Source organism: Microcaecilia unicolor, chromosome 2, assembly GCF_901765095.1.
Source record: "Microcaecilia unicolor chromosome 2, aMicUni1.1, whole genome shotgun sequence".
Classification (NCBI taxonomy): Eukaryota; Metazoa; Chordata; class Amphibia; order Gymnophiona; family Siphonopidae; genus Microcaecilia; species Microcaecilia unicolor.
The window spans coordinates 344,129,101-344,636,846 of NC_044032.1; the positions used below are offsets into that span (position 1 = coordinate 344,129,101).

At 45.2% G+C, this 507,746-nt stretch overlaps 2 protein-coding genes across 2 annotated transcripts; one reads left to right on the forward strand and one right to left on the reverse strand.

Annotated features, from left to right (window-relative positions):
• Nucleotides 1-126,399: 126,399 nt before the first annotated feature.
• Nucleotides 126,400-486,896, forward strand: FRMPD1 (FERM and PDZ domain containing 1). Its single transcript, XM_030194418.1, is given in 21 exon segments — nt 126,400-126,500; nt 219,024-219,181; nt 226,746-226,848; nt 239,494-239,539; nt 245,615-245,617; nt 260,735-260,839; nt 307,673-307,768; nt 313,761-313,886; nt 354,519-354,638; nt 359,313-359,449; nt 388,180-388,306; nt 395,980-396,075; nt 396,171-396,353; nt 416,785-416,929; nt 440,760-441,608; nt 484,397-484,765; nt 484,768-485,347; nt 485,349-485,410; nt 485,413-485,608; nt 485,610-486,352; nt 486,355-486,896. Coding segments are annotated over 21 exon segments (4,782 nt in total). The 3' UTR covers nt 486,792-486,896.
• Nucleotides 276,401-278,578, reverse strand: LOC115463700 (dynactin subunit 6-like). Its single transcript, XM_030194419.1, is given in 4 exon segments — nt 276,401-276,579; nt 276,581-276,836; nt 276,838-276,907; nt 278,437-278,578. Coding segments are annotated over 4 exon segments (579 nt in total). The 5' UTR covers nt 278,528-278,578; the 3' UTR covers nt 276,401-276,417.
• Nucleotides 486,897-507,746: the final 20,850 nt, after the last annotated feature.

Genomic DNA, 507,746 nt, shown 5'->3' on the forward strand with positions numbered 1-507,746 from the left:
ACACTGCCGCTAGGTAATCCCTACAGAAATATTTTTCAAATTTGTTGAAATGAGGGAACCACCAATAGATTTTGTTGGTTAGATTTAAGAATTCTAGAAGATGTATATGGAATCAGAAGACAAACATAATAGTGGAAGACTTGAATAATATATCTTGCGCAGAAAGATTCAAGGGGCAGAGAAGTAGCCCAATGGCTAGAGCAGCAGGTTGGGAACCAGAAGGCCCAGGTTCAGGTTCAAATCCCACAGCAGCAACCTTTCTTTTGCTGGTTATACCCCTCTCTATGCGGCCTAGCATCTTTCTGGCCATGGCCGTCGCCTTGTCACATTGTTTCTTTACCTTCAGATCATAGAAAATATTTTCTACCACATCTTTATGTTGTGCGCCAAATTTGGAATTACTGCCTGTGGCATGGAAACAGGATGCTGGGCTTGATGGACCTTTGGTCTGTCCCAGTATGGCAATACTTATGTACTTACGTACCCTGCAAATATTTTCAATTCTGTTCAAAGCAGTCGGAACATCATCTAATGTAATAGTTGATCCAGATTTACACAATATACTTTGTCTTTAATTTCTGGAACTAACAGATTGTTGTACCAGCACAGGCAGTGGAACCAATAAGGAATTAGGAGGAAAAACTGCCGAGCACTCACCATCCCAGGAAACAAAACTCCTTCCTGATTGGTAGGGGTTAGTTTCTCCATCAAAACAACATGATAGACGATAGCTAATCAGATTTGAAGGCTCACATCGTCTATCATTAAGGTCTTTTTCAAGATCGTCTTATTGATTCATTTTGCTTCACTTCTGAAGATTTTGAGATCCTTTTATTTAAAAGACTCCTGAAGCAGGCCTTTTGGGCCGAAACACAGTGATGTGTCGAGTCTTTGATCAATAAATCTTCTTAATCATTAGATTGTCCTTCTCGTCTCTGGAGCCCATGGTCCTCCTTTTCCCACTATCTCCCTCTCCTTTTTGTGCATTCCCGTGGGACCATAGAGTTCTCCGTACATGCGGATTTCTGTTGGGCTTTACTCAAGTAAGCAGACTTTCTTTTCTAGCAGCAGTTCCACCCACAGAAGATGTACTTTACATAAAAATTGAGTTTCAAAGTACTTATTTCCATGCACAATTTGTTCCACAGTAACGAGATCCTCTTGAAAGGGCCAGCTAAATTTCTTTAACATGACTACTTGTACAGGGAACTCCAGTTCACCATTTAAGCATTTTTTCAATGGTGACCATAGAGTTCTATTATCAGAGCTAGTCTAACTTCCCCATAAAAGTACTACATTATTTATTTCCTCTTGCTGTAGAATCTGCCCCTGAATTGCCATAGGAGGCTGGATGCTGTTCATATACAGTGCATTTTCGCTATCTGTACGTTCGGTATTCACGGATTCGCTTATTCATGGAAAATAAAATGTAACCCATTTTTGCTGTTCATGGGGATTTTCACTTATTTGTGGCCACGCACAGTGTAGTGCAAGACAGTGCAAGTGAAAAGTGTGTTCCCATGAGGATGAAGATATTCATAGAGCTATGCGTGAGTATTGTTACACCAAAAACCTATATATGCTATACTTTTATATTAACAACCAGTGTATAAAATACATTTATAAAATATACAATATAAATAAGTAAGCTGTTCTTTACAAGAAGGGTACAGGAAATGATGAGTTTATGGTGTTCACTGTACACTTTTTCCTACCTAACAGGGTCACTTAGAGGGGCATAATCGAACGCAAACGCCCATCTCCATGGGTGTCTATGTCCGCGAATGGGTACGTGAAGGGGCGGGACAGACCGTATTTTCGAAAAAAATGGGCGCCCATCTTTTTTTTGATAATATGGTTTGTGCCCGGCAAATGCATCTGATTTGTGCGGATTTGAGCTGGGCGGTTTCGTTTTTCAGCGATAATGGAAACCGAAGGCGCCCAGCTCAAAAACAAACAAATCCAAGGCATTGGGTCATGGGAGGGGCCAGGATTCGTAGTGCACTGGTCCCCCTCACATGCCAGGACACCAACCGGGCACCCTAGGGGGCACCTGTAACAATTAGAAAAAAAATTAAATACCTCCCAAGTCCATAGCTCCCATCCCTTGGGTGCTGAGCCCCTCAAATCCCCCCCAAAACCCACTGCCCACAACTCTACACCATTACCATAGCACTTATGGCTGAAGGGGGGCACTTAAATGTGGGTACAGTGGGTTTTGGGGGCGGTTTGGAGGGCTCCCATTTACCTCCACAAGTGTAACAGGTAGGGGGGGATGGGCCTGGGTCCAACTGGGTGAAGTCCACTCCAGGGACCTGCATACTGCTGTGATGGAGCTGGGTATGGCATTTGAGGCTGGCATACAGGCTGGAAAAAAAAGTTGTTAAAGTTGTTTTTTTTAATGCTGGGAGGGGGTTAGTGACCACTGGGGGAGTCAGGGGTGATCATCCCTGATTCCCTTCGGTGGTCATGTGATCATTTAGGGCACTTTTTTGGGACTTGTTCGTGAAAAAAAGGGTCCAATAAAAATGACCCAAATTCGCGCTAAAAATGCCTTTCTTTTTTCCATCTCTCCTCGGCTGATAAACATGCACCAGTCCTGCCTTCACCACGCCTCCGACACGCCCCCATCAACTTTGCCCATTTCCATGACAGATTGCAGTTGAAGAAGCCCAGAATCGGCTTTCGATTATACCGATTTGGGCGCCTTTGCGAGATGGGCGCCTATCTCCCGATTTGGGTCAAAATCTGGGCGCCCATCACTTTTGAAAATAAGGCTGATAGGAGCATAACCCCCTTTTCCCCATAGGATTAATGGTTCTGTATTTGTGTTTTCAGTATTCACGGGGTTTTCCTTTTTTTAATTTTTTATAAATAGTTTTTATTGAGAAATGCAACCGATCACAACAATAAATAGTCCACTTGGACAAAACATCATCTACAAACATAACTTATCCTATCTCAATGGTAAGCTATACATGTTTTGTTTAATCCCTTCCCCTAACCAACTTCCCCTCCCCCCCCCCCAAAAAAAAATCCCCTCCCATATTCTCTACAGTCTTTATGTGAGAAGGAGGGAGGAGTCTGGACAAGAAGACCATTTCACATAAGTGTCCCAAACTTTATGATATGATAATAAATGTCCAGTTCGCATGGCTGTCAACTTAGGCATCAGGTGGATATGATCCAATTTCCGCACTACCACAGAAAGACCTGGTAATGTACTCTGCTTCCAGGTCGCGGCCAACACCAACTTGCTAGCCACAAAGACAAAAGTAATCAAATGATGAATGTGTGGTTTTACTCCTATTGGTTTAACATGTAGGAGACAGTGTTCCATCTTCATAGGGTATGAAAGCTTGGTGAGGCTATGAACCAACTGCAAGATGTTAGACCAATACTTCTGGGCACTGGGACAAGCCCACCAGATGTGGTACATATCACCCTCTAGACTGCACTGACGCCAGCACAAAGCTGACATAGAGGGAAACATTTTATGCAATTGTTGAAGGGTATAATACAAATTATATAAGATCTTGTACCCATTTTCCATTAAAACACTAGAAATGGAGACCTTAAGCAGTAATTTAAAGATCTTCTCCCATTGTGAGAATTCATAGGACACTCCCATAGCCCGCTCACACTTCATCAGATAGTATATGACCGGTCTACTATGTGAGAGAAGAGCTCTAAACAGTCATAAGTACATAAGTAATGCCACACTGGGAAAAGACCAAGGGTCCATCGAGCCCAGCATCCTGTCCACGACAGCGGCCAATCCAGGCCAAGGGCACCTGGTGAGCTTCCCAAGTGTACAAACATTCTATACATGTTATTCCTGGAATTGTGGATTTTTCCCAAGTCCATTTAGTAGTGGTTTATGGACTTGTCCTTTAGGAAACCGTCTAACCCCTTTTTAAACTCTGCCAAGCTAACCGCCTTCACCACATTCTCCAGCAACGAATTCCAGAGTTTAATTACGTGTTGGGTGAAGAAAACTTTTTTCTGATTTGTTTTAAATTTACTACACTGTAGTTTCATCGCATGCCCCCTAGTCCTAGTATTTTTGGAAAGCGTGAACAGATGCTTCACATCCACCTGTTCCACTCCACTCATTATTTTATATACCTCTATCATGTCTCCCCTCAGCCGTCTCTTCTCCAAGCTGAAAAGCCCTAGCCTCCTTAGTCTTTCTTCATAGGGAAGTTGTCCCATCCCCGCTATCATTTTAGTCGCCCTTCGCTGCACCTTTTCCAATTCTACTATATCTTTCTTGAGATGCGGCGACCAGAATTGAACACAATACTCAAGGTGCGGTCGCACCATGGAGCGATACAACGGCATTATAACATCCTCACACCTGTTTTCCATACCTTTCCTAATAATACCCAACATTCTATTCGCTTTCCTAGCTGCAGCAGCACACTGAGCAGAAGGTTTCAGTGTATTATCGATGACGACACCCAGATCCCTTTCTTGGTCCGTAACTCCTAACGTGGAATCTTGCATGATGTAGCTATAATTCGGGTTCTTTTTTCCCACATGCATCACCTTGCACTTGCTTACATTAAACGTCATCTGCCATTTAGCCGCCCAGTCTCCCAGTCTCGTAAGGTCCTTTTGTAATTTTTCACAATCCTGTCGCGAGTTAACGGCTTTGAATAACTTTGTGTCATCAGCAAATTTTATTACCTCGCTAGTTACTCCCATCTCTAAATCATTTATAAATATATTAAAAAGCAGTGGTACTAGCACAGACCCCTGAGGAACCCCACTAACTACCCTTCTCCATTGTGAATACTGCCCATTTAACCCCACTCTCTGTTTCCTATCCTTCAACTCCCCCCCTTTTTAACCTTATCTTCTTTTCTTTGCATTGTGCTATCGTGACTTTTTTCCCCATGAGCCATGGTGGTGCATCACGTTGTGTCATTGCGCTGTGTGAGGCGCTGCTTTTATTTTGGACAGTGACAGGAAGAATCATCCATCTGGAAGGCACTGTGTTGCGTTGAGAAAGAAGGAAGGTCCTGGGGTTGTGGCGCTGCGAGGATCATTTGTGCAGCAGTAGCATACGGATGAACACAGAGGAAGTATGTTAACGGGGTGTCATTTTGAGGAGCTGATTATTATAGGGACGCCTAGCACATGTTGCGGGCAATATTCAGAGTTTCTATCCATTTGTTTAATAATTTAGGAGCATTTAAAATCCTTTTTTTTTGGCTTACTTGTAGGCAAGGTGCAGTTTGTGGGAGAGTGGGGAAAGGGATGTGTAAAAGATGATGTGTGGTGGGAATTGGCTCGGTGGTAAATGGTGGATGGGAACTGACCTAGAAACCTTTTCCATATATGCAATTACAGCATTATATCTCTGGCTTAGGTTTCTCCCACTTAACTGAAGAGAAGCATGAACTGCTGAGTTTTGCATTGTCTGTCATCTCACTGTAAAGTTCTAATGTTCTACCATCTCAAGTATTTACAAAGCTTGATACCAGTATTTGATTATGATATGCTGGCATGTGTATGGAGTGAGGATCTCCAATGCGAGGTTCAGGGGAGCAGCCTCAAATCTTGTTTAATGGGCATACAAGCTGTTAGGATAAATATACTACATTGGGAAATGTGGAGGGGCATTTTTGATATGACGTCTAAGTCCGATTTTAGACGTTTTGCAAAAAACGTCCATTTACCTCCCCCCCCCCCCAAAAAAAAGTCTATCTTTTGGACGTTTTATTTTTTGGTCCATTATCAAAATAAAAACGTCCAAGTGAAAAACACAGAAAATCAAGCCATTGGGATGTTAGAGGGGCCAGCATTTTTTAGTACACTGGTCTCCCAGACATCCCAGGAGATAAATGGGGCACCCTAGTGGACTTCAAGACCATGCTCCCAGGTACACATTGTTTATCGTTTATTTATTTACTATACTATTACTTATTGCATCGGCAAAACAGAACAGTTTACATTGTAAAAATATACATTTAAAACACAACATACAAACTAAGAAATCCAGTATTTGATAGGAAAGCACAGCAAAACAGAAACATCCATACTGAAAAAGTAACTAAACAAATATGATACCATTCATACTAAAAACCAAGATTATAATCCTGCAATATGAAGTAGCACATCCTTTATATCTATTTTCTTTCCCTTTGTCATGTGATGTTTTCAAATGTACTCTGGAAAAAAAGACGTTTTTAAAGCTTTACAGAAGCAGGTATATGATTCTTCTAATCTACAAATACTTTTGGGAGGCAGTTCCATAGTGTGGGGGATAAGAAAAAAAGCTGAAACTCGCGTGGATTCCCATCTAGCTCTCAGGGGTGACGGAATTACTAATCTATTATCTGTAAGTGACTGAAGTGTACGTGTCGATGAGTACGGTATAGTGAGATTTGCTAGATATGATGGAGTTGATAGGTGTAGTGCTTTATATGTCAAAATAAGGACCTTAAATTTTATTCTGACTTCAATTGGAAGCCAGTGAAGATAGTATAAGAGGGGTGTGATCCTGTCATACTTTGAGGCCCAACAGATAACACGGGCAGCCATGTTTTGAATCATTTGTAAATGTTTTAAATTGACCTTGGTGAGACCTGCATAAATGATATTGCAGTAATCAAGACTTTATGATAAAGGCATATGTTAGGGTACGCAAGGAGTCTTTATCTATTGAGATTCTGATTGAACGCAATTTCCATAGATGATAGAAAGATTTTTTTTACTACATCAGATATTTGTTCGTTAAAGGATAGGGTAGAGTCAATAATTACACCTAAATATTTAAAGGATTGTACCATAACTATCTGCTTATCAGAGTAGGTATTACAGATGGTATTGGCCCCATGACCTGTTAACCAAGATGCTATTGTCTTATCTGAATGTAATACTAAATGATGCTTTGTAAGCCAGCTAGCCACCTCATCAAGGCATTTTTGAATTGATATTAAATCTATGTTCAATGGCTGCACATAATGGATAAGAAGAAAGTCATCCGCATATGAATACGAGCTAATACCCAGAGACTGGATAAGTAGCGACAGCGGGCTGACAAATAAATTAAACAATATTGGTGATAGTACTGATGATCCCTGTGGTACCCCACAGGAGATGGGATGGGATTTTGAGATAGACTGATTCTGAACAACTTTAAATGAGCGGTTATTAAGAAAAGATGAAAACCAATTATAAATTGTACCAGAGATACCAACTTCTTTCAAACGATTGAGTAATAAACCATGATCTATCAGATCAAACACCGTGGACAGATCGCGTGAGATAATCAATGCGATGTAGCCTTGTTCCAGTCTTGAATGTACTTTGCTTAGAAGAACAGTCAGAACTGTCTCTGTACTATGGCCTCTCCTAAAACCTGATTGTCTTGGATGTAATACATTTTTCGATTCTACATAAGATTGTAACTGTGCAAGCACAACCATTTCCAATATTTTGGATAAAAATGAGAGATTTGAAACTGGATGATAGTTACTTGGGGAGTAAAGATCAAGTGAGGATTTCTTAAAATTTGGTTTTACCAAGGAGCTTTTGGAACAACTCCATCTGTAAGACTTTTTGTTATAACTGAATATAGATGGGTTAGCAGTTCTAAAGAGGGAAACTTTAACCAATTAGATGATATCGGATCTAGCGAGCAATAGGTGGTTGAAAGGGTTGATATCATTTTTTGAAATGATGTTAAGGATGGAATCTCAAATAGGTGCCATGATCCTGACAAAGTTGGAATGGGCACCTCTTCTACATCTATCGTATTAGAAAAATGAGCTTCCAACTTATCGATTTTGGAAATAAAAAAATTTGCTAAAGTTTCAGACTCTAATCTGCACTAGAAAGTACCATTGACACTGCTTACATTTATTTTTTAATTCTATTGTTTTCCCCTTTCGCCATTGTTGTTCGGCTCTATGTACCTGCTGTTTACATAATTTCAAACCCGGATGGTACCACGGCTGAGATTGTTTCATCTTTGGTTTAAGTGTTTTTATAGGAGCAATGTTGTCAAGAGCTGTTAAAAGGACCTGCTTCCAAATAGTAGTCTGATCCTCCAGTGATGAATCAGAAAATGTAATGGAAAATTTCCTGACAAAGGGGGCAGAGTAGAAGGATCTATCTTTCACAGACCCCTTGTCTGAATATAAGATGGAATAGTCCTCTGAGCTGGTCTTGAAAGTAGTAATTTAAAATTAAGAAAGTAATGATATGACCAGGAAACCGGTACAGTTTGTATCTTTGTACATTGAAACTCATCTGACGTGTTTGTCATGATTAAATCCAAGGTATGACCTGCTATATGGGTTGGTCCTTTCACATATTGTGTTATATCGATGTCTTGTAAGAACGTAGAAAATCTTATAGACCATGAATTTGACTGATCATCTAAATGGACATTGAAATCTCCCCATATTAAGAGATTTGGAAATTTCACAGCAGCATCTCACCATTGCTCCCTTATCTTATCTGCTAAGCCCCCCAAAACCCATTGGCCATACAATAGCCCTTATGGGTGAAGGGGGCACCTATATGTGGGCACAGTAGGTTTCTGGTGAGTTTTGGAGGGCTCACAGTTTCTACCACAAATGTGAGAGGTAGAGGGAGATAGGGACCAGAGTCCCCTACGCTGTGGTGCACTGCACTGACCACTATACTACTCCAGGGACCTGCATGCTGCTCTAATAGACCTAGCTCTAACATCTGAGGCTATCATAGAGGTTGCTAAATCATATTTTTGTTCACATTTGTGGGGGGTGGGAGGGGGTCAGTGACCACTGGGGGGTATTGGGGTCATCTGGTCATTTAGGGCACTCTTTTGTGCCTTATTCATTATAAAAACAGGTCTAGCTCAAAATATCTTAGTTTTAGTCATGGACGGTTTTGTTTTGTTCCATTATGGCTGAAAAATGCCCAAGTGTTAGGAACACCCAGATCCTGCCTTTAACACGCCCCTGTGATTTGAATGCACTTCTGACGGACTTCATAGAAAAAGTCTAAAAATTGGTTTTGAAAATATGAATTTGGATGTTTTTGTGAGAAAAACGTCCAAATGCAGATTTATGCCACTTTTTGGACATTTTTCTCTTTTGAAAATGAACTGCTTAGTATTTTTAGTTCAGAGGAATCTCTCTGTATTAACTCCTTTAGAATCTGAGCCCTCTTTTGGCCTTTTCAGCTTTTGAAAAATCCCTCTAGCAGCTCCTTCAGGATCTGAACTCTCTTTTGGCCAAAACCTGCAACTACACCTATTTTAACAACAAGGCTTAAATACATGCCTTTTTAGACTTTTAAAATCAGGCCCAGAATGGCCCATAGACTGACCTTTGTCAGCCATAGTTAAAGTTAGAAGCCGGTCAAATTTTATTTTTGGTTACAGTGCCAGTTCAAGGAAAAAGGTATCATCTTATTTTCTTTTCCATGTTTTATTTTGTTTGATTTCTATTGGTTACAGTGCCGAAACTGGCTCAAAATCCTTTTTCTTCCTAGTTTCAGCCAACAGGCTACAGCCATGGTTTTGATTTCAGCCCAACTGACTGTGTGTTTTTGGTAGAAGCTGAAAGTTGTGCTTTGGCCTATTTGTCTCCCTCCTGCCCCCTCCCCTCCAAGTAGGAGTTGCCCTTTTCCCATGCCCACCTGTAGGTGCTCCCCTTGGGCTTTTCTTTCAATCCCTGGCAGTCTAGGGGTGTTGTCTGGGCAAGAGCGAACCCCAGTCATTCCTGCCCATGTTGGCTCTACTCTCAAAATGGCTACCATGACCTATAGTGGCAATTGCGTGTGACTACCACAAGAGGTCACAGCAGCCAATTTGAGAGTAGCACTGACATAGACAAGAGCGACTTGGAATCACTCCTATCCCGACTACACCACTAGACTACCAGGGATTATAAGCTAGTCTTGGGGGTAGGGGAACTATTATTTGCATTCTTTTTGTTTTTGTGTGTAATGTAATTGCAAGTAATGCACTTGTGATCCAATTATGATCTTGAATAGTGATTTATATGGTAAACAGAGTGCTCCAAATAAATGCTTTTGATACAAAAGTGCTTCTTAGGAATTAGCCTCTCTGTGGAGATATGACATCAGCTATCACTCTAAATGTGGAGCAGAGAGTCAGCTATTGTAAAAGCACTGTGGCTTTTAGTTTTAGTTTTCATTAGCTGAGGTCCATATGTGTAGAGGCTATTTTGCTTGGAGGTAAAATATAGGCTTCCATTATTTAATTTATTATATATATTCTGGCTTGGATACTATTTGGGTGATTCTAAAGAATTTCCAGGTTTTGTTGGGTATGATGAAGATGCAGCGTTTTAATCAAACTTGTGGCATGTAGAAGCTAGATTCTATGAGAAAGAAACCTGCAGCATAGGCGCCAACTCCGTGGGTGCTGTGGGTGCTCGAGCACCCCCAATATTGCTGTTGGAACGAAGTTCCAGTTTCAACCCCAGCCCGACCTGCCCACCCTCTTCTCCCTTAACAGTCTTCCGTCCTCGCCTTCCTGCTGCCCAAAATGTAAAACTAATTTTACCTCAGGTCGCAGCAATAGTGAAAGGTGAGCAATGCAGGATCGCCTTCAGCCTTCCCTCCCTTCTTCTCTCTCACCTCTGGTCCCGCCCTCACGGAAACAGGAATTGAGGGCGGGACCAGAGCTGAGAGAGAAGAAGGGAGGGAAGGCTGAAGGCGATTCTGCAGTGCTTGCCTTTCACTGTCGCCGCGACCTGAGGTAAAATTAGTTTTAAATTCTGGGCGGCAGGAAGGTGAGGACAGAGGACTGTTGTGGGAGAAGAGGTCAGGCTGGGGTTGGAACTCGGGGGGGGGGGGGGGTGAAAAGGGGCAGGTGGTGTTTGGGGGGAGTTACTGGACATGGAGAGAAGAGAAATTGCTGGATGGGGAGGGGAGGTGAGGGAGGAGAGATTGCTGGACATGGAAGAAAGGGCAGGGGAGAGATGAGACTTGTTGGACATGAGGGAGAGAGGGAGGGAGGGGCAGTGGAGAGAGGAGAACTGCTGGATATGGATGGAGGGAGGGAGGAAGGGGCAGGGGAGACAGGAGACTTGCTGGACATGGATGGAGGAGAGGGCAGGGGAGAGAGGAGACTTGCTGGACATGGATTGATGGATGGGAGGGGAGGGGAGAGAGAAGAAATCGCTGGACATGGAGGGGAGGGCAGGGGAGAGAGGAGAATTGCTGGATATGGATGGAGGGGAGGGCTTGGGAAAGTGGAGAGTTGCTGCACATGGATGGAGGGGAGGGCAGAACAATGCTGGACATGTATGGAGGAGAGGGAAGACAGGAAGGAGATGCACATGGATGGAGGGAAGCAGATGCACATGGATGGAGGGCAGGGGAGAAAGGAGAAATGCTGGACTGGACATGGAGTGGAGGAAAGACAGAGGAAGTAGATGCACATGGAGGGGAGAGGAGAAATGCTGGACATGGATGGAGGGGGTAGAGGAAAAATGCTGGACATGGATGGAGGAGAGGGAAGAGAGAGGAAGGAGATGCATATTGACTGAGATGAGGGAAAGGGAAAAGAGGAGAAAACTACACATGGATGGAGAAAATAGATGCTGGATGGAAAGGGAGAAGAGAGGGGGCAAATGCTGGATGGAAAGGGGAGAGAGTTAAGATCGAGGAAAGAAGAAACAAGAGACTGAGACAACACAATTAGAAACAGTAATCGACCAGACAACAAAGGTAGGAAAATTTTAATTTTATTTTAGTATAAAGTAGTGTGGTAGCTGTGTTAATAAATAGAGAAAATGGAAATAAGGTAATATCTTTATTGGACTAATTTTAATACATTTTTGACTAATGTTTGGAGACCAAACCCTCCTTTCCCATGTCAGAACAGAATACCGTAACAGCAGTATACTGTCCTGACCTGAGGAAAGAGGTTTTTGCCTCTGAAAGCTAACTGAAAAATGCATTTAGTCCAATAAAATGATGTTATCATATTTTCCATTTTTTGTTTTATTTGTATTTGTTAACCTATAGTATAGTGATTGAAATATGTCAGTTTTTGAAATTTGCATCTCTTTATATTTGCACAGTACAGGGGGACTGAGGGGTGGGACTGTTCAGGGAAGAAGTCCTGGTGCAGGTTGCAGGCAGCCTTTGAGTGGCGCTGCCACTGCCCAGGTGAAGACTGCAGCAGACAGGATGTTAAGGTACCGAGGAGGGGGAGGGGAAGGAATGCACCACCTGTAAAAAAAAAAAGAACAAAAATTCAGCACCCCCAATCATTTTGAAAAGTTGGTTCCTATGACCTGCAGTGATTGTTTTAAAGCAGAAGTATTGGTCAGCTTATAGTGTTAGAAGCAGTGGTGTGCTGGAGCCGGCTCGCACTGGCTCATAAGAGCCGGTTGTTAAATTTTGCAAGATCTTGCGAGCCGGTTGTTCTCCAGGACGAGCCGGCTCCAGTGAACGAGGTAAGCATGGCAGGAGGGCGCCACCACAGGCCATGCTTACCTCCCCTCCCACTCCCATCTGTGTCCAGTGAGTCTCCGTCGCCACCATCCTCCCCTCCCGCTCCCATCCATCTTTTTTTATTACCTCCGTTGAAGCGCCGCATTATTTAAAGCCCTGCTGCCCGTCTCTAGCCTTCCCTGTTTGCTTCGTGATGAGTTTGTTCCCTTAGTTTCGCCTTCTGATGTCATTCTGATGTCATTTCCTTTTTCCGCGAAGGCGGGACTGAGGGAATGAACTCATCTCGAAGCAAACAGGGAAGGCTAGAGATGGGCAGCAGGGCTTTAAATAATGTGGCGCTTCAACGGGGGTAATAAAAAAAGATGGATGGGAGCAGGAGGGGAGGAGGGGGCGATGGAGACTCACTGGACACGGATGGGAGTGGGAGGGGAGGGAGGAGAATCGCTGGGTATGGATGGGTAGAGGGGGGCAGGGGAGAGAAGAGAATTGCTGGGCATGGATGGGTAGAGGGGGGCAGGGGAGAGAAGAGAATTGCTGGGCATGGAGGGCAGGGGAGAGAAGAGAATTGCTGGGCATGAATGGATAGAGGGGGGCAGGGGAGAGAAGAGAATTGCTGGGCATGGATGGGTAGAGGGGGGCAGGGGAGAGAAGAGAATTGCTGGGCATGGAGGGCAGGGGAGAGAAGAGAATTGCTGGGCATGAATGGATAGAGGGGGGCAGGGGAGAGAAGAGAATTGCTGGGCATGATTGGATAGAGGGGGCAGGGGAGAGAAGAGAATTGCTGGGCATGGATGGGTAGAGGGGGGCAGGGGAGAGAAGAGAATTGCTGGGCATGAATGGATAGAGGGGGCAGGGGAGAGAAGAGAATTGCTGGGCATGGATGGAGGGGAGGGCAAGAGAAATTCTGGACATGGATGGAGAGGAGAGAAGGGAGAGAGAAGAAATGCTGGACATGGAGGGAAGATAGAGGAAGGAGATTAGATGAGGGAAAAGGAAGTGAGGAGAGAAACTTCACATGGATGGAGAAAATAGGCAGACGCTGGATCCACTGTACAGTCAAGGCTGCGGAGGACCAGAAATTAAGAAGAAAGGAGGAAAGAAAAGAAATAAATGGAAAGGAAGCCCTGGAAACGGAGTCAAGGGAACAGATAGAGAGTAGCAGAATCAGATACTGGGCCAGCATGATCAGAGAAACAAAGTCACCAACAAAGGTAGAAAAAATAATTTTATTTTCATTCGGCACCTAACCACTATTCAAGAAATCTAGACTACCCCAGCTTGTCATTTCATCCTTTAGATTGTAAGCTCCTTTGAGCAGGGACTGCCCCCCCTTTTTTGTTAAATTGTACAGCGCTGCGTAACCCTAGTAGCTCTATAGAAATGTCAAGTAGTAGTAGTATTATAGTGTTTGGAATATTTCCACTTTGAGAATCAGGTGCTGAATGTTAAAAGTTTATATTTATTTATAAAATCAAATAGAATCAAATAGATTGAAAATTCTGCAGGAAACAAAACACTCCTTGGAATCACTGTGGATTGAAATTCCATGTGCAAAGGGGAAAAGGATAGTGATAGGAGTGTACTACCGTCCGCCTGGCCAGGACGAACAGACGGATGCGGAAATGTTAAAGGAAATCAGGGACGCAAACAAACTGGGCAACACAATAATAATGGGGGATTTCAATTACCCGCATATAGACTGGGTTAATGTAACATCTGTACACGCAAGGGACATAAGATTTCTTGATGAAATCAAGGACAGCTTCATGGAACAGCTAGTTCAGGAGCCGACAAGAGAAGGAAAAATACTAGACTTAGTCCTTAGTGGTGCTCATGATCTAGTGCAGGGGGTAACGATACGAGGGCCGCTTGATAACAGTGATCATAATATGATCGGTTTTGATATTGGCATTGAAGGAAGTGAAACTAGGAAATCAAGTACGCTAGCGTTTAACTATAGAAAAGGTGATTACGACAAAATGAGAAAAATGGTGAAAAAAAGACTGAAAGGAGCAGCTCGCAGAGTAAAAAACTTGCATCAGGCGTGGATGCTGTTTAAAAACACCATCCTGGAGGTTCAGGACAAATATATTCCACGTATTAGAAAAAAGGGAAAAAAGACTAAACGTCAGCCGGCGTGGCTAAACAGTAAGATAAAGGAAATCATTAGAGCCAAAAAACAATCCTTCAGAAAGTGGAGAAGAGAACCAACTGAAAGTAACAGGATAGATCATAAGGAATGCCAAGCCAAATGCAAAGCGGAGATAAGGAGGGCAAAAAAGGACTTTGAGAAGAAATTAGCGTTGGAAGCAAAAATACATAGTAAAAATTTTTTTAGATACATTAAAAGCAGGAAACCGGCCAAAGAGTCGGTTGGGCCGCTGGACGAAAATGGTGTTAAAGGGGCGATCAAGGAGGACAAAGCCGTAGCGGAGAAATTAAATGAATTCTTTGCTTCGGTCTTCACCGAGGAGGATTTGGGGGGGACACCGGTGCCGGAAAGAATATTTGAAGCGGGGGAGTCGGAGAAACTAAACAAATTCTCTGTAACCTTGGAGGATGTAATGGGTCAGTTCAGCAAGCTGAAGAGTAGTAAATCACCGGGACCTGATGGTATTCATCCCAGAGTATTAATAGAACTAAAAAATGAACTTGCGGAGCTACTGTTAGAAATATGCAATCTGTCCCTAAAATCGAGTGTAGTACCGGAAGACTGGAGGGTAGCCAATGTTACTCCGATTTTTAAGAAGGGTTCCAGAGGAGATCCGGGAAATTATAGACCGGTGAGTCTGACGTCGGTGCCGGGCAAGATGGTGGAGGCTATTATTAAGAATAAAATTGCAGAGCATATACAAAAACATGGACTGATGAGACAAAGTCAGCACGGATTTAGTGAAGGGAAGTCTTGCCTCACCAATCTAATGCATTTTTTTGAGGGGGTAAGCAAACATGTGGACAATGGGGAGCCGGTTGATATTGTATAACTGGATTTTCAGAAGGCGTTTGACAAAGTGCCGCACGAAAGACTCCTGAAGAAATTGCAGAGTCATGGAATCGGAGGTAGGGTATTATTATGGATTAAGAACTGGTTGAAAGATAGGAAGCAGAGAGTAGGATTGCGTGGCCAGTATTCTCAGTGGAGGAGGGTAGTTAGTGGGGTCCCGCAGGGGTCTGTGCTGGGTCCGTTGCTTTTTAATGTATTTATAAATGACCTAGAGATGGGAATAACTAGTGAGGTAATTAAATTCGCCGATGACACAAAATTATTCAGGGTCGTCAAGTCGCAGGAGGAATGTGAACGATTACAGGAGGACCTTGCGAGACTGGGAGAATGGGCGTGCAAGTGGCAGATGAAGTTCAATGTTGACAAGTGCAAAGTGATGCATGTGGGTAAGAGGAACCCGAATTATAGCTACGTCTTGCAAGGTTCCGCGTTAGGAGTTACGGATCAAGAAAGGGATCTGGGTGTCGTCGTCGATGATACGCTGAAACCTTCTGCTCAGTGTGCTGCTGCGGCTAGGAAAGCGAATAGAATGTTGGGTGTTATTAGGAAGGGTATGGAGTCCAGGTGTGCGGATGTTATAATGCCGTTGTATCGCTCCATGGTGCGACCGCACCTGGAGTATTGTGTTCAGTACTGGTCTCCGTATCTCAAAAAAGATATAGTAGAATTGGAAAAGGTACAGCGAAGGGCGACGAAAATGATAGTGGGGATGGGACGACTTTCCTACGAAGAGAGGCTGAGAAGGCTAGGGCTTTTCAGCTTGGAGAAGAGACGGCTGAGGGGAGATATGATAGAAGTGTATAAAATAATGAGTGGAATGGATCGGGTGGATGTGAAGCGACTGTTCACGCTATCCAAAAATACTAGGACTAGAGGGCATGAGTTGAAGCTACAGTGTGGTAAATTTAAAACGAATCGGAGAAAATCTTTCTTCACCCAACGTGTAATTAGACTCTGGAATTCGTTGCCGGAGAACGTGGTACGGGCGGTTAGCTTGACGGAGTTTAAAAAGGGGTTAGATAGATTCCTAAAGGACAAGTCCATAGACCGCTATTAAATGGACTTGGAAAAATTCCGCATTTTTAGGTATAACTTGTCTGGAATGTTTTTACGTTTGGGGAGTGTGCCAGGTGCCCTTGACCTGGATTGGCCACTGTCGGTGACAGGATGCTGGGCTAGATGGACCTTTGGTCTTTCCCAGTATGGCACTACTTACAGTATGTACTTATGTACTTATTTACTTACTTATGGCATTTTATCCCATATTAAACATGAATTAGATTGGAACCTGGGATCATTTAATTTTTTTTTCCTGGAGAGAGTAATGCATTGCTCCCCCCGGCTATAGCCAGCTCTGCAATTTTTTTGGGGGGGGCGCAGTGGTGGACGGGGGGGGGGGGGGGGGGAATAATGCACCTCTGCACACCCTTAGTAAATAGAAGCAACATTGGCTGGAGCCCAACTGAACTGAAAAATAAATTGTTTCAAGAGTGTGACAGCATCTAAATATCTACTGCATATGTGCATGGGTTTTTAAAAATCTGACACTAATGCATGACAGCTCAATAACATTTATTTTTTTATTTATTAGAAATGTATAAACCACATTTTAATCCGTACTGGGGGGAAAAAGCAGGGAAAGGCTCATAGAAGTGATATACTAATTAAATCAATGTATAAAAATATGTTAAACACTGCAAAAATGACAAAAGAGCCTTAAGAACCTCTTAAAAGTGTGTTTTATTTGAAACATTGTCGTGTTCCACAAGTCTGGTGGTCACTCAGTACTTTTTAAATAATTCTCAACTTTTTATGATGTAGACTGCATTTGTTACGATTTTGAGCAGAAATTAGTCCCCCACTGATGCTACTCCAAGTATTGCAGTCCCTTATGGGTTGAATTGGTTATCCAAAGGTATAAAGTACTTGGGTATTCAGTTAAACTCATCATTTGAAGAAACCATTGAGAGTAATGCCGTCAACATCCTTGGTATAGTGCAATCTCTTCTCAAATCTTGGTCTCCACTTCATCTCTCCTGGTGGGGTCGTTTAGATACTATTAAGATGATGATTGCTCCTAAAATTAACTTTATTCTTAGCATGATCCCTGTTCTATTTACCAAACATATTTATAAACAGGTGGACGAACGTCTTAGTCAATTTTTGTGGTCAAATAAGACTCGGAAAATTGCGCTTACCACACTCAAACATTTGAAGGGCGAAGCAGGGGTCTCTTTTCCAGATTTTTTTTAACATATCATAAATCTTTTATTTTACAACAAGCAACACGTTGGTTACTGAGTGACACTTCTGGTTACAAATTGAGCGGGATCTTTGGAAACCATTTTGTCTCAATCAACATGTACCTTCCAGTATATTAGATACCTTACAAAATAATATTATAATTTCTTCTTCCTTTATCTGTCTTTTACAATTAGACAAACTAATGGACATTCCATATGCTCACAATATTTATTCAATGGTTTGGAATAATCCGACAATTTTAATAAATAAAAAACCTATTCTTTGGAAGGAATGGATGAATAAAGGAATTTGGTCCCTTGATCAGATCTTGCTTGATAATAAATTGAAATCTTTCTCAATGCTACAAACACAATTTGGTTTGTCTTCAAATCAACAATATCGGTGGTTACAGTACAATACTTTATGGTGTTTAACCGTTATCCCAGTTCATTATGTACTATCCAACCTTCCATATATCAATTTATCATCACAGTTCACCAAAAAGGGCATGTGGCATCTCAACTTTATTCATTTCTAATTCCATTAACTTTAAAGGAAAAGATCGGTCTGTGTTCAGTATGGGAATCTGATTTACAATGTTCATTTACTGACCACCAATGGCATACTTTTGGGGCTAAAACAAGCAAACCCATTGCTTCATCAACCTTCCTTCAATCTCTCTTTTTTCTGCATCACAGAGTCTTATGGACTCCTCAAAAAATGAAGGTTGCAGGTTTGTTGAAAGATAATTTGCGTTGGTCATGTAAGGAACCTCAAGGGACTCGTCTCCATTTACTCGTTGAATGCTATAATACTAACCAATTTTGGTCCAAAGTATGGCAAATTCTCTCCTCTCTATTTAATTTCACTGAAATTCTAACTCCTTCAAAGATAATATTTGGGTCAATAACATTGGATCACTCTTTGGATGGGTATGACTCTAAACTTTTTGACACGTTGATAGGAATAACTCTCAAATATATATTATCCAACTGGAAGAATAATTCACAACTTAATATGCATTTTTGGTGGAATAATGTTTTACACATTCATAAATATTGTACGGCCAAGGTTGGTCATTTCCAGATGTCTCATCATAAAGTTTGGTTAACATTGCATCAATATTTGGAATCAAATTCTACTAGTTAGCCATCTGAGCACAATATTATGATTCCCCTTTTTACCCTTTCTTCCCTTTCTTTATTTTACCCTCTGTCCCTAGTCTTTCCTTTTAAGTTATCATTTCTTTTTATATAACTTCCATTTTTGTATACCTGTTGTATACTTACTTCCATTCCTTAGAAGAACCATATGAGAGCAAACATATAAGTAGATTACTGTCAAAGTTCAAAAATTCGAAGTTTATTATATTCTGTATTGTATTTGGATGAATGTTATATTTAAAATTAATAAAAAATAATGGAACACAGAAATTAATCCCCCACTATCTTTCTCTCATATAACCTACAGTAATTCCTCATAGTGATGTGAATCCCTGACACCATAAGGGTGTGTAACACATTCCATTCTGGTTTCCACATACACTTTATATGTAAATGCAAGGAATCTCTGCACATCTCGTGTGTCTTATGATTTCATATTTATGATTTATTTCATCATGTATACAGAACTATTATTTATCTATTTATTTATTTATCTCTCTTATGGTTTTACATCATTTTGAATAAAATTTTAGTGTTATGATCTATTTTGAATATCAAATGTCAATGTTTTTATGATTTGCCAGTGTTTATGATCTGTGTATTATATTGTGTTTTATAGTTAATTTTATGCCCCAAAACAGTCCATGCAGGGTGAAACACGGCCATGTCGGGCATTATTTTAATTCTTGTACTATTAAAGATTTTTAAGATTTCATCTCATATCACGTCTGCCTCCACAATTTCCTTCCTTTGGGACTTAGCAGACCGCTTACCTACCTATAAATTTTTGAGACCAAAATTTATAAACTAAACACCAGGTTGGTGATAAACACCCATTAAACTTAATAAATAGTAAGGAAACTTAGAAGCCCTTACTGAAATGTCAATAAAAATATGTTTTACAAATGTAAAACTTCCCTGCTTATGTACAGGGTAGGACCAATAATTAAAAAAAAAAAAAAGCCCCTTCAAGTGTTAGAAAATGTCCTTATCTGCAGTCATCTACTATAATAAGAACATAAAAACATCCATACTGGGTCAGACCAATGGTCCATTTAGCCCAGTATCCTGTTTCCAACAGTGGTCAATCCAGGTCACAAGTACCTGGCAGAAACCCAAAGAGTAGCAACATTCCTCGCTACCAATCCCAGGGCAAAGAGCGGCTTCCCTTTTCTTCCCAATGATTGCATGCATCAACTAAAAGGGGTGTGCATCCCACTTCCAACAGATAAAGGCATTCTGAGGGTGATCAGGCCCACACAGGAAAAAGGGCGGGAACTGGCATTTTCTGCTTTCAGCTACCAGGTTGACCCATGTAGGACAACTAGAATATTGCAGTATGAGTGCCTACTTAGATTTCCAGAGCCTCTTTTTTAAGCAGTATGATTTTCTTGTCTGATATCAGTAATTGCTGACACAGACACTAGATTTTCCTAAAAGGAAGGGGGATCAAAGGGTCCTTTTACTAAGCCGCATAAGCATCTACGTGCACCCAACATGCACCCAACGCGTGCCAAAATGGAGTTACTGCCCGACTACCACATGGCTCTTGTGGTAATTTCATTTTTGGTGCACATCCGATATGTGTGTCTGAAAAAGATTTTTATTTTTGGGCACGCATAACGGATTGGCGCACGTAGGTCATTACCACCCGGTTACTGCGTGAGTCTTTACCTCTAGGTCAATGGCTGGCGGTAAGGTCTCAGACCCAAAATGGACGCGCGGCAATTTTCATTTTGCCGCACATCCATTTTCGGCAAAATAAAAAAAAAAGCCTTTTTTACAGGCGCGCTAAAAAATGGATTGGCGCACACCCAAAACCCATGCCTACAGTACCGCAAGCCATTTTTCAGTGTGCCTTTGTAAAAGGACCCCCATTAGTGATTTAATGTTACAAACAGGGGGCCGGAACAGTTGAGCATAGAACTCATTTGCATAACTGACTGCATTTTGAGCCTCCCCAGCCTCTGACCATACATATTAGGGAAGAGTCCTTCACGCCTACGGTTCTAGCCACATAGACCTAGATGTCTACACACTTTCTACTGTTATCCTCCTAGCTGGTATAATAGGTCAATGAGTATACAGCAGACAGAAACGGCTTAGGCATCTGCCTATTTGGGTACATGAGGGAACAGGGAACATCCCTTCTGAGAAAAATAAGGAGAAAGAAGATATTAAGCTACATGTGTATTTTCCAGCAGGGTGACCTGAGCTTCTTCCATCTACTGGTTGTCCAGGAACATCTACTGGGCTGAAGGAGAACCACTGCCATTCATATCTGCAAGGTTCTTGAGGAATAAACAACATCCCAGCTGAACCTGAAGGAAAAGAGACTGCATCAGAGCCTCAGAGTTCCTGAGCCTCTCCACAGCCGGAACTGGAACTGTAAGTAGAGACTATAGTGAATTGTATTGCCCTGCTATCCACTGTAGTATGACTTATGAGAGAAAGAGTTGGACTTTCTCTGGAATCTGGAGTTAGGGGTATCAAGTGCCAGAGACACTAAACAATTTAGTTGCTCTTTGTTGCCTCTTGCCTTGTGTCTGCCTCTGCCACATTGTATTTGCCTGCCCAAGATCTGACTTCAGTAATCAGTTGGTTCAGAACAACTAGGGTTACCATACGTCCGGATTTACCTGGACATGTCCTCTTTTTGAGGACATGTCTGGGCGTCCGGGCGGGTTTTGCCAGTCCACCCGTTTGTCTGGATTTCTGGACAGATAGGTGGTCGGGCGGCGGACCTATCCTACCCTCCCCTTACTTACTACCTCTTCGGGCGGCCATTTTGAATCCCGAGACCATCACAGCAACAGGATGCAGGGCAAGGGCAGCGCTCCGGGCAGGAAAGAGGGAGCTCTTTCCTGCCCCGAAGAGGTCACTAGACCACCAGGGCAGTAGATAGTAAGTAAGGGGAGAGGAGGGGAATATGTGACCCGGTGGAGGGGAGGGGAATTTGTGACCTGGGGGGAGGGGAATATGTGACAGGGGGTGGGGTGAGAGAGAGAGAAAGGGTGAGACGAGGATGCGAAAGGGGGCGGGACAGGGGCGGGGACGGGGCAGGGGCGTGACATGTGTCCTCTTTTTCAGAGGACAAAATATGGTAACCCTAAGAAGAACAGCCTTGATTTGTCTGATTTATTCTGAGAGTGGAGAAAAGAGGAAAGAATTTAAGAAGCTGCTTACGGCCTTCCAGAGGAATGCAGTCCCAAACAAATTAATAATGTTTATGAAGGGTTTGCGCAACTATCTGGACATGAATTAAGGGGCTCCCCTTCAGGGCCGCCGAAAAACACAGCCAGGCCCGAGGCAGGACCACCAACTGACTGCTCCCCCCCCCCCCACCTGGGCCGCCGCACCACCCCCTCCCACTCGGGCACCCCCATTGCCCGTCCCCTCCTCCCTCAGTCTGTTGTCTCCTTCTCCTGTGTGCGGGGACCCGGATGATTATATTAATGCGATAACCTGGCTCACCCGGGCTATCACGTTAATACAATCATCCAGGTCCTGGCACACAGGAGCAGGAGAGAGTCAGACCAGGAAGCAGGAAGAAGCTTGCTGGTGCTGGGCTGCCCCTTGGAGGCTGGGCCCCGGGGAATTTTGCCCCCTGCCCCCCCTCGGTGGTTCTGCTCCTCTTTACACACTGTTACCAGATATCTTTATGCCATCTCAAGGGTACAGCCCAAGACAATAGGAAGCATAACAATTCTGCCAGTCTGCTTATCAGAAAGATTTTAGTAGTGATGAGCCAAGGAGGAGAATAGAAGTATGAGTAGCAGCCTCATTCTTCCTGCTCTTTTCCCCAAACCCATACCCTACCTCTATGGTGAGTTTATTAAACGCAAAAGCACAGAAAACACACTTTTGATTTTTGCAACTGCTGTTCCACATCTCTATGTGCTTCCTGTCTAAGAAGGAAGCACATGGGCTGGGGGGGGGGGGGGGGGGGGAGGAGGAGAGGGGGTGTATAAGCAGCCACAGATAATGGGAGTGCACACTCAATGAGTCCTCATGTTATTGACCTGCTGCTAGTGTTGTCATGGTTCTAAACTACGAGTTATTTATTGCTTCCAATATTCCAAACTGGACTCCTGCTACCATAGTTGAAATAAAGACACACTAAATGCAGCTGGTAATAATAATAGTAATAAAACTTATTTATAACCCGCTATATCTATAAAAGTCTAAGCGGGGAACGAATCACATACAAAATATAAAAGGACAGAACAATAAAAATTACACAACAAACTATACAAAAATGACTGTGTTACTCTAAAATTAAAACATACAGCAGATTTGAATTTACATGGTATTAAAATAATATCATACATCAGAGGAACCAAAAGCCTGAAGAAATAAATGAGTTTTCAATGCTTTTTTAAACTGGTCCATATTTTGTATTTGATTGAAGTTCAATGGGCAAAGCATTCCACAATATTGGAACTTTGATGTAGAAAATAGATGATCTGCATTCTTCCAAATAAACCTGATGAAATGAAGGCACATCAAGTAGCTGTTTTTGAGATGATCTCAGAGAACGAGTAGGCTGATAACATCTTAGAGTGGCACTAAGAGTTGGTGAAATATTACCATTCAATATCTGAAAAACTAGCAATAAAATGTTTAATTGAATGGAAACTTTTACAGGGAGCCAATGCAGTGATTTCAAAATTGGAGTAACATGATCATAGCGAGAACCTCCTTTAATCACTCCGGCTATAGCATTTTGAACTACTTGTACACAGGAACCATGCTGTATCACTTGTTTACTCTTTCCAAAAATACTAGGACTAGGGGGCACACACAATGAAGCTACTAAGTAGTAAATTTAAAACAAACTGGAGAAAATATTTCTTCACTCAATGTGTAATTAAACTCTGGAATTCATTGCCAGAGAATGTGGTAAAAGCAGTTAGCTTAGCAGGATTTGAAAAAAGGTTTGGATAATTTCCTAAAAGAAAAGTCCATAAACCATTATTAAGGTGGACATGGGAAAATCCGCTGCTTCCTTGGAGGCAGGCCACAGTAGAGAAGGGGCTGGGACTGGCGGCAGGGCAGCCTATGGGAACCGCTGCAGCCGCCTTTTGAAAAACAAGAAAATAAAAGGTAAATTCAGGGAAAGGGGTTGAGGAAGGAAGGGGGGGAGATGTCACACCATGGCGTAGTGCGGTGGTGGAAGAGCCAGGGCAGCAGCTCATTGCTTGCCTCGGGCAGCAGATTGTCTTGGGCTGCCCCTGCCACCATCCCACAAATTTCCCTACCCCCAAAACTACCCTTACATGCCATGTGTAGGGCCAGATGCATTGGAACACTTTGTACATACTTTGTGCCCATATATGTAGGGTGGGGTGCAGTGCCGTAGCGAGGGTGCCTGACACCCAGGGCGGGTCGCCGCTGTGCACCCCCCCGGGTGCAGGGCATGGCGCACCCCCCCCCCTGGAGCGCACCCCCTGAAACGCACCCTCCTCCCCGAAACGCACCCTTACCTTGCAGCGGAGGGCAGGCGGGAGGGCCGATCCGCCCCCAGTGCACATCACTGGGAGCTGCATCGGCTCTGCTGCTTCCCTGCTTTCTCTGCCCTGGAACAGGAAGTAACCTGCTCCTGGGCAGAAAGAGCAGGGAACCAGCGAGCCGACACCCCCCCAGCAGCATGCACCCGGGGCGGACCGCCCCACCGCCCCCCCTTCCTACGCCACTGGTGGGGTGGAGGGCTGTGAAATGTACTCAGGAAGTTAGGATTGGCAATTGTCTGGCTTTTTCAGATATCAGCAAAATTTTACATTAATGTCCAGAAAGTAGGACGGGTAATATTTCTGGACATTTTTCTGAGTTTAAAACCTCTACCTACAGTTCTGTAGTTCCCTCTGCCCCTCCCCCATTTGACTGAGCCTGTCCTGCCCATTTCCATTCCAACTAGCAGCAGTGGTGTACCAAGGGGGGGGGCAGTGGGGGCGGTCCGCCCCGGGTGCACGCTGCTGGGGATGCCGCGGCGCGTGCCTGTCGGCTCCGAGTTTGCTAACTTCGCTCGTTTGCTGCAGCTCCCTTTGCCCCGGAACAGGTTACTTCCTGTTCTAGGGCAGAGGGAGCTGCAGCGAACGAGTGAAGTTAGCGAACTTGGAGCCGACAGGCGCGCGCCGCAGCACCCCCCCCCCCAGCGGCGTGCACCCGGGGGGGTGTCATTTCACTGGGGGGGAGGTGTCATTTTGCAGGGGGGGGCACGCTGTACCCGGGGGGGGGGGGTGCATTGGTGATCCGCCCCGGGTGTCATCCAGGCTAGGAACGCCACTGACTAGCAGTAGAGACTGTAGGTAAGATCCAGCCAATAGGAAAGCAGTGGAGGCAGAGGCTTGGAAGGCAGCTGTAGTCAGAGGAAGGAAGGAGATGATCTGGAGGAAGTTTCAGCATGTGATAGGGTGGGGAAGAAAAATAAACCCCCTCAAAAAAATGTTTCAATAAATTTCTATGGGTGCATCAGTTCCAACTGCTGCAGTATAAGTATATATACACTGATTCACTGTAACATGATGATTAAGGAATTGCACCTTTTATACTACCCTCCATTAGGGTTAATGTATGTCCGGGTTTACCCGGACATGTCCTCTTTTTGAGGGCACTGCAGAGCATCCAGGCAGGTTTTTCCGGCCTGCCTTTTGTCCATGTAGGCTGGTTTGTGGGCGGGCGGAGCCTCAGGGGTGCCCTCCCCTCAAGAAACCGAGATTTCTGCAGAAGTCTTGCGAGGTCATCACTTGAAGTAGCGAGCACCACCAGTAGCGAGCAGGTCAGCGGCAGTGCCGAGCATGAAAGTGTGGGGTTCTTTCCTGCCCCAAAAAGATCACTATACCACCAGGGCATGATAAGGTACAGTGGGGGAAATAAGTATTTGATCCCTTGCTGATTTTGTAAGTTTGCCCACTGACAAAGACATGAGCAGCCCATAATTGAAGGGTAGGTTATTGGTAACAGTGAGAGATAGCACATCACAAATTAAATCCGGAAAATCACATTGTGGAAAGTATATGAATTTATTTGCATTCTGCAGAGGGAAATAAGTATTTGATCCCTCTGGCAAACAAGACCTAATACTTGGTGGCAAAACCCTTGTTGGCAAGCACAGCGGTCAGACGTCTTCTGTAGTTGATGATGAGGTTTGCACACATGTCAGGAGGAATTTTGGTCCACTCCTCTTTGCAGATCATCTCTAAATCATTAAGAGTTCTGGGCTGTCGCTTGGCAACTCGCAGCTTCAGCTCCCTCCATAAGTTTTCAATGGGATTAAGGTCTGGTGACTGGCTAGGCCACTCCATGACCCTAATGTGCTTCTTCCTGAGCCACTCCTTTGTTGCCTTGGCTGTATGTTTTGGGTCATTGTCGTGCTGGAAGACCCAGCCACGACTCATTTTTAAGGCCCTGGCGGAGGGAAGGAGGTTGTCACTCAGAATTGTACGGTACATGGCCCCATCCATTCTCCCATTGATGCGGTGAAGTAGTCCTGTGCCCTTAGCAGAGAAACACCCCCAAAACATAACATTTCCGCCTCCATGCTTGACAGTGGGGACGGTGTTCTTTGGGTCATAGGCAGCATTTCTCTTCCTCCAAACACGGCGAGTTGAGTTCATGCCAAAGAGCTCAATTTTTGTCTCATCTGACCACAGCACCTTCTCCCAATCACTCTCGGCATCATCCAGGTGTTCACTGGCAAACTTCAGACGGGCCGTCACATGTGCCTTCCGGAGCAGGGGGACCTTGCGGGCACTGCAGGATTGCAATCCGTTATGTCGTAATGTGTTACCAATGGTTTTCGTGGTGACAGTGGTCCCAGCTGCCTTGAGATCATTGACAAGTTCCCCCCTTGTAGTTGTAGGCTGATTTCTAACCTTCCTCATGATCAAGGATACCCCACGAGGTGAGATTTTGCGTGGAGCCCCAGATCTTTGTCGATTGACAGTCATTTTGTACTTCTTCCATTTTCTTACTATGGCACCAACAGTTGTCTCCTTCTCGCCCAGCGTCTTACTGATGGTTTTGTAGCCCATTCCAGCCTTGTGCAGGTGTATGATCTTGTCCCTGACATCCTTAGACAGCTCCTTGCTCTTGGCCATTTTGTAGAGGTTAGAGTCTGACTGATTCACTGAGTCTGTGGACAGGTGTCTTTCATACAGGTGACCATTGCCGACAGCTGTCTGTCATGCAGGTAACGAGTTGATTTGGAGCATCTACCTGGTCTGTAGGGGCCAGATCTCTTACTGGTTGGTGGGGGATCAAATACTTATTTCCCTCTGCAGAATGCAAATAAATTCATATACTTTCCACAATGTGATTTTCCGGATTTAATTTGTGATGTGCTATCTCTCACTGTTACCAATAACCTACCCTTCAATTATGGGCTGCTCATGTCTTTGTCAGTGGGCAAACTTACAAAATCAGCAAGGGATCAAATACTTATTTCCCCCACTGTACGTGAGGGGAGAGTAGAGAAGAGGATGTAGATGGAGTCGTGGGTGGGTGGAGGGAGGGAGGGAGGAAGCTGTAAAAAAGGGTTGGTGGAGGGAGGCTGGAAAAAAGATTGGGGAGAGGGACGTACATGGGGGGAGGGAGGCAAAAGAGAGAAATACATAGAAAGAGATGGCTTTCTTGGTGGTCGGGGGGTCAAGGTTGACTGTGCGGTGCAGGGGTATGTTGAGGTGGGGTAGGGGCATGGTGGGGGCAGAGCTAAATTTTATTTTGTGTCCTCTTTTTTGTCGCGGCAAATATGGTAACCCTTTCCTCCCCACTCCTCTCCTGATCACAGACACATAGAAAGCACACATACACATGCAAGCATGTATACACCCCTCCCCCCATCACACACACATACATGCATTTACATACAGAGAGGTTAGAGAGAATTTCATGAGCCATGCTCTGCATGCTTTCCCATGTGTTGCTTTCTTGCATATGTTCTTCAGTATCTTCACAGCAATTTCAGCTTTTCCATTACCTTGAATTAGGTAATGCAGAAACTTGTTCAAATCCCGCCTCAGTTGAAAACTGTGGTTTTTTAAAATTAAAGGTAAGTAAATTGAGGGCCATTATCTGAGTTCATCTGATCAAGCTGGCCATAATGTGCAAACTGTACCTTGCAACACTTGATTGTGACTTCAATGTCTGGGAGCAGTTCAGTTTCACAGAAGTCTGAATAGTCACTCACTATTTCCCAGCAAAATTTAATAAGTCCATGCTGATAATCTGCCAAGGCCGCATTGGTATGTCATGTGAAATTATAGTTTCTTTCTGCTGCTCACGTGCATATTCATGACAGCTAGAATAAGTACTCACAAACTCTTTCATCTCATCTTGCATGTTAAGCCAGTAAAAGGTATCGTGGGCCAGCTGGTAACTGGCAAATGTGAATATTACAAAGTTTGTATCTCTGATGCTGTGATTTTAGTATAATAACCCTAGACCCTTTGTATAAAAATTCCAGTTTATATACTTTCATCCCTGAAAAATCAGTATTCACTAATTTCATCTGGTGTTTCCTCCTTTGAGTCTGGCCATCCATTCAGTTCTACAGACTTCACTACTTGCAAAGTCTCATCTCCTGTGATGTGTTGTATGAGCTGATTGAGCTTCTGGCCTGTGACATTTAGATAATCTGCCTGGTTGGTTTGTGCAATGTCAGTTTCTTCTTGTTGTACCCAACAAACCCTGAAGAGTTTAGTACCAGCTCTGGACCACTGATGGATATCTGCAGTGACCATTTTATTTATTTATTTGTAGCATTTGTATCCCACATTTTCCCACCTATTTGCAGACTCAATGTGGCTTACATTTGCCGTACTGGCGGATGCCATTTCCGGGTAACAGAATTATAAATGGTATTGCATTAAGGAGCATACATACATGGTAACATACATGGTGCATACATACATGGTAACATATATGGAACATAGTGTATATGGAACAGATCGTGGTATATATATATGTCATGTGAATACATACATGGTAAATAATATGTTATGGTAGTGCAAGAAGGTTCCTGAGTAATAAATTAGATTGTGACATACATTAGGTCATCGATTGTAGAGAAGTCCTAATCAACATAAGGTTTAAAGTGGTAGTGCTTGATCATTAGTATCAAAGAGGTTAATCAGTCATGTGATAAAAGTTCGGATTTGTATAGATCGTGTTTAATGTTAATATTTAGTATTTAAGATGGATGTTTATGGTAGGCCTTCTTGAAAAGATCTGTTTTCAGTAGTCTTCGGAAGATGGTTAGGTCTTGCGTTGTTTTTATGGCCTTCGGTAATGCGTTCCATAGCTGCGTGCAGATGTATGAGAAGTTGGTCGCGTATATGGGTAGTGGAGATTGAGGAATGTGCGTGATGATCTTTTTACATTCCTAATAGGCAGGTCTATAAGGTCTAACATGTAGATCGGGGCTTCTCCGTAGATGATTTTGTGAACCAGGGTGCAAACTTTGAACGCAATTCGTTCTTTTAGTGGGAGCCAGTGTAGGTTTTCTCTTAGGGGTTTGGTGCTTTCGTATTTCGTTTTCCCAAATATGAGTCTGGCTGCTGTGTTTTGGGTGGTTTGCAGCTTCTTGATGATTTGTTCTTTGCATCCGGCATAAATGGCATTGCAGTAGTCTAGATGACTTAGCACCATTGATTGTACTAGGCTGCGGAATGCTTCCCTAGGGAAGAAAGGTTTGATTATTTTAAGTTTCCACATTGAGTAGAACATTTTCTTTGCTGTGGTTTTTGCATGGTCTTCGAGTGTGAGATTTCGGTCAATAGTGACTATGCTGAATGTGTCACCAATAACATCTCAGGTTGTAATATTGCAACATGCTTGTAAGTCTCTTGAGTGCAAACATTAGGGGCTTTTTGAAGCTTGCGATCAGAGGCCTGTGGTCTGTTTCTGCTGTTTATTATGTTTCAGCCATAGAAGAAATGATGAAAGTGCTGGCAGACAAACACAATACTGAGACATTCTCTTTCAGTTTTGAGCATAATCTTGCTTGGCGTGGTAAAAACCCTGGATTCAAATGCCACAGATTGACCCTTTTGCATTAAGCAGCACCCAGTTTTTACTAGAGACAATCTGTATCAAAATGGGCTTGGTGACATCATAGTACCTCAACACTGGACCAGCAGTGTTCAGGCACTTTCCCCCTGATTCTATAGTGGTCGCAGAAAATTGCATGCACAAATTTAGACGTGATCCCAATTTGTTTGCGCGCAATTGAAATTGAATAATGAGCCAATTAGTGTCAATAATCGGATTTTTTAAAAAGCAATTATTGGCACTAATTATATTTAATTGAATGTTACGTGCCTAAAATTTATGTGCAACCCAAAAAAGGGGGCACAGAATGGGGACGGTTGTGGGCTTTTCAGGGCGAGACGGGGCGGAGTTTTCAGTTATGTGCATAATTATTGAATAAAGGCTCTCTGTGCATAAATGTATGCGCAGACATTTGCACCATGTTTTCGTTGGTGCAAATGGTGGCATCTAAATTTACATTGAACGATAATGCTTGTAGAATAACTCTTAAGCGGGTTTATTCGGTGCTGATTTTTTAGGCGCCATATATAGAATTTACCTCTTTATTTCCTGCACTACTGGTCATGCTTTGGAAACCAGTGGCAAACTATATCTTTATCCAGAAGAGAGCTGTCATATCTTAGACAGATGTGGCATGAATTTCCTAGGTAAGTTACAAACCCAGTGGAGTGCTGCATTGGTTTTACAGCTGAAGGTACTGGAATATCCTGTCTGGCTTTAAATTTCTCTGGATCTGCTTTCGGGAGCTATGAAGACCAGGTATGTCCATAGAAGCAGACTTCCTCTGAATTGAATTGTAATTTCTTCACACTGAGTCAGCTTCACTTGCCTGCAGTGATTCATTAGGGCTATGAACTTATCATAGTAATACTAGGCTTTTCTCATCACATGTGTCAACAAGTGTAAACAAGTGGGCCTTGGGCAGCTTGTGCAAGACATTTTGAAGTGTTGGAATCAGGGGCGTATCTGCGTGGGGCCTCAGGGGCCTGGGCCCCCGCAGATTTTGCCCTGGACCCCCCTACCGCCATCAACCCTCCCCCGCTGCCGTTCTTACTTTTGCTGGCGGGGGACCCCAACCCCCACCAGCCGAAGTCTGCTTCCACCTGCCGCTGCCGTAAAAACTTCTTCTTCAGCCGGTTGGGGACCCCAAACCCCCGCCAGCCGCCCCGCGGTGTTTAAAATTCATCTTCGGCCTCCGTGGCCGTGCTGCTGTGATAGGCGCTGTTGAAATCCACTTCGGAGTCTGACGTCGCAGCACGTTGCGACGTCAGACTCCGAAGTGGATTTCAACAGCGCCTATCACAGCAGCACGGCCACGGAGGCCGAAGATGAATTTTAAACACCGCGGGGCGGCTGGCGGGGGTTTGGGGTCCCCCGCCGGCTGAAGAAGAAGTTTTTACGGCAGCGGCAGGTGGAAGCAGACCTCGGCTGGCGGGGGTTGGGGTCCCCCGCCAGCAAAAGTAAGAACGGCAGCGGGGGAGGGTTGGCGGCGGGAGGGGGGTGGAGAGAGTCATTGGTGGCGGTGGGGGCGGCGGCGGGGGGGGGGGGGGCTAAAATGTGCCCCCTCCCTCTGGCCCCCCCTACCGCCGGAGTCCAGATACGCCCCTGGTTGGAATGACAGGAAAGGGACTGGGACTTGATATACCGCCTTTCTGTGGTTTTTGCAACTACATTCAAAGCAATTTACATAGTTTGTACAGGGTGAAGTGATTTGCCCAGAGTCACAAGGAGCTGCAGTGGGAATTGAACCCAGTTCACCAGGATCAAGGTCCACTGCACTAACCACTAGGCTACTCCTCATCAGTGCAAGGTTTAGAAACTTTTAGGGGTCCTTTTACTAAAGCTTAGTGCATGCATACACTAACTGCCAGATTCTATATAGCGCCTATCATTCTGCGCTGAAATCTAAGCATATTCCATAACAACAAGCATAACTTAATTGGCTTAACAAGCTAATCAGCATTCATAACAGCACTTAACAAGCGATAATAAGCACTAATTGGCAATAATTAGAATTTACGTGCTCAACTCACTAAGTGCATTCTGCAATGAACTGCGCCTAAATTCTAAGGTGTGCAGTTCAAAAGGGGCGTGGTCATGGGCAGGAAATGGACATTTCATGGGCATTCCTAAATTTATATGCATAGTTACAGAATATAACCCAGTGCGCATAAATCTACGTGCTGGGATTTACACTACATTTTTGTTGGTGTAAATGGAGATACTTAGTTGTAGGTGCTGGGATATCAACTAAGCGTATTCTATATACCATGCCTAAATCTAAGTGCTGCTTATAGAATATGCTTAGCCAGAAATGTTTACTGTGCAGATTTTTTAGGCACCTTATATAGAATCTGGCCCTAAATGCTAAGAAGCCTATAGGTATGAAGGACCAAATTCTATAAATGGCACCGAAAGATTGATATAAATGGCACTCTGACGTCGATTGTTATCACATGATCTTAACGTTTTTTATCATCCATTTCTCATCGACAGACTCCTGAGGCAGGCCATAGGCCGAAACACAGTGCCGAGTCAAGTCTTTTTATCAATAAATTGTCCTTAAAGTATCAAGGTTGCCCCTTTTGTTTCTGGAGTCCACGGTCATTTTCCCTTTTGTCGCTGTTGCATTCGGTGGGATCTCAGAGTTCTCCACTTTGGTGGATTTCTACTGGAACGATATTGTCCCAGAGTTCAGCTGTCAAGACTGTACTTTATTATTCAATCTGAAATTCAAAAAACATTTTTGTCCTTTTGTTTGCACAGTGCCAGGGCACTCTTTTGAGAAAGCTGCATCGGTACTGAGCAAGTCTGCATCATCTAACTCTGATATCTCTTCTAATTCATGCATCTTACTTGCTGTGTTTTGCTTTTTGCTTGATAGGCAACCCCTTGCAAAAATGATTTGGATCACTGCAGAGCTGCCATGTTTTGGACAGTGTTCTTTCACCCACTTGTGTACATTGCCACAGTACTTAAATGCTGCAAATTTGGTTGCAGGTTGGTTGCTCTGCTGTTGCTTGTTTGCTGTAGCCATCCACAGTTCTCCGCTGCTTGTCTTGTGCACTGATGCTGTCAGCCTGTCTGTCCTGTTCTTTAATTCATAGCTGCAAGTCAGTAAGTTCTGCAATATGAGATGTTTCCATGACTGTATTCTGAGTCAAGTCATATTCTCTTAACATTGATTGGCACTGTCAAGAACATTTTTTATTCTTAATATTACAAGCAGATATTTCTGCTCTCTCTCTCTCTCTTTCTCAAACATGTGACTAAATTGTCAATGAATTCGACCCCCCCCCCCCTGCCCTGGCTTGTTTGCAGCTGCTAAACATGTATCTTTCATGTATTGCATTTTTGCAGTGTGGTTTTTCTAACAAAAAAGGTGCCAGGACTCAAATGCTAAGCCATCATTTAGGGGTGGGTTGAGCACTGAGGGACCCACCCCTTGCAACCAGTCACAGAATCTATGGCAAGGCAGAATTAGTGTGTAGAGCCTGAGCCTTTTCATTAAAACTTGGGTCCATGGGTCAATTTTAGCAGACAATGGAAAAGGTGTAGGTATTCAGTACCGCCAAGTACCCCCTCAAAAAAAGCCCTGCATTTTTGGTTGATTTGAAATAGGCTTCTAAGGCATCCAGGATGTTTGGTGTTCTTTTTCTGCTCTTTTATGAGGCTCAAATTGTGCTTGGAAACATTGCAGCATTCAGCCCCCTTCTTAGCATAGCTGCCTGAATTTCAGCTGGCTTCTCACATAAGCCTGATGCTAAGAGTAGTCTTCAAACTCTGCACTGAAATTTACCTAATTGTTACTTAATTCACTGCTAATCTTCATGCTGTTCAGAGGTGGTATGCTGTTAGCAGCTACCATGATACTGCAAAGGTTTTGTGCTTCTGTGTGAAAGGAAACCTTACGCCAATCAATATCACTGCATTTATTACTCCAGGGGGAATTCTGTGCAAAAAAAGTTTAAAATTCTGTGCAAAAAAGTGAAAATTCTGCAAAATTCTGCATACTTTAGTTGTAATTTTTTGTACAGAATTTCCCTATTATAAGGGCTGGCATCTCCCTCAGGCATGAAATACCCTCCCCCAACACAGTTTTTCGTGCACTTTCATGTAGACTTCCATCCCATTCCCATGACATGCACACATACCTCATCCACCTTTTTGCAGCCCCCCACACTCCATGCACCTTTTTTCAGCTCCACTCCCTGCATCCACACTCAATACATCTTTTCCAGCCCTTACACTTCATCCATCTTTTTTCCAGTTCCCCCATGCACACACCATCCACCTTTTTTCCAGCCCCCTCCCACACTCACACTCCATCCGCTCTTTTCCCAGGCCCCTCCAGCAAACACACCCCATCCATATATTTTCCAGCACCCATTTTCCATCTACCTTTTTTTCCAGCCCCCTCCCTGCATCCACCTTTTTCTACCCTCCTCCCTGCATCCACCTTTTTTCTAGCCCCCTTCCCTGCACCCACACTCCACATTTTTCCAAAGCCCCCCTCTCCCTCCGTCTTGCACACTCACTGGTCCAGCACTGTAGGAAGAGAAGGAGGAGCTTCAGGTCGGGCTGTTTTCTTCTTCTCTGCCATCCTTTGAGCCGTGCGGGCCTCCGTATAGCTGCACGGCTTAAAGGAACAGTGGCAGCAGATGAGGAAGTAGCCTGACCTTTGGTTGTGCAGCTCCTTGTACGTGCAGGACGTTAGACACAGAAACAGGAGCTTCTGTTTCTGAGTCTGACGTCCTGCACGTACAACGTGCAGCGACGTCAGACTCAGAAGAAACTTTCGGTGCCAGCTTTACTGGAAGAAGAAATGAAAGGACCTCGGCTTGGCTGGCGGGGGTTGGGGGTCCCCCGCCAGCTGACGGAATTCTTTTAACGGCAGCCGGCAGCGGCAGGAGGACGCGGACCTCGGCTGGCGGGGGTTGGGGTCCCCCGCCAGCGAAGGTAGGCGACAACAACGGAGGGGGAGGGTTGGCAGCAGTAGGGGGGTCCAGGGCGAAATCTGCGGGGGCCCAGGCCCCTGAGGCCCCACGCAGATACGCCCCTGTCACACACACATACATTCTGTCTCTCACACACTCTCTCTCTCACACAAACACACACACACTCTGTCTCTCTCTCATTCTCTCTCTCTCACACACACACACTCTCTGTCAAACATACACACTCTGAGGAAAACCTTGCTAGTGCCCGTTTCATTTGTGTCAGAAACGGGCCTTTTTTACTAGTAAGCAATAATTAGAATTTACACGCATAACTCACTAAGCGTATTCTGTAACGAACTGTGCCTAAATTCTAAAGCCCGCAGTTCAAAAGGGGCGTGGCCATGGAGGGGGAAATAGCTATTTCATGGGCATTCCGAAATTCACGCGCGTTGTTATAGAAAATGGCCCAGTCCTTGTAAATCTATGCACAGGGATTTACGCCATGTTTTCATTGGTGTAAATGGAGGCGCATAGGTTTAGGTGCTGGGGTATCAACTGAGCATATTCTATATACCATGCCTAAATCTTGTAGTTATTCCCACTGATAAATCTTGTAGAACATGCCAAGGCGGAAATGTTTTCCACGCAGATTTTTTAAGCGTCATATATAGAATCTGGACCTAAATGGCAAGGGCCTCAAAGGCCAGCCTGCCCCCCCCCCCCCCACACACATGCATATTTACCAGTTTTTCTATTTTGTCTTAATACCATATTCCATATTCCACCTAAGCCTGTTAACAGTCATTGCATTACTCTTCCTCTCTACGATCCCCCAGTGTGTCTATAACACATGAACCTTATTCAACCACAATATCTCTTTGTATTTGTTCCTCTGCCGGAGATGGCGAATGCCTCTGCGGCACTATGTAAGCCACATTGAACCTGCAAATAGGTGTGAAAATGTGGGATACAAATGCAACAAATCTCTCTATATAAAATGCACCTTCAACATTCTACTGAAGCCTCCACAAGTCCCAACGTTCTAACTGCATGGTGGTGAAACCACAATTTGCCCATGAGCGGTTGCCCCACCCTCGCGTCAAATGTGATGACATCGAGGGCGGAGCAAATACACTCAACAAATCGCATCGGCCACAAAAACGTCACGTCAAACACAACGCGAACGCGAAAGACCTGCAGAACAGGGAGGACTAACATCGGCCCGCCCCCCATCACAACGGAGCACTGACACTAGGGAGAAAGCGAAGAAGCAAGCCAGCCTGAACGTGAGAATGAGGGAGACTGCAAGCAAGCCTGAACATGAGAGGTAAGGATGGAGGCAGGCAGCGTGCACGATGGAGGGAGGGAGGCAGGTAGCTTGAACGTGGCAGAGGGAGGCAGGGAGCCGGCTTGAATGTGGCAGAGGGAGGGAGGGAGGGAGGGAGCCAGCTTGAACGTGACAAAAGACGAAGGGAGGGCGGGCCACGAGCCAGAAAGGCTGAGGGAGGGGGGCCCACGACCCTGAAGCTGGGAGAGGAGGGAGGAGGGGAGGAAAGAGGAGAGGGGGACGGGAAAAAAGGAGGGGAGGGAAGACAGGGGGGAGGTTGAAGAAGGGCGGGAGATGGAGGGGGGCCCCTGCCACACACTCTCACACAGACAGCCTCACTCTATGTCACACACACACACACACACACACACACACACACACACACACTTGCACATTCATTCTGTCTCTCTCTCTCACACACACAGTCACTGTCACACACACTCTCTCAAACATACACAGTACAATGACAACCTTGCTAGCGCCCGTTTCATTGGTCTCAGAAACGGGCCTTCTTTACTGGTAAATAAATAAAATAAATAAATATTACCAGGGCCGGTCTTAGCAAGTGCGGGGCCCTATGCAGACCAATTTGATGGGGCCCCACCCTAGTCCTGCCCCATCCTAACTCCGCCCCCACCCTAGCTCCACCCCCACCCTAGCTCCAGGGCCGGCCACCCCTCCCTCTGAGCTCCAAGGCCCCCAGCTCCAGGGCTTCTCCCTTAGGGCCCCCAGCTCCAAGGCCTCCCTCCCTCCCAGCTCCAAGGTCCCCCTCCCTCCCGGTCATTTTTTAACACCCCCTTCCAAAATCCAGTACTAGGTATGCCGAGAATACAAAACACTTAGGACCTATAGAGCAATTCTACCATACCATAAGCAGTCATTTCTACGAATCACACAAAGAAAAGGAAAACATCTTAAAACACTACAGTGAGCACTAGAACATCAATTCACCTATTGTAAAATGAAATGTAATTTGAGACCACTGGAACACGATGCACAAAGCTTGTAACCCTTTTCAATCAAGTAGCTATCTTTTGGAAAGCATTTCAAAATCAAACTTTGCACTGCAAATCCATCATCTTTCTCCTAAAACTTAATACATTTAATATCAATGAATATTTTACTAGTTGAAAACATACAGGAAAAGCATAATCAAGGAATCTCAGGGTCGTCAGGCTGACAATTATGTAAGGGTGGGTGCCACACTATAAACCAAGTCACTACGTTTTAGTAGAAGACTGTGCTTGTTAAAGGGGATAGGATACTTGCATCACATGCTCAACATGGCAAGTATCTTAGGTGCCAACATTTCAAAACGACTGGAGGTACCAAACAGAATACAAATTACTTCTCCCGTCCCTACACACAATGAAGGCACTCGCTCAATACCCACTGCACCAACAGAACTGGCTTCTATACCAGATACATGTTTGGGTTTAGATTTCTGTAGAAAGACTTTCAGCTATTTTTAATCCAGTATACTGCGAGATTTCGAGCCCAACTTCTTAATAAAAACGAAGTAGGGGTGGTACAGAGAGCAGACAACAGCCTAGCTATAACTTCTAATACCCACTGATGAGAACCACACTGTTGTGTACGCTGTTCTCTATACACTATCCAGAAATAACTGCCGTTTAAGGACAGTACTACCCGACCCCGCCCTGCTCCCCTACGGCAAGCCGCCAACATGTACCAAAGTGCGGAAGAAGAGACCCAACTCTAATCCCAAGCTCTCTCGAGAGGCCAGCAGCATACCGCAAACACAAACTCAGCCCGCCCCTGCCTCCGATGTTCACCCGATACCACAACTCATTGGCTACGAGTTTGTGATTGACGACATCTGCGCCAATTAAACTTAGCAAGGAAACGTCTGAAAAGGGAATGACTAGGTGGTAGTTGCTTGCTTACAGTAGTAACGTTAGACATTGAGTGTTTGACTCTGGTTTTAAATAATTTGGTTCTAAGAGTCCACGGTACGGAAGAGAAACTTGTTTGAACAGTACAGTGATGCGCAGGACAGGGTGGGAGCAGCGGGAGTGCAGTATCCCCCTCCCGCTGACATCCGCCCCCACCACGCCGCCGTCGCGCACCGTTCGGAGGGAGGGAGGGAGGACTGGAGCTTGGGCGGTTAGGGCGTGGCGACCTCAGGCACGCCGCGCGGGGCCCCCCTGAGCGCGAGGCCTTATGCGGCCGCCTTGGTCGCCTCGCCTTAAGACCGGCCCTGAATATTACATTCCTCACAGCAGAATCAGTTGACGGTCCCTTCATTTCATACTTTAATTTTGCACACCATTTGTGAATCTATTTTTAGTGTTACAGGACCAACTCTTTGGAACTCATTACCTCTGTACCTACAGTTAGAATCTCCATATTTGTTATTCAAAAGATAACTTAAATCATATCTATTCATGGATGTCTTTGGTGGTTAGAAGCATTTGTCTGACAGATACAGTCGAGGTGGCTTGGACCTGGGCTGGAGGGCTAGAGCTTTGCTTTACCTTTTTTTATTATGATGTAACTTCCTTTTCCAATGATTTAATTGCAATTTTATGACTGTAAATCACCACAAAGACATTGCCATTGGTGGTGTATCAAAAATTAATAAATTTAGAAACTAGGTATGCATGCCAACAAGAGCATGTGTATTTACATAGGGAGGAATTCTATATGGTGCCTAAAAAATCCACATGGAAAACATTTTCACCTAAGCGTATTCTATAAGTGGCACCTAGATTTAGGCGAGGTATATAGAACACGCTTAGTTGATATCTCAGCGCCTAAAACTACACATGTCCATTTACACCAACAAAAACATGGTGTAAATCCTGGTGCCTAGATTTAGACAAAGAGGGTCATATTCTATAACTACACGTATAAATTTCAGAACGCTCACGAAATGCCAATTTCCCTGCCCATCATCACACCCCTTTTATCTGCATGTGTTAGAAGTTAGGTGCAGTGCGTTACAGAATATGCTTAGTGAGTTGTGCGCATAATTTCTAACTATTGCCAATTAGTGCTTATTAAATGCTGTTATCAATGCTAATTAGCTTGTTAAGCCGATTAAGCTACGTGTGTTGTTATAGAATCCACTTGGATTTCGACACGGATCTCTAGACATGCTATATTGAGTCCAGGGGACAGTCTGTGCATAGGCATCAGCAGGAGCAATGTTTGGGTGGAGCTGAGGCAGAACTGCAAGGCACAAAATAGGTAGGGTTTTTAATCTTTTATAGTTATCAATAGAAATCAAACAAAATAAAACATGGAAAAGAAAATAAGATGATACCTTTTTTATTGGACATAACTTAATACATTTCTTGATTAGCTTTCGAAGGTTGCCCTTCTTCGTCAGATCGGAAATAAGCAAATGTGGCTGACAGTGTACATAAGTGAAAACATTCAAGCATTACTATGACAGTCTGACAGGGTATGAGGGTGGGGGTGGGTAGGAGGTATGCATGGGGACATCAAAGCATAACATTGATATTCTAACAGGATGGGTGTGGATAGGTGAGGGGAGGGGTGATCAACAGAGAATTACAGCTTTATGGTTTATAATGGGCTAGGAAACCCAGATCCTTGTTAAGTCCTTTCTGTTGGGTGTTAAAATATTCAATCATTCAGAAAAATCCATAAGCCAATATTAAAATGGACTTGGGGAAAATCCACTGCTTATTTCTACGATAAGCAGCATAAAATGTATTGTACTGTTTTGGGATTTTGCCAGGTACTTGTGACCTGGATTGGCCACTGTTGGAAATAGAATGCTGGGCTTGATGGATCTTTGGTCTGTCCCAGTATGGCAATACTTATGTTCTTATGTTCTTATACCACATCCACTAGGTATAAAAGCAAGGTCCTCATACAGTATCAGATTCACACTGTGTACAGGAAAAATGCTGTCAGAGAATCAACAGACTGTGCCACATACAGACCAATGTCAGCAGTTCATGGAAAAGGGATGGGACTACAATATTGCAAGAAAAAAATTGTTTATACTGAATTATTGGGTATTACTGAAATGCACAAAGCAAGCAATAACATTTACCTTGTTTGCTCTAAAAATGCTACTGTTGTCATTATTTTTAAATTATTTAAGCTGTTCCACTGTAATTCCTCTGAGCCTCTGGGAGGAGCCATTTTTGGAAGTTTCAAATTAAAATACCATTAGAGGATGTGATTGACCCCTATTGACAAGCATGTGCAAATGACATCACAAAACATAGTAACCAGATCTCATTCTGTGTGAGGTGATTGTGACTTTTTTCAAGCAGGTCTGCTCCCATCAGTTCAGGGCAATACTGCTTAAAGAACTGCATTCATAGGGCTCCTTTTACTAAGCTGCGGTAAGCGCTGGCACGTGCTTACCGCAGCTTAAAAGAGCTTACCACAGGATGCACTAAAGCACCTGACGGTAAAAGCCCAATGTGCGCGTGCGCAAACCAGATGCTACAATATTTTTTTCTGAGAGAGGGCATGTCTGGGGGTGGAGAGTGGACGTGACGGTGTGAACCAGTTAGTGCAGCCACATTACCATGTGCTAACTGATTAGCGTGGGATTAAGAATGTTAAGTGAAGCATGCTGCTTTTCAGCCATGTGCTGTTTTCTTTTTTTTAATTTTATTTTATTTATCATTTTACTTAATTACATTCATATTTATCACATAAATGTAAGGAAATACAGAAATTAATATAAAAAGGAAAACATTTTCTCTCAACAATATTTATTTACATAATTGTCCACAATTGGAAGATCCAAGATCAGGAAAACAATCTTAAAGAAAATAAGAAAAACTCAAAATGGTTAATCTTACACTTCACATTTTCTGAGGGAGGAAGGTTAATTGGTTATTGCAGCCGGTACAGTAGTAACTGAAGGAAGTTGCTGCAGAGCATTCTTCATCTGTTTCCACAAACTCTTATAATTTCTTAGGTTCAAACAAATAAGTAATAAGGAAATAAAACACTTACAAGGGAATCGCGCTAGGAAGGTCCCACCTAGGGCAATGATTCCTGGCTTAAAAGCCAAGACTTCACACCTCCCAGTCTGCGATTCCCTTGATGTGTCAGGAAATATATACATCTTTGAACCCAAAAAACTATCAACCGTGTATCGGAAATACAATTTCAAAACATTGTTCCTATCTAAATCAAAGACGAAAGTCACTAATAATATAACTCTATTTATAACTTCTGAATTTTCCAAAATGTCAGTTAAACTTACATCTCTTTTCTCTGATAAAGAAGATTTTAAAGGAAATATAATTTTAGTCACCAAAAGGTGGCTATCAGAAGGTATTAGCAAAGTATCAGAGAAATATTTCTTCAAGAATTCAGTAGCTGATATATAGGATATTATAGGTAAATTTATCATTCTCAAGTTTTTTTCCCCTTAATTGGTTCTCCAGAAATTCCAATTTTTACAAGAAAGATAACTACTCTTCATTACCAAATTGTCAGATTTTCATAGAGAAGCCATTTCCGTAATCAAAGTCTCTATTTTTATATCTTGGACTTCCACTTTGTTAGATAAGTATTAATATAAATTCTTTAACTCACATAGTGAAAAATTTTAAACATCTGAAGAAGAGAGTTATTCACATTCTGCTGCAGTTCCTATAGTACGTCCATTATGACATTATTGGCTTCACCAAGTCCAATTTCTCCACAGAAACCACTCCAGATATCTTCGGGGGGAAGAGCTCACTCTCCAATCCCCCAGTTGGTTTATTATCCGAGTCGATGCTGGGCCAGGACCTCCTTGGGTCACGTGAAAATCCTAACCCACTTCGGGTGTTTCCATTATTGACCTCCATAGCGAAGCATTACTATTTCCGGGTCTTGGAGGGGTCGTGCCAACAGGGGGACTCAAAGTCACTCCCTCCACTGAGATTCGGCAATAAAGCCTTGCTGTTCCCCGAAGCAAGAACCGATATCCCCGACATTATGACCCTGAATCTCTCCAAAATAGACTGAGAAGTGGTGGGAACCTCAGCCGTATTCGAGGAGGACAGCACCACGGCTTTGCCTTTTCTCTTCCCCATTCTCTGGGGAGCGCGCCCTCTTCTTCAGGCATTCTGGTGTAAAACGAGAACTCAACTAGCATATGTCCTCCCTCAACACCATCTTGGATCCTCCCAGCCATGTGCTGTTTTCAAGCAAATGCTGGTATATATACAGTGGGGGAAATAAGTATTTGATCCCTTGCTGATTTTGTAAGTTTGCCCACTGACAAAGACATGAGCAGCCCATAATTGAAGGGTAGGTTATTGGTAACAGTGAGAGATAGCACATCACAAATTAAATCCGGAAAATCACATTGTGGAAAGTATATGAATTTATTTGCATTCTGCAGAGGGAAATAAGTATTTGATCCCTCTGGCAAACAAGACCTAATACTTGGTGGCAAAACCCTTGTTGGCAAGCACAGCGGTCATACGTCTTCTGTAGTTGATGATGAGGTTTGCACACATGTCAGGAGGAATTTTGGTCCACTCCTCTTTGCAGATCATCTCTAAATCATTAAGAGTTCTGGGCTGTCGCTTGGCAAATCGCAGCTTCAGCTCCCTCCATAAGTTTTCAATGGGATTAAGGTCTGGTGACTGGCTAGGCCACTCCATGACCCTAATGTGCTTCTTCCTGAGCCACTCCTTTGTTGCCTTGGCTGTATGTTTTGGGTCATTGTCGTGCTGGAAGACCCAGCCACGACCCATTTTTAAGGCCCTGGCGGAGGGAAGGAGGTTGTCACTCAGAATTGTACGGTACATGGCCCCATCCATTCTCCCATTGATGCGGTGAAGTAGTCCTGTGCCCTTAGCAGAGAAACACCCCCAAAACATAACATTTCCACCTCCATGCTTGACAGTGGGGACGGTGTTCTTTGGGTCATAGGCAGCATTTCTCTTCCTCCAAACACGGCGAGTTGAGTTCATGCCAAAGAGCTCAATTTTTGTCTCATCTGACCACAGCACCTTCTCCCAATCACTCTCGGCATCATCCAGGTGTTCACTGGCAAACTTCAGACGGGCCGTCACATGTGCCTTCCGGAGCAGGGGGACCTTGCGGGCACTGCAGGATTGCAATCCGTTATGTCGTAATGTGTTACCAATGGTTTTCGTGGTGACAGTGGTCCCAGCTGCCTTGAGATCATTGACAAGTTCCCCCCTTGTAGTTGTAGGCTGATTTCTAACCTTCCTCATGATCAAGGATACCCCACGAGGTGAGATTTTGCGTGGAGCCCCAGATCTTTGTCGATTGACAGTCATTTTGTACTTCTTCCATTTTCTTACTATGGCACCAACAGTTGTCTCCTTCTTGCCCAGCGTCTTACTGATGGTTTTGTAGCCCATTTCAGCCTTGTGCAGGTGTATGATCTTGTCCCTGACATCCTTAGACAGCTCCTTGCTCTTGGCCATTTTGTAGAGGTTAGAGTCTGACTGATTCACTGAGTCTGTGGACAGGTGTCTTTCATACAGGTGACCATTGCCGACAGCTGTCTGTCATGCAGGTAACGAGTTGATTTGGAGCATCTACCTGGTCTGTAGGGGCCAGATCTCTTACTGGTTGGTGGGGGATCAAATACTTATTTCCCTCTGCAGAATGCAAATAAATTCATATACTTTCCACAATGTGATTTTCCGGATTTAATTTGTGATGTGCTATCTCTCACTGTTACCAATAACCTACCCTTCAATTATGGGCTGCTCATGTCTTTGTCAGTGGGCAAACTTACAAAATCAGCAAGGGATCAAATACTTATTTCCCCCACTGTACCAACAATGGACTTGCTCTTGTACCCTGACTCATTGCATTGGTCATTCCCACCCTTCCTTTTTTACTTTGATATTTGTGGGATTGTTTGTTTTTTGTTTGTTTTTTTGTTAGCACAGGATTAGCACATGGGCCCATACTGCCTACAAAATATATGGTGGCAAGGGCTCACACGCTAATTTTGGGTAAAGGCCGCACACTAACGGCAACATTAGCACATGACCATTTTGGGGGAAAAAACAGCGTAAGGGCCTAGTTTATAGGTAATATATAAAATTTTAAAATAAATAACTCAATTTTTACCACAGCTTAGTAAAAGGACCCCATAATGACTAAGCAGAAAAACTTTAAAGTAATAGATGCCAGAAATCTGTACTTGTTGTGTTTACTTTTGAAAGTACAGAGGGTAAGGCTATGACAAATGCTTTAATGTGCTTCCCTTTGAATAGTATTCTGGCTTTTAATGTGCTTAGATTTGTTGCCAGATCAGGTGGCTGTTGTTTATGACTGTGCTCCCCCCCGCCCCCCCCCCCCCCCCCCATAAACCTATATTCCTCTTTCCTCCTCCATTATGGTTTTATTTCCTTTTACAACAATGCTTCAAGATTCTACATCATCAGCTATTCTGCATACTAAATTGTATTTCTTTTTTCTATTCTGCTGCATAGCACAATTTAGAATCACTGATGAGAAAATAGCATCAGTCATGCCCACTTTGGAAAATTCCAAGTAGGAAGATTTCCTTTTCAGCTCTAATTCCATCATCCTTCATATCTGTCACATCTATAATATTGAAATTACCTCACTGAATATCTGTTTCTTGACTTGACTAGTCTTCTGTTTCATCCACCCTTTCTCAATTTGTCAGTTCTCCGTTTTCCTCTTTTTTTCTATTTATTGTTAACATGTACAGCTCTGCCTAAGGTTAAAATATCAACCCATGTCTCTTTCTGTCTCTTCCTCCTTAATTCCTTATGGGTCGACATTCAAAGCACTAACCGCTAAAGCCATAGCTGGCAATTTTGTGGGTGGTCCAGGGCAAAGTTGGCACTTATGCAGTGAAGTTCTGATATTAAGCACTTAACCACCTAAGGTAACCAGACCGCATAAAACACAGTCCTTTCTTTGTCCAGTTTCACTTAGGTGGTAAAGTGCAGAATATCACACTTAACCGGGTAAGGGATAACCAGCTGCACAAACCTGGTTATTCAATGCCAGTGTTTTGACATGGCCCAGCATTGAATATCTGAGTTCACACTGGCAGTGGCCAAAAAACGCTGACCTCCACTGGCTGATTTTTATCCCTTAATTTTTATCCTTGTGTTGTACTGTGCCACGCATCATCCCATGTGCAGATACCAATTAGAACATAACATAAGAATAGCCACACTGGGTCAGACTAATGGTCCATCTAGTCCAGTATCCTGCTTCCAACAGTGGCCAATTCAGGTTACAAGTACCTGACAGAATCCCAAATAGTAGCAAGATTCATGCAACCAAACCCAGGGACAAGCAGTGGCTTCCCCATGTCTATCTCAATAGCAGACTAAAGACTTTTCCTCCAGGAAGTTGTCCAAACCTTTTTTAAACCCAGGTACGCTGACTGCTGTTACCACATCCTCTGGCAACAAGTTCCAGAGCTTAACTGTTCGTTGAGTGAAAAAAATATTTTCTCCTATTTGTTATAAAAGTATTTCCATGTGACTCCATTGAGTGTCCCCGATTCTTTCTACTTTTTTGAAAGAGTAAAAAATCGATTCACTTCTACTTGTTCTACACGACGCAGGAATTTGTAGACCTCAATCATATCCCTTCTCAGTCACCTCTTTTCCAAGCTGAAGAGCCTTTCCTCATATGAGAGGAGTTCCACCCCCTTTATCATTTTGGTTGCTCTTTTTTGAACCTTTTCTAATTCTGCTATATCTTTTTTGAGATATGGAGACCAGAACTGAACATAGTACTCAAGGTGAGGTTGAACCATGGAGCGATACAGAGACATTATAGTATTCTTTGTCTTATTTAGGGATGCCCATTCTTTAGAATGCAATCAGTTTGTTAGCGTGCCTTAAAAGCCAAGTGCTATAAAATTAATTTAACATATGTTAATGTATGACTTGTTTCAGGAAGCTTTCAAGGTGTGAAGAGGTTTTCTTTTTATTTTTATGGTTCAGTGAGGTAGGCGGAAGATGTGAAGGGTGGTGATTTTATTTTATTTTTTATTTATAAACTTTACATAACATATTGCATCAAGAAAAACTTGAAGTACAACAAACATTAATTATAGAAAACAGTCCAAATGATCATTAAAAAAAAAATCTTTCAAACAGAAAACAAAATTACAAATAATTAAGTTGATTACACCACATTAGAGGAGAGATCCAATTCAAAACCAAGGGAGTTTAACCAAGAAAATCTAACATGAAATAGCACGTTATCAACCATTAACTAAATTAAGTAACTTAAGAGGTCAAAAAAGTTGACACAGAAATCCCTCTACCTTCCAATAAGAATTGCAAATGAGCAGGTTCATAAAATACATAAGGAAAAATATACATTTACAAGGAAATTTCAATTGAAACCTAGCTCCTATAGAGACAAGATGAGGTTTAAGTGCTAGGAACTTTTTCTTACATAATTGAGTCCATTTGGAAATATCTGGGAAAATAGATACTTTCCGGCCAACAAAAGTAGAATCTGAGAGCCTAAAAAAGATGCAAAGCAAGGCCTTTTTATCGTGTTGAAATACAAATGTCACCAATATGGTTGACCTTCCAACCACTTCTTCAGTAGAATTCAGTAGAAGTCTCCGAAATTTGGGTTATATTTAAAATGTCAGAAAAAACATCCTCAACCGAGGCAGCATCAGGAGAACTTGAACATTGTCTAGGTACTGGAAGATAATAAATCTTATGCAAAGGCAGAAAACCAGTATCAGAATAATTAAGATTTCCTTCAAAAATCTGCAAAACAGATCATTTGGCAGCATTGTCAAAAGTTTAGGAAAATGTAATATACGTAAGTTTAAGGGTGGTGATTTTATAATATGTATATATGTCTTGTCTATTATTGTCCTGTATGTGCTTTTGTATTACTATTATTTTATATTTTGAGTATTGTAATTCACCACAGAGAGATTCTCCTGGATTGATATGGTATAAATTTCTACAAATAAATAAATACATACAGTACATGGTTTAATAAACATATGGTTAACACATAACGTACATAAGGTTAAAAAGTTCTAACATGTATTACAAATGTTTATTAATAGACTGATTTGAAATACATTAAATAGTGCCTGAAAACAGGAAGAAAGTCCAAAACTGAGTGGAAAATACTCTTACTGTTAACGTTCAATCCCACCCTCTCTCAGACATGGAGGCACTTACTCAAACACTCAGATGTTCTTTTAACCGTGTCTGCTTTCATTTGAGCATCTGGACTCACATTTAGACACCCATTCAGTCCAGCATTTGTTTCCAGTACCACTCAATATCACTTTTTCCTTACACTTACTCCCTTCATCACCTACCTAGGCAGCAGTAGCAGCTCTTTACTCAAACTAGGCTGGGGAAGAGCCCATGTACAGAAGCAGCAGGTAGAATATTGTAAGCTAGGTTCAGAATTGTCCTTGCACTGGGGACCTTTTCTAAAACTATTGACAGGTCCTTCAATGTTTGAGAAGGTCGATTGTTCTTTTTCGCCCTAATCTGTGTAAGTGTGATCCCTGTATATGACTGAAGACTACGAGATGTGACCTCTCATATAAAGAAATTATTTAGTTGGGATCAGGGCTGGGACCAGCAGATGCCAGGAAGCAGTAAGCAGATAAGTCTACGCACACTGCACTCTTCATACAGTCAGTAAGTCAAGTTTACTTCAATGTATTTTTGGATGAATAATTGGAATAATAGCAATAGCAGAGGCAGGGCCGGTGTTAGGGGGGGTGGCAAACAGGGCAATTGCCCTGGGCCCCCATACCAAAAGGGACCAAACCTACCTCAAGCTAAAGGAGGCATAGGCTGAAGGCCAGCCTTTGGGCCCCTCCCCGGTTCTTGCCCCGGGCCCATGAATGCCCTGAGCAGAGAAAGCCACTTTGGCAGAGGCAGTAATCAAAACTGTATTTACAAAGGTGTCAATATTCAAAGTGATTAAACTGGCCAGAAACAGCTTCTGGCCAGTTAATTTGCTGCTTTGAGGCTAACCACTCATTTTCAGTAGCACTTAACTGGTTAGTATCACTGAAAATGTCTGGTTAGTATCTTACGCAAAACTGGCTATTTTGGGGGTGTTCCAGGGGTGGAGTCGGCACTTGACTAGTTAAGTGCCGATAGGTAACCATATAAATAGAACCATATAAATAGCCGGTAAACTGCTGAATATCACACTTAACCAGCTATGGTTTAGCCCGCTCTGTGAACCCAGAAATTCAATGGTGGAGCCCAGACAGGGCCCGGCATTGAATTTACGAGCATAGCACCACCGTCTGAATATTGACCCCCTACCCCCCAAAAAATCTTTTTCTCTCCCTTGTAATCTTTTCTCCTTGTTAAGAGTACGTGAATATCCTCTCTGTACCCTTCTTATGACAGTGCAGCAACTATTGTCACTTACGGTTTTTGTTGTTGAGATGCAGGAATTCCAAGGATCCTAAACTGTCGTTTTATGTAGATTAATTCTGGTTAGAGGTGTGATGCAAGGTTCCACATTAGGAGTCACTAACCAGGAAAGGAATCTAGGCGTCATCATTGATGATACGTTGAAACCCTCTTCTCAGTGTGTGGCGGCAGCTAAGAAAGCAAATAGAATGTTAGGTATTGTCAAGATTCTTGAGGCTTGATAACTTGAGGCCCCAATATCTTGGAGTATAACCTTGGCACACCAATCACCTGAAGTCTCTATTATTTTTATGAAGTCTCTTTTATTGAATAAATCACAGATAATTTACTCACAGATAGATGTTCTGAGGTGCTGCTCCAGGACACAGAGACTCCTTAATCTGAGAGCTGTTGGGGGTGGAGATCTAAAGAGAGGTAGATATCTTGCAGGGTGGGGGGAAGGACAGTTGAACAGGTAGAAATGGTCCAAAGCTGGGTGACTGGAATATGCAATATCTCATTAGAGAGGAGATATTTTCAAGGTAAAAAAAACAGGTTCGTTACAGGGAGTTTCAGCAGGACAGAGCTGTCTGGAATGAGATGATCCATGTTCCATGTCTCTGGCTAGATGGTGTTGGAATGCTTCATGGCTGAAAAGACAAAGAGGTGTTGAGGCTTCACACAGGCTCAGGGAGGAGCAGATAGAGACCAATGGGGACAGAGCCTGCCATCGGGTAGCAAGGAGTGGCCCTAGAGGACGGCTCTCGATTGGGGGGAAAGGTCATACCTGGCTGACCTCCCAGGACAAAGATAGTGAGAATGACCAGGAAATGATAGCAGGAAGACAAAGGAGCCAAGCTTGACAGAGAGAGGGAGGAGGTCTGGGCAGCCTCACAACCAGTGGTAACAGTTCTTACACAGCCAAGCAAGTGTGGTTGCACTGCCTGTGAACTACATTACCCACAGTGCATTGCTCATGTATCTTTGCAGTGAGAAACTGCAGCAATGGTAGTCCTTAGAACTGAGAATAACAGTAAAAGCATTACACACATTTTAGGATCACGTTATAAACTAGTGCGAGGCTGTCGGAGGACAGAACAGGTAATATTAGGAAAAGAATGGAAAACAAAAATGAGGACCTTATAATGCCTTTGCATCGCTCCATGGTGCAGCCTCACCTTGAGTATTGTGTTCAATTCTGGTTGCTGCATCTTAAAAACAATGTAGTGGAATTAGAAAAGGTACAGAGAAGGGTGACGAAAACGATAAAGGGGATGGGACGACATCTCTGTGAGGAAACGGCTAGGGCTCCTGAGCTTGGAGAAAAGGCAGCTGAGGAGAGATATGATAGAGGTCTATAAAATAATGAGTGGAGTGGAAAGGATAGACATGAATCGCTTGTTTACTCTTTCCAAAAAATACTAGGATTAGGGGCATGCATTGATGCTATAAAGTAGTATATTTAAAACGAATTAGAGAAAAATTTTCTTCACTCTGGAATTTAAACTCTGGAATTTGTTGCCGGAGAATGTAGTAAAAGCAGTTAGCTTAGCAGGGTTTAAAAAAGGGTTGGCTGGCTTCCTAAAGGAAAAGTCCATAGACCATTATTAAAATGGACTTGGGGAAAATCCACTGCTTATTTCTAGGATATGCAGCATAAAATGTATTGTACTTTTTTGGGATCTTTCCAGGTATTTGTGACCTGGATTGGCCACTGTTGGAAACATGATGCTGGGCTTGATGGGCTTTTGGTCTGTCCCAGTATGGCAATATTTATGTACTGATGAACCCAGGAGATTTGGCGCTACAAGCAGTTTATATATGCTGCTACTCTTAAAGCAGGACCCCATAGTTTCTACATCTGTTTTCCAAGTGCCCTCCCTAACACACTTGCCTTGTAACTGATCAAGGCACTGACTTGTGGGGCACAGCTGAGGACTTAACACTACTGAGGAATTCCATACCAGAGCAGTGAGATCCAGAATGGGAGGACAGAGAATGGAGATGGGAGGTTCTACCACTTTGACAAAAGTCTCAGTGAAAATGGGAGGCCTGAAAGGTCTGTAGCAGTGTGAAAGGAATACGCAGCTACCAATGATAATATGAGAGAAAGTGAGTCAGATAATTGTGGAAACAGGGTGACTAGAAAAGACAACTCATTTCAGAAAGTAACTAGAAAGCATTTACAAATTTAAATATTGATTTGCATCAGTATTTTCATGTAAACCAAAGCATAGGGCCTGATATCCAGACAGTAGCAATCAGTGTTTTGCTCAGGCTATGTCTAAGGCAGGCACTGGCATTACTGGGTTTGCGGAGCTGGCTAATTCATAGGCAGTTAAGAGCAATATTCAGCACTTAACCAGCTATGGGTTATTGCATAAAGATAGAGCTGACTTTATACAGTCCTATTTATGCGGTTAACCTGGCCAGTTAAGTTCAGAATATCAACACTTTTCCAGCCAAATGCTGACTGTACCCCTGGAACACCCCCAAAATAGCTGGTTTTGAGTTTGGCACTAACCAGTTAAGAGCTGCTGAATTATTATTATTACTTTTTAATTTAGAGTTTACTCACACCTTATTTGGTGGTTGCTCCAGGAGAGTTACATTCAGGTACACTGGGTATTTCCCTGTTCCTGGAGGGCTCACAATCTAATTTTGTACCTGAGGCAATGGAGAGTTAAGTGACTTGCCCAAGATCACAAGGAGCAGTGGTGGGATTTGAATTGGGTACTTCTGGATGTCAAGACTGGTGCTCTAACCACTAGGCCACTCTGGTTAGCCCCAAATAGGCAATTTAACTGGCCAGGAGCCATTTCCTGATGGTTAAATTGCATTAAATATGACCCCATAGTATGTAAGATACCAATGTGCCACATGGAGTAGCCTAATTGTTAGTGCAGCAGGCTTTGAGCCTAGCAACCTGGGTTCAATTCCCACTGTAGCTTCTTGTGACCTTGGGAAAGTCACTTAACCCTCCATTGCTCCAGGTACAAAAAAAAAAAACCAGACTGTGAGCCCTCTAGGGACAGAGAAAGTACCTGCATATAAAGTGTACAGCACTGTCTACATCAAGTAGCACTATAGAAATGATTATTATAAAAGCCTATTTTCTATGGCTTTCAAGCAGTTTGAGAACAGGTTATCTAACTCAGCATTCTTCAGCTCTTCTACTCCTCTATCTGCCATACTTAGCCCTTTGCCTCTCTGAATTTAGCAGCTGATCGAGTCAAGTGACAGAGAGCTAAGACTGCCAACTACAATCTCTTCAGCCTCTTCTACTGATTCTTGGTGTCATGCTGACGTCCTGCAGAGTGAGTGAGGAAAGACAGAAAGTATAATTGTACAGCTTACCGTGGAGCTCATGGAGTCATAAGAATATAGGCATGGCCATACTGGGACAGACTGAAGGTCCATCAAGCCCAGTATCCTGTTTCCAACAGTGACAAATCCAGGTACAAGTACCTGGCAAATTCCCAAAAAAGTAAAACAGCTTTTATGCTGCATATCCCAAAAGTAAGCAGTTGATTTTCAGCTACACAGACAGAGCAGAAGAGAGAGAGAGAGAGAGAGAGAGAGAGAGAGATTGAGATTACAAAAAGACAAACCGTGCTCTCTTCTGGACTGAGATTGGCTGCTACCTAGTAAGTGGAGTGTTTGCTGGAGGATAGGATGGCCCCACAATATTGGATATCTCATTGATAGTTCTTGCTACAGTATGACATTTTATCACATTTAAGGCCGACCTTCCTCTGCCTCTCTTTCTTCTTGGCAGTCAGGTCAGGAACAGCAGGCTGTCAATATGGGATCACAGTAAACACTCCCTTCCAGTCACTGCAGCTGCTCTTCCCCCTTATGCAATTGCTCCTGATTACAAAAACAGTGTGTAGCATGGAGGAAAAATAGCAGAGGGGACAAGGAGCTCATATTTACTGTATCCACACTCTGCTGGTCTGTCCTTACTCTGCCCTAGATATCAAGAACAATCTTACAAAGCGGAGAGGGGAACCTGAAGAAGAGACAGATCAATAGGCACATAGAAAGATAAGAGATGGGAGAGATACCTAAGGGTAATGAGGGGAAAAACAGGAATCTTAGTCCAGGGCAAATGAGAAGGAACCTGTGAATTGCACAAAGAGGACATATAAAGATCCTTGGAGGAGAGAAGATAGAAAGGAATGTAAGAGGGGAGATGGACATAAATTTGATGGGGTTGGAGGATGAAGAGGAGGGACAAACAGAGAAAAACTGGGAGGGGGGGGGGGAGAGTCAGAGAGAAATGGAAACAGTTAGGTGGAAAGGAAGAAAGCAACCTATAGTTAACAGGAGAAGGACCTTGGGCTGATGGTGTCTGAGGATCTGAAGGTAGTAAAACAATGTCAGAAGGTGGTGGCCATGGCCAGAAGGATGCTGGGCTGCATAGACAAGGGTATAACCAGCAGAAAAAACAGAGGTGCTAATGCCCCTATACAAGTCATTGGTGAGGCTCATTTGGAGTATTGTGCTCAGTTTTGGAGGCAATATCTAGCAAAGGACATAAAAAGACTTGAAGCAGTCTAGAGAAATGTGACAAAAATGATTTGGGGTTTGCACCAAAAGCCATATGAAAAGAGACTTGAGGACCAGAATATATATATACCCTAGAGGAGAGGAAGGACAGGGGAAATACGATACCTTTCAAGTATTTAAATGTCTGTATCAATATACATGCAACTCTTTTCCAGAGACAGGGAAGTGGTAGAACTAGAGGGCATGGATTGAGATTACAGGGTGGTAGAATTAGGAGTAATGTCAGGAAGTACTTTTTCACGGAGAGGTTGATGGACGATGCTTGGAATGCTCTCTTGGTGAAGGTGGTGGAGATGAAAACAGTGACGGAATTAAAAAATAGGTGAGATAAACACAAAGGATCCTTATACGGAAAAAGGATGGAATCAAAACAAAAACTTGTGACTGTCATTTATCATTTATTACTATTTATATACTGCCGTTATCCAGTGCGGTGTACATAGCAAACATACATAATAAAATATTACAAAAAAACATCTAATACAACACGACTCAATGAAAACGTAAAAAAAAACCAGTTCTCCACATTGTGTCCGTCAGCTGCCTAGGTCACTGTCTAACCTGTACCAAGTGCTGCTTCAACAGTTTCTTAAACAACCCTGAATTCTTCTGTATCCTGAGAGCTCCAGATAGCTTATTCCAATCCGTCGATCCATTGACACAAAAAATGTGCCTCTTTGTCTCTTATAAATGAAACAATTGGAAGTCCGGAACTGTTAACAAACATGTATTGTCCAAATGAAGCACCTGCTGTGGTGCCAGTATTTGATCATGACGTTGTGTAACCTACATGGAGCGGCAGGTGTAGCTCTGGCTGCCTTATTGGGCAAATTAAATGGACCATGTGGGCCCTTATCCGCCATCATATACTATGTAACTAGCAGAAAGGAAGCTGAGAAGGTATAGAAGGGAGGATGAGAGTCAAAAAGAGGAAGGAAGAGGGGAAGAGTGCAGCATACCCTCCTTTTAAAAATCTTTGATCTGCCCAAATGTGTAATATATGAAATGTAGTTACATTCCTTTTTTAAAATTCATATGTAGTGGAACTCTCAGATTAGAGGGGTTTAGGGATACCCCATAGGCTAGGAAAACACTGAAGCAACTTATTTAGAAGAACAAAGTATAATATTTATAAAAAGAATCAAAATTTTCAATTTTCTTACTACTCTGGGCTTCCTCTGAGTGGTGCTCTCCACTTCCTACTCATTCATCTTTCACACCCCCTTTTTACAGACCTAGATTATGCTTTCCCATTTTATACGGGATATCGCTTTAAGAGAATTTTTTCCCTTAGTCTCTTATCAAGCTGTCGAGATCTGGAATACTTTGCCAATATCTGTGCTCAGCATTATCTGTTATGCTCGGTTTCATAAGGGTATAAAAACTATTTTATTTAAGAAATATGCACTGTCCTGATAAGCTGTTATCTTTATTATGCTCTTAATTTTAAGAACTGACTATGTACTATTTGATCAGATTTCTAAGGTATGTTAGGAAATTAACTATGTATTATAAGATCAAATTACTATGGGGTCCTTTTACTAAGGTGCGCTGAAAAGTGGCCTGTGCTGGTGTAGATGTGCCTATTGGACACGCACAGGTTCATTTTGTCAGCACACCTGCAAAAAAGGCCTTTTTTTTTTTGGCCGAAAATGGACATGTGGCAAAATAAAATTTGGCGCATGTCCATTTTGGGCCTGAGACCTTAGTTCCACCCATTGACTTAGCGGTAAGGTCTCACATGTTAATCGGACAGTAATCGTCAGCATGTGTACAATGCCGATTATCGCCTGGTTAGTGCCGCATGCCGGAAATTTTCCGGCGCATGTAAAAAATGAAATTATCGCTTGGGCCACATGATAGTTCTGATTTGGCATGTGTTGGGCACGGGTAGGCACCTACGTGGCTTAGTAAAAGGTCCCTTTTGTTGGTTTTGTTTTACTGTGTATTTTGTCCCAGTTTACTTTTGCTGGCTTCTTAGATTGTAATCCGCTTTGCAGGGCTGCCGAGAGACACATCTGGGCCCAAGGCAGGACCACTGACCGCTGCTGCTCCCCCACCTGGACTGCCACACCCCCCCACTCAGGCTGCCCCCCCACATTCGGGCTGCTGCCTCCGCCCGCCCACCCCCTTACCTTCCTGTATCTGGCTGCTCCTCCCTCAGTCTGTTATCTCCTGCTTCTGTATGCCAGGACCCAGATGATTGCTTTAAAGCGATAACCCACCTGGCTTATCACGTTAATATAATCATCCGGGTCCTGGCACACAGGAGCAGACCCGAAAGCAAGCAGGCAGGAAGACGCTTGCTAGCGCCGGGCCCCCATGTGGAAGCCAGGACTGGGGAATTCCCCTCCCCCCCTTGGCGGCCCTGCCACTTTGAACCTTTTTAGGTTTGAATGGAATATAAGCCCTAGGTAAAGTAAAGTAAAGACTGGTAGAAATCACAATCTTTACTCGCCAATATGGCCTTTATTCTCTTATATTGGTCAGTAACCTCTCTCCTATGAAGTAGTTCTTCAATGATAGAATTTAACTTTTGGGAATGAATTATGCAACGCACACTTTTTTAACCCCTCTCTTAGGGCCTGATGTACAGCCATATTTTATGGCTGCCTCAGTAAAATTGAGTGACTCACAAACAGCGAACAATGCATAAAAGGGATCACAATCAAATGAGCCGCACGGATCCCCCTTTGTGCTTTGCTCGCTGTTTACGAGTCTGAGTTGTCAAATGCATTTGCACTGCTGTAAAATATATTTGATAGTTTTGATGCACTGGACCCCTCTCCTCAACCTCACACTTTAAAAAAGTTTTCCCTGGTTTCTGTCTCCCCTTCCAACCTTTTTTTTTGTAATTGCAAGCACTCCAGGAACAGAAAACATATCTACTGCACCTAAATATATAAGACACCTGCAAACCTGAAGACTATTGAAGTGATGTACATTCAGATACAGCAGGTATTTTTCTGTTCCTGGAGTGCTCACAATTACAAAAAAAGAAGGCAGTGGGATGGCTGAAGTGGGATTTGAACCTGGGTCATTTTATTCATAGTCAACTGTATTATCCATGAGGCTACTCCTTATACTTACCTGTTGCTTTGTTAGGAATGCCTATAATACCTGGAGTGCCTCTGGGGCCAGTACTAGGGTCAATTCTGTTTAATATATTTGTGAGAGACATTGGTGAAGGGTTAGAAGGAAAAGTTTGCCTTTTTGTGGATGACACGAAGATAATCAATAGAGTGAATACCCTGGAGAAAGTAGAAACCATGAGAAGAGATCTCCAAAAATTAGAATGGTCAGACATGCCAAGAAGTACAGAGAGATACACTTCGGGTGCAGAAATCCAAAGGAGATGTACCGGATAGGAGGAGAGAGATTGATAAGTACAGTTCAGGAGATGGATCTTGGAGTGATGGTGTCTGAGGATCTGAAGGTGATGAAACAAGGTGGTGGCCACAGCCAGAAGGAAGCTAGGCTGCAAAGAGAGGGGTATAACCAGCAAAAGAAAGAAGGCGTTGATGCACATGTACAAGTCATGGGTGAGGCCCACTTGGAGTATTGTGTTCAGTTTTGGAGGCTGTATCTTGCTAAGGACTTAAAAAGACTTGAAGCGGGGGATGGGTTAGAGTTGAGATTGTTATCTACTTTGGGTTTTATTTGTGTTGGGGGGATTTCTAACAACATAAAATGAAAAAAAAATTAGAAGTGTTACATTTATTTATTTGTTGCATTTGTATCCCACCTTATCCCACCTCTTTGCAGGCTCAAAGTGGCTTACAATACATCATGAACAGTGGAAGAATGTTAGTAATAAACATTTAGTATTGCATGATCTTGGTCAGCATGATGAGAAAAGCAAAGTAGTAGTATACAAGCAGATTTTAGGAGACAGTTCTAAAACTAAATAGGCGAGTTGTGCATATTCACATGAGACTATGTCCCACATTTTTGAATTCCGTTACCGTTTTCATCTCTACCATACCCTGCTAGAGGGCATTCCAGGTATCTACTATCCTCTCCATGAAAAAGTACTTCCTGATGTAATTCCTGAGTTGGCCCCCTTGCAACCTAAATTCATGTCCTCTAGTTCTACCGCCTTCTTGTCTCTGCAAAAGGTTTGTTTGTATAGTAATATTTTTCAAATATTTTAATGTCTGTATCATATCACCCCCATCTCTCCTTTCCTCCAGGGTATACATCTTCAGATCATCAAGTCTGTCCTCATACGTCTTTTGGCACAAACCCTATACCATTTTAGTCACTTTTCTCTGAACTGCTTCAAGTCTTTCTACATCCTTATTGAGATACGGCCTCCAAAACTGAACACAATACTCCAAGTGGGGCCTCACCAATGACTTGTACAGGGGCATCAACATCTCCTTTCTTCTGCTGGTTATATCCCTCTCTATGTGGCCTAGCATCCTTCTGGCCAAGGTCACTGCCTTGTCACATTGTTTTGCCACCTTGAGATCCTCAGACATCATCACCTCATGGTCCCTCTCCTGAGCTGTGCTCATCAGTCTCTCTCCTCCTATCTGGCATGTCTCCTTTGGATTTCTCCTCCCTAAGTGCATCACTCTGCACTTCTTAAGAACACAAGCATTGCCATACTGGGACAAACCAAAGGTTCATCAAGCCCAGTATCCTGTTTCCAACAGTGGCCAATCCACGTCACAAGTATCTGGCAAGATCCCAGAACAACAAAACAGATTTTATGCTGCTTATCCTACAATACGCAATGGATTTTCCCAAGTCTATCTTAATAATGGCTTATGGACTTTTTAAAGAAATTATCCAAACCTTTTTAAAACTCTGCTAACTGCTTTTATCACATTTTCTGGCAACAAATTCCAGAGTTTAATTACTCATTGAGTGAAGAAATATTTTCTCTGATTCATTTTAAATTTACTACTTAGTAGCTTGTGTGCCCCCTAGTCCTAGTATTTTTGGAAAGAGTAAACAAACGATTCACGTCTACCTGTTCTTCTCCGCTCAGTATTTTATAAAACTCTATCATATCTCCCCTCAGCCATCTCGTCTCCAAGCTAAAGCAATGACAATGTCAGACCTTTAACCATTCTTCTAAGTTTTGGAGACCTCTTCTCATGAATTCTACTTCCTCCGGGGGATCCACTCTATTGGGTATCTCCATACTTCTAGTGGTAGGGCCCGGGATTGCCACTGGCTCGCTTGGGTGGTCTTTTCACCACCTTACAGCTCCTCCTCTGGTTTAATCTGTGTGAATATTTTTGCGGACGCACAAGTAGACATTCATATGGACAGGCAGACAGACAGGTAGAGAGATGGATGAATTAACCTTTGACAGCAGGCACTTTTTGCTTGTTGTGAAAAATGCCTGAAAAGAGAGACAATGCACAAATATGATAGCTTGCCCCAGATGTTACACTGCCTAATTACGGAAAACTGACATTGTGGCTCGCATTCGTATAAAACAAGGAGAGAGTATTACTCTTCTGGGTGATACCGTAATAATTGAAAATGAAGCCATCTGCGGTGATCCAGATAAGTGGCTGATGTAATAACAGAGCGCTTAAAACTTGCTTAACTGCATTCTAATGCTATTAGGGAAATTAGGAAATGTGCCACATGTTCCTTGGGATTGTTTTTCTCAGTGGCTAGAAAGCATTGCACTGTCAAGTGTTTTGAAGCTGTTATAAAACAAGGATTTATGTTTTCTTGTTGTTGAGTTTAAATAGGCATTCAGAGAAAAGTATTGGGGCAGTGATAATTCTTTTTTCATTAAGTAGACTACATCACAAGGCAGCATTAGTCTCAAACAGCCACTTTTGTCTGTTATCTTCTAGTTAGCCCTTAGCCTGCACTGTAGATAGTGTTGGATTCTGTAATGTTCTAAAAATACCAAGGATGGGGCACGCTGAGGGCAATGATGACATTTTTATTCCACTGGCATAGCTTGAGCATTACTGGTTTTAGGAATAACTACCATAATACAATATTTTTCCACGACTGGGGTTGTGGGTACCACGTTATTTAAGCTTTTCTCATGCCAGAGGTCACAAAATACTATTGCGCTTTGGTGGTAGCATAAGAATGAGGAAAGGAGGGTAAACCTTAGTTTTAAAAGGAGTAGATGAAACAAACCAAACACAGGTGTCCTCTATGTAAGCTGTGGAAAGAAATGGCCTTAGCACACCCTTATGCGGGTCTTTGGCCACGAAAAGGACTATTTTACATTTTTCAATATATGGCTGTGCACTATTATTAATATCAAAACAATATGTTCCACTTCAAAAATAGAGATTATATTATCCTAAACAGGAAGGAAAAGCCTCAAAAAGCTCCAAATCCAACGATTTATACAGCTAAATGTCATCAATAAGATCTCCTCATCATCATCATCGGCAAAAACCCTCCATCCATATATAACCATTTCATTAAACATTTCAGTGAAATCAGTGTTCAATTCTACTGGTGCAGATATTCAAAGGTTTTAATAACAATCATTGCACTTATCTTAAGCAACTGGTAATGAGCCAGCTTCTTGAAATTCCATCACATCACCTAGGACTTACTATTAAAGATTTTGAATATTTGCACCTCTAGACTTGAACATGGATTTCACTGAAATGTTTAATGAAATGGCTGTCCGGGAAGCTGAGGATAAGCAGCTGGGGACTGGGTCGGTGGGGGGGGGGGGGGGGGGGGGGGGGGGGGGGTCTTAGATGGGAAAAGGCGGATGGGTGGGCAGGAGGGAGGGAGAATCGCTGGATATGGATAGCAGAGGAGTAGGGGGAGAGGAGAATCACTGGACATGGATTGAGGGAAGGACAGGAGAAGGAGAATTGTTGGACATAGATGAGAGGGGAGGACAGGGGGCAGAGGAGAATCGCTGGACATGAATGGGAGGGGAGGGGAGGGCAGGGAAGACATGCTGGACATGGATGGGAGGGGAGGGTAGGGAAGGGAAGAGAGAACTGCTGAACATGGAGGGGAGGGCAGCGGAGAGAGGAGAAATGCTGGAAATGGATGGAGAGGAGAGCAGACGAGAGAGAATTACTGGACATGGATGGATAGAGGGGAGGGCAGGGGAGAGAGGAGAAATGCTGGACATGGATGGAGGGGAGGAAAGAGAAAAGAAGTAGTTGCACATGGATGGAGATGAGGGAAAGGGAAGAGAGGAGAAAAACTGCATATGGATGGAGAAAATAGGCAAAAGCTGGAACCATGTTATACCTCCTCCAGTCAATTCCATGGAGGACCTAGCTTTTACTTATGGATGTAGGGCACGAAATGAAGAAGAAAGGAGGAAAGTAAAGAAATAAATGGAAAGGAAGCCCTGGAAACAAAGTTAAGAGAACAGATAGCAGCAGAATCACAGACTGGGGCCAACATGATCAGAAAAACAAAGTCACCAGACAACAAAGGTAGAAAAAAAAAATCATTTTATTTTCATTTTAGTGTTTGGAATATGTCCAATTTGAGAATTTACATCTGCTGTCTTATTTTGCACTGGGTATACTGGAGCTGTAACAGCTTACAGACATTATTTATAATGAAAAAAAATCACGTTATTTTTTTCTCCTATACTGGTATAAAATTTAAATGATGCCTATTTATATGTGCCATTGCTGGTATAAGGGGTGTGGCTACCATAGTGGGCAGAGCCATAGACAGTGACCCCACCCACAATGAGCACTGGTACCTCTTTTCCTAAAAAAAAAAGCACTGCCTAGAGCTATCATTTCCCCAGCCTTGCAATTGCATTGCAGCCTCCTGAATGTTTCTCTTGATCCTGCTGCTGCTGCTCTCCAGCTTTCAGAGTTTCCTTGTGGAAGTCCAATATCAGCAGGTCCAGCAGCATTCAAGGAATGACAGTGGGTGCTGCTGGTTCCCAATATACACTTGCTGATCCTCAAAAGACTGTTGCTCTTGTAAGCAGTAACTGACTGTTGCTGCTAGACATTTCCTTCTGATTCTGAAATGGCCAGCCAGCAACATGGTCCACAGCTCAGAAAGAAATTTGAAAACAAACAATGAACCAAAATTAAGCCTAATAAACCAAAGCCAAAAATATGAAAACTAAAATGATCTTAAGGAGCTACTTGAAAATTGCCCCATGTAGTATCATGGTCTCAGGCTCTCGGACACTAGAACAACGAGAGCCCTTGGGCTACTGTTGAGAAGTGGCAGCAGCAGACAAAATCCCCTAACCAGGACTAGACAAACGAGCTAGAATCTGGAACGGCTTGGCTGGACCCAAATACTGGAATGGACTAGACTGGAATAACAGGACTGGAGCAACCGGACTTCACCTGCGTTGACAACCATTCCCCAGAGGTTGAGCCCTTAGGTGCGGGCAGCCTGCAGGATGGAGCTGGTAGACAAGAAACGCTGGACCAGACTGACTGGAACAGCAGGATTCTCACACCAGACACTGGATACAAAACAAACTTAACTAAAACAGGATTCAGGACTCAGGATTCTCACACAGGGTATGGGATACTGAAACAAGCTTGACTGAACAGGGACTGAAGGTCAGAGGGGAAAAGAACAAACGAGGCAGGCTAGGCAGGATACAAAGCTGACAAACACAGGCAAACAACAGAGCAATGACTGAAGCTCAGGTAGAAGGGACTAGAACTAGCAAGGCAGACTAGGCAGGATACAAAGCTGACAAACACAGACAAACAACAGAGCAATGGCTGAAGCTCAGGTAGAAGGGACTAGAACTAGCAAGGCAGACTAGGCAGGAAACAAAGCAGACAAACAACAGAGCAATGGCTGAAGGCTGACAAGGAGCCACAAAGAAGGATAAAACCCTATCCGCTTCCGTATACAGTTCAAGCTTCTCCTAGTGACCTTCAAGTGCACTCAATTTGCAGCCCCCCATTACCTCTCTACCCTCCTCTCCCCGTATGTTCCCACCCGTAACCTCCGCTCTCAGGACAAATCACTCCTTTCTGTACCCTTCTCCACCACCGCTAACTCCAGACTCCGCCCCTTCTGCCTCACATCACCTTATGCCTGGAACAGACTTCCTGAGCCCATACGCCATGTGCCCTCCCTGCCCATTTTCAAGTCCTTACTCAAGGCCCACCTCTTCTCCCTTGCTTTTGGCACCTAACCACCTTCCCATTCCTGATACCTACACTGACTACATAGTTTTTACCTTTAGATTGTAAGCTGTCTTGAGCAGGGACTGTCCTTCCCCATGTTTAAACTTGTACAGCGCTGCGTAACCCTGGCAGCGCTATAGAAATGCTAAGTAGTAGTAATAAAAGCAGGAGTGCTTAAGAGCTTAACTGCACACAGACTAAACAAGAACAAGGAAAGGCATACAGGCAAGAAACAAAGCAAGGCAGAAGTGCTACACAGCAAACCAACTAACCTAGAGACCTTTGGCGTTGCAAAGGCCCTGAATGCAAGTGAACCACTTCCTTATAACAGGACTGAGACATGAAATACACAGAACCCAAAGTGAGGCTTGAAACACAGAGGAAGTGGAAACCCTACAGGACAGAGACAGGAAATACACACTCAACACCGAACTGAGGCTTGAAACACAGTGGAAGTGGAAACCCTACAGGGCATCAACACCAAAGTGAGGCTTGGAACACAAACACAACCTTGCAGATAAGAAGCCAGCTCATGAGCTGACCGGCAGAAAAGGTGAGTCAAAAGAGGGGTCACGGCCACAGTCGTGACATGTAGTTGCAAACAGGGCCGGTGTTAGACATGCTGACACCCAGGTCAGAAATTAAGGAGGGGGCCTCCTAATCCCCTCTCCTCCCTGCCTCTTCCCCCAATCTCCCCACGCACATTACTAAAACATGTAAAACATAAATGACTTCTTTACACACAAAACACAGACAGGCCTTCACCAAATACAGTACAAGAGATTACAAATTAGAAATAGAAATATGAAGACCAAAGTAAACTTGGAACCCCAAGAAGATAAACTTGGAAGACATAGGAGCCAACTTTTCAAAATGATTGGGGGTGCTGAAATTTTTTTTTTTTTTTTTACAGGTGGTGCATTCCCCCCCTCCCTTCCCCCCATACATATCCAGCAATTCTCCTCTCTCCCCTACCCTCTCCTCCATTCATATCCAGCAATTCTCCTCCCTCTCCTACCCTCCCCTCTCATCCATGTCCAGCGAATTCTCCTCTCTCCCCTGCCCTCCCCTCCCTCCATCCATATCCAACAAGTCTCATCTCTCCCCTCCCTTCCCTGTCCAGTGATATCTCCTCTCTCCCCTCCCCTCCATGTCCAGTAACTCACCCCAAACACCACCTGCCCCTTTTCAGTCCCCCCTCTTGTCCGAGTTCCAGGCCCCCCTCCTCCGAGTTCCAGTTCCAACCCCAGCCCGACCTCTTCTCCCTCAACAGTCCTCCGTCGTAGCCTTCCTGCCGCCCAGAATTTAAAACTCATCTTACCTCAGTCCCGGCAGCAGTGAAAGGCGAGCAGGCTCGGCTTTAGCCTTTCCTTTTCTCTCAGCTCTGGTCCCGCCCTCGCGGAAACAGGAAACAAATTAAGATGAGTTTTAAATTCTGGGCGGTAGGAAGGCGAGGACGGAGTGGAGAACATTTGAGGGAGAAGAGGGCAGGCAGGTCGGGCGGGTTAAAACATTGGGGGTGTTCGGGCACCGACGGAGTCGGCGCCTATGTCGGAAGATACTGCAACACTAGAAAAATAAAAACAGAAATGTACTTCATTTTGTACTGAACACAGTCAGTGGCATAAACATGAGGGGCGGAGGCTGGTCCCCCCTTTTGGGCTTAGGCCCCCCAAAATTAACATTTCCCTTGCAATGGCTGGTCTATTTCTAATCTGTGATCTCTTGTTCTGTATTTGGTGAAGGTCTGTCTGTGTTTTGTTTCTGTCCTTGGCCTCATCATGTCTAGCATCAGCCCTGTTTGGATAATTTGGGTTTATTTTTTCAAAATTTTGTTTGATGATGTGTGTGTTATTATTTTGAGTAAATTTTATTCCCATAGGTTTCAAAATTTAATTTTCATTATTCCCCATGCGGGGTGTTTTTGGATATTTTTCCTCTTATTTTTTTTTTTTTATTGCTTAGATATTTATATTTTGCATTCAGGCGGGGAGAAAATTTGTTGCCCACCCATTCTGGGCTGAATCCCCTCCCCCCATCAGCTGTCTGGTTATTCCACTGAATGCAATACATAAACATCTGTGACGCATATAGCCCAAAGCTAACGTGTTCCAGTTAACACATTCAAAATAAAACACTTTTTTTCTACCTGTGTTGTCTGGGCATCTTGTTTTTCCATCCTCTGGTCCCAGTTTCTGTTTTCTTGTCTGTCTTCTGCTAATTCTCTTTCCAGTGTCTGCTGTCCATTTTTCTTTTCTCCTCTCTTCTTTCTTGTTCCGTTCTCTCACTATGCCTTTCTCTGATATATTGATTTTTTCCTTTCAGCTCTTTCCTCACTTTTATTTATTTTCTCTTCTGTTCATTCAAATTTCACCCTCTTTCTTACCCTCACCTTCTTTTTAATGTTCAGTTACCTATTAGATTCTCATCTCACTCCTTTCCCAGCCTCCTATTTTCTTTCATCTATTCCCCATTGCCACATTTTTTTCAATACGTTTTTATTGAATTTTGAAATATGAAAAACAGCACACTATGCATAGTCATAATTGTACATCATAAAGCCCACAGAGAGGACTTCCGGTGACATCATGAGCTCGAGTGCAGCTCGATACTGAAGCTCCGAAGCCTTAATCCCCTTAAAGTATTGCTATCCACAGCAAGAAGCAAGGAAGCGCAATTACATTATATGGAAAAATTCCTCACAACTTCGCCCACAATTATGGCGCAAAAAACATTTAAAAAAGATAGAAGCAAAGCAAGTAGCGGCGACGCTAAGGCGCTGGAAGAGCTCACGCCATCAGGGCCTACGTTTATGGAGGCCCAACTCCAACAACTGACACAAGCGACTGAGAGGGCCTGGGAACCCAAATGGATAAGTTTGAACAATAAATTAGAGGCTTACCAAACAACTTTGGATGGCTTTGGTATCCGGCTTGGAGACCTGGAAATGAGGGTCTCGGCAACGGAAGATGACTCAAGAGGGTTTGGCCCCAATATTGCAGATTTGAGACAGCAATTAGCAGAACAGCGCAACCTCCTAGATGACTATGAAAACAGAGCACGAAGGAATAATATCCGCATTATTGGACTGGATGAATCCGTTCCTGAGCGCAATCTTGAAACATGGTTGGAATCCTGGCTGTCTAAGGAACTAGCGCTCACGGACACGATGGGCCCAGTGGTTATTGAAAGAGCGCACTGCATGGGCAGAAAGGCGGAAGATAGAACCAGACCACGTGCAGTCATAGCGAAGTTATTGAACTATCGCCATAAGTTAGAAATTCTACAAGGCTTCAAAATTAAAAGGGACTCGTTAAAATATAATAACAAGAATATTTTGATATTTCAAGACTACTCTACTGCTGTACAAGAGAAAAGAAAGCAATTCCATCCGCTCTGCTCAATGCTGGCACAGAAAAATGTCCGATTTCGGTTACAATATCCAGCTCAACTAAAAGTATACACGCAGGAGAAATGGCAGTCATTTTCCACAGTAGCAGAAGCCAGAAAATATCTAACGGACAACAAAGTCCTGGAGGCAGCCTGATTAAGACTTCTTTAAAGACTGAAACAATATGCGAGTAACTGCAAGTATTAACTGTTTCTGTGGATAGATGGAATAATGTTTAAAGTTTTGGGGAGTTAGGAATTTCAGGTGATCACCGGAGTCACAAGTCATCCGCCTGGAATACCCAGGCGGCTGATAAAAGGGTATATGTGTGGTTGGGAAGGAGGGGGGAGGGGGGGGGGAGAAAGGGAAAGAAGGGCCTACTCCAGATATTGTAAGTTGGGAGCCAAAGTTAGATTCCTCCAAAGATATTATTGCAACGGTAAATTATAGGGGTTTGATCATTAGGATCTATGCAAGGTTCCTCATAAACACAATCTCTATGGCTTATGGGCATAAGGATTTATATGTGAACATACAATTATGCCACTTAGAGTTATAACATGGAACGTAGGGGGCATAACGTCCCCCGTAAAACGGAGTAAAATACTTACAGCCCTCAAAAGACACCGGGCAGATATTGCTTGTATACAGGAAACACGACTAAATGACAAAGAACATTCTAAATTACAAAGATTTTGGGTCGGTGATTGTCATGTGGTAACTGCCCAAGGGCGAAAGGGAGGAATTGCAGTCCTTTTTCGCAAAGGGTTGGCCTGTAAGGTAACAGTGGTGGAAAAAGGGAAACAAGGACGTTTTATAATGCTGCGAATATGGCTACAAGGGTTTGAATTTTACCTGATAGGGGTATATGGGCCTAACGAATATGACAAAGAATTTTATCGGACCCTAGGGAGCAGATGTCTCCAACACCAGCAGGGTAAGATTTTGGTTCTTGGGGACTTTAACTTAGTTCTAAACCCAAAAGAGGATGTTACTAATCCACAATCGGCACACTATTCAGGGCAACGGGTAGGAGAGTTACAAATGTTTATAAAAACTTTAAACCTAGTGGATGTGGGGAGGACATTGCACCCTGGGGAACATGATTATACACATAGATCAAGGGCGCATGGCACACTATCGAGATTGGATTATATCTTTCTAGACCGCACTATATTTCACCAGGTGAGAGGGGCAACCATAGGGCCGGAGGAGATCTCCGATCATGCACCGGTGTGGCTTGATTTAGAAATGCCGGGTGATAAGATAAGAGGGGCAGGGTGGAGGTACCCGGTATACCTGGACGAGGGACCCCCAATTTCAGGAATATCCAGGGCCGTGCCTAGGGTCTCTGGCGCCTCCCTGCAGCCTATCAGTTGGTGCCCCCCCTGCAGACTATCAGTTGGCGGCGGCGGCGCCCCCTCCCCCCCCGTGAAAATGATCGCTCACCACTTGCCACACTGACAGGAATTGTCAGCAATATTCTTAGAAACAAATTGCTATACATTGCAAAATAAGATAGCAGATGTAAATTCTCAAAGTGGACTTATTCCAAACACTAAAATGAAAATAAAATGATTTTTTTTCTACCTTTGTTGTCTGGTGACTTTCTTTTTCTGATCATGCTGGCCCAGTATCTGATTCTGCTGCTATCTGTCCTCTTAACTCCGTTTCCAGGGCTTCCTTTCCATTTATTTCTTTCCTTTCCTCCTTTCTTCTTCATTTCTGGTCCTCAGCTTCTGCCTATTTTCTTCATCCATGTGCAGTTTTTCTCCTCTCTTCCTTTCCCCTCATTTCATCTCCTTCATCTCTCTTCCCTCCCCTCTATGTACAGCAATTTCTCCTCTCTCCCTGAGCCCTGCCCTCCCAATCCATGCCCATCCATGCTCCTCTGTCCCCTGCCCCCTCCATTCATCCTTTTCCAGCAATTCCCCTCTCTCCCTGAGCCCTGCACTGCAATCAATATCCATCCATGCCCATCTGTCCCCTCCATTCATCCCTATCCAGCAATTCCCCTCTCCCTGCCCTCCCAATCCATGCTCATCCATGCTCCTCTGTCCCCTGCCCCCTCCATTGATCCCTTTCCAGCAATTTCCCTCTCTCTCTGAGCCCTGCCCTCCCAATCCATGCCCATCCATGCTCCTCTGTCCCCTGCCCCCTCCATTGATACCTTTCCAGCAATTCCCCTCTCTCCCTGAGCCCTGCCCTCCCAATCCATGCCCATCCATGCTCCTCTGTCCCCTGCCTGCCCCCTCCATTCATCCTTTTCCAGCAATTCCCCTCTCTCCCTTCCATGACCCCCCCTCGCATCCATGCGCCTCTCTCTCCAATGTCCCAGCCTGGCCCGCCCTCTTCTCCCCCCCCCCCTTCGCATCCATGCCCCCCCTTCGCATCCTTGCTGTCGTTTCTCCCCTGCCCTCCTGCTCCCATTGTTCAACTGCCCACCCTCTTCTCTTCCCCCAACATCCCTTTTCTTTTTTTTTTCTTTTTAAATTTACCTCCGTGGCGGCGGTTCCGGCAGCGCAGCGTCAGGGAAAGAGGCGGCGCTCCCGACGTCTAGCCTTCCCTTCGCTGTGTTCCGCTTTTTCTGACGTCATCCTTGACGTCAGAAGAAGGCGGAACACAGCGAAGGGAAGGCTAGAGACGTCGGGAGCGCCGCCTCCTTCCCTGACGCTGCGCTGCCGGAACCGCCGCCACGGAGGTAAATTTAAAAATAAAAAAAAAAAGAAAAGGGATGTTGGGGGAGGGCGAGCGAGGTGAGCATGGTGCGGCGGCGCCCCCCAGAGGGAAGCGCCCCCCTGCCATGCTTACCTCGCTTACTGGGTTAGCACGGCCCTGGGAATATCTATTGGCTAAATGGGGAGATTACGCATTTTATAATAAAGAACATGCACGAACAGATCCAATCTTATTTTGGTCCGCTTCAAAGGCGGTTCTTAGAGGGGACATTATCGCTTATTGTAATGTCCAGAAGAAACGCCGAGCGGCGACAATATTGCAACTAGAAAAACAGCTCTCCAAAGCTAAACGTATACATATTTCCAGACCCACCCAGGCTACACTGGAGCACTTAAAGGCCATACAGATCACCCTCAATACCCTGCTCCATGAAAAAGAACAAAGATCCACAATATACTATAAATATAAATTACACCGATTTGGGAATAAAACGGGACATTTATTGAGTAAAGTAATAAAGCATTGGGGGGGTTCCCGGACGGTGGCGGCACTGAGGGACGAACACGGTAAACTTAAAGTTACACAAAGTGAAATTGGGAAAATTTTCACTAAACACTTTATGCGATTATACTCAGCGGAGAACCCAGCAAACGAACAATCGATACAAGAATACTTAATTCAGGCGGGTCTGCCATCCATAGCACCGGAAGATTTAATCATGCTTAACGCCCCCCCTAACATTAACAGAACTCCAACAGGCCATTAAAAAATTAAAGAACCGATCGGCACCAGGCCCAGATGGATACACCGGGGAATTTTACAAGACTTTACCCCTAGAAGCCCAAAAGGCACTGTTGGAATATTACGAAGAGGTGATAACCACAGGAGCATTTCCCAAATACGCTAACACAGCTTTAATTACATTAATCCCTAAACCGCGAAAATCGCTGAATAAAGCAGAAGACTTTCATCCAATCTCCCTAATAAATGTTGATACCAAATTATTGGCAGGAATGTTGGCAGAACGTATAGCAAAATGCCTCCCCAAATTAATAAGCCCCGAACAAGTTGGATTTGTTAGAAATAGACAGGCAACACACAACATCCGTCGGCTATTATTGGCTATGGCGTCATGCCAGGGGCAAGAAACCCCATCAGCAATAATGAGTGCAGACGCAGAAAAGGCCTTCGACAGGGTGGGATGGGAATACCTCTTTCAGACCATGAGGATGATGGGGATTGAGGGCTGGTTCATGCAGGCAGTTGAAACACTATATTGTGGTCCTGGAACGAGTGTCCTTGTCAATGGTATAAAAGAGACTGAATTTAATATAATGAGGGGGACCAGACAGGGTTGCCCTCTCTCACCTGCCCTTTTCGTGATATCACTAGAGCCCCTCCTGCATACATTGAGAAATCAGGAAACTATCTCGGGAGTGCGAATAACAGGCCAAACTATAAAAGTATTGGCCTTTGCAGATGATCTATTGATGACCATAACAGACCCTCCTAGATCCATGGCCTTGCTAATACAGGAGATAGAGTGCTTTGGGCGAATCTCAGGGTTTAAATTAAATTTGACCAAGATGGTAGCTCTTGAAATAGTAAAGTGCCCACACAAGGGATGGACTGATAGGTTTCCTCTCACCTGGGAAGCGAACTCTATTAAGTACTTAGGAGTGCATATACCGGCAGACCTTTCCCAGTTATACGATCTTAATTTACATAAATTACTCACAGAGACTACACAGACCCTGCGGGCTTGGGGCAGACTCCCTGTGTCTTTATTAGGTAGGATCGCACTCTTTAACATGGTTATTGCCCCAAGATGGACATACAGTATATATTTCAAACCTTACCTTTATACCTGAAAAAAAAGGATGAACGAGCATTACACCGCCACATACAACAATTCCTCTGGCAGGGGAAGAAAGCACGACTACCGATTTCCATATTGAATATTCCAGTGGAATATGGGGGGTTGGGATTACTGAGCATACGCTTTTTAAACATAGCTAGTGGTATGAGACATATAAATGATTGGTTCAGGCATACCAGTGATTATACCAATACGTCTCTAGAATTGGGCCTGTCCCCAGGGATACATTTTAGTAATTACCTACATAATACTGGTGCTATACTTCCATACCCCTTGAAGCACTCTGGGATAATGACAGCTGCTAGGGCTGTCTGGGAATGGGTGTGTCGCCTCCACCACTTCTCATCTAAGGTGACACCATACTTACCTATTTGTGACAATTATTCTTTTGCACCTGGACAAATGCACTCTGTATTTAGAAGATGGGAAAGGAAGGGTATAGTGTATCTTCTTCAGGTGGTGACTGCAGAGGGCAGACTCAAACCATTTAATGAGTTACAAAACAAATATGGCTTGCCTACCAGTGATGACTTCTACTACAGACAATTGCGACACTATGTATTATCCTTATCATGGACATCATTAACAGAGGACGTACAGTAAGAAATTTCCTCAGCTTATTCTTTGGAGTCCCAACAAAAAGTACCCATGACATATCATCATAGACACATACGAGACATGGCTTTGGAACTGGATTATGCTAAATTAGCATGTATTTGGATGCTGGACTTACACATTACAATAACTGCACAAATGTTACAAACCCATATATTGCAGATTAGGAAGGTTACAAATGCAGCTGCACACTGGGAGTTACAATATAAGGTGGCTCTTCGACTGCACATCCCACCGAGAAGGGCATTCCACATGGGATTGTCGCCTTGGGGTGAGTGCCCAAAGTGTGGAACCTCTGGAGCTACAACGGGACACATGTTTTGGCACTGTACGCATATCCAAAACTTTTGGCAGCAGATTGTGGCTCAGGTGACCAATATGTGGGGACAAACATGGTGCTATGACGTTTTCTTACTATTTGGTCACCCAAAATTGGGAACGGTACCCAAGCGAGGATATACAGCATTTGCGCTGAGAGCTACACTCGCTGGTAAACAGACAATACTGTTGGAGTGGGTGTCCCACCAACCTCTCATGGTGCAGCAGTGGAGGACACATATGATACATTTGTTGCGTATGGAACGCATGGCCATAAAGGACCTTGACTCTAAGGAGGGCATAAAATTCCAACAATGTTGGAACCCGTTTTGGACCACAATGACACTGACAGCAAGAAGTCACATATTAAATCCCTGAATGTACTGTTTTGGATAAAATAGGAGGATACTGAAAAGTTGAAGGAGTAGGGTGGGATAGGGGAGGGTAGGGGTGGGGGGAAGGAGGATAAGAGACTTCAGATCTGATGTTTACTACCAAGTTAATATTTTAGACATAAAAGGAAATGTTAGAATTAGGTAAGGGGGGGGGGGGGGGGGGGAGAAAATTAAAATCTCTGTTTAATAAAACATGGACCAATGTGAATAACAGTTGACTCAGAAGAAGTTGTACAATGTATATTTCTCATATGCTGTTTACCAATAAAAATGACTTAAACATAAAAAAGCCCACAGAGAACCTCTAACTTCCTCCCCCCCAACCATACTTCTACCCCAGTTACACTAAATCCTGAACCCCAAACTCCATTAACCCCTCCCTTATCTAACTTCCCCCCCTAATCCCCTGCCCCACCCCCCACCCGCAGTATCTTTACCCAGCAATCGGTCCAAATGTACTCATACTTCAACTTTAGGGTCGTACCGACCCAGCCATTTTTCAGTCAATTTTTCCAATTCCCCCAACAATTCAAGTTTAGAATGCCAGTTAACTACTGTCAGTCCAATATTCCGCTTCCAACGGGCTGCTAGTACAGTCTTTGCCGCTGCCAAAATCCATAACGCTCAAAACCTCCCATAAATAGGACCACTCGACCCTGTCAAATGCTTTTTCAGCATCTGTTGTTAAAAGGGCGAATGGTATCCCTTGTTCCCCTGCCTCCTAGAGAAGACTTAGTATACGCCTGATATTATCAGCTACCTGCCGCTTTGGAACAAATCCTGTTTGGTCGGTATGGACAAGCTGAGGGAGCACCCTACACATTCTGTCAGCCATAACCTTAGCCAAAATCTTGATGTCAGTATTAAGTAGAGAAATTAGCCGGTAGGAACCACACACCGTGGGATCTTTCCCCGGTTCATTGCCGCATTTCTAACTCTGTACTCACCTCTCACTCATCTTCTTGCCATCCTCTTTTGACCTCACATGGTTCCACATTTTTTAGAATCCCCTCTCCCTCTCTCCACTCTTGTCAGGAAATGAGTGGAGTGGGCTACATCTCCCTGTCCCTTTCCCTCTAGCATCTTTCTGTCCCACCTCCCTTCTCTCCTTCACCCTGCCATGGGTCTATCCTCCTCTGTCTCCCCACCCCCCATAGTCCAACATTACTCCCTCTCATTTTTGGTTTTCTTCTTCCCTCCCCCCTTGATGCAGCATCCCTCCATCCCACTGTTCAGCATCTCTCCCTTCCACCCTCAGACCCATTTCTCTCTCTCTATTCTCTCCCTCTCTTCCATTCCCAGGTCTAACGTCTCTCTCTTTCTTCCAGACTGCCCTCCTATCCAGCATCTCACCCTCCCCCCCCCAGGTACACCATCTCTCCTTTTTTCTTCCCAATTGCCCTTCCATCCAGCATCTCTCCCTCCCTCCATACCACCTCTTGGGTCCACCATCTTTCCTTTTCTATTCTCAACTACTATTCCATCCCATATCTCTGTCTCCCTCCCTCCCCACCACCCCGGGGTCCACCATCTCTCCCTTTCTCTTCCCAACTACCCTCCCATCTAGTACCTATCTCTCCCTCCCTTGGGTCTACTTTTTTCCCTCTCTCTTCCCTCCCTCCGTCCCATTGTTTACCATTTCCTTCTCCTCTGTTCTGGGCCCATCATTTGTTCCCCTTCACCTCCCCCAACCCCGGTTTGGCATTTTCCCCTCTTTGAACCCCTTCCCAGATCTATTTTAAGAACAGTTGCTCCGGGGGGGGGGGGGGGGGGCGCTCTGTGGGATGGCATGTCTTCCCCCGTCTCTCCACCCCCATCCAACATCTCCACCTTCCTGGTCTACTTTTAAAATGCATTGCTCTTCGCAGGGGGTTGTCAGCGTGTCAGCAATTCTGATATGCTGCCCACAGCCTCCTTGGCACTTTCCCTCTGCCGCAGTCCACCCAGGACGAAATATAAAGTTGCATGAGACCGTGGCAGAGGGAAAGTGTCAAGGGGGCTGCAGGCAGCACATCAGAATCACTGCCAGGCAGGTGACCACCTGCAAAGAAAAAGTCATTTTAAAAGTAGACGGGGAAGGTGAGGGAGACCCCAGATGGGGGTGGAGAGAAAGGAGAAGATATGCTGTCCCACAGGGTCTCCCCTGGAGCTGTGGGGCCCAGGGTAGCTGCCCTGTTTGCCAGCCCTGGTTGCAAAGTATGTGGGCACCTTTTTGAAAATTATCGTTTAGGATGCTTTAAGACAGGGCAATTCAAGTACATTAATTGATTTTTTTTTAACAGAACTAGGCTGCTTAAAAGGCATCCCTCCCAATGAAACTGAAACTAAAGCAAACGGGCCAGCTGAACTGTACAGAGATTACATCAGAAAAGAACAATTAATACTTTTCTAAGGCCAACAAAACAACAACACAAGAACAAACCAGAAATCTGTAGTTCCAACTTAACATTTGTATGCCTGTTATGCAGTTATGTTCTGCTCAGGATTCACTTGTAATGCCTATAGACAAAGTGATTAGGGTGCTCATTTTCAAAGCACATGGACTTGCAAAGTTCCATAGTAACATATGTAAGTTTGTAAGTCTATTTGCTTTGAAAATGAGCCTCTAAATGTAGTAATAAAAAGAAAAAGGTGTATTCTCAGGGAGTTAGGTCACTTGGAGGTCCTTTTACTAAGGTGCGGTAATGGATTTGGCGTGAACTAACTGCCATGCAGCCCACACACGATTATAATGCGTGCTAAATCCATTAGTATCCTTTACTAAAAGGACTCCTTGGATTTGTGATTTAGTTTTCCAAAATTATTTAAGATCTGGCTCTTTTCTAGAGTTTCAACTAAGAGCCCAATATTTAAAACTATATATCTGATAACCAGTGCAGACTGAGGCTGATCAGTAATTTTCAACAGCATTATGATGCTGAAAGTTACCACTAGTTGTCTTAACGCTATCTGATAGTACTGGGGCAGTCCAGGGGTGGAGCTAAGATAAAGCCAGACGTTATCCAGGCACAGCCGAGATTCAGAATTGGTACCCGTACAAAAAGCTATCTTGTTCAGACATCTACTCGGGCACTAGTGCTGAATATCAGTGGTACTCAGATAACGTCTGGTACCCAGTGTCACCCCCTTCACCCAGGGGCAGACTGAGAGTACTCTGGGCCCCCGAGCAATGAGAATACACTGGGCCCCCTCACACCACCTGTGCTACCGCCACCCCCTGTGCCACCACTGCCCCCCACACACACACTACTGCCCTTTACCTTGAAGGGCCCTGTTGGTCTAGTGGCTTCTTCGGGGGCAGGAAAGAACCCCACTCATTTTTGCCTACCTGCTGCTACAACTTTGCCCAGCTCTGTCTTTTCAAAATGACTGCCAAGACTTCCCACGGTAGTCTTGCAGGTCTCGAAAGTCTCACGAGACTGCCGCAGGGAGTCTCAGCAGCCATTTTTAAAATACAATGGTGCCAGGGAGAATAGCGGCAGTGGCCACTAGACCACCAGGGCCCCGGGGAGGCTGTAGTGTACAGCGGTGGGCAACCAAGCAGAGCGTCTGGGCCCTCTAGAGCCTGTGAGTCCTCGGGCACTTCCTGGTTGACTGATTGGTCAGTCCGCCCCTGTCTTCACCTGTTTTCCTTAGTCTTCAGCAGTATTCCTTGCCAGAAGGATCTGTTTCACTTCCAGTAAACCTTGCACTTCCTTTATAGCTCCACAAGTGGGTGCTGGCTGATGTGTCTTTACATGTGTCTTTAGAAAATAGATTCTCAGATCCATCCTTAATCATGCACAAATGCACACCTACTCCAAAGGTATTAATTTGTGTATGTACTCTGCAGGGTTGGATAGGCTGTATTTTATAAATACACGCGTACATGTGTAAAGTATGCCACCTGGAAAACCTATGCACAGATCAGGTAAATGTAGGTGCATGTTTTTCTTGCGCTTACTTTTTATGTTCACATGTGGGCATGCACTTTTATAATAGTCATTTTCTGCCCTTTACAACTCGAAAGAACCTTTATAAAACTACTTCCAAGCTGGTGTCACTGCTGGGTATCGGCCTCCTCATTCCTCACATCCCCTGTAACTTGCACTGTTTAACAGTATAACTGTCACTTTCTTTAAATAAGTATAAATATAATTGATATACATATAATTGATGGGTTAGAGAGGCCTATCATACTCCACACATTGGAAAAAAGGTTTTAGGTCAATTTACAAACAAACAAACAAACAAACAAACACAACATATCGAATACATTAAAAGGAATAGACATTCATATTGCACACTATTGCTAAGACTACATTTTATATAAGTACATAAGTAGTGCCATACTGGGAAAGACCAAAGGTCCATCTAGCCCAGCATCCTGTCACCGACAGTGGCCAATCCAGGTCAAGGGCACCTGGCACGCTCCCCAAACGTAAAAACATTCCAGACAAGTTATACCTAAAAATGAGGAATTTTTCCAGTCCATTTAATAGCGGTCTATGGACTTGTCCTTTAGGAATCTATCTAACCCCTTTTTAAACTCCGTCAAGCTAACCGCCCGTACCACGTTCTCCGGCAATGAATTCCAGAGTCTAATTACACGTTGGGTGAAGAAAAATTTTCTCCGATTCGTTTTAAATTTACCACACTGTAGCTTCAACTCATGCCCTCTAGTCCTAGTATTTTTGGATAGCGTGAACAGTCGCTTCACATCCACCCGATCCATTCCACTCATTATTTTATACACTTCTATCATATCTCCCCTCAGCCGTCTCTTCTCCAAGCTGAAAAGCCCTAGCCTTCTCAGCCTCTCTTCATAGGAAAGTCGTCCCATCCCCACTATCATTTTCGTCGCCCTTCGCTGTACCTTTTCCAATTCTACTATATCTTTTTTGAGATACGGAGACCAGTACTGAACACAATACTCCAGGTGCGGTCGCACCATGGAGCGATACAACGGCATTATAACATCCGCACACCTGGACTCCATACCCTTCTTAATAACACCCTTGATAACACGCTTGATATCACTCTTACAGTTGAATGATATTGAACAGCAGTGACTTGGTCACAATACCAGCCCTTGCTCATTCACTGGTAGATACTTCTAGGGACAGATTCCAGATAATGAAAGAGCTCTACGAGGTTCTTTTGGGCCCTCCTGAAAGATTTTTATAATAGATTCCATGGTATTGGAGATTGTAGATGTGGTCCCTCTCTGCAGAAATGATGACAGAGAAGAAGTGGGAAACTACAGGCTGGCAAGCTCCACTTTGGTGGTTGGAAAAATAATGGAGGTATTGTTGAAGTAAAAAATAGTAAAACCCCTGGAATCCCTTGAGGCATCATGGTTTTAGCAAAGAAAATCATGTCAAACAAATCTGATTGATTTCTTTGACTGGGTGACCAGAGAAATGGGTCTAGGCATGTGCTAGATGTGGTCTATTTAGATTTGACACAGGTTCTCATAGAAGGCTCATGAACAAATTGAACAGGCTGAAGTTAGGACCCAAAGTGATGAACTGGATTAAAAAATGGTTGACTGACAAACCACAGAGGGTGGTGGTGAATACAATTCACTCAGGCAAGAATGGTGAGTAGTTGAGTGCCTCAAGGATTGGTATCAGGGCCAATTCTATTGAACATATTTGTGAGAAACATTGATAAAAGGTTAGAAGGAAAAATTTGCCTTTTTTGCAGATAATGTAAAGATTTGCAGTAGAGTGGACACCCCAGAGGGCATGGACAACATGAGAAGTGATCTTCAAAAATTAGAAGAATGGTCTCATGTTTGGTGGTTAAAATTGAATGTGAAGAGGTGCAGAGTGATGTATATGGGGTGTAGAAACCTAAAAGAGCTGTGTTTGCTAGGAGGTGAGAAGTTGATAAGCACGGACTGGGAGAAGGACCTTAGGTAATATTGTTGGGAGATCTTAAGGCAGCAAAACAGTGTGACAAGGTGGTGGCCATAGCCAGAAGGATGCTAGGCTGCATAGAAAGAGGCATATCCAGTAGAAGAATGGAGGTGTTAATGCCCCTATACAAGTTGTTGGTGAGGCTCCATTGTGTTCCATTTTGGAAGCTGGATCATGGCAATTCAGAGGAAGGCAACAAAATTAATATGGTGTTTATGCCAGAAGATATATGAGAAGAGACTTGAAGACCTGAATATGTATAGTCTAGAGAAGAGGTATGGGAGGATATGATATAGATGTTTAAATATTTAAAAGGTGTTAATATGCAAACTAATCTTTTTCTGAGATTGGAAAGCAGTAGAACCAGAGGTCAGCAAACGCAGGTGTCCCTCAGGGGTCTCCACTCTCTCCTATTTTATTCAATGTCCTTATGTCTTCTCTGGGTATTGAACTGGAAAATGCAGGATTTCGAGTGTTCATATATGCTGATGATAATACTGTTTTAATCCCAGCTCCTTCCGATATATCAGAGATTTGGTCAAATATTGAGAGCTGTATTTCTTTAATTGCATCTTGGATGGCTAATACTTGTCTAAAATTGAATAGTGACAAAACAAATTTTCTTATTTTGGGGGCCACAGAAGATATAACTCAAGAGAGTATACTTTTGTAGTAAATAATATGCCTTACAAGTTGGAATCTTCATTGAAGATTTTGGGTATTATTTTAGATCAGAAGTTAACAATGGAGGCACAGGTAAATTATCTTGTAAAAAAGTTGTTTTTGACTAATGCATCACTAATGCTTCACTTGCTGCATGGCTATTTTTTGAAAAAAAGAAAGACCTACCTTTTACCCGCTATGGTAAAAGGGGGCCTCGGCGCGCATCGAAAACACTCACCAACGCCAGCGCAGGCCACCATTTGCTACAACTTGAGGGGCCCTCATACAATATTGGATTACTGTAATATCAGCTATTTGGGCTACTTGAAGCATTTATTACGGAATTTACACATTGTGCAAAACACTGCTCTCCGACTGATCTGTTCACTAAATAAGTTTACTATACCACAAATGCACTCCAATTATAAATATACAAACTTTTTAATATGCCAACACATAAACATCCACATACATTAATACACCACATGGATTTTGCAGGGTTCACCTGTACCCATACTTCAACCCTTGTTATATCAACTCAGTGAAGATGGCTCACAGTCATTCCACACAGTGTATTCAGTTGTTAGCTATACCAAGCAGGTCTCATAGTTGTCCAAAAGTTCAATCAAAGGCGGGACCCTAACCTGCTACAACCAGCGAGAAATCCTCTCCTGCAATGATGTCAAAACCAGCAAAGGTACTTGTGCTCAGTTTTTTTGTTGACTCAGATATTGTTTGTCAATTGTACCATTTGACTCATACCAGTCACGGGTCACTTTAACAGGTACTGGAATGCCACAAAACCGACAACCCGTGTTAAAGAGCAAGGATTTATTCACTGCCGTTCCTCACTAAATAAGTTGACAGAGTTACACCCTGGTATATTCAATTACATTGGTTGCCACTTGAGGCCAGGATTGAGTTTAAATTATACTGTTTTGTATTTAAGATCATCCATGGACTAACTCCATCCTATTTGTGTCATTTAATCAACTTTTTCACTCTAAATACAGGACTCGCAACCAATTAAAATGAATGTTTTCATCTTGTAAGGGTGTTAAGTCTAAGAGAGTTTCCTTACACTATTTTCTTTTTGTGCAGCCAAGGTATGGAATTTACTGTCTACGTCTGTGGTTCTAATGTAGAGCTATTGTTCATTTTCACAAACGTATTAAGACAATTTTGTTTCGGAAATATATAATTTCTAAATAAGTACTATTATGGTTGTAATTGGTAGATTAGCTGTGTGGATGTAAATTGACTGTATTTTGTACTTCCCAGAATAACGTCTCTGGTTTATCTTTTTGTAATCCGCTTCGAACCAGAATGGATGTATTCGGAATGTAAGCAGTGGATAATTTAATGTCATAAGTTAAGGATCCATGGTGGTAGACTTAGGAGAAACAACAGGAAATACTTTTTCACAGAAAGGGTGGTGGATGCCTGCAGGAAGTTGTGAAGAGAAAAACAGTAATGGAATTCAAGAATGCATGTAATAAACACAGGAGATCCCTATATAGAAAAAGGATGGAATCAAAACACAACTTAAATAACCTCATAGCTGGTGTGAGCTTTGACGACAGCTCCAGAGGATGGGAAGTAAGACCAATGCTGGGCAGACTTCTGTGGACCAGATCCCGTAAATGGCAAACACTGAACAGGTTCAAGGTTGGAGTGGGCTTCAATGGCAACTCCAGTAGCTGGGAAGTACGACTGGTGCTGGGAAGACTACAGTCCGTGCCCCAAAACTGACAGGGAGAGAACAAAATTAAGGATGCGTGATTGCAAGTGCCGAGTATCTGTATGGGAGGGAGTGGGGTGGGGTAGAATCATAAAGTTGATATTAGCAAATAAATGATAGTAGTGGTGAGAGAAGGGAAGACAATCAGGGTTGAAAGCAATGGTATCATGATATTATGTTGGTAAGGTGGCATGTTGCTACTGCCCTGTTTATGATGTCAGTGTTTAATCATGAAGAAGCATCTGGTGCTCTGTGCAGGCTACACAACTCTAGCCACCTTGTTGGGTAAACCGGATGGACCATACAGGTCTCTATCTGCCAACGTTTGTTATATTACTGTTTTACTAAAGCATCATTCCCCAGATTCTATATATGGCGTGTCGAATAGCACGTGTAAATCTGTGCATGTGGCCAATTTTCGCTTGATTCTAAATTAAGTAACGAGCCAGTTAGTGGCATAATTGAAATTTACGTGCACTTCTTTTTAATCATATTCTAAAAAGCGGTGCAGGTAAATTCCCACATGCGCAGCCAAAAGGGGGCATGGTCATGGGAGGAGTGTGGGCATTTGAGGACCATCAATCACATGTACGCGCGTGGTTATAGAATTCGGGAGATCGTGCTTAGATGTAGGCACCAGCTTTTACACCAGCTTCTTGCTGGTGTAAATGGCTGCACCTAAATCTAGGCGTGTCCACCTAGCTTATGCATCTGAATATAGACGTGGCTTATAGAATATATCTAGGCGCGTGAATCGGATGCGCCTAGATTTTAGTCACCATATATAGAATCCGGCCCCATATGCTGTTTGCTTATCATTACAAATAGTCTGGCAAATTATATTTTAATGGCATTACACAAATAAATCAAACTGGAGTGAAACAATATCAAACACAGGATATCAGAAAATACAAATTGTTTCTAATTCAACAGCTGATGAGGTAATAACTTCCCTTTAATTGTCCGTATACTTAAAAAAATATATAGCAGAGAAAAAAAACTCAGTTTTTGTATAATTCAAACAGCTCTTATATAACTATGTCAGCTTAAACAAGAAAGCAAAGCAACACATCTCAGGAGAGGAAAACTCCACTGTTTTACAAGTATTTGACAAGTAACTATAATCTAAACAGTGCAGTTCAAACCAACAGTCACTCTCTGCAAAGCTGCTACATTAGAGCATTCAATCCACATTATAAACAAGTAAAGCACCCATAATTGTCTTTCTCAAAGTTGCTTATCAGCAAAGAGTACTTTATCATCATTATTGTCATTATCATCTGCAATAGATGTGGTGCTGTCTAATTCATCACTTGCATCTTCACCTTCATCTTCGTTATCACCATCATGCTGTCCAATTCAAAAACAAAGCTTTCATAAAGTTGGAGTCATTGCTATTGTTCTAACAATTTTTCATCTGATGGTAAATTCTGAATATCTTCGAGAATGGATACAAGAACATCAAATGTGTGGGAACCTTTCTGTCTTAAGGCCAGACAAGCAGACTTCCTCTCTAAAGACTACAGTCACCCCAGTGTAAAAAATTCCATGGGATGACCAGCAGTCTGTTGTGATATAGACGTATGTCATAGTAACGTGAGTAACATAGTAGATGGCAGAAAAAGACCTGCACGGTCCATCCAGTCTGCCCAACAAGATAATCTCATATGTGCTACTTTTTGTGTATACCTTACCTTGATTTGTATCTGCCATTTTCAGGGCACAGAGCGTAGAAGTCTGCCCAGCACTAGCCCCGCCTCCCAACCACCAGCCCCGCCTCTCACCACCGGCTCTGCCACCCAATCCCGGTTAAGCTTCTGAGGATCCATTCCTTCTCAACAGGATGTCTGTTCATCTGTTTCAGCTTCATCTCTGTGTTAAAGTGACCCAAGTCATCACTGTTCTGTTTGGCTGGAGACCAATAACCAGTTCAACAAATACAGGCAACTCCTCTGTTCTCATAGGCTATATTCACTGAACAGCAAATTTTAAGATGAGATGTTTCACTGTTTGCGTGACAAGGTTTGCAATAGCCAAATCCAGGCTTTGCTGTTTCATTTGGTTTACAGAGGGATTGTCATTTACATCTCGCTTCTGCTGTTACTTTTAACTGCATCAGATGTAACTGAGTAAAAATTGCTGAAATTGTTACTTCAGTAAAAATAAAAATAACAAATGTTTCCTGTACTTCTTTACAAGTAAAAGTAACCAAACTTTTACTTAAGTACAGTAAATAGTTGCATTAACAACATGGATGCTGAGCATGTAACACTAAACCCCCTGTTTATTAAGATGCACAAGTGGCTGCCGGGCGCTAATGCCGAAACAACCGTTCACTTTGAATGGGCTGTGTCGGCATTGTTGCATGGCTTAGTAAACAGGAGGGCAAGTGTGTGCTCTTTTTAAAAAAGGAATGTCCAATCATCTGGATTTTCCATCATCCGGACTACTCTCTGCCAAAGTTAGTTCAGATAATTGGCGTCCTACTGTATTTATTTATTTATTAGGATTTATTTACCGCCTTTTTGAAGGAATTCACTTAAGGCGGTGTACAGCAAGAATAAGTCAAACATAAGCAATAGACAGTTCTCAAACAACAATACATAGTATGGTATAGTATGCTACATTACAATGTCAACACAATACGCAATAAAACATTGTCAAAGTCTTGTAAAATAGTGTGTGTGTGTTGGGGGGGGGGGGGGGGGGTTCTCTCCTGCGATGTGTTGTTTTGTTTTAAGCTCATTTAAGCTGATATAGCTATATAAGAGCTGTTTGAATTAAGCAAACGCTGAGATTTTTTCTCCACTATAATTCAAGTGTATGAGCAATTAAAGGGCAGTTCGTACATTATTGGCTATTGAATTAGAAAGTATTTGTAATTATTGATTTTCTGCATTCAGAAAGCTTCCAGAAGGTTTTCTGGCAATTTTTATTCCCTTGAGATAGAGCATCGGTAATCTAATTTTATTTGGGCTATACCCTCTTACAGACGTTCAAAAGGCCTCTGAGGGCATAGCATTAAAATTGCCTGATTCTTACAGAAATGTTTTTTTTTTAAACTATTATATGGAGCAAATGGTTCTCACACTTCCTAATACAAAACACTGTTGTTTCATTTTCATGTAAAAAGTGGTAGGAATTGTTTGTTTTTTCCAGACAGAAGGCCTCATCAGCCACCATCTAGTCCAATGACTTTAGCAATATGTCCTATAGTTGTTAGCTGAGTCATAGTGGAGGCATGGACAGGAGCAGCAGAATAGCCAGGTGCCTAGTTACTTAGGGAAGTTGACTTTCTCTACAGTTACCTCTTCACTTGATTGTAAACATGCTACTTCCCTTGGCTTCTCCCCTCCCCCTCCCTCTCTTCCGCTGTAACATACTTCTAGTTCATCTGGGTAATAAAAGCTGAAGTTTGGGTATGAAGTTGAGCCAGGTACCTATTAAATCAGATTTCCTGGGTCTGCATTGGGTTGTTTATGCTAATTTCCTTTTATATTCAGCTCCCAGGGAATAAATATATGTATGCTTGGGCGTGCCTGGACTTGTAGCTTAATTTGTAGCTTAGAGACATTCCTGAGAGTGAGATTCCTAAATAATTAAGAGACCTCGTCAATAATCAGAAGGACACTGGGATTAGGAGAATATGAGAAATTAGCTCTCAAAGCAGTTTATTAATTACTCACCAAAAGCAGGATTAACACAAGATCATCAGAGTGCATATATCAGTCATTTCATTTCTCATATTGGGAGAGCAGCGCTCCGTGACACACAACAGGTGCCTTCACAGTTTACTGTATTCTCCAACTGACTTAAATTACCAGTATTTATGCTTTCCTTCTACCATTATTTTCTATTAGCCTATACATTTGGCCACCTGCAATTTCATCATAATTGGCACATACATCCAATTATGACCAAGTTTCAACTTTAGTGAGTTTGCTTATCTCCAAGCTTCGCTCAGCCCCCCTCTAAATTCAACTTTTCTACACCTGGCCTTATCTTTGCCCAATTATCTCTTATCAAAGTTTCTCAAAACGCCTATGTCCAGCTGTATGTTACACAATCCTTGCCAACTTTGTAACTCTGCGAAGCTTCATCATACTGTCACATTTCTTCTAGTAAAATATCAGGTGTGAGAGATCCTATGATTTTACAGGCCTAGTGTGCTAGAAAGCCTGAACGTGTTTTTCACTGCAGCCAGTTTATGACAGTTATTTACACTAGTGATTGTTCCTCAGTCTCACATCCAGTTGGAAGAGCTTCAACTGAGATATTTTCAGTTTCTTGATGCTGCTGTTATGTGTTTTGAAAATATTTTGTTTAGTTTTAGCAGAGAAGTGAGACTGCTGGTGACAATTAGTTAGAAAACCTCTCGCAATGAGCCAACATTTTCTTTGATTCCTCCATTTTGGGGCCAACACTAGCTCCCTTCCAGACAGTTCTCTCTCCCCTCCTTCCCACCTCCCTGAATTAGACCAAGAATACTTTAATGCCTCTGTAGCACTCCATGGTGTGACCTCACCTTGAGTATTGAGTTCAATTCTGGTCTCAAAAAAGATGTGGAGGGGCATAATCGAATGGAAACGCCTATCTCCATGGGCGTTTATCTCCGAGAACGGGTCCTTGAAGGGGTGGGCCGAACCGTATTTTTGAAAAAATGGACGTTTTTGAGCTGGGTGTTTGTTTTTTTTAGCGATAATGGAAACTAAAAACGCCCAGCTCAAAAACATCCTAATCCGAGCCATTTGATCGTGGGAGGGGCCAGGATTCGTAGTACACTGGCCCCCGATATGCCAGGACACCAACTGGGCACCCTAGAGGTCAGTGCGGTGGACTTCAGACAATGCTCCCACATGCATAGCTCCCTTACCATGGGTGCTGAGCACCCAACCCCCCTCCCCCAAAACCCACTACCCACAAATGTACAACACTACCATAGCTCTTAGGGGTGAAGGGGGCACCTACATGTGGGTACAGTGGGATTTGGAGGCCTCCCATTTACCAGCACAAGTGTTACAGGTGGGGGGGGGGGGATGGGCCTGGGTCCACCTGGCTGAAGTGCACTGCGGTACCCACTAAAAGAGCTCCAGGGACCTGCATACACGCAGGCCTTTATGACTGGTTGCTGCTATATAACATTGGCACACCAGTTGACACCTGAAGACTAATCTCTCCGAAAACGTCCTTTATTGGAATAACCGTGTTTACTCACAGTTAACTGCAGATCAGAGGTTGTGCCCCACTGGCAACGAGTCTCCCTGGTACTGAGATGAGCAGTAGGTCAGAGCTGGCAGAATGCTGTACAATGCCCTCTTTCAGCCACATTCAAGAGAAGAACTAAGTTCTGTAATGTGGCTAACATGTGAAAGGGATCTAAAACTGGCTTACAAAAAATGGCCACTACAGCATGGACTACAACAGGAAACACAACAGGGCACACTCTGACCCAGTAGGCAGGGGGAAAAGCACCATGGGAGAAGAGCCTACCAACTACCAACATCAAGAGACTGTAACACAAGCTAATGAAATCACGGAGCCCAATACCCTACACCCACTACAATGCAATGCTGATGTGACCCTGTACTGCACCCAAGAGCCACATCTGATCCAGGGAAAGGCTGTGACAGGATCGAACACATTCTGCTGTCATGGAGGTGGGTACGGCATTTGAGGCTGGCATACAGGCTGGGAAAAAAGTTTGTAAAGTTAGGTTTTTTTGGTGGGAGGGGATTAGTGACCACTGGGGGAGTTTGGGGAGGTCATCCCCGATTCCCTCCAGTGGTCATCTGGGCAGTTGGGGCACTTTTTTTGGGACTTGTTCGTGAAAAAAAAGGGTCCAAAAAAGTGCGTCAAAATCGCGGTAAAAAAAACTTTTTTTTTTTCTGATTATCAGCTAAAGACGCCCATCTCTCCTTGGCCAATAATCACACCCCAGTTCCGCCTCTACCACGCCTCTGACATGCCCCCGTCAACTTTATTCGTTTCTGCGCCGGAGTGCAGTTGGAAACGCCCAAAATTGCCTTTCGATTATACCGATTTGGGTGCCTTTGCGAGATAAACGTCTATCTCCCGATTTAAGTCGCACTATAGGCGTTTTTGTCTTTCGAAAATAAGCTGGATAGCGGAATTAGAAAAGGTTCAAAGAAGAGCTACCGAAATGATAAAGGAGATGCAACTCCTCCCATATGAGGAAAGGTTAAAGACATTAGGGCTCTTCAGCTTGGAAAAGAGGTGACTGAGAAGGGATATGATTGAGGTCTACAAAATCCTGAGTGGTGTAGAACAAGTAGAAGTGAATCCATTTTTTACTCTTTCAAAATGTGCAAAGACTAGGGGACACTCAATGAAGGTACATGGAAATACTTTTAAAACAAATAGTAGGAAATATTATTTCACTCAACAAATAGTTAATCTCTGGAACTCATTGCTGGAGGATGTGATAAGAGTGAATAGCGCATCTGGGTTTAAAAAAGGTTTGGACAAGTTCCTGAAGGAAAAGTCCATAGTCTGTTATTGAGATAGACATGGGGTAACTCACTGCTTGCCCTGGAATTGGTAGCATGGAATGTTGCTACTATTTGTGTTTGTGCCAGGTACTTGTGATTTGGATTGGCCACTGTTGGAAACAGGATACTGGGTAAGATGGACTATGGGTCTGACCCTGTATGGCTGTTTTTCTGTTCTTATCCAGCTCCTGCGGCGATGACAGCATCTTGTTTTGCTTTTCCTGCTGTGTTCTCTTCCCTGAACTGCTGCCAATATCGCTGCAGATTTAAATGCAAGAACAGGAAATACCTGCTATCTCATTTAAATTTGTAACTATGTCAGCGCAGCACAGGAAGGTGAGCAAGGCAATGAGAACAAACCAACATGCTCTCGCCCCTGTGAAGGATAAGCCAGTGAGGCAGGCTTTTGATTCTCTTGAGCTTTGGCACTCTGAACCAGTGTCTCATCGGGCTCATGCCTTAAGCTGGCCCTGCTTTCTCCCCCTCCCTCTCATACTACTACTACTACTACTATTTAGCATTTCTATAGCACTACAAGGCATACGCAGCGCTGCACAAACATAGAAGAAAGACAGTCCCTGCTCAAAGAGCTTACAATGTATCCATCCCATTGACTTTTTTTCTTATATATGCTACTGTAGGCAGTGGCGTTCCGACCCTAGCTGACACCCGGGGCGGATCGCCGATGCACCCCCCCCCCCCCGGGTGCAGCGCACCCCCCCCCCCCCCCGGTGAAATGACACCTCTTCCCCCCCCGGTGAAATGACACCCCCCCCCCGGGTGCACGCCGCTGGGGGGGGGGGGTGCCGCGGCACGCGCCTGTTGCCCCGTCTCTGAGTTCGCAATTCGCATGTGTTCACTGCTCCCTCTGAGTCTGCCCCAGAACAAGAAGTAACCTGTTCCGGGGCAGACTCAGAGGGAGCAGTGAACACATGCGAATTGAGAACTCGGACTGAGACAGGGCAACAGGCGCATGCTGCGGCACCCCCCCCCAAGTGGCATGCACCCGGGGTGGACCGCCCCCACCGCCCCGCCCCTTGGTACACCACTGACTGTTGGACACAGTTCTCTTTTCATTGACTGACTGAGTTATAGGATGCTTCCTGTAGTGGAGTCTGTATTCAGCCAGAGCGGTGAGTAAAACGTTAATCACCAGCACCGAGTTAGTAGTCATTGTCTTCCATAACTGCAGCGGCTTTGCCCTGTTCCCACTCTAATAAAGCTTCCTATTGCAGACTACATTGCAATCTAGCCATTTAATACTGAGTGTTGTATAAGAGAGAGGAAATGCTGACCTAATATTCAGATTACATTTTGGGATCAATGTTTCTTCCTTTCTGTTTATCCCCAGCTGACCTTAGTGTCTTTGACTAGCTTGCGAGCTTCATTGAGTGATACTGTATGTGTCTTTCAAGTGCTATATAAATGTAGGTGTTGAAGCAGCAGAGCACTAACAGCAGAAAGTATAGGCCAGTGGTTCTCAACCAAGGCTTTGTGACACACTCCCTGGAGGGAGGAAGAAGCGAAGGTAATAAGTCAGTGCAGGACCTTGGAGCTTGTGCCCATACTCAGCGTCTGTCGGTCTCAACCCTGATGCAGATTTCCTGTGCCGGAGGGGCGGGACTGGCAGATGCTGACTGCCTGAAAGTGTACATGAGCTTATGGTCCTGCACTACCCTGAATATGCTCTCAGCATCTGCCAGTCCTGCCCCCCTTCTACACAGGAAATCTGTGTCAGGGACATGGCACATGCTCCAACTCCATGCTGCCTTTACTTTATTCATGATGATGGCAGCAAAGGGACCCCTCCAAATCCCCCCCCCCCCAAACCCACTGTACCCACATGTAGGTGCCCCCCTTCACCCATAAGGGCTATGGTAATGGTGTAGAGTTGTGGGGAGTGGGTTTTGGGGGGGGATTTGGGGGGCTCAGCACCCAAGGTAAGGGAGCTATGCACCTGGGAGCTATTTTTTCTTTAAACAATTTTTATTAATATTTCAGCATATCATTCAACACGTTCCAGCGAACAAATTCTCAAACAGATTATGCTGTTCAATCCAATACCATTCTTAACAATCTCAAACTTTTTAATTTCTCCCCCCTTCCCCTCTCTCCCCATCTCACCCCACCCCCCACCCCCCACCTTATATTATATTATTGATACAACTGGGTAGTCACCATACTCAATAGTTAGGTTACACGCAAACCTATCTGCTTCAAGTGAGAGTAATAGTCACATATTTAAGTCTTCCCCCCTTCTTGCATGCATGTTTCGATAATACTGTTGACAGCCTCTCAATAAGGCATACCCCAGGTTGTACGCTGCAACAGAGCTATAACCCTATATGACAACTCATCACTTTTACCAGAGCTTATAAGATGGGATCTGGGAGAACCTTCATTCACACCTCCATCCATACAAGTCCTTCTCATTTCAGAGTGTAATTCCCCTGATCCCTCTGTATCTACGCCCCCCTCCTGCTTAACCCCAACAACAGAAAACCTGCGTGTTTTTAACAGTGCTCCCTTGCTTGGAGATTCTGCACGTGGTTTTCTACCCCAGGACCTCTCTTGTTTGCTAGAGTCTGCAGTGCTTGAGTACGGCGACTTGGGGTACCTTAGAGTTCATTTTACTTCCCCAAAGCAGTATGTGCGTGCACAGTCCGTCTTCTGCTTAGATAGGCGTAGCCGCGCTGGGTCCCGCCACTTCTCCTGCCTCCAACCGCTGCAAAAGTCCCTTCACCTCCTCGGCCGACTCATAGAAATGTGTTGTCCCGTCATGGGTGACTCTCAGCCGCACAGGATAAAGTAGCGCAAAGCGGATTTTCGGGTTGTATAGTTGGGAACAGATTGATGAGAAAGTGTGCCTTTTCTCTGCTATGCCCTCTGAATAATCTTGAAAGCAAAGGATCCTTTTCTGTTCATATTGCAAGGTGTTCTCTTTTCTCGAGGCCTGCAGGATCAGCTGCTTGTGGGCAAAATTTAACACTCTCAAGATTACAACCCGTGGCCTGGTAGCTTGATCCTGACACAGGCCTAGTCGGTGGGCTCGTTCCACTCTTAAGGGTCCGATGCTGTCAGGAAACTTTATTCTCACAGTGAGCCAGTGCTCCAAGACCCCCGCCAGATCTCTTTCTCCATTTGCTTCGGGAAATCCCACCAGCCGTAAATTGTTCCTTCTGGAGTGGTTTTCAAGGTCTTTTACCTTTTGCTCCATCATTTTCAGCTGCTCCCGTAGTTGCTTCTGTCCATCTTCCACCTCTGCAACTCGATCCTCCACTTCATTCGTGTGGGTCTGAAACGCCACACACTCCCGCGTTAAGTCTTCCATGCGGGTATGCAGCTTCTTTAGTTTTGAGTCTATGGGGGTTAGTCTTCTTTCTAGGAGCTCTTCCAGCACCGTGGTCATCTCAGCTGTTATTTCCGCGACCCACGTGGATGAGACCGAGGAGCCGACTATGCAAGGTGAGACCGCCATCTTGGGATCCGCCGACTTCTGTCGCAAGCGGTCTTTGGCGGCTGTTTTTGTAGTCATTTTCACTCCCTGCTTCCTCGGACGGTTGTCAGAGCTTCAGCCCTTTTTCCGACGCTGGATGTGTTTTTTTTTTTTTTAGGGTTTTGGACAGCCCGAATCTTAGCAGGGAGAGGATCGAGGTCGGAGAGCGATTTACTTGCGTCCGTTCACCGGCATGGCATCACGTGATCCTTCCCTGGGAGCTATTTTAATGCAGCCACTCAAAACTCAAAGTCCTGGATGTCAAACATACTGACTTTAACAAAATGGTAAATAAACAATATCCTTGTCTCTGGTAACATAAAGTGAAACTACTACATAAACCAGGACTGCAGCCACCAAAAATTGTACCGATTATCTCTCAGTGTCACGATTTGCAACATTCAACATATAATATATAATATATTTTTTGAGTACCCTCAGATATAACCCACTTTTTCAAATGCAGACAATAAAGCTGCTGATCAGTGGTATAGCACTTCTTTCATTGGGTTACTCTCAAAGATTGTGGGAGGGTATTTTTTTACACAATTCATACCTCATCACCCGAGTGCTATAAGTGTCATTTAGCCACTCTAAAATAATACATATCGTGAACACTGTGTACTTAACTTAAAGTTGCCTCGCTGGTAATAGAAGCAAACTGAAAAAGTCCAACCGACGCCTTCCCCTGAAGCCGCCCGACTCCGCGGGTTTCACACACTTTCATCAGGGACAAAGGTTAAGGTCACGATCTCTCTTCCTTTAGATCCTCTTGAGCACCACCACGAGACCATATGTGTCGATTAAAAGTAGCTTATATAGGCGCCATGAATATCTTCGTGGTGACGTCACTGCTCTCTGTGCATGACCCCCTCCCCCCCATTGTTGCCATGTTACATTTACCATATGTTAATTATTTGTGTTATGGTGCAGTAATTGCAAATCCTAATGTAGCTTAGTAAAAGGACCCGTAAACATTTTATTGATAATGACTTTTAAAGTATAGTATTTCACAGTAAAATGAAAATTTTGATGTTATGCACTTACCAGGAATGGATACTTTTTAGTTTGGCTTCATTTCTGCTTTTTTAAAAGCTCCCACTAGAATTTAGTAAAGGCATGGGAACCTCCACAACATGTGTCAAAATGACTGATGCAGTTGCAAAATGCATTAGCGAGAACTCACTTTGTACATTCTTCCAGAACACTAACATTTCCTCTGTTCTTTATGCTTTTCTGCAAGGCCCAGCCTTATTTCAAAAACTGGTTAAAGTACTAACTGAAAACAAGATGTGGATTGCTATGGGTGATCTGTGGGTCCAGCATAGCAGAAAAAGGTATAGCAGATTCAAGAGTTTTTAAATAGTTATTTACCAATCTGCCACAGCTACTTGTGACAGACCTTTATATTTCTGTTGAGCTTGTTAGTGGGCAGACCAGTAAGTCTCACTGATCAAAGTACTGAGGGATTGTCTTGGTCTCTTATGTACTGAGTGATGGTTTTGGAATGTGCAAGGGATTAAGCTTTGCTGCTGTATATTGAAACCATTAGATGTCAGAACACTTTTGACCCTTGATGTAGGCGCTGTGCGCCAAAACACGGCCCGTGTCAGGTCACTAATGGAAGATTGATTTTCAAGCTATACTATTAAGGGAACTGTGTCCCGATTTTGAAGGCTGACAGTTCTTCTTTTCCAGTCCAGTAAGAGGGGCATAATCGAAAGGGGCGCCCAAGTTTTCCTGAGGACGTCCTAGCAGGACGTCCCGGCAAAGGGGCGGGAAAACCCGTATTATCGAAACAAGACGGGTGTCCATCTTTTGTTTCAATAATACGGTCGGGGACGCCCGAATCTTGACATTTATGTCGTCCCTTTAGATTGGCGGTCTTAGACTTGGTCATTTCTGATTTTCGGCGATAAATGGAAACTAGGGATGCCCATCTCAGAAACGACCAAATGCAAGCCCTTTGGTCATGGGAGGAGCCAGCATTTGTAGTACACTGGTCCCCCTGACATGCCAGGACACCAACTGGGCACCCTAGGGGGCACTGCAGTGAACTTCAGAAATTGCTCCCAGGTACATATCTCCCTTACCTTGTGTGCTGAGCCCCCCAAAACTCCCCCAAAACCCACTACCCACCACTGTACACCAATACCATAACCCTTACAGGTGAAGGGGGGCACCTAGATGTGGGTACAGTGGGTTTGTGGTGGGTTTTGGAGGGCTCACATTTACCACCACAAGTGTAGCAGGTGGGGGGGGGGGGGGAGATGGGCCTGGGTCTGTCTGCCTGAAGTGCACTGCACCCACTAAAACTGCTCCAGGGACCTGCATACTGCTGTCATGGAGATGGGTATATTTAAGGCTGGCAAAAAGTATTTAAAAAAATTTATTTTGAGGGTGGGAGGGGGTTAGTAACCACTGGTGAGAGTAAGGGGAGGTCATCCCCGATTCCCTCCGGTGGTCATCTGGTCAGTTTGGGCACCTTTTTGTGGCTTGGTCGCAAGAAAAACAGGATCAAGTAAAGTCGTCCAAGTGCTCGTCAGGGATGCCCTTTTTTTTCCATTATGGTGCCACCTCAGTAAGTCCAACACACAACCTCTTCACTGCAAAAGACTATACACAAACTTGTGCAAAAACACACTCATAACCTTACCAAACCATAACAGCACTATTTTCACCACTGCTTTTGGCTCCTAGCTACTACTCATTTGCCTCCCCTTCTTCCTTCTCACCCAGTACTTCCCTCACCCTTAATTGTCTTGTCTTAATTGACTTAATTCTCTTAATTGACTTAATTGTCTTAATTATCTTAATTGACATTGCCCTTAATTGTCTTGTCTGTCTGTATTACTTTTAGATTGTAAGCTCTATTGAGCAGGAACTGTCTCTCTATGTCAGGTGTTCAGCGCTGCGTGCGTCTGGTAGCGCTATACAAATGTTAATAATAATAATAATTTCCAAGGACAGGACAAGCTACAACCTTATGCGTGGAAAGGCAGCACTGTAATTAAACCGGGCTCTAAAACACCAGTACACTACCTAATGAAAAAAACAAAACAAAAGGGCTGCAAATACTACACACTAGCAGAATACTGCACCTTGATCACACATGAAAAACACATGACAACAGATATGACACAAGGAACTAGAAATAAAAAAATATACTGAACTGGAAAGTTACCTCAAGAAGTTAGACTCGGCATGCAGCAATACTAGAAAAATTGAAACTTACATGCAAAATATCACAGATGCACATTTCCAAAACTACTACTACTATTTAACATTTCTAGAGCGCTACAAAGTGTATGCAGCGCTATACAAACACAGAAGAAAGACAGTCCCTGCTCAAACAGCTTACAATCTAATAGACAAAAAGTAAAGCTTTTAAATTTAAAGTATTTAAGCAGTCAAGCACAAGAGAACAGTCACAGAAGGACCGAAGATGTTGAAGGGTGGTCAGTGTGATCAGGTGTAACTCTGGTTGGAGTAGTGGGAGAAGGTGATAAAAGAATAGAAATAGGTTTACTTGGTAAAAGTAATGATTGGGTTAATAGGGAGGTTATATAAGACATGTCATTCTAGGGGTGGGTGGGTAGAGGGGTAGGGTGGGCGGGACTAAGTCTAAAGCAGGAGAAGGTATTCTCTGCAGCCTATCTGTGAGATGGAAAATGCTCTCTGAAGCTGCTGCTATAAGCTGTTAGTTTTCTCTCCCTGAAAGAGATCCAAGCCACACCCACGAAGTTCAAACTGTCTGTGGGGAGGGGGAAGGGAGGAAATGGCAGTGCTTGATGAAAGAGAGAGCTCAGTTTGATAGGAGATATGCTATAGGATGTCATTCTGAGGCCAGGCTAAGTCTAAAGCAGGAGAAGGTATTCTCTGCAGCCTGTCTGTGAGATGGAAAATGCTCTCTGAAGCTTTTCTGACATATTCCAATTAATAAATTCTGAATAAAATACTTTTTTCTACCTTTGTTGTCTGATCATTTAGATTTTCTATTCGCTTTGGTCCCAGTGTCTTCTGTTTTATGAAGTGTCTTCTTTCCATTTGATATTTTTTCACTCACCATGTCCACCATCCTCCTTTGTCCTTATGCGTCCTGTCTACCATCTGTAGCCCTGTCCCTATCCTTCCTCGAGTTTCAGTATCTGCCCTCAAAGTGTTCCGATCCAGCCCTGAAATTCAGCAGTTTCCCCTCCATCCATATCCAGCATTTCTCCTCACTCCCCTCCCCTCCATCCATCCAGCATTTCTCCTCTCTCCCTTCCCCTCCATCCATGTGCATCTCCTTCGTCTTTCCTTCCCTCTATCCTTGTCCAACATTTCTCCTCTCTTCCCTGCCCTCCACTCCAGCCATGTCCAGCATTTCTCCTCTTTTCCCTCCCCTCCATCCATCTGCATCGCCTTCCTGACTTCCCTCCCCTCCATCCATCCATGTGCAGCAACTCTCCATTCTCCCCTGCCCTCTCCTCCATCCATCCATATCCAGCAAATTTCCTCTCTCCTCTGCCCCCTCCGTCCATGTCCAGCAATTATCCTCTCTCCCCTCGCCCTCCCATCCATGTTCAGCGATTCTCCTCTTCCCTCCCCCTATCTATGTCAAGCAATTCTCCTTTGACCCCCCCACCCTCCCCTCCCATCTATGTCCAGTGACTTCCCCAGCTCCCCCTTTTTAGTTCCCAAGTTCTAGTTCCCTCCTCTCCATCCATGTCTAGCAACTCTCCATTCTCCCCTGCCCTCTCCTCCATCCATATCCAGCATATGTCCTCTCTCCTCTGCCCCCCATCCATCCATCCATCCATCCATCCAGCAATTCTCCTCACTCCTCTCCCCTCCCCTCTATGTCCAGTGATTTCTCTTCTCTCCCCTGCCATCCATGTCCAGCGATTCTCCTCTGCCCCTTCCCTCCATGTCCAGCGATTCTTCTCTGCCCCTGCCCTCCCCTCCATATCCAGTGATTTTGCCTCTCTCCCCGACAGCCCTCCTCTCCGTTCCTTCCTGCCTCCTCCCCCGCGCGTTTAAACCTTTTATTTTCAGCAGCGATGACAGTGAAGAACAGAACAGCAAGTGGGCTCGCCCTCGCGGAAACAGAAAATACATTATCATAGGAAGTCGGGACACTGTCTGTGATGGAAGGAAAAGTCTGGAGGCGAGCCCGCTTGCTGTTCTGTTCTTCACTGTCGTCGCTGCTGAAAATAAAAGGTTTAAACGTGCGGGGGGGGGGGGGGGGAGGCAGGAAGGAACAGAGAGGAGGGCTGTCGGGGAGCTGAGGGCAGGAAGGAGGGATCAAGAGCGCGTTGTGCCAGTCTTGCGTTTGGGGGGCAACATCCCCCCTCGCCCCCAAACTACACCCATGGTCATATTCTACAACAACGCGTCTAAATTTGGAAACACCCACGAAGTGCCCATTTCCCCGTCCATAGCCATGCCACTTTTGAACTGCATGCTTTATTACAGCATGTGCTTAGCGAGTTATGCGCGTAAATTCTAATTATTGCCAATTAGTGCTCATTATTGCTTAAGTGTTAACATTGATTGGCTTGTTAAGCCAATTAACTTACACACATTGTTATGGAACATGCTTAGATGTAGGCACAGAACGCTAGGTGTGATATGTGTATCCAGAAGATAGTGGATTTTCTTATTATGTAAAACTTTGCAAATTGAGGGATCTTTTTATCTGTCTGATCTGGTGACATTCTCCAGACTATTCCACTGATTAAGAGGTTGTGGTGTCAGATGTTCAGAAGAGGCTGTTGCATCACCAGTCATCATCATTTGAATCTGACTGAGCATAAACTTTCTGACCATTTTAATTATCTGGTGGAAACCACAAAATTATACAGTGGCTCTTGCAGAAAAATGAGGAAACTAAAGCCTCCAGCTTTAAATCATTCAGCCCTGATAAATTATATAGTACAACCCTTTTTGAAGATAACTGTAGACTTTTAGCTTAACATGATTGTGTACCCTAGTACAGTATATGGATATGAGAAATACTAGACCTTTGTTAGGGGCCCTTTTACTAAGACGCTTAGAGGGGCATAATCGAACAGAAACGCCTATCTCCATGGGCGTTTATCTCCGAGAACGGGTCCGTGAAGGGGCGGAGTGAACCGTATTTTCCAAAAAAAATAGACGCCCATGTTTTATTCGCCAAGGTGTGAGCTGGGCGTTTTTGCTTTTCAGCGATAATGGAAAATGAAATCGCCCAGCTCAAAAACGAATAAATCCAAGGCATTTGTTCGTGGGAGGGGCCAGGATTCATAGTGCACTGGTCCCCCTCACATGCCAGGACACCAACCGGGCACCCTAGGGGGCACTTTTACAAAAACAAAAAAAAAGGTAAAAGAGCTCCCAGGTGCATAGCACCCTTCCCTTGGGTGTTGAGCCCCCCAAATCCCCCTCAAAACCCACTGCCCACAAGTCTACACCATTACTATAGCCCTAAGAGGTGAAGGGGGGCACCTACATGTGGGTACAGTGGGTTTGGGGGGGTTGGACGACTAAGCATTAAGCAGCACAATTGTAACAGGTAGGGGGGGGATGGGCCTGGGTCCACCTGCCTGACGTCCACTGCACCCCCTAACAACTGCTCCAGGGACCTGCATACTGCTGCTTGGGAGGAGGGTATGACATTTGAGGGTGAAAGTAAAAAGTTGTGAAACATCATTTTTTTGTGGTGGGAGGGGGTTAGTGACCACTGGGGGAGTCAGGGGAGGTCATCCCCGACTCCCTCTGGGGGTCATCTGGTCATTTAGGGCACTTTTTGGGGCCTTATTCGTGAAAAAACAGGGTCCAGGAAAAGTGCCCTAAATTCTAGCTACAAACGCATCCATTATCGGCGAAAGGCGCCCATCTCTGTTCGGGTGATAACCACGCCCCAGTTCCGCCTTTACCACGCCTCCGACACGCCCCCGTCAACTTTGTCCGCATCCGCGACGGAGTGCAGTTGAAAGCGTCCAAAGTTCGGCTTTCGATTATACCGCTTTATTTGTTTTTGTGAGAAAAACGCCCATCTCCCGATTTAGGTCGGAACTTGGGCGTTTTTCTCATTCGATTATAAGCTGGTTAGGCACCTATGCGTGCCCAATGAGCGTCAAATTGGAACTACTGCCCAGCTACCATGTGCCCTGGGCAGTAATTCCATTTTTGATGTGCATTCAAAATACATGGTAGAAATTTTCTACCACGTAGTGTTTACTCGGTGGTAGTCGGCAGTGTACACGCACTGACGATTACCACCCAGTTAACGCGTGAGACCTTACCGCCAAGTCAATGGGTGGCAGTAAGGTCTTAGGCCGAAAATGGATGTGCGCTAGTTTTAATTTAGCTGCATGTCCATTTTCAGCCCCCTCCCCCCCCCCCACCAAAAGGCCTTTTTTGCAGGCATGCTGAAAAATGGACCTGCGCGCGTCCAAAACAGGTGCCTACACCTGCGCAGGCCATTTTTTGGAACACCTTAGTAAAAGGGCCGCTTAGTTCTTATAGTGGTACTTAAATGATCCCCCACCCCATCTTAGTACTTCTGGTTTGTAGGTTGCATTTGCTAATCCCAGGTACAATAGCTTTCCTTGAGGTTTAATGCCAGTTTTAATGTGCAGAAGAAAGACATTACACCCAAGTGCTGGTGGAAGGAACTAATATCCATTTAGCTAGCTTAAAAAGCTTTTAAAGCATATCATATGAGAATCAGTGGGAAATAAGCATAACTGCAGATGCTTGCCATTCTCTATTAGTGTGCTGTCTTGGTTTTAATGATTAATTGGTGTTGATGGAAAAGTATGTGCAGTAGAAAGAGAGAGAAAGTCCTATTTCTAATGTGCACTCATTTCTCAACAAACACATGTCTATTGTAGCTAGGAAAGTGCTTGTCACTCAGTTTAGTTTCTGACATTTTGCTTTCTTTTTTCACTTTTGTACCCACTTTTATTGTTTCCAATCTGACGACGTACTGGACAAAAATAATACATAAATAGTTGAGAATGGATGTCTGTCTGTGGTAAGATAACTCTAAAAACTTAAGGGTCAACATTCAAAGCGATTTAAGCGGCCTGAAATGGCTCCTGGTTAAATCGCTTGTGCAGGGCTATCCACTGATATTTAGTGGCTCTTCTGCCGAATATCACCACAGACTGCTTAAGTGAAAGCTGCCTATTATGTGGGTGGTCTGGGGATGGAGTTGGCACTTCTGCGGCTGTGCCAATATTCAGCACTTAGGGAACCTTTTACAAAGCAGTGGTAAGGCTAGCACGCGGGTAGTGAGCACCAAATCAGCACTACTGCTGGGGTAGCGTGGGCGCCTGGTGGTAATTTTGAAGTTGGCGCATGCTGGTTCCCATGGTAGAAAATAGTTTTCTACCACTGGGGGGAGGGGGGATCATTCCCAGCGGTAATCGGCAGCACGCCTATATTGGCGCGCACTGCATGATTACTGCTCAAGTACCGCGTGAGCCCTTACCACTAGGTCAGTGGGTGGCGGTAAGGGCTCAGGCAGTAAATAGCCACACGCTACATTTAGTTTCAGCACACGGCCATTTACTGCCCCATTAAAAAGAGCCTTTTTTTTACAACCGCGGTGAAAAATGACCCAGCACGCACCCAAAACATGCGCCCACACTACCACAGACCACTTTTTACCGCAGCTTAGTAAAATGACCCCTTAAGCATTTTAAGTTAAGTAACCAGATTAGACTGCATAAAAATCAGTCCTAAAGCCAGAAACGTCTCAATTTTCCTTTTTGCTCGTTACCTTTCACCTGAGATACTGGCAAGGACATATTTTAAGGATGTTTTAGGACAGCCAAACTCAGATCAAGTAGGGGTCCTTTTACAAAGCTGCGGTAAAAAGTGGCCTGCGGTAGTGTAGCCAAGTGAAATTGCCACTCGCCGAGGCCACTTGTTACCACAGCCGGAATGTCCATTATTTTAAACGGAAGTCGTAAATGGCTGTGCGCTAATAAAAATATTGGCGTGCGGCAGTTTACTGCCTGAGCCCCTTACCGCCATCTATTTAGAAGGTGGTAAGGGCTCATGTGCTAACCTGGCGGTAATCAGATGGCTGATTACCACTGAGCATGCCTACACTACACCTCCACCACACCCTCACGCTAGAAAATAGGAAAATATTTTCTGGTGTGGGGAACGGTACACGTCTGAGAACGCCCCACGGTAATGCTGTTTTGCCACACACTACCCCTGCAGTAGCCCTACCACTGCTTTGTAAAAGGGCCCCTTTGTTAAATGTTACTATGTTTCAATTAAAAAGGTTACTTCTGAGGGGTGAGAAGGTGACCAGGTTCAGTTGGGCCCTACAGTAAGTTCTGATTTGACTGCCTTTTTCTAGGATTCCACAGACTTTTTTTTCCAGATAAGGCTACTCTCCTGATCACATTCCTACATGATGGAGATAAATCTGCAGTATTGTGTGCTTACTTTAAAAAGAAATCTGTACTTTTTTGTGGGAAGACTATACAGAACTTCCCATATGTTTCTAGGAATACTCAATTAGCAAGGAAAGCTTTTCTAGCTGTGAAGAATCAAGTTTTGGCATTAGGGACATCTTTTTTTCCTACGATTCTCTTGCAAGTGTTATGTTACACTGCAGTGAACTCAATATATTTTCTTTGATCCTTCACACTTGGAAAACGTTTGTACAGAAACATAGTAAATGAATGCGTAATTTTGGTTGTTTTGGACATGATGACTTCTATAGATTAGTTCAGTCTCAATGCTTAAGACTTTGTCCTTAGATTGCTTGATTTTTGTTGTTCTTTGAAGTTTACCCCTTGTTCTCTCCCTAGATGTGGGCTAGATATTTAATTGTTTCTTGAAGATGTTTAATTTGTTTGTCTTTGTTATTCAGAGCATGGGAATTATTATATATTGTTTCCTATTCTAATGAGAAATATGTTATTTATTTTAAACTTCAATTTGTAAAAAAATCAGTCCTATCTTTACGCAGTGTTGTTTAGCCTGCTAAGTGCTGAATTTTACACTTAAGATAGTTTGACTGCACAATACACTGAGGGGCCCTTTTACTAAGAGATGTAGGTGTCTATGCGTGTACAAAGTGCATCAAATTAGAACTACCGCCCAGCTACCACGTGACCCGGGCGGTAATTCTAATTTTGACGCGCATCCAAAATGCGCAGCAAAAAATAATTTCTATTTTCTACCATGTGGCGCTAACCGGGCGGTAATCAGCAGTGTATGAGCGCTGACGATTACTGCCCGGTTAACGTGTGAGACCTTACCGCTAAGTCAGTGGGTGGCGGTGAGGTCTCAGGCCCAAAATGGACGCGCACTGACTTTTATTTTGCCGCATGCCTATTTTCAGCCAAAAAAGGCCTTTCAGTGCAGATGCGCTGAAAAATGGACCTGCGCACGTCCAATACACATGCTTACACCAGCGCATGCCATTTTTCGGTGTGCCTTAGTAAACAGGCCCCCTGGATATTCAATACTGGTGCCTGGACATGGCCTGGCACTGAATATCGAGGAATAATGCTGGTTTCTGCCGGAGCTGCTTCGCCCTGTTGTGACAATCCAAAAAAAACTATGAGAGGATAAATAATAAAGGCTCTGAAAGGAAAAAGGCCGCCACTTGCAGCACAAAACATCCACAGAGCAATACGCTTATTCCTGAAAACCATATAATTGTGAAACTCAATATATCAAAGAACTGTCTTATATTTGTTTAATGTGCTCATATATTATTGCAGGACTGTCACAGACCCACAGGTTTTCTGAAATGTCCGTTGGTTTCAATCATTGCACATTGTTTTTGGATTTTTTTTTGTCCAAAACGTGCAGCATTCCACCATAGATAAAAACGTATACTTCAAAAGTTCACGTATCTTTCAACAATGTTTTGGGTCTGTGACATGGACCATGTTTTGCATGCTGCTGTTTCAAGAAGCCCAATTACAAATAGTCTCATGTACATAAGTACATAAGTATTGCCATACTGGGAAAGACCAAAGGTCCATCAAGCCCAGCATCCTGTTTCCAACAGTGGCCAAATCAGGTCACAAATACCTGGCAAGATCCCAAAAAAGTACAAAACATTTTATACTGCTTATCCCAGAAATAGTGGATTTTCCCCAAGTCCATTTAATAATTGTCTATGGACTTTTCCTTTAGGAAGCTGTCCAAACCTTTTTTAAACTCCGCTAAGCTAACTGCCTTTACCACATTCTCTGGCAACGAATTCCAGAGTTTAAATACACGTTGAGTGAAGTAACATTTTCTTCGATTTGTTTTAAATTTACTACATTGTAGCTTTATCGCATGCCCCCTAGTCCTAGTATTTTTGGAAAGCGTATACAGACGCTTCACATCTACCCGTTCAACTCCACTCATTTTATAGACCTCTATCATATCTCCCCTCAGCCGCCTTTTCTTCAAGCTGTGAGCCCTAGCTGCTTTAGCCTTTCCTCATAGGGAAGTTGTCCCATCCCCTTTATCATTTTCATCGCCCTTCTCTGCACCTTTTCTAATTCCACTGTATAGTTTTTGAAATGCGGTGACCAGAATTGAACACAATATTCGAGGTGTGGTCACACCATGGAGCAATAGAAAGGCATTATAACGTCCTCATTTTTGTTTTCCATTCCTTTCCTAATAATACCTAACATTCTATTTGCTTTCTTAGCCACAGCAGCAGGGCCGGTCTTAGGCCGAGGCGACCGAGGCAGCCGCATAGGGCCTCGCGCTTAAGGGGGCCCTGCGTGGCGCACCTCAGTCAGCCTCCTTCGCTTCCGATTCCCGGCGCTCCGGCGGCATTTAAATTTACCTCCGTTGCAGGCAGCCTGGCAGCGTCAGTAAAATGCTGTCTGATGTCCCACCAGCCTTCCCTTCGCTCGTTTGTTCCCTCTCAGTGTCCCGCCCCCAAGGAAATGACGTCAGAAGAAGGAAGACGGAAGACCAAACGACAACCAGCGTGGTTAAAAAGTGAGGTGAAGGAAGAGCTAAAGGAAAATCCTTCAGAAAATGGAAGAAGGAACCGACTGAAAATAGTAACAAACGGCATAAGGAATGTCAAGCCAATGCAAAGCGCTGATAAGGAAGGCAAGAAGAGGGACTTCAAAAAAAAGATTGCGTTGGAGGCAAAAACACATAGTAAAATATTTTTTAGGTATATTAAAAGCAGGACGCCGGCAAAAGAATCGTTTGGACCGCTAGATGACCAAGGAGTAAAAGGGGTGATCAGGGAAGACAAAGCCGTAGCGGATAGATTAAATGAGTTCTTTGCTTCGGTCTTCGCCAAGGAAGATTTGGGCGGGATACCAGTGCCAGAAATTGTATTCGAAGCTGACGAGTCGGAGAAACTTAATGAATTCTCTGTAAACCTGGAGGATGTAATGGGGCAGTTCTACAAACTGAAGAGTAGCAAATCTGGACCGGATGGTATTCATCCTAGAGTACTGATAGAACTGAAAAATGAGCTTGCGGAGCTATTGTTAGAAATATGTAATTTATCCTTATCATCGAGCGTGGTACCGGAAGATTGGAGAGTGGCCAATGTAATGCCGATTTTTAAAAAAGGTTCCAGAGGAGATCCGAGAAATTATAGACCGGTGAGTCTGACGTCGGTGCTGGGCAAAATGGTAGAGACTATTATTAAGAACAAAATTACAGAGCATATTCAAAAGCATGGATTAATGAGACAAAGTCAACATGGATTTAGTGAACGGAAATCTTGCCTCACCAATCTACTACATTTCTTTGAAGGGGTGAACAAACATGTGGATAAAGGGGAGCCAGTTGATATTGTGTATCTGGATTTTCAGAAGGCGTTTGACAAAGTACCTCATGAAAGACTCCAGAGGAAATTGGAGAGTCATGGGATAGGAGGTAGTGTTCTATTCTGGATTAAAAACTGGTTAAAAGATAGAAAACAGAGAGTAGGGTTAAATGGTCAGTATTCTCAATGGAGAAGGGTAGTTAGTGGGGTTCCCCAGGGCTCTGTGCTGGGACCGCTGCTTTATAACATATTTATAAATGACCTAGAGATGGGAGTAACTAGTGAGGTAATTAAATTTGCTGATGACACAAAGTTATTCAAAGTCGTTAAATCGCGGGAGGATTTTGAAAAATTACAAGCGGACCTTACGAGACTGGGAGACTAGGCGTCTAAATGGTAGATGACGTTTAATGTGAGCAAGTGCAAAGTGATGCATGTGGGAAAGAGGAACCCGAATTATAGCTACATCATGCAAGGTTCCACGTTAGGAGTCACAGACCAAGAAAGGGATCTAGGTGTCGTTATTGATGATACGTTGAAACCTTCTGCTCAGTGTGCTGCTGTGGCTAAGAAAGCAAATAGAATGTTAGGTATTATTAGGAAAGGAATGGAAAACAAAAATGAGGATGTTATAATGCCTTTGTATCGCTCCATGGTGCGACTGCACCTCGAATATTGTGTTCAATTCTGGTTCCTGCATCTCAAAAATGATATAGTGGAATTAGAAAAGATGCAGAGAAGGGTGACGAAAATTATAAAGGAGATGGGACGACTTCCCTATGAGGAAAGGCTAAAGTGGCTAGGGCTCTTCAGCTTGGAGAAAAGGCGGCTGAGGGGAGATAGGATAAAGGTCTATAAAATAATGAGTGGAGTTGAACGGGTAGATGTGAAACGCCTGTTTACCCTTTCCAAAAATACTAGGACTAGAGGCATGCGATGAAGCTACAATGTAGTAAATTTAAAACGAATCGGAGAAAAGTTTTCTTCACTCAACGTGTAATTAAACTCTGGAATTTGTTGCCAGAGAATGTGGTAAAGGCGATTTGCTTAGCGGAGTTTTAAAAAGGTTTGGACGGCTTCCTAAAGGAAAAGTCCATAGACCGTTATTAAATGGACTTGGGGAAAATCCACTTTTTCTGGGATAAGCAGTATAAAATGTTTTGTACTTTTTTTGGGATCTTGCCAGGTATTTGTGACCTGGATTGGCCACTGTTGGAAACAGGATGCTGGGCTTGATGGACCTTTGGTCTTTCTCAGTATGGCAATACTTATGTACTTATGTATCAGCATGACTGCAAATATGTTATAGGAAAATGGTTTCCTCTTGCAGAGACTTTGGCATAAAGCATGCACAGTGTGAAAAACCCCTTCTTTGCTCCTTTTCTAGTACAGAGCACATGCAAAATCTGAAGTGTGTTTAAAAATCATTCTGTGTGTGTGATCCCTATTAATCAAGGCAATGAAATCTGACAGGCTGTAGTCTGTTCACCCAGACACAGACTGCAACAGTCTGAGGGTGACATTCTATAGGAGCCCATCTTTTCACCCTCTCTCTCCCAGTTTCCACAGCTTTAATAGCTTCTTACATCAGAGATGTAGAATTTGAGCTTTCATCTCCTAGGGATGGGCTGTGAATTGTGACAAAACGATTGCTGAAAATAATGCAGTCTTCTTAAAGAGTGTGCATGCTTTTCCAATAGTGTGTACATGAGTGAGCCGTCACACATGAGCGTGCATGCACGTACTATCCAAAGAGTGTGCCCTCTTTGCACATAGGGGAAATTCAAGAAAGGCTGTCTTTTTGTGTGCTAAGCATAAATTCTACAATGGCAATTAAGTGGGTAATTGCTGTTATAGAATGCTACCAATTAACAACGGCTTGTACCTCATGCTACCAATCTTTCACAGTTTCCTTGAGAAATATTAAACAATAGAAACCTCAAAGCTTCCCAGTGAGGAAGTCCAATAATGAATAGCAGTACCACCACCTGGTACACCTCAACTGCAAATGGAGCAGGCTAAGGATGATATCATTGGTTTCTTAATAAATTAGTGGGGTGGGGGTGGGGGGGGGGGGAGGAAGAACACTCTCACAAAGCTTGTTGAAGATTTCTTGAGTTTTTTTCGGCATACATTTCGACAGTGCATTGAAGATGGGATGGTGACACTTTTGAATGTTATTATTAGAGAAAATTGGAAGAGAGACGGCAGAAGCCAATATATGAAATATAAGTTGAAATCAGTTCTCTAGTTGCATAAGCTCAAATCGGTGCTCCATTCTCTGATGTGTCTTTTTTTGCATGCTACGGAGATTTGTCTTGATACTACATTGGACGATAGTGACATTTGATACCACTACTATCATAAAATTGATGATCAAATATATACCATCTACTATATCATCCACTGTATCTCATAAGACTCCTGATGAAGGCGTGTTTTTTCGCCGAAACACAGCTGTGTTGAGTCCGAATTGAGTGTGTTACAGTGTTTGTGATTGAATAAAGAATTGATTCTCCACACACGCCGTCTCCGTTTTTTTTGGTAGAGCCAAACTTTCCTACTCCTTTCTTTGCGTGTCTTTTTTTTGATACAGGCCTGTTGAATGTATATTTAACAATTTTTTTTTGGGGGGGGGGGGGGGGTCCCTTTATAGTTTGATTGCTATTATTAATTATTTAAGCACACTCTTTCACAGTTCCATATTTTTAAGAGAGCTAGGGAGGATTTTTTGGAACCAATTGTTTTTCTCCATTAGAAGGAGTTTTTTTTTTAAATTTGGTTCTTTTTTCCCCCCCTTAATTTATTAAGAACCCAGTGATGCAGATGCTGGTGGATTCACATGAGTGGTGGTTATTATTATTTTTTTTTGGTAATTTTCACCTTTTTTGTCAGTGTGAGAGCCAATCACCACATATTCACTGACAGGAAGGGTGACATTTTGTAATGAGCTGCCGATTATTGCCATGATTTAACATGGCAGTAGTTTGCATTCTCATTGCGTATAGCACTAATTTCACAGTAGAGCTGCATAGTGAACTGGCTGTACCACAAGGCTTTCTGCATCGGCCCCTGGTTTAGGATGCAGAGCAATGGACTGTAATCACTGGGATATGGGAGGGGAATGAAAGGGGAAAGGGACCCATTTAGTAAAAGCTAGGTAGGGTATGGTAAAAAAATAAAAATAAAAAAAATAAAATAAATGACATAAATAGGGCCAGGGAATGGGATCAGTAATCAAAAAAAGGGGCAGCAGGAAGGAAACATCTAAAATAAAATTTGAGAGAGGGCAGAAGAAGAAAATTCAGAAATCAGAAGGGAGAGGAAATATAGCAAAATGGACAGCGAATGAAGGACAGAATAAATGCAAATATAAATTACAAATAAAAATAAAGAAAACACATGAAAGAAATCAAAATGGTGAAAGAAGAAAGGAACAAGAAATCAACAATGCAAAATAAAATATCAAGAAGTAACATAGGGGTCCTTTTACAAAGCCATGGTGAAAAGTGACCGGCGGTAGTGTGGGCACATCTTTTGGGCACACACTGGGCCACTTTTACCGTGTGTAAAAATTAAAACTAACGCGCGCCTATTTACGGCCTGAGCCCTTACCACCAACCATTGACTTAGCGGTAATGGCTCATGCTCTACCCACACGGTAACCATGCAGTGTGCGCCAACATAGCCACGATGCCAATTACTGCCGGAAATGCCTCCCCCCCACAGTAGAAAATAGAAAAATATTTTCTACCGTGGGATTTGGCGCATGCCAAACTCAGGATTAACGCCAGGTGCATTCGCTACCTTGGCAGTAGTGCCGATCTGGCACGTGCTATCCACACGTTAGCCCTCCTGCGGCTTTGTAAAAAGGCCCCATAATGTTACTCAATAAAACACTGTGTTTGCATTTCTTTACGAATCTGAATTTGTCAGTTTTGGGAATATGAATGTGTAGCATCTTTGGTATCTTCATATTTTGTGCAGTATTTCTGCTCTAGTTTTTACTGCATGCAGAGTTTTTGGCTTTCTGGAGTTTCCAGTTCAGTTTTTGTGCATTTCTATTTCTAATATATGGTCCTTTATTCAGTATTTGATGACGGTCCCTTTGTTTTTGACTTAGAAGAGGTATTGATCCACAGCAGTCCTGTTTGTTTTGCTTTCGGAATAAGAGATGTGTGTTGGTTCTTTAGGAGCTGGTTTTCATGTGGATAGTGCCCTCCCCTCCTCCCCAATAAGGCTTACCTTGCATCCTGCATGTGAGTACTGCCACTTTTTTTCCAAGAAAAAAAAAAGCGCTGACAAAAATGGAAAATGAATTTACATTGTAAGAATGGTAGTTGAAGGAACATGTGAGTCAAAACCTATTAGACATTCTGATGGATAGTAAACTAGGAATTACTTCATAGAATCAATCCACTGCTGTAAAGGCACTAGAGATACTTATGATGGAAAATCTACGGGAAGCTAAGCGGCTCCCCAACCTCCACCCCCAGCTTGCATTGCTAAGGCCTTATCTGGAATACGAGGTACAGCTTTTGCCACTTAATTATTGCTAAGATATTAGATAGAAGAAATTGAGAAAAGAGTAGTAAAGCTTATAGGCGGCACAGAGCAGAAAGACTTGAATGATTCTTTACAGGAATAAGGAGATAAAGGATGGTTATGATAACACTGTATAAATATTAAAGAGGGCCTTAAAAAGATTTAGTCGAGAGATTTCTCAGAGTACATAGTAGAACTAGATCAATTTATGGAAAAATAGCCATTATCTTTGATAGAAAATCATTCTTGTCTTCTGACTTGTCTTCTGCAAGACTCAAAGGGATCATACACAGACTTTCTTGTTCTAAAACATAAATGATATTTATGGAAGACAAAAATAAGACATTTGCAGTAGTGTAAAAAACATATAGCAGGCTGTCAAAATGTTATATCATTGCAGTAGCAGGCAGAACATTTTGGCCCCTGCTCCAAAATGATATGCCTGTCAACGGAGAACAGTAGGTTGTACACTCGGATTTTGAGCCCATAGGATTCATACCAGAGTTGAGAAAGGAAGCATAAAACCCAGTTACTAGGGAAGTGCCATGTCTCTTTCCTCCCAGGAGAGAATCCAGCTAACAAGGATGTAGATAGCAGTGAGAGGAGAACCCCACCTAGGGGCCCCACAAGGAGCTTATTAGTTCCTTGAACAAGGGACTAATAGATGGGAATTCTAGTATTAACTATGCTGGGGCTACCTGTCTGTTAATTTGCTGCCCCCTGGACCCTAATAAGAGACTCTATTGTTTCCACTTTGCAGAGACTGTTCAGAAAGGTCGGTCTGATCCACAACTGTTCTCTGAGGCCCCGATGATCAAAGGTAAATGCAAGCAGTAGAGGCCACCAGCGCCAGACTAGCACCCGCATTTACCAGCACAGAATGATCAGAGGGATCTGGTGCAGCAAATAACAAGCATGCCAGGGAATAAAGCAGAACTCATTTAAATGATATTTAAATGAGCTCTGCGGTATTCCGCCTGTACGTTCAGAGCACTGTGCTGTTATCGTACGGGCGGAATACCATCTTAACCCTATGCCAGCTCCATCCCAGCCAGTCAGCCCAGGCTGTCACTGTCAGCTTGGGCTGCCACCATCAGTCCTGGGGGTCCAGTGGACCCCCAGCCCTCATCCCCACAATGGCTAAGGCCCCCCAGCCAACCCCAGGCGCCAGACAGCCTCCTCTGGACACCAACACAGGGAGCTGGAGGTCTGGTGGACCTCCATCCCCCACCCCCATACAAACCAAATACCTGGTGGTCCCGCGGGACCCTAGCAGTATCTAACTCAAATTCCAACCACAACCTCCTGTACCTTAAGGCAGGAAGAGGGATTAGTACTCCTTCCTCCTTTGAGGGGGAGTTGGCTGGAGGGGCTACAGCTAGGGTACTGCTGGACAACCAGTTATTTGTTTTTGTACTGGGGGTGCTGGAGGTGCACTGGACCTCCAGCCCTCCTGTGTCAGTGTCTGGGAGGTGTGGGGGCCTGGGGTTGGTTGGGTGGCTACAGCTAGGGTCCCGCTGGACCACCACGGGGTTTTTTTTGTTATTGGGGGAGGTGCGGCGGTCCACCGGATCTCCAGCCCCTGTGTTGGGTTAAGTTTGACAGGCTTGGAGTTTTTTTTTTTGTTGACAGCCCGGACCTGTCAAACAACTTCTGCAGGAGGATTGTGTCTTGGGTGTATGCCCAGGCACAGTCCTCTCGCAAAAGTACCCTGATGATAAAAACTAATAGTGCAAAAACAAGCTCAAATAAATTGATGTTGTAATCAAAACATTATCATGATTGTATAAATTTGGATCTTCAGAGGAAAACTTCCACTTAAGCCTTCGGCTTTGGAATGTATCAATGGAAGTAGGTGGAACACCTCATCTCTTCATCAATCCAAACAATATTTTTAACTTTTTTTTCTTTTTCAAATGTTTTATCCAAACACTGTTCATGTGCTTCCACTTACATACTTAATATCATTTTCTTTTCACTCAATGATTTATCAATATTTTCAAACATACAAGTCCATCAATAAGTATGTTGAAAGATACAAGTTATCTGAGTTTAAACTGGGGGGGGGGGGGGGGGGTTACTAATACTGTGCATAAATTTGCATAAAACTAATAATGTGAATATAAATTTGCGTGCTATTAGTATTGATAATTGGGATGTTTCCCTGTGCTGTTCTGGTGCTAATTTTACAGCGCTGTTTGGGAACAGTGTGGGGAAACTGATCACCATGTCCTGCTGAGGCATAGAATGCCTGGATCCTAAACCTTGGTCAGCTAAGAATGAAGATTGAAGCTGATTTCCATTGGTAAGTGCCATCTTCCTATCTGTATGAGGGGAAATTGAACCCATCCAGTGTTTTATCCTACACATGGTCTCAAGGGCAAGCATTCAGCACTTAGGGAACCTATTTCACCAGAAAAGGAACATATTTATTTATTTATTTTATTTATTGCATTTGTATCCCACATATTCCCACCTCTTTGCAGGCTCAATGTGGCTTACAATACATCATGGATAGAGGAAATGAGAAGAGAGTAGACAACATCACTAGGATAACAGCAGAGTAACTCTGTCACTACCCAATATTCAACCACTTGAAGGGCTTAGTAAATAAAATCTTGTAAAATAACATCTAAATGAAAGGAGACCGAAGACCAATGATCTGGGAGAGACAAAAAATAAATAAATATTGCCTTATGGAAATAGGAAGTTACATCACAGGAGGGCGGGACACAGTGAGGGAAGGCCCGAGGCAACCTGCTTCTTTCACACACGCTGCACACTGGCGCGGCGCTGCCAATTCAAAAATTAGATTTAAAAAATGCAGGGCACTGGGCAGCAGAAACGAGAAGGGTGCTGTCGAGGGAGCTGAGAGTGGGCAGGTGGGGACTGGGGGCTGCGACTGGGGCTTGAACTAACAGCTAAAAATAGGGGCTAGGACTGGGGGTTCAGATGGGAGAATGGGGCTGGAGCTGGAGGATGAGAAGGGGCAGGTGGGAGAATGGGGCTGGGGCTGAAAAAGGGGCTGTAATGTAGGGCAGGTGGATGAAAGGGACTGGGACTGGGGGCTGAAAAGGAGTGTAGGTGGGATAAAGGGACTAGGACTGGGGGCTAAAATGGGGACAGGAGCTGGGACTGGGGGCTGAAACTGGGCTGTAAAGGAGATGGGGAGAAAGGGACTGGAGCTGAAATTCAGGACTGGTGGGAAAAAAGGGCTGGGACTGAAACTAGGCGCTGAAACTGGGAACTGGTGGGATAATGGGGCTGAAAAGGGGGGGGGGGCTGGTGGGAGAAGTAGGCTGGGGCTGGAAGTAGGAGTTGGAGGGATAATGGGGCTGGAACTGAGGGCTGAAAAGAGGGGGCACAGAGAGAGAGAGAGAGAGAGAGAGAGAGATCCAGGATGGAAGGGACAGAGAGGGAAGGCAGACTCTGGATAGATGGAAGAGGGAGGGCAGATGGTGGATGGAAGGGGCAGAGAGAGAGAGAGAGAGAGAGAGAGAGAGAGAGAGAGAGAGAGAGAGAGAGAGAGAGAGAGAGTAAACCCTGGATGGAAGGGAAAAAAGGACAGATGGTGGATAGGAGCAGAGAGAGAGAGAGAGAGAGAGAGAGAGAGAGAGAGGGCAGACAGTGGATGAAAGGGAGAGAAAGGGCAGATCCTGGATGGAAGGGAGAGGGCAGACAGTGGCTGGAAAGGGGAGGGAGAGAGGGAAGACAGGGGTAGATGGTGGATAAAAGGGGCAGAGATAGAGGGCAGACACTGGATGGAAGGGAGAGAGAGGGCAAATAGTGGTTGGAAGGGGTACAGGGAGAGAGGGAAGATGGTGGATGGAAGGAGCAGAGAGAGAGAGGGCAGACACTGGATGGCAGGGAGAGAGAAGGCAGATGCTGGATGGAAGAGAAAGAGTGAAGAGAAGATGGGGAAAGGAGAAACCAGAGAGAACAAACTGTAAATAAATATATTTTTTCTTTTTTTGCTTTAGTATAAATTAGTATTGTAGCTGTGTTAATAACTTAATATAATGTTTATAAATAGAAAATGGAAATAAGGTAATCTTTTTATTGGACTAATTTTAATGCATTTTGACTAACATTCAGAGACCAAAACCCTCTTCCTCAGGATAGGATATTGTAACAGCAGTATACTCTATTGACTTGAGGAAGGAGGTTTTGGCCTCTGAAAGCTAAATGTATTAGTCCAATAAAATGGTATTATCTTATTTTCTATATTTGTTTTATTTCTATTTGTTAATTTGTAAAATGGTGATTGGTATTTGTTAGTTTTTTCAAACTTATATCTGCTATCTTTATATTTTGCACAGTACTAGGGGACATACATCACTATCACTTTTCTATGGTGTTGCATTGTATGCAGAATCTGGCTTCTTGGGGGTTCAGTTTAATTTTTGTCTAAATATTTCTATTTTTAGTTTGTTGTTACTTATTCTATAGTGGATCATCTGTGTCTGAGAAAAAGATATGGCTTTCTGTTGGCATTGACTGTGCAGGATCGATGATCTGTACTATTCTGTCTGGTTTAGTTTTACAATAGGTGAATTGATGTTCTAGTGCTCACTGTAGTGTTTAAGATGCTTTCCTTTTCCTTGTGTGCCTCATAGAAATTACTGCTTATGGTATGCTAGAATTGCTCTATAGGTCCTGAGTGTTTTGTATTCTCAGTATGCCTAGCACTGGATTTTGGAGATGGGGGGATGTTAAAAATGATCCGCCCCGGGTGTCAAATACCCTAGATATGCCACTTGGTTCTTATGACCTGGATTGGCCACTGCTCGAAGCAGGATACTGGGCTGGATGGACCATTGGTCTGACCCAGTATGGCTGTTCTTATGTTCTTATATTCATATGCCTGGATAGTGCCACAGCAGTGAGAAGGGATATTCAGCAGCAGTATCCAGGCAGTGACTAAAATTTGATTATCTGTGATAAAAAAATTTTAATTGGGCAATTTAATCAAGATTGAAATTTTTGATTAAAAACAACAGTAATAATTACAAGTTTCTCTTAATACAAGTAATAAAAGCTAGTGGATTTTGCATTATTAATGGATGTGAAACAGGGTCATCTACAATATCACAGGTAGAGATATTGGAATAGGAGTAAAATAGAAGATGATTTTTGGGCTAGAGGCCCTAACAATTTAAAGATCTGAGGAAAGAGGACCTCGGGGAATTGGTGATGGACTGGAATGCACCTTAAAGGAAAACAACAAATGATATTATTCTGAGAAAATCTACTGCCCCTTGGTATATATCCCAATTGAGTCAAGAAAAAAAAACATTGGGACCCTTTTTACTAAAGTTTAGTATAAGTTAACGGACAGTGCATGCTAAGTGCCACATGGCTCCTAGGTATAAAATAGGATGTGCAGCATTTAGGGATCCTTTTACTAAGGCACAGTAGGCTTACCACGGGCCTACTGCATGGTAAAGGACACTACCGCGGATGCAGTGATGCGTCCAATGGTAGTTTTCCACCTCAGCATGTGCTAATCCCATACTGGAAAATATTTTTTGTTTTCTAGCATGGAAGGCGTGCCCACGGGCAGAGAGTAGGTGAAGGAGTGGCCTGGTGGTTAGAGCACCAGTTTTGACATCTAGAAGTGCCCAGTTCAATTTCCATTGCTGCTCCTTGTGATCTTGCACAAGCCACTTAACCCTCCATTGCCTCAGGTACAAACTTAGATTATGAGCCCTCCTGGGACAGGGAGATACCTAGTGTACCTGAATGTAACTCACCTTGAGCTACTACTGAAAAAGGTGTAAGCAAATCCAAATAATTGGGTAGCATGGACAGGTTACTGCACACTATCCAATTGGCAAGGGAGTAGCACAGGAGCCCTTACCACCTCCTAAATAGGAGACAGTAATGGCTCCTGTGGTAATGGCCATGTGCTAATGGGGAAATTAGCATATGGCCATTACAAAGAAACATGGCAAGGTGGCCATTTTACTGCCACACTAAAGTTGCCACAGAGCACAGAAAACCCACGTGCTGACACCTGCATCATCCACTTTTTAGCGTGGCTTGATAAAAGGACTCCTTAGTATGCACTAATGTCTGTTAGTATGTACTAAGCTTTACTATGATTTGGGTTTCTGCCAGGTACTTGTGACCTGGCTTGGCCACTGTTTGGAAAACAGGATACTGGGCTAGATGGACCATTGGTCTGACCCAGTATGGCTACTTTTATGTTCTTAGTAAAAGGGCTTATTGTGTGGTGATGGAAAATCTCAGGAGGTGTAATAGATAAACATCTCTGGCAGGTGGTGATTAAAAAATACAAGTAGGCAACGAAAGAAGCAAAAGGCACCTACTAAATGAAAATGATAGGGAAGGACAGGCTAAAACAATAATTTAATCTAATGACTCCTCTGACTATCGCATAGTCTATAAATGATGGCTATGATAAAGGTGTAGTTCCTATGACATCCTTATCTCCTTTGGCTGTATCCATATTTTCTTCTCCTACATAATAAAGGTGTTAAAGACCTGCATATATTTTAGAAATAAGATTATTAATCGAAGAGCATCTATTCCTCAAGGAGAAGGGGTTAGGGCAGGCTTTGACTGGAAACCTTCATCTATTATTGATTACCCTGTCTTAAATAAAGTAGAGACCGGATACGTAATTAGGGCAGATTGCAACTGGGAGATTTTAGCCCCAGTGGGTATAAAGGAAATGCAAAAACTGACAAAGAATTTTTCTAAAATCGCATTTTAAATCCTAGGCCTAAAGCCTTATTTTTAAATCTTCCATCTGATAAAGATACTTTTTAGTAAACTTTATTCTTTTTTTTTTTTTTTTACTGCACCCCATTTAATAAAGGTCCCTATAATCTCTATCTTTAACTCTTCCCACACTATTCCCTCCTTCATCTCCCCTGTGTCATTTAGGTCTAGATAGTCAGAAACAGCCTTTTCTATATCCCCCAGTATTTGCTCATCCCTCACTACACTCTTATTTAATCTCTAGGTCCCTCGCCTACTGGCCACTTGCCCCAACAAAAATGTAACCTACACTGGAGAGTGATCAGACCAGGTCTGTGTGTCAATTTGAGCATCTACCACTTGAGAATTCCAGAAAGGATCCCCTCGGTATAAGGTCAATACGGGAGACACAGTTGTGTCAGGGCAAAAAGAAGAGGAAAGGGAAAGGGCTATACCATCTTTCTGAGATTTTTGCAACTACATTCAAAGTGGTTTACATATATTCAGGTACTTATTTTTGTACCAGGGGCAATGGAGGGTTAAGTGACTTGCCCAGAGTCACAAGGAACTGCAGTGGGAATTCAACTCAGTTCCCCAGGATCAAAGTCCACTCCACTAACCACTAGGCTACTCCTCCCTTCGCAATGAGCAGGTGGCTTCTCCATAGATGTGGTAGCAAGATCTTTCAGTTTTGAGATGTTTTGTGTGTGTATTGGAAATGTGATTTCCTTTAAATTACTGTCTTGGACTCTGGCTTCCCTTCAGTTCTGGTTTCTTGAGTATAACATTCTTGTGCTGCAAATGAATTTTGTAGAGTAATCTCCTGGTAGGGTGGATGCTTCTGTGTCACAGGTTGCAATCTACCAGAGCCTACTGTAGCCCATTTAGGTATAGATTGTTTTGTTCTCTGTGGCAGAGGGGGTAAATTGGTCAGAAGGTAATAGGAATAAAATAAGACAAAGACAAGAAAATAATATACCTTATTGTATTGGACTAACTTAATAAATTTTGTTGATGAGCTTTCGAAGGTAACCTCCCTTCTTCAGATCCTGCAGAAGCCTGGCAGTAGTGCCTGCCCCCAGCGTGTGCCATTTCTGGTGTGTCAGATAATTTTTTGCACCGGGGGCTTATCTGGTGGTAATCGAGCAGCGCCATGTACTGCTTGGCTACTGCTGGGGGGGGGGGGGGGGGTAGCGTGGGAGCCCTTACCACTTCTTAAATAGGTAGCAATAAGGGTTCCCCAGGAAATGGCCGCGTGGCAAGTGCTTCACTTAACACATGACCATTTCTGGTCCTCCACTTGGAATTTCTTTTTTCCGGGTGATGGTAAAAGAGGAGCCTCGGCATGCGGCAAACTCACATGCTGATGCCACCGCAGGGTCCCTTTCACCGCCACTTGGTAAAAATAAGATTTTGATGATGATGTTGTTATCCTGATGACTGCTGACACTAGATCAGTCCCTAGATTAATGGCTTTATTGGACAAGTATGGGATGCTCTCTGGGTATAAACTTAACTACTCTAATTCCCTTCTTATGCAACTGGGGCCTGCGGTGAGGCTCCCACCCTAGCTTTCTGATTATGAGGAGGGTGAATAGTGGAGGAGAGTGAATAGTGGAGTGCCACAGGGATCTGTACTGGGATCAGTGCTATTTAACATATTTATAAATGATCCGGAAAATGGAACAACGAGTGAGGTGATTAAATTTTCAGATGACACAAAACTATTCAAAGTTGTCAAAACATATGTGGATTGTGAAAAATTGCAGGAAGACTATATGAAACTGGAAGACTGGGCTTCCAAATGGCATTATACCTCCATTCAGGAAATCTAGACTGCCCCAATTTGATTGACTGCACTTTTTATCCTTTAGATTGTAAGCTCCTTTGAGCAGGGACTGTCCTTCTTTGCTAAATTGTACAGCGCTGCGTAACCCGGGTAGCGCTTTAGAAATGTTAAGTAGTAGTAGTAGTAGATGAAATTTAATGTGGACAAATGCAAAGTGATGCACATTGGGAAGAATGATCCAAATCATAGTTACCTGATGCTGGGGTCCACTCTAGGAGTCAGAACTCAAGAAAAAAAGGGGGCGTGTTAAGATGGCGCCGAGAGCGGACGCTTGGTGAGATCGCTCCAGCCAGCTCTGCTAATCTTTGTTCTTACGGGAAATATGCCTCATTCTAAAAGAAAGGGAGCAGTCCGGACAGTTCCCCCACCTACCGGGACGTCCACGCCGGTGAGAACGGGACTGGAGCGTTTCTTCCCTGCTCTTTCCCAGGTAGTAAGCGGGGTGGATTCCTTGGCGGGAGTATCTGGTGAAGCAGAACCCTCGCTGGAATGCGAAATATCTCTCTCCCCCCCGCCGCGCTCTAAGATTCCTCCAAGCCCAGCAGTTGTGGTGAACTGGGAGGAGAAGCTGACGTACACCGGAAGAGTGGAAGTTGGCGGACCCAGTGGGGTGACCGACTCACCGATAACATCCAAATCTGCTGGGAAGAAAATTGAGGTTAATCTGGGGACAATATGGCTGAAACTACTAGAAATGGAAAAAACCCTTCGTCTGGAGAGGTAAAAACCTTAGGTGTTAAGATGCAAGAATTGAAAGACTGTTGACACGATTAAACAAGATTTTTCACAGAAAATTGAGAACTTACAAAATGAGGTGGTTCAAACAAATGAATTTAAAGCTGCTGTGATAAAAGACAATGTGGATATCAGGAGAAAACTTGAACATATTGAAAATCACAATAGGAGATTGAATTTACGCCTGCTTAATTTTCCTAAATTGTATGGGATTTCTCCCCAAGATTTATTTACTAGATTTCTTAAAGAAAATTTAAAATATCCCCAAGAAGCAATTCCTCCATTAGAAAAAATGTACTATATATCAAATACGATTAAAAAAAACAGACGAGGCAACAAATGTTCAACCTGGAAGTGAAATGGACGTGGAGAATCTAACAGCGATTTTGGAACAGTCAATAGAAACTGCCACTGAAAGGGCGACGTTGTTGGTGACCTTTCTATTTCAACAGGACTTGAATGCTGTAATGAGACTTTACTTTAAAACAACAAATCACAATTTTGGTGGGGAAAAAATATGGTTGTACCCAGATGTGACAAAAGTGACTCAACAAAAGCGAAAACAGTTTTTTTCAATGAGATTAAAAACAATAGAATTGGGAGGTTCCTTTCTGTTAGCATACCCATGTAAATGTATTGTGAGGTTTAATAATACTAAATATGTTTTTTATGTTCCTGACCAGCTTAAGTTGCTCCTAGATTCAAGACAACGATAGAGATAACGAAATAGTAGACTGAGAAATGCGGTGTCATCATTTTCTTACAGAAATTGTTAATACAAATGTAGCTTCACCTATTCTAAACCCCCCTAACTTTTGAGGTCTAAGAAAGCCATTTAAAAGCGTAATGTTAAAAGATTATGTAAGAAAAGTTTATTTTGTGGCTGTTTTTCACTTAACAGTAATATTTCTGTTTAAGTTTAAAGTAAATCAATAAAATTATGAAATATAAAAAAAAAAAGAACTCAAGAAAAAGATCTAGGTGTCATGGAGGGGCATAATCGAACGGAAACGCCTATCTCCATGGGCGTTTATCTTGAAGGGGTGGGCCAAACCGTATTTTCAAAAAAATGGACGTTTTTGAGCTGGGCGTTTGTTTTTTTTTAGCGATAATGGAAACTAAAAATGCCCAGCTCAAAAACATCCTAATCCGAACCATTTGGTCATGGGAGGAGCCACGATTCGTAGTACACTCGCCCCCCTGACATGCCAGGACACCAACTAGGCACCCTAGAGGTCAGTGTGGTGGACTTCAGACAACGCTCCCACATGCATAGCTCCATTACCACGGGTGCTGAGCACCCAACCCCCCTCCCCCAAAACCCACTACCCACAAATGTACAACACTACCATAGCTCTTAGGGGTGAAGGGGGCACCTACATGTGGGTACAGTGGGTTTTGGAGACCTCCCATTTACCAGCACAAGTGTTACAGGTGGGGGGGGATGGGCCTGGGGCCACCTGACTGAAGTGCACTGCGGTACCCACTCAAACTGCTCCAGGGACCTGCATACACGCAGGCCTCTAGGACTGGTTGCTGCTATATAACATTGGCACACCAGTTGACACCTGAAGACTAATCTTTTCGAAAACGTTCTTTATTGGAATAACTGCCTTTACTCATAGTTAACTGCAGATCAGAGGTCATGCCCCACTGGCAACAAGTCTCCCTGGTACTGAGATGAGCAGTAGGTCAGAGCTGGCAGAATGCTGTACAATGCCCTCTTTCAGCCACATTCAAGGGAAGAACTAAGTTCTGTAACGTGGCTACCACAGGAAAGGGAACTAAAACTGGCTTACAAAAATGGCCACTACCGCATGGACTACAACAGGAAACACAACAGGGCACACTGTGACCCAGTAGGCAGGGGGAAAAACACCATGGGAGAAGAGCCTACCAACTACCCACATCGTGAGACTGTAACACAAGCTAATGAAATCACGGAGACCAATACCCTACACCTACCACAATGCAATGCTGATGTGACCCTGTACTGCACCCGAGAGCCACATCTGACCCAGGGAAAGGCTGTGACAGGTTCGAACACATTCTGCTGTCATGGAGGTGGGTACGGCATTTGAGGCTGGCATACAGGCTGGAAAAAAAGTTTTTAAAGTGGGTTTTTTTTGGTGGGAAGGGGTTAGTGACCACTGGGGGAGTCCGGGGAGGTCATCCCCGATTCCCTCCAGTGGTCATCTGGGCAGTTGGAGCACTTTTTTGGGACTTGTTCGTGAAAAAAAAGGGTCCAAAAAAAGTGACCCAAAATCGTGGTAAAAATGCCTTTTTTTTCGATTATCAGCTACAGACGCCCATCTCTCCTCGGCTGATAACCACGCCCCAGTTCCGCCTCCATCACGCCTTCAACACGTCCCCATCAACTTTATTCATTTCCGCGACGGAGTGCAGTTGGAAATGCCCAAAATCGGCTTTCGATTATACCGATTTGGGCGCCTTTGCGAGACAAACGTCTATCTCCCGATTTAGGTCGCACTATAGGCATTTTTCTCTTTCAAAAATAAGCAGGATTGTAGACAATATGCTGAAATCTTCTGCCCAGTGTGCAGCGGTGGCCAAAAAAGAAAACAAGATGCTAGGAATTATTAGGAAAAGGATGGAAAATATGACCAAGAATATTATAATGTCTCTTTATTGCTCCATGGTGCGACCTCACCTTGAGTATTGTGTTCAATTCTTGTCATCATATTTCAAAAAAAGATGTGAAGGGGCATTTTCAAAAGAAATGTCCAAGTTGCGATTTGGATGTCCTTACAAAACAGTGAAATCCAGGGGCGGGGAACCCGTATTTTCGAAAAAAGATGGACGTCCATCTTTCTTTTCGAAAATACCATCAGAGATGTCCAAAGCCTTAAATTTGGCCATCCCTAGATTTGGATGTCCCTAGACATGGACGTTTCTGACTTTCAGTGATTTTCAAAACCAAAGACATCCATGTCAAAAACGGCCAAATGCAAGTTATTTGGTCGTGGGAGGAGCTGGCATTTGTAGTGCACTTGTTCCCTGACATACCAGGACACCAACCGGGCACCCTAGGGGGCACTGCAGTGGACTTCATAAAATGCTCCCAGGTACTTAGCTCCCTTACCTTGTGTGCTGAGCCCCCCAACCCCCCCCCCCCAAAACCCACTACCCCCAGCTGGGTGAAGGGGGGCACCTAGATGTGGGTACAGTGGGTTTTGGAGGGCTCACTGTTTCCTCCACAAATGTAACAGGTAGGGGGGGGGGGCTGGGTCCACCTGTCTGAAGTGCACTGCACCCACTAAAACTGCTCCAGGGACCTGCATGCGTTGTCATGGACCTGAGTATGACATCTGAGGCTGTCATAGAGGCTGGCACGATATATTTTTAAAGATGTTTTTTGAGGGTGGGAGGAGGTTAGTGACCACTGGTGGAGTAACGGGAGGTCATCCTCGAATCCCTCCGGTGGTCATCTGGTCATTTCAGGCACCTTTTTGTGCCTTAGTCATAATAAAAACACGTCCGGGTGAAAATGTCCAAGTGTTCATCAGGGACGTCCTTGTTTTTTTCGATTATGGGTCAAGGACGTCCAAGTGGTAGGCACGGCCAAGTCTTGCCTTCGCTACACCTTCGACACGCCCCCTTTCACTTTGGCTGTCCTTGCGACAGACTGCAGTTGGAGATATCCAAAATCGGGTTTCGATTATACCGATTTGGACGTCCCTGGGAGAAGGACGTCCATCTTCCGATTTATGTTGAAAGGCGGACGTCCTTCTCTTTCAAAAATGAGCACAATAGTGGAATTGGAAAAGGTTCAAAGAAGAGCAACCAAAACGAAATGCTCCCATATGAGGAAAGGGTAAAGAGGTTGGGCTCTTCAGCTTGGAAAAGAGACAGCTGAGGGGGAATATGATTGCAGTCTACAAAATCCTGAGTTGATTTTTCACTCATTTGAAAAGTACAAAGACCAGGGGGAAACTCAATGAAATTACATAGAAATACTTTTAAAACAAATAAGAGGAAATATTTTTTCACACAAAGAATAGTTAAGCTCTGGAACTTGTTGCTGGAGGATATGGTAACAGCGGTTAATGTATCTGAGTTTAAAAAAGGTTTGGACAAGTTCCTGGAGGAAAAGTCCATAGTCTGTTATTGTGATGGATATGGTGGAAGCCACTGCTTGCTCCGGGATTGGTAACGTGGAATTTTGCTACTAATTGGGTTTCTTCCAGGTACTTGTGACCTGGATTGGCCACTGTTGGAAACAGGATACTGGGCTAGATGGACCATTGGTCTGACCCAGTATTTCTATTCTTATGTTATTGTGCTGGGAAGAGGCTCCGTTTTCTTGGACAGATTTGGAAGGGTATTCAGGTCCTTTGCAGATCTACAGGCTATATATGACAATCCACACATACGCAATACATTTACTTTCAATTACAGAGAGCGATTATGGGGGATATGAAGAGTGTAGGATTTTGCAAACCATAAATAGTGTTGAGAGAGTTCTAACAATACCAGGACTTAGGGCTAAATTTATTAGTAAATTGTATTTTGTTTTGACTTTTGGGGGGACGGTCTATGACACAGATGCTAGATTAATAGCTTGATAGAAGGGGGGCTTGGGGCTGGCTTTCAATGAAGAGGACTGGCAAGAAATTTGGAATCAAACTGCAAAGATTATTATTTGTAAAAGGAGTCAGGAATTCTTGTACAAATTGCTTCAGGGAGTCTATCGTTACCCAACATTTTTTTTGTAAATTTAGTGCTGCTGATCTTCATTGTTAGAGAGGCTTTGGACAGCCTAGTGATTATTAGGTTTCAATTTACTGTTTTCAAGTTTATTTCATTTATTATATTTATGCTTATTCTTGGTAATTTTACTAATGTTATGCTGTTAACAAAATTGTAAGTTTACACTGCCTTGGGTGAATCTCTTCATAAAGGCAGTTAATAAATCCCAATAAATAAATAAATAAATATTCATATATGATGGGAATGTGATAGGTTACAAATATTTTGGGAAATTATTCACTTGGAGATTCATAATATTTTATATGTTTCATTTGAATTTATATCTCGCCTATGCTTGGGGAACTTAGGATATAAGAATGTGACTAATAATCATAAGAAGTGGTTAGTGCATTGTTTTCATGCTGCTGTATTGACTATTGCATATTTTTGGAAAGGCGACCCAAAGGTGACATTCTGGAAGACCAAGCTACAGGATATTGCAATTTTGGAATCAATTAGCAGTAAGATACGAGGGAAGAAAGCTGTGTATGACAAGATTTGGGATCCTTACTGGACTTGGTAATGAATGATGGCCTGAACTCTGCTAGGTGTAAGGGAAGGAGGCACCTTGATTACTTCAGGAATGACTGGGAGATGGTCTGGTGGGAGGGCTTCGGAACCATGGACGTTGTATAGATGTTATTGTAGTCCTTTTTGTGTGTATGCACTCTTATAGGTTAAGTTGTTCTATATTGTTACTATTGTCTGCCAAGTTTAAATAAAGAGTTATAAAAAATGATATTCACGGGACGTGTTCAGACATCCTGCGATAACTACCAAATGTGCTTGTGTTAAACTTGTGCTAAATTTTGTTCTTTTTAGGAATTATGCTAGGGGTGGAAAGTGGGAATTCCTTTGCTAATAATCCCTCCACTTTTACATCCAGATATCTGGATCACAATGGTCCAAATATAATACCTCCTGCTGAGCAACATTATAAAAAAGGCTCAAAAGTCTCTTACAATAAACGCATACTCACTAAAGTCCCTATATCAAATCACAACAAGTACTCCTATCTATCTCTTCCTATAGGGTATGTCAATGCTCGTTTGGTTGTTAATAAAACTGAAATCATTAAATATTGGATAAATAAAGCTCAATTTGGCCTTACTATATAATCTCTGAAACTTGGTTACATGCAAAAGACGATCCTATAATTCTTGATATATGTCCACCTGGGTATTCAATTCTTCATTTTTTCCAGAACCAAGAAAAGAGGTGGTGGCTTAGCCATCATTTATAAATAATTTTTCGAGGTAAAAACAATTTCTGAATCACAGTCCTCAAATTTGGAAATTGTTGCTTGTTCTGTAAATGACCATTTCTTATCTAAATCTATTTGCCTACTGTTACTATATCGACCTCCTAAAACCTGGAACCATACAGAGGTAGAGCTTACTGAATTCATCTGTAATGCTTGTATCAATAATGACAATATTATTATGGTTGGTGACATTAATTTACACCTTGAAAACAGTACCAATCAATACACTAAGCATTTTCATGATTTCCTCAATATATGGCAATTCTCACTTTTCAACGGAATGTCCTCCCATATCAAAGGTCATCGATTAGACATGTTAGCTACAAAATTTATTGACCCAACCAACTTTTTCATATCTGAATCACAGTGGACTCCAGTACCCTGGTCAAACCTCTATAGCCTCTCTTTTAAGCTAAACTAGAAAGAAATTAACCATTGTTCAAAATCTACGAATACGTTACATTTCTTCAAAACTAGAGGCAAAATTGACCCTCTCAAATTCTGCTCTAATGAAGAATTCATCAAATCATTCACCTCAAACCCATCTACTAATTTCATCCAACAGTGGAACAATATTAGTAAAACAGTCCTTTACAAACTTGCACCTATAATAAACAATCTCATCCTAAAAAATTATCCCCATGGCTTCATGAAAATCTTCTACAAATGAAAAACAATTGCAGGAAACAAGAAAGAATTTGGGCCAAACATAAATCCACTGAACAATGGATTCATTGGAAAAAGCTCCTAAAAACATACAAAAACATGATTACCAAAGCAAAAACTTGCTACTACTCCAAGCTCATAGGTTATACAAAAGTCAATCCAAGGAAACTCTACTCCTTAGTAAATTGTCTATTGAACACTTAGCCTTTATCAACTGCAAAAGAATCCACTCCAACTGCAGACCAATTGGTGACATATTTCAAACAGAAAATAATTAAAATCAGACTAGAGCTAAACAACTCTTTTACATCAATTGACTACTTCCTCAGTCTTCAGGATCAATTACCATCTTATTCTTATGCAGACAGATTTTGGTCCACTTTTCACCCAAATATTATTGATCAGGTCAGTCACACTCTACTCAAATATGCAAAATCACAATGCCTACTTGGCAGATGCCCCAGTTACCTACTCAGATCAGCTCCTAATCTAGTCATCTGTTATTTACACTCAAATCTTACTCTGATGCTATCTCAGGGTCTGTTCTCTCAAAATGGCAATGAGGCATATTTTCAAAGCACTTAGCCTTCCAAAGTTCCATAGGAATATTATCTTGACTCCTATACCAAAGAATACCTAAGCAAGCTTAAGTACATTCTCCAATTATAGACCAATGGCCTCAATTCCTCTATTGGTTAAAGTTATAGAAGGACTTGTCATGCAATAACTAATGTAGTATCTCCAACTCCATTCCATCTTGCACAGCTCACAATCCAGTTTTAGACCCTCTTATATTACTGAAACAGATCTTACTACCCTCTTAGCCAACGTCAGAAGAGAACTGAGTATTGGCAACAAAATATTAATACTTCAGTTTGATATGTCTAGTGCCTTTGACACCGTTGACCATAATACTCTTCTAAATATCCTCTACCATTATGGAATCTATGGAGCTGTCCTGAAATGGTTCTCTGGTTTTCTAAAGTCCAAGTCATATCAAGTCTAACAACCAGGTACAATTACTTCAACTGATGGTCAACTGATTGTGGAGTACCTCAAGGTTCTCCTCTATCCCCCATCCTGTTCAATATCATGATGATCCCCCTAAGGTAATCTACCAGAAATAAATGGTCTTTCGTCCTTCATTTACGCCAATGATGTCACCATTTATATCCCATTCTCTAGAGAATTATATGAAATAACGAACTTGATCAAATTAGGCATCTTGGGCACCTAATTTTAAATTAAAACTCAATACTGAAAAAACTAAGTTTCTAATAGTAACTAATCCTCACCACCCTATAAATCTTAAACATTTTACATTATAGAACATCACTTATCCTCTTGACTCATCAATGAAAATATTAGGAATCACAATTGATCAATTCCTTACCCTTGAAAGTTAAGTTTCTAAGGTGGTCTCAAGTGTCTTTAATTTACTTTGGAAACTAAAGAGATTAAGACCTTTTTCACTAAATCAGTTTTTCATACTTGCTTCTAAGAAAACTTGACTACTGCAACTCCATTTATGCAGAAATTAAAGGTGGCCTTATCAAAAAATTACAAACTGCTCAAAATACCAGTGCATGCCTCATATGTAGATCACCTCGCTTCACCAAAGCAACTCCTCTTCTATATAACCTACACTGGTTACCTATAAAAGATAGAATATCTTTCAAATTCTATGTTTTTATTCACCAAATTCTATATGGTTCTGCTCCTTCATATATAAACTATATCATTGAATCACCCCCATGTAATGCCAATGCCAGTTTCTCATATCAAGGTACTAAAATTTGGAATTCTCTACAAAAAAAACAATTAAATGCACAGATGATTACCTGTCCTTCAGAAACCTAATTTTTTCAATTTAGCCTTTCAGAAAACAAGGAATTCTATTTGAACATTATCCATTCATATAATTAATTTCATTTCTTCATTCCTCCCTAATCCTATCTAGTCCTAATTATACCCATATACTTCTTTGTTTACAAACTTAATTATGATTTAATCTTCTTCTCTATCCACCTACCCTAAAGAACAGTTGCAACCAGGTTAATTCACCACATATGCTATATTTGTTTTACAAAGCCAATGTTATAGCATTATTTATTATACTTTATAATCTGTTTTTGTAATTTTTAATATGTATCATTCATTTAATTGTTTGTTATGTAAGCCACATTGAATCTGAGTAAAAAATGTCATAAATAAATAAATAACATGTTAGCTTAGCTATATTACCATGTGCTAACTGGTTAGTGCATGGATAGTGCAAGCTCTTATTTTCCTACAAAATGTATAGCAGTATGTGATGCAGTAATTTGACAAAGTGGTCACACGTCATTGGTATACATTAGTTCCCCCCCCCCCCCCCAAAGGAAAAAGTCATTTTTATGGCTGCAGTAAAAATGGCCTTTAAGGCCACTTTTTACCAGAGCTTCGTAAAAGGACCCCAAAGAATAGACAACAAGTGCAACATACCACTTTTAAATAGTTTAATATTCCCATTTGCTGCTCAAGTGTCACCAATCTGCCATGCTGTTGGTCTAACATCTACATTGGCCACAATTTCGCCAAATTTCACATTCAAATTAGAAATTACAGAGTTAGAGATGTTTCTGAACTCTTGAAGGCATCCTGTAGGGCCTCCATATTAATTAATACTGGCTTCTTTAAAGCCCTAAAGACAGAGTTTACCTACTTGTAGGAGGGGGAGATCACCATCTGTTGAGAAACTTCAATCACCAAAGTTTGTTGAGTTCTAGGCAGCAGCCCTCCTCATCCTGTTGGCAGTGCAATATTCTCCACCACTGCCAAACTGGATATCTCTAGGCACATGAACTACTTCCAGGTCTCAGGGGTATCAGGCTTTGCTCACGCTATAAGAAACCCAATCCTCACTGAGGTTCATAGGATCTCCCATGGACCCCACTGAAACAGCTGTAGCATTTCTGCAGGCAAACGAGCCACCTCCAGCCAAAGTTATCTGAACCAAACAAGGCACTGAACCAACACTCAGAAGGGTGAGCATGCATTATGTCTCTGTACTTCCCTGTAATCAATAAGCATACACCAACCAGAAACGAGGTAAGGAGAGCTCAAGAATGAATGTCCTCTCCTATGCCACCTTGGTTCCTCTCCAAATTTTGCTGCCTTTAATGAAACATTGCATTTGTCATCCAAACCCGTGCAGAGGGCAAGTTATAATTCAGATCCTTCTTGTGCAATGTAGAACTTATATATGCTTAGGTTAATGATTGCCTTAATACAACATATTTTCATCTTCCCTTTCAGGTAAATGGAAGAACGGGAGGCTAATTTATTGCAAACACGCAGAACGCATAAAGTAGAACAAATGGTAGCAAGATGGCTCCGTCGATCAAGAGACAGTTCACACCGGTAAGGCTGGTAATTTTATTTTTACATAAAAATGCTTTCCTTTTACATTTGTTATCTCTAATTGCTTCCTTTAAATGTCATCTGGCTTTTTAAAGTTTTGTCTGAAGCTAATGTATTCTACATTTTTTCAGAGCATATAAATACGCAACGGATATGATGATATGGTATTTTGAAATAATACAAAGCTACAAAAGGGGTTACTTATAAGACTTATTTGTAATTTCCACTTGTAGATATTGGTATTTACCCTTTTTGGTGGTATTCGCTACCGAACACAGACTTGGTGCTCCAAGATGTGTTTTTAAGCGCTGCTTGACTGGACCTTTGCTTTCTTATCTGAAGATTTTTTATTTGTGATTTATTTGAGCATGTTTACTCCAATCGACCCCTGACGTAGGCGTTTGTACACCAAAACATGGCCCATGTTGGGTATTTGTATTAAAGGTCTCTTGATTGTTCCAATCCTGAAGGCCTTTTTGTGTTGGTTTGTGTACTTTCTGACCCTCTCTTCTGTTCCCCATTTACATGTTTATATCACATGTGTAACAACTGATGTCAGAAAGCTGTTATTTACATGAGGAGATCCATACTATATAGAGAGATCTCAAAGAGGCATGGCTTGAGCGGACTAAACTCTACACCAGAGCTTCCAAACTGTGCCACAAAACTCACATTTGGGGTCATGACTTAGGGGGGCTCTCCATAGGGGCATCCATCATTCTGTACCTCCGGGAGGCTCACATAATTTTATTTCATTGCAATCATGGGGTCATAGCCACAAAAAGATTGGGGTCTACACATATAGTCCACATTTCACAAAGACAATACACATGTATGGTTTTTACATGTGCTCAACAACACATGTAGATTTAAAAAGGTCTCATTTCGATCAGGGCATTAAGATTCTTGCTCCTTAATCCCATGTAGTTTCTCTTCCTCCAAAATGAAAGAACTTGGCTTATACCTTTTCAGTGGTAGTTCAAGATGAGTTATAAGGTACAGTGGCTATTACTATGTTCTTCAACAGCTCACAAACTAACCTTGTTTACTAAGCTGTGCGGCAATGCCGACACAGCCCATTCAAAGTGAATGGGCTGTGTCAGCAATAGCGCATGCAAGCCACTAGCATGGTTTAGTAAACGGGGGTAAGTCTGTACCTGAGGTAAGGGAGGATTAAATTACCGCCTTTACCACAGGTGTGGGAGCAAACGTTTTTACTGCCCTGTGGAAGCAGTAAAAAGCCTTGCTCCCGTGGTAAAAAAAAAATGATTACTGTGAGTCCTGCATCTTCTCCTCCTTCCTTCCATCCTTCCTTCTTCTCTTTCTCCCCTCCCCATCCTGCCTCGTCGCATCTTTCTACCTTATTGAACCGCAAAAAAGATCCCCCATAATCCTGCTCTGGGGCCTTCCCTCTACTACTGGCTCTTGCCTTCAGATATAACTTCCTGTTTCATGAACCAGGAAGTTATATCAGAAGGTGGGAGCCAGCACAGAAGGGATGGCCCCAGAGCAAGCCTATGGGGGATGATCTTCGCAGTGAAAACAAAATGCCAGACCTGTGTAGGGGAAGGGGTTGGTGCAGGTAGGAGGGTGGGCTGGAGCTGAATGGGACAAAGGCAGCGCTGGAGGGAGGGAGTGCTATAGCTAAAAGGGAGACAATGGTGCTGGACCTGTGGGGCGGGGCAGTGCTGGACCTGCAGGAGGGGGCAGTGCTGGAGGGAGGGTTTTCTGGAACTAAATGGGGGGCAATGCTGAAGGGAGGGCTGGAGCTAGAGAGGACAGAAGTAGTGCTGGAGGGAGGGAGGGCTGGAGCTGAAGGGGACAGAAGCAGCGCTGGAGGGAGGGTTGGAGCTGAAGGGGACAAAGACAGCATGGGAGGGAGGGAGGGAGCTGAAGGGGACAGAGGCAGTACTGGAGGGAGAGGGAGGGCTGGAGCTGAAGGTGACAGGGCAGTGCTGGAGGGAGGGAGGGCTGGAGCTGAAGCGAACAGGCAGTGGAGCGAGGGAGGGATTCCAGGACTCTGTCCTTTCCTGGTTCTCTTCCTACCTCTCCCTCCGCACCTTTAGTGTTCACTCTGGTGGATCCTCTTCTACCTCTATCCCTCTGCCTGTCGGCGTACCTCAGGGTTCTGTTCTTGGTCCCCTCCTCTTTTCTATCTACACTTCTTCCCTTGGTTCATTAATCTCATCCCATGGCTTTTCCTACCACCTCTATGCTGATGACTCCCAAATCTACCTTTCTACCCCTGATATCTCACCTTGCATCCAAACCAAAGTTTCAGCGTGCTTGTCTGACATTGCTGCCTGGATGTCTCAACGCCACTTGAAATTAAATATGACCAAAACCGAGCTTCTCATTTTCCCCCCCAAACCCACCTCCCCGCTCCCCCCGTTTTCTATTTCTGTTGATGGCTCTCTCATTCTCCCTGTCTCCTCAGCTCGAAACCTTGGGGTCATCTTTGACTCTTCTCTCTCCTTCTCTTCTCATATCCAGCAGACCGCCAAGACCTGTCGTTTCTTTCTTTACAACATCCGTAAAATCCGCCCCTTTCTTTCCGAGCACTCTACCAAAACCCTCATCCACACCCTTGTCACCTCTCGTTTAGACTACTGCAATCTGCTTCTTGCTGGCCTCCCACTTAGTCACCTCTCCCCTCTCCAGTCGGTTCAAAACTCTGCTGCCCGTCTCATCTTCCGCCAGGGTCGCTTTACTCATACTACCCCTCTCCTCAAGACCCTTCACTGGCTCCCTATCCGTTTTCGCATCCTGTTCAAACTTCTTCTACTAACCTATAAATGTATTCACTCTGCTGCTCCCCAGTATCTCTCCACACTCGTCCTTCCCTACACCCCTTCCCGTGCACTCCGCTCCATGGATAAATCCTTCTTATCTGTTCCCTTCTCCACTACTGCCAACTCCAGACTTCGCGCCTTCTGTCTCGCTGCACCCTACGCCTGGAATAAACTTCCTGAGCCCCTACGTCTTGCCCCATCCTTGGCCACCTTTAAATCTAGACTGAAAGCCCACCTCTTTAACATTGCTTTTGACTCGTAACCACTCGCCTCCACCTACCCTCCTCTCTTCCTTCCCGATCACATTAATTGATTTGATGTGCTTACTTTATTTATTTTTTGTCTATTAGATTGTAAGCTCTTTGAGCAGGGACTGTCTTTCTTCTATGTTTGTGCAGCGCTGCGTATGCCTTGTAGTGCTATAGAAATGCTAAATAGTAGTAGTAGGAGGGCTGGAGTTGAAGGGGACAGAGGTAGTACTGGAGAGGAGGGAAGGCAAGGAGGGAAGGTGAGATGCTGCATGTGAGTGGTATAAGGACACAGAGGGGGCAATGCCAGATATGGGAGGGGGTAAATGGGCACAAAGAGATGATGCTAGGCATGAGGGAGACTAGGAATATAGAAGGGAGATGCTGGACTTGAGGGGCATAATGAGGAGTGATGCTGGACATGGGGGGAGGGGATAGGGACATAGAGTGGTGATGATGAATGTGGGCAGATGGACAAAGGGGAGATGCTGAACAGGGAAGTAGTGGGGAGATGGACACAGGGGAGATGCTAGACAGGGAAATATAGGGAACACAGAGAAGGGTGATGCTGAACATGGGGAAAGATAGGTACACAGAGATGGAAGATGGATGGTGAGCATGGAGAGAGAAGAAATGTCAAATGAGTAGTGACTCTGGTGAGCGAGTTAAAAGAAGACAGAAAGAAACAGGAATCAGAGGCTGTGATCAACATAATTTGTAAAGTAAAATGACCAGACAACAAAAGGAAGAAAAATAATTTTATTTTCTATTTTGTAATTAGAATATGTGAGATTTGAAATGTGTATCCTGTCAGAGCTGGTGTTAGACATTGCTGGGGTCCAGGGCAGAAATTTGTGAGGGGACCCCAAAGCCTAGGCTGTGCCTTCTTCAACTTCCAGCAGGCTTAGGGCTCTCTCTGGCCAGGGGGCATTTGTCCTAGTTGTATTTCCCCAACACCATTCCTGGCATGTGTGATCTTTGTATTTTGCACAGTATAGAAGGAAATGCATCCCTTTCTATTTCTTTGGTGTGGCTTCTTGGGGTTTTGGTTTAATATATGTTTATCATTTTTGGTCAGCTATTAAGTATTTGGCATTTGTGTTCTGTGTATGTGGCCAAGGTTTTCTGTTAGCATGAATTTTCTATGTAGCATTCTGTAGTAATTTGGCTTGTTCGGTTTTCCCAGTAGTGGAGGGGATATTTGTGAAGGGGGAAGGGAGACAGGGTTTTTTTTTTTTAATCCTTGTTCTGAATTGTTTGTGATTTATAAAATGACAGTTGTACAGAATATTGTTTCTTTTTAAACTTTAATAAACTGATTTAAATATAAAATCATAAGTGTTCAAGGCTTGTATGGATGGGATCAGACAGAGCTCACGAGGATGGGGCAGAGACAGGGACAGAGCTCACGAGGACAAATTTTGTCCCCACATCATTCTGAACATTGGTGTTCCTGGGTTTCAGTCCATTGCACTAACCATTGCTCCTCTACTGAAATATGTGGCATTAGGTTTTGAGTCTTCAGTACTGTAAGCCTCAAGACTGTCAAGCTCAGGCTTGGCTTTATTCAAATTGGTAACATTGCAATATTATTCTAGCATATAGATAACAAGTTTCAACAACAAGGGTTTCAGATCCAGACAGCTGAAAGTTCAGTTTACAGTACTCAAATGATCAGACTCAGTTCGGGGTCTAATCTTCAAGGAATAGGTTCAACATAGAGGATCCCTATACGGCAAGAGGATGAGGTAAAGTATGGAGGCCTATATTTGGTCCATGTTGATCAGTGGTTTTTAAACTGTTGACAGCAGCAGGCAGAACTAAGCCCCAGATATTCAACGCTGGACCATGTCTTGCACTGGCATTCAATATCTGGGTTATCTGCTGACTGCCACATAAGTAAGCAGGCAAAGATAGGACTGCCTTTTGTACATTCTATCTACCTTGCTAGCTATGTGGCTCCCACACTGAATATGGCCAGTGCCCTCATTAGTGATGGCTCGTCCCCCTGACTCCACCCATGGACTGCCTCAGCACTAATCCAGCACTATGTTTGTTTATTAAAATTTGTTATGCCGCACTATCCAGGTACAGAGGTCAGGGGTGGTTTACAAAAACTAAAACACAAGAATAAAATCAAGGAAAGGAAACAGAATTCCATTATTAATAGGAAAGATAGACATGCAACAAGAAACAAAATTCAATTTACCAATCTTATATCAGGAGCCCAAGTCGAGAAATAAAGCTTCACTGAGAGTGCATGCCAAACGCACAAGAGAAGAAGTGGGTTTTAAGTGAGATCTTGAACTTCTTTAAAGAGGGTTCTGAGTGGATATAAGGAGGTAGATCATTCCACAGTTTGGGTCCTAGGAAATAGAAGGCAGAGTGTCAGGTGGAATCTAGATGTGTAAATTTAGGAGTCGGGGAGAACTAAGCGGTGAGAATCTAATGAATGAAAAGATCTTATAGGAGTATAGGGAATAATTGATGTTGAAAGAAAAGAAGGAAGACAAGTATGGCATGACTTATGGACCAAGCAGTGAATTTTGAAAAAGGAATGAAAGGAAAAAGGCAGCCAGTGGAGCTGGTGGAACAAAGGGGTGACATGATCACAACGTTTGGCCCTACAAAGGAAACGAGCAGCTGAGCTGTGGAAAGTTCTTAGTCTTTTTAACTGAGAGTGTGGAAGTCCTGCATATATAGAGCTACAGAAATCGAGTTTAGAAATGACAAAGGCACGAACCAAAATATGTAAATTTGAAAAGTCAAAATAAGAGCGAATGGAACGGTGCCGGCGAAGAGAACAGAAACCTGATTTAAGAATGGTGGAAATGTGCTGGGAAAAAGAAAGTTGTGAATCTAATAACCTCCCCCCCACCCCAGATAATGGAAGGCAGTAACTAGTTGAACTGATTGGTTAAAAAGGATCAAAGGAATTTTAGGAGTTGGAATGGGACCCGTAATCAAACAAGCAACAGTCTTTTCTAGGTTAAGAACAAACCTGTGTTCAGTAAGCCATGATAAAATGGTGTCAAGACAGAATTGTACTTTAGAGAGATCAATATGGTCAATGTGGTTAAGTGCTGCTGAATATCCAGGGACTGCCTGCTGAGCTGGGTTTAAGTGGGCAGGAGTCTCTCCTGCTCACTTAAACCCCACTGAACATCGGCCCCATAGAGTATTTCTGCTCAAAGTGAAATTTAAATGACTTTCATATCTGTCAGATTCTCAGGTTCAGAGCCCGCGGGGACGGGCTCTGGAGCAAATGTGAGCCCTTGGGCTGCTGACGAGGAGCGACAGCAGCAGGCAAAACCCGCCAACCAACGCTGGGCAAGCACACCGGCATTGGCAGGGACTGCAGGCACTGCCCAGCGAGCCGGAACACACGGACTGGAATCCCCCGGACTGGAGGACACAGGACTGGAACACACACCGGACCAGAACACACTGGACTGGAGCGCACCAGACTGGAACACACACCGGACTGGAACACACTGGACTAGAGCACACTGGACTGGTCCGTACAGCTTCAGCTGCTCTTGGCCACTACCCCCCCCAAGGGTTGAGCCCTTGGGTTCGAGTGGCCGGCAGGACTTACCGGATACCGGATGACACAAGGACCAGGACTGGAAACAGAAGAGACAGCAGTGCTCCAAGGAACTGGACTAACCAGGGCACTCCTAGGCCTACACTAACAAAAGGACTTCCTAAGCCCTATACTAACAAGCTAAACACAAAACTAGCAAGCTTCCTAAGCACTACTCTAGCAAGCTAGATACAAAACTAGCAAGGTGCTTCCTAAGCACTACCCTAGCAAGCTAGACACCAAAACTAACAAGGTGCTTCCAAAACCAAGAGGGAAAAGCAGGGGAACCACAAGGGAAAAGCAGGAAAGCTAAACACAACTCAAAGTGCACACTGCACAACCACTAACCAGGACCTTTAGCAAAAGCAAGCAGGGAAACTAGACACAAAGTCAGAAGTGCACACTGTACCACCCTACCTAAAGCAAACACAACCGATGCCAAGGCACTGAAGGAAAGAACACCACTTCCTTATCAAGGCCCTCCCAGATGATGTCACACTCCCTAGACCCAGGCAACAGCACACTGACCCAGAGAGCACACTGAAACCCATAGAGGCCCAACCCACACCAATGCAGCACCATGAAGCACTTGAAGCCAGTACACCCAAAGAGAGTTAGAGCTAACTCAGTCCACACACACAGCTGTAGTAAAGTGAAACAATTAGCCCCATGCTGCTGGAAGCTACCAGCACAGAGAGAGAGAGCCAGCTGCTCAGAAAGGACAGACAAAAGAAACAGAAGCCAGCTAAGCTGACCACCAGGAAAAAGGTAAGTTTCAGAGGGGTTATAACCACAATCATAACACTTTCACATTTTAAAAAAGGCATGGGAAGATGGCGGCGTATTAAGACGCACTAAGAGACGTCTCTGAAAGCCCACTTTGGAGAAAAGAATTACCTTCTTCAAAATGCCCCACACTAAACGTAAGGGGTCGACGAGACTAGTGCCCCCACCTACCTCGACTTCTTCCCCGATCCAAACGGGCCTTGAGTGTTTCCTAGTGCCAGTCTCCCAGATTGTAAGTGATACGGATCCCATAGCGGGGACCTCAGGGGAAGCGGAGGCCCTGCTGGGAGAGGAAATATCTCTTTCTCCACCTTTGATACTGAAACCTCTGTGCCCGGCGTCGGCGTCGATTCCAATAGGTGAACTGCGCCCTACCGGAAGTGTTTCAGGTACGGTTCCCAGTGAGGGTTTGGAGTCGCCACGGAAGACGCTGAGATCTGAGGCAGGAGCCTCAGAGAAAATGCAGGAGGAGATAAGCCTAGAAATGATCTGGATGAAGCTGAATAAAATCAATTCGACTCTACAGCAAAAATCAGGTGAAGTCTCTACCTTTAATAATAAATTTAAAGAGTTAAATTCAAAAGTGGATCTTATAAAAGATGAACCAGCTGAAAAAGTTCAAAATATTCAAAAGAATGTAGACTCTTTGCAAGAGTTTCAACAAACTGTGGTGAAGGAGAGCACAGATATTCGAAGGAAAATTGAGCAGATTGAAAACTTTAATAGAAGATTAAATCTACGCTTGCTGAATTTTCCTCAAAATTCTAGGGATAAACCCGCATGATATATTTAAATGAAGTGTTAAAAATTACTCTTGAAGCAATTCCGCCTATAGATAAGATATATTATGTTTCAAAATTAAAAGGAGATGCGGGGGAAAAACAAGAAGCTGGGAATGATTTAAATGATATTTCAGCCATACTAGACCAATCTTTGGATGAAACAACGGAACGATCCACTTTGCTTGTATCCTTAATATTTGAACAAGACTTAAATAACATAATGAAACTCTACTTTAAAAATTTAAAAACCTGTTTTGGTGGTATTAAGGTACAGATTTTCCCTGCTGTAACGAAATCAACCCAACAAAGAAGGAAGGCTTTTTTGGCATTGAAATCAAGGACAGCAGATATAGGAGGGACATTTTTTTTAGTTTACCCCTGTAAATGCAATGTTAAATTGGGTGAGGTAAAATATACCTTTTATTCGCTTGATCATTTAAAGTCATTTCTGGACTTGAAACAACTGAAGTAATATCAAGATAAAGATGGGAACAATACGCCACTTTGTTACTTTAGATTTGATATGTTAAGAATTTTCCCTAACTCTAATCGCTCTCCCCAAAATTAATGTGGTCTAAGGAAGCAAACAAGATTATGTTATGTTGAATTTATGAAAATGGTGTTTATATGAGATTTTTCTTTTTGTTTTTGTTTAAAATGGTAATAACTATTTTCTTGCTGTGAGTGAGATATGACTATGGCTGTATTTCAATAACAAGTGTATTCTTGTTAAAATTTTAAAACTAATAAACAAATTATAATATAAAAAAGGCATGGGGCGGGGGGGGGGGGGGGGAACATGTACAGAGCAGTAGTTAACAACTGTAATGAGAGAGGGGGGAGGGAGGATAACCTACACAGAGCAGCAGGTATGGTACTTGCCACCTTTCTGAGAAGACTGAATGTGCCATACTGGTCTTTACCTGTTGTCATTTACTATGTTGCTATGTAGGTAGTAACAGCCCTTGATTTGCTGGTATCAAGATAGTGTTCTGAGAGATCTTTTTTTGTGAGCCTCAAGGATCATTCCAGTAACATAGGGGAGGGGAGATACTGGCCTTTAGCTCATACTGTGCAAACCCTTTTTAATTATCTCATCTTAAGATTTTCAGAGGCTCCCAGGAGCTTAAGGGCAGAGCTAAGGTAAACTGTTGGTTCAAAGGTAGGCAGATAATTTTTGCTTTTATACAAGGAGGTTCTAAGGAAACATTCTTATATCTTTTTCTTTGTATTTTCAAAGTAAAAAGAGAAAATAATGAAGTTCAGAATCTTTACTGTTACATATCAGGATACATCTTTGCTTTCTTACTGATACCTGGATTGACAGGAATATGATAAATATTTTTGAAGGATAGGAGAATATAAATAAGACAGGGCAGAGGAACAGAAGTCCCTTCAGTTCATTTCATCTGCTTTTCTTCTTAAGTAAACCTGAACAGTATCAGGTCAGTCAGTGCAAACATCTAGTCCTTGGTTTGGATTATTAACTAATATTTGATAAAGGGTTTATCAATACTTGCACCATCCAGAACAATGTAGTAATACCAGGGATGCACCATACAGACTCATTGATACTTCTTTGCACTGAAGGATATTTTAGGTTTCCTCTCATTGAGGTACCATATTTACTACGTGGTTCTTCCATACACTTTGAACAATTTCCCAGATAAAACAGGACTTGTCAATACACCTTTGAAAGGAGGGATCAGTCAATTCAAAGTCATGATAGGTGAGATACTGAAACACAGAAGTCATAAAGGGGCATAATCGAACGGAAACGTCTATCTCCATGGGCGTTTATCTCTGAGAACGGGTCCGTGAAGGGGCGGACCGAACCGTAGTTTCGAAAAACATGGACGTTTATCTTTTTTTGAGCTGGGCGTTTTTGATTTTCAGCGATAATGGAAACTGAAAGCGCCCAGCTCAAAAACGAATAACTCCAAGACATTTATTCATGGGAGAGGCCAAGATTCGTAGTGCACTGGTCCCCCTCACATGCCAGGACACCAACCGGGCACCCTAGGGGGCACTTTTACAAAAAAAAACAAAAGGTAAAACAGCTCCCAGGTGCATAGCACCCTTCCCTTGGGTGTTGAGCCCCCCAAATCCCCCTCAAAACTCACTGCCCACAGGTCTACACCATTACTATAGCCCTAAGGGGTGAAGGGGGGCACCTACATGTGGGTACAGTGGGTTTGGGGGGCGGTTTGGAGGGCTCCCATTTACCAGCACAAGTGTAACAGGTGGGGGGGGGATGGGCCTGGGTCCACCTGCCTGAAGTCCACTGCACCCCCTAATCACTGCTCCAGTGACCTGCATACTGCTGCCAGGGAGGTGGGTATGACATTTGAGGGTGAAAAAAAAAGTTGTGAAACGGCATATTTTGTGGTGGGAGGGGGTTTGTGACCACTGGGGGAGTCAGGGGAGGTCATCCCCGATTCCCTCCAGTGGTCATCTGGTCATTTAGAGCACTTTTTGGGGCTATATTTCTGGAAAAACAGGGTCCAGGAAAAGTGCCCTAAATTCTCGCTAAAAACGCATATTGTTTTTCCATTATCGGCGAAAGGCGCCCATCTCTGATTGCCCGATAACCACGCCCCAGTTCCGCCTTCACCACGCCTTCGACACGCCCCCATCAACTTTGTCCGCATCCGCGACGGAGTGCAGTTGAAAACGTCCAAATTCGGCTTTCGATTCCTCACTCTTCTCTCGCCTCCATCCATGTCCAGCATTTCTTCTCTCTCCTCCATCCACAGATGTCCAGCGACCCTCCTGTTCCCCTGCCATCCATGTCCAGCAACCCCCCTGTCCCCTCTGCCCTCCCATCCACATATGTCCAGAAACCCCCCTCCCATGCCATCTACCCATGTCCAGAAACCCCCCTCCCCTGCCATCCACCGATGTCCAGAAACCCCCCTACCCTGCCATCCACCTATGTCCATATGCCCCCTCCCCTGCCATCCACCCATGTCCAGCGACCCTCCTGTGCCCCTGCCCTCAACCTATGTCCAGAAACCCCCTCCCCTGCCATCCACCCATGTCCAGTGACCCTCCTGTGCCCCCTGCCCTCCCCTGCCATCCACCTATGTCCAGAAGCCCCCCTCCGCTGCCATCCACCCATGTCCAGAGACCCTCCTGTGCCCCCTGCCCTCAACCTATGTCCAGAAACCCCCTCCCCTGCCATCCACCCATGTCCAGTGACCCTCCTGTGCCCCCTGCCCTCCCCTGCCATCCACCTATGTCCAGAAGCCCCCTCCCCTGCCATCCACCCATGTCCAGCAACCCTCACGGTCCCCAAACCCCTACACCTCCCATTATACCTCCCTACCTGCTTGTCCTGTGTCTCTCATTGTTCCTCTATTTGTCCACTCCTAGTTTGTTATTATGTTCTGTGCTGCAGCTGTGTGTGCCAGGACTCTTTGTTGGTGGTGGGAGAGTGAGTGTTTACTTTTGGTCTGCTGGTGTGTATCTCAGGACTGTGCCGTGCTTGTGCTGGGTCTTATAGGTGCAGTAGGTGAAGGTGTGCACAGTGGTGTTTCTGGGGTCAGTGGGTTGCACCTTTGATGCTAGGACACCTATATATCAATCATGGATGCACTAAATGCGTTGGTGGCTCACGCCTTGTTAGCATAGGCATTACTATAGGGATGCAAGTGTACCCCTAAAAATCTTCACTGCACTCCCTTTGCCACCCCAGTGAAAGCCTCATTCCAAAGCCTATTCTTCTCATACATTGAGGAAAGCCTTGAATCCCCTAACCTACCCGAAAGGTTTAAATAGGTATGGGGACTCAGCGCTTCCCCAATTTGTAAGGAGGGGGCTTTGGTGTGTGGCAAGCAGTAGAATTCCCCCATTGCTGCTTCCTGTACCAGCTCCACAGTTCTAAATGGTGCCCGCAAACTTTTGCAAGACTACTGGGAGAGGTCATAGCCACCATTTTGATTCTCAGAGCTAGCACGGGCAGCAGCGACTGGGGATCACTGCTGCCCTCCTGAGAGAGTTGCTGCATCGAACGGGGGCAAGGAGGGAGAGGTGCTGCATGATGGGAAGGGAGGGGGGAGGCTGCATTTGAATAGGAGGGAAGGGAGAGGGGGAAAGGATGCATTTGGATAGGAGGTGCAGGGAAGGGAGAGAGGGAAAGGCTGCAAATGAATAGAAGGGAAATGCACAGGGATGGGATGGAATGGAAGGCGGAGGAAATGTTGGATAGGAGGGCAGGGAAGGGAAGCCCCCCTCCCCTGCCATCCACCCATGTCCAGTGACCCTCCTGTGCCCCCTGCCCTCAACCTATGTCCAGAAACCCCCTCCCCTGCCATCCACCCATGTCCAGCGACCCTCCTGTGCCCCCTGCCCTCAACCTATGTCCAGAAACCCCCTCCCCTGCCATCCACCCATGTCCAGTGACCCTCCTGTGCCCCCTGCCCTCCCCTGCCATCCACCTATGTCCAGAAGCCCCCCTCCGCTGCCATCCACCCATGTCCAGCGACCCTCCTGTGCCCCCTGCCCTCCCCTGCCATCCACCTATGTCCAGAAGCCCCCCTCCCCTGCCATCCACCTATGTCCAGCAACCCTCCTGTGCCCCTGCCCTCAACCTATGTCCAGAAACCCCCTCCCCTGCCATCCACCCATGTCCAGCGACCCTCCTGTGCCCCCTGCCCTCAACCTATGTCCAGAAACCCCCTCCCCTGCCATCCACCCATGTCCAGTGACCCTCCTGTGCCCCCTGCCCTCCCCTGCCATCCACCTATGTCCAGAAGCCCCCCTCCGCTGCCATCCACCCATGTCCAGCGACCCTCCTGTGCCCCCTGCCCTCAACCTATGTCCAGAAACCCCCTCCCCTGCCATCCACCCATGTCCAGTGACCCTCCTGTGCCCCCTGCCCTCCCCTGCCATCCACCTATGTCCAGAAGCCCCCTCCCCTGCCATCCACCTATGTCCAGCAACCCTCCTGTGCCCCTGCCCTAAACCTATGTCCAGAAACCCCCTCCCCTGCCATCCACCCATGTCCAGCGACCCTCCTGTGCCCCCTGCCCTCCCCTGCCATCCACCTATTTCCAGAAACCCCACTCCCCTGCTATCCCCCCATGTCCAGCGACCCTTCTGTGCCCCCTGCCCTCCACCTATTTCCAGACCCCCCTCCCCTGCTATCCCCCCATGTCCAGCGACCCTCCTGTGCCCCCTGCCCTCCACCCATATCCAGCGACGCGACTCTCCTCGTTCCCCTGCTCCCCCTCCCTCCAGCCACCTGAGCCCCCCTCCCCGACCCGCCAAACGACCCTCGTCTACCACCCGACCCGCCGGCACCTCACCTGACCCAGCATTTTTAAAAAAGCTACAAGCGGCAGTGCCTCCTCGCGTCTGTGAAAGAAGAAAAGTCGCTTCGTCCATTGGCCGGCCTTCCCTCATGTCCCGTCCTCTGATGTAACTTCTGCAAGGGCGGGACATGAGGGAAGGCCGTCCAATGGACGAAGCGACTTTTCTTCTTTCACAGACGCGAGGAGGCACTGCCGCTTGTAGCTTTTTTAAAAATGCTGGGTCAGATGAGGTGCCGGCGGGTCGGGTGGTAGATGAGGGTCGTTTGGCGGGTCGGGGAGGGGGGGCTCAGACGGGGGAGGGGCTCAGACGGCTGGAGGGAGGTGGAGCAGGGGAACGAGGACTGGAGAGTCGCGTCGCTGGACATGGAGGGCAGGCGAGCATTGGCGGTGGTAGGAGAGGCGAGGCAGACTTGAGGTGGGCCGCGCGGGGCCCCCTTAGGCGCGGGGCCCTATGCGACTGCCTCGGTCGCCTCTGCCTAAGACCGGCCCTGGTTTCAGTGCTATGGAGGGGGCCAAATCCTGATTGTGATTCATGTAATATAGAGAATTTATTTATATAATCAGTGAGTTGTTTGGTTACCATGCTATCCATCAGTTTGATTATTAGTGGGATAGATGCTACTGGGCAGTAGTTAGTGATTTCGTTTGTATTTTTCTTGGTATCTTTTGATATTGGGGTGAGTAGGATGTTGTCATTTTCCTTAGGGAAAAGACATTGTTGGAGAATGTAGTTTAGATAGGATGTGAGGTCTGCTATGAAGCGGCCAGGGGCGGATTTTATTAGGTAGCTGGGGTAGGTGTCCAATTTACAGTGGGTGTTGGAGAACCTTTTGATCACCTGGGTGACTGTTTCGGCAGTAAGGAGAGCAAAGTTTGACCAAGTTCAGTTAGCTGGGTATTCTCCAGGGGTTGGGTCCAGATCATTGATGAAGTTTTCGATATCGGTATTGTCCTGGGGTAACGTGTTGTGTAGGTTTGCAATTTTTTTGTTGACGTATTTAGCAAGTTTGTTTACAGATGGGATGTCTGTGTTGATTGTAGTGACCGCTGTGATGTTTAGTAGTTTGTTCACGAGTTGGTATAATTTCTTCGTGTCTTTGTAATCTGGTCCTATTTTAGTTTTATAGTATAACCATTTGCTCTGTCTTATTGCGTATTTGTATTTTCTTTGTATTTGTTTACATGCATTGAGTGTGATCATCTTTTATTTTTTTCCAGGCTCGTTTGAGTTTCCTGGATTGTGTTTTTAGTGTTTTCAGTTCATCATTGAACCATGGTATAGGGATATGCCTACGTGAGGTTCTTGTTCGTAAGGCTGCTATATCGTCAAGTATGCTTCTGCATCTTTTATCCCTTTCTGTGAGGTAGTCTGTGGAGTCTGTTTGCGCTGTCCATTCGTTATTGTATATCTGTTGCCAGAATGTTTTCGAGTCTATTTGGCCTCTTGTGCTGTAGGTTGTGCGTTCTTGTGTGCGGTATGAACCCTTCTTCCGCCATTTTAGGGATAGGTTTAGTTTGTAGTGATCAGTCCATGGTGTTTGACCATTTAGTATCTGTTATTATTAGGTTCTGGTCTGTTGACAGTTTGTGTGAGATGAGGTCGAGTGTGTGCCCTTTGACATGGGTTGCTTGCATTTGTGGCCATTTGAGATTGAGTGGAGGAATTCCTTGCATTCTCGTGCGTTGGTAGAGTTTGGGTCTTCTAGGTGAAGGTTAATGTCTCCTAATACTAGTATATTGGAGTTGGTTGCACAGGTGTTAGAGATGAAGTCCATGAAGTTTGTCTGGCCTTCGTTCCAGTTACCCAGTTGTCTATAAAACAAGACACAGTTTAGGTGATCATGCAGGGTTTTGTTGCGGATTCTGATTGAGGCAATTTCAAGTTGGGTTGTTATGGCCTCGGCAGTGGTTTCAGTGGTAAAGTGGGATCGATAAATTAGTTCTATGCCTCCACCTCTCTTTTCCTTTCTGGTCCAGTGAGCGATTTTGTATCCTGGAGGGCATAAGTCTAGGATTATTGGGTCCTTTTGATCATGGATCCAAGTTTCAGTGATGAAAAGTAGATCAAGGTTTTCTGATGTGATCCAGTCTGTGACTGTTGATGTTCTGTTTACTACGGATCTGGCGTTGATGTAGCCCACTTGAATTTTTTTGGTAAGGGTCTTCTATGTTTGGTGTTGTGTGGAGATTTTTGTTAGTTGGTCATTTCTTTGTTAATGTGAGTTTGTTATGAGCTTTCTTTCCCTTCTTTCCCTACAAAGGTAGAAAACATTTTTTTTAATTTATTAACTTTAATGTGTTAGCTTTTGGAAATGTGCATCTCTAATATTTTGTATTTAAGTTTCTTTTTCTCTGCTCTTTCTGTAATCAGAGTCTGTTACCATAACACACGTAAAACACAGACAGACCCTAAACAAATATGAAATAAGGGACCACAGATCAGTAAGAGATACAAAGGCCACCAAAAAAAAAAAAACCTGGAAACATCAAGGCCTGACTGCATACAGAAATAGCAGAGAAAAAGAAACTTAAATACAAAATACCAGAGATGCACATTTCCAAAAGCTAACCCATTAAAGTTAATAAATTTAAAAAAATGCTTTCTACCTTTGTTGTCTAAGCATTTTATTTTTCTATTCACTGATCTATGGTCCCTTATTTCATATTTGTTGAGGGTCTGTCTGTGTTTTACGTGTGTGACCAAGGTGTGGTATTCTGCTAGCATGTAGAGTCTGTGTAGCGATCTTGTTGCAGTCCTGTTTGTTTTTTGTTTTCACTAGGTGGTGCATTGGTGTTTTAGGGCCCAGTATAATATTTACAGTACTATTGTTGCTTGTTGAGTTCTGGGAGCTAGTTTTGTTATGGTAAGATTCTGAGTATGTTTTTGCACAAGCTTGTGCCAGTGAGGCCTTACCGAGGTGGCATCAACATCTTAATATAATTTTAGTTTGTCATAACATCAGACATGATCTGATGGCTAAGGGCAAGTGGGATGTGTAAAAGTTAACAGAAGCAGACTTTTTTCAATCTTTAATTCAATTGCATTAGAGACATATATTTCTACTGAAATTTGCACTAATTTTCATGCCACTTCAGTCTTTGGTGTTTATACATATTTAATATCTAATTTAATAAAAGGTATTATGTGCAGCTACTTTGATGACCCTTCTTTCTGCATGTTGTCAGACAACTATGGACTCAGGCCCTGCCCTAGCCCCATCCACTTTAGCCTCCCCAAACAGCTGAGCCACCAACCACCTATGCCCACCATCATATAACATTCTTGCATTTGCTGCTGGGTCTTTTCCTCAGCTAACAGCAGACACTTCACACTTTCCCCCATTCAGTCCTACTCCTTTTCAACATCCCCCCCCCCCCCACACACACACCCAGGAGCACTCACTGGTTCCACTGATTCTCTCCAAAGACCCTGCAAAGAGCTCATCTTCTCCCTGGACGGAAAGATCATATAGCCACACAAATGAAATGATGCCATGGTGATGTTGCTGATCTGTGCCTTTTCAAAGCACAGAAAACTCTAGAAGAATCTTCTGAAAATGTGTCTATATTCCTGCCACACTGTCACTACTGAACACCCCCCTCCTGCCTCAGTTTCTTTTATCCGCGATTCAGACAAGACCGCAGAGCCTTCACATGTCTTTATAACTTGTAGTTCATTATTTCATTTAATTTTTATTTCTCTTGATTACTTTTCTTTCAGAAGTCATTATTTATTAATTTAATTTTGCCGATTTAATTTTTCCCATGTCTACCCAAAACCTGGGGTTTAAAGACTGTAGTTCCTGTGTTTGCAATATGACCATAACGGACCCTCATAATCATGGAAAGATTCTAGACCTAGTCCTCAGTGGAGCGCATGATCTGGTGCGGGAGGTAATGGTGCTGGGGCCGCTTGATAACAGTGATCATAATATGGTCGGATTTGATATTAGCTTTGAAGTAAGTATATGTGAGGAAATCAAATACGTTAGCGTTTAACTTTAAAAAAGGAGACTATGATAAAATGAGAAGAACGGTGAAAAGAAAACTTAGAGGAGCGACTGCGAGGGTAAAAAATTTACATCAGGTGTGGATGCTGTTCAAAAACACCATCCTGGAAGCCCAGGCCAAATATATTCCTCATATTAAAAAAGAAGGACAGCAGACCAAACGACAGCCGGCGTGGTTAAAAAGTGAGGTGAAGAAAGCTATTAGAGCTAAAAGAAAATCCTTCAGAAAATGGAAGAAGGAACCGACTGAAAATAATAAGAAACGGCATAAGGAATGTCAAGTCAAATGCAAAGCGCTGATAAAGAAGGCAAAGAGGGACTTCGAAAAAAAGATTGCGCTGGAGCAACATGTGGAGGGGCATAATCGAACGTCGCTGGCGAAATAGATCGCTGGCGATCTATTTTTTTTTGTTACATTTGTACCCCGTGCTTTCCCACTCATGGCAGGCTCAATGCAGCTTACATATTGTATACAGGTACTTATTTGTACCTGGGGCAATGGAGGGTTAAGTGACTTGCCCAGAGTCACAAGGAGCTGCCTGTGCCTGAAGTGGGAATTGAACTCAGTTCCTCAGGACCAAAGTCCACCACCCTAACCACTAGGCCACTCTTCAGTTTGGCTGGCCATCTTTTTTTTCGATAATACAGTTTAGCCCGGCCAAATGCCAGAGTTCGCCGGGTTTGAGATGGCCGGTTTTGTTTTTCAGCGATAATGGAAAAAGTGCCGGTGATCTCCAACCCGGCAACATCCAAGGCATTTGGTCGTGGGAGGAGCCAGCATTTGTAGTGCACTGGTCCCCCTGACATGCCAAGACACCAACCGGGCACCCTAGGGGGCACTTCAAAAAATTTTTTAAAAATATACAAATACCTCCCAGGTGCATAGCTCTCTTACCTTGGGTGCTGAGCCCCCCAAATCCCCCCCCCCAAAACCCACTCCCCACAACTCTACACCACTACCATAGTCCTTATGTGTGGGAGGGGGTTGGTGACCACTAGGGGAGTATGCGGAGGTCATCCCCCATTCCCTCCGGTGGCCATCTGGTCAGTTCGTGCACCGTATTGAGGCTTGGCCGTGAAAATAAAAGGACCAAGTAAAAACAACAAAATACTGATTAACGCCACTTTTTTTTCCATTATCTGCAAAAGCCGGCCATCTGGTACCCACGCCCATGCCCTCCCATGTCCCGCCTTCGCGTTGCCACCGACACGCCCCATTGAACTTTCGCCGGCTTGGCAACGGGAAAGCAGCGATGGTGTCAAAAAAAGCAGCTTTCGATTTTACCGATTTCGCCACTTTTGCGAGATCGCCGGCCATCTCCCGATTTATGTCGGAAGATCGCCGGCAATCACTTTCGAAATTAAGCCTGATAGTAAATTTTTTTTTAGGTATATTAAAAGCAGGAAGCCGGCAAAAGAATCGGTTGGACCGCTAGATGACCGAGTTGTAAAAGGGGCGATCAGGGAAGACAAAGCCATAGTGGAGAGATTAAATGAATTCTTTGCTTCAGTCTTCACCGAGGAAGATTTGGGAGTGATACTGGTGCCGGAAATGGTATTTGAAGCTGACGAGTCGGAGAAATTTAATGAATTCTCTGTAAACCTGGAGGATATAATGGGGCAGTTCTACAAACTGAAGAGTAGCAAATCTCCTGGACCGGATGGTATTCATCCCAGAGTACTGATAGAACTGAAAAATGAGCTTGCGGAGCTATTGTTAGAAATATGTAATTTATCCTTAAAATCGAGCGTGGTACCGGAAGACTGGAGGGTGGCCAATGTAATGCTGATTTTTAAAAAAGGTTCCAGAGGAGATCCGGGAAATTATAGACCGGTGAGTCTGATGTCGGTGCCGGGCAAAATGGTAGAGACTATTATTAAGAACAAAATTACAGAGCATATTCAAAAGCATGGATTAATGAGACAAAGTCAACATGGATTTAGTGAAGGGAAATCTTGCCTCACCAATCTACTACATTTCTTTGAAGGGGTGAAAAAACATGTGGATAAAGGGGAGCCGGTTGATATTGTGTATCTGGATTTTCAGGTGTTTGACAAAGTACCTCATGAAAGACTCCAGAGGAAATTGGAGAGTCATGGGATAAGAGGTAGTGTTCTATTGTGGATTAAAAACTGGTTAAAAGATAGAAAACAGAGAGTAGGGTTAACTGGTCAGTATTCTCAATGGAGAAGGGTAGTTAGTGGGGTTCCCCAGGGGTCTGTGCTGGGACCGCTGCTTTTTAACATATTTATAAATGACCTAGAAATGGGAGTAACCAGTGAGGTAATTAAATTTGCTGATGACACAAAGTTATTCAAAGTGGTTAAATCGCGGGAGGATTGTGAAAAATTACAAGAGGACCTTACGAGATTGGGAGACTGGGCGTCTAAATGGCAGATGACGATTAATGTGAGCAAGTGCAAAGTGATGCATGTGGGAAAGAGGAACCTGAATTATAGCCATGTCATGCAAGATTCCACGTTAGGAGTCACGGACAAAGAAAGTGATCTAGGTGTCGTCATTGATGATATGTTGAAACCTTCTGCTCAGTGTGCTGCTGCAGCTAAGTAAGCAAATAGAATGTTAGGTATTATTAGGAAAGGAACGGAAAACAAAAATGAGGATGTTATAATGCCTTTGTATCGCTCCATGGTGCGACCGCACCTTGAATATTGTGTTCAATTCTGGTCGCCGTATCTCAAAAAAGATATAGTGGAATTAGAAAAGGTGTAGAGAAGGGCGATGAAAATGATAAAGGGGATGGGACAACTTCCCTATGGGGAAAGGCTAAAGCAGCTAGGGCTCTTCAGCTTGGAGAAAAGGCGACTGAGGGGAGATATGATAGAGGTCTATAAAATAATGAGTGGAGTTGAACGGGTAGATGTGAAGCGTCTGTTTATGCTTTCCAAAAATACTAGGACTAGGGGGCATGCGATGAAGCTACAATGTAGTAAATTTAAAATGAATTGGAGAAAATTTTTCTTCACTCAACATGTAATTAAACTCTGGAATTCGTTGCCAGAGAATGTGGTAAAGGCAGTTAGCTTAGTGGAGTTTAAAAAAAGGTTTGGACGGCTTCCTAAAGGAAAAGCCCATAGACCGTTATTAAATGGACTTGGGGAAAACCCACTATTTCTGGGATAAGCAGTATAGAATGTTTTGTACCTTTTTGGGATCTTGCCAGGTATTTGTGATCTGGATTGGCCACTGTTGGAAACAGGATGCTGGGCTTGATGGACCTTTGGTCTTTCCCAGTATGGCAATTCTTATGTACTTATGTACTGCCTTGGACAGCAGCACATTATAGAAAAACTAGTAAAAAAGGCCCGTTTCTGACACAAATGAAACGGGTGCTAGCAAGGTTTTCTTTGGCTCCCCTGCAGCCACCCATGTCCAGGGACCCTCCTTTCCCCCTGCGCCCACTGCAGCCACCTATGTCCAGCGACCCTCCTCTCTCCCCTGCCCCCCCTCAGCCACCCATGTCCAGCGACCCTCCTCTGGACATGGTTCAGCTGTGAGGCATGTTTTTTTTCCCCACGGGCTCTGAAGTTGACATCATAATGGCTATGGTGATGTCAGCCTGATCTACGGAGCCTAGCAGACCAACTTGGAATGAGCCACAGTCCCAGGCAAGTCAGAACGTTGGAGGTGAGATTTATTAAATAGGATGACTGGAATATAAGTGCATGTCTCCCAAAACAATCTAAATTAGGACACTGAAAATATGACCAGTCTAAAATATTTCAACTTCCGCTAGGAAGCATTCCCATAGTAACACTTACCTTTCCAAACAGGTTGATTCCTCTATGGTGCTGGAACCAGTAATTGATGTATATGAGCAAACCTATTTTCCCTCCAATGATACTGCCTGGCGGCACGGGGGGCCGGGGGGAGAAGAGCGGGACGAGGACGCGCGCTTACTGTGTTGCTGAATTTGACGGTGGACCAATAGAAGTCTGCAGCCCACTTCCGCAGGGCTTCTATTGATCAGCCCACTTCCGCGTGGCTTTTATTGGCCGCAGTCGTGGGAAAAAACAGCCAACCCACAGGCGCGTCAGCAAAAAGCTGCCCAAATTTCCGCGACCCGCTGCGTGTTTTCTTGATGGCCGTGGGCAACTTTGCAGCGGTCAGGATCAGGTCCAGCATGCATTGCAAAGCACATCTAGCACGTACCAAGACAACTGCCGATGTCGAGGTTCACAGGGCCGCACAGGATGCTAAGAGGCCTCGAATAGAAACCCCTGACAAGAGGCTCAGCGCTCCTCAGCATCGAGAAGCAGCAGGGTGAGTGACTCATCTTTTACACCTAGCTCCCGTATCAAATCTTGGAGCTGATCCAGAGTAGTGGCCAGGTTCAGAACTTTCTTTAAATTAGTTACTTTACTTTCTAACTCCTCTTACTCTCTTACCTATCTATATGTTCCATCTTTGCTTATACCCTACAGTGTAGGGCCTACACTGTAAATTAAAATGTTGTATTATGTATTGTGTTGGCATTATAAGTAGTATACTATGCCATACTTTGTATTGTTATTTGAATGTTTTTATTGCTGTGATTGTCTATTGCTCATGTTTGATTCATTCTTATTGTACACCGCTTAGAGTGAATTCCTTCAAAAAGGCGGTAAATCCAAATAAATAAATACTGAGGCAGGAGGGGAAATATATACCGTCTTTTTCGGACTATAAGACGCACCGGACCATAAGACGCACCTAGGTTTTAGAGGAGGGAAATAGGAAAATTTTTTTTTTCCTTTTTCCCTCCTCTAAAACCTAGGTGCTCCGGTGCGTCTTGTCTGAATCCCTCCCTCCGAGTTCGGGATCGCCCTCCCCCCGGCCCTATCACCACTTCTCCCTACTCACGCAATCTTCCCTGGTGGTCTAGTGACGTCGGGGTAGGAAAGAGCCCCCTCTTTCCTGCCCAGCGCGCTGCTCTCCATCCTCCTGTATGCATTGCTGCATGACGGTCTCGGCGAGATTCAAAATGGCTGCCGAGAATTGAAGTCTCAGCGGCCATTTTGAATCTCGCCGAGACCGTCAGGCTGCATACAGGAGGATGGAGAGCAGCGCGCTGGGCAGGAAAGAGGGGGCTCTTTCCTGCCACGACGTCACTAGACCACCAGGGAAGATCGCATGAGTAGGGAGAAGTGGTGACAGGGCCGGGGGGGGGGGGGGATGAGGTAACCCTGACGGCGATCCGGAACTCGGAGGGTGGGCGGCCAGCCAGCCAGCCAAATCTACCTTCGGACTATAAGATGCACCCCCCATTTTCCTCCCAAATTTGGGGGGGGAAAAAGTGCGTCTTATAGTCCGAAAAATACAGTAGTAGTTTCAGTAGTGATAGTATGGCGGGAATATAGGGATATGCACAGAAGACTCCTTCTAGAGTTTTCTGTGCTTTGAAAATGCCCAGGTCAGCAATGTCACCTTAATGTCTCTTTCCTGGAGGACTGCCGTTACAGGTAAGCAACTCTTTTTTTTTTCTCCCTACATCCCTTGCAACTCAGCCCATCTTCCTGTGACTGGAAGCCTTCCCATTTGCTGGATCTTACTACAACCTCTGCACCGGAAGGAGGGGGGGACATTGGTGAGCTATAGAGGACTAAACTCTGAGAAATATCAGCATTCTTGGCCATCCTTCTGGCATGGAGACAAGCAGGTTTACAAATTTTTAGAATCCTGGAAAAAATTTGGGCAGTTGGCAATCCTAGCCTCTTGATTCCTAAGCACAACTGACAGGGCCCCCCTAAGCTATTGAGTCTTAGGCACATGACTAGTTTGCCTGCCTAGATCTGGCTCTGAGAGTTGTTATATATTATTTAATAGGATCTTGGTGTACTACTCTTCAAAAACTCACCAGAGCAGTTTATAAGAAATGGATAAGAAGCAGAGTAGAAGAACAACCCCCCCCCCCCCAAACATTTGTAGTTAAAGTGGGAAAGACTAAGGGGTCCTTTTAATAAGCGGCAGTAAAAAATGGCCTTAGGGGCCCTTTTACCAAGCTGTGGGAAAAGCCAGGGACCTTTTTACCGCAGCGCATAAAAAAGCCCCAAGGACAAAGGCCATGCGATAAGACAACTCTTACTGCATGTCCATGCGACGGGGAGCCCTTACCACCACCCACTGATGTGGCAATAAGGGCTCCCGCATAACCTGGCAGTAAACGGGTTACCGCCGTGCAAGCTGTTTCTGGGGGTTTTCTTTTTCCCCCAGAAATAGCACGCGGGACTGCTGCCAGTGGCCGCATTGGGCCGACGGCAGTCCCAAAAGAGCGAGTAGTAAGCCCTCATTAAGCCACTATGTAAAAGGGCCCCCTTAGTGCGCTCTTGTTCAGGGTTTTCTTGTGCACTAAAGCCATATTTACCACAGCCACAAAAATTGCCTTTTTCTATTTTTTATTTTATATTAATGGCCATGCGCTAATATCATTAGCATGCAGCCATTAAAAAAAAATTCAAGGCATCTCCATTTACTGCCACCTATTTTGTAACCGATAAAGGCTCATGTGCTATTCCTGCACTAACCAGTTAGTGCCCAGTAATGTAGCTGTGCTCATTAGGTCCATGGGGGAACAGGAAGATGCCCTCTACGGGATTCAATGGAGATCAAAACAAAGTAGAGGGAGACACGACTCTCAGGCATGGAGAATTCAAGTTGAAACTCTTTATTAGGCACCAAAGCTGAAGACCCAACATGGGCCAGTATTTCGATGGACAAACCGCCTGCATCAGGGGTCACAGGACTGTGCTGATTAGCGCAGGAACGCCCACTCTCTGCCCCAGACTTAGCCCTTAAAAATAATTTAAAATATTTTTTAGCACACAGTTTGTAATTGCTGATTTGGCACTTACTGCAGGACACCTGAGAGTGTCCTGCAGTATGCCATTTGAAGCTGTGTTAAGCATGCACCCTAATGCAGCTTACTAAAAGGGCCCTTAACTGAAGAGGAGAGAAATATAGCTCAGCAATTTAGGGCCCCTTTTACTAAGCTGCGTAGGCGCTTACGCGTGCCCAACGAACACCAAAATGGACTTGCTGCCTGACTACCGTGTGGTTCTTGCGGTAATCTCATTTTTGGGGTGCGCCCGCTACGCAAGTCTGAAAATGTTTTTTAATTTTCTGGCATGCGTAGGTCATTACCACCCAAATTCTTTACCGCTAGGTCTATGGCTGGCGGTACAGTCAGAGACCCAAAATGGACGCTCGGCAATTTTGATTTTGCCGCACGTCCGTTTTTGGGGGAAAAGAGGCTTTTTTTACAGGCGCGCTGAAAAATCTGCATGCACCCAAAACCCACGTCTACACTATCGCAGGCCACTTTTTACCGTGGCTTTGTAAAAGGACCCCTTAATTTGGTAGACATACATGTAACTGAGGATATAAATGAAGAGAGAAAAGGAAAGCTGAGGAAAGGTAGTCCTGTGGCCTCAGTGTCTGACCCTGAAAACAATTATATTTGATGGCAAATAAAAACTATTTTATAACAAGTCATAAGTTGTATATCATGATCATGTTTTGAGATCCACTTTACATTTTTTGCATGATCTTTTATAATTTATTTTGCAATTTATAGACTGCTCTGTCTAAAATAACGTAGGTCCGTGTTGAGTAATCGTATGGTAAGAAGAAATCAAATCACCCAGAATTCAAAGCTGTTTAGCTGGTTAGCAGCATCTGCTGCTCAGTTAATTAGTGCTTACTGGGCTTAGTGAATTTTTAAATGGCTTTATCTGGATAATGCCATTGAAAATCATGCCTGACTACGTCAGCTCTAACCAGGTAGTGCCAGTGCAGTCCAGGGTCAGAGCTAAGGCAGAGCTGGAAGTTATCTGGGTAGCAGCACTTCCAGCACTGAGGGGCCATTTTAATGCCGGGCTATTGCAGCAATGGCGAGTGGTAAATCGGCCCTACCGCAGGAGCCCAACAGTAGTTCCAGTGTGTGCTGCGTGCCATTTCTGGTGCTCTGAAAACGTATATATTTTTTAGCATCAGGAGCTTACCCAGCAGTTACTGCCAGGTTAGCATGGGAGGCAGTAAGGGCTCTCCAGGGAAATGGCCACACTGCAAGTGCTTAACTTACTGCATGGCCATTTCCTTTTATTAAAACAAAAACTCCTTTTACCTGCTGCAACAAACCCCTGCACCGATGCCACTGCAGGGGTCCTTATACCGCAGCTCGGTAAAAGGAGCTTCTGGGTAGGCAGCCACCATAAATGTCCATAACTATCTGGACGTCAAAATAGCTGTCCCAGCATTTTTTAATAGTTATTCAGGTTCTGGCGCTGAAGAGCCACAGTATTCAGATAACTCTCAGCACTACTTTTTACCCAGATGTTCAATGCTGGCATCTGAGTAGAGCTTAGCATTGAACTTCCAGGTATAGATTTAAATGCCACAGGATTCAATGCTGACTGTGGTATTTAAATATCAAAGAGGATGTTTCTAGGGACCAAGAGAGAAGAGGAGAGGAAAAAAAAGCAGTTCAAATGTTGTTTTCTGCCTAAGATGGAGACCTTTGCCTTGCCCACAAGGAATAGAAGCCCCTAGAGAGGACTAATGGATTCAGAGATGACAACATGAGTTAGGGCATGAAAGCAAGGATTTCATGACACAGAAGGAAATGGGTCATATGCAACGTGCAATCTATATCAATAAAGAATAGATGCCCTGTGCAGAACACTAACTTATTCCTTATCATAGGCTGTCAGCACAATATAAAGCATAATGTACACACAAGCTGTGGGGGCAGAACTGTGTTTGCCCATGTAAAATGTTCTGACTCCCTAAAGAAGTTAGAAGAAATTATAAATAAAAATATATGTGTAATATTGAATGCAGTAAAATAAAATTACAGAGTTCACTAAGGACAATAACAAAGACAATTCAGGATTCTGGTGTTGATCACTATTATCTTTGGTCAGATTACATTTCGGGCCAGGTGGCGGGATATAATATTCTGTGCAACTAGGGGTACAGGTCAGCCAAGAGCCTCATGCCTGACAAATGATGCTTTGCATACCACAGTACTCTCTGCTCAGATGCAGTAATGGACTATGAAACAGAAGGGGCCTATTAAGATGTCGGAATGCCCCCTTCCCTACCACAGCCACTAATGGAAGCAAATAGGAAATGACCCTATTACTATGCTCCTCATTTCCTCTCTTTGGATATTATCACAGATTAAAGGATATTAATACAAATAATCACCAATGTTTTTAGGATGTTACTAAGTGCAGCAGGGCTAAAATGTTATCTGCTTACTGGCATATGTTTTCCAAAGCAATTAAGGACATTTACTTTTAAAAGGACACGTGAGTACAAGCACAAATGATAGCTAATTGCCATTGTAGAAGTACAACACTATTTATTTATTAATATTTCATGGTTTGCTTTCTCCGTTGGACACCAAAATGAAAAAAAACTTTAAAAAAAAATCTACAGCAGAAGCCATGCTTATATCAATTGTTGGTTCTCTTGTCACAACGGAGCTGTCAAGTGACAGTTTCTGGAGGGAGATTTTTGGCTGGTCCTGTGTTATGTTTAGTCTCACTCCTCACATTTGAAATCAACACTACAATTATCAGTGCATCATAAAGACAGGTTCAGCCAAGCCTTTTCCTCCAGGAACTTGGGCCACTTGAAAGCTGACTGTACAAAAGCAAACAAAACAAACCAGTGCTCAAGCAGTGTGTCATGTACTTTTGATAAATGCAGTTTCTAAGCTGAGGCAGAAATCATACACAAATCTGTGCTCATTTTTCTTTGGAGCCAAGTGCAATTATGGCGTATTAGGAAATATTTTGAAGTGGAACAATTTAGATTGTTGCTCTAGTCTTTCTTCTTGTTGTCCGAACTAGACTATTGTAATCTTAGTTATATACATGTTCTGCTTTAATCCTAAGGCAAACTATCTGGAACCTTAGAGCTTGTCCTATCTGTCTCCAAATGTCAGCCTTGAAAGAAGAGATCAACACACTCAAGAAGGAATTAGCTACAATTAAAGAAGCATCCAGGATTATTCATTTTCCAGCTAATTTACCACCACCACTGCCTCAGAGAATGAATCATCAGAGGAACAGATGGATCACAGTAGGCTCTGGTAGACTAAGATCTGTGACACACAAACACTCGCCCTCCCAAGCTTTGCCCCTGTCAAATTCTTTTGCAGCATTGCATCATTATGATGGTGAAAAAAGAAGTACTGTGGAGGAACCACAGGCAATGAAAGTAGCACAACCCAAGAAACATCTCCCAAATAATGACAGAATGGTGAAAAGCAGAAAACTCTTTCTGCTCGGAGACTCCATTGTCAGGGGCATTAACTTAGGAACACAGTTCAAGGGTTCCAACCTAGTGAAATGTCTTCCAGGATCTTCAGCTACAAGATGTACAGACCAAATACTGAAAGTGATCCGAGAAGAGAACGAGGCTTCAAATGCTGATGTTATAATTCACCTGGGGACAAATGACCTGGCCAACAATAGCAAGTTTACAGCACAGAGAGCGTTCCAAAAGCTTGGGGAGGGACTGAAATCTTTGGTTTGGACTGTGGCTTTTTCTGAAGTAATTCCTACGTGGGGGATGGGAGAGGAAAGACTACGCAAAACAGAGGAATTAAATAAGTGGCTTGAGTCGGTGTAAAGAAGAAGGTTTTAGATCCTAGGAGCATGGGGTAATACGTGGAAAAATAACAGGCTGTACTGTAATGATGAGCTACATCTTTCTGTGATGGGAAAAAGGATCCTTGGGGAGAAATTCAGACATTATGTTTATAGACATTTAAACTAGAGGGTGGGGGTGACAAAAGGAAACAAGAGATTTCGGAAAGTCATCCCTAGAATAAACATGTTGGCAGAGGGGAAGGTCACGTAAATATAGTGAACCACCTAGACTCACTAAGCACATGGAAAGCTATGTGCACAAATGCTCGTAGTCTAAGTAAAAAGATTTAAGACTTGCAATCCCTGATATTTGAAGAAAACTTGGGTATTGTTGCTATTACGGAGACGTGATTCAACGATTCCCATGAATGGGATGTGACCGTACCGGGCTATAATCTTTTTAGGAAGGATAGAGAGGGCCGGAGGTGGAGGAGTGGCTCTGTATGTGAGAGACAATATCAGAGCAGTTGAAATGTGGGGAACCTGGGGAAAGCAAGAAGCATAATGGATCATCCTGGAAAGAGAAGATGGAACCTGTATCCACACGGGGGTTATCTACAGACTTCCTGCGCAAACGGAGAAGTTAGACAAGGATCTGATAGAAGATATTCAAATGATTGGTATGAAAGGGGAGGTGCTACTGTTGGGAGATTTCAATTTGTCTGACTTGGATTGGAACGTCCCATCTGCGGAATCGGAAAGAAGTAGGAAGATTGTGATGTCTGTCAAAGTGCCTTGCTCAGACAAATGGTGACGGAACCCACAAGGGAAGGGTCAATGCTGGATCTAGTGCTTACAAATGTGGGTAGTGTTTCCAATATCTGGGTGGGTGCCCACCTATGTAGTAGTGAACAACACACCGTAGGGTTTGATATAAAGGCGAAGGCGGAGTGCGGATGCACAAAACTCAAAGTACTGGATTTCAGATGTACTGATTTTGATAAAATAAGGGAATACCTGAAGAAAGAGCTGTTGGTGTGGGAAGGCGCAGGAGATGTGGAAAAACAGTGGTCCAAGCTAAAGGCTGCTTTAAATATGGCGACTGACCTTTTTGTGAGGAAAGTAAACAAAAACAAGAGAAGCAGGAAGCCTATATGGTTCTCCAAACAAGTAGCTGAAAAAATAAGAGCAAAAGATGCTTTGTTCAAGAAATACAAAAGAACGCAACGAGAGGATCATGGAAAAGATTATCGGATTAAACTCAAAGAAGTGAAGAGGGAAATATGGCTAACGAAAGTGCGAGCAGAAGAAAAAATGGCTAAAGATGTAAAGAGAAGTGACAAGACCTTTTTCAGATATATTGGAGAAAGGAGAAGAGATAGGAATGGAATTGCGAGACTGAAAGATAATGAGAATGGCTATATGGAGAGTGATGAAGATAAAACGAACTTGCTAAACAATTATTTCTCTTCGGTGTTCATGGAGGAAAATCCTGGAGAAGGACTGCGGTTGGTTGCCGAGGGAACGTCTGGGAACGGAGTGGATACTGCGCCATTTATGGAACAAAGAGTTTATAAACAGCTTGAGAATCTGAAGGTGGACAAAGCTATGGGGCCGGATGGGATACATCCCAGGATACTGAAGGAGCTCAGAGAGGTCCTGGCGGGACCTCTTAAAGATTTATTTAATAGATCTTTACAGACGGGAGAGGTTCTGCGGGATTGGAGACGAGCGGATGTGGTCCCTCTTCACAAAAGTGGAGACAGGGAAGAAGTGGGAAACTACAGACCGGTAAGTCTCACGTCGGTGGTAGGAAAAATAATGGAGTCGCTGCTGAAAGAAAGGATAGTTAACTTTCTAGAAACTGAAGGGTTACAGGACCCGAGGCAACATGGCGCTACCAAAGGAAAATCCTGCCAAACGAATCTTATTGACTTTTTTGACTGGGCGACCAAAGAACTGGATGAGGGACTTGCGCTAGATGTAATCTACTTGGACTTCAGCAAAGCCTTTGATACAGTCCCCCCACAGAAGACACGTGAATAAGCTGAAAGGGTTGAACTTAGGACCGAAAGTGGTGAACTGGATAAGAAACTGGTTGACCGACAGGTGGCAGAGGGTGGTGGTAAATGGAATCTGCTCAGAAGAAAGGAAGGTGAGCAGTGGAGTTCCTCAGGGGTCGGTGCTGGGGCCTATTCTGTTTAATATATTTGTAGGAGATATTGCTGAAGGGTTGGAAGAAATGGTGTGCCTTTTTGCAGATGACATGAAAATAGCCAATAGAGTAGATACCCTGGAGGGAATAGAAACGATGAGAAGGGATCTCCGAACCTTAGAAGAATGGCCGAGGGTCTGGCAGTTAAAATTTAATATATCTATATATAAATGGAAGAACTTATGTAAACCTCCTAAGTCAAACAATTTCTTGCTACTATAACTTGGATCAATACTGTATATTAGTCAACAGAAAACGGTAAGAAATAGTAACCGCTATCTCTCACAACAAAAATATGTTATAAATGTGCTCAGTCCGTACCCATTCTAACCATTATATCCCCAAGAGGAATATGTGGTAGAGTCACAGATGGAACCAACCTAGCACATTAGGTGTTCCACCTCCTTGTAGTGTATGTACATACATCTAAACCAACCATAGTTTTTAACGTGTGAATCTATTACATTATGCTGTATAAATATCTATATACTGCAGTTGTAAATTCTTAATCATGTGTATATACGTGTATTACTGCACACTACTGAACAGAAATACAAAATATCACATATGCAGATTTGTGCAAATACAGCTGATATTGAATTTCATGTGTTAAACCATAGGGAGGTACAATATGGCTTGTGTCACAGGTTCTATAAATTCCCATATATACATGAACTATATAAAGTAATAAAAGGCTATAACTTAGTCACTTCCCTTGAGGATACTGCGTGCTCGTGCTTGTGTTTCAAAAAATCCACTCATAATCTATTCATCCTGATCATTCTCACCAACTCAATGAAGATTCCCTTTAACTTTGGCCGAGTTTTGCATAGCGTCGTCAGAAAGGGAAATTGCAAACAGAAATTCTAATTAACAAGCATCACTTCCACACATGCTGGAATATACCTTAACCCTAAGCCTAAACATGTAAATGCTCAAAAGTCAAATTACATACAAAACAAAAGTGAAAACCAATATTGGACACCAAACCCCGAGCGGGTTCGCGCCTGGAATTCTCCTTCTCACAATTCAGAGCGTGTGACGTCATACGCCCGCGCTCTTCTTAAATACCCATATGAGCCTCTTTACAGGCTCATTCATAAGTCAACCATAAACAGCTGATAACTACCTTCTCTTAAAGCAATAGATCTCGTTTGTTATTTCCAAAACTCAATTACAGATACTTCACTTTAATACTCCCAAATTGGAAATATTTAAAGTCACCCCTCATCAAACCTTGTGGGTAACAGACTAATCTTGGTGTATTTAATGCTCTTCGATCATAACCACTCAACCTCTCTATTCAGCCTTCGGGGGGTGGACTGTGTCCCAGGAAAAGATAATGCGTTGTTCCTTCTGAATGAGTATTTCGCTCAAGTTACCCCCTCTCTGCAATTCTATATGGAGGAGAACAGTATAACTTAAGTCCTCAAAGTCATGATGGAACTCCTGCCAATGTCCCGACAAGGAAGCCTCCACTTTACATGTGTGGATGTTGCTCACATGCTCTCCAATGCGGGTTTTGATTTTTCGGGTCATCTGGCCAATGTAAAACAGTTTGCACGGGCACCAAATGCAGTAAACAACCCCCCGAGAGTTACAGTTTGTTCTTTTGCGCATATGGAACTCACGCATATTGTGAGGGGGCTGAATCGTATCACCCTCTTGAGCATATCGGCAATACATACAAACCCCACATTTATAATGACCAGGATGATCGTGCTGGTCTTCTGTATGACCTGAAAAAAATCTCACCTACATTTCGAAACCTCTTATATGCAAAACAGGGTGGATCTTGGAAAGGTGCATGAACCTGCAGGATATGCCAATGTTTGAGGATCAGCTGACTGATAGAGCTGGATATTTTGGAGAAAGGGAGTACACAGACCAAAGATTTCAACTCCTCTTGAGCTTTGGGTTGAAGGAGCCATTGACGATCCACATTAGATGCTCTCTTATACGCCTTTCGGACAACTCTGTCTGGGTAGCCCCGCTGGCTAAACCGCTGATACATAACAGCAGCTTGTTTTCTAAAGTCTTCCTTGGCGGAGCAAAGACGTTTCAACCGCAAGAATTGCCCCGATGGAATGTTATTGCGTAAATGCCTGGGGTGAAAGCTCGAGTAATGAAGAACCATGTTACTATCTGTTTCTTTGCTCCAGCTGTTTGTTTTATTTCTTCAGTCTGCCGGTTCGCGAAAAAATAAGTTTTACGAGGCAGGGATCGGTGCAAACAGCAGGGAGCGAGCAGGGGAGCCCCAGAAAAAAGGTGCCGGTACGCCGTACCGTCGCGTACCGGCACAAAAAAAGCACTGCTTTGCTCCCAGTAGAAGCTAGGATCTTATTCAAGTTTTCATGTGCCTTATTTAAGGTTCTAAGTGGTGATTGTTCAGAATGTATTTTCTCATTTTCAATTTGCTGCTACTTCTAGAATTAGGTGAACTATTAATAATTCACCCTTTACCTTCCCTCCTGTCAAAGGTAGGAAATGATATAAGTTACATGAGATGTTGTTAATTTATCAAGCTCCTAAGATTTGGAGAGAAATCTCTGTGGCCCTTTTACAAAGTATCGGTAAGCCCAGCGTGGGCTTACCGCACATTATCCTGGAACTACCACTGGTCCAACGCAGCCACTGGCAATAGTTCTGCTTCGAGCGTGCACCATTTTCAGTGCACCTTAAAATTTTTTTTATCTTATAGCGCAATGCTAACCCAGCAGTAATCGGGCATCACCGTACGCTGCTTGGTTACTGTGGGAGCCATTACCGCCACTTCAATGGGTGGCAGTAAGTACTGTCCACCGCATGGCCACATGGTAAGAGTAATCTTACCGCATGACCATTTTTTAGGTGCTTTTTACCTGCTCCGGTAAAAAGGGCCCTGGCACACGGGAAGAATGACCTCCGCTGCTACCACAGGGCCCTTTTTCCCACAGCTAAGTAAAAGGACCCCTGAATGTTTTGTTCAGTCCTATTCTTATCAGGTTTGTAGAAGAGATATTAAGACTTTATAGTTTAGGAAATTTGTCCTGATTTAAATATCTTGATCTTTATGTACTGTTGCTGTGTCTTACTTTTTGTAGTTCCCAGGAGAATATCCTGGATTCTTGGGTCTGTGAGACAGGGGAAAAGTACAAGAATCATGCCAGCTACGTAGCATCTCAATGGCCCCTAATGTCAATTTCATTCTATCCAAATGACGTTAAATGAAAACTAATATGATAATCTAAATCAGTGTATTTATTTTAATATTGCATGTCTGTCTGGAGATACATTTTTAAAAAGATGATAATTACCACTTTGTAAAGATTCTAATTCAGGCATGAGCAGATTAGGATAAATCAAACCCCTGACATCATTCTGTTGCTGTTTCTCTAAGCACAGTGGCAAAATCAGACATTCATGCTGATTCTGTGATCTCATTTGCCAAGATATTAAATTCTGTTGGGTTCCTTCCTTACAATTTTAAAGGCCCAGTATTCAGCAGGACGTATCCAAGTAGGATAGGTTCCGTTTACTGGGCCCACACATGGATTTTCAGCAGTATTATCCATATAAAGCCACTGGACACTATTGGGGTGGCCTTGTGGCAGTCCATGGATGGAGGCTTTGTGGAGCCAGGAGTTAATCCAAACAGTGTCAATATTCAGTTTGCTAACTAGGTAACTTTCAGGATAAAATTAGGACAGTAAAAAGGTTGTTATAATTTTAGCCAGGTAGTTATCTAGGTATCAGTCTGAATATCGCTGGTATCTGCGTTATACCTCAATATTCAGATGGTCAAGATTTGAAGTTGGCGCTGGCTGTGGTGTTTAAATATCAAGGGTTAATGTTTTGGTCAAGTTACTTAACTTTCCTAAAAGAGACAATTTCTTGTGTTGACCATGTTTCACATTTTCTTTCTGGGATTGCAGTAAGATTGCTGTCTCTGTCTTTCCACTGGACAGTCAGGTTTTCTTGTAGCTTTATCTACTGCTTGGGGGAATTCTGTGTGTACCACAGCAGTTTCCTTCCGCAGGCTGGTAAAAGTGTCAGCTGATATTTTTGATGGTTTGCAAATTTTACAAACGTCAGTGGAGGTGGATGTTGATGTTGTGCTTTCCACATTGATTGTGGTATTTGCTTTAGCCAAGGACCAGGACTGCATATTAAAGACTTTTTTTTTGCAAGTGCGATGTCTTATTTTTAGTTTTGAAACCTTCTATTTTCCCTGATAGCTTTGCGACCTATAGCTAGCTCTCCGGTTTGGTGCTCAGCTTTTTAGGTGTTTCCCCTGTAAGTTTGGGGAGAATAGATATATATTTTTCGATATGTGAAGCAGTTTTATTTCCAAAAAAGTTACCTAAATCTGAAGCGGTACTTGAGGCGATTTCGGGCTCATTTTCGAAAGAGAAGGACGCCCATCTTTCGACACAAATCGGAAGATGGACGTCCTTCTCACAGGGTCATCCAAATCGGTATAATTGAAAGCCGATTTTGGATGTCCCCAACTACTTGCCATCGCAGGGACAGCCAAAGTTCAAGGGGGCGTATCGGAGGCGTAGCAAAGGCGGGACTTGGGCATGCCTAACACTAGGACGTCCTGGACCCATAATGGAAAAAAAAGGACGCCCTTGATGAGCACTTGGACGACTTTACCTGGTCATGTTTTTCTCACAACCAAAGCACAAAAAGGTGCCCGAAATGGCCAGATGACCTCCCGTTACTCCCCCAGTGGTCACTAACCCCCTCCCACCCAAAATATCTTTCAAAAGTTTTTTTTGCCAGCCTCAGATGTCATACTCAGGTCCGTGACAGCAGTATGCAGGTCCCTGGAGCAGTTTTAGTGAGTGCAGTGCACTTCGGGTAGGCGGACCCAGGCCCCCCCCCCCTACCTGTTACATTTGTGGAGGAAACAGCAAGCCCTCCAAAACCCACCAGAAACCCACTGTACCCACATTTAGGTGCCCCCCTTCACTTGTAAGGGCTATGGTAGTGGTGTACAGTTGTGGGCTTTGGGGGGCTCAGCACACAAGGTAAGGGAGCTATGTTCCTGGGAGCAATTTCTGAAGTCCACTGCAGTGCCCCCTAGGGTGCTCGGTTGGTGTCCTGGCATGTCAGGGGGACCAGTGCACTACAAATGCTGGCTCCTCCCATGACTAAAGAACTTGCATTTGGTCTTTTCTGAGATGGATGTCCTTGGTTTCCATTATCGCCGAAAATCAGAAACGACCAAGTCTAGGGTTGACCATCTCTAAGGACGACCAAAATGTCAAGATTTGGATGTCCCTGACCGTATTATCGAAATGAAAGATGGACGTCCATCTTGTTTCGATAATACAGATTTCCCCGCCCCTGCATCGGGACGTTTTGCGAGGACATCCTCATCAAAACTTGGATGTCCCTTTCGATTTTGCCCCTCCACGTATCTCAGCATAATGCTGCAATAATTATGTTGACTTCTCTCATCTGTCAATTTTTATTATTTTTATTTCCTCTCATTTAAACATTTTTTTTAAAAATCTTGTCAGTGGGGGCAGGACTAGAGTGGGGCCCCACTAAACCAGTCTGCACAGGGCCCTGCACTTGCTAAGACTGGCCCTGTATGTGGCTTACAGACCAGATAAGTGGATCATACTTCCTCTGCAACGTTGGTATAATCCTAATCCTAAATTCTCCAATTTCCAAATTCTTTTGAGAATTTATAATTATGAACCAACCTTCTATGCATCTGGCCTTGACATACAGAGTTAACATGGGGAAAATGGGGCATCTGGAAGCACCACATGGCCAATGTGGATTTTCCATAGTCTGTCAGGATGCAAGGTACACCCAGTTTGTCTGCAAGAATCAATTTCAATTGTGGCTCCTCTTCTTGGGCCTGAATAATTGTATGGACGGAAGGCAATGGAGACTGTAGAAAGTACTTAGGTGGGCAGAAAATTACTAAATAACAATTATTCTGGACTCGTTTCTAAGAATATCACAATACCTCTTATTTGGCCCTTAGGTTCCTGCCGGTTTACTCCCAATGAAAGGAATAATGCCCAAAATGTAAATATATTATTTATTATAGATATAAAAATAACAATGTGGCAAAATGCAAAACTAGTTGTGCACTACAAAATATTGATTATTACACCAATAGATATATGAATAAAGATATATGAGTGATTATACAACTATAATATATCCTGAGTAAAGATTACCAACACTTAGCAGCAGAATTAGGCTACTGACCACAAATCGATATGATGTCTTAATCCGACTTTGGACATTTTGCTGAAAATGTACAAAATTCATATAGTGAAAATGACCATTTTCAAACCATAAAAATGTCTATCTTTTTTCTTTGAAAATGACCATTTCCTAGATGTTGTGCTTAGTACATCTATCTTTTTGGACCATTTTCCAAAAGAAAAAAAAAGTCCATGTGAAAAACACACAAAATAAGCCATTGGGATGTAGGAGGAGCCAGCTTTCCTAATAGACTAGCCACACACGTATGCCAGCAGAGCAGTGGGGCACTGCACTAGACTTCAAATAAAAGGTCCTAGGTACACATCTCACCATTACCCCTTATGGTAAGCCCTTCAAAACTCATGATATTCATACTGAACCCAGCTATACACCACTACAATAGCCCTTATGCCTGCAGGTGTCACCTATATGTGGGTACAGTAAGTTTTGGGAAGGTTTAGTGGGGGCTGACACTTTCCACCACAAGTGTAATATTTAGAGTGAATTATGGGCCTGGGTCACCTTCACTACAGTGCACTGTACTGACCAGTAGGCTATTCCAGAAACCTGCTTGCTGTTCTAATAGGACTGGCCATGACATTTGTAGCGATCATAGAGGCTAATATGTACTGTTTCATTTACATCTGTGCGAGATGGGAGGGAGTCAGTGACTACTGAAAGAGTAAGGGGGTGTCATTCCTTTATTCCTCCAGTGGTCATCTGGTCATTTAGACACTTTTTTGTAGCTTATCCTATATAATAAAAAGCACTTCCAACGTTCGGAAGCTGACTCCGTAAAAGTGAAGCCTTGAAGCATTCGTGCTCTCTGTATCCATCTCCTGAATTGACGTCACGTACTTCCTGGTTCGTCACAAACAGCAGTGACCAATCCCTGGAAGGGAACGCTGCAGAGTTGCCAGGCAACAGAATGTGGCGTCACACGCATGAGGGTGTCGTCGTCCCTCCCTTCCTCCCTCCCTCCCTTCCAGTTCCAGGGTCGTCCCCTCCCTCCGAATTTTAAAAGTCATCTTCACTTACCAAGTCCGATTTACGGCAGCTGGCAGCAGCGGTAAAAGGCATGCAGGCTCGGCCCTTCGCTCTCTCTCAGCTCTGGTCCTGCCCTTGCGGAAACAGGAAATGAGGGCGGGACCAGAGCTGAGAGAGAGAGAAGGGCCGAGCCTGCATGCCTTTTAACACTGCTGACGGCCACCGTAACCCCGACTTGGTAAGTGAAGATGACTTCTAAAATTCGGAGGGAGGGGTGCTGGAAGTGGAAGGGAGGGAGGGAGGGAGGAAGGGAGGGACGACGACCCTGGAACTGGGAGGGAGGGAGGAAGGAGGGAGGGGGACCCTGAAACTCAGAGAGAGGGCGGGAGGGGGGGACCCTGAAACTCGGTCCCCTGGAACTCGGAGGGAGGGGACGACCCTGGAACTTGGAGGGAGGGAGGGAATGACCCTGGAACTCTGTGTGAGGGAGGGAGGGGGAGACGATCCTGGAACTCAGAGGGAGGGAGGGAGGGAGGATGACCCTGGAACTCAGAGGGAGGGAGGGGGGACCCTTGAACTGGGAGGGAGGGAGGGGGGCCCATGGCACACACTCTCATTCTCACACACACACTCTCTCACAGACACACTCGCACCCAGTCTCACTCTCTCTCTGTCACACACATACACTTGCACATTTACTCTCTCTCTCTCGCACACAGTCACTCTCACACATACTCTCGCAAACATACACAGACTGAGGAAAACCTTGCTAGCGCCCATTTCATTTGTGTCAGAAACAGGCCTTTTTTACTAGTTCTTTAATAAAACAGTTCTAGACCAAAATGTCCAACTTATAGCCTTGGATGTTTTACTTTTGTTCCATTATGGCAGAAAAACGTCCAAGTGTTAGGAACATCCAGATCCCACCCTTAACACACCCCTGACATGCCCCCTTGTGATTTGAACACACTTCTGATAGACTTAATAGAAAAATAACAAAACATTGGTTTCGAAAATACCAGTTTGGATGTTTTTGTGAGAAAACGTCCAAATGCAGATTTATGCCACTTTTTGGACATTTTTCTCTTGAAAATGAGCCCATTCGTCAGCAAAAGAATTTCTTCACTGTCACATCTAACAGTGGGTTCATAAGTTTAATAGTCTCTAATTGCTCATAAATACATTCATCCTGTGCCAAGATATTAGAAATTAGTTGTTCCATTAAAATCCACAATATTCTCCTGCTTTCCAAATAACTCAAATGCTTATACTAGTGCATCTCTTTACAATGTAGTGATATTTAGTTATCAGCTCATGAGTTGTTCCCTCTTTTCTTTTGTATTTACCTTTATATGCACTCTACATCAAAAATTCCACGACAACTTACCCCATCTGGCGGAGACAAGAGCCATCTTGTATAAAAACTTAAAATCAATGGGCCCAATATTCACCCAGCAGCAAACGGCATTTTGCTGACCGCCAGCAGCCTTATCCCTGGAAATTTCATGCCAGGCCATGTCCGGGCTCTGGCAATGAATGTCTGGGTATATGGAACCAGCAAAAACATGAAGGGGCATTTTCTATATGGTGTCTAAGTACGGTGTCCAGAATCCAAATAGCAAATATAGCGATATTCGAGACAGCAAAATTTCTATCTTTTCTAAAATGGCCACTTGCTAGATGTTTTTGTGTTCTGTGCGTTTATCTTTTTGGTCCATTTTAGAAAAAAAAAAAGTCCAAGTGAAAAATGTACAAAATCAAGTCATTTGGGATGTAGGAGGAGTCAGCATTCTTAGTAGACTGGCCACACACACACATCCCAGCAGAGCAGTGTGGCACCCTAGGGGGCACTGCACTGGACTTTACATAAAATTTCCCAGGTACACATCTCACCATTACCCCCTTACATTGTATGGGCGCCCTCCAAAACCCACCAAAAACCTACTGTACCCAACTGTACTCCACTGCAATAGCCCTTATGGCTGCAGGTGTCACCTATCTGTGGGTATAGTAGGTTTTTTGGTGAGTTTTGGAGGGCTCACACTTTCTACCACAAGTGTAACAGTGAGATTGGATTATTGACCTGGGTCCCCTTCTCCACAATGCACTGCAGTGACCAGGGATCTGCTTCCTGCTCTAATAAGACTGGCAATAACATGTGAGGTTGCCATAGAGGCTTGTATACACTGTTTCTTTCACATCTTTGAGGGGAGGGGTCAGTGACCACTGGGGGAGGGGGGAAGTAAGGGGGTCATTCCTTTATTCCTCCAGTGGTCATCTGGTAATTTAAGGCACATTTTTGTAGCTTAGTAGTTAAGAACATAAGAACAGCCATACTGGCTCAGACCAATGGTCCATCGCCCAATATCCTACTTCCAGCAGTGGCCAATCCAGGTTACAAGTACATGGCAGAAGCCAAATTAGTAGCACCATTCTATGCTACCAATCTAGGGCAAGCACCGACTTCCCCCATGTCCATCTCAATAATACGCTATGGACGTTTCCTCCAGGAACTTGTCCAAACCTTTTTTAAACTCAGATACGCTAACCGCCATTACTACATCCTCTGGCAATGAGTTCTAGAATTTAACTATTCTTTCAGTGAAAAAATATTTCCTCCTATTTATTTTAAAAGTATTTCCATGTAATTTCATTGATTGTCCCCTGGTCTTTGTATTGAGATTCACCTCCACTCCACACCACTCAGGATTTTGTAGACCTCAATCATATCTCCCCTCAGCCATCTCTTTTCCAATCTGAAGAGCCCTAACTTCTTTAGCCTTTCCTCATATGCTAGTTGTTCAATGCCCTCTTATCATTTTGGCCGATCTTCTTTGAACCTTTTCTAATTCTCCTGTATCTTTTTGAGATACGGCAACCAGAATTGAATGCAATACTCAAGGTAAGGTCGCACCATGGAGCGATACAGAGGTATTATAATATTTTTGGTGTTATGTACGATCCCTTTTCTAATAATTCCTAGCATCCTGTTTGCTTTTTAGGCCACCGCCACACACTGGGCAGAAGATTTCAGCGTATTGTCTACAAGGACACCTAGATCTTTTTCTTGAGTGCTGACTCCTAAAGTGGACCCTAGAATCAGACAATTATGATTCAATGTGCATCACTTTGCTTTTGTCTACATTAAATTTCATCTGCCATTTGGATGCCCAGTCTTCCAATTTCTTAAGGTCTTCCTGCAATTTTTCACAATCCACAAGGATTTTGACAACTTCGAATAGTTTTGTGTCATTTGCAAATTTAATCACCTCACTCATCATTCCAATTTCCAGATCATTTATAAATATGTTAAATAGCACCAGTCCCAGTACAGATCCTGTGGCACTTCACTATTCACCCTCCTCCATTGAGAAAAAAATGTTTTAGTTTTAGTCCTGGATGTTTTCATTTTGTTCTATTAAATGTCCAAGTCTTAGGAATGCACAAATCCCACCCTTAACACACCCCTTGAAATTTGGACACACTGCAGACAAACAGCATAGAAAAACATCTAGAAAATGGGCTGAGAAAATACCGATTTGGACGTTTCCAAATGCTGCTTTATGCCACTTTTTAAACATTTTTCTCTTTCGAAAATGAACCCCATAGCCAGTTAAGTGTGATATCAGTGTTTTAGTTAGACAATACATTCTACAGTTGCTTATCAGCATAAGGGAGCTACATTTGTACAGCTGAGCTGTAGTGTAGGGTGTATTATTCTATTTTCTTACCTATATAATAAATTAATATATTTCACAGCAGTGACTTTACTTTTATTCCAGTTCTCTCTAACAGAAGAAAAGTTCTGGTGTAGGCCCAGAACAGCCAGGTTCCTTTATAATATATAACCCCTGGACAGAGCTAGGAAGTTGGTTTAGCCAGACTCCTGTAAACGGAACCTGGGAATTACTCATTGGGTAGCTTTGCCCAGAAGAGTTATTCATCTATAAATGCTTACATATGCTTACATATTCAGCACCTAACCGGCTATGGCAAACTGCATAGATAGGACTGACTTTTATGCTGTCCTATTTATGTGATTATCTTGACTGGTTAATTGCTGATAGTTATGTTATATGGGATTTATAACTCCCCAAATCTTCAATTACAGAATTCAAGGCGAGATAACATAAAGAGATACTGATGCATTTCACCAGGATGTAACAATAAGCTTTAGAAAATAAAACTAGTACAGGCACAGCTGTTAGGAAACAGGTGCTTTTTTAAAATCTTTCAAAAAACAAATAAATATGATAGATATTGCAAATCTGTGTCACGTTCCCTGTCTCTGCAGAGTATGGGCACCGGAGGTTCGGACGGCCATCTTGGTTTTGGGCTTGTTCCAGGTTTGGGCGGCCATCTTAGTAGGGGACAGCTTAGGTTATGGCAGCCATCTTGGAGTAGGGCAGCTTCAGGAAGGAAGCCCATATTTGGGAGTAAGGTGTCACCGATGGGGGCAGCCACCTTGATTTCAGCTGTGATAGTTTAGGCCTAATTTCTTCACTATTTAAGACTCTGCCCTCAGTCCTTCCGTGCTTCGGCTTCTACTCGGTTCGCTGATTAGCTGCAGTGCTTTTGGATCTGCTATTGTCTGCTGCCTGGTACTGACCTCTGCCTGTCCCTGGACCTGCTATTGACTGCTGTCTGGTATCGAACTCTGCCTGTCTCTGGATCTGCTATTGTCTGCTGCCTGGTACTGACCTCTGCCTGTCCCTGGATCTGCTATTGACTGCTGCCTGGTATCGACCTCTGCCTGTCCCTGGATCTGCTATTGTCTGCCGCCTAGTACTGACCACTGCCTGTCCCTGGATCTTCTGTTCTCTGCTGCCTGGTCTAACCCTGTGGACTTTGTGCTGGACTTTGTTCTCTCTGCTGTTGGCTACTCGCACTCAGGGGCTCAACCCCTGGGGAACGGTGGGAGACACAGGGGGAACTTGGGGTTTTGACCGACAGCCCGGTGAGGGGTTCCCTCATCGAGTACAAGGGCTCACCTCTCCTTGCAGAAGCATTACAATCTGAAGGTAATCATTCCACAGACGAACTGCGGAAAATATAAATGATCTAGAGACTAAAGACTTAAAACAAATTCCTTTAATAGATAGAAAAGCCAACATTAAACGGTTGCATGACCTTGATAATAATGTGGTTTTTTTAACAGCTTAAAGCTGTTCACAAGATCAACAGAACAGAAGCCATGAAGACATTTGAATACAAGACATAACACCTTAAATTTAACTCTAGTCAGAACTGGCAACCAGTGTAACCTAGCCAACAATGGGGAAATGCTATCATACTTTGACCATTTAAATATCAACCTGGCCGTCAAGTTCTGTATCATCTATAAACTAGGAGGGAACAAAAGAGAGGGAACAAAGTACAAACTAAAGTCCAAACAAAAAAACAGCACCACGGGCCTTTAAAAATGGAACACAGTTCTTTAATGAGTGAGCCTTGACAAAAAGACCCGACACGGGCCGTGTTTCAGTGACTAGCACCTGCGTCAGGGGTCTACATAGAATACAAAACACAGAAATAGTATATTTTAAAAATTTTTTTAACATATAATGAATAAAACCAAAGATTAATATTTAGACTCATCGAGCATACATATATAAGCCTATATAAACACCTAAAGCATTTAATATTTTAACATTCTCATATATTATTATATAAAATAAATGGATAATTAATCAAAACAAAAATGGTAACTCACCACAGTGATGACGTGGAAAACTTGGGGAATAATTCGAATATATTCCTCTACAATATATTATTCCTTACTTTTGGACAAAAAAGTTTTCATATATTAATATTATATGTTTAAAACACTTATTTTAATTATTTATATTTTATAAAAAGGTCATATTATATAATACTGGTTGTAACTAAATTTCATATTCATAAAAGCTTAAACTAACAGAAAGGTCAAAAATAATTATTTTTTTAAAACATTTTAAAATGTACAATAAATTTCAAACATTACACTGATAATATTATAAACCTTCAAAAACCTTCAAATCAGCACAGAAATGAATAAATATATAAATCCTCAAATATAAAAAACAAAACTATTTTATCTAGTGGCATTACTTGATCTTAATTTTTTTTTAAAAATCATTTTGTCACTATTCAAAATGCCATTTGCGTAATTGATTGCAATTGGCAGATAACAAGATAAATAACAAATTCAAAAGTGTTTTTTCATTGACTAAAGTAGCATTAGCAGTTACAGATAAAATTGGCATAGCAAAACAAGTGTACCCAGAGCTCTAAACAATAAGTAAGTAATTAAAAGCGCTAACCTTTTGTCACTATTCAAAACGCTATTTGCATAATTAATTGCGATTGGCAGATAACAAGATAAATGCAAATTTTAAAAGTGTTTTATCACTAGCTAAAATACCATTAGCAGTTACAAATAAAATTTACATAATCAATTATAATTGGCAGATAACGAAACAAATGTACCCAGAGCTCCATGGATGGGAGCACTGCGTGTTGGTGCTACAAAATAAAAAAACATGGAGGAAGTGGAGGAGCAGTTTAATGATTGGATCAGTGGAGTGAGAACCAGGGGAACCTGGTTGAAATCTCACAACTGCTCCTTGAGGTCTTTGGCAGATACTAACAGACTGTGTTTCCTCCGAAGACAGAAAACCGCCTAATCTACCCGAATATCAACCCCCCTCCCCCCCAAAAAACATATTTTTTTGCTTGTTTGTGCTGTGCTCCGGTTTTAAAAAAAAGCGGGTGTGTAGCGTGGTGCACCACATGTTTTCCCACGCAGCGGCAGTGTCTGGCCATGGCAACCCCCTCTTAGTGTGCGACCTGCTGCCCGTCTTGCAGTGAGCGGTTCCCAAGTGGAGGAGCTGATTCGGGGCTCGCATATACAGTGCGTGCTCAGTCACAGCGGCACGTTTCTTTCGGCTCTGGTCCCTGGTGCAGGTCCTTGGTGCTTCGCCTCAGAAGGAGGCGGGAATGGAGGCCATTTTGTTTTAGTTTTTTTTCCGGCAGAAGCGAAGTCCCTGTGCAGGCAGCTGTGTAGATGGGGGTCCCTTTGGAGGGCTCTGTGTCAGGGCCAGTCCTTCATCTGCTCTACCGGGCCTTGGGCTGGTGCTAGGAGCCTCTTCTCCAGCAGGCCTGGCAGCTCCGGGGAGAGAGAGGAGATGAGGATCTCTCTGCCTGTTCCCAGGGGATCACGACTCCTGCCCCGTGGAGACTTAGTCTCAGATTTCGCTGCAGTTGGGCTGCTAGGAGGCTGCACCCTGATTTCAGAGGCACTTGCAGCGCTCCCTTGGGGAGTTTCCGGAAGGTAGTCAGGCGGCTAACTTTATGAAGAGCCTCAGGGGCCCATCCAGGGTATTTTCCCATTCACCTGGCCATTCAGGTCCTGCTTGCCACAATGTGGAGTGCGTCTGACACAGGCCTACTGGTTGAGAGGACCGTGGCCCGTCCTTTTTCTCTGGTGCTAGAAGGAGGAGATGTTCCCTTATCTACTACTACTACTATTTAGCATTTCTATAGCGCTACAAGGCGTACGCAGCGCTGCACAAACATAGAAGAAAGACAGTCCCTGCTCAAAGAGCTTACAATCTAATAGTTGGACGGTGTCTGCAGTCACATAGAGTACTACCCGCCCGGTGGTTGGCGGCCTTGCTTTGAGGGATCTGCTAGATAGGAAGCCAAAACGAGCTTTGCAGCACACCTTGAGGTGACTGCTTTGGAGCTGCAGACTTCTATTTGTAGCCCCTTGGTTGTATAGGCCTGTTTGCAGTGGCATCAGCTTTTCCCGGGGCAGTCCCGGGCTGCCTGGCTGGAGGTGGGCTTAGCCTGTCTGATGGCCACTGTGTATGTCATTCTTAGTTTTTCAGCCACAGGCATGTCATTGACGCTCTCCACGAGACGTCAGTTCTGGCTGCGGGCGTGGGTGGCCATTGCCACTTCAAGGCCTGCGTGGTCAGGTTACCCTTTTGAGGCACATTTCTCTTTGGGAATAACCTCAGAAATTTGGTTAAGGAGCTGGGTGAGCGGGCCCCAGTGTCCTCCAGAAGACGTTCCTTGTTCCTCTGCTTACCTTGTGGGCTCAGCAGGTGCCCTGTTTCGTGACAGCTCCATGTGTAGGTCTGGTCATCAGACCTTTGGCCAGAGGGCTGAGTTTCGGGCCTGGCTATCTTCCTTCTGGGGAATGGAAAGCCGGCAGGGCACTGAGAGTGAGTGGCTTATGTCTCCTGGCAATCCCAATGTAGCCAGGCCGGATGGTCCCTCTGGGTCTACAGGGGGCCGCTTCAGGCCTTTTGGGACATATGGTTTACCTTTTCCTCAGCTCTGGCGCTGGTTATTTTGGGTGATGGCTTCCAGTTGGAGTTCTCCCCTCTGGTAGCTCCTCTCTTCTTACAGTCTCCTTGTTGGGGGACCTCTGGCAGCTGAGAGCAGAAGCTCAGTTGAGGTGCTGCTGGCCTTTCGTGCCATTGTTCCCATCCCTCCCGCCAAGCGCGGTCTGGTCGGTTCTCCTCCTATTTTGGGGTTCCCAGGAAGATGGGAACAGTGCAACCCAATCGGGATCTCTAGGAGTCCACTGGTGTCCATTTTCGGATGGTGACCCTGAGGTCTGTGCTTCCGTCCGTTCAGAGAGAGAGTTGTCTCTGCTCTTGAGACCAGGGAGGCGTAATTACCTTCCCCTCTGCAGGCTGCTTCTGCAGTTCTTTTCCAATTCCAGTCCCGACCATTTGGTCTCCTCACGGGCCCGGGGACCTTTTCCTAGGTCGTGCATGTAGTGGTCTTTTGGCGGGGACGTAGGTTTCTTTTCCTCCTGCACTTGGACAGCTGGCTAATCAGAGCCTCCTCTTCCCAAGCCTGTATAGAAGCTCCTTCTACAATGGTTCACCTCCTGTTTTGTTTTTTTCTTTTCTGGTTTGGATGTTCAATTTCAGTGGGGTCGGCTGGCGCCAGCACACCAACTTGGAGCATCTAGGTGTTCTTTTTGATTCCCTATGAGCTTGTGTTTCTCACAGAGGAATGGCGCTTTAACTTAGCGCACTGAATTCTTCGCTTCTGCTTCGTTCCCAGCTTCCAGCCTGGGATTTTTGTGCAGCTCCTTGGTTCTATGACAGCGGCCCTAGAAGTGGTACCCTACCCTCTGATGCAGCCAATTTGTAGGGCCCTGTTCTGCTGGCTCTGGAGCCTAGCTGGTTAATGGCCGGGGCAGAGAAACACTTGTTGTGCCTTTCGGCTGTTTTGAGGGGTCCCTCAGACTTCCAGGGATTGGGAGCTGTCGGTCGAGCCGTTATAGCTGCTGATGTGTCGATGAGGCTTAGTTCTCTTGGCCTATTCCTATGTCATGGTTCCTCGGTTCTTCAGCTGTCGCAGGGAAGAGGACTCTCTGGGTCTGTACACCCTGCTGCATTTGTGTCTGAGCAAGGGACTCCTGTAGGACTTCCCCCGTGCTGAAGTTAGGCCGGGAGTGGGGGAGAGTGGCAGACCTTTGGGATACAGTGCTCCTGTTCTCTAGCCTGGACATGGCTTCAGTGCTATGCAGATCTCGTGAAGCTCCTAGTTGGGGAGCTACTGCGATTCCCTCAGATTCGAAGTTCTTCTGTTAGGGCCTGGTGGTCATGGAGGATTCTTCTCCCTTTGGTGTTACGGCCTGGCCCTTGAGAGGGCTCGGCTGAAGAAGAAGGATTATTGGATTCAGTTCTGGTTTTCCTGCTGCAGGCTAGGAAGCGCTCTTTTTCCTTGGCGCCTGCCAGTACTTTGCTTCCTCCCTGGGCCATTTCCTGGCATTTTTGCAGGAGGGAGTATTAAGGGCTAGCGCTGGGTTCCTTGTGCGTACCAGTGGCAGTCCTGGCTTGCTTTCAGGGTCGTTGGCAGACCGCTTCTTTAGCGGCTCTTCTGGTTGTGCTTCATTTCCAGAGAGATGAGGACAGGGCCGTGCCAACACGGTAAGCGAGGTAAGCATGGCAGGCGGGCGCTTCCCTCTGGGGGGCGCCGCCGCACCATGCTCACCTCGCTCGCCCTCCCCCCAACATCCCTTTTTCTTTTTTTTTCCTTTTTAAATGTACCTCCGTAGCGGTTCCGGCAGCGCAGCGTCAGTGAAGGAGGTGGCGCTCCCGACGTCGCTAGCCTTCCCTTCGCTGTGTTCCGCCTTCTTCTGACATCATTTCCTTGACATCAGAAGAAGGCGGAACACAGCGAAGGGAAGGCTAGCGACGTCGGGAGCGCCGCCTCCTTCACTGACGCTGCGCTGCCGGAACCGCTACGGAGGTACATTTAAAAATGAAAAAAAAGAAAAGGGATGTTGGGGGGAGAGAAGAGGGCGGGCAGTTGAACAATGGGAGCGGGAGGGCAGGGGAGAGATGAGAGCATGGATGTGAAGGGGGAGGGGAGAAGAGGGCAGGCCAGGCCAGGCCAACTGGGACATGGGAGTGAGAGGAGAGAGAGGAGCATGGATGCGAGGGGGGGTCATGGAAGGGAGAGAGGGGAATTGCTGGATAGGGATTAATGGAGGGTGACAGAGGAGCATGGATGGGAGGGGCAGGGCTCAGGGAGAGAGGGGAATTGCTGGAAAAGGATGAATGGAGGGGGCAGGGGACAGAGGAGCATGGATGGGCATGGATTGGGAGGGCAGGGCTCAGGGAGAGAGGGGAATTGCTGGAAAGGGATGAATGGAGGGGGCAGGGGACAGAGGAGCATGGATGGGCATGGATTGGGAGGGCAGGGCTCAGGGAGAGAGGGGAATTGCTGGAAAGGGATGAATGGAGGGGGCAGGGGACAGAGGAGCATGGATGGGCATGGATTGGGAGGGCAGGGCTCAGGGAGAGAGGGGAATTTCTGGAAAGGGATGAATGGAGGGGACAGAGGAGCATGGATGGGCATGGATTGGGAGGGCAGGGCTCAGGGAGAGAGGGAAATTGCTGGAAAGGGATGAATGGAGGGGACAGAGCAGCATGGATGGGCATGGATTGGGAGGGCAGGGCTCAGGGAGAGAGGGGAATTGCTGGATAGGGATGAATGGAGGGGGCAGGGGACAGAGGAGCATGGATGGGCATGTATTGGGAGGGCAGGGCTCAGGGAGAGAGGGGAATTGCTGGAAAAGGATGAATGGAGGGACAGAGGAGCATGGATGGGCATGGATTGGGAGGGCAGGGCTCAGGGAGAGAGGGGAATTGCTGGAAAAGGATGAATGGAGGGGGCAGGGGACAGAGGAGCATGGATGGGAGGGCAGGGCTCAGGGAGAGAGGAGAAATTGCTGGACATAGAGGGGAGGGAAGAGAGATGAAGGAGATGAAATGAGGGAAAAGGAAGAGAGGAGAAAAACTGCACATGGATGAAGAAAATAGGCAGAAGCTGAGGACCAGAAATGAAGAAGAAAGGAGGAAAGGAAAGAAATAAATGGAAAGGAAGCCCTGGAAACGGAGTTAAGAGGACAGATAGCAGCAGAATCAGATACTGGGCCAGCATGATCAGAAAAAGAAAGTCACCAGACAACAAAGGTAGAAAAAAAATAATTTTATTTTCATTTTAGTGTTTGGAATATGTCCACTTTGAGAATTTACATCTGCTATCTTATTTTGCAATGTATAGCAATTTGTTTCTAAGAATATTGCTGACAATTCCTGTCAGTGTGGCAAGTGGTGAGCGATCATTTTCACGGGGGGGAGGGGGGGAGGGGGAGGGCCGCCGCCAACTGATAGTCTGCAGGGGGGCGCCAGAGACCCTAGGCACAGCCCTGGGTGAGGGTCGCTTATGCTGCCCTTTGAGTGCCTTTTCCAAATGGGATTTTATGCTGGTCCTTCGGGTGCTTCAGCACTCTCCATTTGTGCCCCGTCGGTAGGTGATCCTGATAGTTCTCACGTAGAACTTGGTGTTATTTGGGTGCTTCCGTTGGCCTGTTGCTTCTTGCAACTTCAGGCTCCTTCTTAGGCTCTTTCTCCGTCTTTGTTTTGGTGGCAGGGGTCTCGTTACAGGCAGTACCATCCTTCTTGTCCAAGTGCTTGTTAGTTTCTTTTAATTTAGTCATCTATATGCCTCTTGCAGGCTTCTGGACTTTCACAGGGCTCTCCTGTGTTTTTTCGAGGTTCCCGGTGTCTTCCGACTTTTGTATGGACCTTTTTGTGCAGTTTGGTAAACAGCAGTTGGGTCTCATGGCATCCAAGGCTTCCTTTGCCCAGTGGGTGAAGGTGGCCGTGGTCTTGGCCTGTATTCTGGGAGGCTCTTCTCATTGAATTGGAAGGCACACTCTCCTGGGCGTGTGACTACATCTCGGGCAAAGGCTTCTCTGCTTTCCTTCAGTAGCATGATGGTATAGCGGGGGCCACACAGGCAGCAGCTGCATTTGGGGTGTCAGTTCTGCTTGTGGCAGGTTCGGCTTCCCACCCTCATAGGGGTAGCTTTTGAACATCACACTCGTCCTGGAATAGTGAGAATGAACGTAATGGAAGGAGAAATTAGGACTTACCTGATAATTTTCTTTCCATTAGTTCTTCACACTATTCCAGGAGCCCTCCCGTGGTTCGACGCCCTGATTGGTGGCTCTATGCACGGTCTTTGTATCCTGTTTTCCAGGGACCTTGTCTTCGAGTGGTTCTTGGGGCTGGATGTGTTGGTTGCTGACCGTGCTCCAGATTGGGCATTCTTTTTTCCTTGCTTGAGGACTGATACTGAGGAGCTGAGCTGCTAGCAGGGAGCTATGTAGTGGTGTTCAGTTCTGTATTCTCTATCTCCACCTGCTGGTCGATGGACATAACTACCCACTCGTTCTGGAATAGTGTGAAGAACTAACGGAAAGAAAATTATCAGGTAAGTCCTAATTTCTCCTTACATTGGCCAGCCACCCTCCAATCTTCCAGTTCCATGCTTGATTTTAATACATGGAATATATTTGGCCTGGGATGGCATTTTTGAACAGCGTCCACGCCTGATGTAAGTTTTTGTCCCTCGCAGCTGCTCCTCTAATTTTTTTTTCACTGTTCTTCTCATTTTATCATAGTCTCCTTTTTGAAAGTTAAACGCTAATATATTGGATTTCCTGCGTGTTCTTACTCCAAAGCTAATATTAAATCTGATCATATTATGATCACTGTTTTCAAGCGGCCCCAGCACCATTACCTCCTGCAGCAGATCATGTGCTGCACTAAGGACTAGGTCTAGAATTTTTCCATCTTTTGTCGGCTCCTGTACCAGCTGCTCCATAATGCAGTTGTTTAGAACTGTCTGTTTTTTACAGAGATCAGCCAGATTTGTATATATAACTTATTCCCTTATCTATGATCTAGCAGGGTAAAAAGCTAGCCTGTGTCTTCTTGGCCTTTTCAGGGACAAGTTAACAGGCAGGTTATAAAAGTGTCTGTTTTTAAATAAGCTCTGAACATAATGCAGAGAAACTCTATCAGTGAAGGACAAATATGAGTGGTAAATATTCAGGGAAATTTGAGGTTACAAAGAGCAAATTATGAATAATGGAAAAAATACCAAAGAAGCAGAGGTATGTTAAGAAAACCAGATAAGAATGAGAAAAAATATAAAAAGCATTAAGAGAGTTGGTGAAAAGAAGCTTCAGTAATCTGACAAGCACATCTTGTAGCAGTCAGATATGTTAAGCTTCCAGGGAAATACGTAGAAAGAGACCAGAGAGACATTTTATTTTGCTTATGCTGAAATTTAGATTTATATAAATAAGAATTCAATTTTTCTGTAACACTAGGATAAAAGAATTTTATTGTAATCATTTATTTACTCTAATAAATTTTAGTATTGATCCTGCAAAAAGGTGGGATAATGTGGGGTACAAATGCAATAAATAATAATAAAAGAAGAAAAGATATACTCTTGAGTGTGTTTCCTTTGCCGAAAGGGCTTTCTGACCCCTCCGAAGTGTTTAGTTCCCCTCAGAGGCAAGGGGCTGGGTTACACAGTCCTTGATTTCGTCAAGGAATTTTACCTCCCTAGCATGCCCCAATGTTACATTTACTCAGTCAATATTGGGGCAATTGAAATCGCCCATTATTATTGAGTTGCCTAGTTTGTTAGCCTCTCTAATTTCCGATAACATTTCTACATCTGTCTGTTCTTCCTGGCCAGGCAGATTCCAAGATGTGTTTTGTTTCCTGCAGAATTTTCAATCTATTTGATTCAAGGTTCTCATTAACATACAGTGCTACCCCTTCACTACAATATAATTTGTACCCTGGTATGACAGTGTCCCACTGGTTATCCTTCTTCCACCAGGTCTCAGAGATGCCTATTATATCTAATTTTTCATTTAGTGCAATATATTCTAACTCTCCCATATTATTCAATGGTGCTCAGACTATCTAGACTATTGCAACGCACTATATGCCGGCTGCAAAGAACAAATAATCAAGAAACTCCAAACAGCCCAGAACACTGCAGCTAGACTCATATTTTGCAAACCAAAATTTGAAAGCGCCAAGCCCTTACTAGAAAAATTACACTGGCTCCCACTTAAGGAACGCATCACGTTCAAAGTATGCTCACTAGTTCACAAAATTATCCATGGAGACGCACCAGCTTACGTCAGACCTGATAGACTTACCACCTAGGAATGCCAAAAGATCATCTCACACATTCCTTGATCTGCACTTCCCCAGCTGCAAAGGAATGAAATACAAAATAATGCATGTGTCAAACTTTAGCTACCTGAGCACACAGTTATGGAACCCACTGCCGCGCAGCTTAAAATCGATCTACGAAAGAACGAACTTCCGCATATTACTGAAGACCCATCTCTTTAATAAAGCATATCACAAAGATCAACCATTGTGAATATGCACAACTCGCCCATTTATGTTTAGAACTGTTTCACTATCCTGCTTATAATCGAAAGAGAAAAACGCCTATATTGCGACCCAAATCGGGAGACGGGCGTCTTTCTCCCATGGGCGCCCAAATCGGTATAATCGAAAGCCGATTTTGAGCGTTTCCAACTGCAATCTGTCGCGGAAACGGGTAAAGTTGACGGGGGCGTGTCGGAGGCGTGGTGAAGGCGGAACTGGGGCGTGGTTATCAGACGAGGAGAGATGGGCGTCTTTAGCTGATAATCGAAAAAAGGCGTTTGTACCGCGATTTTGGGTCACTTTTTTGGACCCTTTTTTTTCACGAACAAGTCCCAAAAAAGTGCCCCAACTGCCCAGATGACCACCGGAGGGAATCGTGGATGACCTCCCTGGACTCCCCCAGTGGTCATTAACCCCCTCCCACCAAAAAACCCCCCACTTTTAATAACTTTTTTTCCAGCCTCTATGCCAGCCTCAAATGCTGTACCCACCTCTATGACAGCAGAATGTGTTCTATCCTGTGACAGCCTTTCCCTGGTTCTGATGTGGCTCTCGGGTGAGTGTGACAACTTTTCTGTTATGTGCACTGCAGAGTCACATCAGCAATGCATTGTGGTGGGTGTAGGGTATTGGGCTCCATGATTCCAGTAGCTTGTGGCAAATGCTTACGATGTTGGGTAGGCTCTACTCCCATGGTGCTTTTCCCCCTGCTTACTGGGTCAGAGTGTGCCCTGTTTTGTTTCCAGTAGTCCATGAGGTAGTGGCCATTTTTGTAAGCCAGTTTTAGATCCCTTTCATGTGTTAGCCATGTTACAGAACTTAGTTCTTACCCTGAATGTGGCTGAAAGAGGGCATTGTACACCATTCTGCCAGCTCTGACCTACTGCTAATCTCAGTACCAGGGAGACTCGTTGCCAGTGGGGCACAACCTCTGATCTGCAGTTAACTGTGAGTAAGCGTGCTTATTCCAATAAAGGACGTTTTCGGACAGATTAGTCTTCAGGTGTCAACTGGTGTGCCAATGTTATATATCAGCAACAAGTCCTAGAGGCTTGAGTGTATGCAGGTCCCTGGAGCACTTTTAGTGGGTACCGCAGTGCACTTCAGCCAGGTGGCCCCAGGCCCATCCCCCCCCCCACCTGTAACACTTGTGCTGGTAAATGGGAGGTCTGCAAAACCCACTGTACCCACATGTAGGTGCCCCCTTCACCCCTAAGAGCTATGGTAGTGTTGTACATTTGTGGGTAGTGGGTTTTGGGGGAGGGGGGTTGGGTGCTCAGCACCCGTGGTAAGGGAGCTATGCATGTGGGAGCGTTGTCTGAAGTCCACCACACTGACCTCTAGGGTGCCCAGTTGGTGTCCTGGCATGTCAGGGGGGGCGAGTGTACTACGAATCGTGGCTCCTCCCATGACCAAATGGCTCGGATTAGGATGTTTTTGAGCTGGGTGTTTTTAGTTTCCATTATCGCTAAAAAAAACAAACGCCCAGCTGAAACACGTCCATTTTTTCGAAAATGCGGTCTGTCCCGCCTCTTCACGTACCCGTTTTCGGAGATAGACACCCATGGAGATAGGCGTTCGCGTTCGATTATGCCCCTCCACATCTGCTTGTATATTATAACTTTGTTTAATTATCATCATGCTGACCAAGACTTTGTAATACTAAATGTTTATTTACAATATTCTTCCACTACTCATGATGTATTGTAAGCCACTTTGAGCCTGCAAAGAGGTGGGATAAGGTGGGATACAAATGCAACAAATAAATAAAAATAAATAAATTTCTTAGGCTTGTAGCATTCGCATATAGAGATTTCAAACTATGTTTGTTGTTCCTATTTACATCATGCTCAGTACTTGACAATATTATTTTTCAATCTTTTGTCTGATTCTTATTTAAGGACACCTGATCTACTATGGTCTCTTTTGCAACCTCAGTATTGGAATACCTTATCTTCCTTGTTTTGGAGATATATTTGAAAGATATCTTATTCTGAACCATGCGCTTTTGATCGACCGTCGGCCTTCCCCCAGTTTCTAGCTGCTCTATCTTCTTTTTAAATGCCGATGTCAGCAGCCTGGTGTTGCTTTCACTGAAGTGATGCCAGGGTTTGGACAGAATGTTTCTGTAATTCTGCCTTTTTCTCTGTTACTGTTGCTGGGAATTGTATTAGTTGATTTGGGAATGTCCTATGTGAATGAATAATTGTACTCTATCGGGGCAATTCTATAGCTAGGTGCCACAACTTAGGTGTGCTGAGTGTGATACGCGTTAAAAGAATATGAGCCTGTCATCATTGACACACCTAAATGTAAGCGTGAACAATTATGCTAGATGTATGGCAGGCATAATTGTTCAAAGGTAAATGTAGCACTTGAGCAAGTAATTTAGTTACATATATGCTCCTTGCACATACGTGCTAAGGCTCAGATGCTCAAAACTTCAGCATTGTTCAGTACAGCGCCAGAAAAATACTGCCACGACAGCGCTGCAACACAGTTCCCTAATGCTGAGCGCTAATGACATACAAATTTAGGTGCGATGTCAGCGCTAAGCATTAGGGAGTTGTTTCAAAGTTAGAGGAAGCAGGGCGCCTGCGCTGAAGAGTTGTGTGTCAAGCACAGCTTTTCAGCATATGCCCAGAACGCTTGGGGGGAGGGGGGGGAGGAGGAAAAGGAGCTGTGGTTCGATGCTTTTGTTGCTTACAGCGGGTGACCCCACTGCCCTGCAGGGCAGCAAGAGGATGCAACTCTGGACAGGAGGAGGGGAAGGAGAGCAGTACCAGTACCTCTTTCCTCTCCCAAGACCGAGACACGGTGCCTGCCCCCCCCCCCCCCCCAAGCTGGAGCCCGAGTCCTGGATAAGCCGTTGAGTAGCACTGTTTCTGCTGTCCTCTAGATTAAAAAGACTTTCTTGTTAGACTGACTGCCTCTTGACAGCTCAACACTGCCGCTTCTCTGGTAGGAGCGCCCAAGTTCACAGCGCTGCTTTCTGAGTATAAGGGGGAATAGGAAAGGAGCTCACTTTAATGCCATCTGTGGTATCCCTTGGTATACTTGCTGTCCCCCATGCTAGAACCCTCTGAGCATTCTGCGCAGGTAAATGTTGATGCTAGTCCAATGCTAATGGCCTCTAGCGCCCGCGTTTAACTTTGAGCATCTGGACCTAAGTGTCTTGTGCATGTAAATGATAGAATATCGCTTTATCATGCCCGCAAGTGCTAGTATTCTGTAACACACCTACACAAACAGGAGTGGAGGAGTGGCCTAGTGGTTAGGGTGGTGGACTTTGGTCCTGAGGAGCTGAGTTCAATTCCCGGTACAGGCAGCTCCTTGTGACTCTGGGCAAGTCACTTAACCCTCCATTGCCCCATGTAAGCCGCATTGAGCCTGCCATGAGTGGGAAAGCACCAGGTACAAATGTAACAAAATGGGGCTGAATTTAGAAAATAGGTGCCAGCAAAAATTAGCACTCAGCACTATTCTATAAAGGGTGCTCCAGGATGATGGCCTAGTTGGGATTCCTATACCCAAATTTGGGCATAAGGGCTTACATCAACTGAAACCTGGTGCAGATCCCTTGTATTCTGTAACACTGTGTGCATTTTTTGTGAATGCCCTTGACCCACCTATGCCCCTCCTGTGTTAATGCACCCTTTTAGGTTGCATGCAAGAGGATTTGCACATGGATCGTGTTAGAATCATGCGCAGCCAGATCCGTGCGTAAAGCCAAATGAGTTCCAATTAATATCAATAACTGATTGTTCATGGCTTGTTATCTAATTTTGAGTACGGATCTCAGGATTGCACACAAATTCAGGTGCCATTTGTAGAATCAAGGGGATGGCGCCTAACTTGAGGCACCCTGTTATAGAATTAGAGGGTATATGATTTACATTAGTGACTAAATGTAAAATTGGTTTGGGAACTGAAGGTGGAACAGGAGGGCGGAGCTTATGTCCCCCCCCCCCCCCCCCCAAACAAAAAGGCATTCTGCTGCCCCTGGGAGGGGAGGGAAGAGAGAAGGTGTTGGGGGAGGGTTGGAGAGGGGGAGATGCTGGGCGGATGGAGGGTGCTGACTGATAGGTTGCAGGGGGGCCAGAAGCCCTAGTACCAGCCCTGAGCTGTTGTACTCTAAAATTCAATCCACTTGTTTGCTTTTAATAAAGCTAATTTCTGAAAATGATGGTCACTTATGTAGGTGCACTTGTGAATTATTATTAATTCAGCACAGCTAAAAAGGTATTCAGCAGCTGCACTGGCAAAAAGTGGTCTGATAAAACGTTCCTTTAAATCAGACCAGGCTACAGTACTATTGATGTCTTCTGACTGGGTCTGGAGGTATCGATCAAGGGAAACTTTGTGTGAAACGCTTGTCTTTCTTATAGCAAAGAATGCTTTATCATTCACCCTGTGCAAAACTTGGGATGCAGAATTGCTGCTGCAGTTACTTCAGAGTCATCAAATATATTGGAGAAGAGTTGATCGATTGCATTTATGAGGGGCTGTCACAAGGGGCTTACAGGTGGTTGTTGATGTGTTCCTGTCAACAATAGTCTCATGAAGGTCTGGTAATGGGTTGACAGCAAGTCTGACTGCAGGATGCTCACAGACCAAACAAAAGATTCATTACAGAAAGATAATCAACCAAGAAAATCAGCTCACCCGCAATCTCGGACTCCCCCCCCCCCCTCCAAACAAGTTTCCCTGGTGGCCCTGTAGCCTTCTCCCCTTCCCTCATCCCCTGTACACATGGGAGGAGGGATGCTGGAGGTTCGGTGGACCTCTATCCCCCTAACCTCCATGACACACCAAAAAAAAGCTCCTTGGTGGCCCAATGACAGGCCTGCACATATGCACTATGGAGAAATCTAAACCTGTGCACATTATTTGAAGTTGGGCTTGAAAAATTCCTTAGCGCAATTTTACTTTTACTTGTACATGCAAAGATAATTATCTAACAAAGTGAAAGCACTAAAAAAATGGTTAAAATATAAAGGGTTAATATCTGGCAGCAATGAGCACATTTTTTTTTAGCTGCCATTGACATTATTCCCGGATATTCAGTGCTGGGCCATATCTGGACACCAGCATTGAATATCCAGGTTTAGCAGCCCTATCTCACTTGAGGTTAAGTGCGATACTCATAACTTAACCGCATAGGCGACACTGTATAAAGTTAAGACTCGTTTGACCACTAAACTTAGATGGTTAAGTGCTGAATACTGACACTTAACCACATAACTGCTGACTCCACCCTCGGACCACCCACAAAAAAAACAGCTTTGAGTTTAGCAGTTAGTGGTGATATTCAGTGGCATTAACAAGTCAAGTGCCACTGAATATCAGCAAATAGCCCCACCCAAGCCATTCTGGCTGCTTAAATTGTTTTGAATATTAACCACTTGTTTTTTTACAAGTAAAAGTAATTGTTTTCCAGTAGTGAAACTTTAACTTAAGTACAGAAACTAGTTACATTTACTTTACTATACAAGTGTTCTGTCTCTTCTCCCCCAGCCATTATCCAGGCCTATCTTCTATCCTATGCAGGGCCTGGGGGGGGGGGGGATGGGACAAGATTCCCAGGCCTGACCTCCAAGGTTTCAAGGGTTTTTCTCACCGCCGCTGCTACTTCTCTCAATGCAGCAGCGGCAGCAAAACAACAACAACAAAAAAAAGCAAACGCGGAGCGCCACAGCCTTCAGGCATGCGCTGTCAGTTCTACAGGTCCTCTGCCCCCGGAACTTGAAGTTGACGTCAGCGGGGGCACAGGACCAGCAGAGCCAACATTGCATGCCTGAAGGCTGCTGCGGCCCCACGTTTGCTTTTTTTTTTTTTTTTGTCGTGGCTGCTGCAGAGGCTGCATCATGGAGGGAGAGGGGATGAAAAGTTGAAACCAATAGGTTAGTCTCTGTTTCTCCTTCAACAAAGCAAGCAAAAGGTAACCTCTGAGCTGCTGCATCCACGTTGTCATTCTTTATTGTTGGTAGCATGTTTTTAAAATTTATCTCACTTATATTTTCAAACATTGCTGGCTTGTGCAGTATACAGATGTACACAGAGGAAGTATAATAAGGTAATAACTTTTCATAGGTAGAGTAGTAATTTGTTAGAAAGTGTAATCAGTGTGTCATTTGGAGGGGCTGGTTATAGGGACACCCTAGCACTGTTATATTTGTGCAGAGATTTTTTTTCTCAAGGCAAAGGGCCTCTAAAACATCATGTTACGAGAATCAGGTGTTCAACATTCAAGAGTTTCTATTTATTTATATAATTTATATCCCACATTAAACATAAGTACATAAGTACATAAGTAGTGCCATACTGGGAAAGACCAAAGGTCCATCTAGCCCAGCATCCTGTCACCGACAGTGGCCAATCCAGGTCAAGGGCACCTGGCACGCTCCCCAAACGTAAAAACATTCCAGACAAGTTATACCTAAAAATGCGGAATTTTTCCAAGTCCATTTAATAGCGGTCTATGGACTTGTCCTTTAGGAATCTATCTAACCCCTTTTTAAACTCCGTCAAGCTAACCGCCCGTACCACGTTCTCCGGTAACGAATTCCAGAGTCTAATTACACGTTGGGTGAAGAAAACTTTTCTCCGATTCGTTTTAAATTTACCACACTGTAGCTTCAACTCATGCCCTCTAGTCCTAGTATTTTTGGATAACGTGAACAGTCGCTTCACATCCACCCGATCCATTCCACTCATTATTTTATACACTTCTATCATATCTCCCCTCAGCCGTCTCTTCTCCAAGCTAAAAAGCCCTAGCCTTCTCAGCCTCTCTTCATAGGAAAGTCGTCCCATCCCCACTATCATTTTCGTCGCCCTTCGCTGTACCTTTTCCAATTCTACTATATCTTTTTTGAGATACGGAGACCAGTACTGAACATAATACTCCAGGTGCGGTCGCACCATGGAGCGATACAACGGCATTATAACATTCGCACACCTGGACTCCATACCCTTCCTAATAACACCCAACATTCTATTCGCTTTCCTAGCCGCAGCAGCACACTGAGCAGAAGGTTTCAGCGTATCATCGACGACGACACCCAGATCCCTTTCTTGATCCGTAACTCCTAACGCGGAACCTTGCAAGACGTAGCTATAATTTGGGTTCCTCTTACCCACATGCATCACTTTGCACTTGTCAACATTGAACTTCATCTGCCACTTGCACGCCCAATCTCCCAGTCTCGCAAGGTCCTCCTGTAATCGTTCACATTCCTCCTGCGACTTGACGACCCTGAATAATTTTGTGTCATCGGCGAATTTAATTACCTCACTAGTTATTCCCATCTCTAGGTCATTTATAAATACATTAAAAAGCAACGGACCCAGCACAGACCCCTGCGGGACCCCACTAACTACCCTCCTCCACTGAGAATACTGGCCACGCAATCTGCTTCCTATCTTTCAACCAGTTCTTAATCCATAATAATACCCTACCTCCGATTCCATGACTCTGCAATTTCTTCAGGAGTTTTTCGTGCGGCACTTTGTCAAACGCCTTCTGAAAATCCAGATATACAATATCAACCGGCTCCCCATTGTCCACATGTTTGCTTACCCCCTCAAAAAAATGCATTAGATTGGTGAGGCAAGACTTCCCTTCACTAAATCCGTGCTGACTTTGTCTCATCAGTCCATGTTTTTGTATATGCTCTGCAATTTTATTCTTAATAATAGCCTCCACCATCTTGCCCGGCACCGACGTCAGACTCACCGGTCTATAATTTCCCGGATCTCCTCTGGAACCCTTCTTAAAAATCGGAAGTAACATTGGCTACCCTCCAGTCTTCCGGTACTACACTCGATTTTAGGGACAGATTGCATATTTCTAACAGTAGCTCCGCAAGTTCATTTTTTAGTTCTATTAATACTCTGGGATGAATACCATCAGGTCCCGGTGATTTACTACTCTTCAGCTTGCTGAACTGACCCATTACATCCTCCAAGGTTACAGAGAATTCGTTTAGTTTCTCCGACTCCCCCGCTTCAAATATTCTTTCCGGCACCGGTGTCCCCCCCAAATCCTCCTCGGTGAAGACCGAAGCAAAGAATTCATTTAATTTCTCCGCTACGGCTTTGTCCTCCCTGATCGCCCCTTTAACACCATTTTCGTCCAGCGGCCCAACCGACTCTTTGGCCGGTTTCCTGCTTTTAATGTATCTAAAAAAATCTTTACTATGTATTTTTGCTTCCAACGCTAATTTCTTCTCAAAGTCCTTTTTTGCCCTCCTTATCTCCGCTTTGCATTTGGCTTGGCATTCCTTATGATCTATCCTGTTACTTTCAGTTGGTTCTCTTCTCCACTTTCTGAAGGATTGTTTTTTGGCTCTAATGACTTCCTTTATCTTACTGTTTAGCCACGCCGGCTGACGTTTAGTCTTTTTTCCCTTTTTTCTAATACGTGGAATATATTTGTCCTGAACCTCCAGGATGGTGTTTTTAAACAGCATCCACGCCTGACGCAAGTTTTTTACTCTGCGAGCTGCTCCTTTCAGTCTTTTTTTTCACCATTTTTCTCATTTTGTCGTAATCACCTTTTCTATAGTTAAACGCTAGCGTACTTGATTTCCTAGTTTCACTTCCTTCAATGCCAATATCAAAACCGATCATATTATGATCACTGTTATCAAGCGGCCCTCGTACCGTTACCCCCTTCACTAGATCATGAGCACCACTAAGGACTAAGTCTAGTATTTTTCCTTCTCTTGTCGGCTCCTGAACTAGCTGTTCCATGAAGCTGTCCTTGATTTCATCAAGAAATCTTATGTCCCTTGCGTGTACAGATGTTACATTAACCCAGTCTATATGCGGGTAATTGAAATCCCCCATTATTATTGTGTTGCCCAGTTTGTTTGCGTCCCTGATTTCCTTTAACATTTCCGCATCCGTCTGTTCGTCCTGGCCAGGCGGACGGTAGTACACTCCTATCACTATCCTTTTCCCCTTTGCACATGGAATTTCAATCCACAGTGATTCCAAGGAGTGTTTTGTTTCCTGCAGAATTTTCAATCTATTTGATTCAAGGCTCTCGTTAATATACAATGCTACCCCTCCACCAATCCGATTCACCCTATCACTACGATATAATTTGTACCCCGGTATGACAGTATCCCACTGGTTATCCTCCTTCCACCAGGTCTCAGAGATGCCTATTATATTTAATTTTTCATTTAGTGCAATATATTCTAACTCCCCCATCTTATTTCTTAGGCTCCTGGCATTCGCATATAGACATTTCAAACTATGTTTGTTGTTCCTAAGTACATCATGCTTAGTACTTGACAGTATTAATTGGCAATCTTTTGTCTGATTTTTATTGTTATTTAAGGATACCCGATCTACTACAATCTCTTTTGCAACCTCACTATCAGGATACTCTATCTTCCCTGTTATGGTTGAAACCTGAGAGCATTTAAAATCTTTTTTTTCCCCTCTGCTTACATCAAAAGAAAAGGATGACATGAGGCAGAGTGGGCGTGGCTGGGTGTATACTAAAATCTCCCTCTCAAAAATCGGGACCCCTTGGCAGCTCTGCGTTCTTCTTCCCTCCCTCCCTAGTCTAGGTCCTCCAAGACTGTTCTGGATCTTCTCTTGCTTCTTGCTTCCATTCCAAGTCCTCTTCCTGCCCCTCAGTCCATTCTAGCATATCCCATATACAGTTCTTCCTGCCCCACAGCATGTGCAGTCTCTTTTCTTGTTCCCCACCTCATCTCATGAGCACTCCTCTTCTCTCTCACTCTTTCCCCACCCCATGTATAGTCTTCACCTTCCTCTTTTGCGGAAAATGCAGTTGACACCAGAGCTATGGAGTAGCTTTACATTTTTTGCTCTGGATCTTAAAGTAATAGTAACTATAAATTATATCCTGGACAAAGATATTAAGTACATAAGTAATGCCATACTGGGAAAAGACCAAGGGTCCATCGAGCCTAGCATCCTGTCCACGACAGTGGCCAATCCAGGCCAAGGGCACCTGGCAAGCTTCCCAAACGTACAAACATTCTATACATGTTATTCCTGGAATTTTGGATTTTTCCAAGTCCGTTTAGTAGCGGTTTATGGACTTGTCCTTTAGGAAACCGTCCAACCCCTTTTTAAACTCTGCTAAGCTAACGCCTTCACCACTTTCTCCGGCAACGAATTCCAGAGTTTAATTACACGTTGGGTGAAGAAAAATTTTCTCCGATTTGGTTTCAATTTACTACACTGTAGTTTCATCACATGCCCCCTAGTCCTAGTATTTTTGGAAAGCGTGAACAGACGCTTCACATCCACCTGTTCCACTCCACTCATTATTTTATATACCTCTATCGTGTCTCCCCTCAGCCGTCTCTTCTCCAAGCTGTATAGCCCTAGCCTCCTTAGTCTTTCTTCATAGGGAAGTCGTCCCATCCCCTTTATCATTTTCGTTGCCCTTCGCTGCACCTTTTCCAATTCTACTATATCTTTCTTGAGATGCGGCGACCAGAATTGAACACAATACTCAAGGTGCGGTCGCACCATGGAGCGATACAACGGCATTATAACATCCTCACACCTGTTTTCCATACCTTTCCTAATAATACCCAACATTCTATTTGCTTTCTTAGCCGCAGCAGCACACTGAGCAGAAGGTTTCAGTGTGTTATCGACGACGACACCCAGATCCCTTTCTTGGTCCGTAACACCTAACGTGGAACCTTGCATGACGTAGCTATAATTCGGGTTCTTTTTTCCCACATGCATCACCTTGCACTTGCTCACATTAAACATCATCTGCCATTTAGCCGCCCAGTCTCCCAGTCTCGTAAGGTCCTCTTGTAATTTTTCACAATCCTGTCGCGATTTAACGACTTTGAATAACTTTGTGTCATCAGCAAATTTAATTACCTCGCTAGTTACTCCCATCTCTAAATCATTTATAAATATATTAAAAAGCAGCGGTCCTAGCACGGACCCCTGAGGAACCCCACTAACTACCATTCTCCATTGTGAATACTGCCCATTTAACCCCACTCTCTGTTTCCTATCCTTCAACCAGTTTTTAATCCACATATGAAGTATAAAATGATAACTTTATCTTATATTATAATGTTATATGTTTTTATTTTGAAGCTGGAGTTGGTACATTTTTATCAACTCTGACTCCAACTCCACCCAAAATTGCTTTGAACTCTGACTCCATAACCTTGGTTGACACAATATGTACAGATAGGTATGTAGATGATGGCCCTAAGTCTAGAGGATAAACACACATGATCACTGCTCCTGAAATTCAAAAAGCCTCACTATCCACATATTTATGGATAAGAAAAACGGACCAGCAGAAGTATATAAAATACCATGATTTATTTACACAGCAATACAGATAAATAGCAAACAGCAGTAAAAAGTTAGAATAGTTCCTTCTGAAATCCAGCACTAATTCCTGATTCCTAATAGAAATCCGTAGGCCTAATATGCAAGCACAGTGCTCTTGATTTAACACACCAGTAGCAGGAAATATCAGGGATCCTGAAGTGAAATAAAATATAAAGAGAAAATAGGATAGTACTCTGTTATAAAGAAATAGTTCTCCCCAGCTGCAAGCCGACCCGATAAGCCTCCGCTGCCTCCCCAAGGTATCCAGAGCACGATGCACCACAGCATCAGCACAACACAAGGAAAGAGCAGCAACTCGGTGAACCCATAGAAAGTAGAGCAGCATAGCTGCAGCCTGACCTTCCCTTGTTTCTGCACATCCGCATTCCGCCAGCACAGTAAAAGCCACTCCCTCTCCCCCGACTCACATTACTGCCCAAACTACCTTGCTATTTGCCAGTAGTGGTCAGCACTTGTGGGAGGATTGTGAAAAATTACAAGCGGACCTTACGAGACTGGGAGACTGGGCGTCTAAATGGCAGATGATGTTTAATGTGAGCAAGTGCAAAGTGATGCATTTGGGAAAGAGGAACCCGAATTATAGCTATGTCATGCAAGGTTCCACGTTAGGAGTCATGGACCAAGAAAGGGATCTAGGTTTCGTTGTTGATGATACATTGAAACCTTCTGCTCAGTGTGCTGCTGCGGATAAGAAAGCAAATAGAATGTTAGGTATTATTAGGAAAGGAATGGAAAACAAAAATGAGGATGTTATAATGCCTTTGTATCGCTCCATGGTGCGACCGCACCTCAAATATTGTGTTCAATTCTGGTTGCTGCATCTCAAAAACGATATAGTGGAATTAGAAAAGGTGCAGAGAAGGGCAACGAAAATGATAAAGGGGATGGGACGACTTCCCTATGAGGAAAGGCTAAAGCGGCTAGGGCTCTTCAGCTTGGAGAAAAGGCGGCTGAGGGGAGATATGATAGAGGTCTATAAAATAATGAGTGGAGTTGAACAGGTAGATGTGAAGTGTCTGTTTACGCTTTCCAAAAATACTAGGACTAGGGGGCATGCGATGAAGCTACAATGTAGTAAATTTAAAATGAATCAGAGAAAATTTTTCTTCACTCAACGTGTAATTAAACTCTGGAGTGGTAAAGGCGGTTAGCTTAGTGGAGTTTAAAAAAGGTTTGGACGGCTTCGTAAAGGAAAAGTCCATAGTCCATTATTAAATGTACTTGGGGAAAATCCACTATTTATGGGATAAGCAGTATAAAATATTTTATACTTTTTAGGGATCTTGTCAGGTATTTGTGACCTGGATTGGCTACAGTTGGAAACAGGATGCTGGGCTTGATGGACCTTTGGTCTTTCTCAGTATGGCAATACTTATGTACAAAGAGGAAGAGGTTGAGGGCAATGAACCTCATGACCTCCAGCCAGCAGGGGAGATGGAACAACAGGAGGAGGAGACTGGGGAGGACCTGCAGCAGACATTGCCAAACCTGAGCAGTAGAAGGACGACATTGTAAGAGTGCGTGGCAGAAAAATTGACTAAGGTTGCTGGACTCCGGGAAGAAGTTATGGGTCTGAGAGCCACTGTGGCCCAGGGCATTGCCAGTCTCAGGATCATCACCACAGAGCACCAGATCCTTAGCCATAATCTGGCCTCAACTGATGGCATGCAGTTTGCCATCAAGTTTTGCATCTTTTAGCTCTTCACCTGCTCATTCCCTACTACACTCCTCACCCATTATGAGCCCAACCTGCCTCACCCTACAGCTACATCTTACTGGGGCTGTTCTCCAGCATGGTCTTCCATGATTTTCATGGGGAAGCCAGGGTTCCATCGCAGATGGGTAGAGGTGGGTTACCCTCTCCAGCCCAGACCCCAACACCCCAGCTGTCAACACATTGCAGCTCCTGTCTGCAGGCCTCAGCGATGGTGCATGGACATGGTAGAGGGAAAAAGTGAGGGGGTCACAAGTAGCCACTATGTCTCTCTCAAGGATGGTCAGGGTTATGGTACTGATGAGGACCTCGCTATGTCTAGGGCCTATTTTTTTTTTTAATTTACAGAAGTCTTTATTATGCATTGCAAAATAAATACAACATCTCCTCAAGTCAAGACCTTGGAATAAACTACAGTTCCACATAAACACTCACGGAGTATTTGACAACAGAAGTATCATTGAAATAACAATGCTATAACAGACGCATACTTAACTTCAAATTTTTTGTTTTTAACATTTCAATACTATAAATCCCCCTAACCCTTGTCCTACCTCCCCTCTCCCCCTCTCTCTACACCTTCTCCAACTTCCCATGTATAGGCCAGTTAACCAGAACATTTTTGTAGAAAGGGTCCCCAAACCCTTTCCCATGCGGGCAAAGTTTTTCTTCTTACTGCAGTTAGTCTCTCCATTTCACATATATAACGCACCTTAGTGTTCCAATGTACCATGAGGAAACTTTGGGCGATTTCCAACTCTGTGCTAAATTTATACGCGCTGCGTGTAGGGCCTATTTTTTATGGGTTTTGGCCAGCAAATCCCTCTATATCTCTTTGAGGTCCTCCACATTACAGTTTTGATTAAATTTTCCCTGACGGCAATGGCACATACTATGCCATAGTGTTATTTTTTGGTTTTGTGATGACTCCTGTCTTGGCAGTTCCTTGCAGCATACTGTATTCCCACTGTTTCATTAAGGGAAGGAGAAAAAGGAGGGCACATAGTCACTATTCTGTTAGTGGGAATATTTCTACAGCAAAAATAAATAGTTTACCTTCTCACAAGAAATGTCTGGATTAGTTCATTTCTTGCAACTACTGCTCATTGATATGTCTGTGGAGGCATCAGATCTTGAGGTTGCACAGTTTCCCCTTCATCATCACTGTCATTGTCTTCCATTATAGGACCTTCTGGTTCAAGCATGTGGCAAGTGATGGCTAGGTTGTGGAGAATGCATTAGGGTGTGAATATATCACATATTTTCAGATGGAGTATACAGAAGTCCTCCCCCGCCCCCCACCAAAATGTTCCAAATTCCTGAATCTAGACGTTGAGATGCCAGAGGTCTGTTCAGTGACAGCCTTTGTTTTCTGCTGTGCTTCATTGTCTCTCTCTCTCTTCTGCAGCACCCTGGGGGTGGACTGTGAGGTCATTAACCATGTCCAGAGGAGATGGTCTTGATCACCTGCATGGAAAAGAAGATAGATGTTAGTGAATGTGCAAACGTTGTGTGGGTTAGTAGTTCCCAAAATGGTGGCTCTTGCAGTTTCCAGGTAGGTCATTGCATACAGAGGGACTAACCTGTGAGAATAGAGAGAGAGAGAGAGAGAGAGAGAGAGAGAGAGAGAGAGAGAGAGGTGGTTAGTGATGGTAAGGGTGTGGGTGAGTATGTTGAGTTCACCTAACAGTCATCCCCTAGTGATCTGGCCACTCTGGAAACACTCGTGGATTGGGACAGAATGTATGCATCATGGCAAGATCCTGGAGTAGCTTTTACATACATCTGTGATAATATTAGAAGTATTGCAAATAACCTGCATGTTCAATGAATGATAGGACTTGAGCTTTCTGTAGGTAGCTATATGAGTGCAGTCAATAGCACCCAGGATTGATGGTAAGCCTACCAGCTGATAGAAACCTGTGATTGCTTGACGTTGCTCTGCCTCACGCGTAGAGGAGTTGATATACTGGGTGTCTCTTTGCAGAAAACTCTGTAAGAACTGAACAGTGCAGAGTGATGCGGCCAGCTGGCTAATGCCTGCTGTGGCTCCAAAGGGTGTCTGGAAGCATCCTGTGGTGAGAAATGCTAGGCTAGTGGTAACCTTCAGGTGGCCCAGCAGGGCTTGCCCCCTCTATGTTGCAGGCTTACAATTTTCCTCCAGCTGATTGCAGAGATGTACTATGGTTTCCTTATTAAATCTGAACCTGTGCACATATTGCTTCTCAGTCAGGTCCATGAACAGTGTACTAGGCCTGTATACCCTGTGCCCATACCCCCCTTCTCTTTTGTTACCTCTGTCTCCTACAGGCCACACTATTGCATCCATTACACACCAGCAGTAGCACTAAGTAGTCTGCAGCAACTATGGCACAGGACCACACACATATACACCCAGAGAGAGACACACAGTTACAAAGACACAGGCAGATACACACCTAACAGTAGGTGGATACACAGTTGCACAGAGGGATGGAATAAAAGGACAGAGAGGGCACTGAGGAGGGGGGAAGGGGGTTCAGGTGTTGAGGGGGAGATAGGGGCTACTAAGAGGTGGTTGATGGAATGTAGGGCTCTGCAGGGCAGGGTTAGGATCTCCAGTTAGAAGACAGGTAGGTTCTAAGCATGCACCAAAATTCCAAGCAGCAGTGCAATGCACCAATTGATTCTCTAGGTCACAAAAACAAGTTTCCTGCCAATTAGTCACTATAAATAGCAGTTGTATAATAGGACGCTGGTGATTTGTGTCATCTGCCTGCATGCTGTTCATAGAATAGAAACCATGCACTCAGATGCTGGGCATGCTTTGTGCTTGCCTATTCTTGTTTCAACCACATCCCCTATCATGACGTGTAAATGTACAAGACATGTAGCCTATGAGTGCCAACATGATGATGTTGCTGAAACATGCTTTACACGGAACTGCCTTTGCTGTGTCTAACTGTTCTAGAATTAGGGGGATAAAGGGTAAATGTCAACCTTTCAAACAGAATTTGATCTCATAAATTGAAGTTTCATTCTTATAATTTGGAGTGGAATTTTTAATTGATTTGGATTTGAACCATAATTTTTTTTATTGCTATAGCATAAATCAAATAACTAGTAACCATTAAACATATGGTAGAGAAATAAAAATCAACCAGGAGTATTAGTCTCTATAGTACATGCCAAGGATCTGTTGAAACATAAAGAAAGATGTTGTTGGACTGTCAGTGGCTGGATAGCCAAAAAGAAAAGCTATAAAGAAAATATGTCAAGAAAAACACACACACAAAAAAAACAAAGTTCCCAAAAACATGTCACATAGACATAAATGCAAGACACATAACATGCTGAATAAATGTTTGTTAGTGTAATAGAGGGTCAGACATATTTTACAGCACCCCATCAGCATGACCAGTGAGGCAGCCTTGGATTCCAATGTCAGGTCATCTGGAGGAGATCTCTAGCATTTAACTTCTTCACCTATAACACAAAAGGACATCCTACTCCATGTCTTGGTCAATAGAGTTTAGTTCACCATTATCTGGTTTTACTGCAGTACACTTGCTACATTGACTTGGTGTAAGCTGATTAATGTGGATCCACATAAAGAGTGGAGGAGTAGCCTAGTGGTTAGTGCAGTGGACTTTGATCCTAGGGAACTGAGTTCAATTCCCACTGCAGCTCCTTGTGATTCTGGACAAGTCACTTAACCCTCCATTGCCCCTGGTACAAAATAAGTACCTAAATATATATGTAAACCACTTTTAATGTAGTCGCAAAAACATCAGAAAGGCAGTATATCAAGTCCCATTTCCCTTTCCCTAAAGACATCCTCACCCCCAACATGTTTTGTAATGTGAATTTGATAAGCCACAGATGAAGCTTTACACAATGGAATATGGACCATACTAGCAGGGTAAAAATTTGCTTGTTTTGGCTTTATGCTATAGTGTCAATTTTATGTTCTTTAAGGGTTGTCATCAAATCATAGTATGCCCTCCTGCTTCAGGTAGAAATCTCTAGATTCTTTTGGGCAAAAGTGAATTTACTTTGTAAGTGCTTATATAAACAGGTGACATTGAGGGGCATTTTGAAAAGAAACATCTAAGTTGGAATTTGGACATCTTTGTAGAGCATCCAAATTTGGAGGCAGGGAAAAGGTCATTTTCGAAAAAAGATGGACGTCCATCTTTGTGTTCGAAAATACCTTGGATGTCCTTGGATTTGGACGTCTTTGATTTTCAGCCATTTTCGAAACCAAAGACATCCAAGTCTAAAATGTCCAAATTCAAGCCATTTGGACATGGGAAGAGCCAGTATTTTTAGTACACTGGTCCCTCTGACATGCCAGGACAGCAGTCGGGCACCCTAGGGGGCACTGCAGTGAACTTCATAAACTGCTCCCAGGTACACAGCTCCCTTGTGTGTTGAGCCCCCAAAACCCACTACCTCCAACTGTACAGCAGTACCATAGCCCTTACGGGTGAAGGGGGACACCTATATGTGGGTACAGAGGGTTTCTGGTAGGTTTTGGAGGGCTCGCTCTTTCCTCCACAAATGTAACAGGTGTGGGGGTGGGGGGTGGGCCTGGGTCCACCTGTCTGAAGTGTACTGCACCTACTACTAAACTACTCCAGGGACCTACATGCGCTGTCATGGACCTGAGTATGACATCTGAAGTTGGCAAGTAATAATTTTAATCATGTTTTTTGAGGGTGGGAGGGGGTTAGTGACCACTGGGGGAGTAACGGGAGGTCATCTCTGATTCCCTCCAGTGGTCATCTGGTCATTTTGGGCACCTTTTTGTGCCTTATTCGTAATAAAAACAGGTTTGGGTGAAAACATCCAAGTTTTAGTCCTGGACGTCTTTGGTTTTTTTCCATTAGGGCTCAAAGACGTCCAAGTCTTAGGAATGCCCAAGTCCTGTCTCGACCACGCCTCCGATATGCCCCCTTGAGATTTGGATGTCCTTGCGATGGACTTCTGAGAAAGACGTCCAAAATCGGGTTTTGATTATACCAATTTGGACGTCTCTGTGAGATGGACGTCCAAGTGCCGATTTATGTCACTTTTTGGACGTCCATCTCTTTCGAAAATGAGCCTGATCAATCACAGTGGTGGTACTGATAAGATAGTTTGGTAAAGATGAATGTGTAATGTCAAATCCCTACCTGTCATCATCACAAATGGAGATACTCCAGTGGTAAGATGAGGTGTGGCTCGGATGGAATTTAGTACCAAAAGTAGCTTAATATCTAGTTCTCTTCAGGAGGATGGACATATACTTTTTTTTTTTACTTTTTATTTATTGAATTTAACATATATCCAAGCAAATACACTTATACAGAAGAGTGATATTAAAGACAACAGTAACATAAGATGTCAACCCATTCCTATTAGAAAATTAAGCAAACACTTAAGTCCACAAAAATTAAGATCCAAGACTTAATGAGAGGAGTTAAGCAAAAATAAAAGAAACAGTTTAAGCATTTAACTACTCAAGGCGCTTGGGCAAGGTACTAATTTAAATGAAGAGCTCAACTCAATCTCCTAACACCTGTTTGGTTGCCAAAAAGGCTGAAAGGTAAGAAGATTCAAAGAAAACATATTTGATAGATTTGAATCTGATAATGCATTTACATGGCTATCTTAGGGAAAAGGCTCCCCCCACTTGAAGAACACCTGGTTTTAATAACAAAAACTTTGTTTGGTGTTGGGTATGCCTTGAAACATCCAGAAAGATTTGAATCTTAAAGCCCACTAATAGTTTCTCTCTGTTTTTAAAGAACATTCTCAATAACCATTGTTTATCAGGAGATAATGCCACCAAAGTGACCAAAGTCAGCACAGTGGCAACTTCTGAATCCGAAGTGTTCAGTATAGCTGAAACATCCAAAGAAACTTGCTGCTGTTCCACAGCTTTCCTTGATAGATTATTGTGAAAAATGAGGAAATTTAGCCTCCAGTATAGCGAAAATTTCCTTCATATAACGTTTCACCATTTCCAAGAGCATAACGGGAGACACCCGAGGAAAGTTTAAGGAGCAAAGATTGTTGCCTCTTGCAGAGTTTTCTAAAACCTCACATTTATTCCCCAGATGGGACAAATTTTTTTTCCCACTGAAGTCTGTAAACTTTGAACACTAGAAAACTCCGTACTAGTTTGTTCCATTCAGGAAGACAACACCTTCACTTGTGTTTGTTTTTTCTGCTTTCTGTGAAATGTTTCTGTGAAAGAGCACGAGTTTGTAGAAACGAGGTCTTACCCAGGTCTGAAATCAACAACTGGAAAGAACCCTTGTTACCTTGGCAGGTTGTTTTTCCAGGGGAGGACTTTCATATTACCTCCCACTGTCTCCTGCTGATGTAATTGAGCGTCACTCGAAACAGTGCCCCACATGCTTCCTTGATATGAGAGAAATGGAGAAGAAATACTCTGAGTGTGAGCTCCTTGTGGTTGCGGGGTAGGGGCTCTTCAGTCTGGGGGTCAACAATGTTTCAAGCCCTAGAGATGCCGCCGAATCCTCTGTCATAGCTGGCGTCTCAAGCAGGCTGCCTCTTGACCTCTCCACCAGCCCAGCGCTTCTCAAATGCTGATCCATCGGCCCGATAATAAGGGGTTAAAGCCACTGAGAGGCTCGAGCCACAGTTTTACCACTTCATTTAGGCATGAGAGCAAAGCAGAAAGAAACCTACAGCACCTCAGGTATATGCGGCCATCTTGGATCTTAGACGCCTCTTGCGAACATGTACTTTTTTGACATATTAATGGTTTTATTAGTTCTTTCAAACTGATCAGAGGACTGGGGATGATGCACAATCTGGAACCTGTTTTTCATTCCTTGTACTTTTCTCCTGTAAAATGAGATCCCTCGTCCAAGTTTACTGACATGGGCAAATCCTACCTGCTGAAAACATGATTTATCAGCAGGTTGGCTGTGATAAAATATATGAAGTACCTGTATATACTATGTAGACTGCTTTGATTATACCACAGAAAAGCAGTATGTCAAATGCACTACCCTTCCCATTACCCACTTCAGCAGTACAGTTGGGAGTGGGTAGGCATTCTACCCACATGGTAAACATACAGATGTATACTCTGTTCCAGGTTCAGGGTCAGTTTTCATTCTTGGCTGCTTAATGGCAGTGAATGTCTTCCAACAGAGAGAGTTTGTGTTGATGGTTTTGGCTTGTGATTCTGGCTTGGTCAGATTAAGCTCTGTGATATACACATTAAATCCACTTACAAACCCAATGAGAGGGAAATAGAGGTTGGACCTTTTTTACATTTTGATGCATCTGGGGCTAATATGCCATTTGTTCAGGGTTTCGTATGTGAATTTATCACCTTGGTGACCAGCACAGGGCTCATCGTGGGCATGTTGCAACATGAGTCCTTGTAATGACTAGGGTACAAGCCACTAGTTGATTCTACTCTACTCATCTTAATAAACAAATCTTTTTGGACTTGGAATATCTCCTTGGAAATATACAATATTCCCAGCTCTTCATCATCCTGACAATCTTCCAGTGTCAATGGGTAGTCTTCAAGGTTCATAATGAAGACATAGAACTTCCTGATGTTGGAATCATCTGTTTGTATGATTACCAGATTAAAGGAGGGTGTGTTTTAGCACCACTGAATTACCGAAGTGTCAGCTAGTTATTTGGTCTGTTGTCTGGTAACAACTTTAATTACTAAAGCTTTAGAATTCTTGAATTGCCAGAGTTCTCCGGACATGGCAAAGGTCATTTCCAATTTTGTTTGGATTATCCATTTTTGCACGACCTTTCACCTTCTTCCTATAAACAGTCATGTTGTTCTGAATTAAATGATCCAAGGATAAGATTACATCTCCATTCATGACTGTTTTCTCTTTAGAATTTAACATGATGTTGATTTTCTACATTGGTAGGTGGCACACAAAGTTCTGTCAGACAAAATCAGAATCGGTGCAAATAATGAGAGTTTTGATTCTCTTCTCAATGGTGGACAGAGTGGCTGCCATAATGGCAGCAATATCAGCATATTGATTAGTCGTGGACCCCAGTCAGTATTTCAGAGTCATTGGAGGGAACTTGGTCCTACACTACACCAATTCCTGCAACCAATTCATGGTCAGTCTCCCTATGATAGGCACATCCATCTACATAGGATAGTTAGTGTAAAGTTTCTCATCATGCAGGTGGTGATGATGAGGCTCACTCACATCTGGTTATGGATATGCAGCTGAGGCAACATTATCAGCCAAAGAATCATGCAATTTAGCTAAACCTTGGGCTACCACATGCTCATATTTTTAGCATACCTCTCCTCCAGAGGCCACCATTGGAGTGTCAGTGTCCAACAGATGATTTGGCTGTTGAAAACATGGCTGGATTTAATATGCTCACTACCTAAGACACTAATAGGTTGACAGTTGGTCTCTTCAATCCCCTTCTCTCCCTAGATGTAACTATGGAAGTGCTGCAAGGCCCAAAGAGTGGACAATAAGGCCTTTTCACACTCAGAGTATTTCTTCTCCATTTCTCTCATATCAAGGCTTTGTTAGCATATCCTACCACTTGTGAATCAGAGTCGTATTTCTAATACAGGACTGCACTCTTACAATTCAGAGTGAAACAGAGTTCCAGGAAAAATTCTCTAACACTCCCCTTTTTTATTATAACTTTATTTGTTGATTGCCAACCATACAATATTTGTCTGTTCTCTAAGAGCCATAGAACCCCAACATAATATTAAAACAGAAACCATGTTCAAAACGCGGCAGTTATCAACATAAATGAATTAAAACTCTCAAAGTTTCATCTTCTCTCCACTACCCTGAGCTTATGATTGTGAAAGTTGATATTGGATATCCCTTGCATATTCATCTCTTTTACTGTTCCCCTGCCCTCACAGCCGATGGTTAGGAATCCTGTTGGCAGGCGCTTTCTGAAGACACAATTCACTTTCCTAGTCTCCTTATTCTTAGGGATTTTAATATCCACATTGATGGCCCTTGTAATCCAAAAGCTAAAACATTCTGTGATTTTTTAAAAATCAAAACTCTTTCTGCGTCAATGGATTTCCTTCCCCTCCCACGTAGTTGGTCATATTCTAGATTTGGTCCTTACTTTGTAGGATTCCTGTGTGCTCTCAGCATCCTTCTCATCTATTCCCCTCTACTGGTCGGATCACCCTTCCATTCACTTTAAACTTTCACAAGCCCCTCTCCCTCAAGCACCCCCATCATTAAATGGTCACTGGTCTAGGACTGTTTCCAAAATTGATCCTTCCAAGCTTCCTCCTTCTCTTTTTGTACCCCCCCCCCCCCCCCCCCCCCCCCCCCGTCAGACTTCTCTTCTAAATCCTTAAAGAACCAAACAGAAACCTAGCACTGCAGTCTACAGCTTGGTCTTGATTCGGATTATTCTTCCCAATGTGCATCACTTTGCATTTTTCTACATTAAATTTCATCTGCACTTTGGATGCCCGTTTGGATGGCCAGTCTTCCAGTTTCCTAAGGTCTTCCTTTCGGGCACTCTGTGCTTCAGGGGTGTCAGCTGTGGATTATTTCAGTCTTTTTGGGAACAGACCTCTCTTTTCTCAATATGCACAATATGGCAGCCCCTGTATTTGTGACTCCTTTGATCCCCAGAATGGGGTAACCCACCTGCTGCAGTACTTTCTCCTTTCTGGACCACCTCCTGGGAGGAAAGGTTCATCTTAGCTGGATCGGCTCTGGGGGAGGAAGGCAAAGCTCCTTTCAAAACTCAGTTTTTTACATCCTTCCAAAAGCTTAAGCTTCAGTTCTATTGAGCTATGTTCTCACAGTAGACCACCGACTATTCATATTTGATTGGCACTTTTCTGGAGCATGGGCCAAGAATGTTCTTCCTTCAGCTTCAAAATAAAGCACATTTTGGCAGTCTGCTACATCTGCTACATCAATTTAAAAAAGAAAATCACTATTGAATCCCCGGCTGACTTCTACCAGATGTACAGTGGAAACAGATACTGTGCCTTCCAGATCAATAAGGATAACAGTATAATCTCTCTCTAAGGTCATCGTAAGTATCTGCTGCTTTCAGGCAACAATAAACTTAAGCTTCTTTTGCAGCACCGTGGAGTTGAGGAAATCTGATTTCCAAAGTTAAAATGCTCTTACCTACCTAAATTGTTGTTTTGAAAATTTCCTGCCATCAATATGGATAAAAATAGAAGTTGTCAGGATGTGGTCCTCGGAATGTTTAGGTTAGGGGAAGGGTGGTGGGAGAGGGGAAAAAGAAACTTACATGCCTAGATTGTGTTTTCAAATCAGTGTGTGTTATTTTCCTTCAAATTTTTTTTCCTGAAGAGAAGGCACAAATACCATAGGTACTCTGTACCCAATATAAGAAAACTATACATGTAATTTTTTTTTAATATTGCTGCAAACGCCATGGGTATAAAAGTACCTGTTGTATTTTGCAGTATGAACATTTTGATTACTGCTTCCTAAGATCTCAGGGCACATCAGAACAGCTGAGGAATCAGCACTAGGGGCCTAGTTGCCAAGGTGGTGATTCAGAACTTTTATGAGGTGGATTTATACATGGTAAAGTGGAGGGGCATAATCGAACATCGCCGGCGAAATAGATTGCCGGTGATCTCTTTTGGCAGTGGCGCAACAGCTGGCCGGAACCGTATTATTGAAAAAAATGACCGGCCATCTTTTTTTTCGATAATACGGTTTAGCCCGGCCAAATGCCAGAGTTCGCCGGGTTTGAGATCGCTGGTTTTGTTTTTCAGCGATAATGGAAAAAAATGTCGGCCATCTCAAACCAGCGAAATCCAAGGTATTTGGTCGTGGGAGGAACCAGCATTTTTAGTGCACTGGTCCCCCTGACATGCCAGGGCACCCTAGGGGGCACTTCTAAAAATGTTTTAAAAATACAAAAAAAAGCTCCCAGGTGCATAGATCCCTTACCTTGGGTGCTGAGCCCCCCCAAATCCTCCCCAAACCCACTCCCCACACCTCTACGCCATTACCATAGCCCTTATGGGTGAAGGGAGGCACTTACATGTGGGTACAGTGGGTTTTGGGGGGGTTTGGAGGGCTCAACGCTTAGCACCACAAGTGTAACAGGTAGGGGGGCGGGGATGGACCTGGGTCTGCCTGCCTGAAGTGCACTGCACCCATTAAAAACTGCTCCAGGGACTTGCATACTGCTGTCAGGGACCTGGGTATGACATTTGAGGCTGGCATACAGGCTGGCAAAAAAGTGCTTTATTTTTATTTTTTTTGTGTGAGAGGGGGGTTGGTGACCACTGGGGGAGTACGGGGAGGTCACCCCCATTCCCTCCAGTGGTCATCTGGTCAGTTGGGGCACCTTTTTGAGGCTTGGTCGTGAAAATAAAAGGACCAAGTAGACCCAGCGAAATACTGCTTAATGCCGCTTTGTTTTCCATTATCCGCGAAAGCCGGCCATCTGGTAGCTACGCCCATGCCCGCCCATGTCCCTCCTTCGCTTCGCCGGCAACATGCCCCTTTGAACTTTCGCCGGTAAGGCGATGGGAAAGCGGCAAAGCTGTCAAAAAAGCAGCTTTCTATTATACCGATTTCGCCACTTTTCCGAGATCGCCGGCCATCTCCCGATTTATGACGGAAGATGGCCGGCGATCACTTTCAAAAATAAACCCGATAGTAACATAGTAGATATGTGGTCAAATATAGGAACATAGAAAAATGTAGGCAGATAAGAACCATATGGCCTACCCAGACTGCCCATCCGTGCCATCTATTCTCCCTATCACTCCCTTAGAGATCCTATGTACTTGTCCTAAGCTCTCTTGAATTCAAATACTGTTTTCATGTCCACCACTTCCACCAGGAGGCCATTCCACGAACTCACCACCCTTTCCGTGAAGAAGTATTACTTCTGAGTCTATCTCCTTTCACCTTCATCCTATGCCTTCTCATTTCAGAGTTTCCTTTCAATTGAAAGAGGCTCACCTCCTGTGCGTTTATGCTGCATAAGTATTTAAATGTCTCTATCATATCTCTCCTCTCCTGCCTTTCTTCCAAAGTATACATATTTAGATCTTCAAGTCTGTCTCCATACACTTTATGACAAAGACCACTGATCATTTTAGTAGCCACCCACTGGACCGACTCCATCTTGTTTATTTTTTTTTTGAAGGTGTGGTCTCCAGAATTGTACACAATATTCTAAATGAGGTCTCACCAGTCTTATACAGGGGCATCGTTGCCTCCTTTTTCCTACTGGCCATTCCTATGCACCCAAGCATCCTTCTAGCTTTCACCATTGCCTTTTCTACCTGTTTGACCACCTGAAGATCATCACATACCATCACACCCATGTACCGCTCCTCTTTCATGGACAAAAGTTTTTTAATCCCTAAACTGTACCATTCCCTCTAGTTTTTGCAACCCAAATGCATGACCCTGCATTTTTTAGCATTATTTCTAAGCTGCCAAATTCCAAACCATTCCTCAAACTTCGCTAAGTCCTTCCTGATGTTATCCACATCATCAGGGGTGTCTACCCTACTGCTGATTTTGGTATCAACCACACAGAGGAAAACCTTACCAGACACCCCTTCAGCAATATCCCTTACAAAAATATTAAAAAGAACCAGCCCAAGAACCAAACCTTGCGGCACACCACTGGTTACATCCTTTTCCTCAAAATGAGCTCCACTTACCACTATCCTGTGTAGACTTCCACTCAACCAGTCCCTAATCCAGTTAGTCAGTTTAGGACCCATACTGAGGGCACTCAGTTTATTTATTAGTTGTCTGTGCACAACCATGTCAAAAGCTTTGCTAAAATCTAAATATGCCACATCTAGCGCTCTCCTTCAATCCCAACTCTCTGGTCACCCAGTCAAAGAAATGAATCAGATATGTCTGACAAGACCTGCCTCTAGTGAAACCATGTTCCATTGGGTCCTGTAATCCATTGGATTCCAAAAGCTACTATTCTCTGTTTACTACTACTACTTATCATTTCTAAAGCGCTACTAGACGTACGCAGCGCTGTACACTTGAACATGAAGAGACAGTCCCTGCTTGACAGAGCTTACAATCTAATTAGGACAGACAGACAGAACAAACAAGAGATAAGGGAATATTAAAGTGAGGATGCTAAAATAAGGGTTCTGAACAAAGTGAATAAGGGTTAGGAGTTAAAAGCAGCATCAAAAAGGTGGGCTTTTAGCTTAGATTTGAAGACGGCCAGAGATGGAGCTTGACGTACCGGCTCAGGAAGTCTATTCCAAGCATATGGTGCAGCAAGATAAAAGGAACGGAGTCTGGAGTTAGCGGTGGAGGAGAAGGGTGCAGATAAGAGAGATTTACCCAGTGAACGGAGTTCCCGGGGAGGAATGTAGGGAGAGATGAGAGTGGAGAGGTACTGAGGAGCTGCAGAGTGAATGCACTTATAGGTCAATAAGAGGAGTTTGAACTATATGCAGAAACGGATAGGAAGCCAGTGAAGTGACTTGAGGAGAAGGTTAATATGAGCATAACGACACTGGTGGAATATTAGTCGTGTAGCAGAATTTTGAACAGATTGAAGAAGAGAGAGATGGCTAAGTGGAAGACCTGCAGGGCCGGTCCAACCCAGTAAGCGAGGTAAGCATGGCAGGAGGGCGCCGCCGCACCATGTTGACCCTCGCCGCTTACCTCAGCTCCCGGACCCTGACAGCAGCCCTGCCTTTGGTTTCCTGCTCCGGTACCCGTGCCGCCCTAGGGCATTTAAATCTTATATTTAAATTTACCTCCGATGTCGCAGCAGCTGAGCAACATCAATGAAAGCGCTGCTGCCTGACGTCTCTAGCTTTCCCTTCGCTCGTTCGTTCCCTTCTCAGTGTCCTGCCCTCGCAAGGAAATGAAGTCAGAAGAAAGCGGGACACTGAGTGAACGAACGAGCAAAGGGAAGGCTGGGAGACATCGGCAGCAGCACTTTCACTGATGCTGCGCAGCTGCTGCGATGTCGGAGGTGAATTTAAACACAAGATTTAAACCAGAGAAGAGGGCGGGCAGGTGGACATGGGAACGGGAGGGCAGGGGAGAGAGGAGCATTGATCGATGGAAATGGCTGGGAGGGCAGGGCCCAGGGAGACAGGAGAAATTGCTGGACATGGAGGGGAGGGGAGGGAAGAGAATTGCTGGATATGGATGGATGGAGGAGGGAAGGGGAGAGAGGAGCATCAATGGACAAAGATGGACATGGATGGGAGGGCAGGGCCCAGGGAGACAGGAGAAATTGCTAGACATGGAGGGGAGGGGAGGGAGGAGAATTGCTGGATATGGATGGATGGAGGAGGAGGGAAGGGGAGAGAGGAGCATCGATGGACAAGGATGGACATGGATGGGAGGACAGGGTCCAGGGAGAGAGGAGAAATTGCTGGACATGGAGGGGAGGGCAGGGGAGAAAGAGGAGAATTGCTGGATATGGATGGATGGATGGAGGGAGCAGCTGGGGAGAGGAGAATTGCTGGATATGGATGGATGGATGGAAGGCAGGGGAGTTGCTGGACATGGGTGGATGGAGGGGAGGGCAGGGAGAGAATTGTTGGACATAGATGGAGGGGAGGGAAGGGAAGACAGGTGTAATATTTTCAATGATGCCATGGCTAGTAAAAGGGGTGTGACTACTGTAGGGGCGGAGCCATAGAGGCATATTTTCAAAGCACTTAGCCTTCCAAAGTTCCATAGGTTTCTATGGAACTTTGGAAGGCTAAGTGCTTTGAAAATATGCCTCATAGTGATCCCACCCCTGGATGGGTAGGGGCACCGACTAATAGGCTGCAGGAGGGCGCCAGAAACCCTAGGACCGGCCCTGGAGACCTGTAAGAAGCAAGTTGCAATAGTCTAAGCGAGAGGTGATAAGAGTGTGGGTTAGGGTTCTGGTAGTGTACTCAGAAAGGAAAGGGCAAATTTTGGTGATATTATCAAACATATAAACGGCGAGTGACCATACTCACTCGCAAATGCGCAGTAGAGACTTCCCTGTCTGTCCCGCCCCCCGCGTCAATACGTGATGACGGGACAGAGAGGGAAACTGCGCGAAGGAGAGAGAACCGCCGAGGTCGCCACCGCTACCCCACCCCCCCAGCTCGCCGCCACTGGTTCCCCCCCCCCGGAGTCGCCGCTGCCGCCACCCCTCCACCCGGCCCGTCTCTTCACTATTCAACTTACATCTCCGCAGCAGGCAGAGATCAGCTGAGCTGCCGTTGGCCTTCTTTCCCTGCCTGTGTCCCGCCCTCGCTGACGTTATGCCACACGAGGGTGGGACACAGGCAGAGAAGGAAGGCCGACGGGAGCTCAGCTGATCTCTGCCTGCTGCGTAGATGTAAGTTGAATAGCGAAGAGACGGGCCGGGTGGAGGGGCGGCGAACTCGGGGGGAGGGGGCCGGCGACCCACCAGCCCGTTTTAACGGGCTCAACGGCTAGTAGAGAAAGAAACGACAGGTTTTAGCAGTCTGCTGAATATGTACAGAGAAGGAGAGGGAAGAGTCGAAGATGACCCCAAGGTTATGAGCTGATGAGACAGGAAGGATGAGAGTGTTATCCACAGAAATAGAGAATGGGGGAGGAGGAGAGGTTGGTTTAGGGGGAAAGATGAGAAGCTCAGTCTTGGTCATGTTTAGTTTCAGATGGCACTGAGACATCCAGGCAGCAATGTCAGACAGGCAGGCTGATACTTTGGCCTGGATTCCTGCTGAGATTTCTGGTGTGGAGAGGTAGATCTGGCAGTCATCAGCGTAAAGATGATACTGAAAACCATGGGATGAGATCAGAGTACCAAGGGAAAAAGTATAGATGGAGAAAAGAAGAGGTCCCAGGACAGATCCCTGAGGTACACCAACTGACAGTGGGATAGAAGTAGAGGAGGATCCACTAGAGTATACACTAAAGGTACGCTGGGAGAGATAAGAAGAAAACCAGGAAAGAACAGAGCCCTGAAATCCAAGTTTAAAAAGCATTTCCATTAATTTACTTACCTCAGAAGTCAGACTTTTACCAGCCTGTAGTTCCAACCTCTTCCTTACTTCTGCTTTTGAGGAGATAAACCACATCTGCTCTTCTCCTGTACTCCAGGGCCACTCCTGACTCTAGAGAAGCACTGAAAAAATCAGCCAGCAGAGCTGCTATAACTCCCCTAAGTTTCTTCATTATCCTCAGATAAATTTCACCTGGCTCCATTGGTTTGTCCACCTTTTTTTTTGTTACTTTGTACCCTGTGCTTTCCCACTCATGGCAGGCTCAATGTGGCTTACCTGGGGAAATGGAGGGTTAAGTGACTTGCCCAGAGTCACAAGGAGCTGCCTGTGCCTGAAGTGGGAATTGAACTCAGTTCCTCAGGACCAAAGTCCACCACCCTAACCACTAGGCCACTCCTCCACTCCTTTAGTTTAGTCAGTTCCTTACAAATACAGTCCTCTGAAAATTATTCAGGGACTATCACTCCTTCGTTCCTGTTTGTGTTTGTCTTCTGCGGTCCTGTTTCCGTCCCTTCAGCTGTGAACAGAGCACAAAAATATTTGTTAAGCCATTCCGCCTTATCTTTAACAACTTCTACATATTCCTCCCCCTCACCTTTGAGTCTTACAATGCCACTTTTACAGAAAGAAAGAACTAAACTAATCTTTTTGTTTGTGTGCTGTTTAAAAGATTTGCAGTTAAGACTGTGGTGGAGAGATCATGTGCATGGTTGTGTAAAACAGCTTTATGCAAGTGAATAAATCCCACCTAAGCCACTAGGAAAACTGGTCTCCAAGCTTAAGGTTGGGCTTGCAGTATGTGTGTTCTGCATGGTCTGCTGGAGTACTAGTGTGGAAGACTGTATGAGTTTGGAGAGACCAAGTTGCTGTGGGCAGTGTGACTACAGGATCCAATGAACAATGCACTTCCGTAGTTAGGGAACTCAGTTCAAGAGCAGAAAAACTATTTAAGGTTACACAATTATTTATTTTGCTAGTTAGAAAGCCACAGTTATCCCTGAATCCCAGCTAGTGTTGTTCCTGCTGTTAGTCATGGAGGAAGTCTTTTTTGTTTTTCTTGATTTCATTTAAAGTGTGAGGCAGTAGGCTCCTGAACTGAAAGAGAAGATCCTGAGCTCCAACGTACAAACAAGGAGAAGAAAGAAGAAGCTACAAGAAAGACCAAAGATAAGTTTTCACTTCTATGCCAAAGGACACCAAAAGGTCACTGAGTTTAATCTGACTTACCCATTCTAGAGACTGAATCTTGGTGTTCACACCTAAAAGACATAAACAGGCTTATTTTCGAAAGACAAGGACGCCCATCTTTCGACACAAATTGGAAGATGGGCGTCCTCACAGGTTCACCCAAATTGGCATAATCGAAAGCCAATTTTGGGCGTCCCCAACTGCTTTCTGTCACGGGGATGACCAAAGTTCCTGGGGGCATGTCGGAGGTGTAGCAAAGGTGGGACTTGTGTGTGCCTAACACATGGACGTCCTCGACCCATAATCGAAAAAAGGGTGTCCCTGACGAGCACTTGGACGACTTTACTTGGTCCTTTTTTTGTTATGACCAAGCCACGAAAAGGTGCCCGAACTGACCAGATGACCACCAGAAGGAATCGGGGATGACCTCCCGTTACTACCCCAGTGGTCACTAACCCCCTCCCACCCTCAAAAAACTTTGCTCTCCTCACTACAGAAACAGTAGCCCATGCGATTCACAGGTTCTCCAACACCCACTGTAAACTGGATGTCTGCCCCAGCTACCTACTTAAATCTGCCCCCGACCACTTCATAGCAGACCTTACATCCCACCTAAGCTACATGCTCCAACAAGGTCTATTCCCTAAGGAATATGGCAACATCCTACTCACCCCAATACCAAAAGATCCCAAGAAAAAAACAAACAGACTCACAAATTACCACCCAGTTGCAAGTATTCCACTAGCAGTCAAGCTGATGGAAAGCATGGTAACCAAACAACTCACTGACTACATAAACAAGTTCTCAATATTACATGAATCACAATCAGGATTCCACCCCCTCCATAGCACTGAAACTGCACTAATCACTCTCCTAGCCAAATTCAAGCAGGAAATAGCTATAGGCAAAAGCATACTTCTCCTCCAATTCGACATGTCGAGCGCATTCGACATGGTAAACCACAATATACTACTAAGTTTCCTAGAGTACTTCGATATCAGTGGAAACATACTCAGATGGATCAAGGGTTTTCTATCCAACAGAACATACCAAGTGAAATCAAATTCAAACATATCACCACCATGGAAGGCAGACTGTGGAGTACCTCAAGGATCACCACTATCACCAATACTCTTCAACATAATGATGACCCCCGCTAGCCAAGTCCTTATCCAACCAAGGCCTCAGTCCATACACCTACGCAGATGACGTCTTAATATACATTCCCTTCAGACATGACCTGACAGGAATCACCAATGAAATCAAGCTCAGCTTAAACACCATGACCTCATGGGCAAATGCATTCCAACTGAAAATACTGAAAAAACACACTGTCTCATCCTCTCACCTCAACACAATACGAACAAACCCTCAACTATAAACAACCCAGACTGCACCCTCCCTATCTAGGACAGCCTGAAAATTCTCGGCGTTACAATCGACCGTAACCTCACACATGAGAGCCCAGTGAACTCCGCAACTAAGAAAATGTTTCACTCAATGTGGAAACTTAAGCACGTGAAACCATTCTTCCCGAGGGAAACATTTTGTAATGTAATGCAAACAATGGTACTATGGAATTTATGTGGGATGCAGAGAACAACTCACAAAGAAACTCCAGACCACTCAAAACACAGCAGCCAGGCTGATATTTGGTAAAACACGATTCGAAAGTGCCAAACCTCTCTGAGAAAAACTGCACTGGCTCCCAATCAAAAAACATATCGCCTTCAAAATCTGCACCCTGGTCCACAAAACTATCTACGGCGAAGCCCCAGGATACATGACAGACCTCATAGACCTACCAATCAGAAACACAAGCAGATCATCACGAACATACTTAAACCTCCACTACCCAAACTGCAAAGGACTCAAATATAAAACTTATGCATCCAGCTTCTCCTGTATAAGCATGCAACTATGGAATGCACTGCCAAAGGCCGTGAAAACAACCTATGACCATCTGAACTTCAGGAAATCACTAAAAACCTACCTGTTTAAAAAGGCATATCCTACTGACCCAACCTAAGTGCAACATCACAGCTTGTTATGGACACCTTATAGCCCTTCCCCTCTTCTACCCCCATTGCGTCCGAAACTCATGAACCTTATTCGACCACACCATCACCTTGTATTTGTTATCTACCGGACTTGGCGAACGCCTTTACGGTACTATGTAAGCCACATTGAGCCTGCAAATAAGTGGGGAAATGTGGGATACAAATGTAACAAATAAATAAATTATACCTTAAAGAAGTGCATCCAGCACAAAAGGGCACACAAGGATTAATGAAAACAAAGAGCCAATTAATAAATAGGAACTAAGATTATCAGAAATATAAGATACAGCTAGGCCCGAGCTGCCATGAATCAGAATATCTGTTCCTGGAAACAGCTGCCTGCCAGCCTAAAGGTTATAGGTTCAAGGCTGGCTGGTGCCTCATAGCCACTAACAGTGGGGATAAAGGCTGGCATTCTAATGATTGGAAAGAAACCTGTCATTTAGGGTTAGAAATGATATTTCAAATGTACAGAAAGGCCAACTGAGAGCCAGCATGGTTAAAAAGTGAGGTGAAGGAAGCTATTAGAGCTAAAATAAAATCCTTCAGAAGGATCTGACTGAAAATAATAGGAAACAGCATTAAGAATGGCAAGTCATATGCAAAGCGCTGATAAGAAAGGCAAAGAGAGACCTTGAAAGGAAGATTGTGTTGGAGCTAAAAAGAAGCCAGTAAAATTGGACTGTCAGTTGACCAAGGGGTAAAACTGGCACTCAGGGAAGACAAGGCTATAGCAGAAAGATTAAATGAATTCTTTGTTTTGGTCTTCACTGAGAAAGATATGGGAGAGATACCAGTGCCAGAAATGGTATTCAGTGCTGATGAATCAGAGAAACCAAAACAGATCTCTGTAAGCCTGGAAGAAATAATGGGACAATTGTAGAGTAACAAATCTCCTGGACCAGATGGTATACATCCCAGAGTACTGATAGAATTGAAAAATGAACTTGCAGATCTATTGTTAGTAATAGGTAATTTATCTTTAAAATCAAGCATGGTACCGGAAGATTGGAGGGTGGCCAATGTAACGCCAATTTTTTAAAAGGGTTCTAAAGGTGATCCGAGAAATTATAGACTGATGAGTCTGATGTCAATGCTGGGCAAAATGGTAAAGACTATTACAAAGAACAAAATTACAGAGCATATACATACAGTAAGCATAGATTAATGAAACAAAGTCAACCTGGATTTAGTTTAGAGAAATCTTGCCTTACCAATCTATTACATTTCTTTAAAGGGGTGAATAAAGGTGAACCGGTTGATATTGTGTATCTGGATTTTCAAAATGCATTTGATAAAGTACCTCATGAAATATTCCTGAGGAAATTAGAAAGTCATGGGAACGAGGTAATGTCCTATTGTGGATTAAAAACTGGTTAAAAGATAGAGAACAGAGTAGGATTAAATGGTCAGTATTTTCAATTGAGAAGGTAGACAGTGAGGTTTCCCAGGGGTCTTTGCTGGGGCCACTGCTTTTTATCATATTTATAAATGATCTAGCGATGGGAATAACTCCAGTTTGATAGCTCTGAGCTCCCCTTCTCTGTGCCCCAGCACTAGCATCAGTTCCTTCTTCAATCTGCCCCCAGCATCAGACCACTTCTTTCACCCCCACCATCTGGCAGCATAAGCCTCCATTTCCTATCCTCAGCCACCTTCTCCTAGCCCCTAAATCAGGGCCATTGCCAAGCTCTTTTCAGCCCCCATTATTCCACCTGCTCTCAAGTCCAGCCCAAGCCCGCTTGCCCTACCTGTCCCCCTCTTCAGTCCCCAGTTCCAGTCCCATCTGCCCCCCTTTTCAGCCTCATCCACATTCTCCCACCTGCCCCCTTCTCAGCCCCCAGTTCCAGCCCCTGCCCTTTTCCTCCATCTGAGTCCCTTTTCAGCCCCTGCCCCCTTCTCCCATCTGAGCCCCTTTATCAGCCCCCGAGTTCCAGCCCAAGCTCCTTTCTCAACTGCTAGTTAGAGACCCAGCCACAGCCCCCAGTCCCCACCAACCCAACCTCAGCTCTCGCAACAGCCCCCTTCTCATTCCTGCCATCCTGCATTTTAAAATCTTTTACCTCGAATCGGCAGTGTCTGAAGAAAGCAGGCTGTCTCAGGCCTTCCCTCACTATCCTGCCCTTGTGGAAACAGGAAATTCTATCAGAGGAGAACAGGACCCAGTGAGGGAAGGCCTGAGACAGCCTGCTACCTTCACAAATGCTGCTGATTCAAGGTAAAAGATTTTAAAATGTATGGCGGCAGGAACAAGAAGGGAGCTGAGGGTGGGCAGGTGGGATTGGGGGCTGCAGTGGGGCTGGAACTAGCAGATGAGAAGGGGACTAGGGCTGGAACTGGAAGCTGACAGTAAGCATGGCTTGTGGTGCCTTCCAGAGGCCGGCGCCCCACTGCTGTGCTTACCATGCTTACCAGGTTGCACCAGCCATGGATACGCTGCTCAGTCCTCATGTTTCATCCTTTCTTTTTTTTATTTATTTATTTATTATTTTCATTTAATGATTCACACAGCAATGTGATAATACAACTCACATTTGAAATTACAAAAGAAATTCTTTTCAAAAAGAGATGAGGAAACAAAAAAAAACATTTTTTTTTCCGTCCACAACTAAGGAAAAACAATTCCAAGAAAAGGAAAAAAGAAATTTAAAAGAAACATGAGATTATTAATGCACACAAGCTATCTCTAAATTCAGACTCCAGCCTGCAGTGTAGGAGGGCATGTAATAATCACTTCAACTCTAGCATCTAGGAAATCTTTAAGCTGTTTAGGGTCTACAAATTGAAATTGTTTACCCTCAAGCATAACAGTACATATACAAGGAAAACGTAAAACAAAATTAGCTTTCAAGGCTTCTACCCTGGGACGGAGTTCCAAAAAGGCCCTACGTCTCATTTGTGTCGGCCTAGAAAGGTCAGGAAAAATCCTAATTTTGGAACCCATAAACAGATCGTCTAAATGTCTCAGGGAAAGTCTTAACACAGCGTTCTGATCAGGTTCCAGCACAAAAGTGACTAACATTGTAGTCCTGTAGGTAATCACATCCAGTGAACTTTCCAGGAAGGAAGTAAGGTTCATTTCTTCACCCATTTCTCGTCTAGGGGGATCTCCCAATGTCCCCTTAATATTCCAGATGTAGTAGGCTCGAGTTATGGGAGGCAATGATTCTTTATCCATTCCCAGAATGTCAATCATGTATTTTTTCACCATCTCCGTTGAGGTAATTAAAGGAGATTTGGGGAAATTAAGAAACTGAAGGTTAAGTCTCCGAGACTGATTTTCAAGGTATTCCAAACGTTTGTGTAAGAAATTATTGTCCTTAACCAAAACGGATTCCAAAGACCCCATTTCTTGAATCTTAGTGTCTAATTTTTCAATCTTAGAGGACTGCTGTGCTGTCACCTGTGCCTGGATCAGAACTGCTTCTGAAAGAGTTTTTATATCTTTAGTATTTTCTTTTAACATGGCTTGCATGAAGGAGTGAGTATTATGTACCATATCCCACAGTGACTCAAGTGTCACAATAGAGGGTTTACTTATTCCACTTGTTGGCAAAAGGGAGTGTGGTGGGGTCTCGGTGGAAGTAAGTCTATTGATAATAGCTTGTGGTAATACCTTTAAGGCCAAATCGGCCGAAAACGTAGAATCCGGGGTCCCACTCAGTTTTGCCGCTGTCCTCCCCTCTGGCAGCTCCGAATTCACCCCTTCGGTTTCGGGTACTGCCTGGTCTGTGGCAAGTTGAACACTTCCTGGCTGTGGAGGTTCCCTGCGGTCTTCGGGGCTCAAGGAAACCCCGTCTCCGCTATCCATCGACGTCGTCACGTCGACAATGGCAGAGGGAGTCGATGAACATAGAGATCCCGGCGGCGTCCTGGGAAACTGTAAGGTAGTTTGCCTCAGCATCATCGAAGGTCCAGGAACTGAGGGAAGCTCCCTAACCTTCCCCCTCCGTTTCCCCATCGCTAACGACGGGGCGAGGGAGTCAGAAGAGGAAATAATTCACAGCGTCCTCCAGGAGCTCAAACAGGTGCGTGTGTGCGAAGCGCCATCTTGGAATCGCCAGCCATGTTTCATCCTTTCTATTTAGAACTTGGCTGGAGCCTTGGAGCAGTTGTGGAATGTGGACTGAACGCTGAAAGCTTGATTTTATAACCAGGGTGCTCATTTTCAAAGCACATAGACTTTGAAGTCTGTGTGCTTTGAAAATGAGCTTCCACATGTCTTTGTGAGAAGTTCAAAAAGTGTCTGTATGCCTTTATAAAATCAGATCCTGGAACCAGCTCCAGTAACACATAAATGCTAATGCACATACTGGAAAGTCCACAGGGTAGGCGAGAGGGAATGAAATTAGAAGGGTGTAGAGTGAAATTTGAGGTACACTGGAGAGAAAAAATGTGATTGAATTTTAAGGAGGAGGACTTCTGGCCTATAGGATGGGAGAACAGGCATCTTGCCAACCCTAGATTTTTGCTGCTTTATCCTTTGTCTTATTCAATGTTTGTGTTGACTGTTTTATGGTTACATTTGTTTTATGTTTTGTACATTATTTTTTCCCTGTACCTTCTGGCTTGCTTTGAGCAGACCTATTGTGGTTTTGGGAATCTATCAAAGATAGTGGAGCAGGCAAGTATGGCCCTCATAGAAGGCGCCACAAAAACTGTGAACGTCCCTCTTTCTAATGGGCTACTACCAACAGCATTAAAAAGGTCAGTGGTTCACCCTTTGCTAAAGAAAAACAACCTTGACCAGGACAAACTTGAAAGTTACTGTCCTGTATCTAACATCCAATTTCTGTGGAAATTTATAGAACAAACAGTCTGTGATCAACTCAGTGATTGACTAGAAGAGAGAAACTGGCTAGATCCATGTCAATCTGGATTCAGACTCGATTATGGAACAGAAACGGTCTCCGTATCCTTACTAGATGATCTTCACAGAAACTGAGACAGGGGATTTGCCTCGGTGTTAGTACTGCTAGATTTCTCAGCAGCTTTTGACACTCTGGATCATGCTAGCACCACTGACAGAAAGAGGTATCAATGGAACAGTACTTGCCTGGCTCAGATCCTATCTGTCAGACAGGCAGGCAACAATCTGTAATGTTTGGCAGCAAGTCATCGCCACCATGGGCACTAACCTGTGGGGTACCACAAGGATCAACACTGTAACCTATTCTGTTCAGTATCTACCTCAAGCCACTAGCTGACGGATTCAGTCAAAGGTCACTCAGTTCTACATCTATTCGGATGATGTACAGCTACTCATACCCATTGAACCTGACTTACCTACAACCCTGAATAAACTGATTACCTGTCTAACATCAATTCAAGAATAGGCTATACACAACAAACTGCCTCTCTGGGTCTGTAACACAAGTGGATACATAACTGACATAAAATCTCTTTTGGGAAATACGATCTTCCCCTCAAACGACAAATCAGGAACCTTGGAAAACAGTTAGATTCAACACTTACTCTGATTCCACAAATCCAAGCAACCTTCAAGAGCTGCTTCTACACTGCCTCTCTCCTAACATCGAGAAGGTAAATCTTATCCCAGTTGTGCATGCCATGATAACATCAAGACTGGATTATTTCAATGCACTATACAATGGTCTGACTACAAAGGGTCTTCACCAGCTCTAATTGATTCAGAATGCTGCAGCAAGACTAATAGAAGGTTGCAAGTGACGCGACCACATCACACCATTTTTGCAAAAACTTCACTGGCTAAATTTAAAACTATGTCTGATCTTCAAGGCCCTTAAAGGAAATGGCCCCGAGTACCTGAAGAATAGGATGATCCTCTACACACCTCCAAGGACACTAAGGTCCTCTCAAGGACTATTACTAACCACTCCCTCTCCAAAAGACATTACACAATGTGATACCCATAAGCGAGCCTTCTCCAGATTAGCACCCCCCCCCCCCCCCCCACTCTGGAATGCACTTGGTGAAAGGCTTCACTTAACACAAGACTATCTGTACTTCAGGAGCAGGTGAAAGCTTGGCTCTTCAACCAGACCTTTAATGAAAGAAGTGACTAACTTGTTAGTCTCACTCACTCACACACATATACTGTAGCAGAACATGTTTATCCACTCCTACCCTATCTGAGATAACATTTAATCATCTCTCTGACCTCATGTGCACCCTTCTTTAAATTAGTCACCTTATTCTCTAACTCCTCTTACCTACCTATATGCTCCATCTTTGCTTATATCCTACACTGTCAATTAAAATGTTCTATATTATGTATTGTGTTGACGTAAGTAGTATATTATGCCATATTTGTATTGTTATTTGAATATTTTTACTGCTGTAATTGTCTATTGCTCATGTTTGATTTATTCTAACTGTACACCACCTTGAGTGAATTCCTTCAAAAAGACGATAAATAAATCCAAATAAATAAATAATATTCCTATGCGTAAGCACATTTGTGTAACTACAGTCAACATGTGAACATTGCAGTCTGTGTTTTCCACACATAATTGAAAAGTGTGAAGCAAAAAAGAAGAGGAATGTGCTGGTATTTGGTCTGCTATATAACAAAACTATTTCTGCTTGAGTTTAAATCATTCCAGCATCTGAAGGTCATCAGAATCCTTTTCTGTGTGCTGCAAGTTTTCTAGCAACTTTTTTTTAAACAGTGACAATAAATTGGTTGAGCAATATATAACATTTTGAAAATGTGACTGAGGAAAGGCTACACTGAGGGGCATAATCGAACGCGAACACCCATCTCCATGGGCGCCTATATCCGTGGGCGCCTATTTCCGTGAATGGGACAAACCGTATTTTCGAAAAAAGATGGGTGCCCATCTTTTTTCCAATAATACGGGTTGTGCGGGGCAAATGCCTAGGAGTTGGCCGTTTTTCAGCTGGGCGCTATCGGTTTTCAGCGATAATGGAAACCGAAGGCGCCCATCTCAAAAACGAACAAATCCAAGGCATTGGGTCATGGGAGGGGCCAGGATTCGAAGTGCACTGGTCCCCCTCACATGCCAGGACACCAACTGGGCACCCTAGGGGGCACTTTTACAAATTAAAAAAAAATAGTAAAAGAGCTCCCAGGTGCATAGCACTCTTCCCTTGTGTGCTGAGCCCCCCAAATCCCACTGCCCACAAGTCTAAACCATTACCATAACCCTAAGAGGTGAAGGGGGGCACCTACATGTGGGTACAGTGGGTTTTGGGGGGTTTTGGAGGGCTCAGCATTAACCAGCACAAGTGTAACAGGTAGGGGGGGATGGGTGTGGGTCCACCTGCCTGAAGTCCACTGCACCCACTAACAACTGCTCCAGGGACCTGCATACTGCTGTCAGGGAGCTGGGTATGACATTTGAGGCTGGCATACAGGCTGGAAATAAAAAGTTTTAAAAGTTGGTTTTTTTTGGTGGGAGGGGGTTAGTGAGCACTGGGGGAGTCAGGAGAGTCATCCCCGATTCCCTCCGGTGGTCATGTGGTCATTTAGGACACTTTTATTGAGACTTGTTCGTGAAAAAAAAAGGGTCCAAAAAAAGTGCACTAAATTCTCGCTAAAAACAGCTATTTTTTTCCATTATCGGCGAAAGCCGCCCATTTCTGTTTGGCCGATAACCACGCCCAGTCCCGCCTTCACCACGCCTCCGACACGCCCCTGTCAACTTTGGCCATTTCTGCGACGGAGTGCAGTTGAAGACGCCCAAAATCGGCTTTCGATTATACCGATTTGGCCGCCCACGGGAGAAAGATGCCCATCTCCTGATTTGGGTCGAAATCTGGGCTTCTTTCTCTTTCAAAAATAAGGCGGACTGTATACTAAACTGCAACATTCTTTTCTTTCTTTCTTTTTTTTTTTTTGAAAATTTGCAGAAGTAGAACTTCAGTGGCAAATGGTTCATCTGGCATTCAGAATCAGCTCAGTGCTCCTGTGAAACTGACTCTAACAGTAAGCAAAGATCTGCTTCTCGACAGCTATGGCTTTGACATTTCCCAGAATCCTCCTCTCACGATCACATCAGTGGCTGCAGGTAGGAATTGTTTACTCTTTATATTAAAGAACACAATTCTGTTGATCCATAAGATACATAACAGGATATAGTGGGCAAAAAATATATATTTTGGAAATAGTTATAGCCCCATACTGATTTCTTGTGTAACCTGGATCCTTCTAGGGTTGGTGTTTCTGTTTCTGGAATCCTAAGAATACAGAGAGGAAAAAGGTCCAGAGAAAAGAAGAAAGCACCCAGAAGAACCAACCGGTGGCTGATAAAAGGATTTATTTGAGAAGCAATTTTTAAAGACAAGTTGCGTTATATGGAGGTGTATTTTCAAAGCACGTAGACATACAAAGTTACATGGAGGGGCATTTTCGAAAGAAACGTCTAAGTTGGAATTTGGATGTCTTTGTAAAACGTCCAAATTCAGAGGCGGGGAAAAGGTCATTTTTTAAAAAAGATGGACGTTCATCTTTGTGTTCGAAAATACCATGGATGTCCTTGGATTTGGACGTCTTTGATTTTCGGCCATTTTCAAAACCCAAAACATCCAAGTCTAAAACGTCCAAATTCAAGCCATTTGGATGTGGGAGGAGCCAGCATTTATAGTACACTGGTCCCCATGACATGCCAGGACAGCAATCGGGCACCCTAGGGGGCACTGTAGTGGACTTCATAAACTGCTCCCAGGTACACAGCTCCCTTACCTTGTGTGCTGAGCTCCTCAACCCCCCCCCCCAAATCCTACTACCCCCAATTGTACACCACTACCATAGCCCTTACGGGTGAAGGGGGGCACCTATATGTGGGTACAGAGGGTTTCTGGTGGGTTATGGAAGGCTCACTGTTTCCTCCACAAATGTAACAGGTAGGGGGGTATAGGCCTGGGTCCACCTGTCTGAAGTTCACTGCACCTACTACTAAACTACTCCAGGGACCTGCATGCGCTGTCATGGACCTCAGTATGACATCTGAGGCTGGCACAAAATATTTTTAATCATGTTTTTTGGAGGTGGGAGGGGGTTAGTGACCACTGGGGGAGTAACGGGAGGTCATCCCCAATTCCCTCCAGTGGTCATCTGGTCGTTTTGGGCACCTTTTTGTGCCTTATTCGTGATAAAAACAGGTTTGGGTGAAAATGTCCAAGTTTTACTGCTGGACGACTTTGCTTTGTTCCATTTTGGCTCAAAGACGTCCAAGTCTTAGGAATGCCTAAGTCCTGCCTCGAATACGCCTCCAGTATGCTCCCTTGAGATTTGGATATCCTTGCGATGGACTTCTGAGAAAGATATCCAAAATCGAGTTTCGATTATACCAATTTGGACGTCTCTGTGAGATGGATGTCCAAGTGCCGATTTATGTCACTTTTTGGACGTCCATCTCTTTCAAAAATGAGCCTGATAGTAACCTATGAAACTTTGTATGTCTAAGTGCTTTGAAAATGAGCCTACTTATCCTACTGCATAGGTGTTTTAGTCAATCAGGGACAGGGGCAGACTGACCATACAGGCAACTGGGCTGTGCCCAAGGGCCCAAAGGCTCCAGTGCTGCTCTCCGTTGCACACTACAGCCCCCACAAGCCTCAGTGGGCCCTCCCCAGGACTAACATGAAGGATCCTGGTGGTCTAGTGGCCTCTATGGGGGCAGGAAAGAACTCCACTCTTTCCTACCTGCTGCATCTACTCTTCCGGGCACTGCCGCATCTTCAAAATGTCTGCCAGGACTTCCTGTGGCAGTCTTGTGAGACTTCCAGGAGCAATTAAGAAGAAGTGGTGGCGCAGGATAGAGCAGCAGCAGCAGCAGCAGCAGCGGGCAGGAAAGAGTAGGGTTCTTTCCTGCACCCGAAGAGGTCACTAGACTACCAGGGCCCCTTCAAGATAGGCCCGGGGAGGCTTGATTGTGCAGAGGGCTGTGGAAACAAAGGTGGGAGTGACGGGGGACCAGGCGGAGGTAAGAGCTGGGTGGCAGTAGGGGCGGGAGCCCAATGACTTTTAGTGCCCCCCCCCCCCCAGGTACTAAAGGTCATTGGGCTCCCGCCCCTATTGCCCAGACCACTGTCAGCCATCTTTGTAATAGGAATAAGACACACCTTGAGATAGTAATTTCAGTGCAGAAATATGGCCTTCGCTAGACTCCTGAAGGCCAGTGTGCACTGCTTCATGACTGAAGTAAATATGTTCTCAAATAAATCCTTTTATCAGCCACTAGTTGGTTTCTGGAATCCTACCAGCTTCTCTCTTCTCTGGGACTCAAGTCAGTGCCTACTCCTCTCCTTTCTCTGGAAAACACTTTAATATGATATAGAGGAGCATTTTCAATATGACATCTAAGCCAGACTTTAGACTTTTTGCGCTAAACGTTCCAGATCTGAATAGAAAATATGGCCATTTTGGAAACAGTAAAGGTCATATCTTTTTTTTTCTTCAAAAATGTCACATGCAAGATGTTTTCGTGCTCTGTGCATTTAACTTTTTGGGCCATTTAAAAAGAAAAAAAAAGTCCAAGTGAAGAATGTAGAAACTTAAGCCATTGGGATGTAGGAGGAGCCAGTATTCTTAGTAGACTGGCCACAGAGACATCCCAGCAGAGCAATAGTTTCAAATCTCTACTGGTGGCAGTATTCAAGGTGCGGTCGCACCATGGAGTGAAACAAAGGCATTATAACATCCTCATTTTTGTTTTCCACGCTGCCACTGCACACTGAGCAGAGGGTTTCAACGTATCATCAATGATGACACCTAGATCACTTTTCCTGGTCGGTGACTCCTAATGTGGAATCTTGCATCATATAACTATAGTTCAGGTTCCTCTTTCCCACATGCATCACTTTGCACTTGCTCACTTGTCTGTTTGATTCAAGGCCTTCCTTAACATATAATGCCACCCTTCCACCAATTTGATCTACCCTATCACTGCAATATAATTTGTATCCTGGTATGACAGTGTCCCACTGGTTATCCTCCTTCCACCAGGTCTCAGAGATGCCTATATCTATTTTTTCATTTAGTGCAATATATTCTAACTCTCCCATCTTATTTCTTAGGCTTCTGGCATTTGCATATAGACATTTCAAACTATGTTTGTTGTTCCTATTTATGTCTTGCTCAGCAGTGATAATGTGCAATCTTGAAAATCTGTCTGCTTTAAAGACATCTTGCCTACTATGGTCTTTATTGCAATCTCACTATCAGGATGCCCTATCTTCCCTGTTTTGGTGATATCTTTAAAAGATACCTTATCCCGAACCATATACTTTTGAGCGACTGTCGGTCTTCCCCCAGTTTCTAGTTTAAAAGCTGCTCTATTTCCTTTTTAAATTCCGATGCAAACAGCCTGGTCCAACCTTGGTTAAGGTGGAGCCTATCCTTTCGGAATAGGCTCTCCTTTCCCCTGAATGTTGCCCAGTACCTAACAAATCTAAATCCCTAGCTAACCCAGTAATCAGATTGCCCTTAGTAGCCTTTGCAACTATTCTACTTCCTCAAATCTTAATTAATAATGATTCATGTCAGTAGCAGTGCTACCTCTCTAGCAGCCAAAGAACAGAAAATAACTTTCTTTTAGGACAAAGTTGAGCCTTGCTACTATCCTTTTTAGTGCTCTTGGCTATTAAGTTTCTACCTCTAGAGAAAGTTTCACTTTAAAATCCATCGGGAAAAGGGTTATACACTATGGAAAATAGTTAATAATGCTTACTTCTCTTTTTTATTATTTTTTTTTTCTCTAAGACTGTCACATCCCTCACCTGTTTGACGCTCCTCCCGACTAGGTCCTTCTGCAGTTCCATCGGAAAGGGACAAGGATCAGGCTTAGGAAGGTCTGTTTCGGTTTCCTAGTTCTGGCAGCCGTCATCTGAGTTGGATCAATGGCAGCAGCCATCTTGGTTAGCTCAGGGGGTCCAGCCATCTTGGAGTAACGAGGACAGGAAGGAAGCCCATATTTGGTCCTTGGAGATCTCCTGTGGGGGCAGCCATGTTGGATTCAGCTGAGAATGGTTGACTCTGATTGCCTCCCTATTTAAAGCCTTGCCTTCAGTCCTTCTGTGCTTCAGCTTCTATTCCGTTCCTGGGTAGTTGCAGTGCACTTGGACCTTTTGTATGTGTTCCTGATTTTGGACCTTCACCTGATTTTGACCACTGCTTATTCCTGATAATCCTCGCTTGCTGCCAGCCCTGACCACTGCTTGTTCCTGATAATCCTCGCTTGCTGCCAACCCTGACCACTGCTTGTTCCTGATAATCCTTGCTTTCTGCCAGCCCTGACCACTGCTTGTTCCTGACTATCCTCGCTTGCTGCCCGCCCTGACCACTGCTTGTTCCTGACTATCCTCGCTTGCTCCTGCCTCTCTGGTCTGGCCAGTCCGCCAACCCCTGCAGTTCCAGAAGTCCCATTGGCCGCCTGCAGCTGGGAGCTCAACTCCCGTGAACGGCGGTCGCCGCTGGTGAAGTCTAGGGGTTGTTCGGCTGTCCTTTGGAGGCCAGCGGTTACCTTTACCTCCACCTCCAGCAGGACCCAAGGGCTCACAGAATTCCCATACAAGACAAAGACTGAACTAGACCCTGCTGTGCCTTCTACAGATAGTTCAAGTTTTAAAACTATGGGGAAAAGGTTATGGAGACTAGTTAATAATTTGTTTTTTTAATTCTAACTGTCTTTATCAATAACCTACAATTCCCACCCTAAATTAGCACCCCTTGTGCAAAATCCAAAAGGTGAGGTTTCAACCCTTTGAAAAACTCTCCCTGTTGCATGTTAGGTGCATAAATATTAATAGTAATGAACTCTTGCCTCTACAATTTCCCCTTTACTGCAAGACATCTCCCAGAGGGATCCCGATAAACCTCTCCCACTACAAAGGCAAATCTAGAATGGATTAGTATAGCCAGCCCACCTGAGCACCCCCCCCCCCCCCAACTGCCCATGGGTAAGATGAATCTCAAAAGCCTTATATTTAAGAAGACGTTGGTCCCACTCCCGTAAGTGTTTCTCCCAGAGTAATACTATATCCCATTGGAGCCTCTCATTAAGCACCATATTCCTTTTACATGGGTTGTTAAGCCCATGGACATTCCATAAACCCAGTTTAAAATAAGAACCTAAGTTTTCCCCCCAATTCCTCCCACCCTTCCTTTGTCCCCTACCCAAGTTCCCAACCCTCACCCCAAACCATGAATGCTGGCCACCACCTAAACTAGCCAGCCTGCCCTACTCGTGGAGGAAGCCATTCATCACAAGGGGCCAGAACTCCTTATCTCTCCCCAGATAACCTCCCCTGCTTTTGTATCATATATTAATTATCAGACTATCCATCCCCTCAACCCTTCCAACCCCCCCATCGCAAAATCTCCACCCATATAGATTGCCAAACACGTGACAACAAAATTAACAGCATAATAGTCCAATACTCCGTTTAACAGTGCTAAGAATTAAATCCACACAGCCACAGCATGGCTTAGTAAACAGGGCCCTTAATATTAAAAAGAGTAAAGAAAGATGACACAGACTAAGAAACACAAAGGTATAAGTTACAAATTTTGTCAGTAGTAGTCTATTAAAATTTAAGAAGACAAGAAGGAGGTGGAACACCTGGAAGGGAAAGTATGATAACAAGTTTTAAACAGTGACCCCCACAAGGCGGTGATGCTCCAGATATTTGGCCAGTAGAAAAACGCTTGACTATAGTAATATGTTTTTAGTCCTATCTTTAATTTAGAATGCATAGCTTCAGATCGAATGTAGAGTGGTAAACTATTCCAAAGTACTGGAGCCATGACTTGAAAGCAAGAGTGGCAGGTGGAATCTAAGTGAATCTGCATATGTGTTGGAACAACTAACAGATACTGTTGTGAAGCATGCAGAGAACAGGTGGGTGCACATATGGAATAAGAAAATTAAAAAGAAACGGGGGAAGACCCGAATAAAAAGCACAAAGGGCCAGTATAAGAATCTTCAATGGAATACGCATTCCAAAGGGCACATGAACACTATAAGTGACCCGACACAGTCACTGTGTTTCAGCTATAAAGCCTGCATCAGGGGTCTAAGTAACAGCTGTTATGCTGAGACTGCTTCCAGGACTCTGATCTGTTACCACACAACTTTTATGTTTGATTTGTCTTGCTGAGCTTAGCCTACATTGAACATTAAGTGCCTTCACATTACTTGGACCCCAAATGTAGGCTTTATAGCTGAAACACAGTGACCATGTCGGGTCATTTGTATTGTTCATGTTTAATAAAGGCTGCTTTTTGGAATGCACATCGCTTGACATGTTTTTTCTCCACCCTTTCCTGTTTTTTTTTTCTATGGAGTTTTGTACTTCCCACCTTTTCTTGGTGATATTGCATGGGAAACCAATGTTCCATAGATAAAAGTGGTGACACCCTTCTATATTTCCTTGCCCTATAAAGTAGTTTCATGCAGGCATTCTGAACAATTTGCAACCTATGTAGTTATGCCTCCCTGAAGAGTGGAGGGGGGGGGGGGTGTTACAGTAATCAGTATAAGACAATAAAAAAGAGTGAATCAGAAGAAATAATGCCTTCCTATTGATTAAGGAAAAGATTGAACATAATTGTCATAGTGTGAAGAATGATTTCTTCACCACTGCTGAGATCTGTGCTGAAAATCATAAATGCTATTGTTTGGCCACAGTAGAAATTTTAATAGCGAGGGTCCTGTATCAACACACTATAAGTCACCCAGTGCTGAATGTCTTTTTAACAAACCTCAATACCACAATCAGCATGCATAATCGAAATACTTTGTTTGTAAGACCTCAGTAGCGACTCGTTTCATAAAAGCTGATTTGCTCTTGACTCGCTTGCCTCTTCATCATTGATTACTTTAATAAATCATCAGAAACTTTTTTTGTCATTCAATATTTTGATTTTGTAGAAAACTTTAAAATGTCATCTCTTTCTTGACTATGATAAAGTGTACTTAAGTGTAGTTGGTACTCCTGGGACTGCTCATAAAAATCATAAATGGGCATCAAGGGTAACCCCTAGAGCTTTAATTGATTCTGCGAAAGTAATAGGTGTACCAAGTATAGATGGAGCAGGCACTGAGGCTGGCAGACGATCACCTGAAAAAAAAACAAACAAACATATATTGATATTTCTGAGGATTTAGTTTTAAACCATTTGTAGATAGCTAGTTGGCAATCCTATCCAGAGGAGAAGAAAAGGCTGCAGAAAAGGTTACTGAGTGCAAATCAGTCAGAAGAAGTAACTAAATGTCATCTGCTTAAATAAAGAATACACAACCTAAGGACTGGATAAGAAGCACCAGTGGAGCCAAGTAGATGTTAGAGAACACAGGGCCAAGTGTAGACCCCTGGGGAACATCACAGGACAGCAGAAGTGGAGCTGAGACAGAATGAGACCAGTGAATCTGAAATGATCTTAGGATAAGGTAACAATAGAATGGAATAAGAACTGTGTCAGAAATACGCAAGTCAATAAGACATGTGGTTGGAATAAGCACCATGTAACTAAAAAGCAATTCTGAATTTTTGCCGTCATCTGTACAAGTGAATAAACTGTGCCTCATAGCAAATTATTTTCACACACTAACCTTCCCAAATCTCTGACAGGCAGCCCAGCCGAAAGAAAGCTTTTGCCAGGCGATCAGATCCTCAAGATAAACAATGAAGTGTTAGAAGATGCTTCTGTTGAACAAGCAATTAATATAATAAGGTAATTCCAGTTATGTCACAATTCTTGAATTAAAGATAAAAATTAGAAATGCTTATTCAAACTAAGGGGCATGTTTACAAAAATGTGGTAAGTTTTTGCACACCATGCATTAGGAGCAAAGCCTGTGTGGTAAATGCAGAGGGCATGCCCAGCATGTGCCCTTTATTTACTGCACTTACCACATGGGCTATGCACTACAGGTCCCTTTTACCAAGTTTGGAAAAAGGGGGCCTGCGCTGGCGTTGGCGTGTGTTTCTGATGCGCGCCGAGGCCCCCTTTTACCACAGCGGCTAAAAGGTAGGTCTTTCTTTTCTTCAGGAAATGGGCATGCGGCAAGTGAAGCACTGGCCATGCGGCCATTTGAGGGGGTGCCACCCATTGAGGTGGCGGTAAGGACTCCTATGCTAACCCAGTAGTAACCGGGCAGCACACGGCACTGCCCGATTACCTCTGGGTACACACTGGCTGTATAAAAATATTTTTGTAGTGCCAGATATGATGGCGCGCTGGGGGTGGCATTGTAAAAGGGCCCCTATATGCAGTAGCTGATACTGCAGATGCTCCTGCACTATCTGCAGCCCAGTGCTGGCACAATAAATAACAACCAACTACTGCCATTGCGGTGTACGTCCCCAATTCAATGCCAACCCATTCCCCCGTCCCCCCTACACTTCCCTTAATTTGATTTCCCCTTGAAAAGAACCGTAATCCAATCCCCTCCTTAAATGTCCCCTGGTCTGAAATCACACTGAAGCCTCACCCCCTTAGCAAAGCCCCTTCCCCTAACATCACCCCAACCCTCCCTCCACTACCCCTCCCCATCCTAACAAGCACCCCCAGGACTTACTGAGTAATCTCTGGTACTCTTGAGGTACAGGGTGGGAACGGTCTTCCTCCACTCCATTTTGCACCCAGAACCAAACAGGGTGGGAGCAGAGGAGGACCATTCCCACCTCATATTTCTAGGTACTACCCCAAGATAAGTCCCAGGGGTGTTTGGGGGGGGGAGTTGTTGGTATGAGGTGGAAGGGCTTTTGCCAAGGGGTAAGATTTCATGTTCAGGTTGATTTTTTGTCAGAGGCTTATTCAAGGGGAGTGTCAGTTCAGGGGGTGTGGCTTACTCAAGGGGGAGATGATTGGGAGGGCTATACCAGGAGGAATTGGATCAGGGGTCTTTTTCAGAGGATGATCAGATTGGGCTGAAATGCAGGGGGGATCAGATAAGATGGGTGGATCTTCAGGGGAATCGGATCAGAGGGGGTTCAGAAGGGGAAACAGCATGGGAGTACTGTTGGGAGAGGAGTGAAAGAGAGGAATGGCAGTCGCAGTGGCCTCAGATTATGCGCTGGGACAGCCATGCCATCGGACTGCTGGTAGTGCAGCTGCAGTTAATACATCCTAGGGGTGGTGTTAAGTGTAGCTGCACTATCACTAGTCATGACAGCTAGCATGCTGTACTGACCCATGTACTAGCTGTCAAATCAGGCTACTCCTCTGATCCACCCTCACACCTGCACACCACCTTTATCTGCATTAAGTAGCTAGAGTGGGGTTTTTAGTGCTCACGTTTTTAGTGTGCACTAAAATTGGGCGCATGCTAAACATTAGAGATGCCAATGCATTCCTATGGGCGTCTCTAACGTTTAGTGCACATCCAATATTTCCTTGCGCTAAAAACATGAGTGCGCCTTAGTAAAAAATGCCCCGAATGTTTTAGCTTGTGTTAATCGTTAGCACGTCCACACTAACATTCAATGCAAATTACAAGCTCTGCTAACTGCTTAAAGCAGTTTAGTAAACATGCCTCTAATTTCACAAAATAGTCCAGTAGAAATTCTGGGCAATAAAACTGCCCTATGATATCTATGGACATGCTATGAATATAGATGGGGACTATCTCATTTAGATATAGATATACCCAAGTAATGAGCCTAAATACATATCTGCACAACATATTTTATTTTGAGAAATTTCTATTTCAAAATGTCACAGCAGAGTCCCAAAGGACCAGTGACTTTAATGATGCCATTGTTTTATGGGTTTTATAGCCCATTATAAACCATAAAATTGTATTTCTCTGTTTATCACCCTCCTCTCACCTACCACACCCATCCTGTTAGAATATCAATGAAATGCTTTGATGTCCCCATGCATACCTCCTACCCACCCCCACCCTGTCACCCTGTCACACTGTCAAAGTAATGCTTGGATGTCTCACTTATATATACTATCTGCTACCACATTTGCTTATTTCTGACAAAGAAGGGTAACCTTTGAAAGCTAATCAAGAAATGTATTAAGTTATGTCCAATAAAAAAAGGTATCATCTTATTTTCTTTTCCATGTTTTATTTTGTTTGATTTCTATTGATAACCTTTAAGAGTGGCTACCACACCTCTCTACTTTTGTGACAGATACTGTGAAGGAAGGGGAAAGGTAGAAGTCAACTGGGTCTATAGTATTGCAGTAGGAATGGAAAGATGGCAGACTAAGTGGGCCTAATAGTCCTTACCTACTACCACATTCTATGTTCTGTGATATGTGGAGGTAGATATAAGCCTTTATAAAATTACAGGAGAATAAAAAAAGGAGGACTAGTCTCCACAGATGAATAATAAACCAGGATAAGCAATGATGACCCAGAGGGGGAACCAAAAGCATGGTAGAAAAGGCTTGATTGGGATGTCACAATGACACAATAGGCATTTGGTCGCCCCAACATGGATGGCTTTCGGCAAGATATGCGTGTGTCAGGGGTCTAAAATAACACAAACATAATAGAAACAATACATAAAGATACAATGAAAATTAATAATATAAAAAAATGTAAGAGCAAATAACCAACTCATAAACAAGAATCAAGGTGTAATCCAAATATACATGTAAAAGTAAGATATATGTATAACAAAGACATATATAGAGTGAGAACCTGTATGAATGCCAAAGTGTATAGTAAATAGTAATATAGTAAATGACGACAGAAAAAGATCACCATGGTCTATCCAGTCTGCTAAACCAGGTGGCCAGAGCTGCACTGCCACAACAACCAGGTTATACCCTTCTAAGCCTTGATATAAGTGTGAAGGTCTTTCAAGATTTGTTTTGGTTCCATGCAGTCAGATTGTACCCAACTTACCAGCCAGGTACCCCTCTAAGCACTGATGAAAGAACAAAGGTATGCTTTGATTCCATCTTCTCTTCTCCATCTAGTCAGGTGTACAACAACAGTGTGACTGGAGTACCGCAATGGCTGAAAAAGAAATATACAGTTATAAATAACAACCACTAAATCCTGCTACTTTCAAAATTCAAAGAGAAAGTCATATGGGATGCTATATGGAATCTATTTTTACAAAAAAAAAAAAAAATCTACAGCTGACTCTTCCAGTTGACTTCAGAATTTTTGTTTCCACCTCTGGGTCACTTCTAACTTGTTTGTCCTTTATAAATTACTGCAGGGAAAATAGGTGAATGCGTACTGCTTCGAGGCAGGTATAATTGTGTGTGTGTACTGTATGTTCCATATAGAACATAAGAGTAGCCATACTGGATCAGACCAATGGTCCATCTAGCCCAGTACCCTCTTTCCAAAGTTGCCAAGCCAGGCTATAAGTACCTGGCAGAAACCCAAATCATGGCAACATTCCATGCTACAATTCCCAGGGCAAGCAGTTGCTTCCCCATGTCTGTCTCAATAGCAGACTATGGACTTTTCCTTCAGGAACTTGTCCAAACCTTTTTTTAAATCCAGATGCACTAACCACTGTTACCACATCCTTCGCCAAAGAGTTCCAGAGCTAAATTATTTGTTGAGTGGAAAAATATTTTCTCCTATTTGTTATAAAAGTATTTCCATGTAACTTCCTTGAGTGTTCCCTAGTCTTCGTACTTTTGGAACATGTAAAAAAATCGATTTACTTCTACTCATTCTACGCCACTCAGGATTTGTAGACCTCAATCATATCTCCCCTCATCTGTCTCTTTTCCAAGCTGAAGAGCCCTAACCTTTTTAGCCTTTCCTCATATGAGAGGAGTTCCATCCCCTTTATCATTTTGGTCGCTCTTCTTTGAGCCTTTTCTAATTCTGCTATATCTTTTTTGAGATACGGCAACCAGAACTGAACACAATACTCAAGGTGCAGTCACACCATGGAGCGATACAAAGGCATTATAGTATTTTCAGTCTTATTCACCATCCTTTTCCTAATAATTCCTAGCATCTTGTTTGCTTTTTCGGCCGTGGCCGTACACTGAGCAAAGATTTGAGCGTATTATCTACAACGACACCTAGATCTTTTTCTTGAGTGCTGATCCCCAAGGTGGACCCTAGCATCATATAACTATGATTTGGATTATTCTTTCCAATGTGCTTCACTTTGCATTTGTCCACATTAAATGTCATCTGCCATTTGGATGCCCAGTCTTCCAATTTCCTAAGGTCTTCCTGCAATATTTCACAGTCTGCATGTGTTTTAATAACCTTGAATAGTTTTCTGTCATCTGCAAATTTAATTTCCAGATAATTTATAAATACATTAAATAGCACCGGTCCCAGTACTGATCCCTGCGGCACTCCACCCTCCTCCATTGAGAGAAATTACCATTTAACCTTACCCTCTGTTTTCTGTCCAATAACCAGTTCCTAATATACAACAGAACACTGCCTCCTACCCCATGACTCATTAAATTTCCCTGGAGTCTCTCATGAGGAACTTTATCAAAACCTTTCTGAAAATCTAGATACACTACATCAACTGGCTTACCTTTATCCACATGTTTATTCACGCCAGAACAGGTACATTTGCTTTTATTATATATAGATAGATAGATATAGACATATGCACATGCACCTATTCTGTCCCTTTTCTACCTATTCTCCAGAGAGCCCTCAACTATCCCACTAGCTAACCTACATCCACACTCCACCTACCTCTCTAACCCCTTCACTAAGTAAATTCTTGCCCCACAGATCTCCCTATAGGTCACATTATACTTACATTTCCTGACTCCTCCTGTCTTCAATGCCGGTCAAATAGCAGGTGTCTTTAGCTGAACTAATGCCAATTTAAAAAGTACTCTCAGCTGGGAATCATATGGAAGTCATATGTAAAACGGTAACGGAATTCAAACATGCGTGAGATAAACATAAAGGAATCCTCCTCAGAAGGAAGGGATCCCCAGAAGCTTAGCCGGTGTTGGGAGGTGGGGATAGTGCTGGGCAGACTTATACGGTCTGTGCCAGAGCCGGTGGTGGGAGGCGGGGCTGGTGGTTGGGAGGTGGGGATAGTGCTGGGCAGACTTATACGGTCTGTGCCAGAGCCGGTGGTTGGGAGGCGGGGCTGGTGGTTGGGAGGCGGGGATAGTGCTGGGCAGACTTATACGGTCTGTGCCCTGAAAAAGACAGGTACAAATCAAGGTAAGGTATACGCAAAAAATGGCACACGTGAGTTTATCTTGTTGGGCAGACTGGGTGGACCGTGCAGGTCTTTTTCTGCCGTCATCTACTATGTTACTATGTTACTAAGTGTAAATAGCAACACTTAAATGTGTAATAGTGATTGCAGAAGACCCACACCATGCAGAGATTTCAAGGGAGCGTGTATAGGCATGGACAAAAATCCATAGCCCCATACCCTGTTTTACATGGGTTTATGGCGAAATATGTCCTCACTGTGTTGTACACCATCTTAAAGGCACACATAGCTTTTTAAAAAGTGTTTGTTTTATCCAGAGTTTTATGTTTAAATCATTTTTATTGAAACTGCAATTACACTAAAAACATGTACAACTTACACAATTTTCTGTTTGCTGATCCCAGCTTGCTATGTTACAATCAATGTTTATAACATCTATCCAAAACAGTTACATGTCCCATATGATTTGCTTTTTCTTTATTTTCTAGATTCCTTCCCCACCCTTCCCTCCCGCTTCCCTAACCCCCATGCTCATTCCTGAGTATTCTTCACCCCCCTACATCCCTCCCCCTCCCCCCTTCCTGTATGTGTCTCTTGTACCTGTACTCATCCATTGTCCTCCAATCCTCAGGGCAGCCCGTTGAGCACTTGACTACGTGCTCGGGGCGATATCTTATTTATGTATTTCCCCCAGATACTTAGAAACTGTGTCCTTCTCTTTGGTGTCCAGCGTGCCCCTCTAGCCTCCCAAAGCATCAGTTGATGTAGTTTGTTTCTCCAATACCAATGAGAAGGAGGCACGTCCACCACCCAGTGGTTGAGAATGCACTTTTTCCCCACTATGCATGCCTTGCTCAGAAACAGCCGCTCCCCTTGAGTCCCAACCCCCCATTGCCCAGGGATACCCAGTATCATTTTTGCAAAGGTGAGAGCAATTGGGTACCCCAGCACCTCTCCCATGTATCTGCCCAGTTTCCACCAGAAGGCTTTGAGAGCTCTACACTGCCATAGGCAATGCACCAGTGTTGCACTGTTCTGTTTACATTTCGGGCAGCTGTCTGAAGACACTACTTTAGCATGGAAAGCCCTCCTAGGAGAAAAGTACGCTCTGTGTAAAATTCTAAACTGGCACTCTTGCAGTTCTGCACTATAAACCACCTTCGGTATACCCATCAGTGCTTGCTTTATATGATGCTCAGAAATTTGTTGTTGCGCTTCCGCACTCCACCTCGTTGCCACCTCTGATATCTGCTTTTCTGGTTGCCCTTTCTCTAACTCTTTGCGGAACCAGGAGACTGAAACCTGCCCCAATGCATCCCCTTCCATAAATTCCCTGAGTTGTCTCCCAAAGCTAAGGGACAACCCCTCCTTCACTAGGCTACGCACATAATGTGCTAATTGTTGATAGGCAAAGAGCACCGCCAATCCCCCCGAACATCTTTGTTGGAAGTCAGCCAATGTAATCAAGGTTCCATCCTCTTGAAGAAAACTCTCTAGTAGCTCTACGCCCTGTTCCTGCAATCTACGAAACACAGCATTTTCCCTGCCTGGGGTGAAATCATCATTCCCAGCTAGTGAAAGGAACACACTGGAACCTGGGTCCTGTCCCCACCTTTGCAGTAGCTCCCGCCACACCTTCCTCAACGGCCCCAGCAACATACTTTCTCTAAGTCTAACAGGTAACTGCCCTAGCCGTTTAACATGGAGTAAATTGTTCATATGCCATGGGAAGAAATATGCCCTTTCCAATCCTACATCCGTGTATGTGGTCGAGCCCAGTTTATCCAGAGTTTTAAATGAAGGGTTAAGGGAGTAATTATCTTTAATCCCATATAGTTTATTTCCAGGGTCAGCTTAAGGTGCCAAAGCTCAAGATTGCCAAATGTCTCCCTCACCAGCTCACCCTTCACCCTGCTTTGCCTTTGCCACTGTGCTCTCATACCTGAATTTCCATTGGCACAATTACAGGTTTAAATGCAAGAGCAGGAAATTTGTATTGTCATGTTTAAATCTGAGGTAGTGTCAGCTGCGGTGAAGGGAACAGATCACATCTGCCAGAAAAAAACAACATGCTCTCACCACTGTTTAAAGGACAGGTGAGGAGCTGAAGTGGGCTGGGGGAGGGGAGCTGGCTGGAAGGGAGCTGAATTGGACAGGCGGAGGGTAACTGTTTGGAAGGGAGCTGATGTGGGTGACTGGAAGGGGGTGAGTTGGTTGGAAGGGAACTGATGTTTGGGGGAGGGGTGCTTACTGAAGGGATTTGATGCTTGGGGGGGACCCTGTTGGAGGGGACCTAATGTTTGGCAGGTGAGCCTGTTGAAAGAGAGCTAATATTTGGGGGTGGGGGGAGCTGTCTGGAAGGGAGCTGATGTTTAGGGGGTGGGGAGCTGGCTGGAAGGGAGTTGTTGTTTGGGGGTGGGGAACTGGCTGGAAGGGTGCTGGTGTTTGGGGATGGGAATCTGGCTGGAAGGGAGCTGATGTTTGTGAGGGGGAGCTGGATGGAAGGGAGCCGATATTTAGGGTAGGGAACTGGCTGGAAGGGAGCTGATGTTTGGGAAGAGAGCTGGCTGGAAGGGAGCTGATGTTTGTGAGGGGGAGCTGGCTGGAAGGGAGATGATATTTAGGGTATGGAGCTGGCTGGAAGGTAGCTGATGCTTGTACTGGAAAGGACTAATGCTGGTGGTGGGGTTATCCTGGAAAGGGCTAATGCTAAAGGTCTGGGATTGGATGGGGCTAATGATAGGGTGCTGTTGGAGGCTACAATTTGAAGGAGTTAATGCTGGGTGCTCAAATTGAAAGGGGGATGAGGCTGGGAGAATAGGGCTGTGACAAGGAGGCTGATGCTGGGGGATGGTGGGAGAAAGGGGAAGAAGCTGGGTGTGATAAGGGAGTTTTAATCTGGCCCTGGCCATGGGACAGTGGTATCCTGTGATCAAACTGTAAAACCCATCCCTTGAAATCTGTATAGTGGCTTCTGATGGTATAGAATGCAGAGACTGAAATTGAGATGCACATGTTGAGATATGCTCAATTCTGGTAGTATTTTAGAAGAGTTTGCTTGCATAGAGCTTTTTCTAAAATACCTGTAGGAGTACACATGTATTTGCTGGCCTGTGCAGTGAGAGCAGTCATTTTACCAGTATACACAATGAAAAAAATGAACAGCGCAGACTTAGCTGCTTCCATGCAGTGATGTTGCTACTTTACATATGGAAGTGTTGATTTCATAACCGTCACATATAAATACTTTCATATGTAGCTTCCCCACTTTACAAACCTACTTGAAGAAGTGTCACCAATGAAGTTGGTGAGGCTGCAATCGGACCAGCTTTAAAGGCTGTAATATTAAAATGTGACACAGCTCTATTGGCAAGACTTTGGCCACTGTCGGTGTGTGTTTGAAGCAGCTTGAGTTAAGTTTGAAAGTTTAAATTTTGACACATTTTAATATTAGATCCTTTAAAGCTGGTCCGATTGGAGCTTTAACAATTTGATGTACTAGGGTTTTTTTGTGCCTGTGAAGTAACCTTACTTTTAAATATTCCTACCATAACTTTTACTGTAACGGAAGTGGAGGAAAGGGTTCTGAGGTCTTTTTCCCCTTGACTATTTTTACTCTATAGAACAAATTTGATATTGAAAGTACTGTTTGCTTGTTTAATTGGAAGAGTTTTTGAATGATGTTGTTTGATCTCTTTCTTCCTCTAAATTCACATTTAACTTCATTTTAGAGATTGACATAACCTATCTGGGATTAAAGAGAGTGACTCCCTTCCTTTCTCCCTCATGTAAAGCCCTTGCTGAAATGAGTACCTTTTAAAACCTATACATACTCCTGAGCAGGTTTAAAAGCCAACATGGAAAATTTCCCCATACACGTATTCTCATGTAAATAGTGGCTTTCTGAAATTGGTTTATATATGTGTATTCAAAATACACATGTAAATGCTGATATTTCTATGTGGAATTGTGAATAAGACTTCTAATATAACTCCCTCAAATTTTATCACAATTTAATGTTATTATTTCCAGATCAAAAGAAAGTTTGAGTACTCCATTTTTGTTGACTCCTCTCCACTCTCCTCTGTAATGTAATAGGACTCTTGTATCACGCTAACTCCCACAAAAGGTGGTTAAAAGCAGGTAACGATACAAAAATGTGACAGAATTAACCTAAATTTTTCTTTAAAAATACGTTTTGAGATCTTTAGGAAAAGAATAATAAGAACCCCAAGAATGCAAAACAGATGGAAGAGATAGCCAGAAATGAGGAGCTTGATAAATAAAAGAATCTTCAAAATAGCGTTTGCATTTGCTAAGTGAAAAACACAGAAAGAGACTACACAACTACAGAGACATACACAGTGGTTAGAAACAATTCCATCAGCCATACTCTGCATGCTTCCCTAGTTGTTACTATTAGCAAAACTGATGTGGAAAGAAACCTGAAGCTCAAAATTGACAATATAAGGTGGGGGAGTGTGGTAGCCGTGTTAGTCCACTCTTAAGGTTATCAATAGAAATCAAACAAATTAAAACATGGAAAAGAAAATAAGATGATACCTTTTTTATTGGACATAACTTAATACATTTCTTGATTAGCTTTCGAAGGTTGCCCTTCTTCGTCAGATCGGATATAAGCAAATGTGCTAGCTGACAGTGTATATAAGTGAAAACATTCAAGCATTACTATGACAGTCTGACAGGGTGGGAGGATGGGGGTGGGTAGGAGGTATGCATGGGGACATCAAAGCATATCATTGATATTCTAACAGGATGGGTGTGGATAGGTGAGGGGTGGGGTGATCAACAGAGAAATACAGCTTTATGGTTTATAATGGGCTAGGAACCCCAGATCCTTGTTAAGTCCTTTCTGTTGGGTGTTAAAATATTCAATCATTCTGACTTCAAAGGTCATACGTTCTTGTATGGTTTTAAAGTTACTTTTCAGGATTCTCACTGTGAAGTCACTGGTACAGTGTCCTGGTCCTGTAAAATGCTGACCAACAGGGGTGGGAGCCCTACTGGCACCAGTATTGTTCATGTGATGTCTATGTAAATTGAATCTTGTCTTAAGCATCTGGCCTGTTTCTCCAATATAGCATCCTTCGTTACATTTTTTACACTGAATGATATATACCACATTGGAAGATGAGCAAGTGAAAGATTCCTTTATGTTGAATATCTTTCCTTTGTGGATGACTGTGGGGTCCTGTGAAATATTTTGGCATATTTTGCAACTGGATAAATTACAGGGAAGTGTGCCCTTCTGTTCCTTTTCAGTCTGTGATGGAAGTTTACTTCTGATTAGCTTGTGTTTTAAGTTGGGTGGCTGTTGGAAGGCCAGTACTGGTGGGGATGGGAATATCTCTTTCAGTAATTCATCCTCCTGGAGTATAGGTTGTAGATCTCTTATGATTTTCCTCAGTATTTCCAGCTCTGGATTGTATGTCACTACAAGGGGGATTTTGTCTGTGGATATTTTCTCCTTGTACTGTAGCAGATTCTCCCTGGGTGTTTTGAGGGAGGAGGCAATATTCTTGGAGATTATTTTGGGGTTGTAGTCTTTCTGTTTGAAGGATGCAGTCAGGCTTTTAAGGTGTCTGTCTCTGTCCCCTGGGTCAGAGCAGATACGGTGGTATCTTGTGGCTTGGCTGTAAATGATGGATCTTTTTGTATGTGAAGGATGGAAGCTGGAGTTGTGGAGGTAGCTGCATCTGTCTGTGGGTTTCTTGTATATAGATGTTTGTATACAGCCATCACTGATTGAGACCGTGGTGTCCAAAAAATTGACTTTTTCTGGGGAGTAGTCAATTTTGAATCTGATTGTAGGATGGCATGTATTTAAGGCAGAATAAAATTGTTTCAGAGTTTCTTCACCCTCCGTCCAAATCATAAAAATGTCATCGATGTACCAGTAGTATTTTAGAGGTTTGGTCTGGTGTGTATTCAGAAATGTCTCTTCCAGCTCAGCCATAAAAAGGTTGGCATATTGGGGTGCTGTCCTGGTGCCCATCGCAGTGCCCATTGAAGTCAGAATGATTGAATATTTTAACACCCAACAGAAAGGACTTAACAAGGATCTGGGGTTCCTAGCCCATTATAAACCATAAAGCTGTATTTCTCTGTTGATCACCCCACCCCTCACCTATCCACACCCATCCTGTTAGAATATCAATGATATGCTTTGATGTCCCCATGCATACCTCCTACCCACCCCCATCCTCCCACCCTGTCAGACTGTCATAGTAATGCTTGAATGTTTTCACTTATATACACTGTCAGCTAGCACATTTGCTTATTTCCAATCTGAGGAAGAAGGGCAACCTTCGAAAGCTAATCAAGAAATGTATTAAGTTATGTCCAATAAAAAAGGTATCATCTTATTTTCTTTTCCATGTTTTATTTTGTTTGATTTCTATTGATAACAATATAAGGTGGAAAACAGTATGAATATTGTCTAGTGAATTCTGCAAACGATTTGCAGGCTTTTATCCTTTTTGATCTTGTTCTGCTTATTATGTTCTGATAAAAGAAAGGTCCTGTGGCAGAACTGACTTGCTATTATCACAACGATGCAAATTCTGAACTGTTCCTATAATAAGCACAAAGTCAGCAGGATCCTTCACTTTATAAGGAAAAAATCTCAAGAGCGGCTATTTGCCTGGGTAAAAGGGCAGTCTGAAAATCCTTAACCCAGCTAAATGTGTTGGATTCCACAGTGGACATACTTTTCTTGGGGTCAAGGGGAGGCATTCTCAGGGGTGTGTTTTGGGTGGTATTAGGAAATAGCACAGGCACATTATATTTTCAAATGTTTGCATGCTGTTTCCCACACAAATTCAGCCTGTGCAAAAAGGAGGTGTCATGAGACAAGTCAACCTGTGAGCAATTTTCAGACAGAAAGTACATGGAACCTTTTGCTTTGAAAATTTGTACAAACTTTGTGGGTACACATGAACTTTGCAGCTGAATGAGCTTTTTTGAAAACTGCCTCATTATGGGGTTTTATATTACAGTAAATTATGTGTTAACATATAGCTAAAGCATCTATTTTTCTATCATAACTGCATTAGAAATTCTTTTTATCAACAAACTTGGAACCTCAGGATGATACTATGTTACAACTATCTCTTGAACCCCTGACTCTGAATTTAAATTAGGATTCAACCCTTCTATTTGGCAATATTCAGTGTCTAATACAGATTATTGTTTTCTTTATGTGTTGCAGGAAATCAGAAAACTCTGTCTCCATTACTGTCTTGCGATACGCCTCGGTAAATTATACTTTATCATTAACAGCAAAAATTTTCTTTGTGCAAAAGTTTTGGCATTGTAATTATCATCAAATCTGAGAGCACAGATAAGCTGAACAGTTATGAAGGTATTTAGGGGCATGTTTGCTGAAAAAAACTTTTGGTGTCTGCAGTTAACATGGGTTAACAGCCACAAGTAATGTGCCTTAAATGCAAAGGCTCTGTGGGGAACTGTTGGGGTCACGTCCAGGATTCCTAGGGTTACCATATGTCCGGTTTTACCCGGACATGTCCTTTTTTTGAGGACATGGCCGGGCAACCAGTTGGGTTTTGCCAGCCTGCCTGTTTGTCTGGATTTCTGGACAAACGGGCAGGCTAACGGGTGGGCCTAATGGTGTCCTATCCCCTCCCCTTACCTTACTCTACTGCCCTGGTGGTCTAGTGACCTCTTCGGGGCATGAAAGAGCCCCCTCTTTCCTGACCGGAGTGCTGCCTTGCATTCTTTCTCTTCCCCTTGCAATGCTGATGGTTCCGGACTCCCGGCACCGATTCAAAATGGCTGCCGAGAGTTGATGCGGCCTCGCGAGACGAAGTTTATTGTCTTGCATATAGCTAATAAAGGTTTATTGTCTTGCACTAGCCACCAGTGTGGTAACAACCAGCTGGTGTTCCTAGGCAGTGCCCAGACTAAAGTTTACCCTCTGTTCAGCATGCTGCCTTGCTCACAACCAACATGGCTGAGGGTTTAAGAAGGTTCGCAAACAGCTTTTACCTATACACATGGAGGGGCATAATCGAATGGGGCGCCCAAGTTTTCATGAGGTTGTCCTCGCAGGCAGGGCCGGTCTTAGGCAGAGGCGACCGAGGCGGCCGCATAGGGCCCCGCGCCTAAGGGGGCCCCGCGCGGCGTACTCTGCCTCGCTGCCGGACCGCCGCTGCTCGCCTGCCCTCCACCCATGTCCAACGACGTGACTCTCCTCGTTCCCCTGCTCCCCCTCCCTCCAGCCACCTGAGCCCCCTTCCCGTCTGAGCCCCCCCCCCCCTCCCCGACCCACCAAACGACCCTCTTCTGCCACCCGACCCGGCCGGGACCTCACCTGACCCAGCATTTTTTAAAAATCTCGAAGCGGCGGTGCCTGCGTCTGAGTAAAAGAAGAAAAACCGCTTCGAAGTTCGTCCGTCGGCCGGCCTTCCCTCATGTCCCACCCTTGCGGAAGTTACATCAGAGGGCGGGACATGAAGGAAGGCCGGCCGACGGACGAACTTCGAAGTGGTTTTTCTTCTTTTACTCAGACGCAGGCACCGCCGCTTCTAGATTTTTAAAAAATGCTGGGTCAGGTGAGGTCCCGGCCGGGTCGGGTGGCAGAAGAGGGTCGTTTGGCGGGTCGGGGGGGGGGGGGGGGGCTCAGGTGGCTGGAGGGAGGGGGAGCAGGGGAACGAGGAGAGTCGCGTCACTGGACATGGGTGGAGGACGGGGGGTTACTGGACATAGGTGGATGGCAGTTGACAGAGGGGACAGGAGGGTTGCTGGCCATGGGTGGATGGCAGGGGAGGGGGGGTTCTGGACATAGGTGGATGGCAGGGGTGGGCAGGGAGGACAGTAGGGTCGCTGGACATAGGTGGATGGCAGGGGAGGGCAGAGGGGACAGGGGGAGTTGCTGGACATAGATGGATGGTGGGGGGACAGGAGGGTCGCTGGACATGGGTGGATGGCAGGAGAGGGGGGTTTCTGAACATAGGTGGATGGCAGGGGAGGGAAGGGAGGACAGGAGGGTCGCTGGACATGGGTAGATGGCAGGGGAGGGGGTTTCTGGACATAGGTGGATGGCAGGGGCAGGCAGGGAGGACAGGAGGGTCGCTGGACATAGATGGATGGCAGGGGAGGGCAGAGGGGACAGGGGGAGTTGCTGGACAGATGGATGGCAGGGGGGACAGGAGGGTCGCTGGACATGGGTGGATGGCAGGGGAGGGGGTTTCTGGACATAGGTGGATGGCAGGGGCGGGCAGGGAGGACAGGAGGGTCGCTGGACATGGGTAGATGGCAGGGGAGGGGGGGTTTCTGGACATTTGTGGATGGCAGTTGGCAGGGGAGGGCAGGGGGGACAGGAGGGTCGCTGGACATGGGTGGATGGAGTGAAGGGGGGTTTCTGGACATAGGTGGATGGCAGGGGCAGGGAGGACAGGAGGGTCGCTGGACATGGGTGGATGGCAGGGGAGAGCAGAGGGGACAGGGGGAGCTGCTGGACATAGATGGATGGCAGGGGGGACAGGAGGGTCGCTGGACATGGGTGGATGGAGGAGAAAGAAGAAATGCTGGACATGGATGGAGGTGAGGGAAGAGTGAGGAAGGAGATGAGGTGATGGAAAAGGAAGAGAGGAGAAAAAGTGCACATGGATATAGAAAATAGACAGAAGCTGGATCCACTGGACAGTCAAGTCTACGGAGGACCCAGCTTTTACTTACAGATGTAGGGCAAGAAATGAAGAAGAAAGGCAAAAAGTAAAGAAATAAATGGAAAGGAAGCCCTGGAAACGGAGTTAAGAGGACAGATAGCAACACAATCGGATACTGAGCCAGCATAATCAGAAAAACAAAGTCAGCAGACAACAAAGGTAGAAAAAACTATTTTATTCAGGATTTATTAATTGAAATATGTCAGTTTTTGGAAATGTGCATCTGTGATATTTTGCATGTAAGTTTCAATTTTTGTAGTATTGCTGCATGCTGAGTCTGACTTCTTGAGGTAACTTTCCAGTTCAGTATTTTGCCTTCATGTGTTTTTCAGGTGTGATCAAGGAAGGTGCAATATTCTGCTAGCGTATAGTTTGCAGCCCTTTTTGTTTTTTTCCACTAGGTTGTGCACTGGTGTTTTAGAGCCCGGTGTAATTACAGTTGCCTTTCCACGCCACGCATAAGGTTGTAGCTCGTACTGTCCTTGGAATTAGTGCTGTTTATGGTTTGTTAAGGTTATGAGTGTGTTTTTGCACAAGTTTGTGTATAGTGTTTTGCAGTGGAGAGATTGTGTGTTGGCCTTACTAAGGTGGCACCAAACATCAGAAAGGGTGTAGAGCCTAAATCATGACACACTACCTCTAAAAGGGTGTTTTGTGGCTCTACATGAGAATTGTGATATTATGATCCCTTGCTAGCTTCATATTGTTGACAGTCTGCATTTTCCTTATGGCTGGTATATTGGTGTATAAGGTATTAATGGTGTCTATTTTATTTTTACTTATTTTTTTTTCTGTTGTCAGACAATTATGGATGACAGACACAGTGCCGTAGCGAGGGTGCCTGACACCCGGGGCGGGTCGCTGCTGCGCCCCCCCCCCCCCCCCCGGGTGCATGGTACGGTGCTCCCCCTCCGGAGCGCCCCCCCCCCCCGAAACACACCCTACCTTTCAGCGGGGGGCAGGCGGGAGGGCCGATCCACCCCCAGTGCACGTCACTGGGAGCTGCGTCGGCTCTGCTGCTTCCCTGCTTTCTCTGCCCCGCCCCACCGCCCCCCCTTCCTACACCACTGGACAGACAGAGTCGGAGTCTTCTTGAGTCAGAGAGTTGTGGTATATATTTTAAAACAATTTTAATACCTTGGTGGTCTATATGTTTTTATATTGTACATTATATTTTACACATCACTTTATTTTATTGTATATCTTTTCATTTCATTTTTATTTTATTGCATATATGGGTTACAGAGTAATAGGGGAATTTGAAAGTACTGAATCTTTTCTTAATATTTTTCCTTTATTCTCCTTTGTTATGAGAATTGGAACTACTAATTGTAGTGGACTTGAACTGAATAATTTCTGGGGAGGGGAGGTTTCATGATAGCATTGTGCTTATTATTTCAATCAGTTTTTTTTGTACAAGTTTAGCTTCATTTGTCTTTATTTGAAATTTCATAAATAAAAAATGTTCTAAAAATGGAATAATCTTATCAATTGGGTGGAGCTAGGGTGGGGGCGGGGCTAGGGTGGGGCAGGGCTACAGTGGGGCAGGGCTAGGATGGGGCCCCACCAAATTGGTCTGCATAGGGCCCCGCACTTGCTAAGACTGGCCCTTCTCGCAGGATTTGCCCCGTAAAGGGGCGGGGCAACCCGTATTATCGAATAAAGATGGACGTCCATCTTTCGTTTCGATAATATGGTCGGGGACGCCCAAATTAAGAAATTTAGGTCAACCTTAGAGATGGTCGTCCTTAGGTCATTTTTGAAATGGTCGTCCCCGGTTTTCGGCGATAGTGGAAACCGAGGACGCCCATCTCAAAAACGACCAAATCCAAGCCATTTGGTCATGGGAGGAGCCAGCATTCATAGTTCACTGGTCCCCCTGACATGTCAGGACACCAACCGGGCACCCTAGGCGGCACTGCAGTGGACTTCAGAAAAAGGTCCCAGGCGCATAGCTCCCTTACCTTGGGTACTGAGCCTCCCAAACACCCCTCAAAAACCCACTACCCACAACTGTACACCATTGCCATAGCTCTTAGGGATGAAGGGGGGCACCTACATGTGAGTACAGTGGGTTTCTGATGGGTTTTGGAGGGCTTACATTTACCACCACAAGTGTAACAGGTAGGGGGGATGGGCCTGGGTCTGCCTGCCTGAAGTACACTGCATCCACTGCAACTGCTCCAGGTACCTGCATACTGCTGCGATGGACCTGAGTATGGCATTTGAGGCTGGCATAGAGGCTGGCAAAGATGTATTTTTAATGATTTTTTTTTAGGGTGGGAGGGGGTTAGTGACTACTGGGGGAGTAAGGGGAGGTCATCCCTGATTCCCTCCGGTGGTCATCTGGTCAGTTCGGGCACCTTTTTGATGCTTGGTCGTGAAACAAAATGGACCAAGTAAAGTCGCCAAGTGTTCATCAGGGACGCCCTTCTTTTTTCCATTATCGGCCGAGGACGCCCATCTCCTAATCACGCCCTTGTCCTGCCTTCGCTACACTGCCAACACGCCCCCGTGAACTTTGGTCATCCCTGCGATGGAAAGAAGTTGAGAGCGCTGTACTGCTATGGATTTACAGCCTGTCTCACTGACACAGACTACTCAGTAATTACCGTGGATTCTTTTGGATTCATATTAGATAAATGAAACCTTTATTAGAGGTGCTAAATTCTACAATGATTAAGGTATAAACAATGATTAGCTATATAAACAATCATTACATCACTGATCTCTACATCTAAGCAATGCTAAGAGTTCTTAGACAGGAAAAGAAGAAATAATACACTATACATACAATCATCACTGGTCCTTACATCATCCAGGCTCTTATCAGCTGGGGGGGGGGGGCGTTACAGCGAAAGCCAGGAGCTTTTTAGACCAGGAACAAGTCTTCTGCGCAGTACGTATGTTACTCACAGATGAGCTCCCGATTTCACTGAAAGAAACTCCCCTTTTTATTAGGCTCAGAACTCATGTTCAGAGCTAAGGAAAATTACAGAATTCTTGAGAATAGGTAAACAAGCCAAACTGTGGGAACGTGGTCACATGTTTTCCAAGTCCAGGTGACCAGGCTGAACTTCCGAAAACAAGCACCATCCTACCAAATTAATTAGAGCTGTGTCTTATCTTCCACATTCCAACATGTTCTTGTATTTACAAGGAAAGTTACTTTTGGTCAAAGACAGAAGATTTCAGAGTTCATTATCGATCAAAACAGGGTTGAAAAGCAATCCTTTACATCTTCCATTACAGGTGCCCAAAACCGGCTTTCAATTATGCCGATTTGGGCGACCTTGCAAGAAGGACGCCCATCTCCTGATTTGTGTCGGAAGATGAGCGCCCTTCTCTTTCGAAAATTCACCTGATAATTACCTATTTAAAAGAATATATAAAATTATAAGTGAAGGAAGGGAAAACAACTAAATACAAATATGGGGGATATATACATGGGGAGGGAAAGGAACTATTATACACATGTTTCTTGTTTCACAATAGCAACCAGTCAGGTATAAACCAGCAGGCCTCCTTTGCCATTGCACAGACTAGATCTTACTCTGTGTTCAGTAGGCCAGAGAGCAATGGAATAGTCTAGACATGGTGTGCACACAGGCCTTGTCCAGCACACTCCCCCCTTCCCCCCAGCAGGTGCATGATCCTCCCAGTGGAACCGGTGAGGTGTCAAAGGTAACTGTCACCATAGGCGACAAGTGGCAACCAAGCAGGTCCTATGCGACCTCAACAGCAGCTTCAGGGAATCCTAAAGCTAGGACAGGGGCTCTGGCTGCAGGGTCTACTGAATGTGAGGGCCAGGACAGGGATACAGGCACACGGTACTGGACATTGTAAACCTCAATGCTGGGCCAAGCTTAGTGGATTTTTACAGAAATGGAGATCTTGAGGACTGGAGACAGCTTAAGGGCAAAGCTGCAGAGAATCTGCAGGTTGTGGACCCTGTGAACCTCAGCACTGAGGAGCACATGGTGCAGAGACCCAATCCCAAGGATTTCAACCCCCACCCAGCTTCTCATGAAGGCAGCCACAAAAGGGATGTCCACTGAAGTACAATCTGCACATATCCCCACAGTTACTTTGCTTCAGCATTAAAACAATAAATACAAAAATAAGGCAAAATGGTATGTTGCAAAGTCCACTGCTGTCCCTTGTGTTGCTTCTGACCAGTTTCTGTGCTGTATCTTGTCCAGCAGCCAGGTCCTGCAGAAAGGAAGGAGTCCTTGGTTAGCGGAAACATGGGCAGACCAGATCTCAGGTCATCTTCCTAGCAGAAGGGGAAGGGTAGGTTCAGAGGTCTCTACTTACCTGGGGACACTTGCAAATGGGGACTCCAGGTGGCTCATGGCTCAGCTGCCTGATGCTGTGGGGACAGAACAGAGAGCATAAGAATCAGTTTCCCAGGAGTTTGGGATTCCTTGCTGATAAGCCACCTTCCCCCTTAGCAACATTAAGGCAACATTTAGGGTCAAAAATGGCATCTAAATCCAATTGACAGTGTTGTGCACAAGCTAACTTATTCATTTTCATTGCACTTGGGATCTCTATTCTGCTTGGAGAACTGGTAGAGATGATTGGAAAAACAATATTACTGGATCCTGTGCAGAGCTGGGAGCCTGAGACTTTTCTCAGCCCTAGGTTTACAGCCTTTCTGTGTATCCACTTTGCTCCTTTTGGGTTTATCTTCTTGTTTTGTTGAGGGGGAGGGGGTTTGTTTTTCTGGTTCTGAATTTATGTTATTGTATTGCATTTTATACAGCTGTTGACTATACAGTGCAAGCAGGCTGCTCCCCATAATTTTTTTTGTTACATTTGTACCCTGCACTTTCCCACTCATGGCAGGCTCAATGTGGCAGGCAATGGAGGGTTAAGTGACTTGCCCAGAGTCACAAGGAGCTGCCTGTGCCAGGAATTGAACTCAGTTCCTCAGGACCAAAGTCCACCACCCTAACCACTAGGCCACGCCTCCACTCCTAATAAAATTTTGTACGTTAAATGTAGGCACTCACGGTCTGTACATTGCTCGGAATGTTTATTTTAATAACATAGGCAGGCTGCACACCCTCTCGCTCCTGCCCTTGCTTTTACCCCTAACGCACTCACAGACCAAGCATGAGACAGGTTTTGGGAATAAATGGCCACAGCTTTATTGAAACAACACATTAAACAAACCCTAGGAACAGTGGTGTGCTGGTAAATGTTTAACAACAGGCTCTCTCCCCGGTCCCCCTCTACGCCCCCTTCCCCCTCTGCTCCCCCCCCCCCCAGATTGCAGAGCTGGCTATAGCCGGGGAGAGAGCCTGGGGGGGGGGGGGGGGGGTGGCAATGCATTACTCCAGGAAAAAAAAATTAAATGATCCCAGGTTCCAATCTAATTCATGTTTAATGTGCAATAAAATGCCACAAATAAGTAAATAAATATAAACTTTTAATGTTGAGCACCTGATTCTCAAAGTGAACATATTCCAAACACTAGAATGAAAATAAAATGATTTTTTTTTTTTTACCTTTGTTGTCTGGTGGCTGTTTTTCTGATCATGCTGGCCTAGTATCCGATTCTGCTGCTATCTGTCCTCTTAACTCCGTTTGCAGGGCTTCCTTTCCATTTATTTCTTTCCTTTCCTCCTTTCTTCTTCATTTCTGGTCCTCAGCTTCTGCCTATTTTCTTCATCGATGTGCAGTTTTTCTCTTCCTTTTCCCTCATCTCATCTCCTTCCTCACTCTTCCCTCCCCTCCATCCATGTCCAGCATTTCTTCTCTCTCCCCTCCTCTCCCCTTCCCTCCATCCACGCATGTCCAGTGACCCTTCTTTTCTCCCCCTGCCCTGCATGCACCCAGCGACCCTCCTCTCCCCTGCCCTCCATGCACCCATACCCAGTGACGCTCCTCTCCTCTCCCCTGCCCTCCATCCACCCATATCCAGTGACCCTTCTTTCCCCTGCCCTCCATCCACCTATGTCCAGCAGTGACCCTCCTCTCCCCTGCCCTGCATGCACCCATACCCAGCGACCCTTCTCTCCCCTGCCCTGCATGCACCCATACCCAGTGACCCTCCTTTCCCCTGCTCTCTATCCACCCATGTCCAGCAGTGACCCTCCTCTCCTCTGCCATGCATGCACCCATACACAGCGACCCTTCTCTTCCCTGCCCTGCATGCACCCATACCCAGTGACCCTCCTTTCCCCTGCCCTCCATCCATCCATGTCCAGCAGTGACCCTCCTCTCCCCTGCCCTGCATGCATCCATCCCGGCAGAAACATTGCATTTCGTGTGTGTACATATCTGCATATATACACATCTCTGTAAATATCAAACATATAAACGGCGAGTGACCGTACTCACTCACAAATGCGCAGTAGAGACCTTCTCTGCCCCGCCCCCACGTCAATACGTGATGACGGGGGGTGGAATACAGAGGGTCTGTACTGCGCATTGCTGAGGGAGGGACACCGCCGTCTAACGCTCCCCCCACCCGAGTCGCCGCCGCCACCCACCTTCTACCCGGTTGGGCCCTCGCTCCACTATTGAAACAGCGAGGGTCCGGGAACGCAGCACTGAGCTCTGCTGAGCTGCCGACATCGCCCTTCCTTCTTCTTCTCTGCCTCTGTCCCGCCCTCGATGACGTTACGTCACACGAGGGCGGGACAGGCAGAGAAGAAGAACGAAGGCCGATGTCGGCAGCTCAGCAGAGCTCAGTGCTGCGTTCCCGGACCCTCGCTGTTTCAATAGCGGAGCGAGGGCCCGGCCGGGTGGAAGGTGGGTGGTGATGGCTCGGTGAGGGGGCCCGAACTCAGAGGGGGAGGGGCAGCGGCAAACTCGGCGGTGGGGGCGGGCCTTTCAACCCCCCCTTCCTATAATAGCCCGTTTTTACGGGCTCAAAGTCTAGTAAATATATAAATCCCCACACCCAGCAACACAGCATAACCAATGATCATACTGGACAGTATGCAATCTTTATTCCCCTCGCCCCTCCTGGTGCCTGACCCACACCCACCTCAGTCGACCACAACTTAACCTTGTATTTGTTATCCCCCGACTTGGAAACGCCTGTATGGTACTATGTAAGCCACCTTGAGCCTGCAAATAGGTGGGAAACTGTGAGGTACAAATGTAACAAACAAGCAAATAAATTTAAAATAAAGCAATGCAAGCAGAGACACTAGATAAATATAGACAATTTTTTTTTTTGCTTTCCAAAATGAGTGAAAATGAATAGTTGTAGTGGGAATTGAACCCAAGTACCCCCAGGAGCAAAATCCACTCCACTAACCACCAGGCTACTCCTCTGCTCCACAAATGCTCAAAAGGAAAACTGCTTTTAGCAGTGTTGTGCCCTGCTGCCATCTGCAGGCTAATGTTAGGAACGACAGCTCTACAATCCTGGTAGAGAGAGCAGCCCCTGCAAGAAGCATGAAGTTGGGGTGTGGCCAGGCCAGAGGGGAGAACATGGTGCAAAATGGACGCCCAGGACAGACAAAGCATCCTCTGCAAAAGCCGTGCATTTCTTTTTTTTTTTAACTTCCCCGATGCACTGATCTTTTTGCGAAAGCCGGGCAACACAACACATGCGGTCAATCGGCCGTAGAGTGCCCGATCATACTTAGCCCTGGGTCCCCCCCCCCTGTATTGCACATTTTAAATGTCACGTCTGGGTGTGCCGGCGTTCTTGCTCCCCCAGAGAAGCGACGGAAAAGCGAGACCAGCAAACCCCAGCACAGAGACCCCGGCACAGGGCATCAAAGGCAACGGGCACCATGTGACAGTCGCCCTCCGGCAGATCCCCGTTCCGAGGGGAACCCAGCAACAAACTGCCTGTCTGAGCCCCGCTCCCAGCGCAGCTGCTCTGCCCCTGACAGAGTGTCTCCGCACCTGCTCTTGTGCAGCGCCGCACAGCACCGGGACAAAACGGCTTCCTTCGCAACCCGTGTGCCTGACGTACCCCGATGTGCTGCACCGATAGCTAGTTTGGGTTGCCAACGAAGGAGAGCTTTTTGCACACTTACGGTTCTCCATTTGAGCCCTGATTTGGTGAGTACGGCATGGCCGGTAAAAAATTCCAGCGGCGTGGCAAGATAGAGCAAACCTCCATCCAGGGGTGGGCCTGGGCTGCCTCAAAACTCCTGCACTGCTTGCTGCCGACAAAAGACCTTCCCCGTCTCGTCGGCAGCTCTTATGCGGTGCAAGGGGCACCACCAAGGCCCCGCCCCCTTCTGGCCTCCCAACCCATGGTGGGCAGGGCCTCCTGCCACGTCACCCAGACCGTCAGGGAGGAAGCCGGAAGGGAAGGGTCGCTCAGGCTGGGGAGCTGCCGTGCGGCAGCTGCCATGTTATGTGCGGCTGCTCGGCATGCTGTACGCTGGCCTTCCTTACTAATGAGCTCATTGCAGTGTATTTGCATAGGGTTCTCAGTAGCTGCTAATGGCATACGTTTGAGACGCAGAAAACCACTTTGTGCATTACTTGCTAAATAATGTTTGCTATAGACTGGCTACAACCAGCCTAAAGCATACAATGAAAGCTTGGTAAGCTTTGTGCATTGGCCCCTGAGTCGGTGGCAGATGCTGGAACTAGCAGGCAGCACAGGTGCCTCAGGCAGAGGAGTCACAGGAGGGCACTGTGCCAGCAGAAGAGCCTGCTGAAGATGCCAGCCAGGAGCCATCTGCAGGGAAATAAGAAAAGGACCAATTACTGGCTGAAACCCCACCCCACCTTTGGTCTGGATACGCCAGATGCCCCTGTAGAGGTTGAGGAGCCAGAAGACACAGTTGACCCATAGGGGACCGTACAACCACAGTGCTTCAGGCCAGCAAATTCCCGGTCCAAAATGTACAGGTGGCTGACTACCAGCATCAGAAGCTACAGCTGCTGCAGTGCCGTAGTGAAGACAGCTGACACCCGGGGCGGGTCGCTGCTGCGCACCCCCCCCCCCCCCCCAGGTGCAGCACGGCACACCCTCCCCCCCTCCGGAGCGCACCCCCCCCCCCCCCCGGAGCGCATACTTACATGGGAAAGCGGCGAGGGATGGGCGGGAGGGCTGAACTGCCCCGAGTACATGTCGCTGGGAGCTGCGTCGGCTCCACTGGTTCCCTGCTTTCTCTGCCCCGGAACAGGAAGTAATCTGTTCTGGGGCAGAGGGAGCAGGGAACCAGTGGAGCTGACACCCCCTCAGCGGTGTGCACCTGGGGCAGACCGCCCCACCGCCCCCCCTATCTACGCCACTGAGCTGCTGTGTGAGGGGATTCAGGTTCAGCAGTAGAAGCTCCAAGCCCAGGATGACTGCTTGCATGTTCTTCGAACCATGCAGCAGGAGAGCAGGGATGCTAGGTACAATATGTGGCTGCAGCTTCAAGGAATCCTGCAAGATCTGCATGATTACAAAGAGGCCTTGTCCAGCACATTGCCCACTCAGCAGACGCCTGACCCTCCCAGGGGAACCAGTGAGGCCAGCATTCCAGTAGCACCACCCTCCATATCAGTCGCTAGTGGTATCAGTGCCCACACCACCCAGGCCAGCAACCTCCTCAGCTCCGGCCAAGCAACCAGCATCCAAGGGGGTGTGGATGGGACTCTCAGAACCCCAGGCCAGTGGGTGTGCCTTGTAGCCAGTCAAGTCACTTCTCTGGCTCCCTATCCATTTCCGCATATAGTTCAAACTCCTCTTATTGACTTACAAGTACATTCACTCTGCAGCTCCTCAGTACCTCTCCACTCACCTCTCCCTACACTCCCAGATATACCAAGTCACATACATTTAGCATGTGACACATGCAATCGGGCCTCTTCTCTAGTTCACACACTTAAGGGGCCTGATCTCACATATTGACGTCCTCCCCCGCTACCCACAATCCGGTACCTCTTGTTTTAAAAGTTCTTTTTGCCACAGTCTGCACAGGGCCACCACTTTTAGCAATAGCAGGTTGCTTCAGTCAGTCCCCACCTTTCTGCAGCTGTTTCCTGCCCTTGCTGAAGGAAGGCCACAGGATTGGCTGATGCAGCCTGCTACTCAGCAGTAGCTATTTATGCCAATCTGGGAAACCTTAATAAAAAGGAGTGGAAGTGAGCTTATCTAGTCTAGGGTTACCATTTGTCCGGATTTCCCCGGACATGTCCTCTTTTTGAGGGCGCTGTCGGGAGTCCGGGCGGATTTCTTCGTTTGCTGGCTTTGTCCGGGTTTTCTACGAGTCCTCCGCTCCTCCTCCTGACTTTCAGTCTCCTCCCTTCGTCCGACGTGCAGCGTCCGTGCGTGATGACGTACACGCCCCAATCAGCTGATTAGTTGATCGATCCGCCCTCCCGTTCTCAGTCCTCCTGCACGTACACGAGAACTAGTAGTGCCTGCTGCAGCCACGAGGTAAATTTGTTTTTTGTCCGAGTTGTGTGGGTCTGGGTGAGGGTCGGACGGACTGAGCCACTTTCTTGATGTAGCTGCTAGTGCTACTTCACTTAGTTGGCAGGCTGCTGCCTGCCATGCAGTCGCGGTAGTGTGGGGATTCGGGGAAGTAATAAAACCGGAGATAGTAGTTGTTCAAGTTAAAGTACAAGAAAACTGTGGCCCGTCTGGGGGGGGGGGGGGGGAGACCAGAATGGAACTGGCTGGGTAATTCAATTGGTATCTCTCTCCCTGTTGGTTAAAAATAAATCCTCCTGTTCTCGATTTTCATTTGGATTGGAACAAAGGTGCACAAATGTCCGGCAGCTTCTCTGTGCTATCTTTTTCAACTCTCCAGGGCTTCCTTACCGTTCCTCTCCTACCTCATCTATCTGTACAAGTGGTATCCTCCGTCCCTATCATGCTGGCTGGGTTTTTTTTCTTTTTCTGTGAAACGTTTTATTGCCCAATGTTGTTTCTCTTAAAAGTGCCCCCGGCCATGCGGAACTAATCATCTTGTTGTGGGTTGCAGGGTGACTTGTTATTCTGTGAGTGTCTCCAGCTCCATTGAAGTCTTGAATAGGGGGCGGGGCAAGGGGCGGGGCATGGGCGGGGTGGGGGCGGGGAAGAGGTGTGTCAATGGGTGGGGCATGTGTCCTCTTTTTTCTTAGGGCAAATATGGTAACCCTAATCTAGTCCACTGTAAGCAAGGAAGCCAATTAGGATAGTCTAAGTTTCCTCTTCCCAGTGCAGCCGTCATCCCCGTTCACTCAAAATAATGCAAGCAAACCTATGAGCTGCTTCATCCACATTGTCATTTTTTATTTTTGGTCCATCTGTAACAAGTCTAAAGCTGTTTCAATTGGATAGGCAGTACCTTAAAAGGTGGAGGACAAAAGTGTGTTTTTGGTTTAACTTATTGGATAGCTTTTTAATTTATTTATTTAGATTTTGCTCACACCTTTTTCAGTAGTAGCTCAAGGTGAGTTACATTCAGGTAGTCTGGATATTTCTCTATCCCAGGAGGGCTCACAATCTAAGTTTGTACCTGAGGCAATGGAGGATTAAGTGACTTGCCCAAGATCACACGGACCAAAAGTGGGATTTAAACCAGCCACCTCTGGATTGCAAGACCAGTGCTCTAACCACTAGGCCACTCCATTTGAAAGCTTTCTATATGTAGATATAAATATCATGAAATGACAATTGAATATCACTAAAACAGCTTTAAAATTATTATAGCTGATAGAAACAACAAAGTCTGTATTTTGTGCTCATTTTTCTACACTAAAAACTAAATAGATACACTGTATACAATATAGATGGCCAGATTTCAGTGAGAATAGCCTATTTCCTGATGGGTTCATCTTAAATGTTGTAATCTGCTTTGGGAAGCCTGATGTTATAAAGATGATGGAATATATTGAAATTAAATGGAAGTAGAATTAAACTCTCCTTTCATTGGGGCACATGGAATCACATCTTCATCTGTTTTGTAGAAGATTTTAGATACACAAATGGATTATTCTGTTGTTTGAGCATGTTTCAAGGACAAGTGTTTTATAAGTCAAAATAATAAAAATATTTTCTGTCAAACAGATCTCTCATTTATGGAAACATAACTAAATGGGCTATAAGCCCCTAATGCAGCCCATTGGTTTTCTTATATTTTGTTCTTGTGATGGCTCATACTGTGCCAAAACTGGAAATATAGTGAGACAGAATAATAGAATTTAGTAACATCCAAAACTTTTTTTGTTCGTTTTAATCATCTTTATTAAAAGCAAAGCATGTTTGTTGATAAGCTTCATACAGAACAAGAAAAAATAGTAAACCATCCAACATGGCACAATAAAAACTTTTACAGAGAACATACCCCAAGAACCCTTCCTCTCCTGTACTCCCCTCCCTCCCTATAAGCCCACCTGACTGTTTCCACCCGCCAAAATAGCACAACAGATGTACAGATCAGTAGGACTCAAAGCATTTCATAACAAGCACTGCCTCCACTGAATGCAAATCTCTCTCAGGAATATTCATTGTCAATATCCTGACAAACTTGACTGCCTTGGGTAACTCCAGGACCAGGTTATTCTAACTACCATAAGAGGCAGTGGGTAGTTCCCTATTCCTAGAGGGCTCACAATCTAATTTTGTACCTGAGAAAATGGAGGATTAAGTGACTTGCCCAAGGGCATGGGTGCAAAATAAGACCAAGAATCTTATAATGCCTCTGTATCACTCCATGGTGCAACCTCACCTTGAATATTGTGTTTAATTCTGGTCGCAGTATTTCAAAAAAGATATAGCTCAAACCACTAGGCCACACCTCCTCGTTAGTCTCTGCAGCCGTACAGAGTAGGGCCCTTGTGCTTCAGGGCATACACCATGTCCATAGCTGTTACTGTCTTTTTCTTGGCATGCTTAGTGTAGGTGACAGTGTCTCAGATGACATTCTCCAAGAAAACCTTCAGCACTCCATAAGTTCCTTTATAGATGAGGCTGGATATACACTTGACTTCGCCTCGACGAGCCAGACATTGGATAGCAGGCTTTGTGATCCCTTGGATGTTATCGCATAACACCTTCCTGTGCTACTTAGTGCCCCCTTTCCTCAAACCCTTCCCACCTTTACCATGAACAGACATCTTTAGCTTTCAAAGTGAAAAGCACTACAACTCGGTTCTATATTAGACACAAACATGACTTCTTCTCTGCCCAGCCCAGCATCTCTTCCCCTCTCTTCCATTCATTCCCCACAGACTGGCTTCTCTCCATCTCCTCCCCCTCTCTTCCCTGTTCCCTCACCCATAGTCCATCTCTCCTGTTCCCCTTCACCCACATGTCCAGAACCTCAACTTCTCCCTCTTTTCCCCCTTTCTTGGTGAGTCCAGCACCACCCTCTGTTTCACATACCATCGTAACATGGGTCCCCACCTCTCTATCTCATAACTCCCCTCAGCCAGTCTCTCACTCTCTCTTATATTCCCCCAGCTTTCACCCAGTCTCTCTCTTAAAATCCCCTTCCAGACTTCACCTAGTCTCTCATGACTCCCCTAGCCGTCATGCAGTCTCTTTCTCATAACTGCCTCTCCCCAGCCTTCATGCAGTCTCACCCTCTAAACACCTTCCTCCCTCCCCCCCCCCCCCCCGAGCCCTCATCTAGTCTCAGTCTCTCTCAGATCCTGCCACTGATTTCTTTAATCTTGCTAGCTGCAAAGGAAATAGTATGCTTCCTATTTGTCCACAGCAGTCCAGCTCACTGTAAGCTTGAGCTGCATGATGCAGGAAGTTCAGGTAGTCTAGCGGTTTCAACTCCCACGAGACTTGAAACCACAAGAGTTCCTGAACTTCCTGCACCTGACTAGATATATAGGAGCGCAGTACATATGTATTAATTTCTACGCTGTGGATGTGGAATCATAAAGCTCTTTGCTGGTGCTGACAATTAGCCCACCAAATTTTTAACCCATAAACACATAATCATACTTAATACTAAATGGTTCCAGAACATGCAATTTCATCCTTCATGAAGGACAAAGGGAACTACCTGAAACATATCAACTGCTATCACTTCTAAGATTCACAAGAGTTTCAGCAAACAGAGGGATCCTTTTACTAAGCAGAGGTAAGCACTAACGCAGAAGTCTTGCAAGGTCACTGCTTGAACTCTCAGCAGCCATTTTGAATTGGCACCGGGAGCGAGACAGTCTACAGACGCGTCAGGCAGGAAAGAGGAGGCTCTATCCTGCCCCGAAGAGGTCACTAGGGCTCCACACTAAGGTAAAGGAGGGGAGGGGTAGTGAATGGTGTCATGTGGGTGAATGGAGGCTGGAAAATTGGGGAAGGGATCTACATGGGGGAGAGAGAGGGAATCTGGCTTTTTTTTGTGGGGGGGTCAAAGTGACAGGGGGCGGGGTGGGGGTGTGACAAGGGGCGGGACAGGGTGTGATAGGGTATGTGGGGGTGTGACAGGGGGCAGGGCATGTGTCCTTTTTTTTTTCTTAGGACACATATGGTAATCCTAAGGGCATGGGGAGGGGAAGAACTAGAGTCATTACTGCCCACAGAGGTCTTTCTGTTCTCCCCTGTCCCTGTGCATTGTCTTCCAGTAGACAGGAGTTGGTGAAAAGTGCTTCTTACCTGTCAGATTTTCTCTGCATCCAGAATCACATATGGCCTAATTTATGGGAGTTTTCAAGGGTCGGCAGCCAGATGTGGATCCTGGTGCCTCATGAGACATCACCCATTTGGAGCCAATTATTGCAGTTGGGTCCTCTCTACCTTGCCTTTGCAACGCGTCTCCAGCCTTGGTTCCTGGCTCCCGCTCCAGCTTTAGTTCCTGCCTCCAACTCTGATTCAGCATTCCTGCCTCATCGTTCCTGCTTCCAGCCCTGCCTCAGCGTTACTGCCTCCAGCCCTACCTTACCTCTAGCCTTGTCTCTGTGGCACTGCTAAATCATGAAAGGTCAAAAGGGGAACTCAGGGAGGACAAGGCTATAGCGGAGAGACTGAATGAGTTCTTTGCTTTGGTCTTTATGGAAGAAGATGTAAGAGATCTGCCTGTACTGGAAATGGTTTTCAAGGGTGATGATGCAAAAGAATTGAAAGAAATCTTGGCGAACCTGAAAGATGTACTGAGCCAAGATGACAATTTAAAGAGTGATAAATTACCTGGACTGAATGGTATACATCCCAGGGTACTGAAAGAACTCAAAAATGAAATTGCTGATGTGTTGTTAGTGATTTGTAACCTGTTCTTAAAATTGTCTGTAGTACCTGAAGATTGGAGGGTGGCCAATGTAACACTGATTTTTAAAAAGGGTTCCAGGGGTGATTTAGGAAATTACAGACCAGTAAGCTTGATGTCAGTACTGGACAAAATAGTGGAAACTATTATCAAGAATAAAATTATGGAACACATAGACAAACATGGTTTAATGGGACAGAGTCAGCATGTGTTCAGCCTTGAGAAGTCTTTCCTCACCAATTTGCTTCAGTTCTTTCAAGGCGTGAATAAACATGTGGATAAAGATGAGCTGGTTGATGTAGTGTATCTATATTTTCATAAAGCTTTTAATAAAGCTCCTCATGAGAGATTCGCAAGAAAATTAAAAATTAATGGGATATAAGGCAATGTCCTTCTGTGGATTAGGAATTTGTTATTGGACAGAAAACTGAGGGTAGGGTTAAATGGCCATTTTTCTCAATGGAGGAGGGTGAATAGTGGCATGCCACAGGGACCAGTGCTATTTAACATATTTATAAATGATGTGGAAATCGGAACGACAAGTGAGGTGATCAAATTTGCAGATGACACAAAACTATTCAAAGTTGTCAAAACACATGTGGATTATGAAAAATTGTAGGAACACCTTAGGAAACTGGAAGACTGGGCATCCAAATGGCAGATGAAATTTAATGGGGACAAATGCAAAGTGATGCACATTGGGAAGAATAATCCGAATCATAGTTACTTGATGCTAGGGTCCACCTTATGAGTCAGCACTCAAGAAAAAGATCTAGGTATCATTGTTGAAAGTACGCTGAAACCTTCTGCCCAGTGTGTGGTGGTGGTCAAAAAATAAAAGGATGTTAGGAATTACTACTACTACTAATCATTTCTATAGTGCTACTAGACGTACGCAGCACTATACACATTACATACAGGTACTTTTCTCTGTCCCTAGGGGGCTGACAATCTAAGTTTTTTGTACCTGGGGCAATGGAGGATTAAGTGACTTGCCCAAGGGCATGGGTGCAAAATAAGACCAAGAATATTATAATGTCTCTGTATCAGTAGCGTAGGAAGGGGGGGCGGTGGGGCGGTCCTCCCCGGGTGCACGCCGCTGGGGGGGTGTCGGCTCCGCTGTTTCCCTGCTCTCTCTGCCCTGGAACAGGTTACTTCCTGTTCCAGGGCAGAGAGAGCAGGGAACCAGTGGAGCCGACGCAACTCCCAGTGACGTGCACTCGGGGCGGAGTGGCCCTCCCACCTGTCCCCTATCCTATGCTAGTGGTAAGAAGAATGCGCTCAGGGGGTGGGGTGCGCGTGCCGAGAGGGGGTGCGCTGTGCTGCACCCCGAGGGGGGGGGGAGGGTGCGCAGCGGCGACCCGCCCCGAGTGTCAGCCGCCCTAGCTACGGCACTGCTCTGAATCACGCTATGGTGCGACCTCACCTTGAATATTGTGTTTAATTCTGATTGCTGTATCTCAAAAAAGATATAGCAGAAATAGATAAAGTTCAAAGAAGAGCGACCAAAATAATAAAGAGGATGAAATTTCTCCCATATGAGGAAATGCTAAAGAGGTTACATCTCGTCAGCTTGGAAAAGAGATGACTGAGGTCTATAAAATTCTGTGTGGTGTAGAACGGGTAAAAGTGAATCAATTTTTCACTCTTTCAAAAAACACAAAGACCAGGGGACACTCAATGAAATTACATGGATATATTTTTTAAACAAATAGGAGGACATATTTTTCACTCAATGAATAGTTAAACTGTGGAACTCACTGCAGGAGTGGTAACAGTGGTTAGCATATGTAGGTTTAAAAAATGTTTGGACAGGTTTCTGGAGGAAAAGTCCATAGTCTGTTTTTGAGATTGTCATGGGGGAAGCTACTGCTTGCACCGGGATTTGTAGCATGGAATGTTGCTACTAATTGAGTTTTTGCCAGGTACTTGTGACCTGGATTGGCCACTATTGGTAGCAGGATATTAGGCTACATGGACCACTGGTCTGACCCAGTATGGTTATACTTATGTTCTTATGTCTCCAGCCCTGGCTGTTCTCCGGCCTGCCTGTCTCCAGCTCTGCCCTTCTTCTACCTTTCTTGCTTCTGGCCTAGCCTTTCCTCTGCCTTGCCTCTGGCCGTTCTTGCTTCTCTCCAGGTCCTGGTTCTCCTGGGCCTGCCCCCAAGGGCTCTTTTCAGGGCCACTCAGTGCCTCCACTCTTCATGGAGAGACACACCTGCCATCAGCCGGGGCCCCCTCTGACTTCCCTTGCTCGGCGGCAGCCCAAAGGCTCACCCATCTGGAAGCATGACAAAAGGAGAGTTTTGCTTTACTTCCATTTAATTTCAGTACAACTGTTAAAAATGAACCCATCAAGAAACAGGATATCCTCACTGAAATTTGACCATGTATTATTGTATTCTATAGAACAGTGTAGAAAAGTGAGCACAAAATACAGAGAGTTTATTACTGCTCTTTCTGCCAGCTACAATAATTTGTTATGCTGTTTTAGGGCCCATTTTACTAAGCTGTGGTAAAGGGGGCCCTGGGGTGGTGTCAGTGCGTGGATTTGCAAGCCAAGGGCCCCTTTTACCGCAGTGAGTAAAAAGCTTTAAAAAGAGGAAGTGGCTGTTAAACACTTGCCTCGCAGCCATTTCCTTGGGGAGCCCTTACCGCCATCTGTTTAGGAGGTGGTAAGGTCTCCTGCGCTATCCTGAGAAGCTCTGCCCGATTATTGCCAGGTAAGTCCCCAGCGCTACAAATAAAAAACTATTTTTAAAGTACCAGAAATGGTGTGCGGTGGGAGCGGGAACTACCACCAGGCTACTGCAGTAGCCCGGCAGTAATGCCAAATTGGCACGCGGCAAACACGCGCTAGGCTTGCTGCACCTTTGTAAAAGGGCCCCTTAGTGATTTCCAGCTTTATGTTATGAAATAAATAAAAAAAGCTGTAAAAAAATCCACACATAAGCAGTCGTAAGCGTTTTACTATTGTTTTTATACAGAAATAGCTTTATTGTCATCATAAGCAAAAATACAGGCATATATCGCTGCACTGAAAATCACAATACAGCATTGCAGATAACAAAGCAAGCACTGGAGCATTGACAAATACATTTGGAATATAACCCTTCCACCTTTCACAGACCCCTCAAAACATCCCACGGTCCCACCCCCCCATTCTCCCCTTCCATCCCCGCCCCACCCCCCCCAATCCCCTCCTAACAGAAAGAATGCAAAACCAAGGAGGTTTATTAAAGCAATATAAACCATACAAGTTTGCTATTGTTTTCAATAGGGCCTGCAAATGTTTTGCGTCCCTCAACATGGCACCTAGCTCCGCCTACTGGCTTCAGCACTATAGGCTCATGCCCTCTCCTATTACCAAACCACCTTGCACCAGTCTTCCTTCCTGCTTTCCCCTGCAGCTCTGTATCCTGAAGGGGACTGGCAGGGATTACAGCAATGTGCGAACTTTGGTATGTTCAAAATATTTTAGGAAGGGGAAGAAACCCACAGATTAAAAAGTCACTGTCATCTGTAGGCACTTTTTCCAAGTGAAAATATGTGTGAACTCTGTAGCTATGGTGCGCTTTATGAAAAGTTGCCCCATTAGTGTTATTGTAACCATTGCCTATGTGTCTTTTTTCAGGGTCCCAAATCCTCTTTTCTGACAGCAGAGAAGAGGGCCAGGCTGAAATCAAATCCTGTGAAAGTACGCTTTGCCGAGGAAGTGCTTGTGAATGGGCATACTCAGGTCAGTATAATGTTTGGCTTATGATCCTAACTGCTAGTGTTCAGCAATGGATGTTGTTTTGATTTGGGTTCAGATAAACCAAGCTCAATGGAAGAGAATTTAAGGGAACATTCTTAAATAGGCAATATCAATACAGTCTTCTCAATATGGAATACAGAATGGTTGTGGGGGGGAGGGGGTTCTAGCGAGAAAAATTAACATGGACATCTGATTTAGTCTATTTCTTCCAAGACCTCCAACCTTTATGCTTTTTCTAAATATTTAATAACTCTTGAAGCCTCTGTTCCTTTGATATATATTGGGAAACCGCTGACCTGGTGTGAAGAGAACACGCTTTATTAAACTTAGATTGTGAGCCCTCCTGGGACAGGGAACTACCCAGTGTACTTGAATGTAACTCACCTTGAGCTACTACTGAAAAAGGTGTTAGCAAAATCCAAATAAATAAATAAATACATTTATGTGCTTTTTTTCTGGCAGTATATGCCCTTGTATTGGGATTTGGCCAATTTTTTCATCACTGTTTTGCCTTTTATGAAGATCTGGCTTGTAATTTTGGATGTTGCGTGGCAGAGCTCAGCAAGAGAACTTACGGCGAGGAACTAAGTGTGTCATTGAACGGCAGCTGTATCCAGAGGTCTTCCTGGAATTGTGACTAACTATACCCAGATGTTATTGGTGTTCTGATAGTTACTAGGGATAGAGGCCAAACAAAACTGGTGGTTTTTGTTTCAACCAAAATTGAATCCGCAGCTGAAATTTGTGGCTGAGTTTCGGCCGGAACCAAAGCCAAAACCAAAATAGTTGTGCCTGCCCCCTCCCCACCCCCCTGGCAGAACATGGGGCCCTTCAGGCCACCGCTGCTACTGTCACCCTCCCCAGGCCTACCTTAATAAGCCCTGGTGGCCTCTTTGGGGGCAGGAAAGAACCCCACTCTTTCCTGCTTAGTGCTGCTGCTGGTTTAAAATGGCTGCCAAGACTGCCATGGGAGGCTTTGCAGCCATATTGAGATTGAGATTCACACCGGCATAAGCAAAGCAATCACTCTAGCTTATGCTGGTGCCAGACTCAAACTGGTTCCGGGACCTCCCACAGCAGTCTTGGCAGCCTTTTTAAGCCAGCAGAGGCCAAATCCTGAATGGTTTGCTGCCGAAACTGAAACCGAAACCGAAATTCGGTTGGCCTCTAACTAGGAATGTGAATTCATTTGAAAAGACATGGAAATTTTCAACATTGTTCATAACGTTTCATATAATTTTAAATCTGAAACCTTCAGCGCTGTTAAATTTCTGATTTTTTTCTATTAATATTACTACTACTACTACTACTTAACACTTCTAAAGCGCTACTAGGGTTACGCAGCGCTGTACAGTTTAACAAAGAAGGACAGTCCCTGCTCAAAGGAGCTTACAATCTAATGGACAAAATGTGCAGTCAAGTAAATTGAGGCAGTCTAGATTTCCTGAATAGAAGTATAATGGTTAGGTGCCAAAGGCGACATTGAAGAGGTGGGCTTTGAGCTAAGATTTGAAGATGGGCAGGGAGGGGGCTTGGCGTATGGGCTGAGGAAGTTTATTCCAAGCATAGAGAGAGGCGAGGCAGAAAGGGCGGAGCCTGGAATTGGCGGTGGTGGAGAAGGGTACAGAGAGGAGGGATTTGTCCTGTGAGCGGAGGTTTCGGTAGGAGCGTAAGGGGAGATAAGGGTAGAGAGGTAATGAGGGGCTGCAGATTGAGTGCATTTGTAGGTTAGTAGGAGAAGCTTGAACTGTATGCGGTACCTGATCGGAAGCCAGAGAAGTGACTTGAGGAGAGGGGTGATATGAGCATATCGGTCCAGGCGGAAGATAAGATGTGCAGCAGAGTTCTGAACGGATTGAAGGGGGGATAGATGGCTAAGTGGGAGGCCAGTGAGGAGTAGGTTGCAGTAGTCAAGGCGAGAGGTAATGAGAGAGTGGACGAGAGTTCGGGTGATGTGCTCAGAGAGAAAAGGGCGAATTTTGCTGATGTTGTAGAGAAAGAAGCGACAGGTTTTGGCTATCTACTGGATATGCACTGGATATGCTGCCAGGCATAAGCCAGCTTTGAATCTTTGTCTTCGGGAAAGAACCATTCTACCTCTTGAGAGTCTGGCTGTAGCTAGCCCATTCCTAATTGTGTCTTGTATTTCTGGTAATTTTAGTAGGTTCTGTTTCCTGGGTATTTCTGCCCCACCTCTGCGGTTGTCCCTGTTGCGTCTGCTTGTTTTCTTGTCGAGCCATGCAATTGCTTGGTTCAGTCACCTAAATAAAAAAGCTGAGTAAAGCTCAAGTAAAGCTGGTTTTAAACTTACATCTCAAAGCAGTGTGGGATTTGTAGTTCCTGATTCTACCCATGTAAGTCAGTGCTGAAGGTCCCATAATGCACCAGAATGAGGTTTTTAGAAATCCAGGACTGTCCTACAATTTTTCTTCTGAAACTGCTCTAGAGACTTACAGTAGAGCTGCCAAGTTACTTATTCCAGGAGGGAGACTTTTTGCCTGGTCCTGGTTTTAAACTTAACATCCCAAAGCAGTATAGTATTTGTAGTCCATGATTCTGGCCATTGAAATCTGCTGCAGGTACTGTTTATATAGGGCACTCCCTTCTTGCCTCTAAGGGGGGAGCTAAACAGAAGAGACTGGAAAAAAAGCAAGCCCTTCTGGCAAAGGAAAAACACTTTAGAGTTCAGTTTTTCTCTTTTATAATAATGCTAAAATTTATTAGAGTAAATAAATGGTTACAATAAAAATTCTTTTAGCCCAGTATTACAGAAAATTGAATTCTTATTTTGTATCAGTCCAAATTTCAGTATAAAGAAAATTCAAATTCCACCTGATATTTGCTGTAAGACTGCAAATCGAAATACACCACTAGCAAATAAATCTCTCTCAATACCATGGGACATCCAGAGAGGAAAAGACTTCAGATACTCGATAGTCTCTGCAACTTTATTAGCAGTGGATATTGCGCTGCTCAGCGTTTTACTATTGAAATTACTTTTCTGATGTAAACCTGCTGGCAAGCATCGTCATGAGTCATAAAAACCTCTCAACCTGTATCTTTTTATAAATGTTTTTTTTTAGTTTTTTCTAGCAATGTCTTAAATACTTATACAAATCTCAAGACACTTATCTGCTAACAACTTGGGCTAACGGGTGAGCCCCTATTTCGCCGATGCTTCTTAAGGAGCAAAACCCATAGCCTCATGAAATGCCCTGCAAGCAGATAAACAGAGATAATCTTAGTAAACTTTATAGAGAGTTTAAGAAAGCTCGTGGAACTGCATTTAACATTTTATTTGCCTACCTGATTGTAGGACCAACTTCGTGTCTATCGTGACATTCTATGTGATAAGATGGCGGCCAGTTTTTAAACTGACGCTGACCCTATCAGCCAATCGTATGTCTGCTGTAAACTTAAAGGGCTAACATATTTTAATCATACTCTTTTGCCCTCTAGGGGTCTCTTAACTCATCTGGTCCCTTTAAACCAATTTATAAAAAGGCTTTCCATTCCACACGATTATTAAGGCCGTCTGGAGCTAAAGATTTAAGTCTATATATCCAGTGCTGCTCTTTTTGAACCGGTCTCCGATCTCTGTCTCCTCCACGTATTGATAAAGGAACCAAAGGTAAATCGTGCCAAACGAATCTCATTGAATTCTTTGACTGGGTAACCGGAGAAATGAATCATGGACGTGCTATAGACATAATCTACTTAGATTTCAGCAAAGCTTTTGACATGATTCCCCACAGGAGGCTCTTGAATAAACTTGACAGGCTGAAGATAGGACCCGATGTGATGAACTGGATTAGGAACTGGTTGACGGACAGACGCCAGAGGGTGGTGGTTAATGGAATTTGCTCGGATGAGGGAAGGGTGAGTAGTGGAGTGCTTCAGGGATCGGTGCTGGGGCCGATTCTGTTCAATATATTTGTGAGTGACATTGCCGAAGGGTTAGAAGGTAAAGTTTGCCTTTTTGCGGATGATACTAAGATTTGTAACAGAGTGGACACCCAGGAGGGAGTGGAAAACATGAAAAAGGATCTGCAAAAGCTAGAAGAATGGTCTAAGGTTTGGCAATTAAAATTCAATGCGAAGAAATGCAAAGTGATGCACTTAAGAAGTAGAAATCCACGGGAGACGTATGTGTTAGGCGGTGAGAGTCTGATATGAAACAAAAAAGTGAGGAGAATGAGTGAGGATACCAAGAAAAATGTTTATTCACATAAAAAATGACCCGACACAGCTGTGTTTTGGCCCAAAGGCCTGCCTCAGGGGTCTTTATAACCTAAACAAAACAATAGAACAAATAGAACAAAATATTAGGAAATAATTAAAAATAATTTAAAAATAATGATACCAATAAATGTATATATGAAAATCAATAAATAAAATTACATCATAAGTAAATATGAAATTGTTAACAACAATCTAAAAACATGACTTGAAACATAAAACATATATTAAAATTATGTGTATTGACAGGTGTGGATTATTAAGCCACATGGGTAATACAATGGCTGATACATAAATCTATATAGGTAGCCACTTTTTTGTTTCATATCTCACGTTCCGTGAGGGATTTCACCTCCTTTTTGTTTTTTCCTGAGAGTCTGACATGTACAGACGGGGAGAGGGATCTTGGGGTGATAGTATCTGAGGATCTGAAGGCGAGGAAACAGTGTGACAAGGCGGTGGCTGTAGCCAGAAGGTTGCTAGGCTGTATAGAAAGAGGTGTGACCAGCAGAAGAAAAGAGGTTTTAATGCCCCTGTATAAGTCATTGGTAAGGCCCCACCTGGAGTATTGTGTTCAGTTTTGGAGGGCATATCTTGCTAAGGATGTAAAAAGAATTGAAGCGGTGCAAAGAAAAGCTACGAGAATGGTATGGGATTTGCGTTACAAGACATATGAGGAGAGACTTGCTGACCTGAACACGTATACCCTGGAGGAAAGGAAAAACAGGGGTGATATGATACAGATGTTCAAATATTTAAAAGGTATTAATCCGCAAACGAACCTTTTCCGTAGATGGGAAGGCGGTAGAACTAGAGGACATGAAATGAAATTGAAGGGGGGCAGACTCAAGAAAAATGTCAGGAAGTATTTTTTCACGGAGAGAGTGGTGGATACGTGGAATGCCCTCCTGCGGGAGGTGGTGGAGATGAAAACAGTAACGGAATTCAAAAATGCGTGGGATAAACATAAAGAAATCCTGTTCAGAAGGAATGGATCCTCTGAAGCTTAGCGGAGATTGGGTGGCAGAGCCGGTGGTGGGAGGCGGGGCTAGTGCTGGGCAGACTTCTACGGTCTGTGCCCTGAAAATGGCAGATACAAATCAAGGTCAGGTATACACAAAAAGTAGCACATATGAGTTTATCTTGTTGGGCAGACTGGATGGACCGTTCAGGTCTTTCTCTGCCATCATCTACTATGTTACTATCCTGCTTATTTTTGAAGGAGAAGGCCGGCTATCTTCCGACACAAAGGGGGAGATGGCTGGCCATCTCCTAAACCCGGCCAAATTGGTATTGAAAGCTGATTCTGGCTGGCTTCAACTGCTTTCCGTCACAGGGCTGGCCAAAGTTAAAGGGGGCGTTTTGGCAGGGTATGGAAGGAGGGACAGGGGCGTGGTTACGAAATGGCCGGCTTCGGCCAATAGTGAAAAAAAGAAGGCCGCCTCTGACGAGCACTTGGCCGGCTTCACTTGGTCCATTTATTTTTAGGACCAAGTCTCAAAAAGTGCCCCAACTGACCAGATGACCACCAGAGGGAATCAGGGACCACCTCCCCTTACTCCCCCAGTGGTCAACAACCCCCTCCCACCCAAAAAAAAAAATTTAAACATTTTTGTGCCAGCCTCAAATGTCATACCCAGCTTCATAACAGAACTATGCAGGTCCCTGAAGCAGTTTTTAGTGGGTACTGCAGTGGACTTCAGGCAGGCAGACCCAGGCCCATCCCCCCCTACCTATTACACTTGTGGTGATAAATGTAAGCCCTCCAAAACCCACCCGAAACCCACTGTACCCACATGTAGGTGCCCCCCTTCACCCATAAGGGCTGTGGTAGTGTTGTACAGTTGTGGGTAGTGGGTTTGGGGGTTTTTGGGGGGCTCAGCACACAAGGTAAGGGAGCTATGGATCTGGGAGCAATTTGTGAAGTCCACTGCAGTAACCCCTACGGTGTCTGGTTGGTGTCCTGGCATGTGAGGGGGACCACTGCACTATAAATGCTGGCTCCTCCCACGACCAAAGGGCTTGGATTTGGCCGGGTTTGAGATGGCTGCCATTAGTTTCCATTATCGGCGGGAAACCAATGGCAGTGATCTCTAACGCCGGCCATCTCTAACGTCGGCTGAAATGTTGAGATTTGGCCGGCCCCGACCATATTATTTAAATGAAAGATGGCCAGCCATCTTGTTTCGATAATACGGTCAGGTATGCCGCTTTCCGGGGCCGGCCTTGGAGATGGCTGCCCATATAGATGGCCGGCCCCGTTCAATTATGCCCCTCCATGTTACATTTGTAATCTTCAAACTTGTGAGTTTCTAGACGTGAGTGCTTCAAGTTATGCTTGTGATCGCTGAGTCTTTGTTTCAGTGGCCGTGTGGTCTTCCCCACATATAGCTTTGAACAAGTGCACCATAATATGTATACAACATGTGTGGTGTCGCAATCTGTATCAAATCTTAATTGATATTCTCGTGCATCCACTGGATTTACAAAGGACTGTGCCATTAGCATAATGGAACAAAATCTACATTTTTTACATTCTTTGTGCCCTTGAGGAATACATTCTCTACTAGTCAATGGTTTATCCTGTAGAATTTCTTGCAAATTTTGATTGTGAGTATATGCTATTCTCAACTTATGATTGTAGAAAGTAGGGTGTGTTTGCATGATTTTCCAGTGTTTTTAATTACTTGTACAACTTTATTGATACCCTGAGTGTATCGTAAAACACACATTTGTAGATTGCCATCTTCATCTGATGTATTATTGCTAGGCTGTAGAAGCTGACTGCGATGATTATATTTAGCTCGGGTGAGGGCTCTTTTGAACACATGTGCTGGGTATCATCTATCTTCAAAGTTCTGTAGTACTGTGTTCGCTTGATTTTTAAAAATAGTTTTACTACTACAGATTCTGCGATATCTAAGCAATTGTGAGAAGGGTAAACTTTCTTTCATCTTCTTGGGATGATTGCTTCTATAAAGCAGCAAGGTGTTGCAGTCTGTAGGTTTAGTATAGACCAAAGTTGTAAACGAGTTATGCTCTTGGATAACTAACACATCTAAAAAATGTATTTGTGTTGTTGAATGGTTCATCGTGAATTGTATGTTCTTGTCCCTTGCATTTAGCCAATCGAAGAATTGCTGTAGATTTCCTATGTCTCCATTCCATAGCATAATTCTAACTCAAGTTTAACCTCAATAAATAGTTGCATCAAATCTGTATAATCTAATCAACAATCGTTGCAAATTATTTCAATCTTTATTATATCTTTAATACATATTTAATATACCACATTATCGATATACTGATGCCATTTTGCTATGTAATGAGACTAAGGGTTGTTCTTTAACCAGTGTTCCTCAAAATGGACCATGTATAAACAGGCCGTTGAGGGGGCACACGTTGCCCCTATAGTGACTCCTTTTCTTAGCTGGTAAAATTGGTCTACGAAAAGAAAATTTTTTTTGTTAACACTATAGTGTGAAAGCAATCAGAAAAGAGGTCGGAATTTGATGTGGACAAGGTCTTGTTTCTAAACTTTCTTCTAAAATCTATAAACAATCCTGTTGAGGAAGTGAGGTATACAGGGCTATTATGTCTATTGTGACCATTAAGTATTGTTGGCTGCCCCATGCTGTTGTTTCTAAGATGTTCAAAAAATGAGTGCTATCTTTTAAATATGACTCACTCTGTTGCACAAGCGGTTGCAGGAACCAATCAATATATTGAGACAGTGGCTCCAATACTGAGTCTATAGATGCCACTATGGGCCGTCCTGGAGGGGTTGCGGGCATTTTTGTGAATTTTTGGGACCTTATAGAACCTAGGTATCAAAGGATGTGGTTTGTTCAGAAAATTCATGTTGTGTTAGAAAGCCCGCTTCCAGGCCTTCTTTACACGTATCTAATATCGTTTTTTGTGTTTCTTCTGTTGGATCAGCTGATAAAGGGATATACGTCGAGACATCAGCGAGCTGGTTGAGAATTTCTGCTTTGTAATAATCCTTATCCAATAGGACTAATGCTCCTCTTTTGTCTGCGTATAATTAGGCTTTCATCCGTTCTTAAAGCTTTTAATGCCAACCACTCATTCTTAGTGAGGTTATATTGATGTCTACTTTTTCGAGCTGCCTTTATAGTGTCTTCTATAACTCATTTTTAAATGCCAACAATAACGGATCCATTTGTCCTGGAGGGTTCCATTATGACTTATTCTTTTTAATGGATCTGTCCAGAAAACCTTCTCTATTGTGAAAGTACAATTTCAAATTCAAAGTTCGAACAAACCTCTCGATATCTATCTGGAATTGGAAGAAATCAAAATGCTGACTTGGGACAAAAGTTAACCCTTTTTGTAATACTTTTTTCTCCATAGGGGTTAACCTTTTAGATGATAAGTTAAACATTATTCTTCCACTGGTCTTGTGAACGTGTTTGTGGTCTGAATTGGGGCGTCCCTCTGAATGTTCTGTCTCTCTGTCGCCGCCTTGATCCTCAACCCCTGTCTAAAAAATCGGGGCAGGATCGTTGGTCATCTCCTGAACTTGTTGAAGAGGATGAATCAGTTTCAAAGTATACTCCTTTTCTTTGTGTTTTATCAGATTATTTTTGATCCACGGTGCTATACATCCAATGATAAACTTTGTTGTTTTTATAATCGGTCTCATCCCTCGTAAATTTCTTAGACTTCTGCCTCAACAGTTGTTCTTTAAATTTTTCGATATTAACTTTAATCTCTTTGTGTTGTTAGTCAAAGGATTCTATTCCTACTGCTGTTTGTAAACTAGTAATTTCTTCTGTTATTTTTTGTTTCTGTTCACTTAATTCTTTTTTACTGCACTCTATAATAAGTAGCATTAAATCTAATGAACAACAATTCAATATTCTATTCCGCTTATTGATGAAGTCTTCATTGTTCTTAAAAATTTGAGGACCTTAAAAATTGGAATGGAATAGAAAGCCTTTTTTATAAAATGGTTTAAAGGGACCAGATGCGTTAAGAGACCCCTAGAGGGCAAAAGAGTACGATTGAAATATGTTAGCCCTTTAAGTTTACAGCAGACATACGATTGGCTGATAGGGTCAGCGTCAGTTTAAAAACTTCACGATAGACACGAAGTCGGTCCTACAATCAGGTAGGCAAATAAAACATTAAATGCAGTTCCACGAGCTTTCTTAAACTCTCTATAAAATTTACTAAGATTATCTCTGTTTATCTGCTTGCAGGGCATTCCATGAGGCTATGGGTTTTGCTCCTTAAGAAGCATCAGCGAAATAGGGGCTCGCTGTCGGGCGTCACCCGTTAGCCCAAGTTGTTAGCAGATAAGTGTCTTGAAATTTGTATAAGTATTTAAGACATTGCTAGAAAAAACTCCCAAAAAACATTTATAAAAAGATACAGGTTGAGAGGTTTTTATGACTCATGACGATGCTTGCCAGCAGGTTTACATCAGAAAAGTAATTTCAATAGTAAAACGCTGAGCAGCGCGATATTCACTGCTAATAAAGTTGCAGTAACTATTGAGTATCTGAAGTCTTTTCCTTTCTGGATGTCCCATGGTATTGAGAGAGATTTATATGCTAGTGGTGTGTTTAGTACAAGGAAAATAAAATCTCTCTCTCTCTCTCTGTTTTTCCTTTGGAAGCTGTCAGATTCTGTTCTAGCACAAGATGTACTCAGGCAGAATACTTAAGCTTAATTTTGTCCAGTCACTTAATGCCTTATATTTTCTCTCTTACTTATCTGGTATTCTTCAACTCTGACCTCTAAGGTTACCTTCACATAATTCTGTTTCTTTGGTATTTTTCTCAAATATTCATCATTTGCCCTTTTCCCCTTGAATACCTATCACTCATTCTGGTCCTTCACTGAAAATGGCTCTGTGTTAATTCAGACACTTGTTAAAGTTTATGGCCCATTATTAGGGCTAAGCAAGCCTGATTATGATCTGTGGGAAGACCAAGACACAAACTAGCTAATTGCCCTACTAGATCAACAAAAGGGAATGTTATACAAAACTGACTGATCTGAAAAAACAAACAGCTCTATACAGTACCCAATTGCACCAGGATGAGGTTAACAGAAATCCAGGACAGACCAAAAAGTCTCCTTCCTGGAATAGGTAATTTGCCAGCTCTGTTACTGCACATCAGAGGCTTTTTTGTGTGTGTGTGCCATGTTTCTAGCACTGTGTGTTCTGGGGAAAGTATTGTGAAACCCTTGTTATAATGTTTTCCTTGTTAAATCCTTGTGAGAAATTCACCATTACTATTATACTATCAGCAGAGCTGCCAAGTTACCCAGTTCCAGGAGAGAGAGAGAGACATTTTAGTTACTCTTCTTGGTTTTAAATTTACATCCCAAAGCAGTATGGGAGTTATACTCTTAGGTTCTACCATTGCAATTAGTGTTTCAGGTCCCCTCATTTATCAGGATGAGGATGGCAGAAATCCAGAACCGGCCTAAAAACGCTCTCCTGTATCCAGATAATTTTGAAACTCTGGATTTGAGGTGTCTAAACCTGCTTCAGAGATTTCTAAATATGTGACTTTAAGCTATATTTCTAACCTATCTGCTTCCAGGACTCCAACTCCTGGTATTCCACTCCAGGCAGTGGTGTGCTGGTAAATTTTTAACAACAGGCTCTCTCCCCCATCCACCTCTGCGCCCTCCCCAAAATTGCAGAGCTGGCTAAAGCCGGGGGGGGGGGGGGGGGGGCAATGCATTACTCTCTCCAGGGAAAAAAAAATGAAATGATCCCAGATTCCAATCTAATTCATGTTTAATATGGGATAAAATGCCATAAATAAGTAAATAAATATAAACTTTTAACGTTCAGCACCTGATTCTCAAAGTGGACATATTCCAAACACTATAATGAAAATAAAATTATTTTTTTCTACCTTTGTTGTCTGGTGACTTTGTTTCTCTGATCATGCTGGCCCAGTATCTGATTCTGCTGCTCTCTATCTGTTCCCTTGACTCCGTTTCCAGGGCTTCCTTTCCATTTATTTCTTTTCTTTCCTCCTTTCTTCTTTATTTCTGGTCCTCCGCAGACTTGACTGTACAGTGGATCCAGCTTCTGCCTATTTTCTCCATTCATGTGCAGTTTCTCTCCTCACTTCCTTTTCCCTCATCTAATCTCCTTCCTCTATCTTCCCTCCATGTCCAGCATTTCTTCTCTCTCCCTTCCCTCCCCTCCATCCATGTCCAGAATTTCTCTTGCCCTTCCCTCCATCCATGCCCTGAAACTCTCTTCTCTCCTCTGTCCCCCTCTACCCATCCATGCCCAGCAATTCTTTCCCCTGCCCCTCTCTACCCATCCATGCCCAGCAATTCTCTCCCTTGTCCCCTCTACCCATCCATGCCCAGCAATTCTCTCCCCTGCCCACCTCTACCCATCCATGCCCAGCAGTTCTCTCCCCTGTCCCCTCTACCCATCCATGCCCAGTGATTCTCCTGCCTCCCCTGCCCTCCCGCTCCCATCCATGTCCAGCGATTCTCTGTCGCCCCCACCCTCCCCTCCCGCTACCATCCATCTTTTTCTATTACCTCCGTTGAAGCGCCACGTTATTTAAAGCCCTGCTGCCCATCTCTAGCCTTCCCTGCTTGTGTCTGATGAGTTCGTTCGTTCCCTCAGTCCCGCCTTCGCGGAAAAAGGAAATGACGTCAGAATGACGTCAGAAGGCGGGACTAAGGGCACAAACTCATCAGAAGCAAGCAGGGAAGACTGGAGACGGGCAGCAGGGCATTAAATAACGCGGCGCTTCGAGGGAGGTAATAGAAACTGACGGATGGGAGCGGGAGGGGAGGGTGGGGGCGAAGGACATTGCTGGACATGTTTGGGAGCGGGAGGGAAGGTAAGCATGGCCTGTGATGGCGCCCTCCTGCCATGCGTACCTCGTGTAATGGAGCCGGCTCGCCCCAAAGAACAACCGGCTCGCAAGAGCTGTCAAAATTTAACAAGCAACTCTTGCAAGCCGGTGCGAGCCGGCTCCAGCACACCACTGACTCCAGGTTACACCTACTTTTGCTTTATTATTTCTCACTTCCAAGACTCCAGCTCCTGGTGTTCCTGTTTAGGGGCTTACAGGTAGTTTTGCTTCAGTGCAGTGGGGCAACGAATTCCAGAGTTGAATTACACGTTGAGTGAAGAAAACTTTTCTCTGATTCGTTTTAAATTTACTATTTCGTAGCTTCATCGCATGCCCCCTAGTCCTAGTATTTTTGGAAAGCGTAAACAGATGCTTCACGTCTGCCCGTTCCACTCCAGTCATTATTTTATAGACTTTTATCATATCTCCCCGCAGCCGTCTTTTCTCCAAGCTGAAGAGCTCCAGCCACTTTAGCCTTTCCTCATAGGGAAGTCGTCCCATCCCCTTTATCATTTTTGTTGCCCTTCTCTGCACCTTTTCTAATTCCACTATATCTTTTTTGAGATGCGGTGACCAGAATTGAACACAATATTCGAGGTGCGGTCGCATCATGGAGCGATACAAAGACATTATAACGTCCTCATTTTTCTAATTCTACTATATCTTTTTTGAGATGTGGTGACCAGAACTGCGCAGGGTATTTGAGGTGCGGTCGCACAGTGGAGCGATACAAAGGCATTATTAGATTCTCAATTTTATTTTCCATTCTTTTCCTAATAATTTCTAACATTCTTAGTCGCTGCTGCACACTGAGCAGAGGGTTTCAACATATCATCAGCGATGACACCTGGATCCTTTTCCTGGGTAGTGAATCCTGATGTGGATCTCTGCATTATGTAACTGTGGTTTGGGTTCCTCTTTCCCACATGCATCACTTTGCACTTGCTCATATTAAAAATCATCTGCCATTTGGATGCTCAGTCTCCCAGTCTCATATGGTCTTCTTGCAATATTTCACAATCCTCTTGCAATTAAACAACTTTGAATAACTTTGTTTCATCAGTAAATTGAATTACCTCGCTAGTTATTCCCATCTCTAGGTTATTTATAAATATGTTAAAAAGCAGTGTTCCCAACACAGACCCATGTGGAACCCCACTATAACCCTATTCTTTGTTTTCTATCTTTTAACTAATTTTTAATCCACAATAGGATATTACCTCCTATCCCACGACTTTCTAATTTCCTCAGGAGTCTTTCATGAGGTACTTTGTCAAATGCCATTTGAAAATCCAGATACACAATATTGACCTGCTGACATTTATTCACATGCTTATTCACTCCTTCAAAGAAATGTAGTAAATTGGTGATGCAAGATTTCCCTTGACTAAATCCATGTTGACTTTCGAAAGTGATGGGTGCCCAGATTTCGACCCAGATCGGGAGATGGGCACCTTTCTCCCATGGGCGCCCAAATCGGTATAATCGAAAGCCGATTTTGGGCGTCTTCAACTGCAATCTGTCGCGGAAACGGGCAAAGTTGACAGGGGCGTGTCAGAGGCATTCTGAAGGCGGGACTGGGGCGCAGTTATCGGTCGAGGAGAGATGGGCGCCCGCGGCCGATAATCGAAAAAAGAAAGGCGTTTTTACTGTGAATTTGGGTCATTTTTTTATCCTTTTTTTCACGAACAAGTACCTTAAATGACCACATGACCACCGGAGGGAATCGGGGATGATCACCCCTGACTCCCCCAGTGGTCACTAACCTCCTCCCACCATAAAATAACAAACTTTAAGAACTTTTTTTCCAGCCTGTATGCCACCCTCAAATGCCACACCCAGCTCCATCACAGCAGTATGCAGGTCCCTGGAGCAGTTGTTAGTGGGTGCAGTGCACTTCAGGCAGGTGGACCCAGGCCCATTGTACCTGTTACACTTGTGGTGGTAAATGGGAGCCCTCCAAACCACCCCCAAAGCCCACTGTACCCACATGTAGGTGCCCCCCTTCAGCCATTAGGGCTATGGTAATGGTTTAGAGTTGTGGGCAGGATTTGAGGGGCTCAGCACCCAAAGGAAGGGAGCTATGGACTTGGGAGGTATTTAAATTTTTTTTTTAACTTTTTACAAGTGCCCCCTAGGGTGCCCGGTTGGTGTCCTGGCATGTGAGGGGGACCAGTGCACTACGAATCCTGTCCCCTCCCACAACCCAATGCATTGGATTTGTTTGTTTTTGAGCTGGGCGCCTTCGGTTTCCATTATCGCTGGAAAACGAAACTGCCCAGCTCAAATCTGCACAAATCCGATGCATTTGCCCAGCACAAACCGTATTATCGAAAAAAAGATGAACACCCATTTTTTCCGAAAATACGGTCTGTCCCGCCCCTTCATGTACCCGTTCTCGGACATAGACGCCCATGGAGATGGGTGTTCGCGTTCGATTATGCCCCTCTATGTCTCATTAATCCATGCTTATGCACATGCTTTTTAATTTTATTCTTTATAATATCTACCATTTTGCCTGGCACCTACGTCAGGCTTACCGGTCTATAATTTCCCGGATCACTTCTGGAACCCTTTTTAAAAATCGGTGTTCTGTTGGCCATCCTCCAATCTTCTGATACCATGCTTGATTTAAAAGAGAAATTACATATTACTAACAATAGTTTTGCAAGTTCTAAATTCTTTCCACCTTACTACACTAGATGTACATTTCCATCAAAAACAGAAAAATTATCATTTGCTTCAAATAGAACAAAATGATCAAGAAACTTTGACAAAAATACATGGATGAGCAGTAATGAAACCCAACAATTTTATAAATGAATAACGTGGGCATGAAAAGGGTGAAAATTTTTCCCACCCAATTTCAGTTAAGCTTCTGTGGATCCATTCCTTCTGCACAGGATTCCTTTATGCCTGTCCCACGCATGCTTGAATTCCGTTACCGGGAGGTGGTGGAGATGAAAACGGTAACGGAATTCAAGCATGCGTGGGACAGGCATAAAGGAATCCTGTGCAGAAGGAATGGATCCACAGAAGCTTAACTGAAATTGGGTGGCAGGGGGAAGAGGGGTTGGTGGTTGAGAGGCTAGGATGGGGGAGGGCAGACTTTTTATACGGGGTCTGTGCCGGAGCCGGTGATGGGAGGAGGGACTGGTGGTTGGGAGATGGGAAATACTGCTGCACAGATTTATACGGCTGTGCCCTGGAAAAGACAGGTACAAATCAGGGTAAGGTATACACATATGAGTTTATCGTGGGCAGACTAGATGGACCGTGCAGGTCTTTTTCTGCCGTCATCTACTATGTTACTATGTTACTATGTTACTATATGCAAACAGGTAGAACACTACTGTGTGTGAAAATAAAGGAAAAAAAATCCAAGTGTAACAGATGCTAGACTGGCTGAGAGGTGCGAGATCCTCATTTAACCACCTGGAACAGGCCTCAGCTCTTCATGGAGGCAGAATTTCCCTTTGTGGTCTTCTTCAGATGGTGGTAATTTGGCAGAATTTTCATCAGGAAATCAAGCTGCAGTGTCTGTGGCTGTGGACGCTCTGTCTGGACCCTGCGAAGGCATTCAGCTCCATATATAACTGTGTTCTCAGGGGATCACCTCACAAGTGTTTATGCTGCAACAGGCCCCAATGATACAGCCACTGGTAAGAATAACATTTCTATCTACAAATGCTTTTGATTCAATAACATTGTTGTCACCTATTTTCATCGCTTCTAAAGAGCAGCCAACTTCAAACACATTGTTGGTGCCGATGGTCATTGGTTTGGGATCCGGCTTTTCTGTGTCTGGCATGATATTTTCTGGGTAGCCGTTAATAATAAGTGCCTGCTCTTCTATCAGGTTCCCCTCCAATCACAATGGGCCCCGCCTCTGCAATGATCCGGGCTTTCGGGTGAACCACTGTCCTAGGTCCTATAGAGGGGCATAATCAAACGGTGCCGGCGAAATCGATCTCCGGCGATCTATTTTGACGGCGCTGCAACAGCTGGCCAGAACCGAAAAAGATGGCCGGCCAACTTTTGTTTCGATAATACGGTTGGGGCCGGCCAAATGCCACAGATCGCTGGGTTTGAGATGGCCGACTTTGTTTTTCAGCGATAATGGAAACTGGAACCGGCCATCTCAAAGCCGGCCAAATCGTGGGAGGGGCCAGCATTCGTAGTGCACTGGTACTTCTGGATGTTTAGATCTTGCTGATCAGTTATGTTATGACTTACTTGTTCAGGAGTGCTGTATTTTGTGATACTGTTTTGAGAAATGTTCAAGAAAGACTTCATACAAATGAAAAAAGTCCCTGCCGTGCATTTTCCCTTGATGGCCGTCCCTGACGTGCACTTCCCTTAATAGCCGTCTTTCTCTCCGAAAGTGCACTTCTCTTAATGGCCGTCTTTCTCCCTGAACAGGGAAATCAAAAGTTTTTGCACACTGCTTTTGTAGTAACAGTGGGAGCCACCTCTGCATTACAAGACCAGTAATGTAACCACTTAGCCACAGCTCCACTTACTTGGGTGTCCCTCCTTTTTGATTATACCCCTCCAGGTCTCTCTCAGCCACTCACAGACACCTTAACACAATGTGATTGGCTGAGAGAGACCTGAAGGGGTATAATCAAAAGGGAGGGACAACCAAGTAAGTGGTGCTGTGGCCAAGTGGTTACATCATGGCTCTTGTAATGCAGAGGTGGCTGGTTCAAATCCTACTGTTATTACTAAAAAAAACTGTGAGCAAAAACTGTTTTGATTTCCCTGTTTGGGGAGAAAGCCGGCCATTAAGAGAAGTGCACTTTCGGAGAAAAAGACAGCCATCAAGAGAAAGATGGCTATTAAGGGAAGTGCATGTCAGGGACGGCCATCAAGGGAAAATGAACGGCAGGGACTTTTTTAATTTGTATGAAGTCTTTCTTGAACATTTCTCAAAACAGTATCACAAAATACAGCACTCCAGAACAAGTAAGTAATAACATAACTGATCAGCAAGATCCTTTTTTTTTTTTTACGAGCTGGCCGACTGGCTTCCCCTCCTAGGAAGGAAATGTTTTAAAGTTTTTTTTATGGGGTGGGAGGGGGTTGGTGACCACTGGAGGAGTATGGGGAGGTCATCCCTGATTCCTTCTGGTGGTCATCTGGTCAGTTTGGGCATCTTTTTGAGACTTGGTCGTGAAAATAAATAGACCAAGTAAAACCGGCCAAATGCTCGTCATCGCCGGTTTTCTTTTTTCCATTATCAGCTGAAGCCGGCCATCTCATAAGCACGCCCACATCCCGCCTTCACTACCCTGCCGACACGCCCCCTTGAAGTTTAGCCGCCTCCGCGACGGAATGCCGGCGAGTGTGTCCAAAAATCGGCTTTCGATTATACCGATTTGGCCGGTTTTAGGAGATGGCCAGCCATCTCCCTATTTGTGTCGGAAGATGGCCGGCTATCACTTTTGAAAATAAGCTGGATAGTCACATCTTCTTTGATTTCACTTTCCACACAGACAACGGCTCCAGGGGCAATCTTCACACTCTTCTGCTGCTGTCTGCTCAGGTCCGCCATGCCGCCGGCTGCTAGCGCTCGGAGATCAGCTAAGACGCATGGCAGGTTGAATGGGAGAGGCGACATTAGCGAAGCCAGGCTAAGCGCTCGGTAATCCATTGGATAGGCCTACGAAGGGGCTCAGTTCTGCAAGTTTTTTCCATACTTGTCAGTTAATACACTGGAAAAGTGGTGGAGCTTTGATCCTTTTTTGGCTAGAGTCAAGGAAATAAGAAACTGCAGAAGATTTCTGTTTGCTTTGCAATTTGAGTTTCCACATCAAGACCACTATTGGGCTCATTTTCAAAAGAGAAAAATGTCCAAAAAGTGGCATAATCCGTTCAGAAGTTAAAACAGTTGCATATGGAAAGTGTGGTAAAAGCGTCATTGAGGGCAGCCTCACAGTCCACCAGAGAATCCATGTTGCAGTGAAACAATATACATGCTCTGAGTATGGAGGGTGTATTGTTGTCCTCCTTTTTCTTTTTCATTTAAATATCTTACTGTGTATAACTTTCCTTGTACCTTTTCGTGGAGTGAGGCAGTTTGAGTATTATCAAGGTTATAGAATGTGAGAATATAAAGTCTTGCTTTTAATAGTGTGGATGGTGTGAAGTTTTTTGTTAACGATGGATTGTGTGATTGGCGAGAGGTTCTATTCTCGTCTATAGTTTTTTTTTTTTTTTGCCTGGTGCATCCTATCCATGGAGTTTTTTTCTTCTGTTTATGACTACCAATGAATGGGGAGTATGTTTCTGATGTTATAGTGGGTGATCACCTGGCATCTGGTGATCAGACTTTTGATGTTCGCTGAGGGTTTTTATTTCAATTGTAGGCTTTCTTTCCTGATGTTTCTCCCCAATTCTCTATTTTCCTTTATTCTTTTTTTTCCCCTCAGTTACCATATCCTTGTTATCTTTTCCTCACATCCTCCGCGGATGAGGATATTGTTATGTGTATGCTGTTGTCGTCTTTCTTGAAACATTGTAGTTCTTTTTCTTTCTGCTCCTTAGTCTGTAGGCCGCCTTGTCCTGTGAGTCAATTCAGGTGGCACAGCAAGTTCAAAATAAACATAAACATCACCAGATGGTGTGGTTCAGTATTTAGACACAAGTGGAGTGGGTTTATTCAAAAGTGAAGGTCTAAGACTTTAGGGTTTGGGTTTCTTTTTAAATTTTAACAAGATGTGGGAACACCTCAAACCCTTGTTAGCTAGATGGCACCATCTGGGAGAAAACAGAAAAGCAGTGCATAGGCTGACTGGTTGGTGGATGTCTATGAACCATTGTGCTTGCACACACTATCAGAAAACAATGCGTCCTTTTTGCATGTAGTACACACTCTGAGTTCTCACCTTAAATTAAGAAAAGAGAGTTAGGGAGTTGCACCTAGGTTCAGTGGGGGGCCACCATTGCAGTGAAAAACAGTGCACTATCTGGATACTGGTGCTAAATGTCCAGATTTTTGCCCATGGCAGCTGGTGTTAAAAAAAGAAAAACAGTGACCGCTGTGCACTCAATATCCGGGGGTATGTCTCTTTCTCATTTCTTGTACAACAGCATCAGCCATCCATAAATACAAAGCTAAAATGTTTTATATTTTCTTAAAAGAAAGGATACAACATGTAGATTGGTATAACCTTAAAAAAAAGAGAGAAAAAACACTGCACAGTCTACTAATTCAGGAAACGCACTAGAATTGTCTTCTTAATGAAATGTGTAGTAGAAATATATATTGTATGGAAACAGCCCATTGGCTCAATAATGGTGTTGAAATGAGAAACTGCAATTGAAGTGCATGAATTGTTGATGAGAATAACACTTTCAAACTCATTTTTCAGCATGTCTTTTGTTGTTATCCTTGTGGGAAAACCATATAATGAGAGCACTTTCAAGAGTAATTTTGAGGTACATCATGAGTATTTATGTGTAGTACATAAGTACATAAGTACATAAGTAGTGCCATACTGGGAAAGACCAAAGGTCCATCTAGCCCAGCATCCTGTCACCGACAGTGGCCAATCCAGGTCAAGGGCACCTGGCACGCTCCCCAAACGTAAAAACATTCCAGACAAGTTATACCTAAAAGTGCGGAATTTTTCCAAGTCCATTTAATAGTGTAGGTCACGGCTGCAGATAAAAGCATTTAAAAAAAGCAGAAGAGCCAGACTACATTGAGCTGCTGGATGCCTATAGGACTTCATTCACCCCAATGTTTTTGGGTCCTGTAAGGAAACATCTTGTGTTAGTTGGATTTTGCTGACTGGCAACTCCCCAAAAGGGAATATTCAGGAAGTATTTGAAATGGTAAAATACTTGTCAGGTTTCAAAGATAATTGGGATAAGCAAGTAGAGGAATCACAGTATGATCTTTGCTCTGCCAGTAGAGCAACCCATAAAGTTATTCACCCATTTTTTCATTTCCTAGAGCCAGTCCAAACTGAGGCCCATGCTAGAGACACTCATAAGAATATATGGGTGTCTTTAGCATTAGCACACACACACACACTAAAAACACTAGTGTGCCTTAGTAAACATTGCCTTAGTAAAAAGGGCCCTGAATGTATTTACTTTTTTTTTAGAGCAGGAATACCGCTGCAAGGTCTCTTGCTACAGCTATATAGTTCCAATTATAGTCTAAAGGACTGAATTGGGGGGGGGGGGGGGGGGGGGGCACTTGAGCGCTGAAACGGAATGGCGGTGTGAAGAGAGAGCTCCGCAGGCACAACACACATTTATACAATTTTAATTACTCCAGGTGCATAATTCTCAATTTATATTGAATGTTTACGATGTCCTCACACAAGCAAAGCAAAATTGAGGTGGCATTTGAGGCTGATTCTGGTGTGAAGGGATCCCAACAAGAACTGCTGGCTATCTGTAAAACTTCTTCTGGCAAAGATGGTGCCGACCTTGCACCTGATATCGCTGCACAACTAAATAATATTCCTTACTGCAAGAGTTAAAGAAATAAAATCTGAGACTGCCATGCCCAATAACCACTTCTCCCAATTAGAAGCACAAATCTCTGAAGCTGAAAGCAGAATTGGTTCAGTGGAAGATGATCGTGCTCAGAGCTGCAAATTGGAACCCCCCCCCCCAATTATTTATTTATTTGTTGCATTTGTATCCCACATTTTCCCACCTATTTGCAGGCTCAATGTGCCTTACATTCTGCTGTAGTGGTGATCGCCATTTCCGGAATGAGAAGTACAACGTGGTATTGCTTTAAAGTTCATAAGTGACAGACAGGGGCATAATCGAACGTCGCCGGCCAAATAGATCGCCGGCGATCTATGTTGGCGGCGGCGCTACAGCTGGCCGGAACCGTATTATCGAAAAAGATGGCCGGCCATCTTTTTTTCGATAATACGGTTTAGCCCGGCCAAATGCCGTGGAGTTCGCTGGGTTTGAGATGGCCAGGTTTGTTTTTCAGCGATAATGGAAAGTTATGTCGGCCATCTCAAACCCCGGCCAAATTCAAAGCATTTGGCCGTGGGAGGAGCCAGCATTATTAGTGCACTGGCCCCCCTGACATGCCAGGACACCAACCAGCCACCCTAGGGGTCACTGCGCTGGACTTCAGAAAAGCTCCCACGTGCATAGCTCCCTTACTTTGGGGGCTGAGCCCCCCAACCCCCCTACCCACAAATGTACTGCACCCACTAAAATTGCTCCAGGGACCTGCATACAGCCTCTAGGACTTATTGCTGCTGTGTAACTTTGGCACACCAGTTCACACCTGAAGACTAATCTCTCTGAAAAAGTCCTTTCTTGAAATAACCACGTTTACTCACAGTTAACTGCAGATCAGAGGTTGTGTCCCACTGGCAAAGAGTCCCCTGGTACTAAGATTAGCAATAGGTCAGAGCTGGCACAATGGTGTACAATGCCCTCTTTCAGCACCATTCAAGGTAAGAACTACGTTCTCTAACGTGGGTAACACAGGAAAGGGAACTAAAACTGGCTTACAAACATGGCCACTACCGCATGGACTACAACAGGAAACAAAACAGGGCACACTCTGACCCAGTTAGCAGGGGGGAAAAGCACCATGGGAGTAGATCTCAGTACCCTACACCCACCACAATGCATTGCTAATGTGACTCTGCAGGGCACCTAACAGAAAAGATGTCACACTCACCCGAGAGCCACATCACAACCAGGGAAAGGCTGTCGGAGGATTCAACACATTCTGCTGTCATGGAGGTGGGTACAGGATTTGAGGCTGGCATACAGGCTGGCAAAAAAGGTTTTTAATTTTATTTTTTTAGTTTGGAAGGGGATTGGTGACCACTGGGGGAGTATGGGGAGGTCATACCCCATTCCCTCCAGTGGTCATCTGGTCAGTTGGGGCACCTTTTTGAGGCTTGGTCGTGAAAATAAAAGGACCAAGTAAAGCCGGCGAAATACTGCTTAACGCCGCTTTTGTTTTCCCATTATCGGCGAAAGCCGGTCATCTGGTAGCCACGCCCATGCCCGCCCATGTCCCGCCTTCGTTAATCTACCAACACGCCCCCTTGAACTTTCGCCGGCGAAGCGACAGGAAAGCGGCGATGCTGTCAAAAATGCCGCTTTCGATTATACCGATTTCGCCGCTTTTTAAGATGGCTGGCGATCACTTTCGATTATAAGCTGGAGAGTAAATTAAGCAGTCAAGTAAAAGAGTTCATTCCGGCATGAAAAATAAAGTGGTATTGCGTTAAAGTTTGTTAGTGGCAGAGTATATGAAGCAGTCGAGTATAAAGAGTTCGGTTTTGTCCATTTCTGGCATAGGTTTCGTTGTCTGGTATTTAGGATGGATCATTGTGGTAAGCCTTTTTGAACAGGTTGGTTTTTAGTGATTATGGAGCTTCAAGCGGCATTTGAAGGTTCTAGTAACCACAATAGACATAATAATATAAGAATTTTTGAGTGTACCCAAAGGCTCTGAAAGTGATTATGTGGTGAACGGGGCCCACTGTGTCCCAGCACGCCATCCCTCTGTACACAAATGGCCGTATCCAATTGTTTTAAAAATCTTACACTCAATTTGGTCACTTTGCACCTGTAACTATGAAGGTCACATATTGCAATACCACCAAATCTTATATTGATCCTTTGATTCTAGAAAAATTCCTAGATGAACAGGAATGCTCTGAAATGGCTTCTACCTGAACTTTGTATCTTCAGCACCTGATTCTGATGTGATACACAAATATTGCAGTGCTTGCCTCTCTTTTCGCTCGTTCACCAGTCTGGACCCCCATGGTCTCCAGCATTTCTCTCCATCTCCCCGCCCCTGTGACATGTTTAGTACCTTACCTCCCTTCCCTGGGGCGGCAATACTGGCACAACACCAAAAACATAGAGGTTGGCAGGCGTCTGTGTATGCTCAAGGCCTGCCTGCTCCCTCCCCTGCCAAACTTTCTATTTCAGAGGAGGCACAAGCTGGCAGGCCTTGGGCATGCACAGATGCTCAAAGCCCCGTGCCCACTGGCCTCGATGCTTGTGGTGATGTGCCGGTTGGGGTTGGAGGAGGTAAGGTACTAAACTTATTGCAGGGGCAGGGAAGGTGAAGAATTTGGAGCAATGATCCCTCCAAGGACTAAGTCGACATGAGCAAAAATTTTCTATTACATTACATTGTGAGCACTTCTTACAGATAACACACACACATACATAAATACTCACGGGGAGGCTGAAAAGAATTCCATGAGCCATGCTGTGCATTCTTTCCCTCCTTGTTCCCCTGTAGTTTAACTAGTTTAACTCTGAATTTTACTGAGCTACTGGATGTATATCACAGTTTAGAGGAAACTGCTCCCACAGTATAAGAACCACTTAAAAAAAAAAAAAAGAAACAGAAAGGACCCCTTCACTGTCATACACTTCAGGGAATTATGTACCAAAATAAAAATCAAAACAATGCAACATATTAAACAGAAAAGTATTTGTATTATTCTGGAAATATACGCAGGTACTTTAATTATTCACTGTGTCAGCCCTAGCACGCCAATTCAGTATCTTCCTGTTGGCCACATAAACAGTAATGTTCAGCAGTACTCTGACAGAAATTCTGAGGTTATTGGCAACCATAAATAATTTACCTATCAATGTTTCTGGTAGGTTGCCAAATGGTCACCAGGCTTCAGCTAAGCTAGTTTTTAGTAAGCGGCTGAGTTACCAAAGATTAGGTACAGCTAATATAGATAATATGTGCTATCTGTATTAGCTGTACCTAATAGAGCTGCAGGCTGAGAAATGGGGAGGCCAGTACTGCTTTTTAAAATCTTGGACAAGTCACTTACCCAAACATTGAATCAGACACAAAACTTATTGTAAACCCTCCAGGGACAGGAAAATACATACTGTCCCTGAATGTACCTTGCCTTGAGCTATTACTGAGAAAGGTGTGACTTATTGTCTTCCCTCCCAAACCCACTTCTCCTCTCCCTTCACTCTCTATTTCAGTTGATAACACCCTCATCGTTCCCGTCTCATCTGCCCCCAACCTCGGAGTCATCTTCGACTGCTCCCTCTCCTTCTCTGCGCATATCCAGCAGATAGCCAAGACCTGTCGCTTCTTCCTCTATAACATTAGCAAAATTTGCCCTTTCCTCTCTGAGCACACCACCCGAACTCTCATCCACTCTCTCATTACCTCGCGCCTTGACTACTGCAACCTACTCCTCACTGGCCTCCCACTTAGCCAACTATCCCCCCTTCACTCCGTTCAGAACTCTGCTGCACGTCTTATCTTCCGCCTGGACCGATATACTCATATCACCCCTCTCCTCAAGTCACTTCACTGGCTTCCGATCAGGTACCGCATACAGTTCAAGCTTCTCCTATTAACCTACAAATGCACTTGATCTGCAGCCCCTCCTTACCTCTCTACCCTCATCCCCCCTTACGTCCCTACCCGTAACCTCCGCTCTCAAGACAAATCCCTCCTTTCAGTACCCTTCACCACCACCGCCAACTCCAGGCTCCGCCCTTTCTGCCTCGTCTCACCCCATGCCTGGAATAAACTCCCTGAGCCCATACGCCAAGCCCCCTCCCTGCCCATCTTCAAAGCCTTGCTCAAAGCCCACCTCTTCAATGTCGCCTTCGGCACTTAACCACCATACCTTTATTCAGGAAATCTAGACTGTCCCCACTTGACACTTCGCCCATTAGATTGTAAGCTCTTTTGAGCAGGAACTGTCCTTTTTGTTAAACTGTACAGCGCTGCGTAACCCTAGCAGGGGCGTAGCCACGGGTGGGCCTGGATGGGCCTAGGCCCACCCAGTTTAGGTCCAGGCCCACCCAGCAGTGGAGGCTGCGGAGCGGAGGGAGCAGGCTGCGCTCCGATCCTGCCTCCATCTCTCTGACGGCAGCGCTTCCCAATCGCAGGATCTACCTCCCTCTGCAGAGGAGACGCTTCCGGGTTAGACGCAGGAGGCAGCGTGTTTGAATCGCTACCGCTGCTGCTGCTGAGACAGAGGGAGGAGGTAGATCCTGCGATCATGGCAGTGGTAGGCAGCGTCTGCGGAGCAAAGATGAAGTAAAGAGAGCCTTTTTACCATATTTACTCGTGGAGCTGCCTTTGTTTCCAGCTTCTAAAGCTTAGTCTTTTTCTTAAGAACCAGTGACCTCTAATGGAACCTTAGCAGCACTACATGTATAGTAAGAAAAACGGCTATGCTCCAGAAGAGAGAGAGAACAGTAGGTAGGGAAAGAAGTAGAGAGGGGACAAGCAAAAGAGACAAAGAGGACAGAGGCCAAGAAAGTGAGAGAGGAGGGGGAAAGAGACAGCCAGGGTGGGCAGAGAAAAAGCAAGGGGGAGAGAGGAGAAGGGAAGGTAGAGAGTGTGTGTGCGCGTGCGCGCAACCGCTTGACTGGGAAGCGCTGCTGTCAGAGGGTGGGCAGATGGAATGGGAGGGAAGGGGCAAGCTCCTATTTGGTGAAGATTTGGACAAGTAGGTAAAAGATCTTGGGGAGGTCAAACAGCAGACGCTGCCGGGATTAAAGGGCAGGCAAGCGTCCATTGTCTGCCCTCTCTGAACTTTGCTCAGTTATCCGCTGGTGATTAAGATGCTCCTAGTAAGACCAGCTGCAGTGTATTGGTATGTGGTGGTCTGGTGATTAACAGTTTCCATTTTGTCCAGGCATGAGAGTTTGCTCTGCCCCTACTCCTTAGTAATTCCCATATCCTCTTGTTTGTCCTATTTGTCTGTCCTAATTAGATTTTAAGCTCTGGAAGGATGGGGGTGAAGGAGAATCACTGGAAATGGATGGGAGCGGGAGGGGAGGGCAGGGCAGGGGAGAGAGGAGAGTCACTGGGTATGGATGGATGGAGGGGGGGGCAGGGGAGAGGAGGGTTGCTGGACATGGATGGATGGAGGGAAAGGCAGGAGAGAGGAGGGTAGCTAGTCATGGATGGAGACGAGGAAAGGGAGAGAGAAGAAATGCTGGACATGGATGGAGGGGATGGAAGAGTGAGGAAGGAGATGAGATGAGGGAAAAGGAAAGAGAGGAGAAAACTGCACATGGATGAAGAAAATAGGCAGAAGCTGGATCCACTGGACAGTCAAGTCTGCGGAGGACCCAGCTTTTACTTACGGATATAGAGCAAGAAATGAAGAAGAAAGGCGGAAAGTAAAGAAGTAAATGGAAAGGACGCCTTGGAAACAGAGTAAAGAGGACAGATAGCAGCAGAATCAGATACTGGGCCAGCATGATCAGAAAAACAAAGTCACCAGACAGCAAAGGTAGAAAGAAAATCATTTTATTTTCATTATAGTGTTTGGAATATGTCCAATTTGAGAATCAGGTGCTCAACATTAAAAGTTTATATTTATTTACTTATTTATGACATTTTATCCCACATTAAACATGAATTAGATTGGAACCTGGGACCATTTAATGTTTTTTTTCCTTGAGAGAGTAATGCATTGCCTCCCCCCCCCCCCCCCCAGGCTCTCTCCCCGGCTATAGCCAGCTCTCCAATTTTGAGGGGAGGTGCACAGGTGGACGGGGGGGGGGGGGGCAGAGGTGGACCAGGGAGAGAGCCTGTTTTTAAACATTTACCAGCACACCACTGTCTAGTGCCCACCCATCCAACCTGTTGGCCCACCCAAAAATTGACTTCTGGCTACACCACTGAACCCTAGTAGCGCTCTAGAAATGTTAAGTAGTAGTAGTAGTAAATCCAAATCCAACATCCAGTACCAAGCATACTGTGAAGTAATTCAGAACACTACAAATGTCACTCAGGACCTAAAGAGCAAGTCTACCATACCAAACAGCAGTGACTTCCATGAGTCACATAAGTTACAAGCACCTACTCAGGAAAACACAGCACCACAAACAGTGCAGTGGCTACTAGAACATCAATAAACCCTATTGGAAAATTAAAGAAGCTAGGTTAGTGTGGATCCATCTAGCACAGTTAATGATAACAGAAAACCATGTCTCTCTAACGCTATCCTTTCTCTCCCACTTGCATTCAGCATTTGCCCCCTCTCTTACTTCCATCAAGCCAGGGGTGTAGCCAGACACCCAATTTTGGGTGGGCCTGGGCCCAAGATGGGTGGGCAGAAGTCCACCCTGTACCACAAGTGATTTGGTCTCTCCCTGCATGCCACATGGTCTCTCAAACATCCCCCCTTCCCTGCATACCTTTTAAATAGCAGATTTTCACTGGCAGCGAACAGCAACTAATACACACTGCTCATGTTGGCCCTACAGCCTTTCCTCTGATGCAACTTCCTGTTTCCACATAGGCGGGAATACGTCAGAGGGAAGGCTGTGGGGCTGGTGCGAACAGTATGTATAAGTTACTGCTCGCTGCAGGCAAAGATCTTCTATTTACAAGGTATGCAGGAGGGACAGTTGTTGGGAGTTTTCAGCTAGTGGGGCTTCGGGATCCCTGCCAGCTACATCATAGGTGTGCTGCTACTAGGTGGGCCTGAGCCCAAAGTTGGTGGGCCTGGGCTCACCCGAGCCCACTCTTGGCTATGCCACTGCATCAAGCATGCTTCCTCTTTCTTCCTCCTTCCTTCCAGTGTGTGCCCTCTATCTCTCCCCTTTCTTCCAGCGTGTGCCTTCTTTTTCCCCCTTCCATCCAGCACATGTCCACTTTTTCTCCCCATCCAGCATGTGTTCTCTCTCCTCCCCCATCCAGCATCTCTCTTCTTTCTCTTCTCCTCTTCATCTAGCATTTACCCTCTTTCTCTGCCCCCTCTCTCTCCCTACTTCTATCCAGCATCTGCCTTTTCTCTGCTTCTCCCTTTATCCAGCATTTGCCCTTTCTCTCCCTCTCCATCCAGCGTCTTCCCCTCTCTATCTCCCTCTTCCATTCAGCATCTTCCCCCATCCATCCAGTTTCTGTCCACTCTCTATCCCCTTTACATTCAGTGTCTGTCTCCTCTCCCTCCCCTTTACATTGTGTCTGTCTCCTCTCTCTCCCCTTTCATTCAGCATCTGCCCCCCCTCTCCCTCCCCTTTACATCCAGTGTCTTCCTCCTCACTCTCTCCTTCCTACCATCCAGCATCTGTCCTTTTTCTCTGCTCCCTTCCACTCAGTATCTGTCCTCGTTCTCTCCCCCTCCATCCAGCATCTGTCCTTTTTCTCTGCTCCCTTCCACTCAGTATCTGTCCTCGTTCTCTCCCCCTCCATCCAGCATCTGACCCTGCTCTCTCCCCACTTTCATCCAGTCTGGCCCCTCTCTCTCCCCCTTCCATCCAGCTTCTGCCCCCTCTCTTTCTCTCCTTTTTACATCCAGTGTCTGTCTCCTCTCTCCCCTCTTCTATCTAGCATCTGCCCCCCTCTCTCTCCCCTTTACATCCAGTGTCTTCCTCCTCGCTCTCTCCTTCCTACCATCCAGCATCTGTCCTTTTTCTCTGCTCCCTTCCACTCAGTATCTGTCCTCGTTTTCTCCCCCTCCATCCAGCATCTGCCCTTTTTCTCTGCTCCCTTCTACTCAGTATCTGTCCTCGTTCTCTCCCCCTCCATCCAGCATCTGACCCTTCTCTCTCCCCACTTTCATCCAGTCTGGCCCCTCTCTCTCCACCTTCCATCCAGCTTCTGCCCCCTCTCTTTCTCTCCTTTTTACATCCAGTGTCTGTCTCCTCTCTCCCCTCTTCTATCTAGCATCTGCCCCCCCCTCTCTCCCCTTTACATCCAGTGTCTTCCTCCTCGCTCTCTCCTTCCTACCATCCAGCATCTGTCCTTTTTCTCTGCTCCCTTCCACTCAGTATCTGTCCTCGTTTTCTCCCCCTCCATCCAGCATCTGCCCTTTTTCTCTGCTCCCTTCTACTCAGTATCTGTCCTCGTTCTCTCCCCCTCCATCCAGCATCTGACCCTTCTCTCTCCCCACTTTCATCCAGTCTGGCCCCTCTCTCTCCACCTTCCATCCAGCTTCTGCCTCCTCTCTTTCTCTCCTTTTTACATCCAGTGTCTGTCTCCTCTCTCCCCTCTTCTATCTAGCATCTGCTTCTGCTCTCTCTTCCCTTTTCATCCAGTGTCTGCCTCCTCTTCTCCCTTCCATCCAGTGTCTGCGCCCTCTCTCACCCCTATCTTCCCTTCCATCCAGCATCTGCATTCTTTCTTTCTCTACTTCCTTCCACTCAGCATCTGTCCTCATTCTTTGCCCCTCTATCCAGCATTTGACCCTTCTCTCTCCCCATTTCCATCCAGCCCCTCTCTCTCCCCATGTCCCTCCAGCATCTGCCCTCTTTCTCTGATCCCTTTAATCCAGTATCTGCCTTCTCTCCCCCCCGTCATCCATCATTTGCCCCCTGCCTCCCCCCTACATCCAGTGTCTGCCCCTTTATCCCCTCTCTCCCCTCTCCCACCCAACATACCCACTGCTGCTGCTGCTGTTTCTCCAGACCAAGAGCAGCAGCGGCAGTGGCGGCTGCAGCAAAACAAAAAAAGGTAAAGCAATTGTGGAGCCACTGTGTTCATACTTGTGGATACCAGTCCCACCCCCTCTGATATCACCTCCTTTTTCAGGGCAAAACCAGTGGCCCCATGATCACTTTTTCTTTGTTTTGCCACTGCTGCTTCACAGAAGCGGCGGCAGGGTGTCGGGTGGGAGTTGCCTAGTGTCCCTGTAGTGCTATCCCCGCAGCTTAAAGGTAGCATTGATTTTGAGATGGAGGGTGTGCCATGACACCCGTGTTTACCTCTCCCGCTCGACGCCTGTACTGTTTCTTACACTTCTTTCAAATTATTGAAATTGTATAACTGCTTCATTCTCAATTCAAAGAGTAAAGGTACCTTTTACAGAAATATTGTCATATTAGGAAAACATTACATTACATTATACTTCTATACTACTGATACCAGCAGGTTTTTAGCGGTTTACAATAGTTAAAAAAAACCCCAAACAAACTAAGATGATCTCTTGGGAAGTAAAGAAATAGAAGAAAATCTTAATTCAAGAACTAATCTTAAGTCTTCTTTAAAAGATAAGTTTTTACATTTTTCTTGAATAAGAAAAAAGATAACTGAGCAGTAAAACAAATATTAAAATTTCTCCAAGATCTAAAACCCTTGTAGAAACACCCTACTTGCAAAAAACTATAGACCAATATCACTATTAAACTATGATTGTACAATATATGTGAAAATATTAGCTGAATGATTGGCAAAAGTCATTATTAAATTAAGGGGGGCAGACTCAAGAAAAATGTCAGGAAGTATTTTTTCACGGAGAGAGTGGTGGATGCTTGGAATGCCCTCCCGCGGGAGGTGGTGGAGATGAAAACTGTAACGGAATTCAAAAATGTGTGGGATAAACATAAAGGAATCCTGTTCGGAAGGAAGGGATCCTTAGAAGCTTAGCCGACATTGGGTGGCAGAGCCGGTGGGGGAGGTGGGGCTGGTGGTTAGGAGGTGGGCTTTGTTCCGGGCAGACTTCTACAGTCTGTGCCCTGAAAATGGCAGAAACAAATCAAGGTCAGGCATACACATAAAGTAGCACATATGAGTTTAAATTGTTGGGCAGACTACATGGGCCGTGCAGGTCTTTTTCTGCTGTCATCTACTATGTTACTATGTAATGACTTTTACCAACATTTACCAAAGGGTTGCGATGCCGGTAATTGGGAAAGAAAATGGGAGCTAGGCAGACTTCTACGGTCTATGCCCTGATTGTGACTGAATAGATAGGGATGGGCTGGAGTGTAAATTTTAAGGGGCTTCGACGTTAGCTCCAGAACTTAGTACAAGAACAGTGTTGGGTAGATTTCTATGGTCTGTGCCCTGAGAAAGGCAAGGACAAATCAAACATATGAGTTTAAATTGTTGGGCAGACTACATGGACCATGCAGGTCTTTTTCTGCTGTCATCTACTATGTTACTATGTAATGACTTTTACCAATCATTTACCAAAGGGTTGCGATGCCGGTAATTGGGAAAGAAAATGGGAGCTAGGCAGACTTCTACGGTCTATGCCCTGATTGTGACTGAATAGATAGGGATGGGCTGGAGTGTAAATTTTAAGGGGCTTCGACGTTAGCTCCAGAACTTAGTACAAGAACAGTGTTGGGTAGATTTCTATGGTCTGTGCCCTGAGAAAGGCAAGGACAAATCAAACTCGGGTATACATATAAAGTATCACATACCATGTAAATGAGTTTAGCTTGTTGAGCAGACTGGATGGACCGTACAGGTCTTTATCTGCCGCCATTTACTATGTTACCATGTAATCCATCCATTGCAAACAGTTTTTTTAAAGGTTTTTTTAAAGGTAGTCTAGCCACAGACAACACCAGAATATTTTGCCATGTTTACATACTGCTCAAGGTTCAAAGTTATTTTATTTGATAGACCACTTAAGGGCAACTATTAAGGCAGAGTACATAATAAATAAAATAGGAACGCCAACCGTATGGAAGAAAAGAGTTAAGCAAAAGGAACAAAAACAAACAGCAGAAAACAAAAAAAAGGCAAAAAGCAAGAACCTGCTGGGTCACCAGTGCTGCAGACCTCAGCACATCATGCCCCAATCTCTACCAGCTGCACAAGATAACAAACAAACACAAAAAGAACTAAGAAAGGAATCTCACCTCAAAAACTTAAGGGGAAGCCTCCTGAAAAAAAAAATACATTTTAAACAGCATCTTAAGTCATTAAGGCAGTTTTCAACCTTAAAAAGGCCAGCAACTGGTTCCATAGCTTAGGTCCCATTATGCTAAACATTGTGTTACCCTGTGAAACTAGAGAGTTCTGGTGGAATGAGGGTACCACCCGTTCACACAGGTGGGCTGAACTTGAGTAGGGACGTAGGGTATTAAATGACAAGCAAGAGGGTAAAGACCATACTGACAAATTTAAAAAAACAGCACTAACATCTTAAAAGTAATGCAGAATTTCACCGACAACCACTGTTCTTCTTTCAACAAAATGGTCACATGGTCAAATATGCATGCCCCAAATAAAAGCTTTACCACTGTGTTCTAGATCAACTGAAAAAAGTCAGTTGACTTCCCTTTGATTCAAACCTGTGCACAAAGAATTACAGTAGTGTAAGTATGAGTGAACAAATCTATAGTGCCCTGTCATTCATTACCCACCTGAAAATGTGAGCAGAGTATCTAAAATCTCTGCACCATCTACCAGAAAACACAGACTGAGTATCCAAATCTCTGTACCATCTACCTGAAGGCCTAAACTGAGTATCCACAGTAAAGGTATATCCATAACTTATGGTCTCAAACTTCATAAGAAAACAGAGCTCAAAAACAATTCATCCACAAATAATCCACTAATAAGACATTCTCTAGAATCATTATAAAAGAGAAGAGGATAGATGTACTCTGATTCTTATGTCCGGCTGCCCACAATGTCCTATTCTGGTCCCTCCCTTGAGGTTAGGGTGAGCTAATTCTCCCACAATCCCTAGTCCGCCTATGCAGATCACATGCAAATCACATTTATTTTACTCAGTCCCTAGATACCTGTTTCTCATACCCAGCTATCAGGGAATTATGTCAGTATCATACAGAAGCCCCCACCCCCCCATTACCTCTCTTGTAGTTTCCCTGCCAGCTACTTCCTCCCACACAGGGGGGTCCAAAGTCCTCACCTTAAATGTAAGGAGTTGCTGTAGGACTAACTCAGATCCATGTAGGGTCTTTAGATTGCTTTGCATTGGAGCTAGAGTTTTTTTTCTTCTCTAGGAGAGCATAACTAGCTCATCTTATACATTTTCTTTTCTTTGGAGGCTCCCTTGTCTATTACTATCTCTCTCCTGGTTTTTGCTGTATCACTCTTCTGGGATACATGGAGGAGTATTTTTGAAAGAGGCATCCAAGTTGTGATTTGGATGTCCTTGCAAAATCCAGGGGTAGGGAAGCCCATATTTTTGAAACAAGATGGAAGTCCATCTTTCATTTTGAAAATACCTTTAGGGTCATCCCTAGATTTGGATGTTCCTAGATATGGACGTTTCTGACTTTTGGCAATTTTCAAAACCAAAGACATCTATGTCAAAATGACCAACTTCTAGCTATTTGGTCATGGGAGAAGCCAGCATTTGTAGTGCACTGGTCCCCCTGACATGCCAGGACACCAACCGGGCACCCTAAGGGGCACTGCGGTGGACTTCATAAATTGCTCCCAGGTACATAGCTTCCTTATCTTGTGTTCTGAGCCCCCCAAAACCTACTACCCACAACTGTACACCACTACCATAGCCCTCCTCTTTTCTATCTACACTTCTTCCCTTGGTTCATTAATCTCATCCCATGGCTTTTCCTACCATCTCTATGCTGATGACTCCCAAATCTACCTTTCTACCCCTGATATCTCACCTTGCATCCAAACCAAAGTTTCAGCGTGCTTGTCTGACATTGCTGCCTGGATGTCTCAACGCCACCTGAAATTAAATATGACCAAAACCGAGCTTCTCATTTTCCCCCCCAAACCCACCTCCCCGCTCCCCCCGTTTTCTATTTCTGTTGATGGCTCTCTCATTCTCCCTGTCTCCTCAGCTCGAAACCTTGGGGTCATCTTTGACTCTTCTCTCTCCTTCTCTGCTCATATCCAGCAGACCGCCAAGACCTGTCGTTTCTTTCTTTACAACATCCGTAAAATCCGCCCCTTTCTTTCCGAGCACTCTACCAAAACCCTCATCCACACCCTTGTCACCTCTCGTTTAGACTACTGCAATCTGCTTCTTGCTGGCCTCCCACTTAGTCACCTCTCCCCTCTCCAGTCGGTTCAAAACTCTGCTGCCTGTCTCATCTTCCGCCAGGGTCGCTTTACTCATACTACCCCTCTCCTCAAGACCCTTCACTGGCTCCCTATCCATTTTCGCATCCTGTTCAAACTTCTTCTACTAACCTATAAATGTATTCACTCTGCTGCTCCCCAGTATCTCTCCACACTCGTCCTTCCCTACACCCCTTCCCGTGCACTCCGCTCCATGGATAAATCCTTCTTATCTGTTCCCTTCTCCACTACTGCCAACTCCAGACTTTGCGCCTTCTGTCTCGCTGCACCCTACGCCTGGAATAAACTTCCTGAGCCCCTACGTCTTGCCCCATCCTTGGCCACCTTTAAATCTAGACTGAAAGCCCACCTCTTTAACATTGCTTTTGACTCGTAACCACTTGTAACCACTCGCCTCCACCTACCCTCCTCTCTTCCTTCCCGTTCACATTAATTGATCTGATTTACTTACTTTATTTATTTTTTGTCTATTAGATTGTAAGCTCTTTGAGCAGGGACTGTCTTTCTTCTATGTTTGTGCAGCGCTGCGTATGCCTTGTAGCGCTATAGAAATGCTAAATAGTAGTAGTAGTAGTACCATAGCCCTTATGGGTGAAGGAGCATCTAGATGTGGGTACAGTGAATTTTGGAGGGCTTGCTGTTTCCTCCACAAGTATAACAGGTGGGGGGGATGGGCCTGGGTCCGCCTGTCTGAAGTGCACTGCAGTACCCACTGAAACTGCTCTTGGGACCTGAATGTGCTGTCGTGGACCTGAGTATGACATCTGAGGCTGTCATAGAGGCTGGCATGACATATTTTTAAAGATGTTTTTTGAGGGTGGGAGGGGGTTAGTGACCACTGGGGGAGTAACGGGAGGTCATCCCTGATTTTCTCCAGTGGTCATCTGGTCATTTCAGGCATCTTTTTGTCATAAGAAAAACAGGTCCAGGTGAAAATGTCCAAGTGTTTGTCAGGGATGTCCTTGTTTTTTTCAATTATGGGTCAAGGACATCCAATTGTTAGGCACGCCCAAGTCCCGCCCTCGCTATGCCTCCGACACGCCCCCTTGATCTTTGGCCGTCCTTGTGATGGAGTGCAGTTGGAGATGTCCTAAATCGGGTTTCGATTATACTGATTTGGATGTCCCTGGGAAAAGGATGTCCATCTTCTGATTTATGTCGAAAGATGGACGTCCTTCTCTTTCAAAAATGAGCCCAATAGTCAGCATTTACCTGCTTCCTACCTGTCCAATGCTCCATTAAGAAGTCATAGGCCTGAAGCACCAGACATAACTGCATATAATCTAGCATTGCTGTTCCTCATCACGCCCAACCATCTCAGTGGAGTATGGTCTGTTATCAATGGAAGTGCCTACCTAATACCAGAGAGTTTCTACAGCCCATTTCACAGCCAGGCACTTCTTTTCAGTGCTGGAGTATTTTTGTTCTGCATATGAGAGCTTCCTCCTAATATACATGACCGGGTGTTCTTCCTCCCTTTTTCCTTGACTCAGGACAGCCCCCACCCCTACCCCTGAGGTGTCTGATGGTAAGGTAAAGTCCTGGCCAAAGTCAATGTTCCTTACCAGTGGTTCCTTGCAAAGGGCTTCCTTTAGGATTTTAAACGATTGCTCAGCAGCCCCATCCCAAACTAGCTGGTTCATCCAGGAATTCTTTAACAGGGTCTTGAGTGCAGCAGCATTCTCTGAAAACTGTAGAATGAATTTCCAGTAATAGCTTACCATACCCTCTTTGTCCGGGGATTAACTATACTTAAATAGCCTCTAGTTTGCATAGTACTGGCTTCACCCAGCCATTCCCCACTCGGTGCCCCAGATACTGAAGCTCTCTCTAACATAAGTAACACTTCTTGGGGTTCACGGTCAGTCCTTCTTGTTGTAAGGACTCACAAACTGCCTCAGTGTGTCGCAGGTGACTCTCCCACATCGTCCAAATAGGTTTTGTCATACTCCTGATAGAGTCTTAACACCCTATTCATGACTCCCTGAAATGTTGCCAGGGCCCCATGAAGCACAAATGGGAGGACCATTAACTGGTATAGCCCCTGGGGTGTAACGAAAGCCATTTTCTCCCTAGAAATTGATTCAAGTAGAATCTGCCAGTACCCCTTAGTTATATCTAGGATCAAAATATACTGGGCCCCTCCCAACTGCTTTACCAGGTTGTCAACTCTGGGCATGGGGTAAACATTAAAACATGATATAACATTAACTTGCCTAAAGTCAATGCAAAATCTGGTTGACCTGTCTGGTTTGGGTACCAGAATGATAGGACTGGCCCATTCAGTTACAGATTCTTCAATGATCCCTAACTTCAGCATATTGGCCACTTCTTGTTTTACAGCTTCCCATTTGGCTTCCTGGAGGCGATATGGCTTTTGCCTTATCATTTTTCTGTGTTGTATAGCTATTCTTTGAACGCCTAATTAGGTGTGTCCTGGCAAAGGGGAAAACACATCCTGAAACTTCAAAACTAAATGTTCGACCTGCACTTTCTGTTCTTGATAGGGATTCCCTATGTTCACCCTTTGTTCTTCATTTAACCTGGTCCTAGGTTTTCCTCTTCTTCCTGGGTTTCTACCATCAACCCTTCCCGAGTTATCCAAGGCTTCAACAAGTTTACATGAAAGACCTGACTTTGTTCACCTTTTTGGCTCACCTCATAATCTACTACTGGACCCACCCTTCACTTTATCAAATATGGTCCCTTCTACTTAGCCAATAATTTGTTAGTGGAAGTGGGTAGCAGTACTAGCACCCTATCTTGGGGCTTAAATTCTTGCTGCCTAGCATTTTTGTCATAATAAGCTTTTTGCTGGGCCTGTTTTCTCTTGACTCTCTCATTATATTATCTATTCTCTCTCTCTCTCTGTGTTCCAGGATATGCTCAATTACTGTGCCAACTTGTCCATCCCTTCCTGTCCAGGCCTCCTGCACTACCCCAACAGGTTCCAGGGTTGGCAGACGAACATTAGTTCAAATGATGAAAACCCTAAAGACACCTGAGGAACTTCCCTATAGGCAAACAGTACATATGGGACTACCATATCCCACTCTTTTATTTTATCCTCATTGCATTTCTTTACCATCCTAATGAGGCTCTGGTTGAATCTCTCTACTAATCCATTCGTTTACGGATGGTACGCTGCAGTTTCACATGCTTCAGTCCAAACATCCTCAGAAATTCCACTAGTGTATTGGACATGAAATTAGTTCGCTGGTCTGTCAGTAATTCCCTGGGAAACCCAAATTGGCAGAATATTGCCATTAGTCCATGAGTGATTACTCGAGCAGAAGTTACCCGCAAGGGAACAGCTCGTGGAAGCCTGGTCGCATAGTCCACTACTACCAGTTCTAGGGGCCCTACGATATTGGCACCCACTCTATCCATAGGCAATCCAACTAAGGGAAGAGGGATAAGAGGACTTATCTCCCGTAGCTGCTGGGGTACCTTCTGACATTCCAGACAGGACCAGCAGTACTCCCTTACCTCCTCATAAACCTTTGGCTAGAAGAATCGTTGTATAATGCGGGCCACTGTCCCATGCATCCCCAAATGACCTGCCAATGGATAGGCATGGGCTAGGGTCAGCAGCGTTCTAAATACTTTGGGTATTAGTAGTTGTTTATGTTCCCCTTTTCCCTATTTATTTTCTACCCAGTATAGAAGGCTATTTCTCTTAACAAAATATGGGCCACTACTCGCCTCCCTTTTCCCTGAATCCTTACCTTGTTCCAACTCTCAGAGAGGGATCCTCTTCCTGCTCCTCTGGGAACTGGTGAAACCAAATCATAACTTCTTCTAAGGCTTCTACTGTACCTGTGGGAATTAACCTTTCCGTTTCTCAGTTCATCTTTTATACTTACTTTTCCTATTTTTCCCTGGCTCCTCTACCACATCCTGCATGGCAAAGGGGAATATTTTTCCTAATTCCAGTTTTTCAGGGGCTGGAGGGGAATAGTCTCTAGCTGGTGTGGACACGCACACCTCCCTTGGGCTAAGGGTGGTCTCCATTCTGACTCAGTCCCTCACCAAGATCAGGGGAAAAGGCAACTTCTCTACTACTGCTATCTTGAGGGGCTGTGTCCTTCCTTCCCAAGTCACCCCTATCTTGTAGGTTGGTTCCTGCTTGATATCCCCATGTACATAGCATACTTGTACTACCCACTAAAGTGGCCTTCTTTGTTTCCTATTTGTAGGGTTCTGGCTAAAGCTCTGGATATAATGGACTGATTACTCCCCATATCTAAAAGGGCTTCCAAAACTACTCCAGCCACTCTTACCCCCATCTTTATGGCACGGCCTTGACTCCCATGGGTGGCTGATGACTGGACTCCTAATCCTGAAAAGGTGCAATCCATCTGTGGGCAGTCTCTTTTAAAGTGTCCTGCTCCCCCACAAGTGAAACACCTATAATTGGTGTGGGTCTCCTGGTGGGGACAGCTGTTCATGGTCTCCCACTTTACTCAACCCAAATCCCCAGGTGAAGGCCCCCACACCCCACACCCTTATCCTTCTTGGAATCCCCAACCTCCTCCCTAGGGAGTTTAGTTATCTTCTTCCCTACTAGTGGTATTTTGGATTTCTTAAGGGTAGGTACCTCCTGCTAATAATTAGCTCCATCCCTCCTCAGCCTCCATATATTTGTCCACCAGCAAGGTATCCTCCTCAGGTGATCTTGGTCCTTGTCTAGTGCTCCAGGATTTTACCGGAGACAGTAAAATGTTAAGAAATTGTTCCAAGACTATGGTTTTAACCAAGTCCTGTGGGGATTTCTGAGCTGGTTCCAATCACTGAGAGGCAAAGTCCATCAACAGTTATACCACTGCCTGAGGTCAATCCCCTTTCTGAAAGGTACGGGCCCTAAACCTCCCGAGATAATTTTCTGCTATGAGGTCCAACCTATTCTGAATAGTTGCTTTAACTTCTCTGTAATCCAAGGCCCAGATGGTGTCTAAGGTCCTGCAGGCAGCTTGGGCCTCTCACACAAAGAACATAGGCGTAAGAGATTGTCGGTAAAAAAAGAGGTGGGGTCTCCAGAAGAAGTCATAGCAAAACAGGTCCCCGTTGGGACCTCTACCCATGAGTTGACAGCATCCTATAGAAGAAAAGTTACTTGATAATCATTTGAAGCCATTTATGAGCAAGACTTTTCAAAGCTAAGTAACAATTTTACTTCATACAGTTGTTGATAGAAAGTTATTGAGAATTAAAGTGTATATAAAAATGTTTTTTGTCTATTCAACAAAGGTGAATAGGAGGTTTTTTAGACCAATGATGACTTGTTTGACCAATCACATACACAGGAAACAATAAGTTCAAAGAGTGTGGTTTATGGTCCGAATGAGGTCTTTTCCTCTTAATTTTTGATCATTAAAACATTGAGAAAAATAAGAGACTTTATTCTAAATCCTTTATTAAGATACCATACAGTGTTTTTAGACATTATTATAGAAAAACATCTATCTTTTGGTGCCACCCATGTCCTACCCAAAAGATGCCCCAACACAATCCCTTGAAATCTGGATGAACTGTGGAGCAAAATGTCTAAAATAGGGGTGTCGAAAATCGCAACTTGGATGTGTTTGAGGAAAAAAGAAACATCCTTCTGCCACCTTATGACATTTTTGGACATTGTTTTGAAAATAAGCCCCTAAACTTTTCCTCCCTCCTTTATGGCCATGACACATCTTTAAATAATCAAAATCAAGAGGCAGCAGAATGTTAAGCATTCACTGAGACATTGGTGAAGTCAGCTCTGTTGGAAAAGGAAAAGAAATATTGTATAATCCTTCTTCATTCACTGAATAAACATGCTTGTATTCTTGCTGTGATCTCACCTAGGAATAAATCAAAACAGGATTAGTGATGGATATTGACATTAGACTGTAGATCCTTCATTGCAAATACTCTTTTAAAACCTGTTAATAAACACAGCAGAATTAAATGTTTACTTGTTAAAGCATTACTACAATGCTAGGCTCATCAGGGGGGAAACCCTTTAGCAGTTTCTGCTTGAAATGCTTTGTCACTTGGGATTTATATTTTGGGAAAAACAAAGACATGACCACATAAACCAGAATACCAATTTAACTGTTAGTAGATTTCAAGTATTGGGAAGGTGTGACAGAAACAATGTAGACTTAACCTTAAACAAAAGCAGGCCCTTATGTTAAATTCCTAAAGAAGAAGCAGCAAGGCTAGATGAAATATAGGGCAAAATCAAGCAACATTTCTTTAACTACATCTGGAGCACAAAGAAGTTACTATACTATAGGAGTTTTCTATACTGCTATTTTCCAAATGAACAAAGCTTTTAACATTTTAAGAAGATACTCCAATAATAATGGAAGAATAACAAGTACAACACGTGGAGGGGAATAATCGAACGTCACCGGCGAAATAGATCGCCGGCGATCTATGTTGGCGGTGGTGCAACAGCTGGCCGGAGCCGTATTATCAAAAAGATGGGAGGCCATCTTTTTTTTCGATAATACGGTTTAGACCGGCTAAATGCCTTGGATGTCGCTGGGTTTGAGATGGCCGGTTTTGTTTTTCAGCGATAATGGAAAAAAATGTCGGCCATCTCCAACCCGGCGACATCCAAGGCATTTGGTCGTGGGAGGAGCCAGCATTTGTAGTGCACTTACATGCCAGGACACCAACTGGACACCCTAGGGGTCAGTGTGGTGGACTTCAGAAACAGCTCCCACATGCATAGCTCCCTTACTGTGGGTGCTGAGCCCCCCCCCAAACCCCCTACCCACAAATGTGCACCCACTAAAAGTGCTCCAGGGACCTGCACACACTCAGGCCTCTAGGACTTGTTGCTGCTGTATAACCTTGGCACAGCAGTTGACACCTGAAGACTAATGTCTTTGAAAAAGTGCTTTATTTGAATAAGCACCTTTACTAACAGTTAACTGCAGATCAGAGGTTGTGGCCCACTGGCAAAGAGTCTCCCTGATACTGAGATTAGCAGTAGGTCCGAGCTGGCAGAATGCTGTACAATGCCCTCTTTCAGCAACATTCAAGGTAATAACGTTTTCTAACATGGGTAACACATGAAAGAGATCTAAAACTGGCTTACAAAAATGGCCACTACCTCATGGACTACGAGAAACAAAACAGGTCACACTCTGACCCAGTTAGCAGGGGGGAAAACACCATGGGAGTATAGCTCAGTACCCTACACCCACCACAATGCATTGCTGATGTGACTCTGCAGGGCACCTAACAGAAAAGGCGTCACACTCACCCGAGAGCCACATTGCAACCATGGAAAGGCTGTCAGATGATACAACACATTCTGCTGTCATGGAGGTGGGTACGGGATTTGAGGCTGGCATACAGGCTGGCAAAAAAGGTTTTCATTTTAACTTTTGTAGTATGGGAGGGGGTTGGTGACCACTGGGGGAGTAAGGGGAGGTCATCCCCCATTCTGTCCGGTGGTCACCTGGTCAGTTGGGGCACTTTTTTGAGACTTAGCCATGAAAATAAAAGGACCAAGTAAACCCGGCCAAATACCGCTTAATGCCCTTTTTTTTCCATTATCGCCGAAAGCCATCTTGCCCGCCCATGCCCCGCCTTCGCTTCACCGGCGACACGCCCCCTTGAACTTTCGCCAGCGAGGCGATGGGAAAGCGGCGATGCTGTTAAAAAGCCAGTTTTTGATTATACGCTTTAAGCCGCTTTTGCCGACCGATTTGTGTCGGAAAATCGCCGGCGAAAAGCTTAGATTATAAGCTGGATATTCACCAAAAACTAAAATAGAAAGTTAAAATTCTACGTATAAAATTATTATTCAAATAAATTTGTTTTTAACATTTTCCTAAAAGAAAACTAAGATGCTAGCCTTACTTCCAAAGGAAGCTTATTCCATAGTCTAGACCCTACAAAAAAACCAAATTTTTTTAAAGGATGAGAAACCCATTTTCAACATCCTTGAAAAACCCATTGTTCTTTCCACTAATGGAAAACCCAACAACTCAGTTAGACCCTCAGAATTCAAACCAGATAATGACTTAAAAATCAAACAGAAAACCTTAAAAGCAATTCAGTTTTTATCGTTAGCCAATGGAAATCTCAATAAACATGAGAAACATTATCAAATCACTCAGCCCCACTGATCAATCTAATAGCAGTTTAACTTGTTCTGCCAATACTTATTAACACTACTTTCTCTCAACAAATGATTATGAAATTCATAAATAAATTTCTATATGTATAATATTGAATTAATAGGCCTTTATCCCTATTGGAATTCCAAATTCTTTTACATGCATGCTATCTGATTACAGTGATTAACTGTAACACTAATCACTTCTGGTACTCATTTTATCAGTTTGTGAAATTTAACACCCTTTCCACTGATTTACACAAACCCCAATACAGTGACAGATAGTAAGAGGTACCTCTGTGGACACTTCCACAATTTGTTTTGTAACTAGAGCAGAACTGATGCAAAGTAAACTCTCACCCATGTTAAAACCTTTATTCTGGGTAATTCTCTGTGAACATGATGGATTAAGAGGCACAACATGCCTTCTGAATGGATTACCTACTTCTGGGTACTTTTATGCACCTTAATATTTGAGGTTCCGATGCTCAGAACTCCCGCGGTAAGCCAACAGCACAGATACTTTACCGCCGGAACAGCGCAGAAAATTAGCTCGTTAATATTAGATGTGCACTGTTAAAGCAAGAAGGGGGGATGTGCTTGGAATAAAACAAAACAGCATTAGTGATGGATATTGACATTATAGATCCTTCATTGCAAATACTCTGCTTTAAAACCTGTTAAAACATAGCAGAAGAGTTTTGCGTGAAGCCCAGCTCCTATGTGCATGCACCAGGCAAACCCGAACGTTAAGCATACATTGGTATCTGTTTTCTGCATCTTTAAATATAAGCTTTTCAAATTTGTTTTACTTGGAAGGCTTATATTTAAACTCAGGAAACAAGCCCCAACATGTGCTTTCACTTTCAGGTTTGCTCGCACTTGCGCACATTTGTTTCTCACTATTGGCGCATAGGGGCTTGCACGAGCTTCCTTCTACTTCAAAATTAAAGAAAAACCTGCAGATTTTAAAGAGAGGATTTCTCATGATTCTTTCTTCAAACTCCCTAATACCTGCTCTGAGCTGGCGTTATTTTTTCAGCAGTAAGGGTGGCTTAGTTTTGTGCACTGTTCTCTGAGCATTGGAAGGGAACAGGAAATGATCTCATTAACATCTGTTTGACTATATTAGCATGCTATCTGCACTTATCTTTGGCAGGCTCCCTTTTAAGCAGGCGTGGCAAGCCTCTTCAAGGAACCATTTGCCCCTTTGTAAGGAAGTCCTGTTTTTTTCTGATCTGAGCTCCATTACATCTGCTGACCATTGCATCAGCAATGAATTGCGATTAAAATTTTTAATCAAAATGCAGCCCTACTGGTTTTAAATCTGCACAAACTTTAGCTTTCCTGATAAATGCACTTAAGTTACTTTATTCAAAAAATTCAAATCAGAAAATATTGCTTTACTTGGCTCAGAATTCACTTCCAAACAGACTGGTTGAATCTCTGAATGATTCAGCACATTTACTTATTTCTAGTTTGATAGCCTCTCACTTCTGATACAGACTATAGAAAGAATTCTTAGAAGCACACTAAGGGGTCCTTTTACTTAGGTGCACTGAAAAATGGCTTGCGGTAGAGTAGGCGCGGGTTTTGGGCGCACAACAATCTATTTTTCAGCGCACCTGTAAAAAAGGCGTTTTTAAAATTTTTACTGAAAATGGACATGCGGCAAAATCAAAATTGCCGCATGTCCATTTTGGGTCTGCGACCTTACCGCCAGCGGTAAGGGCGGTAATGACCTACACGCGTCAAATGCTACTTGGCACATGTCTAATATATGCGTGAGAAAATAATAATAATTTTTCGGACACGCGTATTGGACGTTTACCAAAAATGAAATTACCACAAGAGCCATGTGGTAGCCAGGCAGTAACTCCATTTTGGCGCGTGTTGAGCACGCATAGACGCTTACGTGGCTTAGTAAAAGGGCCCCTAAGCTTGTTAAGATTTCTTAAATTCCCCTTTAGTAATTATGTGTCTTTTTACTGTCCTGGACCTCTTAAAGCATACACATGCTCCACTATCCAGGGAGTATAACCTTAGCACATCAGCACATACAAGAAGTCTCTGTTCTTTTCTGAAATTTACTTTATTGAATAAATGTAGCAAATTTACTCACAGCTTGTAGTTTCTGAGAAGCTTGTTACCACAAGGCAAGAGACTTCATAGTTCTGAATTCTGCAACAGTGGGTGGAGTTTTGTCTTTTTACCAATATTGCACAACCCATCATCTCACCTCTGAAACTACTTTCATCTACCTGCCTTTTCTCTTCAAGTGTCTGAGCTCGCAGAGACAGAGGGACCAAGAACACCCACAAGGCCGTAGGGCGAGGTAAAGGAACAGTAGGGACAGAGCCTGAGAACAGGTTACAAAGGAGGTCATAGAGGGTAATCCTTGATTAGAGAGAGAGAGGTCAGATCCATGGTACCATGTGGTAGCCATGTGGTAGCCAGGCAGTAACTCCATTTTGGCGCGTGTTGAGCACGCATAGACGCTTACGTGGCTTAGTAAAAGGGCCCCTAAGCTTGTTAAGATTTCTTAAATTCCCCTTTAGTAATTATGTGTCTTTTTACTGTCCTGGACCTCTTAAAGCATACACATGCTCCACTATCCAGGGAGTATAACCTTAGCACATCAGCACATACAAGAAGTCTCTGTTCTTTTCTGAAATTTACTTTATTGAATAAATGTAGCAAATTTACTCACAGCTTGTAGTTTCTGAGAAGCTTGTTACCACAAGGCAAGAGACTTCATAGTTCTGAATTCTGCAACAGTGGGTGGAGTTTTGTCTTTTTACCAATATTGCACAACCCATCATCTCACCTCTGAAACTACTTTCATCTACCTGCCTTTTCTCTTCAAGTGTCTGAGCTCGCAGAGACAGAGGGACCAAGAACACCCACAAGGCCGTAGGGCGAGGTAAAGGAACAGTAGGGACAGAGCCTGAGAACAGGTTACAAAGGAGGTCATAGAGGGTAATCCTTGATTAGAGAGAGAGAGAGAGAGAGGTCAGATCCATGCTGACCCATCAGCAGTGGCGTTCCGACCCTAGCTGACACCCGGGGCGGATCTCCGATGCGCCCCCCCCGGGTGCAGCGCGACCCCCCCGGCGAAATGACACCTCCCCCGGGTGCATTTCCGCTGGGGGGGGGGGGGTGCCGCGGCGTGCGCCTGTTGCCCTGTCTCCGAGTTCGCAATTCGCATGTGTTCACTGCTCCCTCTGAGTCTGCCCCGGAACAGGAAGTAACCTGTTCTGGGGCAGACTCAGAGGGAGCAGTGAACACATGCGAATTGCGAACTCGGAGACAGGGCAACAGGCGCGTGCCACGGCACCCCCCCAGCGGCGTGCACCCGGGGCGGACCGCCCCCACCGCCCCCCCCCCCCTTGGTACGCCACTGCCCATCAAGGCAAAGATAGTAAAGATAATCAGGTCATGACAGCAGGTAGATAAAGGACTCAAGCTCAGCTGAGAGAAAGAGGAAGCTTTTGCAGGAGAAAAGACCACTAGTGGTAAAGCTTATACAGATAAGCAGGAGTGACTGCAGTACATATGAGACTACATTGTGCACAATGCATTGCTCACATACCACAACCGCAAGAAACAACTGCAGTACTAAAATCCTAAGATGTAAGAATAGCACATTTTGAAGCTATGCCATAAAGCCCAGCATAGGGCTGCTGGGGGCAGAACACTTATTAGTGCCAACGTGGGAGTATGAGAGGCTGATTCAGAATTCAGAATTTCTGCATCAGGCTGGACAAGGGGAGGGATCTCCCTGTTGACATGGGTCAGAGGCAGGAAATGGAACCCAAGGCAAATTTTTCGGGCAAAGAAGGAAATTATAATACATAGGGGGGAGGTAACTGCTGCCACCAGACCCTTCACCAAATTATCATAAACCTTCCTATTGTTCCGTCAACTTCCAGAGGCTTCTACCCTCTCTGGAAACTTCTAGTATGAACATGTGACTTCCTGATAGGTGATGGAACAGGAAAAACAACAGGTTCACAAAGGATACAACTGAGGCTGGCTCCAAGCTGTCTATCAAATCAGGGATAGAAGCCTAGAGATGAGAGCTAGAAATAAAGTGCAGGCAGTTTCTTCCTTCCTATTGGCTGCTAGGGTTGCCATAGGCCAGCAATGGAAGCACTAACGTAATGGCCTGAATGAACTGTGCACGGCATACAGAATTTAAAACAGCACAAACAATTGTTAAAATTCTCATTATGTTACACCCATAATGCTTTTGGCACAAGATTTTACATTCAACATTTTTTTTATTGTGGATTTAATTTTGCTTTCCTAAAGTTCCAGGAAAGGGATGGAAAGTAATTTCTAAAAGTATTTCTATGGGTAAACACACTTTCCCCATATAAATTCATGTTTCAAAATCTTGTGTGTGTAAGTTTTCCTGGATTAAGCAAAGGCTTTTCCAGGGGTGAGATTTACCAGCGGTTTATACTTGCATACTTTTGAAAACTTGTCATATACGTCTACAATAACTCTGAACATTTGTGCATGCCAAAGAGCAGGTATGAATGTGTGTGCATAATTTTCCTTGGATAATTTTCACTTTGAAAATCTGAAAATTGAGAAAAATATGTGCTTTGTTCAGTTATAAAATTATCCTATAAATCATTATGCCCAGAATGTGCTATTTCAATATTATGCAATCAACCTGACATTTAAGAATATTGTACTACCTTTTTTGGGTCATAATCAAATCTGATCCAGTACAATGTAAAATTATTTTACTAATCATATTTCTCAGCAAACAACCATATCATGATATGTATGAATCCTGAATAATGTAATATCTTTTTGTTTTATAGGGAAATTCACTATTATTCATGCCCAATGTTCTCAAGGTGTACTTGGAAAATGGACAGACCAAAGCTTTTAAATTTGAGACAAAGACAACCGTGAAGGTACTGTCATATTTTTCTAAACTTAATTTACCCTCCCTGTTTACTAAGCCATGCTTGCAGCTGCTGCGCTGCAATGCAGGCACAGACCTTTCAAAGTGAATGGGATGCGTCAGCATTAGCACACGGCAGCCACTAGCACGGCTTAGTAAACAAGGGGGTTAGTTTTGTGTTTTTCTTTAAAGAAAAGACTTAAGACAATTAAGTTTATCCTGATGACAGAAAGCCCATACAAACACAAATACAAATCCATACCTTGGGTCTGCTGGTTGAATTGGTAAAATATGTAAATTGTAAGAGACTCACATTTCTCTGCTGTGCTTGTCAATGACTTAGAACATTAAGGGGGCCTTTTACTAAGCCACAGTAGCGTTTATAGCTCACGGTAGAAATCAGCTGGTGGCAAATGCCGAGACGCCCTTAGGAATATAATGGACATCTCGGTGTTTACCGCCAGCTGATTTCCACCGTGAGCTAAAAATGCTACTTTGGCTTACTAAAAAAGACTCCCTAAAATTGCAGCAGAACGTTTCCTATTTTCCTTTCTAAATGTTTTAAATAAGTGCTGCTATTGTCTGAAGATATAAAAATTGCTCACTGTTATTATCTTCCTTCTAAGATCTGGGCAGTTAATGTTTATAAAGTGGCCTTTGACTTCTTAGAGGATGGCTCTCTTATTTTAACTTATTTTGTAGAATCTTCTACAGTTATTTCCACTCGAGTCATCCTTCTCGTCACATTTTCAGCAGAGAAGGATAAAATGCATGTATTGAAATCCTATTTCCTTTTTTGTGGTCAAAAAATCCAGATGTTCCTGAATATGGCAAGAAAGCCATACAGCTGAGGAGGAAACAGTTTCTGTATTTTTAATTAAAGGTTTTGCAAGTAGGGGGAACCTTAAAAAAAAAAATTCCCCTATAAATGTTTGGTATCTTGGCAAGGGAATCAATTTATCTTTTTTGACCTCTGTCATGACAAAAAAAATAGTATAGTTTTCCTATTTAGCATTAGGGATTAGATAAATTCAAATTAACATAACGCAACTATACAACCTGTATTCTCTACATCTCAACAGTTTTTGCTAATTATCTTGATTTCCAGTTTAATGATCTTAATTGTTCAAGCTTTCTTTGTCATGAATGAAGTTTAACCTATTACCTTTAGCTCTTATCATAGGACGAACTTTCCTCTTGTAACTTAACCTAATCTGTCCCTTTAGCCCAACTATGTATTTCTCCTATCCGGAACTGGTAATCACCACTTACGGAATTATGTAAGCCCCATTGAGCCTGCAAATAGGTGGGAAAATGTGGGATACAAATGTTATAAATAAATAAATAAGTCAGAAATACGAATGTACTACCAGATAGATTTGTTTTGAATCATCTTACTGTTTCGTTATTGCTTTCTCCCTCCCCATGATGGGGACTAAGTACATCAGACTACTATTATAGAAATTGATATTTATATTTCTTTTTCCTATGTAAATATTCTTGTTATGGATGTTAATTTCTGAATTCTATTTGGAATTTAAACTATAAAAACCTTAATAATAATTTAAAAATCGCAGCAGGACTCAGGTACTTAAACTACACACTGCATTTATTTTCATGTTCAGTTTCACAAAAATCCATCTTCAGACCCTCCTCCCCCCCCTAAAAAACCCTTTTATTTGAATAAGTGAAGAAAACATATAGAGCATGGCTCATGGAATTTTTTTGTAACGTGTGTGTGTGTGTGTTCGTACCATATAGTATCTTTTCCTCTCCCTAAGAGATCTTATGTGCTTGTCCAACACTTCGTCAAAATCAGACATTGTTGTCTCCACCCAACTTGAGACCATTCTACCTAAACACCACCCTTTCCATAAAGAGGTATTTCCTTAGATAACAACGGAGTCTATACTCTTTCGCCTTTATCCTATGCTCCCTCATTTAATAGGTTCCTTTTAGTTGAAAGAGACTTGCCTCCTGTGCAATTTTGCCATGGGGCTATTTAAATATCTCCATCATATCTTCCCTCTCCTGCCTTTCCTCCAAAGTGTAATTGAGGTCTTGTCTGTCCCCATATGCTTTATGGCAAAGTCTACTGACCATTTTAGTAGCTGTCCTCTGGACCAACTCCATCCAGTTTGCCTTTGAAAGGTGTGGTCTCCAGAATTGTACACAGCACGCTAAATGGAGTCTTACTAGAAACTTATACAGAGGTGCTATCACCATCTTTTTCCTGCTAGCCATCAGGGCAGCCGAGAGGGGGGCAAGATTCCCCGGGCCCGGGCTTCCAAGGGGGGGCCTAGCACGGGGGTCTCTCTCTCTTGCTTCTGCCAAGACCCGAGCGATCGCGTCCTGACAGGAGCAGAAAACTCCGGAACAGCTTGGCAGCTGGGGAGGACCCAGAGGAGCAACTCCAGCGCTGACCTTCTGCCCAGCTGAGTGGCAGCTTTTCCTCTCAGGGCGCATGCTTTGTTTTGAAACCGAGCATGCCCTGAGAGAAAAAGCAGCTACAAGGACGGGCAATCGGCAGAAGAGCAGTGTTGGAGGAAGATGTCTTCTGCTGGCAGGGCCTCTGGATCTTCGCCAACCAACAAAATATTTCAGCAACGATCTGGGGGAGGGGGGCCAGCAGCGATGATTATTGTGGATCGGCCACGATCTGGCGGAGGCGGCGGCCCTGCCCCGGACCCGGTTCAGTCTCTTGGTGGCCCTGCTAGCCATTCTTCTACCTATGCACCCAAGCATCCTTCTGGCTTTTGTTGTCAGCTTTCCTACCTGTTCTGCCACCTTAATATCATCAGATACAAACACCCACAAATCCCGTTCTTTTTTCATGCACTGTACAGTTCCCAAATGCACAGCCCTGCATTTTTTTAAGCAATAAATCTTAGCTGACAAATTCTACATTATTCTAAAAGCTTTGCTAGATCCTACTCATGCTATCCACACCATCAAGGTTCCACCCTTTTGCAGGTGTTGGTATTATCAGACAGCCCTTACACAATATTGCTGACAAAAATATTAAAAAGAACTGGACAAGGACCAATCATTGTGGCACACCACTGGAAACATACCTTTCCTTTGAGTTAACTCTGTTTATCAGTCCCCTCTGTTGCCTTTCTCTCAACCAGTTTCTAACAAAGTCAGTCACTCTCTAGGGCCCATTCTAAGGGCACTCATTTTAATTATCAGTCGCCTATACAGAATCGTGTCAAAGGCTTTGCTAAAATCTAAGTACACCATATTTAGCGCTTTCCCTCAATCCAAGTATCTGGTCACCCATTGTCTGACAAGATCTACCTCTAGCAAAACCATGCTCCTTTGTGTCTTCCAATCCACTGGATTCCAGAAACTAGGGTAGAACAAGTAGAAATGAAATGAATTTTTACTCTTTCAAAAAGTACAAAGACTAGGGGACACTCAGTGAAGTTACATGAAAATTATTTTTCTCCGAGAACAAGCAGGCCTTTAATGCTCACATGTGGGTAACACGGGTCCGTGTTTCCAGTCTGGAGCTTGTCTTTGAGCATGAGATGTGCTCCACCGCGCATGCATGAGTGCCTTCCTACCCCCTGCAAGAGCACGGGACCAGCAGTTCTCTTTTTTTCCATGGTGAGGAGAGGACACGTTTATTCCCACTCATCACTGCTGATTTGGCCTTCGGTCTTTTTTGTTTCTTCCTTTTTGTTTTTTTATGTACCTCTCTCAGGGTTTTTCTTTATTTTATTCCTTCCCTGTATTTTGTTTTTAGATTATTTTTTGCTTCTTTTTAAAGTTTTCTTTATTTTACCTTTCATTTCATCAAAAGTTTCCGGTGGCTTCAAGTGCTGCACTCGGTGCAATAGGACTATCTCTGGCAAAGACACCCATTCTTGCTGTCTTCAGTGTTTAGGGCCTGATCATACCCCTGCAAACTGTATTCTCTGTCTTCATATGAAGAAGGGAACACAGTTAGCCAGAGAGGCTCATGGAGAAAAGATTTTTGGAGCCATGTCCGAAGCCTCGATGTCGGTGCTGGCATCGGGTGCATCGATCCGTATGGCTAAGAGTCCCTTGCACACTGGGAGTGACCTGCATAGAGAGGGTCTCCACTTTCCTTGATGCCAGCCGCTGAGTTCTACTGTGAGCTAAAAATGCTACCGCAGCTTAGTAAAAGACCCCCCTTAGATATTTATGATTCTAAAATGGATGCACGTAACCAGAGTACAAACATTCTTTTCTCTATGTACTTTAGAACAGGTTTTACATTAGCAGATCCTGTTCTAAAATAGTAGTGGTACTTGAGGTGTCCCAACTTGGACATCTCAAATCTGATGTATGTCTGCTAAAATTTGCCTCATAGTATGTCACAAATTAACATTGATTAAGTCTCTTTCTCATATAACACTGTGGTAATTAGTAACTCACATTATTATCCAGTACAAATTGCATAGTAACCTGCTTGCATGCTTTCTGAAGTGTTTTGCACAGCTTTTTGCTATCTGCTAGTGCTTTACTTTGTTTTCTTTCATATCAAGTTCTTGATATTAAACTAAGTTTACTGATATGCAATTGGGATTGGAGAGGGAGCAGAGCAAGGTGAGAGTGTGCCCTGTGGATTAGGGGAGGGGGTTGGGCAGGAAGAGCAAGGTGTGAGTGTGCTGTGGGGGATGGGCAGAGCAAGGTGAGAGAGTGTGCCATGCGGATGAGAGAAGGGCAGAGAAAGCTGAGATTGATCCTTGGGTGTGGGGGGTAGAACAGGCTGAGTGTGCCACTGGTGTGGGGAAAGATAAAGCTTAAGAGTGTGCCATTCGGAGGTTGGGGGAGAGATACAGTGATACCTGGGGGTGTATGCCTTGGGGGAGGAAGAATAAGAGGTAGAGGTGTGTGAGGGGAGGGAAAATGAGAGGTGGGAGTATTGCATGTGGGAGAAAACTTTGGGGGCAGACAGAATTAGGGCCTTACTAGGAATTAGAAAGAGAGAGAGAGAATTGCAGTTGGAATGAGAAATGGAACTGGGGAGGCTGGGCCTGAGGAGAGAAAAAGCAGGGGGGGGGGGATTTCAGGCTTAATGGTGGGGAAGTTCTGTGCAAAAACACTACAAAATAAACAATGCAGAATTTTTAAAATATTGTATGTATAATTTTCAAAAACTTTGCACAGAATTCCCCCAGAGGTAACAATTGCATGATAGTACACACAGTCGTGAAATGGTGTGCACTACTGAGCAATTGGGTGCACTATTGCAGGTAGTATGTAAGACATTAAAATAAATAAATAAACCATTTGAACAATAGTGTACACTATTAATGATATTGTCCTTCAAAAGAAACACATTTTTAAAAATCTCAAATGAAATGAAAAATCCCATAAATGGTAGGCAAAACTGCACAAAACAATAAGCTTTCATCTCTTTGGATGGTAGGCTAACAAAGGGGGTCTGGTCTTTTACTAAGAGGGGCATTTTCAAAAGAAACGGAGGCGGGGAAAAGCTCATTTTCGAAAAAAGATGGACGTCCGTCTTTCATTTCAAAAATACCAAGGACGTCCTTAGATTTGGACGTCTTTGACTTTCTGCAATTTTTGAAACCAAAGACACCTTCAATACGCCCCCGTGACATTTAGATGTCCTTGCGACGGACTTCAGTTAGAGACGTCCAAAATCGGGTTTTGATTATACCGATTTGGACGTCTGAGAGATGGACGTCCAAGTGCCGATTTATGTCACTTTTTGGACGTCCATCTCTTTCGAAAATGAGCCTGCAAGTGATTTTAGCTCATGGTAGAAATGAGCTGGCAGTAAAAGTCGAGATGCACATTATACTCCTATGGACGTCTCATCGTTTACTGCCAGCTGATTTCTACTGCAAGCTAAAAATGCTACTGTGGCTTAGTAAAAGACCCCCATAGAAAAGAAAACATTACCATATTCTGTATTATAATTTGATGTGTGGAATATGCTGGAATTACTACCTACTTGTATTAAAAGAATTTATTATTTTGTCTCTTTTTTTAAATTGCAGGATATTCTCCTTACACTGAAAGAGAAACTCTCCATTCAGAGCATTCAGCACTTTGCTTTAGCTTTGGAAGAACAATACAACATCTCCAAGCTGTACCTCCTGCATGAAGAAGAGCTCATTGAACAGGTTTATATTCTTGTACACTTGAAAAAGGGTGAAAAACATCATCTTAAAAAAAAAAAGTTTTTATTTATTAATTTTAAATCTTACATATCACTAAAGTATCATTGATGTTAGAAATATCAGAAAATAAAGAAGAGGAAAAATACACAAGATCACGAAAATAAGGATCCAAGAACAAGAAATGAAAATTAAAGAGGAAAATCTTAATTAAACTGAAAGGACATCCACTCTGGTAAACAGACCTCTATTGGCCCACTACAGTACTGAGAATTTTACAGGATTAAACCAAAACCAGGGCTTTTTTTGAGGGGGTACTTGGGGGTACTGAGTACCAGCACTTTTTCCAATTATTTGCTAAAATTGACCCATGGACCCCAAGTTTTAATGAAAGAGCTCAGGCTCTACACACCAATTCTGCCTTGTCATAAATTCTGTGACTGGTTGCAGGGGGCCTGGCTATTGTGGAGTGGATCCCTCAGTGATCACCCCACCCCTGAAGGATGGCCTAGCATTTGAGTACCAGCACCTTTTTTGCTAGAAAACACGAACTGACCAAAACCCTCAGTTCTTCTTTCACTACAATAAAATCTTCTAACTGCTTCGGATAAAAAAAATAAATGAATTGTTTAGCATCATATATAATCACACAATTGCAAGGAAATCATAAAACAAAATTGGCTCTCAGGACAGACTCCTAGATCTAAAGCCAGAATTCCTGGTGCTGCTTCTGTGTATCTCTAGATAAATTGGGAAAGATCCCATAAACAGTCCATACATATGGCAGAAATAAAGACGAAGGACAATGTTAAGATGTGGTTCAAACCAAAAGTCATCACTTCTAAAGACAGTTCTAGAAATTCTGTAAGATTAATTACTAACAGTTCTTGCACTTGTTTCCCCAACATTCTAGATCTTCCTATCCTAGCCATGTGTTGAACTTTAACAATTGGAGGTACGGACTCACCAGACATCTTTAAAACTCCAATAAGATATTTCTTAACTTTCTCAATTTGAGGAATCAATGGTGACCTAGGGAAATTCAAGAATCTTAAATTATTCTTCCTTGTCATCCAACCAGACCAGTCCAGAGGAATGGGTCAGAAAAAGAAAGTAGTTCTGAGTGATTCCTCCTTTAAGGGCAGTGTGTAGTAATAGAATGCTCAGTATTTTTCTGTCTCCAAGTGGATGGTGGTTGTAGGTATAATAAATAATTCTTATGGGAACAGCTCCCCACAGATTACTTATGCCAAGGTCCTAATGGAGTGGAGGAGTGACCTAGTGGTTAGGGTGGTGGACTTTGGTCCTGAGGAACTGAGTTCGATTCCCACTTCAGGCACAGGCAGCTCTTTGTGACTCTGGGCAAGTCACTTAACCCTCCATTGCCACAGGTACAAATAAGTACCTGTATACAATATGTAAGCCGCATTGAGCCTGCCATGAGTGGGAAAACACGGGGTACAAATGTAACAAAAATGTGCAGAAATCTAAGCAAATGTTCCGGACTCAGTCTAGGGAAGATAGAACCTTGGTTGGAACCTGGCCAACTTGCTGTTCGAGAAGTGAAACCAAAGCCACGGCTGTAATAGATTAGATTTATTATAGATAAAGGAAAGGTACAAATATAGAATCACTCTGCAACAAGGCTTAGCAAAAGTACAAAAATATATATATCTTGCTGATAAGAGAACTATAAAATATATTGCCACTAAACTATACACAATGATTCTCACTGGGTTACTAGCAGCCTTATTTTCGAAAGTGATGGGCGCCCAGATTTTGACCCAAATCGGGAGATAGGTGCCCATCTCACAAAGGCATCCAAATCGGTATAATCGAAAGCCGATTTTGGGCGTCTTCAACTGCACTCCGTCGCGGGAATGAACAAAGTTGACGGGGGCGTGTCGGAGGCGTGGTGAAGGCGGGACTGGGGTGTGTTTATCAGCTGAGGAGAGATGGGCGCCTTCAGCCGATAATCAAAAAAAGAAATGTGTTTTTAGCACGAATTTAGGTCACTTTTTTGGACCCTTTTTTTTCACGAACAAGTCCCAAAAAAGTGCCCTAAATGACCAGATGACCACCGGAGGGAATCGGGGATGACCACCCCAATGGTCACTAACCCCCTCCCACAAAAAAAAAACAACTTTAACAACTTTGTTTTCCAGCCTGTATGCCAGCCTCAAATGCAATACCCAGCTTCATCACAGCAGTATGCAGGTCCCTGGAGCAGTTGTTAGTGGATGCAGTGGACTTCAGGCAGGTGGTCCCAGGCCCATCCCCCCCTACCTATTACACTTGTGGTGGTAGATGGGAGCCCTCCAAACCGCCCCCAAAACCCACTGTACCCACATGTAGGTGCCCCCTTCAGCCATAAGGGCTATGCTAATGGTGTAGAGTTGTGGGCAGTGGGCTTTGGGGGGATTTGAGGGGCTCAGCACCCAAAGGAAGGGAGCTATGGACTTGTGAGGTATTTGACTTTTTTTTTTTTAATTGTTACAAGTGCCCCCTAGGGTGCCCGGTTGGTGTCCTGGCATGTGAGGGGGACCAGTGCACTATGAATCCTGGCCCCTCCCACGACCAAATGCCTTGGATTTGTTCGTTTTTGAGCTGGGCGCCTTCGGTTTCCATTATCGCTAAAAAACAAAAACGCCCAGCTCAAATCCGCACAACTCCAATGCATTTGCCGGGCACAAACTGTATTATCGAAAAAAAAGATGGTCGGCCATTTTTTTCAAAAATACGGTCTGTCCTGGCCCTTCACGTACCCGTTCTCGGACATAGACGCCCATGGAGATGGGCATTCGTGTTCGATTATGCCCCTCCACGTAAATTACACAACCTGATTTGTAAAAGAACTGATACTACATCTTATGCAAAATACAAGTTAGCAGCTTAATCCCTGACCACGAGTTATGACATAACCGATCTTACTTAGATAAATACCACTCACTAATCCCAAACTAGGAAGTAAATCACAGTTATCTCACCATGCTGTCTGTACTGCAGTCTTCCGATGAATGGGGAGCAGATTTCTTCTTAGACTCGAGCTATCTTCCCAGCTAGTCTTCGTCCTAGATGTAGTGCAGGTCTCTCTGCAGAAAGCAGGTGTCCGTCACTCAGTGTTGTTTCTCAGAGCCAATATTTGCCACCCGGTATTTGCACCGGTTACGTAGGTCACAAGGTTAGTACCACACACAGTCTCGGGCTCTCCCCGAGCCTCCTAACCTTGCAGGGTTACTCAGGTCTTCTTGCCAGTTCCCCCTCCTCTTATGGTCTCTGACTAACTTTTTTTTCCTCAGTTCCCGCTTTCTTAGTACCTCTCCATCAGGTGACAGTAGGGAACCAATCCTCCTCTTGTCCAGCTCACTCCCTGGGCAAGAAACATCCCTTGTTTTGTGTGACCCTGAAAGTGTAACTTCCTGGTCTGCATCCCTGACTCTAAACAGGCTTTTTGGAGCCATGGGTCTCACTCCCTTGTCAGCTTCTCATGGAGATAAAGGGATGGTTATCCACAGAACGTCCTTGGATGAGACATGCCTGCCAGTAATTTTCCACAAGCTGAAAAGCTGGATCTTGCTGAAACAGAGATGCTCAGGTCAGAGGTTGTAGACTCCATCTTGATGTATTATGATGAATTAGGCTTGTATGAACCAAGACCAGCTCAGGTGAGATCACAGGGAAACACCCCTACATGGTTGGACTGTTCAGCTTTTCCCTAGTGCTTTTCAGCTAGCTTCTGATCTAGTTGATTAACCTTATCAATTGAGCAAGGAGATTCATATTTGAGGAAAATTGCTCCTTTTATTTTTGTTGTTTTAGTTCTGGAGCTGGGGCGACACTCAGTGGTGCCGAGTCCCTCCCCCCTCCCCACCACCCCCTTGGAGAAAAGCAATTCGTTCATAATTTCTTGCAGCGGAGATATTCCTTGGAGTTGCAGAGTTCCTCACTCCCTCATCCTTCACTTTTTTGTTAGGCAAGGAGTTAAAAAAAAGTTCTTTTGCTGTCTGAACCGCTCTACTGCCAGTTGACTCTTATGAGGTAAACTATCTTAGCTGGCAAAGAGTCAGCTTTCTTTGACATGGGTTTCCAGTAATCTTGCTTTGGTTCGTTGTACTATGTCTTCAATGGTACAGTCCTAGCTTATTTACCTTTTGGCGCCATATCTTGTGGGATCCAGTGGAGCGGTAACTTCACTGCTCGAGGGTGACTTCTATTTCCTTGAGAGGCTAAACCCTCCTTTATTAGAATTAGAATTTAGAATGTTTATTTATCAGGCTGAGAATCTTGTGCTCCTCTACTTTTATTAAGTCAGTTTGTCTGTTGGTGGCCAGCCTGGCACGATTCGGTTCTTGGACTTCTGTCAAGTCCTAAGGGTTATCAGGAGATAGCTCTCACCTGTAAATAGCTAAGAATACTGTAAGAGTAAGTAAATTAGACAGGAGTCTATTGAAAGCCAGCCCTGGATCCCTTATGTAGCTTGCCTGTATAATTCGGTGCTAGGATATGTGAAATGATTTAGCCCTTCCTCAGATCTATCTCTGTGGGCTCAGTTACGGTCTTAACAGATTCCATTTTACTATTCTCCATACAGAATCAAGGCTGAGAATAGCAGAAGTAATTACCAATATTCAGAGTACTCTTGCCTGATGCGCAAAGAGAGAATTTCTATATTTCAGGCTTCAGATGCAGTAAACTTTGGAGCTTGATTCTATTGTGGGGTCTGGCACAGGTGCCTCATTTACAGAGGTTGATGCCTCTTGGTGCTGCTGAAGCTTACACAGTTTTAGAGCTACAGAATCTTTTTGGTTTTGGTCCTTTCAGAAGTCTGCTCTTGTCACGACTGTGGTTGTGACCCCTCTCAGACTCACTTTGTTTCTGGCGGTCAGCTTCCGAGCTGGCTTCTGTCTGATCTTCCTGAGTTAGCTCTGTCTCTGTCTCTGTGTGCTGGCTGCTTCCAGCAGAGCTCTAATTGCTCCACTATACTGCACCTGTGTGTGTTTAACCTCTCTGTGCTTCAGTATGCTTTCTGCCTGTGTCCTGTAGTTGTGACATCATCAGTCAGGGCCTTGATAAGGAAGTGGTGTTCTTCCATTCAGGACCTTTGCATTGCCAAGGGTCATCAGGTTAGTCAGTGTGCTGTTGCACGGTTTTCCTAGCCTTGTTCTGTGGGCTCTTGCTCTTCTGCTTTGTCTTGCTCCTGTCTGTGGGCTTCCAGTCCTTCTGTTTTGCCTTGTTCACTGTCTGGTTTTGTTTGTGGCTGCTTGGCAGCCTTCAAGTCTTGGTTCTGTTCTGTTGCCTGTGTGTGGAGCTCTGGTCTGTCATTCTGAGTGTCCCTAATTAGCTCTCTGTTGTGCAGGTGGTCTGCTCCTGTTCTACCCTGTCTGCTTTCAGCTTTCTTCCCTCTGTTTGGGACCCCTGCTTCTGCCAAGCTTGTATGTATATCTTGAACCCCTGCTTCTGCCATGCTTGTGTGAATATCCTAAACCCCTGCTTCTGCCAAGCTTGTATGTATACCCTAAATCCCTGCTTCTGCCAAGCTTGTATGTATATCCTGAACCCTGCTTCTGCCCAGCTTGTGTGTATATCTTGAACCCTGCTTCTGCCAAGCTTGTATGTACGCCCTGTCTGCCTAGTCTGTCTGTGAATCCTGATCCAGTCCAGCTCCATCCTGTAAGTCCTGCAGGCCGCCCGCACCCAGGGGCTCAACCTCTGGGGAATGGTGGCCAGTGCAGATGAAACCTGGAGCTGCTCCAGTCAGGGCCGTGCCAACATGGTAAGTGAGGTAAGCATGGCAGGAGGGTGCCGTCCTCTGGGGGGGCGCCCCGCCGCGCCATGCTTACCTCACCCTCCCGCGTCCCAACTGCCCACCCTCTTCTTCCCCCAACAAGATCCCTTTGAAATTTACCTCCGTCCGGCAGCGAAGGCGCACCGCAGTGAAGGAGGGCGGCGCTCCCAACATCTCTACTAGTCTTCCCTTCGTTCAGTGTTCCGCCTTCTTCTGATGTTAAGGAAATGACGTCAGAAGAAGGCGGGACATTGAGCGAAGGGAAGACTAGTAGAGACGTCGGGAGCGCCGCCTCCTTCACTGACGCTATGGCGCGCCTTCGCTGCCGGACGGAGGTAAATTTAAAAGGGATCTTGGGGGGGGGGGGGAGAAGAGGGCGGGCAGTTGGGACATGGGGGGGGGGGGGGGGGGGGGGGGGCGCCAACTGATCTCCTGCAGGGGGGCGCCACAGACCCTTGGCACAGCCCTGGCTCCAGTTCTGTTTGCCTCCTGTTATCCCAGTTCTGTGGTTCCAGCATTTGTCTGCCTACTGCCACAGTTCCAGTCCTGTCATTCTGGCCAAGTCCATTCCAGATTCCAGCTCCAGCCTCGCTTGTTTGCCCAATCCCAGCTGGGGGTCTTGCCTGCCTCTGCCGCTCCTCGGCAGTGGTCCAAGGGCTCACATTCTAGTGACTGTTTGTTTTGAACCTGAGACCGTGACAGCTCTACTTCGGACCTCCAGAAATCTATTCATTTTGGAAACTCTAGGAATCTCCTAATGCACTCTGCAATATCTGTTTCTTGAACCTCTGCAGTGTCACCTCTCACAAATGGTGAGGATACTGCCGTCATTCCCAACTGCTGAGGTCTGCTTTCTCCTGCACCTGCAGAAGTCTGCTCTCCTGCATATCGGCAGGAATCTGCTTTGTTTACAACTACTGGAGTCTGCTCTGACACTGAATCAGAGTTGTCAATTCTGCTGCTCAACCGTTCCAGTCTCTGCTGGTTCTCCCTCACAGGAGTTCTCTATGCCTCAGGGCTGCAGGTGTGCTCATATTCAAGCCTGCAGAGGTCGGTTCACATTCTGCTGTGCATGCTTATTCTATGTACTTCTGCGAAGCCTGCACTAATTTACTGCAATAAAGCCTGGCTCCAATTCACGACAGTGAAGCTTGCTTTAATTCTCAACAGCAGAACCTGACTCTGTGTTACAATACCAGAGCCTGGATCTAATTCATCTGCAGAGACCAGCTCTGATTCACAACAGCAGAACCTGGCTCTGTTGTTTTTTTTTTTTTCCAGGAAAGGCCAACTCTACTTGGTAACAGCAGATGTTGGCACTTGTAGATGATGTCAGAAACTGGTTCTAATTCAGCTTGATAATGGCATCTGCTGGCTTTACTTGATCACATCTGCAGCCAGCTGTACATGATTGCATCAGCGGCTGGTTCTATTTAATGCCAGTGACAACTGGCATCACTAGGACATTAGCAGACCCCAGTCTGGTTCATGACATCATCAGCTGGCTCTACAGGGTCGACTGTAGTGGACTGTAGTGGACAACAGTGGTGGCCACATTTACTTGTCAACAGTGAAAGCCGGTACTTGTGGTCAACAGCAGAAGCCAATTTTCCTGCACATTAGCAGAGCCAAGCCCTAGTTGGTAGCAACTGGCTCTAATCTGCCACAATAGGAGCTAGCTCCTGGTTCTCTCCACATGCCAGCTCTAGTTTTCTGCAGAAGACACTGACACTAGTTTTCAGCAGACGAAATCAACCATCACTCATGACAGCAGGTGCCAGCTTCAGTTGTGGTAATGGTTTGTCTTTTGGGCAAATTTGCTGTTCTCCACTTCTACAGAAGTCTGTTGATTTTCTACTCCTGATGAAGTCTGTATTGGGCAGCTGTCTTTCTCTTCAGCAATGCTGGTGTAGCATGTTTGCAGGTCCCCGTGGTATTTCTCTTGTACATTCTGATAATGTCTCTTCTGTCGTAGTCAGGACTAGGACACTTCTGTCTTATGGTAAAGGGAGCTCAGTTTTCATTCCTGCTGTGGAGTAATTCTTATCTCTGTCAAACTGTTTCTTTCAGATGTTGTGTACTCTGTATGTTCAACTTCATTGCAGACTTCATACTGCAGTCGCATTTGGAGGCACATTGAGTATTCTTCGCACCCAGCTTCTCAGATTTCTTTATCCAGAACAGTGTTCATGTATGGAGACTGGGGGTCAGGCTGAGTAAATCAGCTCTGTCTGATCTCTATATCAGCTTGCAAGTCCTCAATAATAGAAGGCTGTGCCATATCTTAAATCAAATGGATTCAGCTGTATCCTATGAAGATCATCTCCTTTCCTTTTTGTATCCTCTTCAGCTCCTTGTCAGGAATTCAGCTGTATTGTTTGGAAGAGCTTATTTATTTTTCAAGTGCTCTCCAATTTCCATTACAGTGGGTCAAAGTGCTGTTGCAAATGGAGAATCTAGCTGTGTGACGTGTTCAGTTTTAAAGCACTTTCTATCAATGACCAAATGTTGCCTATAGGGTATACCAATGGAACTCACCTGTACTTTTCAGGTTGTCCTTTTTCCATAGTGGGACAATTCCTTTTTTATTTCTAAATGTTCACCTGTTCTCCTGCAGGCTTCTCTGTAGCTACAAGCTTGAGGGCTTTGCTTTATTATTGGTCCTACTTCGTGTTCACAACCACAGCAGTTGTCTGCTGTATGGCTATATTTTGCCTTGTGGAGTTCACCTAGGATGTGGTATAGAGGTGGTCAGCCAGGTGACATGGCTGTGAGACTTGCCTTTCTGCCCCACTGCAATCAATATTGAATTCTCAGCTGTACCCAATTACAATTTCTTTCAGAAACAATTCCAAATAGCACAAATTTGTGCTTTTTCAATTTTTGTATTTAAATATCTTTTTCAAATTTTCTTCATTATACAAATGTTTCTCTTCTATAGAAAATACTTTAAAACACTTAAAAATTGAATCACTTCAGCTTATGCTTGCTTGATACTTGTCTTTCACATATTGCAGGACACGGACACCCCCACCAACATGCGGCATGTTTCTGAACTGCTGCCTAAGGGTGTGATTAAAGTATCCCTGCTAACTTTTATTGGCCTTCAAAGTAATTCCACCGCAATCAATAGCAACATTTTTATATTCATGGATATAGTTCAGTGTCACCAGCTATAGCTGGGATTCTACCAGGTACTTGTAACCTGGCTTGGCCACTGTTGGAAACATTATACTGGGCTAGATGGGCAATTTATCTGACCCAGTATGGCTATTCTTATGATCTTATGCCTCTAATGTAGGGACCAGGTTTCTTCCTCAGTTTCACCAGCTAATAGTACAATGTTGTAGCAACAAGCAGTTTTGCTGGGTGGTCTTACCTGGAGATGTAAATCAGCTTCTGTACCCTGCTTTGGACAAAGGTGGCTGTCACCACTACGGTATATGACTAAAGGTCTCTCTTTTCTGCTGTGTTCTTGGGTGTTTCTACTCTAATCGATAGCTCTGCTCATCTTTCAGGCCAGCTTGCTTGTGTGGCTACTCGGTTTGCCTATCATGTACGAGATCAATTGGTTGGTCTCAGGCCCTGATGAGCTGATTTGCCTTTCTGCTTTGCCTTTCAAGATTTGGGCACGTTGCCCTTTTGCCTATCCCTGGTATTGAGACAAGTTGCTTTCTCACATCTGGAGGGCTCTTTTTGTCTAATTTTTGTAATGCTTATTTCTCCAAAAGTCATGCTATATTTTGCCTCAATGTCTACGACCCTTTGTCTACTAGGCATCACACTCCTAGGTAGGTGTTTCTGTTTCTCTACCACTGGCACTAATGGTGTCTGGAGCTCCCTTTAGAGCTGTCTCTGGAGATTCTTCTACTCTGTAATTGCTATTACTGCTTATATTTAGCATTTCTATAGAAGTAGCTCAGTCTATGGACCTAGCTCAGGTTGCTGCTTTTTCACTCACTTCCAGAAATGCATTGTCCGCTATGGCTTTTTCCACTTTTCTTTGTTCTGGTTTCAAGGCCCGGTTGGCCATTTCTCTTTCTTTGCTTGGGATGGAGGCTTTTCCTCAGTGGCGTAGCAAGGGCGGTGCGGTGGGGGCGGTCCGCCCCAGGTGTCAACGGGTGGGGGGTGCTCCACTCCATCCATCCACACCCGCCCCTTGGCATGGAACCGCCTCCCCCCCCCCCCGACGCAGTCCCCACCTGCCAACCAGGTTCCAGCTTCGTCCACCCCAGCGTGGCGCCTCGCATCTGCAGCGCTGCTGTAAAAAGAAGAAAATTGCCTCATCGTCGGCCCTTCCCTCACTGTGTCCTGCCCTTGAGGAAATAGGAAGTTATGTCAGAGGGCAGGACACAGTGAGGGAAGGGCTGGCAACGAGGCAATTTTCTTCTTTTTACAGCAGCGCTGCAGATGCGAGGCGCCACGCTGGGGTGGATGGAGCTGGAACTTGGAAAGCAGGTGGGGACTGTGTCATCGTAGGGTGTGTGTGTGCCGTGTTGCCCTGCACCTGGGGGGGGGGGGGGTGGGTGTGACCAGTGGCGATCCACCCTGGGTGTCAGGCAACCACGGAACGCCACTGCTTTTCCTAAAGAGTCTTTAATTTTTATACTACTTCTCCTTTCTCTTCATATCCTGAGAGAGGAAAGGAAATACAGAACCTTTGTAGTGTTTAGCTTTCCACTTGGTATTCCAATTACAGGTTTCATTCCTGCTTTCCAGTTTTATCAACAATAGACTGGTCATTCAGGTGTTGTGTCATTACATCTTAGACTCCATAGTCACATTTATTTGGCAACTATTCCCACCCTCACCCCTGATTGGAGACCTGTTTGGCTACATCCTATTCATCTGGACTGATCTGGTTGGACAACAAAGAAGGAGAAATTGTTTTACCCAATCATTTTCATTCCTTTAGTCCTACCAAAGCAGTCCAGAAACCCTCCCTGTGTATTTTAACTGGTTTTGCATCTCTCTTTATTGATTCTTCTCCTTTGCAGAGCTTTTATTTCTTTTCAGGCTTCTCTGTTGTGTTTAGTTGCCTCCACCTCCTAACTCAGTAAAATATCTGCATATCCTCATATATAAGCTTTGGCTGAGAGGTGCGCTTCACCCGAGTTTCACTTCTCATGCAGGATGTACATGAGCACTGTTGCTTGGCTAGTCGAAACACTGAGTATTCAGTTGCTGCACAATGCCCTTAAAGGGGCAAATCACACAGAACTACTTTCTTTTTCTGTCTCCTTTTGTTGGTCAACTCACACGACTATTCCCATTCATATGGACTGGATTGATAGGACTAAAGGAAAAAACTTTATAAGGTATGACATAATTTCTCCTTCCTAGACTGATTTTCAAGCTATTCCAGTTTCCGATGTAAATAATTTCTATTTTTCATTAAAGATAATCCAAAGTCAATCTTAGTGGCCTACTGTTAGAAAGCTTGGGCTTGAGACACAATCATCTCAAAACAGCAGCCATTTCTCCTTAGAAGTTCCCAGATAATCTTAGGAGAGATGAATTAAGGCCTTGAATTGTATCCCATAGTGACTCCATAGTCATGAGAGCTGCTGGACTTTCTAAAACTCGAAAATCCATATAGGAAGCAGTTTGATCCCCTCTATCCAACAATCCACACACAAACTCTAGAGTACTCCTTGGGGTGAAGACATAGCTGTAGGAGACCCCTCTGGCAAATTCAGACCCATCTCTATATTCTCCAAATATAGAGAATTGCAATGGGACTGTTTCCAGGTTGTGGGGGAGCCATCCATTTCATGGGCTCAGAGAGACTTAGCCAGTAATGCTGCTTGCCGAACCCATAACAGGCAGGGCCAGAGGGGAGTGTCTCTGATCCTGCAGCTGCTCGATATTGCACAAGGGTGGTCAGCCACAACATTGGGGTCGAATCAGGGACCAAGGGGCATGCTCAGGTCTTCCTTCTTCTTTTACCCATTCTCCGTAGGGGAAAAGATTGCAAAGGTAAGAGTACAATTGCTTGAAGTACACAGAGCTCTGCGGGGGCATTCTCTTATGGCACCCTCTTGGATTGTGCCCATCATCAATTTTTTTGAAATTAGATCCGAGTTCAAAATTAACTTCTCAGGGAATGCCCAACTAATGATCCTTAGTCATTCTTTGCATAAAGACTTCAGAACCTTCCTGAAATTTCCCAAGCCCTTTGTTCTTACTGCACAAGTGGAGGGTAATTTTATAAGTCATTTTCTGCATTTAAAGTCTGTTTTACATGCAGAGAATAGCTCTTATGAAATTGCACAGGAGTTTACTCTTGTAAAAGTATGCACATTGATAAAAAAAATCACATGTACTTTTGCATGGATTGTACATAGGTATTCCTAAGGACAGACAACCTTTTGTCTCTCGTTTCCATGGCCAGAGCTTCTCGGCAGATGTTGAGACTGCTTGGCCATATGGCCTCCATAGTTCATGTGATGCCCATGGCACGCCTTCACATGAGATCTGCTCAATGGACTTTAGCTTCCCAGTGGTATCAAGCTGCGGGGAATCTAGAGGATGTGATCCAACTGTCCACCAAATTTCACAATTCCCTTCAGTGGTGGACAATTCAATCCAATTTGACCTTGGGACATCCCTTCCAAATTCCTCAGCCTCAAAAAGTGCTGACCACGGATGCATCTCTCCTGGGGTGGGGGGCTCATGTAGATGGGCTCCACACTCAGGGAGCTTGGTCCCTCCAGGAATCAGGTCTTCAGATCAATCTCCTGGAGTTGCGAGCGATCTGGAACACTCTAAAGGCTTTCAGAGATCGGCTGTCCAATCAAATTATTCAAATTCAGACAGACAACCAGGTTGCCATGTACTACATCAACAAGCAGGGGGGCACCGGATCTCGCCCCCTGTTTCGGGAAGCCATCCAGATGTGGCTTTGGGCTCACCGTCACGGCATGTTTCTCCAGGCCACGTATCTGGCAGGCGTAAACAACAGTCTGGCCAACAGATTGAGCAGGATAATGCAACCTCACGAGTGGTCGCTCAATTCGGGCGTGGTGCACAAAATCTTCCGGGAGTGGGGCACCCCCTCGGTGGATCTTTTTGCCACTATGACGTGACATCCAGAATCACTGCTCAAGGTATAGTGATGCGTAGACTCTCATGGCTGCGTGTCTCTGACCTGGATCATTCTGTCCAGCAGCAGATGGCAGATGTCCCTTGCCGGGGGGACAATCTTTTGGGAGAAAAAGTAGAGGATCTAGTTGATCAAATCAAGAAGCATAATGATGCTATGGATTCTTTCTACCACCGGGCACCTTCTGCTACTGCCTCCTCCTCCAGGAGGTTTTTGGATGGAAGAGGAGTGCCCCCTAAACCTACTCTAGGTGTAGGTACACTCCTGCTTCTTGGTAACCTGCCCAGGCTCAACCCCAGCACGCTCGTTCTCGTCAACAGCATGCGACTAAGTCCCATTCTGCTCCCCAGCAAAAGCAAGGGACGGGCTTTTGACTGGCTCCAGTTCAGCTTAGCCTCTCTAAAAGTGTCCGTACCGGACAACTTGCCGGTAGGGAAGAGGTTGATATTTTTTTTACCAAAGGTGGCCTCTCATAACCTACGACCGGTGGGTTCTTCAAATAGTCCGGTTAGGATACACCCTCAATCTGGAATCCAAACCTCCAAATTGCCCACCAGGAGCTCATTCCTACAGCTCCCAGCACAGGCAGGTACTTGCAGAGGAACTCTCTACCCTTCTAAAGGCCAGTGCGGTCGAACCCGTTCCACCCGGGCAAGAAGGGCTGGGATTCTATTCCTGGTACTTCCTTGTGCAAAAGAAAACAGGGGGGATGCGTCCCATCCTAGACCTAAGGGGCCTGAACAAATACCTGGTTTGAGAAAAGTTCAGGATGGTTTTCCTGGGCACCCTTCTTCCCATGATTCAAGAGAACGATTGGCTATGCTCTCTGGACTTAAAGGATGCTTACACACACAGTAGTCACAGCGTCGCTACACAGACTGGGAGTGCATGTGTTCCCTTATCTCGACGATTGGCTGGTGAAGAGCACCTCGGAGGCAGGCACTCTACAGTCCATGCGAATGACTATACAGGTGCTAGAACTACTGGGGTTGATGATCAATTACTCCAAGTCCCATCTCACCCTAGTTCAAAACTTGGAATTCATTGGAGCACTGTTGAACACAAAGACAGCTCAAGCTTATCTTCCCGAGGCGAGGGCAGACAACCTGCTGTACCCAGTGACCATGGTTCGAGCGTCTCAACAGATCATGGCTCGGAACATGTTGAAACTTCTGGGGCACATGGCCTCCACGGTTCATGTGACTCCCATGGCACGGCTACATATGAGATCAGCTCAATGAACCCTAGCTTCCCAGTGGTATCAAGCTGCGGGAAATCTAGAGGATGTGATCCACCGACTTTCGGAATTCCTTGCAGTGGTGGACGATTCGACCCAATTTCACCTTGGGACGTCCATTCCAAATTCCTCAGTCACAAAAAGTGCTGATGACGGATGCATCACTCCTGGGGTGGGGAGCTCATGTAGAAGGACTTCACACTCAAGGAGTTTGGTCCTTTCAGGAAAAAGGTAGTCAGATCAATCTCCTGGAATTGCGAGCGATCTGGAATGCTCTAAAGGCTTTCAGAGACAGGCTGTCCAACTAAGTTATATTAATTCAGACAGACAATCAGGTTGTCATGTATTATACCAACAAGCAGGGGGGTACCGGATCTCGCCCTCTGTGTCAGGAAGATCTCCAGATGTGGCTTTGGGCACACCGTCACGGCATGTTTCTCCAAGCCACTTATTTGGCAGGCGTAAACAACAGTCTGGCCAACAGACTAAGCAGGGTAATGCAACCTCACGAGTGGTCTCTGAACATCCCCCTCGGTGGATCTTTTTGCCACTCAGATCAATGACAAGGTCCCTCAGTTCTGTTCCAGGCTTCAGGCCCAAGACAGACTAGTGTCAGATGCCTTTCTCCGGCATTGGGGAACAGGCCTTCTGTATATGTATCCTCCCATACCTCTAATAGGGAAGACTTTGCTGAAACTCAAACAAGACTGCGGAACCATGATTCTGATAGCTCCCTTCTGGCCGCGTCAGATTTGGTTCCCTCTTCTTCTGGAGTTGTCCTCTGAGGAACCGTGGAGATTGGAATGTTTTCCAACCCTCATCATCCAGAATGAGGGGTTGCTTCTACATCCCAACCTTCAGTTTCTGGCTCTCAAGGCTTGGATGTTGAGAGCTTAGAATCAGTGGCGTAGCAGGGGGGGCTGCCACCTGGGGCGGGGCGGTTCGCCGTTGCACCCCCCCCCGGGTGCAGCACGATGACACCCCCCCCCCCGACCAGCTCCCACACCCTACCTTTAAAAAGAATATCGGGAGGCGCTGCGCCCTGCACATAAAGGAAATGTGGACCGTTGGGTCTTCCCTCGCTGTCTGTCCCGCCCTTCGCTGACGCAACTTCCTATTTCCGCAAGGACAGGACAGACAGCGAGGGAAGACCCGACGGTCCACATTTCCTTTATGTGCAGGGCGCAGCGCCTCCCGATATTCTTTTTAAAGGTAGGCTGCGGGAGCTGGTCGATTCGCTGAGGGGGGGGAGCTGGCAGGGAGCACCCCCCCTGAGCTGACACCCGGGGCGGACCGCCCCTCCCGCCCCCCCTTGCTACGCCACTGCTTAGAATTCACCTCCTTGGGTCTTTCAGAGGGTGTCTCTCGAGTCTTGCTTGCTTCCAGCAAAGATTCCACCAAGAGGTGTTACTCTTTTAAATGGAGGAGGTTTGCCGTCTGGTGTGACAGCAAGGCCCTAGATCCTTTTTCTTGTCCTACGCAGACCCTGCTTGAGAATACCTTCTACACTTGTCAGAGTCTGATCTCAAGACCAACTCCGTAAGAGTTCACCTTAGTGCGATAAGTGCTTATCATCGCTGTGTAGAAGGTAAGCCTGTTTCTGGACAGCCTTTAGTTGTTCGCTTCATGAGAGGTTTGCTTTTGTCAAAGCCCCCAGTCAAACCTCCATCAGTGTCATGGGATCTCAATGTCGTTCTCACCCAGCTGATGAAAGCTCCTTTTGAGCCACTGAATTCCTGCCATCTGAAGTACTTGACCTGGAAGGTCATTTGCTTGGTGGCTGTTACTTCAGCTTGTAGAGTCAGCTTCAGGCCTTAGTAGTGCTTGCACCTTATATCAAGTTTCATCACAACAGGGTAGTCCTCCGCACGCACCCTAAGTTCCTGCCTAAGGTGGTGTTGGAGTTCCATCTGAACAAGTCAATTGTCTTGCCAACATTCTTTCCCCGTCCTCATACCCGCCCTGGCAAAAGCAGTTTACATACCTTGGACTACAAGAGAGCATTGACTTTTACGTGGAGCGGACACAGCCCTTCAGACAGTCTGCCCAGTTGTTTGTATCTTTCGATCTCAACAGGAGGGGAGTCGCCATCAGAAAATGCACTATCTCCAATTGGCTAGCAGATTGCATTTCCTTCACTTATGCCCAAGCTGGGCTGACTCTACAGGGTCATATCATGGCTCATAATGCCATGGCTGTGTCAGTGGCCCACTTAAAGTCGGCCTCCATTGAAGAGATTTACAAAGCTGCAACGTGGTCATCAGTCCACACATTCACATCTCATTACTGCCTTCAGCAGGATACCTGATGCGACAGTTGGTTTGGGCAGGCAGTGTTGCAGAATCTGTTCGGGGTTTAGAATCCAACTCCACCCCCCTAGACCCATTTTGATTCTGTTCCAGGCTGCACTCTCAGTTAATTGATTTTGGTTTCAGGTCAATTTGTGTTATGTCCTCGCCGTTGCGAGGCCCAATTGACCAATGTTCATTGTTTTGAGTGAGTCTGGTTGCTAGGGATACCCCACATGTGAGAACAAACAGCCTGCTTGTCCTCGGAGAAAGCAAAGATACTTACCTATAGCAGGTATTCTCCGAGGACAGCAGGCCGATTGTTCTCACAAACCAGCCCTCCTCCCCTTTGGAGTTGTTGTTGTTTTCTTGTTTATATGCTTTTTGATTAAACTAAAGAGGCACGCTCGTGCGGCGGGCAGGAAGTCATTCGCACATGTGCGGTTCGCACTGCCCACACGACGGAACTCTCTCGAAAGACTTTGATTTTATTTTGCTTGCAAAATTTTTTGCCGATTCCATGGCCGCCACAGACGTTGACCCACAAGTGAGAACAATCAGCCTGCTGTCCTCGGAGAATACCTGCTACAGGTACTTATCTTCGTTGTAAGGGACCTAGATGTAAGAGTGTATGATTTTTGGTAGTTAAATACGTACAGCTGTGTGGCCAGTGTAATCAATTAGAAGGCAATTCTATAAAGGGGCGCAAGTACATTTAGGTACCTACTTGTGGTCTTTTCTTTAAAAAATAAAAAAAGTACGCTCATACTTCTCACTATAAAAACCTAGTTCAACATGTGAAATACGCACCTAGAATTAAGATCATTTACACCCACTGTTACATTTCTTATATTCCACAGTCACCATAAACAGTTCAATGTGGAGTACATGTAAGAGTCATTCCTAAGAAATAACATGTATCCACAAACTGTTAATGACTACCTAGTTAAATCATAAACTTATAGATAATCAAGCAGTTAGCTGTGTCAAGATTTAGAGATCACAAATGTATGAAATAGAAAAGTTTTAAAATATTTCCTAAAAATCTTAGTTTTTCATCCATCTGATCTTGGTTGGTAAGGTTTTCCAGATCTTAGCCACCTGATAGGCAAAAGTTAGCACAAATACCATTTTATATCTTATCTTATTTGGATAAGGTATAAAATAGATCAGAGATATTGTGGAGCATTTTATTCATTCACACAGACAACCAGGTAGTGATGTATTACCTAAACAAACAAGGAGGAATAGGTTCTTACCATCTCTGTCAACAAGCAATCCAAATATAGACAGGCAGCTTCTCAAAACATCTTTATAAGAGCTGTTTACCTAGCCAGCAAACAGAATGCTGTAGCGGACAAACTGAGCAGGGCTCTTCAGCCTCATGAATGGTCTCTCAGCACCTCTGTAGTTCATCAAATATTCATGCAGCGGAGGACCCCAGCAATAGACTGTTTTGCTTCTCCTCAGAACAACATGCTTTCCCGCTTTTGTTCCCATCTATATGCTTCCAACCGTACAGCCCCAGATGCCTTCTTAATTCACTGCGGAACAGACCTTCTATATCAGGCTTGTCCAACCTTTTTCTATTGGGGGCCACATTTTATAATTTGGCGGACCAAAACACACGTCGTCTTATTTTGCCACATGTTTCATCAAATAGTGGGCTGTCCCCTTCTCAGCTTTCAGCTGGTCTCTCTCTCTCTTTCTTTCTCATGTACCTCATCAGCCTTCACCCAGTTTCTCTTTCTGTCTCTCTCTCTCACTCTCTCTCTCATGTATACCCCCAGCCTTTACCCAGTCTCTCTCTCATGTACTCCTCCAGCCTTCACCTGACCTCGATCTCTCTCATGTACCCCTCCTCTCTCCTCCAGTTACCCAGTCTCTTTACCCTCACATGGCTTCAGCTGCAGAAGAAATAGTGGGATTCCTGCTTACCCACCACGACACAGCTGTCTGCAAGCTTAGGTCATTTGGTGCTGGAGGTCTGGGTTGGTCTCACAAGACTTGACATCGCAAGATGAAATCAAACTTCCAGCACCACATGGCCAAGTTTACAGAGAGCTGAGTCATGGTGGGGAAGCAAGAATCCCGCTGTAAGCATCACAAGAATTTCCAAGCTTTTGAGGTCCAAAACACACACTTGGTGGACCAGATTCTGGCCCACAGGCTATAAATTGGACAAGTCTGTTCTATATGCTTTTTTCCCCCCACTAGCTCTCAGAGGGAAAACTTTTCTCAAACTGTGTTGAGAACAAGGGACCATGATTCTGATAGCTCCCTACTAGCCACGTCAAATCTGGTTCCCTCTTCTCCTAGCATTATCAACCAAAGAGCTATTGAAGTTGGATCCTTTTCCAACTCTAATAACATAGAACGAAGGGTCCTTCCTTCATCCAGACCCTGATGGCTTGGTTCCTGACAATGTAGATTTATGTTCCTTAAACCTTCCGGATGCGGTCTCTAGGATACTCCTAGCCTCTAGGAAACCTTCTATTTGAAAATATTATTACTTAGAGTGGAAAAGATTTTTTGTCTAGTGTGCAGCCAAAGAACTCAAGCCTACAACAACCTCTCTATCTATCCTTATGGAGTATCTCCTCCACCTTTCGGATTCAGGCCTCAAAACTAACTCAATGAGAATACATTTGAGTGCTATCGGTGCTTTTCATTCTAAAGTTGATAATAAACCAGTTTCAGTTCATCCCTTAATAGTTAGATTCATGAAAGGTTTGTTTCATGCCAAGCCTCCTGTCAAACCGCCTCTAGTGGTGTGGGATCTCAGTGTTATCTTAACAGCTCTCATGAAACCTCCATTTGAACTGCTTCGTTCCTCTTCTCTGAAATTCCTCAAATATAAAATAGTGCTCTTAATAGCTCCTACTTCTGCCAGAAGAGTCAATGAGCTTAAAGCTCTTGTGGCAGACCCTCCTTACACCAGATTCTACCACGACAGTGTTGTACTCTGATCCCACCCCAAATTCCTTCCTAAAGTGGAATTGGAGTTCAATCTCAATCAATCCATTGCACTCTGTCTTCTTCCCTAAGCCACACTGTAATCCTGGAGAAACAGCACTGCATATTTTGGACTCCAAGCAGGCTCTGGCATTCAATCTAGTCCAAGGTATGCAGTGCCTGCTTAGGAAGTCCTCCCAGATTTTGTGTCCTTGGGCCCTAATAGATTGGGGATTCCCATCACCAAATGTACAGTCTCAACTTAGTTGGTTGACTGTTTCTCCTATACATATACTCCAGCTGGACTGACCCTTCATGGCCGAGTCACCGCTCACAATGTAAGAGCCATGGTAGTTTCAGTAGCCCATTTCTCCTGTCTCCATTGAAGATAGTTATATGGTCTTCTATCCACACCTTCACTGCTCATTACTGTGTGGAGCAGCATTCCAGGTGGGATAGCCGGTTTGGACAAGCAGTCCTGCAGAATCTTTTTACTACTTTGAGGCCAACTCCAACCCTTAACATAACACATGGTCTTGTATACCACTATAACCTCACAGTTCTAAATGGCTAACAGTGAGATAACTGGAACAAACCCACAGGAAGGTTCTACAATACAATATGAAGGAAAAGTAAATCAAATTCTCCGAGGACAAGCAGGCTGCTTGTTCTCATATGTGGGTCGGCGTCCGCGTCGTCCCAGGAATCGGACGGCATTTTGCAAGCAAAATATTTAAAAAGTTTGCCAGAGTCGGTCACTCTTCATTTATATAGTAGGATATCCTAGAATACTTCGGGATTGGAGGAGATGTTCTCAGCTGGTTCAAAGGCTTCCTAACCACAAGAACATACCAAGTAACAACTAATTCGAAAATATCAGCGCCATGGAAACCAGAATGTGGAGTACCCCAAGGATCACCGCTCTCACGAACCCTTTTCAACCTAATGATGATACCACTGGCCAAATCCCTATCCAACCAAGGCCTCAATCCATACATCTACGCAGATGATGTCACGATCTTCATCCCATTCAAACATGATCTAAAAGAAATCAATAATGAAATCAATCACAGCCTCCAAATCATGAACTCTTGGGCAGATTCATTTCAATTAAAACTTAACGCAGAAAAAACACAATGTCTCATTCTCTCATCACAACATAACAAGAGCAAACCCGCAAATATAAACACCCCAAACTATATCCTCCCTGTCTCAGATAGCCTGAAAATACTTGGAGTCACAGTAGACCGTAATCTCACACTAGAAAGCCATGCGAAAAATACAACTAAGAAAATGTTCCAATCAATGTGGAAACTCAAAAGAGTAAAACCTTTCTTCCCAAGGGAAATATTCCACAATCTGGTACAATGGTGCTAAGTCACCTAGATTACTGTAATGCACTATATGCCGGATGTAAAGAACAAATCATCAAGAAGCTCCAAACTGCCCAAAACACAGCAGCCAGACTCATATTTGGAAAAACGAAATACGAAAGTGCCAAACCCCTAAGAGAAAAACTACACTGGCTCCCACTTAAAGAACGCATTACATTCAAAATCTGCATTCTGATTCATAAAATCATTCACGGAGCGGCCCCGGCCTACATGTCAGACCTCATAGACTTACCACCCAGGAACACTAAAAGATCAACACACACATTCCTGAACCTCCACTACCCCTGCTGCAAAGGACTAAAATACAAAACAACATACGCATCCAGCTTCTCCTACATAAGCACGCAGCTATGGAATGCTCTACCACTTGACGTGAAAAGAATACCCGACCTAACCAACTTTCAGAGATTACTGAAGACCAGCTTGTTCAACAAGGCATACCACAACGATCCATCCTAATTACCAAACAACGAAATCCAAGCCTGAACCGGATAAAACCTAACTCTCTATACTTGACTACAAAGGCCCACTCTACCACTAACGAACTCTAATGCAATACCACCCTACCACTTATTTCGAGTATGCACTCCTTATACCTGACTGCTCAATCTACTATATCAATTAAGACCTTTACTGTAATACCATTGCATCTCTCACTCCGGAAATGGCGATTGTCATGACGGAACAATGTAAGCCACATTGAGCCTGCAAATAGGTGGGAAAATGTGGGAAACAAATGCAATAACTAACTAACTAACTAACTAAATAAATAAAATCCCTCTGTCCCTTATATTCTCTGCCCCCAGTAGGTGCTTTTCTAGTTCATTTACCAAGCTGACACAGTTCTTATAGGCTTCTGTTTCAGCCCCCCCCCCCCCCCCCCCCCCCCATCAGTATGCTGCTTCTACAGGACCAGTTTTCAAGATCTTCTACCTTTTCCCCACAAGCTCTCTGTTTCTTTGTTTAAAGGTTCCTGTTGCTTTTGTACTCACAAACTGTTTCGGGCATGCTTGCAGCTTTAATCTCCAGCTCCTCCTGTTGATTTAGTTATTTATTTAAACATTTCTATTCTGCCTAAGAACTAAGCAGAGTAGAAAGTTACATACACAAATACACTAAAAATAAGCCACATCAGACAAGTAGAACAAGTACCCATTAAAGTACTGTGGTATTGTTGTCCCAAGTTCCTGACAGTAATAGCACTTCTCAGTATAAAGCTCCTTTAATGTCAAGTTAAATCTTCTACATTCCATGTTTCATATTGAGCATCCGACTTTTTAATCAACCTGTATGCACCATGTGGCCAACACACTCAGTGTCCATGCCCTGCTTTCCTTCTGAGTCAAAGCTCTGCTCCATCATTTTGCTTGCTGCATGTGGCAGCAGTCTCCTGAACTCTGGAAGCTTTTCTCCCCATGTTGTTTTGACACCCTAAATCAGATTTCTTGTGACCTGTCTATTTAGGAAGTGGTACGTCCACTCTTATTACGTCATTAACTAAATATAGATTGTTTAGAAGATCTTTGAAAACATATTTATTTCAAAAATACCTGTTGAATAACTAAAACACTGGTGCTGTTTGTAGACTTTAATTGTTCAATCTTTCATATGATGTAATTTAATGATTTTGTAATTCTGGATGATTGTTCTATATATCTTTTTTTTTATATTTCAACAATTTTATTGATGATTAAGCATATTAACATGGCCAACAAATTCCACCAATAAACTGATTTTAAATACATACTAAACAAAGGTTAGGTGGTATATCCTTCATCAAAGTTTTAACATTTTCTATCCTCCCCAACTTATGTAAAGACTGTTTATTGGCATAAGCAAGTAAGCCGTGACATTCGTTATACAACCATTTTCATTTTATAGATAACATCAGTATATCCCGCAAACCACAACTAATACTGTGCTACCTGTGTAAGGAGCGTGGACTCTTATAGCCCCCCCACACTGATTCCCATTATTCCCAAACCACTAAAGATTCAACTAACTCACCCCCCCTACCCCCCAAGACCCTTCCAGTAACCCACTACCTAACCCATCCCTCATCCCTCTCCAGAACAGAAAAGTCAAATACCTAAGGGTGTCCTTCGAATGCGCCACTCTACCCTCCAACATAGAAAAATCTCTTAAGTACATAAGTATTGCCATACTGGGAACAGCTCCTCCCCCTACGTCATTAACCACACCCCAGCGGGGTGAAAACCGCAGCCGGAGAAGGAAAAAAACCCGCCCAACCGAAAGCGAAGCCGCCCAAAAAACTGTGACCCGCAGCGGTCGAAAATTTCCCGCAGCGGGTCGCAGAAAGCCGCCCAATTGGGCAGGAAAACCGCCCATCTGGCATCTGGCAACAGTGTTCTCTTCTGGGTGCGGGACCCGGGAGCGCGGGAGGTCTGCCCCCCTCCTGCAGCCAGCCAACCCAGAGCCTTCTGCACCAGCTGAGCCCTGTTGTTCCCGATGGTGGGGGCTCTTTAGGAGCACCAACTCCTTCTCTCAGGGCTTCGGCTTCTACTTTTGTAGATTGGATTGTGTTCCTGTGTGACTTTGTCTGTTTCTTGTTGCCTGACCTGATCTGACCTTGGCTGGGATCCTGACTACGCCTTGCCTGCTGCCTGGCCTGACCTTTGCTTGAACACCGGATTATGCTTTGCCTGCTGCCTGTATCCGGAAGTCCTGTCGGCTGCCTGCACCTGGGGGCTCAACCTCAGGGAACGGCGGTCACCACAGGTGAAACTGCGGGGTTTGCTCGGCTGCCCAACGGTGTGCAGGTTCGAGGCTTTGCCTCCATGCTCCCGTCAGGCACAAGAACTCACAAACGCAACAGTGTAAATGCAACAGGTAGCACAAAGCAGTTTCCATAGATACTGGTGTATAATGATCTGAGCCCAAAAGCCAATCTCCAGTGGCGTTCCTAGGGGCGCTGACACCCTGGGCGGATCGCCGATGCGCCCCGCCCCCCCGTGCAGCGCAACCCCCCCACCCTGGCGAAAGACCCCCTCCCCCCCGGGTGCATGCCACTGGGGGGGGTGCCGCGTGCCGGTCAGCGTCGTTCATTTCCATGCTCCCTCTGCCCCCACCGCCCCCCCTTGGTACGCCACTGCCAATCTCCCAAATGGCGCAACAGATAAGCCATATTATATAGCCTGATGTCTGGAATACCAAGGCCTCCCCTATCCCAATTATCATCAAGTACTAGAGACGAATCTGCGGACGTTTTTTCCCCCAACAGAAGTGAGAGATCAAGCCAGACAGAATCCGCAAATCCCCCTTAGTCAAATATGAAGGTAGAATCTGCAAAAAATATAACCATTTAGGAAACACTATCATACCAAACAAAGGAATGCGGCCCGACAAAGAAAGCGGAAGCCTTTCCCATCTCTTGAACAACTCTTTAGTAAACGAGAATAGTTTAGCAATGTTTACAGAATATAAACTTAGAGGGTTCCCTGTAAGTTGAATTCCCAAGTATGTAAATGACGTCCTAGCTCTCTTAAAGGGGCAGTTTAACCTTTTCCATTCCTCCTCTACCATATGAAGAGCAAGAACTTCGGACTTATCTAAATTGAGGCGAAAACCAGGGTAATCACCAAACTCCGCGAAGATCTCTAGTAAAACTGGCAAGGATGTTTTAGGCTCACTGATAATCACCAATAGATCATCCGCAAATGCTGATATCTTGAACTGTTCTGAGCCGAGCTGAATCCCCTGCACATCTTTCGCCCCCATAATGTCCCTAATCAGGGGATCCAACACCAAAACGAAAAGAAGCGGAGAAAGGGGACATCCTTGTTTTGTACCCCTTGCTATCTTAAATACATCCGGAGTCTGATATAAAGCTCATATAGCTGACAGAAAAAAAACATTTATCCCACAGGATTCCAAAGTCGCAAACATAAAATCCCAATTTAATCTCTCAAACGTTTTCTTGGCGTCAAAGCTAATAACCAGCGCTGAAGTGAGATTACGATGCAACAGTTCCAATGATGTCAAAATTTTTCTCATGTTACGTGTTACGGACCATTCTCTCACGAACCCACCAAGCCAGGCAAGACTCTGGCCAGACGATTCGCCAGAATCTTGGCAAAGAGTTTAGTTTCACAGGGGAGCAAAGAAATTGGTCTGTACGACTCTGCCTTGAGTGGATCTTTCCCTGGTTTTATCAATACTATAATCTGCGCTTTTTTTCAAAAAATCTGGCAACACTCCCTCAGCGATAAATTGATTGAAAACCACTGTCAAGTACGGCATTATGTCAGATACTAAAATTTTATTAAATTCCGCAGTTAACCCATCTGCACTGGGCGCTTTATGAAGGGGGCTAACCTGAACATTCCATCGTACCTCGCCTTCTGTGATCTTGCTGTTAAGTGGCTCTTGTTGTTTCCTCATTAACATAGGGAGATCCTGCCCCTTAAGATACGTCTCACTTTGCAGGCCTATATCCACTGGGGAGGAGTAAAAAAGCTCATAAAAAAGTTTTAGAAACCATATCAATCCCCTCCAGCGTATGATGGTAAAACCCCGCAGAGTCTCGAATTTGAGTAACATGTCTTACGCCACCCACCTGTTTCACCAAACGTGCAGCAACTTTCCCCTTTTATTAGCATGTTTATACAATTGATACCTATAATAAAAATATGACTTTTGAGTTTAGAATGAATCACTTGATTTAAAGCCGCTTGTGTTGCCAAAAGATTAGCTTTATTGCCCATAGTCGGTAGCTCCCCAAATCTTTGCCTGTCCCGTCTAACCTGTGCTTCCAAACGGAGTACCTCTACATCTCTCACTCTACGTTTATGTGTATAGTAAGATATAATGTATCCCCTCAATACTGCTTTTGCAGCCTCCCAGAAAAGAATAGGGTCTATGTGAAAACTTTCTCTATTAAATTCTGCATAATCCTTCCAATGCTTGCTTAAGTAAGTATAAAATTGAGAGTCATAATACAGTTCCCTGGGAAACTTCCATTGAAAGTGTCCCCTTGGTTCTATGTTCCAAGAGAGAGAGATCCAGATCAGTGTATGATCAGACACTTGGGAAGGCCCTATCTCCACCTGAAGTAGCGCTCCCGAACAACACTTCGAAATCAGAAAATAGTCTATACACGATTATGTATCATGCATTCTGGAAAGATGCATATAATCTTGCTCCCCCGGATGAAGCAAATTCCACGAGTCTATTAACTCCAAAGCATTACACAACCAAGGAATACCTCGACTGTAGTTCACAGGACCCACCCACGAGGAGCCAGAACTGTCCACCAAAGGGTCAAAGACCGCATTAAAGTCTCCTTCAATAACAATTGGGACCTGATCAAAGGATTGTATATGTTTAAATATGTTCTGATAAAAGCTTTTGTCATATTGATTGGGCGCAGAGACATTCACTAGTAACAAAGGCTTCTTATTCAGAAGCACCTTCACAATGATATGTCGGCCTATGGGATCCACTATTAAATGCTGCTTTTCCACCTGAAGCCCTTTATGAAATAGTATAATTACCCCTGCTTTCCTTTGTTTCACAGGGCCTTCTATGTAGTCACCAACCCACCAACGACACAATTTTTTATGTTCTACAGAAGTCAAATGTGTTTCTTGGAGCATTGCAATGTGAGTTTTTTGCCTCTTCAAAACCTGCAAGATATTGCTACGTTTAATAGGGGAGGAGATACCTTCTACATTCCAAGACACCAATTTAACCATAGCCCCCCCCCCCCCCCCCCCCCCCCGTTCTTGTGCTTAGCTTGATGGGAAAATCCCACAGAGAACCTTTCCTAAAACTAATGGAAGAGTGTCCCAGCCTACACCCTCCCTTCCACAAACACATACTTGCATGAGGTATAGACTGAACCTCCTTGACCCCCTTTTGTAAATTCTGGAGCATATTGGAGGAGGAGAATGTTCTTGCCTATTGCTATTTCCTGCTTGAATTTGGTTAGGAAAGTGAGTAGTACTGTTTTGCTGCTGTGTAGGGGTCGAAATCCTGATTGTGACTCATGTAGTATAGTGAATTTGTTTATGTAGTCATTGACTTGTTTGATCACCAGTCCTTCCGTTAGTTTGACTACTAATGGGATAGATGCTACTGGGCGGTAGTTGGTAATGTGGTTTGTTTTTTTCTTGGTCTTTTGGTATTGGGGTGAGCAGGATGTTGCCCTTTTCATTAGGGTAGATACCCTGCTGAAGCATGACGTTTAAGTGGGATGTGAGATCTGCTATGAATCGGTGGGGGGCAGATTGTATTAGGTAGCTGGGGCTGGTGCAGTGGCGTAGCCAGACCTGACATGTTGGGTGGGCCCAGAGGTAATATGGGTAATATGTATATAAGTATGGGTGGTGTTTCTCAGGATACTAGAAAATAGTGCCTTAGAATGCACTTGATGATGGATTTCTAATTAGTCTGCCCAACAGCTGCCCTGCATCAACATAAAACACATACATACCTAATTGAAAAAAACAATATTTTAAAATATAGTTACATTATGCCATATCTTAAACTTGCCCAAACATAAGTCTACCATACTAACCTATGGTACTTTGTGTGTCTAAGTGCTCTGAAAATGAGCCACTAAGTTGCAAATCTTAACACCAATTCTGAACACAAATACCAATAACAGTACCTTTAAAAAGGCAGCAGTGAATATACACAACAGCAATATATATCCCATTGGAAAAGGCAGACAACTCAGAGATCTCCACACAAACCACATGCCAGTCGAATCTCTCACCTGCTTGGTCACATACAGAATGCAGACCAACTGACATAAATTACAGAATAAAGGATGAAAAATTAGAAATTGTCCTGTAGCTTGGCATCAGCCCTTCCCTTCCCCCCCCATCCATCCCCATAGTCTGGGATCAGACCTAACCCCCCCCCCCCATCCATCCCCCTAGCCCAGCATCAGCCCTTCCCTTCCCCATCCAGCCCCCTAGCCCAGCATCAGCCCTTCCCTTCCCCATCCATCCCCCTAGCCCGACATCAGCCCTTCCCTTCCATTCCCCCACATTCATTCCTATAGTCTGGGATCAACCCTACCCTCCACCCATCTATCACTGTAGCCCGGTATCATCCCTTCCCTACCTTGCCCCCCCCCCATACATCCTTGTAGCCTGGCATCAGCCCTTCCCTACCTTTCCCCATCATCTATCCCATTGCTAGGCATCTACCCCTCCCTTTAGCCTAGTGTCAGCCCTGTCCTATCCCCCTACCGATCTCCCCATAGTCTGGCATCTCCCTTGCCCTTCCGAATCTCTCCCCCCCCCCCCTCCCCACCCAGAAGCCCACCATCATTACACTGTAACTATTTAAAAACACATTTGTGTTACCTGGGCGGCTGGGCTTGAGTTTCCCAAAGTAGTTGCACAGTGTGCAGTCTGTGTATATGGTGGTAGACTGTGCTCAGTGTGTTGGCTCCTGTACCTGTGTGTGGTGGCTGTGGGCTGCAGGGGAGTGCTGAGGCCTGGGGAGGGAGGGAGGGGACTGAAAGGAGTTCAGTCTCCCTTTCCCCGGGGTGTCTCTGGCCCACCTTGTGGGTCACACATGCAAAGCCCTACTCTCACAACTAAAGTGAGTTCAATTTTTTTTTTAAGTAAGCAGAGGGTGTAATTATGAATATTTACCCCTGAGTGAAATCTCCAGAAGTTAAACTAAAACACCAAAAAGGTTCTGTGACCAAAGACTGGACTGTGCCCCAAACAAAAAAGTGAAAGTGATATGTATAAAATATAATTGTACCCAATTTATGGTTTAATGATGTAAACAAGACAGTGAAACATTTTGCTGCTTTAAAAAAAAGGGATGCATGATCTTTCCTTACCTCGAAACATGTTGTACACAGTTTACACTGAATCTGTGTATAAAGTAAAAAAAAAAACTAAAAATACAAGGTGGGAAATTTAAAGGAACAATGTGAATGATGTCATTTGAATATTGATGCTAAGGGGTAATGAAAACAGAGTGTTTGCCAAACCAACTATCTTAATATAAAAGAAAAAACCCCTAAATGTATGGCCATCTTAATAAAAGAAGACATACCAACATGAATACCGTCTAATTAAAAAGAATATACCAACAAGCACTCTCCAAATTAAAACTTAAGCAAACAAGTTAGGTGCATTGTGTCCTAATGAAAAAGAGTATAATCGAAGACAAGCATTCCACAAATAAAAACTTAAAATTAAGCAAACTAAATGCATCATGCGTATGGATTTTCTGTGCGGACGTATACACAATATATACATTAAAATCATTATAAAGTGTTTCGTGCTATAATAGATGATTAAAAATGGATAAATCAAAAAATGTTTTAAAAACCTGTGCAGTGAGCATGTAATACATAATAAATACAATAGGATCAATACAAACTTCGAAACAATAAAAAGTGTGTCTTGCCTATATCACAAAATAAAACAGTTTAAAAAGTAAAATCAAGAAGCAAGCCTTGCGCAGAAAAAGCTTATTCTAGCTCTGCTTAGCATCGCATTTTATTAATGAAGCCAAGTCTCTTGACCAGACAGAATTGGTCATTTTGCTGACCAGGATATTTCTTGGAAATTTGGTGGCCCAACAGTTCTCAAGGTCTCTGTGCCTGTAACAAAATAGGGCCCAACTTCTCCAGCTGAGCTAATTACTGAGCTGAATCCAGCAGGCCCCAAGTCCGGGATCAGGTCTTAAGGTGGGACTCAGCACTGCACTAAAACAATTAAGGCAGAACCACCGATAAGATAATTGTCCACAGAGCAGCTGAGACTGAAAAGCAAAGTCGCACTCCTGACTTCCGGACTGAGCACTGCACTAAAACAATTAAGGCAGAAGGAGGAATGAACTGATGTGTTTACTGCCAGTCAGCCGCCTGAATGCACGTGGCTGAGACGCAGCTAAACTAAAAGGCTGTCTGCACTGCAGGCTAACCGGTGCCTAGAAGACCGGCTATGATTGGAGGATCAGGACAAACTGGGCGGGCCTGAGCTGAGATTGGGTGGGCCTGAGCTGAGATTGGGCGGGCCTGAGCTGAGATTGGGTGGGCCTGGGCCTGGGCCCACCTGTAGCTACGCCTCTGGGCAGGTGTCCAGTTGACAATGGCAGTTGGAGCACTGTTTAATCGCCTGGGTAACTGTGTCGGTGCTGAGGAGAGCAAACTTTTACCATATTCGGTCAGCAGGGTATTCACCAGGAGTTGGGTCTAGACCATTAATGAAGTTTTCTATGTCCATGTTTTCTGAGGTAGGGTTTTGCTTAGGTTTACGATTTTTTCATTGAAATATTTAGCAAGGTTGTCTGCAGATGGGATGTCAGTGTTGGTTGTGGTGACCGGCGTTGTGTTTAGTAGTTTGTTCACGAGATGGTATAGTTTCTTCTTGTTTTTGTAGTCTGGCCCAATTTTAGTTTTGTAGTACGACCTTTTGGTCTGCCTTATTGCGTATTTGTATTTCTTTTGTAGTTGTTTCCATGCGTTGTGTGTGTTCGTCTTTTATTTTTTTCCATGCGCGTTCCAGTTTCCTAGATTGTGTTTTTAGTAGTGCAATAATGGTGGTGCAGTATCCTATCTCTTCCTCCCAAACCCTTCCTCCAGACAAATTCAATAAGACCCCCTCAGACAATCGCATTCAACCTCATGTTCTCTGCACCAAGTTCTAAACATATTCCACCACACCCGAATAGTCCCAAAAACCCTGCCGGGATGGATGGGCTCAGCACCTGCCCTAATTAGCTTGCAAGTGAATGAGAACCCCCCCCAAAAAAAAACCCAAGGAGGGGGGGAGATAACAGAAACAGTATATAAGCTCAGCTACATCATCTCAAGTCAGTTCAGATCAAACAGGTTCAAGCCAAGAACAGTGTTGTAGCTTTGACTGCAAGTCCGTACCCCTCTATCATGCAACAATCAAATAGTGAATGTACATAGCATCCCCATCTTCCCCGCCCCACAAAGAAAAAAAAAGGTTTTTGAGTTGTACTGATATCAGGAGATTTTTCCAAGGTCCAGTCAAATAAAGATGTTCCCTCCAGTTAGTGGTGTGCTGGAGCCGGCTCGCTCCAGCTCGCAAGAGCCGGTAGTTAAAATTTCTACCGACTTGCGAGTCGGTTGTTAAAAATCGCGAGCCGGCTCTGGCTTTCCTCCCTCCCTCCTCCCTCCCTCCGGATCCAGTCCCTCACCGACTCCTGGCTTGTCCTTTTAATTCTTCGGGGCAGGCAGTCTTGCCTGCCCGCTGCCAGCTGACTCTCCCCCGCTGCCGATTTGTGCTTTAAAAATGGCCACCGAGACTTCCAGAGGCGGCCTCGCGAGACTTATGCTGAAGTCTCGGGGCCATTTTGAATCGCGAACCGGCAGCAGGGGAGAGTCAGCTGGTAGCGGGCAGGCAAGACTGCCTGCCTGCCCCGAAGAATTAAAAGGACAAGCCAGGAGTCGGTGAGGGACCGGATCCGGAGAGAGGGAGGAGAATTTGCTGAACTCGGGAGGAGGGTGGCACTGTGTGGAGCATTCATAGCGTCTAGATTGCATTTATTCTCAGGTGGAAGACAGGGCACTCCCGTGAGTCTACTTGGTGCAGCGCTTAAGCTTCCTGTGCTGGTAGTATCTTAAAACAGAAGATATAAGGATGAACACATTTAACATCTTTTACAGCATTCCAAAAATCAAAACCGCTAAAGGGGCCAGTGCAGTGTCACACACTAACAGTCAAAATGCTATATAGGGACAAATAATAAAAGCTGCCGATAGTAATTATGTACAGTTAATTTGGTGATAGCCAGAAGCATTTTCTCCTGCCTCTAGATTCATGGGAAATAAATGCCTGTAGGTATTCACCTCTCTCATGCATTTAACTTATTCCTATATCTTCCATGCAGCCCAGAAATGACCATTCATAAACAATAGCCACTTGCATAACCAGTCAGGCAGCTTTGTACACAATAGTTGCTCTCTTGATTGGCTGTTGCTTTTGGGCACTGAACAACTCCATGCAAGCAACATTGCATAAAATGTGCTTTCCTTTTCTTTGTTTCCTGTTAATTCTCCCTCCCCCTTCCTTCAGTTAATTTCTCTGGACAGTAGTTTGGGCTTTCTGACCAGCTCCACTGAATTAAGGAGACAATGTTGATGTCATCTTAGCTGTGCACTCCTTTTCTTCTCCTGTCTCAGATCATAGTCTTCAGTTTAGGCATTTCCTTGCTCCCTGGCCTTTTCCTTTCCCGGGTCTGTCACCTACCTACCGGTCAAACCAATGCTTGGGAAAATTCTTCAACTTCTCCCATTTTGCTTTACCCTCCTGTCTCTAGAAAGAGTTGTCACATGGGATTACCATATATTGTCCTCCATGTAACACTTTGTGCCCCTGGTGTCTGTGATATTCTTTCTTGTCTAGGAATGCTTAATATGCAAATTTGTCCGTTATTGGGAGGTCCTCATTTACATATTTATGGATAAAAAGTGTTAGAGATGTCTACAGCCTTAATGCTAGAGCATGACTCTGATCAAAAATGTATAATTTGATCCAAAAACGAAGGGTTTATCTAGTGATTTTGACAAAAAAAAAATTCCCATTAGAGTATCTATGTTAATCTGCATTCAAATAGAGCTCTCTGATTGGCTGAGCAGCTCTTGTTAGAATTCTGCCCGGGAATCAGTGTTGCCAGGTGGGCGGTTTTCTGCGACCCGCCGCGGGAAATTTTTGCCCGCGGCGGGTTGCGGTTTTTTGGGCTTCTTTTTTGTCTTTTGGGTGGTTTTTTAGGTGGTTTTTTTGGCCGTGGGGGGCGGGGTTAGTGACGTTTGGGGCGGGGTCAGTGACGTTCTGGGCGGGGCCGATGACGGGGGAGGCGGGGCCGATAATGGGGGCGTGGTCGATGACAGCGGGGGCGGGGGTGATGACGCGGGGGTGAGGGTGTCAGGGGCGGGGTTTGTGTTTGGGCGGGTTTTGGGCTGGATTTAGGCTGGTTTGGGTGGGAAAAAAATTTTCCACCTGGCAACCCTGCCGGGAATAGAGCAGAGGAGAGCAACTGAAGATTTGACTGAGCCAGGACCTGCATTCTGTGAGCTCTGTGTGTAAGAATTGAAAGAAAGAATTGATATGATTTGATTGATATATTAAAAGAGTGACTGACTTGGTTGAAGTAAAACAGGGAATTGAGGAGAGGTTTGTACTAGATTTGAAAGTTTTAGTTCTCTCTCCTGAGGAAAGGATTGTGAGTTTCCAAGTTGATTTGGTCCTAATAGTAATGATCAGAAATCATTACACATTTAAGGAAAAAGATTTATTTCTGAAAGAGATTGGTTGAGATTTACAAGTTTGAGGTTTCTCTGCTGAGCGGGGAGTGGATCTATGAATGTGTGTGTGTGGATGAGATCCAGCAGTGGGCTTCAAGATCTCAGCAGCTTGGAAGAAACAAAAAGAGTTGCTTTTTAGATAGTCAGGGTAAAGTTATAATAGAGCTACTTAGGAAATTAGAACTGAGGAAATTCAATTTATTTTATTTTTTCATAGTTTGGCACTCAGTCCAGGTTCCAGTTTCAGGCAGGGAAAGACATACACACTGCAGGGAGGCAGTATTTCTCCTTTTATTTTATTTTTACATTAAGTTTAGGAAGAAGACAACGTTTAAAGGAGAGATCACTTGAAGACTGAGTCTGCAACTGGAAGTTTCCTTCAGCTAAGTACAGAGAGAGACAATTCACATCTTTTCTGAAACTCCTGTTTCCCACACAAGTGAACTGAGATTTTACATGAAATACATCTAAGGAACATTCCTATTTTGAGTTGGAAATCTTTGAAGTGTTATACTGACTTGTAACTTGGTTAGGAAAATAAATGTTTGATTAGTAAAGAAAGTAGAGTGTACAGGGCCGGTCTTAGCAAGTGCGGGGCCCTATGCAGACCATTTTGGTGGGGCCCCATCCTAGCCCCACCCCACCATAGCCCCGCCTCCACCCTAGCCCCACCCCATTGATAAGATTATTCCATTTTAAAAACATTTTTATATTTATGAAATTTCAAATAAAGACAATGAAGCTAAACTTGTACAAAAAACTGATTGAAATAATAAGCACAATGCTATCATGAAACCTCCCCTCCCCAGAAATTATTCAGTTCAAGTCCACTACAATTAGTAGTTCCAATTCTCATAACAAAGGAGAATAAAGGAAAAATATTAAGAAAAGATTCAGTACTTTCAAATTCCCCTATTACTCTGTAACCCATATATGCAATAAAATCAGTGCTTTTTTTGTGCCGGTACGCAACAGTACGGCGTACCGGCACCTTTTTTTTTTTGCTCCCCCCGCCCCGTGACGGACGCAGTGCCAGCCCCCATTTCCGGCCGCTGCTGCTTCTCCTGTTGAGCAGCAGCGGCCGCTACAAAGAAAAAGATTTTTTAAAAAAACTTCAAACCTGGCTGAAACGCGGCACCCCGGCACTGTAGACAGCCATTAGGCATTGGCTGTTGCCCCGCAGCCGCTCCTCCTCTTGCCTCTACGTCACTGCGCTCCTCCGGGGTCTTCCTCCAGGGGCAGTGACGTAGAGGCAAGAGGAGGAGCGGCTGCGGGGCAACAGCCAATGCCTAATGGCTGTCTACAGTGCCGGGGTGCCGCGTTTCAGCCAGGTTTCAATTTTTTTCAAAATCTTCTTTTTCTTTGTGTAGCGGCCGCTGCTGCTCAACAGGAGAAGCAGCAGCGGCCAGAAATAGGGGCTGGTGCCGCGTGAGTCGCGACTTCGCGCCGTTCGCGGGAAACTTGGCAGGGAGAGGGAAAACAACAGAGGGAAGGATTGGGGAGAGAGAGAAAGAGGGAAACCAACAGAGGGAAGGATTGGGGAGAGAGAGAAAGAGGGAAACCAACAGAGGGAAGGATTGGGGAGAGGGGAAAAACAGATGGAAGGATTGGGGAGAGAGGGGAAAACAGATGGAAGGATGGGGAGAGAGAGAGGGAAAACAGATGGAAGGATTGGGGAGAGAGGGGAAAAACAGATGGAAGGATGGGGAGAGAGAGAGGGAAAACAGATGGAAGGATGGGGAGAGAGGGGAAAAACAGATGGAAGGATGGAGAGAGAGGGAAAAACACATGGAAGGATTGGGGAGAGAGGGAAAAACAGATGGAAGGATGGGGAAAGAGAGAGGGAAAACAGATGGAAGGATTGGGGAGAGAGGGGAAAAACAGATGGAAGGATGGGGAGAGAGAGGGAAAAACACATGGAAGGATTGGGGAGAGAGGGAAAAACAGATGGAAGGATGGGGAAAGAGAGAGGGAAAACAGATGGAAGGATGTGGAGAGAGGGGGGAAAACAGATGGAAGGATGGGGAGAGAGAGAGGGAAAAACAGATGGAAGGATGTGGAGAGAGAGAGGGAAAACTGAAGGATAGGGAGAGAAAGAGGGAAGACGCTGGATGGAAGAATGCAGAAAGAAATAGGGGAGACATTGGAAGGATGGGGAGAGAAAGCAGAGCTGCTGGATGGAAAAGGGGAATAGAGAAAGACTGGAGAATAAGAGGAAGGGGCATGGGGAGAACAAGGGTGAGGAAAAGATGAAAAGCCACAGGTAGATGAAGGAAATTAAAGAATGGATAGTAAGAATGAATTAAATCTGGACAGAGAGAGAGCCTGAAAAATATTGAAGAAAGCAAAGAAAAAGGAGACAAAAATGATAAATGGCACAGAAGAGTTAAGCGAAAAAAAGGAAAGGGGAATCACAGACTGGGACCAATATGGAAAGAAAAACAGTCACCAGACAACAAAGGTAGAAAAAAATCATTTTATTTTCATTTTAGTGTTTGTAATATGTCCAATTTGAGAATTTACATTGGCTGTCTTATTTTGCACTGGGTATACTACTACTACTACTACTTAGCAAATCACGTTATTTTTTTCTCCTATAGTACTGTAATATTTTCAATGATGTCTGTTTATATGCGCCATGGCTGGTATAGGGGGTGTGGTTAATGTGGGTGTGGCTATCATAGGGGTGGAGCCATATGTGGTGACCCCGCCCATAATGAGTACCGGCACCTTTTTTTCTACAAAAAAAGCACTGAATAAAATAAAAATGAAATGAAAGATATACAATAAAATAAAGTGATATGTAAAATATAATGTACAATATAAAAACATATAGACCACCAAGGTATTAAAATTGTTTTAAAATATATACCACAGCTCTCTGACTCAAGAAGACTCCAACTCTGTCTGTCATCCATAATTGTCTGACAACACACAGAAAAAAAATAAGTTAAAAAAAAGGTCACAATTAATACCTTATACACCAATATACCAGCCATATGGAAAATGCAGATTATCAACAATATGAAGCTAGCAAGGGATCATAATATCACAATTCTCATGTAGAGCCACAAAACATCTTTTAGAGATAGTGTGTCATGATTTAGGCTCTACACCCTCTCCGATGTTTGGTGCCACCTTAGTAAGGCCAACACACAATCTCTCCACTGCAAAACACTATACACAAACGTGTGCAAAAACACACTCATAACCTTAACAAACCATAAACAGCACTAATTCCAAGGACAGGACGAGCTACAACCTTATGCGTGGCGTGGAAGGCAACTGTAATTACACCGGGCTCTAAAACACCAGTGCACAACCTAGTGAAAAAAAACAAACAAAAAGGGCTGCAAACTATACGCTAGCAGAATATTGCACCTTCCTTGATCACACCTGAAAAACACATGAAGGCAAAATACTGAACTGGAAAGTTACCTCAAGAAGTCAGACTCAGCATGTAGCAATACTACAAAAATTAAAACTTACATGAAAAATATCACAGATGCACATTTCCAAAAATTAACATATTCCAATTAATAAATCCTGAATAAAATAGTTTTTTCTACCTTTGTTTTTCTGATCATGCTGGCTCAGTATCCGATTGTGCTGCTATCTGTCCTCTTAACTCCGTTTCCAGGGCTTCCTTTCCATTTATTTCTTTACTTTCGGCCTTTCTTCTTCATTCCTTGCCCTACATCCGTAAGTAAAAGCTGGGTCCTCCGCAGACTTGACTGTCCAGTGGATCCAGCTTCTACCTATTTTCTATATCCATGTGCACTTTTTCTTCCTTTTCCCTCTTCCTTTTCCCTCACCTCATCTCCTTCCTCACTCTTCCCTCGCCTCCATCCATGTCCAGCATTTCTTCTCTCTCCTCCATCCACCCATGTCCAGCGACCCTCCTGTCCCCCCTGCCATCCATCTATGTCTAGCAACCCCCGTCCCCTCTGCCCTCCCCTGCCATCCACCTATGTCCAGAGACCCCCTCCCCTCCATCCACCCATGTCCAGCGACCCTCCTGTGCCCCTGCCCTCCTCTGCCCTCCACCTATGTCCAGAAACCCCCTCCCCTGCCATCCACCCATGTCCAGCGACCCTCCTGTCCCCCCTGCCATCCATGTCCAGCAACCCCCCGTCCCCTATGCCCTCCCCTGCCATCCACCCATGTACAGCGACCCTCCTGTGCCCCCTGCCCTCCCCTGCCATCCACCCATGTCCAGCGACCCTCCTGTGCCCCCTGCCCTCCCCTGCCATCCACCCATGTCCAGCGACCCTCCTGTACCCCCTGCCCTCCCCTGCCATCCACCTATGTCCAGAAACCCCCCTCCCCTGCCATCCACCCATGTCCAGTGACCCTCCTGTCCCCCCTGCCATCCCCTGCCATCCACCTATGTCCAGAGACCCCCTCCCCTCCATCCACCCATGTCCAGCGACCCTCCTGTACCCCCTGCCCTCCCCTGCCATCCACCTATGTCCAGAAACCCCCCTCCCCTGCCATCCACCCATGTCCAGTGACCCTCCTGTCCCCCCTGCCATCCATGTCCAGCAACCCCCCCTGTCCCCTATGCCCTCCCCTGCCATCCACCCATGTCCAGCGACCCTCCTGTGCCCCCTGCCCTCCCCTGCCATCCACCTATGTCCAGAAACCCCCCTCCCCTGCCATCCACCCATGTCCAGCGCCCCTCCTGTCCTCCCTGCCTGCCCCTGCCTTTCACCTATGTCCAGAAGCCCCCCTCCCCTCCATCCACCCCATGTCCAGCGACCCTCCTGTCCCCCCTGCCAACTGCCATCCACCTATGTCCAGTAACCCCCCCATCCCCCCTCCCCTCCACCCATGTCCCGCGACGCGAGTCTCCTCGTTCCCTTGCTGCTCCCTCTCCCTTCAGCCACCTGAGACCCCTCCCGTCTGAGCCCCCCCTCCCCGACCCGCCAAACGACCCTCTTCTGCCGCCCGCACCTCACCTGACCCGACCCAGCATTTAAAAAACCCCTCCAAGCGGCGGTGCCGGTGCCTCGCGTCTGAGAGAAGAAAACTCGCTTCGTCGTTGGCCGGCCTTCCCTCAAGTCCCGCCCTTGCAGAAGTTACATCAGAGGGCGGGATTTGAGGGAAGGCCGGCCAACGACGAAGCGAGTTTTCTTCTCTCAGATGCGAGGCACCGGCACCGCCACTTGAAGGTTTTTTAAAAATGCTGGGTTGGGTCAGGTGAGGTGCGGGCGGGTCGGGTGGCAGAAGAGGGTCGTTTGGCGGGTCGGGGAGGGGGGCTCAGACGGGAGGGCTCTCAGGTGGCTGGAGGGAGGGGGAGCAGCAGGGGAACGAGAAGACTCGCGTCGCGGGACATGGGTGGAGGGCAGGCGAGCGTGGTCGGAGAGGCAAGGCAGAGGCGAGGCGCGCCGCGCGGGGCCCCCTTAGGCGCGGGGCCCTATGCGGCCGCCTCGGTCGCCTCTGCCTAAGACCGGCCCTGAGAGTGTATACTGGATCCAGTAGGGAATCAGCAGTTTTACTGGTCTAATCCTGTACAAACTAACTGAAGAGTATTTCTTTCTGTTTACCAGCACAGTTAAATAATTTCATTCCACTTTAATAAATAAATTTTTTGTTATATATATAAGGGAGTAGTATCTGAATTTATTGTAAATCAAATTGATTCCATTCAAAAGAATTTATGTTCACCTTTATGCATTCATCCGGTACTATCTTTTAAGGATGATGTTTTATTCTATGTTCACTCTGTCTCTGGTGACCTGTGCACAGTTAGTTCCCTCGGCTGGCGCGACTACATATTAGAGGTATTTTGATACTGTGTGAAGTTTTACCACAGACGGGTGACATACTAAGGAAAATTTCAGCCTCCGTTCGTATAAAGCAGTACAGATTGGCACAAAAATCCTTCTTGCTGCTGCCACCCTTGCCAAGTAATCTTGAAAGCACAGTATTTTTTGGCCTTCATAGAAAAGATAAGAACCAGCTTGCAATGCCTGCAGTATTGCCTCTTTATGTCCATAATGTAGTATTCTCATGATCACCACACGAAGGCTTGGCTGGGAGTTGCCTGCGTGGCCTACCCTTTGTGCTCTCTCAACTCTCAGGGTCCCTGACAGATTATTAAGATTTAAAGTTTTCGGCAATCAATTTTCAAGAAAACTCACCAAGTCTGAGTCCCTTAATTGTTTAGAGAGGCCAATCAATCTCAGATTATTGCATCTGGACCTGTTCTCCAAGTCATCTAATTTCAATTCTAGGTCTAGCAGCTTTTCTGCGTTGCTCCTGCAGGCTCCGCAGCCCCCGTCATCCGATCCTCCAAATCGCTAATTCTTTGCTGCATCTGGTCCAGATCTAGATGGAACCCATCCAATCTTTCATGAGCCGCCTCTACCCAATCATACAGTGCCTGTAACTTCTTATCCAAAGCTGCTTCCACTGCTGCAGTAACCTCCGCCGTAAACTCCGCAGTCCATGCAGAGCAAACCGTACCATCCAGCGGAACCTGCGCATCCGCCATTTTGCTTTCAGTTGTTCTTCCCCTCTCCTTCTCCTTTCTTTGTATTTTGGCTGCCATTCCGTGAACCAGTGCCAGCTATATTACCGTCAACACTTGCCTGCTTCTCAGAGGTAACTGCACCAAGTCTGCAATGTCTGCAAAAGCACTTTACTGCTAGATTAAATAGTTTGATTAGGGGGATGTGCCGGAGCTCCACTTTTCAGCGACCGCTCCCTAGCATGGCACCACGTGACCTCCTATATATCTTTTTTAATGTGAACTGCAGTGTGCCAAGCTTGCGAGGTATTTACAGTATATAAATACCTAGTATAATGTAATGTTAACCAGTTAGCACAGGGTAATGTCAGCATACTAGCTGGATAACTCTTCCCTTCCCATTCCATGCCCCTTCTAAAAAATAAATAGTGTTTGATTACTGCTCGCAAACAGGGAAATTATCACAGGATGCTTTTAGCACATTCTGCAGTAAGTTCTTTTTGTTGCACTAAGTCCACATTAGGGCTTAGCGGATTTTAGTAAAGGGCCCCTAAATCATCATATGGGACCCTTTTACAGAGACGCACCAAAACGTGGCCTGCAGTAGTGTGGGTGCATGTATTGGATGTGCACTGGACCATTTCTCCACGGCGTCTGGAAAAAAAAAAGGGGGGGGGGTTGGTCCGGGAAATGGATGTGCGGCAAAATTAAAACCACTGTGTGTCTATTTATGATCTGAGTCCTTAACGCCACCCATTGCATGGTAACCATCCAGCGCATGCCAGCTGCTGATTACCGCCAGGAATGCCCCTGTGGTAGAAAATAGAAAATTATCTTCTACTGCGGATTTTCGGCACGTGCCAAACTCGGAATTACCGCCAGATGCATGTGCTAGCCAGTCATTAATGCCAATTTGACACGCACTAGGCCCTTATGCGCTTTTATAAAAGGGCCCCATAATGCACTGGGACATAGTCTATATAAGGCTGTGTATTTAAAAATTATTTGAGTCAATATTTAAACACCACGAGAGATCTGTTTAAAAAGACTGGTTGCAGCATTTAAGTAAACCAGATTTATTTACTATAGAATGGACTAATTAAAGCTTCTAATTGTGCATTACAGGTAGTACAGAAGAGAGAGTCGCATGACTACCGGTGCCTCTTTCGTGTCTGCTTTGTACCAAGAGATCCTTGGGATCTTCTGCAAGAGGATCCAGTAGCTTTTGAATATCTATATTTGCAGGTGAGAAGAAACTGTAGGAATATTTTATATTTCATTAGGTAATAAAATCACTTGGTTTCTTTTTTGACTTCTAGAAGGTAAACAGAACCAAAATCCACAAATAGCGTTTCCAAACTGTCTTCAGTGGGACAAAGTGTGCAGATACTTTTCAACTTTTTGTATTGATGGGATTTACATTGGTTCCCAGAGGGTACGTGAACATGAGGTTTCCAAGTTCTTTCAGATTCACACTACCTGTAGACACTTCCACTTGCTTATTTTACAGATATAGGCTGCTGATTTTCAAAGGCACTAAGGGGGAAAATTATCATTGTGGGCTACCATTAAGATGTGTTATTTTACTGTTAACGCCTCTTATTAGTAGCTAGGTCTCATTGTGTAAAATGGGGTCTGTGCTAAGATAGCACAAGTTAGTGATTAAATAATACTTAGCCCATGTTGATAACTATGCCCCTAAGGTGGCAATTCTATAAAGAGGCACTTAGATGTAAGCACCCAGATGCAGAACAGCTTGGCTAGTGGCTTCAGATAGATATTGAACAGAATACATGACAATATCGATCCTTGTGGTATCCCATAGGTCAGTGCCTATGGTGGCAATGAAGCACTTCCGAAAGCACTGCTGAACAGTATGGACTTTTACCTATATATGATAGATAGGATCTGAACAAAACAAACACTGTACCACCGATACAATGTTCAGCGTGGTCCACAGTGTCAAAAGCTACTGAGAAATCTAGCAGTACTGGGGTTTCTATGAAGATCATCTAGTAGGGACAAAGTAACTTTTACCAATGGGCAAAGGGAGCAATTGCTCTGGGCCCCTGCATATAGGGGGTCCAGCCAGTCACCTCATTGTTCATTGGTAAATTCATCCTTGAGTCCAGTATCTTTCTCTCCCTTCTCTGTCCCCCCCCCCCCCACACACACACACACATAGCGAGTCCTGCATTTCTCCCTCTCACTTCCAACCACTCTCTCTCGTCCCCGGGGTCCTCTGTAGTACTTCTCCAGCACTGGTGATGAAGTCAGTCAGCCTTCTGCTGGTGTTGGGTCCTCTCTTCAGGCACGTTCCACCTACTCAGAAAACAGAAAGTTACAGTAGAATAGGTGAGACACACCTGAGAAGAGGCCCCAACGCCAGCAGAGAGCTAAGTAATTTAATTGCCGATGCTGGAGAAGTACTACAGAGAACCCGGGGAAGGGAGAGGTGCAGGACTCGTGGTTGGGGGGGGGGGGGGGGGGGAATGGGCAGAGAAGGAAGAAAGGACGAGTGGAGGAGGAAAAGAAACAAGGAGAGACCTTGGACCGCGGCAGCAGGCCAGGTAGATATGTGACCCTGAGGCGGAGTTGGGAGTGGGATGCGCCATAACAGATAGGAGAAGCTGAACATGTGAACAGAAAACAGAGAAAAGAAATGCTGGGCAGGGAGGGACAAGGACACAGAGGGTCAATGGTGGACAGGGAGAGGGTAGGAACAATGGAACACAAAGAGGCAGTGCTGGAAAAGGGGAAGATAAGGATACAGAGGACACTACTGAAAAGAGGGGGAGATAGGGATATGGGGACACTGCTGAAAAAGGGGGGAGATAGGGACACAGAGAGACAATGCTGAAAAGGGGGGGGGATGGTGATATGGGGGATAATGCTGGAAAAACTGTGAAATAGGGGTACAGAGGGACAATGCTAAAAAGGGAGGGGAGATGGGGATACAGGGGATAATGCTGGAAAACTGTAAGATAGGAACATAAAGGGGAAATGGTAGAAAAGGAGGAAAATGGTGGAAGGGGGAGAATGCTGAAAAAGGGGAGAGATACAGACACTGTGGGGAAATGCTGGAAAAGAGGGGAGATGTGGACTGAGGGACCCGTGTTCAGCCATTGGGTGAGAAGGCACCAGTGCATGTGCGGTGGGATGCTGCTAGAAAGTTCTCAATCTTGCTAATCAGCATCTGCACCGGGCTCCATCATATGACATCACCCAACTGTGAGAATACTTGACCTGCTGTCCTGGGAGAACAGCTGCTACAGGTGAGTAACTTTGCTTTCTGGGAACAACAGATGGTATGAATACATAGCAAGTTGGAGTGCCTGTATAAACTGGTAGCATCTATCAGGTAGTAAAAACTAATGCTTGTTTCATATCCACAAAGAAAGTATTGTAGCTGAGCCTAAACGAAAAGCAAGTTAGACTTGATCATAAAACATTGATAGATAAGGTCGTAGCAAGGCCAAGATGATAGATAAGTCAAAGTTAAATAAGTTCTATAGTGCAATACTTCTTTATCAAGATCTAGGACACTGAGTAAATTGGAACCCGTTCTGCCAAACTTATTAACACTACTTATTCGCTCATCAAATTGTTGGGAAGTTCTTATACCATACTGTATACATGTATACTTTTCAACTAATAGGGCCTTAATATGATTGGAATTCCAAGTACTGTAACATGCATATAAGCTGGCTATAGTGACAGTTGCACACATAGTTTTGCTTGGAAGACTAGTGTTCCTGGTATTCCTTTTATACCAGCTTAGGAGTCTTGTACAGCACCCTTTGTATTTGCTACCGTCTCAGCTAATTTTCAGAAACAAACCCTAATGCAATGACAGATAGTAAGAGATACCTCTGTGGACACTTCCACCATTTCTTTTATTATTATACTTTCTGTCTACATGGGTTCTGTCCCAACATTATTCAGCTGAATTATAAATGACTCGAACAATGGTTGTGATGCAATGCGAATTCTCACTCACAATAAGGTATTAAGAACATCTTTATCCCAGGTATTCCTTACCTGTGACGAATTAGAAGACTCATGCCTTCTAATTTGTTTCCTGTGACTAGTACCTTTATAAACCTTACCATCAGGCACTCATGAGCCTAGGAATGAGCAAGACCGAAGCCTCTCTGCCTTTCCCATGAACCAAGATAGACTCATATCATATTAAGGACTGGTACCGCAGTAGCTCAACACTACGGTCCCCTGAACCTTCACAGGATTTCTGTCTAATAGTTCCTGTAGGCAAAGGGTCATCAATCCTGATCCTAGATATGCTGGGTCTGTATTTGGACTGAAAGAAGTTTTACATCATACAACACCTTTTCTTTAGCTTAACCCTTTTGAGAAATGTCTCTTTCTTTTTCACATCCCAGCAAGAGGCTTACCAAATCCCCTGACCTCCTTCAGTAGAAGATTGTTGCTTAGAGGGTCAATGCTCAGCTCTGGATGTTCGCCCTATGAACCAGCAATCCTTGTAGGTTCTGTGTGTTTTCTTGCTGCACTTACTCATGAGGCTTTTGCTTCTCCTTGTTTTTGTTGGACCTCACTCCTTTTTGTTGATGTTCTGAATGTTGACAAAAAACATTGACAGATTTCTGGTATTTCCTTGAAAGCACCTTTCCATGGGTAGAAATCACCTCACCTGTGGGATAGAAAAGAAAGAGTTAATTCACTAGTGTTGGTAACATTTATGTGGGGAGGCAGCAGCCTTGTCAACACTTCCTATGTTTCCCTGCATGATTTGTCTGAAGCACTCATACTTCTGATTCATCTGCTCTTTGAGAAGTGCAGTGCCTGGGATTGTCACGTCTGAGTAGCGGCTTGACAGTGTTCTTACAGAGTCTATGGGAAAAACTCTTGTGCCTCCAGGCTTCCATTTCTTCTTTCTGACCTGTGCTACAGAGTCACTGAAAGAAACAAGTGAACACACATGATGAATCAAAGAACTGGTTGCTTCTCCCCCTTTATCAAAGGAATCGCAGTCTTCTGATCTTAGATGGCTTGTACATCATAAAGTAAACCGGAAACTATGTTCTGTCCCACCCTGCTGACCTCTTCACCATCTTTCCCAGCTGTCCAACCCATATATAGATTAGATGGTTTAGCACTACCCTTAGGAGGAAAGCCACATGGACATCTGCTTTCAGCATTCTTATATAGATTGGACTACACATCATCCTCAGCTGCAAGATGTGCAGAGGATGTATGCAATACACGCTGCTTCTGAACACTGTCATTATTCACAACAGACTTCTAGGATGCCCTGTCGTGAAGTAACCATTTGTTAATTGAGCATTATGGCATGAGAAGGGGTGCAAATTACACTTTTTTTATACACACATACACAAACATGTACATGAGCAGTAGCAAAAGAGGTTATTAACCTGAGCTGTGCCAGAATTCTACTGATAATACCCTGGGACAGTTTGTGTGTAGTGGATGTTAGTATGCTACGTAGAGTCTAGTGAGAGACATGCTTCACAATGCTATTGTATAAATTCATGGCTTGACTGCACTATGAATACTATGTGCAGTCCTGGTCAGAAAAGAAATAGGGGAATTGGAAAAGGTATCGAGAGGGATGAAAACAAAGAAAAAAAAAGATGAAACAGCTCCTTTATGGAGAACAGTTTGGGGCTCTTAGCTTGGGGAAGCAATGACTGAGAGGGGATATGATTAAGTCTGCATTGTTTAGTGTGTAAAGCTATCATACATCTGAAAAATATGCCTTGCGGTTACTGTATTGCATCTTCTACATCAAGCACCTGCTATAACAACATTTATTTATTTATTGGGATGTATTAGCCACCTTTATGAAGAAATGAAGATTGGGTCCTTTCAGTCAGTTTAACTCTTTTGGACTGTTACTCCAGTATTTGTCTCTATTCCCAGAGCTGCAGTGACGTCCTCCAGGAAAGATTTGCTGTAGAGATGAAGTGCAGTATGGCATTACGACTGGCAGCACTGCACATTCAGGAAAGGATTCTCACCTGTGCACAGCCACAAAAAATATCCTTCAAATACATTGAGTAAGTTGAAGCTTTTCTCCAAATGTCTGAGATATATCTAATTTTCCATCATCAGCATGGTATGCTCATGGTAAATGATGACAGATAAAGTCCAGGTAGTCCGCCCATCAGGGCCGGTCTTAGCAAGTGCGGGGCCCTATGCAGACCAATTTGGTGGGGCCCCATCCTAGCCCCGCCCCACCATAGCCCCACCCCTACCCTAGCTCCACCCCATTGATATTATTCCATTTTTAGAACATTTTTTATTTATGAAATTTCAAATAAAGACAAACGAAGCTAAACTTGTACAAAAAAAACTGATTGAAATAATAAGCACAATGCTATCATGAAACCTCCCCTCCCCAGAAATTATTCAGTTCAAGTCCACTACAATTAGTATTTCCAATTCTCATAACAAAGGAGAATAAAGGAAAAATATTAAGAAAAGTTTCAGTACTTTCAAATTCCCCTATTACTCTGTAACCCATATATGCAATAAAATAAAAATGAAATGAAAAGATATACAATAAAATAAAGTGATGTGTGAAATATAATGTACAATATAAAAACATATAGACCACCAAGGTATTAAAATTGTTTTAAAATGTATACCACAGCTCTCTGACTCAAGAAGACTCCGACTCTGTCTGTCATCCATAATTGTCTGACAACACACAGAAAAAAAATAAGTAAAAACAAATTGTCACAATTAATACCTTATACACCAATATACCAGCCATACGGAAAATGCAGACCGTCAACAATATGAAGCTAGCAAGGGATCATAATATCACAATTCTCATGTAGAGCCACAAAGGTAAAATTATGTATCATACCTAATAATTTTCTTTCCATTAATCATAGCTGATCAATCCATAGACTGGTGGGTTGTGTCCATCTACCAGCAGGTGGAGATAGAGAGCAAAGCTTTTGCCTCCCTATATGTGGTCATGTGCTGCCGGAAACTCCTCAGTATGTCGATATCAAAGCTCCATCCGGAGGACTCAGCACTTAGAGAATTACACCCACAAAGGGACACTCTGCCCAGCTCACCACCGCCGAAACGGGGGAGGGGAATTAACCCAGCTCATCCCCACACAAGTGGGGGAGGGGAATCCGTCCAGCTCATCCCCGCGGAGCGGGGGAGGGACACCACCCCGCCGATGCGGGGGGATCTGGCTTATCCTGCAACCGCAACCGCGGGAGGAGCTGACTGATCCTAACACCGCCGAAGCGGGAGGGGTACAAAGCTGCCCTACAGCCGCACAAAGCGGGAGGGAGCGCCAGCAGAATTTATGTCTCAATCCAGCCCCGTAAAACGGAGGGGAGAGGAATGCAGCAGCTCACTGTAACACAAACTCATCTCAACTCTTGAAGAATCCACTTGAAAAAACTTGAACACGAAGTCCTCCTGAACAGGAACTGAAGACTAAACTTGAACCTGAAATGCAACCAGAATATAAACAGTACAGATATCTGGGAGGGGCTATGGATTGATCAGCTATGATTAATGGAAAGAAAATTATCAGGTATGATACATAATTTTACCTTCCATATCATCATGCTGATCAATCCATAGACTGGTGGGATGTACCGAAGCAGTACTCACCCAGGGCGGGACATTGAAATCCCTGACCGCAACACTGAAGCTCCAAACCGGGCCTCCGCCCGAGCAGCCACAGTCAAGCGGTAATGCCTGGAGAAGGTATGGGCCGATGCCCAAGTTGCCGCCTTGCAAATCTCTTCCAAGGAGACGGACCCGGCCTCTGCCATCGAGGCCGCCTGAGCTCTAGTGGAGTGAGCCTTCAGCTGGATAGGCGGCACCTTCCCCGCGGCCACATAAGCCGCTGCAATGGCTTCCTTGACCCATCTTGCCACTGCAGGCTTAGCAGCCTGCAGACCCTTACGAGGACCTGCAAACAGGACAAACAGATGATCCGATTTCCGGAAATCATTGGTCACTTCCAAGTATCTGATAATGACTCGTCTCACATCCAGATATTTGAGAGCAGAGTATTCCTCTGGGTAGTCCTCCCTACGAAAGGAAGGGAGACAGAGCTGCTGATTCACATGGAAGCGAGAAACAATCTTGGGCAGGAAGGAAGGCACTGTGCGAATAGTCACTCCTGCCTCAGTGAACTGCAGAAAAGGCTCTCGACATGAGAGTGCCTGGAGCTCGGAAACTCTTCTGGCTGAAGTGATAGCCACCAAAAAGACTGCTTTCAACGTCAGGTCTTTCAGAGATGCCCTCGACAAGGGTTCAAAAGGCGGCTTCTGCAAGGCTCTTAGCACCAGGTTGAGATTCCACGCAGGCACCACTGAGCGCAGAGGAGGGCGCAGGTGATTAACTCCCTTGAGAAAACGTACCACATCTGGCTGCGAATCCAGGGAAGCACCCTTCAGGCGGCCCCTGAAGCAAGCCAGAGCCGCTACCTGGACTTTAAGGGAACTGAGCGACAGGCCTTTCTCCAGACCTTCTTGCAGGAACGCCAGCACTGAAGAAATTGGAGCAGTGAAGGAAGAAAGTGAGCCTGCTTCACACCACGCTGCAAAGGTATGCCAAACCCTGGCGTAAGCAGTAGAAGTAGAGCGCTTCCTCGCTCTCAGCATAGTGGCGATGACCTTGTCTGAGAAGCCCTTCTTCCTCAGACGCTGCCGCTCAATAGCCAGGCCGCAAGACCAAAGGGGGAGGGAAACCAGGTCTATAAAGAAAATAATAAGGAGCCAATATGCATAATTAAATATGCATAATAACGTGACTATCTCAAAGTAAAATAACATAAAAGGGGAAAATGGCATATGTGTCTTTTCAGCAGTGTCATAAGCTTAAAAAATGAGATGGGCTCATGACATTTCGCCAATACTTTGGACTAGAAGAATAAAAAATCCATTAGAAAATAAAAAAGGAAACTATAAAAATAATTCATTGCGCACACTTACTTGACTGTATAGTGTGTGTGTAGCAAACATTTAAATAAGGAGAAAAAAGGGGATAGGAAAAAAATATATATTTGCAAAGAAAGGGAGGAAGAAAAAGGAGAAACAAAGAAAAAGGAAAATATCTTTTACTAACCTTCCAAAGGATTTTTTTTTTGTTACATTTGTACTCCACGCTTTTCCCACTCATGGCAGGCTCAATGCGGCTTACATGGGGCAATGGAGGGTTAAGTGACTTGCCCAGAGTCACAAGGAGCTGCCTGTGCCTGAAGTGGGAATTGAACTCAGTTCCTCAGTTCCCCAGGACCAAAGTCCACCACCCTAACAACACTGATGAATACTCTATTTCTTCTGCAAGAAACAATGTATGTGTAAAAGATAGATTAACAATACAAAGTGTTGAAATGGGCTTTACCCTCCCACTTTCTGGCAAATAAATTTTGTAAAAAAAAGGATGGCTTGCGTCTAAAAAATAGAGAGGCATTTAGAGCTTAAAGCGGAAAATACTGTGCAGACACAATTGCTTCTAGACAAATGTCTACACAGTATATGCTATGAGCGGGAGAGGGTGAAGAAATTAGTGATTATATAGCTAGAGAAACGCTCAAAGAAAAGGTACTAGGAACAAAACGCTAGAAAGCTCATATGAAAAAACTGCTAAAGAGCGCATACCTCTTTTTATAGGCAACCATATGTGTAGAAGCGTTACAAGAAGTACAAAATATAACATAGCACTTGTCCTCTCACTTATGGAAACAGTTACCAAGGTTAAAAAAACATATACATAATGTGCTGGGTGAATGGCTGCCTAATTAATGTTGAAGAGAACACACTTAATCCGTATACACATTTAAGAGGTGCACTGCTTGAGACAAAAAAGAGTATATGAATCAGAACAATGTCAAATGACAAAGTAATATACTCAAAGATCGAAGGATGAGTAGATAAAGTGATACCACAACGGACTCCAAAAGAAATAAGAGTAGTGCATAAAAGTAAAAACGTACAAATCCAAAAGCAATGGCGGTGCAACATATGACGAGCGTGGTCGTAGTTGTACGTCCAAACAGGACGTTCTACATTATCATTGTTTAAATATCCTGAAAAAACGCGCCAAAAGTAATAGTGGCCATGGCCACATGAATACGTGTCGACGTGACCACGATGTTGTAATAGCTAAATACAAAATATGCAAATGAAGCAGAGAAAAGTATAATAATACTCAAATTTGTACATCAAACTGTTTAGATACGATGTACTTTTTGGCGTCTTCTTTCAAATTCAAGCTGAATGCTGACAAAACACACTGCCTACTATTATCATCTCAGCACAACAAGTACAGACCTCCAACATTAATTACCCCCACCTTACGCCTTTCCATTCTGGATAGCCTCAAAATTTTAGGAGTTACCCTTGACCGCTCACTTTCACTCGAACAACACGTTAACACCACCACAAAGAAGATGTTCTTCTCGCTGTAGAAACTAAAAAGAATAAAACCATTCTTCCTCTGAGAGGTCTTTCGCAACCTCATACAGTCCGTCGTATTATGCCATCTGGATTACTGTAACGGAGTGTAAGCTGGATGTAAACAGCAATTAATTAAGAGACTGCAGATGGCCCAAAATACAGCGACCAGATTGGTTTGTGGAAAGTCCAGTTTTGAGAGTGCCATGCCCCTCCAAAAGACACTACATTGGCTCCCTGTCAAACATCGTATCACCTTTAAACTCTGCTGTCTAGTTCACCAAATCCTATATGGTGAAGTTCCTGGCTATATGATTGATCTCATCAACCTACCGCTTCGGAATACGTTCAGACTCTCCCGTTCATATCTTACCCTTCATTATCCAAACTGCAATGGCATCAAGTACAAGTCTACGTATGCTACCTCCTTCTCTTTCATTAGCACTCAGCTTTGGAATTCTTTGCCGAGGACCATAAAAACCATCGCAGATCATCTAACTTTCTGGAAATCTCTGAAGACCATGTTGTTCAGCAGTGCTTATCCCACGGCCTCTTCCAGTGTCTCCACTGCTGGAAGTGCATCAATCTAGAGACATTTGGACACATCCCCCTTCCCTCTTCCCTCAAAGGTTCCCTTCACCTTCTGTCCATTCCTACTCTTCCCTATTATCCAATTGTAGGTCTCCTGCTGTATTAGCTTCGTTTTACTGCATTGGTGTCTGCCTCTGCGGTGCATTGTAAGCCACATTGAGCCTGACACTGTTGGGAAACTGTGGGGTACAAACGAGATAATAAATAAATAAATAAATAAATACCAAAGAATGGAATATACCTCAAAGTATAAAAGTGTAAAAAAAATTCACACAGAGCCAAATGCTGATGTCAGGGTGCCATCTAGAGGTAACTATACTTCAAACATCTAGCTAAAAGAATGGAGGCACAGATAAAGCCTTGTAACCTAAATAGAGTAAAAATGAAATTAAATATAAAAATCTAAATAATGTGGTCAATAAGAGACTTAACGAGTAAAGAATATTAAAAGAGATGTAGAATAGATATGAATAATTAATTAAAGATTCAAATAAAAAGTAAATCAATAAAAATAAAACAAAAAAATGATATATAAAAAAATAAAAAATCAAAATAAGATGCTAAACACAAAAAATTAATACTAATAAAATAAGGTAATATCATAATGCCAAGAGTGTAATGAACAAGGGTAATAATGTAAACTGAAATTGAAAAATAAAAAATAAAAAGTAAAATATTAAAAAGTATAAAATAAATGTATCTGAGAACTGAATTGGGTATTATAATAATACCAAGAGTGTAATGAGCAAATAATAATAATGGAAATTAAAATACCAAAAAATAAACCATTCTTATAAATAATGAAAATATTAAAGAGATATATCTAGGAAAAGAAAATGGGTAAAAAGAGATAAATAAATGAAGACAAAAAGCAAAAAAGCAAAAAAATTAATAAAAAATAATAATAAAAATAAATAATAATTATAAACAATATATATATGGTAAAAACGAATGGATTAGTCCATCAATTAGTGCGAAATAAAAACGAACCTATATGTGTCTGTAATAAAATAACACAAATATGAAGTAAATGGTTGTGAGTGTATGTAAATATTACAAAAAGTGTTTATATTCAATCTCCATATTTAGACCCAAAGGTTCCAGACTTTGTAATTGAAAAATACACTTTTGTTCTTCTCGTAATAAAAAGTTGTCCGTGATCTGCCTGCGCCAGTTATCTGTGAAGTGTTTAAACACAAAAAACTTCAAATCATGTATTGTGTGTCCCATCTTGTTCCAATGTGATTCAAGGGGAGCAGATTCAACATTTCTCCTTATGCAACTGCGGTGCTCTATGATTCTAGTTTTGATTTGTCTCTTTGTCTTCCCTACATAAAGCTTTGGACAGGGACAAAGTATAATGTAAATCACCTTAGAAGATGTACAATTAGACCCTGCTTGAATACCTTCTACACATGTCAGAGTCTGGTCTGAAGACCAACTCCGTAAGAGTTCATCTTAGTGCGATTAGTACTTATCATCAGCGTGTAGAGGGTAAGCCTATATCTGGACAGCCTTTAGTTGTTCGCTTCATGAGAGGTTTGCTTTTGTCAAAGCCCCCGATTAAACCTCCACCAGTGTCATGGGATCTCAACATCATTCTCACCCAGCTGATGACACCTCCTTTTGAGCCACTGGATTCCTGCAATCTGAAGTACTTGACCTGGAAGGTCATTTTCTTGGTGGCTGTTACTTCAGCTCGTAGAGTCAGTGACCTGCAAGCCCTGGTAGCCTATGCTCCCTATACCAAGTTTCATCATAACAGAGTAGTTCTCCGAGGACAAGCAGGCTGCTTGTTCTCACGACTGGGTGACGTCCGCGGCAGCCCCCACCAACCGGAAGAAGCTTCGCGGGCGGTCCGCACGCAGGGCACGCCACCCGCGCATGCGCGGCCGTCTTCCCGCCCGTGCGCGACCGTTCCCGCCAGTCTTGCTTTTTCCGCGCTGGAGAGAGTCGTGCGTCGCCGCTCTCTCTTGTCAGCCCCGGAAAACCGTCGCGTTGTTCGCGAATTTCTTATTTTTTGTTTCTGGTTCCCGCGCGTTCCGGACCTTTTCTTTTCTTGTTAAAAAAAAAAAGAGTGAACGCGCTTGTTTTTTTCCCTCGTTTTCTAGCGGGGGCGTCGCGTTGCGGCCTTGTGGCCGCGCGGTCGATTTATTTTTCGAGGTGTGATTTACCGCCACCATCGACGACTTTAATTTCGCCGACGCGATTTTTCCGTCGATGTCCTCGAAGGTCCCGAGTGGATTTAAGAAGTGTGGTCGGTGCGGCCAGCCTATCTCGCAGACCGACACCCACGCTTGGTGCCTCCAGTGCCTCGGGCCGGAGCACAATATCAAGTCGTGTTCTTTGTGTCTTGGTCTCCAGAAACGGACTCAGGTTGCGAGGCAAGTTCTTCGGGACTGTCTTTTTGGAACTTGCGCCGGCCCCTCGACGTCGACCTCGACGGCATCGGTATTGACGGCCGGTTCTTCGGTACCAGTATCGATGCACGCGAAATCGGCACCGATGGCATCGACCCCAGGAGCACAGGTCCCGCCGGCCCGCCGGTCCTCCGGTGATGGCAGGGGTGAGAGGCCGCGTGGGCAATCGGCCCCGGTCACTCCCTCTGCCCATGGCCCTCGGGACCGAACCCTGTCTGACCCGGCCCCTCGAGACCGAGGGGGATCGACCTCCTCCTCCTCCGTTCCACCGGGCGCCGATGACGGGCACCGCAAAAAACAGAAAAAGTCATCGGTCCCCATCGGTGCGCCCGGCTCTCGGTGCCGGCGAGGAGTCAACGCCGAAGCGTCCGCGTCGAGAGGAGAGGTCCCCCTCGGTAGTGGAGGTACCGACGCGTCAGGGTCCCAGCACTTCGGTGCAGTCTCCTGGACCCGAGCAGCTTCCGGCACCGACACCTCTACCGGCCCCCCCGTCTTTCCCGACAGCAGGCCTGGACGAGTGCCTCCGAGCCATCCTTCCAGGGATCCTGGAAGGGCTGATGCGCAAGGCTGTGCCGGCACCGGGGGTGCTTGCGCCCTCGGCGCCGTTGACTGTGGCGCCGGCGAGCTCTAGCCCGGTGCCGAGGTCTTCGACACCGCCGCCGCTTGCGGCGCCGGTCTCGACTGCCACGCAGGTGGAGTCCCCGTCGACGTCGATGGAGGGAGCTTCGTCCCCGCCGGCGCGGGAGTCCACCGCTCGACGACACCGAGGCCTCGGTGCCTCGACGTCGAGCCGGGCCCGGTTAAGGACTCAGCTACATGAGCTTATGTCCGATACCGAGGAAGAGGCCTCGTGGGGGGAAGAGGAGGACCCCAGATATTTCTCCTCAGAGGAGTCTGTGGGCCTTCCCTCTGACCCCACGCCTTCACCAGAGAGGAAGCTCTTGCCTCCTGAGAGCCTCTCCTTTGCCTCCTTTGTAAGGGACATGTCCATTTGCATTCCCTTCCCCGTGGTCTCTGTGGATGAGCCGAGGGCTGAGATGCTCGAGGTCCTCGACTATCCATCACCACCTAGAGAGTCCTCCACGGTGCCGTTGCACAATGTCCTCAAAGAGACACTGCTTTGGAACTGGATGAGACCATTATCTAATCCCACCATTCCCAAGAAAGCAGAGTCCCAGTACAGAATCCACTTGGACCCAGAGTTAATGCGGCCCCAATTGCCCCATGACTCGGCGGTCGTGGATTCTGCTCTCAAGAGGGCACGGAGTTCGAGGGATACCGCCTCGGCGCCCCCGGGGCGGGAGTCTCGCACTCTGGACTCATTTGGGAGGAAGGCCTACCAATCTTCCATGCTCGTGACCCGCATCCAATCTTACCAGCTCTACACGAGCATCCACATGCGGAACACTGTGAAGCAACTGGCGGACCTGGTTGATAAGCTCCCGCCGGAGCAGTCCAGGCCTTATCAGGAGGTGGTCAGGCAGCTGAAGGCGTGCAGAAAGTTCCTGTCCAGGGGTATCTATGACACCTGTGACGTGGCATCTCGTGCTGCGGCCCAAGGTATAGTGATGCGCATGCTCTCATGGCTGCGTGCCTCTGACCTGGACAACCGCACCCAGCAGAGACTGGCTGACGTCCCTTGCCGGGGGGATAATATTTTTGGCGAGAAGGTCGAGCAGCTGGTGGACCAACTGCATCAGCGGGAAACCGCCCTCGACAAGCTCTCCCACCGGGCGCCTTCAGCATCCACCTCAGCAGGTGGACGTTTTTCCCGGGCCCGGCAGGCTGTGCCCTATGCTTTTGCCAAGCGTAGGTACACCCAGCCGGCCCGAAGGCCTCGACAGGCACAGGGACAGCCCCAGCACGCTCGTTCTCGTCAACAGCGTGCGCCTAAGCAGCCCCCTGCGCCTCCACAGCAAAAGCCGGGGACGGGCTTTTGACTGGATCCACGGGAACATAGCTGCCCTCAAAGTGTCCGTGCCGGATGATCTGCCGGTCGGAGGGAGGTTAAAATTTTTTCACCAAAGGTGGCCTCTCATAACCTCCGACCAGTGGGTTCTCCAAATAGTGCGGTGCGGATACGCCCTAAAATTGGCCTCCCTTCCACCAAATTGTCCTCTGGGAGCTCAATCCTTCAGCTCCCATCACAAGCAGGTACTTGCAGAGGAACTCTCCGCCCTTCTCAGCGCCAATGCGGTCGAGCCCGTACCACCCGGGCAGGAAGGGCAGGGATTCTATTCCAGGTACTTCCTTGTGGAAAAGAAAACAGGGGGGATGCGCCCCATCCTAGACCTGAGAGGCCTGAACAAATTCCTGGTCAAAGAAAAGTTCAGGATGCTTTCCTTGGGCACCCTTCTGCCAATGATTCAGAAAAACGATTGGCTATGTTCCCTGGATTTAAAGGACGCATACACTCACATCCCGATACTGCCAGCTCACAGACAGTATCTCAGATTCTGCCTGGGCGCACGGCAGTTTCAGTATTGTGTGCTGCCCTTTGGGCTCGCCTCTGCCCCACGGGTGTTTACAAAGTGCCTCGTGGTGGTGGCGGCGTATCTACGCAAGCTGGGAGTGCACGTGTTCCCATATCTCGACGATTGGCTGGTCAAGAACACCTCGGAGGCAAGAGCCCTCCGGTCCATGCAGTGCACTATTCAACTCCTGGAGCTGCTGGGGTTTGTGATAAATTACCCAAAGTCCCATCTCCAGCCAACCCAGTCTCTGGAATTCATAGGAGCTCTGCTGAATACCCAGACGGCTCAGGCCTTCCTTCCCGAAGCGAGGGCCAACAACCTCCTGTCCCTGGCTTCGCAGACCAGATCGTCTCAGCAGGTCACAGCTCGGCAGATGTTGAGACTTCTGGGTCATATGGCCTCCACAGTCCATGTGACTCCCATGGCTCGTCTTCACATGAGATCTGCTCAATGGACCCTAGCTTCCCAGTGGTTCCAAGCCACCGGGAATCTAGAGGATGTCATCCGCCTCTCCACCAGTTGCCGCACTTCACTGCTCTGGTGGACCATTCGGACCAATTTGACCCTGGGACGTCCATTCCAAATTCCACAGCCCACGAAAGTGCTGACGACGGATGCATCTCGCCTTGGGTGGGGAGCTCATGTCGATGGACTCCACACCCAGGGTCTGTGGTCCCTCCAGGAAAAGGATCTGCAGATCAACCTCCTGGAGCTCCGAGCGATCTGGAATGCACTGAAGGCTTTCAGAGATCGGCTGTCCTGCCAAATTATCCAAATTCGGACAGACAATCAGGTTGCAATGTATTACGTCAACAAGCAGGGGGGCACCGGATCTCGCCCCGTGTCAGGAAACCGTCGGGATGTGGCGTTGGGCTTGCCAGTTCGGCATGCTTCTCCAAGCCACATACCTGTCAGGTGTAAACAACAGTCTGGCCGACAGACTGAGCAGAGTCATGCAACCGCACGAGTGGTCGCTCCATTCCAGAGTGGTACGCAAGATCTTCCGAGAGTGGGCCACCCCCTCGGTGGACCTTTTCGCCTCTCAGACCAACCACAAGCTGCCTCTGTTCTGTTCCAGACTTCAGACACACGGCAGGCTAGCGTCGGATGCCTTTCTCCTTCATTGGGGGACCGGCCTCCTGTAAGCTTATCCTCCCATACCTTTGGTGGGGAAGACCTTACTGAAGCTCAAGCAAGACCGCGGCACCATGATTCTGATAGCGCCCTTTTGGCCCCGTCAGATCTGGTTCCCTCTTCTTCTGGAGTTGTCCTCAGAAGAACCGTGGAGATTGGAGTGTTTTCCGACTCTCATTTCGCAGAACGACGGAGCGTTGCTGCACCCCAACCTTCAGTCCCTGGCTCTCACGGCCTGGATGTTGAGGGCGTAGACTTCAATGCGTTGGGTCTGTCTGAGGGTGTCTCCCGTGTCTTGCTTGCCTCTAGGAAGGATTCCACTAAAAAGAGTTACTTTTTCAAGTGGAGGAGGTTTGTCGTTTGGTGTGAGAGCAAGGCCCTAGAACCTCGTTCTTGCCCTGCACAGAACCTGCTTGAATACCTTCTGCACTTATCAGAGTCTGGCCTCAAGACCAACTCAGTAAGGAATCACCTTAGTGCAATTAGTGCTTACCATTATCGTGTGGAAGGTAAAGCCATCTCTGGAGAGCCTTTAGTCGTTCGATTCATGAGAGGCTTGCTTTTGTCAAAGCCCCCTATCAAGCCTCCTGCAGTGTCATGGGATCTCAACGTCGTCCTCACCCAGCTGATGAAACCTCCTTTTGAGCCACTGAATACCTGCCATCTGAAGTACTTGACCTGGAAGGTCCTTTTCTTGGTGGCAGTTACTTCAGCTCGTAGGGTCAGTGAGCTTCAAGCCCTGGTAGCTCATGCTCCATATACCAAATTTCATCACAACAGAGTAGTGCTCCGCACCCACCCAAAGTTCCTACTGAAGGTGGTGTCGGAGTTCCATCTTAACCAGTCAATTGTCTTGCCAACATTCTTCCCCTGGCCGCATACCCGCCCTGCTGAACGTCAGTTGCACACATTGGACTGCAAGAGAGCATTGGCCTTCTACTTGGAGCGGACACAGCCCCACAGACAGTCCGCCCAATTGTTTGTTTCTTTCGACCCTAACAGGCTAGGGGTCGCTGTCGGGAAACGCACCATCTCCAATTGGCTAGCAGATTGCATTTCCTTCACTTATGCCCAGGCTGGGCTGGCTCTTGAGGGTCATGTCACGGCTCATAGTGTTAGAGCCATGGCAGCGTCAGTGGCCCACTTGAAGTCAGCCACTATTGAAGAGATCTGCAAGGCTGCGACGTGGTCATCTGTCCACACATTCACATCACATTACTGCCTCCAGCAGGATACCCGACGCGACAGTCGGTTCGGGCAGTCGGTGCTGCAGAATCTGTTTGGGGTGTAAATCCAACTCCACCCTCCAGGACCCGCATTTATTCTGGTCAGGCTGCACTCTCAGTTAGTTGTTCTTCGTAGGTCAATTTTCTGTTGTACCCTCGCCGTTGCGAGGTTCAATTGACCTGGGTTCTTGTTTTGAGTGAGCCTGAGAGCTAGGGATACCCCAGTCGTGAGAACAAGCAGCCTGCTTGTCCTCGGAGAAAGTGAATGATACATACCTGTAGCAGGTGTTCTCCGAGGACAGCAGGCTGATTGTTCTCACCTACCCTCCCTCCTCCCCTTTGGAGTTGCGTTTTCATCATTTTTGCTTGTCATTCAACTGGCGGGAACGGTCGCGCACGGGCGGGAAGACGGCCGCGCATGCACGGTGGGCGTGCCCTGCGTGCGGACCGCCTGCGAAGCTTCTTCCGGTTGGTGGGGGCTGCCGCGGACGTCACCCAGTCGTGAGAACAATCAGCCTGCTGTCCTCGGAGAACACCTGCTACAGGTATGTATCATTCACTTCTTCCGTACGCACCCTAAGTTCTTGCTGAAGGTGGTATCGGAGTTCCACCTGAACCAGTCAGTTGTCTTGCCAACATTTTTTCCCCATCCTCATACCCGCCCTGCTGAACGTCAGCATACATTGGACTGCAAGAGAGCATTGGCCTTCTATGTGGAGCGGACAAGCCCCTTCAGACAGTCCACCCAAATATTTGTTTCTTTCGATCCCAACAGAAGGGGAGTTGCTGTCGGGAAACACACCATTTCCAATTGGCTAGCAGATTGCATTTCCTTCACTTATGCCCAAGCTGGGCTGACTCTTGAGGGCCATGTCACAGCTCATAGTGTTAGAGCCATGGCAGTGTCAGTGGCTCACTTGAAGTCAGCCACTATAAAAGAGATTTGCAAGGCTGCAGTATGGTCATCAGTCCACACATTCACATCTCATTACTGCCTTCAGCAGGATTCACGACGCGACAGTCGGTTTGGGCAGTCATTGCTGCAGATTCTGTTCGTGGTTTAGAATACAACTCCACCCCCCTAGACCCATTTTTGTTGTGTTCCAGGCTGCACTCTCAGTTAGATGTTTCTTCATAGGTCAATCTTTGTTATTTCCTCGCCGTTGCGAGGCCCAGTTGACCTTCTTTGTTGTTTTGAGTGAGCCTGGGGGCTAGGGATACCCCATCAGTGAGAACAAGCAGCCTGCTTGTCCTCGGAGAAAGCAAAGTTACTTACCTGTAGCAGGTATTCTCCGAGGACAGCAGGCTGATTGTTCTCACCAACCCGCCCACCTCCCCTTGGAGTTGCTGTTGTTCTTTATTTGCTTTTTGACATAACTGAGGCGGGAACGGACGCGTGCGGGCGGGAAGGTGGCTGCGCATGCGCAGTGCGTCTGTCCCGCGCTCCGGAAGCTGTCATTAAGTTTTTGATTTTTGCTGAAAAAATCTCCATTCCTGAGCCGCCGTGGACGCCAACCCATCAGTGAGAACAATCAGCCTGCTGTCCTCGGAGAATACCTGCTACAGACTTCGCTTTATTCCTGTCACTAGTGAAGAAGATTGTTTAAAAAAAAAAAGATGAAGAAACTTTGTTTTTCCTTCTTTCTCTTGCCTGTTACCTGATTTATTTTCCCACCTTTGGCAATGTATTCAAGGGGGGCACTTGCGAAGTTTCTTTGAATTTTCCGAGCTGGTACCAGTTGCTTTGACTTTTTTTTTGTGGGGCTCTGCTCGTTTCTGGATCACGAAACTCAGTTGTTTTTCTCCTCTTCACGGTCCTAGAGGGCGGCCCCGTTGCTGGAACTTGTACCTTTGTGGTTTGGAGGTCTTAGTCTGCCATTTCCAAAGTGGGGTAAGTCTCTCGCTGGCTCCGTTTGGCTGCAGGCTCGGTCTGTTTACATCAGGTTTATTTTTTTTCATTCCTGTGAGCCTTACGTGGCTGTTGGTCAGTTCTTTCTCAGACTGTCCGTTCTCTGCTGCTTCAGGCATCTTGCTTGAGATGCCTCTGCTATTTGATTCTTATTTTGGCAACAGTTTTTCCTCCCTTCCTTAAGGAGGTTCTGGTTCTCTCATCCCCATGGATCCCTCCTGCTGTGGTTTGTCTGTAGGGTACTTTCCTTCTGGCAGGGGTCTGAGTTGCCCTTGGTGTGCAACTGCTAGCTCAAATCCCTCTTCTGAGTACCCTTGGGAGCGCTATTCTTGCCAGTCTTTTGCTTGGACTCAATTCAGTGTCTGTTTATGGGAATGTGCCTTTTTAGGACTAGTTTGCCTCAGCTCTTCCTTGCTTCCCTTGCTTTCGGCGGTAGTTTTAGCCTGGCACAGGTGGATTTTGCCTTTTCTAGTTTCAGGCGCCTCTCCCCTGGCACATTTGGCACTCCTTCCTTTTTCTGTAAGGGGTGCAGTTCTTTCCTGCTGAGCAGATCTATTGCTGTGCATCTGGATTATTGCCTCTTAGCTCTGCGCTTTTCTCTACTTTTCTGCAGGAAAGTGGCTCTATTCTAGGTGTGGAGTTTGACTGTCCCTTAGCTGTTTTTTCCTCAATTAGGTGTTAGTGGTCAGCTTCCTCTTTGTTTCTCAGAGGACAAGCAGGCTGCTTGTTCTCACGACTGGGTTGACGTCCACGGCAGCCCCCACCAACCGGAACAAAACTTCGCGGGCGGTCCCTCACGCAGGGCACGGCCACCGCGCATGCGCGGCCGTCTTCCTGCCCGTGCGCGACCGTTCCCGCTCAGTCTTTTCTTTTCCGCGCTGGAGAGAGCCGTGTTCGTCTCTCTCTCTGTCAGCCCCAGAAACCGGATCGCGCTTAGCCGCAAATTTTTTCTTCTTAGTTTGTTTCTTCGTTTTCTTTTATTCTGTTTTCTTTAAAAAAAAAAAAAAAAACTTGTTTCCCCCCCTCGTAAACGTTTAGCGGGGGGTGCCTCGTTGCGGCCTTGTGGCCGCGTGGTCGATATCTTTTCAGGTGTGCCTTTTACCGCCACCATCGACGACTTTGACTTTGCCGATGCGATTTTTCCGTCGATGTCCTCGAAGGTCCCGAGTGGATTTAAGAAGTGTGGTCGGTGCGGCCGGCATATCTCACAGACCGACACTCACGCTTGGCGCCTCCAGTGCCTCGGGCCGGAGCACGATACCAAGACTTGCACCTTGTGTCTCGGTTTACAGAAACGGACACAGGTGGCGAGGCAAGTTCTGCGGGACCGTCTTTTTGGAACTTGCGCCGGCCCCTCGACGTCGACTTCGACGGCATCGGTGTTGACGGCCGGATCTTCGGTACCGGTACCGATGTCCACGAAATCGGCACCGACGGCACCGACCCCAGGAGCACAGGTTCCGTTGGCCCGCCGGTCCTCCGGAGATGGCAGGGGTGAGCAGCCGCGCGGGCAATCGGCCCCGGTCACTCCCTCTACCCAGGGCCATCGGGACCGAACCCTGTCGGACCCGATCCCTCGAGGCTGAGGGGGATCTACCTCCTCCTCTTCGGTACCGCCGAGCGCAGATGACGGGCACCGGAAGAAGGCTAAAAAGCACCGTCATCGGTCGCCTACGGCGCATGTGGCTACCAGCTCCGGCTCCAGAGATGACTCGACGCCGAGGAAGCGGCAGCGCCGGGAGGAGCGGTCCCCCTCGGTGGTAGAGGTATCGCTACGTTAGGGCACGGGCACTTCGGTGCCGTCTCCTGGACCCGAGCAGATTCTGGCACCGGCACCTCCACCGCCCCCCTTGCCTTTCCCGACAGCGGGCCTTGACGAGTGCCTCCGAGCCATCCTTCCGGGGATCCTGGAAGGGCTGATGCACCAGACTGTGCTGGTGCTGGGGGTGCTTGCGCCCCCGGCGCTGTTGATGGAGGCGCCGGTGTGCTCTAGCCCGGTGCCGAGGCTTTCGACGCTGACGCCGCTTGCGGCGCCGGTCTCGACCGCCACGCAGGTGGAGTCCCCGTCGACGTCGATGGAGGGAGCTTCATCCCCGCCGGCGCGGGAGTCCACCGCTCGACGCCACCACCGAGGACTCGGTGCCTCGAAGTCGAGCCGGGCCCGGTTGAGATCTGAGCTACAGGAGCTCATGTCCGACACCGAGGAAGAGGCCTCGTGGGGGGAGGAGGACCCCAGATATTTCTCCTCAGAGGAGTCTGTGGGCCTTCCCTCCGACCCCACTCCTTCACCGGAGAGGAAGCTCTCGCCACCTGAGAGCCTCTCCTTTGCCTCCTTTGTCAGGGATATGTCTATCTGCATTCCCTTTCCCGTGATCTCTGTGGATGAGCCGAGGGCCGAGATGCTCGAGGTCCTCGACTATCCATCACCACCTAGAGAGTCCTCCACGGTTCCGTTGCACAATGTCCTCAAAGAGACACTGCTTCGGAACTGGTTGAGACCTTTATCTAATCCCACCATTCCCAAGAAAGCGGAGTCCCAATACAGGATCCACTCAGACCCAGAGTTAATGTGGCCCCAATTGCCTCATGACTCGGCGGTCGTGGACTCTGCACGGAGTTCGAGGGATACCGCTTTGGCGCCCCCGGGGCGGGAGTCTCGCACTCTGGACTCGTTTGGGAGGAAGGCCTACCAATCTTCAATGCTCGTGACCCGCATCCAATCCTACCAGCTCTACACGAGCATACACATGCGGAATAATGTGAAGCAACTGGCGGACCTGGTCGACAAGCTCCCCCTGGTGCAGTCCAGGCCTTTTCAGGAGGTGGTCAGGCAGCTGAAGGCGTGCAGAAAGTTCCTGTCCAGGGGTATTTATGACACCTGTGATGTGGCATCTCGAGCTGCGGCCCAAGGTATAGTGATGCGCAGACTCTCATGGCTGCGTGCCTCTGACCTGGACAACCGCACCCAGCAGAGGCTGGCTGATGTCCCTTGCCGGGGGGATAATATTTTCGGCGAGAAGGTCGAGCAGTTGGTGGACCAACTACATCAGCGGGAAACCGCCCTCGACAAGCTCTCCCACCGGGCGCCTTCAGTATCCACCTCTGCAGGTGGACGTTTTTCTCGGGCCCGGCAGGCTGCGCCCTACGCCTTCAACAAGCGTAGGTACACCCAGCCGGTCCGAAGGCCTCATCAGGCACAGGGACAGTCCCAGCGCGCTCGTTCCCGTCAACTGCTTGCGCCTAAGCAGCCCCCTGCGCCTCCACAGCAAAAACCGGGGACGGGTTTTTGACTGGATCCATGGGAACATAGCCGCCATCAAAGTGTCCGTACCGGACGATCTGCCAGTCGGGGGGAGGTTGAAACTTTTTCACCAAAGGTGGCCTCTAATAACCTCCGACCAGTGGGTTCTCCAAATAGTGCGGTGCGGATACGCCCTGAATTTGGCCTCCACTCCACCAAATTGACATCCGGGAGCCCAATCCTTCAGCTCCCATCACAAGCAGGTACTTGCAGAGGAACTCTCCGCCCTTCTCAGCGCCAATGCGGTCGAGCCCGTGCCACCCGGGCAGGAAGGGCAGGGATTCTATTCCAGGTACTTCCTTGTGGAAAAGAAAACAGGGGGGATGCGCCCCATCCTAGACCTGAGAGGCCTGAACAAATACCTGGTCAAAGAGAAGTTCAGGATGCTTTCCTTGGGCACCCTTCTACCCATGATTCAGAAAGACGATTGGCTATGTTCCCTGGATTTAAAGGATGCATACACTCACATCCCGATACTGCCAGCTCACAGACAGTATCTCAGATTCCGTTTGGGAACACGGCACTTTCAGTACTGTGTCTTGTCCTACACAGAACCTGCTTGAATACCTTCTGCACTTATCAGAGTCTGGCCTCAAGACCAACTCAGTAAGGAATCACCTTAGTGCGATTAGTGCTTACCATCATCGTGTAGAGGGTAAAGCCATCTCTGGAGAGCCTTTAGTCGTCCGATTTATGAGAGGCTTGCTCTTGTCAAGGCCCCCTGTCAAGCCTCCTGCAGTGTCATGGGATCTCAACGTAGTCCTCCCCAGCTGATGAAACCTCCTTTTGAGCCACTGAATTCCTGCCATCTGAAGTTCTTGACCTGGAAGGTCATTTTCTTGGTGGCAGTTACTTCAGCTCGTAGAGTCAGTGAGTTGCAAGCCCTGGTAGCTCATGCTCCTTATACCAAATTTCATCATAATAGGGTAGTACTCCGCACTCACCCCAAGTTTCTGCCAAAGGTGGTGTCGGAGTTCCATCTTAACCAGTCAATTGTCTTGCCAACATTCTTTCCCAGACCGCATACCCGCCCTGCTGAACGTCAGTTGCACACATTGGACTGCAAGCGAGCTTTGGCCTTCTATCTGGAGCGGACACAGCCCAACAGACAGTCCGCCCAATTGTTTATTTCCTTCGACCCCAATAGGAAAGGGGTCGCTGTTGGGAAACGCATCATCTCCAATTGGCTAGCAGATTGCATTTCCTTCACTTACGCCCAGGCTGGACTGACTCTTGAGGGTCATGTCACGGCTCATAGTGTCAGAGCCATGGCAGCGTCGGTGGCCCACTTGAAGTCAGCCACTATTGAAGAGATTTGCAAAGCTGCGATGTGGTCATCTGTCCACACATTCACATCTCATTACTGCTTCCAGCAGGATACCTGACGCGACAGTCGGTTCGGGCAGTCGGTGCTGCAGAATCTGTTTGGGGTTTAAATCCAACTCTACCCTCCAGAACCCGAATTTATTCTGGTCAGGCTGCACTCTCAGTTAGTTGTTCTTTGTAGGTCAATTTCTGTTATACCCTCGCCGTTGCGAGGTTCAATTGACCTGGGTTCTTGTTTTGAGTGAGCCTGAGAGCTAGGGATACCCCAGTCGTGAGAACAAGCAGCCTGCTTGTCCTCGGAGAAAGTGAATGATACATACCTGTAGCAGGTGTTCTCCGAGGACAGCAGGCTGATTGTTCTCACATACCCTCCCTCCTCCCCTTTGGAGTTGCGTTTTACTCATTAATTTGCTTGTCATTCAACTGAGCAGGAACGGTCGCGCACGGGCGGGAAGACGGCCGCGCATGCGCGATGGGCGTGCCCTGCGTGCGGGACCGGCCACGAAGTTTTGTTCCGGTTGGTGGGGGCTGCCGTGGACGTCAACCCAGTCGTGAGAACAATCAGCCTGCTGTCCTCGGAGAACACCTGCTACAGGTATGTATCATTCACTTTCTGGCCTGGCGAGAGTTGTTTCTTCCTCACTGCCTTATGGCTGCATTTTGCTCCCTATGGTCTGAGGATTACAGATCTGTGATGCTTACCTCCCTCTTTGCGGGAGTTCTTTCTCTACGTTGACTACTGCTCTATATCAGTTGCCTAGGAAGGCGGTCATTGAGGCTCAGAGACCACTTGGGGGCCGAGAGTCTCTCTTTGGGCACGGGGCTTTCTCTTGTAGTTTTAGTCCCTCTGGGCCAGGGGAGTGAAGCGCCAGGTCTGCATTTCCACAAGTTGTGCTCCTTTCCTGTTGGCAGCACATTCTTCTCTGGCTGTTCCCCAGGGCTCCATCTATGCATTTTGCTTGTTGGGCACAACTCCATCGCTGCATGTTGAGCACAGCTCCGTCGTTGCATGTTGAGCATAATTACATCACTCTATGTTGAGCACAGCTCCATCGCCACATGTTGAGCGCAGCTCCAATGCCACATGTTGAGCGCAGCTCCATCGCCGCATGTTGAGCGCAGCTCCAATGCCACATGTTGAACCCAGCTCCATTGTCACATGTTGAGTGTAGTTCTTTCTCTGCAGGTCTCAGTGTGGGGCGCAGTCCTGTGTCTGCATGTAGAACACAGCTCTGTGTCTGCCTGTGGAACGCAGTCCCTTGTCTGTGTGTGGCATGCAGCTCTCTCTTTGCGTATGGAATGCAGCTCCCTGTCTGCGTGCAGAGCGCAGCTCCACCGCCTGTTGAGTGTAGCTCCATCTCTGTGTGTTTAGCACAACTCTTCTCTGCAAATTGGGCAAAGTTCCAGGGAGGTATGTGGAGCACAGCTCTGTGACTGCAGGTGCTACACAGCTTCATGTCTGCGTAGGAAGCATAGCTCCTTGTCGGTGTGTGGAGTGCAGCTCCTTGCTGGCGTCTGGAGCACAGTTCCTTGCCAGTGTCTAGAGCACAGCTCCTTACCGGTGTCAGGAGCGCAGCTCCTTGTTTGCGTGTGGAAAGCAGCTCCTTGGCTGCGTTTTATACACAGTTCCATCGCTACCGCAGTGTCAGGTTCTCAGGTTCAGAGCCCGCGGGGCCGGGCTCTGGAGCAAATGTGAGCCCTTGGGCTGCTGACGAGGAGCGACAGCAGCAGGCAAAACCCACCAACCAACACTGGGTAAACACACCGGCAGGGACTGCAGGCACTGCCCAGCGAACCGGAACACATGGACTGGAATCCCCCAGACTGGAGGACACAGGACTGGAACACTGGACTGCAATCCCCCGGACTGGAACACACACCGGACCGGAACACACTGGACTAGAGCACACCAGACTGGAACATACACCGGACCGGAACACACTGGACTGGTCCCCCGGACTGGAGGACACAGGACTGGAACACGGGACTGGAGCACACTGGACTGGTCCACACAGCTTCACCTGCACTTAGCTACTAAACCCCCCAGAAGTTGAGCTCCTGGGTTCGAGTAGCCGACAGGACTTACTGGATACCGGATGACATAGGGACCAGGACTGGAAACAGAAGTGCTCCTAAACCTAAACTGATCTACGTGCTCCCAATCCCTAAACCAGCAGGAGTGTTCCTAACAGTAAACTGACAAAAGGACTTCCTAAGCCCTATACTAAACAGGAGCTCCTAATCCCTGCTCAAGAAAGGGACTTCCTAAGCCTTAAACTAACAGAGCAGGGAACTAAACACAAAGCTAACACAGGTGCTACTAAGCACCAAGCTACAAGCAGAGCTTTACACTAATAAGCTAAACTCAGAACTAACCAGCTACCTAAGCACTGCTCTAGCAAGCTAGATACAACTAACAAGGTGCTTCCTAAGCACTACTCTGGCAAGCAACCAGAAGAGCTCCTAGCACTAAAAGGGAAGACAGGGGAGCCACAAGGAGGGAAGCTAACACATAAGCCAAAAGTGCTTCTAAAGCACCAAACACCAACAGCAAAGACTGCAATGCTCCCAATAGCACAATCCCAGAAGTACTTCTAACAGCAAACTCTGCAGTGTTCCTAACAACACCAAACCCTGAAGTACTTCTATCAACAACAGAGCTTCCAAAGCCCTACACACAGCAATGCTTCCAAAACCAAGAGGGAAAAGCAGGGGGACCAAACACACAAACACCAGTGCACACTGCACTAACACTAACCTGGACCTTAGCAAAAGCAAGCAGGGAAACTAGACACAACGTCAGAAGTGCACACTGCACCACCCTACCTACAGCAAACACCACTGTTGCAAAGGCCCTGAAGGAAACAAGACCACTTCCTTATCAAGGCCCTCCCTGATGATGTCACACTCCCTAGACCTAGGCAAAAGCACACTGACCCAGAGAGGCCCAACCCACATCAATGCAAAACCGTGAAACACTTGAAGCCAGTACACCCAAAGAGAGTTAGAACAACTCAGACTACCCCCACAGGTGCAGTATAGTGAAACAATTAGAGCCCTGCTGCTGGAAGCTGCCAGCACAGAGAGACAGAGCCAGCTCAGAAAGGACAGACAAAGAAACAGAAGCCAGCTAAGAAGCTGACCCCCAGGAAAGAGGTAAGTTTGAGAGGGGTTCAGACCCCAATCATAACAGCACCTCCCCCTCAAAGCTCCCGTGTCCCCACGGGAGCTCCAGGTCTCAAAAGACAATTTAGGTCTCCATGGGTAGCTGTGATGAAATCTCCCAATGGGTTTCACAACATAAATCTGGGCGGCTGGGCAGGACGTGACAAGTACATCTGGAACTAGGAAACCAGAATGGCTTTGGCCGCCACGAGGCTCTTTAGAACGGCTGCTAGGCAGGATCAGAGTCTTGGATGCAACAAGCAGAGTTCTATTCAACAGGAACCATCTCTTGAAGGAGTCCACAACTTCCTTGACTTCCTGGCACTCCACTGTAGCAGCCAGAACTGGGCTAGAGCCCACACCCATCCTGGAATCTAAAGCCGGACAGGAACTCGAACAGGACTTCAGACTGGACCTTGCCTCTTGGCTGGAGCTGGAACTCAGGAGGGGTTCAACATCTTGGTTGAAGTGGGAACTCAGAGTAGACTCAGCATCTTGCCTGAGACTGCAATCTGATCCGGCCTCAGCCTCTGGGCCGGAACTGCCACTCAATTCGGACTCAGCCTCTTGGCTGGACTTGGTACTCAACGGAGACTCAGCATCTCGGCTGGCACTGGGACTTGCTCCGGATTCAGCATCTTGACCGGGACTGCAACTTGACCCGGACTCAGCATCTTGCCTGGAACTGGAACTCCAACTTGACCCAGACTCAGCATCTTGGCCGGGACTGCAACTTGACTCGGACTCAGCATCTTGCCTGGGACTGGAACTCCAACTTGACCCGGCCTCAGCATCTTGGCCGGGACTGCAACTTGACTCGGACTCAGCATCTTGGCCGGGACTGCAACTTGAGCCAGACTCAGCATCTTGCCTGGGACTGGAACGCCAACTCTCACCGGACTCAGCATCTTGCCTGGGACTGGAACTCCAACTTGACCCGGACTCAGCATCTTGGCCGGGACGGCAACTCTCACCGGACTCAGCATCTTGGCCGGCACTGTAACTTGACCCGGACTCAGCCTCTTGCCTGGGACTGGAACTCCAACTTGACCTGGACTCAGCATCTTGGCCAGGACTGTAACTTGACCCGGACTCAGCATCTTGCCCGGGACTGTAACTCAATTCTGATTCGGCATCTCGGCTGAACTCTGCACTCGGTGCAGACTCAGCACTCATCGTGGACTCGTCATCTTGGCTGGACTCTGTACTCAGTGCAGACCCAGCATCTTGACTGGAACTACAACTCGATCCAGACTCAGCATCTTGACTGGAACCGCAACTCGATCCAGACTCAGCATCTTGACTGGAACCGCAACTCGATCCAGACTCAGCATCTTGACTGGAACTACCACTCTCAGCATCTTGACTGGAACTACAACTCGATCCAGACTCAGCATCTTGACTGGAACCACAACTCGATCCAGACTCAGCATCTTGACTGGAACTGCAACTCGATCCAGACTCAGCATCTTGACTGGAACCGCAACTCAATCCAGACTCAGCATCTTGACTGGAACTGCAACTCGATCCAGACTCAGCATCTTGGCTGCTACTGCTGCAACTCGCTCTGGACTCAGCATCTTGGCTGTCACTGCTGCAACTCGCTCCGGACTCAGCATCTTGGCTGTCACTGCTGCAACTCGCTCCGGACTCAGCATCTGGGCTGGAACTCAAAACAGACTCAGGCACTGGGCTGGAACTCAGTGTGGACTCAGAAGCTTGGCAGACAAAGCCCTTCAGGCTGGACTCAGAAGTTTGTCGGGAAAAATCAGGAAGCCACCTTCTTTCAGCTTGGGCTTCAGGAGTATCCCGTAGGGTTGGCTCCGAGAGGAGTTGGAAGCGGTAAAAGAACAGCTTGGTAGAGGGATCAATAGCAGAAACTGGGTTTTCTTTGAACCCAAGCCAGGAGACACGCCTTCTTTCCGCTGCCGCTTCAGGAGTATTCTTCAGGGCTGGATCAGACAAAAGGGCAACCCGGTAATCCTGGAGTGTCAGAAACGGATCCAGATCAAAAATGGGGTTGGAACTGGGATCCAAACTGGTACTAGGAGGCTTGGTTTGAAGCACCACTTGAACTGGACGCAGAGACTTGGCTTGAAGCACTGCTTGGACTGGAATCGGAGACTCAGTCAGAAGCATCCCTCGGACTGGACTCAGAGGCTTGAGTGGAAGCGCCACCTGAACTGGGATAGAAGGCTCGGTTCGAAGCGCCCTCTGGACTGGACTCTGAAGCTTGGCTGAACGCGCTGCTCGGACTGGATTCAGAGGCTTGTCTGGACGCTCTGCTTGAATGGGACTGGACCCCTGCTGGGCCCAGAGCGTGGAATTCCCAAGACGTCTTCTCTCAGCGACAGCTTCCGGAGTATCCCACAAAGCTGGATTCAGGACAAGGCTGCGGCGATACTCTGAGAGCGTGATGAAAGGGTCCATATCTGAAACTGGGCTTTCAGTGATTCCAAGCCACCGGACACGTTTTCTCTCAGCTGCCGCTTCAGGGGTCTTCTTCAAAACAGGATGAGACAACAGTTTATTCCGATACTGACGAAGAGTCATAGAAGGATCAAGAACAACGATGGAGCTGGACCCCAGCTGGGTCAGCTGGGCGGGGGTTCTTGCCGGGCTCATGGCCTTTGCAATCTGTCAGGTTCTCAGGTTCAGAGCCCGCGGGGCCGGGCTCTGGAGCAAACGTGAGCCCTTGGGCTGCTGACGAGGAGCGACAGCAGCAGGCAAAACCCACCAACCAACACTGGGTAAACACACCGGCAGGGACTGCAGGCACTGCCCAGCGAACCGGAACACATGGACTGGAATCCCCCAGACTGGAGGACACAGGACTGGAACACTGGACTGCAATCCCCCGGACTGGAACACACACCGGACCGGAACACACTGGACTGGTCCCCCGGACTGGAGGACACAGGACTGGAACACGGGACTGGAGCACACTGGACTGGTCCACACAGCTTCACCTGCACTTAGCTACTAAACCCCCCAGAAGTTGAGCTCCTGGGTTCGAGTAGCCGACAGGACTTACTGGATACCGGATGACATAGGGACCAGGACTGGAAACAGAAGTGCTCCTAAACCTAAACTGATCTACGTGCTCCCAATCCCTAAACCAGCAGGAGTGTTCCTAACAGTAAACTGACAAAAGGACTTCCTAAGCCCTATACTAAACAGGAGCTCCTAATCCCTGCTCAAGAAAGGGACTTCCTAAGCCTTAAACTAACAGAGCAGGGAACTAAACACAAAGCTAACACAGGTGCTACTAAGCACCAAGCTACAAGCAGAGCTTTACACTAATAAGCTAAACTCAGAACTAACCAGCTACCTAAGCACTGCTCTAGCAAGCTAGATACAACTAACAAGGTGCTTCCTAAGCACTACTCTGGCAAGCAACCAGAAGAGCTCCTAGCACTAAAAGGGAAGACAGGGGAGCCACAAGGAGGGAAGCTAACACATAAGCCAAAAGTGCTTCTAAAGCACCAAACACCAACAGCAAAGACTGCAATGCTCCCAATAGCACAATCCCAGAAGTACTTCTAACAGCAAACTCTGCAGTGTTCCTAACAACACCAAACCCTGAAGTACTTCTATCAACAACAGAGCTTCCAAAGCCCTACACACAGCAATGCTTCCAAAACCAAGAGGGAAAAGCAGGGGGACCAAACACACAAACACCAGTGCACACTGCACTAACACTAACCTGGACCTTAGCAAAAGCAAGCAGGGAAACTAGACACAACGTCAGAAGTGCACACTGCACCACCCTACCTACAGCAAACACCACTGTTGCAAAGGCCCTGAAGGAAACAAGACCACTTCCTTATCAAGGCCCTCCCTGATGATGTCACACTCCCTAGACCTAGGCAAAAGCACACTGACCCAGAGAGGCCCAACCCACATCAATGCAAAACCGTGAAACACTTGAAGCCAGTACACCCAAAGAGAGTTAGAACAACTCAGACTACCCCCACAGGTGCAGTATAGTGAAACAATTAGAGCCCTGCTGCTGGAAGCTGCCAGCACAGAGAGACAGAGCCAGCTCAGAAAGGACAGACAAAGAAACAGAAGCCAGCTAAGAAGCTGACCCCCAGGAAAGAGGTAAGTTTGAGAGGGGTTCAGACCCCAATCATAACACGCAGCTTCAGTTCTGCAGGTACCTCTAACATCCAGCTCTTTCAGTGGGGCACTGCTCATCCTCTGTCTGTTACTCTCAGCTTCTTCTCTGCTTGTTCAGTGCATTTCTATCTTTGCCAGAGGTGTGCAACTCTTTCTCTGCCCATGGTGCGTGGCTCAGTTTGTGTGCTTTGAGTGCAAATCCGTTTGTTCTCGTTGAGCACGGAGTCTACTCTGTCTGATGAGCGCAGCTTTGTTTCTGTCCCTTTAGCACAGTTCAGTCTCTGACTGTGGAGCGTATTTTCACCTTTGCCTGTTGGGCACTGTTTCACCTTGTCGGTCAACCCCAGCTCTTTTGTGCAGGTTGAATACAGTAACTTCTCTGCAGCTGTGGCATACCGCAGTTTAGATTAATAGACAAGGCTGTCTTGTCTCCTGTTAGCTACCATTCCTGTGGCACCTTTTCTTGCCGTAGCCTCTTGGTGGCTGGCGAGAAGCTTCTCCATTGCTGGAGTTTGAATGTGTCTCTGCTTCTTTTATGGCTACTTGGCACCTTGGGGGTCTTTTCTCCACAGTGTGGCTCTCGACTCTCTTTCTTTTTGTCTCCTTTTGTTCTCTTGGCTCTGTTCTTTCATCCCTAAGTCCAGAGCGAGCTGGTTGAGGAGTACTTTCTTTCTACAGTTGTACCCTGGTATGCTGTTGCCCTTTTCTTCATGGTTCTGTTGGAGAGACTAGTGTTCCAGTTAGTTGGTTCTCTCGACTCAGGAGTCTCTTCTTGTTCTGTGGAGTTTGATTCTCTCACTAGGCGCGGGTCCGGGTGGGTCCTGGGCCTTGCTTCCTTTTGTCTGTGAAGGGTGGCGCACTGTGTGGGGTTGCGTATTCCTAGTACTTGTTAGGGTCGCTTCATCCGACCATCTTGGTCTCAAGGCAGACTGGCAGGTTTGGGAGTTAGTCTTTTTCCTTCCAGGGTTCGGAGAAGTATATCCTGGTCTAGGAGAGACGGTTCTTCTCCTTGTTGCTCGGATACGACTGTTGCCTTCCTTCCAAGGGGTGGGTCCTTTGGCATGAATATCTCTTGCTGCTTCTTTTGGTACTCTCGGGACAGGGGTACGTAATTTTTCTTTTGCTCAGGACGTTTGTTTTACGTCCTACGGCATCAGTTCCTTTTCTAATGTCTAACTCTGTTCCATTTTGGTAGCCTGGTGGTTCGGATATTCGAATCCTTTTCTGCTGATCAGTTTTTTGCTGTGTGTATAGCTTTGTTGATTTTTCAACCTTCTGCATTCTTCTTTTCTCCCCACCACCCATCTTTGGGAAACTGCTTTGCTACATCCCATTAGTCTGGACTGGTCTGGTATAGATGACAAGGAAGGAAAAATTATGTTCTTACCTGATAATTTTCTTTCCTTTAATCATACCAGACCAGTCCAGATGCCCTCCCTGGCTGAAGTCTGTCAGAGTGTTGTTTCCTTTAGGTATCCCTGGCTGTTCCACTACTCTTCAGTACGGTGGGATGTCCTACAGCACTGCCTACTTCATCTTCTCTATTCAGTCTCCTGCCACTTGTTGTTGTGTCAGCTCTGTATGACTCCTGTTACTTGGGATCACAGAGTTCTTTCCCTGGATTCAGGGGTAGATCTCTATGTGCTTGGGCAAGCTCAGTATGGACCATTCCCTCTCGCTTACTTTACTGTAAGGGGAGGTTGCAGTTGCCTTTGGCCAAGCAGGAACAGTGAGGTTCTACATATTGGCTCCAAGAGTTTGCCTGTTTGGTATTGTTTTCTTCTAGACTTCAGAGCACCATTGCTTGGCTATTCGAAATACTGAACATTCCAGGCTGCACGATACCCTTAAGGGGCGGTTTACTTGGAACTATTTCTCTGTCTCCTTCCGCTGGTAGATGGACACAACCCATTAGTCTGGACTGGTCTGGTATGATTAAAAGAAAATTATCAGGTAAGAACATAATTTTTCCATTCACATCTACCCATTCCACTCCACTCATTATTTTATAGATCTCTATCATGTCTACCCTCAGCCATCTTTTCTCTAAGCTGAAGAGCCCTAGCCGCTTTAGCCTTTCCTCATAGGGAAGTCATCCAATCCCCTTTATCATTTTTGTCACCCTTCTCTGTACCTTTCCCAGCTCAGATCTGTTCCTTTATTCCCTTACTATTCCCACTAATGCTCCATCTTTTTTGTCATTATTATTATTATAATTTATTACATTTGTATTCCGCGCTTTCCCACTTAAAGCAGGTTCAATGCGGCTTACATATTAATAGGGAATACAGCATATTGTTAGAGAAAGTATAAATTAAGTTCCACTTTAACCCTCTCCACATTATCCTCTCATCCTCATTTCTCTTTTCCTCTTCTCTTCGCTACTAACTATCTTTAGATTTGTAAGCTGCTCAAATATACTATTGATGTGTGGGATAACAAGTATTAAATAAACTTGGAAGTAACAAGTATTGAAAATAAACTTGGCAAAGCACTTCTCCAGTATAGTTCTGCTTAAAGCTCAGGAATAAACAATCAAAATAAAAGCTATGCTGTCGATAACTGCAGAGTTTGTAATGGTAGACATTTATGCCAGTGTTAAAATTGAGCAAAGTAATTATTGTGTAGAACTACTGAAGTGTTATTTCTAGTATAACAGCATAATCTTACTTTTGACAGAAAGGACTGGGGAATAGAAAACTTTCTTTCGCCAACTTTGCTGCGAAACATGAGAGGCAAAGACATTAAAAAAGCCATTAGCTTCCACATAAAGAGGAATCAACTCCTGTTGGAGCCAAGGCAGAAGGTAAGATCTGAATGTTAACATTTCCAGTCGTGAAATCTGGTGTGTCACATCTACTCTAGGCTACTGAAATAACAAAATTGGTGGAAACCTACCATCCAGAAAGCAAACTGCGGTCAAGCCAGCAGGATTTTTTTTTCACTTGTCCCTCACAGCAGACAGTACACAAAGTTGCCACAAAGGGCTCAGGAAGAAATTGAAGGCTTATCTGAGTAGCTTGGATTTGCTAATGTCTATTTATATTCCTTTAGCTGTGAGCTATGATTTTATAAAGCATAGGTATACTACTAATTAAATATTAGACTGTTCTTTACCTAGCAATATATAAGAGAGATCAGTTATACATTTTATAAATAAAAAATGATTAGAAATGTAATTATCCTTTTTTGTGCACTAATCTCCTAGTCTCCGAGGACAAGCATGTGCTTGTTCTCACATGTGGGTCGACGTCCGCGTCGGTCCGGGAAACCAGCGATTTTGCCAGCAAAATATAAAAAAACTTTATCCAGAGTCTTCCTGCGCGCATGCGTGGCCGTCTTCCTGCCTGTCGCGTGAGCGATCCCGCTCAGTTATTTTTTTCTCCGTGGTGAGGTGCAGTCGAGTTTTCACCACTCCTCTCAGGCCCGGGAAAGAGTTTTCTGCTCGTTTTTTTGTCTTTTTTTCTTTCTTGTTTATTAGAATTTACAGTTTAAAAAACAAAAAACTCCCGTAGTTTTTCTTTACTTTTTTGCCCTTTTAAAGTTTCCTTTATTTTTCGACACGGCCGGCTTAGGCTGCACGGTCAGGTTGCTCCCTTCTTTTCGTGCCCTTTTTTCTTTTAACAGGCACAATCGCGTCTTTTGATTTCGCCGGTCGTTTTTTCTTCCATGTCATCGAAGACACCCGCTTCAAATGTACTCGGTGCAACCGGACTTTCTCGGGTGCCGATACCCACGCTTGGTGTATCCAGTGGCTTGGCCCGACCACAGCCCAGCCGCTTGTAGTCTGTGTCTTCGCATGAAGAAACGGACCCAAGCATCTCAAGAGGCCCAATAAGAGAAGCTTTTTGGGGTTCAGTCCGGTCCGACATTGGTACCAAGTTCTGCGGCATCGACATTGAGGGCCGCATCGACGTCGGGAGCTAAGATAATGGCTGCGGAACAACCAACTCGCGCTGGGAGCAGAGAGGCATCGAGTGGGTCTCCACCTCTCTCGAGGCCTCCTGTTATGCAGGCCCCCCGGGACCAACATTCGTCAGACCTGGCCCCGAGGAGATGTGAGGATTCCATGTCTCCATCATCGGTACCGAGGAGTCTCGATGATGGGCATCGAGCAAAGGCGAAGAAACACTGTCATCATTCTCCTTTGACACACGGTGCCGGGAGCTCCGGGGCGTCGGGGGATTCAGCACATGAGAAGCGTCGGTGCCAAGAGGACCACTCCCCCTCTATTCAGGAGGTGCTGATGCGTCATTCTAGCAGCCCGGTACCTGCTCCCGAGCCTCAACAGATTCTGCCACTGGCTCCTTTACCGACCCCGCAGCCTTGTCCAATGGCGGCTCTCGATGAGCGCATCAGGGCCCTGCTTCCAGAGTTTTTGAAAGGATTACTGCGCCAGTCTGCTTCGGTGTCGGGGGTGCTTGCACTTTCTGTACCATCGGCTACAGCAGTCTCTGGCCCTTCGCCTGTGGTGAGGTCCCCGACCTCGGTGCCGCCTGCATCGGTGTTGGCTGCCACTCTGGTCGACTCTCCTTCGATGTTGGTGGAGGAAGCTTCACCGGAGTCCAGGCGGGTGTCAACTTCTCGTCACCACTATGGAGGACGTCATTCCTCGGCGTCGAGACAGGCTCAGTTTCGGACTGCTCTAAGAGATGTCTTGTTCGATATTGAAGATGAGCGCTCATGGGAGGTAGAGGAGGATCCCAGGTACTTTTCTTCTGACGAGTCTTTTGGGATTCCTTATGAACCTTTGCCTCCACCAGAAAGGAGACTGTCTCTACCGGAGAGTCTATCCTTTACCTCATTTGTCCGGGAAATGGCTGCAGCTATTTCCTTCCCTATGGAGGTTGAGGATGAGCCCAGGGCTGAGATGCTCGAGGTCCTGGATTATCCTTCTCCACCTAGAGAGGCTGCAATGGCTCCTTTACATAATGTACCCAAGGAAGTCCTTATGCAAAACTGGCCGTTCCCTCTGTCTAATCCCGTGATCCCGAAGAGAACTGAATCCCAATATCGGATCCACGGGGAACCTGGATTGATGAAGTCTCAGCTACCTCACAATTCCATGGTGGTGGACTCCGCTCTCAAAAGGGCCAAGAGTACTAGGGACTATGCCTCAGCGTCCCCAGGCAGAGAATCTAGAACCTTGGACTCTTTGGGGAGGAAGGCGTATCAGGCCGCTATGCTCGCTGCCAAAATCCAAACATACCAGCTCTTCACGAGCATCCGCTTGCGGAACTCGGTGAGGCAACTAGCTTGGTTGATGCGCTCCCTCAGGAGCAGGCCGAGCCTTTTCGCCAGGTGGTCAGGCAGCAGAAGGCATGTCGAAAATTCCTGGACAGGGGTACATTCGACACTTTTGATGTAGCATCCAGAATCGCTGCCCAAGGTATAGTGATGCGCAGACTCTCATGGCTGCGCGTCTCTGACCTGGATCATTCGGTCCAGCAGCAGATGGCGGATGTTCCTTGCTGGGGGGATAACCTTTTTGGTGAGAAAGTAGAGGATCTGGTTGAAAAGCTCAAAAAACATAATGATGCTATGGATTATCTCTCCCGGCGGGCGTCTTCTGCTACTACCTCCTCATCTAGGAGGTTTTTTGGAGGGAAGAGGAGTGCTCCCTATTCCTATGCTAGGCGTAGGTACACTCCTGCCTCTTGGCAGCCTATCCAGGCTCAGTCCCAGCGCGCTCGTTCTCGTCAACAGCGTGCGCCTAAGGCCTCTGAGGCTCCCCAGCAAAAGCAAGAGACAGGCTTTTGACTGGCTCCAGTTCAACATAGCCTCAGAAAAAGTGTCCATGCCGGACAACTTGATGGTCAGAGGGAGGTTGATATTTTTTCACCAAAGGTGGCCTCTAATAACCTCTGATTGGTGGGTTCTTCAAATAGTCCGGTCAGGATACACCCTCAATCTGGAATCCCAAACTCCAAATTGTCCACCGGGAACTCATTTTTACAGTTCAGAGCACAAACAGGTACTTGCAGAGGAACTCTCCGCCCTTCTACAAGCCCAAGCGGTCGATCCCATTCCACCAGGGGAAGAAGGACTGGGATTCTATTCCAGGTACTTTCTTGTGCAAAAGAAAACAGGGGGGTTGCGTCCCAACCTAGACCTAAGGGTCCTGAACACATTTCTAGTCCGAGAAAAGTTCAGGATGGTTTCCCTGGGCATCCTTCTTCCCATGATTCAGGAAAATGATTGTCTATGCTCTCTGGACTTAAAGGATGCTTACACCCACATCTCAATATTCCCAGCTCACAGGAAGTATCTTCAATTTCATCTAGGAACACAGCACTTTCAGTACCATGTACTGCCTTTTGGCCTGGCGTCTGCGCCCGGAGTGTTTACCAAGTGCCTAGCTGTAGTCGCAGCATCGCTACGCAGACTGGGAGTGCATGTGTTTCCTTATCTCGACGATTGGCTGGTGAAGAGCACCTTGGAGGAGGATGCTCTGGAGTCAATACGAATGACTATTCGGGTGCTAGAGCTACTGGGGTTCATCATAAATTATCCCAAGTCCCATCTCACCCCAGTCCAAAAATTGGAATTCATTGGAGCCCTGTTGAACACTCAGACAGCTTGAGCTTACCTTCCTGAGGCAAGGGCGGACAACCTTCTGTCCCTGGTGTCCATGGTTCGAGCGTCCCAGCAGGTCATGGCTCGGCAGATGTTGAGACTTCTGAGGCACATGGCCTCTACATTTCATGTAACTCCCATGGCACATCTCCATATGAGATCAGCTCAATGGACCCTAGCTTCCCAGTGGTTTCAAGCTGCGGGGGATCTAAAAGATGTAGTCCAGCTGCCCACCAGTTTTCAGAATTCTCTTCAGTGGTGGACGATTCGATCCAATTTGACCATGGGGCGACCATTCCAAGTTCCTCAGTCACAGAAAGTGCTGACGATGGATGCATCTCTCCTGGGATGGGGAGCTCATGTAGATGGGCTCCACACTCAGGGAGCTTGGTCCTTTCAGGAAAGAGGTCTGCAGATCAACCTCCTGGAATTAAGAGCGATCTGGAATGCTCTAAAGGCTTTCAGAGATTGGCTGTCCAACCAAGTCATCTTAATTCAGACAGACAATCAGGTTGCCATGTACTACACCAACAAGCAGGGGGGCACCAGATCTCACCCTCTGTGTCAGGAAGCCGTCCAGATGTGGCTTTGGGCACGCCGTCACGGCATGTTTCTCCAAGCCACTTATCTGGCAGGTGTAAACAACAGTCTGGCCGACAGACTGAGCAGGATAATGCAACCTCACGAGTGGTCTCTAAACATGAGCATAGTCCGCAAGATCTTCCAAGCGTGGGGCACCCCCTCGGTGGATCTTTTTGCCACTCAGATCAATCACAAGGTCCCTCAGTTCTGTTCCAGGCTTCAGGCCCATGACAGTCTAGCATCAGATGCCTTTCTCCTGCATTGGGGGACAGGCCTTCTCTATGAGTATCCTCCCATACCTCTAGTAGGGAAGACTTTGCTGAAATTCAAGCAAGACTGTGGAACCATGATCCTGATTGCTCCCTTCTGGCTGCATCAGATTTGGTTCCCTCTTCTTCTGGAGTTGTCCTCTGAAGAACCGTGGAGATTGGAGTGTTTTCCAAGTCTAATTACTCAGAATGAGGGGTCACTTCTACATCCCAACCTCCAGTCTCTGGCTCTCACGGCCTGGATGCTGAGAGCTTAGAATTCACCTCCTTGGGTCTTTCAGAGGGTGTCACCCAAGTTTTTCTTGCTTCCAGGAAAGATTCTACAAAGAGGTGTTACTCTTTCAAATAGAGGAGGTTTGCCATCTGGTGTGACAGCAAGGTCCTAGATCCTCTTTCTTGTCCTACACAGACCCTGCTGGAATTCCTTCTACACTTGTCAGAATCTGGTCTCAAGACCAACTCCGTAAGGGTTCACCTTAGTGCGATTAGTGCTTATCACCGCCGTGTAGAGGGTAAGCCTATCTCTGGACAGCCTTTAGTTGTTCGCTTCATGGGAGGTTTGCTTTTGTCAAAGCCCTCTATCAAACCTCCACCAGTGTCATGGGATCTCAACGTCGTTCACACCCAGCTGATGAAAGCTCCTTTTCAGCCACTGAATTCCTGCCATCTGAAGTAATTGACTTGGAAGGTCGTTTTCTTGGTGGCTGTTACTTCAGCTCGTAGAGTCAGTGAGCTTCAAGCCTTGGTAGTGCATGCACCTTATATCAAGTTTCATCACAACAGAATAGTCCTCTGCACGCACCCTGCCAAAGGTGGTGTCGGAGTTCCATCTGAACCAGTCAATTGTCTTGCCAACATTCTTTCCCCGTCCTCATACCTGCCCTGGCGAAAGCAGTTTGCACGCTTTGGACCAAGAGAGCATTGGCCTTTTACGTGGAGCGAACAAAGCCCTTTAGACAGTCCGCCCAGTTGTTTGTCTCTTTTGATCCCAACAGGAGGGGAGTCGCCATCGGAAAATGCACAATCTCCAATTGGCTAGCAGATTGCATATCCTTCACTTACGCCCAAGCTGGGATGACTCTGGAGGGCCATGTCACGGCTCATAATTTTAGAGCCATGGCTGCATCAGTGGCTCACTTAAAGTCAGCCTCCATTGAGGATTTTTGCAAGGCTGCAACGTGGTCATCAGTCCATACATTCACATCTCACTACTGCCTCCAGCAGGATACCCGTTGCGACAGTTGGTTTGGGTAGTCGGTGCTGCAGAATCTGTTCGGGGTTTAGAATCCAACTCCACCGCCCTAGACCCATTTTTCTTCTGTTCCAGCTGCACTCTCAGTTAGTTGTTTATGTTTTCAGTTCAATCTATCTTATATCCTCGCTGTTGCGAGGCCCAATTGACCAATGTTCATTGTTTTGAATGAGCCTGGGTGCTAGGGATACCCCACATGTGAGAACAATCAGCCTGCTTGTCCTTGGAGAAAATGAAGATACATACCTGTAGCAGGTATTCTCCGAGGACAGCAGGCTGATTGTTCTCACAAACCCCCGCCCACCTCCCCATTGGAGTTGTTGTTTTGGTGTTTATTTGCTTTTTGATTAAACTGAGTGGGATTGCTCATGCGACGGGCGGGAAGACGGCCACGCATGCGTGGTGCGCACTTCACGCGCGCTGGAAGACTCTGGAAAAAGTTTTTTAATATTTTGCTGGCAAAATCCCTGGTTTCCTGGACCAACGTGGACCCACATGTGAGAATAATCAGCCTGCTGTCCTTGGAGAATACCTGCTACAGATATGTATCTTCACTATATATGAATTAAGTTGCTGACTACAGTGTTTAAAGTTATAATCGGATAGTATGCTCAGGGCCATACCCAGGTACTGGTGCTGAATATCCAGGAATAAAGCAGCAGCTAAAAGTTATCCAGGTACTGCTGATGTACCCCAGTAACCATCTAGACAGTTCAGGATAACTAACTTACCGTCTGATATTCAAAACTAGTTACCTGGTTGCATAGCACCTGCTACTTTGATAACTAGTGCTTACTGAATCCAGTTAGTGATTTTTCAACCATCTCTGACCACCTCAGCACTATCTGGGTAGTGCCAGAGGTACAGGTAAGGCAGAGCTGGAAGTTATCTGGCTATTTTGCTGTCCTAACTTGTCCAGGTACCAGCACTGAATTTCAACGGTACTCGGTTAGCTTTAAGCTCTGGCACTTCTCAGCTAGCACCAAAGCCATCACAGATGATGGAAAATCACTGACCGGCCCTGGTGAGTGCCAGTTATCTGGAAGCAAGGGCTGCTATCCAGATAACCAGCTCTAAATATTAAGCCATGGGTTTACTTACATTTCCATGAAATTATCAGGGTATTACCAACATGGTCTTGATATTCATCTGGCTGTGATCAGCACTTTACTGATTGCCGCCATCGTTATACCCAGAAATTCAATGACAGGCCATGTCCGGGCTCCAGCATTGAATTTCCAGGTATACAGAATCGGTAAAAACATAGCTGGTTAAGGAGGTCTTTCACAAAGGCGTGCTAGCGTTTTTATCGCATGCTAAAAATTAGCATACGCTAGACATTAAGATGCCCATTATATTCCTATAGGTATCATAGCATTTAGCACATATTAATTTTTAGCACACGCTAAAAGCGCTGGTGTACCTTTGTAAAAGGGGCTCTAAGTGTAATATTCAGTACTTAGGGCTAGATTCTATATATTACACCTAAAAATATTGGTGCCAAAATGAAAAACACCGAAGTGGATTCTAAAAAGTATGCCTTAATTTAGGCATACTTTATAGAATAAGCCTAAATTTCCACGCAGTTTATAGAATATGTTGAGTGCCTGTCCACGCAACTAAACTTGGTGTAAATCCCGACGTCTAAATTAGGCGCAGACCGGGTGTATTCTTTAACAATGCACATAGCTTTTAGAAACACCCACAACGTCTCTCACATATACAAGCTAAATTGTACATATATGCTCTTAGCTATTAGATTTTATTCACTTATTTTACAACCCTTTTGTTTCAATAAAGCAATTCAGTTCAGCAGCACATGTGCGTGTCAATTATCTAAAACTTCTTGGAGAACTTAAAACTTATGGCGGGAAGATCTTTAATGCAACTCTGCTGGTATGTTCAACATTTTTGTTATTTTTATTTTTTTGTTACTTCTGTGATATTTTTAGTTTTGCTTCACCTGTTCTGATCCTTCTTTCCTGTGATAGTTACAGGACAGGGAGTTATATATTGCCTTGTTAGTCGGAGCCAAGTATGGAATTAGTCAGATTGTGAACAACAAATTGAACATCATGACCACTCTGGCAGAGTTCTCCAACATCAGCAGAGTAGAGCTGAGTACGGAATCAGAGAAAGTGAGCATGATGAAGGTTTACCTGCAGGATGTGAAAGTAAGTAGCACCTAAAGGCATTGAGACCAATTTTCAAAAAAAAGCTGACCTCCTAAACATACTGTAGATGCCTACATTTTTTCCTTGTTTTCAGCTGAAAATTCATCTAAATTTAGGAGCTTAAAAACTATCCGCCCGATATTTTTTTAAAAAATGGCTGCTAAAACGACACTTAGGCGGCTATCCAGCACTGAATATCACCAGTTAGTAGCTTAAAGATAGTCAGTTATATTGCTCGATATAACCGGCTATACACCGATTTTTAAAGGCAGACCAGCCAAGTTTGGCAACCATGTTTGACCATCAGAATAGGTAGAATAACTTTGGCTGGTCTGAATTTAACTGGCCAGTGCTGAATATCAGCTTGGCTGGTTAAAGTTGGACCAGCCAAAATTAAACCAGATATTCAATGCTGGGCAGCGGAAATGGCCCTGCATTGAATTTCCAGGTTTAGCGCAGACCGCGGTCTGAATATTGGGTGGAATGTTCTTAAATTTAAGACTGGCATTCATTTGCCTAGATTTAAGAATCTAATTTAGCTCAGGCGAAGCACCTAACTTTTCCCCTCCTTAATTTAGCACCTATCGCCACCAACTTTTGTAGATCCTAAATTTTAGTAATTCACTGAAACTTTGAGCATAAAGTTAGGCATTCAGTAAATTTTCAAAAAAGCCAATTTAGGAGTCTAGCTTTCCTGGAGAGAAGCTGTAGTTGTAAATGCTAAAGGCCAAATTCTCTTCTTGCTAAACTAATTATTTTTATGTCTCTAGTTAAGATTTAGAACTAATTACACCTACCACAAAGACATAGCACAGACCCAAATTACACAGGGATTGCTTCTGCATCTACTATACTGTTATGAATAATGATGGAGTTTTACAAATAATTGTATCTACTCTTTTTTGGATTACTGGTATGGTTTATTTTTTAATTTTTTAGTGGTTTATGTAACTTACAGTAGTATTGTAGGGATCCTGTTTTATGACTGGACTATTAGTTAATGCTGTACTGATTCAGCATTATTTATGCATTTAAATTGCTCCCATGATAATTTGATACATCTCTCAAAGCGGAGGAGTAGGGGCAAGAAAGGGGGAATAAGGAAGGAAGGGACAATGTTTTATGAACTCCTCAGACCTGGTGATGCTCACTCTAGCATGCTGAAGGACAAAGGAAGTTGTAAACTTGGGGGGCGAGGAAGAGATCGGAATAATTTTAAGGTCTAATGGTCTGATTTTGGGTTTTTATGGAGAAGATGGTAGAAAGGGGGAAGGGAGGTAACAGGGTAGATGCATTGTTGTCACTGTTAAAGTGATGTTTCTGTAAAATTGTTTAATGATTTGTGACCATGTAGTATTAAAATAGGTATTACGAGCTCCCAATCTATGTTTTTTTATCTGGGGCAATGGTGAGTTAAGTGACTTACCCAGGGTCACAAGGAGCTGCAGTGTGAATTGAACCCAGTTCCCAAGATTCTCATCCCACTGCACTAACCATTAGGCTATTCCTTCATGCCTTGCATATTGCAGTAGAGCAGCAACACAAGTTGTGAAAACAAAGAGGTAGTGAATCAGATGATGGCAGCAACACAAAGGGACCCAATGTGATGAGCAGGGAGTGATCCACTGAACTGAGAAGTGATTTGAATGCTCTCCTCAGTGAGATTAAAGGGTATGTGACACAGCTGAAACTGAACACGGGTTGGCAGGTCAGTGAGATATTGTAAGAGTATAGATTCAGGTAGAACAATCTGAAGATTCAAGGAGTGCCTGAGAGAGAAGAATACGCTGGCTGATAATGTGGCTAAGGCCATATATGTAGTGGTGCTGGCAGGTAAAAACAGAGCAACAATTCATAAAATAGGAAACTTGCACTTTAAATTCTCCCAAAACTCATTATTTAAAATTCAGAAGAATATACTCTTATATATATAACTAGCCGTTAAGCCCGTTAAAACGGGCAAGTATTGGTATGCTGTATTTTGATGTATAACTCCCTCCCTCCCTCCCCTCGGCTCCCCGCCCTTCCTCCTTCCCTCCCTCCCAGCTCCAAGGCCCGATTCCCTCCCAGCTCCAAGGGCCCCCCCTCCGTCCCTCCCAGCCAGCTGCAAGGCCCCCCTCTGTACATCCCTCCCAGCTCCAAGGCCCCCCTACTTCTGACCTCCCATGTCCAGCATCCTCCCTCCTTCCCTGCCAGCTTCAAGGCCCCCAGTCTCTCCCTCCCTCCCTAGCTCCAAGGCCCCATTCCCTCCCCTCCCAGCTCCAAGGCCCTCCGTCCCTCCCCTCCCTCCCTTGCAGCTCCAAGGCCCCCCTCCTCCTTCTGAGCATTTATCCTGCCTTCCCCTCCCCCCCCCTGAGGTCGCTGCTGTCGCCGCTACCGCTCCCCCCCCGAGGTCGCCACTGGCCCCTCCCTCCCAGCTCCAAGGCCCGATTCCCTCCCAGCTCCAAGGGCCCCCCTCCATCCCTCCCAGCCAGCTGCAAGGCCCCCCTCTGTACATCCCTCCCAGCTCCAAGCCCCCCCTACTTCTGACCTCCCATGTCCAGCATCCTCCCTCCTTCCCTGCCAGCTTCAAGGCCCCCAGTCTCTCCCTCCCTCCTAGCTCCAAGGCCCCATTCCCTCCCCTCCCAGCTCCAAGGCCCCCGTCCAAGCCAGCTCCAAGGCCCCCCTCCGTCCCTCCCCTCCCTCGCAGCTCCAAGGCCCCCCTCCTCCTTCTGAGCATTTCTCCTGCCTTCCCCTCCCCCCCCCGAGGTCGCTGTTGTCGCCGCCACCGGCCCCCTCCACCCAGCTCCAAGGCCCGATTCCCTCCCAGCTCCAAGGGCACCCCCCTCCGTCCCTCCCAGCCAGCTGCAAGGCCCCCCTCTGTACATCCCTCCCAGCTCCAAGCCCCCCCTACTTCTGACCTCCCATGTCCAGCATCCTCCCTCCTTCCCTGCCAGCTTCAATGCCCCCAGTCTCTCCCTCCCTCCTAGCTCCAAGGCCCCATTCCCTCCCCTCCCAGCTCCAAGGCCCCCCGTCCAAGCCAGCTCCAAGGCTCCCCTCCGTCCCTCCCCTCCCTCGCAGCTCCAAGGCCCCCCTCCTCCTTCTGAGCATTTCTCCTGCCTTCCCCCCCCCCCCCCGAGGTCGCTGTTGTCGCCGCCACCGGCCCCCTCCACCCAGCTCCAAGGCCCGATTCCCTCCCAGCTCCAAGGGCACCCCCCTCCGTCCCTCCCAGCCAGCTGCGAGGCCCCCCTCCTCCTTCTGAGCATTTCTCCTGCCTTCCCCTCCCCCCCGAGGTCGCTGCTATCGCCCCTCCCCCACGAGGTCGCCGCTACCGTCCCCCCCCCCCCCCCCGAGATCGCCACCGGCCCCCTCCACCCGGGCCCTCTGTTCTACATTTAACTTGCAGCACCGAAACCGCAGGCAGATCAGCTCCGTCGGCCTTCCTTCTCTGCCTGTGTCCCGCCCTCGTGTGACGTAACGTCAGCGAGGGCGGGGCACACAGGCTGGGAAGGAAGGCCGACGGGCGTCATCACGTCTTGACGTGGGGGCGGGACAGAGAGGGAAGTCTCTACTGCGCATTTGCAGGTGAGTCGGTCACTTGCCATTTATAGGTTTGATTGACATATCTTTATTTTCAAAAATATAAACACACAATATTTTATACTTCTACAAATATACATCATAATATCATATAAAAAAAACTACATAATAATCATTCATACTCACTCAAACATTCATTACCCATAAAATCCAAAACACAAGTCCAAGAGACGAAATCAGGAAACAGAGACCAATCTGCCACAGTCTCACGTAAGAGCACCAAATGGTGTCCAAACCTTTGATCTTCAAGCAGCGTCTTAAGGCCGCCCCGTTCCACAGCAGAAAATCCAACGTAGCTCTTCACATCAACTGATTCCAACTCTTGGCACAACTCAGTACCTTTATTCTTGTTCACATATATCACTGCTTATTCCAAGCCAAATTCAATATCTTTTATCTCATTTTCAGATTTTCATATTCAGCTCAGTTCATTCATTTTCATTTTCAGCTTGACACAAACACTTAGTTTTGCTCAACAGGCGTCATCAGGAGCTGTTACTCTGTATATATATAGAATAAGCCAATAACTACATAATACACTTCACACTTTAAATTAACCCAAACCATAAAAGGAATATACCACACAAGAATCTATTTATAGCATACCATAGCCAGGAATCAGTCAGTCCGACCACCCCAGAGAGTATATCAACTCAACCAAATGTGTCAGAGATATTTTCGTGCTCTAATATAAAGCACTTATAATTATGTCTAAACCAATCAAAGAGCCCCATGGAGATGATGTACTCAAAAAGCATTTAATTCATCTAACCAGGTCCCATTCTATCTCATGATTCAATCCCATCGGCTCCAACGTGTTGTATAGGAAAATATATTTCTGCTCCAACCTGTGTAGTAGCTGCGATTCATTACCACCTCGAATACTTACAGATTGGTATAGAGCAACAAATCTTAACTCTTCTACATTATGTCCTGCCTCTACCCAATGGGTCAGAAGAGGTGCTTCCATTTTGCGTAGTCTAATATTACTGAGGTGTTCCCCTATTCGCAGCTTTATTTTTCTAATGGTATAACCAATATACCATCTTCCACAAGGGCAGCATATTCCATAAACTACCTTGCTCGAATTACAGTCCGTGCGATTCCTCAGGAAGTGACGCCTATTATTCCCCAAGATAACATGATCTGTGCATATACAGTATTTACAGTATATGCATTTTTCACACTTAAAATGACCACTCGTGCATGTCTCACCAGGCGCAGCGTATCTGCTTCTTGATAACAATTCACCTAAGTTTTGAGCTCTTCTATAGGAGACTTTCGGGGGCTCTTTAAATATCGAATGAATCCCCAATACATTCCAATATTTAGCTACCACTTTACGCAGCAGACTCCCTATCTTGCTCAACCAAAAGCCAATCTCTATGAATATTTTTCACCCTTCTAAGGGCTTTTTTCATTACTGGTTTCGGGTAGTGTCTACATTTAAATTGCTTAGTGATGACCGCTGCCTGTTGTTTATAGTCATCATTATCGGAACACAGTCTTTTGACCCTCAACAGTTGGCCCACCGGGATCCCATCTCTTAGGTTTTTTGGATGGAAGCTCTTATAATGCAACAAAGAGCTATGATCAGTATCTTTCCTATACAGCGTTGTACTGAGTCTGCCATCTTTCAAAGAAATCATAATATCCAAAAAATGTATTCATTCCTTTGAGTTATGGTCCTCAAAACTGATGTTATCATCACACTGATTCAAAAAGGTAATAAATGAGCCTAGCTCTTCCTCATCTCTCACCCATATGAAAAAAATATCATCGATAAAGCGTTTCCAAATGGGTATTTTCTGATAGTAAAGGGAGGTGAAGACAAAGCTAGACTCAAATAAACCCATAAATAAACAGGCAATAGTTGGGGCTACAGATGACCCCATCGCCATTCCCTTAGTTTGTAAGAAGAATTTACCATCATATACAAAATAATTATTATCAACAACAAGGGTAGTCATTTTTTTCATTAATTCAATTTGCGCTGTAGGTAACCCCATTTTATGCAAATAATGATTAACAGTGTCGTTAGCGCATATTTGCAGAATATTTGTGTATAGCGCTCTAACATCAAGCGTAACCAGTCTAACCGCAGTATATTGAGAAAGATCCATTCCATCCATAATATTAATCAAGTGAGTGGAATCTCTCAAATAAGAGCGAAGCTGTAAAACTAAACTACTCAAATGAAAGTTTAAATACTGCGAAAGAGGTTCTAACATAGATTGGATACTAGACACAATAGGTCTACCCGGGGGGGACGTCAACGACTTATGCACTTTTGGTAAAAAATAAATCCCAGGTGTTTTTGTATACTTATTATACAAGTAATTATATTCTTTTTTAGTGATTAATTGATCATCTAATGCACCTGACAACAGTATCCCCACCTGTTGCTGGAGGAAGTGCGTGGGGTCCTCATTTAGAGGATGATAGTAGTGCAAATCTAATAATTGTCGCATAGCCTCTCTATCACATGCGATTTTATCCATATGTTGTGCTCTAGGGACTACCTGCATGTACTGTTGGTGACTGGCAAATCCCATCCTCAGAAGGGGGGGGGGGGGGGGCATTTTGTTTGACAGGACTCACCAGATGGAAATGGGATGTAAAGAAATGGATCCAGAGGAGAGGTTACTGTGTGTTCATTAGTGGATGGGGGAAAGGATTACAGTAACATAGAAATATAGAAAATGAAGGCAGATAAAGACCACATGGCTTATCCAGTCTGCCCATCCATACCATCTACTATCCCTTCCTCTCCCTTAGTGATCCTTTGTATTTGTCCCAAGCTTTCATGAATTCAGATACAGTTTTTGTCTCCACCTTCTTCACCAACAGTCCGTTCCATATATTCACCACCCTTCTATAAAGAAGTATGTTCTTTGGTTACTCCTGAGTCTATCCCCCTTTTACCTTTGTCCTATGGCTCCTCATTCCAGAGTTTTCTTTAAATGGAAAGTGACTCGTCTCCTGTGCATTTATGCCACAGAAGCATTTAAATGTTTCTGTCATATTTCCTCTGTGCCACATTTGTTTCAAAAGTATACATATTGATATCTTTATCTATCCCCCATACACTTTATAACAAACATCACTGACTATTTTAGTAGCTGCCCTTAGTAATGATTTTGATCCATTTCTCCAGAATTGTACACAGTACTCTAAATGAGGACTCACCAGATACAGAGGCATTATCACTTCCTTTTCTCTGAGGAGAAGCAGTGTACTGTTCTAGGCAAAGTATAGAGTAGCTTCAACAGCCAGCTTAAATCATCCCTAGGTGAAGCTTTACCAGTAGACTCTCAGTTGTTCTTAAGCAGATCTTCTTTATTGTAGCACTCATAATAGACAAAGAAAATCCAACTTACAGTTCAGCTGCTTAGAAGAGAATTGTTTCCTTCTGCACATAGAGTCTGTATCTAGCCATCCCAGAGGGAAGGAGATAGCCAGAACCGCAGCCTAGCTGAGCGAAAAGCTGTAACATTCAAAGGAGAATAAGGGGGAGAAACTCAGGGTGAATAAAAGGGGAATGACTTGGGGAGGTGGTGAAAAATCTTGATGTAAATTAAGGAAGTATTAGCCCCTAGAACAGCTGCTGATCACAAAAGCATGGTAGCAAGACTAGACTCTCACACAGCCCACAGCTGGTCCTAGCTCAGAGTTAACAGCCAATAGGGAAAGCTGACAAGAAGTCAAACCCAGGATACTGCAAAGTATAGGAAAGGCAGTCCTAATACACAGTGCTATCTATTACACAGACAATGCAATTGAATACAGATAATACTCATATTAAATATACATAACCATGCACCCTGCCTCCATGAATATGAGGGTAGACATTCCCTGCCTACTATTTATCTCCTTAAAAATAAACATTATAAGCATGCAAAAATCCATTAATATCTGGATCTTAAACTTGGCAACTTCTTGCTTGTCTCCTGTTCACTGTTGCTCTGGCGACTTCTCTCTTGCAGCCTCACAGGAGCTGAAACAAGACACAGACAACACAAAAGAGAGAGGAAAGTCTTTCAGTCTCTGGAGTGGATAAGGATCCACGGTGTCCTCATCTCTTTGTGGTGTGGATCACTGGTGCAGTGATGGCTCTGCTGATGAAATTCATTGTCTTCCAGGGAAGTCTTGTGTTGAAGTTCCCAGGTGGTGCTAAGTTGTAATCTGTAGTTCTGCATGGGATGTGCAGTTGTTCATCTTTAGAGAATCTTTCCATTTCTCCCATTCTTGTGGCATTTCTGATAGTAGTGGAACACCTTACTCATCAATACTTTGGGGAAGCTCCCTCAGTAGGGATCTCCCTTGGATGGTGACTGGAGCCACAAACCCCAGTGGATCATACAGAGTATTGACTGTAGACAAGACACCTCTGTATGTACAGTGGGGGAAATAAGTATTTGATCCCTTGCTGATTTTGTAAGTTTGCCCACTGACAAAGACATGAGCAGCCCATAATTGAAGGGTAGGTTATTGGTAACAGTGAGAGATAGCACATCACAAATTAAATCCGGAAAATCACATTGTGGAAAGTATATGAATTTATTTGCATTCTGCAGAGGGAAATAAGTATTTGATCCCTCTGGCAAACAAGACCTAATACTTGGTGGCAAAACCCTTGTTGGCAAGCACAGCGGTCAGACGTCTTCTGTAGTTGATGATGAGGTTTGCACACATGTCAGGAGGAATTTTGGTCCACTCCTCTTTGCAGATCATCTCTAAATCATTAAGAGTTCTGGGCTGTCGCTTGGCAACTCGCAGCTTCAGCTCCCTCCATAAGTTTTCAATGGGATTAAGGTCTGGTGACTGGCTAGGCCACTCCATGACCCTAATGTGCTTCTTCCTGAGCCACTCCTTTGTTGCCTTGGCTGTATGTTTTGGGTCATTGTCGTGCTGGAAGACCCAGCCATGACTCATTTTTAAGGCCCTGGCGGAGGGAAGGAGGTTGTCACTCAGAATTGTATGGTACATGGCCCCATCCATTCTCCCATTGATGCGGTGAAGTAGTCCTGTGCCCTTAGCAGAGAAACACCCCCAAAACATAACATTTCCGCCTCCATGCTTGACAGTGGGGACGGTGTTCTTTGGGTCATAGGCAGCATTTCTCTTCCTCCAAACACGGCGAGTTGAGTTCATGCCAAAGAGCTCAATTTTTGTCTCATCTGACCACAGTACCTTCTCCCAATCACTCTCGGCATCATCCAGGTGTTCACTGGCAAACTTCAGACGGGCCGTCACATGTGCCTTCCGGAGCAGGGGGACCTTGCGGGCACTGCAGGATTGCAATCCGTTATGTCGTAATGTGTTACCAATGGTTTTCGTGGTGACAGTGGTCCCAGCTGCCTTGAGATCATTGACAAGTTCCCCCCTTGTAGTTGTAGGCTGATTTCTAACCTTCCTCATGATCAAGGATACCCCACGAGGTGAGATTTTGTGTGGAGCCCCAGATCTTTGTCGATTGACAGTCATTTTGTACTTCTTCCATTTTCTTACTATGGCACCAACAGTTGTCTCCTTCTCGCCCAGCGTCTTACTGATGGTTTTGTAGCCCATTCCAGCCTTGTGCAGGTGTATGATCTTGTCCCTGACATCCTTAGACAGCTCCTTGCTCTTGGCCATTTTGTAGAGGTTAGAGTCTGACTGATTCACTGAGTCTGTGGACAGGTGTCTTTCATACAGGTGACCATTGCCGACAGCTGTCTGTCATGCAGGTAACGAGTTGATTTGGAGCATCTACCTGGTCTGTAGGGGCCAGATCTCTTACTGGTTGGTGGGGGATCAAATACTTATTTCCCTCTGCAGAATGCAAATAAATTCATATACTTTCCACAATGTGATTTTCCGGATTTAATTTGTGATGTGCTATCTCTCACTGTTACCAATAACCTACCCTTCAATTATGGGCTGCTCATGTCTTTGTCAGTGGGCAAACTTACAAAATCAGCAAGGGATCAAATACTTATTTCCCCCACTGTATATGGTTTCTCTTAGGTGGACATTTGAATGGTGAAAATGTCTCTCTTTAGATCTCAATGTAATCCAAGGCATCTCTGAAGTGGAGGGGTGTCTACTCTTAGATCTAGATCTTTTAAATCATTTGCATGATCATCTGCAGGAAATGCTCTCATTACTTCTGGACTATTGGAGGCGATTTTATGAAGTCTTAGATTGGCCTCTGTCAGCATTGCTTGTGTTCTCTTTAGCAAGTCAATGGCATCTCCTTCAGTAGGTAAGGACTTCAAACCATCGTCGACAAAAAAGTCTCTCTCAATGAAGAATCTGGTATTGGTGCCATAGAGGGGCATAATCGAACGGGGCCAGCCATCTATAAGGGTGGCCATCTCTAATGACGGCCCCGTTAAGCGGGGTACCCGACCGTATTATCGAAACAAGATGGCCGGCCATCTTTCATTTCGATAATACAGTTGGAGCCGGCCAAATCTCAACATTTGGGTTGCTCTTAGAGATTGCCGGCATTAGAGATGGCTGCCATTGGTTTTCGCCGATTTTGGAAACTAATGGTGGCCATCTCAAACCCGGCCAAATCCAAGGCATTTGGTTGTGGGAGGAGCCAGCATTTGTAGTGCACTGGTCCCCCTCACATGCCAGGACATCAACCGGGCACCCTAGGGAGCACTGCAGTGGACTTCACAAAATGATCCCACGTGCATAGCTCCCTTACCTTGGGCGCTGAGCCCCCCATCCCCCTCCCCCCCAAAATCCATTCCCTACAACTGTACACCACTACCATAGCCCTTTGGGATGAAGGGGTTTCGGATGGGTTTTGGAGGGCTCCCATTTACCACCACAAGTGTAACAGGTGGGGGGGGATGGGCCTTGGTCCGCATGCCTGAAGTGCACTGCACCCACTAAAAACTGCTCCAGGGGCTTGCATAGTGCTGTCATGGAGCTGGATATGACATTTGAGGCTGGAAAAAAAATGTTTTTTAATTTTTTTTTGGGTGGGAAAGGGTTGGTGACCACTGGGGGAGAAAGGAGAGATGATCCCCGATTCCCTCTGGTGGTCATCTGGTCAGTTTGGACACCTTTTCAAGGCTTGGTCGTGAACAAAAAGAGACCAAGTAAAGTCGGCCAAATTGTCGTCAGGGCCGGCCTTCTTTTTTCCATTATCGGCCGAGGCTGGCTATCTCTTAACCACGCCCCGTCCCGCCTTCGCTACCCTGCCGACACGCCCCCTTGAACTTTGGCCAGCCCTGCGACAGAAAGCAGTTGAAGCCGGGCAAAATCGGCTTTCGATTATACCGATTTGGCCGGCTTTAGGAGAAAGCCGGCCATCTCCCGATTTGTGTCGGAAGATGGCTGCCCTTCTCCTTCGAAAATAAGCAGGATATTCTTTTTCTCCCTCTTGGACTGTCCTTATAAGCATATAGGTTGCTACTGCAGGTGATGGACTGTTACCAAAGACATGAACTATCATTCTCTATTCCACAATTTCCTGATTGATGTCATTGTCACAGTACCACAGGAATCTCAAGTAATTTCTGTAGTCTGGGTTTAAAACAAAACAGTAGAACATTTGCTGATTATCTGCTTTTATGACAATAGGGTCCTTTCTTGAGCATATCAAGACTCCTAATAGGCTGTTAATCAAGACAGGCCCAAAAAGCAGCACATTGTTGAGTGAGATTCCTTGAAATTGAGCATTGGAATCAAAGCCAATCATGATCTGGCCTAGTTTTTGTGGGTGATACAAACCAAAGGTAGGTAAGTGTGTAGGTAAGTGCCAACATTCCTCATTGTCTTTTAATGGTGGAGCTGGCTCTACGTGGCCATTATCCAGCATGTTCTGCATGAATGTTGTAAAGTGTTGTTTTTTCTATGGTTTCCTTCTCAGAGTCTGTTGCAATGAAGTGAAACGAGAGAGAGCTTGCTCTCTGATGTTAGGTAGTCATGATCTGGGTGTTTGGAATGGTAGTGGAGCCATCCAACTGTTGGACTCATCTTACTAGAATTCCTTATCCATGATTCTCAAGAACTCTCTGTCTTCTACTGAAAGAGTTGGTTTGTCATCATCCGTGATGACTTGGAACACCGAGTTCCCCAGATGTTCTCCTAAATCTGGTAGAGAGGTGACCTGGCAAATGGTTGAGCCAGGGTCTCGTTCTTACCAGCTGTAAACCTCCTTCATGTGCAGATGGTTATGAAAAGGCTTGAACAAGGCGGTGTGCTCATTTTCCAAGAGGCATGTTTTGTAGACATCTACACTTGGTCTCCTCACTCTGTTAAGGCAGACATCACCTACTGTCACCCATCCCAGAGTGAGTCGTTAGGCATATGGGGCGTCAAGCAGACCTGCATGTGACCCACGAACTCTGATCAGTGTTGGAGCATCTCTTCCCAACAAAACTAAGATCTTGGCATTTGAGCCCAAAGGCTTCAGATACTCCGCTACAGGTTGGAGATGACAACGGTGTTGAGTAATTTCTGATGTAGGAATTTCTTCTCGGTTATCAGGTATCTGATTATATTCAATAAGAGTTGGTAGATGGGTCTTGTTGCTACCAACCATTGCTTCTATCACATATCCATTTGCTGTTCTCCCCATCCTCCTTGTCCTCCATTTACAAGTCGTGAGGCTGTAGGGATAATGAGCTTCTTGATGTCAAAGAATTCTGTCCTTGCCAGGGACTTATTACTGTGTTCATCTATGATGATATATATCTTACTGCCTTTTCTGGTTGCTCTTTTGGTTATACCTTAGCTACTCAAATCTTGGTGCAAGACTTGTTACTGTGACCTCCTTCGCACACTTGTGTACAGTTTGGAGGCTTACTCTTGTCATAGTGTAAGACTCTGACATGGTGGTCACTACTGCACTCCATACACTTGATGGCTGCTTTGCAGTCTTTAACCATATGCTTGGGTGAAGAGCGTTAAACTGTTTCCCTTTTTGATGCCTTCTCATTTTCGGAATATATATTTTTCTTCATATTTTTCCTTTTTTGTATGTTAACTTGTTAAATGTATTCATTTTTTTCAGCTCTTTTTCATTTTTCAACTTTTGGCCTTTTGGGGCCTCTGCGCCCATCTTTTGCCCAGGACACATTGACCATTTTCAGATATGCGACTACTCGAGGTCCCGGGGCCATAGAGCCTTTTGACCTTGTATTGACTGTTTTTCCTTCCATGCCAACAAAGGTGCTGAATGGCTTTAAGAAGTGTACTTGGTGCAGTAGTACAGTTTCAGGCATAGACCCCCACAACTGGTGTGTTCAGTGCTTGGGTCTGGAGCACCGAGACATACAGTATAGCCTCTGCCTGTGCATGCAAATGAGGACCCTTGAAGCCTGAAGAGTCCAGCGAGAAAAACGTTTTGGTTCTGCATCGACATTGACATCTACATTGAGCATGGCATGTGATTCAGCACTCAACGCGAAACCTGCATCAGTGTTGGCATTACCATCAGGTTCATCAAAGCAACATCAAGATTTTCCAACATTGGATTCATACATGTAAGGACTCAACGTCCTCGTCATTGGTGCTATGTGCATCGAGGGACCTGCAGCACAAAAAGCCTAAGAAGCATCACCATCGTTCTCCCTCCAGGCACTCTGCGCACACCTCCTCTGCATCAGTGTTCTCAATGCATGATAAGTGTCTATGTCATAGCCACCACCCTCCTTCTCTCCAACTTATTTCTCATTGAGAGCCTTCGAGGTCTCGAGAACTCCTATGCCAGCACAGGCTATACCTCAGGCTGCGTCCACACTGCTTTCTCAGCCAGTACTGATGCCTACTCTTTAGGAGGAAATCCGGGCTATGCTCAAAGAGGAGCTTTCAGGGCTACTGCATTCGCAGTCTATACAGGCTTACAGGGTGCTTGTGCCAGCCTTAGCCCAGCCTGTCAATACATTAGAGAGTCAGTCACAGGAGAGGTCCTACACATTGGCTCAACAGAAATAGTATCCACAGCGTCCTCCAAACACCGCTAAACGTCAGTGGCAAACCGTGGCAAAGTTCAGCAGTGTTTGGAGGATGCTGTGGATACTATTTCAGGCTATTTCTGCTTCTAACTGTTTTTAGGGACGTTTGCAATAAGCAGTAAGTGGGGTACCTTGATAAAGCTATGGCGAAACATGGTCCCTGTCAGGACCCAGATCTGTGTGACTAAAGAAGTACTTATTTTATATTTCAAATGGGCACATTGATTTTGTTGGCACAAAAGAAAAAAGATATATAGAAAAGTTCGATGAGTATATGCCTTGGACAAAGTGTAAGACTAGCGGGTCTGTGATTGTCCTTTAGAAAACATATGACACTTTCTACAATAAAAATTATTTGTTAAAAATCTTCTTAAATATACAGTCACTACATCAATGTGGGAATTTTTTGCAGTTGGTAGAGTACTTTAAACTGGACATACCACAATATAGGTAGCTAATGCAACTTTTAAAATATTTTAATCAAGTCTCATAAGTCCTCCAGACAGTAATTGTGCTGCTGCATTTTGTGCTACCTACATAGTTCATAAGTATTGCCATACTGGGAAAGACCAAAGGTCCATCAAGCCCAGCATCCTGTTTCCAACAGTGGCCAATCCAGGTCACAAATACCTGGCAAGATCGCAAAAATGTACAATACATTTTATGCTGCTTATCCCAGAAATAAGCAGTGGATTTTCCCCAAGTCCATTTTAATAATGGTCTATGGACTTTTCCTTTAGGAAGCCGTCCAAACCTTTTTAAAACTCCGCTAAGCTAACCGCCTTTACCACATACTCTGGCAATGAATTCCAGAGTTTAATTACACGTTGAGTGAAGAAAAAGTTACTCCGATTCGTTTTAAATTTACTACATTGTAGCTTCATCACATGCCCTCTAGTCCTAGTATTTTTGGAAAGCGTAAAATACTAGGACTAGAGGGCATGTACCTGCAGAGCACATAGTAAATATGCAGGTAGACCTAAATATAAAGAATTGCAGTTGTCAAATGAAGCATTATGATTGTCCTAAAGTTGTCTGATGATACCCTTCTGATAACTTTCTTTAAAAAAACATTCCTGAATCGTACATCATAATTGAGCATGTAAGGACAAAGAGGAATCCAAAGTATAATACTTCTTTAAGAATAGAAATCTCCACTCCATCAATATTAACTTTTGATGGAAAAGATACAAAAGCTAACCCTGACAGTAGCAAAATCTGTGTTTTTGTCATGTTCAGTTTGTCTATTAACTGTCATCCATGTTTTAATGGAACACAAGCATAGAGTTAAAAAATCATGGCATCAGAGTCTCCACTGTTAGAAAAAAGAATTGTAAGTCATCAGTACTGTACACCTAGACATGCTAGAAGTCTACAGAGGGGATACATGTAAATATTAGACAAGACAGAGGATTGTGCAGAGTCCTTGTGAATTCCCAAACCAAGTTCTTTCCATGTAGAGAGTTTCATACCCTGTTGTACTCATAAACCCAATGAGATAGAAAAGTACAACACTCCAGGACTTTATCAGTGATACTCAATGATTTCATCCTCTCAAGCAACAAACCATGATAGAATATATCAAAAGGTTAGAATATAGCAATAACATATCAAGATGGGCTTGGAAATTCTTTTTAATCAATCCAGTGGTGCCCAATATAACCGAGACAATTTCTGTATCTTTCCACCACCCCAGTTTAGTAAGCTGGTGATGGATGTAACAGCTGCCCTTTCCTTATGACTATACCTAATTAAATTACACATCTCCATACCTCATTTAGCATGTAGTTAGAATCAACTCTGATAAAATGAGAATTAAATATTTCTCAATATGCTGAATGCAATTCAGTTGAATTATTGCCAACACCCATTTATCAACTTTTGCTTCAAATAAATGTACTCTGACACCTTCAAAGGTCCAGACAATGAGATCATGTCTCTCTATATTTCCTCTCTTCAATAATAATTGATTTATTAATGTTGTGAGGGAAGATGCTAGTGCTTCTGTATGCAGCTTGACATGCCAGTTAAATGAGTGCTCACTGTCTTGGAAGCTAAGTATATGGACAAGAACAGAGGTCAGTCTTAATGCAGGGCTGCCCTCTGCTGAGTTCTAACATATAGCATCTCATCGTCGAGAATGAATAGAATACATTTGACATTTCAAAAGTCTTTTTATGTTTTGGGTTATTTGATTTTGATTCTTACAATAATATGGAATTAAACATCTCATAGGGAATACAACTTAGATACAGACTTTTGTATTCATCAGTGACACAGTGGTAGTGCTGCACACTATGATATAGATGGCTTGGGTTTGATTCTTGATATTGTCCTCCTGGTCAACTAGGGGTGGGGATGCTATGGATTTGGTGCTAATAACCCCTGGAAGGAAGTACTCTCAGCCACTGGATGAAGGAAATAGTGCCTGGACTCAGTATGAGGCTCTAAAGGAAAATGCCGTTTGTGACCCTTGGACATGGAATATCACTACAATTTCTGGAATATGTTGGGAGACAACAAAAGTAGTCTCACATAATTACAAATGAAGGCTCATGGTGCTGAAGCTTTATAAAGGCCAGTTTTGATTGAACTTGGTCCAAAACAGTGAGCGAAAACTTACAGGACAAAAACAAGTACTGTTTAAACATTTTTCTTTTCTTCTTTTATGTGGTCTGTTAATGCATCCTTACCTTACTGAAGTTATTTTTACTACTATATACAATAGTGTTTATTTTAGAAACTGTATTCATGATTTACACGTGTAAGTGCTGGCAATTACATATATACTGTATCTCAGATACATGTAGAAAGCCTGATTTTAGAAAGACTATATTCACATGTGTAAAACTGCACTATGTGCAGGTGGCAAGGAGATGAGTCTTAGACAGAGCTTGGAAGGACCAAAATATTTGAGGGTTGAATGAAAAGTAATGCCTCCACTTCCATAATTCATCAACAGATGGCAGTACTGACACTCTACATTTGTTCAGTTGTTCTTTGAAATCTCTTCTTTCACCTAATTCATGGGAAGTGTCTATATGAAGAGGCTGTTTTACTACTGATTATGAAATGAAAGCATGCAGTGAGCACTCATTGGTGCAATTTAAGCAACTTGCTATGATTAGAATTTCTGATTGTTGAAGGAGTACTTCCAATGAAATTCACTGCCACATGCAGGTCGTTTATGGTGATGATTCTGTTGCTATGAGTACTGTACATCACTGGAAGATGAATATAAGAGGAAACTCTAGTCTGAAAGCAGCACTAAGCAGTCTAAAAAGAAGCAGATTACACATCTTATTATGGATGACACTTTATTCATGCAGCTTCAATCTTACAGAAAGCCTGATGTGAATCACGTTTTGCCCTAAAATTGGGCTGTGTCAGGGGCAACTGCAAAGACATTTAAAATTTAAATGTAAATATATATAAAATACAACATAAAACTATTAAATCATAACATTAAATAAAATATTCACAGTGATCCAGGCAAAAACATAGTGTTCTCAAAAGAACATAAGAAGGTTCTTATGTAACCAGGATCACACCCAACTAACTAAGAACATTCACAAAAATAAAAATAATACAAAATTCAATAAAATGTATAAACAGCCAACTAGTATAAACAATAGAAAATAATGCAATTGTAGCTCACCCAGCAGTAGTCTAACAGCACATATAGATGGCAGCGGCAACAACATATAGCACAGCTGAACTCAAAACATAGTCTCTCATGATTATTTATTTATAGGCTCAATCTGTGTGAGGTTACAGTATCATGGAGTGACAGACTTTGAAAAAAAAGATTGCGTTGGAGGCAAAAATACATAGTAAAAACTTTTTAAAGTATATTAAAAGCAAGAAGCCGCCAAAAGAATCGGACTGCTAGATGACCGAGGGGTAAAAGGGGTACTCAGGGAAGACAAAACCATAGTGGACAGATTAAATGAATTCTTTGCTTTGGTCTTCACCAATGAAGATTTTGGAGACATACCGGTGTTGCTATGAGTACTGTACATCACTGGAAGTTAAATATAAGAGGAAACTCTAGTCTGAAAGCAGCACTAAGCAGTCTAAAAAGAAGCAGATTACACATCTTATTATGGATGACACTTTATTCATGCAGCTTCAATCTTACAGAAAGCCTGACGTGAATCACGTTTTGCCCTAAAATTGGGCTATGTGGGGCAACTACAAAGACATTTAAAATATATTTAAAATATAAATGTAAAAATAGGCAGTATATCATGTCCAATGGAAGGTGTTATTACGAACAAAAGCTGGACTTCTTTTGCACCCCTTGTACCTATGAATGTCAAAATCTTGTCTGAGGAAATACGCTACATGAAATTGTCTACTGGACAGTTGTCCTGCTTATCTATTGAAAGAGGCACCTCAGGAATTTGTTGTATACTTAACACACATTTTAGTATTGATGCTACAGGAGGGTATTTTCCTGCAAGGGATGAGTAAATAATATAGTACTGACCCCAGTTCCAAAAGGCACGTCCACTGATCTGAATGAAGTAAGCAATTATAGAGCAGAGGCTTCCATACCTCTGTTAGTCAAGATTATGGAAGTCCATATTATCATCTCAGTTAAATGAAAAGTTTTTACTACACAATATTCTGCATGATAGTCTGAGTTCAGAAGTAATTTCAGTACTGAAACAGTAGTGGCCACTTTAACATCACGCATAAGGCAATAAATTAGTGTCGGGGAAAAAATATTTTATACAATTTGACATGTCGAGTGCATTCAATTAGTGAACCATGAAAGTTATTACTGGATTATCACAGGATAGGTGGGAAGGTACTTGAATGGTTTAAAGGATTCCCTATGAGTAGATCTTATCAGGTAAAAATGGAAAGGAACTTTCCGCATCTTAGAGATCAATATGCAGAGTTCCTCAGGGCTCCCCATTGTCTCACATATTATTTAATATAATGATGGCTCCATTGGGCAATCAACTTACCAATATGGGATTCAATCCATTTATCTATGCTGACAATATTCTGACCAGTGCCTCTCTCCCTGCACTCCAGCTTCTCAAGGGTCCAGTGCCTCTCTCCCTTCCCTCGAGCCCCCCATGGTCCAGTGCCTCTTTCCCTTCCCTCTAGTTCCCTCCCCCATGAGTTCAGTTCCCCATGGGTTCAGCTGCTCTCCCCCTGTCCTCTAGCCCTCCCATGGGTCAGGTGCCTTTCTCCCTTCTCTCTAGCCCCCCCCAATGGGTCCAGTGTTTCTCTCCCTGCCCCCCCAGACCTCCTATGGGTCCAGCACCTCTCTCCCAGCCCCCCCCCCATGGGTCCAGCACCTCTCTCCCTTCTCTCCAGGCCTACCTATGGTTCAGCACCTGCCCCCCATGGGTCCAGCACCTCTCTCCAGCCCCCCCCCCCCCATGAGTCAGTGCCTCTCTCCCTTCCTTCCCCTTCCCCCCCACAATCCAACACCTCTCTCCCCTCCAGCCCCCTCCAAATTTCCAGTGCCCCCTCCCTCCCCCTGGGTTCAGCAGCCTCCATCCCTCTGCCCCCAGCAGGTCCAGCAGCCTTCCACAGGTCCAGCAGTGCCCCTCTAGTGCCTCATCCCTCCCTGCAGGTCCAGCACTTGGTCTTCCTCCTCCCCCTACAGTATCTATACCTTTATGCAACCAACAGCCGATCTCTACAGGCCTGCTCTGGGGAGTGAGTGAAGGCCCCAGAGCAGGCCTGTGAATATTGGCTGTCGGATGCATAACGGTAGAGCTACCACAAGGGGAGGCTAGCAGACACAGATGCTGGATCTGTGGGAGCGGTAACCGAATTTTGGTTTTGAGTTTTTTTTTTCCACGGGAGCAAAGCTTTTCTGTGGGGCTGTAGAATGTTTTGCACCCGCAGTAAATATGCCAGATTTTTTCCTGCTACTGTGGATTTACTGCACTTTACCCATCCCCTTGTTATTCTCTAACCTGAATTCAAGAAAGCATGGGACAAGCAAAGAGAATCTCTAAGGCAGAGAAAGGTATTGTAATGTGAAATAGTTGGTATGGATGGGCAAACTAGATAGGCCATACGGTCTTTATCTGCTGTCATTTTCTCTTTTCTTTGTTATAACTGGGCTACTTAAATAATTTGGGATGAATAAATTGTTACATGGCCAAATATTCCATCCAAAAACTGGGCGAGATTTGAGACATTTGAGAACACACAGAACCAGCTAACTTATACATATAAACAGTAATAGTTAGCCACTAAACATTTAAATTAGATGTCCAAACAGCTTGCAGAAATTGTAGGCAAAATTTGTGCAGTAACTAAGTTAGATGTTTCACATTATATGAGGATATTTAGCCATGCTACAAACTGTAAGTGGATTTTTTTTTTTAAACCATGTAAGCTGGATATTTCAAATGATCCCTTGGCAGCTGTATGTTGGTAAACAGTTCTGTTCTATAACACCTTCAGCTCCTGCCTTACATATATATTGCTGTCAGGAACCAAAACAAGCCAAAATACAGCAACCCTCAGCTATAGGATCTTTCACTTTTGTGGCTAACTCACTTTGCTTTTGGTGTAGAAAGCAGAGTGCTTCCCTGTAATGAGGGTTCCCTGTGGACAGGGGTTTGCTTCCTAAGCTCTGTATGACAATGAAGGAAGTCATGAGGTAGGGGCTATGCAGGCTCACACATGGTCAGAAAAACCTTCTGTAAAAACAATCCATTGGATGAAGTCACCCACTTGTGTGTTTGATTTATTCTACTATAACCCTCACAGATAAACAGATCCTCTTTATCACACTGAGGTAAAACGTTTTGCTTGGAATGACATAAGTAATAAAATATTTCAAGTTTGAACTTGACAAATAATAATGTTTGCATTTCTCTCTTCATTAAACTCTTTTTCCTTCATAGCCACTTTCTCTTCTGCTGGAGTCTACCAATGCTAAAGACCTTGCCTGTCTTATTGCTGGTTATTACAAGTTGTTTGTGAACCCAGGCATCTATGTGTTCTCACCGAATAGGCAAACCCAAGGGCACCGTTTTTCCACTGAAGAAGGTAATACTTTCTGTTTCTTCCAGTCCTAATTTTTATTTCATTGCTTGATTTGGCCCTTTTTAATGTCTGATCTTACCCTTAATTGTTCTGTCTGTCTGCCTGTCTTATCTAGATTGTAAGCTCTTAGAGCAGGGACTGTCTTTTTTGAGTATGGTGTACAGCACTGCATATGCCTTGTAGCGCTATAGAAATGATAAGTAGTAGTAGTAGGATCAGTATCTCAAAGCAGTCTGTTGTTAATTAAAAGGAAATAAAGATCTGTCATCCCTTGTTATCTAAGCAGAGTGTGAAGAAGTGATTATATCTTGGCACTAGACAAAATGCTTAAGATTTGGTCACATGCCACACCCCAATATTATTTGGGAAGACCTGAGGCTACTCTTCATAGCATAAAGAAATTGCAAAGTGCAGGGTTATACTAAGACAATGATTGCCAAACCTGTGCTCAAGGACCCAGCAGTTGATCAGGTTTTCAAGGTATGCATGATAAATATGCATGAGACATATTTGCAAACATTGGGCCCAATATTTAAAAGAAATGTTCTGGGTAGCAGCAGCTGCCATCCTGATAAGTTCCACTGAAAATCACTTCAGAGCACCCTGGCACTATCTGGATACCACGGGGGCAGCCCCTGGATGGAGACGGAATTCATGCAAAGACTGAAAGATTCTTTGTTTGCAGAACCTCACACCGCTTTGACTGCTTGGATTTCCAGACCAGATTCTTAGCACCCAAGAGTCTTTTTAAAGACTGACCACTTATCTTCATCATTCGACACAAACTCATTATCAACGTTTTATGAGACTCCTGAGGCAGGCACTATCACCGAAACACGGTGCCAGGTATAGTCTTTTCTGTGGAATAAACTAGTGTTTGTTCTACCTTCATCACCCACGAGTTTCCTAAGAAGTGTCCTGTTGGCTACACTATGCCTCTGTTCCTTCGTCTACTGTTCGTAGTGTTTTATGTTCCTCCACGGTGGTTGACTCCTAAGTATTCCTTCTCAATGAACAGCTTTGCTTGCTAACTTAACTTGCTTTGTATTAGGATTATATGTATGTCAGAAAGGTCAAAGGTCTCTATGATCAAATAATAGATTAAAAAGATGAAAAGCAGCAATAGAGGATAAAATTAACCACCTAAAAATTCTATTACTGCTAAAAGGAGCATCATGTCCTGCAGGCAAGCCTTTTTTCAGCCACTCCTAAGTATAAAAATTTAAAATAAAGTATATCATTTTATAGAGCCCTTCTGAAATGAACTAAAAATGCTGCTCTAAAACACTGAAGACAGTCCATTGGCTACCTGTAAAACAAAGAATCATTTATAAACTCCTTTTTTTGGTCTTTAAAACAATACATGCAGAAGAACCTTCCTATCTTTATTGCCATTTAATTTGTTATGTGCCCACTCATACTCTCGGGTCTCTTAATCAAAATCGCCTATACATACCTAGTCATAAAGAAATATTACATAAACATATCAGAGAATGTATTTTTTCAGTACAAGGACCACTTTTGTGGAACTCACTTCCTTCCCATCTGCATTTGCAGACATCCTTGACTCAATTTAAAATAGATTTGTAAACTTATCTTTTCTTAGATGCTTATACTTGAGTCGCTGGCCTATGCAAATCCTTTGAAGCACTGAAGTTACCTTGTGTGTATCCCTCCCCCTGCTTTTCTGTCACACTTTGTAGTCCTGCCCCCTTTCGTCACTTCCCCTCTTTTATTGTTTTTATTACTTTTAGGGGTCCTTTTACTAAGGTGCACTGAAAAATGCCCTGTGCGGGTGTAGATGAGTCTGTTTTTCAGCACGCCTGCAAAAAAGGCCTTTTGGGGGGGGAGGGCCAAAAATGAACGTGCAGCAAAATAAAAATTGGCTCGCGCCCGTTTTGGGCCTGAGACCTTACCACCACCCATTGACTTAGCGGTAAGGTCTCACGTGTTAACTGGTGGTAATCGTCAGCGCTCGTACATTGCCGATTACCGCCTGGTTAGCACCACATAGTAGAAAATAAAATATATTTTCTGCCGTGCGTATCGGATGTATGTCAAAAATGCAATTATTGCCCAGGACATGCGGTAGTTCCAAATTGACGTGCGTTGGACATGCATCAGTGGCGTAGCCAGACAGCCAATTTTCGGTAGGCCTGAGCCCGAAGTGGGTGGGCACAAAATTTTCTCTCTGCCCCGCTCCCTTCCTCCCCCTATTCTCCACCTCTCCCCCAGCACCTCTCAACTCAAAATAGAAACAGAAACACTTTAGCTCATGAGGAAAGTGACATCCGCTATGCACGTTTCTCAAGCTATCATATTTCAGTTAAGATTCAAAATAAAATGCCTTTTCTACCTTTATTGTCTGGTCATTTTCTTTTTCCATCATGTTGATCCAGTTTCTCTTTTGAACTTTCCAATCTTTCTGCTATTTCTCCTTCAAGCAGCTGCTGTCCATTTGTCTTTTTCTCCTCTCTTGTTCCATTCCCTCACTTCACTTGCCTCTGACATATTGACCTTTCCATTTTAGCTCTTTCCTCTGGTTTTTTTTCTTTTCTTTTCTCTGCCCACCCAAATTTTATCCTAACCCCATTCCTTTGTTTTACTTTTCAGATACCTGTCAGATTTCCATTTCCTTTTCACACACTAGTTCTCCTATTCCCCATTTCTCTACTTCCCCAGCCATCCATTCCCTTCCATCTTCAATCTATTCCCCATTACCATATTTCTTTCCCCTGTAATCACTATCCTCCTCACGTTTATTTCCTTGCCACCCCCTTGGCCTCTCCCACATGGTTCCACCTTTCCCAGTGTCTCTCTCCCTCCACCCTTCTAGCCCAGCATCTGCTCCCTCTCTTCTCCCCACCCTTCACCCCCTCCCAGCATCTTCCTGTCACTTCTCTCTTTCATCTTGCCCCCCTCTCCTGTGATCCAGTGTGGCCAGAAGTTCCCCCACCCATCCTGTTTCTTTCCATCCCCCCTCCCCCTTCGCAGCATCTCTCATCTCTCTTGGCAAAGAACGACAACGTGGATGCAGCAGCTCACAGGTTTGCTTGCTGTGTTTTGAATGAACGGCGATGCGACGGCTGCACGGGGGAGTGGAAACAGAAATTTACCAAATGGCTTCCTTACAGTGGACTTCATAGGCTGGCTCACTTGCACTCCACTCCTGAGGTTGCAGCAAAATGGCGGGCGGGGCGCTACTCTCCAGTAGTAAAAGCAGCAAGCTGGCAGGTTCACCTCCGTCCTTCGCTTCCCTGCCCTTTCTGCGTCCTGCCTTCCTGTGATGTCATTTCCTTTCAGGCAGATGGGACGCAGAGAGGGCAGGGAAGCGAAAGATGGACTCGAACCTGCCAGCTTGCTGCTTTTACTACTGGAGAGCGGCGCACTGGCGCCCCGCCCGCCAGTTCATCGCTGCGGGCGAGGATTCGAAGATATGGACAGACTGGGATGGACTCGGACTCTGGGTGGGTGGGCGGGCAGGCCTGAGCCTAAATTTGGTGGGCCTGGGCCCATCCAGGCCTACTCGTAGCTATGCCCCTGTCATGCATAGGCACCTATGCACCTTAGTAAAAGTGCCCCTTAGAGTGTAAACCGCCTAGATAGCATACAGGTCCATTTAGTATGCGTAATTACCTTTCCTTTGGCAGCACTGCAGATTCTATTTGGTGCTGGCTTTACCTTCACCTTTCTCCAGCAAAGGATTCTCTGCTTTTCCCATACTTCCTTGATTTCTGAAACTGTTTTTGCATTCACTACCTCTACTTTGAAAAAATATATATCTGTGTTATTCCTGGAGCTACTCTTTTTGAAACTTATGACCTCTTGTTCTCAAACTTCCACTTAACTTAATAATGCTTACGGATTGGGTTTTAATTATACTTTTGAGATATTGGAAAGGGCGATTTTGGAACTCATTGCAAATCTTGCAGATCCAAAGGTATCTTGTGGTGTTGCTCCTTGAAAGTCCTGCAAAGAGGGTACAAAGTCACCATATGTATCTTGCAACTTCTGCTGCATGCAGGTTAGTCCCTCTTTTGTTCTGGGTTGTAATTGCCACTCCATGCAGGTTACCTCTAAACTTTTTGTACTTTTTAAGTCATTTAAATTTTGCTTTGAGTGAAAATGGATGTCCCATGCCACTTTTAATTTCATCATCACCTCCACTGGAAGAATTTTCCAAGCATCCACCATCCTTTCGATAAAGAAGTTTTTCCTAATGTTGCTTTAAAATTTTCCTCCTTTCAGTTTCATTTCATGTCCTCTGGTTCTATAAGTTTCATTGTCTTTGGAGAAAGATAGGCTTGTACATTAAATTCTTTCAAGTGTTTAAATGTCTGTATCATTTCTCCCCTCTCCCTCCTTTCCTCTAGGCAGAGGTTAACCTCTTTTCAGTAAGGACCCACCGACAGATGATGCTCACATATGTGTCACACTGCATATATGATCCTCACAGACCTTTGGTCTGACAGAGTACAGCAGTTCTTATGAGTTAAATGTAAATGATCTGTAGCCAGAACACTCACCCCCTGAGAACAGGTGAATATAAAACTAGCAAAACAAAAAGTACCAGGGGCCTTCAAGAAGAGGGAAAAAATAAAACCTTTAATCATGTGTTTAGATAAGACAATCCTTGAATGGACCCGACACGGTCTGTGTTTCGGCGCACAGCGCCTGCTTCAGGGGTCACAAAGTCTAGCAGAGTGAGTACAGCTGTATTTTATAATACAGAGCGTTTGCTGGAAGCAATATACTGCACCGCCTCGCTGTCCCACAAAGTCTAGCAGAGTAAGTACAGCTGTATTTTATAATACAGAGCGTTTGCTGGAAGCAATATACTGCACCGCCTCGCTGTCCCACAAAGTCTAGCAGAGTGAGTACAGCTGTATTTTATAATACAGAGCGTTTGCTGGAAGCAATATACTGCACCGCCTCGCTGTCCCACAAAGTCTAGCAGAGTGAATACAGCTGTATTTTATAATACAGAGCGTTTGCTGGAAGCAATATACTGCACCGCCTCGCTGTCCCACAAAGTCTAGCAGAGTGAGTACAGCTGTATTTTATAATACAGAGCGTTTGCTGGAAGCAATATACTGCACCGCCTCGCTGTCCCACAAAGTCTAGCAGAATAAGTACAGCTGTATTTTATAATACAGAGCGTTTGCCGGAAGCAATATACTGCACTGCCTCGTAAGATCAAGTCAAGAGATACTCTCGTGAGCAAACTACCTTTGGTCACGTAATGAGTCCATTCAAGGATTGTGTTATCTAAACACATGATTAAAGGTTTTATTTTTCCCCTCTTCTTGAAGGCCCCTGGTACTTTTTGTTTTGTTTTTTGGACTTTTGTTTGTACTTTGCTCCCTCTCTTTGCTACACGAATATAAAACTAGGCCATTTCCCAATGGAAGCCACCATACAAAAAAATATTCTACTTCTTATATCAGCTGAGCAATAACAACAGAAATCTCTCCACTACCAGGCACACTGTAAAAAGATAGAAAACCTGAAAAAAATTCCTAATTCAACATACACATAGCAAACCTGCCATATAACAGTAGCACTAATTCCTATGATTAAAACAATAAGAACCCTACCTATGAACAGACAGCATTATAAATATTACACTGGCCATAGAACACCATTGGTACTACTATTGGTAAAACAGAACAAGTGGAACTGCTTCAGATTTCTCCACAGAAAGTACATGCAAATATTGAATATTACACCTCAGTCACATACAAAACATAGACAAATCCTCCTCAAATATTAAACAAGGGATCACAAATTTGAAATAGAAATTTAAAGACAAAAATTGAACAGGGAACCCCAAGAAGTCAAACATGACATGTACACCAACACTGGAGAAATTTAAAAAAAAAAAAAAGAAAAGACATATGTTTCCTTATATACTGAACATAATACAAAGAAATACGTGATGAACATTTCCCAAAGCTAACATACATCAGTTAAAACACTCAAAATAAAACACCTTTTCCTACCTAGACATTTTATTTTTCAATCATGTTGGTCCCAGTTTCTCTTTTCTACTTTCTTGCTTCTGTTAACTCTCTCTCCAGTGACTGCTGTCCATTTATCATTTCTTCTCTCTCCTCCTGTCTTGTTCCATTCCCTCACTACATCTGTCTGACATATTGATTGTTCCTTTTTAGCTCTTTCTTCTCTTTCTTTCCTTTCTGCTTCCATATCATCATGCTGATCAATCCATAGACTGGTGGGTTGTGTCCATCTACCAGCAGGTGGAGATAGAGAGCAATCCTTTTGCCTCCCTATATGTGGTCATGTGCTGCCGGAAACTCCTCAGTATGTTCTCTATCTCAGCAGGTGGTGGTCACACACAGCAGCAGCTCTGGCTAGGTCTCCAAGCCTAATTTTTAGGTTTTGTTGAGTACCTGGGGTTGAGGGCTCTTCTTGAGCAAGTGCAAACCTGGTGGCGCCAGGTCCCTCCTTTTCTCCCCCCTCCCGCTGGCTCCGTTAAAAAAAAAAAAAAAATTTGGGCGTCCTTAAGGGCGTTTATTTCGACGTTTATTTAAAGGTTTATTGCAGCTACTCACTGGGACACCAGGTCGTTACAGCTCGGAGCGAGAAGCAGGTAATTTTTACCTTTTTATAGCGGGCAGGGGGTTCCCCGATCGATCTCCACGTGGCCTATGGCGTCGGAGGGCGAGGGCGCGAAGAATCGCTCCCCGGATCGCGTGTGCGCTTCTAGCGGGGATGCGGGGGTCTTAAAGTCTGATTCGCTCTTGTTGGGTGTCAGTTCGGAGGCCGGTCAGTGTCCCGGGTCTTCCTCCGGTGCGGCAGTTTTTCCCGCCATAAACGCCCATCCCCCGCTGCTCGCCTCCGCCATCTTGGCCGGCCACTCTGCTCGGACGGCTTCTTCTTGGGCCGCCCTTGAGCTGGGAGACGTTAATGCCATGGCCGCCCTTGATTTGGGCGACGGCAAAAAAGCGGCTAAAGTTAAGCGCCGTTCTTCCCGCACGGCTCCTTCGCGGAGTGTCGCGCCGGACGCCATCTTGGATGCGCAGCATGTTTCTCCCCCGCTCTTGCGAGCGCCGGTTGAGGGTGCGTCTAGGGCTGTGGCCCAGGCTGCTGAAGTGCACAGTCTGGGGGGTTTCTCCCCCGAGTTTATTTTGCTGCTGCATCAGGCCTTCCTTATGCAAAACGCTGCCCCTTCTCCCTTGTCCGATAAAGGGGTTGAGGCCCCCGGAAGTAAACGCCCTCTGGTGGATTCCCAGGCCTTAGAGGACTCTGTTTCCTCTGATGTATCTGAGTTCTCCCAACGGTCCTTTGGGGATTCCTTGGAGGAGACGGATTCCCGCTCGAATGGAGCGGATGACCCCTCTGCAGCGCGTATCTTTCGCTCAGAGGATTTGCCCAACCTGTTAGTGCAGGCCATGAGCATTTTGAAGATTTCCTCTCCAGAGGACGTCTCTCCCTCAGCCCCTGTTGGCTTCGCCATTATGCTGGGGACGAAGCGCCCGCCTAGAACCTTCCACGTGCATGATGCCATGCACACCTTAATTTCGGCTCAATGGGATGTCCCGGAAGCGAGCCTCAAAGTGGCTAGGGCTATGTCCCGCCTCTATCCTTTGCCTGAAAGTGAACGGGAGGCCTTTCTTTGGCCTACCGTGGATTCTTTAATCACTGCGGTGACTAAGAAAACGGCATTGCCGGTGGAAGGTGGCACGGCCCTAAAGGACGCCCAAGACAGAAGATTGGAGGCGGCCTTAAGGTCGTCCTTCGAGGCGGCTGCCTTAAGTTTGCAGGCCTCAGTTTGCGGCTCCTACGTGGCCAGGGCGTGCTTGATGATTGTGCAGCGGGCTTCCCCCTCGGATCCTTCCTTGAGGGCTGATTGGCCGGCCCTGGAATCGGGCTTGGCTTATTTGGCAGACTTACTGTATGATGTCTTGAGAGCCTCGGCTAAAGGTATGGCTCAGACAGTCTCTGCGCGGCGGTGGCTTTGGCTGAAACATTGGTTTGTGGACCACGCCTCTAAGTCCCGCCTGGCTAAGTTGCCTTTTAAAGGCAAGCTGCTCTTTGGGGTCGAGCTGGACAAAATTGTGACCGATCTTGGCACGTCTAAGGGCAAGAGGTTACCAGAGGTCAGGGCTCGGGCCAGTGCTCGCCCCGGTATCTCCAGAGGACGGTTTCAGGAAGCCCGTCGGTACCGCCCAGGCAAGTCGGGCTCCTCTGCCCCCTCTTCCTTCAAGAGGAACTTCTCCCCCAAGCAGCATTCCTTTCGCAGAGACCGCCGTCCCGGAGGTGCACCCTCCGGTCCTCCCCCAGGGTCTCGTACCCAATGACGGGGTCCTGGTCCATGGCCCAGTGCAGATTGGAGGACGCCTGTCCTCGTTTCTGGGCGAGTGGACCAGGGTAACTTCAGACGCTTGGGTGCTGGAAGTCATCAGAGACGGCTACAAGCTAGAGTTCTGCCAACCCTTAAGAGACGGGTTTGTACTCTCTCCCTGCAAGTCTCCGGTCAAAGCTGTGGCAGTGCAGCAGACCTTGGACAATCTGATCCGCCTGGGTGCGGTCGTTCCGGTGCCAGAAAATCAGCTTGGCAAGGACGTTACTCCATTTACTTTGTGGTACCAAAGAAAGGAGGTTCTGTATGGCCTATCCTCGACCTCAAAGGGGTCAATCGGGCCTTGAAAGTTCGGCACTTTCGCATGGAGACTCTCCGCTCTGTTATAGCGGCAGTGAAGGCAGGGGAGTTCCTGGCATCCTTGGACATCAAGGAAACGTACTTGCATATTCCCATCTGGGCTCCTCATCAACGCTTTCTGCGTTTTGCAGTCCTGGGCCGACACTTCCAGTTCAGAGCCCTCCCGTTCGGGTTGGCTACTGCTCCGCGGACCTTCTCCAAAGTAATGGTGGTCATCGCGGCCTTCCTGCGAAAGGAAGGAGTACAAGTCCATCCTTATTTGGACGACTGGTTGATCCGAGCCCTCTCTTATGCAGAGTGCGGCAAAGCTGTGGACCGGGTGATTGCTCTTTTGAGCTCCCTGGGGTGGATCATCAACTGGGAGAAAAGCCAGCTGCGCCCAACTCAGTCCCTGGAGTACCTGGGAGTTCGATTCGACACCCAAGTGGGCAGAGTGTTCCTGCCGGACAATCGGATTGTCAAACTTCAGGCTCAGGTGGACCAGTTCCTAGTAGCCTCTCCGCTTCGGGCTTGGGACTATGTGCAGCTGTTGGGCTCTATGACGGCCACGATGGAAGTAGTGCCCTGGGCCAGGGCTCATATGAGACCACTACAACACTCTCTGCTGCAGCGCTGGACTCCGGTGTCGGAGGATTATGCTGTGCGCCTTCCCTTGGACCCAGCAGTGCGCAAGGCGCTGAGCTGGTGGCTGAAGACAGACAAGTTGTCTGCAGGGATGCCTCTTGTGACCCCGGAGAGGATTGTCGTCACGACGGACGCCTCTTTGACGGGCTGGGGAGCCCACTGCATGGGAAGGACAGCGCAGGGGCTCTGGTCTCCTGCAGAGGCAAAGTGGTCTATCAACCTCCTGAAACTCAGAGCCATTCGGTTGGCACTTTTGGAGTTCCTCCCGGTACTGGCGTTGAAGCCAGTACGGGTCCTGTCGGACAATGCCACGGCTGTGGCCTATGTCAACCGCCAGGGAGGTACCAAGAGCACCCCTGTAGCCAAGGAAGCCATGAATCTATGCCAGTGGGCGGAAGCAAACCTGGAACAGCTGTCAGCGACCCACATTGCTGGAGTCATGAATGTCAAGGTGGACTTTCTCAGTCGCCATACTTTGGAGCCCGGAGAGTGGCAGCTATCGGCTTAGGCGTTCTTGGACATCACGAAGCGCTGGGGCCAGCCGAGCCTAGATCTGATGGCGTCATCGGCCAATTGCCAAGTGCCGCGCTTTTTCAGCAGAGGACGGGACCCTCGATCTCTGGGAGTAGATGCTCTTCTCCAACAGTGGCCGACACAGGAGCTTCTCTATGTGTTCCCGCCCTGGCCCATATTGGGCAGGGTACTAGACCGGGTGGCAAAGCATCCAGGCCGAATAATCCTGGTGGGTCCGGACTGGCCCAGACGTCCCTGGTATGCGGACTTGATCAGGCTCTCAGTGGACGACCCTCTGCGGCTGCCAGTGGAGCAGGGCCTGTTGCATCAGGGTCCCGTGGTGATGGAGGATCCCTCCCCCTTTGGTCTTACGGCCTGGCTATTGAGCGGCAGCGTCTGAGGAAGAAGGGCTTCTCAGACAAGGTCATCGCCACTATGCTGAGAGCGAGGAAGCGCTCTACTTCTACTGCTTACGCCAGGGTTTGGCGTACCTTTGCAGCGTGGTGTGAAGCAGGCTCACTTTCTCCCTTCACTGCTCCAATTTCTTCAGTGCTGGCGTTCCTGCAAGAAGGTCTGGAGAAAGGCCTGTCGCTCAGTTCCCTTAAAGTCCAGGTAGCGGCTCTGGCTTGCTTCAGGGGCCGCCTGAAGGGTGCTTTCCTGGCTTCGCAGCCAGATGTGGTGCGTTTTCTCAAGGGAGTTAATCTCCTGCGCCCTCCTCTGCACTCAGTGGTGCCTGCGTGGAATCTCAACCTGGTACTAAGAGCCTTGCAGAAGCCGCCTTTTGAACCCTTGTCGAGGGCGTCTCTGAAAGACCTGACGTTGAAAGCAGTCTTTTTGGTGGCTATCACTTCAGCCAGACGAGTTTCCAAGCTCCAGGCGCTATCATGTCGGGAACCCTTCCTGCAGTTCACTGAGGCAGGAGTGTCTATTCGCATGGTGCCTTCCTTCCTGCCCAAGATTGTTTCTCGCTTCCATGTGAATCAGCAGCTCTGTCTCCCTTCCTTTCGTAGGGAGGACTACCCAGAGGAATACTCTGCTCTCAAATTTCTGGATGTGAGACGAGTCATCATCAGATACTTGGAGGTGACCAATGATTTCCGGAAGTCGGATCATCTGTTTGTCCTGTTTGCAGGTCCTCGTAAGGGTCTGCAGGCTGCTAAGCCTACAGTGGCAAGATGGGTCAAGGAAGCCATTGCAGCGGCTTATGTGGCCGCGGGGAAGGTGCCGCCTATCCAGCTGAAGGCTCACTCCACTAGAGCTCAAGCGGCCTCGATGGCAGAGGCCGGGTCCGTCTCCTTGGAAGAGATATGCAAGGCGGCAACTTGGGCATCGGCCCATACCTTCTCCAGGCATTACCGCTTGACTGTGGCTGCTTGGGCGGAGGCCCGGTTTGGAGCTTCAGTGTTGCGGTCAGGGATTTCAATGTCCCGCCCTGGGTGAGTACTGCTTCGGTACATCCCACCAGTCTATGGATTGATCAGCATGATGATATGGAAGGTAAAATTATGTATCATACCTGATAATTTTCTTTCCATTAATCATAGCTGGTCACCAATGACCTGTACAGGGAATTATCTCTTCCTCCTTTCTGCTGGTTATGACCCCTTCTGTGCAGCCAGGTATCCTTCTGGCCTTTTGCCATTGCCTTGTTACATTGTTTTGCCACCTCAAGATCTCCATGGATTTGCCTAGTGGTCAGTGCAATGGAATGTGTACAAGGGGACCCAGAACCATAGCACACTCTTATTTCATTTGTGGTGGAAATTCTGAGCCCTCCAGAGCCAACCAAATACCTACTGTACCTAAATATAAGAGACACCTGCATGGTGGAAAGCTGTTTTCTCCAAAGACAGGCACACACGTGGGTGACTTTGTATAGTTTAAGAGTGTGTGCAGCACTCCCACCATGCATGCGCGAGTGATTTTCCACCTGCCGCGAGAGTGTGGGACCTCCAGTTCTCTTTTTCCGCAGTGAGGAGAGGATGCCATTTTTGTCACTCCTCACAGCTTGCCTTGTTTTATTCTGAGGCTGTTTTCTTCCCTCACCCTTGTGGTGTTAGTTTCTTTTTGTCCTCTTTTTACGTTTCCTCTATATTTACTGTGCTCAGTAGGCCACACTTAGGCATGAGCTCCAGTTGGGCTTGTTCCTATTCTTTTTTCTGGTGCTTTGCCCCTTTTTTCAGCACCATCGAGTCCTTTAATTTGGCCATGGCTGTTTTTTCTTCAATGTCATCGAAGGTTCCCAGTGGTTTTAACCGCTGCAGCCAATGCCATAGGACCATCTCTGGCAAAGACACCCATTCTTGGTGTCTTCAGTGTTTGGGGTCTGAGCGTACTCCTTCTAACTGTGTTCTTTGCCTTCGTATGATGAAAAGAACCCGACTGGCCAGAGAGTGAGAAAAAATGTTTTGGAGCTAGGTCCGAAGCTTCGGCATTGGTGTTGAGAATTGCATTGGTATCTGGCATATCTGTCCACATGGCTGCTAGGCATGTAGACACTGGAAGTGGCCATGCATCAAGAGGGTCTCCATCTGCCTTGACACCGGTCACTGTGCAGACCCCCTGGGACTGGTCAGATTTGGACCCAACCCTGAAGCGACGTGAGGATTCAATGTCATCCTCGTCAGCACCAAGGACTGTTGATGATTGGCATCAGGAGAAGCCCAAGAAACATCAGCATCGATCACCCTCGATGCATGGTGCCAGGAGCTCCAGGACACTGAGGGAACACCCGGCAATCAAGAAGCACCGGCGCCGGGAGGACCGTACAGGAGGTGCTGGTGCGTGGATCTTCACACAGCCAGGACCAGGCACCTACATTGACCCCATCAGTTCAGCAGTCTATCTCTGTTCCATTGCCCCAGCCTTTCCTGATGTGGGCCCTCGATGAGAACCTCTGGGCTTTGCTCCCTGAGCTTTTGGCGGTGCTGTTACAACAGAGTGCATTGGCATTTGGGGTGCTTGCACTCGCCATGCCTCTTGCTGCTGCCCCTTATGGCTGTCAGCCTGCGGTGATGTCTCTGACACCGGTGCCACTTGCACCCTTAACACTGACTGCCACCTGTGTCAGCACCCCCTCAATGTCAGTGGAGGAAGCTTTGCCAGAGTCGAGGCTGGAGCCAACACCTCAATGCACCTCTCAGGATCCTAGCTCCTCCTTGTCAAGGCAGACTCAGTCTCAGCCCTCTTATGAGGAGTTTCTAGCTGACACCGATGAGGAGCACTCATGGGATGCAGATGAGTATCCATGGTACTTCTTGGAGGAAGAATCCTATGGCATCCCATCTGATCTCTCCCCTCCACAGGAAAGGAGAAAGTTTCCACCTGAAAGCCTTTTCTTCCCATCTTTTGTTAAAGAAATGGCGGCTGCCATTCCCATTTTGGAAGTGGAGGACAAACCCAGGGCTGTGATGGTCCTGATTCATGAAAACTTGCAGGACATTCAAATGAAGGACTGGGAGAACCCTCCCTAAGAAGATTGATATCATGTACCGGATTCAGTCTTACCCTGGATTTGATAGGTAGGTCTCAATTGCCTCATTGTTCCCTAGTGATAGAATCCGAGCTCAAAATGGTCGGTGCCACCCGGCAGGGAACCTAGAACTCTAGATTCTTTTGGGTGGAAGGTGTATCAGGCCTCTATGCTCATCTCCCATATACAATTGTTCCAGCTCTACACAAGCCTGTACTTGCTGTCCGTGGTGCACAGTATGTCTGATTTAGCAGGCTCTCTTCAACCAGACCAGGCCGAATCTCTTCGCCAGTTGGTCAAGCAGCAAAAAGTGTGTCATGAGTTCTTGACCAGGGGCGCCGATGGCATTTTCAATGTGGCATCCAGGATCTCTGCTTAAAGTATAGCAATGTGTAGACTCTCATGGTTGTGTGTCTCTGACTTAGACCCAGAGGTTAGCAGATGCCACGTGCCAGGGGGATAATCTTTTTGGAGAGAAGGTAGAGAAAGTTGCTGACCTCATCAAGAAGCACACTGATAACATCAAGCTCTCTCCCGCTGGACATCTTCTGCAACTACCTACTCATCCAGGTGGTTTTGGGGCAAGTTGAAGAGGGGTCTCTACTACTCACAGAGACGTAGGTACGCGTCTTCTCATCAGCCTCAGCAGGCTGAGCCCCATCGCTCTCGTTCCCATCAATAGCATGTGCCTATGGCACAGTCAGCTCCCCAGTCAAAGCAAGGGGAGAGCTTTTGACTGGTTCCAGCAGAGTATAGCTGCAATAAAAATGACCGGTAGGAGGGAGGCTGAAATTTTTTCAAGAAAGGTGGCCCCTTGTAACCTCCGACCAGACCATCTCAGTTGGCGACAGAGACCACCAGATTGCCCACCAAGAGCAAATCACTTAAGTACATAAATATTGCCATACTGGGAGAGACCGAAGGTCCATCAAGCCTAGCATCCTGTGTCCAACAGTGGCCAATCCAGGTCACAAGTACCTGGCAAGATCCCAAAACAATACAATACATTTTATGCTGCTTATTGTAGAAATAAGCAGTGGACTTTCCCCTTTCAATAATGGTCTATGGACTTTTCCTTTAGAATGCCATCTAAACCTTTTTTAAACCCCGCTAAGCTAACTGCTTTTACTACATTCTCTGGCAACGAATTCCAGAGTTTAAGCCGTAGCGGAGAGATTAAATGAATTCTTTGCTTCACCGTGGAAGATTTAGGTGGGATACCGGTGCCAGAAATGGTATTCGAAGCTGACGAGTCAGAGAAACGTAATGAATTCTCTGTAAACCTGGAGGATGTAATGGGGCAGTTGTACAAACTGAAGAATAGCAAATCTCCTGGACTGGATGGTATTCATCCCAGAGTATTGATAGAACTGAAAAATGAACTTGCGGAGTTATTGTTAGTAATATGTAATTTATCCTTAAAATCAAGCATGATACCGGAAGATTGGAGTGTGGCCAATGTAACGCCGATTGTTTTAAAAAGGTTCCAGAGGCGATCCAGGAAATTATAGACCAGTAAACCTGATGTTGGTGCCGGGCAAAATGGTAGAGACTATTATAAAGAACAAAATTACAGAGCATATTCAAAAGCATGGATTAATGAGACAAAGTCAACATGGATTTAGTGAAGGGATAAAGGTGAGCCGGTTGATATTGTGTATCTGGATTTTCAGAAGGCGTTTGACAAAGTACTTCATGAAAGACTCCAGAGGAAATTGGAGAGTCGTGGGATAGGAGGCAGTGTTCTATTGTGGATTAAAAACTGGTTAAAAGATAGAAAACAGAGATTAGGGTTAAATGGTCAGTATTCTCAATAGAGAAGGGTAGTTAGTGGGGTTCCCCAGATGTCTGTGCTCGGACCGCTGCTTTTTAACAGAAAGGAATAGAAGACAAAAATGAGGATGTTATAATGCCTTTATATCACACCATGGTGCGACTGCACCTCGAATATTATGTTCAATTCTGGTCGCCATATCTCAAAAAAGATATAGTGGAATTAGAAAAGGTGCAGAGAAGGACGACGAAAATGATACAGGGGATGGGACAACTTCCCTTTGAGGAAAGGCTAAAGCGGCTAGGGCTCTTCAGCTTGGAAAAAAGGTGGCTGAGGGAAGCTATGATAGAGGTCTATAAAATAACGAGTGGAGTGGAATGGGTAGATGTGTCTTGTTTATGCTATCCAAAAATACTAGGACTAGGGGGCATGCGATGAAGCTACAATGTAGTAAATTTAAAACGAATCGGAGAAAATATTTCTTCACTCAGCGTGTAATTAAACTCTGGAATTCGTTGCCAGAGAATGTGGTAAAGGCGGTTAGCTTAGCGGAATTTTAAGAAGGTTTGGACGGCTTTCTAAAGAAAAGTCCATAGACCATTATTAAATGGACTTGGGAGAATCCACTATTTCTGGGATTAGCAGTATAGAATGTTTTGTTCTTCTTTGGGATCTTGCCAGGTATTTGTGACCTGGATTGGCCACTGTTGGAAACAGGATGCTGGGCTTGATGGACCTTTGGTCTTTCCCAGTATGGCAATACTTATGTACTTATGTAATTACACGTTGAGTGAAGAAATATTTTCTCCAATTTGTTTTAAGTTTGCTACTTTGTAGCTTGATTAGGCCCAGATGCATCAACCAAACGTAAAAAAATAAAAATCGTAAAAGTACTTAGCGAATTTTAAAAACCGAAGAATGCATTAAAAAAACAGCTCAGAAATGTTCTGTGCGGTATTGAAAAGTACAAGGTATCATACGTCCGTAATCCCCGTCGGTAAAAGGCCCCTAAAGCATGCGCAGAGCAGCCAAGCGTTATGCTGGCTGCTCTGCGCATGCCACTGTCAAAACAAAAAAAAACAAACACATGGCTCCCAAAATAAAAACAAAACTCAAAAAAAGACTGGGAGGGGGCAAATGCGCTCGTCAGGAGGGTCCTGTTTGAACGGCCTTGCCCCCCCCACCCCGTCCGAGGTTGCCGCTGCTCCCCGCATTATAAATTTAAAAAGCAAAATGAAGAAATCCTTACTTTAGAAGCCCCGGCCGGCCCCCCTCCATTCCTCTGTACTCTTCTGTCAACAGCTCCGCCTCCTGACTGATACCCTCCGCGGGTCCTCGCCGCCATTCCCCCCCTCCATCGGGCCCCCCTCCCTCTTACCGGGCCCGTGCAGCGCCTCTCACCTCTATGTGAAGGCGCTGCACAGGCAAGAAGATCAGCTGATGCCTCTGTCTTCCATTCTTCCTTCGCGTCTCTCTCCTTTTGGGCCCGCCCCCGTCTGACGTTGGTTACTTACGTCAGACAGGGGCGGGCCCAAAAGGAGAGAGACGCAAAGGAAGAATGGAAGACAGAGGCATCAGCTGATCTTCTTGCCCTTGCAGCGCCTTCACATAGAGGTGAGAGGCGCTGCACGGGCCCGGTAAGAGGGAGGGGGGCCCGATGGAGGGGGGGAATGGCGGCGAGGACCCGCGGAGGAGGCGGGACACAAGGCGGAGGGTGTCAGTCAGGAGGCGGAGCTGTTGACAGAAGAGTACAGAGGAATGGAGGGGGGCCAGCCGGGGCTTCTAAAGTAAGGATTTCTTCATTTTGCTTTTTAAATTTATAATGCGGGGAGCAGCGGCGACCTCGGACGGGGTGGGGGGGGGGGGGCAAGGCCGTTCAAACAGGACGCTCCTGTTGAGTGCCTTTGCCCCCTCCCGGTCCTTTATTTTTTAACTTCTGGATTGCTTGCAGAGGGAGCAGGGAGCAGCGGCGACCTGGGGCGTCAATAAAGGATGCCCCTGGCGCGTGTTTTCACCCCCCTTGTTCTTTTTTTTTTTTAGTTCTACATTAGAGTTTTTAGCCGGAGAGCCCTAACAAGAGGTACAGACCTCTCGTTAGATTTCTCGGTGTTTTCCTTCGTTAAACCAATCGGAAAACGTTAGTGCATGTCATTTCAAAAGGGTTTCTACACTAATTGCTCATCTGCATTCCATTTTCGTTAGCTGCTACGGTCCTCGAAAAATGGGCTTTAGTACATGAAGCGGTTGGCAATTTCTTCGATAAAGGGTGGTTAAAGGGTTGTTAAAGTTTTGTGCATCTGGGCCTAAAAGATAGAAAACAGAGAGTAGGGTTAAATGGTCAGTATTCTCAATGGAGAAGGGTAGTTAGTGGGGTTCCCCAGATGTCTGTGCTCGGACCACTGCTTTTTAACAGAAAGGAATAGAAGACAAAAATAAGGATGTTATAATGCCTTTATATCACACCATGGTGCAACTGCACCTCGAATATTATGTTCAATTCTGGTCGCCATATCTCAAAAAAGATATAGTGGAATTAGAAAAGGTGCAGAGAAGGACGACGAAAATGATACAGGGGATGGGACAACTTCCCTTTGAGGAAAGGCTAAAGCGGCTAGGGCTCTTCAGCTTGGAAAAAAGGTGGCTGAGGGAAGCTATGATAGAGGTCTATAAAATAACGAGTGGAGTGGAATGGGTAGATGTGAAGTATCTTGTTTATGCTATCCAAAAATACTAGGACTAGGGGGCATGCGATGAAGCTACAATGTAGTAAATTTAAAACGAATCGGAGAAAATATTTCTTCACTCAGCGTGTAATTAAACTCTGGAATTCGTTGCCAGAGAATGTGGTAAAGGTGGTTAGCTTAGCGGAGTTTTAAGAAGGTTTGGACGGCTTTCTAAAGAAAAGTCCATAGACCATTATTAAATGGACTTGGGAGAATCCACTATTTCTGGGATTAGCAGTATAGAATGTTTTGTTCTTCTTTGGGATCTTGCCAGGTATTTGTGACCTGGATTGGCCACTGTTGGAAACAGGATGCTGGGCTTGATGGACCTTTGGTCTTTCCCAGTATGGCAATACTTATGTACTTATGTAATTACACGTTGAGTGAAGAAATATTTTCTCCAATTTGTTTTAAGTTTGCTACTTTGTAGCTTGATTGCGTGCCTCCTAGACCTAGTATTTTTGGAAAGAGTAAACAAGTGATTCACGTCTACCTGTTCCACTCCACTCATAATTATTTTGTAGACCTCTATCATATCTCCCCTCTCCCTCTCCAGGCTGAAGATCCCTACCCGCTTTAGCCTTTCCTCATAGGAAAGTCATCCCATCCCCTTTATCATTTTAGTTGCCCTTCTCTGTACATTTTCTAATTGCACTATATCTTTTTTGAGATGCGATGACCAGAATTGAATACAATATTCGAGGTGCGGTCACACCATGGAGCAATACAAATGTATTATAATGTCCTCTGTTTTTTGTTTTCCATTCCTTTCCTAATAATACCTAGTATTCTATTTGCTTTCTTAGCCGCCACCACACACTGAGGAGAGGGTTTTAATGTATCATCAACGATGACACCTAGATCCCTTTCCTGGTCAGTGACTCCTAATGTGTAACCTTGCATTATGCAACTATAATTCGTGTTCTTCTTTTCCACATGCATCACTTTGCACTTGCTTACATTAAACGTCATCTGCCATTTAGATGCCCAGTCTCCTAGAGGGGCATAATCGAATGGCGCTGGCCATCTATATGGCTGGCCAATCTTCGGGGCCAGCTCCGCGAAGGGGTGGAGCCAACCATATTATCGAAAAAGATGGCCGACATCTTTTCTTTCGATAATACGGTTGGGGCCGACTAAATCTCAACGTTTAGGTCAAATGTTGAGATCGCCGGGTTTAGAGATGGTCGGCTTCAGTTTTCGGCCATAATGGAAACCGGGCCCGGCCATCTCAAACCCGGCAAAATGCAAGCCCTTTGGTCGTGGGAGGCGCCAGCATTTGTAGTGCATTGGTCCCTCTCAAGTGCTAGGACACCAACCGGGCACCCTGCAGCTAACGAAAACGGAATGCAAATAACAGGAGATCTACACCTCTCGTTGGGGCTGCGCGGGACCCATGCAGTGGAGGATGCCCACACTGTTGGGATATGGTACTTCTGGATGTTTAGATCTTGCTGATCAGTTATGCTATGACTTACTTGTTCTGGAGTGCTGTATTTTGTGATGCTGTTTTGATAAATGTTCAATAAAGACTTCATATAACTTAAAAAAAGTGGAAAAAAATCCAAGTGCTTGTCAGGAATGTCCTTTTTTTTTTTTTTTTTGCACGGTCACCTCACTTTTTTGGCCAGCCACCTCTGAATTACAAGACCAGTGCTCTAACCACTTGGCCACAGCTCCACTTGTTTGGGTGATCCTCCCTTTTGATTATGCCCCTTCAGGTCTCTCTCAGCCAATCACAGACAGGGGTCTCTCTCAGCCAATCACAGCACACTTAGCTGTCTGTGAATGGCTGAGAGAGACCCCTGTCTGTGATTGGCTGAGAGTGACCTGAAGGGGCATAATCAAAAGGGAGGGACATCCAAGTATGTAGTGCTGTGGCCAAGTGGTTAGAGCACCAGTCTTGTAATCCAGAGGTGGCTGGTTCAAATCCCACTGGCACTACTGAAAAAGCTGAGCAATAATAGTTTAATTTAGGACATCCCTGACAAGCACTTGGATTTTTTATTTTTTATTTTTTTTGGGGTGGGAGGGGATTGGTGACCACTGGGGGAGTAAGGAGAGGTCATCCCCGATTCCCTCCAGTGGTCATTTGGTCAATTGGGGCTCCTTTTTGAAGCTTGGTCATGAAAAAAAAGGGCCCAAGTAAAACCGGCGAAATGCTCTTCAAGGCCGGCTTTCTTTTTTCCATTATCGGGCGAAGCCGGCCATCTCGTGAGCACGCCCCCATCCCGCCCTCGCTACCCTACTGACACGCCCCCTTGAAGTTTGGCCGGCTCCGCGACGGAAAGCAGTTGAAGCCGGCCAAAGTTGGCTTTCGATTATACCAATTTGGCCGTTTCAGGAGATCGCCAGCCATCTTCCGATTTGTGTCTGAAGATGGCCAACGATCTCTTTCGAAAATGAGCTGGTTAGTCTCTTAAGGTCCTCTTGTAATTTTTCACAAACCTCTCACGATTTAACAACTTTGAATAACTTTGTGTCGTCAGCAAATTTAATTACCTCACTAGTTACTCCCATCTCTAGATCATTTATAAATATGTTAAAAAGCAACTGTTCCAGCACAGACCCCTGGGGAACCCCACTATATACCCTTCTCCATTGAGAATACTGACCATTTAACCCTACTCTCTGTTTTCTATCTTTTAACCAGTTTTTAATCCACAATAGGACACTTCCTCCCATACCATGACTCTCCAATTTCTTCTGGAGTCTTTCTTGAGGTACTTTGTCAAATGCCTTTTGAAAATCCAGATATACAATATCGACCGGCTCACCTTTATCCACATGTTCATTCACCCCTTCAAAGATACCATTTTGCCCGGCACCTACGTCAGGCTCACCGGTCTATAATGTCCAGGATCTCCTCTGGAACTTTTTTTTAAAAATCGGCATTACATTGGTCAGAACCACGCTTGATTTTAAAGAGCACAACTGGGTACTTGCAGAGAAACTGTCTACCCTTCTCAAGGCCCATGCTGTCGAGCCTGTTCCACCATTGGAAGAAGGGAAGGGATTCTATTCCAAGTACTTCCTTGTGCAAAATAAAACAGGGGGGATATGTCCCATCCTAGACCTCCGGGCCCTGAACAAATTCTTGGTCAAAGAAAAGTTCAGGATGGTTTTCCTGAACACCCTTCTCCCCATGATTCAGGAAAATAATTGGCTATGCTCTCTGGACTTAAAGGATGCTTCTACTCGCATTCTGATTCTTCTAGGTCACAAGAAGTATCTTCATTTTTAGCTGGGGACACATCACTTCCAGTACTGCATGTTGCCTTTTGGCCTCATGTCAGCTCCCAGGGTCTTCACCAAGTGTCTTGTAGTAGTCGCAACGTCACTACACAGACTGGGAGTCCATGTGTTCCCTATCTGGATGATTGGCTGGTGAAGAGCACATCGAAGTATGGTGCTCAGTAGTCCATGCGGAGGACTGTTCTGGTGTTAGAGCCACTAGGGTTGGCTTTAAACTACCCCAAGTCCCATCTGCTGCTTGTCCAGCAACTGAAGTTCATTGGAGCCCTGCTAGATACACAGTGGATGCGAGCTTTGCTCCCTGTGCCAAATGTGGGCACTCTTGTTGCCCTTGCCACTCAAGTTCAAGCCAGTCAGCAAGTCACAGTTCGGCAGATGTTGAGGTTGTTTGGCCACATAGCCTCCACCATCCATGTGACACTATCCATGTGACATCTGTGGCACGTCTTCACGTGAGAGCTTTCCAGTGGTGTTAGGCCACAGGGAACCTGGAGGATGTCATCCGGGTGACACCGGAACTGGTTCAGTCTCTGCTGTGGTGGACTATTTGCTCCAATTTGAATCTGGGACTCCCATTTTAAATTTCTCAGCCCCCAAATAGCTGACAACGGGTGCATTGAGGCGCTCATTTAGACAGGCTTCACACTCAAGGTGCCTGTATACAAATGCTAGAAGCCTAAAAAGTAAGATGGGAGAGTTAGATATAATAGACATCTCAGAGACTTGGTGGAAAGAGGACAATCAGCAGGACACTGTCCAGCTCATAATCGAAAGTGATCGCCGGCCATTTCCCGACACAAATCGGGAGATGGCCGGCGATCTCGGAAAAGTGGCGAAATCGGTATAATCGAAAGCTGCTTTTTTTGACAGTATCGCCACTTTCCCGTTGCCTCGCCGGCAAAAGTTCAAAGGGGCATGTCAGCGGCCAAGCGAAGGCGGGACATGTGTGGGTATGGGAGTGGCTACCAGATAGCTGGCTTTCGCCGATAATGGAAAAAAAAACCCGGCATTAAGCAGTATTTCGCCGGGTTTACTTGGTCCTTTTATTTTCACGATCAAGCCTCAAAAAGGTGCCTCAACTCACCAGATGACCACTGGAGGGAATGGGAGATGACCTCCCCATACTCCCCCAGTGGTCACCAACCCCCTCCCATACTAAAAAAATAAAAATAAAAACCTTTTTTGCCAGCCTGCAAGCTCCAAACCGGGCGATGCAGGACATTTCACCCACAAGAGAGAATATATAGCCTGCTGTTATTGGAGAATACCTGCTACAGGTAAGTATATTCACTGTACGGTGTACAGTTAGGTACAGCAGGTTTTGTTTTGTTCCTGAAGGGTCACAATACATTCACAGGAGTTGTAGTGGGAGTGTACCTGGATGCCATTGTTTAAAGTCCACTGCACTGATTACTAGGCTGGCCCTCTTATCTGCAGAGATGTATGTGTGGCCATTTCTCTTAAAATGATGCCAGTTGGATGTTTTTGTGTATGTTTCTTGGTCTCCAAAAGTTGGATTTTTTCACTTTTGAAAATGGCTCTTCTTTTTAGGTGTTTTCAGGCTAAGATGTCTCTCTCATAGCTCATTTTCAAATAGGAAAGCCAGACATTTTTCCTGTTTGAAAATGGCTGTCAGATGGCCTTTTTTTTTTTAATGTTATCAGCAAAATGTCCCAATTCAGACTTAGATGATATCAGGCCTCAGAAGTTATGTAGGTGCTGGACAATATTCAGTGCCTGCACCTACTTAGCTAAGCAGCCTAAGTCAGGACTGCATTTTGTGTGGTCCTATTTGGCCATTTAGCTATATGGGTACTGGCACTGAATATGTCATGTGCATCCACGGACCGTCCCAGCCTTAAACAGAAGCACATAAGCATCGCCAAAGTGGGACAGATCGAAAGTCCATCTGACCCAGCATCCTATCTTCAACATTGGCTAATCCAGGTCACAAATACTTGGCAAGATCTCAAAAGAATAAAATAGATTTGATGCTGCTTATTCAAGGAATAAGCAATTAGTTTTCCCAAGTCAATCTTAATAATAGTTTATGGACTTGTCTAACTGCTTTTACCACATTCTCTGGCAACGAATTCCAGAGTTTATTTACACGTTGAGTGAAGAAATATTTTCTGTTTTAAATTTAATAGTAGCTTCATTTCATGTCCTCTAGTCCTTGTATTTTTAGAAAGAGTAAACAAGTAATTCATGTCTACCTGTTCCACTCCACTCAGTATTTTATAGACCTCTATCATATCTTCCCTAAACTGTCTCTTCTCCAAGCTAAAGAGCCCTTGCTGCTTCAGCCTTTCCTCATAGGGCAGTCGTCCCATCCCCTTTATCATTTTCATCATCCTTCTCTGTACCTTTTCTAGTTCTGCTATATCTTTTTTTGAGATGCGGTGACCAAAATTGCACACAGTATTCAAGGTGCAGTCACACCATGGAGCACCAGGCAGTGCCTACCGGTTATAGCCAACATTCTGTGACACTACCCATTAAGTGCCGTTGAATATCAGTAGCCAGCCAACTCAGCATAGTTTAAGGGGGCATATTGACCCCATAACTCGCAAAGTTAGGAGCACATATCCTTTGAATATTCAGCCCCAAATACATAATCTGTAAGTACATAATTCATGAATAACCCTATTTTTCATGTGGACCTTTTAAAAAAGTACAATGCACTGCATCTAGAAGCAGTAAACTTACAGGAAGGAGCAAAACACTGCAGTATTTTATGAATATGTTTGCACTGAAATACTGAAACTGTTTGTTTTACATTTAAGGTTATGAATCTCGAGGATGTAGTGACTCTGAAGAGTCCTCTGAAATAGACTCTTCACTGGACATTTCTTCAGATATCCATCTGGTGAAATACAACATAAAAACATTGCATGAAGAGGAGGAGGCGAAACTGGATGAAATTGATCAAGACGGTAAAAAATCAGGAGAACATAACAGAGGGAGAGACTTATTCTACAGCATCACCAATGGGACTGACAGCGCCTCTGAGGCCTCCGATTCCATTAACACTGAAGGCAGAAGCTGTATGATCAGCTGGTCCAGTGATTCTATGGATGCTTTGGAAGAGGATGACCTGGAAGCATGTTCTTCAAGCAGACCTGAGTTTTTCCACTTTTATGTACCCAGTTTAGACGAAATGCACAGTGAAGACAAAAGTGTTTTCTATAACGAAGGTGAAGAAGAGCAAAGAGAAAATGAACAGGCAGAATCTGATCCCTTTCTGTGTTTCCTGCAGGCATCACAGAGAGATGAGAGCGGAACTGAACAAAAAGATTTTTCCAGGTGTCCAGGGGACACCGAAGTAAAGGAGGAAAATGAACCAAGTCCTTTCAGTCTAGATTGTCGACTCTATGATAGCAATGTTATGGAATATTATAGCCTTTGCTCAAATGTTTCCCCTGCAAACAGCCTGGATAAAGACAGTAGCCCAGATAAGTATTATTTCAAAAATCTTCTAACAGAATTAGAAGGGGAGAAGAGGTGGGATGTGACTGAAACCAGTGAGGTGGACACACTCGTTCTGGACCCTCCTCCTGGCTTCGGAGATAGCAGCTCAGAGGAGGAGTTCTTTGATGCAGCGGACAGGCTCACACCAACTGAAACAGCATCAGGTGAGGAAACCCATGGTCACAGAAGAAGGGGGTAGATAGCTGTAAATCTGAGAGATGACAACCTCTGAAAAGATTTCTGGGATTATTTTACTGTGGCAATGTGATGGCAGATTCTGTTCCAGGAAGGTGCAAAGAATACATTAGCTGTTTAATGTGTGAAAGTTAGTATATGTTTCAGCATGAGAACAAATTATAAGAAAATTAGACTGATAGTGTAGGTGCTACTACATTATATGCTGATGGTATGACATAAATGGTATTAAGACGGGGACAAAATTGTGCTAGCATCTTAAAAATAACTCATTATTTTTGACTGTTCACAGAATATCATGACTGTACAGTGCAGAAGCACTGTAGTAAATAAAGTTTGAAAGACTTGCCCCAGATTAAAAGAAAGCAAAATTGAAAGTGCAGCTGAGCACAAGACAGCCAAGTGATTTGCTTTGAAGATTGTTAATATGTATTGTCATTTTTGGGTAACTGGTAGGTTGATCTAATAAAACATATTAGAACCTGCAAAACAATTGCTAAAACTGATAACAGCAGTAGAAAACTGTACAAAACAATAGTTTAAACCTGTGATTTAATATATGGTAGGGAGGTATCATTTCTTTAATTACCATTTGCGGAGGAAGTAGTGTATGAAGTACTGACACAACAAAAAAACAGTCTGGGGAAGAGGCACTGATTGTTCCCTTTACTATACACTATTTTCAAATTATCACTGGAAATCAGATGGCTTCCAAGAGACAGGAGAAAAGCAGATGTAATACTGCCCTACCAGGGTGGAAAGAAAGAGCAAGTCAAAAACCACATGCTTATTTTGATAGTGTTGAGTGGTGCACTTTAGTTGCAATTGTGCAGGTTTTGAATGGCTATTTTATAAAGAGGAGCATTTTCGATATGACATCTTAAGTCCAACTTTGGACATTTTGCACAAAACGTCCAAAAACCGAACAGGAAAGAAGGTCATTTTCAAAAAGAAAAATGTCTATCTTTTTTTTTTTTTTTCAAAAATACTATTTCGAACAAGGTTTTGTGCTTTGGACATTTTGTTTTTTGGTCCTTTTCTGAAAAAAACCCGAATAGGTGCAAAACAGAGAAAATCAAGCCATTGGGATGTAGGAGGAGCCAGCATTTTTAGCAGACTGGTCCCCCAGACATCTCAGGAGACTAATGGGGCACCCTTGGGGGGCACTTCTGTGCACTTCATAAAAATGCTCCCAGGTACACATCTCACGTTTGCTCCCTTATCTTGTCCTCTGAGCCCTCCAAACCCCACTGTCCCCCACTACAATAGCCCTTATGGGCGAAGGGGGCACTTATATGCGGGTACAGTAGGGTTTGGTCACTGGGAGGGGTCACAGTTTCCACCACAAGTAGAGGGGGATAGGGACCCGAGTCCCCCACTCCATAGTGCACTGCACCAACCACTACACTACTCCAGAAACCTGCATTCTGCTCTAATAGACCTGGCTATAACATCTGAGGCTGTCATAGAGGCTGGTAAGTCATATTTTGATTCACATTTTTGGGAGGTAGGAGGGAGTCAGTGACCACTGAGGTGGTATTGGGGGGCTCACCCCTGATTCCCTTCAGTGGTCATCTGATCATTTAGGGCAACATGTTGTTCCTTATTCGTTATAAAAACAGGTCTTGCTCAAAATGTCTTAGTTTTAGTTTTGTTTTGTTCCATTATGGCTGAAAAAAGTCTTTAGTCTTAGGAACACTCAAATCCTGCCCTTAACATGCCACCGACATGCTCCCTTGAGATTTGGACGCACTGCAGATGAACAATATGGGAAAACATCTGCAAAATAAGTTTCAAAAATACTGATTTGGATGTTTTTGTGAGAAAAACATCCAAATGGTGCTTTATGCCACTTTTTACACATTTTTATCCTTCAAAGATGAACCATAAAGTCCACAAGCATCTGATATCTTATATAGTGGAGATTCTATATAAGGTGCCTAAAAAATTGGTGTGGAAATCAGTGCTGACTAAGCGTATTCTATAAGCGGTGCCTAGATTTAGGTGCGGTATATAGAATATGCTTAGTTGATATCTCAGAGCCTAAAACTACACGCTTCTATTTACACTCATGAAAATGTGGTATAAATCCTGGCACGCAGATTTAGGTTCACTGGACCATATTCTATAACTACGCGCATAAATTTTGGAACGCCCATGAAACATCCATTTCCCCACCTATAACCATGCCCTTTTTTGCCTGCGCATATTAAAATTTAGGCACTCTGCATTACACAATACGCTTAGCGATTTGTGTGCGTAAATTCTAATTATTGTCAGTTAGTGCTCATTATTGCTTGTTAAGTGCTGTTAACACTGATTAACTTGTTAAGCTAATTAAGTTACATGCATTTGTGAAGAAACAGTGTGTTTTAAGCCTGTAAAGTGTATTGGATATTTTCCTGCATTAATTATGTCCTGAAGTATATTTCTCCTATTTGGCCAGCAGGTGGTGTTTCTTTGCTGTAAAGCTGTTACAGAGTAATGAATGTTCTATTCTTTAGTTTTAGCACACAAACAAGAAGCAAGAAGCAGTATATTTTTGAAATTTTGTTCTTCTGGGCTCTGATTGGCCCAGGAGCTCATTTTCATTTGGAGAGTACTGGCTTTTGCTCCAGTCTCAGCCAGGAAGAAGAAAGAGACATCTCTTTGCTAAGGCCCTATAAACAGTTACATTTGATAACTTGTGAGCGCCTATAAGTCTTGATCTTCGCAGGTACTTTTCAGAAAGTATACAGATGTTTAGTTAGTGTTATAATTGATCCATATTTCATTTACCTGATATTTTTGTTGATTGCACTTTGTTCCACTGTTAAATTTCTAAGACAATAAACAGTATTTAGTTTATTGCCTCTCTGTCAGGACTGTTAAAGAATCCTGGTGGTTTGTATGTTGGGTCTGTGAGTGCTTTCTGGGAACTATGGGACCACTGGGAGCGTGGCTGTATTAACCTAGAAATCACTGGGGATAATTTGAGAGCGGGAGACTCGCCCAGAGGCGGTTGTGATCCAGTCAGTCGGAGGAAGGTGCTAGTGTAGAGCATGAGCAGGAGGTGCAAAGGCAGAACTGAGTTGTGCTGGGGATAGAGCCTCTAAGTGGCCACAGGGTAACCCCAGGTGGGTGGCTAGGCATTTCGTGACAGCGTTGTTATAGAATGTATTTAGATTTTGGCACGGAATGCTAGGTGCGATATATAGAATCCGGGGGATAACGGATAATGGCTGCCAACCAGTTCAATTGCTTGTTTACATCTCTCCAGTCATTTTCAGTGGCACTTAACTGGTTATCTTCATGGAAAATGACCAGTTAGTGCCAAATTCAAAAGTAACTAACTTGTGGGCATTCAGGGGTGGAGTTGGGTTAGATGCCGATATTCAGCCTCTCGCCGCTTAAACCAGGCCGCGTAAATAGCAGTCTTGTCTTTAAACAGATTGGCTTATGTGGTCAAGGGCTGAATATTGACTTAGCCAGCAATGTGTTAGCTGGTTCAAAAAGAAACAGATATTCTCCGAGGACAAGCAGGCTGCTTGTTCTCAGTGATGGGTGACATCAACGGCAGCCCCAGGAACGGAAATCTTCCTAGCAACAAAACGTTTGCTAGAGCCTTCGAGAGCACGCACCGCGCATGCGTGGCCATCTTTCCGCCCGCTGCGCGAGAGTCCCGCTTTAGTTCTTTTTTCTCCGCGGTTAGAGAGTGACTGCTTGCGGTCTCTCTCCGTTCGCCCTGGAAGAGCCTTCGCTGATTTTTCAGTTTTTCATCTCCTTTTTCCTCGTTTTCTTTTTCTTTAACATTGTTTCTCTTAAATAAAAATAAAAACAAAAAAACCCTAACCTTTATTTCTTAGTTTTGGTCCTTTTAAGTTTTCTTTCGCTTCTGTCGCGGCCCTCTTAGGCCGCGCATCCGCATTTCTCATTTTTGTGCCTTTAATTTTGGCACAATCGAGAATTTTGATTTCGCCGCCGCTATGTTTCAGTCCATGTCATCGAGGATGCCCAGTGGCTTCAAGATGTGTACTCGGTGCAACCAGGCGATTTCGGGTACTGACCCTCACGCGTGGTGTCTTCAGTGCCTTGGGCCCGACCATCGCCCAGACGCATGTAAGTTGTGTCTTAGCTTGAAAAAGCGGACACAGGCGTCGACAAGCTCTTCGGGATCGTCTTTTCGGAGCTTCACCCAGTTCTTCAATGTCGACATCAGTACCGTGGTCGGCGGTGTCGATATCGGCACCGGAGATGGCATCGACCTCAGGAGCGCAGGTAATGGCTGTCCGGAGACCACACGCTAGGAGCAGTGAGCCATCGAGTGGGTCTCCACCTGCCTCGAAGACTCCTGCTACGCAGGCCCCACGTGACCCACCACTCTCGGACCTGACCCCGAGGAGGAGTGTGGATTCCACGCCCTCCTCATCGGTACCAAGAAGTATCGATGACATGCATCGAGCAAAGGTGAAGAAGCATCGTTATTGGTCTCCGAAGCACGGTACCGGGGTGTCGAAGGATTCGGCACCCATGAAGCGCCGACACCGAGAGGAGCCCTCACCCTCCATTCAGGAGGTGTCGGTGCGTCGGTCTTCGGACAGCCCGGTACCGCCTCCTCGACCTCAGCAGATTCTGGACCCGATTCCTGCACCAACCCCGCAGCCTTGCTCGACAGCGACTCTGGACTAGCGCATCCGAGCCACACTTCCAGCATGCGCCCAGACAGGCCCCTGCAGCTCCCCAGCAAAAGCAAGGGACGGGCTTTTGACTGGCTCCAGTTGAGCATAGCCGCTATAAAAGTGTCCGTGCCGAACGATCTACCGATCAGGGGGAGGTTACAATTTTTTCACCAAAGGTGGCCTCTCATAACCTCCGATCAGTGGGTTCTTCAAATAGTCCGGTTAGGATACTCCCTCGATTTGATCTTCAGACCTCCAAATTGCCCACCGGGAGCTCAGTCCTTCAGCTTCCAGCACAGGCAGGTACTTACAGATGAACTCTCCGCCCTTCTCAGTGCCAATGCAGTCGAGCCCGTTCCACAAGGGCAAAAAGGGCTGGGATTCTATTCCAGGTACTTCCTTGTACAAAAGAATACAGGGGGGATGCGTCCCATCTTATACCTAAGGGCCCTGATCAAATACCTGGTCCGAGAAAAGTTCAAGATGGTTTCCCTGGGCACCCTTCTTCCCATGATTCAGCAAAATGATTTGCTATGGACTTAAAGGATGCTTATACACACATCCCGATACTTCCAGCTCACAGGAAGTATCTTTGATTCCGTCTGGGAACACAGCACTTCCAGTATTGTGTGCTGCCCTTTGGGCTCGCGTCTGCACCCAGGGTATTTACAAAATGCCTGGCAGTAGTTGCAGCGTCGCTATACAGACTGAGAGTGCATGTGTTCCCTTAGCTCGATGATTGGCTGGTGAAGAACACCTCAGAGGCAGGAGCTCTACAGTCCATGCAGATGACTATTCAACTGCTGGTGCTGCTCGGGTTTGTTTTAAATTACCCCAAGTCCCATCTTCTCCCTGCTCAGAAATTGGAATTTATAGGAGCTCTCTTGGACTCGCAGACGGCTCATGCCTATTTTCCCGAGGCAAGGGCAGACAATCTTCTGTCCCTCGTTTCCTTGGCCAGAGCATCTCAGCAGATCACGGCTCAGCAGATGTTGAGACTTCTGGGCCATATGGCCTCCACAGTTCATGTGACACCAATGGCCCACCTTCACATGAGATCTGCTGAATGGATTCTAGCTTCCCAGTGGTATCAGGCTGCAGGGAATCTAGAGGATGCAATCCAGCTGTCCACCGATTTTCACAATTCCCTTCGGTGGTGGACAATTCGATCCAATTTGACCTTGGGACGTACCTTTCAAATTCCTCAGCCTCAAAAGGTGCTGACTACGGATGCATCCCTCCTGGGGTGGGGAGCGCATGTAGATGGGCTTCACACTCAAGGAGCATGGTCCCTCCAGGAATCAGGTCTTCAGATCAATCTCCTGGAGTTGCGAGTGGTCTGGAATGCTCTAAAGGATTTCAGAGATCGAATGTCCTATCAAATTATCCAAATTCAGACAGACAATCAGGTTGCCATGTACTACATCAACAAGCAGGGGGGCACTGGATCTCGACCCCTGTGTCAGGAAGCCGTCCAGATGTGGCTTTGGGCTTGCCATCATGGCATGTTTCTCCAAGCCATGTATCTGGCAGGCGTAAACAACAGTCTGGCCGACAGGTTGAGCAGGATCAAGCAACCTCATGAGTGGTCGCTCAACTCGCGCATAGTGCGCAAGATCTTCCAAGCGTGGGGCACCCCCTTGGTGGATCTTTTCACCACTCAGGTCAATCACAAGGTCCCTCAGTTCGGTTCCAGACTTCAGGCCCAAGACAGACTAGCGTCAGATGCCTTTCTCCTTCATTGGGGGAAGGGCCTTTATGCATATCCTCCCATACCTCTGGTGGGGAAGACTTTGCTGAAACTCCAGCAAGATCGCGGAACCATGATTCTGATTGCTCCTTTTTGGCCGCGTCAGATTTGGTTCCCTCTTCTTCTGGAGTTGTCCTCTGAAGAACCTTGGAGATTGGAGTGTTTTCCAACCCTCATCACTCAGAACGAGGGGGTGCTTCTGCATCCCAACCTCCTGGCTCTCACGGCCTGGATGTTGAGAGCGTAGAATTCGCTGCCTTGGGTCTTCCTGAGAGTGTCTCCCGAGCTTGCTTCCAGGAAAGATTCCACAAAGAGGTGTTACTCTTTTAAATGGAGGAGGTTTGCCATCTGGTGTGACAGCAAGGCCCTAGATCCTCGCTCTTGTCCTACACAGACCCTGCTTGAATACCTTCTATACTTGTCAGAGTCTGGTCTCAACATAGGCGGTCGGTGGCCCAACTGTTTGGGGAGGCTAAAGGGGGCAGGGTTAGGGATGGGGCCAGGGGCAGAGCTTACATCCATAATTGTCTGACAACACACAGAAAAAAAATAAGTAAAACTAAAATAGTCACAATTAATACCTTTTATTAAATTTAGATATTAGATATGTATCATATGACAAAGAATAAAGTGGTTGCTCAAAGCATATACTAACCACAATTGCTCAACTGCAAAACACTATGCACAAATTTGTGCAAAAACACACTCAGAACCTTAATGTACCATAAATATTACACTGGGCAGACCCTAATACACCAATATACCACCCATACGGAAAATGCAGACCGTCAACAATATGACGCAAGGGATCATAATATCACAATTCGCATGTAGAGCCACAAAACACTCTTTTAGGGTGAATAGTGTTCACAATGAGTTCCTTTTATTAACGACCACATGTAGATCCTTCAAGAGGTAGTGTGTCTTGATGTAGGCTCTACACCATTTCTGATGTTTTGGTGCCACCTCAGTAAGGCCAACACACAATCTCCAGTGCAAAACACTATACACAAACTTGTGCAAAAACACACCCATAACCTTACCAAACCATAACACCACTAATTCTAAGGACAGGATGAGCTGCAACCTTATGCGTGGAAAGGCAGCACTGTAATTACACTGGGCTCTAAAACACCAGTACACTACCTAATGAAAAACAAAACAAAAAGGGCTACAAATACTACACACTAGCAGAATACTGCACCTTGATCACACATGAAAAACACATGACAACAGATATGACACAAGGAACTAGAAATAAAAAAAAATATGAAGGCAAAATACTGAACTGGAAAGTTACCTCAAGAAGTCAGACTCAGCATGCAGCAATACTAGAAAAATTGAAACTTACGTGCAAAATATCACAGATGCACATTTCCAAAAGCTGACATATTCCAATTAATAAATTCTGAATAAAATACTTTTTTCTACCTTTGTTGTCTGATCATTTAGTTTTTCTATTCGCTTTGGTCCCAGTGTCTTCTGTTTTATGCAGTGTCTTCATTCCATTTGATATTTTTTCTCTCACCAGGTCCACCATCCTCCTGTGTCCTTATGCGTCCTGCCTACCATCTGTAGCCCTGTCCCTATCCTTTCTCCAGTTTCAGCATCTGCCCTCAAAGTGTTCCAATCCAGCCCTTAAATTCAGCAACTTTCCCTCCATCCATATCCAGCATTTCTCTTCCCTCCCCTCCATCCATGAGCATCTACTTCCCTTCCCTCCATCCATGTCCAGCATTTCTTTTCTCTCCCTTCCCCTCCATCCATGTGCATCTCCTTCCTTTGTATTTCCTTCCCTCCATTCCTGTCCAACATTTCTCCTCTCTTCCCTACCCTCCACTCCATCTATGTCCAGATTTCTCCTCTTTCCCCTCCCCTCCATCCATATGCATCTCCTTCCAGTCTTCCCTCCATCCATCCATCCATCCATCCATATCCAGCAACTCTCTTCTCTCCCCTGCCCTCTCCTCCATCCATATCTAGCAAATCTCCTCTCCCCTGCCCCCTCCAGTCATCCAAATCCAGCAATTCTCCTCTCCCCTGCCCTCCCCTCCATGTCCAGTGATTTCTCCTCTGCCCCTGTCCTCCCCTCCATGTCCAGCGATTTCTTCCCTCTTCCCTGCCCTCCACTCCATCTGTGTCCAGATTTCTCCTCTCTTCCCTCCCCTCCATGTCCAGGAACTCTCTTCTCTCCCCTGCCCTCTCCTCCATCCATATCTAGCAAATCTCCTCTCCCCTGCCCCCTCCAATCATCCAAATCCAGCAATTCTCCTCTCCCCTGCCCTCCCCTCCATGTCCAGTGATTTCTCCTCTGCCCCTGTCCTCCCCTCCATGTCCAGCGATTTCTTCCCTCTTCCCTGCCTTCCACTCCATCTGTGTCCAGATTTCTCCTCTCTTCCCTCCCCTCCATGTCCAGCAACTCTCTTCTCTCCCCTGCCCTCTCCTCCATCCATATCTAGTGTAACCCTATGGGTTACATTTTAAAAGATTACCTGGCTCCTTCTAGATCTGGTGTAGAGACAGTGAGCAGCAGTGCAGTGAAACTGAGTAGTCTGTGTGCATGCGCTGAGTGTTCCGCATGCTGATGGAACTTTCAGGAGAGTGACAAACAGCTCAGGCTGGCAGTTGGGAGAGAGCTCTATTGGTGAGAACATGTTACTAGGGAAAGACTGGAAGAAAGTTGATGCTGGAGATCATCACCTGAAAGAAAAGGTGCCCACCGTTCAAGAGAGCCAGAGAGAGAAAACAAAGAGAGCAGCTAAGTGACTGAAACTATTTTAAAAAGTGCACATAAGAGAAAATAGTGAAGGAAACCTGAACAATAAGTGAGAGATAACTAAAAGAAGAAGAAAAAAAGAGTAGAGGAAAACTTACATGTTGGGATCCTTGGGGGTCTCCGGGGGTCTGAGGGACAGGAGAGGGGAGTCTTTGAAGAGTCTAGTGTGTTGCAAAATTGAATGTACTTAAATGATTTATGTAACTAATATTTATACTTATCTGAAAATGCGCTCAATGTTTCTAGAGACTAAACTGATTTGTGTTGCAAACCTGTAATTGAAATACATATGTTAAATTTGCAAGCTGGTAAGATTTCGTTAGCATTTAAATATAATTCAACTAATAAAAAAATATTTTCTTTTTATTGTTGAACTCCCTGGTTGGTGTTGAGTCATTTTGGGGAAACCCTGTGACATATTTGGTACCATCATTTAATACCTTGCTCTGCCACCAGGGGGTTTACACTAGCAAATCTTCTCTCCCCTGCCCCCTCCAGCCATCCAAATCCAGCAATTCTCCTCTCCCCTGCCCTCCCCTCTATGTCCAGCAATTTCTCTCCCCCGCCCTCCCCTCCATGTCCAGTGATTTCTCCTCTGGCCCTGTCCTCCCCTCCATGTCCAGCGATTTCTCCTCTCTTCCCTGCCCTCCCCTCCATGTCTGATTCTCCTTTGCCTCCTATTGTCCTCCGCTTCCATCGATGTCCAGTGACTTGCCCCAGCCCCACCTGCCCGCCCTCAGCTCCCTGACAGCCCTCCTCTCCGTTCCTGCTGAGGCCGCTCAGCGTTTAAAACTTTTTATTTTGAGTCGCAGCGACGGCTCACCTCCAGCCTTTCCCTTCTCGCTCGCTCAGTGTTCCGCCCTCGCGGAAACAGGAAATACCTCATCAGAGGAAGGTGGGATATTGAGTGGGAACTAGGGAAAGGCTGGAGGTGAGCCGTCGCTGCGACTTAAAATAAAAAGGTTTAAACGCTGGGCGGCTGTAATCCGTTGGGTTGGTCGTGAGCCCTTGGGCCCTGGCCGAGGCCAGCAGGGCGCCGACCCAGGCCAAGGGGAGACCGACCCACCACCGCACACCCCAGCTACACAATACCCCCTAAGCTACCCCTCCCCCCAGTCCCTCAGGAAGAAGGGAAATAGGCATACAGGCGGGCCTCGCGGCCGAACCGGAACCCACGCAGACAGAGCCACTCGTGCGAGCCTCACGGCTGAACTGGAACCCAATCACACACAGGGAGGGGTGAAAGAACCCAGAGGGCCCCAAGATGCCAGACACGCGCTGAACACCAGCAATAGGGCAGAGGGGGAAACAAAGGACCAGAGCGGGCCACGCCCACGCAGGGGACTAGCGCAGGACAGGGGAACTAACACAACAACCCCCTCCCCACCAGGGTAGGAGCCCCAGGCAGAAGCCAGAGGAACCAAACACAAAGGAAGGCAGAAAGCCTTTGCCTCAAACCCACTGTAGACAGAGGCACACAGAACATAAAGGGTTAAGCTTGTAGAGCCAGCAGAGAGAGAGTGCCATAAATCAACAAACAATCAGAGAGAATGCTTCCCCTCCCTAGAGGGAGTGGGGCCCATCCAAACAAACACACTGGCAGAGGCAGGAATACAATACACACAGTACACAAAGGGTTAAACTCACTGAGCCAGCAGGCCAGGACACTGGGAAGAGAAATCCTTAAAACAAACAAACAAAGGAGAAGGCTCTCACTCAGCCCAGCCCCCACTAAACAAACGAGCAGCTGACCCTGATTACAGAGCTACGCACACACACACACACATAGCAGCAGCTAACCCAGAGGGAAGGAAAAGAATACTCTAAATCAACACAGATCCCTGTCAGAACCTAGAGCACTTTCTGAGAGAAACCTATCAGGCTTTCCTGTTACCACCAGATAAGTAACGCAAAAGCAGAGAAACTCTTCAGCTGCAGGCTAAAGTACTATCCCCTGACGTCAGCACAACCCCTGGCAGCCAATCAGAAGAGACGTCCCCCCTCCCCCTCAGCCAAACCGGCAGAATCATAACATCACCCCCCCTTCAAGGGCCCCCCCTACCCCATCCACGAGGTTTAGGTTTGTGAGGGAAAAGGCGATGGAACCGTCTGACTAGGATTGGCGCGTGGACGTGAGTAGCGTCCTCCCAGGAATTGTCTGCCGGTCCATATCCCATCCACGCAATGAGATACTGGAGATGTCCCCGGAAGCGTCTTGCATCCAAGACATCCCGGACTTCGTAGTCCCCCTGGGAGGCTGAGATGGCTGGACTAGCAGGCAACGCAGGCAAAGCCCCTTTTCTCAGAATCACAGGCTTCAGCAAGGACACATGAAAGGTGTTATGTACCCGTAATGTAGGTGGTAACTTTAGCTGATAACAGACCCGATTCACTTGCCTCACAATGGGATACGGGCCCACAAATCGAGGTGCAAAGCGGGAGGAGGGAATCTTCAGACGAAGATTACGCGTGGACAACCACACCAAGTCGCCAGGCTGGAAGTGCGGTTCCACTCTGCGAGACCGATCCGCTTGGCGTTTCATACGAGTGGAGGTCACTCGCAGCGCTTTCTGAACTGATGACCAAATTGCTTGGAGCGAGGTCACCGCATCAACCGCTGCCGGGACATCCAAGTTGGTTTTCAAGGGGGCTGGTATCCGCGGGTGTCGTCCATATACGATGTAAAAGGGCGACGCGCCCGTGGCCGAGCTCACTCGGTTGTTATGAGCGAATTCTGCCCAAGGCAGCAGCTGACTCCAGTTGTTGTGGTGCTCATTGACATACATCCGTAGGAACTGCTTCAAGCATTGGTTCACTCGTTCTGTTTGGCCATTGGATTGTGGGTGATATCCCGACGAAAAGTTCAGCTTTACTTCAAGGGCCCGATTCAGGGCTCTCCAGAACTTTGAGACAAACTGTACTCCTCGATCAGAGGTAATAGATTCTGGCAGACCATGGAGACGAAAAATAGAGCTGATGAAATACTGTGCCAGCTTCACCGCCGAAGGAAGGGTAGGCATGGGTATGAAGTGGGCCATTTTAGAAAACCGGTCCACCACTACCAAGACAACTGTGTGCCCTTCAGAGTTAGGCAGATCCGTAACAAAGTCCATGGCAATGTGGGTCCACGGTCTCTCAGGTACCGGTAAAGGCATCAGCAACCCCTGGGGTCTCCGACGGTCAGCCTTATGCTGGGCGCACTCAGGACACGCAGCCACAAACTCCTGCACATCCCGATCAAGTGAAGGCCACCAATACTGCTGGGAGATGAACCGCTTGGTTCCCAGGATCCCGGGATGTCCTGCCATTCGAGAGGCATGCCCCCATTGGAGTGTCTTTTCTCTCAGCCGGGGTGGCACAAAGGTCATACCTGCAGGTACTGCTAGCGTCATCGCGGGCACAATGACATCAGGTTTAATTACATACTGCAGGGGTTCTTCCTCCAGGTCAGCCTCCATGGACCTGGAGAGGGCATCTGCCTTGATGTTCTTCTCCGCTGGACGATAGGTCAGAATGAAATCAAAGCGGGAGAAGAATAGTGCCCACCGGGCCTGGCGAGGATTCAGCCTTCTCGCTTCTCGTAAATAAGTCAGGTTTTTATGGTCCGTGAACACCGTGAAGGGCTCCTGCGCCCCTTCCAGCAGATGACGCCATTCTTCCAGGGCCAATTTAATGGCTAATAGCTCCTGATCCCCGATGGCATAATTCTTCTCGGCAGGGGTATATTTTTTAGAGAAGAATGCACATGGGAGAAGTTTCCCACTGGGGTGGGCCTGGGACAGCACTGCTCCTACGCCAACCGATGATGCATCCACTTCCACGAAAAATTTATTTGTCGGGTTGGGATGGCGCAACACTGGAGCTCCAACAAATGCCTGTTTCAGATTCTCAAAGGCCTGACACGCCTCAGGCGACCAGTTGCGAGCGTCAGCGTTCTTCTTAGTCAAGGCAGTAAGAGGGGCAGTCAGGGACGAGTAATTCCAAATAAACTGCCTATAGTAGTTGGCAAAACCTAAGAAGCGCTGTAGAGCCTTACGCCCCGTAGGTTGCTGCCAGTGCAGGATGGCTGTCAGCTTACTGGGGTCCATACGCAGCCCGTGGTTAGAAATGATGTACCCCAGGAAGAGCAGTTCGGAGCGATGGAATTCACATTTTTCCAATTTCACATAGAGGTGGTTCTCCCTCAACCGCTGCAATACGGTCTTCAGGTGCTCCTGGTGCTCTTCCTCAGCCCTTGAAAAAATCAAAATATCGTCCAAGTAGACCATCACAAACTTATACAGGAGATCCCTGAAGATGTCATTCATGAAGGCTTGGAAGACGGCTGGAGCATTAGCAAGTCCAAAGGGCATTACCAGATATTCGTAATGCCCGTCGCGGGTGTTAAACGCCGTCTTCCACTCATCCCCCTCCTTGATCCGCACAAGGTTGTAGGCCCCCCTGAGATCGAGCTTGGAGAAGATCTGGGCTCCCTGGAGGCGGTCAAACATCTCAGAAATCAAGGGAAGGGGGTATTTGTCCTTCCGCGTGATGGCATTGAGTCCCCTGTAGTCAATACAGGGGCGCAACCCCCCATCCTTCTTCTCCACAAAGAAGAATCCAGCCCCCGCGGGTGATTTAGAGGGCCGGATGAAGCCTCGAGCTAGGTTCTCTCGAATATACTGGGACATGGCTTCCGTCTCTGGCCGGGATAGGGGGTATACGCGGCCACGGGGAGGTTCAGTGCCAGGTAGTAGCTCTATGGCACAGTCATAGGAGCGATGAGGAGGCAGAATCTCTGCTTGCTGTTTGGAAAAAACATCTCCAAAGGATCTGTAGGGCCCCGGTAACACAACATTGGCTCGATCCAAAGGAAGCGTCACTGGGGCTGGCGAGACCTTATCCAAACAGACCTTCTGGCAGCCCGGGCCCCACGCCGTCAATTCACCCCGGGCCCAATCAATGCAAGGGTTATGCAGGCGAAGCCAGGGTATTCCCAGGATTATGGCCTCAGTGGCCGACGGAAGGACGTAGAAGGAGATAACTTCTTTGTGTAAGACTCCTACCCGTATGGTCATAGGCACGGTTCTGGAGCGGAGAACTCCCCGAACCAGTCCCCAAGCCGCTGAGACGGTGATGGGCTGAGGTAACTCCATCGTAGGAATTTGATGAACCCGCACCAGGTCCGCGCTGATAAAGTTGCCTCCCGCCCCCGAGTCAACTAGCGCCTCAAAACAAGGGGTATCCTTAATCGCCAGTAGAACTGGCACCAAAACCTGCATCCAAGGGGAGAAGGACTTTGGCCCTGACCCGGTCTCCCTAGCCGGTATCAGGGCTGCTGGTTTCCCGACTTCTTTCTCTTCGGGCACTCACGGACAAAGTGCCCTTTCACTCCACAATGCAGGCACAGCCCCTTAGAGCGTCTCCGCTGTCTCTCCTGGGCCGCCCGGTCAACCTGCATAGGTTCAGACCCAGCGGGCACACCCAGCGACGGGGAAGCAGGGCTCTTGTGCGAGCTCCTCAAGTTAGCCCCTGCAACCTGCTGACCAGCGCGACGTTCACAGGCCCGCTCCCTGAACCGGATGTCCACCTGGGTACAGAGACGGATGAGGTCATTCAGATCTGAGGGCAGCTCCCGGCCTGTGAGTTCGTCCTTAATGTTGGCCGAGACACCATGCCAAAATACCGCAGTCAGGCTTGGGTTATCCCAACCTAGCTCTGCGGCCAAAGTCCGAAACTGGATGGCGTACTCACCCAGAGAGAGTCGCCCCTGATGTAGGTTCAACAGCTGAGTCGCCGCCGAGGAGGGCTTCCCGGGTTCCTCAAAGATGAGCCGAAATTGTTTCAAAAACTCTGCCAAATTATCCAGGAGGGGATCCTTCTTCTCCCATAAGGGCGAGGCCCAGGCCAGAGCGGGGCCTGCCAGTAGAGAGATAATATAAGCCACCTTCGCCCGATCCGAAGGAAAATCCTGGGCCTGCAACTCGAAGACAATTTGGCATTGATTGAGGAACCCCCGGCAGGTCTTACTGTCGCCCTCGTACCTCGGGGGCGTAGCCACCCGAATCCCTCGGCCACATGCGTGGGAACTAGGCGGAGTAGCTGCTGGCGGGACCTCCGCAGCCCCCGTGACAGTCAGCGAGTCTACCCGTTGAGACAGTGCGTTCACGACTCCCGATACCTGTTGTAGCTGAGCATGCAATTGCTGGAGCAGCTGCATGGGGGATGGATCGGTCGAGCTCATGGCTTTTGCGTTCTGTAATCCGTTGGGTTGGTCGTGAGCCCTTGGGCCCTGGCCGAGGCCAGCAGGGCGCCGACCCAGGCCAAGGGGAGACCGACCCACCACCGCACACCCCAGCTACACAATACCCCCTAAGCTACCCCTCCCCCCAGTCCCTCAGGAAGAAGGGAAATAGGCATACAGGCGGGCCTCGCGGCCGAACCGGAACCCACGCAGACAGAGCCACTCGTGCGAGCCTCACGGCTGAACTGGAACCCAATCACACACAGGGAGGGGTGAAAGAACCCAGAGGGCCCCAAGATGCCAGACACGCGCTGAACACCAGCAATAGGGCAGAGGGGGAAACAAAGGACCAGAGCGGGCCACGCCCACGCAGGGGACTAGCGCAGGACAGGGGAACTAACACAGCAACCCCCTCCCCACCAGGGTAGGAGCCCCAGGCAGAAGCCAGAGGAACCAAACACAAAGGAAGGCAGAAAGCCTTTGCCTCAAACCCACTGTAGACAGAGGCACACAGAACATAAAGGGTTAAGCTTGTAGAGCCAGCAGAGAGAGAGTGCCATAAATCAACAAACAATCAGAGAGAATGCTTCCCCTCCCGAGAGGGAGTGGGGCCCATCCAAACAAACACACTGGCAGAGGCAGGAATACAATACACACAGTACACAAAGGGTTAAACTCACTGAGCCAGCAGGCCAGGACACTGGGAAGAGAAATCCTTAAAACAAACAAACAAAGGAGAAGGCTCTCACTCAGCCCAGCCCCCACTAAACAAACGAGCAGCTGACCCTGATTACAGAGCTACGCACACACACACACACACAGCAGCAGCTAACCCAGAGGGAAGGAAAAGAATACTCTAAATCAACACAGATCCCTGTCAGAACCTAGAGCACTTTCTGAGAGAAACCTATCAGGCTTTCCTGTTACCACCAGATAAGTAACGCAAAAGCAGAGAAACTCTTCAGCTGCAGGCTAAAGTACTATCCCCTGACGTCAGCACAACCCCTGGCAGCCAATCAGAAGAGACGTCCCCCCTCCCCCTCAGCCAAACCGGCAGAATCATAACAGCGGCCACAGCAGGCACGGAAAGGACGGAGGGCTGTTGGGGAGCTGAGGGCGGGCTCAGAGGGGGGTGAGCGGCGGCGGAAAATACAATTTTGCTACATGTGGGGAGGAGGCAGGCGGGAAGGTCACAGCTTGACTGGGGAGGCTTAGCCTCCCCAAGCCTCTTATACGGGGCGCCTATGGGTCTCAAGACCAACTCCGTAAGAGTTCATCTTAGTGCAATTAGTGCTTATCATTATCGTGTAGAGGGTAAGGCTATCTCTGGACAGCCTTTAGTTGTTCGATTCATGAGAGGTTTGCTTTTGTGAAAGCCCCCTGTCAAACCTCCTCCAGTGTCATGGGATCTCAACGTCGTTTTCACCCAGCTGATGAAAGCGCCTTTTGAGCCACTGAATTCCTGCCATCTGAAGTATTTGACCTGGAAGGTCATTTTTTTGGTGGCTGTTACTTCAGCTCGTAGAGTCAGTGAGCTTCAAGCCTTGGTAGTGCATGCTCCTTATCTCAAGTTTCATCACAACAGAGTAGTCCTCTGCACTCACCCTAAGTTCTTGCCGAAGGTGGTGTCGGAGTTGCATCTGAACCAGTCAATTGTCTTGCCAACATTTTTTCCCCGTCCTCATACCCGCCCTGCTGAACGTCAGTTGCATACATTGAACTGCAAGAGAGCATTGGCCTTTTATGTGGAGCAGACAAGCCCCATTCAGACAGTCTGCCCAAATGTTTGTTTCTTTCGATCCCAACAGAAGGGGAGTCGCTGTAACGCACCATTTCCAATTGACTAGCAGATTGCATTTCCTTCACTTATGCCCAAGGTGGGCTGACTGTTGAGGGTCATGTCACGGCTCATAGTGTTCGAGCCATGGCAGCACCGGTGGCCCACTTGAAGTCAGCCACCATAGAAGAGATTTGCAAGGCTGCGACGTGGTCATCAGTCCACACACTCACATCTCATTACTGCTTTCAGCAGGATACCCGACGTGACAGTCGGTTTGGGCAGTCGGTCCTGCAGAATCTGTTCGGGGTTTAGAATCCAACTCCTCCCCCCCCTAGACCCAATTTTGTTCTGTTCCAGGCTGCACTCTCAGTTAGATGTTTACTTCGTAGGTCAATCTTTGTTATGTCCTCGCCGTTGCGAGGCCCAATTGACATTTGTTGTTGTTTTGAGTGAGCCTGGGGTGCTAGGGATACCCCATCAGTGAGAACAATCAGCCTGCTTGTCCTCGGAGAAAACGAAGATACATACCTGTAGCAGGTATTCTCTGAGGACAGCAGGCTGATTGTTCTCACAAACCCGCCCGCCTCCCCTTTGGAGTTGTCTTTTTTCTTTGTTACTGCTTTATAATTTAACTAAAGCGGGACTCTCGCGCGGTGGGCGAGAAGATGACTGCGCCTGCGCACTCAAAGGCTCTAGCAAACTTTTTGTTGCTAGGAAGATTTCCGTTCCTGGGGCTGCCGTGGACATCACCCATCAGTGAGAACAATCAGCCTGCTGTCCTCGGAGAATACCTGCTACAGGTAAGTATCTTCGCTTTCAGTGCTGAAGCTCAGACAAGGCCCGGATTTGAATATCTGGGAATAACATAGTACATAGTAACATAGTAGATGACGGCAGAAAAAGACCTGCATGGTCCATCTAGTCTGCCCAAGATAAACTCATATCTTGAATTTGTACCTGTCTTTTTCAGGGCACAGACCGTATAAGTCTGCCCAGCAGTATTTCCCACCTCCCAACCACCAGTCCCGTCTCCCATCACCGGCTCTGGTACAGACCGTATAAGTCTGCCCTCCCCTATCCTAGCCTCACAACCACCAACCCCTCTTCCCCCCACCTGCTCCGCCACCCAATTTCAGCTAAGCTTCTGAGGATCCATTCCTGCTGCACAGGATTCCTTTATGCATATCCCAAGCATGTTTGAACTCCGTTACCGTTTTCATTTCCACCACCTCCCGCGGGAGGGCATTCCAAGCATCTACCACCCTCTCCGTGAAAAAATACTTCCTGACATCTTTTTTGAGTCTGCCCCCCTTCAATCTCATTTCATGTCCTCTCGTTCTACCGCCTTCCCATCTCCGGAAAAGATTTTTTTGCGGATTAATACCTTTCAAGTATTTGAACGTCTGTATCATATCACCCCTGTTCCTCCTTTCCTCCAGGGTATACATGTTCAGGTCAGCAAGTCTCTCTTCATACATCTTGGAACGCAAATCCCGTACCATTCTCGTAGCTTTTCTTTGCACTGCTTCCATTTTTTTAACATCCTTCGCAAGGTACGGCCTCCAAAACTGAACACAATACTCCAGGTGGGGCCTCACCAACGACTTGTACAGGGGCATCAACACTTCCTTTCTTCTGCTGATCACACCTCTCTCTATACAGCCTAGCAACCTTCTCGCTACGGCCACCGCCCTGTCACACTGTTTCGTCGCCTTCAGATCCTCGGATACTATCACCCCAAGATCCCTCTCCCCCTCAGTACCTATCAGACTCTCCCCGCCTAACACATACGTCTCTCGTGGGTTTCTACTCCCTAAATGCATCACTTTGCATTTCTTCGCATTGAATTTTAATTGCCAAACCTCAGACCATTCTTCTAGCTTCCTCAGATCCCTTTTCATGCTTTCCACTCCCTCCCGGGCGTCCACTCTGTTGCAAATCTTAGTATCATCCGCAAATAGGCAAACTTTACCTTCTAACCCTTCGGCAATGTCACTCACAAATATATTGAACAGAATTGGCCCCAGCACCGATCCCTGAGGCACTCCGCTACTCACCTTTCCCTCCTCCGAGCGAACTCCATTTACCACCACTCTCTGTCGTCTGTCCGTCAACCAGTTCCTAATCCAGTTCACCACTTCGGGACCTATCTTCAGCCCATCTAGTTTATTTAAGAGCCTCCTGTGAGGAACCGCGGCTGAATGTCGGGGAAAATATATTTCTATCCCATGGCTGGCTTTCACAAACACCATTGCCCATAACATTTGAATATTGACCAGTATGTACGTTTATAAATATCCTCAAAATACGTATCTCCTTTAACTTCCAGCTTAGTTGATCTATTAAAAAATACCCTCATGAAGGACAATATTATAACAAAGCACCTATAGTTAGTTCCTTAAGGGCATCTAGTTAGGGCCTATTTTATAAAGGAATGTCTGCACCTACTTTCTCTTATAGAATACCAGTATAACTGGGAATATACAGGCACATGTGCTTAAGCATAAGAACTTATTGCAGCCATAGAGCTGGTGTAAATGTGCCAAGTAAATGCCACAGAAAATCCGATTATGGACCTGGTGAGCGAGACTTATCTGAATATAGACTCCATACTCTCTAGAAAGAAGAAGGGGAAAGATAAGATATAATACAAATATTCAAATATATTGCAGTCTACTAGAAGATAAAATACCAATGGTAGCATTTTTCATGAAATAATAAATTCAAGCAAAACGAGCCATTATTTACAACTGAAAAGAGAGATGCTCAAAAGAAATCTGAAAAAAATAGTTTTTTACTAAGAGAGTGATGGAGGTAGCAGAGGTTACGCTGGTGGCAGAATTCAGGCCTGCTTGGAATAAATCCAGAAGAGGACCATAATGGTAAGAAATGGGAAAGGGAAAATCACAGCTTGCATATCCGGACAGCATTGTAGGCAGACTAGGTGTTCAAGGGGTCTTTATCTTTCAGTATCTCCTATTGGGTCAATACTGACAAGCACTTATCTGGATAACAACATCTGCTATCTAGATAAATGCTTGTAGACTGCAATGTTTAGAAGCACTATCCAAATAGTGCCTCTTAATATCCTTACAGACCACCTCTATACTATGCATTTAGTGCTAGGGTGGAGCCAGGGCAGTCCCAGAATGTATATGGATAGTGACAATATTCAGTCTGTTATACAGATAACTTAGGACAGATAGAATGGACCCAATATTCAGAGGATTTGAGCCTCTCTACTGTGAGAGTGCCTAACTTAGCCTCTTTGAAAATTTATTAGGCCTGAGTGCTTAAATTTATACTCAAACTTTCATTAAAGTCTTAAATTTAGGAGCATAAAAAATGAGTGGCAGTAGAGTCAATTCAATGATTAATTCTATAACTGGGCACTACAAGTTGTGTGCCCAAATTACAGGGGCTGTGATGTGCCAGGGGCGTAGCCAGCAGTCCATTTTTGGGGAGGCCCAGGAGTGAACTATGGGGGGATACAAATTTCCTCTCCCTTTCTTCCCCCTGCCGCGTTAGGTTTCATACTTTTGCTGGAGGGGATGTCAAAGCACCGCCAGCCAAAGAAATCCAGGTCACCCCCATCTTCCTCATTCTGCCTCCAGAATGAGGAAGTCAGCATTATGCTTCCAGCCGCTGACAGCGCGAATGCCATTGTTGAGGCTGGGAGCACACCGCTGACTTGCTGGTTCATGAAGAAGCATGAGGGGAAGGGAGAAGTTCAGGCAGCAGATTTCTTCAACTGACAGGGCTTTAGCACCCCTGCTGGCCATTGAAGTGGTGCTGCGACTTTGGTGGGGGCTTGAGCCCAAAGTGAGGGGGGGGCAGGCCCCCCCATGGCAATGCCACTGGCATATACACACACATAAGTCAGCATGTCAATAGGTGTAAATGCATGTGCCTGAATGCAGCAATTTAGTGTAAATTACAATATTCTGTTATTTACGCATGTAGATGTTGGACACTCGCATTCACTGCCCCTGCTCTTTGCCCTCCTTGCTTTTACACGCTAAGGCAGTTGTGCGTGTAACTTATAGAATATCACTGAGTCAGGGTGGGGTAAGCTCCAGAGCAACAACTGCTTATGAGGTCTGTCTATCCTCCCAACTCTTACCTGCTGCTTCCTCCTCTGATAGTTCTCCTCTTAGATGAGAATCACATTTGGCCTCACTGTACTTATTCACCTTGATTTAAATATGTTTATGATCTTGTTTTTGTATTTATGATATTTTATGTATGTTTATTTTTATTCATATATGCTTTTTAGATGTCCATTTGAAATTCATTATATATATCTATATATATATATAGAGAGAGAGATAGACAGATAGATATAGATAGATATATATGTATATATAGATACCTTTCCTTTGTTTGCAATATTCATGTTTTATATTTGTTACTGTATTTGTTGTTATAGACTCCTGAAGAAGGCGCTATGGCGCCGAAACACGGCTGTGTTGAGTCAACCATTTGCAATAAATATCATTGTGTTATTAAAATATACGTCTCCCCCATTGTTTGGATAGAGCCTATTTTCTCTACCCCTCCTTTGTTTTCTCTTATTCACCTAGGGTTCACCAAAGGATTAATCCTGCACAGCCAATATAAGTTGTCACTGGCAGGAGTGGGACTAGAACAGGCCATCAACATGCCACAGCTGTCATCTCACCCACTGCAGCAACACCTGTTCTATCCTGTGCCCTGCCTTTGCTGAAAAACATCCAAACCAGGTTTGAGGGAGACAGGGAGCTGCAATTGGAAGGCAGATGTCCACTAAACATGTCCAATTTCTCTTGTTTGCTCTACACACTTTAAGATCCTGAAGGCTCTAAAGCAGAGGTTTTTAACCCAGTCCTCGGGGCACACCCAGCCAGTTGGAGTTTTCAGGATATCCCCATTCAATCAGATAAATTTGCTTGTACTACCTCCAGTCTATGCAAATCTACCACATGTATATTCGTTGACGGTATCCTGAAAACCTGACTGGCTGAGTGTGTCCCGGGGACTGGGTTAAAAACCCCTGACCAAAAATACCAAAGGCAGGTGGCACCTTAGAACAGTGACTCTCAAACCTGTCCTGAGGGAACCCCAGCCAGTCAAGTTTTCAGGATATCCACAATGAAAATGCATTCTAAGTACATAAGAACATACGAGTAGCCATACTGTGTCAGACCAATGGTCCAAATAGCCCAGTATCCCGTTTTCCAAACAGTGGCCAAGCCAGGTCGCAGGTACCTGGCAGAAACCCAAATTGTGGCAACAATCCATACTACAAATCCCAAGGCAAGCAGTTGCTTCCCATGTCTGTCTCAATAGTAAACTATGGACTTTTCCTCCAGGAATTTGTCCAAACCTTTTTTAAAACCCAGATACACTAACCACTGTACCACATCCTCCAGCAAAGAGTTCCAAAGCTTAACTATTCGTTGAGTGAAAAAATATTTCCTCCTTTTTGTTTAAAAGTATTTCCATATAACTTCCTCGAGTGTCCCCTAGTCTTTGTACTTTTGGAATAAGTAAAAAATCGATATACTTCTCGTTCTACACCGCTCAGGATTTTGTAGATTTCAATCATATCTCCCCTCAACTGTTTCTTTTCCAGGCTGAAGAGCCCTAATCTCTTTAGCCTTTCTTCATATGAAAGGAGCTCCATCCCCTTATCATTTTGGTCAGTCTTCTTTGAACGTTTTCTAATCTTTTTTGAGATACGACGACCAGAACTGAATGCAATACTCAAGGTGAGCATGCACCATGGGGCGATACAAAGGCATTATAGTATTTTCGGTCTTATTCACCATCCCTTTCCTAATATTTCCTAGCATCCTGTTTGCTTTTTTGGCTGCCGCCATACACTGAGCAGAGCTAAACACCATATAAGGGAAAATACCTCCTTATATGGTGTTTAGCCCTGCCCAGTTCATCCCAGAATGCACTGGGCAGAGCCTGGGCACCACCATTTTGTTCCGGGCGGGCCTGAGGCAGGAGGGAGGAGCCGTTGCTCCTGTCCTCCTGCCTCCACTTTGTTGTAAAGGTACAGGAGGGGCAGGGTGGGGGTCGGTTATGGGAGGGGGGGTGTGCACGTGCAGGGGAAGGGGTTCTGTCCACTGGACCACCATAGAAATTAAAAAAAAAAGGTTTGTGCTGTCATGAGGGATTATGGGGGGAGGTCATGGTCCACTGGAAAAAAAGATTGGGGTAGTCAGGGTCTACTGGACCACCAGGGTAAATTAAAAAAAAAAATGTGTGGGGTCGGTGAGGTCCAGTGCATCAAAGCTGTCAAATGGATTTGACAGCTCAAACTTGCAAACAGTGAGGATGCATAAAGGGGGATTCGTGTAGCTCATTTGCAGCTTTGTGTATCGCTGGCTATTAGCGATTCGTTAAATTTTAGCGAGACAGCCGTATTTTATAGTTGCCTTTGTGCATCAGGGCCCATGTCAGAGGGAAGGCTCTGGGGCCAGTATGAGCCCATTAGGCTCAGAATAAAATGGCGTACCCCAAATTCATAGACTTTAAGTCATGTAACCTTGATGTGCAAACTAGCTACACCACAGAAACATAGAAATCAGGAGGTCTTTGCAATACGGTAGACTGTAATGTACTATGTAATTCCATACTATGTAAGCCGCACTGAGCCTGCTACCGAGCGGGAAAGAGCGGGGTATAAATGCAACAAATAAATAAACAAATAAATAAATAAAGCTGCTAAACAAGTGACCAGAGTAAGTGAGTCATCTTAAATAGCCAGTGATAACCAGCAATACAGTGTGCTGGAGTCATCAGGTACCTTGGTGTTATGATTGGGGTCAGAACCCCTCTCAAACTTACCTCTTTCCTGGGGGTCAGCTTCTTAGCTGGCTTCTGTTTCTTTTGTCTGTCCTGTCTGAGCTGGCTCTGTCTCTCTGTGCTGGCAGCTTCCAGCAGCATGGCTCTAATTGTTTCACTATACTGCACCTGTGTGTGTGTTGCCTGAGTTGCTCTACCTCTCTTTGGGTGTACTGACTTCAAGTGCTTCACAGTGTTGCATTGGTGTGGGTTGGGCCTCTCTGGGTCAGTGTGCTTTTGCCTAGATCTAGGGAGTGTGACATCATCAGGGAGGGCCTTGATAAGGAAGTGGTGTTGTTTCCTTCAGAGCCTTTGCAACAGTGGTGTTTGCTTTAGGTAGGGTGGTGCAGTGTGCACTTCTGACTTTGTGTCTAGTTTCCCTGCTTGCTTTTGCTAAGGGCCAGGTTAGTATTAGTGCAGTGTGCACTGGTGACTGTGTGTTTAGCTTTCCTGCTTTTCCCTCTTGGTTGTGGAAGCATTGCTGTGTGTAGGGCTTTGGAAGCTCTGTTGCTGATAGAAGTACTTCAGGGTTTGGTGTTGTTAGGAACACTGCAGAGTTTGCTGTTAGAAGTACTTCTGGTGTTTGTGCTATTGGGAGCATTGCAGTCTTTGTTGTTGGTGTTTGGTGCTTTAGAAGCACTTTTGGCTTATGTGTTAGCTTCCCTCCTTGTGGCTCCCCTGTCTTCCCTTTTAGTGCTAGGAGCTCTTCTGGTTGCTTGCCAGAGTAGTGCTTAGGAAGCACCTGGTTAGTTGTATCTAGCTTGCTAGAGCAGTGCTTAGGTAGCTTGTTAGTTTTGTGTTTAGCTTATTAGTGTAGAGCTCTGCTTGTAGCTTGGTGCTTAGTAGCACCTGTGTTAGCTTTGTGTTTAGTTCCCTGCTCTGCTAGTTTAGGGCTTAGGAAGTCCCTTTCTTGAGCAGGGCTTAGGAGCTCCTGTTTAGTATAGGGCTTAGGAAGTCCTTTTGTCAGTTTACTGTTAGGAACACTCCTGCTGGTTTAGGGCTTGGGAGCACGTAGATCAGTTTAGGTTTAGAAGCACTTCTGTTTCCAGTCCTGGTCCCTATGTCATCCGGTATCCAGTAAGTCCTGCCGGCTACTCGAACCCAGGAGCTCAACTCTTGGGGGGCTTAGTAGCTAAGTGCAGGTGAAGCTGTGTGGACCAGTCCGGTGTGCTCCAGTCCGGTGTTCCAGTCCTGTGTCCTCCAGTCCGGGGGATTCCAGTCCAGGATTCCAGTCCATGTGTTCCGGTTCGCTGGGCAGTGCCTGCAGTCCCTGCCGGTGTGCTTGCCCAGTGTTGGTTGGTGGGTTTTGCCTGCTGCTGTCGCTCCTCGGCAGCAGCCCAAGGGCTCATGTTTGCTCCAGAGCCCGGCCCCGCGGGCTCTGAACCTGAGAACCTGACACTTGGAGGAATGGAGGAGCAGATGACATACAAGTGAGTACGACAACTGGAGCCATAGACGTGGGAGTTGTAACTGGAGAGATGCAGGCTGCCACTGTATGAGGTACCATACAGGAAAAAATGTAGGTGGAGTTATACCGGCAGCTGCTGGAGCTAGTGCTATAGACGTGACTGCATCAGCTGATGCCAAAGAGGTGAGTGCGGCAACTGGTGCCCTACATGCAGGCATAATGGGTGTTCATATAGGTCGGTGCGTTAGGTGATGCTGTAGGAGTTGGTAGTATAGAATTGGCTGCAGCAGCTGTTGACATACAGGCGACTGCTCTTGAATCATATAGGAAGTTACAACAACTGGTGCCATACAGGTGGCAACTGTATCTGTTGCAGAACTGTAGAGGCTGCAACTGAAGCCACCCCTGTAAACACTGCACCTGAAGCCACGCCTATGGCTGCTGCATCTGAAACCATGACTGTGTGTGGAACAGCCCTGAGTGTGCTTAATCCTAGTCAACCTGAGGATGGTGCATCTTGAAGCCATGCCTGAGGATGCTACGTGTACCAAATACACAGCTATTCCATCAGTGTCACATCTACAGCCACTGTATCTGTGCCCTAAAGGTAAAAGTTGCCCTAGAGGCCACTATAACCAGAGTACCATATAGGTTATCAAAACTGCCATGCTGTACTGCTAATTTCTGGAATAAGTCTCAGGCAGCTATGACATTCAGCCAACTGTAGAAGGTGCTAGAAAACTAGGTATTTTAGTGGCAGAATGCATCCAGCTGAGTAATACAGGTAGGATGGCAGCAATGGAGCTGATGTGGATGTTGTAGCTATGCAAAACACAAGGGCAACACCAGAAGCTGTTGCTGAGAACACAGGAACTGCTGTGAGAGAACTACTCAAATAGATTCTTACAGGTGAGCCACACAAGTGGCTGGTGTAGCTGTGGAACACAGATGATAAATGCAACCCTGAAACACAGTAGCCTGTTGTCACTGTGCAACTGCTATTACTGTGCAACAAAGGAGGAAGCTGCCACCATGCAACTCAAGAAGATGCTGCCACTATGCATCAGAGGAGGCTGGCGGTTCCTGTCAGCTCATAACTCAGGAGGTTGCTGCCACTACGCAACATAGGAGATTTTCACCACTGTGCAGCACATGTGATTGCTGATGGTTGCTTTGACTAAGCATCCCAGAAGGATGCTTCCACTAAGCAGCACATGAAATTGCCAAAATTACATAGCACAGGCGATTGCTTGAATAGCAGAGCATAGGAGTTTGCTGGAAGAGTGCAGCCCAGGAGGCAGCTGCAACCATTAAACACAGGAAATTGGTGCAGCTGAATAACATAGAAGGTTACACTGAGCAAAAACCTGCAGAGTGGTAAGTTGCAAGTGTGCAACACAAGAGAGTAATGCAAGTGTTTACCATAGCACGAGCATACCACAGATCGAATGGTAAAGCTGTGCAATTGGCAGAAAATCCAAAATAGAAACATCATTGTATATCAATTTACGGTAGAGTATCCTAAATCACCTTCCTCAGCAAATGAATGAGTAAGTTAGGATGAAACATAGAGCCCATGAGGCTTAGAATAGAAGACAAGTAAGTTATATTCAGTTTGAAATACCATCGAACAGTGCAGATAAGAGACACAGTTGAACTACCATTGTTGTGAAATATGATGGTCTGATCCAGATCAGAATAATTTCCTCCTTTTTTTTAAATAGCTTCCATAGGAAATGGGAGCTAGCTTCTTTAGCTTGGAGCAAAGGAGTCTGGCTTACAGAAGAACAAATCGGAACTTGAAATCAGCCCTCAAAGAAAGCTCATTCCTCAGCTGAGAAAAAGAACTGAGATCCTCAGACCAGAAATTCAGCTGATGTCTAGAAAATACATGAGACTACCCCAGAGGTGACAAGAGCTTATATAAATTACAGCAGATTCTCATACAATTGAAATACCTGCTCTGAAAGAGAGGTAACTTGACATTCCATATCATCATGCTGATCAATCCATAGACTGGTGGGTTGTGTCCATCTACCAGCAGGTGGAGATAGAGAGCAAACTTTTGCCTCCCTATATGTGGTCATGTGCTGCCGGAAACTCCCCAGTATGTTCTCTGTCTCAGCAGGTGGTGGTCACACACAGCAGCAGCTCTGGCTAGGCCTCCAAGCCTAATTTTTAGGTTTTGTTGAGTGCCTGGGGTTGAGGGCTCTTCTTGAGCAAGTGCAAACCTGGTGGCGCCAGGTCCCTCCTTTTCTCCCCCCTCCCGCTGGCTCCGTTAAAAAAAAAAAAAAAAAATTGTAACGTCCTTAAAGGCGTTTATTTCGACGTTTATTTAAACGTTTATTGCAGCTACTCACTGGGACACCAGGTCGTTACAGCTCGGAGCGGAAAGCAGGTAATTTTTACCTTTTTATAGCGGGCAGGGGGTTCCCCGATTGATCTCCATGTGGCCTATGGCGTCGGAGGGCGAGGGCGCAAAGAGTCGCTCCCCGGATCGCTTGTGCGCTTCTAGAGGGGATGCGGGGGTCTTAAAGTCTGATTCGCCCTTGTTGGGTGACGGTTTCGTGACCGATGAGTGTCCCGGTCCTTCCTCTGGTGTGGCGGTTTTTCCCGCCATAAATGCCCATCCCCCGCTGCTCGCCTCAGCCATCTTGGCCGGCCACGCGGCTCGGACGGCTTCTTCTTGGGCCGCCCTTGAGGTGGGAGACGTTAATGCCATGAACGCCCTTAATTTGGGCGACGGCACAAAAGCGGCTAAAGTTAAGCGCCGTTCTTCCCGCGCGGCTCCTTCGCGGAGTGTCGCGCCGGACGCCATCTTGGATGCGCAGCATGTCTCTCCCCCGCTCTTGCGAGCGCCGGTTGAGGGTGCGTCTAGGGCTGTAGCCCAGGCTGCGGAAGCACAGTCTGGGGGGTTTCTCCCCCGAGTTTGTTTTGCTGCTGCATCAGGCCTTCCTTATGCAAAACGCTGCCCCTGCTCCCTCGCCTGGTAAAGAGGTTGAGGCCCCCGGAGGTAAACGCCCTCGGGTTGATTCCCAGGCCTTGGAGGACTTTGTCTCCTCCGATGTAGATGAGGGCAGCGTTTCTGAGTTCTCCCAACGGTCCTTTGCGGATTCCTTGGAGGAGACGGATCCCCGCTCGGATGGAGCGGATGACCCCTCTGCAGCGCGGCTCTTTAGCTCAGAGGATTTGCCCAACCTGTTAGTGCAGGCCATGGGCATTTTGAAGATTTCCTCTCCGGAGGACGTCTCTCCCTCAGCCCCTGTTGGCTCGGCCATTATGCTGGGGACGAAGCGCCCGCCTAGAACCTTCCACGTGCATGATGCCATGCACACCTTAATTTCGGCTCAATGGGATGTCCCGGAAGCGAACCTTAAAGTGGCTAGGGCTATGTCCCGCCTCTATCCTTTGCCTGAAAGTGAACGTGAGGCCTATCTGTGGCCCACCGTGGATTCTTTAATCACTGCGGTGACTAAGAAAACGGCGTTGCCGGTGGAAGGTGGCACGGCCCTAAAGGACGCCCAAGACAGAAGATTGGAGGCGGCCTTAAGGTCGTCCTTTGAGGTGGCTGCTTTAAGTTTGCAGGCCTCAGTTTGCGGCTCCTATGTGGCCAGGGCGTGCCTGACTATGGTGCAGCGGGCTTCCCCCTCGGATCATTCCTTGAGGGCTGATTGGCCGGCCCTGGAATCGGGCTTGGCCTATTTGGCAGACTTGCTGTATGATGTCTTGAGGGCCTCAGCTAAAGGCATGGCTCAGACAATCTCTGCGCGGCGGTGGCTTTGGCTGAAGCATTGGTCTGCTGAACACGCCTCTAAATCCCGCCTGGCTAGATTGCCTTTTAAAGGCAAGCTGCTCTTTGGGGTCGAGCTGGACAAAATTGTGACCGATCTCGGCACGTCTAAGGGCAAGAGGTTACCAGAGGTCAGGGCTCGGGCCAGTGCTCGCCCCGGTATCTCCAGAGGACGGTTTCAGGAAGCCCGTCGGTACCGCCCAGGCAAGTCGGGCTCCTCTGCCCCCTCTTCCTTCAAGAGGAACTTCTCCCCCAAGCAGCATTCCTTTCGCAGAGACCGCCGTCCCGGAGGTGCACCCTCCGGTCCTCCCCCAGGGTCTCGAACCCAATGACGGGGTCCTGGTCCATGGCCCAGTGCAGATTGGAGGACGCCTGTCCTCGTTTCTGGGCGAGTGGACCAGGGTAACTTCAGACGCTTGGGTGCTGGAAGTCATCAGAGACGGCTACAAGCTAGAGTTCTGCCGACCCTTAAGAGACGGGTTTGTACTCTCTCCCTGCAAGTCTCCGGTCAAAGCTGTGGCAGTGCAGCAGACCTTGGACAATCTGATCCGCCTGGGTGCGGTCGTTCCGGTGCCAGAAAATCAGCTTGGCAAGGGACGTTACTCCATTTACTTTGTGGTACCAAAGAAAGGAGGTTCTATACGGCCTATCCTCGACCTCAAAGGGGTCAATCGGGCCTTGAAAGTTCGGCACTTTCGCATGGAGACTCTCCGCTCTGTTATAGCGGCAGTGAAGGCAGGGGAGTACCTGGCATCCTTGGACATCAAGGAAGCGTACTTGCATATTCCCATCTGGCCTCCTCATCAACGCTTTCTGCGTTTTGCAGTACTGGGCCGACACTTCCAGTTCAGAGCCCTCCCGTTCGGGTTGGCTACTGCTCCGCGGACCTTCTCCAAAGTAATGGTGGTCATCGCGGCCTTCCTGAGGAAGGAAGGAGTACAAGTCCATCCTTATCTGGACGACTGGTTGATCCGAGCCCCCTCTTATGCAGAGTGTGGCAAAGCTGTGAACCGGGTGGTTGCTCTTTTGAGCTCCCTGGGGTGGATCATCAACTGGGAGAAAAGCCAGCTGCGCCCAACTCAGTCCCTGGAGTATCTGGGAGTTCGATTCGACACCCAAGTGGGCAGAGTGTTCCTGCCAGACAATCGGATTGTCAAGCTTCAGGCTCAGGTGGACCAGTTCCTAGTAGCCTCTCCTCTTCGGGCTTGGGACTATGTGCAGCTGTTGGGCTCTATGACGGCCACGATGGAAGTAGTGCCCTGGGCCAGGGCTCATATGAGACCACTACAACACTCTCTGCTGCAGCGCTGGACTCCGATGTCGGAGGATTATGCTGTGCGCCTTCCCTTGGACCCAGCAGTGCGCAAGGCGCTGAGCTGGTGGACGCAGATAGACAAGTTGTCTGCAGGAATGCCTCTGGTGACCCCGGAGTGGATTGTCGTCACGATGGACGCCTCTTTGTCGGGCTGGGGAGCCCACTGCTTGGGAAGGACAGCGCAGGGGCTCTGGTCTCCTGCAGAGGCAAAGTGGTCTATCAACCTCCTGGAACTCAGAGCCATTCGGTTGGCACTTTTGGAGTTCATCCCGGTACTGGCGTTGAAGCCAGTACGGGTCCTGTCGGACAATGCCACGGCTGTGCCCTATGTCAACCGCCAGGGAGGTACCAAGAGCGCCCCTCTAGCCAAGGAGGCCATGAATCTATGCCAGTGGGCGGAAGCGAACCTGGAACAGCTGTCAGCGGCCCACATTGCCGGACTCATGACTGTCAAGGCGGACTTTCTCAGTCGCCATACCTTGGAGCCCGGAGAGTGGCAGTTATCTGCTCAGGCGTTCTTGGGCATCACGAAGCGCTGGGGCCAGCCGAGCCTAGATCTGATGGCGTCATCGGCCAATTGCCAAGTGCCGCGCTTTTTCAGCAGAGGACGGGACCCTCGATCCCTGGGAGTAGATGCTCTTCTCCAACAGTGGCCGACACAAGAGCTCCTCTATGTGTTCCCGCCCTGGCCCATGTTGGGCAGGGTGCTAGACCGGGTGGCAAAGCATCCGGGCCGGATAATCCTGGTGGGTCCGGATTGGCCCAGACGTCCCTGGTATGCGGACTTGATCAGGCTCTCAGTCGACGATCCTCTGCGGCTGCCAGTGGAGCAGGGTCTGTTACATCAGGGTCCCGTGGTGATGGAGGATCCCTCCCCCTTTGGTCTTACGGCCTGGCTGTTGAGCGGCAGCGTCTGAGGAAGAAGGGCTTCTCAGACAAGGTCATCGCCACTATGCTGAGAGTGAGGAAGCGCTCTACTTCTACTGCTTACGCCAGGGTTTGGCGTACCTTTGCAGCGTGGTGTGAAGCAGGCTCATGTTCTCCATTCACTGCTCCAATTTCTTCAGTGTTGGCGCTCCTGCAAGAAGGTCTGGAGAAAGGCCTGTCTCTCAGGTCCCTGAAAGTTCAGGTAGCGGCTCTGGCTTGCTTCAGGGGCCGCCTGAAGGGTGCTTCCCTGGCTTCGCAGCCAGATGTGGTGCGCTTTCTCAAGGGAGTTAATCACCTGCGCCCTCCTCTGCACTCAGTGGTGCCTGCGTGGAATCTCAACCTGGTGCTAAGAGCATTGCAGAAGCCGCCTTTTGAACCCTTGTCGAGGGCATCTCTGAAAGACCTGACGTTGAAAACAGTCTTTTTGGTGGCTATCACTTCAGCCAGAAGAGTTTCCGAGCTCCAGGCACTCTCATGTCGAGAGCCTTTTCTACAGTTCACTGAGGCAGGAGTGACTATTCGCACAGTGCCTTCCTTCCTGCCCAAGATTGTTTCTCGCTTCCATGTGAATCAGCAGCTCTGTCTCCCTTCCTTTCGTAGGGAGGACTACCCAGAGGAATACTCTGCTCTTAAATATCTGGATGTGAGACGAGTCATCATCAGATATTTGGAAGTGACCAATGATTTCCGGAAGTCGGATCATCTGTTTGTCCTGTTTGCAGGTCCTCGTAAGGGTCTGCAGGCTGCTAAGCCTACAGTGGCAAGATGGGTCAAGGAAGCCATTGCAGCGGCTTATGTGGCCGCGGGGAAGGTGCCGCCTATCCAGCTGAAGGCTCACTCCACTAGAGCTCAGGCGGCCTCGATGGCAGAGGCCGGGTCCGTCTCCTTGGAAGAGATATGCAAGGCGGCAACTTGGGCATCGGCCCATACATTTCCCAAGCATTACCGCTTGACTGTGGCGGCACGGGCGGAGGCCCGGTTTGGAGCTTCAGTGTTGAGGTCAGGGATTTCAATGTCCCGCCCTGGGTGAGTACTGCTTCGGTACATCCCACCAGTCTATGGATTGATCAGCATGATGATATGGAAGGTAAAATTATGTATCATACCTGATAATTTTCTTTCCATTAATCATAGCTGATCAATCCATAGCCCCTCCCAGATATCTGTACTGTTTATATTCTGGTTGCATTTCAGGTTCAAGTTTAGTCTTCAGTTACTTCAGGAAGACTTCGTGTTCAAGTTTTTTCAATTGGATTCTTCAAGAGTTGAGACGAGTTTGTGTTACAGTGAGCTGCTGCATTCCTCTCCCCTCCGTTTTACGGGGCTGGATTGAGACTTAAAATTCTGCCGGCACTCCCTCCCGCTTCGTGCGGCTGTAGGGCAGCTTTGTACCCCTCCCGCTTCGGCGGTGTTAGGGTCAGTCAGCTCCTCCCGCGGTTGCGGTTGCAAGATAAGCCAGATCCCCCTGCATCGGCGGGTGTGGTGTCCCTCCCCCGCTCCGCGGGGATGAGCTGGACGGATTCCCCTCCCCCACTTGTGTGGGGATGAGCTGGGTTAATTCCCCTCCCCCGTTTCGGCGGTGGTGAGCTGGGCAGAGTGTCCCTTTGTGGGTGTAATTCTCTAAGTGCTGAGTCCTGCGGATGGAGCTTTGATATCGACATACTGAGGAGTTTCCGGCAGCACATGACCACATATAGGGAGGCAAAAGTTTGCTCTCTATCTCCACCTGCTGGTAGATGGACACAACCCACCAGTCTATGGATTGATCAGCTATGATTAATGGAAAGAAAATTATCAGGTATGATACATAATTTTACCTTCCTTGTATACACAATTCTGCTCTTACCGTAAGAAAGTATTAAAGACAGGCAGCCCACCAGAAGAGGACATTGCTATAGGCTGTTAGGCAGCTACAGTGCATTACAAATAGGTAGGCGCCTATTTCTAATGACACCGCTGATAACAAAAATCTACAGGAGAAAAAAGTGTAAACTTGTGCACCGCTTAATTTACGTAGTTATTTAGGGGCCCTTTTACTAAGCTGCGTAAGCACCTATGCGCATCCAGTGTGCGGCAGTTCTGAGATACCGCGTGGCCCATGCGGTAATTTCATTTTTATTTTCTGGCATGCGGGCAGTAATTGGGCGGTAATCGGCATTTTACGTGTCTAGACCATTACCGCCTGGCTACTGCGTGAGACCTTACTGCTAGGTCAATGGCTGTTGGTAAGGTCTCAGACCCAAAATGGATGCACGGCAATTTTCATTTTGCTGCACATCCATTTTTGGCAAAAATTTTAAAAAGTCATTTTTTACAGGTGCACTGAAAAATGATTTTACGTGTGCCCAAAACACGCGTCTAAACTACCACAGGCCATTTTTCATCGCACCTTATTAATAGGGCCCCTTATTTTGTAATCCTTCAGAAAAGGAAAATTAAATAGAAGAAAGAAAGAAGCAGCACAAAAATAAATGCAGCAGAGGAAAGCAGTTAGAACCACTACTATCAGAGCTTAAGAGGTACAGCCCAGACCTGTCAAACAAGTGCGGGAGGATTGCGCTCAGGCACAATCCTCCCTCATTTCTACCCCATGATCAGAGAAATTGCATGCTTAAATTTGCATTCAATTATCTCTGATCATAGGTCCAGGAATGCCCGTGCTATTCCAGCACTATTTTTAGAGCACTGTTTGGAATAGCGCAGGGTTTTAGATCATCTGCCTACCAGCATGGAAGATAAAACAAAAAGGCAGACCTTATGAAAAATACAGTCTTTATTGATGCTTTAAAAGCTCCCAGAGGTTCAACACAAAATGCCCAACATGGCCATGTTTCGCCAGAATGACTGGTTGCATCAGGGGCAGTAAGAGACTGCAAATACAAAATGTTAAAAACATGTCCTTCTGCAGTATGTGCAGCCCGTGTCACTCCTTGTGTTTGTGAGTGAGACTAACAAGTTAGTTACTTCTGCCATTAAAGGCCTGGTTGAAGAGCCAAGCTTTCACCTGCTTCCGGAAGTAGAGATAGTCTTGTGTTAAGCGGAGCCTTTCAGGGAGTGCATTCCAGAGTGTGGGGACTACTCTGGAGAAGGCTCGCTTGCAGGTATTACATCGTGTAATGTATTTTGGAGAGGGTGTGGTTAGGGATACTCCTTGGGAGGACCTTAGTGTCCTTGGAGGTTTGTAGAGGATCATCCTATTCTTCAGATACTTGGGGTCATGTCCTTTAAGGGCCTTGAAGATCAGACATAGAGTTTTAAATTTAGCCCTGTATTATACTGGTAACCAGTGAAGTTTTTGCAAAAATGGTGTGGTGTGGTCATATCACTTGCAACCTTCTATTAGTCTTGCTGCAGCATTCTGAATCAGCTGGAGCTATTGCAGGCCCTTTGTAGTCAGACCGTTATAGAGTGCATTACAGTAATCCAGTCTTGATGTTATCATGGCATGTACAACTGGGATAATATTTACCTTCTCGATGTAAAGAGAGGCAGAATAGCTGTCACAAATAGTAGAAGCAGCTCTTGAAGGTTGCTTGGATTTGGGGAATCAGAGTAAGTATTGAATCTAACTGTATTCCAAGGTTCCTGACTTGTGATCTGAGGGGGAGTTCGTACTTCTCAAAAGAGATTTTGATGTCAGGTATGTATCCACTTGTTTTAGGTACCCAGAGAAGCTCGGTTTTACTTGGATTCAGGCAAAGTTTGTTGTGTTTAGCCCATTCTTGAATTGATGTTAGACAGGTTTATTCAGGACTGTAGGTAAGTCAGGTTCAATGGATATGAGTAGAACTGAGTGTCCATTGACCAAATCAGCTCAGCTAGTGGCTTGAGGTAGATATTGAACAGAATTAGGTGACAGTATCAATCCTTGTGGTATCCCACAGGTGAGTGCCTATGTTGTCTATGAGTTGCTGCCAAATATTATAGATTGTTGCCTGTCTTATCTGAACCAAGTAAGTACTGTTCCATTGATACCTGTTTCTGTCAGTCGTGCTAGCATGATTTCATGATCCACAGTGTGAAAAGCTGCTGAGAAATCTAGTAGTACTAACACAGAGGCAAATCCCCCATCTCGATTTCTGTGAAGATCATCTAGTAGGGATACAAGGACCGTTTCTGTTCCATAACCAGGTCTGAATCCAGATTGACATAGATCTAGCCAGTTTCTCTCTTCTAGCCAACCACTGAGTTGAACTCAGACTGTTTGTTCTATAAGTTTTCCTAGAAATGGGATGTTACTTGGATACTGGCCGGTAACTTTCAAGTTTGTCCTGGTCAAGGTTATTCTTTAACAAAGGACGCACCACTGCCCTTTTTAATGCTGTTGGTAGTTGCCCATTAGAAAGAGAAGAGTTCACAATTTTTGTGGCGCCTTCTATGAGGCCCATATTTGCCTGCTGCACTATCTTTTAGATGTACTGGCACAGGCTATCCCCTCGGTTTGGTAGACTGGAGAAAGGGTCAGTCTGCTGACAGAAATGGTGGATTGCTGCCTTGTCAAATCTGAACTTGCTGAGGTACTTCTCATCAGTGAGATTTGTGAATTGGGTCCTGGGCATATATATCCTCTGGTAAAACTGTCTCCTCCAGGCATGCTGTTCCATGCATGCCTGCAGCAGCATGGTCTGCACAGACCGGCTATTGAGATCAGTCGTATTGACCATTCTGTTCTTTCCACCAGCACGCAGATGTGCTGCATAATGGCAGTCCAGACACACTGATATACACAGGAACACTCACTGTATGACAGACAGGGACACAGGTGCAGAAACACATACAGACACAAAATGGTAAGTGTGGAGGGGGGGGGGGGGGGTAAAGGGTCAGAGATTTGATATATTGCCTTTCTGTTGTACAACCAAAGTGGTTTACATTTATTATACATAGGAAATTTTTTTGTCCCTAGTGGGCTCACAATCTAGGTTTTGCACCTGGGGCAGTGGAGGGTTATGTGACTTGCCCAAGGTCACAAGCAGCCATAGTGGGAATTGAGCTCAGTTCCCCAGGGTCTCAGCTCACTACACTATCCATTAGGCTACTACTCCACTCCCCTCTGGACCTATCTTTGAGCTGAAAACTTAGGAGCCCAGGAGAAGATGTTCAAAGGGGTTTACATGAGCAAGAGAAACTTCTGCCCACTGAAACCCTGATCAGTGGGCTGGGCCGTCCTTGACGTTCAGAGCTGCTGAATATGCCCTCTGAGTGTTGTGGCTCTGTGAAGTTAATGCTGGAGCAATCCATGGGTGAAGTAGTGGGGAGGAGCCAGCAGTTATGTGGGCATTGGCCATATCCAGTGCTGGTGGCCTCATAGCTAACCAGGCAAGTAGGACTGCACAAAAGACAGTCCTAACTTTGCCCCATTAGCTAAGGGGGTGCCAGCAGTGAATATCGACTAGTACCCACATAATTTCAGTGTGCAGCTCAACCAAACATTCAATGCCAGTGGCTGGACATAGCCTGATGTTGAATATTTGGGTTAGATTCAGCCTGTGGCAGTCAGTGGCTTTAAAACTGCTGACTGCCACGAGCTGAATATTAGGGAGGGGGAACTTATTTCTTTTTTTCATTTTTTTTAAATATCCAGCCCTTATCCAGATATTTCATCATCAGCCACAATCCAGATAGTGATGCTGAAAAGAGTGTGTATCAACAACTTGGAAAGCTAAAGGTGGACAAAGCCATGGGACCCGGACGGGATCACCCCAGAATATTGAGGGAGCTCAGAGAGGTTCTGGCGGGTCCTCTTAAGATTTGTTTAATAAATCCTTGGAGACGGGAGAGGTTCCGAGGGATTGAAGAACGGCGGATGTGGTCCCTCTTCACAAAAGTGGTGATAGGGAAGAAGCTGGAAACTACAGGCTGGTAAGCCTCACTTCGGTTATTGGAAAAGTAATGGAAGCGATGCTGAAGGAAAGGATAGTGAATTTCCTGGAAGCCAATAAGTTGCTGGATCCGAGACAACATGGTTTTACAGAGGGAAATCATGCAAACGAATCTCATTGAATTCTTTGATTGGGTAACTGGAGAATTGAATCATCGACATGTTATAGACGTAATCTACTTAGATTTTAGCAAAGCTTTTGACACGGTTCCCCACAGGAGGCTCTTAAATAAACTTGATGGGCTGAAGATAGGTCCCGAAGTGGTGAACTGGATTAGGAACTGGTTGACGGACAGACGACAGAGGGTGGTGGTAAACGGAGTTCGCTCGGAGGAGGGAAAGGTGAGTAATGGAGTGCCTCAGGGATCGGTGCTGGGGCCGATTTCTGTTCAATATATTTGTGAGTGACATTGCCGAAGGGTTAGAAGGTAAAGTTTGCCTATTTGCAGATGATACTAAGATTTGCAACAGTGTGGACACCTGGGAGGGAGTGGAAAGCATGAAAAAGGATCTGAGGAAGCTAGAAGAATGGTCTAAGGTTTGGCAATTAAATTCAATGCGAAGAAATGCAAAGTGATGCACTTAGGGAGTAGAAACCAAGAGAGACTTATGTGTTAGGCGGTGAGAGTCTGATAGGTACTGAGGGGGAGAGGGATCTTGGTGTGATAGTATCCGAGGATCTGAAGGCAACGAAACAGTGTGACAAGGCAGTGGCCGTAGCGAGAAGGTTGCTAGGCTGTATAGAGAGAGGTATGATCAGCAGAAGAAAGGAAGTGTTGATGCCCCTGTACAAGTCGTTGGTGAGGCCCCACCTGGAGTATTGTGTTCAGTTTTGGAGGGCCGTACCTTGCGAAGGATGTTTAAAAAAATGGAAGCAGTGCAAAGAAAAGCTACGAGAATGGTACGGGATTTGCGTTCCAAGATGTATGAAGAGAGACTTGCTGACCTGAACATGTTATACCCTGGAGGAAGGAGGAACAGGGGTGATATGATACAGACGTTCAAATATTTGAAAGGTATTAATCCGCAATCAAGTCTTTTCCGGAGATGGGAAGGCAGTAGAACGAGAGGACATGAATGTGATTGAAGGGGGGCAGACTCAAGAAAGATGTCAGGAAGTATTTTTTTTCACGGAGAGGGTGGTGGATGCTTGGAATGCCCTCCTGCGGGAGATGGTGGAGATGAAAATGGTAACGGAATTCAAACATGCGTGGGATATGCATAAGGAATCCTGTGCAAAAGGAATGGATCCTCAGAAGCTTAGCCGAAATTGGGTGGCGGAGCAGGTAGGGGAAGAGGGGTTGGTGGTTGGGAGGCGGAGATAGTGGAGGGCAGAACTTATACGGTCTATGCCAGAGCCGGTGATGGGAGGCGGGGACTGGTGGTTGGGAGGCGGGAAGTACTGCTGGGGCAGACTTGTACGGTCTGTGCCCGAATAAGGCAGGTACAAATCAAGGTAAGGTATACACATATGAGTTTGTCTTGGTGGGCAGACTGGATGGACCATGCAGGTCTTTTTCTGCCGTCATCTACTATGTTACTATCCAGATATTATTTGACCACCACTGCCAGTGTTTAAAAATACCACTGACCGCAGAAGATTAATATTTATTTACCTATATATTTCTAAACTAAAGGTGAGGAATGAATTTGATCAATTCTAATCCAGTTGTGATAATGCAAGCTCCATGGGATAAATGGTGGAAGAGTTTAGACGAGCAGAAAGTTTCCTGCCTTCTGAAACCCTGATTAGCAGGCCAAGTGTAGATATTCAAGGTTCATTTATTTGATTATCCACTTAGAAAGAACCATCAAAGCGGTGTACAATAAAATTCCATGAATCAGAAAAGAACTCCAATATTCATAAAGAAAAGAAAGATATAGAAAGTATCATCCAGCCACTGTGCTTCCATACCCCCAGCATATGATCATACCAATTTGAATAAATTGTCTTAAGAGCCTTTTAAAATTTTAACAAAGAAGGTTCCATGCGTAAAGCTACAGGAAGGTCATTCCCAATGTAAGTCCACCATACTAAACACTGATTCACGAAAAACATTCAAGTTAATTTATCAAAAGGAAGGAACAACTAACTGAGTTTGCTGAACAGAGCTAGTCTTGGAATATAGGGAATTAGATAATGTGAAAGAAATTGCGGTGAATCTGTATGATTAATTTTATGAACCAAAATTTTGTGTTCTATAACAGTCAATCAGTAACCATTGTTCAGCTTTTAGAAGTGGTGTCACATGGTCATATTTTTTGGCCTGAAATATCAACTTAACTGCAACATTCTGTATTGGTTGAAGCCTCTTCATTTCCCTTTGCCTAAGTCCTCTAAGAGAGCATTCAGTAATCCAATTGCAACAGCACTTAACCAGTTAGTTTCAGGATAGTCTGGATGTTTGTTGGGCCACGGGTTGAGGGGATGTTGCTACGGCATGCTTTTATTTGTTATTAAATTTTCTTTTTTTAAATAAATTTTATTGAAGTTTTCAATAACAAAATGCAATAAAACAAAGTGAAAAAACTCTTGGTTTACAACAACTTGAGAATTAGAAGTACATTCAATCCAGTGTCATTGAAGATGTACAATAAACAATGGCAATTAAGTTATCAATGGTAAAACAGTTGAAATGTAATTCAGAAAGAACTCTGTTAAATATGTGTTCATGGAACCTTCCCATTTAACATCATTTGTTGCCTCTAAAGAGCTGAAGGAGTGTAATTGTTTAAATTCCCTGTCCACCTAGGTGTTATTTTACCTTAAAAAATTCATTTTACCTTAATTTTCCTCCTTATTAGTGATCATGGAATCCAATATAATGTGGACTTGAGTGTTATTATATATGTCTTATTATATTACATTTATTGTTTGATTGTTATAACACTTTTTTTGATCAAGTGTAAATTCTTGAAATATTGATTTAAATTTATAAAAAAAAAAAAAGAACTTAAAATGAAATGTTTAAAATAAATAAGTAGCTGGATAAAGAGAAATAAGAGGGGGGAGGAGAAAAAATAAAGAATAAGGATGAGGAAGTGGCTACTGCAAGACAATGAGACGGAAGGGAAAGCAATATTTAAGAACCAGTAATAGAACTCGTTAAATAATGTTCTAGAGCCATTAATTTTCAACCTTTCCTGTCAAGTGCCTGTCAATCACCGCTCAGGCACTTGACAGGAAAGGTTGGTATTTTATACTGAGCAGCAAAAATACTGCCATATTGTAATGCGGAATGAATTTGCATGCTCTTTACTTTGAGCATGCCATGGTAATTTTTCAGCACTAGTTTCGCAGTAGTATTTCACAAGACATGGATCTCTAATTCTAACAAATGTGTTCAAATAAGTGAACAAAAGTGTCTCACAATTCCAAGAACTAAGGGGCCCTTTTACAAAGGCGGTAGGCTCTATGCGCATGCAGCATGCACCAAAACAAGACTACTGCCAGGCTAGTTTGCCCCCTTGGTGGTAATTTTGGATTTGGTGTTCGCCCATAATGCCCTGACAAATTATGTTTTTAATTTCCTACCTTGTGCTGCGTTTCCGGCGTTATTTGTCAGTTGGTGTGTGCCAACCGATCACTGCACATGTAGTGTGTTAGCCCTTACCACTAGATCAATGGATGGTGTTAAGGGTTCAGGCCATAAATAGGCACTGCTGGTTTTAATTTTATCACAGGCCCTTTTTCCGGCCCTTTCTCCCAGACGCGGTAAAAACTGACCTGGCACGCACCAAATACACGTGCCCACACTACCATAGGCCACCTTTTGCCACACTGTAGTAAAAGGACACCTAAGTGCTTATCCTACCCTCCAAACTGTAGCATAGTATCCATACAATATTTCACTTTTTCATGTGATTACAGCTAAAAGTGGGAAGCATATTTCAGCTCCTCATGTTGAAGCATGATCAAAGCAATCAATGATGCTCATTTTCAAAAGAAAAAAAACGTCCTAAAAGTGGCATAAATCTGCATTTGGACATTTTTATCACAAAAACGTCCAAACTGGTATTTTCAAAACCAATTTTTAGACTTTTTTTCTATGAAGTCCATCAGAAGTGAGTTCAAATCACAAGGGGGCATGTCAGAGGTGTGGTAAGGGCTGGATCTGGGCGTTCCTAACACTTGGATGTTTTTCTGTCATAATAGAACAAAACAAAAACATCCAGGGCTATAAGTTGGACATTTTGGTCTAGACCTATTTTGTTAACGAATATGCCACAAAAAGTGTCCTAAATAACCAGATGACCACTGCAGGAATAAAGGAATGACGCCCCCTTACTCCTTCAATGGTCACTCATCCCCTCCCACCCTGCGAAATGTAAATGAAACGGTACATACCAGCCTCTATGACAGCTTCAGATGTTATGGCCAGTCCTACTAGAGCAGCAAACAGGTTCCTGGAACAGCCTAGTGGTGGGTGCTGTGCACTGTAGAGAAGGTGACCCAAGCCCATAATCCATTCTATTACACTTGTAGTGGAAACTGTCAGCCCCCCACCCCCCAAAAAAACTAAACCTACTGTACGCACATATAGGTGACACCTGCAGGCATAAGGCCTATTGTAGTGGTATATAGTTGGGTACAGTAGATTTTTCTTAGGTTTTGAAGGGTTCACCATACAATATAAGGGAATAATAGTGAGATGTGTACCTGTGACCTTTTATGTGAAGTCCACTACAGTGCCCCCTAGAATGCCCGCCCCACTGTTCTGCTGGGATGTCTTTGTGGCCAGTCTACTAGGAACGCTGGTCCCTCCTACGTCCCAATGGCTTGATTTTGTGAGTTTTTCACTTGGACTTTTATTTTTTTAATGGTCCAAAAAGATAGATGTACTAAGCACAACAACATTTAGGAAATGGTCAGTTTTCAAAGAAAAAAGATAGATGTTGTTATGGTTTGAAAATGGTCATTTTCACTACTTGATTTTTGGATGTTTTTAGCAAAACGTCCAAAGTCGTATTTACACGTCATATCGAAAATGCCCCTCCATGTTAATGATGATGTGTAATACATAGGCTTATTTCTTCTCTCCATATTGTGATTTGTAAGGAACTGGACAGATTTCTGAGCTGAACACAATAAAGCCACTTTCTATAGCTGGAGCATACCTGATTGACATTTGTTATGTAGTGCATGTTTTCCAAGGTTTTGGATTCTTACAGTAGACATGGTAAGACTTGTCCATATCAGAAATGTAAGACATTTGATAAGTGCTTCTCAAATGGTTTGATGAAATGAAAAGTAAAAATGGCCAAACAAAATCCTTTGAGTATGTGGTAAGATCATATTTACAGCACAGGTTGGAATTCGTTGGTTGGTCATACTCCTTTTATTTAGTGCTGTTATTTATTTATGCTGCTTTAATTATATATTTTATATCTTTTTACCCTTTTTTTCTATAGGTTCTAAGGGTGTCTCTATGGAGCATGCAAGTAAATTCTCTTATCTGAATGATACCCACTGCTTTAATTCTATAAACAATTACATGGCAAGTCAAAGCGAAGAAGAAGAACCAGAAAGAGGAAAAGAGACAGAAAGTCCTGCAAAAAGCCTAAGAAAGCGAAGATCTTTCTTACAGACAAACTATACCTCGCAGGTTACATTTCCCTTTTCACCCTCCTGCTCTTTAGTTACCATTGAAAAAGAGCCCTGCTTGTCCTCACGCTCTTACTCTCCAACCATTTCTTCCTTGCAAAGCACTGAGGGAGAGCCTGCACTCCTGGAAACCAAACCACTCGCCCACCCCACACACTGGAAAGAAACCAAAAATAAAACTCTACCTCCAGCTTGATGGAAATGGAGCCCGACACCATGGAAACCAAATCAGTGACTGATGCTGTTGTTCATTCAATTACAGCTGTCCGTGTCACCGGTCAACAAGAAAGTAAGCCAGCCTCTTATTATGAAGCTGATGTAGAGGACAACAAAAATCTTTGTAATCCTCTGTGTCTGTCAGACCAAAAGAGGCGAAGAAGTTGTTCTGAAGTAACGTCATGGCTGGAAAGTATCACTTCGAACAGTCAGAAAGAACAGGTTGAAGTAAATAGGAGGAATATTTCTCAACACAGTCATCCACTTTGTGAAACCGATAACTCCATGACGAGTATAGTAAAAAATGAACAGAAAAGGAGGGAAAATAGAACACGTAATGCGAAAGCACAAGATGGACCAGAGTTCTATCACATACTTGATAATGTAAGTCAGACAGAGGTTTTAAGTCCTTGTGTTGAAGTGTCTTTTGTTCCAGTGACACAGGGTAGAAGCAGACAGTTAGTGTATCCAGAAGCAGCTTCCTCTATACCTGAGAGCAAACAGAGTGAGCAAAGAGTGACTTCTGTTGAAACAGAAAAAACAGAACAACGTTATAAACAAAGGTGGTAACGCTTTATTTCAAGAAAGAGGCTGCAAAAACCTACAGATGAATCTTCTAGAGAGGCTGAGGGTAAGAAATACCCTGGTTTCTCTAATACTGAGTTGCGTTTTGATGTAAACAGTATTTCTGGCATACTTGCTTGCTTTTCCATGATGTCTGCACTTAAAGAAAATAAAAGTCACAAAGCATCATATTTTAACAGTCAGCAAACAGGTTCAGTGCAAAGAGGTGAAGGAGAGCCTCTTGGAAAGCACTGACTCTGATGTCCTGGTTTTGGGTGAAGCTCTACCTGAAGTTGACGGCCAGTATTTGCCCATAAGCTCAGAATCTTTTCAGAACATGTATAATCCTCCAGAGTCCCCTAATAGCCAAATTGTAAAGGATACATCGTCTCTGCGTGTAGAGTTTAATGATGACCAGGTTTGGTTACACACTACTCCTCTGTCGAAACAAGAGAGGACACTACAGAGAAATCAGCAGCCTCTCTTGGAACTATTACACCGTTTTTTGCACCATAGTAATATTTCAGGAGCCACAAGAGAAGATCCTTCAGTTCATTCTAAACAGTCATTCTTCTGCTTCAATCATAATAGAGACAAAAATAGTTCTGCAAGCAACAGTATGGACAGCTCTTTGGATTTTACAAGCATTAAAAGCGTAACGGTTCCAAAAGAGAGGGTGGAGAAGTGCAGTTGTCATTTGTCTTATGCTACCTGTTTCCGTGGCCTTGACGCAGAGGTAGATGGTGAAAATGTAAATTCTGAAGAAAATATATCACCGTCACTACCAATGACAGTTCCACCTTCTTCAGTAAGCTTATCATCCATTAACTTGAGCCCTTTCAGCCTGCACAGTCCCAATATGAACTCTGAATTGCAGGCAGATGAAAGTGTTACGAGATCAGAAACCCACTTCAAAGCTCTGAGTCAGTTACAGGATAGAACATTTAACCTGCCAGCTGATTTTAACCAGTTACAAGATAATATACAAGCGTTAAAAAAATTATAGAGGAATTTTCAGGCAATGGATTGAAGCATCTGCAGGACAAATGTGCATTGCAGTTTTCTGAAGAGAAATATACACTGTGCGCTGAATCTCGGAAGCTGATATCCAGTTGTCAGAAGGTTATCAGCAGGAAGCAGTCCCCTGAACTGATGCAAGACACAGTCCAGGAGACCTTCCAGAACCTGCTTCAGCTGACCAGAGCATGCTTCCAGTTCGTAGACTGTGGCTGCTGCATGAGCAGGCAGGCCGAGGTTCTCTCAGATCTCAAAGCTGTTGTTTGCACCTACAATGAATTTGTACAGGCTGCCAGTGAGACTTGTGGGAAAGGCTGCCAGGATCTAAGCTTTCAGCTTTTGTCTCACCAGTGCATTGCCCTTACTGCTGCAGTGTTCTGCCTTACACAGCAGTTCAGGACATGAGCATCACCAAAAATTACCTCAAAGTCTATTATACCAAAAGGTGATTTAGAGTTTGAAAAGTGATTAGTGTCTGTTAGCTCATGTTAACTCTGTAAGGGTAATTCTATAAAGATGCCATGAACACACTTATTTAGCTCTGATTCCATTAAAAAAAAAGTAGGTACCTACTTTTCTTTAGAAATTACTAGCATAGCCTGGTAAATACGCATGAGCCCTTAGGCCAACCATAGAGCTGGTGTAAATGCTCATGTTTAGATTGGAGAGCTACACATTTAAATTATAATATTCTCCGAGGACAAGCAGGCTGCTTGTTCTCACTGATGGGTGACGTCCACGGCAGCCCCTCCAATCGGAATCTTCACTAGCAAAAGCCTTTGCTAGCCCTTGCGCGCCGATGCGCACCGCGCATGCGCGGCCGTCTTCCCGCCCGAAACCGGCTCGTGCCGGCCAGTCTTCTTTTGTCCGCGCTCGGTACGGTCGTGTTACGCCGTTCGCGCCCCTTAAGTTGACCTCACGCATCTCTTTTGACTTTTCGCTACGAAAAAAAAAAAAAAGGATTTCGGAAGAAGACCTTTTCGGTCTTTTTCCCTTTCCTCTATTTTCAGTTTTTGCCCCATTAAGTTTCTTTTCGTCTTCGGGGTACGCCCTTTTGAGGCCTCGGGTTGAATTTTTTTCTCCCCCTCTTTTTGGTGCCTACCGCAATTACGAGTTTTGATTTCGCCGGCGTGATTTTTCCGCCCATGTCATCGAAGTCTCCCAGCGGCTTCAAGAAGTGTACCCAGTGCCGGGTACTGTCGCTCACTGACAGGCACGCGTTGTGTCTTCAGTGTCTGGGGGCTGGGCACCGCCCGCAGGCCTGTAGTCTGTGCGCCCTTTTACAAAAGCGGACTCAGGTAGCGAGATTGGCCCAGTGGAAAGTTTTGTTCTTGGGCTCTTTGTCGGCATCGGCACTGGGAGTATCGAGTGCATCGACGTCGACAGCGTCCAGATCTCCGTCCTCGGCCGCGACTGCATCGAGTGCATCGAGGCATCGACCCTCTGCATCGGGGCTGAGACATCGGAAGGCTGCGTCGGCGTCAGTGGTACCGGGACCTCCACTTGCTCTGTCGTCGGACAGTGGTGCTTCGACTGGAGTGCAGGTGAGGGCTGTCCATTCCCCTGCTGGTGGCGGTGAGCCTTCGGGTGGGTCTCCCCCTACCCTGAGGGCTCCTGCGGTACAGCCCCCCCCCCCCCCGAGACCGACCTTCTTCGGCCTCGGCCCCGAGGAAGCGACGGCTGGATTCTACGTCCTCCTCGTCGGTGCCGGGAAGCTCCGGTGACATGCTTCGTCCCAAAAAGTCGAAGAAGCATCGACACAGGTCTCCTTCCCGCATCGGTACCGACAGCTCTGGGTCGCCGAGGGAGTCGGCACCCAGTAGGCATCAGCACCGAGAGGACCGCTCACCCTCTGTTCAAGAGGTGTCGATGCGCTCCACTATGGACAGCCCGGAACAGCCTCCACGCCCGGAACAGACTCTGACATCGACACCTGCATTGGCTTCCACGTCTTTCTCCACAGCCGCTCTGCACGAGAGTCTCCGGGCCATTCTCCCAGAGATTCTGGGAGAGCTGTTGCGCCCTTCCCCTCCGGTACCGGGGGTGCTTGCGCCACCGGTACCGTCGAGTGAGGCGCCGGCTGGCCCCTTGCCCGGGGTGAGGTCACCGACATCGGTGCCGCGTGCGGTACCGACTGCGGTCGCCTCCCAGGAAGGCTCCCCGACGACGTCGGGGGAGCTTCGCCGGTGCGGACGCGGGAGTCTACCTCTCGTCGCTCACACCGTGGCCGTGGTTCCACGGAGTCGAGCCGGGCTCGGCTTCAGACACAGGTCCGTGAACTTGTGTCTGATACCGATGGTGAGGCCTCGTGGGAAGAGGAGGAGGACATCAGATATTTCTCTGACGAGGAGTCTGAGGGCCTTCCTTCTGATCCCACTCCCTCCCCTGAAAGGCAGCTTTCTCCTCCCGAGAGTCTGTCTTTTGCGGCCTTTGTCCAGGAGATGTCTACAGCCATCCCCTTCCCGGTGGTTGTGGAGGACGAGCCCAGGGCTGAAATGTTTGAGCTCCTGGACTATCCTTCTCCACCTAAGGAAGCGTCCACAGTACCCATGCATCATGTCCTCAAAAAGACATTGCTGGCGAACTGGACCAACCATTAAGTAATCCCCACATTCCCAAGAAGATCGAGTCCCAGTACCGGATCCATGGGGACCCAGAGCTGATGCGCACTCAGTTGCCTCACGACTCTGGAGTTGTGGATTTGGCCCTAAAGAAGGCTAAGAGTTCTAGGGAGCATGCTTCGGCGCCCCCGGGCAAGGACTCTAGAACCTTAGACTCCTTTGGGAGGAAGGCCTACCATTCTTCTATGCTCGTGGCCAAAATCCAGTCCTACCAGCTCTACACGAGCATACATATGCGGAATAATGTGCGGCAGCTGGCGGGCTTGGTGGATAAGCTCCCTCCTGAGCAAGCCAAGCCATTTCAGGAGGTGGTCAGGCAGCTGAAGGCGTGCAGAAAATTCCTGGCCAGAGGGGTGTACGACACCTTTGATGTTGCTTCCAGGGCCGCTGCTCAAGGTGTGGTGATGCGCAGACTCTCATGGCTGCGTGCCTCCGACCTGGAGAATAGGATCCAGCAGCGGATTGCGGACTCGCCTTGCCATGCGGATAATATTTTTGGAGAGAAGGTCGAACAGGTGGTAGAGCAGCTCCACCAGCGGGATACCGCTTTCGACAAGTTCTCCCGCCGGCAACCTTCAGCTTCTACCTCTACAGGTAGACGTTTCTATGGGGGAAGGAAGACTGTTCCCTACTCTTCTGGTAAGCGTAGGTACAATCCTCCTTCTCGACAGCCTGCGGTACAGGCTAAGCCCCAGCGCGCTCGCTCTCGTCAGCAGCGTGCGCCTCAGCAAGGTCCCTCGGCTCCCCAGCAAAAGCAAGGGACAAGCTTTTGACTGGCTCCAGCAGAGCATAACCGACATCCAAGTGTCAGTGCCAGGCGACCTGCCGGTCGGAGGGAGGTTGAAAGTTTTTCACCAAAGGTGGCCTCTCATAACCTCCGATCAGTGGGTTCTTCAAATAGTCTGGCAAGGATACACCCTCAATTTGGCCTCCAAACCTCCAAATTGGCCACTGGGAGCTCAGTCTTACAGCTTCCAACACAAGCAGGTACTTGCAGAGGAACTCTCTGCACTTCTCAGCGCCAATGCGGTCGAGCCCGTGCCATCCGGGCAGGAAGGGCTGGGATTCTATTCCAGGTACTTCCTTGTGGAAAAGAAAACAGGGGGGATGCGTCCCATCCTAGACCTAAGGGCCCTGAACAAATATCTGGTCAAGGAAAAGTTCAGGATGCTTTCCCTGGGCACCCTTCTCCCCATGATTCAGGAAAACGATTGGCTATGCTCTCTGGACTTGAAGGACGCCTACACGCACATCCCGATACTGCCAGCTCACAGACAGTATCTGCGATTTCAGCTGGGCACACGTCACTTCCAGTACTGTGTGCTACCCTTTGGGCTCGCCTCTGCGCCCAGAGTGTTCACGAAGTGCTTGGCTGTAGTAGCAGCGGCACTTCGCAGGCTGGGGGTACACATGTTCCCATATCTCGACGATTGGCTGGTGAAGAACACATCCGAGGCAGGAGCTCTACAGTCCATGCAGATGACTATTCGCCTCCTGGAGCTACTGGGGTTTGTGATAAATTATCCAAAGTCCCATCTTCTCCCACTGCAGAGACTCGAATTCATAGGAGCTCTGCTGGATTCTTGGACGGCTCGTGCCTATCTCCCAGAGGCGAGAGCCAACAACTTGTTGTCCCTTGTCTCGCAGGTGCGAGCGTCCCAGCAGATCACAGCTCGGCAGATGTTGAGATTGCTGGGCCACATGGCCTCCACAGTTCATGTGACTCCCATGGCCCGCCTTCACATGAGATCTGCTCAATGGACCCTAGCTTCCCAGTGGTTTCAGGCTGCTGGGGATCTAGAAGATGTGATCCACCTGTCCACGAGTTTTCTCAAATTCCTGTATTGGTGGACGATTTGGTCCAATTTGACTCTGGGACGTCTTTTCCAAATTCCTCAGCCACAAAAAGTGCTGACTACGGTGGGGAGCTCATGTCGATGGGCTTCACACCCAAGGAAGCTGGTCCCTCCAGGAACGCGATCTGCAGATCAATCTCCTGGAGTTACGAGCGGTCTGGAATGCTCTGAAGGCTTTCAGAGATCGGTTGTCCCACCAAATTATCCAAATTCAGACAGACAACCAGGTTGCCATGTATTACATCAACAAGCAGGGGGGCACCGGATCTCGCCCCCTGTGTCAGGAAGCCGTCAGCATGTGGCTCTGGGCTCGCCGTCACGGCATGGTGCTCCAAGCCACATACCTAGCAGGCGTAAACAACAGTCTGGCCACAGGTTGAGCAGGATCATGCAACCTCACGAGTGGTCGCTCAACTCCCGAGTGGTGCGCCAGATCTTCCAAGTGTGGGGCACCCTCTTGGTGGATCTCTTCGCATCTCGAGCCAACCACAAGGTCCCTCAGTTCTGTTCCAGGCTTCAGGCCCACGGCAGACTGGCATCGGATGCCTTCCTCCTGGACTGGGGGGAAGGTCTACTGTATGCTTATCCTCCCATACCTCTGGTCAGGAAGACTTTGTTGAAACTCAAGCAAGACCGAGGCACCATGATTCTGATTGCTCCCTTTTGGCCGCGTCAGATCTGGTTCCCTCTTCTTCTGGAGTTATCCTCCGAAGAACCGTGGAGATTGGAGTGTTTTCTGACCCTCATCACACAGGACGAAGGGGCGCTTCTGCATCCCAGCCTCCGGTCCCTGGCTCTCACGGCCTGGATGTTGAGAGCGTAGACTTTGCCTCTTTGGGTCTGTCAGAGGGTGTCTCCCGCATCTTGCTTGCGTCCAGGAAAGATTCCACTAAGAGGAGTTACTTCTTTCTATGGAGGAGGTTTGCCGTCTGGTGTGACAGCAAGGCCCTAGATCCTCGCTCTTGTCCTACACAGACCCTGCTTGAATACCTTCTGCACTTGTCTGAGTCTGGTCTCAAGACCAACTCTGTAAGGGTTCACCTTAGCGCAATCAGTGCATACCATTACCGTGTGGAAGGTAAGCCGATCTCAGGACAGCCTTTAGTTGTTCGCTTCATGAGAGGTTTGCTTTTGTCAAAGCCCCCTGTCAAACCTCCTACAGTGTCATGGGATCTCAATGTCGTTCTCACCCAGCTGATGAAACCTCCTTTTGAGCCACTGAACTCCTGCCATCTGAAGTACTTGACTTGGAAGGTCATTTTCTTGGTGGCAGTTACTTCAGCTCGTAGAGTCAGTGAGCTGCAGGCCTTGGTAGCCCAGGCTCCTTACACCAAATTTCATCATAACAGAGTAGTCCTCCGCACTCACCCTAAGTTCTTGCCAAAGGTTGTGTCGGAGTTCCATCTGAACCAGTCAATTGTCTTGCCAACATTCTTTCCCCGTCCTCATTCCTGCCCTGCTGAACGTCAGCTGCACACATTGGACTGCAAGAGAGCATTGGCCTTCTATCTGGAGCGGACACAGCCCAACAGACAGTCCGCCCAATTGTTTGTTTCTTTTGATCCCAACAGGAGGGGAGTGGCTGTGGGGAAACGCACCATATCCAATTGGCTAGCAGATTGCATTTCCTTCACTTACGCCCAGGCTGGGCTGGCTCTTGAGGGTCATGTCACGGCTCATAATGTTAGAGCCATGGCAGCGTCGGTAGCCCACTTGAAGTCAGCCACTATTGAAGAGATTTGCAAAGCTGCGACGTGGTCATCTGTCCACACATTCACATCTCATTACTGCCTGCAGCAGGATACCCGACGTGACAGTCGGTTCGGGCAGTCAGTGCTTCAGAATCTGTTCGGGGTTTAGAATCCAACTCCACCCCCCTAGGCCCATGTTTATTCTGTTCCAGGCTACACTCTCAGTTAGTTGGATAAATTGTTAGGTCAATCTCAGTTATGTCCTCGCCGTTGCGAGGCCCAATTGACCATGTTTGTTGTTTTGAGTGAGCCTGGGGGCTAGGGATACCCCATCAGTGAGAACAAGCAGCCTGCTTGTCTTCGGAGAAAGCGAATGCTACATACCTGTAGAAGGTATTCTCCGAGGACAGCAGGCTGATTGTTCTCACAAACCCGCCCGCCTCCCCTTTTGGAGTTGTGTCTTCCCTTCTCTTTGTCTTGCTACATATGAGACTGGCCGGCACGAGCCGGTTTCGGGCGGGAAGACGGCCGCGCATGCGCGTTGCGCATCGGCGCGCGAGGGCTAGCAAAGGCTTTTGCTAGTGAAGATTCCGATTGGAGGGGCTGCCGTGGACGTCACCCATCAGTGAGAACAATCAGCCCGCCGTCCTCGGAGAATACCTTCTACAGGTATGTAGCATTCGCTTTATATACATGTGCATCCCACCCATGCTCTGCCCAAACTCCGCACTCGTGAACATCCTCCTGCACCATTGATGATAGGCATGTTCTTATCAAATAGTGCATATCCATATTATTGTAATTTACACGCATGCATGCTCACTGACGTGCAAATCTGACTAGAATACCGGCATTTAAGTGCATACCTGCCACTTGAGTTTATGCAGCTCCCCATAAAATGAACCCCTGTGTGAATAATTTCAGAAAATAAGAAAATAAGAATAGCCATACTGAGTCAGACCAACGGTCCATCTAGCCTGGTATCCTGCTTCCAGCAGTGGCCAAGCCAGGTCACAAATACCTGACAGAAACCCAAATAACAGCAACATTCCAGGCTACCAATTCCAGGGCAAACAGTGGCTTCCCTCATGTCTATTTCAATAGCAGACTATGGACTTCTCCTCCAGGAACTTGTCCAAACCTTTTTTAAATCCAGATACTCTCACCGCTGTTACCACATCCTCCGGCAAGGAGTTCCAGAGTTTAACTATTCTTTGAGGGAAAAAATGTTTCCTCCTATTTTCATGTAATTTCATTGAGTGTCTCCTGGTCTTTGTACTTTTTGAAAGAGTGAAAAATCAATTCACTTCTACCCGTACTACACCAGTGTTTCCCAAGTCCAGTCCTGGAGTACCCCTTGCCAGTCAGGTTTTCAGGATATTCACAATGAATATGCATGAACTTGATTTGCATACAATGCCTCCATTATATGCAAATCTCTTTCATGCATATTTTTTGTGGATATCATGAAAAACCGGACTGGCAAGGGGTACTCCAGGACTGGACTTGGGAAACACTATTTACACCACTCAGAATTTTAAAGACATCAATCATATCTCCCCCTCATCTCTTTTCCAAGCTGAAGAGCCCTAACCTCTTTAGCCTTTCCTCATATAGGAGGAATTCCATCCCTTTTATCATTTTGGTCTCTCTTCTTTGAACCTTTTCTAATTCCGCTATATCTTTTTTGAGATATGACGATCAGAACTAAACATAGTACTCAAGTTGAGGTCGCACCATGGAGTGATACAGAGGCATTATAATATTCTTGGTCTTATTTTTCATCCCTTTCCTAATAATTCCTACCATCCTGATTGCTTTTTTTGCCGCACACTTAGTCCGAGAAGAAAAAATGTTTAATTTGACTTTGGGGAAAATGTACACTAAACTAGTGAGCTGATGAAGGTATTGGAAACCTCTCCTTTGCACAGGTTTAAGACTATCAGGAAGTGCTTATGATACTTAACATTATTTGGTTGAGAGAGATATCTGAATCATATATTCACAGTTGCTGTTTACTAATGTCTTGAAAGCTTTTCTGTAGCAGTCAACAGTCATGTTTACACATAAATGAAATTGTGAAGTAGCCCTGTATAACCACGATGACGATGACAGCATGCAGTCCTGTATGTTTAGAGCAAATACTTGAGGTTATCCATAATATATATATATTAAAGTTTTCATAAGCTTTGAATTTGAATTTCTTGCAAAATGTTGTACTGTGATGTAATTGTTCACCAAAATAATATGCTGTGCTGTGCAGTCATTATGAAACATGTATACAGATAAAATGTATTGCAGATGTTTTTACATAAACAGAGGATAAGCAATAAAAATGTCCTTTAATAGTAGAAAATAAGGACATTTTTACTTATCCTTCGTCTCCTTGGTTTTTCGGAAGTGACCTGTTGATCACGCTACTCCTCTGTTTCTATGCTTCCCCTCGTAGTGGATCTAGTTTCTCCACTTTTGTGGGGTTTTTTGGTAAATGTTTTTACATGACATACTAAACCAAGTTGAGATGTTAGACATTTTATATTTGAGAGGAGCTCAAGTTCTTTTCATCATCAATTTTTGGTGTTTATAACCAAGCAGAATGTGAAAAAATACTTCTTTTAATTTTAAACATAGATAAGTATTTATTAGGGCTGTACTGAATACAGTGGCGTAGGAAGGGGGGGGGGGCGGGAGGGGCGGTCCACCCGGGTGCACGCACTCAGGGAGTGCCGGCCCTGCTGGTTCCCTGCTCCCTCTGCCCCGGAACAGGTTACTTCCTGTTCCGGGGCAGAGAGAGCAGGGATCCAGCGGGGCCGACGCAGCTCCGAGTGACGTGCACTCGGGGCAGATCAGCCCTCCCGCAGGTAAGAATGCGGTCTGGGGGGGGTTGCGCTCCGGGGGGGTGCGCCGCAGAGGGGGGGTTGCGCCGTGCTGCACCCGGGGGGTGGTGCGCAGCGGCGACCCGTGCCGAGTGCCATTAGCCCTCGCTATGGCACTGACTGAATAGTTGTGTTCATTTCGATTCGGCCCAAAATAATGTCCCAAATATATTATTTGTAGTCAGCCGAATAGTGATTTAAATTCAAACTCAAATAATCCAGGGCGCTACTGTGCTAAATCCTACTGAAATAAACACTTGATCTCTGATTTCACATTGCTTCTTTTATTATTTATGTTAAAGCTCAATGCCCATTATTCCTATTCGGTATTCATATTCAGCTGAATAATGTTTTTCATTATTTGTATTCAGATGAATAGTAAAATATGCTAGTATTTATATCTAATTTTTTCATAGGAGTTGTTAAATGGACAAAGTACATGGCTAAGAAAGGCTTTAAAGTCGAGTAGTACACAGTGGCAATCTATGTGACAGTTTCTTCTAGACATGCGGAGGGTAATTTTGTAACAGAGCAGCAGGTACTTTTCTTTATAAATGCTAGCGCAATTTGCCTAATACATGCCTATGTTGCAGGTGTGAACATTTACACCCCGTCTATATTTTGCAAGCTCTTCACCTCTATTTTTAATTGCATTTTTTTATGCTCCCTGATATTTTATAAGAGGCGATTAACACAAACATGTGGCCACATACACATGTTAATGACTAAATTATTGCCAGATGGGTACGTGCTTTACCAATTGAAGTATGCACCCCCTTCCTTATAAATTTAACCGCATGGAAGGCTATTCTGTAAGGGAGGCACCAAGTATGCTCAGATGCCCAACAATGCTATCAATAAGAGGACATATCCGAGGAAACCCAATCATGTGGTAACCTTAGGCCATCTAGATCAACAGTGTTTAACCAGATGCTGTATCTTTGGATTTCTTAGCCTGCTTGTTTACTGTTACCATCAGTGGCTGAGATTAATTGCTTGACTCCTGATGCAGATGCCGTTAGCTCCGAAATGCAGGACTGCGTCGAGGCTGTTTTTAATACACCTACTGTTTTGGAAATACATTTGGAGGGGCATAATCAAAAGGGACACCCATGTTTTGTTGAGGACGTCCTCGCAAAACGTCCTGATGGAGGGGCGGGGAAACCCATATTATCGAAATAAGATGGACATCCATCTTTTGTTTCGATAATATGGTCGGGGACGCCCAAATCTTGAAATTTTGGTCATCCATAGAGATGGTCATCCCTAGACTTGGTCGTTTCTGATTTTCGGCGATAATGGAAACCAAGGACGCCCATCTCAGAAACGACCAAATGCAAGCCCTTTGGTCATGGGAGGAGCCAGCATTTGTAGTGCATTGGTCCCCCTGACATGCCAGGACACCAACTGGGCACCCTAGGGGGCACTGCAGTACACTTCATAAAATGCTCCCAGGAACGTATCTCCCTTACCTTGTGTGCTGAGCCCCCCAACCCCCCATAAAACCCACTACCCACAACTGTACACCACTACCATAGCCCTTATGGGTGAAGGGGGGCCCCTAGATGTGGGTACAGTGGGTTTGTGGTGCGCTTTGGAGTGCTGACTGTTTCCTCCACAAACGTAACAGGTATGGAGGGGGATGGGCCTGGGTCCGCCTGCCTGAGTGCACTGCACCCACTAAAACTGCTCCAGGGACCTGCATACTGCTGTGATGGAAATGAGTATGACATCTGAGGCTGGCATAGGGGCTGGCAAAAAATATTTTAAAGATATTTTTTGAGGGTGGGAGGGGGTTAGTGACCACTGGGGGGAGTAAGGGGAGGTCATCCCCAATTATCTCCGGTGGTCATCTGGTCATTTCGGCCACCTTTTTGTGCCTTGGTCGTAAGAAAAACAGGACCAGGTAAAGTCGTCCAAGTGCTCGTCAGGGACATCCATGTGTTAGGCACTCCCAAGTCCCGCCTTCGCTACGCTTCCGATATGCCCCCTTGAACTTTGGCCTTCCCTGCGACGGAAAGCAGTTGGGGACATCAAAATCGGCTTTCGATTATACCGATTTGGATGACCCTGGGAGAAGGACGCCCATCTTCCGATTTGTGTCGAAGATGGGTGTCTTTCAAAAATGAATCTGTTGGTCTACCCCCTACTTTTTTCTTTTTTCACATTTTATGTGGTTTGTTGTTAGGGGGATACTTCTGCTTGTTTTGTGTGGTTTAAGCACTATGCTATAAAGTATTGGCCATATTTATTTTATTTCATTCTTGGGATTTATTAACTGCCTTTATGAAGAGATTTACCCAAGGCGGTGTTCAGCAGGACAGTTTAACATAAAACTTACAATTTTGTTAACAGCATAACAATAGTAAATTAACCAAGAATAAACATAAATGCAAATGAGATAAACTTCAAAACAGTAAATTGAAACCTAATAATAAAGCTACTGTGAAACAGTATCAAAAATATACACATTTAACAGCACTGGAATTCAAATACCAAAGATATAATACTAACGATACATCTAACAGGCGATATGCGATAGTACATAATTTGAGGGTGGGTGTACACATGATGAGCTGAGCCTGGGTGAGGCACACAGTTACTTAAATTATAGAACTCTATCATTTACATGCAGTTTAACCATCTAGGCATGAGCGTGTACACCAGCTCCATGGCTGCTTTAAGTACTCATACTTAAAATTTATGCGCGTATCTGACTTGTTATGTTAGTGATCTAGAAAGGAAAGTAAGTGGCTGCTTTTCTTTTTTGAATAGGCACCTTCCTATTGCCTAACAAATCAGGGCCCCTTAATAGAATTGCCTCCACTGTGCCTGTGCATGTTCATTTTTAAGTAGATTGTGAGCCCTTTCACATAATCAAAAATATGATCTCCTTTCAGAATGCAAGACAGCTTCTTTCTGTGCGAACATCATAAAATGTGCTTCCAACTCTGAATCTAACAAGAAATATATCTGTATTGAATTCTGTTCTGCAAGAATTCCCAAGCCACACAAATGACCAAAATATCTGGAGATTTTTAAGACTGTGACTCTTTCTCATGCTGTACAACAGTAAATCCTCATATGGGTTCAGGGATATTCAGTTCTGCCTCATAGAGATTTACTCCTGCATAATATTTTGCACACCCCCAAATATTGCAGAACAAAGGCAGTGTGGGCAGATAATTGTGGAAGTATAGTAAATTCATTTTTTTTGTATGAAATGTTACAGTACCACCCACATGGCAATAAGAAATGTATTTATGCTCTGAGGTGTAGTTATCAGAGTGGCAGCTCTTGAACTGCAGAAGCAGTGATCATTGAAGGACCTACCTCACAATAGCCAGGCCTGCTGCAATCAGCCACAGAATCTATGAAAAGGCTGTATTGGTGTGCAAGCCTTGGCTTTTTGATTAATACTTGGGGACAGTGGGTCAATTTTACCATGCAGTGGAAACGGTTCCAGTACTCAATGTATCCCCCTGAAACAAAGCCCTGAGCACAAGGATTGAGCAGTTCTGCACATGGTAGTTAAAATAAGATACCATGAAATGAGGTGTCTTTTAATATATACATTAGCACAAGCTGGAAAGACTATATCCCACATTTCACATTTATAAGTACAAAAAAAATACACTTGCAATTTTGATGATGTTTAAAAATTGATATTTTAAGAATGTTTGCTGGGAAAATTGATCTTGTTATGTATTAAATATTCCCGTATCTATATTTGGTCCTGTGTATTGGATTTATCTAAAATGAAAAAGAAGCATTCAAACATTAGTCATAATGTTACCACACACATAGGCCAATATTCATCCTCAGTGGCCAGCATTTTTTTTTTTTTGGGGGGGGGGGGGGGGTTAAAATGCCAGCCACTTCAACTAAAAAATTCTGGGTATTCAGCACAAGTGTTCAGATAGTGGCTGGCACTGAATGTCTAGAAATGGTGGTCAGCACTGGTGTTATCTGGATAGCGGCAATATTCAGTTTACCATCAAAATAACTAATTACTACTACTGACATGTCCCTTCCCCCAGTTCCCTATCTTCAGGGACTGTCCTAGCTCTCCTCAGCTCTCATATGAGGAAAGGCTAAAGATATTAGGGCTCTTCAGCTTGGAAAAGAGACGGATGAGGAGAGATATGATTGAAGTCTACAAAATCCTGAGTGGTGTTCAACAAGTAGACTAAATCAATTTTTTACTCATTCTAAAAGTACAAAGATTAGGGGACACAAGGAAGTTACATGGAAATACTTTTAAAACAAATAGGAGGAAATATTTTTTCACGCAATGGATAGTTAAACTCTGGAACTCTTTGCCAGAGGATGTGGTAACAGCGGTTAGCGTATCTGGATTTAAAACAGGTTTGACAAATTCCTGGAGGAAAAGTCTATAGTCTGCTATTCAGACAGACATGGGAAGCAACTGCTTGCCCTGGGATTTGTAGTATGATGTGTTGCTACGATTTGGGGTTCTGCCAGGTACTTGTGACCTGGCTTGACCACTGTTTGGAAAACAGGATACTGGGCTAGATTGACCATTGTTCTGACCCAGTTGGCTACTCTTATGTTCTTATTAAGTGATGCAAGTTTTCTGTGCATAAAAAGGGTCATGGATTTGATATACTGCCTTTCTGTGGTACAACCAGAGGTTTACATTTATTATACAAGTACTTTTGCTGTCCCTAGTGGGCTCACAATCTGAGTTTTTGTATGCTTAGCTTTCTGCACATGATGAAATATCAGGTGATGAAAATGTCATTCTTCTGCACCTAAGTATGAGCCTCACAAAAAGTTTTTGTGCAAGAAATTTTAGCAGAGCTTATATTTAGATGCACAAAAACAAGTACTGATGTGTACTGGCATGCCCCTTCCCATTTGCCACAAGTGTTCTGTGCATGTACTTTGAATGCATATAGCTAAAACGACTAGGGCTTTTCAGCTTGGAGAAGAGGGGGCTCAGGGGAGATATAATAGAGATCTAGAAAATACTGAGTGGAGTGGAACGGGTAGACGTGAATTGCTTCTTTGCTCTTTATAATAATACTAGGACTAGAGGGCACACAATGAAGCTAGTAAGTAGTAAATTTAAAACAAATTTGAGAAAATATTTCTTCACTCAATGTGTAATTAAACGTTGGAGTTCGTTGCCAGAGAATGTGGTAAAAGCATTTAGCTTAACAGGGTTTTAAAACGTTTTGGCTAATTTCCTAAAACAAAAGTCCATAAGCCATTATTAAGATGTACTTGGGAAAATCCACTGCTTATTTCTAGGATAAGCAGCATAAATTCTGTTTTACTGTTCTGGGATCTTGCCAGGCACTTGTGACCTGGATTGGCCACTGTTGGAGACATGATACTAGGCTTGATGGAGGAGTAGCCTAGTGGTTAATGCAGTGGACTTTGATCCTGGGGAACTGAGTTCAATTCCCACTGCAGCTCCTTGTGACTCTGGGCAAGTCACTTAATCCTCCATTGCCCTTAGTACAAAATAAGTACCTGAATATATGAAAACTGCTTTGAATGTAGTTGCAAAAACCTCAGAAAGGTGGTATATCAAGCCCCATTTCCTTTTCCCTTCATTCTGTCCCACTATGGCAACTCTTATTCTTATGAATACGTAATGAAGTATCACATGATGAAATGTGTGTGGTAATGAAATGTCAAGTGATGAAGTGTCAAGTCCATAAATTGCAAAAGGATAGTTAATCATTACAAGGAGGTGGTTAGTCATTGCAAGAAAGTAGTAGATCTCTGTAAGAAGATGTGTTAGCTGGGGATGGCCTTCTTTTGGACCTATATCTATAACCCTCAGCGCAGGTGAGGAGTACCTATAAAGTGAGAGAAGTAAGTGAAAAATAAGAGAATTGACAGAGACAGGAGGCATCTATGTTTGACTCTGGTCCTCAAAACCTCATACATCAAGAAATAGAACATAGTAAGTGAGGTTGATAAAGACCTGAATGGTCCATCCAGTTTGTCCAACAGTCACATTCAATCAATTCAAAATTAAACAATGAATGTGATATTATATACTTGATCATGGTCTTTCTTTGGTGTTTCTGGGACATAGACCGTAGAAGTCCGCCAGGCCCTGTCCTTATGTTTCAACTATTGGAGTTGCCGTCAAAGCCCACTCCAGCCTATCCAGCTCAACGGATTGGTTACTTTATAACGTTGCCTGCCTCTGTCAGTTTTGTTACACCAGACTAACCTGGCTACTCCTTTGAGAGTTTTTATCATGGACTGTAAGAGAAAGTTCATCAACAACTAATCTAATCTCCTCCACCCCCATCCCGCTATCTGTTGGTGTTCCCCAGGGATCTGTCCTTGGACCCCTTCTCTTCTCAATCTACACCTCTTCCCTGGGCTCCCTGATCTCATCTCATGGTTTCCAGTATCATCTCTATGCTGATGACACCCAGCTGTATCTCTCCACACCAGACATCACCGCGGAGACCCAGGCAAAGGTATCAGCCTGCTTATCCGACATTGCTGCCTGGATGTCCAACAGCCATCTGAAACTGAACATGTCCAAGACCGAGCTCATCGTCTTTCCACCAAAACCCACTTCTCCTCTTCCTCCACTTTCTGTCTCAGTTGATAACACCCTAATCCTCCCCGTCTCATCTGCCTGCAACCTCGGAGTCATCTTTGACTCCTCCCTCCTCTGCGCATATCCAGCAGATAGCCAAGACCTGTCGCTTCTTCCTCTTAACATCAGCAAAATTTGCCCTTTCCTCTCTGAACACACCACCCGAACTCGTCCACGCTCTCATTACCTCTCGCCTTGACTACTGCAACCTACTCCTCACTGGCCTCCCACTTAGCCACCTATCCCCCCTTCAATCTGTTCAGAACTCTGCTGCATGTCTTATATTCCGCCAGAACCGATATACTCATATCACCCCTCTCCTCAGATCACTTCACTGGTTTCCAATCAGATACCGCATTCAGTTCAAGCTTCTCCTTCTTACAAATGCATTCAGTCTGCTGCCCCTCACTACCTCTCTACCCTCATCTCCCCTTACGTTCCCGCCCGAAACCTCCGTTCACAGGACAAATCCCTCCTCTCATTACCCTACTCCACCACCGCCAACTCCAGGCTCCGCTCATTCTGCCTCGCCTTACCCTATGCTTGGAACAACCTTCCCGAGCCCCTACGCCAAGCCCCCTCCCTGCCCATCTTCAAGTCTTTGCTTAAAGCCCACCTCTTCAATGCTGCGTTCGGCACCTAACTCTTTCAGGAAATCCAGACTGCCCCAATTTGACAGCCCCTAGCAGACTTACTGTTCACGTGTCCTTTAGATTGTAAGCTCTTTGAGCAGGGACTGTCCTTCTATGTTAAATTGTACAGCGCTGCGTAACCCTAGTAGCGCTTTAGAAATGTTAAGTAGTAGTAGTAGTAATCTAATGCAGAACTTCCTTACCACACAAATCCAGACTGGTGGTTCTAGGCGGATTACAGCATAAGAGACCCAAAAAAGAGCATATGGGCAGTTACATCAATCACAATACATTAGCTAGGGGTCCTTTTACTAAGGCATGCTGAAAAATGGCTTGCGGTAGTGTAGGTGCAGGTTTTGGGAGTGCGCCAATCCATTTTTTAGTTCGCCTTTAAAAAAGGTCTTTTTTGCCGAAAATGGACGTGCGGCAAAATGAAAATTGCCACGTGTCCATTTTGGGTCTGAGACCTTACTACCAGTCACTGACCTGGCGGTAAAGACTCACGTGGTAACCGGATGGTAATGACCTACGTGTGCCAAATGCTACTTGGCACGTGTCCATTATGCACGCTCGAAAATAAAAAAATATTTTTCAGACGCATGTATTGGACATGCGCCAAAAATGAAATTACCGCAAAAGCCATGTGGTAGTCTGGCGGTAAGTCCATTTTGGCGTGCGTTGGGTGCGCATAGATGCTTACGCGGCTTAGTAAAAGGGCCCCTTAAAGAACAATAAAATGAATAGAATTGCTTCTAATTAAGAGAATAAAACTCTCAGGCCTTATCAAAAAAAAAAATGACACTTTCTTCTGTAGCAAGTTCTAGCTCAGGAATTCCAATGTCATACTCAGCAGCTTGGACATCTGTGTGGGCCAGAGAGAAAAGCGCTTTTTATATAGGCCATTTTCGTATAGTGGTGCAATGTATTCTATCTACCTGTGTCTGTCACAATAACGGATGTCATTGCACAGCATTTTTAAGGTACTTTCTGTAGGGTTTTAGATTGGGGAATTTGGGTCAGCTCAGGATTGTTTGTGGGCTGCTAATATTGGAGTTTTACTGTCTGTCTATTAATTACGTATGTTTTTGTGTAACCCACCCTGACTTATTATAAAGATAAGACAAAAACCCAAATAATTAATAAAACATAAATTAATGCAGTTGTTTCTGCTGGCATAACATTTAGCAACAAGAACTACTGAGCTTTTCATTACTGTTCAAGAAAATCAATAGACTCGCATGTAGTTTAGCTGCCTGTATTTGTGGATTCTATTAAGCTAATTATGTAGCAAATATGCACTATTTTGGAGCAACATTTGAGTGGGACATGCCCAAAATGCAAGCAACATCTGCAGCCCTTGTGCTGAGGTATTGCTTGGAATCAGCACTAATGGAATTGTGCTATGGCCTTTCAACAGCTTTCCAAGCGGCAGAATGACTCCAGTTCAAAAGGTGGGATACCAGGTGAAGAGACTACACCTGTTTAGAATCCTTGCCAAATTTTTGGCAGAGAAGCACCAGAAAGTGCTTGGTGCTTCTCCTGTCAGGATGACCCCAGAGTGAAGAGGTCAAGAGCACTGCACAAGAGCTACAAGAGATCCCATTTATTTACCTGGCAGCTGCCAAGGAGAATACATGCCTAGCAGTGGCGTTCCTGGCCTGGATGGCACCCGGGGCGGAGCGCCGATGTGCCCCCCCCGGGTGCAGCACCCCCCCCCCCGCTAGATGACACCTCCCCCCCTCCGGTGAAATGACACCCCCCCCGGGTGCATGCCGCTGGGGGGAGGGTGCCGCGACGCGTGCCTGCTCCTCCGAGTTCGCTAAACTTCGTTCGTTCGCTGCAGCTCCCTCTGCCCGGAACAGGAAGTAACCTGTTCCAGGGCAGAGGGAGCTGCAGCGAACGAGCGAAGTTTAGCGAACTTGGAGGAGCAGGCGCGCACCGCGGCACCGCCCCCCCCCCTTGGTACGCCACTGATGCCTAGCAAGTAATTGGTGCAGCAGAGCAGTGCTTCTCAACCCAGTCCTCAGGGCACACAGCCAGTTAGATTTTAGAATATCCACAATGAATATAAATGAGATTTGCATATTGAGGAGGCAATGCATGCAAATCTAATGCCCCAGGACTGGGATGAGAAGTACTTCAGTAGAGGGTATGTCTAAATGATCGAAGAACAGCCCTGGGAATTACTTCTTACAGGCACAACATCATTCTGGGATATTTTTGAGACAGTGGCTTAGCTACGGGTGGGCACGGGCCCACCCAGCGGCAGCACCCCACATCAACATCTCTCCTCCACGACAGTGATTCATTATTGTGCTGCGCCGGCCCTGCAGGCTTCCATCGACTGGCGCTTTCATCATTTCCTGTCTGGCAGGGCCGGTGCAGTCAGCAATAATGAATCACTGTAGGTGCTGGGGATGCCTGTACGGTACACCAGGGAGGGACGGGGTTCAGCGACGGGCAGTCATGCTGGAACCCTGCGGAGGAGGAGAAATTTGATGGTGGGGTAGGTGAAAAAAATCTAATTTTTTAAATATCTTGGGGGGGGGGGGGGGGGGGGTGCTGTGCCGTGTCGTGGAAGGGCCCATCTAAGTTAGGTCTGGGCCCAGCCAAAATACTGGGTCTGGCTATGCCACTACTTTGAGTCTCCGTTCCTGTGCTCCAGCCTTGTTTCTCATGTGTTCCTGCTTCCCCTGACGGACCTTATGGCTTTTCAATTTTAACACAAACTGGACTTAGAAATCCAACTGTTTCTTCTCTGAGGTTCTGCAGAAGACTAGAGATAACTTTCACACTCCACTACAGTACCTTGCTTGCTCTGTTTATCACCCACAGCCAAGCTGTAAGTGGTACCTTTTCATAGGAGTAACAAGCTTTCAAGAGTTAATAACACAGGCTCATCTAGGTTTTAGATTGTCTGTATATGGTACTACAGCTCAATCAAAGGAGGTGGGAAAAAAACAGAGGTGATGAGATAGTAACAATTTTCTTATAATGTATAATGGGGAACAAAGACAGTCTGGCCGATATTCAGCGCTATTTAACTGGCCAGAAACTGCTCCCATTATCTCCCACTGAATATTCCTGGTCAGTGCTTAGAGGGAGATTCTATATATATGGCACCTAAAAAATCAGCACTGAAATCAGTGTGAACTAAACGTATTCAGTAATCGGTGCCTAGATTTAGGTGCCAATCATAGAATACGCTTAGTTGATATTTCAGCACCTAAATCTACGTGCATTTATTACACCAACAAAAATGTAGCATAAATCCCAGCGCGTAGATTTAGGCACACTGGGCCATATTCTATAACTAGGTGCATAAATTTTGGAATGCCCATGAAACGCCCATTTCCCCACCTATAACCACGCCCTTTTTGCCTGCGCGCATTAGAAGTTCAGCGCACATCTTTACAGAATATGCTTAGCAACTTGTGGCCTAAAATCTAATCAGTGCCAATTAGTGCTCATTATTGCTTGTTAAGTGCTGTTAGCAGAGCTCAAGTTGCATGCATTTGTATAGAATCTTTGCAGATTTTGGCACGGATCTCTAGGTGCACTATATAGAATTCAGGGGTTAGCAGCTAACCAGTTTTATTGCATGATATAACTAGCTATCCACGAGTATTCAGTTCTTTGCTGGCCAAGTTAAAATAGCAGGCCTATCTTTGGCCGCTGCAAAACTTAAACCAGCCAGCTTTGAACATTAACGTAGCTGGTTTATAATGGGCAACCCCCCCCCCCCCCCCAGATATTCATTGCTGGTCATCAGAAATGGCCTGGCATTGTATATCTGTGCTCAGTGCTGTCCATGAAACTTGGCCAGCCTGCTTCCTGCGGGCTGAATATTGGCCTCACTGTCTCTGTTATGTCCTTTGTGTCAGTCTTTAAGTGCTGGATCACTCCAATTTCAAACCTGTTCTGTTCCTGACGTTTCCTTTAAGCACCTTTATTGTACGGTTATTAAGAAATACATAAGTTGCCATATGGGACAGACCGAAGGTCCATCAAGCCCAGCATCCTGTTTCCAACAGTGGCCAATCCAGGTCACAAGTACCTGGCAAGATCCCCCAAAAAGTACCTTTTATACAGCTTATCCTAGAAATAAGCAGTGGATTTTCCCCAAGTTCATTTTAATAATGGTCTAAGGAATTCCTTTAGAAAGCCACCCAAACCCTTTTTTTAAACCCCACTAAGCTGCTTTTACCATTCTCTGGCAACAAATTTTTCGCCGATTCATTTTAAATTTACTACTTTGTAGCGTGCCCCCTAGTCCAAGTATTTTTGGAAAGAGTAAACAAGTGATTCACGCCTACCTGTTCCACTCCACTCGTTATTATAGACCTCTATAATATCTCCCCTCAGCCGTCTTTTCTTTTTTGAGATGCGGTGACCAGAACTGAACACAGTATTCAAGGGTGTGGTCGCACCATGGAGTGATACAAAGGCATTAAAACGTCCTCTTTTCTGTTTTCCATTCATTTCCTAACAGTACCTAACTTTCTTTTGCTTTCTTAGCGCCACTGCACACTTAGAAGAGGGTTTCAAAATATCATCAACAAACAACGACACCTAGATCCCTTTCCTGGTCGGTGACTCCTTATGTGGAACCTTGCATTACGTAGCTATAATTGGGTTCCTCTTCCCACATGCATCACTTTGCATTTGCTCACATTAAATGTCATTTGCCATTTAGATGCCCATCTCCTAGTCTCATAAAGTTCTCTTGTGGTCTTCCTATGAGAAATTTAACCTACTAAGCTGTCATTCTAGTTTGGGTTCTTTCTGTAATGGTTGGTTATGTCTATGAAGATTGATACATGTCCTCAATTTGTGGCATGTTCCTCTAATATAGCAGTGGATCATATTTACTCCCATTCATAGAGAACCATGAATTTGGTCTTTTTTATTTTGAATGTCTTTCCCATGTGGGTAGCTGTAGGGTTCTGACATAACTTGAATGGTTGTGTCTTTCACAATTTTCTGCTGTTTTCTTCTATCTGGGATTCCGTTTGGAGTTTATGTTTTATACGTTTTTCTTTCAGATTAAATGCTTGGCAAAAGTTTAGAACAATGGGGGGGGGGG